General features: G+C 46.0%; 23 protein-coding genes, 3 long non-coding RNA genes and 1 other non-coding gene across 54 annotated transcripts; 15 read left to right on the top strand and 12 right to left on the bottom strand.

Moving 5' to 3' along the window:
- Positions 1-16,479: 16,479 nt before the first annotated feature.
- Positions 16,480-78,500, top strand: USP24 (ubiquitin specific peptidase 24). Of its 4 annotated transcripts, none has more exons than XM_071436816.1 (67): positions 16,480-17,005; positions 28,976-29,141; positions 30,100-30,167; positions 31,449-31,592; positions 32,095-32,217; positions 33,096-33,131; positions 33,705-33,770; positions 35,272-35,337; positions 36,146-36,220; positions 36,934-37,092; positions 38,191-38,305; positions 38,819-38,922; positions 40,053-40,160; positions 40,623-40,718; positions 40,837-40,998; positions 42,831-42,938; positions 43,553-43,702; positions 44,361-44,492; positions 45,022-45,133; positions 45,374-45,450; positions 46,325-46,465; positions 46,620-46,673; positions 46,851-46,966; positions 47,650-47,716; positions 47,879-47,989; positions 48,368-48,466; positions 48,543-48,713; positions 49,311-49,396; positions 49,532-49,625; positions 49,889-50,044; positions 52,377-52,474; positions 53,200-53,295; positions 53,666-53,894; positions 54,761-54,920; positions 55,209-55,364; positions 55,913-55,983; positions 56,732-56,892; positions 57,292-57,353; positions 57,688-57,879; positions 58,123-58,240; positions 59,526-59,670; positions 60,372-60,491; positions 60,720-60,845; positions 61,055-61,153; positions 61,365-61,447; positions 61,659-61,800; positions 62,129-62,248; positions 62,643-62,863; positions 63,297-63,421; positions 63,994-64,135; positions 65,020-65,170; positions 66,199-66,294; positions 66,947-67,050; positions 67,135-67,248; positions 68,005-68,101; positions 68,295-68,411; positions 69,023-69,112; positions 69,415-69,517; positions 70,374-70,495; positions 70,967-71,080; positions 71,325-71,390; positions 71,658-71,724; positions 73,695-73,773; positions 74,364-74,439; positions 75,166-75,252; positions 75,759-75,869; positions 76,035-78,500. In XM_071436816.1, the coding sequence occupies exons 1-67, from the start codon at positions 16,700-16,702 to the stop codon at positions 76,095-76,097; spliced, it is 7,791 nt and encodes a 2,596-aa protein (XP_071292917.1). In that variant the 5' UTR covers positions 16,480-16,699; the 3' UTR covers positions 76,098-78,500. The 4 variants fall into 4 exon arrangements, with proteins under 4 accessions (XP_071292917.1, XP_071292916.1, XP_071292915.1 ...); XM_071436815.1 differs by having other exon boundaries at positions 69,412-69,517; XM_071436814.1 differs by having other exon boundaries at positions 69,020-69,112.
- A 1,722-nt stretch (positions 78,501-80,222) lies between these two features.
- PCSK9 (proprotein convertase subtilisin/kexin type 9) lies at positions 80,223-85,575 on the bottom strand. 3 transcript variants are annotated; one of them, XR_011680659.1, is made up of 13 exons: positions 84,871-85,546; positions 84,595-84,780; positions 84,369-84,492; positions 84,054-84,187; positions 83,583-83,724; positions 83,312-83,499; positions 83,016-83,199; positions 82,591-82,761; positions 82,101-82,252; positions 81,845-82,004; positions 81,420-81,601; positions 80,691-81,202; positions 80,223-80,402 (listed from the first exon to the last, which is right to left on the bottom strand). XR_011680659.1 is itself a non-coding variant. In XM_071436811.1 (12 exons), the coding sequence occupies exons 2-12, from the start codon at positions 84,745-84,747 to the stop codon at positions 81,041-81,043; spliced, it is 1,752 nt and encodes a 583-aa protein (XP_071292912.1). In that variant the 5' UTR covers positions 84,748-84,780; positions 85,486-85,575; the 3' UTR covers positions 80,223-81,040. The 3 variants fall into 3 exon arrangements, 2 of the variants coding, with proteins under 2 accessions (XP_071292912.1, XP_071292911.1); XM_071436811.1 differs by having other exon boundaries at positions 80,223-81,202; positions 85,486-85,575; XM_071436810.1 differs by having other exon boundaries at positions 80,223-81,202.
- A 1,553-nt stretch (positions 85,576-87,128) lies between these two features.
- On the bottom strand, positions 87,129-87,199 carry TRNAG-CCC (transfer RNA glycine (anticodon CCC)). The gene has a single exon. It is a non-coding gene; the product is annotated as a tRNA-Gly (tRNA).
- Positions 87,200-89,570: 2,371 nt separating this feature from the next.
- On the bottom strand, positions 89,571-92,348 carry BSND (barttin CLCNK type accessory subunit beta). Its single transcript, XM_071435634.1, has 4 exons — positions 92,175-92,348; positions 91,125-91,204; positions 90,554-90,802; positions 89,571-89,826 (listed from the first exon to the last, which is right to left on the bottom strand). The coding sequence occupies exons 1-4, from the start codon at positions 92,346-92,348 to the stop codon at positions 89,571-89,573; spliced, it is 759 nt and encodes a 252-aa protein (XP_071291735.1).
- Positions 92,349-93,971: 1,623 nt separating this feature from the next.
- TMEM61 (transmembrane protein 61) lies at positions 93,972-105,460 on the bottom strand. 4 transcript variants are annotated; one of them, XM_071436806.1, is made up of 4 exons: positions 105,304-105,460; positions 105,032-105,217; positions 95,803-96,203; positions 93,972-94,485 (listed from the first exon to the last, which is right to left on the bottom strand). In XM_071436806.1, the coding sequence occupies exons 2-4, from the start codon at positions 105,098-105,100 to the stop codon at positions 94,188-94,190; spliced, it is 768 nt and encodes a 255-aa protein (XP_071292907.1). In that variant the 5' UTR covers positions 105,101-105,217; positions 105,304-105,460; the 3' UTR covers positions 93,972-94,187. The 4 variants fall into 4 exon arrangements, with proteins under 4 accessions (XP_071292907.1, XP_071292906.1, XP_071292909.1 ...); XM_071436805.1 differs by lacking the exons at positions 105,032-105,217; positions 105,304-105,460 and adding exons at positions 99,672-99,700; positions 99,826-100,018; XM_071436808.1 differs by lacking the exons at positions 105,032-105,217; positions 105,304-105,460 and adding an exon at positions 100,092-100,246.
- A 7,163-nt stretch (positions 105,461-112,623) lies between these two features.
- On the top strand, positions 112,624-122,122 carry DHCR24 (24-dehydrocholesterol reductase). The gene is made up of 9 exons (XM_071436800.1): positions 112,624-112,948; positions 114,030-114,185; positions 114,639-114,744; positions 114,991-115,109; positions 115,204-115,467; positions 116,140-116,283; positions 117,208-117,405; positions 118,180-118,358; positions 119,930-122,122. The coding sequence occupies exons 1-9, from the start codon at positions 112,691-112,693 to the stop codon at positions 120,081-120,083; spliced, it is 1,578 nt and encodes a 525-aa protein (XP_071292901.1). The 5' UTR covers positions 112,624-112,690; the 3' UTR covers positions 120,084-122,122.
- Positions 122,123-128,050: 5,928 nt separating this feature from the next.
- Positions 128,051-130,729, top strand: PARS2 (prolyl-tRNA synthetase 2, mitochondrial). Its single transcript, XM_071436801.1, has 2 exons — positions 128,051-128,140; positions 128,672-130,729. Exon 2 carries the CDS (start codon positions 128,688-128,690, stop codon positions 130,101-130,103), a length of 1,416 nt encoding a protein of 471 aa, XP_071292902.1. The 5' UTR covers positions 128,051-128,140; positions 128,672-128,687; the 3' UTR covers positions 130,104-130,729.
- A 519-nt stretch (positions 130,730-131,248) lies between these two features.
- TTC4 (tetratricopeptide repeat domain 4) lies at positions 131,249-139,040 on the top strand. Its single transcript, XM_071436802.1, has 10 exons — positions 131,249-131,404; positions 131,475-131,592; positions 131,664-131,825; positions 132,700-132,777; positions 133,503-133,627; positions 133,918-134,004; positions 134,874-135,088; positions 136,227-136,308; positions 137,379-137,461; positions 138,352-139,040. The coding sequence occupies exons 1-10, from the start codon at positions 131,315-131,317 to the stop codon at positions 138,449-138,451; spliced, it is 1,140 nt and encodes a 379-aa protein (XP_071292903.1). The 5' UTR covers positions 131,249-131,314; the 3' UTR covers positions 138,452-139,040.
- Positions 139,041-139,170: 130 nt separating this feature from the next.
- TMEM205 (transmembrane protein 205) lies at positions 139,171-141,795 on the bottom strand. The gene is made up of 4 exons (XM_071436804.1): positions 140,510-141,795; positions 140,227-140,411; positions 139,974-140,137; positions 139,171-139,792 (listed from the first exon to the last, which is right to left on the bottom strand). The coding sequence occupies exons 2-4, from the start codon at positions 140,354-140,356 to the stop codon at positions 139,487-139,489; spliced, it is 600 nt and encodes a 199-aa protein (XP_071292905.1). The 5' UTR covers positions 140,357-140,411; positions 140,510-141,795; the 3' UTR covers positions 139,171-139,486.
- Positions 141,796-141,922: 127 nt separating this feature from the next.
- ACOT11 (acyl-CoA thioesterase 11) lies at positions 141,923-159,749 on the bottom strand. Of its 3 annotated transcripts, XM_071436797.1 has the most exons (18): positions 159,444-159,749; positions 155,347-155,422; positions 153,738-153,936; positions 152,166-152,235; positions 150,340-150,390; positions 149,307-149,367; positions 149,002-149,103; positions 148,609-148,744; positions 147,909-148,065; positions 147,414-147,533; positions 147,176-147,320; positions 146,217-146,272; positions 146,023-146,089; positions 145,854-145,937; positions 145,632-145,765; positions 143,994-144,125; positions 143,795-143,921; positions 141,923-143,704 (listed from the first exon to the last, which is right to left on the bottom strand). In XM_071436797.1, the coding sequence occupies exons 1-18, from the start codon at positions 159,464-159,466 to the stop codon at positions 143,549-143,551; spliced, it is 1,896 nt and encodes a 631-aa protein (XP_071292898.1). In that variant the 5' UTR covers positions 159,467-159,749; the 3' UTR covers positions 141,923-143,548. The 3 variants fall into 3 exon arrangements, with proteins under 3 accessions (XP_071292898.1, XP_071292899.1, XP_071292900.1); XM_071436798.1 differs by lacking the exon at positions 150,340-150,390 and having other exon boundaries at positions 159,444-159,746; XM_071436799.1 differs by lacking the exon at positions 155,347-155,422 and having other exon boundaries at positions 159,444-159,743.
- Positions 159,750-164,555: 4,806 nt separating this feature from the next.
- Positions 164,556-166,032, top strand: LOC139594043 (uncharacterized). Its single transcript, XR_011680496.1, has 2 exons — positions 164,556-165,121; positions 165,706-166,032. It is a non-coding gene; the product is annotated as an uncharacterized lncRNA (long non-coding RNA).
- Positions 166,033-167,253: 1,221 nt separating this feature from the next.
- Positions 167,254-173,488, top strand: LOC139594539 (uncharacterized). Its single transcript, XR_011680657.1, has 3 exons — positions 167,254-168,986; positions 170,080-170,156; positions 172,375-173,488. It is a non-coding gene; the product is annotated as an uncharacterized lncRNA (long non-coding RNA).
- LOC139594540 (uncharacterized) lies at positions 171,133-173,554 on the bottom strand. Its single transcript, XR_011680658.1, has 2 exons — positions 173,488-173,554; positions 171,133-171,212 (listed from the first exon to the last, which is right to left on the bottom strand). It is a non-coding gene; the product is annotated as an uncharacterized lncRNA (long non-coding RNA).
- Positions 173,555-174,437: 883 nt separating this feature from the next.
- SSBP3 (single stranded DNA binding protein 3) lies at positions 174,438-230,064 on the top strand. Of its 6 annotated transcripts, none has more exons than XM_071436791.1 (18): positions 174,438-174,638; positions 174,762-174,834; positions 175,019-175,080; positions 175,635-175,719; positions 211,747-211,836; positions 219,579-219,659; positions 220,456-220,515; positions 222,413-222,479; positions 222,589-222,665; positions 225,477-225,541; positions 225,641-225,689; positions 225,895-225,930; positions 226,135-226,189; positions 226,604-226,674; positions 227,394-227,472; positions 227,671-227,699; positions 227,888-227,989; positions 228,548-230,064. In XM_071436791.1, the coding sequence occupies exons 1-18, from the start codon at positions 174,583-174,585 to the stop codon at positions 228,575-228,577; spliced, it is 1,167 nt and encodes a 388-aa protein (XP_071292892.1). In that variant the 5' UTR covers positions 174,438-174,582; the 3' UTR covers positions 228,578-230,064. The 6 variants fall into 6 exon arrangements, with proteins under 6 accessions (XP_071292892.1, XP_071292891.1, XP_071292894.1 ...); XM_071436790.1 differs by having other exon boundaries at positions 226,135-226,240; XM_071436793.1 differs by lacking the exon at positions 219,579-219,659.
- Positions 230,065-234,224: 4,160 nt separating this feature from the next.
- Positions 234,225-238,212, bottom strand: MRPL37 (mitochondrial ribosomal protein L37). The gene is made up of 7 exons (XM_071436775.1): positions 237,813-238,212; positions 237,409-237,592; positions 236,827-236,942; positions 236,147-236,332; positions 235,711-235,868; positions 235,018-235,221; positions 234,225-234,450 (listed from the first exon to the last, which is right to left on the bottom strand). Exons 1-7 carry the CDS (start codon positions 238,210-238,212, stop codon positions 234,373-234,375), a joined length of 1,326 nt encoding a protein of 441 aa, XP_071292876.1. The 3' UTR covers positions 234,225-234,372.
- CYB5RL (cytochrome b5 reductase like) lies at positions 238,195-249,050 on the top strand. 3 transcript variants are annotated; one of them, XM_071436780.1, is made up of 7 exons: positions 238,195-238,334; positions 239,617-239,808; positions 240,649-240,797; positions 241,919-242,006; positions 245,042-245,146; positions 246,241-246,444; positions 248,033-249,050. In XM_071436780.1, the coding sequence occupies exons 2-7, from the start codon at positions 239,620-239,622 to the stop codon at positions 248,234-248,236; spliced, it is 939 nt and encodes a 312-aa protein (XP_071292881.1). In that variant the 5' UTR covers positions 238,195-238,334; positions 239,617-239,619; the 3' UTR covers positions 248,237-249,050. The 3 variants fall into 3 exon arrangements, with proteins under 3 accessions (XP_071292881.1, XP_071292882.1, XP_071292883.1); XM_071436781.1 differs by lacking the exon at positions 238,195-238,334 and adding an exon at positions 238,400-238,535; XM_071436782.1 differs by lacking the exon at positions 238,195-238,334 and adding an exon at positions 238,400-238,658.
- On the top strand, positions 241,713-259,885 carry CDCP2 (CUB domain containing protein 2). Of its 6 annotated transcripts, XM_071436771.1 has the most exons (8): positions 241,713-241,752; positions 241,919-242,006; positions 253,212-253,344; positions 254,990-255,337; positions 255,426-255,770; positions 256,199-256,552; positions 258,850-259,028; positions 259,221-259,885. In XM_071436771.1, exons 3-8 carry the CDS (start codon positions 253,269-253,271, stop codon positions 259,533-259,535), a joined length of 1,617 nt encoding a protein of 538 aa, XP_071292872.1. In that variant the 5' UTR covers positions 241,713-241,752; positions 241,919-242,006; positions 253,212-253,268; the 3' UTR covers positions 259,536-259,885. The 6 variants fall into 6 exon arrangements, with proteins under 6 accessions (XP_071292872.1, XP_071292871.1, XP_071292875.1 ...); XM_071436770.1 differs by lacking the exons at positions 241,713-241,752; positions 241,919-242,006 and adding an exon at positions 250,689-252,863 and having other exon boundaries at positions 253,216-253,344; XM_071436774.1 differs by lacking the exons at positions 241,713-241,752; positions 241,919-242,006 and adding an exon at positions 250,689-252,863 and having other exon boundaries at positions 253,216-253,344; positions 254,944-255,337.
- A 6,506-nt stretch (positions 259,886-266,391) lies between these two features.
- On the bottom strand, positions 266,392-271,861 carry TCEANC2 (transcription elongation factor A N-terminal and central domain containing 2). Its single transcript, XM_071436786.1, has 4 exons — positions 271,628-271,861; positions 270,467-270,604; positions 269,046-269,239; positions 266,392-267,317 (listed from the first exon to the last, which is right to left on the bottom strand). The coding sequence occupies exons 1-4, from the start codon at positions 271,731-271,733 to the stop codon at positions 267,129-267,131; spliced, it is 627 nt and encodes a 208-aa protein (XP_071292887.1). The 5' UTR covers positions 271,734-271,861; the 3' UTR covers positions 266,392-267,128.
- A 137-nt stretch (positions 271,862-271,998) lies between these two features.
- On the top strand, positions 271,999-280,099 carry TMEM59 (transmembrane protein 59). Of its 2 annotated transcripts, none has more exons than XM_071436777.1 (8): positions 271,999-272,237; positions 274,184-274,289; positions 276,407-276,501; positions 276,703-276,855; positions 277,130-277,217; positions 277,522-277,603; positions 278,318-278,426; positions 279,134-280,099. In XM_071436777.1, exons 1-8 carry the CDS (start codon positions 272,049-272,051, stop codon positions 279,287-279,289), a joined length of 978 nt encoding a protein of 325 aa, XP_071292878.1. In that variant the 5' UTR covers positions 271,999-272,048; the 3' UTR covers positions 279,290-280,099. The 2 variants fall into 2 exon arrangements, with proteins under 2 accessions (XP_071292878.1, XP_071292877.1); XM_071436776.1 differs by having other exon boundaries at positions 277,519-277,603.
- Positions 280,100-284,097: 3,998 nt separating this feature from the next.
- LDLRAD1 (low density lipoprotein receptor class A domain containing 1) lies at positions 284,098-289,350 on the top strand. The gene is made up of 6 exons (XM_071435597.1): positions 284,098-284,118; positions 284,444-284,558; positions 286,087-286,221; positions 286,547-286,684; positions 287,178-287,306; positions 288,006-289,350. Exons 1-6 carry the CDS (start codon positions 284,098-284,100, stop codon positions 288,149-288,151), a joined length of 684 nt encoding a protein of 227 aa, XP_071291698.1. The 3' UTR covers positions 288,152-289,350.
- Positions 289,351-290,888: 1,538 nt separating this feature from the next.
- Positions 290,889-297,275, bottom strand: LRRC42 (leucine rich repeat containing 42). Its single transcript, XM_071436779.1, has 8 exons — positions 297,138-297,275; positions 295,765-296,252; positions 293,751-293,882; positions 292,599-292,717; positions 292,148-292,236; positions 291,952-292,065; positions 291,715-291,799; positions 290,889-291,366 (listed from the first exon to the last, which is right to left on the bottom strand). Exons 2-8 carry the CDS (start codon positions 296,235-296,237, stop codon positions 291,110-291,112), a joined length of 1,269 nt encoding a protein of 422 aa, XP_071292880.1. The 5' UTR covers positions 296,238-296,252; positions 297,138-297,275; the 3' UTR covers positions 290,889-291,109.
- An 84-nt stretch (positions 297,276-297,359) lies between these two features.
- Positions 297,360-301,775, top strand: IFT25 (intraflagellar transport 25). Of its 2 annotated transcripts, XR_011680656.1 has the most exons (6): positions 297,360-297,492; positions 297,965-298,071; positions 298,396-298,464; positions 299,005-299,048; positions 299,514-299,735; positions 301,371-301,775. XR_011680656.1 is itself a non-coding variant. In XM_071436788.1 (5 exons), the coding sequence occupies exons 1-5, from the start codon at positions 297,395-297,397 to the stop codon at positions 299,619-299,621; spliced, it is 426 nt and encodes a 141-aa protein (XP_071292889.1). In that variant the 5' UTR covers positions 297,360-297,394; the 3' UTR covers positions 299,622-299,738. The 2 variants fall into 2 exon arrangements, 1 of the variants encoding a protein (XP_071292889.1); XM_071436788.1 differs by lacking the exon at positions 301,371-301,775 and having other exon boundaries at positions 299,514-299,738.
- On the bottom strand, positions 300,817-305,166 carry DIO1 (iodothyronine deiodinase 1). Its single transcript, XM_071436789.1, has 4 exons — positions 304,273-305,166; positions 302,619-302,762; positions 301,364-301,563; positions 300,817-300,903 (listed from the first exon to the last, which is right to left on the bottom strand). Exons 1-4 carry the CDS (start codon positions 304,673-304,675, stop codon positions 300,838-300,840), a joined length of 813 nt encoding a protein of 270 aa, XP_071292890.1. The 5' UTR covers positions 304,676-305,166; the 3' UTR covers positions 300,817-300,837.
- Positions 305,167-305,235: 69 nt separating this feature from the next.
- YIPF1 (Yip1 domain family member 1) lies at positions 305,236-311,983 on the top strand. 3 transcript variants are annotated; one of them, XM_071436784.1, is made up of 10 exons: positions 305,236-305,422; positions 306,105-306,178; positions 306,855-307,018; positions 307,643-307,723; positions 307,830-307,917; positions 308,043-308,159; positions 308,758-308,924; positions 309,439-309,621; positions 310,629-310,722; positions 311,685-311,983. In XM_071436784.1, the coding sequence occupies exons 2-9, from the start codon at positions 306,148-306,150 to the stop codon at positions 310,716-310,718; spliced, it is 921 nt and encodes a 306-aa protein (XP_071292885.1). In that variant the 5' UTR covers positions 305,236-305,422; positions 306,105-306,147; the 3' UTR covers positions 310,719-310,722; positions 311,685-311,983. The 3 variants fall into 3 exon arrangements, with proteins under 3 accessions (XP_071292885.1, XP_071292886.1, XP_071292884.1); XM_071436785.1 differs by lacking the exon at positions 305,236-305,422 and adding an exon at positions 305,824-305,974 and having other exon boundaries at positions 306,885-307,018; XM_071436783.1 differs by lacking the exon at positions 305,236-305,422 and adding an exon at positions 305,824-305,974.
- Positions 311,984-312,347: 364 nt separating this feature from the next.
- NDC1 (NDC1 transmembrane nucleoporin) lies at positions 312,348-326,905 on the top strand. Of its 2 annotated transcripts, XM_071436766.1 has the most exons (18): positions 312,348-312,464; positions 312,871-312,991; positions 313,931-314,032; positions 314,201-314,375; positions 314,842-314,980; positions 316,394-316,502; positions 317,305-317,356; positions 317,855-317,987; positions 318,973-319,065; positions 320,363-320,444; positions 321,285-321,440; positions 322,526-322,780; positions 322,912-323,030; positions 323,262-323,312; positions 323,739-323,802; positions 324,644-324,744; positions 325,654-325,814; positions 326,653-326,905. In XM_071436766.1, the coding sequence occupies exons 1-18, from the start codon at positions 312,423-312,425 to the stop codon at positions 326,714-326,716; spliced, it is 2,019 nt and encodes a 672-aa protein (XP_071292867.1). In that variant the 5' UTR covers positions 312,348-312,422; the 3' UTR covers positions 326,717-326,905. The 2 variants fall into 2 exon arrangements, with proteins under 2 accessions (XP_071292867.1, XP_071292868.1); XM_071436767.1 differs by lacking the exon at positions 313,931-314,032.
- A 10,124-nt stretch (positions 326,906-337,029) lies between these two features.
- On the top strand, positions 337,030-517,024 carry GLIS1 (GLIS family zinc finger 1). Its single transcript, XM_071436765.1, is given in 12 exon segments — positions 337,030-337,216; positions 337,219-337,251; positions 337,478-337,861; positions 419,082-419,280; positions 425,120-426,221; positions 483,170-483,331; positions 486,951-487,061; positions 490,182-490,314; positions 495,424-495,574; positions 508,257-508,441; positions 513,772-513,939; positions 516,372-517,024. Coding segments are annotated over 12 exon segments (2,952 nt in total). The 3' UTR covers positions 516,509-517,024.
- A 29,603-nt stretch (positions 517,025-546,627) lies between these two features.
- Positions 546,628-553,344, bottom strand: DMRTB1 (DMRT like family B with proline rich C-terminal 1). The gene is made up of 4 exons (XM_071435633.1): positions 552,943-553,344; positions 551,317-551,549; positions 550,617-550,761; positions 546,628-547,755 (listed from the first exon to the last, which is right to left on the bottom strand). Exons 1-4 carry the CDS (start codon positions 553,319-553,321, stop codon positions 547,685-547,687), a joined length of 828 nt encoding a protein of 275 aa, XP_071291734.1. The 5' UTR covers positions 553,322-553,344; the 3' UTR covers positions 546,628-547,684.
- Between the last annotated feature and the right edge of the window lie 9,201 nt (positions 553,345-562,545).

The raw sequence follows: 562,545 nt of genomic DNA, 5'->3' as shown, positions 1-562,545 counted from the left end.
GATCCAGCCTGCCCCATCACCCTGGGCTGCCTTGTGTTGGGCTGAGAAATCCTGGCCTCTAAATGTGGCTTGGGAGAGGATGGGACATCAGGGAATCAATCACGCCCTTGGAAGCACAGCAGGCCCTAAATGAGATCCAATATAAGCTACACAACCAAAAGGGAATGATTTCACAGCTTGGCCAGCAGCAGCTTCCAGAGCTTTGGAGGAGCCCCAGCACGTGGGTCTAAGAGAGAAGTATCCACACATGAGCTGGAGGGGCTTGAGGCACCTCTCCTTGACAGGAAAAGGGCACTGACTCCGTGGTGCACTGCAGACTAGCTTGAGGAGCAGGAATGCTCTGGAGGAGCTTTCAGACCAGGACACTTCCAAGCCAGAGGACTCTGATGAGTGTCTGAGTTGGTCTTGAAGTGTTTTGCCACAAATGGCCACTTGACACCACCACACATGCATAAACTGACAGGTTTTACAGGAGGGCTGGTGGCCCTTCCAAAGCCAGCAGCTTCCCAAGGCCCCACATCCAGGCAGCCAACAATTTGGCATGTGGCCACTGTGCCTTCAGCAGCAGCTCCCTGACCACACAATCCTGAGAACTTTGGGTCTCTGCTGTGGGACTGTGGTCTCATTTCTATCCACTTAGCCAGAACACAAACAGAACTTTTGACCAGTTTTATGAGCCTGCATCACAAAGGAGGCAGGTGACACCTGGCCCAGCATAAATCCTGCCACTAACAAGGGAGTCTTCCAGGATGGTCTGAGGCAGCAGAGAGAGCTGATACCAAACCAGCATGATCCCTCGTGTGGCTGCAGTGATTTGGATCCACTACTAACACCCTAAAGACAGTTTTATGGTATCACTGTGTGAGGACTCTGTTTGAACTCCTCTGGTTTAAGCCTTGATTTAGGCTAATGCATAATTCATAATGGGGATGATAACAGATGGCAACTTGTGAAGCCACAGGAACTCAATCAGTTGTGATCACATGACAACACCCTAAATAATTTAAATCACATCTTCCTGCCAGAGCTGCTCTGCTGGGGCCCTGTTACAGAGATGCTGAAGCCACACTGTGGGAATCATCTTGCAAGGCAGGATCTGTTACCAAATCTCCATGAAAGCAGGACACTCCCTGGTGTCCTCCTGCTCCTCTGCCCCAGACCCCAGCCATAAGGCCCTGGTCTCTCCTTCTCTGTATATTGCACATGTTTACAAAGATTTGCAAAAGGTCAATTCAGACAAAAAGCATCACTTTAAAAAACAGCCTGTCTTCCACAGCATGGTTTCTAACTCCAAGAAAACTCTCCAGAGAAGTTTATCCTCAGAGCAGACACTCTCATGTCAGAATATCTATTTCTTCTTTAACTGCAGGAGGAAACTGCCTTTCCAACACATGGCCTAAACCTCAGTGACATGGAGACTCTTCAGTGTCTCTCTGAGAGCCAGGAGGCCCTGCCAAACACCTTGGCCACTTCAGGAAGCAACACGGGATGCTGGGAAGCAGGGGGGCTTCTCTTAGGAGTTTCAGCACCTTCCTTTTCTTTCCATCAATTTCCAGGTGGCCACGTGCACGTGAAGTCTGGGGCTTTGCAGGAAAGTTTCACTTCCACTGACTTGAAACAGTTTTTGAGTAAAAACACTCTTCAGGAAAGAAATGTTCTAGGAATAATCCAACATGCTCTGGATTACAGAAATGCTTCTACTGTCACAAGGGACAAAGCACTGTAAAGAATATAAAACTTTAATGAATTGTTATCATCATCTCAGCATACTTTGAGAAGACACACTGAGTTTGAGCCTTCTCTGGAATTCCAATCAATCATGATCAGCACAGTCAGTCCCAGCTGAAGCACTGGCTGCTCACCATAAGCATAATTAACAGAGACTGCAGCCTCCCTCCTCCTGACATACTGCTGGGGAATAGGGAACACTGCCTACACCACATCCATCCTCAAACATCACTTGACTGCCAGACCATTTTTACTCTTCCTTTCTAAAATCACCTTCCTTTTTTTTTAAAACACTTCAAGTATAAAAGCACTCGTGAGCTGAAATTCTCCTAGAGTAATAGTCATGGGCACTTTCTGAAGAGAACATCTCCCAAACAGAAAGGAAACTGACACCTAAAAACACCTCCCTGAGGTGCTTGAAGCCCTGTTGGTCTAAGCACAAGGCATGGAGTTCTTCAGCATGCTGGTTCTCACCAAAGCACAGCTATGGATTTTCTCTCTGGTGCAATATTTGCACTTGGCAAAGGTGTTTGGAGAAACACCACTACATAAAACAAAGCCCTGTGTGTACAAGATGGACCAGATTCTCAGGTGGACTAAAGTCTCAATTCAAGACAACTATGCCAAGTGACATGAGCAGAAACACAGAATTGTATTTCCTCTAAATCTGTGTGTTAGCAGTGAAAATCAGAACAGTGGATGGTAACAACACCGTCCTGATCTTCAGGCAGTGATGCAAATCAGGAGACACCTCATTCCTTGGAGGATCCTAGAAAAAAGAAACATCCTTTCCAAAATTATAATAATCCCAAAACTTCTTACAGACCAAGTAGTTTTACACTCAGAATGAGGCCCTGCAAAACATCACTGTGCTGCCTGGAGCAGGGACAGTGCTCCCTCACTTTGCTAGGTGACTCCAAAGGCCAAGAGTGGCTGCAGCCAGGGGCAGCCAGCACTGAGGCAGGTCCCAAGCCAAGTTCCAACCACATGTTTAACTGTAGAGACTCAAGAGAGGTTTTGTCCATTTGAGTTTGGACCTAAGGAAGCCCTGCCTTTGTAAGGATCAAAGTCCATTTTTGCCACCATGAGTGACCAGACAGGGCTCACAGTCTCTCCTCCATTTCCTTCTCCCCAAGGCTGCCTGTATGAGAGCCAGCACAGACAAACTGCTCTCCTGGGGTGGGATGCTCAGAGAAGCCTCTTCCCAGCAGCAGTGGATGCTGCCCTCCCTAAGTGACCTTCCCTGAGAGGAGCCACTTAACACACAAATTACTGCTTTTCTCAGAAGGAAGAGAACCACAACACTCACATACCCACCTGCTCAGGCTCCTTAAGCAATGCCTCTTTCCATCTGAAAAAGCAATCTGACACCTTTTTTTTATTATTATTTATTTCAAGCAAGCAAGGACATGTCAGTCTTATTGCACAAACCATTAAGGCACTAACTTCAAAAGCAATGAACCTTACACTTCATGCTTGTTACAGGGAATAGAATTATAGGAGTTTGGGGGGGGGGGGGGGGGGGGTTAGCAGGGAGAACTGGAGTGATCTGAACCCAGACTGAACTTAATCTCCTAAACAGGCCCATACCCAAATCTCTCCTCTGAGTGCTTCCAAGCTTCAGGGCAGGTTGTGTCTGGGTTATGTCTCTTGGTCCCGGGCGTGCCAAGCGCTGCAGCTCCCAGCAGGTCCTTGACACACTCCCAGCAAATTGGTGACTTGGCTACCTGCCCCTGGGGACAGAGACAGAGCAAAGCACCACACACAGCAACACGGTGACCTTGGGCGATAAAACTGCCCGAGGAAAATGGATGGCGGGGGCTGCAGGGAGCAGCTCCAGAGGGAGCAGAGCCAGGGCGAGGAGTGCCAAGGACAGACGGAGGGAGAGAGGCAGCCTGGGCTGGGAGTGCGGGACGGCGAAGCTGAGACCAGCCTGAGGGGGAAGCGATGCTTCCCTGCCGGGAAGGATCCATAGGCTATCCAAGAGTGTCCTCTGCTGGCAGGAGCCACAGCAGCCGCGGTGGAAGGGAGCGCACCTTCCCTTATCTCCCGATCACGGCTCTGACTCATGGAAGTGAATAAACAACTGCTGCTCACTCATTCTGATCTTGCCCGCAGCTACAAGGTCAGGGTATGGGTTTGGTCGAGCTGAGGCGTGAGAACTGCGAATCAAATTGTCCGGACTTCCCCGAGGTCACCTGGGGGCTTGTCCAGGCTGGCAACCACAGCTGGAGCTGCACAAGCCCATCCACTGCAGGGAGGCTGCCACAGGGTCCCGACAGCAGCTAGCCCAGGCTGGCTTCAAATCCTGCCTGGTGGCACTGGGAAAGAGAAAAAATAGAAATAAAAATAAAATAAAATAAAATAAAATAAAATAAAATAAAATAAAATAAAATAAAATAAAATAAAATAAAATAATGAAAAAGGAAAGGAAAGGAAAGGAAAAAAGAAAGGAAAAGGAAAAGGAAAAGGAAAAGGAAAAGGAAAAGGAAAATGAGAAAGAAAAAGAGAAAAAAGAAAAAGGAAAAGGAAAAGAAAAAGGAAAAGAAAAAACGAAAAGAAAAACAAAAAGAAAAACAAAAAGAAAAAGAAAAAGAAAAAGAAAAAGAGAAAAAAAGAAAAAAGAAAAAGGAAAAGAAAAAGAAAAAGAAAAAGAAAAAGAAAAAGAAAAAGAAAAAGAAAAAGAAAAAGAGAAAAAGAAAAAGAAAAAGAAAAAGAGAAAAAGAAAAAGAGAAAAAGAAAAGGAAAAAGAAAAAGAAAAAGAAAAAAGAAAAAGAACCCCCCACTCCTCTTTGGATGTTTTTCCTTTTCATTACACTTTTAAATAAAAAGGTTCAAAGGCCCGTCCTCAGAAATTGTCAATCACTAGAAAGATACCAAGGGAGATTTGGAATAATCTGATTTCTGGTGGTCCACAGGCTGAGAATGCCAAGTGTAGGTTCTGGCTTAAGAAAACCTGCAGGCTGCCAGAGGAAAAGGCAGACTCCAGAAAGGGGCACGGGGTGTCTCTCCTGCTCACCAAACCCACACGCCAAGGGTGTTGCCAGTCTGGCTGCCCCGTGTTCCCCAGCACCATGGAGGCAAGTGCCACATGAGCCCTGTCAGCCAGCACAGGTTTTCACACCTAATTCTGTGGTTTAGCTCTCACAGGACCACAAGAGTGGGTCAGGTAACCAGTCCCATGTTAGCCCAATGTCTCTCTGCATCTAGCAGCCCCCCAAGATTACCAGAAAACAAAATTAAGCACTTCAGGCCCATCTGTAAGAATTAGGCATAAATAATATAGGGTTTTGGGAAGAAATTGCCAAAGGCAAACAAGCTGAGACATATTTGAATGCCCCTTGCTCTGAACACTGTGTGCAGTCAGGCTTCTTCACATCTAGGGCTGGGAATGCCCTTCAAGGACAGGCACTCTCTGCTGTGTGGTGCTGTAGATCAGGAGTGATTATTTTTTTTCTTTAAAAAGCATAAGAAAGAGTTCCAGCCTGGCAGAGTGCTGAGCAGGTGCCCTGTGCCCCAGGACAGTGGGTTTCTAAACAGGGACATGCCAGGGCTGAGAGCACACAAAGCTTTCTCATGTGGGTAACTCTGCCCTGCTCTTCCCCTCTGCTCCCAAGGGAGAGCTCCCTGAGCCCTCCCTCAGCCTCCTCCAGCAGCTCAGGGATCCAGGCACTTTCTGGGAGATGTGTATGGACTCCCCAGCAGCACCAAAATCCTGTGTAGGTGTTAAGGTTTTGACTTTGCCCAGAGTTTGCCACACTGTGGGCGTAATCCCTGTCCCTGGGGGCTTCCCAGAGCTGCAGGCTCACAGGGGGATTTGCAGCCCATGTTTGTGTGCACAGTGAGGGGACCTGACCCCAGGAGCAAGGCAGGTAAGAGAGATGAGATAGCTGGGATCGCAGTTTCATTATTTTTTATTTTTTTAGAACCAGCCCTATGTGGCTCTATGTGAATATGGAGATATCCATCAACCAGTGGCTGTTCTGAGACACTGTGACCCAAGCACTCCCTGTTTCCAGCTCCTGCTCCTCCAAGGGTATGTGCTGTGAGTACATGCACTTCTAAGGCACAGAGAGTTTTCTCACTGACAGTAATTCTTTTGATAAGAGACAAAACATAAGAACACATTCATACTGGGAAACAGCTGACTTTTCCTCCCCCTCACCTCCATCTTGCTGTAATGTGAAATTTCAGTAATTTAAGAAAGAGATAGATAATGTTAATGAGGCTCTGCAGGCCATGAAAAAGGTTGAATACAATGTCAGACTCTGCCAGGACAACATAACCCACACAAGGGAAGGAAGAAGAACAACATGTAGCAGAAATGGAAAAATGTGGGACCATTACATCCCAGTTGTTAGAATACCTGTATGGACCAGTGCAGAGCTCAGCCTGACACTGGATCACAGCACCAGGAACAAGCTCTGAGTGAGCAAAACCTCAAAAGGGGTAAAGTCAGAGACGTCCCTTTCAAACAAGTTTCTGTTCCCAGATTGCTCCCACATCTCCATTACATCTGGAAGTACAGATTCTCTGAAAAGTCTATGTCATAATTATGATTTTCTAACATTTACTTAAAACTCTCATTTACAAGCGAAGCCAGATGAAAATCTTCCATTGCATGCTCAAGAACCAGCCTAGCAGATTTCTGTGGTTTCTTACATCACTTTCTTGCATAGAACGATAAAATCACCCCTAAGCTATTTTTCCCACAGTTGATTTCACACAGTGCTGAAGCTTCTCATAAATCTTGCCATGAACTCCTGGAGGGAATGTTGGAATCACCTACAAAGTCTGCATGTCTGACCGAGTTTATAAATCACAGCACAAAGCAGGTTCCAGTGACCTTCCCTCAGCCCAGGGATGCTCAGGAAAGGCAGGTTCATAGCCCAGGGATGCTCAGGAAAGGCAGGTTCCCTAGGGATGCTCAGGAAAGGCAGGTTCCCCAGGGTGCTCAGGAAAGGCAGGTTCCCAGCCCAGGGATGCTCAGGAAAGGCAGGTTCCCCAGCCTAGGGATGCTCAGGAAAGGCAGGTTCCCAGCCCAGGGATGCTCAGGAAAGGCAGATTCATAGCCCAGGGATGCTCAGGAAAGGCAGGTTCCCCAGCCCAGGAATGCTCAGGAAAGGCAGGTTCCCTAGGGATGCTCAGGAAAGGCAGGTTCATAGCCCAGGGATGCTCAGGAAAGGCAGGTTCCCAGCCCAGGGATGCTCAGGAAAGGCAGGTTCATAGCCCAGGGATGCTCAGGAAAGGCAGGTTCCCAGCCCAGGAGCTCAGGAAAGGCAGGTTCATAGCCCAGGGATGCTCAGGAAAGGCAGGTTCATAGCCCAGGGATGCTCAGGGAAGGCAGGTTCCCCAGCCCAGGGATGCTCAGGAAAGGCAGGTTCCCAGCCTAGGGATGCTCAGGAAAGGCAGGTTCCCAGCCTAGGGATGCTCAGGAAAGGCAGGTTCCCCAGCCCAGGGATGCTCAGGAAAGGCAGGTTCCCAGCCCAGGGATGCTCAGGAAAGTCAGGTTCCCCAGGGATGCTCAGGAAAGGCAGGTTCCCAGCCCAGGGATGCTCAGGAAAGGCAGGTTCCCCAGGGATGCTCAGGAAAGGCAGGTTCCCAGCCCAGGGATGCTCAGGAAAGGCAGGTTCCCCAGGGATGCTCAGGAAAGGCAGGTTCCCAGCCCAGGGATGCTCAGGAAAGGCAGGTTCCCAGCCCAGGGATGCTCAGGAAAGGCAGTTTCCCTAGGGATGCTCAGGAAAGGCAGGTTCCCAGCCTAGGGATGCTCAGGAAAGGCAGGTTCATAGCCCAGGGATGCTCAGGAAAGGCAGGTTCCCAGCCCAGGGATGCTCAGGAAAGGCAGATTCATAGCCCAGGGAGGCTCAGGAAAGGCAGGTTCATAGCCCAGGGATGCTCAGGAAAGGCAGGTTCCCAGCCCAGATCCACAGCCCATCCACGGCCAAAGGAGGGCAGTGTGTCCTGCAGATCCAGCCAGCAGCCCAGGAGCTCTCAAGGAGAGAATCTCATTTCCTGAGCACAGCCACACCACATTAACCTTCCTACAGCTGCTGGGATGCACCCGTGTCTGTGTGATCCCACCTGAGCCTTTTGGATATTGAGGTGCAGGCCTCAAAGATGGATAATTTCCCTCAATTACAGAAAATCACAGAATATTCTGAGTTGGAAGGGACGCACGAGGATCATCAAATTCCAGCTCCTGGGTTTACTAATGTTTCACATCAAACTGATGTTAACAGGGAAACTTTATAACAGGTATGAAAGCAATTTTTTTCTGGAAATAACAGTAATCAGCATCCTTAAGCTGAATGCAAGATATTTCCAAACAAGTTTATCAACATCACAAACATCACAAACAACACCTGGGAGTCAGGAAGAAGAATCATGTTCCCACTCAGAACAGGCTGAGAAGCTTCTCTGTAATTAGTCACCAACAAGTCTTCCTCTGGAAAGGTAAAAGACAATCAGATGCACTAACAATCCTGCTACATTAATCTTGCTCTTCAGGAAACTGCATGCTTTAAAAGGTGAGGTCATTTGCAGCTTGCAGGAGAGGAATAATGGAAGCAAATGTCTGTACCTGCTTTCAGAAGAATTTTTGAGAAGAACAGACACTAAATGCTGTGTACCTGTGACTGGACTGCTCCAGAAAAGGGCCATTCCCTCCTGAAAACCAGGCTGAAACTGCTCCAGAAAGGAAAAGCAGAAGCGAGTGAAGGCTAAAGCTGGATGCAGCCCAGGAGAGAGCTGAGTGCACTTGCTGTGTAGAAGAGCAGAGAACAGGAGAGGGGGCTGTGCAGCAGGAAAAGTGCTTCTCTCTGCCCTGAAGATGGGAGATCACGCTGGAATGGACAGAACTAGTGTGGAAACAACATGCTGCTTCTCCATTTCCTCACCTGCCCCCAGAAGTCCCCCCAACCCCATAGGAAACCCTGAGACTCCCAAGTGGTGGATTATTTCCAGCTCTGCCCCTAACCTTCTTTGCAGTGCTGGACAGATTTCTCCCCTCCTGGTGAGGATTACTCTTAAATCACAGCACAAGCTAGAGATGTGGAATCTCTCTGCACATTTATAAATAGCTCACCTACACATTTCACAGGAGGGCAAATGCCAATAAGCAGCTTTAATGGCAGCCCAGACAATGACAATGGCAGCAGCAAAAACACTGCCACCTTTCTCCAGCATGACCTTTCTTCCCACATCCATCACATTAATAGGGACAATTAAAACCTGGGAGAAGCCCCAGGACACTGACAATTAGTGACTGTAGGCCAGGCCTGAAACATAGTCAAGGATCAATAATCACAAGTCTGTGAAACAGGCTGGGCAAGTCATGAACTGAGCACACAAATGACACCTCAGGTCCACGCCTCATGCTCCCCACATGCCTGGACCACATCTCACACATTTTCTGGCCCTTCTCCTGCCCGTGCAGCAGGCACAGCTTCTCACTTGCCAAACAGTTTGGCACAGCTCACAGCACGGGGGGGAGGAGAGGTTTCAAGGCACAAACAGAGCAAGCCCAGCCTGGGCAGTGGAAGGAGAGGATTCATCACTTAAATCACACCGGGACCAGCGCGCCACGGGCAGGACTCCAGCGTTTGGGACGTGCTGCAGATCAGGGCTGGGCCGCTTGGCTGGACCCCCTGAGCAGAAAAACACAGAGCCACAGCCACAGCCTGCCCTGTGCATGAGCTAGTGCAGCCAACACTCCTGTCTGTCCGTCTGTCTGTCTGCCCTCCACCCCACCGCACAGCCAAGGCCCAGCCCTGAGTGCAGAGTTGGATCACTGATCTGCAACCACATCAGCATGAACTGGCTGCTCAGAAGGCTCTCTGAGGAATGTGCTTGTTATGCTGGAGTTTCTGCCCCAAATCCTACAAGCCAGCAAGGTCATCTGATAAGCACCATCTCCAGCAGAACCAGCTCAGGTGCAGCTACTGGTTTCTTCCACAATTAATATGAATTTAGCTGATTTTAAGCAAATACATTTTAAATTATTGTGTGTCTCTGCCTTTGCCCATTTGCCACTCTAAAAAAAAAAAATCAACTGTAAAACACAGAAAGCTCTTTCAGTCCTTCAGCACACAGAGCACCTTTCTTTCCACTTGGGTCTCTAGCTTTGACAGAATCAGCCTCAAATTAAACTAGATCCAGCCTGGCCAGCAAAAAGGGACTTCTGCTGGAAGACAGGATTCAGGAGTGCTCAGTAGGATTTACAGACTGGTCAGAGCCCACAGCACCAGGTGCTGTAAGGATGAAGTAAACAGCCTCTGCTCCATAGGTTTTTAAAAGCAGCAGCTAAATGCAGCAGGGAGAAGCAAGGGAATAATTAACCATATCATTACACTGCCATGTAGTGTCTGATGGAAATTGCCATCTTGAAGCAAAGTGATTTCCACCATGATTGTTTGAGGGCTGAGGGTAATAAGAGTTTTAGAGTTTTATTTCACGCTTTCAAGAAAAAGCCTGGATGTACTTGTGAGAGCAGCGTGCAGGCAGCAGAGATTGCAGCATTTGGGGAGTGCTGATGGCCCTGCACAGTGTAATGAAGCATAAAAAAAAACAAGAAAAGTTGTTGCTGCAGTTCGGGAACAGATCAAAGGCCGGGAGCACCCCAGGAGTGAAAGGAGTAGCTGATAACAGGGCACAGTAACAGGGCTGGTACTTGGGTGCGACCCAGCCCCGGAGCACCTTGCTGGTGCAGATAGCGAGCCTGGGAATGAGTCACTGACACATCAAATGCCTTGTAAATGGGACAACAGGGCTGTGCGTGCCAGCAGCAGATGAGGCAGGAGAAATCCAACGCTTTAGGCTCTCACAGCCTCGAAGAACCTCTTCGTGCTTCTGAAAAATTAAACCTTGTGATAGAACCAAAAATATTCAGGTTTGATGCAAGTCCCGCCTGCAGGTCCTGAAGCTCTGTGCTGAGGCCTCTGGCTGGCAAGGGGCAGCTGCTGCCTCCCACCCAGAGCTGAGTTCCAGCTGCCCTTCGGCCAGCACTTCATAATCTGCATGAAACGTCAGAATCTGCCTGGATGAGAAATGGAGAAATCCTGTGAAAATGCACCCGAAGCAATGGTATTGTTAAAAACATTCCAGAAGGGAAAGAGGTTCTTCCATCGCAGCCCCTCTGCCTAAATGCCTCCAGATTTTTAGTCAGGATAATGGTTTTCACCTCTCTCACCTCCAAACTCCTGCTGATGCCAAGCAGCTGCAGTGTTCTAGTACAAAACCCTGGCAGCAGGAGCACAACTTTGGGTTTCCAAATCACTGAGGGCAAACAAGGTGGTATTTTGATCAGAAGTGCCCTTTAACAGCAGGAGAGGGCTAGGGACCAGCCTTTAATATAAATCTTTTTTTTGGTGCTGATTTAAGCCCAGCACCACACAGGCCTATACTGTTGTGGAATGGAGTAAAATAAAAAAAAAAATAAAAGGCACCAGATCTGTAAAATGGTTTCCCTTTGGTGATTCTCTTCCTCAGATTCCTTCCAACCTATTATGTTTTTCACTAATTAGAGCTTTAAAAAAAAAAATCCTGCAGCTTCACAGACTTGTTTCTCAAGCTTCAGTGCAGAATTTAAACACTGAGAAACTGAAGAAGCAGGTCTTGCTTTAAAGGCCAGCACCTAATTCAGAAGGAATCTGCAGAGGGCAAGAAGCCAGCGAGGAGTTCCCTTTTGCTCTATTACATTGCACCATGTTCCAGTGCACACCAGGAAACTCCAACTGCTTTTGTCCCTGGCTATCAGATAAACACACACACACCACGTGTCACTACAGGCTCTGTCACCACACCACACACCCTTAGCCACACTGAGGGAGACTTTGAGTCTATCCCATCGCAGTTGGATTTGCTGTGCTGTTTTCTAGCTGCCTAAACAGTCTCCATGCTGTCCCTCACCACAGTAAATGTGCGTTTACAGTGATTTCCTGCTCCTATTCACAGCTTTACTGATTATAAGACTGCAAAGTCTTCTGTAAGTGTTGGGCTGGTATCACAACAGCCAGGACATTCACAGTGTCACAGGTCCCCTGTAGCAGTGTGTTAACCTCACTGGCTCTGTGACAGCATTGAGGGATCCCTCCAAGGGGACCAGCAAGCGAGGCTGGGACAACTCGAGCACAAAACAAAAGCACCCAAAAGCCACCCTGTAAAACTGTGTGGTGCCTCACAGACTTGTTGGAAACAAGAAGTTTCCATTTCAGACTGTTTCACTTCTAAAATGTCACTGCCTGAGCTCGTCCCTGCACAAACAGGGCTCTACACTCAACTATTATGTCAAGTTTCCTCAGCTAACTTGGCTGCAGGAGAGAGTGAGCATTCAAGTGCCTGCCCCTGGGTGGGTCTCTCAGGGTGCTGCTGCAGCTTGACGCTGAATATCCTGTTTGTAACATTTCTCCCCTTCACCAGCAGCTCAGCCAGAGCCTCTCCAGCATCAGAAACACTTCTGTCCTTGCAGTCCATCTGTAACTGAGCTCACGTGTCAACACATCATTTATCTGAAATGACGGTAAAGAGCTGTAACCAATACAAGGAGAGAAATGATCTTTTAAAGAAGTGATTTTACCTACAACCACACACATTAAAAATGGATTAGTCATAACTGCAGGTTTTTTTCAGGGCTCTGTTCCAAATCTGACTCTATTGAATGGCTTCACTCTGCACTTCTGCATCTGAGTACTTCCAGCTTGTTTTGAAGTTCAGCCTTAGATTTCATTTCCCACAGGCTGCAAAGCTTGTTTCAGGAAGAAGGAACAACCTCCTTGCAGTTGTTTCATTTTCCAGCCCAGAGCTGTGGAGCTGTGCTGCGAGACCCAAGATATTCTGAGCTGAAAACAAACCCACCCAGTGAAGCAGAGGGAGCAGATCTGCTCAGCCCCTGGAGTCAGCTGTTCCCTCCTTTCAGTCCTGTTTCCCTTAACATACTGTTCCACTCTTTGCACGCTCACATCATGCTGTTTCCATTCAAGGGAAACAGTATGAAACTTCATCTTTGTATTCAGGAGGCCAGCGGGTACCCAGCTTCTGCTGCACAAAAACAGTCATGGTTCAGCTCCTGTTCCCTTTGGAAGCTGGAATAACAACAGGGACAGACTTGCTGCAGGAGGCACAGCAACACCACAAGATCTGTCCACCTTCTTTTCCTTTTCAGCCCCATGATGGTTTGTAGCTGTTGCAAAAATTAATACATGTTGAGGAGCTAATGGTATCCCTCCATCCCCCAAAAGGCTTGTTAGATACCCATCTTAAAAGCACTGTGTTTGAGCTAAATATTGTAATTATGATTACTAGTGTGCATGAGTCCCAGCTTGAGACCACGGGAAGCTCCTCTGTGCAAATCATTGCTGACAGCAGGCAAAGCCTTGGCAGCTGCCCCAGCTCAAACCTCCTTTCTTGATGGACAAAAGGCAGCAAAATTTCCTACCACAGACCAAGTCCAGAAGTGTATTGCAGGAATCTGTCAGCTGGTGCTTGTGAACAGACTCACACACTTCCTGTGCTTGCTAAAATCTGTTTTGAGTGAGGCTGCACAGCTACCTGAGGAGCCAAAGCATCTGTGCATCTACTTTATTATTTCTCCATTGCAACTCTGTCTTGGAGGGGAGATGTGAATTTTTTTCTCTACACAAACACTTTGAACCTCTCTGCTAAAGGCAACCAAACACAATTGATCAATATCTACATATAAGAAATGTGACTTTCAATAACTCAGGGGGATTTTCACTATCTAGCTCCCAAGGCACTTGCTTAAAATCCACCTATTACATTAAGCTATAAATAAACTAGAAACAGGAAACTGGAAGAGACAGGGTGGGACAAGGAATATAAGGAAGGAAGGAAGGAAAGATAACATCATTCAGAAAATCTAAATTAATGCTTTGCAATAGTATACAAATACTTGGTTCTGCAATATCCCAGATACTCTTTTTTCATATAGTAAAGATATCCTTTGCCCCACAGGCAGCTACACTAAACAGCAAGTGCCTTGCCCATCCAAAAGACAAGATTAGGGAGATGTGCCCCACAGAGAATCACTCACTGCTCCCTTTCGTTGTTCTCAGACAAGTTTGCTCTTCTTCTCCCTGCAACTTTTCTAGACATGGCAATACAAAAAAATTTGCAAACTGGGACTTTCAGGCTGAATAATGTCTAGAAAAGGATGTGCCCATTCCTTCACTAAGCTGGAATGTGTGATCTTGTCCTTCAAGCAGTCTCAAGAGAGCTGCTGTCAGTGAAGTCTGTAAAAAATACTTTGAGGAGCAGCACCCCTCACTGTCAGTTATGTTGAGCTGCTGTGTCCAAGTGTTATTCTCACCTAGTGGTAAATTCAAATTCCCCCCCAAACTTCTCTCAGGACAGCTGGACTACAGAGCATGAGTAATTTAATGGCAAAGCATCCTCTTCCTTTGCCACTTGGGATTACAATTAGCTCCTCCATCACTTGTGTAGTTTTCATTAATTAGCTCAGCACAAATTTACAGGAGCACTTCCTTGAAATAATTCTAAAAGCAATAATGACATCTAATAAATGTCTTACTTTTTCCTACAAACTTTTTTTGCATTAGTAGGGGAAAATTATGCCAACTGACTTCATCAGGCTGTGAGGATTAAACCATCATTTATAATACCCTTTAAAAATGAGAAAGTGTCATTTAAATGTTAGTCACATGAGTAAGCAGTGAGTCAATATTCTGCATATTAACTGAATGCATTTGAAGTGCTGGAGTTTTCCTGAAGCCTGCCAAGATCGAGCCATAACAATTTCTTTTGTAGCTGGAGATCAGCCTGAATAAAAGACCTTCCTAAGATCCAGAAGGTGAAGATGAGAGTCATATACACATTATCTCCATTCCACTGAATGTCAGCTTAGAGGAAAAAAAAACAAACTCAGAACAAACTCAGAGGGGAGTGAGCAAGAAGAAGGATTTGTGATTACTTTTCAGGAAAGTAAATAAGGAAAATGAGATCACTGGTGTCATACTGCAATCTAAAAATTAATCCAAAATCTGCCAGCCCAACAGAATGATTTATCAGTTTGTCTCTTTCAAAGACCAACACCGAGCTCTGAAAGTTCACGTTAGAGACCTAAATACTGCTTGTGTCCCCTACAATTGAAACTTTCCTTTATGCTGAATGTGATTTGTATCTGAGACATCAGACAGGGGTTTCTGGATTCCTAACCCCAGAGTCAGTCACTGTTAATACAAAATACTTTGCCTGAAAACATGAGCCTCCAAAACCAAATGTTTATATGCAGATACCAGCACTGATCTTGACAAATCTTATCTGTTTCCTCCTTCCTCCTCTTCTCTGGACACCGAATATACATTGTTACAATGAGGTAATAAATTTAGCCTGGGAGAGTGCCAGGAGATCCAGATCTGCTGACTTCGGTGCGGTACAAGAGCTAATCAAGTGTGTTTAAGGAATACATACAACTTTCTCTCTGCTTTGGGCACTAGAATTTTTATTTTCCTGATTGTACTCTGCTTCATTGTGTATATACAGAATGGTTTGGGTTGGAAGGTACTTTAAGGATCATCTAGACCCAACCTCTGCCATGGGCAGGGACACCTTCCACTGTCCCAGGTTGCTCCAAGCTGTGTCCAACCTGGCCTTGGACACTTCCAAGGGCAGGGATAGCCACAGCTTCTCTGGGCAACCTGTGCCAGGGTGGCCTCACCACCCTCACAGGGCTGAATTTCCTCCTAATATCATATACTTAAAGAATGTAATTCCAGTAACTCCACGATGTGCTGCCGGGAGCCAAAGCATCCTCGCAGCTCTTCCACCCACTCCCAGGGTCCCTCCAGGGCCGGGAGCTGTCGGCAGGGCCCGGGGGCTCGCTGGGCCGTAGCACCGACCGCATTCCCTCAGCCACGGGCAGGGCTGCCCCGCCGGCCCCGCCGCTCGCTCCGGCCGCCAGGCTCCCCCCTCGGGCTCCGCCGTGACCGCACCGGCCGTGCCGCACCGGCCCCTGCCCACGGAGAGCAGCCCTCATCACCGGCGGCACCACCGGCAGCGGCAGCGCCGGGAGGCCGGGCCTGGTACCCTGTGCCGAGCTGCCCACCCCCGGCAGGCCGTGAGACACCGCCAGGTCCCGCCGCCGGTCCCCGCCCTGATCCCGACCGCCGTCCCGGTCCCCATCCCCATCCTCATCCTCATCCCTATCTCGGGTCCTAACGCTGGTCCACATCCTCGTCCCAGTCCCCATCCTCGGTTCTGATCCCGGTCCACGTCGCCGTCCCGGTCCACATCTCCGCTCCCATTCCCGTTCCCATCCCCAATCCCCATTTCCGTTCCCGTTCCCATCCCGGTCTCGGTCCCGCTCCTGGTCCCAGTCCTGGTCTTCGTCCCGATCCCGATCCCGATCCCGATCCTGATCCTGATCCTGATCCCGGTCCCGGTCCCGGTCCCGGTCCCGGTCCCGGTCCCCATCCCGGTCCCGGTCCGGCTCCCCATCCCGATCCCCATCGCCATCGCCATCGCCATCCCCATCCCCATCCCCATCCCCATCCCCATCCCGGTCCCGGTCCCCTCACAACGCCGCCCGCCCCCACGCGGGCCCTCGGCCCCGCCCCCTCCCCACGCCGGTCCATTCATCCTCCAGCCTCCCCCATCACGTCACGCGGGCCCGGCGGGCGCTCCCCGGCCGCGGCTCAGCCGCGGCTTCCGGGCCGGGCCGTGGGCGGGGCCGGGGCGGGGCCGGGGCGTGCGAGGGGGCAGGGCCGGGGCGGGGCGGGGCGGCCGCCGCGGCGGCGGCGGCGGGAGGGGAGCGGCGCTCCCGGCAACATGGCGGCGCGCGGGGCGGGCAGCGCCTGAGCCCGGCGCCTCTCGGTCCGCGGGGCTTCCCCGCCGGCCCCGGCCTCCTTTTCTTCCTTCTCCTCCTCCTCCTCCTTCTCCTCCTTCTTCTCCCTTCTCCTCCTCCTCCTGCCCCTGCCCTGCCCCGCTCCCCGGCGCGGCCATGGAGAGCGAGGAGGAGCAGCACATGACCACGCTGCTCTGCATGGGCTTCTCGGACGCGGCCGCCATCCGCAAGGCCCTGCGCCTGGCCAAGAACGACATCAACGAGGCCGTGGCGCTGCTCACCAACGAGCGGCCCGGCCTCCACTACGGCGGCTACGAGCCCATGGAGAGCGGGCAGGGCCCGCCGGGCGGGCACGGCTCCCCCGCCGGCGGGCAGGGCCCCCGCGGCGGCGACGGGGACGGCGGAGGCGGCGGGGGCGGCTTCGACCCGCCGCCCGCCTACCACGAAGTGGTGGAGACCGAGGTGAGCTGCGGGCGGGCGGTCCCGGGGCGGTGGGAGCCACCCGCTGCCATCGGAGGTCGGCCCGGGCGTGGGGCCGGCGGGAGGTGCCCGGGGACCCTCCGCCACTCCCCGGGCCGGGGGCTCCTCATGGCCCCGCATTCCCCGCCTGCCGCCCGCCCGGCGCGCTCCCCAGCCCGTTCCCTGCGATCGCTGCAAGGTGAAACGCACCCAGGGTTTTCCTTGGCATTCCAGGAATGTGTGGCTACCGTAGGGCTCTGCTTTTCGCTCCCCCTCTTGTGCCTTCTTGCATAATTCCGGTGACTAAGGGCTGTCTATTTTTTTGAAACTGTTTGCACAATGTGAAGGAAAGTGCAGGGTGGGTATGACTTTACGTACAGTTTTATTTGGGTAAGCTGAGCGTAAGTTCTGAAATAGGAACCCAGTGAGGTCAAATGTTTTTTCAGAACAGAGCTTTAACTCATGACTTAGGGCTGTGATGTAGATAGAAGTGCTGGAGAATGTCAGCCTTTCCTAGGTTCTCTCCTTCCTCCTTGTTTGCCTTTCTCTCTCTTCCATCCTCTTCCAGAACTCTGCACCCTTCAACCAGCAGATACACTCAGGGTGCTCTCTTTGCTGTCCGGAACAGTCTTGTAGTGCTTTCCTATAAAGTCTTCTCCTCCTCCTGGTCTTTTTCCCAAAACTTCACAGTGTGCTCCTAAGAAAAGTGCTAATTAGTAGTGTCCAGACTGTGGGACTCACGGGGGTGAGAACAGCAGAAAGCCCCTCTTGTGTGATACCAAAGGGCCGCCTTGCACAGCCTCTGTCTCAAGAACTGCTCAAGAGCAGATGCTTAAGCCCGTGAATAAACCCAGGGAACCTCGTGTACCCTCCCAGGCTCCAGTGACGAGTATCCTGAGGGTTTTCTGTGCATGCCTGTGTATGTGTCCATAAATAAATTCGTGAAGAATCCATGGGCGTATCTGGTGCGTAACTACACTTGCACAGATCATCCGTATCCGTAGCCTCGGCGTACTGACGTCCAGCCCTGCGGAATAAAGATAGGTGATCCTGCTCCCTGAATTAACTGGGTTAGGTCCTGAGCTGCTCTAAGCTGCTGATGTGTGCTTGTGGAGTAAGGTGATCCCTGGGATGGCACGTGTGCTGTGCAGAAACGGAGCTGCTCCTTAACGAACCTGACTGAAGCGCCAGGGAACTGCTTTCCAACCTTTCCTGTGAAGGATTGAGGGTGAACGAGAGTTCTTGTTGGCATTTGGGTTGGATGTAGTTAGAGCTGGGACAGTCTGGCTTGTCAGTGTGACATTTCGAGTGAAGCTGTCAGTGTAAACTTCAGAGAAGTGCTTTTTTTTCCCCGCTCTTGTTCCCGTTACAAATGGCACTTTGACAACTCTCAGAGGATTCTCCCACCCCCCATTATTTCATCCTGTATTTCTGATCAAATGTACTTATGCTTTATAATAGTTTCCTATGCTACTCACCTTCTTGTTTGCTCTGACTTGTGTTCTTTTTAACCCACAGGGGGGAAGTCAAAACATTTCATTGTAGGTAAATCACTGCACAGAGCAGGCATTTCAGAAGGATTGAGGTGTCTTGCTGCATGAAATTTTATATAAATTCATGCCTCAATTTAGTAATTGGATTCATTTGCAGATGAGCATCTGTCAACTCCTGCACATGTATGCAAAACAGTATTTTTGTAATAAAAGAATTATGTCTATAAAAGTCCTGAGACTGGAATTGTTGCCTGTGCATATTTGTCTAACACTGCAGTACAATTTAACAGCTTTTGACATACATTTTATGAAAGGGGGAAAGTGATATATCATCAGTTCTTGGGGGTTTTTATTTCATCAGCTGTAATCTAGCATTACATTTAATAAGCTGCAGCTATTCTTTAAGTGGTTAATCGTAATTAATCAGGTTAATCAGTAGTTTTCCATTCAGCAGAAGCTTATGGCATATGAAGCTGTAGAGAAAGCCATTGCAGAAGCAGCTATATTATTCATTGTAGTCATACACATTATGGTGAAACATATTGTACCCCATGCTGTCTTGTGGTAATTCAGATGTTATTTCTGGTTTTCTTCCTCTCGGTATCATCTCTCTTTCTAACAGCTCTTCAAGTGTGTATTCTTCCTTCTCTTCATAATGCCAGTTTTAACTTTTATTCAGTGGGGAGGAAGTGGTGTGTTAGATTTTTGGATTTTATATATCAGCAATAGGAGATAAAGAGAAGATAAATCACAGGAGAAGAATTCTTAGAAATTTTCCCCCAAGTAAAATGTTCCAATCTAATGCTTCATGAACAAAAGTTAGGATTAGATTTATAATTTAAAAATAACAAGATTGCTTCAGTCATTCTTCAAAACGCGTATAACAGGTCTGTACTTGGAATTTATGTGCTTTTTTTGGCTGAGCACACTTTAGCATGCATATAAGAATAGGTCTATGAATGATTAAACACTTTACATTTTCCCTAATCAGTAATGAATCCATTATGTTTGCATATGCTTATTTGGTCTCTATTACATAATGTTAGAATCTGTTCAGCATTCATGTGGATCAAAGAAAGGCTTGTCTAGTGGTTTTCTTTGAGAGAAGCACAGCAACCAGATACATATCATACTAGTTAAAGCATGTTTTCTTTAGATAAGATTTTAAAAATCAGTGTGAATCTTTTTTCAGTGGTCCAGGCTGCTGATCTTCAGGGCTGTCTGAAAGTGTTAAAGAAGCCTGAATTTGGAGTAACTGGCCCAGAAGCAAGATATCTGCTGTGAGCTGGCCCAACATATGCCCTGTACTTTCTTTCTGTATGAGGCTTGAGTGAAGGTGTGCATAAGTTTCAATTTCATGAGGTTCAAACCTCAGTTTCAGCGGGCTGGTGTTTCCCAGTTGCTTCAGTTTTGGGTTAATAGCTGTGGCGTGCCTTTGGCATTGATGCTGGTAGCATGACCACACTTAACTCATCAAAAGGAAAAGGCCAGACAAACTTGGGGGCTTCATTTCATTTGTGCAGTCTTCCTAAAACCACGGGAAGTTCACCTTGAGGTTTCCAGCAGCTTGGAAGTTTTGCCCTTTGCAGCAGCAAACCACACTGATAGACTGAGGTCACCTGCTTTTCCAAGAGGCAACTTGGTGTGTTTGACATAACTTCTGTGTTTATGTCTGTTGACAGAAGCAAATGTTGCAGTTTGGCAGGAATGTGGGGTTTCTGTGTTTATTCCTTAGGCGGCATGCAGATTGTCACGGTGCGATTCTGTGCCGAGGGAGGCGGGTGAAGGATGCCGTGCTCATCTCTTCATCTGACTGACAGATAAGCTGCTTTATCAACTGCTGCTAAATCCTTATAATTTAAGACAAGACTATAAATGAGTGTGATGACAACGTCTGTCAGTCTGTCCATGAATTGCCACAAGTGCCACAATTGCTGGCTTTCATGAGTTTGAGAGGAATGGGGTGGAGAAGAGCAGGCTAAACAAATGTGAGGATTGAAATTGTGGGGAGGGACAGGTGAAAATATTAAACATATACCAATGGTTTGTATAACCTTCACTAAAACAACCTTAATTTGCTTTTAAAACAGCTTCTGAGAGCCATTACTATGACCTTTTAGCTAAATTGTGATGAACAGATTATATTACCCCCTGGCTATTCCTGTCCCCTTCAGCATGTGCTCTTTTGATTTATGTGTTTTTAGTTGAACTGGATCAAAAGCTCATACATGCCAGATTTTACTAGGTAAGGTTTATAATAAAACTTGTCCAAGATTGCTTTTAAGGTGCTGTTTGACTGCAAGAGAAGGGATTTTGTGAAAAAAACAGGCCGGCAACCGTAGTGAGTGCCAGTGCCAGGAACATTCTCACTAGTCATGCTGCAGAACTGTGATGTTCAAACCCTACCTCTCCTCATTATTAAAGCTCAGGACTGAAAGCATTTCTGCCACAGATGTGCTTTAGCTTTTAATGTGTAAAATGAGGATAATGGGGTGTGCTTTATTAGGAGAACCATGGACGTTAGGCTTGTGGAGTTCTTTGATCTTTGAATGGAAGGAGCTGTATTTATTTAAAGACAAAGAAGGTATTTAGCCTTCAAGCAAATGAGATGGATTTCACGCTACAATTCTGCACATTTAAAGTCAGTCTTCTCTCTTGTAAGTAGTCTTGAGCTTTGCAAAAGTGAGTATTTCTTGCATTCTCATGTGGAAGTTTTACAGAGTGGCTTGTCTACGAATTGGCCTTGTAAAACAATTAAGCAATCAAATAAAGCTCTGTGGTGGATTCTGGGATCGAGTCCCTGGCTGGATGCCATCAGAATGTCAAGTGGAATTAGTATTTTAGCACTCCTGGTTTTCAGCATCACTGTTTTCAAAAATGAGTGGCCCTGGTGTGGAACCTCTTTCTATATTCTGATTCCATTAACACTTCCTTGAAAGCATTTGAAAGAAAATAACTCTGAGTTTCATTCTTGATGTAACACAGACTAATAGAGATGCTACGTGAAATTAGGGAAGTAGGGGGGATACTGAGAGATGCAACTGGTTAATTTTAAATGTAAGCTTTGTTTTGAATAACTCACAAAGTCATTATCATGTAATGTGATCGTTAGAGTAATTGCTGGATTGAGAGGAGCACTCTGTAATTACTGGTTCATTGGTGAAGGTGATGCCTGCAGGGTCAGTGAAGGTGGGAGACAGCTCTGTGCAGCCAAATTCTCAGCTGGGCAGGAAGTGTTTCTGGTATAATGTCCTCTGGAAGCATTTTTTGGTCATCTTCCCAGTTTACAGTGCTATTCCGTGGCAGCTGTTTAATAAGGAAGTGAAATACTGAGGAAGAATGAGAATAAAAACAAATTAGCCAGTGTTAGAAGTTAATTCCAGCAAATCATTTGGATTGCTTTTGGATTAAGGAACAGTAGCTCTTTGTATGAGGAGGGCAAAGAGGAAGTGCCTGTTTCTTTTGTAAGCTTTTATTTTGAAAAAACCACGTATTTGTGCTGCTGTAGGAATAGCCTTTGGTATATATGTTTCAGGGGCCAAATTAAAAATTAATTTTAAAAGCCAATGTTGCCAGTGTTTCTTGCCACTTTATCTTCCTGCCACTACTTTGCAACAGTTCTGGCTTTTCTGATGCCCAACAGAATGATCTTGAGAGGCATTTAAAATTTTTTTTCATATTAATTAGTCACACTTTTGGCATTACACACTGTCAAAATCAGCTGCTTTGTCAGTTCTGGTTTCTGTCTCACTATACATCAGTATAACAGAAGTATAGATGAGTGTTTAGTAGCATTATCGAATTAATTTTCCTTCCCAGAGCCTGACCTTTGGTCACTAAAATGTTCCAGTAAATACTTTATGTAGTGGATCTGCAGCACTTCTCTATTAATTCCTGGTGTTTTGGCAAATGGAGATACAAGTATTGACTTAATTTTAAGTACTGAAATGTTAAGCATTTGTGATTCATTGTTTTATTGTTTAAAAGCACAATGTTTATCTGATATCACACTAAGTTAATCTGAGTTATTTGGAACAAGCATGAGGTTTTGTGCTTATGAAAACTCAGGGGTTGGGAGCAATAATGGTGTTGACTCCGAGTCTGGCTGTTTGTAGTTACACGAATGGAGTAAGTTTTTAAATATATCCACAGACAATAGTGAAAACACATGGAAGATAAGTGTTTTCCTTGCTTCCTTATGAATGGCATTCCTAACAGTGCTTTCCATGACCTCTCCCTCACCTGCAACTTATCAGACTTCGAAATACGTTGCCAAAAGTGGTTGTAGTGAATCTCTGCCTCAGATTTCACTGAATGCTGTGGTAATAGATGTATAAAAGGGCAAAGAGGCTCCTTGTATTTTTGAAGTTAAATGGAGGGTTTAATTCAAGTGCTATTTTTACACAGCCTCGGTTGTTTTGTTTTGCTGTGATGCTCAGGACTATGTTTATCTTTGAACAAGCAGGCAAGTACATCAGGGAGTATTGCCTGGTAACATCACACCATCACCCTGGAAATCAGGGAGAGAGTACAAGCCATGTTTTCAGAAACTCTGAGTTAATCCTCAGCTTTGCTGAATTTATTTTTATTTTTCAAATTCATATTGTGTTCTTATTCCCAGTCTTACACAGGTCTTGGTTGTGAGAGATGGGGGGCAGAGGGAAGGTGGAGCCATAGGGTTTTTCTGGTTATAATTTGTTATAATCCTTTACAGCTACTAAGGGTTTAGTCTAAACTCTTTGTAGCTGTAAAGGATTATAACAAATTATATATATCCATGCATCCTTGATGGTGTCCTAGTGCAACTCTCAGTTAAGGTCAGTGTCTAAAACCTTCTGTGAGAAAGTTCACTAAATAAATTGGATTTTTCTTAGGACATCTCTATGACGGAATGAGAGTCCAGATCAACTTCGGTTAGGCGTAGTCTGTAAAATAGGATTTCTTTTCCTTTAGTAGTAGACTGGTATCATCCTTTTATATTGGCATGACAAAATACTAGCATTTTTTTCTTGTGACAAGACTGTATTTGTTTGTGTAAAGTAGTCCATAGTAGAAATTTCAAGAGCTTCCTTTCTATGAAAAAAGAACAAAACAAAACATCTGTGTATCTCACCAACAAGCTTATGTTCTCTTAGCAGAACATAAACAACAATAAACATTCCTATCTGTTGCTGCACTGAAAATTTTTGCATCCCAATATGTTTCTCTGGATGAAAATTCAATGATGAGATTCTGTATCTCTTTAGGACTTAAAACAGTTTAAAAGTGTGACAATACTTTGCAAGTAAATGTCTGCTTGTCAGTAAAACATTCAGGAAATCACTGTGGGTTTTCTTATTGCCAGATAAGAAACATAACGTGGAAATTCCATACATGACACCATTTTTTGAGTCTTACTAATACTGACATATTCACAAGAGGAGTCCAAGCTTGCTCTTAGCAGTGTGGTTCCAATGGGTTCAATCTGAGTGCAGGAACAGGCAGCTAGGAAATACTCTCCAATTTTGTTCCCACATCTGCCACTTAACAAGAGTTGAAAGTTCTTTAACCATCTGAAATACCAGTTTATAAAAAGCGAATAGGTTACACATATGAAAATGTGACAATTTTTTTTAAACATTCAATACCTTGTTCTTAGTGTTTATGTGTAAGTGCAAGGTGGTAGCTTCAAGGTATTTGAAAGGCTTTGAATTCTTACACTTGTGTTTGAGTTCTAGGTATCAGAATATCCCCTTTGAGGAGTTAATTAACAGAAAGAAAGGTTTGACATCCAGGCGTGAAACTAAAAACTGCTTTAATCAATAGTCTGGCAGGTGGAGGGGCTGTCAGGTCATGACTTCAGGACTCATAGCTTCTCCCACAAATTGATGGGGACAGTACATCAGAGCAGAGAAATGCTCTGTTTTTCTGGGTATTTGATGTACTTCTCTCACCTTGCCTCCACCTGAGCATTGCAGTGTTCTGCAAGCACTTGTGAGTGGTGCAGCAGTGCTGGGCAGAGGGGAGCATCCCTGCTGACACTTGGCAGCTGGAAAAGCTGTAGTGTAGCATTGGAAAATTGATTTCTTTATGTTGTCTACGTCTGTGATTAAAAACTGAAAGGTGGACCTAAAATTCTTGTCAGCTTGTTCTGGCTTTATGCATTTTTTTCATTACTGCTTTTCAGAGCAGTTAAACTTTGTCCTGTTTGTAGGTACATAGTAACAAGGTTTTGTGGTTGCTTTTTTTTTAAACAATGCAATGAAACTTCAAAAATCTGTTTTCTTAGCTATAAAATGATGGTTATTTTGTGAAAATGACTTATTAGAGAGGCATGAGATGGAGGTACCTGCTTGGTCTGCTGGTGTCTTAGAAAGTCTGATCCTGTTGCTTGTTGAAAGAAACAAGACTTTGGGGTTTTGTTTCCTAAGTTATACTGGATTCAAGAGCACATAATGTGATTTGGTGATGGTGATAATAGATTCTGTTGGTAGCCTCCTATCAAAATCAAATTAACTAATTTAAATTATGATTTGACTGTAATTTCATTACTAAGGCTGCCAATTAGAATCAAAACAAGTCTTAAACTCCTTGTTATTTTATGTAAAGTGACGGGTATGGGAACTGTCAGTGGCTTTAGTTAAACAGTGTTTGATGAGTTAATTAGCTGAATACTGCATGAGTACATTTTGAAGCTTTAAACTGTGACCTTTTGGCAATTAAAGTTAAATCATATTTTAGCTTTTGTGCTAATCTTTGTTCTTTGTTACTCTTCAGTAGAAGGTTTTATGCTACAGATTTAAGCAATGCTTTATTGATCAGATGTTGAACAATTTTTGTTTATTCAGCCTAGCAAGCAAATCTGGGAGGTGCCAGGTCCCCAGAGAGGGAATCTTGAGTCAGTGCTTGAGCCTGTTCCTGTGAGGGTATTTCTCCTGGGAGCCTGTGTGTGTGCTTAGCCATGTGTGCATTTTCACACCTTGAAAATAAGCCAGAAGAGCCAAGACTGTTAGAACAAGGGGATCTTCAGGGCTTTTGTGCAATAAGAGATATATCAGAAAGCATGGAAAACTGTGTTAAAGGTTTGTCAGCTGAAGTTTGTTGGTGTCACTATTTCAGCTGCAGAAATAGTCACAGATTTATGATGTGCACTATGACTTCCTACTGCAGAAAACAGTGATTGTAATGGCCTTTTAGACAGTTTATCTTTGGATGACCCCTTGGTTTCCAGGAGTAGGGCTGGGGGCTTTTTTTGCTCTTTGCTATTTTATGGAAGAACATCTGTACAAATCCTTACCATGTTGGGGGCCAGCCCAGTGCTAAGTCTGTTCAGCCAGAATTGCAGAGTCCTGATACAGATCATCATCAACTGGCAGACACCATTCTGAAGTCACCTATTTGAGGGGAGGGAGCTACCTCTTTATATATATTTATTTAGAAACCAGCAAACAAACCCCATGTAACTCCCCAAAGCCAAGATTCAGCAAACCCCTTTTTGGGTGGCTTTGGCATAGCCTTGTATCCTATTTACTTTTGCATGTACCATAATTTTTCTTCAAAATCTTGTATTTCCTCCTTTGTCAGTAGAGTTTGCAGTGACAGTTCCTGAGCTCCTCAGTTACAGAGCATTAATTGTGGTGTTCAGGGCTGTGTTACATTTGTGAGTGTCAGCAGAGAAGTGAATTCTGCAGGCTGTGTTGGAGTGTGAGGTCTGTGTGCAGATCTCCAGCCAGCATAAGATGATGCAAGAACTGAGCTGACGTTTCACCTTACTGCAGCAGCTGCTGTCAATAAATCCCTCACTTTAAAGAGCAGTGCCAAAATTGATTTAAAAATTGGGTGGTGAACAGTTTGGGCTTTTTCATGTGCAGAAAGACACTAATTATGAAAGAGCAGCAGTAAGTCTTTAAAGAGACTGTTTCTTGTAGTGGATTTGGTTTAAGAAACACAACTCAGTCTGCACTAATATAATGTGAACATAGCTGTAATCGCCCAGAAACGCAGAGTGTTCAATTTATTAATGGTTTGGAGGGGAATTTGGGTTTTAAACTGCCTGGGTGTGTGTTTGAGACTGTCACAGGTTTCACAGTCGCTGTGGAGCTATGTGGATGTGATGTGTTCTAAAATTAATACATGAACTCGATACTTTCTGCACATGGTTTTAGTAGCAGATCACTGTCAAGCAAGAAGCCTCGTTGCCTCTAATTCCTGGAAAGTGCCAAAAGCATGCTCCTTCAATGCAAACAGCTCCCATTACTATAGGGCAATATTCCAAATACCACACTCATTTTTTCTGTAAAACCATCTTTTCACTGCTCTGTTGGTAGACTCAATCTAGCAATAGTCCAGATGTGTTCTAAGCATAATTTAGGGTAATGTGGGAGCTGAATGCACTGTGAAGAACATGTATTATTTCACTTTCCGTGTGAATTTCTATGTCATGGACCCTGGCAATCACTTGTGTGGAAACAGGCAACTAATGAGCAGCATTGCTGGGATGCAGATGGGAAAGCAGAACAAGAAGTGGAGTTTTTAATCTCCAGTTGAAGGTCTGCTATTGCTATTCTGCACCTCTTTAGATACCAGTTGCTGTCGCAGCGTTTATTTAATGTGGATGCTTTCCTCCAGGGAATGAAGCAACTGTTGCTCTGTTTCTGTAACATTTGTTGAAATGTTGTTTTCCTTGGCTACAAGTGGAGGCTGAACTGTAGTCCTTGAACACCCAGCAATTGGGTGTTTTAAGTTATACTCATTCTGCCTTTATTATACTAAAAGTTCATTCCTGCTCTGTTACTGTGAGCACTTTCTTTATAACTGCACGCTTGTTTTCTGGAGGAAATGATTTTGTTTTCTGCATGGGTGTTCTTTACAGAAGCTTTATAATTAACTGTTTAATTTCTAAAAAATGCTTCTAAATAATTTCAATGTCTTTTCATGGAGACCTTCAAACCACCCTTCTCCAAAACCTGTAGTATTTAAACAGGATGTGATTTGCTAGATGGGAATTACATCAGGCTTCCATGCACAGTGCTGGATCAGGTGACCACGGTTTCTGAAGCTGATATTCAGGTCTGCTAAAGTACAATCTCCCATAAAGACAAACTGTTTAGTAAGGGGTTGGAGAAAAGCAGCATTTTATTTCCCAAGCACCAATATGTGGTTTTTTCTAAGCAGTGTTCTGCTCCTATAAATTGTCCTGCTGCTCTGCAGAACATTAGCAAGCCCAGCCCACGTGCTGTCCGTGAACTTTAAAGGTTAAGCTCTGCACAGTTGCTGTTCGCTTGGCTTAATAGTTTTGAACCATTATGAAAGTGAATGACACATTTACTTTTTAAAACAGGTCTAATCCTACAAATAGCAAATGCAGTGAGAGAGCTGGAAGCACACTTGTGTGCATACATTCATTTTGTTCTTGGTATACCATTTCCTCCAGAGTTCAGTTCTTCTGGTTTATTCCTTTCTAGTTTTTCCACTCACTTTCCTGACACTGTCTGGTTTTTACTTTGGAATGTGTTTCCTGCTTGTCCTTCCTCCCTCCATGTCCCTGGCTTCTTTCTCAGTGGGATCTTGTTACCATCACTGCTCTTGTTTTCCACTGTCTCTGACAGTGGCTCCTGCTCGCTGCCAGGCCTGATCCAGACATTCTGTCCTTTCTCCTGCTGGCTTGGCCTGCTCTTGTGGAGGCAGGGAAAGGTAGTCCATGTGAACTCTTTGACACATTGGGTACCTGGCATCTATGAGAGGTTAAAAAATAAACAAAAGAAAATAAATGAATAACTTGTCTACCCTTTCTTTGGCGCTGCTGAGGCAGTTACCTCATATGGCACTTGGAGGAGAGCAAGGGGTAATTCTGTGTCCTGTACACAGAAATAGCTGCTCTTTAGTGCCCCTAGCAAGGAAACCTGTAAAGCTTAGCTGCAGTCACCTGCTTGCCTTTTCCCTCTTACCTTCCAGAATATTTGCCAGTAACTCATTATGACTTCAGGAGAAGGATAATTACATTACCTTGTAGGACAACTATATTTGATGTAGGTTTTTCTTTAGTAAAAGAAAATCTTGATGTACTGAAACAGTATCCAGTATTTCTAGAGTGATGGGGTGAAATGGACTTCCCTTTGAGTAAACTATTCCCATATTCTACAGGAGTTGTTGAACAGAGGATTAATGTGCAGATCTATGGAGATCAGAATTTGTACTCTACAGTCTCCCGGGGACTGGAAGTACTTATCACCTGGCTCTAGGATCTGATATGCTATGGAACAAGATTTGCTGCTTAAATTGGCAATTAGTTAGCAATTAGTTATGTAAACATGGTACTTATCACCTCCATGAAATACAGCCAGGTATGTAATCCCTTCAATTCAAATTGAAATATTCAATTCTACTTTGAAAAACACAAGCAGCCTCAGGGTTGAGAATTTGACATGCTTGTTACAAGCACAGCTGCCTTTTCTAAACCCTTTAATGTGTCTAGGAAACTGTTTCGCTTGAACTTTTGCAGAAAAACGATGAAAATGGGAATTGCTCTGGTGAAGGGATTGAGTTTCCAACAACCAACTTGTACGAGCTGGAGAGCAGAGTTTTGACAGATCACTGGTCCATACCCTACAAGAGGGAGGAGTCTCTAGGCAAGTGCCTAATTGCATCCACCTACCTGGCCAGACTGGGTAAGTTCCCTTTCACAATTACAGAGATTATCTGTTCAGAGGGTGTTGGGCAGTTGTGTGTTTCACTTTAATCTTGCTGCTGTTTTCTTACACCCTGCACAACAATCACATCTCTGGGAAAGTGTTTAACAGTGAGCTGTTCTACCCAATGCTGTAAAAACATCATTGATCTCTTTTCTTTCTCTCTAAAGTAATCTGTTTACTTAACTTTTTTTCAAAAATGGCACACATGTTTCTTTATGTTCTAATAATTGTGGGAATTGCATCTTTTCAGAGCTAAATTACTGACTCTTTTTTTTTTTTTCTTGTGCTGGGTATTTTCCATTCATAAAAGCAAGCTATCATCTCAATCCCTGCTGTACCATTCTTGTATAAGTGGTTGCTTTTCCCTGGTGAAGTGCTTATATTGCATTAGATCTGAATTTGCCTCTTCTTATTCAGTACTTTGGCTGGGGTTAAGAGTGTTATGGAGGCACCACACCCAACAACTGGTGTATAATGAGAGTACAAGATAGATTTTCAGTCATGCCTGATGGCAGACTAAAGGAATGTTGTAATCTCTTGGAAGAATTGAAGTTGTTAAGTGGTTCTGGTTTGCTTCTCTGTTTCCAATCTGTGTTAAAAGGCTGTGCTTTAATTTGGTTTTGGTGGGAGGCTGGGAAGCATCAGTAAGGTATGAATTGTATACTCTGAAGTTTACCAGTTACTTATGGTGCTAATAATGCTTGAAAAACCTGTAAAAGGTAATGGGAAATGAATTCTTAGTTCTGAAAGGCAGGTTCTCTCAAATCATGATTTTTGTGGCTTTAAATGCAGGCTAGTTATGAAGGAACCAATAGCACTTCTACTACTGCTAATTTGGGTTGGTGTTCCCTCAAATTTGCAACAAGGTTTCTGATGTCATCTTAAAAAGTAATTTTTTAAAATACTGTTAAAAAGGACTCTCTTTTCTGTAAAGGTCTTTCTGATTCTGATGAGAATTGCAAGAGGTTTATGGACAGATGCATGCCCGAAGCATTTAAAAAGGTAAGTAGGTACAGTAGGCCAATTCAATGTTTCTCTGTGTTGTTTGTGGTGGAAATAGTGTTTTGTAATCCAGACTTCAGGCAACAGCTGAATGGGTTATTAAGATTAAAATCACACTCAAAATATTTTCCTAGATTAAAATCATAGAAATTTAAATTTAAATCATACAAGGTCCCAATTCTGTAACTCTGGCCAACTTCAACTAGGGTTGCTAAATTCTTTTCACAATCCATTTGGAATTTTATCTTTCACCTCAGTTCTCAATGCCCTGTGTTTCTCTGGGCTGTTGTGAATTTGCTTTATAGAGCTCCCCAAACTAATTGACTTCCCACTATTCCATCCACTTTAGGTACTGCCTAAATTTCCTGCCTAGTATTTGAGCCATATGTATAAAAAAAACATACATACCCTTTAAAAAGTTACTTTGTCCTAGTGTTAAGATACTGAGAATATTACTTCATTTAAGGAAGGCAGAAATTTAAGGGAAAAGTTCTTTTTCCATTTAATTATCAGAGTACTAATCTTACATACAATAGTTTAACATCACTTGGTATTTTTTGCATATGAAATAAACAATGTAGATTGTTCTTCAGAAGGATAATCTGTAGAAATCTAAATTCAGGATGTGCTGAAGTACAATTTGCTGAAATGTTTACAAGAAACTCTATTAATGGTACAAAAAGTGATTGTATTTAAGCTATTAAGTTTTTTATCTGAAAGCAGAAATTAAATGAATTTGCAGATGGCAGCCAAGTGTCCTTTATAAACAACCATGAGACCAGATTTAAAGAACATGTTTCAGTAGGTGGGAGCAGCATTAAATACCTCTTTCTCCTGGTACACGTGCTTTATTTTCCAATAGAAGCTGCTCAAAAAGTGTGAATTGGTAAATGGTTACCTCAGCTGAATCAGTGCAGCTTTATGGTGCCTGTTTCAAGATTTAATAGTTGTGTGTTCAATCTGCAGACAGATTCATTTCATAGTGGTTGTTCTTTGCAAAGGTTACAATCTCTCCTAGTGCATGTAAATGGAAAACGCTTAGATAGATTTTATTTTCTGTCATAAACTGTGATTTAAGGTGTTCTTCTGCAAAATTACAAATTGAGTTAACTCTTAAGCCATTAGTGCAGAAAGAACATCTGAAAACTATACCAAATAGTGATGAGTGCATTCCAAGAAAACATTTATTCTGGAAAAAGAGTCACAGGAGTTAATAAATTTGTCCTTGTTTGTGATTGTGCTCAAACTTTTAAACAATTGCTTTTATTTTTTCTTTGTTAGCTGTTGACATCCAGCGCTGTTCACAAGTGGGGAACCGAAATCCATGAAGGAATCTACAACATGCTCATGCTGCTGGTGGACCTGGTTGCAGAGAGAGTAAAACAAGATCCTATCCCCGTGGGCCTGCTTGGTGTGCTTACAATGGTATTTGACCCTCTGATGCAGTTTCTAATATCTGGGTATTTGGCATTGTGTATTTATGCAGCTGATGCTTTCTCCAGCTGTTTAAGTTGTAGTTCATAGTCTTAAAATCTGCAGCCATTGCTTGCTGCAGGTATTTTACCTCCAGTATGCAGTTCAAAGGAGTGGGTGCTGTTCAAAACTTCTGAAAACTGGCAGTTTAAAAAAATATATATCACATTTTTGTCATTTTGCTGTTTGTTTTTTAAAACTGATGCTTTGAGTTCAGTTCTCTGTTTTACGGACCTCTGGCTCACGTGGTTATTGGATATTGGATGTATAAAGGCTTCAAAATGCTTTATGTGTTGAGAACTGAGAGGCAGCAGCAGGGGGCTTGTATTCAGCTTTATTTTTTGCTAGGTCTTTAACTGTCAGCCAGGAGAATGCTCAGCTGAAGCCATTATCAAGATAAGTTTTGAAAGTACTATAAGGCAAGCTGTTCATTGCCATGGGCTTTTCTTTGAAGGCATTTAATCCCGACAATGAATATCATTTCAAGAATCGAATGAAGGTGTGCCAGAGAAACTGGGCAGAAGTCTTTGGGGAGGGCAACATGCATGCTGTCTCACCCATATCCACTTTTCAGAAGGTAAGCATGGCCATGCCCTAAAAACTAATTTTAGGGTGGATGTCTTTGTCTCAGATAAGATTATTTGTGTAGTATTTGTAAGACAAAGTTTAAATATGTCACCAAGAATTACTGCAAATAGATGTGGAGTGTATGTTCATCTGTAGACATTAATTTGTGCTCTCAAATTGTTCCAATTCTCTGTTAGAGGCTACATTTGGAAATGGGTGAACTTTCATGTCTAAAGTAGCACAACAGTCTGTGTTTTGCTTTAGACATGAAGCACACAACGAGTGGATCTGTGTATTTAAGGATTGACATCTGTTTGGTTGTTGAGTGTGAAATGACCAGGATAACTCCAAGTGTTCAGTTCTAGTAGAGAATTCAGGCTTTTCTGACAGCCAAGGATAAAATATCTTCAACTCAAACACACTGGCAAGGAGGCAGTTTTTGAGGTTTGCACTATCTTGTCACAGTGGTTCCAGATGAGTGGGTCCAAAACAGCATCAGTGGAGTTGCTTTCTCCTTCAGGAAACAAGTTTGTGGCTGTAGAAAGAAAATTCTCCATCCGCTGCTTTGGGGAAGTAATGTTCCACACTGCTACAGTGCTATAAATACAGTTGCTTGTGAGTCAGCAGCCACAATGTGATCTGTTGCCACAGCACATGGGCAGTGATGTCAGGCAGAGTCCAAAACAGGATGATGCTCATGAGAACCAACCAGAGCTCCAGCTACACTTAATACAGGAGCTGTTACAAACACTGTTTTATTTGTGTAACAGTGCATCCATTTGAGGCGTGGGTTGGTGGGGTGAATGTGTGTCCAAATGTCTGTTTCAGAAGACAAATGTTTAGCACTGATGCTGCAGCTGCTAATTTGTTCCTATTCTATTGTTCAAGGAACCTCATGGGTGGCTGGTGGATCTGGTAAACAGGGTAGGTAAATGTAAACCAGAACTGTTGTCACTTGAATTCATTGGTCTTCAGGGGTAATTTCTTCTCCCCCCTCACCTTGCCCTTGTTTTTTCACTCATCACTTCTCTGACAGCCACAAAAAAAAAAATAGCGTGAGATTTTAATCCTGCCTTGTGAAATGTAGCTTGTTGAGTTGCTGCCTTCTCCCTTGAGCACCTTTACCCTAGCATGGGATCTATGACTAGAGGAATTTGAGAGCCCAGCTGAGGCTGCAATCAAAGGTTCCCCAAGGCAAAACTGCCAGTCCAGTCAGCTGTTGCTGTGTGGGGTCTACCTTTCTTCCCTCTGTCCATTTTTACTCAGGACAGAGTTTCTAGCTTGATGCTTACCCTGCTGTCATGTATAATTGCATTGCCTTCCCCAGTGCGCCCCTGCATTCCCATGAAAATATAAAGCTTTCTTTGGATGGGATGTTCCATGGTAAAGGACACTTGTTGGCATCTCAGGAACTGTCAGTAGAATATTTTCTATAATCTCTTATTTAAAAGATAAAATACTGGAGTTCACTGTGTAATACTGATTATCTTATTTCAGTTTGCGGAGTTGGGTGGATTTTCAGCAATTCAGTCCAAACTCAATTCTGAAGATATTGAACTTGGGGTAAGTCCATCTTCTGTCATGAGACTTCTCCCTTTCCATTTTACCTTTCATGTAGAACCAGCAGTGGCCCTTTTGGCAGTGCTTTTACCTTTTCTTTGGTACCAGAGCAGCACTCCCACAGAGCCCTGGAGAAGTGCTGTCAGGCTGGAGGTCAAATGAGGTTGTACATAGGAGTCCTGACTGAAGATCAATTAAGACTTCACAGAGAAGAGGAGAAATTAGTGTACCTTGCTGCTAGCATTCAGCCTTCTGTTTAGACATCAATCAAAGTAGTTTTGTTGTATGCTCATCAGTATGTCCCTGGTTTTCTGTTTACTGCACCCATAGCTGCATTTAGCTGCAAGCGAATTGACTTCTGTCATTTATTATAGAAATCACTGTTAAGGGAAAAAATCCTTAGGAAGACAGACAGTGTCTAATCCTAAACAACTTTTCAAGAGCAGTGTCTTAAAACTGACTGGTTCAACAGAGCTAAGCTATTTTTGGTGATGAAGTCTAACTTGGTTAGTTTTAGCTTCCTAACCTATATTCAGGAGACTTCCAATTCTTTCAAGCTTTGGAGAATGAGGAGGCTAAAGGAAAACTATGTCATCTGGAACCTTGTCCCCCAGTATAAAATCAGTCTGCTTCCAGTGACATGCCACTTGGAGGGAATTCAACTTCTTTTCTTGGGGTACTGATATTTTCTGCTTTGTATTCAGATAGATTCATATGTGAGCTTGACAGAAGAATAAGGAAAACCTTGATATACATGCCAGTTCTGTAATAGAAACTTTGACTTGACTTTGTTTAATGATTAATAACTGCTTGCTTAGGAAGGAAATCTGGGTCAGCGTCATTAATTTGGGCCTTGGATTGCACTGCTGCACACTCAGTTCCACAATTCTTGATCCAGTATGAAAAGAAACTGATTTTGATATTATTTATTGGCAAACAAATGCTTTTATACATTTAATTTCTTGACGATAGATACCACTTTAAAATCATGCATTGAAGAGATCTTGACATGTATATGACACATTTACAAAAGCTTTCTCCCACGTATTGCTTTGGGAAAGAAATTTGCCATATGGCTTTAACCTTAAATTTTGCATTCACACTTTTGATTGCTGTAGAGAGCAAGCAAAATGTGATATGTTCCTTTCCGTCTGTTTATTTCTGTGACTGAAACAGGATCTGTCAGAGAACACTGAACAGAGTGATGAGAGGACCAAGATTAGTGAAAACTGGGAAGGCATTTTTTATTTCAGACAAAAATATATAACACATACTGTATGCCATATATAATACATAGCACATACTCTACAGCGTGCCATAGAGTAAATCTTTCTTAAACCATGTGTTGTTGTAAAGGACTTGCACACCAAAAACAATCAGAGCAAGTGACTGGAAATACATAATATAAATGATACTTGTTCACCTTTATTTGCCTTTTAATCTATAGATTACTATGAAAAGATTCCTTAAATATGCACCTAAATACTTGCTGTCTTTCTTTCAGGCAATCTCTGCGTTGGTTCAACCATTTGGAGTTTGTGCAGAGTATCTTAACTCTTCTGTAGTACAGGTAAAATGTCTTTGTTATGACTTGTAAGAGGACTGAAAATTAATTTCCAACTGTGTTGGTGTGAAACTGGTGACTAATTTAAAAAGCCTTCAAACCTCACGTTGCAGAAAGTACAAAAACCATTTTGAGCACGCTGAGGTGATGAGTAAAGGGTTCAGACAATGTTCAGATACATTTTCCAAGCAATTATCTGTAGTCATGTATCTACATCTGCAGCAGTGAGAAGCTTTACCACTGCTATTAGTAAGCTTCAGCAGTAGAAACCATGTGGGGAAAGAATCCAGCCGGAAGGATGAATTTTGCTTTCAGTTTAACTTTCTGGCTAAGATGAAGGACATGGATATGAGAGTTTACACTGCAAAAATTGTGGTACAGGAAAAAAATTCACCGGGATCTCTTTGTATGTGCAAAAGTACTCCAGGTCTCACTCCTGCCCTCACCACCAAGAACTGTTGACTTAAGTGACTGAAAGACTTTATTTGAAGAGGATGTAGTTTAGAAGCCCCTGGGAGTAAGAGAAGCACATGTACCTAATAACTGATGTGTTTTTAGAGGTCAATTGGTCTGTCTGTATTTGCAAACCTGCATTACAGTGGTCTGAAATGGGTTCTTACTCTAATTGCTTTTTATTTTCCTGGACATAGCTACCAAGATAGCTTTATCTTTGTCGTAGGTGTAGCTTTCTCTCTAAGGCAGTGGTGAGCTTTCAGCTAAGTATTTCCTTTTGCTGCAGTCACGTCTTTGGAGTAATGCAATTGATTTCAGGAAGCATTAAAATGATTGTCATGCCTTTTCTCACGTTCTTTAGCCCATGCTGGATCCAGTCATTCATAAAATGATTAAATATGTACAGAATGTAGAAGAGAAGGACTTGAAAGACAAGGTAATGTTTTACATATTAAATATTTAGGAAGAACTTCCTGCGTGTCTTGGAAATGCTGTCAGTGTAAATTAGAACAATAGCTTTCTTCTCCCTGGCAGGAATACAGCCTGTTCTGAATTCTGACTGAATGACATAATGAAAATGCATTTATCCAATTCCATTCAATACCCTTTTCAGTAAATACCTGGTTTATGACCCTTTCTTAAATATTTTGCTGCTGTTGCTATCAAATTTTTTGTTTTGTTGGTCCCCTTGTGCAGCAGCTTCTCTGACTCAAAGATATTTATGGACTTGCAGTCTGTTAAATTCATATTACTGTTGCAATAGCTGTTTGCTTCTGAGAATTTGGTAGTAAAGTGGCTGTGTAACTTGTGGCTACTTCCTGCATTACCCTAAATTTGGCATTCAGTTCTATTAAATTGTCTTGACTTTTTACTTAGTTATAAATAGTTATTTTCAAACAAGAAAGTATTCATAGGCTGCTGAACCAAAGGAGAGCAATGTACCAAATCTGAAGCTTTAACCAAAGGTTTCATTATCTTAAAATTTCTACTGCACAAGCAATACTTTCATATGTACCAGGTACTGTGTTTTGATTAACCAGTCTGTTTGGTCACTAAACCTACTCTCTGTGAGTCACTGACACCCATAGCAGAATAACAAAAATACCAATGCCTCTGTTTGTCCCTTTTTTGTTGTTTTGTTTCAAACAGAGGCTGGTGAGTATCCCTGAGCTCCTGTCTGGGATCAAACTGCTGTGTATGCGCTTCCAGCCTGACCTGGTCACGGCGGTCGATGACTTGCGACTGGACATTCTGCTGCGCATGTTGAAATCCCCCCACTTCAGTGCAAAAATGAATTCCCTCAAAGAGGTAGGTTGGCTTTTTGTCTGGCTCTGTGTGTGCATGAGAGCATGGGTTTGGGTAGGATGGGTTGTTAATAAGCCACTGAAACCACAGCCTTAAGTAAAGAGATGTTGCAATATCTCCTTGCAAGTTATGTTGCCTTAGCAAAAGCTCGGTTCAAAATAAACACCAAAACAAGTTAATATAACAGGAGTTATTTATAGCATTAGTAGCCACTGCAAGGCCTCCCAGTTAGACACAGTTTGAGAAGTGCACTATTCTAAGAAATGCAATTTTAGATTGATTTGTAAGCAGTGGTCTATGCTATCCATTGAATATTCACTCTGGGATAATGCTGCGCATCCTGAGATATATCCCATTTTTCTTCTTTCACTGAGAGGAAACAGAAGAAGAAACCAAATGGGACTTAAAACCTGTATTGATGTTTTAGTCCACTCATGTCATGTCATTGCACTACATAATTGTAGTATTTTGTATTGTATTTTTTATTACAGTTGTATGTAGACACTATAGTGTTTCAGAGTCCATCTTTGCTGCTTTTTTCCTTCTCTATTTATGACACTATTGAGATGTTAAACCTCATTGCTGTTTGGTTCTTAATCATAAATGCTATGTGTATCCATGGTGAATTTATAAAAGTGCAGCTTTTGAAGATTTTAGCAGAAAAGTGCTTTTTCTCCCTCGAGTGAGGAGCCTGTATCAGTTCAGTATTGGATAAAAAGTAGGACACTGATTTGAGTGTAACAAGCAGAGGCCTGAGATAACCTACTTCTGGCATATCCGTAGAAAGATACCTGGCAGTACAGGCCAGCTTTTCTATGTCAAACTGAGAATAAGATTCTGTTGCATCAGAGACTGATGACATGGTGTTTCTGGTTAGGAATTTGCCTTTAAACAACTTACTAAAAAACAAAACCAAAAAGTTAAAAAGCCAACACCCTGCAAAAAACAGCCAACCCAAAAAATCCCAAACACTTTCTGTACTCAAAATATTGCAGGATTCACACTTAAGCTTCATCATGAGCTTTTTGGAATAGATTTCACTCTATGTGTGTGATGCAGGTGGGAATTCTCTGTTAAAATCTTACGTTTTGCAATTTTTAGGTAACAAAATTAATAGAAGACAGCACTGTGTCCAAGTCAGTGAAGAATGCAATAGACACAGACCGACTGCTGAATTGGCTCGTGGAGAATTCGGTCCTGTCAATTGCTCTGGAAGGTAAGAACTCTCCCAAAGCCTTTTGGCACGTGCTTTGAATTACTTAAATTTAAAAATCTCATCTCTCCCTTTCAATAGACTTTAATGAGCACTATTAACCAGAATTCAAGGGTTTTGTTGTCTCCAAAATAAAGTAAAATCCTGCAAATTCTATAACTATCATCTAGTCCTCTGTTTGACATCTGTGCAGATGTCTTCTGCTGTACTTGGGGTTTTTTACTCAAAGTTTGTATATTGTTAGCCTCTAAAAAAGAGAGAAAAGAGGCGTTTTCCTCCTCAAGTAGTAACGTTCTGTAGGAGTACTTTCAGATGTATGAAGCAAAACAAAATAAAAATAGAAACAGCCTTGTTCTTTTTCTTTGTACTGATACTTGTCTGTAACAGTAAAGAAAGACCTTCCAAATGAAGATAGCTTTGTTCTCCCTTTTAAAATAATTCGTTCTTTTATATAAATTTCATGTATCTAATATTGTTTGAAATGTATTCATTGAGTTGCCTTTCTTTGTTTCACAGGTAATATAGACCAAGCACAATACTGTGATCGTATAAAGGGAATTATTGAACTGCTGGGCAGCAAATTATCTTTAGATGAACTCACTAAAATTTGGAGAATTCAGGTAAGCGGTCAAGGCTAGGCAGGTGCTTTTAGACTGCCCTACAAACAAACATTCAAATTAAGGGATTTTTAAAAATAATCTATACATCTCCATTGCAATGTGGAGATGTTGAGATCTTAGCAGTATAATTAGTGTGAAGATTTCCTTCTACTTCTTCCTTTACCATGTAAAATCAATTGTTGTGGCAATTTCTTGTATCACAGCTGCTAAATCCTGTAAAGAAGTTCAGCTCTTTGCAGTGAGTGTTAAGGGACTGCAGAAGTATTTGACTTGGCATAAGAGGTTGTCAGCCTGAAACAGGTGACAGGAATATTTGTCTAGACCAAACTAGGATATTAATGTTTGTGGCTGGAGGTATGGATTTAAAGTCAGAATGTGACTGAAAGAGAGTGGGCTCCATTCTCATTTACCTTCCTGTACAGACATATAATTGACTGACAAGTGATCTTTTGGCACTCTAAAGATATTCAATTTATTACTGTGTAGGGAAGGTGGTTTGGGTGTTTATGTAAGTGACACATGGAAACTTTGACAAGAAACTAATCTTCCACTGCAGGAAATGGTTTTCTTCTCTGTGCAAATGTTGATATTTTAGACTAAACTCATTGAACACTGTCAGGTCTGCAGTTTGTGTGGCATGGTAGCAAGTCTTTAATGCTTAGCAAAGTTGAAATGTGATTCTAGCTCCCTCACTTTTGTTCTTTAATAAAAAGCAATACTTCCTCCCCCTCTCTGGCTGTTGTTACCATGGTGCTCCCATGCGTGTGGGAGATTTTGTATTGCTCATTTTTGAGTAAAGCCTGGAAGAGTTTCAAAGATTCGACACCTCACACGTGAACATCACCAAGCAATAGAAAAGGTGATGTTTGCACTGCTGCCACTGCAGCAGCTTAAAGCTGCTGTAATGATGGCAGACTTGTAGTTTCCTCCTTTAGAATTACTTCCAAAGACTTCTCAGCCAGGGAAATGAGGAGCACAGACAATTTACTCTGAACTTGTGTTTCTACCATGTCAAAAGCTGCTATTCTCACTCATTAGTGTGAATAATGCTAGGATAATGCTTACATGAAGGTTTTTATCTGGCTTGCTTGTGTTGAAGACCTACCTTCTTGTGTTTTCCTCCTTTTCAGTCAGGACAATCCTCCACTGTAATTGAGAACATACACACCATTATTGCTGCAGCTGCTGTGAAGTTTAGCTCTGACCAGCTCAATCATTTATTTGTTCTAATCCAAAAGGTAAGTTTTCACATGAATTTGCCTCCCTTAGGAAGAGAATTAATGAGATGTGCTTGTGCATCCAGCCTACTGAAAGGCAAATACCTTGAATACATTTGTATTTTTCTATATCAATGTAAAATTTGCTATTAAAAACCACTTAACTTTTATGTTAACCCAGAAGCCTAATCTGCTACTGTTTTGCTAATTGACTTGGATTTTAAGTACATTAGATAGCCAGTCCTAAGGGACTTAAAGTGAGATTTCATTGTTATATTTAATCCCTAATGGTATTTTAAAAAGAGTTGAGCAAATTAGTGCAGTAACTCCCAGCAAAAGAAAGAAGGAAATACTTACAGTGGAAACATGCTTGTTTGTATTTTGATTTTCCTGCAGTAAATCAAATGTGGATTATATTTTTGTGTACACTTGAGATGTAACAATCTGATAAGATGCTCTAACATTGATTTCTCTACTGTCCAGAGCTGGGAGACAGAGAGTGACCGAGTGAGGCAGAAGCTGCTGAGCCTCATTGGGCGCATTGGCCGAGAAGCACGAGTGGAAACAACCACTGGCAAGGCAAGGGGATGGTTTTCCTTTTGGATTTTTGATTTATTAAATGTAGATTTTTGTTTATTAAATGTTGCTAGGCTCTGTACTTCCTAGGTTCTGACTGTCCTTGCCCTTCTTCCTGCAGGTTCTGGAGGTACTCTGGGAGCTGGCTCATCTTCCAACGTTACCGTGTAGTCTTATCCAGCAGGCCTTGGAGGAACACCTGACAATCCTCAGTGATGCTTATGCAGTGAAAGAGGCAATCAAAAGGAGCTACATCATCAAATGCATAGAGGATATCAAGAGGGTTGGTTTATTATTTTATCTTTTCCAAAATGAAATCTTATCTAGCCTCGATGTTGCCCTTTTCTTTCAAGATGCACAAATTGTGTGTCCCATCTGTAAGTTCTTACCTTGGGGAGTCCTCGAGAGGGGTAGGCTTTGTGTGAGCCACTTTGTTGATCACGAGACTCATAGTAAGTCTCTTGCCTTTGTTTTAAGCAAATTTTCAGCACAAGGAGTGATCAGTTTATGGGAAACTACCAGGATGGGCCCAAGGTTAGAATTTGCAAATGGAACCACTGTAAAGGTATGTCAGTATTTTAACTGTCCCTTTCATGTGAAAGCCTAGATTAGTTTATTTTGAGTAAAGCATGTGTTCTGGCATGACCATTAAGTCTCAAAATGCAAATCAATATTTCAATTGTAGTAGTTTTGTATTTTAGTAAAATACTTAACTCTTTTCCTGTAACATAAAGAAGCCATTCCAAAGCTGCCTGTTCTGTTTCCTGGCAGCAGCAGAGATGTGCATGGCTTAAAAGACTGCATATATTCTCTCCTGCACTGTTCACATAGCAGGCAGTTTTTCTTCAGGCCTGCAGGAATGCTCCTGTCTTCTTTTTTCAGCTTGAAGTATGCTGTAAATAAAGACAAAGGCGTGTACTTTATTGTTCATTTCTTTAATGATAAATTAGGTTTTGTCTGTGTTACAGTATCTGTAGAGGATTTTAGATGTTTAGGAGGTATAGTATGTTGGTTCTTGATATTGATCACACTTCTGTGTGTGTTCATGAATATGAATTTCAAATCTTGGGTTCTCAATATCTGAAAGTTGTAGGGTTTTATTTCTTTTGGATTTTCTCTTATGCTTTCTTAATCTCATTCCTTTTAATTATATTCTGGCAAGGGCTTTTACATAGATGCTGCAGTGGGAAACATTAACAAAAGCTGTGATTGTAAACTAGAAGGGATTGGGGTAAATATACAGCAGACTTCTAAAATACATGGTGTTCTTATTTCCCTTGATTAGGGAAATGAAGACATAAACTGGGAGGGAATGTAATGTCAAGGCAGCTTTCTCAAATTTGTGAGGGACTCTTCAGTGGAGAGCTCTCTTATGGTTAGGTTCCTTCAGCCTCTCTGAGTGTGTAGGTGGTATTTGGGTGTTGTCAGTGTTTAAACCAGACATCACTTCTCTGAACAAGCAACCTCAGTGCTGGTCTGTGTGGTCAAACTTTACAGAAAATGAAGCCTCCCAGAAAAGTGATGAGCAGTTCTAAAAATGAGGTAGGAGGGTTATTCTTCGTAGGATCTCTTTCAAAATGCAGCTTAAGTATCCTTTGCTTCCTATCAGGGAGCTGCTTGCAGCACCAATCAGAAATTTCTTGTCTCTTAAGCCTCAGTAGTATTTGAAATGCTTTCTTCTATTGCTCTTCCTTTTGCAGTAAGTGATATCATTTGACTGGATTTGCCCTTTTATGCCCTTTTAGACCTGTTTAATCTCCCATAATTGAGGAAGGTGGTGGTTGTCATCTCTCCCTGGTGCAACTGAGCTCTTTTTGGCTACTTAATTTGCATGTTCTTTAGCAAGGAGCTGGCACTTTGGGCTTAATAATAGGGATAGCAAAATGGTATATGTGTGTATCAAGGGACTTGTTGTAGAAAGTGAAGAAGGGCACTTTTAAGTGTGTTTGAAAAGAGAGCAGGAACAAGTATCTGAAGCCAGCAGAGGTGGTAGCTGTTCTTTTGAAACAGCAGCCTTAACAGATATCATTAGGCTTCCAGGAGTCTAAGAGGAAGGTTAATCTGTTGTTGAGCACGTACCAGATGTGTAATTGTTTTTACCTTTCCTGCTGCCAGTCGTCCCAGCACAATAATCCTCAGTTTGTGTGGGTGGTGCCAGCCCTGCGTCAGCTCCACGAAATCACGCGTTCCTTTATTAAGCAAACTTACCAAAAACAAGACAAGGTAAGGCTATATGCTGGCAAGATTGTTGAAACTTTTGTTGTGTCTGTGTAGCTTAGCCAAACGTGGAAGCTTAAACTTAGAAAAAAAAAATAGTTAATAAACAATTTTAAAAGTAGTTTAGTGATGTAGCAGAAACAGACTGTTGGAGTGGAGGTGCTGTGCTGTCCCTTTGTGAGCGTGTGTTTGTGTATGTATAAATCTGTTTGCTGTGTCAGGACTAATTTGTTTTATTCTCAGCTTTTGTAGAATAATTAACAGGCATGTTTGTGTTAAGAAATGAACAATGGCTAATGTTTAGACCAGCTGCTTTGTAATTGAATTGACATTGACTCTGGGAAAACAGACTAAACTACCAGCAATCATGAGTGCTGTTAGAGTGGCTGTGTGGAGGTGTGGGACTTTGCAATCTGCAGCACTTGTATTTCAGCACAAGCTGAAAACACCAACATCAGGGGGGTTGGGTGCTTGGTAAGGGAACAGCTGACTCTGAGTGGGGGTACATGACTCCTTCTGCTAAGAGATGTGCATCTGTAGAAGAGCAAATTGCTGTGTGCATGTCCCTGTTTAACCATCTTTTTAAAACCATCTTTTCTCTCTTTTATTTTATTGCCAAGAGCATTATTCAAGATTTAAAGAAAAACTTTGAAATAGTGAAGTTGGTGACAGGAAGCTTGATATCCTGTCACCGTTTGGCTGCATCTGTGGCAGGCCCAGGAGGGCTGGTGGGAGCAACACTGGTGGATGGCCGATACACCTACCGGGAGGTACTGGATTTCTTTACCTTCTTATTTCAGTTTTGAAATTCACTGGTGAATAATTAATCTAGTTTTTATTTATAGTTCTACTACTTTTATATGAAAGCTTGCTGTACCCTCGTTATTATATAGAATAAAGCTGTGTAAACATGACACAAAATTACAAAATTCCTCAGCAAAATTTCTACCTGGTGCAAAGTAGATCTCCCCATCCTAGGATCTGTTGTTGCCAAGCCTCTGCAGCTTCCAGCTTCTTCACCAGCTTCAGTTCTTGGTAGAGGTGATACCCTTGAGTGTGTTGTGAAGCTCTTAATACCTGCAACAGATTTGCTAATTAGCACATAGAAGCCACACACAAAAATAGTAGTTTGTTGCTAATCCTTTGATAATTATTTTTTCCACGCTAATTTTGATTTAGTGTCAAATAATATCACCACCAGCAAAGTAAGAGCAAATCCAAGGAGACTTCAGTGTTTGTTTTTAGAAAGGTAACCACAAAGTATGTTTAAAATAGAAATAAATCTCAAAAACAGTTTGTTTCTAGGCTTTTCAAAGTGTACTGTTGTTTGACAACTAATTTTGCAAAAAAAAAAAAAAATAGAATGTTCAGAGTACTTGTTTCAGAAAGAAAAGTCTTAAGCTTGAGTTTTTGTTTCCTCTTTCTCAGTATTTGGAGGCACATCTAAAATTTTTGGCATTTTTTCTGCAAGAAGCCACCCTTTATTTGGGCTGGAATCGTGCCAGGGAGATCTGGGAATGCCTTGTAACTGGCCAAGATGTTTGTGAGTTGGACCGAGAGGTAAGAAAAACTTGAAAAGTTGGTTTCTGTGGTTGCAGAAGGAATTTTAATGGTTCATGAGCAGCATGTGTGTTTGTTGAGACATGTGGAGTGTGAGTAGCAAACACATACTAGTCATGCATTTTATGCTTTGTGTAGGCTACAGCAGCCACTGTTAGGAGTTCACTTATGGCCACAATGCTCTTTAAACATTTAATATTTTTTGTTAACATTTAACAAAATTTGACTGGAAGAGGGACATTGGCTGGGAGATTAGTTGAAGATGCTGGTTTGAAAAGGGGTACCTGGAGGTTGGTGCAGACACAAGGATACATTCATTATTTAGGTGAAAGATGACTACAGGTACCCTGAAGCTGCAATGCAGCCTCTATAACATGTGAGCTTACCAGGAGATGAGATTTTGAACCTCTTGCTGTAGATAAAACTTCTGCAAGATGAGTTACTGTGGCATCTGACATAGTTTGCTGTATAAAACTAGAATATTTGATGTGACAATGGGGTAAAAATTATGTCTGTCTTTCATTCACAGATGTGCTTTGAGTGGTTTACAAAAGGGCAGCACGATCTGGAGAGTGATGTGCAGCAACAGCTCTTCAAAGAAAAAATTCTTAAACTGGAATCATATGAAATTACTATGAATGGTAAGAAAATGAATTTGGTGAACAGATTTGGGGTTGAAATATATACCAGAAATTTGCTTCCTAAGCCTTCAAATCAACCATCTAACCAGTTCTACAAATCAATGTAATAAAGGGATCTATCATTTTGAGCTTTATTAATTATAGAAGGAAAAGTTCATCTCCTGTATTTGACAACTTTACTTTTTAAACAAAGAAACAGCCTGACCAGTATAAAAAATCCACACATTTTTTCATTTACAGGTTTTAGTTTATTTAAAACATTCTTTGAAAATGTGAACCTGTGTGACCATCGGCTGAAGAGGCAAGGAACTCAGCTGGTGAGTTTGTTCTGGCAAGTTTGTTCCTGTGTCCTGCCTGTGTCCTCTTAGGGACAGGAGAAAGTGAGACAAGAATTGGGTAGCAGCTGTTTGATGTGGTCATGTTTGTATTAAGGACCAGAATGTCCTTGTAGCATTAACATTGTTAAATTCTGAAGCTAAAATTTTGACAATTCCAGCAGTTAAAATTCAGCAATGGAAAGCTGGAAGCTGGTTTGTAGCTTGTAAAACTTTGCAGGAGGAAGGGCTGAACTATTTTTTTGAACATAATCATGGATTCTAGTTTGCAATTTTTTTCTTCTCCCTAGCAGTGAAAGTCTTTTTTAAAATTATTTTTTATTTTTCTTCTGTGCATGGGAGTTAGACTTATCATATTTAAATTCTAACCTACTATAGTTTTTTACTCTGAGCCTTCATGGTTTTGTTAAATTAATGGTTATATGTGAAGTAGTTTTCTGTAGGCATTTTAGATTTTTATCACAGAGAACTTACTTCAAATGCAGAACTTTTTGCCAAGTATCATAGCAGGTTTTATGATGGTTTATTGTGTGGTTAGTTACCATGTTGACTTCTTTGAAACTAATTCCATTCTGGATTAAATTTTTCCATGCTTTTAAATTTTTTAATTTTTCAGTTGGCTTGACTGAGATTGTTCTTTGGAACTTGTTTATCTATCAGTAAACAATTTTTTTTCTTGTATAAATACACAAAAGTGCAGCAGTTGGTTTAACTTTGCACAGTGCCAAAGTTTGGCAGCATGTTGGAAAAGAAAATCTTTAAGTTTTAATCAAAAGGTGCTTTTCCAGCACTTTTGTCCCTGTGGTTCTTTTGTAAGAAATCCAGTCATGTTTTACTGTTGTTCTTCCTTGTGTAGAGCGTAGAAAAACTGGAATTAATAGGAATGGATTTCATTTGGAAGATTGCAATGGAGTCACCAGATGAAGAAATTGCCAATGAAGCTATTCAACTGATAATAAATTACAGCTATATTAATCTTACTCCCAGATTGAAAAAGGTAGGCATATATTTGTACATAAATGTCCTTTGACATTCATGAAGTCCTGATACTCTGCATGTTCAGCTGGGTGATTTGTTAGGTTCTGTCACTTTATGAGAAACTTCTATGATTTTAGTCTAAGTTCTAATTAATTTGTACATTTTATCTTTAGGATTCAGTCTCACTGCACAAGAAATTCATTGCTGATTGCTACACACGATTAGAGGTAAAGGACAAATTTTAATTATTCTCATGCCTACATCTTTCTGGTTATGTTTCTTAGAATAAGAACACTTGTCTATGATAATTCCACTTAAAGAAAAATATTCTTTCCACAAATATTTTTTGTCCTCTGAGCTTTCCAGGCCATCCTGACTGTCTCTTGCTCTACTCTGTGTTGCAGGCAGCCAGCTCCGCGCTCGGTGGTCCAACATTAACACACGCTGTCACCAGAGCTACCAAAATGCTCACAGCAACTGCCATGCCTACCGTGGCAACATCAGTTCAGTCTCCTTACAGGTAGGCCAACCTCTCAAGGAAAAAAGGAGACAGTAGACATTTGCTCTCAGCTGCTTCCCACAAGATTTTGAGTGCTAATTAAAAATCTCAGTAATTGTACATTCTGATGGTTCCTCAACTGAATATTCCAATTGCTATGCAATAGGAGTTCCAGAGATTTTTGAAAAAACTGTGTTTAAAAACAAAACAACAAGGAAATAAAGAAAACCAAAGCCAAATAGACATTAAAAAACCCCAAAACAGCAGGTCAAAACCAAAAAAACCACCCTGCCTCCACCCCCCCCCAAAAATTAAAACAAACCAACCAAAACGAAACAAAAAACCCTACAGGTTATTACCAGCCTATTAATCTTGTAATATTTCTGAGGCAGTGGGTGTGGTTACTCTTACATTAGGAGAGAAAAGGTTGTTTTTTCAACCTCAAGCTTAATTTAGTTATACCTGAATATGTGTAATTCAAGTATAGGAGCATAGGGTGGGACCTTTAGAAACATGAATCTTCCTCTGAAGCTGGCAACATCTCAAGCAGTACAACATGAGCCTCTTTTCCTAGTTCATTTCTGCTGAATTAATTCCAAGTTTAAGGAGGTGCTTTCAAAACCAGACAATTCAGGGTAGTTACCGTGGGCGTTGGAAATGAATCTGCAAGACAAGTTACTCTTGTTTCCAATGTTTATCTTTAGGTCAACTAAACTTGTAATAATTGAGAGACTGCTGCTGTTGGCAGAGCGTTATGTGATAACAATAGAGGTAAGAGGTTTCATTTCCTACTAGGCAAGGCTAAGAACACAACTTACAATTTTATTACGAACCAGTAAAAGTTATTTAAACATGCAACCCTAGTTACCCACCATCACAGAAATGGCTTTGTTTTCAAGAGTGATGTTTACTGGCATCCTTCTCTTCCTGTAGGACCTTTACTCTGTTCCCAGAACTATTCTACCTCATGGTGCCTCTTTCCATGGACATCTTTTAACCCTTAATGTTACATATGAGTCTACCAAAGATACCTTCACCATAGAGGTAGGTATGCCCAGCTGGTGTGTGCCATGAACTGTTGATTATGTAGCCACTCTTGGTGGTTTTATGCCTGGACTGAATAGAGTAACATGGTTATAAAGATTCCAGTCTACTTGAAAATTCTTCTTGAAAATGTTAAAAATATGTACATGGAAGTGTCCTGTGGACCAAATGTATTTTGATCACTAAATTCCAGGATGGGAAAAATGAGTTTTTTGCTCACTGTGGGTGTTGGAGCATTTCTGTGCTGTCCTATCCTGACACTCTTGCAAACAATACCTTTACCACCCTATGCAGGAAGACTCTTTCAGAAGATTTTAATTTTTCTTGGCATTTACTGCTCGAGCAGACTTACTGAACCAGTGTTGTTTAATTTCACAGGCTCATAGCAATGAAACTGTAGGAAGTGTCAGGTGGAAGATAGCAAAGATGTTGAATTCACCTGTGGAAAATATACAGATATTTGCCAATGACAGCCTGGTATGTTAACTACAAAGAATTCCCATTCTCGATGAAATTGAGTCTTTTTCAGAACTAAATAAATATTTTCTTGCAGCTAACAGTAAACAAAGATCAGAAACTACTCCACCAGCTGGGCTTCTCTGATGAACAAATCCTTACAGTAAAAACATCAGGAAGTGGGACTCCATCAGGGAGCTCTGCAGATTCCTCAACCAGCTCCAGCAACAGCAGCAGTGTATTTAGTTCATCCTATGCAATGGAACAGGTACAGCAGAATATGACCTGAAGCCTTTCCTCAGATTTTTCCTGAAGCAGGGATAGATGGGGGAGAGAGTAGGAGCTCCAGTAACATCTTCCAATCTTTAGTAATCTGGTTTAGCTTTCAAACTGCAATTGAAACAAATTACCTAAATACACAACTGCCTTGAGCATGCAGGTTGGATTTTATAATCTGCACTCTGTCACTTATGGTAGCCTGTTTGGTGTTTATTCATCTCTGTCTTTTAAACAAATAGGACCCATCTGGTTTAATTTTGAGACTGTGCATTTGTTGAGGGTAGAGATTTCCACATTTTCACTACTAAAAAGCTGCAGTAAAAGTGCAAGTAAAGTGAACTAAGAAGCATCAACTGGCCTGTTCAGAGCACTCTTGATCTGCTTTTAATTTGCTTTTCATAACAGCTGACTTCAAAAATTGACTGTTAAAAGGGAAATGAAATGATGTAAATGTTGTCTCAGCCTAGAAAGTAGCTGGGATTTCTGTGGGTCAGGCTGGCATCTGGGCCATTTGCTTCAGTGAAGAGTTTTGTTAAATTTACATGTAACAGAGAAAAAGACCTTTGTATTTCTGCTCAATTCTCAGGAGAAATCCCTCCCTGGAGTCGTCATGGCTCTCGTGTGCAATGTGTTTGATATGCTTTACCAGCTTGCCAACCTGGAGGAGCCAAGGTAAGCAGATTAAATGGTTACTAAATATTAAAGAACTGCTCTCAGTGCCCAGTTTGAATATTCCACTGTGTGCAGGCACCAGGCCAGGGTGATTGAGCCCTTGTTTTGTGCATGTAACTTGGGATTTATTTTCAGGATAACGCTGCGAGTGAGGAAACTTCTGCTCCTGATTCCCACTGACCCAGCTATTCAGGAGGCTCTTGATCAGCTTGATTCCCTGGGAAGGAAGGTATGGATTTAATAATTGATCATGGTGAGCTACACAAAGAGGATTTTACTACCAGGTTCCTTAAATTCTCTGTCAGATTATTGTACACAGAGGGTTTGAAATTACAGCAAAATAATGTTCATGTTAAGTCAGTATTTATTATTGACTTACTTCGAGGCAGCCAGAGGTGAGAGGGTTATTACAGGGGCTGTAGAAGATGGATTCCCAATTACAGCAAACCAGAGGAGTCTCAAAATATTTCTTCTGTGGCTTTTTCCTCCTAGAAAACACTGCTTTCAGAATCCAGTTCTCAGTCCTCAAAATCTCCATCCTTGTCTTCAAAACATCAACATCAGCCCAGTGCCAGTTCAATACTAGAAAGTCTTTTCAGATCTTTTGCTCCAGGCATGTCCACGTTCAGAGTGCTCTACAATTTAGAGGTAAGAAAATAAATTTGCTTTTTTCTGTGTTTCTGAGCAATAAGAGTTAAGTATTTCTAGGTTTTTTGGGCAGGAGTCTACTGTGAGGGATCATTATGAAAAATGCAAATATTGTGACACAGTCTGCTTTTCTACATGTGGTAAATTTTACACAGAATAAAAGGGACAGAAAATTTCCTTTCAGAGACTTTACTCAGAAACCAGGCCCCTCTTTGTGTGATTTGCAAGGTGGAAGAAGTGTTCTGAAGTAAGTGGAGAGGAGCAAAGAAACATCAAATTCTTATTGTTTAGATAACATTCCTGCTTGAATCTCAAAATGTCTGAATATGCAATTTTTAGTGTGTGTATATATAAAAAATATATATTAAAAAAAAAAAAGTTGGCCCTTAAAAATTAATGGGAGCTATTTTAAGTTGGATTGGTTTTGCTTGATTAAATTTGCCAGAAACTTCTGTGCTCTGTAAGTCTCCCATTGTCTAAGGAGGAGTGTTTTTCCAAAGCATTCAGCTGGGAAGAATTTTCACTATCCAAACATGCAGTGCTTTTGCCAAGAGGCCTCTGGCCTGTTTTGGCTGCACAGGTAGAGTGGAATATATAGAAAATATATAGAAATCTTTTACCCCTAAGCATTCTCCTACATTCTTTAGCCAAAATCCTGGATAGGGCCCTGTAAAGATTCTTTCCTAGAGTTCAGAGAATGGATTTTGAGAATTACAGGAATTGAGCTGGTGTTGTTGGTAGGACACAGTAACCTGCACACTAAAAGCTGGACAGTGTTTAGTTGTGCTTGCAGGTCCCACTGTTTATAAGGACCCATGACAAATGTGATTTGAACAACTTGAGGTTGGAGGAGCAATTGCCAACTGCTTCCAGAACATTAGACAAAATTATTCTCTTTCCCTCATGGTGTGTGCCAAGATTACTGTAGCAATTTTCTTGTGGTTGCTTCCCTTTAGGTTTCCACAGTCTAATGTTAGCTCTTCATCTTCCTACACTGTCATCACACTCCTGCCTTAGGATTCCCCCTTTTCTGTACAGCTGGAGTGAAAGATACTTGATTATGTCTTTGGAATGTGTTGACAAGTTCTACAACTCAAAGCAAATGGATTAGGGTGTCTTGTTGAGCTGACAGGTTATATAGCAGTAGGATGGGACAGTTATCTGCTGCTTCTGTGCCAGAGAAAATAATAAAAGCAAGTAATAAATTGCTTGCTTTTCTGGCAAGAGATGAGAAGTAATAAATTGGATTAGATGAGGAGATTATATGAGTGGACTTGTTCCTCAATGCCAGTCAAGCCAATTGGAAAGTGGTTTTTCTCAGGAAAAGGAATATGTGCTTTTTTATCCCCTCAGCTGGTGATCTGGTGAAAAGATGGGAACCAGTCTGAAGTGCTTTCTGAAAAAAATGTGCACAGGAAATTTGCAGAACATATGAAAGAGATGAAAATTGAATGTTGCAGATGTCCAGGGCGTGATAAGATTTCATGCCTGGAACTCTGTAACATTCTTCTGATCTGTGAACCTGGAAGAGATGTATTTTGTTTGCAGCATTGTTGGCTGTACATGCCAAGGAGGCTCTTCAAGAAAGTGAATAATATCTGTGGGGCTTTCTGGGATTTTGAGAGGGACAGGGTTTGTTTGGTGGATGGTTTTGGGGTTTCTCTGGGGGGTTTTTTGGTGGCTGGGTTTGTTTGGGTGTTGGGGTTTTTTAATGTGAAGTGAAATAGATTATAGACATAAATGAGAGCTGACCCACAGAGACCACAGACTTCCTTCTGGCCATGTTTCTGAGTGTATTTGCACTCTGAAATTTAGTGCTGGTTTAAAACAGGATGGATGATAGAGTGGTTATGTTCATAAGGCCTCCAGAATTACCTGAGCCATGTTTTACCAAGAAACACCAGAATAATAGTGGTACAATTATATTTCAGAAGGTGTGAATCAGTAAGTAAGCCATCTGTAGGGTGTTTTATGGGATACTGTGAACTGAAAATCCAGAACCAAGAAGAATTTGGGCTCCTAAGAAAAACCAAGTGAACCAGAATATGACATTCCATGTACTTCATCCGTTCCCTTAACATGTAAACTGCAGTGAGAATAGAATGCTTTGATTCAGAATAAACATCTGTAGGTGCCATGGTTATTCTAAATATTTGAGATTTATTGAATAGATGAGATTTCTCTCACTGACTACAGTTTTGTGTAAGTGTATTATTAATTGCTTCATTTGTAGTGGATTTTTTTTCTTTTACGCTTTCAAACTTCAACAGGTAAAGAACACTAAGAGGGGTGGTGGTTTACATCTGCTTATTTATTTATTTATTTGTTGTAGGTGCTGAGCTCCAAGCTGATGCCAACTGCAGATGATGAAATGGCAAGAAACTGTGCCAAGTCTTTCTGTGAAAACTTCCTCAGAGCAGGAGGTTTGAGGTTAGATTTCAAAACCCTGACTCAATTTGTAGTACTTAATTTAGTTAGTAGTTGTGTGTGGTTTCCTATTTCCATACTGTAGCACACTAATACACCTGTCAGCTTCTTTTTCTGAGAAAAAAATCCACCCAAGGCTGTTCCACCACTGTCCAGTAGCTGTCATAGTTAAGAGAGTACATGTTGTTAAATCTCAAAATGAAGTTAGGCACAAATAAGCTTGTGAAATGTAGCTTGTACTAAAGTAGTCGATACTTGGATAGTTTGTGACATTTAAGTGTTTCAATTCAAATTTGCAAGTGTGCACATTGCTCTCTTCTGTGTGGACACCGGTGGACATTTTAAGCAGTCACAGTATAGGTCATGCAGTGGGAACCAAATTAAATTTGTAATTACAGTCTTGAAAATTCAGACTCTTCAGACAAGAGCTGAGGCACAGTGTGAGTGGTTTGGAAGACCTGACAATACTGATTGTGTGAGGTTTATCAAGTATACTTTGCTCTTAGTTATTCTGTCCATGACACTCCTGCCCAAGAGGTCTTGAAGCATTTTCCAACAGGAGCAGAAAGCTTCCATCTGTAGATTTAAAAGGAGAAAATGAGGATGTTGGCCTCCAAAGAAGTCACTTTGAACTGCAACTCAGCTGAGTGGATAGGAGGAAGGAAATATAGAGACAAATTAATTGAAACATTTCCAAATGGAGTCTGTCTTATCGATTTGTTTTTAAGTTTGGTGGTGAATGTGATGCAGAGAGATTCCATCCCATCAGAGGTGGACTATGAAACAAGACAAGGAGTCTATTCCATCTGCCTGCAGCTTGCAAGGTATGTAGTTGCTTTTCATTAGAGAAAGTGCTGCTTTCTTGGCTTTTAGCATGCAGCTTTTAATATTTAAGATTAATTGGTACTTTGAGTTCTGTTCCATTCACTCTACAAGTGTTCAAATACAAGCCTCATGTTTTTACTCTGTGCATGCAGCTTCTTGCTGCTTGGGCAGACAGTGCCCATGATGTTTTTACTCTGTGCATGCAGGTTCTTGCTGGTTGGGCAGACAATGCCCATGATGTTTTTTACTCTGTGCATGCAGGTTCTTGCTGCTTGGGCAGACAGTGCCCATGATGTTTTTACTCTGTGCATGCAGGTTTTTGCTGGTTGGGCAGACAGTGCCCATGATGTTTTTACTCTGTGCATGCAGGTTTTTGCTGGTTGGGCAGACAATGCCCACCCTGCTGGATGAGGATTTCATCAAGGATGGGGTGGAAGCTCTGTCCTCGCGGCCCTTCCGGAACGTGAGCCGGCAGGCCAGCAGGCAGATGTCCATCTGTGGCACTCCTGAGAAGTCCTCCTACCGCCAGCTCTCCGTGTCTGACAGATCCTCCATCAGGGTAGAAGAAATCATCCCAGCTGCAAGAGTTGCCATACAAGTAAGGAAGTGTTGGATGGTTCTGATGTAGCAGTGTTGTCTCCAATGACAGCTGTATAACTCTGACATTTTTAATCAGTCTTTTATGCAGGTTTTTGCCCTGGCTCCATGTAAAAGCCTCTGAAAATCTTGACCATCAGCGTCTCTTCCAGTCTTGATCTGAATTTTAACATATTCTCATAAATTATTTTGGCACTACAAAGGGAAGCAGTACCCCAAAAGTGCTGACAAGAAATAGATGTACAAAGAAGTCTTACTTGTGATTTCTCTTCAGTCACACTTAACTCTTAAGATCTGACTCTTTTAATTTTCTGTGAATTGAAAGGAGAAGGTTCCTGCTTGGACTTGTGGCTTTATAATCCATGATACTTTGAATTAGAAAGAATTGGACAAGCTTTTTTCAAATAGCTCATTAAAAATTAAATTTGCTTGATGGTATTGTGGAGAAAAAGAAATTTTTTTATTTTCAGTACCTTAAAAAAATGTTGTTTGAAAACCCATTGAGTCCAGTTGAAAGAAAGTTCATAGTTAATGTGACAAGTATGCTGTTAGGTTGTTGGGCAGTGCTTCCCAAATGGATTGAACAATTGAAATCAGCATGACTGCCTCCAGATAGGTGACAAGGGTATCTATCCTCTTGGGGAATTAAAAAATTAATTACTTCTCCTAAGACAGCAATACCAATCTCTCATTGGGAACAAAGAGACTTTTGAATCCTTGAACCTGTGTAAAGAACAAAGTGGAAAACAAATGTAAATGTCAACTTGACACAATCCATTGTATCCAGAAGATACATTCCTCTCATCCCTGTTATTGACAAATGTTGTTGAATATCACAGATGTGATTGGTGTTTCTTGTTCCTCCAGACCATGGAGGTGAATGATTTCACCTCCACAGTGGCTTGTTTCATGCGCCTCTCATGGGCTGCTGCTGCAGGACGCCTGGACCTCGTGGGAAGTAGTCAGCCCATCAAAGAGAGCAACACTCTCTTCCCTGCTGGGATTAGAAACAGACTTAGCAGCTCAGGTGGGTTAACTGTGTCCCTAAACCAGTCTAAAAGCATTTAGTTTAATTTTAACTGAGCACTTTGAAGCTGAATTCATTGGATGTTCATCCTCTTGGGTCTCCCAAGAGAGACATTATACAACTAAATTGGGACATTATACAACTAAATTACAAAAAAATCTGAGCAAATTTATGTACATTCATCAGGCATTCAGAGAAGTTTTTAAATTGCAGAGAACTGACCAAAAGCTGAAAACATCTGAGTAAAACTTAATGAATTATAGCACTTGTTCTTCTTTTTTAATGCAGGAAGTAACTGCAGTTCAGGAAGTGAAGGGGAGCCCACGGCACTGCACGCTGGGATCTGTGTGAGGCAGCAGTCTGTGTCCACCAAAGATGCTCTCATTGCTGGGGAAGCCTTGTCTCTCTTAGTAACCTGCCTTCAGCTACGTAGTCAGCAGCTAGGTATGGAAAAAAATCGGGTTATTCAGTATTTGGAGTATAAGCCAGGTGGGAGGAGGCTTTTGGATACAGTCAAGTTAAAAAAAAAATAAAAAATGAGAAACTTGGAGCTTTGTTAGCTAAGACAGCTCAAGCAAAAAACACAGCATTTCATTAAAAATTTCAGGGAGATTTTTTCCAGGACTGAAATAAGGCATGTAGTGCTATGCTTCAGTAAAATGTTTTGGGAAAGCTGACTTACTGCTAGAATATAAATATTTGCACTGCTTTTGAAGTCTGTAATTCTCTACGTGCTGCTGTTTGCATAGCTCCTGTTTAGTACTTGAGTCTTTGTGTACAGGAAGTGTAAACACTGGTGGTGCAGGAAGGCAAGGAAAATGCTGTTATATCATGGTGGCAGCCTCTGGTGAGGGAAGAAAATCAGGAAATAGCCTTTACTGCTTTTCAGTATTGATGTCCTCTAGGTCCTGTGGTATCTTAATGCAAGACTGTAACTGACTTATTTTAAAATGTAATTTTTAATAAGATAGCCTGGTACTCTCCTGTTCCAGGATCTTTTTACAATTTGCCTTGTGTTGCTGATTTCATCATTGATATTCTGCTTGGATCACCAAGTGCTGAGGTGAGAGTCTTCCTCTAAAAATTTTCTAAAGGCTCCTTCTGAAATGTGTATGTTTTGATAATTTCATATAGTCTGAACATAAAATTGTTTATTGCAAGTATTCCCACAGATTAGTATTTGAATAAATAACCTTTGGATAATCGTTAGTAATTCCAGTATCTGGTGATGGGTTGATAGAAAATGCTGTAGTATTACATTATTACATTTTCTAGGCTTGTTTCATCCATGAGATGCACAGGACTGTGCTGTGACTAGTCTAAAGAAAATAGTCACATTTTGGTGACTCAAATTCTGTAGAACTAGTACTTTAGGGAAAGTTTCAAGTTACTTTGATTTGGGTAAAATTTGATGGATACATCTGAAATTCTGAAAATTTATTCCAAGTGTCGGAACCCTCCTAAAACTCATTCTTTTTGATTTAAGATTATCTAGGATATTCTAAAATCTATTGACTTTTATGCTTACCTCATTTCATCATGTGTCATCTATTTATTTTGCATGAAGTCATTGCATCTCACCCTTTATCTGTATTTACAATTCGTATTTATCAGAGATTTTCACTCAGGGATGAACAGGGTTTGTTACATTCCTAGAAACCCTGGCTAGTGGGTGCAGAGCTCATAGCCTGTTTTGCACCATTGCAATGTGCATTTCTTCTGTTGGATTTCTAACATAACAGGAGTGTGGGGGATTTTTGCAGCCCTTGATTAACTGAAGGTGTTTGACAATGACAATGACCCTGTTGCAGATTCGTCGCGTTGCCTGTGACCAGCTGTACACCCTTAGCCAGACAGACACATCAGCTCACCCAGATGTACAAAAGCCAAACCAGTTCCTCCTGAGTGTTGTTCTTGGGGCCCAGCTGCCTCTTTGGTCACCAACCAGCATCATGAGAGGAATCAACCAGAGGTAAGTGACATGTCTGTTTATTGAGGAAGAAAATCTGACATATTTTGAAATGAGCAACACTGTGGAAGCTCTGAGGAAAAAGGGATTGACACTTGGCAAGTGTTGGAAGTAGACATCTTGCAATTTCTAGAGGAGTAACTGAGAAGTTAAAGCATGTTGTTGTTTTATTGCCAACTAGAATTGCCATGAGGTGAGGGAAGAAATGAGGATTCAATATGATTCCTAACATTCAGAAGTAACTGTTGGAAAGGAATTTTTTTTAAGCTGCAGCATGCAGAAGCACACCTAGATGGTTATGCTGCTTTGGGTTAGATGGACAGAGCACACAGACTTTAAAGACAGCTGGTTAGAGAAAAATTGATTTTAAGTAAACTTTTTTTCTATTTATATCTGTTTCAGACTTTTGTCCCAGTGTACAGAATATTTTGACCTGAGATGTCAGTTATTGGATGACCTGACATGTGAGTATGTGCAGACACCTGATTTCTTCATTCTGATGGCAGCTTCCAAGCTGTAGAAAAGATGTAGACTTGCCTGCAGAAGGGGGTTACTGCACCTTGAGCTCAGAGGGACCTGCCAGTGTGCTGTGCTAGTGTCTGGCATGGTCTGTTCTGGCATTGGGTAACTCATTCCTTCTGGAAAGTGAACTGAGCTCCCTGGTGGAAGGTTTACTTGATACACATGGAGGCAAAACTAGATCATTACCAAACTGTTTGAAATTCTTTGTATTTATATTCTACATTTCCAAAGCTGCTATTTTTCACTGTGTTCCTTTTTTTTTTATTTTCCTTGCAGCATCAGAAATGGAGCAGCTGAAGATAAGCCCAGCTGCCATGTTAGAAGATGAGATCACTTGGCTGGACAATTTTGAGCCCAACCGCACGGCGGAGTGTGAGACCAGCGAGGCTGATAACATCCTGTTAGCAGGACACTTGAGGCTCATCAAGACTCTCCTCTCACTCTGTGGGGCAGAGAAGGAAATGGTTGGTGAGTATTCCTCTTTAAATTGACTAGACTGGTGGGAATTCTGCATCAACACACGACTGGACAGTCATGTGAAGACATCAGTAGAAGTGATACAGAGCTCTAAGGACTGGTTTTGGCAGTACGTTTAATATTTGATAAAACATTTGTTGACGTGGTGCTATGAAGTGGTTTTTTGTTATGAAACACCTTTTTGGCATTTGCAGTGACAATGTAAGTATTTAACAGTAGACTGCTGTGTTTCAGGTTCATCTTTGATTAAGCCATTGTTGGATGATTTCCTGTTCCGAGCATCCAGGATTATTCTGAACAGCCATTCCCCAGCAGGCAGTGCTGCAATCAGTCAGCAAGACTTCCATCCAAAGTAAAAACTCTTTTTTTTTTCTTTTCTTCAATGTCTTGAATGCAAATGTCAGTATTAAACCCTACAGATAGCAGGATTTAATACCAGTGGTGGAGCATTTCTCCACTTTTCTACACTTCCTACATAAATGACCAAATAACATTTTATACATTTTTGTGTGATCCAATATCCTTGCATTTCTGTACTTCAAAGTCTGTGCTTTGTTAGATCAATTATGAACTTCAGGCACAACTGAGTGCTGATTTCATGAGTCCAAAGAATATTCCTTTAGCTTGTTACTGCTTGGGAAGTTGGCTAAATTGGAGCATGAGCAGGAAATTAACTTCCCAAGCTCCTTGTAAAAGAGAATCTCAAAAGTTCCACTATTTCCTTTTTCCCTTCTGCCTACCTATTTTGTAAAAAAGCTAACACCCAGCAAGTCTCCTTGCACCTGAGAAAGCTGATAGAGCCCAGAATAGATCAACTGGAGAAAAAGAGTGGGCTTTCCCCTTCCTGTCACAGCTGTTATGGCCATACAATATCTGAAGGGGTGGGTGTAATCCTCATGTGGATTTCTGAGCTAGTGCAGCTGGATTGTTTGTGTTGCACTGAGTAGTTGGTGGTAGATCAGGCATATCCTCACTGCCTTTCCACAAACCTACAGAAAGGTTCCAGTGGAGCATTTAACAACCCCTGAAATGAATGGGACTTGATCCACCTTAGTGTTTGGTCCAGCTTTGCTCCACTGCAGTTCATCCCAAGCATACTCTTTTTATTGCCTAGTGTAAATAAAACCTTTGGCCTTCAGAAGAAAGGGCTGCTGTGCTGAATGACTACTGAAAAGAGCTGAGATGGGAGGGGTTTTGGTCTAGCTCAGGTCTAAGCTCATCTCTTGTAGCAAGAATGTTGTCTGGTCTAGCTCTTCCCAAGTTTCCCTCCCTGTAAAAAAGTCATTTTATCTCCATCAGTGTTACATGATGGAGAGTGTCTGTCTGTTTGTCCTCAGACATGCAACCAATTCTGTCTTCTTTTAGAGCACCTCCTTTTCCTTCTACTGAATGTTAGCCAGTGCATCCCTGTCAGTAAAGGAATATTCCTCTTGCCACTCTTCTCATTGGGTTCTTCCCCATTCTCCTACCCCAAGAAATAAAAAAAAAAAGCACTCTGCAGTCCCTCAGGGGTGTTTAATCACTCAAAGTGTTCTTCAGAACATTAATTGTTGCTTGTTCTGAGTAATACAGCTTTCTGGAATTAGAAATAATTGAGTCATCTAGCCAGTAGATCTCAGCTGTGGTTTTCTTTGCAGGTGCAGCACAGCAGACAGCAGATTAGCTGCTTATGAGGTACTGGTAATGCTGGCTGATAGCTCACCCTCCAATCTCCAGCTTATTACAAAGGAGCTGCTTTCTATGCACCACCAGTGTGACCCTGCACTCACCAAGGAGTTTGATGTAAGCCAGAAGCTTTTTTTATTTGTTTTAGCATGGTTTGGAGTGTTGGGCATGGTTCACTTCAGCTCATTCAGTGTTTCCATGGTCTTCAGTTTAAAATGCCCCAATGCAGCTTAGGGGAAATGCAGATACATTTGATCTTCCTCAGAAGCAGATACTCCAGTGTGTCTTTATCTGTTATTGTCTGAGTAAGAAGTATTTCCTAAATATTACAAATTTTATTTATTATTAGATTTTAGGCCATTTTCAACAGTATTGTGCAATGTGTTAAATATTTAAATGACTGAATACAGCGGTCTTGCAGATTTCAGAATTTATATTTCTGGTTTTCCATTAAATTGTTCTTAACAGCTCACATACAAGGGGAATGGTTTTAAACTGAAAGAGGGTTGTTTTAGGTTACATATCAGGAAGAAACTCTTTCCTTGAGGGTGAGAAGGTCCTGGCAGAGGTTACCCAGAGATGCTGTGGCTGCCCCATCCCTGGAAGTGTCCAAGGCCAGGCTGGATGGGGTTCTGAGCAACCTGGGGTAGTGGAAGGTGTCCCTGCCATGGCAGGGGTGGAGCTGCATTAAGGTCCCTTCCAATTCAAACCATTCTGTGATTCTACAATACAAAGGTGGTTATAAAAGCTATAGAATATTGTTGGAGTCTCATATTTTTTCAAAGTTTTTGGGACAAAAAATGTATTTGTCGTTCTAGTACCTTCCACCAGTGGACAGTCGCTCCATTTCTGGATTTGTGGGACTGAAGAATGGTGGTGCTACTTGTTACATGAATGCTGTTTTCCAGCAGCTGTACATGCAGCCTGGTCTCCCAGAGGTAATTAGTTCAGCATCCAATAAAATCCTCTTTTTAGAATTACTTTCACTTGAACCACTGCATCTTAGCACCATTTGTAAATAAGTTGTAAAATGAAAAGTCAACTGTGTGTGTACAAATATGCACAATAAATACATAAATTTTAAGTTGTGGTGCTGTGGGCCATGACAGCTTATAGTAATGATTTTTCCAAAAACCAATTTAATAAGGTTATTTGTTTCCTTCCAGGCCTTGCTTTCCATTGATGATGATACTGACAATCCTGATGACAATGTGTTCTATCAAGTTCAATCTCTTTTTGGTCATTTGATGGAAAGCAAGCTACAGTATTATGTACCTGAGAACTTCTGGAAGGTATTGCATCCTTTTTTTTTAGAGTCTATAGCTTTTCTACTTAAAAATAATCATTTATTCAGCCTTTTTCAACTGCAGAATTTATAAAGTAAGCTCTAATTCAAAAAAACAAAACATGTTAAAATAAATTTTTATAAAAAATACTTTTCTTAGTGATATATTTATATATGAAACAACCACCTTTTAACATATATTTATATTTTATATAGATTTTCAAGATGTGGAATAAGGAACTTTATGTTAGAGAGCAACAGGATGCTTATGAGTTCTTCACCAGTCTTATAGATCAAATGGATGAGTACCTCAAGGTAAAAACCTTAGCAATTTCTTTTCTGTTTCATATGCATATCCGTGGTACCTTTTTTCCCTTTTTGCTTTGATCTCTAGAAAAGAAGGCAGAGAGCCTTTTAGCTTATTTTATAATCTGCACTGTATTCAGGAGTTTAAAATTCCTACTGATTTCTTGGTCTTCCACCCTGCAATATATCCAACTGATGTTTAACTTTACATCTCCAACAGAAAATAGGAAGAGACCAAATATTTAAGAATACTTTTCAAGGAATCTTCTCTGATCAGAAGATCTGCAAGGACTGTCCTCACAGGTAATGTCACATTCAGTGCATCAGTTACCAAGTTATGTGCTCCCAGAGCTATTAAAGTATGTAGGTCAGAGTAGCACTGGAAAGTAGCTAAATGCCCCTGTGAGCATCACAGCTTTGATAGCTGTGGGGCAAATGCAATATTCTTTCCTAAACATCTGTCTTGTTCCTGCCAGTTGGGTAAATCCTAATCTGTTTTTCTTCCTGAATTTAGGTATGAGCGTGAGGAAGCCTTCATGGCTCTCAACCTTGGTGTGACTTCATGTCAAAGCCTGGAAATATCACTGGATCAGTTTGTTAGAGGAGAGGTTCTGGAAGGAAGCAATGCATACTACTGTGAAAAGTGCAAAGAAAAGGTATTGATTCTTAATTTTTGTGAAAGAAGATTCATGTGCAGCTTGATGTTTTATAAGCATTACATGGTCATGGAAACCATGCTTAGATGCTGCTCACTCTTGCTGCATTGAAGACAAAAGGTTCAATGCCTCTAAAAGTTTAAAGTAAACTAAAAGTTTAGAGGGATGGCAGGATGGTAAAGTTTTGTGTAATGCATTGAGATGTATCCCAGTCATCCTATGGACACCTATGACTTCCCATGGCTGGATTTTCACTGTGAATCTCTAGAAGGATGCTGCAGATGGCCTGGGGTGTCAGATAGAGGTGATATTCTTGTTTCTTTTCAAGAGAACTACAGTGAAGCGCACCTGCATTAAGGTTTTGCCCAGCCTGCTGGTGATTCACCTGATGAGGTTTGGCTTTGACTGGGAGAGTGGCCGTTCTATTAAATACGATGAGCAAATAAGGGTAAGAAAACTTTGCTTTATGGTGCCTTCCCCAGCTACTTTGTGCAGTGGATTCTCATTCTTGCTATTCATTTTTCCTTCTTTGCCTCACATTTTGAGCAGAGATTTTGAGCATGTGGTACATTACAACATGGTAGTGCTACAGAAAATACGTGTTTTTCCTTAGAGCTTTCCTTGTTTGCAACATTCTTGGAGTCCTTTCAGAAAGCAAGGCAAAAAACCTCCTTAAAGAGAGTTTATTATTTAACATCTGTGTAACGACCATAAGAAGTTGAAGTTCCATATTTCCCTTTGGTGTTCCCAATGTGGGAAGTACTGATACCATTCTCATAAAATTACACAAAGCGTGTACACACTGCAGTGTCTCGATTAATCCAAAGTATCTCTTCAAACAGTTTCCCTGGATGCTGAACATGGAACCTTACACTGTGTCAGGGATGGCTCGTCAGGACTCGTCCTCAGAAGTGGGGGAAAATGGCAGGAGCACAGAGCAGGGAGGAGGAGGCTCCCCAAGGAAGAAGGTTGCCCCTACAGAAAACTACGAGCTCGTGGGTGTGATTGTCCACAGTGGCCAGGCTCATGCAGGGCACTACTACTCCTTCATCAAGGACAGGAGGTAACGGGCAAGAAGGTTCGTGGGGGAGGTTTCAGAGCTGTCTAAAGGCTTCTTGTTCTGGGAAGGTGCATGGAGCCATCCAGAGCTCTTCTGGAACCACTCTTCCCTTTCTCAGCACCTATCATGAGGCAATGACACAGTGATATGGGACATCCCAGAATAAAATGCTCATTAATTCTTATGTACCTTGTACTGCAGTTTGAGGGCTCCCTGTGACACTGACTTGCAGGTGATGTGCTTCTCATAGTTTTAATCAAGGTTATTTTTTAAAATGCAACTTTGACATCAGTTGAACTAAGCTTTCTTCTTACTGTCAAAACAAATGTGAGTTCAGGCTTGTCACTTCTAGGCTGTTCAGGGTGGTTTGTTTTTTTTTACTGAGACAATCAACTAACTTTGTTTCTGTTGTGTTTGTGTTCTGTTTTGATCACAGAGGATGTGGAAAAGGAAAGTGGTATAAATTTAATGACACCGTTGTTGAAGAATTTGATTTGACTGATGAAACCCTGGAATATGAATGTTTTGGTGGAGAGTATAGACCAAAAGTCTATGATCAATGTAAGCAGAAGTACAGACAGTAGCTTCAATTTCCTACTGATTTCAGTAACTCAGTGTACCTATAATGGACTGAGTAGAGCTTAGTCCATTATGGGTACTTTGAGTTACTTGGACTAATACTCCTAAACCATTTTTCCCCAAAGCCTTCCCTTTACTGAAGGACAGAACAGATTGTGTATGGTTGAATATGAATTAAGCCATATTCACTGTTACTCAGCACTTTGTAGACTTAATAGTAGAGATTGAAAAACACAATGGCACCTTGTTAATATAGTTTAAAAAAGCCCCAACCAAACATAAAACAACCCTTATTTTAGGCTAGTGAGAATGACTTCATGGAACACTGTGTGGCATCATATTTTTGAACTTTTCAATTCTTTAAGGAATTTATTCCAAGTACATTTCCAATATTCACCTGTTTCATAATGCAGACCCTTTTAATCACTGACACAGACTGATGTTCTGATCTGACAAATTTCACAGTAGTTGTACCCCCAGTTTTGCTTCCATATAGGAATGGGAAAGGTACTAAACCTTCAAGGGCCTTCATGGGCTGCCTTTTATCCCCACAGCAAATCCCTACCCCGACGTGCGCCGGCGCTACTGGAACGCCTACATGCTGTTCTACCAGAGAGTGTCCGACCAGAACTCCCCTGTGCTGCCAAAGAAAAGCAGAGTCAGTGTCGTGAGGCAGGAAGCTGAGGACCTCTCCTTGTAAGTTCCTCTTGTATCCAGAAAGGTTTCTCTCATATTGATATCTGGACCTCTCTCTGTTGGAATACCAGGCTCTTTCTGGCTCCAAGGTCAGGGTGAATAAAACTCAGGAGATGCTGGGTTTGAAGTCTCACTCTGAAGTTTATTGTCCTTATCTATTACAAACTCAGGAGATGTGAGCTCTTTCTAAGTCGAGAAAGTGAGCTAAAATGGTGTCTATTCAAGGCTATTTGTCTCAAGTATCTAAAAAACAGTTGACATCTATATTATTTATACTTCTAACTCAATTATGATCACCCATAACATGAACATCTTTCACCCAATTAGAGAAAACCACCCAGATCCGTGAAGAAGAAGGAAGAAGAAGGGGCAAAAAAGACAACTAACCCACACCCAAAATTCTCCATCTTGGCTCCCATATATCACCTTATACTAAAATCCCAAATCTAAGTTTTTTCACCCTGTGAGATCACACAATACTATCCAAACTACACACACTGTTTCTGTGCTATCATTCAATTTTTGAAGCCTTTTCCAAGGTCTCAAGGTCAAATGAGGTGTTTACTTGAGGGTTGGCACCCTTAAATTCAGGAAACTCGAAGTTTTCAGCCATCAGAGTTCCAATATCTCTCCACAATTAAGAATTGAGTAATTACTGTCCAGCAAAGCAATGTATTGACCCTTCTGTTGTTTTGGGTTGGTTTTTAAGCTTCTTGTTTATTACCATTATTGCAGCAAGTTCAAGCTGATTGACAGCCTCAAGAAATATTCAGGCTGTCTTCAAAACTGCCATAAGATCACTCTGCCTGCAATGGTATTTTACACCTAAACTGTAGATTTGTTGCAGGATTTCTTTATTCACCTTCAGCTTGTTTATATTTCAGATCTGCTCCCTCTTCACCAGAAATTTCACCCCAGTCATCACCTCGACCCCACAGGCCCAACAGTGACCGTCTGTCCATCTTGACCAAGCTGGTTCGAAAAGGAGAAAAAAAGGGGCTCTTTGTAGAGAAAATGCCTGTGAGAATTTATCAGGTAGAGCACACTGAAAGTGACAACTAAATTCTGCTCACATAAAATTTGAGCATTTAGTGAGAGAAACATGGTAACTTTTAAAGGTTACCTTGAAGTAATTCCCTTGTAGGAAAACTAAAAAGCAATTCTGGATTCTGACATAAAGTTACTAACAAGCTCTTTAGTGGTACTTATTTTAAGTTTCACTGTACTGTCTCAAGAAATTGGCCCATCAATTCTTTGCTTTGAAGAAGCTGCTGGCAGATTAATCAAACATGAGATCTGGCAGCAGTCAGCATGCAGGCAGGGAGAGACAACAGCAGAGAAGGTGCTTCATTTGGAGTACACTCGAGGAGTAGTGGAGATGATGGCAAATTACAGTGATCCTCAGGTTCTTGAGTTCACAAGAGTGTTAGAAAGAGGAGGAGCAGTGAGGAGAGCCTGCATCATCACACACACAGGGAGAATAAACTGCAGGCTGTGTCTGGCCCTCCACACGGGCTGTTTCAGGGCATTAACAGCCACTTTGGCCATTCTTATAGCTGGGATTGTGTTGTCACAATGAACAGAGCTTGGCTCAAATTTGTTGAGAGTCTTTAAGCAAAATCTCATTTGAAAAAAGAAGGGCTTGGCATTTAAATACCTTATTGTGGCTGCAGCTTGTAATTACACCAGGACTCCTTGCTCTCTGCATCTAAATTTGTTAGGCATGCCTTTCTCGTTTGAGGGGTATTCTCTTGGCTTGTTTATTAAAAACAAGCAAAAAATAGAACTTATCTGCAATTTCTTCCTTTTCTCCCTTAATGGCCAAATGATTAAGTCCCTCATCTGCTGTTTTGTAATATCTTTGAAAGAAAATCACTGCTTTTATACCAGATCTTTTAAATCTCCCTTATGTATTTTTCCCTCTGCTGAAGTAGTGATTCAAAAGGAAACAGAATAAGTTTGACACTGATTTTTAAACACCACACATTTACATTAAAGATGAAGTTTTAGTTAGAGAAGTGTATTTTGCCAACATTTTTAATTTTTTTTGCCTTCTTTTACAGATGGTGAGAGATGAAAACTTGAAATTTATGAAGAACAGAGATGTATACAGTAGTGACTACTTCAGTTTTGTTCTGTCATTAGCTTCCCTGAATGCTGTAAGTACCTGGATTTTAATCTTAGAATGTTCCAATTATTTTGGGTAAAATGGCCACAAAAGCTATTTGGGTCAAACCGGGAAAACTGGAAGAGAAGTGTTGACATGATTTTGCTTTTCCAGACAAGCTATTCCTTGCCTCCAGTAATTTTGGATGCTGATGATAACATCTGCCTCAAAGCAAACTCCAACCTCCTTTTCTAGTACTGGGAGAAACATCATTTTGCCCCAGTAAAATTTATTTAATAATCCATATCTTTTATAATGATGCAAACTGAGCCTGTAGAGGGACAGAAATCCCTCTCCATATGGAAGGTCCAAAAGTTGGTGTTAGTTACTTCAAAGTTGATAGAGTTTAACTGGTAATAGTTTCTTAATTGATTTTTTCTAAATGGAGTCATAAACAAACAGCATTTATTACATTTTTGAAATCCACAGGTCTAGTTGGCCTTACAGCAAGTTTGCTCCTGTTTTAGCATATTTATTAAGTAGCAAAGTCAGCACTGGAGACTGACTTAGCACAGAAAAATGCTGTGGTTTGTTTTTTCCAAGCGAAGCAAATAACTTGAATAGAACATGTTGATGTGTATAAGAGACAGCATGTGTGCTGCAAGCATCATTTTGCTCTGGAGTAAATTTGATATTTCTTTCAGACTAAGGTAAAGCATCCCTATTATCCCTGCATGGCAAAGGTGAGCTTACAGCTGGCAGTCCAATTCCTCTTCCAAACCTATCTCCGAACCAAGAAGAAACTCAGGTAAGGCAAACAAGAACCATGGTTCAGTTTTGGGGAGGTGTTGTTGCTCCTGGATTACTGACAGTTGTCCCTGTTTCGTTGAAGGGCTGATACAGAAGAATGGATTGCCACCATAGATGCACTGCTCTCCAAAAGCATTGATGCTTGTCAGTGGTTGGTGGAGTATTTTGTTGGGCCAGAGGGCCGGGAGCTTGTAAAGTAAGTCCTGGTGTTTTGTGTCTCATATGTGGATAAAACTTCCTCATAACATGATCTGGCCTGTACTGATGTATTCCTTAAGAGTTGACTGTGTACATTCTTTAAGCAGACACTTTAGATAATGACTTGGAGTTTTGTTTTTATATTTTCTCTGTGCAGCTTTCTGAGAATGTTGAAAATCAAATTAGATAGTGCAGTGTGCATGGTGGAGGATCAGGTGATGAATTCAGTGAAGGGACTTGGAATGTGCTTAAGTTTGTGTGGTCAGCTCTACAAGTGGTGAGAAAGGAGAACATGATGAAATGTGTTGGGGGTAAGATAAGTTAAATACTTACCTGATAAGGATCACAGATGAACTGGAAAGATTTTCTTCTTGCCAAGCTAAGGATCAGCTAATAGGTGCTTGAAAACAAATTATTGGAGATCTGACATGCTGAAAGAAGTGTGTCAGTGTAAAGAAAATGTTATCCTTTCATTTGAATTGAAAAACAGCATCCTATGAGACCTTTCAGAGCTTTTTTTATTTAAATGAATAAACATATTAATAGGAATATTATAAATATAATAATAGGAATATTACAGGCCTTACTACAAGCAGGAGTATGTGAATGTCAGTTAAAACTTACCCACAAAATTACAATACAAAATGTATCTGGACCATTAAAATAACAAACACTAAACACCACATTGAATCACAGCAGCTGTGTGTACATGTTGATTCCAGTTCTCTTTGCAGCTTCACCTTTTCTCTTCCAGGACTTTCCTCCTGGAATGCAGCGTGAGGGAGGTGCGAGTTGCTGTGGCCACAATCCTTGAAAAAACCCTCGACAGTGCCTTGCTTTATCAGGAGAAGGTCAGTGGGTGTCCCCTCCTCTCCAGACATCCCCTGGTGCCTCTTGCTCTGTTTGCAGGCAGAGCTCTGTGAGCTCATCCTCCCTCTTAATTTCTAGGTTAATGCTCATCTCCTCCTGCCCAGGAGGTGTTTAAAACATTTTGGGTTTTTAAACAGTAGACAACTCTTTACATTGAATTTTTTTTTTTCACAGTTAAAAACTCTACATCAGTTACTGGAGGTGCTACTTGCTCTACTGGATAAAGATGTACCTGAAAACTGTAAAAACTGTGCTCAGTACTTTTTGCTATTCAATAACTTTGTACAGAAGGTAAGAAAACATTGTTTTCTCATGGCTATTTAAATTTTAAAAGATATTAATAAAGCAGCTAGTGATCTTTATTCGTAGAAGAGTTTGCAGCACAGTGAAACTCAAAACTTTTATTAGGAGTAATTATTTTGTTTTGTTTTTTAAATAAATGGCTTTGAATAATGGATTAGGATAAAATCACACAAAAATATACCAGGGGAAGATGTCATTTTCAGCATCTGAATTTTGGTTGTCAGTTTTGAAGGGTTCTGTGGGGTTGCTCTTTAAAAAAAATTGTATATCCTAAAAAATCAAACATTCAGGATTTCTATTCCATGGGAAGCAGAATAACTGACTGAATTTACTATTTCTATTTCTCTATTCTTTTTGCCTACTTTTTTTCTTGTAAGATATTCACTGTGCATCTGCTGATTCTGCTCTGGTTTGTGTCATGTGCTGTGTGCAATGAGACAGATCTTTAGCACTTTATCTTATTGATCTGTGTTGGGATATTTTCGGGATTTCAGAGTGGAAAATGCAGGTTTTAGCCTTTGCATTTTACTTTTGTTCTCTTGAGCACTACTTCTTCAGCTGCACAGGAAGGTAATTTGTTGTTTTTTTCTTCACAGCAGGGAATAAGGGCTAGCAGTCTTCTCCTCAGGCACTCTGCCCTGAGGCACATGGTCAACTTTCTCCTTGGCCCCAACCGGCAGAGCAATCAGGTACAGGCCATCCCCATGGTTTTTTATGATGTTTAAATTATGAATAAATACTTTTCATATGATAGAATAGACAAATCCTTCAATTATTCTATAAACCTCGTGCAAGTGTGAGTCCACCTATGTGTAGTTAGCCTGGAAATAACTGTTTTGGCAGAAGTGAGCATGATATTTTTGATAATAATAAAATTTTTATCCACTCTAAAGTATTAGGTCGTGGTGGTGGACTGTAAGAACATTATTTTGGCTTAACAAAGTTGATTAAATAAACCAAAGTTAATTAAATCTGTCTTTGACTCAAGCAGAACCGCAGGTGGAGCTCAGCACAGGCACGTGAGTTTGGATATCTTCACAACACTGTAGCACTGCTTGTCTTGCACTCTGATGTCTCCTCACAAAGAAATGTTGGTAAGAATTGTGGTTTTGTCTTTTGGTGCCTTGGCATTTCAGTTACATTGATTGGGAGTAACTTAATATTAGTGAGGAAAATACAGTGATTTTGAATTTAAGGCAGAAATGGTTAATACAATTTTGATTACTTCTGATTTTGCTGTAAATGTATTGAGGGGCAAACAGTATTTTGAGGGGATGGAAATCTTGATGCTAACAGTTTTGTACCTTCTTCCCTTCCCCATGTGCCTAAAAGGTATTTCCTCATGTGAGTGAATTGAGCTGTGTTGTTGGCTGAACAAGACTCGCAGGCAGTATTTTGTTTAGACTTATGCTGTCTTTTGCTAATCTAAAGGGGAGTATTTAGACTAAGCTACTGAATAACAAACAATTAAACACTCTCCTAGTTACTTCTTATGAGAGGCAGAAACATCCAAATAAAGATAATAAAGGAATAAGTTAAAATCTTCAGTTTCCTGAAGGAGGAACTTGGTGTTGTCTTTTAAAAGAATAACTTAATTTCTGTCTGAGGTCGAAAGCAGTCAAAAATCAGAAGGTAACAGGAGACTTATAAATATTCTGGATATGATGAATGTGCAAGAGGGATTGGAAGTAAAACTAAAGCTCAAAATTCTGACTGTCTGTGAATATTTTGCTTTGGCCTTCCTGCAGTTCTTTTGTCTGCTGTCACTAAAATAAGTGACACTTCAGGGTGCAAGAGATTTGTGGTAGTGGAATGGTAGCATACAAGCTGTAAACTAGTTGAGATGAGTGTCATGAGGGATTTCATGGTGCCAAATGAGCAGCAGTGTCTTCAAGGTGTGTTAGAACAAACTAATCTATGAGTGGATTGTTTTTGTATTTGCTGTTATAGCTCCTGGTCTCTTTAAGCAGCGTCCACCTCTCAGCATCACCGCTTCAGGGCCACTTCTGGCACTCCATGAAGAAGTGGAAGCCTTGCTATTCTTGTCTGAGGGAAAACCCTACTTAATGGAGGTATCTGTTCTAAATTCTGCCCTGTTTGAACCTAAAAACTTACCTGATGTATTCCTTTGACAAATTCTTTCATGAAAAACACAGAATATCCAACACCGGTGGCTATTTTGGGCCTAAACAAGAAGGCACCTTTAGTTTCTTGTCCTCTTCATATTCTAGTGTATCTCTAAGCTTTGGGGCCTGGTTTTATGCACAGTCTGGTTTTATGCACATTTTGCAAGAGCCTATGCAGCTTTTTACCATGTCAAATGCAGGTGCTACATTGAGTGGATCTGATTTAACAGATGATGCTCAACCCTTGGAGGTGAGCATCAGGAGCTGAAGGAGTGCTGTGAGAGCAGGGGTTCAGCCTCCTGGGCCATGCAGGCACTGGGGAAAAAAGAGCTGCATCCTTCCTGGGGAGGAAAACATTGTGTTAGAGCCTTGTTTTCTGGGAGGCAGCTGTGTGTGAAGGGAGTGCTGTGCCCACAGGTGATGCACGCGCTGCGGGAGCTGACGGGGTCGCTGTCGGTGCTCATGGAGATGGTGGTGTACTGCTGCTTCTGCAACGAGCACTTCTCCTTCACTGTGCTGCACTTCATCAAGGTACACACAAAGCCAGCACAAGCCCGGCCCATGGGTGTTTCTCCCAGCCTTTGGTCATCCTGGGCCTTGTGCCATCACTGCAAAACAATTCACTGTGGTGGATTTGGAGGGGGTGTTGGGGTTTAGGTTTTCTTAGGCCTTTACTGTTTAAATTAATAAATTTTCAAAAATCTGTAAAGCTGTCTTGAAATTCTTTGCTTTACCAGCTTATTTTGCTATCTAAGTAACTTTTTCTTACATGCAGACTCAACTGGAAACTGCTCCTCCTCATGAACTGAAAAATATATTCCAGTTACTCCATGAGATCCTGGTAGGTGAAGGGTAAAACTTGTACAGGATAGATTTTTGTATTGATGTGTAATGAAAAAAGTTGGGACTGCATCGGTAATTTCAACATCCACACATATTTTAATCCTTCAGTCTGGAGTTTTATTACTTCCTAAATTTCTGTCTTGACAATCCAGTGATACATGAAACTTCAGTCTTACTTGTTTTGCATGTGGGGGTGGGTAAAATCATTCCATAGAATAGATACATCATACAACTTATCTCAGTTGATATTTTTCTTTCCTAACAGGTTATTGAAGACCCATTGCAAGTAGAGCGCATCAAATTTGCCTTTGAAACTGAAAATGGATTAATAGGCAAGTAAGCCAGTGGGTGAACACTCCTGTCTCCTACTGACCCTCATGGTGGTAGAGGTTCACTCCATCTCCTGGTTCCTAGTCCTCCTAAACTGTTCTACTTCTCAGGGAAAAAAAACTTGACACATTTGATTTAGCCACTGTCACTCCAAAAATGCTCAAAGAAAATCCAAAATAAGCATTGGAACATTATAGTGACAGCAAACTAGAAAGGAATTGAACAGGAAAGAGAGCTAACTTATTTAAATAAGGGGCAGATCAGGGTTTATGTGTAATGAGGGGGAAGAAAAGTACCTTTGATTACCATAATAGAGGAACTGTTTGAATCCTGTAACCTTAACCTTAATTTTTATTTCCTCCATATCTCAAGAAGCTGCCAGTCTTTTTGTTCTGTCAGCATCCTGATTACCATAAAAAGAACCTGGTTCAGCCCAGCAGGATGCTTGCCCTACTGACTGCAGTGGAGCCCCACAGTGGGACAGGTGGCTCTCACCTGTTGCTGCTCCTGCAAAGTGTTGTCTCTCCATTAGATACAAAACTTCACTGAAGTGAAGTTACTGAAGCATTCAAAGAGAAAAAAACTCAGAAGTAATAAGATATAACTTATATAAAGAAATAACTTATTTAATGTGCATCTGGAGCAGCAGCTTTGGTGTGTAAATGAAATGTGGGGTTACACAGAGAGCCCCTCTGATGGGTTAGTGCAGCTGGAGCAGCTCTTTCATGGCTGTTTGGGTGAGGAGCTGCTTCAGATTGTGGCTTTCACCTTCAGTTATTTTGGATTCTGATTTAGGGAGAAAGAATGTTTAGCTTTGTTCTTCATTTCTCTCATCAATGCTCCCCTGTTTAGTAGTTTCCATGTGTGGCTGATGGCAGAGAAGGAAATATGCAGCAGTGTAAGAGAATAGCTAAGTGATTATTTTAATTTCTGGATAAATTGGTCCCAGTTGGACCAATTCTGTGCTGTAACTTGAGCAATACATGACCTTTTTTGCACTGCAGAGGAGAAGTGCAAGTGTTCAATTGGATTTTTATGTTGAAGGCTTTGAGAACTGCCCTGAGGTTTGGGAGTGAAACTTGTAGTTTTACCTTGAAGTTTCCTCACAACAGCATTGAAAACATCCCTCACACTGACTGGTTTTAATCCAGGAAAGGGAAATCAGCACATAATAGGTTTTGGTGCTCCTTAATAGGATGTTTGTGCATAATTTGTAGTACAGCACTGCTGTAATTTCTATCATCTGCTCTGCTTCAACAGTATTAAAACTGGCAATTTGCAGTTCCCAAACAATTTTTGCCAGCTTTGGAGGTTTCACTACAGTGTTCTTTGCTGACTGCTATGGACAGAGCAACTTTTGGGTAGCAAATCTGATTGGGGCAGCTCTGTGGAAATCTTTGTGCTTCTCCTCAGTCAGAGAATTTTGTTAAAGAGGTGGGAATTCATGGTAGAGAAAACTTGCTGCTAGGAATGGCCTGGGGTTTTGCCTGAGTCTCCCATGGAACAGTTTCATGGCTGTTGAATTCTGCTATGCTTGTTTATGTGGAGAAGCTTTAAACATTCCTCTGGCTTTGCAAACTTTGATCCAGGTGGAAGCTGGTGATCTGGTTCATTTATGGGGGTTTCAGACAAATATTTTTTTTCCTTCAGATAAATGTAACCATAGTGATTATCTAACATAGAATGGATTATAGGGGAAGAATAACTGCATTAGGGCTGTTTAAAATTCAGGTACTGCATTTGAAAGATCAAAGTGAAAATGCAGCAGTTCTATTTTTAATCCAGTAGAGTTGTGGAAGACTCAAGACTACCAGCACTTACAGCAGTGTGTTTAACACAAATACTCATGCTCACATCTGTAGAAACAAAATCTATTCCCTAACTTAAAATTTTAGCTTCATCTTTGTTTCCAGACTGGCTGGTACATGGAAATCTGGGTTGTGGTTTCTAATCCATGTGTTTCTCCCCACAGCCTTGATGCACCACAGCAACCACGTGGACAGCAGCCGTTGCTACCAGTGTGTCAAGTTCCTGGTTACCCTGGCTCAGAAGTGAGTAATGAAGGTTTCAGGCTTTAACCTCATCCCTGCCTTAGCTCCCTCTGTGACTATTGTAAAACCTGCTACTCCTGGTTTTGATCAGTTTTTTATCCTTTGCTGCTGGTGCAAGGTCTTGGTAGTACACGTGCCAGTATGAAGTGTAATCTTCACTGGTTGGTACCTGAAGGGATTTCTCAGGTAACAAATGGTAATTGGTGTTTATAAAGAAAAGGGCCATTCTGCACAGCAGGAGTCTGACATTAACACCAGATAAACATAGGGAAGCTGTTCCAGGTTTTTGAAATATTATGAGTCCTAAATTCTCTTTGTTTAGAACTTGGCATATATCCCAATAAAGCATAATTCTGAATTATGTGAACCTGTGGGGTAGACTGATTTAAGTATATTTTACTAAAATTATTGCTCTTGCTAATTCAATTATCAACAGAGCTGTAGAGTTTAAGTCAGTTTGCAGTGATAACAGTGCACACAGAGGGCAGCAGTGCAAAGAGAGAGAAGTCTTTGTATTTTTTTTTTGTAATTTTTTTGTGTTGTCCAGAATGCCTTGTTCCTGACTAACGAATATAATTTCAATTCCCAAGGTGCCCTACTGCAAAAGATTACTTCAAGGAGAATTCACACCACTGGAGTTGGGCTGTGCAGTGGCTACAGAAAAAGGTAATTTGGCTGTAACAGGGAAATTGTCACTCATTTACAACAATGATCATGGAAGGATAATCTCCATCCTCTGCATGGCTCTCTGAGGTGGCTCTAAAGACAAAATACTTCATTTTTTACAAGGACTACTTGGATGCAGCTAATCTGATGCAATGCCAGAATTTCAGTAGCCCCCCCGCCATGTTTCAGGCATAAATGCATTTACAGTGAATAAAACCAAGTGTGAATGGTTGCAGTGATTATTCTTTGCTATGTGGGAAGCTTTCAGTGCCACTGTATTCATGTTGGGAGGCTTCAGCTTTTTTAAAAAAGCAGTTTTTCCATTGGCTGTGTGTTGATGCAGGAGAATGTTTAAATGATTGGATTCCTTACAGAATCATCACAGCTTTGCACAAAGCACAGCTGCCGACTGATACAGCTTTTCCTCCCACACGTGTAGTGTTTGTTCTTCCCTCTAAACTCAACATAGTTTGGCCAACATATCTTTCATAAATACCCAGGGACACTTTGGAAACTTGGAGCTCAGCAGAAGTTGGGTGCTGGTTTGCAGCTGAGGGACAGTAACCTTTGTGGCTGCTTTTAAAGTGTCTGTGCCCCAGATCTCCAGCTCGCTGCCAGAGGATTCAGGAAGCTTTCTCCAGTCTTAGTTCACCCACCATCACAAGTGGTTGAGGCTTTACACGAGTAAAAATGGCAAATGTATGGCTTTTTTGGCTTTTTATGCAGATGTCTGAACATTACTGGGCTCCTCAGAGTAACGTGTCCAATGAAACATCCACTGCAAAAACCTTCCAGCGCACTATTTCAGCACAGGTATGTGTCATCCTGGCAGAGGATGTTAAACTTGCTTACTTCTTTTCTTGGAAGCATCTTTGTGTTTGGCAACGTTAGTCACCATCCCTGGAAATGTTCAAAAAACATGTGGATGCAGCACTTGAGGCCATGGTTTAGTGATGAGCACGGTGGTGCTGCTGGTTTGGCACTTGGACTTGATGATCTTAAAAGGTCTTTTCCAACCTTAATGATTCTGTGACATTTCAGTGCACTTCAGGCTGGTTTTCCTTTGGAAGCTCAGCCCCTGTGGTTGTTCCTGGAAGAAATTAACCCTTGAGTGGTATTAGTGAATATTCAGTAATGAGTATTCACTCATTAGTGGTAACTTGGCTGTCTCACCACCCAGCTGTTGTGACTTGGCTGTCTCACTACAGTAGCTATTATTATTTTAAAACAATAATAATAAGACAATAAAATTATTTAAAAATGTGAAATGAAGCGATCACCATACTCCCTGACACTCTCTTGGACTGTTTGCAACTCAGGACACTCTGGCCTATGCCACAGCCCTGCTGAATGAGAAGGATCAGTCTGGAAGCAGCAATGGGTCAGAAAGCAGCCCTGCCAATGAGAATGGAGAGAGGCACCTGCAGCAGGTAAAATGAGGGCAGATTTACCCCCTTACACCCCTGGTGTGTGCCTCTGTGGGGCAGCTGGTGCCTTGGGGTCAGGTCAGAACCGTCACTGACCATACTGTGAACAACTGTGCATTTACAAAAGTGACTGTGTCCTTCTCTCCCTGTCCCCTGTGTGTTTGAAAGGGCTCAGAGTCTCCTATGATGATTGGGGAGCCTAAAAGTGACCTTGATGACGTTGACCCTTAGAGGAGATCCCTGTGAACACAAGAACCAGCTCAAACATTCAATGCCTGGTCCCTGCTGGAACTGGAGTCGTGTTGCTGATGCCATTGGGAATCTGGGGGAGCAGTGGCTTCACAGGACCAGAGGAGATGCTGGAGGAGGTTGTTTCCCTGCAAGATAAAAGCATTTTTATAGCCACAAAGGCTTCAGATCAACAAATGCTCTAGAAAACTGCATCTTCACCTGCAGTAGCTTGTGACAGTCCAAAACACCGAAACCAAGTTTGTCAAGAAGATTTTATCAAATACACAAACGCTAGTGGTTGAATTTTTATGTGAACATTAAATGAGTGAATGTAAAACTGTTGCTTTTCTGTGATGCTGCAAAAAAAAAAAATTCTTTTGGTTTTTATACAGGAAAAAAAAAAAAGAAACAGACTGCCCTTATGTATGGAGGGCAAATTTTTAATCTTTCTGATAATATTGAATAGGAATATTCAAATTTCTGTAAAGATGTGTGATGACTTACATTTCATTGTAAAATATTAGTTAAAGAATGGGTTTACATAAGGACTTCTGTATTTAATATGTCTCCCTGCTAATTTGTAAAGCTCTTGGATGAGAAAGATCAGCAGGATTGCTCTGTAAGAAGAGTGATTCCTTATGGAATGATTTGGTAAAGGAGCTCTGGAATGAGTCATCTTTCCCAGTACCCTTCCAAAAACCCTTCAGACAGCTGGAAAGGGCAGTAAAAGAAAAGCTTTGTTCTCTAGGTATGCAAGCATTTATTATTCAAGGATGTTGGTGAATTAAAAAGGAAAAAAAAATGAAAAAGTTAATGAGTAGTTTAAAAGAAAAAAAGCACTTTAAGAAGGAATTCTGTTGCAGTTTTACTCATTAAATTTTTTTAACCTTTGGAGACATATTGAATAAAATGTAGTCTCAGTCATGGATCTGCAATCACTTGCTTATGCTTTGAAATAACTGAGAAAGTTGGTATTGGTTGTATATGATGAATAATTCCTTGAGTGAGCTGGGAACACTGTTGTGCGGATTTTAGAGCAATTTTAACACGGGGAAAGAAAGAATTGGCTTTGTTTGCATTTTCACTTGACCAGGCAACGTTTAAAACATCACAGCTCTTTTAATTTGCTCACAAATAACTGGAAACCAGTTGGGATGATTTGAGCACAGTTTTGTTTTCTATGTCAAGTGCAGTTCAGTGATTTCTGGCTCTGGATTCAAGCTTCTTTTGTGCCAACTAACTTCATCTTTTGTACATTTTGTGTTTGTCACATTTTCTGCACTGCTTTTTGCCTTTATTTATGGATTCTGCCTTACTTTAAAAAAATTATATAAACAAACATGCACAGAAACGGGGGACATCTTAAGGAGTGCCTGGGTACCTCCAGAATAGACAAATTTGCCAAGTTAAAGGCACAACCAGCCAAAAAGTGCCTTTTTTTTTTTGTTTCTTTTCACAGGCTGCTGCCAAAACACAGAGCAGCAGACAGCTTTTCACTGTTGTGCACTAATATTGAAAGTAACCAGTCATTTCACTGTTGGAAGGAACCACGGGACGTGATGTCAGCTGTACAGCTTTGTAACTTATTGTGGGGTAGGATGGATTGCAGGGGGGCACAGCACTGTCTTCACAGACACAGGGCAGAGTTAGCATTTTGTAAATGTTTCTGATGATGTGCTGGGACATTTTAAACGTGACGCGTTTAAAATTAATTTGGAACTAATCATTTCTTACAGACACCCCCCCCTTCCTTCCTTCCTTCCCCCACCCCCAAATGCGTTGGTAATGGGCCATGAATCTTCCCAAGGAGTCAGTAGACAGCGGTGATGGGAGAAGCTGGTCATGTTCCCATGGGTTGGCACCACTTGTCACTTCAGGTTCCTGTTATTTCCTATGGAAACAACATCCTCGCTAGCTGCAGGCCCAGGGAAGCCTTGGTGGGAATTGCATCAGGATGGCTCATCACCACTGTCTACTTGAAACCAATACAAACTTTTTCACCCTTCTGCTCACGCTTGTACAAAGTCAGTGGTTATAATTTGCAATAAGATGATACTTGGTCACTTATTTTTGTTTCCAGCTGCTGTCATTCGAACCTGCTGAAGATTATTTTTTGGAAAATAGAGTTCAACAAAAAAGAAAAAAAAAAAAACCAAACTAGTTTTTGTGTAAATTGTGATGCATTTATATGTTGTAATTTTTACTGCCAATCTTTTTGGATGAAAATGTTTTTATACAGCTTACAAAATGTTCAGTGAGGAGCAGCCACAGCCTGCCTGTGAGCGCTCGGGGAGATATTGTCCAATTAATGCATAGATATTTGGCACTGGAAAAATAGGCAGTCTTGATGAACAGTCTTGGGATTCCTGGTCAATGGAATAAAGTTATTCCTTTCACAGAAAACTAGTGTAATCTTTAGCCTGTGCACACTCTGCTACACTCTTGTCTTGTTGATCCTCTTACCCCGAACCTGCCTGGGCCAGCCCTGCAGATGCTGAGCTCCTCGAGGGTGCCCTGATTGCTGCTTTGGCTCCTGTCCAGAGTCACTGGAAGCGGCTGCGTGGCCCTGGAGCTGCCCTGCTGTATATCCTTATGCCACAGGGTGTGCTGGGGCTCTGTCACATCTGCACCTCTGAGCAGCTTCTCCTGCCCTCAGCAGAGTGATTTACCCTGGCCACGCTCACGGTGGCGGATTAGAGCGGATTTTGTGTGTCAGATCTGAGATTTGTGGGTGAGCTGGGTGTGAATTCATCCTGCCCACGGGGGCAAGGGCCAGAGGGGTGCACACACAGCTGCTGTTCCATTACTCGCTTATTTGGGAACCAGGAGCTGCAGCCAGGGCTGCCATCCCCCCCTCTGCCTTTGCCCCCTGCTCTAAGGACAAGGACTTCCACTTTTGCAGCCTGACCCAGGCTCTGCTCTCCCGTGGTGGTCCTGGGAGCACGGGCTGGGCATTGCAAAGCGCTGCCAGGACTGGGATCAGCACCCCTGGGATCAGCCCTGCTCTCCTGACTGCGAGAGGCTTTTCCACCTACCCACGTACAAGGCACAAAGCAAGGGCTAATCTTTTAATATTGTTTCCTTCCACCAGGCTTATGAAGGCTTGAGCTGAGCTGGGGAAGCTCTGTCTGGCTTATCAGGCGTGGAACATGCTCACACCTTGTGCTGGATCCTCCCCTCTCGCAGGGCAGGCAGCAGAGCTGAAATCCTGGTGTGTGTTTTGAGAGGTGACAGCCCAAGGAGCCTGCTGAGAAATCACCCTCGGTGTCAGAGCTGTCCAGGAGCTCTCAGGCTGACATCCCTTTTTCTTTTCTGCCTCTTTGTGCAAAATTCAGGTTCCAGCTGAATGAAATTGTGGGCTGTAATTATGTCCATGTTATATAATTACATGTTTGGATTAGGGTTGGGCTTTTGCCAGCTTCAGTTAACAAGTAAGAATTAGTTTCAACCTTTCAAAGTGGTATTTTGTGCTGGGTGTGTCTTCTCTTGCCAATTAAAGCCAGAGTAACAGAGCTGCTGGGGGCTTTTGGGTGGGGAAAAACACCCAACCCAGCCAAGTCTGACAGGTTAACCTGGAGCTTGTGGCATCAAACTGTGGGGGTTTTTCATCTATCCTCAGATAACACCACAAAAATTACATATTGTAGTAGCAGGAGGCTGCTGAGCACTGAGAGAGAAGCGCGACCCAGCTTTGGTGGCTGCTGGTGCTTCTCAGCCTTTCCCTGCTCTGAGCCAAGCTTTGTCTCCTTCCTGGGGCTCCAGCCCTTCCCGAGTGAAGGAACAGCAGCAACCCAAGTTCAAGGGCACATTCCCAAAGCTGGCCCATGTTTGTTTCCATAACTGGAACTGTTTCCCCCGCACCACTGTTGTTAAAACAAACTCCTGGTCTTGTGAGTGTGGGGACAACACAGTGGCAGAGCACAGCGCAGCCGTGGGCAAGGCTGTCTGTGCCAGCTTCCAAAGGTGCCAGCTGCCATCCAGGAGCACCTTGGGCCCCAGGCAGGGATCAGATCTCACATGAGGCTGCTCACAAAGCAGAATCCCTGCTGGATGGGTCCCCCTTCCCTCTTCCAGACCAGCTCCCCAGGGGGATGTCTATGAAGCCAGACAAAAGACCACAAGAGCACAGGTCTATGAATTTTATTTTAAAAGGACATTTATAAAATGCTCGTTTATAAAACTCCAAGTAAATATTTAAGGTACAAATGTAAAAACTAAGGTGCTATGAAAGATTTTCTTCATTCTGGGGTTTTTTAAAGGAATTGCAGCTTCCTACGGTCCTATGTGTCTTGGGAAGACCTGAAACTGTTAACACATAACACCAGCAGATCATTAACTTTGACTCAACAACAAAAAAAGCACTAATGAAGCAGTAGCTGACTGTAGCAATGCAGATAAAAATCTAATTAACCAAGCAGGCTGTTTAAACTAAAGCCCTTACACTTGACTCAAAAGTAAAGAAATCTCCTAGGAATACGATTAGGCAATTATAAAACTGCCCCAAAATGGCTAAACTAAGATTTTCCAGGTGCTAAGTAGCATTAGCTGACAACTAATGAGCAACTAAGCAGGAAAGGAAGGAGTGATCCTCACAACACTTTCTTCTTTAAAAAGCGGTGGATTTTTTCTATGTTGGGTGACAACACCATGGCTTGTTCTGTCAAGGTGTTTATAGGCAGGGAAAGGATTCTGGGATGAGTCCAGTGATGGGAGAGGGCTCCAGCTGCATGGGGGATGCTTGGAGAGCTCTTGCAGAGCCACCCTGGATGCTGGCCCTGGATCCTGACCCCGCTGTGTGCAAGGGGGAGACGAGTTCGGATCAGCTGCATGTCAGAGCATGGATTGTTCTGGAAACCCTGGAAAGGCACCGAGCCAGGGACACACAGGTCCAGCAAGGCCTCCATCCCTGCTGTGCCCCAGGAGCCTCCCCTCCAGCTCGGCCCCTACTGCCGGCTCCGGCAGCAGATGGCCACGGCCACGGCCGAGCTGCTGCCAGGGCCAGCGGTGGCCACGCAGGAATTGTCCTCAGTGTGGGCTCCCACGGAGCTCTGGGACAGGGTGCTACAGCCTGTCAGTGTCCAGCCATCCTCACAGGACACTGTCACCTAATGGGGAGCAGAGGTCACCATCCAGGGGTCAGCACAGGGATGCCCATCCCGATGGCCCCACAGCTCAGGGTGACGTGACTGCTGCCACCCGTCCCATCACAGCTGGGGACAGCAGTGAGGGCTGGGGTTGGGACAGCCACACCCAAAAGCCACCAGGGTGGCAGAGGAACATGCAGACACAGCAGCATGGCAGAGGAGCATGGCCCATCCCTACCTTGTCCTCGTGTTCCAGGGCCGTGCGCTCCTGCAGCCGGCACTTGAGGCTGGCACTGGGGCAGCAGAGGGCGTGTGCCACTGCCCCTGTCCTGCTGGCACAGCGGCTGGGGCCCCTCCCCAGCCCCTCCTCGGGCCTGCCACCAGCACCCAGCACCACGGATGGGGAGTGGAAACTGCACCCTGCCCGGGGGAGAGGGGATATGGGCACAGGGCAGCCATGGCAGCATCCCAGCACACACAGTGGTGCCAAGGATGTCCCCAGAGAGCCCTGAACCTTCCCCCCTCCATGCACACAGCACATGCACCCCTTCCCTGCCACCCCAGCAACCACACCCTCCCTTTTACCCAAATCCCAGAGCGTTTCTGGTAGAAACACCTTTGTCCATCATGCCCAAAGGTCTAAGCCTGTGTGTTGGGTGTTACCGGTCAGCACGTGTTCTCCTGGGGAGCACTGGGCCCCCTCGGCCCCCGGGGATCCGGCCTTGATCCGGCACCCGGCCCTGGGCCATGTGCAGCACCTGGCGATGGCATAAACGCCCTGGCCCCCGCTGTGGGCCACGCACTGCCTCTGCCCGTGCTTGTCCTGTGCATGGGGCACACAGTGTCACCTCGGGGGCCGGGGACACCCCTCGGAGCCCAGCGGGCCTCCAGGGCAGCAGCTCCGCTCTGCTCTGCTCACCTCCATGTGCTCCCCCAGCCGGCCGCCGCTGCGGGAGAAGCTTGAGCAGCTGAGCATCTCCTCGGTGCTGGCACAGCGAGCCACGGCCCTGGAGCGCCGGGAGAGCCCCGAGCGCGCCGACCACACGGAGCGGCAGAGCAGCCGCTGCTCCTCTGCAACGGGGCCGGGGCGTCAGCGGCAGGGGACACCCGCAGTGACACCCTCAGTGTCACCCACACACCCTCAGTGTCACCCACACACCCAAAGTGTCACCCACAGTGTCACCCAGCGCCCACGGCACCGACCAGGCTCCATCTCGCCCATCCCTGCCAGCGGCTGCAGCCAGGCTCAGCCGTCCCCGCACAGCTCGGGGGACATTCCCTGCCGTGCTTCCACCCCAGCTCTGCCAGGCTCAGCTCGGGGGACATTCCCTGCCCTGCTTTCACCCCGGCACCTCTTTCCTGCTTAGGGCAGAGCTGTGCGAGCACCCAGCGGGCAGCGAGCTCCTCACCAGCCGCCAGCCGTGCGGGCAGCCCCGCCACGCTGTTGGGCGTCTGCAGGCGCTGCTCCTGCGGGATCCAGGCCGTGTCCACGGCGCCCTTGGTGGAGAAGCGCAGGAGGCGCTGGCGGAGCTCGGCCCGGCTCAGCCGGGGCTCGGCGCTGAGCAGCACGGCCGCGATGCCTGCAAGAGCCCGGGAGGCCGCGGTGACAACCGGAGGGGACAGAGCCGCCTACGCGGCGCTCCCGTGGGCGGCAGGGCTCCAGAGACACGGCAGAGGCATCTCTGCAGCCCCTCGGGAGCGCTGCTCAGGCTGCAGCGCCCGAACGAGACACACCAGCCCCGTGAGACAGGGAGCACAAAGATGCCCCCAGCCCGGGCATGCCCGGAGCCCTGTGCCAGCACCAGCCCTCCCTGCCCCTCGGGGCACAGCTCGCCTGCCACATGCGCGGCCGCCTGCGAGGTGCCGCTCCGCGCCGTGAAACACGTGCTGCAGTCGCTGGAGGCGCCGACGATGTCGTCCCCAGGGGCAAACAGGTCCACGCAGCGGCCAAAGTTGGTGCCCAGGGTGCCGATGGAGGCAGGCCGGTCCTGGCTGTCGGTGGCACCCACCGTGATGACCTGGCAGTGACAGCACGGGAGGGGTGGCGCGCCCAGCCCCAGCCCGGTGACCCGGGGCATGACCCGCAGGGATGAGGTGGCACCCCAGCCTCAGGGTCCCCCACAGCCGTACCTCCGGCTCGGATGCAGGCGAATAGAGGCAGGCATCGTCCTTGTAGTTGCCGGCAGCCGCCACCATGACCGCTCCGGTCCGTGCCAGCCGCCGGCAGCCCGCGTTCAGCGCGGGGCTCAGCGCTCCGGCCAGCGGCAGCAGCACCACCCGCGGCCGAGCCTCCAGCGCCCTCCCGATGGACTCCAGCGCTGCGAGCGGTAAAACACCATCAACACCATCGCAGGGAGCTCCGGGAGGGATCCTGCTCCCCTCGGGGCACGGGGTCACTCACCCATGAGGGTGCCGCTGACGGTGCCTTTCCCCTGGCAGTTCAGCACCCGGAGGCTGCGGATGTTGGCGCCCCTGGCCACGCCGGCGTCGCGCCCGCTCAGCACCGCGGCCACGTGGGTCCCGTGGCTGTCACACTGCCCGGCCTGGCACGGGCACCGCAGCTCCGTGCCCATTGCAGCAAAGCAGGTTTGCAATCCCACAGCGTGCCCCCCATTCTCTCTTACCCGGCACACACCCGTGCTACCCTAGAACACTTTCCTAGAGAGAAGCCCTGCCCGACTCAGCCGTATCTCCAAACACACCACCTTGAGGGTCCCAATATCCCCCAGGACCACAGCTCCTGTTGCCCATCCTGCCCAGCATTTTGGTCCAGGCCAGGTGTCTCCCTTGTCCTGGAAAGCCTCACAAGCCCAGCCAGGATTTGGTGGATGCAGGGAGGTGCTCTGGCAGCACGTGGCAGCTCAGGACTCACCTGCCTGTGGAAGTGGGTGCCATCCTCCTCGGGGATGCTCTCGAAGCCAGTCACAGTCACCCTGCCCTCGATCTCCCTGTGGCTGCTCTGCACGCTGCTGTCCAGCAGGTAAATCTCGGCCAGGTCACCTTTATCTGCCAGGGATGCAGCAGGGGAGAAGGGCAACCTCCATCACGGCCAGCCCAGGCCACCTGGGCTGCTCCCAAAATGCATCTCCAGACCCGCAGCACCATGGGGCAGAGGAATATTCCCATCCCTCAAGGAGAGGGGATCTGACTCTCCCTCAAAGCCCCCCTCACACACCCCAGCGCTTACTGGGAGGGCTGTAGGAGCCCGAGCTGGGCTGTGGCCGCAGGATCCTGCCCAGGTTCCAGGGAATGCTCTGGGCAAAGACGTAGGCATCCTCCTCAATGTACTTCACGTGCGGCAGCTTCAGCGCCTGCGGGGAGGACAGAAAACTCCTGTTTGCCCCCAACGCTGGGGCTGCCACCGCCACCGGCGCCCAGTGCAGCTGCTGTCCCCTGCCACCACCCTGTCCTACCGTGTCCAGGACGTCGCTGCTCATCCTCACCAGAAACGCGGGCAGGAGGTGGAAGAGGTGCAGCAGCTCGGCCAGGTGTCCCCGCCGAGCCGCCCGGGCCTGCAGCCGCCGGGCCGTGCCTCGCAGCTCGGCCTCGCTGCCCGCCCGCAGCATCACCACGTAGCGCCCGGGCAGCCGCCACGACGCCTGCGGGGACACCGGGATGGGGTTCGGGACACACAGACACACAGACACACACACAGGAGCGTGGCTGTGCCCCCTCCCCACGCTCCTCACCTTGGCGGCGCGATGGAAAGCAGCGGGTCCCGGAGGGGCGGCCCCGACGGCGGCTTCCCCTTGCTCGGCCGCCCGCAGGGCCAGACCCAGCTCCGCCAGCGCCAGCACCAGCGCCAGCTCCAGCCCCCGCGGGGACATCCCGCACCCCACGGGCAGACGGGAGACGCCGGGACCCTCGGGGCCGGGGGTGGCACTGGCGGGGAGCCCCTGCGCGACCGCCGAGGGGCCGGAGCGCACCCGCGGGACCGAGGGGCCGCTGCGCGGTGGAAGGGCTGGAGCGGGGCCGGGGAGCTGGAGCGGGGCCGAGGGGCCGGAGCGCACCCGCGGAGCGCACCCGTGGATTTGAGATCCCGGAGCGCACCCGCGGATTTGAGATCCCGGAGCGCACCCGCGCAGGTCCCGGAGCGCACCCGCGCAGGTCCCGGAGCGCACCCGCGGATCTCAGATTCCGGAGCGCACCCGCGGATCTCGGGTCCCGGAGCGCAGCGGCGGGCGCGGCTCGGTCTGGCCGGGGCTCAGCGCGGATCCCGCCGCGGCCGCGGCCCCACCGGGCACGCCGGGCGGGTTAAGCATTAACGGGGCCGAGGGGAGAGGGCGGATGGGGCCGCTGCTCACCCCGAGTCCCGGCGGATCGCTGGGGGCTCTGGCGAGCAAAGCGCAGCCGCTCAAGGACTGCTTTGAGAAAGGGCTGAAAGCTTTAATGTGCCTCCTACTGCCTCACTCCACGAATAATTTCCCGTGAAATCCTCTAATCCTGTTTGGGCATTTTTTACAGAGTCGTCACACATGGCAGATGCCCTTTCTGCGGGATGATTTCGGCGCTTTCCCGCGGGTCCCCACGCCGCTTCCCACCTCTGCCCTCCCGCAGCATCGCGATCCCACGCTGCCCCACATCCCCAGTGACCTTCGGCAAACCCCGTCCCTGCTCCCGGCTCTTCAGGGAAATAGGAATTTGTGGTTTTGGCTGGTTATTTATAAGCTCCTCAGAGGTTAAATGTTTATATGGATGCACACGTTTTATACAGATGTGTGTGTTTGGTATGGTTTGTATGAATTTATGTTTTACATGCTGTACATGTTATAATTATGTGTGTGGTTTGTATGCACATATATGTTTTATATGGATGTGTGTGGTTTGCACCCACCTATATGTTTTAAATTATGAACGTGTTTTATAATTATATGTTATTTATCATTATCCATGTATTATTTATAATTATAATTAATTTTAAAATAATTTTATAATTAATGGTTTGCATGGGCATTAATGCTTTATACAGGTGTGCATGTTTTACAAGGATGTGCATGGTTTATATGGATGGGTGTGTTTAATATGGATGTGAACAGTTTGCAGGGGAAATGTTGATTTTTTTAATGAGAGCCTGAACTCTGGTTCGTGTGACTGCAGGGACACCAGACCCGGCTTGTCACCCCTCTGCTGCACAGAGCTGACACTGGAAGGGGTCAGCCTTCAGGACACTGATCATGGGATCAAGCCTCACTCCTGATTTTGGCTCAGCTTCCTTAGTGCTGCAAAGTCCCACAACGCACCACAGGGGCCTCAGGAGGCTTCTGAGACAGCAGGGCACAGGGGGACCCTGTCTCAAGGGGGACAGTCTCCTTCTCCCTGCCGCCTTTCCCTTTTGCACAGGGGACAGCCTGTGACTCAGGGGACAATCCGTGTCCCAGGGAAGGATGGAAGGAGCCCAAAGAGGAGGGAGGGGGTGGCAGAATTCCCCAGTTTCATGTGCATCCCCATGTGCTGAGGAACCCATGGAGATATTGGAAGCCTGGGAAGGGATCTGGCCCAGCTCTCACACTCCAGGAGTGGGTATCTGCAGAAAGTTTTGGGGTGGTTTTTTTTGGTTTTTTTTTTTTTTGTTTGTTTGTTTGGGGTTTTTTTGGGTTTTTTTGGGTTTTTTTTTTGTTTGTTTTTTAACTGAGAAATTATTCATAAATAGCCCAAAATTTGCACCTTGTGCAGGAGAGCTCTGTTTCAGCCCTGGCTCCCTGTGGAGCTCACAGCGAGTGTGTCTGTGTAAAGGTGGGGAGGAAGGAGAGAGCAGAGGAGGCATCAGAGAAAATCTCAACAAGGGGGAAGGGCTCCTATAATCCCTGCTGCCGTCCCTCCGCGGGGAGAGATCGAGCATCCCGTCGGCAAAAAGAAATGCTTTGTTAGCACCTGAGGGATTTCCGCCACCTGTGTAATAACTTCAGGATAGCAGTGCTACATCACCTATATAGTGGAGATACTGTCCTGCACCAGCCGGGAATCGAACCCGGGTCGCAAGAATGGGAATCTTGCATGATACCACTACACCACTGGTGCGCTGGCGTTATCTGCCCCCCGCGGGGTACCAAGGCTGGGCCCCGTCCCCGTCCCGCGTGGGCGCCACCGCCGGCCCCTCCTGTCCATTTGCCCCCATCCCCGCGGGTCACACGCGTGACCAGCGTGAGTGCCACCGCCACCAGCCCCTCCTGTCCATTTGCCCCCATCCCCGCGGGTCACACGCGTGGCCAGCGGGCGCTGCCCCCTGCTCGGGCCGAGCCGGGCCCGGGGCTGCGGGCGGCGCTTAATGCCATGCAGGAATGTGCCAGATCCCACAATGTTTAACCTCGGCCGGCGCGGGAGCCGAGTCCCTGGGCTCCAGGATGCTGTGCCGGGATGGGGGATGCACTCCCAGCTGCGGGAGAGGGTCCAGGCTCCGTGTCAGCCCCTTCCCCAGCCTCTGCCGGGAGAAATGCTTCTGAAAAACAAATTTCTTTTGCCAAAAGTGAAAGTGAGTGCCGAGCCATGAGGTAGGAATCTCTTCTGTGAGGAAATTCTGGGAGAGTGCTCAGCCTGGAGAAGAGAAGGCTCCAGAGAGACCTTAGAGCCCTTTCCAGCACAGAGACTACAGGAAAGCAGGGAGGGACTTTGGATCTGAAGTGATGGCACAGTTTTCCCAGGGAAGCTGTGGATGTCCCATCCTTGGACACATTCAAGGGCAGGTTGGACAGGCCTTGGAGCAGCCTGGTCTGGTGGAAGGTGTCCCTTGGAATAAGACAATCTTTAAGGTCCTTTCCCAGCCCAAACATTCTGTGCTTCTATAGGTAAAAGCTTCTGGGTCTCCACCAGATTCCCACACTCCACAGGAGCAGTGACACAGTGACACCCTGCCCAGGGCACCCTCTGAAACTCAGTGAGATGTGGCTCCATCCAAACAGCATTCCCAGAGCCACCACGCTCCCCCAGCCTGGGAAGGACAGGCGGGAGCTGGGTCCATGCAATCCATCCGGAAATGCTTCCCCTGGAGAGCAGCTCACAACCCCGTGCCAGTGTTTAGCCAACACTGCAGCCTTCATTCCCCACCCTCCTGTTGGCCATAAACACCCCAAGTGCTCCCTGCCCTTCTGCTTTGGTGACACCAAGGTGAGCCCAGGGTGCAGCAGTGTCACAGGGTGTGACACCAAGGTGAGCCAAGGGTGCAGCAGTGTCACAGGGCTGTGACACCTCAGGCACAGCCTTTTCTTTGCACAGCCTGCACTGTACCAGCCAAGCACAGGACATCCCTGCAGGGCTCTGTGCCCCATCCCCCTGGGCTGCTGGGGGACAGCTTTCCCCCGCTTTTCCACCTGGGGGGTTGGAGCTGCAGGGATTTTTAGCTCCCTTCCAGCTCAGTTCTGTGATTCTATGGGATTTGCTGAGGTCTCCTCTGCCAGCAGATGTGTGCTCCCAATTCTTCTGGGGCCATGCCAGGCACAGGCAGACCCAGCCCAGCTTTCCCAAAACAGAGCAAGGGACTCTCACAGCATCCCCATGCTGTTGGATGCTTTGATGCAGACCCAGTGGCTCTGGGGAGGCTCAGCCTCACCCTGCAGTCCTGAGCAGCCAAAGGTTGTGGCTCCCAGCAGCTCTGCCATCTCTGTGTGCTGGGGACAGGTTTGGAGAGTCCCTGTGCTGTCCCTGTTGTGGTGACAAACAGGCTGAGATCCACCCACGTGGTTTGGGACAAACACTTTTTATTCACAGGAAGTCTGGGGACGGTGGGTGCCAGCCTGCAAAGCCACCTGCAGCTGATGACACCGACCCAGCAGACTGTGCAAAGCCACCACCTCAAGTGCCATCACCGGGGCTTTGGCTCAGCTGTGTCCTCCTCCCTGTGCCCCAGGAGTGCTGGAAGTGGTCCTTGTGCAGGAGACAGGGGACAGCACGATCTGTCCCCTCCATCACCCCTCTCCCAACCTGGCTGCCTGCTGCAGGAGATTCTGGATTGAATTTTAATTTCAGCAGAGCTCGGGTAAGTGGGAAAAAGACTTTGAGGACATCTCTGCCTGATAAAACCCACCTGCCCTGAGCAGGTTTTACCCACCTACACCTGATCCTGTTCCAAACAGCAAGGCCAATCCTTTCCCTTCCCAAGCACAGCACTTAGCCCAGATCCTGCCCAGCCCAGCTTCTCTGTGCCCACCCAAACGGCTCTGGCAAGGATGCCTTGTCCCATATTCTGTTGAATTCAGGGGCTGGGTGTTCCCCCTTTGGCTCTGGGGGAAATCACAGCCTCTTGAGTGGCTGGGTGTGCACAAGGGGTGCAGCACAGCACAGGGACAGGCAGCATCCTGGGGCCACTGCACTTTTGGGGACAGCCCCCTTTCCCCCAGGCTACGACCGGTGCATCCCCTCCATGAGGTGAGTCCAAGTGGCCATTCTTCCCAGGAAATCAGTTCTCAGGCTCAGACAGGCCATCGCTCTCCTTGAGCAGAGCATCCGGCTCCTCCTGGAGCCCGTAGTAGAGATCGTCCTCCCTCCCGGGGCCCTTCCGGGGGGCTCGGGGCTGCTCTCCCCGCTCCGGGAGGCCGGCATGGTTGGAGCAGGGCAGGCTCCGGCTCTGCGGCGCGGGGCTGCCGGGCACGGAGCCCTCCAGCGACGGCGTGTCCATCTCCTCCAGCAGGGATGCCAGCGGAGCGTCCCCCGGGCTGCGGGGACACCGAACACCAAACGCGGCTGGGCAGGAGGTGCCATCCCCGGCTGTCCCAGCATCACCACTGCCCTGGCTGGAGGGACTTGCGATGTCTGTCCCTATCCCAGCCCTCGGTGCCTGCTTTTTTGGGGAAAACCTGCCTGCCAGGTTCCTGCTGCCCAGGGGCTGAAATAATGGTTGTGCTACCATTTCCTAAACCCGCAGCTGGGATGGGAAAACAATGCACCCATCCCAGCTGTAGCTACATTTTGGCAGCTGCCCGTGTGCCCTGAACAGTGACCCCCATCACTTGCAGAGCCCTCTGGGACCTCTCAAACCAATGTTTGGGCATCATATGTGGCATCTGGTTTGAGGATGACGTGCTGTGCATCTCATTTCTATCAAAGTCTGACCAGAAACTTTGGGGTTATTCTTGTTAGGGACGCTGTTTATATTGATAAAGTGAAATAAAAGCAAAATGCGAAAATGCAATCATCAAAATACAAATTACAACCAAAGGCCATCTAAACGTCCTCCTGGGAAATAATTTGGTTCAGAGAATCCTTGTGGCTTGAGACTCCATCCCCACCATTCAGTGGGGCCAAGGGTGTGGAGGCTCAGTGCTGTGACAGCAGCAAAAACCCCTCAGCATCCTCTCCCTCCCGCCAATACTGGGGGTCTGATCCCCCCATTTTCACCCCTCATCCCAGCAGTGCCACGCCAGGCCCGCAGGCATCACCTACCAGCTTCCTGCTGCTGTTTCCCGGCGGGACGGCAGCTCCTGCAGGGGCTCTGCAGCGCCGTGCAGCTCCCGGTGGATCTCTGCCCTGGCCTGCAGGGATGGCTGCGAGCAGCTCCGGGGCCGGGGGGGCTGTGCCCGGGCTGGGGCTGGGCACACCGAGCTCACCTCCTGCCTCTGGACCTGCTCGTAGGATGGCAGGCTCTTCTCGTAGGTGCTGCTGGCCTCTGGCTTGGGGCAGGGGGAAACCAAGCTGCAGGCAAAGGGATAACAGGGTGCTGAGCAAACCTGGGCCCCATGGAGCTGGGAGATGCTCAGGCACGTGCACACAGGGCTCCATCACCTGAGGGAGTGGCTTTAGAGGCCACCAAGGCCGTGTCACTGCCCACACCAGCAGCAGAGCCAGGGGATGCCTGCAGGAGCACCACTGGGTGATGCTCTGCCTCCCCCAGCGTCCCTCAGGCTCAGCCTCTCCCAGCCTGATCCCTGCTTGGCATTTTGTGTTGTACCAGGTGCAGCTGTCCCCGTGTCAGAGCCTGTCCCCAGGGCACACACCACCCTGCTGTGGGACCCACCCTGTGTCCTTGTGTGGCAGCACCGTGGGTTTGTGGTCCAGGAACCGCTCGGCCTCGAGGTCCGCAGGGACAAACGTTATCTGGGGGAAAAGAGAGGCAGAGCCCAGGGCTGTGCTGGGCAGCACAGGGACCCCGGCCCTCAGAGTGGGGAGAGGGCCAGAGTGTCCCTTCAGCTGGGCTTAGGGTCTTTTCCCACCGTATTTGGACGTTTTCCTTGGAAATGGCACTTTTGAGGGCAATCGGTAAGGAATGAATGAGTCCAGCACAGCCCTGCTCTCAGTGCCTTTCACACGTGTCCCCAAGCCCAGAGGGAGTCCCAAGGCCCACACAGGAGGTCAGTGGTCAGGGACCACACCGAGGGTGTCCCATCCTTGAGCCTCCAGCACGGTGGCAAAGCCACATGTCCCTCCTGGCTGGGGCTGAGCTCAGCTTTGAGGGGAGCTGCTTTCTGCTCCACCCCAATCCTAGAGAACACAGCTGCTTCCAGAGGTCCCAGCTGGTCCTGGGTCCTGAGGTGGCTCCCCCACATTCTGGAGGGCAGCCAGGTTGTTGATGGGCCACCCAGCAGTCCCAGATCAGTCCTGCAGATGCCCTCTCCTGGAAAAAGCCCTTTTCTGCCAGAACCCTTCCCAGGGCGGGGACGCGTGGCTGCGCTCCTGCCGGCTGTGCCCTCTGCCAAGGAGACTGCCAGCTGAGTGCCCCCCCGACCTCCACAGCCACCACAGTCCCTTCTTGGGAGCCCTGGGAGCCTGCCAAGCCCCAGAGCCCAGGGAAGGGCAGCGTGGGAGAGATGAACACAAATTTATTTCCTTGGGTTTGTTCCCTGCTGCCTGTTTGAAGCAAAGCCCCAGGCTCAGGGGTGAAGGAGATGAGGCACATCCTGCAGGCATCAGCAGGGCACAAACCTCCCAAAATAATTCCCTTTCCAGATTGCTGTAACTGGCTTTCCCTGGGGAAACTGAGGCTGCACATCCACAGCAGCCAAAGCCCCCCAAATCCAGCCCTTGATCTCCCCAAAGTTCCCAGCAGCAGCAGCAGGAAGGCTCCTACCTTTGGGTAGCACTGACACATGCTCCATGTGATGCCCACGGCCACCAGCAGCACACCCAGGACACAGAAGGTGATGTAGTACTGGGGCTTTTCCATGCTCATGATGAACATGCCCAGCATCACCAGGAAGAAGCCCAGGATGATGAAGCCGTAGCGGAAGCTCTTCTCTGCCATGGGCTCCGGCTGGGGGAGGCAGGAGGGGAGATTTTGGGAAGCCCGTCCACCTGAGGCTGCTGAGCACCCCTGCAGCGTAAGGCAAGGAGTGGTTTCTCTCTCCAGAGGCTGCCAGGAGCTGCACGTCGAGCTGGTCCTGCCCAGGGCTGAGCCAGCCAGTTTTTAATGGGTTTGTAATGAATGCAAACACTGCCCTGCCGTTCACACTCCAGTGGAGCCACCCAGCACGTGTCCGGGTAACCTTCCCTGCAGGCACCCTCAGCCAGACCCACACTTTGGGAAGGGACAGGGATAACCTTCCCTGCAGGCACCCTCAGCCAGACCCACACCTTGGGAAGGGACAGGGATAACCTTCCCTGCAGGCACCCTCAGCCAGACCCACACCTGGGGACAGGGATAACCTTCCCTGCAGCCCCACACCTTGGGAAGGGACAGGGATAACCTTCCCTGCCAGACCCCACACCTTGGGAAGGGACAGGGATAACCTTCCCTGCCAGACCCCACACCTTGGGAAGGGACAGGGATAACCTTCCCTGCCAGACCCCACACCTTGGGCAGGGACAGGGATAACCTTCTCTGCAGCCCCACACTTTGGGCAGGGACAGGGATAACCTTCCCTGCAGCCCCACACCTTGGGAAGGGACAAGGGAGCACGGCTGCAGGGATGGGGACCCGCAGACCAGCTGGTGCTGCTGGGATTTTCCCAGCCCTGGGCACTGGAGCTGGACTCAGTCATAAATCAGAGCTGGCACAGCCCCAGATGAGGGGGATGCCAGGGCCCAGCGTGTTCTCAAGGGCTGCGGGGCTGCAACAGGAAAAGAGGGAGAGCTCCAGGGTCATTTTGGAGGCTGGGGTGTTTGGAGCAGACCCTGCCTTGCTCTGGCTGAGTGCTAAGGCTGCCTCACTGGGCTGTGAAGGAGGAACTAAAGCCAGAAAAGGATGGAGTGAGGTTGGTCCACTCAGGGAGAGTAAAGACAAAGTGTCCCTGTGCCCTGTGTACATTAGGTTGGAGCTGGGGTGTTTAAAGGTGTCTCCTTCCCAGCACACACCCGACAGCCAGACAGAGTTTGTTTTATTCCCTTGATTTATTCCCCTGTTTTATTCCCTTGATACACCTGGTTCACGACAAATAATTCTATTACAAGCAGTGTGTTAGAGGTGGCTGTGGCTCCTGTGGCACTCTGCAGCCCTGCAGGGCCACGGGGGGCCCGGGGCAGCGCTGAATTGTGGTGGGATGCAGGAGCTGGCAGCTGTCACAGCTGGCCTCTCCTCTGGGCAAGGCTGCACACCCACCCGAGCAGGGCAGGGAGGAGGGGGCTGTGCCACTCAGGATGGCTTTTCCAGGAGGCTGCTGACATGCCAAGTGCACTGGGATGCTCTGAGCACAGGCACGACCCACTGAGCATGGCTGGCACCAAATGAAGTGAGGCGTGGGCAGTCAGCATGTAGGGAAACAAGGTGGAAGGGATGGGGACAGGGCTGGAAGGGGCATTCACAGGGAAGTGAGTGGTGCAGACAGAGCTGGGCTTTCTCTGCCCAGATTACTCAGTGTGCTGCACATTTATTATTGAGTGGGCAGGCCTGACAGGAGCTCCCCAGGGTGAGCAGGGAATGCAAAGCCTCTGAAACCAGCAGTGCTTTTATTAAAAATATGAAAGCTTTCAAACATGCCAGCTACCTTTGGTGCTCTGAACACATCTCCCAGCGCCGGAGAGCCGGGCAAGCCGGGCTGACCCTCCCCACTGCTCGCCCACCCTCCTCTCACCCCAGGTTTGGGGCTCAGTTTCCAGCTGGGACCCCGGGCAGCCCCGGCAGAGTCCCGGCCCGGGCTGGCGGCGCTCAGAGCCCCCGCACGATGATGCTCTCCATGATGTTCTCGTAGCTGGGAGGAGGCGTCGCCTGCGGCTCCTGGGGCTGTGCCGGGTCCAGCCAGGAGGGGCTGGGGCGGAACAGGGCGCTGTCCGAGGAGCTGCGCCGCCGGCCGCCCTGCCAGCCCTCGTCCTCCTCCAGGTAGCGGTACAGGGGCGGCGTGAGCTCCTCCTTCCTCCCCGGCGGCTGCACAAAGGCCGGGGCAGCGTGGGCTGGTCTGCAGGTCAGGGCTTCTTCATAGGTGGGGATGGCGCTGGAGTCCCAGGAGCTGCGAGGGGAGAGGAGGAAGCCCAGCAGTGCACACCATCAACATCCCAGCATCCAGCTGGAGCATCCCAGCACCCAATGGAGCATCCCAGCGCCCAGCTGGAACATTCCAGCACACCTGGAACATCCCGGCACCCCTGGAACATCCCAGCACCCAACTGGAACATCCCAGCACCCAACTGGAGCATCCCAGCACACCTGGAGCATCCCAGCACCCAGCTGGAACATCCCAGCACCCAACTGGAGCATCCCAGTGCCTCATTAACAGGAGCATCCCAACATCCATCAACCCCATTGTCTGAGCATGATTAACTTGTGTACTGTGGACAGCACACGGGCAGGTTTTGCTGAAGTGTCATGGGGTGACCCTGTCAGCTGCTTCTTGGCATCCATGAGGTTTTCAAGAGGGTCCCAGGGGCAGAAGAGCATCCTCACCATGCCCAGCCCCTAACTGACCCCCTGCAGAACAGAGGCTGCTGACAGCTGAGGGGGCAGCTTGGCACAAGGACCTGGGCAAGGAGCAGGGACCCCAGGTGCCCGTGGTCACACCCTGCTCCCAGGCCAGCCAGAGCCCTCCCTGCCCTGGCCAAGCTGCTGCCACTTCCAGCAGAGCTTTCCTGAGCAAACACAGCTCATGCACAGGGAAAACATCTGACAGCCTCTGCCCTGCTCCTGGCCCTGCTTGCCCCAGGTGCAGCCCCAAAGCTGGGCATGCTGTGAAACCAACTCATCACTGCAGGTGGAAGCCAGCCCAGTGTGCTGGGGAGCAGCAGGCAGGGGAGGGCACAGCTTGCCCAAAGGAAAAGCCATGTGCTCCAAGGAGAGATGGAGCAGGGCAGGAGAGATGGAGCAGGGCAAGGAGAAATGGAGCAGGGCAAGGACAGCTGGGTGCAGGGCAGGGAGAGATGGAGCAGGGCAAGGAGAGATGGATGCAGGGCAAGGAGAGATGGAGCAGGGCAAGGACAGCTGGGTGCAGGGCAGGGAGAGATGGAGCAGGGCAAGGAGAAATGGAGCAGGGCAAGGAGAGATGGAGCAGGGCAAGGAGAGATGGGTGCAGGGCAAGGAGAGATGGAGCAGGGCAAGGAGAGATGGAGCAGGGCAAGGAGAGATGGGTGCAGGGCAAGGAGAGATGGAGCAGGGCAAGGAGGGGGTGGGCAAGGAGGGTTGACATTAATGAGCAGGAGCATCTGCTCGGGGGGCAGGAGGAGAGCACAGAGCAGGGCTGCTGTCCCTAAGAGCTCACCAGCCAGCAAAGTTTAGGCTCAGACCCATCCTCCCCCTGTGCCCAGCCAGGAGCTGGCAGGGACGAGGTTCCCACCTGCAGTTCCACTTCTCCGCGGGCTCCGCCGTGAAGTACTGCAGGTCCCGGGGGAAATGGTACTGGTAGCGCCGGGACACCACCCTGGCGTTGGCCTTGACGGACCACAGGAGGCCGAAGATGAGCAGGATGCCGCCGATGCCGCAGCAGAAGAAGCTGACGGAGCGCAGCAGGGCGCTGGAGGAGGAGGAGCTGGGCACGGCCTCGGCATCCCGGGGGGGCAGCAGCCGAGCCCCGCTGGCCGAGCCCACCTCGCCGTCGCTCCACCAGGCGAAGCAGAGCGTGCCCGTGACCAGCAGCACGGCCCCCGTGATGGTCAGGCCGTAGCGGAACGAGGCGGCGGCCATCCTTGGGGAGCAGCGATTAGCAGGGGACAGCAGTGAGGCAAGGCATGAGAGAGCCTGGAAGACAAGAAACGCGCCAGGTTTGAGAGGGAGAAGTTCGTGGAAGAACTGCCAGAGGAGAAAATTACTGGGCGAAGATATTATTATTTTTTTTTAATTACTATTATTATTATATTTTATTGTTACTAGTTTTATTTTATTCTATTTTATCATTAATTATATTATTATTTTATTATAGTTAATATTTTATTTTATATATTATTAATAATGTTAATATTAATATTATATTTTCATTTTTACTATATTATTATTACTATTGTTGTTATTATTGTTATTATTACTATTACTATTGATATTATTACTACTATTATTATTACTATTATTATTATTATTATCATCATCCATCAGAAGGGGCATTTCCACCATCTCAGATAGAAAGCCCGTGGGAAGAGCAAAGTCAGCACCAGGTTGGACCCATAAACTTCCTTGTAAAAAATCCCAATTTTCAAGGAACAGCACAAAGGCAGGATGGACACCCTAGCTCTGGGCGCTCTCAGAGCTCTTCTCTCTGGGTTTTATTCCAGACTTCCTCCCAGACTTGGAGGAATGCCAGCTGGGTTTCCTGGGCTTTCAAAGCATGGCTTATGGAAGAGGTCAGAGAGAGGGACATAAATTTAAGATGTCATCACTTCCAAATTATCAGTGTGCTTGTTTTCTCCTCCAGAACTGATGACATTGGAAAAATCTGCTCAATCTTCATCCACATGAAGTTTGGCACACAAAACCTTCCTTGCCTGGGTCAGCTCCAGTGCAAACTTTCTCAAGCTCCTGTCAAAATTGATCCTGAAGGTGTTATCACCAGCTTCACCCTTCCTATCAGGGTGGTTTGGGGTTGGTTTGACAACCAAACAGGTGAGCTAGTGCCACATGTTCCTGCTGGGTGGCCCTTCTCAGCTAAATGTCACATGCAGAGAATTTCCCTGGTGCTGGAAAACTTGGGGAGGGGGAACTGGTTCCTGATCTCAGTCCCCATTGCTTTCTCCAGCAAACAGCAGGAATCTGCTCCGTGAGCTTGTGCATCCCCAGCTCCCAACTAACCAGGGAGGCAGAGAGGTCCCCCCACATCCCCTCTGCTCACTGCCCAGCAAGAAGATGCAGGCTCAGCTCCCACTTCTGAATGGACAAAAAGCTTTGGATCATGAGGGAATGAAGCACCAACACCCCCAAAGAGATCCAGTCCTGGGTGGCTGCACTGGGAAGGTTTGCCATGGTGGCAGTGCCAGTGGAGAGCCTGCACAGAGCAGGAGCTCAAGCAGAGGCTGGTGGGCAGGTGGATGGCCCACACTCAGCTTTGCCTCCATCACCTTGCCTGTGTGTCAGCAGCAGGACCATAATGTGGTGGCTTTGGTGTCCATTCCTCCAGGCAGGGCTCATCTCCTGAATTGTACCCTGAGGTCTGAAAGGGCAGAGCCAGAGCCAGGCAGGGAGCAGAAGTCCAGCAAGGACTTGGTGCCATCAAGGTCAGGTGGAATTATGTTATTTCAAGGTGTTATTTATCAGATGGGCCCGCTAAATGGAAAGGCAAATTACCTTGTACTGAAAAAAGCACTACCTGATCTAATCAACATTTAATGAAGGAATCTGATGAGAAGTGAGATTTGGGAAAGCTGAAGGAGTGGGAGCCCCAACAGCTCAGTCCAGCTTTTGTCCCAGGGTCACAAGCCCAAAATGCCACCTGGGCTGGCTGTGGCCAGTGGCCATCAGCTGGGAAGGCAGTCCTGTTCCTGGGCTGGGAAAAGGCAAAGCTTCCCTCTGTAATGGGGGCATGTTTGGATGCTCCCTCCTGAAGGGTAGGGGCTTGGCTGAGCTGAGATGGAGAAGGGACTGTTGGAGATGGTGTTAGATGCTGTCAGGGGTCAGCATCCCCAAACCATCACTGAACATGAGCAGGACACAGCAGAAGAGCTGGATTCAGGTTACCTTGCCTCTCTCAGGAGAGCACAGGGACCCCACTGACCTGTGAATGCAGCTCCTTTGGACAGCAATGCATTTTCAGGTAGAAATTTCAGCATATTGTTTAGACAGAAAAAACAAACAAAAAAAAAAAACAAAACAAACAAACAAAACAAACAAACAAAAAAAAACATCACCCAAAAAACCCCTACAGCAAATCTCAATCCAGCTGTGTGGAAATGTCAGGTCACTCCAAACTGAGACACTGCACTGAACCTGCACCAAAAGCTGGAATGTTCACCTCCTGCAACAAACACTCTCCTCATTCTGGGGTCGGACTGGTGAGGTTTGGGAGCTGCTCTGAATCCCCTGGTGAGCTTTAGCAGTTGCTGTGATTCCCCTGCCTGGGCACGGGGAATTTTGCCGCCTCCAGCACTGAGCACATCTGGGAGAGCTGGCAGCGAGGGGGAGGAGGAGGGAAGGAGGAGAAGCCTCCGATGGAGGAGCCTCTGGGAGGTGATGGATTGACAGCTCGAGAGAATAAACTCTCCTCTCCCTCGACGAACCCAGCGCGGCGCAGGGAGCTCCCCCAGCCTCCCCGCACGGGCGGGGGCAGCTCCGCCGCGCTGGTGACATCGCCACCGCTGGGTGACAGTGCCACTGCTGAGTGACAGTGCCACCGCTGGGTGACATCGCCACCGTTGGGTGACAGTGCCACCGCTGGGTGACAGTGCCACTGCTGGGTGACAGTGCCACTGCTGGGTGACATTGCCACCGCTGGGTGACAGTGCCACCGCTGGGTGATATTGCCACCGCTGGGTGACAGTGCCACTGCTGGGTGACATTGCCACCGCTGGGTGACATCGCCACCGCTGGGTGACAGTGCCACTGCTGGGTGACAGTGCCACTGCTGGGTGACATTGCCACCGCTGGGTGACAGTGCCACCGCTGGGTGACAGTGCCACCGCAAGCCCCCTTGCCAAGCCCCCTCCCGGGCTGCCACAGCTCTCCCGAGCCTCTCTGAAGGACCCGCGGTGTTTTCTCAGCACGCCAAGCGCTGGAAGAAGAGCCTGGGGGAGCAGGGAGCGAGGTGCGAGGAGCGAGGGCCGGACCCCAGGCTCCCGCAGCCTCTCCGGGCTCCGCGCCGGGGCACTCAGCATCTGCACTGAGCCAGATGTGGCTCTCCCTCCCCACGAGCATTCCCGGCACAAGTTTTCACGGAGCCGCAGCAATTGCCGGCTCTCAAACGCCCTTCTCCACTCTTCGAGCACCCCTGACATTTTGTTCGGCCCTGTCTCGTCCTCTGACCTGTTCTGGAATAGTTTCCCGGGGAATAGATTTGCACGTTTCATGTACAAACAGATAATGTTGATAGTTTACATAGTTCCAGCGAGCCGCTGAGAATAGCAGCCCCCATATAAAGTTATGCAGATGGTGATTCATAGGGTCTACTAAGCATTACTCAGAAAAACGCTCTTTTCAAGCAACACGAGAAAAGAAAAGAGTTTTGAACCTCTCCCACCGCCATCAAGCAGAAATCCACCTCCACACCCGTCCCTCCACGGCACTTACAGTCCGTCCTTCCGTGCGGGGCTGGAGACCTTTAACCACGGAAGAGGAACAGAAGAGATGCACAGAAGAGACGCACCAAACAAAGCGTGAGCGCGTCTGTAGGGAGATCCCTTCCTGCCTTTATCCAAATTTGTTATTTTGTTGTGACTATTACCAGTGAGGGCTTGCTCCCCATTCAAAGCAAAGTAGCAGCGATGCCTTGGAAGAGCTTCCAAGAACTCCGGTGCGCTCATCCTCCCGAGGCAGGTGCGGACGGAGGAGAGCCCGTGCGTCCCCCCAGCCGGGCTCTGGGGCTGTGCCTGAGCCCCGCGTCCCCTCCCCGGCGGCGCCCGTCCCCGAGGCACCCGCGGGGTCTCTCCCTGGGCGCAGGGGTGCCCGTGTCCCCTCCCGTGTCCCCCCGTGTCCCAGCCGTGTACTCACCGCCGCCGGCAGCCCCGCTCCGGAGCGGCGGCTCCGCCAGCGCGGCCCGCGGGGCGGGCGGGGCCGGGGGCGGGCGGGGGGCGGCGGCGGCTCGGGGCGGGCAGGGACCGGAGCTCCCTCCCGGCACGGCACGGAGCGGCACGGAGCGGCACGGCACTGCCCGGCTCCTCGCAGCCCGCTCCCGTCCCGTCGGGGCGCGGCGCTCCCGGGATTTCGGGATGCAAAGCTCCCCCTGCGGCTGGGGACATCCCTGCTGTGTCCTGTGTGTGGGACACCCACGCTGCAGCACGTCAGGGTCGCTGCCCCGGCCTTGCTTTGTGACCACTTCAGTTCGCCTCAGCTCTAATGCTCTCCTCAGGGTCGCTGCCCCAGCCTTGCTTTGTGACCACTTCAGTTCTCCTCAGCTCCGCGTCAAAAGCTAATATTGTCCCTTTTCCTCGTTCATGGAATTAGAACGGTTTGGGTTTGAAAGGACTTTTTAAAGGCGATATAGTCCAACCCCCCTGCAAGCAGCAGGGAAATCTTCAACTAGATCAGGCTGCTCAGAGCCCCGTCTCACCTGGCCTTGAATGTTTCCAGGAATGGGGCATTCACCACTTCTCTGTGCCAGTGTTTCATCAACTTCACTGTAATATTTTTTTTTCTTTATAGCTAATCTAAGTCAACCCTTTTTTAGTTTAAAACCATTGGCCCACAGCACTCAGGACACCTGGATATTAAACAAGCTGAGGGTGCTGTGATCTGAATTTCAGGATGGTGGGTATGACAGCATCTGGATTCAGGCACGATTCCTCCTCACAGAGCTGGAGGGAGATTTGAGCAAGAGCTGCTGTGCTGTGCTGTGCTGTGGCTGTGCACCTCACTCATCCACAGATGCACAGATGCACCACGCTGCCCTTGGGCTGCAGCTGAGCATCACTGACAGGCAGAGCCATTCCTATGGATACGCTGGGCTGCTGCTCCTGCGCTGCTTGGAGCTCCTCAGCTCACAACCAGCTCACAACCAGCTCACAGCCAGCTCAAGGTTTACCTGCACGTGCTGCAGGGACTGATGCAAAGCCCCGCTGTGGAATTCACATCTGCTTCATACGTGATGAGAAGGCACTCAGCCCAGCCGAGAACCTGTGGGTGTACAGCTCCATTTACCTGCAGCCACTGTGGAGTTTTACAAAAGGCAAACTGGGGCACACGGAGGGCTGGCTCACCCAGGAGTGGCCCTGCAGCAGGCTGGGTCTCCATCCAAGAGGAGCATGGGGCAGGAGTCCCCAAGGCCAGCACCCAGTGATGTGGGGGCACTGTGAATCAGCAGCCACTCTGTTGAAGGACAGTAAGAGAACTTTTTCTGCTCAGATATTGTATTTAACTGAAATTTGATTGTCAAACAGCATCTGAAGCACTTCAAAGTGGTGTCAGTGCATGGCTCCATGCTATTCCCAGCACAGGGCTGCAGAGGGAGATGGCTTTGTGCCCTTTATGGGTTTTTTCAGCCCCATAACCATCCACAACCTTCTACCTTGCCCAGAGATCTGGTCTGCAGGCAGCCAAACTCATGACAAATATTCCACCACAAGGCAGAGGCTGGAAGTGCTGAGTGCTACCAGCACCTCTGTCTGCTTAGCAGCACCTTGGCCAAAATGTGTTTTCCCTCTCTGAGCACTTTCCTGCAGGTGGACAAGGTGCTGCAACATGGGGCACAGGGAAAAGGCTTCTCCAGAATAAAGACAGAATATCTGTGCAAAACATGTGAAACATCCCATGCACAGTGAAACTGCAGCGGAGAAAACAAGGAGATATAAAAGACAGTTACAGCCCCTGCAAGAACAAGAACAAAGGAGGAACAGGGAAGGAGATTGTTCCAGTAATTGCCTCCCCCAGGTAAGGATGCTGAGCCTGAGCAATGCTGCTGGCACAAAAAAAAATGCTGCTTTTTGATTCATTGTTCACCTAATTTTGCTGCTGCAGCAAATCACATGTAAAATAGTGCACTTCACTGTATAATCAAGATAAACAAGCCAGCTTTTTCATTAGGGGTGTGTGTGTGCAGATGCATACACTCTCTGCCCTGTCACGGCAGGGTGGGTGATACCAAGAGCACCAAGCCAAGAATGAATTTGGATGCACCAAATCCAGAGCACAGGCTCCCTGCCAGAATCCTTATTTGTGGCACCTGGGCCAGGTCACAGTGATTCCTTCAGTGATTTGGCACACAGGACACTCATCCCACGCCCAGCTGCCCCCAGCAAGCACCTCTGGTCACACCCCCTGTGACAGAGTCACTAAAGATCCACTGGTGTGGCTTCAGGGGTCACATCTCTGCAGGCACAAGGTGTCCATGTTGTCCAGATCCATGGAGAAGCCATTCCCAGGGGCTGGCACACCTCGTGTTTCCCTGCTCACTTATCAGACTGCCAGGCTGATAAGGGGCTGCAGCACACAGCCATGAGGATGTGCAGATGGGAGAGATTTCCTGCATCCAGCACGTGGAAAGCAAAAGAGAAACCTACTGCTGTTTATCTTTGCCTTAATTTGCATCTTCTTAAAATGCCTAATTAGTCGTGCTAGTTGATATACTGGCTCAGGCACTCCTACTTCATCCAGTCAGCAAACCCAGGCTGTGGAAATATTTGTCCTAGGTCTTCACATGAGGCAACATTCACGGGTGTCCTTTGGGGCTGAACCTGCAGCTGGACATGGATCTCTCTGTGGAGGTCCTGCTGCAGGGTTTGGGAGCCCTCCTTTGTGGTCTCCATCAGGAAATGCCAAGCATTTGGATGTCAAAGGGGATCAGCCCCCTGATCCCCTCAAGGGGTGTGTGGATTTTTGGCTAGTTCACCTAGAGCTACTCCTGCAGACCAGCTGTGGTTTTGACCCAAGACTTTATTGAATGCCAAAGTCCTTTTTGTACCATAATATGTACTTTGTAATATACCTTATTATTTAGTTCCAATGGCTTCACTGAGTTTGAGTTATAATAGGAGAACAAGATGTGTATGAAGTTGTTTGATATCAGTTTCTGTTGTGGTTCCTCCACTAGCTATGTCCATCATCTAGAAAGCCACTGGACCCAAAACCTCTGAGTGTTTTAAAGCTTAAATGTTTGTTTACTCAACTTTAATGATGTCCCAACCAGCAGCCTGTAAATCTGCACCACACTGAGGAGCACAACTGTGGTGGAAGGTTTTGGAAAGGGACTGGGAAAGTACGGATAGAACTGTCCACAGAGGACTTTATGGACAAGCAGTGTTCTCAAATTCCTTCATCTCCTTGTCTGGGACTTGTGTCAGTACAGGAGCACCTGGCTGAGGTGCCAGCTCCTCCTGGGGCTGTTGTGTAGAGAAATGGGTGTGATAAAGCTTTAGGTTTCATGTAAGGGAAATTTCTGTGTTGCAGATGAGGACACAAGCACCTTCCCAGGGGCTTTCCAACAGAATCTGCAAAGGATTTGAAATTTGCCCAACAAGGGGTGGGGGAAGAAAAGAGTTAAATCCTCAACTCAGCCTTTACTCAGACAAAACTTTTCCTGAGCTCCCGGAGATTTTTGCCTCGGGGAAGCCCCGTGTCTGAGCTCTTTCTTTCCCCATGAAGAGGCACCACGGCTGTGTTACACGTGGGTAACCCACCATGCAGCGTGTTTTACACGCCACAGCTGCTGCAGCCCTGCTGGAGTGTGAGCTGCAGTGAGGAAACATTGATTTCCAGCCCTGTAGGCTCCTCAGTCGAGCCTGATGTCAGTCCCATCTATCACACCTGAGCAGAGAGAGCCAGGGGAGACATGCCCTGGCTGCTGAAGCACAGCAGCAGCTTGCTTCACTCCACACATCGGATATCTGAGCTTGAAGCTCCTGTGTATCCTTGATTCCAAATGCTGATGTTCAAAGAAGCAGAAAGAACTTTGATTAAACACAAAACTGGCTAAATTTGCTTCCCAGTGAACTCAACACAGCTATGCTGACATCCCCAAGACCTGGTGCTTCTCTGTGCCTCTGCTGCATGCAGCTATTACAGAGCTCCCTAGGGAGCAGAGAATGGGCTGGGCTTTGTTTATCTTTCAGCACAAAAATGCAAAAGAGAATCTCAAAGCAGCATTAATTACAAATTTTAGAGGAAAAGGGTGGAGCAGCCATCCAGCTCTTCTGGTTGCCACCACATGTGAAGTCCAACACACATCTGTCCCAGATGTTCCAAGCTGTTTTCCTTTTCCAATGCCCTGCATTATCCCACTGCCTGCCTTGGCATCAGGCTGCCCACAAGCACTTGTTCACATCAGTGTGCTGTGCTGGGAGGTTGCTGAGGACTAAAATGCTGCCAGCAAACCTTGCAAACATTTTGTTGGAAGCATGACAGCCTGGGGAGAGACACAAAGAATGGCTGAGAGGAGGAGGGTTCCAAGGTTTCTTAAAGAATCACCAGCTGAGGTATCAGCAAACACAGATTTAATACAAAGGCGACAGCACAACAAAGTTTGTTGGCAAGGTTCACTCTATTACTTACTAATGGTTAAAGCACAGAGAGAAAAAAAGCAAACAAAAGATCCAATGTCAATCAATCCAAACTGATAGAAAACACAATATTATCTATGTGAAAGCTGGGCTGGGGAGGGGGAGACAAAAGGATAGGAAAAGGTAAGGATAAAAAGGAATACATCCAAAAGGCACAACAGTTCTTCAATAAACAGCTTTTAAACTTAACAGCACATAAACTTACCAGAGTTCATTTATGTTGTCAGTCAAGCCAAACAATACAGCAAAGGATTCATATAGGATTTACTATACCACAAGAGTAACTTACCTACAGGCCTAACTTCCTTCCAAATGTAAAATACTTCAGAATCCAGGAGAGCAGCATTCCCAGGACACTTGATGCAGCATATGCACACCAACATCAAGAGTCTGCACAAGACACCTGTAAGGAATTCCCTTCTAATTCAGTGAAACACTCACCTGGGATGCCTTTGGTGCCCTGCTGTGCCCAAAAGCCTGTCTGCTTTCTTCACAGCTCATCTGCAACATCAGCTGCTGACCCAGCAAGAGCTCTGTGATTTCTGCTGCACACCTTGCCTCGCTTTAACCCAGAACATTTACATCTCCTTACATGGGTTTCTAGGTAACTGAAGACAATTTGAAACTCTGCAAGAAATGACAGGAGGTGAGTTTGGGAAATAACAGGCTGCAGCTTCTCTGTAATGGCATTAAAAGAGTCAGAGGATACCAACACTCATCTCCAGTGCCACAGCTCCCTCAAAGGGGAATTTGCCTTGCACTCTGGTTAGCTCTGTGGTGTGAGGCTCTGAGGAGACCCCACTCCTGATATTCTCCTGATTTCTGCCTGAAAGGAACAGCACTAGCAGGAGATTTCTCCTATGGAGGTTTACGAGCAGGTTGCTCCCATCTCTTCCCTCAGTCTGCAAGAGAAAAACTGACTCAGAACTGACTTGGAAGAACGAGGGGGATGTGAATGTGAGTAACAGGCATTTGCAAAGATGCGTGTGAAGAAACAGCTGGAAGACATTGCCTAAGTTAGCTACCTTCAGACTGAAAAGAAAGGTCTCCATTTACCATCTGCAGATGACTTAGATCAGCACCTCACAGAAAGCACCCATGAGCAGCATCCCTGGGACACCGACCTGCCATCCCACATGGAGAACACAGGGTTCCCTGCTCCACCTCCCTGGGAAGTCCCCCAGGATCCAGAGAGTTAATCTTGCTCCCCAAAAAGTATCCTGCACTTTTCTTTGGCTACTTATCTTACTTGAAAAGGTGTGGTTTCCCTCCCCTGGCATTTCTGCTGTGACAGAGAAGTGTCAGCTCTTGGTTGCCTCACAGAGGGATGAAACTCTCCTGCCCTGATTCACTCTGCCAGTTCCAGCATGAGGGAAATCCATCCCAGCCCTATCACCTTCATTAGCCTGGATGTAAGCAGACACCTCAGTGCAATAAAAGTTCAGAGCTTATTACAGGCTCTGAGCTGATACCATAGATAATGGTAATTAACTGCTCTGGGATGACAGTGGTTTATTGCTGCCTGATTTCTCAATGATTTCCTTAAGCAGTCTGTAAAAAAATAAAAATGGGCCTTGCCAAGGATGGAGAGGGCAGGAGGAGACAGAAAGCAGCTGAGTCTGCAGCTCAGCACATGAGGGGCTTGGAAGGGCACCTGGAGTTTACCATGAGCTGGGAGCAGGATCAGTGCATTTACCCATTCTCAGATTTATTTATGAGTTTCAGGGTTTCTCTGGATGGGTATTTAAAGGCCACTCTTCCCCATGGACAGGGTGCTGCAGCGATCATATTTTGATGCTTACTGGAAGTATGAAAAAAGTGGGATTTGGTTGTGTCAGGAGGTGCTGAAATTGCTGTCTCATTTTACTAGGTATGGCTCCAACCAATTCTGCCAAGCTGGATTCTACAGAAATTCCCTGTATTAAAGGAAACTGAGCAATCACATCCTCATCACCTTCCATGCACACACCTTTTCCAGCCACTGATTTGCAGAGCTGAGGACCAGTCAATTTATCCAGTCCTCAGCCTGAAAATCGTTCTGTATCTCCATGAGATGATCCACACATGGGAGCACATCTTGTTCTTCTCCACAGAAAGGGGCAGGAACCTCTTCTCAAAGCCTCCAGCTTCCTTCTGCTCAGTTCCACACACGTGGGAGTCGCTTCCAAGGCACATCTGCTGTTGAAAGGAGCCGAGCAACGTGGAGGGAACAAAAACTGGCAATCAGCTTTCGACCTGATTTTGTACTGAGTTTTCTAGTGGAAAAAAAAGGACATTTGTAGTCTATCAGCATAGCACTGAACCACGTTAAATACGCCTCCATTTATCTTCAGTAAGACCAATACAGTTCCTTATTATTGGAACAATGGTGTATTTTTGTCACCCTTAATTATTAACTTATCTGGCTGCGATTTCTCCGTTTATTAAAAGGATATTCTAGGTGACTTTAACAGCTATACAACTCTTATATAACCAACATCTTAAACTCTTTTTTTCCAGCCATCCTTTTCCTTTTTTTTTTTTGCTTTGCTCACAGCTTTTCTATTTTTCTTTGGCATTGGTAAGTAAACCCAAGGGGCCAGATCCTACAGTTACACTGATGTTTTTGGAGCATGGCCTGGAGTTTTATCAGTTTACATCATCTGGGAGTGGGCCCATAAAATTTTTAAACGTTGCAATAAATGAAAGCAGACAGGTGACAGAGTGACAACACCAGACAGAGAAAATGGCCACAGCCAAGGCAGTGCAAGCCTCAGCTTTATTTGGAGGAAAAGTCCTGCAACTACATCTGGTACTGGGATGCTAAACACACAGGCAGGCTTGCTGGGAGCTGAAAACGGGAGCAAAATTTGGCCCGTACAGAAAAACAACTTGCAGTGTTTCCTCAGGTGACACTGGCAAGCCTTCACCATCACCAAATGATTCCTGCATGTTCCCACAGCGTTTTCCTCTCCAAGCAATAAGATTCCAGAGGCAGGTGGGGGGAGAGGGTACCCTGCAGTCACTCCCCACCAGCTGTGGTTCACAACTGCCTTTGTGACAAAGTTCGCCCTGAGCATCCTGGAAGCCACTGACGCTTGTGTGCATTTTGCCATGAGTCTGCAGCAATGCATTTTTGCCTTCCAGTGACTGCAGCTGGTTTCTGATGCCCAGCACAGCCAGTGTCCCCAGGATCTCACCAATAGAAGGAGATGGGAGCATGACAGTTTCTACACCCACTTCTCTCTCTCAGGGCTGTAAAACCAACTGATGGTTGCCATGAGCTCGCTGTCCCCACTGCTCACCCAGAGGAGTGTGACCTCCTTCAGCTTAGATCACTCAGTAGTTTGAGTGCTGGAACCCCAAGTTCCTCAGTAACCAGCTCTCCACACCTGCTGCCGTGCCACAGCCATTTCATTTCTGCCACAGAGGACACTGCCCTGGTGACAGTGAAGGGAGGGCTGAATTCCTTTCCCAGTCTGGCTCTCTGTTTTGACAAGTGATTCTTTTTATAAACCCAGACAGGGTATCCCTTCAGAGACAATTGTAAAGCTGGATTTAATGCACATCACAGAGAATACACGAAAGCTCTCGTACGTTCTGCAGCACTGGGGTTTTTTTTTGGTGGCTCTGTGAACGTGCTGACCAGCAGCTGACCTTGCCCCCTGATGCAGAGCACAGCCACTGAAGGATAGGACACACTCTGCCATCATCAATATTCTCAATTTTACTTCACACCCTGCATTTGCTTCCCCCCAAGGTGGTGATGGGTCCCACCAGCCACCTACAGTAGCTCATCACCAGAGGAGTGGGGCATGATTGCTATCAGAGCACATGGGACACAGCCCAGGTATCCTTGATTCCTGCAGCACCAGTTATTCCTTCTCTTGGTGAAGCCCTTCCCAGTGTGAACAGGGTGGCTGCAGCCTTGAGGGGACAGAGGAAGGCAAGGAAAAAAGAGCAAAGTCACCCCAAGGACTCAGACGAATCCACATGGAGAGCTTTCCCCACCATGGATGTTAAACAAGTCCTTTCACATTAGATCCACCTACACCTGAATAGTCTCACCAATCTAACCTTGCCTAAGCCTTCAGTTGGTGTTTCACTTCCCCTGAGAGCTATCTGGAAATTTCTAAAGTAACTAAAAATGCATTTTCCCTTTTTGACCGATTTCCCAAAGGCCACTCCAGCTACAGCTGCTGTACCAAACCCTCTGCCCTCCTCCTCTTCAAGCCACCACACACCTCTACTCCCTCACATGAAACAGCTGTGAAACCTGAGAAATAGGTCCTGGGCAATAGATATCCCATTGAAAAATACCTTTAAAAAAAACCCAACTGGAAGCTGGTCAATTGAGCACCATCAGGTAAACCACGTTCCTCTCCTGGCTTTTCCTTCAGGGTGACTGAACATACTTTGGATTTCTCAGCAGAGGGAGCTTCTCACAAGCAGTTTGAGCACCACCTGCCTCCAACCTCAGAAGCACTCCCGTTTCAAACAAGCTTTGCACCAAACCAACGTGCAGGAAAACCAAAAGCAGCTGACTCCTAACCCCGAGTAACCACCGGCTGGTTTCTTTACGGATTTAAGCAGGCTCGCAGTCTTCCCAAAATTCTTTATTAGTTTTCATAACTACTCCTATTAAATGCCTGTCCTTTCAGTGTCCTGGTACTGCTCAGCAGCAGCTCTGTGGCAGTCAGTACCAGGGCTGTGAGAGTTTACAAGGAAAAAAATGGGCTTTTTAATGCTTTTCAATGCCTTCCTTTGGTGCCACTGAAGGCCTCTTGATATTTTTCTTATGGAGACAGAACTCTTCAGCCTACTTTTGTGTGCAGCTCAAATGCTCTGTATGTGATGACCATGCAGTGTGGCCAGCAGGGTCAGGGCAGGGATTGTCCCCCTGTGCTTGGTGCTGATGAAGCCACACCTGGAATCCTGTGTGCATTTTGGGGCCTCTCATGACAAGGAAGACTTTGAGGGGCTGAGGTGTGTTCAGAGAAGGGCAGCAGAGCTGGGAAAAGGGCTGGAGCACAAATCTGAGGTTGAGGGAGTGGTGGGGCTCAGCCTGGAGAAAAGAAGGCTCAGAGGGGACCTTCTCAGTCTCTGTAACTCCCCAAAATAAGGTTGGAGCCAGGTGGGGGTTGAGGTCTTCTCCCAGGGAACAAGGGACAGGGCAAAAGGAAGCAGCCTCAAGTTGTGCCAGGAAGGTTTGGATTGCGTATGAGGAACAATTTCTTCACATAAAGAGTTATCAAACACTGGAACGGGCTGCCCATGGCAGTGGTGGAATTATCATCCCTAGAGAGGTTTAAAAGCTGTGTGGATGTGGCACTTGGGGTGGTGGCCTTGGCAGTGCTGGGGCAACAGTTGGACTTGATGGTCTGAGATGGCTTTTCCAGCCTAAACAATTCTATGATTCCATGACTCTGTGTCCCTTCTCCCTGTCTCCTTGGACAAAGAGCTGCACCCTTTATCCAAAAGCCTTTGTATGGTCACCACCAAGCCCTGCTGGGTGAGGAGCAGAGTCCAGTGCAGGGCTGGCAGGGATGAGCTGTCCCCAGGAGGAGCTCTGGCATGGTCAGTGCCAGGGCCCTGCTCTGCTCCCAGCACAAGCCTGCATGGGGTGAGCTCCACAGGGAGCTGATCCAGGCAGGAAAAAAAAAAACTGATTTGAACAGAAAATGTTTAATTCTTCAGTCAGATCAGTTCTCCAACCTGTTTTAGTGAGTGACAGCAGAAGCACTTGTACTGCACAGCATGCCCAGAACAGCATGAGTGGGCGGATGGGATGGCAGGAGAGGGAGGCAGGGAGGAGAGGAAGGGAAAAGGACTGCTTTTTTAAGAAGCACTAACAGCTTAAACACACTTAAAATGTTAATTTAATTGAAGAAACCAAGGATTTTCATCTCACCAAGGTACCAAGAGAACCTTAGCTCTTCCAACCAGATTTGCAGATGATGTCTTCCTAAGCCTACATGGATTGTTGGATGATGTTTTGCCTAAATAACTAGAATAACTAGAATTGAAAACCTGCAGCATTTCTAATATCTATCTCCCCTTCCCTCATCCCCTTCTCATTCCTGTGTTTTCTATGCCTGGCATCAGTACCTACACAAGCAATTTGACCATAATCTGAACGTGGTTCACTCCTCTGCTTTAAAGGAGTTTCACATCCCAATCTTTCAGCTCACCTACCCCCTTCCTGTTGCCTAGAGCCTTACAAAAACAGAGCAAAACATGAAAAACATTATAAGCACTTGTAATGGTTCTTCATAAAAACAATTTCAAAATAGTATTTACACTGACGGCATAAATATGCCCTTATGAATAAATGATGCTGTTATTCAATAAGCCCAGTGCTTGATCACATTCAGATCAGGAATAATTATTTAGGTCCTTTAGAGAGGTTAAAATAACCTCTCTTAGAGCATGGGAACCTTCTTTTGCATGAATAATTTCCATCAGCAGATGAACTGATAAATAAAAGCAGATAACATCAATCAGCTCAGATGTAAGAAGAGCTAGTGAGAAGACTAGGCACAAGTGCAACAAATATAATTTGGCTATAAATAAATTTAGTCTGGAAATTAGGAGACCCTTTCCAAATATGAGAGCTGTGAAGTCTCAGTCTAGTCCTTCAATAAAAGCCGTGGGACAAATCCCAAAAAAGCAGGGTGCTAAAATTTCCATCCCTGGAATTGTTCCAGGCCACATTGCATGGAGACCTAAGCAAACTGTTCTAATGGAACAGTGGCTCTGCCCATGGCCAAAGGGTTGGGATTAGGTGATCTTTAAGGTACTTCCAACCCAAACCATTCTGTGAATGGTTCCATGAAATCCTGGAGTGGGCTTCACAACAAAGCCTTCCATGTCCCTGAAGAGGGCTGAAAGGTGTGGCTGGGCTGCCACAGCTCAGCTCTGAACCTTGATCCCTCCCTGTCAGAACTCTCCATCTCCCAGCTATCAATCATCTAAAGGACAAGGTCAGCATTTCTCCTGCTGACACTTGTGTCACATCACCATGGCTGTGTCCACACGGAACACCTGGACTCCATGTTCCTCTCTGAACTCAGCCTTTGCCATTCCAGGATATCTGACAGGGCTGGCTCTGCCAGGACCTCCTGGAGCTGTCATTGGACCTCTGTCACCATCCTCTCAAGCTGCACATCCCTTGAGGGATTTTAACTTCAAAAAACAAAGCCTCATCTTTCTCACAGACTTTATTTATCTTCTGTCATGTGGTTCTATCATGGATAGGAGTTTTCTGCCAGGGTTTTAGAGAGCAAGCTGTGTTTTGGAGGGAGGTGCTCCTTTATTCTAGAAATGGAACTGCTGGCACTTTGGAGATACCTGCACCGTCGAGTTCTTGTGCCTACACCACCAGAGGGGTGCACAGGTGAGGGATGCACAGGTGAGAGATGCGGAGATGTTTTGCTCCAGACCCCAACCCAAAGGCACCAGGACGCACCCCTTGCTCAGGGGACACGGTCACCACAGCACCACCACGGCCTGTCCCCCGCCCTGACCAGGGAGTCCCCTCTGCCTCAGCCCTTGTCCTCTGCCCTGTGTCCCACCCAGCCCCCGCCAGGACCAGTGCCCAGAGCTTCCCGGGGATCTGACCCGGCTCCCCCAGCCCTTCCCGGGGTCTGACCCTGCCCGGTCCCCATCCCTAGCACTGCCCGAGTGTTTGACCCTGTCCCGGTCCCCATCCCCAGCCCTGTCCGGGGGTCTGACCCTGTCCCGGTCCCCGTTCCCAGCCCTGTCCCGTCCCCATCCCCGGCCCTTCCCGGGGTCTGAGCCGGGTCCCGGTCCCCATTCCCAGCCCTGCCCGGGGTCTGAGCCGGGTCCCCCTCAGTCCCCCTCAGTCCCCAGGCGGTGCCACCCCCGCAGAGGGGGGGGGGACTCGGTGGCCGCGGCGATGAGGGGGAGCACGGGGCTGGCCGCGCGCAGCCAATCGGCGCCCTCAGCGCCTGGTCCGATCTCCGCGGAGCTCTCCGATTGGCCGCCTCCCTCCCCTCGCCTCACGCCTCGGCCAATGGGGTCGGAGGGGCGTGGCGCGGGCGGCGAGCGCGCGAGCGGCGGGCGCGGCATGGCGGGGTCCCATAAGGGCGCGCGGCCGTGATGGAGCGGGAGCGGGCGGTGGGCGTCATGTCTGCACTGTGGTCGGTGGGCGCGGGGCTGCTGCTCCTGCTGCTCTGGGTGCGGCACCGCGGGCTGGAGGCCGTGCTGGTGCACCACCGCTGGGTCTTCGTCTGCTTCTTCCTCCTGCCGCTCTCCATCCTCTTCGACATCTACTACCAGCTGCGCGCATGGGCCGTGTGGCGCCTCCACAGCGCCCCGCGGCAGCACGCCCAGCGCGTCCGGCACATCCAGGAGCAGGTGAGGCTTGGCCGGACCTCGGGACCCCGAGGGTACCGCGGCTTTGCGAGGGAACAGCGTGTCCTTGTCCCGCTCTCGGTCCTTCCCCCCACCCCGCCATTCCACACCCGGGCCAAAGTCCAGCCGGAGCGGGGAAATGTAAGGGGATAAACACCGGCGGGGCTTTCAGCCTCCTGCAGGCTTCTTATCCTGCTGGAACTCCTGTGGAACTCCCACCCTGCGGCTGCTGGTGTGCTGTGAGCCGGGCTGGGCACGCAGCAGGCTCAGGGACACACGTGTGTGCAACATGGGAACACATCAGTGTCTGAACCGCAGGCTCAGGAGCGTGTTCTGCTTCCCCTCACACCCTGCTGCTCGGCACCGCCAGCTCCAGGAGCTGCTTCGTGGCCAGATTAAACTTTTCCTCCACCCAGAAATGCAGATGTGTGTAGTGATTCTGTGCTCTCTGGTGTTTGTGGTAATTCTGTCACGTCCGCTTCTGTTTCCTGCCTTGTCTCTCACATCACGGATGCAGATGGATGTTCGTGTGCATGGAATTATTCTCGGAGGGGTTGGGGTTGTTGGCTGGGTTCTTTTTACCAGCTGTAGTAGCAACTCAGCTTTGAAGAAAATGCAGTTGTTTGTTCTCTGGGTGTTAACCACTGTGGCTTTGCAGAATTCATATGGCTTACACATTTTCCTTCCCAACTTTTTGTAGAATCCTAGGAGGCTTTGGGTTAAAAATCGTCTTGTTCCAACCCCACCTGCCTTGGACAGGGGCATCTTCCACTAGACCAGGTTGCTTAAGGTTGATTCCACTAAACCTGGTCCTTTGGAGGCTCAGACCACTTTTTGTGTGTTTTGGATTAGAACTAAAATTATAACAGCAATAATACCTCCCTTAGAGAGGGTTTTTTAAACTCTGTTAGTGTCTTGTTATCCTTCTGAATCCTTCCCCCAAAAGAAAACCCCAGAGCTACAAGATACTAGAAGTGTGTCCTCTACATAACTCTGCCACTCTGGTCATACTTTATTTAGGAGTTGAGAGGTCTGCAGAGAGGCTTCCAAAGCATCCCTGCAGTGACAGTTGTTGCCCTTGCAGGTGCGGGAATGGAAGAAGGAAGGCAGCAGGAGGTACATGTGCACGGGCCGGCCCGGCTGGCTGACGGTGTCGCTCCGTGTGGGCAAGTACAAGAAGACTCACAAGAACATCATGATCAATTTAATGGATGTTCTGGAAGTAGACAGTGAAAGACAGGTAACAAATCCCACCACAAAGCGTTTACTCTAATGGATTTTATACTTTTCTTCACAATACTCGGAGCTGAAGGGATTAGATTCCACAAAGAGCGAAATTTTGTGGCAGACCTGTCACATTTCAAGGGTTTGCAACGTGGGCTTGGATCGTTCCATCTGAAAAACCCAGCATATGGAATTGCTTGGCTTTTATGTGCTGAAGTCTAAAAGACCAGATTGATTTATGGGTTTTGGGCACTGAGCAACAAGATGTTGAGGCAGAGGAGGAATCACTAAACAGTTCCCACTATTTTTAGCAGCTCTCTTAGGAAAGTGAGTCTCTGAGTTCTGATAACAGATGGAGGTATATCCAGTTAGCCATATTTTGGCATCATTAATGCTGAACTCTTTAATTTGTATTTGTTGAGAACTTAGGGGTGGGTTTTGTTTTATTTTGGTTTTTTTTGCTTTTTAGGTTGTTCGTGTGGAGCCTTTGGTGTCCATGGGCCAGCTGACTGCATACCTGAATCCCATGGGCTGGACTATTCCTGTGGTACCAGAGCTTGATGATCTCACAGTAGGTAAGGATTGCTGATGACAAGAGACTCACTGATTTTGCTGCACTTCCATTAGGGTTTTTTAATTGCATTGTTTTAAAGGTTCTAGAAATAGTCTGTTGAGCCTTATGTTCTTTGTGGTATTTATGTTATAAGCACTTTTTTTTTTTAATAGTCTTAAAAGAGCTTTTAAAGTAGAGGTTTGCTCTCATAAATCACCCACATTTTGGAGTGTGTTTCATTTGATTTGTTGTGTGCTCTCTTGATAAGGTGGCCTGATCATGGGAACTGGCATTGAGTCTTCATCCCATATCTATGGACTTTTTCAGCACACCTGTGTGGCCTATGAACTTGTTCTTGCTGATGGAAGCCTTGTGAGATGTTCACCAGTAAGACAAAATGTTACTTTGCTATCATTTACAATGTCATTGACAGTTATTGGTGTGGATATATGATTTAGTATGACATACATACTTTTTGCAGACTGAAAACTCAGACCTATTTTATGCAGTGCCTTGGTCTTGTGGTACTCTGGGTTTCCTGGTTGCAGCAGAAATAAAAATGGTTCCTGCCAAGAAATATGTCAAAATACATTATGAGCCAGTAAGAGGACTGCAGAAGATTTGTGAGAAGTTCACTGAAGAGTCTAAGAAAAAGGAGAATAGTTTTGTGGAAGGACTTATGTATTCCTTGGATGAAGCAGTCATCATGACAGGAGTCTTGACTGATGAAGCTGAGCAAAGCAAGGTAACTAAAGGGAAGTTACTGACAATTAAAAAAAAACTCCCAAAGTCTAACTGAAGCTGTACTACTCTTAACATAGGATTAAAATTTGGATCAGTCCATCAGAATATTTTAATTCCTACTATGACAGAGTCTGTTTTCTAAATCTCTTTTATTGGTGAGAACTGACCCACTGATTTCATTGTTCTGAGGAGGAGGAAGAGGAGAAGGATAGACTCATAGACTGAACAATGCTGCTTTGAACTGCAATTATTCAGAGTAACTCTCTTCCTAGCAAGCTTATAATGCTGTTAATATCAATAAAAACACATCAGGGGCTTGCACAGGAGGGTCATGCTAAGTGTTCATGCAACCCTCCACCTGAATGTTTCCTCTCTGCCATGTGAGATTTTGGATTAATGATGGGGTTAGAGATTGGCATTTTAGGAATTCAGTTCTGTCACATTCTTGGGTTCTTGGTTCTTAAATAGCTTGTCAATGGAAGCCTTACTTTAACCTTAATGGCAAGGAAGCTAAGAAGGAGCCTTGCAAGTGGAGTGAAGGCTCCCTAAATGCCTTGTGACAGTCTTATCCAGAGGATATAACACACATTCCTCCCAGGAAAGGAATTTGGGGACATACTCTGTTGACTAGCAAAGTGTAACTGTTACCTAATGAATCCTTGTTTTCTCGTAGATAAACAGAATTGGCAACTACTACAAGCCATGGTTCTTTAAGCATGTGGAGAAGTATTTGAAAGCTGACAGGACTGGAGTGGAGTACATTCCTTCCAGACATTATTACCACAGACATACTCGCAGTATCTTCTGGGAGCTCCAAGTAAGACCAGTTCCAAAATTCAAATGTATCTGCAGGAAAGTACCCTGCCCCTTCATAGTGTAGGTACAATCTACCTTCTTCCCCTTGGCAGCAACTTCTGTTTTTAATGACAGAAAAAAATGGCAAAGTTTATGGCAAAATTACAAGTCCTGCATCTGAGTGCAGCAAATCCAAAGACAATTCTTGACATATAAGGTGTTGTATCAGAAACTCCTAATTTTTGGTTTAGTGCTTTTCTGAATTTAGGTCTTAAGTATGTATTTCGGCATTAAATCACTACTGAGTGATTTCCAAATTCAGATGGTGGAAGAAAACATGAATGTGAAATTCTGCCTGAAAAACTGCCCCACCTAAAGTAATGATGTGTAATCAGGTCATTACTTAGAATTTCATAAATGTGTTTATTGTTGTGTGTAGTTACACAAAACTTGATTTGACACCCTGAAATATTCCTGTTACTACATTTTGAATCTCTGGAGTGAGGTACCAGCTCCTGCAGAAGGTAAACAGCAGTGGGCTGTGCGGGTGGTAATTAAAATTTTACAGCTTTAAAATGCTATTGAGAAATTTAGCTATTCTTGCAAAACTTCTGTAAAGTTAGCTCCTTTTGCACTCCTCCCTTGGCTGTTGCAAGATAATAGCCTGTTGCTCTCTTTATTTTCTGAAATTATTTGGGGCTGGGTATGTTGTGAGTCATACAACTGCAAATCAGTGGTAACCAGAGGAGGCTTGGGGCAAGGCTCTGTAGCCAAGTGCAGCCCAGGCCCCTCTAATTTGCTAATTTGTGTTTTAGTACTTCAGCAAAGTATCACCAATTAAATTTATTGAAAATCTGGCTTAATATTGCCCTGAGGGCTCTGAAGTGTTCTTTTGGTCCACTTACACATTCTTCAGTCAGACTCTTTTTTTCTTTCCTCTTTGAAGGATATCATTCCTTTTGGCAATAACCCCGTGTTCCGTTACCTGTTTGGCTGGATGGTCCCCCCAAAAATCTCTCTGCTGAAGCTCACCCAAGGAGAAGCCATTAGGAAGCTGTATGAGCAGCACCACGTTGTGCAGGACATGCTGGTGCCAATAAAGAGCCTTGAAAAATCAATCCAGACCTTCCACGTTGACCTTAATGTAAGAACACATCTCCTTAGAACTCAGCAAATCTTGGGCTGTTTGTGATAAGGACTGTGACTGCTGATGTTAAGACATAATATCCTGCTTGTGCAAAAGGTCATTATTGTGTCCTGGGGAGTGCTGTGCTTTGTGAGTCCATGATGCAAGGCTGCAGCAGAAATAAACACAGCTTTCTGAAAAAGAGAAACATTAAAGAAAAGATTCAAGCTTTGGTAGAAGCTGACACTTCTAAAAGATTTTATCACTTACTAAAATTTGAACTTCACCTAAAATGATTGCTGGTCTAACCAAGCACCAACTGTGGAGCTTAATTTCCCTTTCTTGATTTTATTTCTGAATTTATTTTAGCTAGTGTAGAATTTCAGTTTTGGACTGACCTGGAAAAGAAAACACTTCCTTATTTTTTTTTTTTTCTTCTTTTTTTTTTTTTTTTTTTTTTGCTTAGAATGTTTATTCACTTGTTGCTTTGAGATCAGGGGTGGTTTATTTGTGGGTGGTTTTGGGTTTTTTTTTTCCCCTTTTAATTTCAAATGTTTAAGGGGAGGAGATGTAATTCTAGGAGGACATTTTCAATCTGTTTGTGTTATGCTCATTACAAAGTACAGTTAAAAACAACACCAGGACACCTGAGAAGGAAGATCTGAAAGCAAAAGTTTCAGTCTAAGATTGGGAGAAAGTTCTCTTAACTCTTTATTTTGCCACATTTGTGAAAGATCTTAAAGGATGATTGTGTTAAAAAATAAGTGATAAAGTGTTTTGCTGCCCCTGCAGGTGTACCCTATTTGGTTGTGTCCTTTCATATTGCCCAACAATCCTGGTATGGTCCATCCCAAAGGAAATGAAGCTGAACTCTACGTGGATATAGGAGCTTATGGAGAGCCCAAAAGCAAACAGTTTGAAGCCAGGGCTTCAATGAGGCAGATGGAAAAGTTTGTAAGAAGTGTGCACGGGTAAGGACCCCGCTCCTCAGAACAGTGATAATGTCACATATAATTCACACCCACGTGGTTTAATCACAGTTATTTATCCCACAGAACTTTAATATTAAATACTGCATTAATTTAACAACCACAATAATTGAAAACTAATTTAAATTTCTAATTTTGGTGAGTGTCAAATATGATTACACTTTATTATTTGATTGCAAAACCAACCAACCAAAGGACACACTGGCTGAAGTTCTCATGGTGTAGTTGGAAGCTGGGTGACTTCAGATCACCCTTCAGCTCCAGGCTGCTCTGGGAGCAGAGTCTGCTGCTATGAAAGACATCCTTGGAATATTCATTCCAAGGAATGATTCATTCAGGAATCTCCAAAGTTTGGACAGCTTCCCTGGCTGCCCTTGGGACTGTTCTCCCTGCAGTCGGAGCAGCTCTGCCCCGTCCTTGCACCGGGATGTCCTTGCCCAGGGGGGCCAGCCTTGGCTGTCCCTGCAGTCAGTCCCTGTGTGCTGGTGGCTCTTCCCTCCCTCAAAACTTGTGCTCCAGAGCTTCCTTTTCCCTGCCTGGGTTCTGGTTGCACAGGACCACAGTGGGCGTGAGGCATGTGCCCACCATCTGTCACGGACTCGAGCCAGCCGAATTTGCTGGAGCGGTGTCAGTGGAGAAGCAGCCACAGGCTGGTTTCTCAGGAACAAAAAGCAACTACATGGTATTTTTACACCATCAGTCTAATTTATCCCCATTTCTATTTTGACCTACTTCTCAGTCTAACGGTGATCATGTCCCATGTGGCTAAGCAATAATGGCAAGGCTGCTTCGAGATGATTTGGGGACTGCAAATGACTTCAAGCTGCAAGAAGTGATTTGCCAGAGAACAAAGCAACCCAAAGTGAATTTTAAGCTTTTTTTTTCATTAACTTGAAATTAAGATTTTAATTTAAAGCTCTTTACTGACAAAGTTGTGTCTGTTTTCTACCTGTCACTGGAAAATGAACAATGAATAAATGCTTAATCTTCCAGTTTCATAATCACACAAAACAATAGAGCTTCTATGTTAGGTTGTGTTTTGCTGCTGTACTCTGGTGGAAGCTGCAGCTTAGAGAGCACACTGTGGGAGTGAGGAAGAGTCCACAGCTGAAGAAGGATTTAATTTCTAAATGAACCTTTGTTACACCATGCTTTGTTTACACTATGAATTTATCTTCTTGGCCTGTCTCATTTTGCCTTCTTAGTTCTGTTCTTAATGTCCAGAGAAATGAAAAAGTCAAAGGATGTATTGTTAGATCTGTCTTGAATGGATATTGTAATGCAGGCAAATATGAGATTCTATGACTGTACCTACATGGATCCCAAGAAAACAGGCAGAAAAAAAATACTAAATCCACAAATTGGCTGAGTGTACCAACATAATCCATGTGAGCTGTTTTATTTGCTTGTTTTTAAAAAGCATTGTTGATGGTTTTGTTTGTTAAGTTTTTGCTATTCATAACTTGCACTGAATTTTTTTTAAATGTTCTATATCAAATCTTGTGGCTCAATTAACACTGAATCTCTGTCTCTTCTCTTTCCCTTCTCTCCAGTTTCCAGATGCTGTATGCAGATTGTTACATGACCCGTGAGGAGTTCTGGGATATGTTTGATGGCTCGTTGTACCACAGGCTGAGGGAGGAGATGAATTGCAAGGATGCCTTTCCAGAAGTGTATGACAAAATCTGCAAAGCTGCAAGGCACTGAGCCTGGCTGAGCTCACCAAGCAATCAGGGAAAGAGGAATTTACCTATAGCTAGTCAGTATATCCTTTAAAAAAAAAAAAAGCTTTATTGCTCTCCAAATAAGCTCATTCTTATTGATGTTTAAAGGTATGAATTCCTGCTTTACACATTTATGTTTAGTATTTCTTCGTATGTTTTAAAACCAGTTTTCCAAACTCAGAGTGATTGTTTTTAAGAAATCTGAAGTGCTAGCCTTTGTATCTAATGTAGTGACATAGGTGAGTTCACCTATTTCCAGGCAGAAGCAAAATAATGGGAATGGATGAAGACACTGGAGTTACACCAGCTATATTTAACATGACTTCTGAAAAACGGGAGGGAGGGCTCAGAAATAGGTGCCAAAGCTGAACACATTGTCTAATTAATCATGTTGTTAAAAACATTTGCCTCCAGTCAGTGTCCTGGAGCAGCTCTGCAGTGGCTCATCCCCACTCCATCCTCCTCCAGCTGCTTGATGGTGGTGCTGGGCTGCTCTCCTTGTCCTGCAGGGCAGCTGAGCTCCCCAGGCCTGGCTTCTGCTGGAAAACTGAGCACTGAAGTGTGAAGAAGATGCTTTTTACTTGTGCCTATCAGATTTGTACTGATTTTGATTATGAAGTATGAATGGATGTAGGTTTTTTTAGGTGTTTTGTAGTTGGCCAACAGTGCATTGGTTTTTTTGCCCCAAAGTATCAATGTTCTGGCTTTGTAGACCACTGAAAAAAAAAATTGCTGCTATTTCATATAGCCAAATTTTAATTTCTTTGTGGGTCAGTTTGTTTGGGTTTCTTTTGGGTTTGTGTTTTTTGGGGTTGTTTGGTTGTGGCTTAATTTTAGTGCCTTATAAGTACTCAGTTGGAGGAAGATATGGCTCATCTCAGATTGTTCTGTCCTGGCCTGTGGGAGAAGGAAGTCAAGGCTGCATTTTTAGGAGGTTTGTTAAAGCAAGTGGCTGTGGATAAGAACTCTTGAAGTGAACCTCGATACACACAGGCTTTGGTTCTGACTTGAGTGACATTTTTGCTTTTCATTTTAGCTGGGTTAGGTTGATAGGCTTTGTAAAAGGACTGTTTCAGTCACCTGGAGAGGGAATAACAGCAAATACTGTTAGTTCCCTCTTCTGCTGCTCGCAGGTGAAAATGGCACAGTCGTGGACTTGATACACTTGAGTGTAGAAGTGTGGAGATGTTTTGACCCTGTAGCCAGAATCAGGGTTCCAATCCAAGCCTGTGTCTTGTCCAAGCAGTACTGAAAATTGTTACTTGAAACCTTACTGAGCCTGATGGAAAATAAAGTGATTTTCTTGAGGGTTGTGTAGGGGGTAACACGGAGAACTTCTCAAACAGTTACCAGTGGGAGGTGTAATTTTATTATGCGTGCTAAACCAATGATTTTATTTATTGATAGATGGATGTTTAAGGTCCAGATGAAACCAATGATAAAGCAGTAGCAGGAATAAGCTTGGGCTGTAACTCAGTGATGCAAGTAAGGTGCCCCCTCAAATCCTGCACAGGGGCAGCATTCCATGGGGAGACACAGCCAGTGCAGAGTATCCTCAGTGCTGCCCAGGCCCTGGAGCTGTGTCAGTGATCCAGGAGTGCCTGCCACGCCTCCTGGCTGCACCAGGGGTACACAGGAAGGCAAGTGTTGATTCTCAGGGTGTGACCTGCCTTCCTGCCCCCACGAGGGAATTGTCCCTGGGGTGAAGCTACGATTAGCCCAGTGCTTGTATAGCCTGCACAGAGCAAGAATGGTTTGGTTAGCTTTGAAAGGGCAATGTTACAACAGCTAGAGGATATGCAAATACTTCTACTTAGGCTGTGTTCCACTTATGTACTGATGATCTTTAGGTATGCACTGTGTTTGTTTTTTCACTCCTTAATTTATTGGCAAACTTTGTATGCTGTGATGGGGTACTGCATTGTATCAGTCACACACATGCACACAAACCATTGCTGTTGCTCTTGGTTTTTGGTTGTATGGGCTGTTGAAAATAAAGCTCTGGCCGGCGTACTGTTCCAAGGGGTGTCTTTTAATGAGTGCTTGCTTGCTTTTCAGCAGCTGTTTATCATTTCTTTCTGCTTCTTGTGTTGTTCCACATGGCCAGTGATTACTGAGAAAGTCTGGCTGAGACACCCAGGGCATTGTGAGGGAGGTGCTGTTTGTAGGAATGTCTTTGAAGTCTGTGAACCTTCACTTATCTTTTCCCCAAGACACACCTGCAATAAAAGAAATACCTCATAGCTGAGCCTTTAACCCTTCACTTATGCCCCACTAGCTCCAGACAGCTTCATGATCCAATTGTCCCGATTTTTTACACACACCACTTCCTTCTTTCTCCGTGACATTTTGTCTGAGGAGGACAAACTCCCATTTTGCATTTAGGTGCTACCCATTGACAATGGGTAATTACTTCATTCTTCTCATTTCATGCTAAGAAATCTAATCCCTGCCTTGAATGAGCAGCCAACAGTGAGAGTCAAGACTCGGTGCACTCTGCAGCCTGAGGAGTTTCACACCCACCTCTTCTGTCTCCTTGATAAACGTCTTCATGCAGCTCTGTGGGCTCAGTGGGAGGTGCTCTGCCCCTCCCTGCTCACAGCTGGTACACCTTCTCCCCGGGTGCACATTGCTCTTTTCCCAGGGAGGAAGCCAGGCTGCCAAGTGCCTCAGCCCTGCTGAAGCTGCAGTTCAGGTGCCAAAGCCCTTCCGTGCTGGCCTGGGCTCAGGCTGCATTGCACAACCCTCCTTTGTTGCCCCAGCAGTGTCTCTGTACCCTCCCTCACCCACATCACTGCTCAGGCATTTCCCTTAAGAGCCCTCCTCCTTTGGAACAATAGCCAGGATTTCCTTAAGTCCTGCAGTTTTACCTGTGTTCCATTATCTTCCCCCCACCAAATGATAATTACAGATTAATTAGCAAACTTAATCAGCCATACTAATGTGTAATTATACCTAGATTTAATTATTCCAGTCTGGTCTAAACACTTGTACAAGACCTGATAAACTTAACTCTAGGAGAACAACATGTTCCCAGTACATTTTTATGGCCAGCTTTTGTTGCTGCTGACATTTTCTGCTCATCTCACTTTCTCCACTGCCTCCAGGTTTTCATTCCCTGCTCATCTTTGCTATGGTAACACTTTTTCAGACCCACTTTTCTGTGGAGTTGTGGTGGACCTGGGGCTACTCAGGTGTGGCAACACCACCCAGAACAGGTATGTGCAACTCCTCTGGGTGGTAGCAGAGTTTGGAAGGATGTGTTTAACCCTGTGTGAGCTGTGTGTGCCATCACACCTTCCTTGGGAGGATGTGCGGGATCTGCATCCTCTTCTCATGTAAGTAATTTCTCTAAAGTCCCAGCTGAAAATAGTTAATTACTGTTCAATTGCAGTGTCATTGCCCCCCTCCTTTAAGTCTCTGTGTTCAGCCAGGCAGAGAGAGGACAGGGAATCCTCTCTCATGCTTCCTGTCATCCCTATCTATCCTAGGGAAATTCCAGCAGTTTGTCTCTCTTGGCCTTTGCTCCTGGGCCTCCCCAGTTCCCATCCTGTGAACTGCAGGCTCCTGGCTGCTCCTGAGGTTCTCCCAGTTTGAGAAAGCCCCTGAGGAGCAGGCTGAGTGTGCCAGCACCAGAGCCACTCACCTCAGCAAGTGATCCAACAACAGTGGCACATCTTAACCAAAGGGAGCCCACACTGCAGGAGAGGGAGGAGGACACAGTGCCCAGGAGAGCCTCCCAGTCTCCTCCAGGAGCAGCTCTGGCCACAGTAGGCCGTGAAGAGCTGATTATCCCTGCAGGCTTGAGCTCAGTCCCCTCCTGCCAGCTGCAGAGAAGGGCAGCAGTGTCACAACCTCCCCACTCAAGTGTAATCTGAACGTTCCCCACCAATTACCAGGATGTCTTGACCTCTTTCAAGCTGCCTGTTCCTCACTCAGCTGGATAAAGGAGAGAAGCCATGTGGATTCCTGCTGATCATCCCTAGCCAAGGTGGACTATTTCAGACTAAAGCCTTCCCTGTCTGCTTTGAGCCCTTTAGGCTTTGTTCTGGTTCTCCATGGGGAAGCTGCCAAGATGAATGCAGCTCCAGGAATGGGTACTGAGGGAAGGGCTCCTACCTGCACTGGCTCTGCAATGTGCTGCTGATGCTGCTAGAGGAAAAACTGGCTTTTAAGCAGCAGAGTATGACTTTTTTTGAGGATAGAAGGAGCTCCTGGCACCTAAAAGGACTCGAACCCAGCTGCCCTCATCCATGAAGTGCATCCGCTTGCTTGCAGGTGAAACAGAGCAAAACTAATGGGAAGGGTTGTCCAAGCATCCCTTGAAAAGGGCAAAGGCCTGAGGATGCAGGCAGAGGCAGTGTGGGCACTGCTGAGCTCCTGCCAGGCTCACCTGCCTGTGGGCAGCGTGTGCTCCCTGCTGTCTCACCATGATATTTTGTGGAAAATCCCTTCACCAGGATTTATTCTCCTGGCAAGATGAGAAGCCTCAGCTTCTCCATGTTTTGCTCCTCTGGAATGTGATTTGAAGAATTCTTTACCCAGCATGTGAATTGTTTTTAATTAATGGCCAATCACAGCCAGCTGTGTTGGACTCTGAGTCTGTCTCACGGGTTTTTATTTTTCATTCTTGTCTAGCCTTCTGATGTCTCTTTTTCTTTAGTATAGTTTTAGTATATAATTTTCTTATAATATAATGTCATAATATAATAAATCAGCCTTCTGAGAACTTGGAATCAATTTTCATCGCTCACCTCATCCTGGGACCCACAATACCACAACACTGCTGGGTGCTCAGCACATGCTGTGCTTCCACCCCAGGCTGCTCCCAGCTAGAGCTGGGTGTCCTGGACCATCCTGTGCAAGGAGCTGCTTCCCAGCGGGCACAGACAGTCTGGGAGGTGAGAAGAGCAACCCCAGTAAGTCCAGCTGCCCCCACACATCCAGCTCTCCCCTGGCTGCCCATGTCCCCAGGACTGCCTGCAGGCACACGCTGACAGCTCTGGTCCCCAAGGGGATGGTGGCAGCCCTTGCCATGGCAACCATCACCGTGGCACCCAGCATCTCCATTCCCCAGGGAATGTCCCCTCCCCTGTGCAGGCAGGGCTGGAAAACAGCAGGGAAAAAACAAAAGTGTTGTCTGCTCAGGGGGAGCTGTGGAAAGCACTCAAGGGGTACCCCACAGGGAGCCCCTGCACCTGGGGTAGCTGCCAGGCTGCAGGGGCTATGCAGTAATTTTATATTCCCCAAGGGGCAAATCAAAGGCAGGACCTGTAACCATCCCTCCACTGGGCATAAAAACATTGTCCAGCAGTTATAGTAACATCACTGGAGGGGATCAAATTGGTGAGCCAAGGGTGTGAGCCAGCACTGTGGGGGCACAGACCTTACAAGCTGTGTAGGAGCCTGTCCACAGGCAGATGGGATGTGCCACCCCCCTGTGCCCACCCCGAGCCCAAACTGCAAATCCTCTGCAGGATGGAGAGAGGTTTGACCACTGAATGACTTGGCCTCTCACCTGCCCTGACTTCTCTTCCCTAGCCCTGCCCTGGTGCTTCCTGGGGATGCTGCTGGAAAGGGAAGAACCATTTTCCACCAGCCCAGTGGCTACTCTCACACTGACCCCTTGATCTCTTTGGTGCTGTGCCAGGCACTGATTCAAGACAGCTGCTAGTGCCTTGTTGGTCTCTCATTTATCTTCTCCCCATCCTCAGCATTTTCCCTCCCGGAAATCCCTCGGGGCAAGGAGTGAGGCCCCAGACAGGAGCCGAGCCCCTCCTGTGCAGGGCACGCCCCTCCCAGGCCACTCTTTTGGCCCCAGTGCCATAAATCAGCCCCAGCAAAGCAGCAGGGGAGCAGTTTGGTGAAAGGCTGCAGGGACAGCAGTACCTTTATTAGGTTCCCCCAGCACAGCTGGAAAAAATAAGGAGCCCAGACAGGCTTTCAGGCACATAACCCCTGGGCTGAGCCCCACACTCAGTCCTGTCTGCTGATTTAATAAGAGATCAGCTTTCCCCACAGACCACATCTCCTGTGCAGCCTTAAACCCTCCTGGTTAAAACACTGCCCTGGAGAATCAATCCAAGATGGTTTTGTCCCTTTGATCAGTACAGCAGGTAATAAGTCTCCGATGGAAATGTGTTTCACTTCTCTGGCTCCAGCAATAGAAATGGAGACAACCCCTCTGTCCTGGTGAAAATCTCACAGTGCCTGGGGAGATGGACAAAGGGGTTTGCAGTGTGGCTCTGGAGGTCCCCATGGACACACAGCAGCACCTGGGTGTCCGAGGTGTGAGCACATTCCCTTCCCACAGGATCCATCCTGATCTCCAGCCTCACAGACAGCCACAGCGTTTGCAGTGCCTAACTGTGGTGACAAACATGGAGGTGGTTCTGTCAGTGATTGCCTGACAGAACCAGGGCAGGCTGGTCTGGGAGCTGCCAGGGAACCTGGGCCAGATCCCAGCACGGAGCTGCTGAGGGACTGCCACAGCTCCCTCTGGGCACACAGGGTGTTGAGTCACCTGGCAGAACTGGCTCAACTCTTTAATGACTTTAATGCTTCTAGATAACCCGGAGCATCAAAGATGTGCCCTTTAGTTCCTCGCTTTTGCTCATTTCCAGCCCTCTGTAAACATGGGGATTTCACATTATAAAAGCATTGTGAAGATTTCTTCAAATCCCATTTTTAAAATAAGGATTCATTCTTATTTCCCTCTATTTAAAAAGGATTATTTAACTCTTCTTTGAAGTGCTGTCTCCTACTCCAGTGGAGTACTTTACTTTCAGGGACCCCTTTTGTCCTGTCTCTATTTGCTCTTTTTTTACTGTTACACAAGGGTGGGCATTGTGCAAGAACTGTTCCTGGTGGACAGAACTCCTGGGCCAAGGCGTGGAGTTTGACCTGGGTGATGCCATTCCCAAAGTGCAGCTCCTCAGGGACAAACAGGAAACATGTGGCATCGAGTGCTTTGAGCAGGTCATTGCCCTGGTGTGAAAAATGCGTATTTTATGCGTATATTTTGCGTAATTTGGCTTTTCACAAATATTAAAATGAATATTATATGTGTTCTGTTAGAAAGTTATGCTGCATTATTTTTTTAAGTAGTGTGTTAAATATAGTTTAGGTTATAACAATGTTAAAATATGCTATGTAAGATACTTTTTCTTAAAGAAAGGACTTGCAGCGAGATAGCAGCCACAGGACATCTAAATCTTTCAGAGAAAGAGATTTATTGCTCTCTTATCAGAAGAAACAAACTTCTTCCTGCCTCACTCAGGCCTGAAGACACCATCAGGGTTAAGAGGAAGAAGCTGACACTGCCCAGACAGAATCCTGTATTTGAATGGAATTTATGCATCATGTATGAGGTGTATGAATACGCAACAGGCTGTTGTTTTTAAGGGTTAATCCTCTGTTAACGTGTGTCTTTTTTTGGCTTATTTGGCCCAGAAAAAGGTACCTGGACTGTCCATAATTCTTTGTTTCTATTGTCTCATATTGTCCTAATCCAAATGTCCAAATTATGATTACTCTAATTGTATTGCTATTTTTATAACCATTTAATTACCATTAAACTTTTAAACTTTTAAAAACAAGTGATTGGCGTTTTTCACACCCCACGACCAGCGGGGGCGGATGGAGCTGGCAAAGCGCTCTGTGAGGGGATGAGCACCACTTCTTCCAAGGGCAGGACAGACAAATGGCCACTGTCCTTCAGAGCCGGTGGGACGGCAGCGAGTTCCACAGCAGCAACCTCTCCCAAGAACCGGCACCTCCTCGGCTTTCCAAGCCTCGGAAAGGCGCCCTAATTAGGAAGGGACGCCCAAATCCTGACGGCGCCGGTCCTGTGTGGGCGCTGTCCCCCTCACGCTGCAGCCGCTCCTCCCGCCCGGCAGGGGGCGCCCGCCGCGCCCGCCGGAACCATAGAGAGCGGCGCGCGCCGCCCAGCTCTCCCCGCGCGCGTGTGTCCGCCCACGTGACAGGGAGGGGCTCCCCATTGGCCGCGCCGGCGGGGCCGGGCGCGCGCCCCCCGCGGCTGTAAGTGCGCGCGCGGGCGTGCGTGTGCACGTGTGCGAGTGAGTGTGCACGTGTGTGAGTGTGTGTACAGGTGTGTGCGCTCAGGTGTGTGTGCGTGTGCAAGTTTGTGAGTTCTCAGGTGTGCGAGTGTGCACGTGTGTCTGTGCTCAGGTGTGTGTGCGTGCTCAGGTGTTCCCCCGCGGCATCCCCACCTGTCCGTGCCCATACCTGTACACCCCGGAGGTGTTCGCTCCCGCGTGTGCAGCCAGGTGTGTGTGTGCGGGTGTGCCCGGGCCGTGTCTGCGTACCTGTGTGTCCCGGAAAGCGCGCAGGGCTGTGTGAGCGCTGTGCAGCGCTCGGCTGTGACGGGGCACCTGTCTGTGCCCACCTGGGTGTGCGTGCCCAGGTGTGCCCGTGCAGCATTCCCGTGTCCGTGTAGTGACCTGTGCATCCCGCAGAGCGCTCAGGTGTGTGTGGGTCCGTGCGAGCTCTGGTGTCCCTGTGCCGGTGGCTGCAGCCCCTGACCCCGCTGTGTCCCGTCTCCCTCCGCAGCCCTCTCGGTGCCGCCATGGAGGCCTTGCTGAGGAGCTGCCGAGTCCCGGCGCTGGGTGCCCGTCACGGCGGGGCCAGGGTCCGGCACAGCGGCGGCACCGCGGGCAGGGCCCGGCCCCTGCTGCTCTCCCAGCTCTTCCAGCCGCTGGCGCTGCCCACGGGCGGCCAGGCGGGCTCCGAGGGCCGGCCCGGGGAGCCCAGCTGCCGCAGCCAGCGGCTGATGCTGCAGGCAGGGCTCATCCACCCCACCAGCCCCGGCTGCTACTGCTACCTGCCGCCCACCGTGCGCGCCATGGAGAAGCTGATCAAGCTGATGGACCAGGAGATGCAGGCCGTGGGCGGGCAGAAGCTGAACCTGCCCAGCCTGTGCTCAGCGGAGCTGTGGCGCGCCAGCGGCCGCTGGGACCAGATGGGGCCGGAGCTGTTCCGGCTGCTGGATCGGCACAAGCACGGCTACTGCCTGGGCCCCACGCACGAGGAGCTGGTGACAGCGCTGGTGGCCTCGCAGAGCGGCCTGTCCTACAAGCAGCTCCCGCTGCGCCTCTACCAGGTCACCAGGAAGTTCCGTGACGAGCCCAAGCCCCGCTTCGGCCTGCTGCGCAGCCGGGAGTTCTACATGAAGGACATGTACACCTTCGACAGCTCCGAGCAGGCGGCCCGGCGCACCTACGAGCAGGTGTGCGCCGCCTACTGCAGCTTCTTCACCCGCCTGGGGCTGCCCTTCGTCAAGGTGCGGGCGGCCACGGGCAGCATCGGCGGCAGCACGTCCCACGAGTTCCAGCTGCCGGCGGACATCGGCGAGGACAGGCTGCTGCTGTGCCCTCAGGGACACTTCGCGGCCAACGTGGAGACGCTAAACGGGGAGCAAACCTCGTGCCCTGAGTGCGGGGAGAAGCTCAGCGAGACCAAAGGCATCGAGGTGGGGCACACGTTTTACCTGGGCACCAAGTACTCCTCGGTCGCCAACGCCGTGTTCTCCTCGGCCGAGAACAAGCCACAGCTGGCGGAAATGGGCTGCTACGGCCTGGGCGTCAGCCGCATCCTGGCGGCCTCCATCGAGGTGCTCTCCACCGAGGACAGCATCCGCTGGCCCAGCCTCATCGCGCCCTACCAGCTCTGCTTCATCCCCCCCAAGAGGGGCAGCAGGGAGGAGGAGGAGGGAGCGGCGCTGCTGGAGCAGGTGTACGATGAGCTGGCCCAGGCGCTGCCCCAGCTCGCCGGTGACGCGGTGCTGGACGACCGGAGCCAGCTGACCATCGGCAAGAGGCTGAAGGATGCCCAGAGGCTGGGCTACCCCTACGTGGTGGTGGCTGGGAAGAGGGTCTGCGAGGACCCCCCGGTCTTTGAGGTTTGGGATCAGAATGCCGGCGAGGTTTTGTTCCTTACCAAAGAAGGAGTCATAGAGCTGCTGAGTAAAGTGCAAGTCCCTTAAATGGCTCCTCTCTGAATCCGTCATGTCTGCTGCAGTGAGTTCATCTGAGCAACCCTGGCAACGGCTCTGGGTGAGCAGAGGCAAATCCAGCTCATGTCAGAGCCAGCCATGGTGTCCTGCAGGTGTGCCAGGTGCTGAGGTTGAGCTGGAATCAGCACACATCCCACCACAGGGCTGGGGACGTTCCTTCCTCTGGTACAGGTCCCTGGAAGTTGCTTTTTTCAGCACTTGTAGCCTCGTGTGGCTGTGGGAGCACTGGCAGGGCCATCCCTTCACTGCCTGGCAGGGACAGACTGGCCATGGCCTCTGTCAGGAGCACAGGACAGCCAAAACTGCACAGGGGGACAGGAGGGCTCCCCTCACTGCCATGTTCTCAGCATGAAGGATTGTAAGAGAGACAAAGGAAGGTGACTTTCCTCTGTTTGCATCTCTTTGGGAACATCTGGGGCCCATGAAGGTGGAAGATTGCCGTGGCAGGGCTCCTGCAAGGAACTGCTTGGTGCCATCCCATCAGCACTGATGGGACAGGGAGCTGCTTGGAGGGGTCACCTCACCCTGTGCCACAGCTCCTCGATCTGAGATCTAGAGATCATGAGCAATACTGTAATAAAATCACTGAATCAAAATGCCTTTAAGATCATTGAGTCCAGCCATTAACCTGAGCTGCCAAGGCCACCACTAACCCATGTCCCCAGGTGCCCAGGTGCCAATACCCACTGCCCCTTAAATCTCTCCAGGGATGGTGACTCCATTGCTTCCCTGAGCTGTTCCAATGCTTCACAACCTGTCTGATAAAGAGCTTTTTCCTAATATCCCTGCTGGGCGGGCGGGCGGGGGGGGTGGGTCGAAAGCAGTGGGGCTGGGGCTGATGCCGGTGCTGATACCGGTGCCGATACTGGTGCCGTTGGGATGCTGGGGCTGATGCCGGTGGGATGCCGGGGCTGCTTGGAAGGAGCGGGGCTGGGATTGAGGCGGAGGAGGATGGGATGCCAATGCCGGTGGGATACCGGGGCAGGTCGGATGTCGGGACCGGTGGGATGCCGGGGCGGGTCTGATGCCGGTGCCGGTACCGGTACCGGTCGGATACCGGGGCGGGTGTAACGCCGGTGCCGGTGGGATGCCGGTGCCGATGGGAAGGAGCGGGGCCGGGCCTGACGCGGCGGGGGCGGTGGCAGGCGGGGCCGGGCGGCAGCGGGAGGAGCAGCGGCAGCATGGCGGAGGCCGAGCAGGACGGCGTGTCCGGAGCCCCGGCGGCGCCGCCGCGGTACCGGGGAGCGCTGCACCCCGACACGTGGGAGCAGGTGAGGCGGCGGGGCCGGGCGAGGGGCCGGACTCGGGGCGCTGTATGCCTGTCCGTGTGTCCGTCCGCAGGAGCTGGAGGCCATCCCCATGTTCATGAAGCGCTGCCCGGCCGAGATCGACGCGGCGCGGCAGCCCGAGCTCGCCTGCCTGCAGTCGCTGCTGTTCGACGAGGAGCGGAGCCCCGCAGGTGCGCCCTGCCCTGCCGTGCTCGGGTGAGGTGCTAACCCTGCCCCAGCCTGACCCCCTGCATCCCCGCAGAGCTGGCCAGCATGTACAAGAACGAAGGGAATGCGTACTTCAAGGAGAAGGACTACGGGAGAGCTCTGGCCGCGTACTCGGAGGGGCTGCGGAGGCGCTGCGGGGACGCGGAGCTGGACGCAGTGCTGCTCACCAACCGGGCGGCCGCACAGTTCCACCTGGGTAAGGGCTCCCACCGCCTGGGAACGCGGCTCCGCGCTCCAGAGCTGCTTCTCCTCCCCTTTTGGGGTTTTCTTTTTGTTTGTTTTGGTTGTGTGATAGGTTATCCGTGAGAAGGAGGCGAAGCCTGAAGAGCTGGCTCGCTTCAGCACATGGCTGCGTGCAGGGTTTGTTCTCTGCTCCTTGCAGCTGTTACCTGCTGCTCGAGCCTTGGCTCCAGGACAGGGCAAAAACAGTGGGTTTTTTAGTCTGTTCAAAAATAGACTAGTTTGGGTTGGAATTGATGGATGACCTTTAAAGGCCATCTGGTCCAACCTCTCTGCAAAGAGCTGTGACATCTTCAACTAAAGTTTGTTCAGAGCCCTGCCCAGCCTGGCCTTGAATGTTTGCAGGGATGGGGCTCCTACCACCTCTCTGGACAACTTCTGCCAGTGCCTCACCACTCTCATTGTCAAAAATTTCTTCCTTATATCTAATGTAAGTCTACCCTCATTTAGTTTAAAACCATTACTTGATGATCTTGGAGGTGTTTGCCAACCTTAATAATTCTGTGATTCTCTTACAGCTACCACCATCCTACCAACAGGGAGGGTGTTCTGGCCCTTTTAGTGCTGCTGTGTGTTGCAGCAGGGAGGTGACCTGCTCACACCACCTTATTTACTTCTCACCTGTGTGATTGATCTCTGTCCTTTCACTTCTTGTTCTTAATTTGCTCTTTTTTTACCCTCCTCTCACCTTGCTGTGATTGTAGGAGCAGTGAATTACAGAGTCTCTGCACAAACCATTTTGTCACCTTGGTGTCTGGTTGGATTTTAAATACAAGTGAAGGTTTTAAATAGATTTTAAATACAAGTGAGCACTTTTACTTGCTTTGCAGGGAACTACCGTTCTGCTCTCAATGATGCCATCCAAGCCAAAAAGCTGAAGCCCACCCATCTCAAAGCCATCATAAGAGGTGAGAGTTAAAGCTGGTGCTGCTGCATGGAGCACCAAGAGTCCTTTCCAAATGCTTGGCTGATGTTAACTTTACTGATTGTGCTGCTATTGTTACCAGCCCTGAAACAGGCTGTTGTTATTTGTTGCCTTGTTTCCTTGCATGTTTAATAATTGTGTTTATAAAGCTGAAATTACTGTGAGTGGGCATCATACTTTGTTTCTGGACAGAGTTCATTTCAGAAAGGGAAAGCAGTTACTGGAAGAGATCTCTTCACTTGTTGTTGCTGTTTCTCCCCAAAACAGAGCTCTGCCTTTTGCTTTGCTTTTTCAATCAAAATACCCTTTTGTTCTTCATCTCCTATATCTATCAGAGGTACTGTGGAGTACAGGATAACTTTTCCTGTTTTCCACAATGCTGTTCTTTTTTCCCACTCCATAAAAATCCCCCTCTTATTTTTCCTAACAAAACAAATACTGAAATGTTAATTGAATGATAAATTTTTTTTGTAACAGACACTTTTAGCATAATTCTGCTGATTTCTGTGACTAAGTGATGTAAGAACTGATTAAATACTTTAAATTTTCTTCTCAACTGACCTGCTGGAAGTTTCTGGTTGAACATGACCACACAAGACAGAAATGTTTAGTACAGAAGTGCCAGACCTAGTGCTGTCTATATAATCACCACTTTTGCAGTTGTACTCTGACTCCAACACTGGAAACTTAAAACATTCATCCTTCCAGGAGCTCTCTGTCACATGGAGCTAAAGAATTTCGTGGAAGCAATAGCATGGTGTGAGGAGGGCTTGCAAATAGACTCAAAAGAGAAAAAGCTCGTGGAAATGAGAGCTAAAGCTGACAAATTAAAGGTAAGGATGAAGGCAGGCTGGCATCTGCAGTGCTTGTCTCTTTGGGGTCCCTGGGGGGGTTTCTGTGTAGTGTGGCTCCCCAAGCAGGATGGAGTGGTGCTTCCATGGGCTGTGTTGGGATGTGCCAGGGATAGGAGCTGGAGGGAACCTTCCTGGGGACCCAAACTGATTTTTCCAGCAGGAGAAAATGTCAGGGAAGAGCAGTGGTGGGCTCTGACCTGTTCTGTGTGGGCACTGATGGGCACTGACCTGCTCTGTGTGACCTCAGTTCCTCCTTTCCTTGCCTGTAGCGAATTCAGGACAGGGATGCCAGGAAAGCAAAGGTGATGGAGAGCAAGGAGCAGCGTCAGAAGGAAATTTTACTTGCAGCAATAAAGGTGAGTCGCTGAGAGGGGCTGGTTATCTGTGGTTTGGTTTTCTTTTTTTTAAGAGCTCTCTCTTTTTTCTCTAAAAATTGGATCTCATACATTGGCTTTTGAGGGATAGAGCAAAAAAAAATTTGAGTTAAAACCATGATTCTCCAGGCCTGCATGGCTCTAGCCCCACCTCCCAGCTGTCTGTATTTCAGGTAACAACTAATGCAAAATACAGACCCAGTGTTAGGAGATGGGCTGAGCTTTGTGAGTGCTCTGGCTGCAGCATCACATCAGCCCAGTGAACCTGGCTTTCTCTGCTGCCCACAGGCATTAATTCTGTGGAAGAATAGAAGATAACTGTTCAATAAGGTACAGGAGGGACTCAGTCCTGGATCCTCTCCTTCCTCAGCGAATGTTTAAACTACATTAAAATATTTCAGGCTCTTACGTACAGTCAGATCTCTTCTGGTGTTGCTTTTCTGCTTTTCCAAGGAAAAGAGTGAGCTTTCTTCAGTTCTCTGAAAGAGTAGATGTTCTCAGGAGCTGGTGTGTGTAGTTGCACCCTGTAGTGATGCCTGGCAGACCCCAGAGAAAAGGATTTTAAATGCATCCCTTTCCACATGTGTTCTCAAGCTCTTCTCTCCACGTGTGGGTTCCTCTGGATTCCCAGCTCTCCTCATTTGGTCATGGATATCTGGCTGAGGTTCTGGGTTCTACTGGGAAGTCCAGTCACCTGAGTCTGATACTGTGGGAAAGCTTTGGAGCTGACTCATTAACAAGAACAACATCATTTGACCTTTTGCTGACTGCTAATTTTTTGTTCTTATTCTCCCCGCCACAGCTGTTGGATTTTTAGTTGGTTTTTGGTCTTTCCCCTCCATCCCCTCCAGGAAAGAAATATCAAGCTGGTTCTTGAGCCTTCAGATGAAGAAGAGGAAGTGTCAGATGGCCTGGCTGAGATATCCTTGGATGGGTTCCACTCTGGCAGTGCCATGGGGGCCAAGGTGCACTTGGATGCTGATGGCAGCCTGATCTGGCCTGTCCTCTTCCTGTACCCTGAGCACGAGCAGACAGATTTCACTGTGGCTTTCCATGAGAGCTCCAGGTAAGTGCTCTGCCAGCAGCATTCTTGCACTGAGGAGGTGTTTGAGCAGATGAGAACAGGCAGCAAGTGAAACACTGCCATGCTGGAGCAGCCCCAGATGTCTAATCACACAGCTGGCCCTGCTTTTCAGCAGGGGTCTGCACTCCATGGCCTCCTGAGGTCCTCTCCAACCTGAATTATTCTGTGATTTATCTAAATTTGTGCTGCAGACAAACACATTTAGCCAGGGTGACTGAAGGGGCTTGGAGTGCAATTACTCAGGCCAATAATTAATTAGAGGCCAGGGATACCTGTGACCATCCACACATGTGGATTTTAGAGATTCATTAAGGTGCTGTTTCAAAGCCCTCCAAATAGATCTCAGAAAAAAAAAAAAAAAGTTAAAAATTATTAAAAGCTTCCAAAGGGGACATTTCATAACCAGCAGTGACCCCAAAGTTCTCCTCAGGGCCTCCAGCAGATCTGGCTGAAGTGCTGCAGACCTTTCAGACTCAGACTGGCAAGCTCAGAATTCCACTCTCCTTGATATTAACTTCAATTTCTGATCTTGTAGTGTTGAACAGACTTGGAATTTGTAACTTTTTGTTTGTTGGAAGACGTATCCCTCAGATCTTTTAATAAGTTTAGGTTTTAAAATTCCAGTGCAAACAGGCTGGTAAAGTTGTGGTACTTTTATGGTAGTGTTCACTGTGCTTTTTTGTGACTAAAGGAAGTGGAAATGGATTTTTAGGTCAAACTGGCCTCCCAACACTCCTCAAGTACCAAAATAAAGAAGCCTTGGACACACAGACATTTTCTCATCACTCTGATCTGGTGAAGCACAGGACTGTGTCAAAGGAAAATCCACTTTAGACAAAATGCAGGGTGTTTATTTGACGTCTTTTTCAATGTAAAAATGGGAAGTTAAAAGTAATTAGTTGTTGCACTGCTCAAATTTGAAGCCAATAACCTGAATTACAGGGCCTTGGATTTATTGGGAAAGTGATGAGTTTGAAGGGAAGGAACTATTGGTGATCTAAACTTACTTTCAAATCTGTTTAATTTGCTAATGTATTTTTGCTGTCATTCAAATGCAAGTGTACAAGTTACTGAAGCTGAGCACTTTGGCTAAGCTGACCAAATGTATTTTGGCTTTTAGGTTTATTGATCATTTAATGGTGATGTTTGCTGAGTTACCTCCTTGGGATTTAGAAAAAAAGTACCTTCCCAACAATCTTGAGGTGAGAAGTTTGACTTTCCTTCAATTTCAGGGTTGTTGTGGTTTTTTTTTTATTTCTGCAGTGAGAAGGTGCACAGCTCTGAGGGTATGAAAGTGTTGGCATCTGGTTACCTTACACAGATGGGAATCAAGAGAGCTTAAACCCCTCACTTATAAACTCAAACATTGTCCACATGTGCTGACAGAATTCACTGATGAAAATGGAAGTTGTCTTCCAGTTACATTGTATTTGACAGAAGGTATTTATAGATATTGCTTAGATTCCATCTTTGCAACAGTAACTAATATTTTAATCATCAGGCTGATAGGTGGCCTGGTTTTTTAATTGCATTGTGGAGTTGGTCAATACAAATAAGAAAGTATTATTTTAAAAATAATTTCTTATCAGAGCTAAGTGGAGTTACTTGAGCACATAATCAGATCTAGATAGTATATCTCTATTAACACTTTAGGAAAGGAGGGTTGTGAGTCAGTGCAGCAGGTTTTGAGAATTTTTCTGAAGTTGTACATAGAAGGATAGGAATGTTTATTTTTCATTTTCCACTCCAGTGTCATCTGTGCCAGGCAGCAGCAGCACAACTCTGTGTACAGTGAGCAGACAGGTCCAGAAGGACAGTGGCTGTGTACTTTTCCAGGTTAAATCCTGTGTGTATTTACAGTCAAAGGCACCATTGCTGGATTTTAATCTCTTAAATCAACTCTCTTTTGTTCAAATACCTCTAAACCCACTCAGTTTATCTCATAACATTGCTGCACTTCACCTGTTGAAATGCAGCCCTTAGATTTGGACTGATTACCTGTAAAGCATGGGAACAGCCTGTGTATTTTGCCTTCCTGCTGCCACTGCCAGGAGAGCCTGAGCTGGTTTATACAGGGAAAACTTGGAATTCACACAAAGCAATTTCTGCCTTGCTGCATTTTGCATCCAATAGCTGGGTCAAACTACAGAGGTTTGATAAAGCCCCAGCTGATAATGGTGTGCTGTTACTGGGCTTTCAGCAGCTTAGTGCTTTCCTTCATGTACCTTAGGCATTTAATAACCACCCACCCCCCCCCAATTTTTTTTCCCAGCTCTATTTTGAAGATGAAGAAAGAGAAGAAATGTATGAGGTGAACCCAGAACACACATTGCTACAAGTGCTGCAGCATGAAAGGTGAGGCTGTACCTGTCCATGTCCAGGGGAGAAAAGGGCAAAAAGTATGAGCCTTAAGTCCAGTTTGTTCTTAAATAGTCCTAACTCTTCTCTGACTTTTATAGTCCTGCCTCTTGAAGGTATAAAGCTGCATGGATTTTGTGCCTGGCTTTAGCAACTTACACGTGTTTTCCCCCCAAAAAAATGAACAGCTCTTTCCAGGCCTGGATGGAGATAGGAAAGGGAGCTGGGCACAGCTGAGCAGCACAGAAGAGCTATTCCAGATCCCATCTACACAATACTACTTTAAAAAAAAAAGAAGCAGCAAAACAGGCAGCAGCCTCTAAAGAGCACATTGAAGGTTAACAATGCTCTCGCTGTTCATGCTGCTGTGTGAGCAGCCCCCGGCGCAGCACACAGCACTCTTCTGCTCTGAAACTGCCTTTCAAGAGTGGTGCTGTTGGTGAGAGAGAAGAATTTGCTGTTTGTGAAGCCAGAAAGTTCCTGTGCAGCCGAGTTGCAGCATCTCGTAGCTGGCTGGAGCTGCTGCTCAGCGTGGGGGGCTCGGTCTGTCCCAGTGGGAGCGGGATCTCTGTCACCCCATAAAACTCAGCAGTGCCCAAAGGCCCTCAGATTCCAGGCTGTAAGGGCAGCTGCAAAAGAGCCCTCCTTCCAGAGGGAGAATAACAGCTGCCTTAATTAAAAGAAGCTGTTGGGAGAGGAGTTGATTCATAAAACACTTCTCCTCAGATGTGCTTAGCCCTGGCTACAAGAGGCTCTGCTAATCAGCACAAAATCTCATCTCCAGCCTTTGGGGGGTCAGTCTTTATGGAGCTGGGCAACAGTGACTTTGCTTTGCAGGACACTGGGCCAGCTACAAGGAAGCCAAGGACTCTTTTTGATCTTTGCAGGTATTTTGTAAAGGCCGGGACCCCGACAGTTTTGGTGTTTGCCAAGCGTTCTCCTTTCTCTAAGAAATACTTCTCTGGCAAGAAAGTGCATCGACTGTAATGAGCAAGAAAGAAACAAGGAATCCTTGCAAGAGGCTGCTGTTTGTTAGCCCAGCTCCAGGCTGCAGACTTCTGCTTGAACAAAAATACCTTGCACTCTTCAGGGGAGGAAAATAATCTTGGCACACAGGGAAACTTCCAGGGGAGCAGCACAGGAGAAGGAAGGGCTAACATGAGGGGATTATTTGTTTAAAAGGGAACCCAGCTGGCTTGCAGAAGGTCTCCTCTATGATAGGCTGCATGTGGTTTTGAAATAAACCTGAAGCAGTGCCAAGCACTGGCTGTGGTTGCAGTAAGAGCAGCTGGGAATGTACTTCCTTACCTGAGAACATCACAGATCTGCTCGGGGGTGGGCTGTGGCTGCTGGGGTTCAGCAGCAGTGGCCTGGGGAGGAACCTGCCTGTTGCAGCAGGGTGGATGCAGTCAGGTTCCTGTCTGGGACTCAGCAGCTGCTGCTTTGTCCCTGCTTGGCTGTGCTGCTGGCCAGGCTACAGCAGAGCTCTTTGTTTGGAGCAGTGTTTGACTGACCCTTTTGATACCTTACTGAATGTCCTACAGAACCTGGAATAAACATGGCTATTTTAAGTAGACTGACTTCTGCCTAATGAACGAGACAACAGTTTGTCTCACTTTGTGAAATGCCAGAGAATGACAGACACTGATTGTAAACCCCAACATAACACCCTTATCCATTACATTAACAGGCAGGGTCTTCTGTACTTCTGTATTAGCGTTTGGCTTTTAATCAGAAGTAATTCTCAATCTCTCATTTATTTCTCTCCTGCAGGAATGTAAAATGTCTAAAGCACACTGTAGCTTTAGACACGGGGCATTAGAAAGCTGTTCAGCCATAAAACACTCCTGCTTCCATCACAGAGGCTGGCTGCAGGCAGCTCTACAGAAAACATTTCCTAAATTTCAACACAGCAAGAGTTTCTCCACCCGAGGATGCTGCAGTTTAATGCCCAGAGCTGGGGTTGCTTTACAGCGAGGCAGCAGGGGCTGGGCACTGTGCAGCCACCAGCTGGCAGTGCCCTCAGAGGGCAGAGAGCTGGCCAGCCAGGTGCTGCAGGCTCAGCCCGTTGCACAGGATGCACAGGAGGTTGCAGAGCGAGGACAGAGTGTGGTGGAGGGCGAAGCTCCGCGCCAGCCGCCTGTACCTGGGGTTGGAGGCACGGAGCTGCCTGCGGGACTCGCTGGCTGCCAGCCCCAGCTCCTGCTCCTGCCCCAGCCCGTGGCTGTTCTCCACCTGCTGCAGCTCAGCCACCAGGTCGGAGGCCACCCGCCCGAAGCACTGCGTGTTCAGCACAGAGGCAGCGATGCACACGAGGAAGATGATGATCTGCAGGGAGCAAAGCCACCCCGCATGTGGGGGGTTCAATTTCTCCCCCAGGCCCCCTGGCTCGCTGCAGTTTGGGTGCTTGGGGGCTTCTTTGAACTGTGCGTGGGTCTCTGTGGTTTGCAAGCCAGCCAGAGGAGCAGAGGAAGGGGTTGGGGCTGTGTGTGAGGAAGAGGGAGGTTACCTGGGTCTTGTGCTCCTGGCTGAGCTGCTCGCTGGGGTGGGACATGGCAAACAGGGTCAAGTTGAGGAAGGCACAGGTGGAGCTGATGTGGAAGTAGTAGGGGAAGAGCTCGCGCTGGATGGAGCCGAAGGTGTGGCGAGGGAGGTGCCTGCTCATCACAAAGCCTGCGCGGGGAAGGGCAGGTGAGTCCTGGGGCAGAGCCCCCTCCCTGTGCCACCCCCCTGGGCAGAGAGCACAGCACAGCCCAACCTACCGGCCACGAAGGTCACCCAGACCTGCATTCCCCAGGAGGTGGAGAGGACAAGCAGGTGCAGCAGTTTGATGGCGTTGGAGGGCTCCGTGTCACTTGCCATGGCGTGCTGGATGGGGACAGGTCCCTTCATGTCAGCCAGGTCACCCCGAATTCGGCGCTGAGCTGCAGTTGCTGCTGTCACCTTGCTGCTCACAGGGCAAATGCAGTTCAGGTTCACAAACCTGCTTACTCAGGGAAAGCTTTGGAGCTGGCACAGCCCCGTTCCAGCCTCACCACCACACACCCGACCGGGCTGCAAAGCCGCTCTTCAATCCCCTCGTATCTCAGGGCAGGGCACTGCGTCAGCACCTGGGAGCCACATGCCTGGGGTGGACTTTTGGCAAAGTCCAGCCAACGCCCCGCTGACCCCTGGCAGCAGGAACAGGCAGAAAGTCAATAAAAAGGGGAAGAGTAAAGCTGTGACAAATTCACCTGCCTACGCTGTGGCCATCGGAGGCTTCCTGGCCAGGGGGAAGTCTCCTTGTTTAAAAACAGAACAGTTTCTGCACTGTTTAACCAAAAACCTGGGGGCTCAAAGGAGCAGGGGGGCTCCCAGGCTCACCCCCCTGCCCCAGACCCTGCACAAGAGCACAGACAGTGGGTGGAGGGAGGCTTTGAAAAAGCTGCCTGATCCACTGCAAGGAGTGCTCTGAAAATTAATTAAAACAAAGCTTCTGGGAGTAGCCCATCAATACTGCTGCCTGCAGAATTCCTCCTCCTCCTCCTCCCCTCGGCTGCTGCCTCGGGGCATGAATTACAGCAGGGCTGGCCTTGAGAGAGACACTGCCGTGTGATTCTATCCCACTCCTGCAAAGCAGATAAATATGCCCTGTATTGTGATATATTAGCTCCATGTATTTATTTAGGCACCCATAAAATCAGGTCCTTAAACCTTCTCATGATGGCAGCACACCAGAGAAGGCACCCACATCCAACCTGGAGTGCTGGCCTGTAAATCCCCAGCTGTATTCATGGCCTTTTCTTTTCCAAGAGCTTCTTGGCGTTTTGGGGATTTTTCCCTGCTCCATCCAGGATGGCAGGGGCCCAGGCAAGGCAGCCGTGGTCCTTAGGTGGGGCTTTGTTCCCTGCATCATGCTGGGCAGGAAGGCAGTGGTGGGCTCTGCCAGCAGCCAGCACAGAGCCCTGCTGCTCCCAAGGTCCCAGATCTGCCTCTCCAAATGATTTGCCTCCATGCAGGAATTAGCAGTGAGAGCTCCAAGGTGTTTTCATGCAGGTTGGAAGGTTGCTCAGAGCAGGGGGTAACTCCCTTGTTTTTTTTAAAGGGATTAAGGAAAATGGTGATTGATTGCTGAATTGGTCCTAGAGCAGTGCATTTGATGGGGAGGGCAAAGAAAGGGCTCTGGGAAGGGCTGGTAGGGACGGTGAGCAGCAGGTCCCTCCTTCTCTGTGAGATGAGGCAGTGGAGATGGGTGTTCCAGGGATGCTCCAAGCTGCCCAGCCCTGCTGGCCATGCCCCAAGGGCCCGCAGATGCTGTAGGGCTGCAGCTTTCCTGCAGAAGCACAAAGCACGGGAGGCTCTGCCGTGCCCCCAGGTCACTCCTGCTCCATCACCCTGCACCCCCAGGGACCCAGCCAGGCTGGAGCCAGGCCTGACCAGGGCCTCCCAGCAGGAAGAAGCACAATACTTGAGGAGAGGGAGAGGTCAGTTAAAGTTTAATGTTCAGGCAAATACATCATCCCCTCCACTTTAATCAAGCAGCAGCAATTCCTAACGGTGAGTAGGAAGGATGGCTCTTGTCCCCGTGATAAAAAGGCAGGATTGCTCTGAGTTTTGGGAGATAAGAGGGCTATATAAAAATTGAATGTTTTGTACCATGTTCAGCCTAAGATGGCTTTATCTTTTGGAGGTTGCCATGCCAGGCCTTGAGCTGAGGTGTTTATGATGGGAGATAGAGCAGAGATTAGGGGTTTATGGCCACAGCCAGCCCAGGGCTGGGAGCCACTGCCTGGTGGCCACAGGAGAGGGGCAGGAGCTCCTTGTGCTTATAAACTGGATGGGGAATTTGGGTGGCAAAGGGACTGGGTGTTGCAGAGGGACACCTGGGGTCCTGGAAAAGACCCTGTGGTCATTTCTGGCATCCCATGGCCTCACCTCACCCCGAGTACAGCATCACCATCACTTGCTCATGGTTAAGCTCTACAAAACCCATCCTTGGGGTTAAGCACAGGGCTCTGCAGGCAGAGGCAAGGGCACAGCTGGCACCTGTAGGACCTGCTGTGCCCAAAGCTCTGCGTGCCCAAGGACTTCCAGGGCTCACTCATTTTCTTCCAGAAACCTCAATGCCATCAGAAAGCCTCTGGCTGTGTGACCCAGGAAAGCTGAGGAGGGGGCTCTCCACAGGCCTGTGGCTGAGGGCAGATGTCCCTTGTGTTGTGACTGAGCAGCACTTCCACTGTCACCCCTGCTTCATTGTGGTGCCCTTCCCAGAGCATCCCAGACTTAGGGGAGCAAGGTTTGGCTCTGTCTTTTCCTTTTTCAGCACCTCTGAGGCAGTTTGGGGTTTACATCTCAAGGTGTTGGTGCACCCAGCAGAGGGGGACAACGAGGGCCGTCCCAGACATGAGAGCCACACCTCCAGGCAGTCCCCAAAAGCCACTTTCAGGGAGCACCACCCCTTTCCTGCAGCACAGTCCTGCCTCAAAGGACCCCAGCTCCACCTGAGCCCAGGTGAGCCGTGGGTGCAGGAGCCCTGCTCCAAGCTCACCACACAGCAAGCCCCTGGAGCAGACACTCACCCAGAGCAGATAGGGATGTCCGTCCTTTCAAAACACTCCTATTGCTGCTGCTGGGGTGGGATGTTTGCCAGCCCTGCCCAGGAAAAGGAGCAGCACTGGGGAGAGTGGGATGTTCCACCAGCCACCCCTACACCAGGGAGGGGCACAGCACCACCCCACATCACTGCCCCCTCTCTCCCTTCGCTGCCTCAAAAGGAACCAGTTATGCCCCACTGAGAACTAGTGAAAAAAAAATAATCTGGTTTGGGAAGATTTTGGATCATATAAAGATTCAAGTAGCGTTAAGTGAACTAGAAAACCAAGTCCTGTACATCAGCTTATAAAATTTCTAAATAAAATAATAAAAAAGAAAGAAGAGGTGTGACACATCAGTGCAAGGGATGAGGTGGTACAGTAATGCCCCTCCACCCCAGCCCCTGGGACCAAAGCCCCCAGGCAGGTCTGGGTGCCACCGTCCCATGTTCCCTTCCTCCACAGAAGTGTCCCCCTCATCTGTCTGTCCGTCTGTCCGCAGGGGGCCGTGGCTCTAGAAGTCCTGCAGCCGTGAGATCAGGTCCTCCTTATTCTTCAGCAGGAACTTCTCACAGGCTTCGAAGGTGGAGCAGATGTCGGAGGACAGCCCCGCCACGTTGGTGGTGACGTAGGTGAGGTACCCCGGCATGGCCTGGTTGTAATAAGCCACCTGCGAGGCACAGGGCGAGGTCAGCAGGGCCACAGGGGAGGGAGGAGCCTCCCCCAGGGGCTGTGGGAGCACAGCCACAGCATCTCCCACCTTGCTCATCTCCTGTGACTCTGGCCAGATGCAGAAGCCGGAGCAGAGCGTCTCCCCGCGCATGAACTCGGCCCTGGCGGGGTGGGTGGGCAGCGTCACCGAGCGAAAGGCCACCACGTAGGGGTCCCTGGGGACGAGAGAGCCCGGTCAGCTGGCACAGCCTGTGTGGCAGGGAGCAGGGCTCGGGCTGGGCACTCACCCCTTGCTGCAGGGCTTCCGCCGGGACGCCAGGATAACGAAGTCCTGCGGCTTGTTCTCGTCCCTGAGCTTCTGGCTCACCACGTGGTAGATCATGTCGTCGTCATCGACCTTCTGGACAAGCTCAGCACTCCTGGAAGGGAAGGGGACCAGTCACAAAAACTCTGCTGTGACCCTAAATCTGAGCCTTACACATTTACAGCCCACCACCAGACCCAAAATATTTGGGGGGACCCAAAATAGATGTTTGCTCCAGCAAAGCACGGCCATCAGCCCAGATGGAGCCAGGACAGGGACACACCGTGTGAGGGGTCTCCAGGAGCAAGCAAGGTGTTCCAGATTGCAAGGCAAGATGGATTCTATTACCATCTGTTGTATGGCAATTGTCTTTTGTCATGTGGGCAGTTTGTCCTTATCTCTTCCACAATCACTCCTCCCTTGGGAGGGGACATCTGCTGATAACAACTATGGAATATCACTGCATGGCTGATAAGAACTACAGCATCCCATTGGGAGATGCTCTGCCCAGAGGGAGGAGCCAAGAATTGCTACTCAGATATAATCTGGAGATTCTGGAATACCAGGACAGCTTCTCCACTGGATTTTCCCAGAGGAACAGCAGCTGCCTCTTCTTCTACTGGATCTTCAGAGGAAGACTACACCTTTTCTACAGGATCCCTGCTCCACCAGAACCACACCTGACACTCCAGGAGGGCTGAGCCACAATTCCAATGGGACTGCTACCAACACCCTGACCCACAGGGTCAGGGTTTATTTCCTGCTCCCATATTTTTTGCCTGACAGCTCCTTGATTTAAAATTTACAGCAATTCAGAGGGGTGGGGAGGGTTTACATTCTCCTTTTCAGGAGAGACTCCTGCCTTCCTTAGCAGACACCTGGCTTTCCAAACCAAGACACAAGGCAACACACTGGCTGCCAGGAAAGCCCAAAGGGATGCTCAACCACAAGGCTTAAGCCTGGGGATGTATTGGAATTCAGCACATCCCTCCGGGTGCCCAGAGTTGCCAAGGACCCCACCAGGGGGCTTGGAGACCCTGGCACACAGCCCAGAGCACCTGTGGGTTTGATTGTGACCCCTGGAGCAAGTTACCAGCTTTGTATGAGGACCTGAAAGTCACACAGGTTTGAATGGTACCATAATAAAATTATCACAGGGTGAAAATGTAGATTTTAGGATTTTTGGAATAGGTGTTTTGGGGACAAGATGGAGGAACTTGGGCGTGTCTAGCCTTTCTTCTTCTTCTTCTTCTTCTTCTTAGTCTCTATCTTCTGCTGTGATGCTGGCACTTTGGGATTGGTTTAGAATAGAAATTCACTGTCTAACATAGGTGATAGGTATTGGGAATTAAGTGTAAATATGTTATATGTAGTTTGTAGTATAAAAAGACAACACTGCCTCGGGGGCAGTCAGAGTGCCTGTGGCTGCCCTGCTGAGCAGATCTCGGCTGGGCAGAAAGAAAATTTTATAGATAAGAATTAATAAACAACCTCAAGAGCGAAAACTGAAGAGCTCTGACTCGTTCTTTGGATGCATGGGCCGAAACAGAGACATCTTGGGGCAGCAATTAACAACTAAACTCGGAGAGGGGTGTGATTTTGGGGAGGCTGCAGCACTCACACGTAGTGGCTGTCCCACTCGTGCCGGCGCCGCAGGTTGGAGAGCAGGGAGAAGGCGCGGCTGGCCGGGATGCAGACGGACATCTCGATGCGGAAGGACAGGAACTTGTCCTCCTCCAGCGTGTACATCCGCACCTGGGGGAGCACAGGGCACAGCTGGGACTTGTTCCCACCTGGATTGGCCGTGCTTTGGGGCGGAGGGAGAGGGGACAGGGCTTAGTACCTTTTCCTTCTCTCTGGCAAGTGCCCAGTTCGCTTTGGCCACAAGCATCTTCAGCGCAGAGACGTTGTTGTAGCTCAGATAAACCTGGGGCAGGGGCAGCATGTCAGGGGCAGGAGGGGGAGCAGGAGGAGGAACAGGAGGCAGCAGCTGCCACGGGGGATCATCCTACCTTGTTGCTTTGGTCCCAGGGCACGGAGAGCGGCACCTCAGTCTGTTTGCAGGAGACGAGGTATTTTCTGCAGCAAAGGAACAGCTTCCCTTGTGAGGGGACACAAAGCACCCCCAGACTGTCCCTGCCCCCCACTGCTGAGCCCCCCTTTCCCCCTTCCTCCATCCCCACAGCCCGCTCGTTTTGCTGCTCACCGGTCCAGCCGAATTTTTTTCCTAGCACTGGCTTCTCTGTACCTCCTTTCTCCATCCTGATAAATGGGAAAAGGCAATTAAGTTAATAGGAAAAGGAGGATGGAGGAAAAAAAAAACCCGAAAAAAACCACCACGGCTTTTTGGGAGTGGGAAAAACACTCAGCAGGGAAGGGCTGAAAGGTGAAGCCCCCTTGCTTGCCAGCTGCCACCCTGGCCACACTGCAGTGATGGTCAGTGATTAATTGTGATTTATTTCAGCATTGTCACCAGGCTCTGATCAAGTGATGGGCACTGGCACATTAGGGAAAACCCTTGTTGTAGCTGCAAACCTGAACAAGGCCCCTGAAACAAAAACTGCTAGGTACCCTAGCACCTGCAAATGTCCTCTCCTGGGGAAATAAAAGCCAAAAAACGCAGCTTATTTTTAAGAAAGTGATTGTGTGGTGTTTTAAAGTGGGTGAGAGGAGGTTTCAGGGTGCCCAACTTTGGCCATGAGATGATCTCCATCATAGTAGGAGAGCCTAGTTTTAAGGCATCAAAAAATCAGGGAGCTGGACAAGGAACAGCCCAGAAGAAGCTGAGATGCCTGAGTGTTTGCTTTGCCACTGTGCTCATGTGACAGATTTCCCTAAATATTTGGATCCCAGCAAATTACGGATTAGGATGCTTTGAAAGGTACAAAACCACCTCAACATTCCTTCCCCTAAATTATAGAAAAGATGAGTTGGAATTTGCAGGCAATACTCTGCTAAGCATTGCATGGCTAATACACCTCCCTCTCTGCTCAGGCAAGTAGTTTATTTTATTAGTTACACCGAGCAATCAACTCAATTTGATTGCTATTGGGCAACTGCATTCCCACCATCACAAAACTCTATTTGTTTTGCCGCGAATCCAAGAGCCCTTGGGGTCTGAGTGGGATTTTTCCCCATTGCCACCAGGCTGGGGATGGTGCTTACCCCTGGCTCAGGTGCCACCATGGGCAGCGTGCGGGGCTGGCCCTGCTGGTCCAGCACCACGAAGGTCATGAAGGCGCTGTTGATGTGCCTGCGGCTCACAGACATCTCCTGCCCGTAGGCCTCGGCGCTCACCCCCACCTCCATGCTGCCAGAAAGAAGGGGGATGAGGGAGCAGAGGGATGAGGGAGCAGAGGGCCGTGGGGAGGGCGGGAAGGGCACCCCCTCCACTGGCACCCACCTGTTCTTGAAGGCGTTGTTGACGATGGCTTTGAGCACCAGGCGGTCCCCAACTTGCGACGGTCCTCGAAAGTGGAACATCTCGATGGCCCTCAGCGTGGGGTGGGCGTGGCACAGACGGCTGTGGGGACAGGTGTCACCCCCTGGCTATGGCCCCACACCACGGCACCCTCCCCGACCCAGCCAGAGACAAGGAGAGCCCAAAAAATGTCACCTCTGGATCCCAACGGGCAAAGCCAGCCGTGAGAAGGAACAACGAGCGTGAACTGCAATGAGTGTGAACCTTTCCCTGGGGTCCCTCAGCACCACACACCCGTGGGACTCCCTGTGCAGTGTCACACAAGGGTGACGTGCTGGGCACCATCCCTCCAGTCCAGCTGTGGCCAGACCCAGCCACCGGTGTCCCCTCCCTGTCCTGGCTCCATCTGGGCTAACAGCTGTGCTTTGCCAGAGCCAACATCTATTTTGGGACCCTCTGACCCCCTTGTCGGGTCACCTGGCTGCGATGGTGGCCACGTTCTCCATCCAGGCCATGATCTGCCCCCCGAAGGTGTTGCCCTGGTGGTTGGCGTGGGGAGGCAGCACCAGCTCTACGCTCTCCACGCGCGTCCTTTCCGCCGGCACCGCCCCGCTGCCGTCCCGCGTCTCCAGCTCTGCCACGGGGGAAAGGCAGGGTTCAGGGTGTTGGACAGCCACTGGGACCCCTCTCCCAGCACCCCAACAGCCCTTGTCTCTCACCCTGATTTTTTTTAAGTTTTTCTAAGCCTTCTGATGTTTACATTCTTGTAACGAGCCTTCTCACACGCTTTATGTAAATAACTTATTGGTTTTGCATTCTTTTATGAGGTAGGAGAAATTTGATGGACTGCTTGTTTGTCCAGTGTCATTGGAGAGGTGGCACTTTCACCCTCCAATCCACTGTCACTTTTGAAAATCTGTAAATATTGGAGTCAGAAAATAAAAAGTCCCTTTTTTTCCTTGGAAAGAGCAGCGAGTCCCTCTCCCCACAGCTGCCCTCCCACTGCATCAGCACCCCAAAACCTCCAGGCCTGGCAGTCTGGGACGGTGGGGCTGATCCCTACCCCGCCGTGACATTCCCAAACCTCTGTGTGGTGATCACCCCAGCACCCTGCTGAGGAAGTGGGATGTCACCAGTGGGCATCAGGGATATTTTGGAAGCAAACAGGGCACAGTACCAGTTTCCTGGGGGCTGCTGGTGAGCAGGTCCTTGAGGGTGTCCTTGTGCACCAGGCGCATGCGGCGGCGCTCGGCAGCGATGCTGTACTCGATCTTCTCCTCCTCTGTCTGCGGGATCAGCGGCTCCAGCCTCACCTGCAGAGGGATGGGGCAGGGTGCAGCCCTGCTGGGGGACGAGCAGCAGCGAACAGGTGCCCTCCATGCCCAGAGCAAGGCCCAGAGCCACCCACTGTCCACCCCCCAAGCACGGGACAGGGCATCACTGACCCATGAAGAAACAGCAGCTGCCCTGATGGAAAGCTGAGCCCAGCCCAGCCTCACAGAGGCCATTTCCCTACTGCCTCTGTTTGAGGCAGGCTACAGAGTCCCCCCAGGCACCAGCCACTGCTCACCTTGCTGCCCAAGGGGCCCTGTGCCACGAAGGTGGCGTACGCCCTGCAGATGCTGCAGTGCTTCCCGCTGCACAGGTCTTCATAGCTCACCTGGATGCCCACCTGGGAGAGGGCAAAGCACCCCTGAGAGCTGGCTCTGCTCCCCAGGAGCCCACATCCCACCATGCACCCCTGGCCAGAGCCAGCCAAAAATGACGAACAATGGGATTAAAGCTGGGAATTGTGGGAGGATTTGGGGATTTGGCCACGTGGCTGGTGGGGACGGGCACACAGCAAGGGGGACAGGGGCAGGGGCACACACCAACCTCCATGCTGGAGTTAAAGGCTCGGTTCACTTTGGCTTTGATGTTGACAACTTGCCCAACACTGAAAAACAGGAAGAGGAGAAAGGGTCTGGTGTTACTGGGGCAACCAAGCAGCTCCCTCTGAGGTGCCACGGCATTCCAGCTCACTGCCCGCTGTGGTGAGGCTCCCTGGGACTGTGGGACATGCCAGATGGCCAGCAGGACACGGAGACAGCCACCCCCAAGACGTGAGAGCAGTGAGATGTCAGCCCTGAGCAGCTGTGTGCAAGTGGGTCCCCAGGTCTGGGTACTGCCAGGACACCCGAGGGGGGCAGAGGTGCCCAAGGCTTGCTTGGCACCCCTGCCCATGTGGGCATGCACGTTCCTGCCAGAGCAAACGGCTCCTCCAGCCTCGCATCCACTGTCCTGCACACAGGACCAGCCACGGGGCCTCCCCACAAGCAATGGATACCTTGGGATAATGGGAGGTGGCAGGAGGCAGGGCCCAGCCAAGGGCATTTTGCACCATCTCTGAAATGAAACATCTGCTGGCAGCAAGCTGCTGCTCTCCTCTGTGCCTTCAGCAGGCTTCAGAGTGCACACACAGACCCTGCAGCCTGAGCTACTCCAGACTGGTACCCACGGAATGAGCAAATTAAACGTTTTAGTGACGCCGACAGCAGTCTTTACCAAATAACATGTTTAAATCAGGAATATTCCTCATTCCCCAAAAGAGGCCAGTGCTAGGAAACTCAGTGGAAAAATAAACCCTGTAACCACCACTTCTCCAAACCCTGTGCCCTCACACGTGTCTTCAGGCTCCAAATGAGCTCTGTAAATGTCACACTCTGCACGTTGGCTCTGGATGGAGCAGGAGTGGCAGGAGCTGGTGCCTCTGGCTGTCCCCTGGCACGGACCCTGACATGCCAGAAGGTTAGCAGGGTTAGGTGAGCAGCCCCTGTTGACATGCCATGCCTGGTCAGTGGGGTTAAGGCTCCCAACTCACGGCAGCACTGTGCTAGGCTGGCTGCTCTAGGGCCAAACACGTCCGTACCCGAGCGCGCTCCTCCTGTCCCGCTGCCCAGCAGGGCTGGCAGACGGCTGGCTGGGGCAGAGAGAGACAGCAAACGAGGGGACAGGGTTAGAGGCCATGGAAGCAGCCAGGTGGATGCTCTGGATGGGTTTGTGGTGAGGGGCATGCAAGGGCAAGGGGCCAGGCAGGCAGGCTGGCAGCCCCACATGTCTATATATAGCCCTGAAAGGACTTTATCTTCTCTGTCCTTATCAAACAGTGGAGGCCAGTGCCATAAATGCCACACAAAGCCCCACTCAAGGGTACGTGTGATCCTCCCCAGAGGCTGCACTTCCACACAGCAGGGCACAGGGATGGGGACAATCTGCTGCCCAGCCAGTGAGTTTTAAGCCAGTGATAATTTGGGGTCTCCTCCCTGCCTCTCCCCCACAGCACAAGGGCAGCAGAAGGCACAAACAGCCAGGAAGGAGATCTGACACAAAACTCCTCCACCTTCCAAGAGCTCTGCAGGAAATCCCTGCCAGGCCCCTTGCTCAGAGCCTTGAGCTGGACCACAGCAGGTGGGATCTGAGCCAGGAGCAGCACAAATTCCCTGCCCCCTTGGAGCAGTGCCCAGCTCACCCCCGAGGAGGGACAAATGCTTTGCAGGGCTAGATGTAATGCTGTGGAGTGGGCTTGGGGCTGTTCTTCCCTGCTCCTGAAGCCCATGGGGAAAAGTTGCCCCAGGAGCAGGGTGTCAACCCCAGTGGTGCCACCTCTGCCAGCAGGAGGTGGCACCGTGGCTGCACCACATCCCCACACTGTGGATTTCTCACGGAGCTGACCCCCAGGGCAACGGGCACCTCATGTGGGAGGGCAAAAGTGTGAGTTCAGCATTTCCTGGGAATGACAGTAAAACCCAAGACTGAGTCAGGCCTCTCAGTGCCAAACAAATGAGCTGACAGCCAGGGACCCCAGTGCCAGCCCTGGGTACCCACACTGGCGCCTGCACAGCAGGGAGTGGCTGGGCAGCATGGATCCTGCACTGCATGGATCCCATATGGCAAGGCAGGAACTGCTGGGCAGCACGGATCCTATATCACATGGATCCTATATTGCATGGCAAACCCTCAGGGAGCCCCCTGGAATTGTACCCAGGTGGTTCAGACAGGCACAGTGGGTGTGGGGGCTCTGAGAGATGAGTAAAGGTGGGTGGCAGTACCTGGGCTTACTGGGGGTAAAAAGGAGGAGACTGCTTTGGGAATGCTGGGTGGGAATGCTCTCAGTACTGGGAGACTGGAGGATGAGGGCAGAACCCTGGGAGGATTTTTGTCCCCTCTCATCACTGTCCCCTGAAACACCACATCCCAAGGGCTGCATGAATCAGAGGGGGCAGCTCTGTGGGGCAGCACCCAGGGGATGCCAGGACCAGCCAGGGATGGAATTTTGAGCAGACACTGCTCAGCCTGACACATCCCACAAAGCCGGGAGCACCCGCTGGGTGGGTGAGCCCCTCCACGCCTCTGCCACCCACACGGCCACTCCAGAGGCACGATCTGCAAGATTCCAGCTTTCCAGAGCACTAAATCAGGGCTGCTTCCTGAACAAAGCCAGGGAGGAGCTGGCGTTGGGGGAAATACCGGGAAGCCAGCGCAGCAGGAGCTCCCCAGGCGAGCAGACGGCGGATAAATCAGAGCAGACAGCAGCCCTGCAGCCTCAGTCCCTGGCTGCCCTGCCAGCCTGGCACTGCCCCTGCACCTCCTCCTCCTCCTCTGCCGGGCACGCTGCTCCCTGCTCCAGCTCCAGCCCCTGCCCACATTGCAGTGGGCAGAGGGAAAGCCCCGCGTTTGCCTGCACGCGGTATTTACCTAATGGTGTGCTCGAAATAGATATCGTCCATGGAAGCCGTGACGCACGGGCAGCCGGCGTGTCTCTCGGCTGGAAAGGAAAAACAAACGGCATCAGCAACCTGCAGCAGCGTGCTGAGGCTGCGAGGGGCACGAGGGACCCTCTGCCCCACGTCACAGACATCTTTTATGAAAAATCCGTTCCTTAGGATTTTTCCTCCTGAGAAGCTGAGAGGCCTCAGGAACAAAATGTAAACAATGGTTATCTGCTGCTGTGGAATGCAACAGGTAGATTTTTGATTGGCCCATGTTGGTTGTTTCTAATTAATGGCCAATCACAGTCAGCTGGCTTGGACTCTCTGTCCAAGACACAAGCTTTTGTTATCATTCTTTTTTTTTCTATTCTTAGCTAGCCTTCTAATGAAATCCTTTCTTCTATTCTTTTAGTATAGTTTTAATACAATATATGTCATAAAATAATAAATCAAGCCTTCTGAAACATAGAGTCAGATCCTCATCTCTTCCCTCATCCTAAGACCCCTGTGAACACAGTCACAGTCCCGGGCTGGTGACACTGGTGACACCCAGCCAGCGTCCCTTTCCCTGCTGAAACCCCTTGAATCCCAGACCAGAGTGGGATTTGGGGTTTCTCCACCCACAGCAGCGTGGGTTTGCAGATGTTTGAAGGTTTGGAGGGTGTGCTGGTGTTTGCCTTCCTTCCATGAGCTTGCAGCTGTGGAGATGCACCAGCAGCTGATTCCACCTCCCCGTACACAGCAAATATTTCAAAGCCGCTCTGCTGGCGCAGATTTCCCTTGGGACTCCAGGAACCTCAGACTGCAAAACTGCTCTGGGAACCCCATCCAAATGCAGAAATGTTCCCCTGCCATAACCTCCCCATGCTTGGCTGGTGAGCTCCATTGCTTCCTGCTGAGTGGAGGAGCTCAGCCCACTCTGGCTGCGGCTGGGGTGCCACCAGCCTGCTCTCCCCATGCCCTGCACAGCAGGCAAGGAAAAGGGCAGCACTGTAGAGGAAGCAGGCACGGATTTTGATCTGTCCCCAAGCCAGCAGGCATGCTGCAGTGCACGTCTCCTCCCCTCCTTGTCCTGCTTCTCTTTGCTCTCTAATTACTCAGCAAAATGGCATGACTTGGGTCCCCAGCTGGCGTCACTCTGAGGCACACACAGTGCTGGACTGCCAGGGATGCTGCCCATGAGCTGGCTCCTGTGCATCCTGCCTGCTGCCTTCCTGGACAGCCAGGACAAGGGGATGGCTTACAGGAGGAACAGGATGGCTTACCAAAGGGAGAGGATGGCTTACCAGAGGGAGGGGATGGCTTGCTGGAGGAAGAGGATGGCTTGCTGGAGGAAGAGCATGGCTTACCAAAGGGAGAGGATGGCTTACCAGAGGGAGGGGATGGCTTACCAAAGGGAGAGGATGGCTTGCTGGAGGAAGAGGATGGCTTACCAGAGGAGAGGATGGCTTACAGGAGGAAGAGGATGGCTTACCAAAGGGAGAGGATGGCTTACCAAAGGGAGAGGATGGCTTACCAAAGGGAGATGATGGCTTGCTGGAGGAAGAGGATGGCTTACCGGAGAGGCAGGCGGCCGTGTCGATCCATTTGAGCAGCTGGCCCGTGCTGAGCTCTCCGCGGTGGTTGGTGTGGCAGGGCAGCACCAGCTGGCTCATCTGCACCTCAGTGGGGTTGTGGGCAGCCGGGGGGCTCGCCATGGCCCCCGGCGCCTCCTCCCGCTCCCCTGGCTCCCGGGCACGGGGTGGAGAGGTCGAGCCCTGTGGGGCACAAAAGCTCCGTTTTACCCCCAGGAGAAGCAGATCTCCTGAGGGAACAGTGACCTGTGATGACACTCCCCACACAGAGCTGGGAGAACCCCTGCCCTGCACACACCTGGATGCCACCAAACCCACCCAGCCCTTGCCAGAGACAAGGTGCCTGCAGCTGAAAGGGAAATGATCCCTCTAAAACAAGCTCCATAGGGGATTATTCCAGGTTTTCAGGCCATTTATCACCCAACCCCACTGCTCCCTCCCAAAATCCATGAAAAACCCCTCCCAAAGTTAATCATTCTTCTGGGAAGGAATTTTTCTACTTGACAGCTTCATTTTTAGGGTGCTGCAGCACAGGGTGGGTTTGGTCTCCTGGGGCTGGACAGTGCTCCACACCTTCCACCAACACCCCCCTTTCACCAAAGGAAGCACTATGTGGTACAAGCAGCAGAGGAGGAGCATCCTCAGTTTGGGGCTCTTTGGGCAGTGAAATATGTTCCTTGCTGGCTTGTCCATTTGCAGGGCACAGAGCAGCTCCCCTGGCACCCCTTGGGAAGCAGGGTGGGAGAGAGAGGAGGCTGAGGTGGTGCTGGCAGGGAAAAAAGCTGATGAGAGATGTCAAGTGAGTCATGTTACACAAGGGATGAACTCAGTTAGCCTGGTGAGTAACTGAGCAGACACGAGGAGCTGTCTGGGCTTCGTCAGAGCCCTTCCTTCCGCTTTCTGCTCCCGCTGCAGCTCCTGCTCTCAGCACTTGTTGCAGGAGTCCCACTGCAGCAGCTTCCCTGCCCTTTGCTTCACCCGGATTCTTTAAAGATGGGCTCATGCTGAAAATGAAGCTTTCCCGACTACCCTGAGCTCGCTGCCTCTCAGAATAGCATTTTCCTCCAGCGGGTCTAACCTCTGTTTCCATAGCTACTGGTACACGACATCCCGGGAACGGGAACGGCACAAACCTCGCCCGGGCAGGGACACAGCGAGCGCACCGAGCCCATGGCAAAGGTGGCATCCCCCACCCCACAGTGAGACCCACCCCGGCTGCCAGAGCCCCTCCAGAAGCCTCCACACCCCTGTGTGAACCTCCCGGGCTGCTTCCCAGCATGCAGAAGTGCCTCCACGAGTAGCACAGAGCTATTTTGGGAAGCCAGCAGGCTCTGGGGGACGAGCCAGCAATGCAAAGAGCTCCAAAGCCGCCTGCTGCAGCATGAGCAGACAGCCTGGCCCGCCATCCCGCCGGTCATTCTCCCAGCGTTTGACAGCCCTGAATCTTAGGGAAGAAGCTGCTGGCTGTGGGGATGTGTTGGGAGAGGATGCAGCCAGGCCTGTGCAGCTCCTGGCACGGGGTGGCATCCCCCTGGCACGGCCTGGGTTAGTAGCTGGCGGCACAACGGGTTAGTTGCACGGCACGAAGGGTACCTGGAGGCCATTGCAACAGAAGCTCAAGATGTCTTCAGGGACTATAATATTCCCCTTGACCATTTTTAAGAGACACCTGGAAAGGAGCAGAGTGGCTCTGGTTACGGCAGGACCGGCAGAGATGGGGCGGCTGTGTCCCAGCAGAGTGTGTGGCGGGCTGTCATGGCCTGTCCCCACATCCCATGCTGACATCCCTCCCACTCCACTGACCCCTCGCCAGCGCCTATCAGGGGGCTGTCAGAGCTGACAGGGAGAAGGGCAGACCTGGGGCAGGTGCCTGCCATTCCATGGGGGTCAGGTCCCACGCTCACCAGCCCAGATGAAAGAGTCCCAGCTATTTCGGGGAGCTGGACCAAGCACACGTTGCAGGGCCGTGGCCAAGCCCTCAGCCAGCGATGCTGTGTCAATGCTGCTACATGTGACACAGGGCTGTGCCTTGAAGCTCCCCTGGCCGGAGCAGTGACACTGCTGCAGTCACAAGACAGCCAGGAGCGTATTTTTGGCAGCAGGCAGGGCTGAGGCTGCCATGGGTGGTACTGGGGGCAGCAAATGGGAAGCACCCGGCTCCAGCAGTGCTGCTGTGCCCTGCTCCAGTCCCTCTGCCTGCCAAGCCCTGGCATTCCACAAGGGCATCTTGTGTCCTTGGGTGCCTGCAGGCTCCCAGGCCATGTGCAGGGTGACTGTGTCCAAGCTGGACATCGTGGTGGCGTTGCAAGGAAAGGCAGTGTGGGAGCTGCAGCAAAAAAAAAAAAAAAAGTGGAAGAGGCTTCATATTTACAGTTTGCTTTTAAACACAACAGTGCCAGGCCCTTGGCATACCCCCAGCTTCCCAGCACACATCCCTCTCCCATGCAGCTAAAACGAGGCTGCTGGAGGTAGCAGCTCTTTTCCCAATGTATGGAACTGACTGATTTTGACACGGGGTTAAAAAAGTGGAAGGTGTAGATTTGCCTCCTGCACCATCAGGAGCTGGGGCATCCCACAGAGTGCACCCAATGTGATCAGTACAAAACAAGACACAAACAGGAGCCTCTTGCACCTCCCACCCCTGCCCCAGCAGCACTGGGTTTTGCTTTCCCCAGCCCCATGACCTTTTCCCTAGCCCCATGACCTCTCCAGGCTTGTTATTGAGGTTTGGGAGCTTCCTGATGGCTCACCTGCCCTTGCAGGAGCCCGCTGCAAGGGTTACTGTCCTGTTTAGCAGGATGGGTTTGCTGCCCAATGCAGGCACAAGGCGGTGCCAGTGGCTGGGGGTGGTCCTGTTACACCCCACAGCCCCAGCCAACAGCTCCAGAGGGACATTCCTTGGAAACCCAAACCTGCTGCTGGCTCGGCAATGGTGTCACCTTGTCCCTGGATTGCGTTAGCAGGAGGGGGAAAAACAGCCAGAGCTGTCTGCTTTGCATCATCCCCCTGCTGCTTCCCAGGCAGCCCCAGCCCACGCTCCCAGCCCGGGGAAGGGGAGCGCCCCGAGACCTGCAGCCATCCAGCTGGTGGGTATTTGTGGAGTATTTGTTATGGAAACCAAGCCAGCAAGTGTCTGTCCTCATTAAAATCTTCAGCCTCACTCAACTGTCACATTTTTAAAGCTGTTGACTGATGCAGCCCTCAGGTCACCATGGCAACGGGATGCAGTACCCAGGCGATGATGCTCTTACTCTGTCACCCCTCAAGTGACCCACTTCTACCCAAAAAAAAAAAAAAAAAAAGTTTGCATTAGGAAAAAAAAAATCCCTTCCAGCAGAATATTTTTCTTGCCTCCTGCCACGCTCACTTCCTGTGCTGCTGAAGGCGTAAGGAGCCCACAGAGCAAACCAGGGAAGACACAGAGAGGAAAACAAACACACCAACAACCCTGCAAATACTGGGGAGAAGGACCCCACACCTCTCCTATACCCTGGCACAGGGGTGTCCCACAGCACCAAAACACCCACAAGCTCCAGGGAACGTTTCTGGTGTGAAATTCAGAGCTGGCCTCTTCAGAAATCACCAGGGGAGCACCACTGTGCACAAACCTCCACTGCAAACCCTCGTGGGTGACACAGCTCCCTGGGATGGTGCTGGGCAGAGATGCAGGAGAACAGCTCTTCCCCCAAATCCCTGAGCCCACTGGCAGCAGGGTTTGCTTCAGCCACCCCCAAGACAGTGGATGAGAGGGAGAGGCAAGGGTGAAACTGGGGTGGGGGTCCCAAGTGCTGGGCTTTGGTGGGGGTGTCTGGGCAGAGCAGGGCAGCCTCACTCCTTGAGCCACCCCAGGCTGCCCTCAGAGCTCTCTCACCACCCCACTGCCACCTCTCAAATACCTAATTCCCATTTTCCCTCACCGGGCTCTGTCTCCTATCCCCACTCCAGCCCCTCGGTGTAACCTGACCCCTCCCTGGAAGTATTTAAAGAAAAAAAAAGGGGGGAGATGGTGGGGAAGAAAGCGGCAACAATGAAGTTCACATGGCGGATTATTGGTGTATAATTGAGCAATATCCATGGTAACAAGCAAATCTGCACACGTTAAAAAATTACCCTGACCTACTTTGGGAAATTCTGCCATCTCCACAGGGCATTGAGGGCTGTCCATGCCCCAAGACCTGGCCTGCCAGTCCCACTGCCAGCAGTCACAAAGCCCTGGTGCCAGCCAGCAGCATTGGAGATGCCCAGCACAGCCCAGCCCCATCACCCCATGCCCACCAGGATGGAGCAGGGTCCCCAGCATGAGAGCTGCTGCTCAGGATGGGACCCTCAGGATGGGGACTGAATTGCCAGGTCACAGCATGGTGAGGAAACACAGCAGCTCCATGCAGTGTGGTGCAGGAGGGTGGCCAGCCCAGAAGAAAGGCCAGGACACACTGCAATGGGTATTTTTGGGACCACACATCATGTTTCCTTAGAGTACATGGAGCAAAGCAAGGCACGGGGCCAGGAAAGTGCAAACCAAGGGTCAAAGGCAAGAGTGGGACACAGGATGACTCCTCTCACCAGGGGCTGATGGTTTTCCAGCCATCACCCATGGGAAAGCATCGCTCAGTGTGAGCACAGCGGGGACACCTCCAGCACCCTCACAGCCCTCCCCAGCACAGGGTGAAGCACCCCCAGCCCCAGCCATGCCCACAGCCCCATCCATACCCCTGCCCGAGTGCTCTTTGCAGCTCCCATGAGGCTCCCAGGAAGGCTGGTGCTGGTTTGCCAGCACAGGGGCGAAGTTCCCCAGGGAGTGTCCCAGGGGACAAAGGGACAAAGGTCTGGCTCCAGTGCAGGGGGGGAACAGAGCCATATGCCACCCCAGAGCACCTGCAAACACCTCCAGGGCCAAAATTCACACGCATGGGGACACCAAGAGCACCGCCCAGCCCAGGCAGCTTTGCCCTGCCACCCACGGCGTTCTCAGGGAGGAGACTGCCATAACATCAACACCACCACGTTCAGAGCACCACAGCTGGAAACCACCATAGTGGAGACCAAGCTGGTGCAAAGGTCCACACCCTGGTGGTCTTTACTGTGTGGTCTCTGCAATGGGGGTCACCACGGCGGAGATCACTGGAGTAGGAAACACCCAGGTGAACACCATGGTGATGTGGTGGTCCCTACTGTGGCCAAGACCACCATGGCAACGTCCCACCCACCAGCCCCAGCACATCCCTCTGCCCTCCCCATGCCGCCACCATTCCCAGCAACCCCGTGCCCACGCTTCCCAAATATCTGCCCCTACTTTTAAGTGAAAAGAAGCTGATTCAAGCCAAAGCCCCCAGCACTGCTCCTGTCACACCCAGAAGGACCTGGGGGGTTGTTGGTGTCCCCAGCTCTGGCCCGCTGTCCCCGCTGCAGCCCGAGGATGCCACGTCCCCATGGACAAGCCGCCAGTGCCCAGCACGATGGAGCAGCAGCATGGCTCGCTACGAACCCCAAAGGCAGGACAGCATCACCCGGGTGAGCAGGGGGTCACAAGGGGCTTTCACCCCACATCCTTCCCCCGGAAGAGCCGCCCAGCGCCGATGCGTGCCAGGACAAGCCGGCAGCGGGAGAAGAAGCCTCGCCAGCAGCTCCGCTCCCCCATTCCTGGCGTTCCCTCCCTGATCCCACGGTGCCCAGCTCCCCGCAGCCCTCACCTCAGCCAGAAGAAGCTGAGCATTTGCGGGAGGTGTCGAGGCGACGGCTGCCTCGGAGGAGAAGCGTCCGGACACCTGCGGGCGCGGGCGTCGAGGCCGGGCTGGCGCGGAGCCCTGGGCCGGGGCCAGCGCACACCCCCTCCCGCTTCCTCAAATATGGCCAGGCACAACTTTTCTTAAGGTAGCGCTTGGCAGATCCGAGCCTGCCTGGAAAATGGCCGGCGCTCGGGAGCTTGGCTCTGGATGCAGCGGGGAATGTGTCGGGCTGGCTGCGGAGCCGGCGGGAGGCACCGGCGCGCTGCCAGCAGCTCTGCGGAGCGGGGTGATGATGCTCGCCTTCATCCCGCGCCAGGGAGCAGCTCCTGGGGTGACATCCCCTCCCCAGCCCACTCGTCATCCTCTTATGCCCCCATCTCCCCAGCCAGGGGCACTCAGTTAGATTTACCTGTAAATATCGGCGTGAGCCGCAGGTGCCGACACCAAGCTCACTGTCCGGAAAAACCTCGGCAAACTTCTCCAAAGCCAATCCAATACACAGCTGCTCCCTGGTCCTGCTGCCTTTGAAGTAACTCTGACAGGGCTTGTCACAAACCCCACTTTTTTTTTCCTTTTTTTTTTTTTTTTTAACAAGGAAATAAAATGCAAATTGCCGTGTCACCGCATTGATGACTGTTGGGTTTAGGGGAGGTGTTGTTCTGTTTGTATTTGATTTACACAGTTTCACAAGTGACTCTTGGTCATCAGCCTACAAGAGTTTGATCAAAGCTCTTGGCAGGCACCGGCAGCACAAGTATCACCACTGGAAAGCCAGCAGAGAAAGAATTAAGCCATTTCAACGGGAAATAAAGCCCCACTCTTTTTTTGGTAAATAAGAATAACAAAGCACTGAAACAGGGCAAAAGCCCCTGCCTCAGCCGCCTAAATTTTAGGCTGGTTGTGGAAAATGTTCATCAAAATGCTAGACCCAGGCAGAGGGGAGCTGGGACACCAGGATACCTCTGCAAGGGCTGGGCTGGGCAGGGGTGGAGATGGGGCCCAGCTCAGGGTGATGACCCCCTGAGGGGGTTTGGAGCCTTTGGGGGATGGAGGAAGCTCTGCATTGCACCAGGTGATTGATCCGATTATGGTGATGGAGAGTCTCTCTGGAAGAAGATTGTTGCCTGAGGACTTTAACCCCGCTGAGCATTCGCTGCTCAGCTACTTGGAGAAAATCTGCATTCTTCATTCCAAGAGCAGGAACAGAGAGGCCCTTCCATGTCTTGCAGGTTGCTCTGCACACCCAGATGCGATTAAATTCCATAATTTCAGAAAACAACACTTCCTTTAAAGCGTTCACTTTTGGGACAGCAAATAAGACATTTCCCACCAGGATGGTTTCCTACCCACTTGCAGCAGCCCAGGTGCCCTGCAAACCAGATCACAGCAGGCATCCTCCAGAAAAATCTCCCCACCTTTAGCACGCAGGCCCCTGGCCAGGAAGATCTTCAGGGATCTCTCCCTCCCTCCTTAGGGCTGTTTGTTTCTGCAGCCAGAGATTAGGATCAAAAGGTTTCTGAAAACGACTCTTCCCACTCGCCAGAGTCAGAGGGAACAGCACAATTAGAAACACTTCAAATGCTTGACCCACGCTCGAGCCTGCAAACAAAAGTTGCAAGGAGAGGCTGATGTTTTCCAGGCCCAATTAGCATAATGTTGTAATTCCCGAGCTCTCGGGCTGCCTGCATCCCTTCGCCCCGGCCGGCTCCAGCTCCCTCCTTCTGATCCATCACCATATGCCCGTCTTTTACAGTTCTTTGGTGCGTGATGCTCAGAGAGTGGATAATTAGCTAAATGAATTAATTGACATTCATACTTGTAATTAGCAACCGGTTACAAGCAGCTATTCTCCTTGGGACGGCTAAAATTTCTCGGGGATTGGTGTTAAAACACTGGAAAATCGTTCGGGGTAAATAACGCGCGGGCCGTGAGCGCCGATGGCGCCCGGGATGTGAGAGCCGCATCGCGGTGAACAAGCCCGAGCAAAAGCGGAGCAGGCTGTGGAACGTGTTGGAGAGTGTTGGATATGCCTCTGCCGCTCGGGAGGAGGAGAAGTTTCCAGCTTCGGAAGAAATGCGGGCCAGATGGGCGGCTCCAGCCGGCGGCTCCCGGCTCACCCTTTGCACCCTTTCCAGCCCCGCTTGCCGCGGAGCTCGCAGCCAGGCCCCGGTAAGAGGAGGCTGCTCAGGCAAAGCAATGGAAATTGGATGTCGTGAGTGTTAATTGAACCATTAATTACTGCTGAGAGCGGGGGAAAAAAGAAAAAAGTGACGCATTGGTTTTTATCGCTTCTTGGAGTAGTTGGGAGGTTGAAGTGCTCAGGGGCTGGGCAGTGGGGGGAAGGGGCTGTGGCATGAGGTTGATCTTTGTTGAAATGTAGGTTTGTCAGATTTTTTGGGGATGCTGGAGATGCTGCTGATGCAGCCACAGCTAATCCCAGCACCCTGTGAGGGCAGGAGTGGGACCCACACTAGGAACAGGGTTAGTGGAGCCTGAGCAGCTCTCCTGTGCTGCTGGGGGAGACCACAACAGGGGCTTGGACAGGATTTCAGGGGCTTGGTCTCCTGTGAGGGAGACCACAGGGGCTTGGACAGGATTTCAGGGGCTTGGTCTCCTGTTGGGGAGACAACAACAGGGGCTTGGACAGGATTTCAATGTGTCCCAAACTGCAGGGATCCCACTCCCAGCCATGGGGTGCAGTCATCAGCCACAGGCCCTGACAATCTGCACCCACAGACCCTGAGAGGAGATGTGCAGGGACCCCACGGCCTCAGCATGTAGCAGGGGTGGGTGAGCTGAAGGTCTCTTCTCCCTGGAAAAGGCCCCCCAAAACCTGGGCACTGATGGGAAGGAGGGAGGGCAGCACACAGGCACCACCACACAAATGGCTCGTTTATGGAAAAGAGGAGAAAAAGTGATACTAATGCACTTCATAAATCAAACTCTCACATCCTGCTGCATCAGGAGCTCTGCACCAGAGGGAGGACAGCCTGGGCTGGGGGCACAAGGGAGACCAGGGAGGATGAGCCCTCCAAGTGCTCAGGGACAGCACTGGGGTGCCCTGCCCTGTGCCACCCTCTCATCCTGGCAGGCTCTGCTCCCCAGCTCTGGCTGGCACAGAGGCAGTGGCAGAGGGTGACAGGACAGGGTGATAAAGTGGCACCCCACGAGCCTGGGTCTCCCTCAGAGAAGGGCTCTCCCACGGCTCCTGGCACGGGCTCAGGGCTGCATCGCTCTGCCAGGAGCCCTGTTCTTGGCTCCTCCAAGCTATCAGAGCTTTAGATTTCCCTGGCAGAGCCTGGAGTTTAACTGCTGGGGAAAGGGACCAAAAAAAAGAAGCCAATCTCAGAAGAGAGGCAGTGGGAAAGGCTGGGCCAAGGAGCTGTCATGCCACCCCTTCAGCTACTACACACCCCAGTACGTTCTCAAACACACTGCACAAGATAGCAGGGAGGCTAATTTTTCTTTAGCTGCAGGCAAAAAAAAAAATCAATTACAAGGTAACCTATTTTTCAACTCCTCCATTGGTATTTACTTAATTTCAAGGCCAGCTCGCCCACCCTGCCAGGGAGAGGATGAGGGAGGCCGTGTGCCAGGGGCTGAGCCAGGCTCAGGGTTTAGTTTGGGTTTAATTGAGACACCAAAGCTCAGAGCAATGAGGTTTGTTTGAACGGGACAGCACATGCCATGGGACACCCAGGCAGAGTCCAGCCCTGGTGGGATGGGGAGCACCAGGGGCTCCCTGGTGCTTGCAGGGCAGCAGGAAAAGCCCAGGGGGAAGCAGGACTTTCTGGAGAAGGTTTGGGAGGTGCTGGTCCCAATGTGGGCAGGGACTGCAAGGGGACAGGAATAGTTCCAGGTGTCCACAAGAGCAGGCAGAGTCCCAGGGAATCCCTGGGGACAGGAGCACTCAGGGTACATGAGGACAGGGCCTTCCCAGGACAGCCCAGGAACACTTGGAGAGGTTACACAGACACAGGACACCTGGGGGCACAGGGGGACAGGACACTGGGGGTACACAGGGACAGAGACACAGGACATTCCTGGACACAGGGACATAGGATCCCGTGGGTACACAGGGACAGGGACCCCCGGGGGACACACGGACACGGGGGAAACAGACACCCCCAGGGGACACTCAGACACAGGACATGGGGGGACACTTGGACATGGGGGACACACAGACCCGGGGAGACATACAGACACGGGGGGACACATGGACACAGGGGGACACATGGATACAGGACACGGGGAGACATAGGGACACGGGAGGACACACGGACACGGGGGGACATATGGACATGGGGGGGACATACGGCTACAGAACACAGGGAGACATAGGGACACGGGAAGACACACGGACATGGGGGGACACACGGACACGAGGGGGACACACGGTCACAGGACACGGGGGGGACACACGGACAAGGGGGGACACTTGGACACAGGGGAACACACAGACACGGGGGGACACACGGACACAGGATACGAGGGGACACACACACACAGGGGAACACTCGGACAAAGGGGGACACACGGACACGGGGGAACACACGGACACGGGGGGACACACGGACATGGGACGCCCGCGGGTCCGAGCGGTACCGGTGCCGCCGCGGGCCGCCAGGGGGCGCCGTTGCTCCGAGCGGCGGCGCGCACCCCCCGCCCCCCCCCCGGCGGCCGCGGCCGCCCCGGCCCCGGCCCTGGCCCCGGCCCCGGCCCCGGCCCGCAGCCGCGACCCGCCCCGCCCGTCCCCGCCTGTCCCCGCCTGTCCCCGCGGCCGGGGGTGGGCACCGCGGGGGGACGGCGCCCTCCGGTACCCCCCGGGCCCCCACGGAGCGGGGAGAGGGCGGCAGGGAAGGGAGGGAGAGGGGCTGTGAGGAGGAGGGGGCGGGGCGGAGCGAGGCTCGGCCAATCAGCGCGCGGCGGTTTCAAGAAGCCCCTTCCGCGCCCCGCCCCGCCCGCGCGGCGCCGCGCGGCCCCCGGGGGGGACTCGGGCTGAGGGGGGAGGGACCCGGACCGGGACCGGGAGAGAAACGGGGATCGGGACACGGCCCCAGTGCCCACCCTCCGCTGCCCTGGGGGAGGGCATCGCCCCCACGCGTGCCCGCGGCCGCGGGGCTTCGGGTGCTGCCAGCGCGGGGCTTCGCCTCCGCGTCCCGGGCTGCCGGGGCAGGGTGGCACTCGCCCCCGGGTGATGGTGGGGACGGCCCCCAGGCCTTTATGAATAATGCAGTGTTATTAATTATGCAATTTAATTAATTATGCGCATGCAGCCTCTACCAGCGGATCGCTGCTGCTGCCTACATTAAAAGCCAAAAGGCTGGTTGGGGTTCTGCGCCCCGGAGCCGCTCAGGGCACCGGCGATGTTTTGGCACCGGGGATGTTTTGGCACCGGGGATGTTTTGGCCAACGCCGAGCTCCCTCCAACCGCCGGCACAGCTGCGCGGGTAAACAGGAAACCCCAACACCGCAGCTCCGGCCAGAGGCAGAAACCCCGAGCCCACGGCAGGCAAATGCTCCTTCCCAAAAACATGAGCGGCTCGGCGGGCGTGGGGATGGGTGGCAGCCCCCCGGCAGCGCTGCCTGCGCCGGGTTCATTTGAATGCGAGCCATGCAGAGCGCTCGCCACCGCCACTGAGGTGTGGAAATCTCGCCCAGACGAGGAGGGGGTTCTTCCTGCTCTCTCAGGTTTAGAGGGAAAAAAAGCCTTATTAGAAGAATTTTAGGCACCAAATCCAGCCGCTCTCAGTGGTTGCGTGGCAGTCCAGGGAGGTTGTGAAATGGAGGGGGTAGTTTTGGAGGGGTGCAGGGAGTGTGTTGGATGGAAGCCCCTCTCCCGTCCTCCACATTAGCATCTCCAGCAGTCATCATGGAGTTTTGGTTTTCCCGTGGGAAAAGGGAATACCAGGCTGGCAGCAACATGGAAAATAAAACAACCTATAGCTTGGTCAAAGTTAAAGTTCAAAATCCAAACTGCCAGCAGCAGTGCCTGGTGGGAGGACAGTCCTGCAACAGGCTGGGGTGCTGTGTTCCAGGCAGGAATGCAGCCTGTACAGCCAGGATGGCAGTGGTGCCCATCTGCCAGAGCACACTGCCCACTCACCCACTATGGATAGGGGCCATGTCACTTTGGGGGCTCACGGAGCCTTTAGAGCTACTGCACCTTTCTAAGTGCAGGGCACAATTAAGGGTGGAAATTTTAAAAATGTGCTTATTTTTACAGGTGATGTTCCAGCAGAATTTTCCCAGTGAATTGACAAGCACAGACTTTCTTCCCAGCAATGGGCACCCTAAAGAGCCCTGGGTAGAAGCTGCCAGGCAGTGATGGACCAACAGCTCAAGAAAGGGGCCAGGAGAAGGGAAGCTGCTCTGGGAGGTCAGGAAAGGCCAGCTAACCACCAAAACTCAGGAGCATGTTGATATCCTGACAAGGCCTGGTGGCAGGGGTTTCAGGGCTCCTTTCTGCTCCCAGGAAGTCAGGGATGGGTGCAGGGATGTCGCCAGCCCAGGCCAGAAGCAATAAAGCGCCTGGAGTGATGCAGCAAAACAGGATGGAGTCGCGTGTCGAAATAAATCATCCATGGAGGCAAGGCAGGGAGGAGGAGGAGGAGGAGGAGGTTTGCTGCTCTCAAGCCTCCCTGTGTCTAACAAAGCCTCAGAAACCCCAGGTGGGCAGCAGGAGCTGGGGCAGGATCCAGCCAGCCGTGGCCCCAGCTGTCCCAGAGCAGAGCCGGTCCTGGCCAGGCATCCCGCTGCTCCAGCTCTCCCAGGAGCTGCTTTTCCCATCCCTTCCCAGCTCCCGCGGCTTCACCTTGTGGCAGGCAATGCACAGAGCTGCCAGGAGTGATAAAATGGCTGTCCCCCAAATTTATGGAGTTTATCTGTGAATAACTCTTGGAGGTGAAGCGGCCGTTGAGCCGGGGAGCAGGAAGGCTTTGCTTTGGGAAAAGCTCTCCCAGGGGCGGTGCAGGGCAGGCAGGAGCCCAGAGCCAGTTCCAGGGGCCGTGCAGGGCAGGCAGGAGCCCAGAGCCAGTCCCAGGGCCAGCAGGGGCATGCCCTGTGCCCCCCAGCTCACAGGGCTGGGGCATGGCCGGGGTGAGCTCGCCGCTTGCCCACGCTGGGGGAAGCCGAGGGCTCGTTTCCCATCTGCAGCGTGTTTATTAGGAGCTAAGTCATGAAGAGGCTTTGGCACATCTCCGTGGCTCCTGCCGAGCGTGTTTAGCACAGCAGAGATCGCTGCTTCCTCCAGCAGCACGTGCGTGCCCGGGATTTCTGTGCTGGCCAAGCGTTGTGCCCCATGCTCCCTTCCCATGCCAATCTTTTCTTCTACCCCACAAAAAAAAAGGTATCAATGAGCTATGGAGCAGCATCCTGGTTCCTGGGGAAGCACAGCTGAGGCTGAGCAGGCTGGAGCCTCCCCCTCATACCCCCTCCCCACTCTGCTGCAGTAATATCCATCCTAAGTTTCTGAGTCTCTTCTAATTTTGGAGGCCGTAAGCAAAGCAGGCACTGTTGCAGCCAAACGAGGCTGCCAATGTTTCCTTTAAAAGCTGCTTTCACTCCGAAGGACTCTTCTAGATGGTTTGCTTTTAATAGCAGGCTGCAGGGTGCAACGCCCAGCTCTTGGCCAGGGCTCTCTTTGGAGCAGGAAGGGACTGGATGGCACTGGGAGCAGGGCTGGGGACGTGCAGGGAGCCACACACATCCGTGGTGGGCCGTGGCAGTGCACACGTGCATCCCTTTCCTGGTTCAGACCAGCAAAGAGCCTCACTCCCTTGCAGAGCTGATCCCACTGCAGCCCATTTCCTCTTTTTTCCCTCACCAGCTTGTGGGGAAATCTTTCTAGCAGAGGGGGACAGATCCAGCTCCTATCCATGGTGCTATCTCAGAGGAGAAGGAGAGGCCAGAGGAGCCATGGAGAAGCAGGAGGCAGTGAGGTCAGTGTGCTGGTAGGTGTGAGTGCTTTGCAGAACCCAATTGCTGCTTCAGTATAACCAGATTCAGGAAAATGAAGCTGAAGTGTGAAAAATGAAAGTGAAAAGATAGGAACCAACCCACGGCTATTTATTCTAAAAATACTGACCTAAATACTTAAGCGCACATATAAAAGTAGTTGTCTTTGCTGATTTCCTTTATGAGAGTCTCCTGGTTTGGTTATTATTTCACTCAGAAACCAGAAGATGAGGATTTTTGGAGACATGGAGACTTGTGTTCTAGCCTGGCACTCCGGAAGTCTTTTGCCCAAAGCTGTATGCCCAAATGTCATCTGAAAGCCCAGCTTTGAAATTCATTCATTAAGCTAACGAGGCCCTGTGGTGAGCAGCCCTCGCCTGCTCTGATCAGAATAGGAAAGGTTTTGGCAGGGTCTCTGCAATGGCTCTCGTGTTTCTCCGTGGGTGGGATGATGGCAGTGGCCATGGGCACACTGTGGGCATGGCAAAGCCCCCAGAAGAAATCTGGGAGCAGAGGGAGGCACTGGGGCAGTGGTCTTGGCACAAAGCATCCCTCAGCCTGTGGCATTGGCAGGGCCAGGCTGCAGTTCCCATCTGGGCTGTTGTACACATCTGGGCTGTTGTACACATCTGGGCTGCTGGGGTTCACATCTGGGCTGTTGTTCCCCTGGGCTGTTGTTGCAGGCAGTCACCAGCCCCTGCCCCCTCCCCACTCATCTGGCAGCAAGCAGGGCCAGGATGTGGGGAGGCTGTGGGCAGCCTAAGTACTGAGCCCGGCTTAGTGCAAAACTCCCTGGGACCAGTGACACGACATGGGAGCACCTCTCCTGCAGGCAGCCCTCTAACTAGGCATTTTGGGGTTTCCAAAAATACATCCCTGGAGGTGTCTGGGCCAAGCAGTGGGGTGGATGCTGAGGGAGGCCCAGGTGCAGGAGCCCAGGCAGTGCAGGGATGGACCCTGCACAGTCACAGCCCCTGATGCAGCACCGTGACCTGCTCTGCACGACCTTCCTGGGGAAGATTATGAAAGTGCATTACGTGTGGAGGCAAAACGGATGGAGGAGCAGGCAGGAGTGCTGGGTCAGCAAGTCATGCAGGCTGGATGAGCGGTGAGTGCTCAGAGGGAGAAGGAAGACACCGCACAGAAAACAGTAAAGGTAAAAGCCGGGTGGGGGGGAAGTGGCTCCCTGCCTGAAGGTCTCAGGGGGCAGAGCCAGTCACAGTGTTTCCATGTGACAAAGTGAAGGTGCAAGCCAGGAGAATGTGAGCTTGATAAAATGGGTTGGATTGGGGTTTTTTCAGTTAGAAAAAGGGGTGCTCAGTGCCGTGTGGGGGCAGGAAAGGGGTCCCTTTGGAGTGTGGTCCATGGCCTGGGGGCGAGTCTGTTCCATACAGCATTCTGCAGGCCAGGGGATGGATGAGCACCAGCCAGGTCTCCTCACTGCCTGCTGGGAAGCAAGGTGGCCATGCATGGCTGGGTGTGTGAGCGGAGCCAGAGCAAGCCTTCCAAGCAGCAAGAGCTGAGTTTGAAACCTTGGAGGATGTTGCAGAGGTGAGTGTCCCTGAGGACACTGGCTCTAATGGCAGGCTGCTGACTGGAAAGCCTTTCCTATAGCCCTGAGGTCCTCCTTCCTCCCACAAAACTCCCAGGAGCAATGGAGGAAACCCTCGTGGGCAGCAGAGCGAGTTGGACCACGGTTCACCCTGCAGCAGCTTTTTACCTAAAATAAGGCTGCTAAAATAAGTACCCAAACTGTCACCGCGCTGGCAGCAGATTTACAGCTCCATGCACGCACCTGGCACTGGTCCCACCCTGCTGGGGGAGCACCCACGGGGCAGCAGGGGAAGGTCTGCTGCAAAACCCAAGGTCACCCTCTGTCCCAGGGGCTCTGGCCCCGTTGCAGGGCGCTGGAGGGGGCGGCTGGCTCGGGGCACTGCAGGCGGCACATATCAGGCGGAGACAGATGGAAGAGGTGACAGATAAAGGACTCAGCCTGGAGAAGGAACAGGAGAGATAGGACCCAAAGGCTCTGCCCCAACAGAGAGAGGAGGCTCAAAACCAGATCCAGCAGAGCTGGATTTAGATCCTGTAATCCTGTTCCCTGCCTAAACCCCTCCTTGCCCAGGGCAGGGGGGTGAGGAAACCACTGGTGTTGAACTGCAGATACTTGGTGGGGCAGTGGGGCTTTTGCCTGGCTCCCAAGGCAGCTGAAAACTGCTGCTACTCTGGAGAGGCTGCCATCCTTCATTGAGAATGGCTGGCACTGGGCACAGCTTAGAGGCTGTCCTGTGGGATGGCTGAGAAAATTCCAAGATGGGCACCATCCCATCATCTATATGGTCTGCAGGCACACACAGCTCTGCTGGCACCCCCTGGGAGGGTCCCTGCAATGCCATTGCCATAGGAGACTGACAGGCAGCACTTAGATGTGACCTCACTTCATGCCAGTGCCCTGCTTGGCCCCACATGGCAGCCACCAGAGCTCAGCCACAGGGAAGGAGCAGGGTCAGACACAGACAGCACCACATGGGAATGTCAGCAGCACTGCTGGGAGCCAGGCTGGGGCTGTCACCCTGCAGGACCACAGCTCCTGCATGCTGGTTTGTGTGGGGAGAGGTATTTAATTGCAAAATGTTCCTTGCAGGGAGATGCAGGTTAGTGGCAAAGGAGGTGGGAACAAGGAGAACCAGACTCGCCCAAAGCAGCTGGCACTGGCAAGAGGTGAGCAGAGGTGACACCTTGTCAGGGTAACCAGGGTCTGACATTTTGAGTTTTGCCTTTGCCCCATTCCTCAGGAGTCCAACAACAAGCGTGAGTTTGAGGCTTGCAAGTTGCCTGTGCTCCTCAGACAGGGCAGTCCACCTCAGCTTTATCTCTGTCTCCTTCTCCCTTTGTGCCTTCTATCTCTGTTTGTCTCCTCTGCAGTGACAGGAACCCACAGAGTTAAAGCCCAGCTATGGGAACACAGCATGGTTTCCCAGCTTTCCCAGGGGAAAGCCCAGGAGCTGTGTCCCACATGGGTGCTCCTGGGCTCCTTTGCAGTGCCTGCCTGCAGCCGAGGTTAGCACAGGAATTGCGGGTGAGGAATTGGAGCTGCCACGCTGGGAGCTGCTGGGGAATAGCTGCCACGCTTTACATTCACAGCCCATCTATTTTGCAATAACTTCACCATGATGTTCCCACATAGACAAGCCTAAGCTAGCATAGATAATGAAATGGGTTAAAGGAGACAGGCGGAGGGAGAGGAGAGGAGCCAGCAACTGGTAGTAAATCAGGGAGAGAACAGGGTTACTTTAAATTCAAGGTCTTGGTGGCAGGGCAAGTTTGCTTTGTGCCAAGAGGCACGGGGTTCAGAGGATGAGACACAAGAGTGTCTTCTTGGTGGGGCCACCAACTTGTGTCCCCCACCAACCCCACCCTGCTCCTGTCATTCCCCCATGCCTGCCCCATGGGTGTCACTGGGATTAAGCACAGCCAAGGCACCCATCCTGGCTGGTAAAGGGTGGTCAGAGGATCCTGAAGGAGGATCCTGGCAGGGCAGGCAGTGGGCTCTGCTCTTCAAGGCCTGCATGAGCTCTTGGTCAGGGCCTGGGGAGACCCAAGCGCTGAGACTCCCCCACCTTTGGCACGGGCTTCGAGGCAGTCCAAACAAGCTAATTAAATCCTGCTCTGCTTAATCAGAGCCATTGAGCACCAGTCAGAAGAAATTAATCCCGTGTTTTATTAGATGCTGTTTGAAGTCGTGTTTGGCACCTCGTCCTCAGTTCTCATCTCCTTCTGGGGAAGGAAGAAGGACATCTGTGGGGAAGAGCGAGGGTGCAGCAGATGGCAGCGGGGATGATTCAGGGGCTCGAGGAAGGAGCTGCGACTCCAGCGGCATCCCTGGGGTGGGGGGGGTAACGAGACACCTCTCCCTGCATCCCACAGCCTACCCCTCCCCACAGCTGAGAGTCTGTGAGCCAGGCAGGCATCCCAAAAATACATGTTCCTCCGCATTGCATGCTAATGGCTCTGCTCGAGAGGTCCCACCGCAATTAAAGCACAAGGAGCATTAATATGCAACGTGGAGAGGCCACTCTTCCCACAGCTACTCCCTCCCAAACCTGTCCTTCCTGCTGCACATCCCTGCCCACTGGGAGCCTGCCCACGGGGATCCCACAGCAGTCCCAGCGGAGCCGCTGGCAGTGTGCAGTAAATTTGAGCCTTCCCTTTGCTGTGCCCAGGGGACGCTGCCTTTTCCCCCGGCACCCGGCACCTTCTCCTGCCTTCGGGCTCAGTGGAGCAGGATCTGTTGGGTACCCACCAGGTGGGTGCCGTGCAACGCAGCCCCGGCATGGGAGACACCCTGACAGCTGGGAGAAATCCATGGGCAGGTGTTTAAAACAACCAGCTGGGTGATGGTTTGGGGTTTTTAATGACTTCTGGTGCTTTAATTGCTGCAACCCAAGAAAAACTCCTGACGAAGAGAAAGTCTGGCCAAAGTAAGGTAGCCCACAGGTGGCCCTCCACACCTTGGGAGCGCTCGGTAGCCTTGGTACATCTTCCTGCAACTCGGCTAGATGAAGCTGCTGGCTTTGGGTGTGGGGAATTTATTTTTTCCTAAATTTCCTGTCACAACTTGCGTTAAAACTTTGCAGAGCCACTTAATTGCATTCTGCGGTGGTGATGATATGAAATTAGTCTCCCTTCTGATCTTTAGCTAAGTTGGTCCAAAGCACCAGCTTATAATTTGCTCTAATCATCAGGTCGGGGGAGATGCGAAGGCAGGGCCGGTGCCCGGTGAATTCACACGGGCTGGGAGTTTCCACCCTCACCTCAAATGCTGGCATTTGGCACCTGGCAGGTCAGGCTCTGCCACCCTGGGATGACAACATTGATAATTTCTTTTGGTGCCACTTTGGGAAGGTTTTCATCAACTGCTCTTGGCTGTTTCCACTAGAAAAAGCTGGGAACTACAGCTGTGCGCAAGAGAGGAGGGAAAGCCGTGGTGGTTTCCTGTCTCCCTTCTCGGCCTGCTCTCTCCTCTGAGCATCTCGGAAACATCCTCCACTCCTGCCTGGAGACCTGGAACCAGACTGCTGAAGGCACCTGGAGAGGAAGGGATCCTGCCTCCCATCTCACTTCCCTGGGCTTGCTTCATGTCCCAAACTACTCCAGGGGTTGGGGAGAGGAAGTGGCTGGGTTTTGCCTACTCACCTATCCCAAAAAATCATAGAGTTACAAGAAAACAAGCTCCCGATGAACAGGAGCAGGGCAGGGCAATATTCTGGGCACAGAGAGGCCCCTTTTGCTGCCGAGGGCATGGCGCCCATCATTCCAGTGGCATTAGTGCTTTCCACCTCCACGCAGGAGGTACAGGATATCATGGTATTATTTTTAACCAGGGATATTTAGTGAACTTCTCACGTGCTGCTGGAGGGTCAGATTTATCCCATAGCCTCAGTCCCAGGGGACACTCCCAGTTATTTTTGAACCCATCAGAGCAGCAGAGGAGCAGAGGGATGCAGAGGCTCGGGAGACACAAAGTCTGGGGTTTGTCTGGCCTGTCCCTCTGGTCTGTGCTGCAGAGATGTGCGTGGAGCAGAGCCCCTCACGCCTGCCTTGTCATCACCGCCGCCACCCCGGCCCCCACCATAAAACCCAAAACTTAGGCGAAGCCCCAGATTTTCTTTTTCAGCTGAGACGATCTTGGACGATCCTGCAAGTTTTGATCCTTTTCGACCTACCGCATTGCAAGACTTTTTTTCTTCCCCCCCACCCCCCCCACCCAGTTCAAATTAAACCTCAATTTAACCTGTGAACGAGTTTGGCCCTGCTCGGGCAGGTCCCGATGGCCGTGAACATTCCCACGGGCGCCGCAGCGCTGCCGCCGCCGCGGGAGTCCCTCCCTCCCCCGCCCCGCGGCTCCCCCGCCGCCGCCGCCCGGAGCCTCCGAGCCCCCGCACGCAGCGCATGGCCCCGCTCGCACCCGGCATCCCCGTTCTAGCGGGGGGTAACTCATCACACAGCCTCGGCCAGGCGCGCAGCCGCTGGGTTTTGTTCAGCCACTCACTTCGGAGGGAGAGGTGAGGCCAGGGCAGGGGGAAGGAGCTGTTTGAAGCTCTTATTTTTGTGCCGCTCCAACATCTGTCCCCATGGGCGCCGCCACCCGAGGCCGGCACTGGTGGTTAGTTTGGTTCTGCAGAAGCAGATGTTGGTGGGGCAGGGAGGCAAAGCCCTGAGTTTTAAATTGGAGGCGCGCTGGGACACGGCGTGGCCCTGCCCGAGCCCCCGGAGAGAGGCGGAAGGGTCCCCACAGACCCTCGCCCGGCCCGCGGGGGGTGCCTTTCCCCGCGTGTTTTTAAGGGCAGCGAAGCGAACGAGCCCCGTGACTGGAGCTGGCAGCCAGGACACTCTGGCCCCGGGCTCCGCTCAGGGCTCCGCGCAGCCGGGCGCGCCTGGCCCCCGGGGTGACCGCCGGCAGCGCGGGGCCGGGGTGCGCGGCGCCGGGCGGGACCCGCCGGGGCCGGTCCGGAGGAGCAGGCGGCGTGCCCAGCCCCCGGCCGCCTCCCTCCCTCCTTCCTCCTCTCCGTGCCTGCCTCCCGCCGGGTCCGTCCCGCCCGGCGCCGCGGAGCGGCAGCGCCCGCCCGGCCGCACCGCCGCTCCCCGCGCCCCCCCGACGGGCGGTTTCAAGTCCCCCCTTCCGAGGTCTCCGCGGCGCCGGCCAATCAGCGCGCGCTGCGCGCCGCGGCCCGCCGCCTTAAAGGGCCCGCGCGCCGCGCGGCGCTGGGGAAGCGGCGCCGCCCGCGGGCCGAGCCGGGCGCGCTCTAGGACCACGCGCCGCCGCCGCCCGCCCTCCCTGCCCGCCGCGGGAGGCCGCCCGCCGCCTCCGGAGCGGGGCGTGGCGCGGGGAGGCCCCGCCCGCGCCCGGCGGTGATTGGCGGCAGCGGGCGCCCGTCGGCGGCGGGGGCGGCGCCCGGCGCGGCCACGTTCGGGTGCGCGGCCAGCGGCGCGTTGGGCGCAGCGAGCGGCGGCGGGCGCGGGGCGATGGGGGCGCGGCGGCGGCCGGCGCTCTGACAGCCCCCGGCGCTCCCTCGGCGGCGGGCGCAGCGGCTCCGGCGGCAGCGGCGGCTCTCGGCGGCCGTCCCCCTCCTCCTCGGCGCGGACCATGTTCGCCAAAGGGAAGGGCTCGGCGGTGCCCTCGGACGGGCAGGCGCGGGAGAAGTAAGAGCGGCAGCGGCGGCGGTGGCGGCGGGGGGAGCGGGGCGGCGGTGGCGGCGGGCGGCTTTGTGCGGGGCGGGAGCGGGGCGCTTCTTCCTCCTCCGACCCGGCGCTCGGCTGTTGCAGGCTGGCGCTGTACGTCTACGAGTACCTGCTGCACGTCGGCGCCCAGAAGTCTGCGCAGACCTTCCTGTCCGAGGTGAGCCCCGCCGCCCCCCCGCGCCCTTTGTGCGCCGCCGCACGCCCGCCCTCCATCTTGCGCGGGGCGGCGGCGGCGCCGGGGGGTCGCCGCGCGTGGGGGCCCACGCCCACCCGCGACCACCCCCCGCCCGCACCGCCCCCCCCCCCCAACCCACCCCCCGCCGTCTTCCTCTTGCCCGCAGATCCGGTGGGAGAAGAACATCACGCTGGGCGAGCCCCCCGGCTTCCTGCACTCCTGGTGGTGGTAAGTGCGGGGGTGTCCCGTCGCGGGTGGGAGCAGCCCCCCGGGGGCGGGGGGTGCGCGCCGGTGGCGCGGGGCCCCGCGGGGTACAGCCCCGGTAGTGGCGTGAGTCAGCAGCGGCGGCGAGCCCCGAACCGCCCCGGCTCCCGCTCCCCGCGGGCGTCGAGGCGCGGCGGAGCCACCCCCGGCCCCGCGGGAGCGGCGGGCAGGGCTCCCGCTGGAGAGCTGCCGGGCCAGCCGCAGGTACCGGGCTGTGCCGGTGCCGCTGGGGCGCCCAGGGGAGCAGGGCTGGGCGGCTGCGAGGCTGGAGAAGTCCCTGAAGTCTCTCGGGGGTTATCCCTTCAAGGTGTTGCCTCTTGAAGGCTACTTTTGCTTCCTCAAGCGCCCAGCATCCCCACTCCTGAGTCAGGTCCGAGGAGTGTAAAGCTGGGATGCACAGCTGGATCCAGCTGAGGTGCCAGCCCAGCCGTGGGCTGGGAAGCCGCTCACCTGCGCTGACCTGGGTGTCCGATCCCTGATGAGTAACTGCTGTTCTCCCGTCTCTCCCTGCCGTGCAGCGTGTTTTGGGACCTGTACTGCGCGGCTCCCGAAAGGCGAGACACTTGTGAACATTCGAGTGAAGCCAAAGCCTTTCATGACTACGTGAGTAACAAGTTTCTAATCCTCGCGGTAATTACGGCGTTGGGGAGCTCCGGCGCACCGAGAGCCAACCTAACGTAACCGACTGGCAAAAAGCGTGGGGTTTTTTTTTAACCAGCAATGTTCTGATTTGACTGAACAGTATTTCATAATGTTGCAATTATGTAAATGAGCTCAGATACTTATCTTAAGCACTTAAAGGCATTCGGGCTAGTGGTAGAATTAAGAAGTTTTGCATAGCAATGGACAACAAAGCGTTTATAGAGGGTCGATGGCAAGATATTTCATGCTGAGGACACTCTGGTGGTGAGGTGTTTCATGCTGAGGGCACCTTGCAGGATGGGCGGGGGTTGGATTTTGGTGGGGAGGAGAAGGGGGAATTCCCCAAGCCGCTGTTGAATGCCCCAGTTAATATCTCCCTGCCTTTGGCAAGGCTGGGGGCTTCCTTGGTTTCCTGAGTCCTCCCTTGATCCCAGAAGGGGAGAGGTGTTGTCTGGTTGAAGCTGGTGTTGCAGACCCCCATTGGTTGGTTGGTTGGTCATTGTGCATCTTGGCTCTCCGTGGTTTGGGTTGCTCTCTGCAGAGGTGTCAGTACGACCCAGGGATGGATGGTGGCATGCTTGAGTCTGAGGTGTCTCCCAAAGGATCCCTCTTGCCAAGGGTGCATGGCATGTCTGCCCCATGGGTGACGGGTGGGCTGCCCGCTCCCGTCCCACACGCGGTGCCCGCATCCACAGCGTTGGGAGGAACGTGCATCAAAGCATTAGTCACCTGGCTGCGGGCTTGGACCCCAGTCAAGCGCGTTTAAACCTCGTAGCAGGAGCTGGTTTTGTCTGCTCCAGGGAGACTATGGTATGGAAACCATTTTTCCTCCCTTCCCAAGTTTCTGGTTGCCTGGACATGCCTGGCTGGGGATATGTGAGGGTTTGCTGGCGAGCAGTGCCAGGCGAGTGTCTCGGGGACCTCCGCGGCTCTCTCACACACTGGCACTGGGCACAGCAGTCACCCTGGGGCACGGGCAGTGCCAGAGAGGCTGGGCTGGCTGCTGAGCTGCCTCTTGTCTCTTCCCACCCCGCTGGGTCTTGGGACAAGTGTGTCTGTGTATTTGCTAGGTGGAGTTTGTCTGTCTGTCCATCCCTGCGGCCGCTGTCTGCGTTGCTTGTTTTCACTGGGTCGGATTAAGATGGTGAACTCCTGAACCAGGGGTCAGAGCTGATAACCAGCAGCATGTCTAGCAGTTGTTGGCTTCTGCTGGCTTCCTGGATGTTTTGGGGCAAATTGTGGGGGGTTTGGGAGCCTAGATGGGACAGTGGGGTCATCAGGAGCAAGGCAAAGGTAGATCTTTGGGCAGCAGAGCCACAGGTGAAGATGACATTAGCAAGCAAGACTTGGTAATGCTCCATCCACAGCAGCCTGTTCATCGTGTCTGAGGATTTAGTGTATTTAGAGAAATTAATCTTTTTTTAGCTTGGTAATAATTCTAACAATAGGCCTGAGTGCATTAGATGATTCGCATAAACTTCTTTAATACACGTTGCTTTAAGCTTACAGTAAATAGACACAATTCTGATTGTTTTTAATTCTCAGTGTAATGCAGTTTTCTAAGAGCCCCGAGTGCTTTACCTTTTGGGTAACTCCTAAGATTCTCACTCCCCTGTGCTTTGGCTTGGTGGCACTGGGTTGGTTTCCCCAGGCAGTGTTTTGGCCCCAAGACAGGGCTTGTGCTTCTCCGTGGCGTGGCTGCTGACGGATGCTCAGGGTGCAGTGCCTCGCTGAGGAGTGGTGTTTTCCTGGCACAGCGTGTACTTTACAGGGCAGGGACCTACCTGGCCAAAACTTAAATATTGACCAAAGAACCGAATGATAACCGTGGGAGTGTGAATAGAGCCTTGTTCCTCTCCAGCTCCCGGGCAGGCTGCTGGTACTGGTGAGCGTGGTGGGCAGTGTCAAACAGCAAACCCAGCGAGCCATCAGCAGTGCATGGCAGCTAAAATGGGATGTGAGCCCCAAATGGGGCTGGATCAGTGAGTCATGAATTGCTTCATGTGGTGGCTGTGGTTAAAAATATCCCAATCTAAGTCTTGCCCCAGGTTTGTAGAGCATTGTGTTTACACTTGGCCAGCAACGGGCAAACTCTGTGTGTCCTGCTTGGTGTTTGCCCAAAATATGGTGTGTGTTAACCCTGATACTGTGCTACTGTAAGGACAGAAAGAGGGGATGCTTTGGGAGCCTAGCACGTCACTTTCCCAGAGCCAACACTGGAGAGGTTCTTGCCTGGGATGGAGATCTTTTGGGAAGGGGGAGCAGTTCTCCTTATTAGCAGGGTGGGATTTGCGTGGTGTGTCATTTCCACTTTATTTTCTGGCATAACTGTATGAAAACTGTTAGGAGCAGCAGGACAAATTGCCGATTTCCCCCTCCAGTTTTGAGTGTTTAAATCTTAAGTGAGAAATTAAAGTAAGGAAGGAAATTAAGAAACTAAGGAGAAATCCCACCACTCTTTTTTGAGGTGACCCTTGAAAACTGTGGAGTCCTGTGAGTGCTTGAAAATACTGCTTTTTACCTTTCCCCTGAGGTTTTTCTCCCAGGCTGGGACAAAAGCCTGCTGGGACTTTGTAGAAAGGTGCTTGTTGGCGGAAGAGTGATAGGAGTGGGGATTCACCTGGCACAGGCAGGAGGAATGCTGCTCTGCTCTACCCTTCCATCTCTGGCATGTCTGTGCATCTGTTAACACAACTATCAAGTTGTGTTGTTGCAGGTTTCTTCATCATCCCCTTCCACCTGTACACAAAAAGTTTGTCCAAGCTAACAGCCCCACAAGCACCAACTCCTAAAACTCAGGCATTGATTTAGGTTCCTCCAAGCCCCGTGGCGAGCAGGCCAGCGTTCCAGCACGCTCCCAGAGCTTGCAAGGGGATCTCTGGTCATGACAGGGGATTTCAGCCGCCGCGTTATCTGGGAATTGGCCGATGGCTGCTCACAGTTGAGCATTTCAACGCCGTGAAAGCCAATACAATTTGAGTTAGCGGTGATGACTGCCAGTTTAAATACCGCAGTGAATTTCTGTCAAAGAGCTAATACATAGAAAGGGGAATTGCAGAAAACTTGATCACCAGAACCACTTCAGTCGATTTTGGCCTCGAGCTACAGAAAATGAACTTAAATCTAGTTGACTGTTTGCTACATACTTTTTTTGTGGTGTTGCTCTGCCTGCACAGCCAGCTCATGTCAACATGCAGGAGAGAAAACTCGGGGTAGCCTTTAGCTGATGAAGACTTTGACTTCATCATGCCCTAGCTCTGTTTCCCCCAGTTTCTTCCCGAGGAGGACCTGCACTTGGGAGCATTTGAAATGCTGTTTTCTTTGCAGCACAAGATCTGCGGAGCTGTGGCTTCAACTTGCCATTAATGCAAAGCATTGATTTATTTGTTTTTGTTTTTAACTTTGGAGAGCTGCTGCAGTTCTTTCTAACTTGGGTCTGGAAAGATGTCTGCAGCAGTGGAGGTGGTTGCTGCTGGAGCTGCAGTGGTTGGTCTGGGAAAAGATGGTGTATTGGGGGCTCCTGTCTTGGTTGGGGATAACCAGGGCTCCTCCTTTTTATATTAAAAAGTCCCCCTTAGAGAGATCTTAGGGGGTTCTGAAGCTCGTGGGGATGGATGGATGGATGGATGGATGGATGGATGGAGAATTCAGGCTTGCTGGAGTTAGTGTGCTCGGTGGAAACAAGGTGAAGCCCAAGAGGCTGGAAAGACTTTGGTCTGCTGGCTGTACAGACTGGGGGTGTCCCAGGGATGGTTCTTGTATGATGAATCTGCCAGTCACACCCCACCAGGTGTGGGACAGGCACCCCATCCCAGCATCACTGCCTGGGTTTTCTTGGGCTGCAGGGAGCATTTCCTTGTCCCAGCACCATCTGCTCCCTAGGGTCTGTGTGGCCAGCTCGTGGCATGGTGCACTGGCAGGTGACATGGCCTTGTGGGACCCCTGGGAAGGGATGCAGTTCGTGCATGAAGGCTTTGGTGTGACTGTCTCCTCTGCCATGCCAGGCTCTCTTCTTGCTCCAGGACCAGTGAAGGTTGTAGTGCCTTGTTTGAGGCACCCAAGGCTGTGAGGGTGGGACAGAGAGTGTTGATCCATGAGTACCTCTGTGGTGGTGGTGGTGATGGTCCATGAGAGCTTCTCCTGTTGTGTGCAGCCAGTGTTGTGGAGGAGAAACATGTTGTGAAGGAGAAGAGGTGTTTTGGGGCAGGTTTAGTGCAGTGCAGGGACAGGGGTTGGGAACAGCTTTGTGTGGCCCCACAGGCATTGCCTGAGCCGTGGGCATGTGGCTCAGTGGTGGCACACACAGCTCTGTCCTGTTTCCATGCGGGACTGTGCTCCGTCTGGGCTCCATCCAGCTCCACTCTGCAGGGACAGGGTTCTCTGGTAGGTAACCAGAGAGAGGAGTATCCTTCAGGAGTGGCAGGCTGCCAGGAGCAGCTGCAAAACTCCCCATCACTTAAAAAAAAAAAAAAAAAAAAAAATTGCAACAAAAATAAATAAATCCAGATATTCCCTCTCCTGGCAGCGCTGGCTCAGCCTTCCCTCCCAGTTAAGGGTACTGGTGAGCCTGGGTGTCCTTTAAAGCCTGCTCTTGCTGGAGTACCATGCAAGGGTGGATTAGTTTAATAATTGTATCTTAAACAACATTGGCTCTCATGACAGAGCAGCCTCGGCTTCCAGACTTCCTGCTGCCCAGCAGCAGGACCAGGGCATTGCAGAGCAGCACCTTTCCACGGGTGATGCTCATGGAGAAGGCTCCATTGTGAAACCGGAGGTCAGAGCCCAGAGCTTATGTCTTAGTCTTTGACTGGGGAGCCTAAATATTTATCCTGTTCTGTCCCTAATGAAAACAAATTGTCAACAGTTGTTCAGTAACTGACTAAATTAAAATCTGTAATTAGTCAATTAGATTAAAGAGTTGGCACAACCTGATTGTATCATGCTGGTTAGGTTATTAAGAGAAAGGGTGTGATTTTTAATTACTGAATGCTAATTTTGACGGTTTCAAATAGAAACAGACGTTCCCCCCCTCCACCCCACCCCGAGTGCCTGTGCAAAAGTAAGGCAGGGGATGGGTTTTATATCAACAAATGGTGCGAACACGCAAAGTTTCTCTGGCTCCGCTCCGGGAGGGGGTTCTCCAAAAAAGCCGGGAGTGGGACGGGAGGAGAGGAAGGGTTTCTCCAGTCCTGCCCGAGGATGGGAGGGCGAATGGGGGTTTGTGCCAGGGCTGGGGACCCCCTGCATGGCTGGGTGCTGAGGTCTGGCTGCTGCCCACGGGGGTGCTGCCCTGCTGCCCCATTGCCCATCCCGCTGCGTGCATGCCCTCGCCTTGCGCGAGTGCAGCAGCGAGCCGGACTCGAGCATTTTTTCTTTTCCCTGTTTTTTGGTTGGTTTTTTGGTTTTTTTTTATAGTATCTTTTTAATCCCCCTCCCCCCAGTGCTTGAGAGGGGCCAGCTTCCAGCGGCAGGCAGAGCCCGCAGCGGGGAGGAGGAGGAGGAGGAGGAGGAAGGCCTTGCCGTGGTGGCGAGCGCGGCAGCCCCAGCGCCATCCCCATCCCATTGTCTGCCCCGGCGGCCACGTGGGCGAGCGCGGTGAGGCCGGCGAGGGGACCCGCGGGGGGAGCGCTGCCCCCGGCAGATGCTGGGCTCCGGCAGAGCACAAAGCTCCAGCCCTGCCCTCCCCGGCCGCCCTTCGGGGGTCCCTTGGCAGGAACAAAGAGGGCGAGGGGCCGCCGTGCCAAGCCGTGCCGTGCCAAGCCGTGCCGTGCCGGGAAGCCGCGGGCACGGGCGCTGCTGTCCGGCGGTGGGGAGGTGTTAGGTCAGGACGCCGTCTGTTGGGTACGAGTGGGACTTTCCTGTGCTCCTGATCATTTCCTTCCTTACCTTGGAAACTTGGATTTTCTCCTGCCTTTTGTTCCCGATTTTTCTCTTGTAAAGCTGTCCCTGGTTCTATTGGAAACAGCTGCCAGGGCTGGTCCTGGGGAGCGGGCGGGGGGCTCTGGCTGCTGCTCCTCTCTTGCTGCTCACACCCCCGCGGCAGAGCTGGCACCGCCGGAATGGCACCGGGAATGGCACCCGGCTGTGCAGAGCCCTCCCTGGTGGGGGTGCCCCGGGGGGAGCTGCTGCAGCCACATTTGTTCCTGGTTTTCCTTGGGAACAGAGGGGATGGCAGGGATGCAGCACCCGGAGCACCTTGTGTCCAGCCTGGCTGGCGCTGGGGTCTGCCCTGTGCCTTGTGTCCAGCCCGGCTAATGCTGGGATCTGCCCTGTGCCTTGTGTCCAGCCTGGCTGGTGCTGGGATCTGCCCTGTGCCTTGTGTCCAGCCTGGCTGGCACTGGGGTCTGCCCTGTGCCTTGTGTCCAGCCTGGCTGGTGCTGGGATCTGCCCTGTGCCTTGTGTCCAGCCTGGCTGGCACTGGGGTCTGCCCTGTGCCTTGTGTCCAGCCTGGCTGGCGCTGGGATCTGCCCTGTGCCTTGTGTCCAGCCTGGCTGCTCCTGGGATCTGCCCTGTGCCTTGTGTCCAGCCTGGCTGGCGCTGGGATCTGCCCTGCCCTGCAGGACACAGCATGGGCTGGATCCCCCTGAGCATCACACTCCTGCCTTGCCAGCATCTCACTCAGAGAGGCTCCCTGACTTGTGCTGAGGCTTCTGCTTAGCCCACAGGCACATTCCTCCTTTTTTCCCAGAATCTTCTCCCTCTTGAGTCCTCACCCTGCAGATTCCTGGGGGTCATGCAGGGCTGGGGTCTCAGCAGAGCACGAACAGTGCTTTCCTTCAGGCTGGCAGGGAGCAAAAATGTCCCTGCAAGTAAACAAATACCTCACCTCTGCCTAGGTTTCGGGTTTAGGGTTTTTTTTTGGTCTCTCAAAACTCCTTGTTGTGGCCACAAGTGCCAGGAGCTGAGTTCAAAGCTACAGCTGTGCAGTCAATGGGGGATTTCCAAAATATGGGACAGCTTCTGGGTGCTGTTGCCTGTGTGTGATGGAACCCCTCTGCTCAGCCAGCCACTGCCACCTCCTTTTATCCCCAGAGCAGTGACACCATTCTCCTGTGCCAGTCAGGGCAAGAGGGACACCTGGGTGGCTTGGGTAAGATTTGGGTTTGGATGGGGGCACAGCTCTGTGTGGTAAGACCAGCTTTTCTTTTGTGTTGAATTTGTGCATTTAATGAATTTTTTTTTTTTCTTCAATAAGAGGAGAAGCGCTCATTCTCCTGCCCGAGCTTAATGTGGCATGCACAGTGACTGTTAGTATCAAAATTAAGCAGAAGACAAATGTATACATATGCAATTACATCTGTGGAATATGCACTGTTGAGATGTACATTGGATAAAGATAGAGGGGCGTGTGCCTGTGTGTTTTGGAGTGGTGGGACAGAGCAGTGCTTTGTGCCCGGCCATCCAGTGCCCTCCCTCTTGCCTTACCCTTCCTCCTCCATGGCCTTTGCCACCACCACCAGTGGTTTTCAGCAAGGTGATTTCCACCCCTGCGCTCCTCGGGCTGGGTGGGAGCCTGTGGGGTTGGTTGGTCTGTCTGTCTGTCTGTCTGTCCATGTGTGAGGCTGCGCCTGCTGCCTTAAGATAAAGTCCAAAGGAAGACCTCTGGCTGTGTCTTGAGCTAACATTTTCTTTTTAATTTTTTTTTTCCTTAATGTTTCTGCATCAACCCTTGAACATTTGATCTGGTGCCTCTCCTCCTGGGGTGCGGCAGCTTTCTGTAGTGAAAATGAGCTCTCACCACCCCTCCTGCCTGCCTCAAACAGGGTCTGGAGTGGGGGGGGGTTTCCTTCCCATTTTCCCTGGATTTGGGCTGGCTTTTTTTTTTTTTTACAATCTCTCAAGGCTGAGCTTGCACCTATAATTGGAAGTTTTTGGCTACAAACTGAAGCAGGGGGGATGCACTGCCGCAGCTCTGACTTGCTGGTGAGCATGACCTGCCCAACACAGCTGGGGTGCTGGCATCCCATGGCATTCCCAGCAGGTAAAACAGCCCACAGCCAGTCCCTCCTACCTGACATGGATTTCCTGCTGTGCCCCACTCCTTTCCCAGCTCCCACCCACACAGCTGGCATCATACCTGGGTCACCTGGTCCAGCACTGCCTGGTGCCCACCACGACAAGAGGCTGGCTGGCATCTCCTTCCTTCCAGGGCAGCCTTGCTGTGAGGGTGTCCCAGGCCTTGGCTTTCCTTATTTACCCATTTCTAGTAACTGTAAGGTGGGAAATGCTCCTTTGTCACCTCATGGGTAGCTGGCATTGCCCAGCTGTGTCCCCAGGCAGGTGGCTGCTTCCTGCCCCAGGCAGTGTTTTTAACTCAGCCTCCGGGTTGGTTGTTTGGGGTTGTGGGGTTGTGTTTTTTTCCTCTTCTTTTTTTTTTTTTTTTTTTTTTTTTTTTTTTTTTTTTTTTTTTTTTTTTTTTTTAGTGAAAAAAGGCAGGGCACGCTGAGGAAGGGGGCAGGGCGCTTCCTTGAAGCTCCCTGGTTTGGGGTGGGCAGATAAGGGTGCTGCATCACACTTGGCTCCTCTGCCCTGCCAAGCCCAGCAGAGCATCCTCCTTGCCCTCCTGCTCTGCCCAGCCCTCGCTGGGTGCTCATCCTGTTTTTTGGGGGAAGCCCCGTGGGGTGTGAGGCAGCCTCTAGTGCAGAAGCTGCTTGAAACCCCCACATCTCCCTGCCCACGAGTGATGCTCAGAGCAAGGAGGGAGAGCTGCTTTTCTCCCCCTTGGCTCCTTTCTGCCGGAGCACTGTGCAGCTGATGGGGTGTAAATCACACCCAGCCTCCCTCTGCCCATCTGCCAGCAGAATGGTATGGGGGGGGGGGTCACGGCTGGTGGCAGCTTGGAGTGACTTTCCATCACAGCTTCAGCCCCTCTCTGCTGTCCCTGTGGCTCTGGGGGAGTGCCTGCTCCTCCCTGGGCAGCAGAACCTGGGTCTGCCTGTTGGTGCTGGAAACACTTTGGCTGTTGGGGTCTTCCTGTGCAAGCTGTGAACCAGGAGGTGGCTCTGGTTCTGTGAGACCCTCTTGGGGTCTGGTCTGAGGCAGGGACAGCCACACTTTGAAATGCTTGGTCTCATCAGGAGGGCTTTTGGCAGGGATGTGCTTTGTGGGATAGGGTTGGGGATGGAGGTGGGGAGCTCACAAGGAAGCAAACGCTGCTTCACATTGCATATGGGTCCCTTTAGCCCAGCTCAAGCGCAGTTTTCCATAGAAACCCCAAAACAGATGGTTTTGTTTTATCCTGGGTATTACAGCACCAATAACACCCAGGTGCTTCGCACCTTTGCTGGTCTCAGCTGGAGACAAGGTCCAGGCTGAGGCTCCCAGGGCTCATTTCATCGTTAAAAGCAGATTTACTTGCTTGTCCCGGAGCCCTTCAGGGTGTTGTGGCACGTCCTGACAGCTTGTCCGTCCTTACCTGCAGTCATCAAGGAGTTTTCAACATGACTTATATAAAGCCTTTGTACTTGGATTGCTCCACCGTGCTGCACAATGGCTTCTTTGTCATCCTGCCAGCTAATTAATTTTAACTTTTACCGTTGCTCCAGCGCGGTGCGTCGCCCGCCTGGTCCATTTGAAGCTTTCCCCCCCCCCAACCTTAAGTGTTTTCCAAGCAGTTTGACTTGTTGCTGCTGAGCACTGGAGAAACCAGCTGGCCCCGCTGGTGCTCATCTTCTGGAGAAGGAGCTGCCCTCCCTCACACTGCTGCTGGAGGAAAAGCCATTAGGAGGCTCAGGTTTTCTCCAGTGGCTTGTTTCTCCTGGCTGGCAGCTGAAGGTCCCCACAGAGACCATCCTCTGATGAAAATAACAGGCTCTGGCTCCCTGGCTGGTGGTTGGCACCGTGAGGATCTCACAGCCAGAGGTGAAAGCCTTGGCTGCATCTTCAGGACAAAACTGCTCGTGCTGGGGATGTCTGAGCATGAGGGACTTGACAGTGGTGGTTTCTGGAGGGTTGGGCTCTGTTTGGTTGTGCTCTGGAAACTGAGTGCTTTTTGCTTGCATCCTGTGAGCAGACATCTCCAGCATAGCATTCCTGGTGTAGCAGGGAGCTTACCCCTGGTGCCTCCAGAGCATTCAAAGGGGAGCTGAGCATCTCCTTAGAGCTGCCTGGAGGAGCACCAGGAGAGGTGTGACCCCAGCTGGGTGTCCCAGCCCTTGGGGTGGGATGAGCAGGGTGTATTGTCTTTTCTGAGTAGGAGGGATGGAGATGGCCACATGCATAAACATCAGCTGAACGTGCAGCCGTGGGGTTTGTGTGAGCAGCCCTGCTCCCCTCTGCTTGGGATGGGGATGGTGGCAGGTCAGGGAATACGGAATTGCTGCCTTTGTGTTTAATCTGGTTATAAGGATGGCTATTAGAGATAATGAATTTTGCCTGTCCCCACTGTTGTAATACAAGAACCCAACTGTCTTTCAACACCACGAAGGTCACTCCTCTTTATTTCTGGTTGTAAATATTGCTGCTTACAGATGTTTGGGGTTGATGGACATGGTTAATTAAGTTTCTCCTGTCAGCTGGTTGGCAGGGTGCAGGGGTGCTGGCATGGGGGTGAGGTCAGAGGGCAGGATCACAGCCAGGCAGCAATACCAGCAGCCACTTAGCATGGTGTGAGCCCATCTCACTGCAGCCCCTCAGTGAGAGCAAAGCTGGGTTTGCACTGAGCCTTGCCCCTCTCTTTATTATGAATTTGGAGCAGGCTGGTGGGAAGATGGAGACTTTCGGGAGCAAGTTTCCATTTTGCTGCTCTCATTTGAGGGGAATTCAAATGAGGACACCTGCTGTCCCCAGCCTGACCTGGGAGTGGGAAGAAGGGTGCAGAAATCCTTCTAATTTTTGCTATCAAAACCAGCACCAGCAGAGGGTTTTTCTTTCCCACAGAGGCTAACATGGAAATGACTGTGTGCTGGCCAGCAGAGCCAACACCCCACATCAAACCAGCAGCAGGAGGGGCTGGGGGCCCCTTTCTGTGGGGCACAGGGCTGGTTGCTTCCCGGTGCTCATCCTGGCGGGCAGGAGCCGTCCGCGTGCGCTGCCTGCGCGCCTGGAACGCAGCACGTGCTGCTGCTGTGCTCCCCGCTCCCCCCGCGCGCCTGATTTATGCCGCTCCACATTTTCTCCTCCTTTCCATGCCTCTTTCTCCTCTCCCTCCTTTTTTTTTTTTTTTCCTCCTCCCTTGTGCTGCCTGTGCATTGCCTTGCTCCTTTTTTTTTTTTTTTTTCTCTTCCCCCTTATTGCTCACAGGCCTCCCTGTTAACCCAGCAGGCTGCAAGATTTAGGGCTCCCTGCCTGGTGTGCAGTCTGAGTGGGGTTTTATTCTCCCAGAGGAGGGAACTGTGATCCCCATCACCCCACTGGGACATGATCCTTGCATGTAGGAGGGGCTGTTTTTATTATTCTGTTTTATGGCCGCAGAGCACAAGTCGTGCATCCCTGTTCTGGATGCTCCTGGCCATGGATTGCAGCAGAGCTGGTGAGGTGGCCACGGGTGCCCATCGCCTCCATGCGACGTTGCTGCGCCGGCCATCTGTCCCCTCCTGTGCGGCGCCGGGCTGCCGGCTGCTCGCCGAGCCATCAGGGCTTGCCCAGCGTCTGCGAGGCCACTGGAGGAAAAAAAAAAAAATTACAAAGAAAAAAAGTTCCATTTTTGCTTTGTTTGCCCCCATTTCATATGCAGAACCTGACTTTTTGTTGCCTTTTGGGGAGGGGCTTTTTTTTTTCTTTTTTTTTTTTCTTTTTTTTTTTATTTTTAACTCCCCTGCTGCCGTGCCAGGCGCATCAAAAGTTTGCTGGGTCTTGTGTGTGTGTGCGGATGCCGAATAATTTTATTAGCTGCCTGGAAGGGAGCCAGCACAGCGTGCACCGTGCGGGAGGTGGCTGCTGGGGTGCCTTCCCTTTGCTTCCCCTTCCCAGCTGCCCCCCCTTGGCCTCCGCTGGTCTCCTGTGGGTTGCATCATCAGCATTACCCCTTCGTTTTATTTTTATACATATTTCTTAGGGAGGCTTTTGGTTTGGTTGGTTGGTGGTTTTTTTTTTTTTGCTCCTTAAAGGGTTAAAACCGATGGGGAAGTTCAGCTAGCACTTGCAAGATATGGTTGCCTTAGCAACAGGCCTCCTAATCTGGTAGGTGACCTGAGAGACTGTGGAAGATGCAGGGGTTGGTTTGGCATTTCATTATTTCATGAGGCTGCAGCTCTCCAGCTGGTTCCCTTCCCAGCACTGCCACCGCCGCTGCTCCCCCCGCTGCCGCCCCCGGCATTCCTTGGCAAAGCCCCGGAGGGGCCAGCAGCACCATCCCCTCCCTGGGCACTGCTGAGTCCTGGGAGCTCTTGCTCAGAAAGGGGGAGAGGGCTTCCCGCAGCCCAGGTGATAATTATTCAACTTTAGGATTGTAAAGATGGTTTCCTGCCTTGCCTTTCCTCCTTTGAAAGGATTTGCCGTGGTGGACCCAGACGAAATAATCCATGTGGTCCCAGAGCTAAAGGTGTGCTCATTGGTACTTCCAAACCCTGTGTTTTGGGGTCTGTGGCTCTAGTAACAAACAGATGGGGCATGAACAGGGAAGCACAGTGGTTGGAAAAGATGATGGAGTTGAGATGCAGCATCCAGCCAGGGTTTTGGGGAAGGTTGGTGGGCTTTGGGAGGAGTGTGGCAGCATTATTGCAGCTGCTTTAGGCTCCTCTGGGCTCTCTGGACCAAGGGGCACAACCAGCACATACCCACAGATGGATAGACCAAGACCTGAGCATTTCAGTGCCACAGCCTTCTAGTTTGTTTTTTTTTTTTTCTTGGAAACATCCTCAAGTTGGCATTTCCCAGTGCTGTCCCTTTTTTTCCCAGCGCTGTCCCTTTTCCTTTGCTGTAGTCGCCACCCCGTGCAAAGCATTGGTGATCACCTGCTTGTCCTTGCCAGTGGTGGAGCCATCTAAATTAAGAAACTGCATCCCAAATCTTCCCTAACTGATTTGGCCTCACTAAATTTCTGTGTGCCATTGGATGGGGGCTCAAACTTCTGCCTGCACAGTCCAGCACGGGATTTGAGTGGATGTTGGTCACACCCAACAGTGCCTGTCGGCACAGAACTGTTGCATTCTGGTCCAAATCATCATTGAGCTCTTGGCCAGGATGGCCAAGCCACTCTCTGTGCCCAAACCCGGGATGTTTTCCCCCTTGCTGGATGCTGAGTGGTTATGGAGTGTGGCTCTGCCCTTGGCACCCAGCCAGGATGGCTGGGCAAGGAGACCCCGAGGGAAGGAAGTGTCCAAAGGGCTGGGGCCAAGCTCCCTCTGGCTACCCATGGAATAAAAGAGCCGGGATAGCGCCAGGGGCATCCCATTCCCACAGATCCCAGCGTGCAGACCTCTTTTGTTTTTCCCCCCTCCCACTCCTCCACGGCGGCGTCGATGGCAGCTGCCTGCGGACGGACGCCGGGGAGAGCCGCCTTTGTTTACCCGCCTCCCCGGCAGAGCGAGGGCGGGGATGCTCTTGGATCGAGGTGCTGATCTGTCATCTCCAGGTTTTATGCATCCCCAGACAAGAAATCAGTGGTGCAAAGCACAGACTTTTTGTTACTTATCGCCGAGCTCTGTGCAGAGCGCGGCTGCTGAAAGCAATCTGGTGTCTGCGATGCCCAGATTTATGGTTTCCCAGCCTCGTTTGAGGTGTTGGCTTCCACTGGGAAGTAGAAAACCTGGTTTGAGCCATTGGAATAGGATGAGAGGACTGTGGCATGTAGTGACACTGGACCCCAAGTCTGATCCCCAAGCTGGCAAATGGCCCCAGAGCCTGTCATCAGCCTGGGTGGGATAGTATCTCCCTTGCTCCATGTTACCTGATGGAGACAGGAGGACCAATGTCCCAGGGAGCTCAAACAGCTCTGCTTTTCCTTCTGGGTCTTCTCTACTCAGGACTGGGATGGCAGAGGCAAAGGCTGGAGGAAGGCAAAGGGAGGAAATCCAGGCGAGCCAGCAGAATCCCTAGAAAGCCCTTTTTGATCACTTCATCCCTTTTTTTTCCCCATATCTCTGCTTTGTGAGGCTTTCCAGGATTTGTCCCTCTCGGCGGGGATTTCGGGCGGTCAGCCGGGTCCCCAGGCACGGACAGACGGACAGGCTGCCAATCAGCCAGCACGCTCCTGGGGCTCCAGCACGGGATTATACACGGGTTTTGTTTTTTTTTTAAGAAAATCAAAAATTCCTAGGGAAAATATATTAAAAAAAAAAAAAGCCGTCTCCCCCCCCCGCCTCCGCCCTGCTGAGAAGCAGCTCTGCGATGGCGGCTGGAAAGCGAAGCCGTAAGTGTTGCGCGTGCCATCTGCTCCGCTTGGATCGCGGCAGCGCCTGGAGCCGGCGCAGCCTCGCGGGAAAGGGGGGGCACCAGTAAAGATAGGGTCCCCCTGCCCCCAATTCCTCCCTGCTGGGGTCCTCCAGGTCAGCTTGAAGCCCGTGCTGACGGGCTTGATCCCCAGCTCGTGCTGCTTGGAGCTGTCCCGTGGATGTAGGATATGCACCTCTCCCTCCGTGGGTCATCCAGAGGTGGAGGTGGGTGTGGGGTGGAATGAGTTGTGTGGAAGGGAATGGCGGGTTTTGGTGGGTTTAGGAATCTAAAAAAAAATATCCCCATATGAATGTGGGTTTGACCCCCTAGGATCTGCTCGACTCCCCTTCTCAATCCGCTTCTTCCTAGTAGCCATCCTCTTCCTCCTGTTCGACTTAGAAATCGCCCTACTCCTCCCGCTACCATGAGCCACCCAACTACAGTCTCCTACCACCACCCTAACCTGAACCTCCTCACTTATCCTCCTCCTTACCTTAGGACTCGTGTACGGGTTAGAAAGAGCAGAGTAACAGAAAGTTAGTCTAACTGGGGTGGAAGCACCTGCTGGCACAGGGTGCTCTGTGGCATAGGCCGCGTCTCACGGGGACCTCGGGGGTTTGCTGTCGTGAGAGCGGCTCAGCAGGACACATCTGCTCCTCCCAAGGGGGATACCAAAGGAAAACTCCTTCCCCAATAAGGAAAAAGTATATGCTGTCTCTAAAAAGAAAGAAATGTGTCTATTTGTGGGTTTGCTATGGGAGCATCTCTAGTGTGGGTTCCCACACAAGTTCCTCTGCTGGCTCTTCAGCTGAAGCCACCAGAGCAGTTGGGTTTCTCCCTGCTTTACCAATTTTTACAAAACTGGTATTTTTTTGAGACTCTCCAGTGGGTCAAGCCAATGGACAGAGATGGGATACAGAGAAAACCCAGGCTTTCTCCCTCAAAAGGCAGCCCTGTCCTCAGCAGCTGGGGCTCATGCTGGGGTGTGGGTGGTTGGCTTCTCTAGGGGGTAGCCAAGAGATGAATATTCCCAGGGTGTGTGATACCCAATCTGGGAGATCAGTTTTGACTGCAGGGACAGCAACTGTGGAGCCCTGAACTACCCCTTGGCTTGGCTCCATCAGCAGCAGTTTTGGTCTGTGGATGTTTGTCACACATGCCATATATATGGGGTGTGTGTATATATATATATATATATATGTATATGTATATATGTGTATATATATATATATATGTATATATATGATTTGCTGATTGAGATTAAACCACATTAAGTACCATACCATATATCTTGCTCATACCTCTGCCCCAGTGGGATGGGGAGGAGAATGAGGGGCAGGAGGTGAAAGTAAAACCCATGGATTTTGATATGAGTAGTTTATTAATTGAAATAAAATACAATAATAGGAATGAAAAGGGACATGATAGAAAGAAAGAAGTAAATTATAAAACAGGTAACTGATGCACTATATAATTCCTCACCACCTACTGACTAATGCCCAGCCTGTCCCCAAGCTTCCTGGCCAAATTCTCCCAGTTTATATACTGGATATGACATTCTGTGGCATGGAGTAACCCTTTGGCCAGTTTGTGTCAGCTCTCCTGGCCATTCTCCCTCATGGTTTCTTGTGCACCTCCTCACTGGCAGAACATGGGAAGCTGAAAAGTCCTTGACTTGGAGTAAGCACTACTTAGCAACAGCAAAAACACCAGTGTGTTATCAACGTTGTTCTCGTACTGAATCCATAACACAGCACTGTACCAGCTACTAGGAAAAAATTAACTCTATCCCAGACAAAACCAGGACAATGCAATTTTTTTTTTTTTGTATTAGAGAAGGTTTGCTTGCAGAACTTGGAGAGGATGCCTGGTGCTCTCCCCCCCTCTCTTCCCATGCACATGCAATTGCTCCTCTTCTCCTGCTGGTAGAAAAGGCAGTGGTGGTGTGAGTGGGTTGAGCTTGTGGAGAAGGGATAACGCTCTCCAAACAAAACCAGAGGGTTTGTGAGAAGAATCAGGAAGCTGAGGGAGGGTAGAAATGTCTGAGGAGGGGGCTGCAGAAGGCCTGGCCTTGCTGGGTTTGGGGCAGGGTGGAAGGATCCCAGCTCAGTGTTTGCCCTCACTTGTTCCCAGCTGGTGAGCACGGTCAGACCTTCACAGGGGTTTCTGGGATTCCACAGTGGCTGTAGTTAAACCTTGTTAGAGCCCACTTGTATATTGGGGAACCCCTTGGGAGCCCCAGTTCAGCCCCATGGAGATGAGTTGGGAAGGCACATCCTCCTCACCAACCCATCCAGGAAACGCTGCCATGCCCAGTGTGTTGGCTCTGCAGAGCTGCCCACGGCCTTCAGCCATCCCACCTCACCAGGGGCCACTTGCAGGTGCTGGGCTGACCCCACCTGGGGGCCAGGTGCCCCCCAAAGCCACTCTGTCACTTCTCAGCTGGACAGGGGAGAGGAAATACCATGCAAGGCCCATGGGTCGGATAAGGACAGGGAAACATCACCCACAGGCAAAACTGACTCAACTTGAGTAAAAATTAATTTAATTTATTGCCAATCAAATCAGAAAATGATAATGAGAAATACAAATAAATCTTAAAAGACCTTCCCCCTACCCCACCCTTCTTTCTGGGCCCACCTTCACTCCTGGTTTTCTCTCCCTCCTTTCCACCAGTGGCCCCAGGGCACAGGGAATGGGGGCTGTGGTCAGTTCATCAGTTGTCACATCACAGTTGTCTCTGCTGCTCCTTCCTCCTCAGGAGAGGATTCCTCCCATTCTTCCCTTGCTCCAGCGTGGGGTTCTTTCCACAAGAGACATTCCTCCACAAAATTCTCCAACATGGGTCCTTCTCCCGGGCTGCAGTTCTTCCCAATCTGCTCCATTGTGGGTCCCTTCCATGGGGTCACAGCCTCCTTTGGGCATCCCCCTGCTCCAGTGTGGGGTTCCCCATGGGCTTCAGGGGGGTCTCAGCTCCACCATGGAGCTCCATGGGCTGCAGGGAGATCTCAGCTCCACCATGGAGCTCCATGGGCTGCAGGGGGATCTCAGCTCCACCATGGAGCTCCATGGGCTGCGGGGTGGGGGTCTCAGCTCCACCATGGAGCTCCATGGGCTGCAGGGGGGTCTCAGCTCCACCATGGAGCTCCATGGGCTGCAGGGCCACACCATGGTCTGCACCACAGCCTGCAGGGGAATCTCTGCTCTGGTGCCTGGAGCACCTCCTCCCCCTCCTTCCCCACCGACCTTGGGGTCTGCAGGGCTGCTGCCTTCATATTCTCACTCCTCTCTGCTCTGTCTGCAGTTGCTCCTGCACAATAAGTTTTCTCCCTTCTTAAATACATTATTCTAGAGCCCAATACATTGCAAGTAGCTCAAAGTGCTGCACTTTGGTGGCTACCCCTGAGCCCAGCGTTCAGAAATTCATTAATTGGGCTGGAACAATTATTTTTGGCTTTTGCAGAGGGAAGGGCTATAAATAATCACCCTGCAAGCCTGTGCAGTGACTTTGCAGCCTCTCTTGGGGGGGGTTGTGTTGGGGTTTTTTTTTTTCCCTTGCTGCTGTCCGAGTGGCTTTTTCTTGGCGGCCGAGAGTGAGAGACTTATCTGCAGAAAATGCCATTTGAGTTGATTAAAGCAACTCCTGCCATTGGCCCAGAGTGCCAAACTTTCTGCAGAAACGGTTGTGCTTTCTGAGAAACCGCCCCGGGGACCTGCTGGGGACGGGGAGGAGGGGAGGAGGAGGACAGGAGGAAGGCTTCCCCAGGCTCAGGGAAGGCAAACAAAGCACAAGACAAAGGATGTGGGGGAATCTTAGCGAGGTGGGATCACAGCAAGGAGGGATTGCCAGGCAGAGGGGCGGTGGTGGTGGGCACGCTTCCGTGCTTGCGCTGCTCCAGCAGCAGCAGCAGCAGCTTGCACTGCCCTGTCACACTGAGGGGTTTTGGTGCTTGGGGAGCTGGGTTTCAGGCAGACACTGATCCAGAGGTGAAAGCCTCTGCATCCCAGCACCTGCCCCTCAAGCTCACCCATCCAATACCTTTGGGAGCCAAACCACAACAGCCTCAGCAGAAGCAAACAGCATCTAGTACACCTTCTTTTGTAAGCCCTCTGTCGCATCTAAAATAAATTTGCATGTAAATTGACAGGCTGATTTTAATGTCTTCTGGCTATAGAGCACTGAAGGCCCAGGCTTTCCTTGTAGGTGGGCATGTGGCATGGCCCCCACACTTGCTGGGCTCTGGTGTGGTGGCACGGAGCCATTCCAGGGTGGAGGTGGCAGAGGCATGGGGTGACTGCTTGCAGGGAAGCAGAAACTTAGTATTTCCTTTTTTTAAAAAAAAAACAAACCAACCGATTTTTTAAAGCATTGAGACTTACTGAGAGGCTGGTAGCTGAGAATGGCCAACACAGGACAGCAGACTGGTTTTCCTGTAGGGAAGCTGCTCTGTGCCAGGCTGCTGGACTACAGGGCCCACTCAATGCCCTGGGTTTGCAGGAGCACATCCCACATCTCTGTCCTTGCCTGGCAGCAATTCAAACACATTCCCATCGTTGGTACGAGTTGCCATAGACAACAGCCACGAGCCACTGATGTCTTGGAGAGTGTCCCTTTGGCCAGAGCACCCCTTGGTACCTGGATCTGGGGAGCACTGCTGGAGCTGGAGCCAGTGTGAGGATCTGTTTAGGAGCATTTCGGGAAAGGCTGCCAGAGCAGAGCATCTCCCGAGCAGTCTCGCCGTGGCAGCTTTCCTTCGTCATCCATTATTTATTTGATCCTCTGCAAAACAAATTCGCTCCTCGGCACTGATTCTGATGACGGTGCTCATTTTACAAAAGAGGTAAAAGGAGCTGGTTTTGTTCCCAGTCTGAAAGACTTGAACAAAAAGGTGTTTCCTCCCGCCTTCTCTCCTGTATCAGTGAGATAAATCTGCAGAGTTTTAGCGTGGTGGTAAAAATTTTGGAATCTCAAGTAGCAAAACATCGAGCAGTGCTTTCCCTGTTGATCCCCATCTTTCCCGGACTTCCAAGGGTGTTTCCTATGACAGGATAGGAGGAACCAAGATGCTCAACTCGCTTGTAGCTCACATCTGAAGGTTTCTGGAGGGCATGGCTGTGTGTCCAGGGAAAAGGGGCTTCATGGGTGCATCTTCTCCCTGCGTGTGCTATTGGAGGGCAGCTCTGCTCTGTGGGTGCACAGAAGAGTTTATACTTGGGGCTTGGAGCCAGGGGGGTGGTTTCAGAGGCTGTCTGGGGATGTCCTCAGTCACACCAGTGACCAAGCCAGCTCTAACCAAACAAGCTGGATCAGTGGGCTGAGCGCTGGGCCGGGAAGTTTGGAGGGAGGAGACGGCGTGTCGGAGCCGCGTTCGTCAGGATGGAAATAACTGTCAGCCCCGTTCAATCTGTCGCCTTGTTCCCGGGGGACAATTGCAAAACAGGATTACTGGTACTTAAAAATTCATAGAAAATGTTTCTTATCACAACGTCATAATTGTTATGACTCAGAAGAGTAGAATTGCCATTTTCCTGTGCCTTTTTTTCCCCCCCTTCACTTTTGTTGCATACCGAGTCCCTTGCTGCAGCTGCGGGATCGTCGGGAAGGGGGGAAGAAAGAAAGAAAGAAAAAACAAACCAGGGCGATGCTTTATTTTATGCTAACTGCAGCATTTGACTTGAAAATGATGTCCCACTGGGTCTCGTGGTCAGCGTATTACGGCGTGATGGATGGCTGTCAGAGCGGCCCTGGCTGGCAGATTGCGATGGGTGGAGGAGAACAGATGCCCAGTGACTTCAGGGGCTTTAGCAGAGCCCAGGACTGAAGAGTGGAAAACAAAAGCAGATGGGAGAGCTCTGCTCGGGCTAACTATTCTTCTCTGGCCACGTGTCGGGGAGGGAAGCTCGTCGGGCGGCCGTGTCCCTTCTGTGCTGTTCCTCTGTGGGGAGCTGGGCTGCCTGCTGAAGCCCTGGGTGAACCCCACTTGACCTGAGGCCTGAGCCTACGTGCACACCATCCCTGCAGATCTGGAAAGGGCAGCCTTTTAACCCTGTGAAAGAGCAGATTGCGCTCCATTTGATGGTTCTTGTTAACCCTTGGCCCTGCTGCTGGATCCTGGGCAGGCTCCAGGGGCTGCCCTGTCAGAGGGTGTCTGCCGGTGTGTTTTGTGCTCTGCATGGCATTTGTCTTTGGAGTTGGACCCTGTGAGTTTGAGTGGTGCTGTTCTTGCAAGAGCCTGTTCTCAATGAAACCCTTTGCAGATGCTGCTCTGCAACTCCTTGTCTGCTCCCTGTCCCTCCTGCAAACTTTCCTCTAATTTCTACCCCATCAAAGGGTTTAGAAAAGAACCTGCTCTGCCCCATTTTCCTTCTCACATCTCTATTTCCTCATCTTTTGCCCCTTCACTTTGTTACTACCCCTCCTGTCCGTCCAAACTTGGGCAGGTGGCTGCTGCCTTCCCAGCTGGCATTTGCTGGGGATTGCAGGGTTAATGGTGAAATTAAATTTCACTGCTGTTTTTAAATTAATTGAATCATCAGCGTGGGTAACGGGAAACAGTGGTATCATAATGTATTTGATATGGGTCTTTAAGTCAGCATTTGCTGTGAGATCTGGAGCACTAGATCTTGGTGGAAGCGATGGCTAACTGATATATTGCAGTTATGGCCACAGTGCAAAGGCTCCTGCTATGTCTTAAAACGTTCAGGTCATGAAGTTGAGTTGGTTTATGATATGGCTGTTTTCCCTGCGTGCTTCCCACGGTGCTCCTCGATCATACTGGGAAAAACCCTGCAGCTGGCAGGAGCCAGCAGTGCTCCTGGTTTGTGCCTCACACGTCTGTGAGGATGCCCTTTTGGGTGGCAGAGGAACATTGGGGTTTTGCTCCTAGGAGTCTCTAAAGTTTTTTTCTGCTGGAGGAAGCAGACACAGGGGAAAACATGTTTTTTCCTCGAAGAAAACAGTGGAAAGATTTCTGCTGATTTGCAGCATCATCTGGCCTTTCCTTGGTGGCCCTGGGGTGGCTTCAGGACCTGCCTTGGAGAGGAGAAGCTGCCCAGGCTGAGGGCCAGCATCCTCATGTGATGTCCCCATCATGCTGGGGACAAAACTCCTAGCAGGCCATTGTATGGGCTCCACTTTTCTTGTCCTTTACCTGGCCCAGCGTAGTGGGACTGCATCACAGTGTGGTCCCTCGTGGTAGACAGTGGCAGAGGGCTGGTGTTAATTAACAAGTGGAAAAAAGTAAAGTTTTAGTTCATGTATTGTGAAGCTGCCTGCAGGTTTCCACCTATGAGGGGTTCCTGCATCCTATCTTAGCAGCTGTAACAGGCAGGATGAGAGGAAATGACCTCAAGTTGCACCAGAGGAGGTTTAGATTGGATATTAGGAAAAATTTCCTCACTGAAAAGCTTGTCAGGCCTAGGAACAGGCTGCCCAGGGAAGTGATGGAGTCACCATCCCTGGAGGGATTGAAAAGCTGTGTAGATGTGGCCCTTGGGGACATGGTTTAGTGGTGGGCTTGGCAGTGCTGGAGGAACGTTTGGACTCGATGTTCTTAGAGGTCTTTTCTGACATAAATGATTCTATGATTCCCTCTCGTCAGCAACTTCCTCCGGAGATCGCAATTGTATGGATGACCCCGGAGTGCACCTACGGCCACGTCAGCAGCACTGCCTTTCACAGCCAAAATCTCAAGGCTACTTAACCAACTGAAACCTCTCAGAAGCTGCCTTGATATGAATATTGATCTCCACATTTAACTCTGCTTTGCCCAGTTGATATTGCCCAGGCTGGTGGCGTGGAGGATGAGCAGGCTACAGGATGCACATCTGGATTTTGGAACAGGGTTTGGTGGGACACACCAAAAACCTCAGGGCTGAAGAGCCTGTTCTAGTGCACTAGTTCAGATTTTGTGTAAAGACTTGCTTATTATTTCTGCTAGTTATGTCTCTAATGAGGTGAGACGTGCCATATGTTGTCCATAGGGAGGGAGCGCCGCAGGTGGGGCGGGGGCTGGCCTGGTGGGTAGTTGCTACACAGAAGAGCCTGAAACTGCCTCAAAAACTCAGATTTGGTGAGCCAAGACTGCAGCTGATCCGTCTGTGCCATGGGCATTGGTGCCATGTCACGTCTCAGAGCCATCTACAAACTGGCAGCACCTTCTTGCTCTTCATCCACTGTCATGTTCTCCAGCTCCCGTCAGTTTTATCCTTCCATTCCTTCTTCTCTTCTCTTACCCTCAACAGGCTTTTGCTTCAAAATAAAGTGGTTTTGGGGCTGGGCCCAGCCACGCGGCTCCTTTGCCTGCTCACAGGAGTGGCAGCCCTGATCTGAGCAGCCCAGGCTGCTCTCTGAGCAGAAGTTTGAAACTAAACCATAGCAGGATAAAGAAATATTAATTGGTGAGCCCTGAGCTTAATTTGAACAGGGCTCTTCTGTTCAAACAATTGTTGGAGCCATAAACCAGAAGCCCTTAATTATGGCTAATTATTTTCTGCGCTGAATCTATATAGAAGCTCCTCAACATGAGGGCTCCTCTGAACTGCACTGGTTGCATGTTCAGGCATCATCCAGCCTGCATGTCCCTAATAAAATCAGAGGCAGAAGTGGCAGAAGTTGCCTGCAGCCCGGCTGCCTGACCAGGCAGGAGCCTGCTGCCTGCAGTTTCCGTAAACCCAGGGGTCGGGGCAGGCTTGGAGGCTTCCTGGGCAGGCAGCTGGGGACCCGAGGGCAGGCAAGAGCAAGACAGGAGCTGTTTAGGACATGGACTTTAAACTCTCTGGCATTTGGGGTTTGTTTAAAAACCAGCTAGGTAAATATTTGTGAAGCGGTTGGGATCCGGCTGCGGGGTCAGGCGCTGTGCGCAGCCCTGCGGGCTGGCCTGGCCTCCTGTGCATCCCATCCTTCCCACAGCAGGAGGCATGTCCACCCTCAGCCCTGCCCAGGAGATGGTGGAGGCACTGCAGGGCACTTGGCAGCATCACTTGGGCCACGTTTCTCTAGGGTGTGGGGTAAAAACAGGTGCTTGGAGGTCTCTCTCTTGGGGTGTACCAGTGTGATGCTTCAGTGGGGCATGTTTAGAGCAGGTCTCCTGGCAAGGCTGCACTGTGCATCCCTTCTGTGCCATCCAGGCTACTTCTGGGGGTTCATGGTGCCTTTTCCTGATGAATCTGGAGCTCCTGCCCTGTGCACCCCTGCACAGGAGGGAGGCTGCTGGGGGGGATCCTGCTGGGGACCCCCAGTACATGCTAGGGCAGGTAGGACCTGTGGCTTGCTAGGGAGGATGGCAGGGCAGGGATGGCACAGCAGGAATGGCAGGGCAGGAGGATGGCACGACAAGGATGGCAGGGCAAGGATGGCAGGGCAAGGATGGCAGGGCAGGGATGGCAGGGTGGGAGGATGTCACAGCAAGGGTGGCAGGGCAGGAGGATGGCAGCACCGGGGGAGCGGTCCAGGCTGCCTGTACACAGCAGCTGTCAGCGCTGCTGCCTTCACCCGCCCAGCCCCAGCCTCTTCCTCGTGGCACAGATGGTTTTAACACTTTCCTGGGCCTTTTTTTTCTATAATTAACTCTTGTTTGCAAGTGGGAAGACACTTCTTTCCTTTTGGCAGAGCCATCAAACTCTCCTCGGCGGTGTGCTTTTTTAAAGCCATCGTGTATCTATCCCCCAACTGCAGTCTGTTGTTTTTACCAGGCTCTTTTAAGGCACTGGGCTGCCCCCCCTTTTTCTCCCCCCCTTGCTCTTGCCCGGAGGTAAAATCCGCAGGGATTGCAGGCGGAGGAGGCCCCAGCCAGCTCCGGCAGGGGAGTTAACAATCCGGCCAAGGCCATACAAAAGCCGGTGCCCGGGGAGGGGGGAAGATGGAGGGGCCCCTTCCCTGCACCAGGAGCCTTTGAACCCCCCTGCTCCCAGCTTTGTGCGGCTTAGCAGGGTGCTGCCTGCACAAAGGCCCCGCGTCCCTCCTGTCAGCTCCATGCTGCAGCTGGGAAGGGTTTTCCCAGGAGAGGCTGTATCCCACGGAAAGCCTAGTGGGTGCTCTGTCCCACCGGGATAAGGGCAGGGAGGAACCCCAAAGAGCCCTGGAGCTTCAGCAGTACTTGGGAATCTGCAGGGTGGGCAGGGTTGGGGGGTTCTCTCCAGCCTTTACAAAGACCTAGGAAAATTAACTGGAATACCGTGGGACATCCTCTGCTTTTTGGGGAGCTCGGGGTCTGCCTGTAGCTCCCTGTGGGGTTTAGGGGGGTTTTGCTCTCAGGGAGGTGAGGCTGCAGCAGCTCTCAAAGCTGGAAGGTTTTGGGATGCTCAGCTTTGGGGACTGAGGATGGTCAGCATCACAAGCTGGTAGGAATGTCACCGTGGGGAGGAGGGTGCTGGGGAGGCTGTGCCACCAGTGTTGTGCCTGGGTTTGTGTCAGGGTGTTGCAAGAGCAGCTCTGACTGTGGGCAGCGAAGGAGCTGTTCTCACCTATGGATATCAAATGGTGGATGTGAAAAAGACAAAAGAGAAAAAGCCTATCAGCAAGTTTGCACCAGCAATTTGTGGCCATAACCATCGTGCCTGTGCTGCCTGCACTCCTCATCCCGGTCCATCCCTTGAACTCCACTCACTGGCTCTGTAGCCAGGTGTTTCCCAGCACTGCCAGCCTAAACAAGACCTTGCAGTGATGCTCAGCTCTCTCACATTCACATCACTCCCTCCCCCTCTCTGCTGTCTGAAAGCCTGGGGCTCTTTTTTTCTTTTTTTTTTTTCCCCCTTGCTCTCCAGACTTTAAGTTTTCCTGCCTCACGTACCAGTTTATTGCTGGGTCAGGGGGCAGGGGTTTGCACGCTGGTTTTATAGGGTCCCTCCAGAGCTGGCTTCAAAAAGCTCCCAGTTCATAAATGGGGGGTTTGTATTAACCACTGTGTTTTGACAGGGAGAGCTGCTCTTAGAAGAGAAATAATTAATGTTTTGCAAGCTTTAAGGGTGATGTGGTTTGGAGTTGCATCTAACAAAACCGCTCTGTGCAGAAAACAATGATTTTTTTTTTTTAATCTGTATTTTTATCAGAAATCCTTCCCTATCCCAATGTGCACCTTGTCAGTTGTGCAGCCCCAGGAGGACTTTTCCATGGGGAAGTCCTGCAGCTCAGCTGTGCCTGGATCACCAGTGCCAGCAACACCAAAGCAATGCAGGGAGCTGGTGTTAAGGTAAATAAAACACGAGGCCACTTTGGAGAGGTGTTCCCAGTCCCCAGGCTTAGGCAGGAGAGAGGCAGCAGAGCAGGAGGGGAGGTGGTGTGGTGAATTCCCTCTTATCCCATGGATGTGTACCTCTTCTCCTCCAGAACATGCTGAAATGGTTAAAATGCCTCTTCCTGTTCACCCTCCCCCTCCCAAGAAATCCCAGCCTACCAGGGGAGCTCTGCACCCCCTCCAAGCTAGCTTAGCCCCTGGCTTTTTTTGGCAGTGGAGAAAGCCACCAGTTCTTGGGAACAACACTGAATTACACAGTGGCTTACGTCAGATTTACTCCTCCTGTCCTTTGCTCTAGCTGCTCTATTAATTTTGATATGCCTTGAGCAATTATCAAACCTGGGAAACACTATTTTTGGGGGGCAGCACCTACAAATAACTGCAATAAACCCTGCTGTTGAAAAGGGGGAGGGAACACCAGACACGGGGCTGTGCTTGCCTGGATTTTGAGTGTTTTAATGTGAATTTCCTTCAGAAACCATGTGTGTAGAGTGGTTGGGGATCCCTCAGGGGTCTGGAGGAGGACTCACACCCTTTCCCCACCCATACACCACTTTTGAGGTCCAAAACATTACTCCCAGGGGCACAGAGGGTGCGAAGGGGCAGCCTTGGAGCAGGTTTGGGATGTGAGGGCTCCATATGGCTGGAAGGGATTAGCCTGGGGGATTAGATGAGTGGAGAGGAGGGGAAAGTTGCTGCAATCCCCCCTCCCCAAAAATCCTCATCTCTGACCCCTGGCAGATGCGCAGAGATGATTTCTGGGGACGATTAGCACTGCTTTGGGTTTGTCTGTGCCCCTGGAGTCACAGCTGGGTCTCGGTGCTGCCGGGGTGAAGCCGTGCCCATGGCCTGGGCTGGGATCCTGTGCTGGCAGGTGGTGAGGAAAGCTGGGATTTTCCTCCTGCCACCGCCTCACACCCACATCTTGCACCTTCCCTTGTGCTTGATTTCCAACCTGAGCTGCTTGCTCAAGCTTTCAGCTTGCCTGGAAAGAGTTTCAGTGGTGCTCAGTCCGTGCTCCCCAGGGATGGATGAGCCCAGGAGACAGCACTTGGGAAGTTGTGCGTGTTGTGACCTTGTTGGTGGCCATGCATTGCTTGGGGAGGGTCACCACTGCTGCTGTGGGATGTGGGGATGCAGGGTGGTGCATCCCTGCAGCTCCAAACTGGGCAGTGAAACACTGCAGGGATCCAGGATGCACCACAGCTCCATTGCTGCTCAGCAAAACACTGCAGGGATGCCAGGATGCAAGATGTTTCATGGCTCCTTTCCTAAGGCAGGATGTCACTGTAAAGGTCTGCATGGAGGGCAGAATATTTTCACCATTTTTCAGACATCACCCTGGAAATCGTGGGAATCACGCCAGTCAAGGCATGATGGCTTTTCTCCATCATCACTCAGTCACAAAACCCATCTTGCTTGGGATTGGGGTTTGCCAGCAGCTTTCCTCGTGCTCCAGTGTTGCTGTCCCAGCAATGGCTCCTTGAGAGCTGGATTGGCTCTTGGAGTGCAACTGCAGCCTCATGAAGGATGTCTAAACCCTTACTGGCTTCTTGGGATGAATCAAGGGTGCAGAAACATGGAGGGTTGGTCAGTCATGGCAATGCTCCCAGGAGGGTGGGTCCTATAGGATGGGTTTTACTTGGGTGGTGACAAGGACAAAAGCCCACAGCCATCAATTTGTTAGTGAATACAGCAGCGCTGAGATGTGCTCTGAGTCATCCATCCCAGTGAATTCAGGGCTCTGAAGGGCTGCCCCAGGTCTGGCTGCTCCCGTGCAAAGTCCACCGCCTTCCTCCCATCCGCCTTGCCGGGGTTTATAGGATGTGCCGGACTTTGTCCCCGTGCAGACAGTCACAGCCCTGAGTTGAGTTCAGCTGCCACCTCCACCTCAATTTAAGGCATTTCCACTCCTACAACAGCATTTTTTGTGGAAGATGCTGTGCAGAGAAGGCGCCACAAAGCACCATCAAACATCAACAGAGCCACCTTTTTTAAAAACACCCGATTTCTTTTTTGTTAACCTGCCGCTTTGTTAGAGAAAGGAATTTTTATTTTTTTTTCCTTGTTTTTAAAATGATTTCCTTTTTAAAGTGCTGGCTGTGGTAAAACTTCACAGATCAGCAGGCAAATCCATCAGGGGCCAGTGCGAGCGGGGCTGGATGCTTGGCCGCCTCCGTGGGCGCACAGGACCCGCAAAAGGTTCCGGCACTGCTGGGGAAGCGCCGCTGTCACCTTTCACAGGCGCTCGGGCTGGCTTTGTGTGAGCACACGAAGATGGTGGCCACGAGCTTCTTGTCAGGGACAGGCAGATGGTGTTCACCTGCTCCGGACCAACTTCTTTTGCCCTTTTGCCTTTGGTGTCGGGGAATAATGCCGGGGCAGCTGCTCGCAGTAAAATAGGCTTAAGCAAATGGGATATTTTGGCATTCAAGTGCACGACAAGAATGGGAGTATTTGCATTAATTCTCTCCTCTCTTTCCCTGCGGCGGGAGAGGATGGAGAAAACTGGGATGTTTTCCCGTGGGGTAAAGCCAGGGCCTGGTCTTCTCAGGCTGGATTGGGGGTGGGAAGTGCTGGCTGCTGTGCTGGGGTGTCAGTGCTCCATCCCACAGCATCCAGCTGCCCAGACAATGGAAAAGGATGTTTTTCCGGGGAGGTCACGGTGTTTCCTGCTGCACTGCAAAGGCAGTTGCAGGGAAAGGGGGTCTCACCCTCTTCCCTGGATTCGGATGAGGTTTAGTTACCAGATATCACTGACTCCCCATGCAAACTCACAGCTTGTTTTTGTGTTATTTTTGATTGCAAAGAGCAAATGATGAGATCAACTGGCTGAAACACAAGGTGGCAAAAATTTAAGGAAAAAAAATTGAAAAATATATTTGTATTCTGCACCTATCTTTAACGGGGAAATTGCTGCTGGGCTCTGGATGCCTTTGGGATGTTTTGCCAATGGGATTGGCAATATCCTCGTTAGTTGTCAGTAAATCCTTTGGACAAGTTAAAACTAGTTTTCTTCAAATGCACGTGGTGCAGCGGCGTGGCATTTTTCTAAAGTCACGAGTTATTATTATTTTTCCTTCCTGAATTGGATTACCAATTTAAATCTAGCTTTTCTTACAACCCCTTCCAAAATGCACTTGGCAGTTTGGATGTGGAAGAAGGCAGAGGAGTGGAGAGCAGCAGGCGCTGGGAAGCAGAAGTCCAGCTGCCAACACCAGCAGCCTCGCCTGCACCTCATCACCACATCATTACTAGTTTTTGAGAGGGTAGGCAGTATTTTCCTTAATCCAGCCTTTGAAAAGGCTGGTAACAGAGAGGACTTGATTTTAGCTGTGATGCTTAAGGGAAGGATGGAGGGTCAGCTGGTGCACATGGCGCTGAGCATCCAGCCGTACAATCCCACATAGTTACACCCCAGAAACTGGAGCAAGGGACAACATCACTGGGAGTAAAGAACTGTGGAACTTGAAGCCATCACAAGTTTGTAGTGAACTCCAGGAAATTACCTCTCCCAGCAGCTTTGCTTGCTGGGAACACTTCCCTTTTGGTTTAAGGACTGTGATTTTTTTTTTAAATCTGAAAATAATCTCTGAGCTTTCCATAAAGTCTTGTGTGGGTACATCAGGAGCACGTTTGGGTGGAACCACTGAGTGTTGAGTGCAGAAGGGAATGCAGGGTGTTGGTGCAAGGAGCTGCTGGGTGTCCCTCACAGAGCTGAGCTTCCCACACTGATAGATGAGCAGTAGATTAATAGTCCTAAGCAATTGCATTATCTAATGAAAATTTTATATAATTATTTTATATAACTTTTTTGGCAGGTAGACCCTGAAATGGTTGGTATTGATTGCTGGAAAAGAGCCTGGCCTGTCTGTTGCTGGAATTATTAGAGGAGAATTGATAGTAATTAATACCTGTGTATTTACAGCATTTTCCAGGGTGCTAATTGCATGGGACCCATTTAAGCTGTTTGGCAGTGGGGAGGGTTCATACACTGGTTCTGAGGTGTAGCTGGACTCGGATCTTGTGCTGGGGAAGATGCTGGCAATGGGACCATCAGCTTCACCTTCACTCCAAGCCAGGGATAGGGCCCACTCCATGGCAAAGCATCCCTAAATACCAGGGTTGGGGTGAATCTCTACACCCATCCACATGGTGTGAAGCCCTGGAGTGCTCTCCTCTGCAAAGCCTTTCCTGAGTCAGGAGAAGCACTTCCAGCAAGCCCAGCTTCACTTCCCACAAGTTTCCCTTTGTAAACCTCCCTGTGCACACACGTGTGCAAAACCTAATTGCATTTAGTCTGTTTTGCACCTCCTGAGCTTATCCCCCCTCCCCTCCCCTGCTCTCCACCCCCCTTTAATTCGGTTGCTGTGAAATTTTTGCGGCCCTGCCAAGTTATTTCCTTGGGATATATTTAGAGAAAGCCAGCTCAGCAGAGCGCGCTGGGTGTTTGTGGAAGGATGTTTGTAAATGTTAGCAGGAACGCTGGCGGGCTGGCGGAGCAGATGTCCGCGAGATGCTACCAAGAGCCTTATTTACAAACTTGTAAATGACTGAAGGGGTTTCCTTCCCGGGGATAAGGGGGACGCCGACTTAAGAGATTAAAATCCTATTGTTTCATAGCCGGAGCTGCTGTCTCAGATTATCCTTTACAAGGGAGGGGAAAAAGAAAACCAACAAAAAAACCCCCCGTATTAGCTTGAAACGCCATTCAACTGTAGTGCCTTTTTTTAATGGTTGGGGTTTTTTTTAAGGCTCGAGGAAAATATGGGGCTGGGTGTTGTTTCTTTCTCCATAAAGGAGAGGGGAAAAGTTGCCGAGCGTGGCTGTTGCTGACCAGTGTGTGTGTGCTGGAGCTTTGTGTGCCAGGCAGCTCACAGGTGATGGATTTAAAATAAGCACAAAAAGCTTGTGCTGTTGTAGAAGTATAATTAAGCTGAACTTGTGTGCACAGTGTGGTGTCCTGTGGGAGCACAGCGACGGCTTTTGGGTGGCTTGGTGATACTACTATGAGCCCATTTAATCTGTTTTGGGGTTTTTTTTTATATCTTGGGAACACACCAAGCTTCAACCCAGCGTTCTTTTACCTTCTCTTACCCTAAAATAAACCAAAGCTGGTTTGTTTTGTCTTCTGGAGCATCCAGCCAGGTGGAGGAAGCAGGATGGACTCTGGCATACCCTAACTGGTGAGCACAGCATGCCCCAAAAAAATGCTGAGCCCATCTGAGAGGTTCTGCAGGCGCCATGGTTTTGAGGTGGGTGCCACGGTGCCCGCTGCTGGCACATGGGCTGGCAGTCACACTCTCAGAACCTGCAGCAGGCTGGTGTTGCATTTATTTTGGTGCACGTTGATAGAACACAGTCCCTGTGGAGGGGACTGATGGGGGAGAGGATCTGAGGGCTGGGTCCAGAGGAAGCGGTCGGCGTGTCGTCCTCCCTGGCGTTAATCGGGTTACTCTGAGGTGTGGGAGGGTTCTATTATTAAATTTAAAACCTGGCTATATAAGATGAAGGCAGCTTTAACGAGATGAAAAGGCTTAACTGGAGTCCAATTAAATTCCGTATTACCTGTTTACGCAGCCTGCTTAAGTCCTGACCCGCACGCTGGTTTCTTCTTTAGGCTCCAAAGCCTGTGCTCTAGGCAAAAAAATAAAATCAAAGGAGACAGATAGATACCAGATCACCAGCATGGCCTGAGCACCCCTGCGTGCTCCTACCAGAGGCAGCTGCCCCCAAGCCTTGTGCTGCTCCCACAGTGGCTGCAAGGTGTGAGATGCAGCCAAAATCCTCTGGTCCACTCTTCTGGAGAGGAGAGAGGGCAAAAACAGCTGGAGCTCTAAAAGGAAATACCCAGCCATCCTTAGTTTGGTTTTAGGTCTGTGCCGTGAAGATACTTTTGCTCTCCCCATATCACTGCTGGGTTGATGTGGGCAGTGTCTGGCCAAGCAGCCAGTGCTGGTGATGCTTCTCACAAATGGAGGATCCTCTCTTCTCCCTTGCACCACTCTTGGCATGTTATTTTTATTAAAAATAAGTGTTTGGTGAAAGCCAGCATGGGATGCTGGGGCAAGCTGCTTGCCTGGAGTGTGTGGTGGGGACACCAGCTTGCATTTAATGGCAGAGTTACTACCACCAGCTGGAACCTATTTTTCATAGATATTTCATAGTAACCACTGCTGGTGTTGGTGAAGCATGGCAGGTTTGGGTGGGTGGTGAGCTGGGGCTTGGCTGTCATGATGGTGACACTGAGAGCCTTGCAGGAAGGGGTGAAGTGCGTTAGCCCACCTCCAGGCTGCTCTTCAAGGTCCACAGATTGGGGGGGGGATGAGGAGGAAGAATCCCTTGTAGCAGCCCCGTGTGTGGGCAACACATCAAAAAATCTCCTTGGCTTCCCAAGCCCTCTCTTGTAGGGTGTTGCCTTTTATTAGCCAGTTTACCTGTGAGCTGGGAGCAAACACGCTCTGGCGGTGAGGATAATTTCACCCCACCTGCTCTGGTTTCTAAATTGAGCCCCCAAACCCCAGCGGGCCCTCGGCGGTGCCTCCCGGCCGCGCTGGGGCCGAGCGCGCAGGGCGGGGGGCAGGAAACGGCTCGCCGCACCCTGCTCGCTGCAAACCCTCCCGCCCAGCACAGACCTCAGCCCTGCTGTAAAGAAAGTAAATAAATAAAAGCACTGGACCGCAGCTCCTCCCAGGGCTGGGGGACAGCGGAGGTGAGCTGTGTTCCTGGCTCAGCCGGCCTGGGAAAGCAGATTGGGGTGACACCAAAGTGCTGGTGGGGATGCGCCAGGGGCTGTGGGGCAGCCGCGCCGCTGCTTCTTCCCTGCTGCTCTTCAGCTCAGTTAATACAGCTGAATAACCTGGTTTCTCCTGAAGGATTAGGTTAAGAAAACAAGATGGTTTTAATAGCCCTTTTACATCCTGCATAGATTTGTAGCTGAAGACCCTAACCAGCTTTGTAGCACAGCCAGACAGCGCATCTTCTCCTTTTTTCCCTGTTTTCCCCTCCATAACCTGATGCCAGTGGTCCTGCGCAAGTGGGCTCCTATCGATAATTCAAGTGCCCAGCTCCTGTCCAGCTGTGCTGTTTTGTCCATTTTCCATTGCCTCCTGACCTCCATCCTTCTTGATTTGCAAAGCTATACTCGCAGGCAGCGGTAATAAATCAATTAATGACTCTGATGAATCGTTTAATGGCTGACAAAATAACACTACAGTCAACAGCTTGGATCTCTACAGCAGTACCAGAAGATGCTGGTTGACTCAGGGTAGGGAGACGAAACAGAGACTGTTAGCTCAATTAGTGCAATTAGTGTGCGATTTAAAGGCTTAGACGGCATCTGCTGGCGTACCAGGCCGGTGTGTTAACTGAGAGCTTCGCTTTGGAAGCGAAACGCGGTGATCCAGATTGTCATCATTCCACTGGCTTCCACCAAAAAAAAGAGGGAAAAATACCAACGTGTGTGGCAGGGAATTAAAAATACATATGTGTGTTTGTGTATATAGCTATGCATGTGCGCCCCAGGAACGCATATATATTGATTTCCAACGTGGGGAAAATTTGCCATCTTACAAAAGGCAAATGAGCTGGCGTGCCAGCATTGCCAGAGATGTCCTGGCTCATTTCTGGCGGTGATTTCCGTGTGTTTCAGTGGAAGGAAATTTGGGGTGTCACACGCCAATGGAGACCTTCGTGTGGCTGATGTGCCTCTGGTGCAGCTCCAGCTTGGATGTGGTGGCACAGCAGTTCCATGCCCATTTTCTGCCAGCTCCATGGCAACTGCACATTGTCTGTACCTTCACCAGGGAGATTCGATGGATTTTAGATGTTCACCCAAGGAAAGAGCTTTGGAAAGCAAACTACAACCAAGAGTCCCTAAAAAGAGTTTCTGGGACAAAATGTTGAAAATAAACCATGTGGGAGGAGCTGTGTGGCCAAAAAAGTCCTGGAAATGGGTGCTGGAAAGCCCTTGGGTTTGTGCGCTGACCCTTAGGGTTTGGGTGCTCACCCTTAAGGCTTGGAAAAGTTGTTCCTGCTGTCTTTTTTTGCCTTTTTTTCTTTCATTTCTGGCATGCCCAAGTGTTTTACAGAGCTGCTCCAGCCACAGCTGCGCTCCCATCGCTTCACCAGGGCTAAAGGTGCCTCAGTGTTTACCTTAGCAGCGGTGATGGGGAGGGGAAGAAAAAAAAAAGAAATAAAATGTCACTTCGCAGCCTTGTAAATCATTCATCAAGGGCTGACCAATTTGGCTCTCATCCTACAATATGCTCAGGGTACTTGCGGGTTTTTAATTACCAAGTTCTGCCAAGCGCCACATGTGTGAGGAACTTTAAATCCCCGTTTACGCTGCGAAGGCATAGGTGAGGTTTCAGGGTGTTTAACACGGAAAAATACTCTGTGGTTTTGTGGAAAAATGGGCATTTGCTTCAAGATTTTCTTTGGCTCCTCTGCCCTTCTCCCTCTGCTCCCTGTTGCAGAGGGGAGGAGAAGAGCAGAGGAGCCTTTCGCCCCAGATCCCCAAATCCATGTTCCTGCTCACTTCCCACCACTCTGGGATCCATTTCGCTTTGGGAGATTCCCTAAGCAAAGGATTATAGTGTGCTGGAAATCTCTTGAAACCATAAAATATCACCTTGGCAGCTTTATTGCAGCGCTTGCCGCCTTGGGAGAGAAGCGTTTTGCGTGATAGAGGGTTTAATAAAGGAAATTCCAAATGGGCTCGCTGCAGTTTGGGGCTCAGTCTTATATATTTTTGCATTAAGAACAGTCATCTGCTTTGCAGAGAAACTGCAATATGTTCATGGCCTTGGATTAAGATTTGGTTTTACTTTTATAGCTGACCCACTTGGGGGGATGGAGGGAGGGGGAGAAGTGGGTTCACTCCCTCTCCCATCTATTTTTGCTGCCGTCTGATGTATAAAAAGAGCCTGGAATGGGCAGGCTTATTTTTCCTGCCAGGACTTTTTTTTTTTTTTTTTTTATTAACTGTAAAAACACTCAGATCTGGCCTTTGCTGCTGATGGGGGGAAGGCTGTTCAGGATGCCTTGTTCAGGGGCAGGGGAGGGAGCGTGGCATGGGGTGTGCCTGGGGCTGCAGGACCCTGTAGCCTCAGGGGGAATTGGTTATTTCATGAAGGGAGGCTCTTACTGGGGAATCAGCCTCCACTGTTGTCTGTGACACTTGCAACTCTGAGATGCTGGGGTAGGAAAACCACCCCCTCATCCGGCGTGGTCCTGGCCTTCATCCCACATCCTGCATGCCAGCTCCTGCTGGAGAGCATGGTGAGGGGCACGAGGGATGCCCTGGGAAGGCACAAGGCAATGATTAGTCTGGTGCTCCCCTGCCTCTGCAAGGCTCTCTGATCAGGAATAGCAGGATTGCCGACCAAACATGGGGATCCCATCTTGGCAATCCTTAGTAATAATCCTTAATTTTTCAGGCTGCCCTGACAGCCTGGCTTCCCCCTGTGCTCACATCTTGTGGTTGTTGCTGCATCGGATGCGGTCGGGAGCCGGGGCTGGCTCAGCTGCTGTTGGGACGTGGGGTTTGTTGGGTGAAACCAAGCCTGAGCAGGCTCACATGTACCCCATCTGCTCGTGGGATTTCCTCAGTGGAAAGTTTTCCCACTATGGTTTTAGGTGGGTACGTCCATCATAAAAATTGGTGAGGGGAGTAGTTCAGTGATCCAAATCCAATTAACGCCACTGGGATGCCTTTATAACTGCCCTGTTACTGGAATGGGGTCACTTGGTGTTGGGCAAACTGGGGTGCACTTGGATGGCACAGTACTGCTCCTTTCTGACAGGGATGTGTCACCAGCAGTGGCTTTTAGAGAAGATCTTTTTCTTATATTTTTCTTCAGAGTAGGAGCTTCCCATCACACTGGTGTTTCTCAGAAGTGAATAATAGGGATGCTGAGAGGAGTGAGTGGGGTGTCCAGGTACCCCTTGTCTCTCCCTGTCCCTCCTTTTTGGGTCTGGTGGCTCATTCTAGGGAGGCACGAGGGAGAATGTGAATGCAGTGAATTTGGAAATTAATAATAAAGCCTTGGCATGCTGGTGAGGTCAGGGAAGCATAATTTTCAAAGGACAGGGCTAAACCAGTGAGCATTGTGGGGAGATGAGAGGAGAAGCATTTTAAAGCTTTCAAACAGCTTCTCCCTAAAATTACACGTTGGATGTGGCTCCTTGGTGGATTAACAAGACTCAATGCCTGGGTAAATGAATAAACAAACCCCAGAATCATCTCCCAGGTTGTGTGTGGCCATCTCCTCGGTGGGTGAGTCACAGAGGCCGGTGTCCCTCCAGCTGCGAGCATCCTGCTCAGGGCTCCGGGGACACAAGGCAGATGGACTCAGTGGGATGTGGCAGGAGAGGTGGCATTTTTAACGTGCTTTTGTCATAACTCTGACCATGTTTGCCCTGGTTTTGTTCCCCGCAGAGCGCAGCTGCTGCCCCGAGTCCCGTGCTTGGAAACATTCCCCCGAATGACGGGATGCCCGGGGGCCCCATCCCGCCCGGGTTCTTCCAGGTAGGCTGTGGCTCCTCCTGCTGCTCCCTCCCCTCCAACCACGCACGTGTTTGCTTTTGCTCTGGGTGTCAGCGCTGTCCTGCCTGTGTTTTGTTGGATTTTTTTTCCCCCAAGAGGATGCTAAGGAAGCAGCATGCCTGCACAGCTGACCTGTCTAGGAATAACTTGTGTTCTCCTGTCCTTCCACGTTTGCTTTCTATCTTTTGTGGCCTTAAAGCAAATTCCTTTCTTGCTCGAAGAGGTTACTGTGTATTTACAACCAATGTTTTTTTTCCAAAGCTGCTTGGTTTGTGTTTGGGTTGGGATTGTATTTGTTCTCCAGTCCTAACAGACGTGTGTAATTGAAAACATTCTGGATTTTGATTCCTGAAACTTTTTCCCCCTCCTCTGGTTAACCACTTGATTTTTTCCAAATGCAATCACTGAATGCATTAACAAACCCTGGCTGCGGCTGCAGGCGGGAGTGGGCTCCAGCCAAATCCCTGAATGCAATGGAGGCACCTTGTAAGCAAATACCCAGCAAAGTCCCCAAAGTCCCCTCGCTCCTTCCTTATCCCAAAACAAGCTCTGACAGAGGAGGGAGTAACATGTTTGGAGTGGTGCTGACAGACAGGGTAGCAAGAAGCACAAAGAAAAGGAGTTTTCAAACCTTGAACCTTGAGGGTTTTTCCTCAGGAATCTCTTTGCCTGGAGTGAGCTGCACTGATTTGCAGCAACATAAGCTTTCGGTGCTTTAAAATCCTCCTGCTTGAGGATGAAACACTTGTTCGTGTAAAAAATGGGATAAGAGTTGAAAGGAATATTTGTTTTGGCAAGCTGGGCTTTTTTTAATCTGGGCTTGTGATTTGTATATGGGAGAACTTCTCGGGCAGTAGACAGGCGAGCTCGATAAGGAGCTTGTGATTTATTGTGGCGATATCTGAGCCCGATATCAGCGATTACATTTGTGTGGGAAGGGGGAAGGAGGGTCCTGTCTTTTTTTTTTTTTTGAGAGAGAGAGAGAAAGAGAGATCCCATTTCCTGAACATGCTTCTGACAAAGTAAGAATATCCGATTTTGATGGGGAACCCTAAAACAGGCGAGCCTTGCAGCAGCGCTCGGGGCTGGGGGTGAAGCCAACGGCGGAGATGGAATCTCGCAGGTCAGAGCTGCTGCCAGCAATCCCAGTGCCAAGCTGCTGCTTCCAACAAATGTCTCTCCAAAACGTCCTGATCTCGCCCCGCGGTGAAGCTGACTGTCCTCTGGGGCTTCTGCTTCACGCCGAGCTGCGAGGGCTGCAAAACTGGCAGGAATTTAGGGCAAGGCATCGAGAGGATGGGTTGGCTTTCCCAGAGTGGGAATGGTGAGGGAGAGGAGTCACATCTCTCCAGACTTCTACTGTTCATGCTGCCGTCTCGATTCTTTCCTGTTGACAGCCTCCAAGCTGTGCCCCCTTCTTTCCTCTCTGCCCTCCTGTAGCACTTTTGCACTGAGGGTCTGATTCAGGAGCAACCAACCCATCTTGGCTCCCTGCCTCCCGTGCAGCTGGCCCAGGAGCCACTAGGGTAGGGGGTGGCTCAGAAGCAGGAGTGGATCCTGACACCCCAGACAATGTAATAACACCAGGACAGGTTATGCTGCCCATCCCCAGCACTGCCAGAGGGAAGAGAGGATGGGTGCTGGTGCATATGGCTCACATGTGACATCTCAAGAGCCTGCCTTTCCTGAAAGCCCTCCAACATCTGGTTTCTCCTCCCAGCCCTCGGGATGGAAAGCAGAAGAAAAATCCCACCTTTTAACACAGTCTGAACATCGCCTCCATGAAAGCCTGTCTGATTTATTGCGGGTGCTGGGGCTCATTCCAGCTTCAGGAGATGCTGGAGAGCAGCTCTTGCAGAGATGGGCTGGAGGCTCAGTGTCGAGCCAGTCACAGCTCGGGGGTAATTTCCTATCTGTAGGAGATTAAAGTGCCTAAATTCAGAGGGCAAAAACAAAAAGGTCACAGAAGATAGAAAAGACTTCTCCCCAACCCTTGGTGTGCCAGCCTTGGGAGTGAGTGAGGTGGTGCCACCTCAGCCAGTGCCATTCTCATGCCAGGAGATGGCTCAGGGGTTTTCAGCATCTTGCTCTTCTGCACCAGGGACCTGCAAGGGATATCCCCAAGGGCAGCAGGCATGGACAGATAGTTTTTGAAAGGATTTAGAGAGCCTGATCGTGTCCAGGCATGGTGGGGAGTCACACAGGGAGCTGAGGAGTGAGTCCCCAGCAAAGCTCAGGTAGCAGAAACTTTGCAATGCTTGAACCCCCCCCCAGGCCTGCATGTGAAGATGTCCACCACAGGCAAAGGGAAAAATTGATATGGACCTGGGACTCTGTAGCCCAAACACATGTGAGTGAGCTTGGAGGAGAAGGAGTGCTCCAGGCAAGGGAGAAGCAAGGAGGACTCCAGGCTGCAGCGCCCATCCACAGCCACTGCCTTGCAGTCAGATTCCCTTCCCAGTGCCCAGCAGTGCCCTTCAGGTCAGGGGCCAAGGGAAGTGCAGCCTGCAGAATCTCCCAAAATGATGGGAGAGGAGAGGCCCATGACACTCCTGGGTTGCTGGGGCATTTCATGGTGCCAGCCAACAGCACAGCATCGGCTGCGCTCCGGACAAAAGGTTGGCTGGGTGGACGGCCAGCATGGGTAGATGCTTTTATTTAAATCTCTCTCTTTGTCCCATTGAGATGAGCAAACAAACCCTCTGCTCATCCTCCTAAAGGTCATCAGAGGCGTTCCTGCTTTTGTTTTGAAAGCTGGATTGATGCCGGGGTGCAGATCCCTCGCAAGAGGGATGGGGGGATGCCAGGGAAATACAGGAAGGAAAACAAAAAATTGAAAGCAATTAATACCACACCTTTACACCACTAAACAACCGGGGGGAGGGCGAGTCAGCAGCCCCCCCAGGCATGCCTGCTGTCCCCAGGCAGAGTCCCCGTACCCCGCGCTGATGAAATGGAAAGTTGACCATAAATCAATGTCGGCGCTGCGTTAGCTATGCATCAGCGGCTCGGCGCCGAGATGCACCAAAACAAAGCACCGGCTGCTCCGTGTTCCCACACTGCCCCCTAATGCAGACAGACCTCGGGAGCTGGGGAGGACGGGGCCTCCAGAGCCCGGGGGGCTCCCCCCACACATCCCCTGCCCTCCCCAGCTCTCCTCCCCACGCCCTGGAGACTTCCCCCCTTTGGGTGAGGTCGCCCGTGGGGTGAGGATGGTGAAGCCAGGGACAATAGGAAGGGGTCCATGTTGTCCTGCTCCCCCCTTGGATGCCACCATTTTCCCCCTGCTGTCCTGATGTCTCAGTGGGATTTCCCACTGCTTATCGGGTGCCACCAGCTCCAGCCAGCCACTTCCATAAAACCAGGCTGCTCTTCCAAAAATCCTGGGGTAGAACTTGGTACCAGCCTGCACCAGGCAGGGTTTGAAGGAAGGTAGCCTACAAACTGGAGGAAAGGAAAAGCAAGCATCAGAGAAAGTTTTTTTTCTGGAAGTTTAGCAGGATGCCCGAGGCTTTTGTACTGAGCGTCTGGAGCATATGGTGGGATTTGCAGTCAACTTTCTCTCGGGTGCTCCAGCCAGATGGAGGTGACTGTTCTTGGCTCTGGCTGACACGGGTTTGTTTCCTGAAGAGCTTGTGTTAAACATATTCCTTAAAACCAGGCTTCTGCAGTTGGGAGCCCCAGCTGCAGGCGAGGCAGAGCTCCTGCCCACGGCTGCCTTTCTCTGTCTGCGGGGGGAACTTGGCCCGCCTCGCCTCGCCTCGCCTTGCCTTGCTGCCTTGCCTTGCCTAACCTCGCCTTGCTTTGCCTTGCCTTGCTTTGCCTTGCCTTGCCTTGTCTAACCTCTCCTGGCCTCACTTGTCTCGGGAAGGTCCTCACCCAGCAGCACACGCTGGAAGTCAACTGGGGTCTTTCTCTTTGAAGGCAACTGGAGCATCTCTCCTAAAGGCTCCTTCAGAGATAGCTCTCTTTTTTTTCCTTGTCAACTTGCAAAACATCTCTCTCCTTCAGTAGAAATAAATCTCCTCTCCAATAAACCCAGGCATGGCTTTAATTAATATCCATCTAATTTATTTTAGTGTTTTCTAACGTCAAAACTGGCAGGCAGGGGCAGGTATTTTAAACACAAGATGCCTCCCTATTGCTAACTCGAAACCATCGGTGTCTCGTGGCAGTGATGCTTTGCCTTCTCGTACCATCCTGCCTTGTTCTGCCACCCCCAGAGGTGCTTGAAAATGTTTTTAAATAGCAAAACTCCCCCATTAGCTGAAAGTATGTAGCCCATAAAACATGATCCATTTGTGGTGAATTACGCTGGAAACATAAATTGACACACACAGAGCTATGATCGCTCGTGCCATTTTCCATCTTTAATATTTTACAAGAAGTTTGAGGAGTCGAGCTCATGAAAGACAGAGTGGAAATAACCTGATCTCCTGGAAACTCCCTGTAGGAAGCAGCTGTGGCAGCAAACTTCGGCTGTCCGGCGGGCCAGGTTGGGCTTTTAAAGTCCCTGGAGTGTAGAGGGGAGAAAGAAATGAAGCAGAGAGGAGGTTGGGGCACTGGCAGCTGTTGGAAACAGTTTCCTCTTAACACCATTTTAGCTGTTGGGTTTCTTTTTTGGGTGTTTTTGAGGCAGCTACAGGAAGATGAAGAATAACCCCACACAAAGAGTGTCCAGTTTTGGGGAAAAAAGGAAAAACTTGAGAGATGATGGGGTTTCCAGTGCTGGTCTGGAGATGAGAGTGAAGCAGCTGCAGAGCAGGTCCTGCTCCCCCAGCATGGCGTGTCAGAAGGAGCTGTGCCGCAGGGATGCGACTCCAGGGCTGGATGGAGGGAGGTGGAGGAAGCAGGACAGCATGTGTTCAGCCTCCTCCTTTAACAGGAGTAGTTAATAACTGCTAAACACACGTTTTTTTAAGAAAAAGGGGATGTTCTGTTGGTTGGAGCCCACATGTCATCTCTGCAAAACACTTGTCCCAACCGCCGTGATCCATGGGGATCATCTGCTGCTCCCTCTGCAGCGAGGCAATCCCGTGCAAAAACCCAACCACTCCAGCAGGCGTTCCCAGCCCAGCATGGGTCCCAGCCCCGAAACATCTGCAAGTATTTATGGAGATAACAATATGCAGAGGGACTGCCTTTCTGACAGAGCAGGGCAGCCCTGCCGAGGGGGCCGCGGCGGTCGCAGCTTGGAGCGAACATTTTGGATGCTGCCGCACAGAACAAGCAAGAAAAGAAGGAGAAATAAAAAAGCAGCTTTCAGCTCCTGCCTGCCTGCCAAAACGTTTGCACAAGCTGGGCGTCACCTTATCCAGAAGGGTCCTCTGGGAGCAGTACCACATGGGATAAAGCAGGGGCAGGGATGCTGTGGCGCCGAGCCTGGAGCATCCCGGGAGCAGCCTTGGTGTTGGGGCGGGAGCTCGCTCCAGAGGATGCACTCAGCAGCACAAACAATGATGCTCTCTGGATCCAGCTGCCACAGGGGATTTTTCTCTGGTGGAAATGCTGCTGTGTCCCATAGATGCTTCTTCTCCAGTAGTCAAACAGTGTTTGCTCTCCAGCTCGAAATGCAGACCCCAAGCGTCACTTCAGGCCCAGCCAGGGTGCCTTCAGGTGGCTGTGTCCCCCGTGTGTTAGGTACCTGTTCACCCCACACCCTCACCTGCTGTGGGATACAGGGGGAAGGACATCAGTACCTGGACAGCAATGACCCCCTCCTGCAGCACAGGGCAGGCATCGTGGAGGACACTGGCTCTTGCATTGATGGGCTTGAGGTTTGGCCTCTGCCAGCCCTGGTTTTTACCTTCCACTTGGTTTCATCACTCATTCACCTCTTCTGATCTTCCCTACCCCAAATCCTGCAGCTGAGATGTGTAGGAAGGGCTTTGGGGGTGGCCAGACCTTACTGGGGGATGGTGGGAGGTGTCTGCTGCCCCTGCTGCACTTTGCATTCACAGACAGAGTTAGCAGCTCAGAAGCAAAAATAAGTCAACTTCCATGCCTGGAGAGGACTTCTGCTAAAGGAGGTTGATGCTGCAGTTGGACCTCAGAGGTTTGTCTTCTCCTCTCTGGTGGGACATGGATGGAGAAGGCAGTGGGGAGGGTTGTCTTGAGGTGCTGTGACCTCATCCAGATGAGGTTGGCCAGGAACTAAGGGCAGGGGCTGGTTCCTTTTGGCACCTGGAAGATAAATGGTGGTGTAAGTGGTGGGATATCAGCGGCTGGAGCAGAGAAGCTGGCAGGAGGCTGTTGGTTTAAATCTGCTTGGCTCCATCTCACCACTGAAACATTCAAATAAAAAAAAATTTAAAAAAAAAAAAAAAAGAAGAAGAAAAAACCCACCCTCTTACTTTATTTACATTGCACTCAAGTTTCCGCTGTACAAAAGATTTGCAGGTGCAAATATGTCCTGCCTTCATTAACTTCCCCTCCCTTTTTAATTTATGTGATTTCAATTTTCCTTCCCTGTACTGTTAATTAGGGGACCCTCTAATCAGTACCATTATCACAGTGGTATTCATGTTTAGGAAAGCTGCTAAACAAATGCTTGCAAAATTGCTAAATGGCTAATTAATGTCTGTTAATTAAGAAAATTGCTCATGGTAACAAACCATGCCATTGCTGGCAGCAGCTAGAAGGCGAACACTTGTTGAAATTAGTAACGAGGCAGGTAGAGAACATCTGCTCCGGCGCCGGTCCTGGAGCCTGCCGTCGCTTCCCATCACCTACTGACAGAGCTCCTCTGCTTTCTCTACCAATTACACCTCCTTGGACTCAAAAAATATTCTTTTTTTCTTTTTTTTTTCTTCTTTTTTTTCTTTTTTTCCCCCCTTTTTCCTCACGTTAACACGCACCGGTATATTTCTTGCACCGAGCTCGCGGTTTTTCCAAGCAAATTTTCATTTTGTGCTTTTAAGGGAAATTTAAAAAAAAAAAAAAATTTAAAGTGGGCGTTCAAGCCCAAAATGTCAGCGACTGCTGCATTGCAGTCTTAAACCTGCACCAACTAATCTCTCCTTTTTTCCCCTAGACATCCTTTCTTTGCTCGCAAGCCATTTCACTGGCATCCTTAGGGAATGCACCTCGAGGAAGGATGTTGCATCCCTTCAGCGTGGCGGTGCAGCCCCAGCTGTGCCACCCAAATGCTGCCCAGGCGTGAGCTGGGATGTGCTCCTCATCCTCTCTGCTCACTCCAGCACCTGCAATGAACCACGGTCAAAACACAAACCCGGAGGTGTTTCCAACCTTTGGGATGAGAGAGGAAAAAAATCATTTTTATTTTAAAATTTTTTTTAGAATTTTTTTTTTCTTTTTTTTCTTTTTTGTTTTGGGGGTAGTTTTTCTATTTCTCCCCCCAACCTCTCTGGTCCTCTCCTGCATATTTTTTTTCCCTCGTTGCACGCCCCTGAAAAGTGTTTCCCTGTGTGTTTATCATTGCAGACTTGGTTGAACCACTGGACCGTTTACTCTCAATGTGGCCACTGTATTTTGACAGATGTTCTGATTTTGAATATATATTTTTTTTGCATATATCATTACTCATTGTTCAGCTGCAAATGAATTGAACCTCAATTAAAAAAAAAAAAAAGGAAAAAAAATTTATTTAAAAACCGGGAGAACTGACTCCCTGACTGAACAGGTCCACCCGTGAATCCTTTTTTAGCTCTTTCTGCGCTTTCATGTGCTAATCTATAACCTCCTTCTACTGTCTGACCTCACAGGGACCGCCTGGGTCACAGCCCTCGCCACACGCACAGCCTCCACCCCACAATCCTAACAGCATGATGGGACCCCACAGTCAGGTAAAGACACTAGTGATGGGTAGGGCTGTGAACCGGGACGTGCGCTCGATTTACTTCTTTTTCCCCCCTCTGTAAGCATGCTGGGCAGCGGGTACCCGCTCCCCGGGGAGCATCCCCCCGGGCACCCCAGCTCCGAAGCAAAATGTTGGTTTTTTCCCCTTTTTTTTCTTTTTTTTTTTTTCTTTCTCTCTTTTTTTCTTTTTTTTTTTTTTTTTTGGTGTTTTTTTGGATATGCAGTTGTCAATGGACTGAGAAGTCAATCGTGGGTATCAGACTGTTTTACCTTCCCAAGGTAGCCTGAGAAATTTAACTTGATGTGGATTTTTAAGCTTCTGTTAGTAGCAGCAGTTGTAAAAAGAAGTAACGTTAAGCCTTTCTTCTTTTTTTTTTTTTCAGTACTTAGCACTGGGGTTTTTTGTGTGTGCGTGTCTGTATGTGCTTATTTGCCACTTTTTTTTTTAATATATCTCTATATATTTAAACTTGAACATTATCTAACACCCAGGGTTTCCCATGCACTAATTTTAACAGCCTCACCTAGTATTGCCAATGTCAAACACCGTCTCAAACAATAAACCTACAGAGAAAAATGTCTAAAAAACAGAGTCCAGACACCTTTCTCTTTTTTTTTCCCTTTTGAAACGTCACTTTTTTAAAAAGGATGTCTCCAGAAAAAAAAAAAATTAAAAAATTAAAAAAAAAAAAACAAAACCAGTGTGTACAGGCTAACCAGCGTGCGTGGGGAGCGTGCCACCTCCCCAGGGCTCAGCCCTGACCCCCTTTTGTGTCCCCACAGCCATTCATGTCGCCGCGCTACGCCGGAGGTCCCCGGCCCCCCATCAGGATGGGCAACCAGGTACTGCACTCCCAGGATCCTGGATTTCCTAGGGGTAGCTGTTATTTGGGAAGGGGGATGAGAGCCAGGTGTCCTGCAGATGCTCCTTGGGTTTGGGTGGCAAGCATCACCTCCTTGGTCACCCTCCTCTTTCCTAGTGCCGGATCATCAGGTGTCACTCAACGATGATGGTTTAATTTTGTTGTGGGGTTTGGGCCTATCCAGGGTGGAAACAGCAGTGGGGAATGTGCTGCTTTCCAGCCATGGTGTTCCCAGCAGGGCTGTGCCATGCTGCATGCTCGCTGCCTGGCTGGATTTTCCCTGCAATCGCAGAAAATTAAAGTGATGGAGATAATCCTGCTGCTGGGCTGACCGAGTGTTTAGATCAGCGGCGGGGTCAAGCGGGGCAGGTCACCGCTGAATTTTTTGGGTTGGGTTTATCCTCTTATCCCAGCTTATACAAGGGCAGTTTGTTTCTGGCCTTGTGGATGGAGGCTTCCACCCCACGCCCTGCCTGGACGCATGCATGGCCTTTGGTTAAGGAATTCATCTCCTTGACAGTGGTGCCATGCAGATCTGTAGAGTAATGACCAAATTTGTCACCAAAGGGAAATTAAAGGAAACCTGTAATTCCTTTGAGCAGCAAAGGTGTCTGTTAAAAATTATCTTGGGAGCTTGTTTTTTTTTTTTTTTTGGCTATCAGCATGATTCTTCTGTAGGTCTAATTAGCAGAAAGAGCAGGATAGTCAGGAAGTAGGATGTACCAGCTTGCTCTGAGTTTGTGCTTGCTGGATTTGGGACTCGAATCTTTGGAATTTGCTAACTGATGCTGAGATGTAGCTGAGAAAAACCCAGAAGGGGCTAATGGAGGACCCCCATGGCTGGAAGAACCTTCCACCCAGGCCACTGATGGATGATCTAACAAGGTATTAATTCACTGCACCTCCTCATGGGTCAGTTTTAACAGGACCCCATCCTGCAGTGGTTCTTGGCTCATCCCAGGCTCTGCTGCCGGTGAGCACAGTGAGCTGGGCAGGCAGGAGAGGCAGGAGGGACTGGTTTGAGGAGGCTGTTCCCACAGCAGGATCAAGCATCCAGGAGTGGGTAAAGTTAATTAGAAAGATTTCATTTTTCTCCCCAAACACCACATAAAAAACTTATGTTTGTACCTAGGCAGAGCTCAGCGAGGTTATGGTCACATCCTGAGGGACAAGAGGAATAAATAGGCGGGCAGGAAGGTCAGGCAGCAGAAGTGTAAATATCCACCTCTGCAACCCTCCTGGTTTATCTTCCTCCTGCTGCCGGCTTCCAGCCTGCAAAAAACTTGGGATTGGGCTGATTGTGCCTCAGCACAGCTGTGTGCACCCAGAGCTTGTGCTGTAGCATGGGATTCTCGGTGTTGGCATCCAGTGTAGCAAAGCTGTTTACAGTTTTCTTCCCTCAGGCAGACAGTATCTGCATTTTTCTTCCCCTTTATCTGCTTGGAGTAGCCTTTGAAGCTTAAATAGCAGCATTGCCTGAGTGGAATGTGAGTTTGGGGAGGGGGCCTTGCTCTGCTGCACATGGAGCATCTCCCTGCCAGAGCCAGTGAATCACTGCCTGGTTTGGCCCTGGTGCTGTGTGTCACCAGGGTGCCACGCTGTTGGTCACCTTTCCCTGCTGGATTTGACACCACTGCCCTGCTCAGCCTGGGTTTTCCCCTGCTTTCCTAAAATACAGCAGCATTTGGCATGAGGGGAGGGGGAAACGCCTTGTTTGGGGTTTAGAGAGGGTTTGCAGAAGGATGAGGGAGGCAAAGACGTGGAGGCTGTAGCAGTGGGATGTGGGATGCAGGAGGATGCAGGGGGATGTGGGATGCAGGAGGATGCAGGGGGATGCAGGATTTATTTTTTTTAATCTTGCTCCCTTGCTTTCACAGCCCCCGGGTGCTGTTCCCGGTACACAGCCATTGCTGCCCAATTCGATGGATCCCACGCGACAGCAAGGTAAACCCAGCAGAGCAGGGGGTGAAGCACTGGTGTTCTTAATTAGCTGTTAATTCGGGATGCAGAGTGGCTGTGGTGCCGTATAACACCCCTGCTTTCCTCCCAACAGGGCACCCCAACATGGGCGGCCCCATGCAAAGGATGAATCCTCCGCGAGGGATGGGCCCCATGGGTCCCGGTCCGCAGGTAAGCCCGGTGCCAGAGCACATCCTACACAAACCATGAGAGCAACCTCCTGGGGCTTGGAGTTCCCCCCCACACTCTGTCCCCCCATTAGTGTTAATGTGTTTTACATTAGTCTTGCATCTGGAAATCCCTCCTTTTAACAGGAGTGAGGTCTTCAGAGCTCATTAAGGGTATTAGAGCCTCCCTCCTGCCCTTCTGTCAGAGGGGATGGCACTTAGCTCCGAGCTGGAGCAGCCTTTGAGTGCATTACACTGCCTGCCTGGGAAACAGTTACAACCCTAACTGCAGGAAAGGGAGGGAGGCTTGCATTTGAAATTAATAAATAAAAAGAAATGGCAAAGATCCCTTGAGCAAAGGGAATAAGGCTTTCCCCTGCGAGGTTCCCCTCCACCTGCCCTTCCTGCTGCCTGCTTGAGCTCTGTATTTCAGGAAAGGGGAGTAAACTTGAAATTAAGCAGATCTGGGTTAATATATGCTGTCGTTCCGTTGATTCAGTTCATGGAGTGGCTTGTTGTTGACTCACTCCTGTTTGTTCCTTCTACGAGACTTCAAAACCAGATTACCATATTTTGGTTGGAGGTTTATCCTCTCTGCATCGTCGCCTACGTGGAGTTTGTAGCGCGAGGATCAGAGTCTGTCAGGAGATGAGCGGGCGCGCTGGAGTTTTGTTTTGTTTTTCCCCTGGAGACTGTTGAGATAAGTGAATGTTGTGTAAAGAGGGAGTTGTGTCATGTCTTTAGCACCAACCTGAGGATGCTCCTCAGGGGTGTTCAGCCACGTCCACGGGCACCTGAATCCATCCTCGGGCAGGGGACAAAAAACCTGCGCAAGCATCGTTTCACCGGCAAGCCCTCCCATAGCGCTGCTGCTGTGCTTGAAATCCTCCTTTCCTGGAGGATTACACCCAAAAGGAAAAAAAAAAACAAAGGCATTTGCAAGCATGGCCTGCGCCAAGGCGAGCGGCGGCGGCTTGCCCGGGGGAGGCTGCTTCCCACTTCCAGAGCTCTCCGCGAAACTTGGAAGCGGGGAGCGCGCGCTGAGCGCCGCGTGGGATGGCGGCGGCTCCGGGAGCCGGCAGGAGTTGTGAAATGTTCAGAGCTTTATTTTTGACTCCACCGTTCCCTGTGTATGTACATTAGGGAGAGGTTTTTTAAGAGGCAGCCTTTCCCTGAAGAAGCGCTGGGCTTCCCAATCTGGCACCCACAGGCGCTGCCTGCCTGCAGCCATCCAGGAATCGGCGCCTGCGCAGGCAGCCACCAAAAATACCGACCCAGACCCCGCAGCCCCTCACACCTTGTGTGCTCTGGGCTTGTTTTCCTCTAAGCTTTGCATTGGGACCTTCCTAAATACTTCTCAGATGATTCCAGAGGGCTTCAGAACATCCAGCCAGGACATCCTGGAGCCCTGACAGCAGCTCCTTACTACACAGCAGTGATGAATCATCCCTTTTCAGCTGATTGCTGCTGCATTTTTCCCTTTAAGAGTCCCATTTGTAGCTCTGCAGAAGCCAGGACAGGGTTTGCCAGCACCAATATGAAGAGGGTTTGTAGCTCTCTGGGTTTTGGTGGTGCCTTGCCCAGGTCGCTCGGCGCAGCTGCGTTCCCTCCTCACCCTCCCTGAGCATCTTTCAGCTGGCTTCATTTTCCAGCCTTTCAGCTCCAATTAAAAATGCTGAGCCCTTTTTTTTTTTTTTTTTTTTTTTTAAACAAGGGGCTTGATGCTGCTATTCAGTGTAAATGGCTGAAATTTCTATCAATTAGGGACTTGCTGGTAATTTGTTTGGGGAAAACCCTTTTCTGCCTCTTCAAAACAAACTTTAGTGATGCCCTCAGCAGTGCACCGTGCACTGGTAAATTCAGGTAAAAACTGACAATACTAAAGTATTGTACTTAAAATCCAATTTGGAGCACTCCAAGGGGCTGTGGTGTAGGAAGTGGCCAGCCATTCCTCCTCCTGCTGTAGCAGTTTTTTCTTTAAATGGCAGAAACACAGTCCAAAAAGATGCATTACAGAAGAGAGGGAGGTGGGAGGGGAAGAGTGGCAACGCGACCTAAATCTGGACCTAAATCTGGCTGCACATCGCCTGGAGGGCACACGGAGCAAAGCACAGACCAAATGGAGCACAGCATTCGGGGGATTCCTCTTCCTCCACTGCCTTGGGCTTGGCTTTGTACTAGAGCTGGTTTTAGGAGATGAGGGATGCAGATCTGAGGCTCCCAGTCCCAGCTGGAGGCTAAGCCAGGGAGGAATAAGGCAGGAGAGGGGGCCCAGGGGGCTGCCTGCCCTCGCCTGCTCCAGGGGATGGAGCAGAGAGCTGGGGAGCAACAGAAAAACAAGCCTGGCTTGGTGTTCCCTACTCCAGCAGTCATCCAGGGAGCAAGGAGTGCTCCATCTCGGGGGGAGCTCATGCAGCCTTTCCTCATCCTTACACTGCAGCAGGAACCTTCCAAGTGGTGCCTTTTCTCCTCCTCCTGCCCGTTTTCTCCTGCACAAAGGGAAAAATCCAAAAGGCTGTTGCTGGCGCTGGGGGCTGTGCACAGAGCTTGGGAGGGGGATGTTTTCCCTCCAAAGAGAGCAGGGAGGGGGAACTTTGGGGCTCAGCCTGGCTCCCATCCATATTCAGCTGCCTGGGGTTTTTTTATTAACACAATTGCCTCTTATGTTCATCGTCATTAATTTTTTTTTTTTAAGCTCATTTTTGCACACAGACCCGCTTGTTTTTTTGTTTGTTTATTGGCTTTTTTCCCCCTTTCTCTTGTCTCTCTGGTGTCCTGCACGTTACGGTAGACTGACCCTTGGTTATCGTTGCAGAACTACGGCAGCGGCATGAGACCTCCACCCAACTCCCTAGGTCCTGGCATGCCTGGAATTAACATGTAAGGCAATCCCCACACTGGGAGGTTTCACCGTGGGCTCGGGACTGTCTGCAGAAAAACACAAGGTTTATTTTTACCCCTGTTCAATTTTGTCCCCAGGGGGCCAGGCGCTGGTAGACCGTGGCCGAACCCCAGCAGTGCTAACTCAGTGAGTATCTTGGGTTGGTTGGGAAATGTCATGGAAATGGGATCATTCCCCATTAGCTGAGCCCTGCTAATTAGAGGGGGTTCCCCAGCCTCTTGCTTAGGCTGCTGGGACTCCCATCCTGGCCAGGCTGAGGGGGCACAGGGGGTCTTAGCCGTGCCCTGGTGGGATGCACCCATGGCTGAACCTGTCCCTCTTGTCCCTACAGATCCCATACTCTTCTTCATCGCCTGGTACATACGTGGTGAGTCCTCCTGCCCCTGCTGTCTGTCCTTTCATCAGGAGTTCGTGTGGTTTGAGGGGGCAGTCAGTGCCGTGGGAGGTGGCACTGGGCTGGGTTTGGGGGTTGGAAGTTGCTGTTGGGCTGGTTTTGGGGGAGGTGTTTGAAAACATGGAAAGGTGGGCAGCGCTCATGTCTGCACATCTGACACCAGCTTTGTTTCCGCAGGGTCCGCCCGGCGGCGGTGGCCCTCCAGGGACACCCATCATGCCCAGTCCTGCAGGTACGAGCCCTCTGAGACCCCTCTCTCTCCAGGGCCATCCCTGCCCTGTTGGTAATGACCAATTTTTATGGGTTTTGGCTTTCTGGGAAGTGAGTAGCATGGGCTTCTTGACTTTGGGATTGCATTTGGGGATGTTCCTACATCCCCCTGTGGATTTGGATGCTGGGGGGCTCAGGAAGGTGAGGAATTATCCCCCCACCCTTCCCAGCCAGGAGTTGAATTATTTTTCACAGTTGAATTTCTTTGATTAAAAACTTTGTGGATCTTCATTAAATACAAATTAACCAGAAAATGGTGGTAGTTAGAGGGAATTTTGGGTGATAAAATACAAAAGAATGAGTTCAAGTGGCATGAGTTTGTTTTAATTAAGAAATGAATTAATCACCCGACTTACTGGGCTTCACTGTTCCACAGATTCAACAAATTCAAGTGACAACATCTACACAATGATTAATCCAGTACCGCCCGCAGGCAGTCGATCAAATGTAAGTCTGCTTTCTAATAATTTACATATCAGATACCATAACAAATCATAATTAACTTCATCAGTTGAGAGTAAAGCAGTTTAATTGATTTCAGCCATTTGTTACAAAACAGAAATAAAACAAACCATCAAAAAGCGATTAACTCTTGGGCGACTTTGTTAATTTTTTATGCTTATTAAGAGAGCAGCAGTCCTGCTGCTCCGGCCAAGGTGCTGGGTTTTGTGGGATATGGGCAACCTTAAATCCTGTGGAATTCCGGTTGGAGTGCTGTGCTGCAGCTCTAGGTTGGCCATCCAGCCAAATTTATGGGTGAACCCAGAGGACCATGAGCCCCGCAGCCTCAGGCAGTGATACAGCCCCAGGTTGTGCCAAGGAATGTTTAGATTGGATATTCAGAAACTTTTTGTCATCAAAGGGGTTGCCAAGCATTGGAATATGCTGCCCAGGGCAGTGGTGGAGTCACCATCCCTAGAAGTGTCCAAGAAATGTGTGGATCTGGCACTTCAGGGTATGGTTTAGTGGGTGCTGAGTTGACTGTTGGACTTGGTGATCTCAAAGGACTTTTGCAGCCTCAACAATTCAGTGATTCTGCCATACCTCCCTCCTTGCCCTGCTCCAGAGGGATGGCTGGGGCAGGGACAGTCCCCAGGAGCCACCGTGGCAGCTGCTTGGGGTTGTTCTGTGGCTGATTTTGGGTTTGTCACCTTTTTCTTGCGCAGTTCCCAATGGGCCCCGGCTCTGACGGCCCCATGGGCGGCATGGGCGGGATGGAGCCCCATCACATGAACGGATCATTAGGTGAGCCTTGATGTCCTCCAGCCCCTGGGGGACACTGGCAGAGCATCCTAGTGCCTGTTCCCATCCTGGAGTCAGCCCCCACTTGGCACCAGTGCTCAAAGCAGAGCCTTTGGAGGGAAGTCAGCGGGGCTCTGGGGGGCACAGGGCCATGGCTGCAGGCCCAGTAAGGCTCTTCTCCTTTCTCTCCCCTCTCTGCAGGGTCAGGAGACATAGATGGACTTCCCAAAGTAAGTGGGGTTGGTTGCAGGGCGGGTGTGTGGGATCTGCCCTTCCCTCAGCACTGGGGTGCTGCTGTGACCCTGATGGATGGGGACACAGGGAATGTGACTGGGGTGGGCAGGGCTGTGTCCTCCCCCTGTGGCATTTCAGGGGGGCTGTGGGGACCCGCTCACCACCTCCCCTCCATCTCCCACAGAATTCTCCAAACAACATAAGTGGCATTAGCAATCCCCCGGGCACTCCAAGAGACGACGGGGAGCTGGGAGGCAACTTTCTCCATTCCTTCCAAAATGACAATGTGAGTGAGTGCCTGCCTGGGGATGGGGGGACAGTCCCTGAGGTGTCCCAGCACTGGGATGGGTGGGCTTGGCACAGTGGGGGCCTTTTGGACTTGGGTTGTGCCATGTGGGAGCTGCTGCAGGAGAGAAGAGTGGGCAGGAGGAGATGAGGCAGTGGGAGCTTGGGGTCTGTGGTGGGATGGAGTGCACAGGTGGAGAGGAGCTGGTGCAGAGGTGGCTGTGCTGGCCTGGCCAACTGGAGGCTCCATGGGTGGCTGCAGACATCCCTCCTGTTCTTCCTCTATTAGCAGCATATACACATGTGCATGTTAATTATTTGTTTCAAATTGCATCTCGCCCCATACTGTTCTGCTGATTTTCTTCCCGGAAAAGCAAGTTACAAGCGCAGATTAGGCCCTGATAAATTGGAGTCTCCAGCATATCCTCTCTTCCTGGTTTATTAGATCCAATTAGGTTGCTGTGTAGTTGTCATCAGCCTCTTTTGCATCCATCCCTCCCTTCGATGTCTGGGGCTGTGACCCGCCTGGTTTCTCACCGTGGCTCTGTCTCTCTTGCAGTATTCCCCCAGCATGACGATGAGTGTGTGATTTCCCTCCCCCTCCTCCTCTCCAGGATCAAGAGAGTCAGCTGCCGTTCGGAGGATCTCAACGAATTATGCAAGAAGAAGAAGAAGAAGAAGCTAGGTGTATGGGCAGGGACACGCGTGGCGGGGGCCAAAACCCCAGGTTTAGTTTCATGCAATAAAAAGGCTGAACTTTTTATTCCATAAAACATGAAGGACAAAACTTAAAATATTTCAAGACATGACAAGATCCTTCTTTGTGCAGAAGGGTTTATATATGTACATGACACTTCTTTTTGGAAACAAACGGAAGCCTCTAGCACCCAACTCCGATCTCTTTGCTTTGTTCTTTTAAATAAAGACAGAAACCGAACCTGTTGTATGTTTGTGCCGTGCGACACCAGGAAGCTAGTCTAGATATGAAATCATGTTGTCTCTGTTGTAGTCATTTTTTTAAATAAACTGGACAGTTTACAATGGTGGTTTTCGTTCAGAAGGCCTGTTTGTTTTTTTTTTTTCTTCTTTTTTTTTTTTTTTGTTTTGGGTTTTTTTTTCCCGTGTATTTTTTGGGGTTGTTTTTGGTTTTGGTTTTTTTTTTTTTTTTGGTTCGTTTGCAGCACAACGCTTCCTCCTCCAGTTAACAAGATCTGCTTTGGGGAAGAGACTCCAGCACCTCGTTATAAACTTGTTAATATAACAGGTGACCCCTTCCAGGATCACATCCTCCAATGAATCGTGATCTTGCTCTCTGTGACTGTGGCATGCACTGTGTTAGTCTTTCCCCCTCCTCTGAGTACAAGAAGAAATCTCTTGTCCCTCCCTTCCCCAGAATCCTTCAGCTGGTTCACTGCAAAAATAGATTTTTTTTAATAACTTTTCTTTTTTTTAAATCCACCAGAAAAAAAAAAAAAGAAAAAAAAAAAAGGGGTTAATCTGACCTGGGACTTTGAAACTGTGATCTCCAGCTAACTTTGGGATTTTCTGGGGGTTTTATTTGCTTTGGGGGTATTTTGCGGGGGGATTTCTTTTCTTTAGAGATGTGCTCTTGTCAGGATTTCACTTATCTATGATTTGGAACTGGATGGAGATATTTTTTAAGGATTTCTTGTTGTTAAAATGTAACCTTGCTATTCTGTAGGCTCGCTCTGTAACAAGAAAATAAAAATTAATGGCAAGCATCGAAGGCCCTTCCTTCTGGTGGGAGAGGAAGGGACGAGCCAAGGCGGCGGGTTGGGATCTCTGTACATGACACTACCCTGTAGTTTGGTCTTGGTTTTTCTCCAGCTCCCATTTCTGCTCCATGTATATCATATTCTGTAAAATATTCTCTCCCTTGGATTTGACCTTTGTGCGGATTATTGAAAGCATTGTATCTTGTTTCAGTGTTTTTTCTTACCTTGTAGTCTGGTTCGAAAATTACCGAGAGGGAAAAAAAAAATAATTATTATACATTGTAGTTTGTGTACGATATTTGTTGATAATGTTTTATTAAAGGGATGTCTTTTTTCCGCACCCCTTCATTGAAATGTTTTTGGGGGACATTTGGCTTGTTTTTATTATTCTGACTGCAAGACATGAGATGACAAAACAACTTTTTTTTTTTTAGTGTGTAATACGAATAATAATTTTTTTTAATGTTTGCCTTCTTTTTCCTAGGCATTTTCATTCTGCTTTACCTGTAGAAAGTCAGGAGGGAGGGAGGGGCGGGTGGGATGGGGGGTCTGAGGGTGTCAGTCTCATAGTTACAGTCAGGTTAATATTTTCCAATTAATGCAGATTTGTTGCATTGCATACCCAGGGGCTCCCCAAGGGGTCAAATTTTTACCTTTTCCACTTTACATCTTGTTCAGGTGTGGGGGGTTTTTTCCTTTTTTTTTTTAATTTTAATTTTTTTGTTCTGATGTGAGGAAATGAAAGGACCGGTTTTAATGTATTTTAAAATGAATAGCTAAATTATTGTCTTCATTGGTATGGGATGGTTTTTTGAATGAAACGGTTCCCCCTCCTTCTCCCCCCTCCCCCTGCTGTAATAAATATCAACATAAACATTTGATTTCGGTGCTCTGCAGTTTGTTCCTGGTGTTTGCTGCCAGACCCAGGGTGGGAGTTGGGTATTTTTTTCCAGCCTTTAGCAAGGGCCAAGCCCCAGATTTGGGGTGCAGGAGCAGAGGTGATGCAGAGCTGAGGTGGCTTTTTAGGAGGACTGGCTGAGCCTGGGAATTCAAAATCCCAAAAGGATTCAGGACCATTCAGGATGCAGTTCAGGACCTGGGTGAGGTTTAGTGAAGCCTCTTTGTTTCTTGGAATTGGGGTTTTTTTTTAAGTATTTCTGAAAATTTAGCCTAGATATGGTCAGTGTTTTCTGCACCGGGCTGAGGATGTTCTGGCTGGATGCTTGCCCTCCCCACACCCAGCCCATCAGGCTGCAGGCAGAGAGGGCTGCTTTAGGGGCTAAAAGGGGATTTTGGTACACTGCTCCCCAGGCTTTGCTCGTTAGAGGCTGGGGGAGTTGGGACACCAGCGTGGTGGTGATGGAGGCTGGTCTGCCCTGCAGCAGCTCCCTGGGCCAGGAGCTGGGCGCTGCCACTTCCCTTTGCCAGAGTCCTGCCCTGCTGGGAGGTAGGAAAGGGAGTGGAATACACGAGTGTTGTTCTCAAATACACAAATACTGAGCTTGCTGTGGGGTCAGTGACCCCTCCTTGGGCAAGAGCCGCGGTGCTGGGTGGGTGCACACACCCTCCCAGGAACAAACAGCTCCAGGACTACTGGGGATGGAGAAACCCAGGCAGCCCAACCTGGTTCCCCAATGGGCAGCATCAGAGGCTGGGGGAAAGATTGGGAAGTTTTAGGTCTTTGGTCCAGGCGATCACATCCCTCTGTGCTTTGCAGAAAGCAGAGTGTGAGCATTGTCCATCACTTGGTTTCATGACCCCTGAGGGGCTGAGGCTGATGAGGAAATCCTGCTCTCCCAGAGCCCTGGGCCATCCCTGCCCACCCAGGCCCTGCTTGGCTGCCCAGAGCAGCAGGCTCCTGCACTGCTGCCCCTTGTGTTTTTATTGTGGGGCATAGAAAAGTCCTTCCTGATGGTTCTTAAGGGTTACAGGCTGGTATTATTAAATATCACCATGAAACTGCCAAGTTCCCTCCTCGAAACGTCTCCTGAGCCCAGCCTGAGGGATAATTGTCTCCCCCATTAGTTTTCATTAAATTAAATGCAGGAGGAGGATCAGAACAACCAGGGGCTCCAGGCTGAGCACGATGTGTACTTGTTGGCACGATGTGTGCAGCCTGTGGAGCTGGATTTTGCAGTGGGAGCGGTTCAGGGGAAGGGAGTGTGGAGTGGTGGAGAGCTCTCCTGTGGGCAGCCAGGCTCCTCTGGGTCCTGCAGAGCTCTCCTGTGGGCAGCCAGGCTCCTCTGCCTCCTCATCTCGGGCTCCTGCCACCTCATTCTTGCACGTTCTGCTTCCCTGGCTGCCGTTCATGAAAAGTTAATGCCTGGCCCTGGTCCGTGCTGAGGTAACGCCATTTGTGTGCTGAGAGCCTTTATAAGTTATTGATGTCAACCCAGATGTGCTCCTGTGACCCATTGTTGGGCTCCCCAGCCCACCTGCCTCAGCTGGGCCGATTCCAGCAGGCCACACTGGAGGAACTGGGAGAGCTGAGCCATGCAGTGTGCTTGGGACGTGCAGCAGGACACCAGGGAGAGGTGCTAGGGGCTGCCTGGTTCAAGGACCACAAGGGGCCAACCTGAGCATCTGTGCCAGGTGCCAAGCTGGGAGCTCCACTTGCCCACAGCTTGAGCTCCCCTCCAGGCCCTCAGAGGAGCATTCCCTGCACAAGGATCAGCCCTCAGAGGAGCATTCCCTGCACAAGGATCAGCCCTCAGAGGAGCATTCCCTGCACAAGGATCAGCTGCTCCTTCCAACAACACTCCAGTACCACTTCCCCCCAGCCTCAGGTGAGAGGGGCTGTGCCTCAGCAAAGCAGGGACATGGCCTTACACCCTTGTGTATGATCCCCTCACCTGCAGTGCCTTCCTGGTGCCTCACACAACCCCTGAAGCCTTGTTTTCCTGCTGACCATCCCATGTCTCCCTGCTTCCGCTGTTTTTCAAAACTGCCTTTGCTCTGCCTTCGTCCATCCCTCCCCGTGTTTGTGCTTTGTCTCAGCTCAGCTTGGACACAGCAGGGTTCCAGCTTCCCTCAGTCTCTCCCCTTCAACTGCCTGCCCTGACAGAGATGTCTTTGTTGAGAGGTAAAAGCAACTGAAGGGACTCTGCCTCTTCCAGACAGACCATCCCCACAAATTCCCACATCTACGAGAAGCACATGAGGTGTTTCACCTCCACACAACCCCTCTCCACCACAGCTGCTCTTCCAGCAGGCTTCCTCGGGGAAATTCTCTCCTCAGGAATGCTAACAGGCAGCTGGCTGCCCTACAGGGCTTCCTCCCTAGGACGGGTAATGACCCGAAGCTGGAAGAGCGAGGGGATGTCAGGCAGGGTCCGTGTGACACAGCAGGGAGCCAGCAGCCCGAGAAAGAAACACCCACTGCGTGTGACAGGCTCCACAGAGCACAGCTCTGGTAAAATGTATTCCCAAACACCTGGCTGCAAATCACAGACCTGAACAGATTCACTCCGATGGGCTGAATTAGGCATCCCTGGAGCAGGCAGGATTAAGATGATGCAGAGCATTGCAACGCTTTATGAGTTTTTATTCTCTTTCAAGCACTTCTGCTAACTATGGAGGGATTTGTTAATTTAGCCTGCAGCCACTGCATCCCAATTTACGGGGTGCAATTGTTGACCTCAAATGTGACTGGTGAATGTTCCCAAAGCCTGCAGAGAGGAGCTGCCTGATGGACTGGGGCTGGAACACACAACTGGGGTGCTCATCCAGATGGCCAGGGATCACAAAGCACAGACCAGCCTCTGACACAAGGCACTGAAGTGAGATGAATTTCTTGGAAATGTGCTCTTCCACACCTTAAAATAGCGCAGGCTGTCCTCTCCCTTCCCATGTGCTGGAGGGTACCAGAACTGCAAAACATTCTACATTTGGCTGCAGCTAATTTAGCTTTCATTTTACAAAACCCACACTAATCCCCCCATGTTAAAAAGAATATGCTTCCTGCTCAGTTAACTCTGTGTGGCAGGAAGAAATTCTTCCTTTGTATTTTTAGCAGCAAATACCAGCTACAGGCACCAAAGTTTCCCGCTACATTCTACACCACTTTCCCCAAATGCACAGGTCTCTTCATCCAGGATTGGGGGATAAAAGGACTGTGGTTCTACAGATCCAACAAAGCAATCCCTCCGATTAAGTGCTTTGGGAACTAAGCACAGGGCAGCACGACGCATCCCACGGCAGCCAGGAGTAAAACAAAGTCAAAGCCAGGCAGAATGAAAAAGCCTCGTGGCTCAGGCTTTCCCCTTGAAGCTTTGTAAGTCTCTTCTGCATTCAGAGGGACTCAAAGCAACCTCGGGAATAGGTTTGAGTCTGGCTCTGTGCAGAAGCACACTGAGAGCAGAGCCTGCGCACAGGAATAATGACTGGCTTATGTTCTTCCCAGGCAATGGAGGAAGAGTGCAGGAGGATGCATCTGACGACTTCTCTAACCCGCATCCAGAGGGGTGAGCCCCTAAAATGAAAGAGTTTCTTCATGCACTATTTAGTTTAAAAAAAGAAATTTTACTTTCTGTAACAATATAATTTATTTTTTAAAGTAAATTAATCCACCTTTCTTTAATTATACGACGGTTCTGGCAAAGAGAAGCAGCAGGTACAGTTGGTGAAGTATTTTCATTTGAGCTGAATTTCACACAGTTCCATGCAGATACAGTGCCAGAAACTTCTTGAATGTGTCTGGCTGAAAGCCAGAAATTCCAGCGGGCTTCTGCAGAGAGAAAGACACGGATGCTCAGTTTGCAGTGAAGTGATTAATGTAGACAAACAACGGCTTTAAACATGCTTGAATAAGACTTTCAGGCATGGCAGCTTCCAAATTGTGCTCTCCCTCCCCAGAAGGGCTTGGGTGGGGGTACTTCCACTGGTGTCAATCTCAGAGGGAAGAACCCCTTTGCCTGTGAGTGAGATGCCCTCCCAGTATAACCAGTACTGGCAGCCCCGTGCTCTATTTACTCCCCAGAGAGGCTGATGGCTGCTTGTGAGAGTTCCCTTCCTCAGAGCTGGCTTTGAACAAGCACATTATGGGATGGTGGATTTCATGTGGGGGTATCTGTATGTAGGAGCTCACGTTAAGCTTGGCATGTCACACATCAGCACTACAAACACTCAGGAACTGGTCTCCTGAGAAACACCTGCCGAGGTAAAAATGAGGCCAATGTCCCCTGTGGGTCACTCCAGCTAGTTTAAAACTTCCTGCAGCTCTGTGCCAGCTCCCAGAACCCCAGCTGTGGTGAAAGGGCAGCATTTCCACCAACATTTCCCAAGTTCTCCTTACCGTAACAACTCCCTTCTTGATTTCTGGGACACACTGGGCTCTCTCATACAGGTTCTGATCAGAGTCAATCCAGACTAGGTTTTTTACACCATCATTAGAGACAAGGTCTGTTGTATTTAACTGGAACACCATGAACTGGAAGAGCTGTCCATCTGTGCCAATGCTTTGCACCACTATTGGCTGCTCCAAAACCTTGGGATCATTCTAGGAAAAGAAGGGGCATGTGGGGGAGAATGTTTCAAAAGCTAGTTACAACAGAAATTGTAGGAGTACTTGCTGATTCTGCATCTTTGGGTTGGTTTAAAGCCAAGATTTTAATAAATATATTGTTACCTTGCCCAGAAAATTACTCTAGTCAAACAAGTTTTGAATGTAGATTTTGTAGTTTAATTAAAATTCCTCCTTCAGCCAACAACGAACTGTCAATTTACATACTGAGCTGTGGGATGGGTTAGAGTTTTACAGCTGAACCTATTCCCTCGTTCCTGCCCATACCACCCCAGTGCATCACAAACATTGCTCATCAGTGGATTTCTGAAGGTTGAGTTTTCACCTCCGGACTGGGAAGCTTGGATGTGAAAATTACACAAGGGGGTGTAAAAAATTACACAAGTAAGGGGCTTTGAGGCCTCCCTGCAGGGGCTGCAGCAGCAGAGGAAGAAGAGAGGCCCAGCAGAAGGCTCCCATACGTACCCCGTGGAGCGCCTTGGCCTTGGCCAGCGCGTTGCCAAAAGCAAACATCAGCATTTTAGCACGGAGCTGTTCTGGTCTGAACCTGTCAGTGCGAACGTTGGCAGACTCCAGGAAGAACAGGGTGTGAAGGTGAGAGTAGGGATAACCATCTCTGAAACCTAAAGGGCACATACTCATGTCAGAAACCGCTCAGGAAGACGCGAGGCAGCCAAGGTTTTCTCCCATTATCTTCAGGAACTGCTCAAGTCGTTTGCTGGGGTTTGAGTTCTTGTCCTCAGTCCTGCTTAGGCAACAATATACTCACCCATCACAGGTCTGGAGAACTTGCACTGCAAACCTGTTCCCTCATTCCCACACACTCCCTACTCTCAGCTGCCCCAAAAGGACAAGGAGCCCCAACTTAACCCAAACACAGATAATTATGATCAGCACTGACCTGTATCATTGAGCTCTTTGTACACATTCACCTCCTGAAGGTCGATTGTAGGTGCAATGGGATAGAAGGTCTCCAGAACATGCTCTTTGGTGGCCAGTATCTCCTCCTTGGAGGCTACTGGTGGTATTGGGCTCATTGAGTTCATGAGTATTCCACTCAGGCCACGGACCTGAAGGAGGATGGATTCTGGGGAGGGAAATTAGGCCACAGTCAAACACTGGTGAAATAACATCGGGGAAAGATGTACATTTCCTTTTGCCAGTCTGTTCTGCAAGGCTCACTCTGTCCCCCTCAACTCCGAACCCATCCTAAATAGTAGCTCAGCTGTAGGTTCTTCTAAAATGCCAACGTTAATTGCTAGGGCTAAGTTCTTAACTAAACATCCTTAGAAAAACAACAGCACTGATTTAGGACACAAGAAAATAAACAATCAGGTCTAAGAGACTGGCTCCCTTCTCCCACCATCTTGTCAATATTGATTAACACCTAATAATCTCCTCAGGGACAGCATCCTGCCATTATCCAAGGGAGCCCATGCCAACGGTGCTATTTAAACCAGAAAGAACTACCCGGTTCCAGAAATTGTTTAATTTTTTCCAAATCCTCAGCCTTAAAGCCAGGAGCTTTGCTACCCCTCTTATCTTACAGAGCTAAATGCTTCCACCACAGCAGCAACAGACCTCTTTCCCACGTTGCTGCTATCTTGCAGTTTCTAGCCAACATCCTTTTACTCAGAGAAGGATACTTCCCAGACATTAACCGGCATATATGTATCAGGTTTTCAAACAGCATTGGGCTGTAAAACAAGAAAAGAAACAGTTACATAAAAATGAGATCATAATAGCAGGCAGACGCTTCTGGGGCACAAATGCTGTAAAATTACTGTATGTAAAACATACAATGGCATAGCACTCCCAAACAGTTAACAGAGATTGCAGATTGGTATCACACACACCAGGCCTGTTTCAAGTTGGCAGAGGTAATGCTTACAATTATTTTAAAAACTGATACTCTGCATCAGCTAGTAGATCTTGAGTTGAAACAGAGACATTGGCCTGAAAGAAGCTTTGATCCAGCGTATATTTATGTCAGTGCTACTGCCAATATTCAGAATTGGGTTTTATTTGTTGCTCTGGTTGTTGCTTTTTTTGTTTGACAATCTGATGAAGAGGGTCTTGCACAGCAGGCCCTCTTTCCACAGAAGAGCTCAGTATGAATTGTCTCTGTAGAGTTTAAAACCTGCCCTACAGCTGAGGACTCACCAATATCGTTCCCTCCTGGGAGCAGCCTCTGCCGTGTCCCAGAGCCGCGCGTGGGACACCATGTGTTTCGCCCTCTCCTCCAGCTCCTGGAGCCCAAGAGCCGAGTTATCCATAATGCCCTGCACGGCTGGGGGCAAACCTTCCACGAGCTTCGTCTTGGTGAGCCACTGCGCCTGCCGCACTCCTGGAAACACAACCCAGAGCGATCTATCACAAGTGACAGTGGTGATGCTCCAGGCCCCCTTCAAACCCAAGCCATTCCCTGTGTGACCGAGGCTGCCTGGCAGCTCATGGGGCTGGGCAGGCTCTCCACAGCCCGTGTTTTACACTCAGTGCGAGGAGAACCTTTGGCAGGAGGAGCAGGGCGAGTGCTTGGGCAGGGGACAGCGCGGGGTGTCGGGTACCTTCCAGCATGCGGACACCCTGATGGCAGATGTAGCACCCGCGCTCCTTGTACAGCGGCATCTCCTCGTAGCGCGGCCCCGGCGAGTGCCAGGGGTCGCGCCAGCCGCGCTCCCAGGGCGGGAAGCGCGGCCGGGCCAGGCCGGGCACGTAGTGCAGCCGCTCCGCGTACGTGACGGTGTCCAGCTCCACCTGCTCCCGCACCGGCCGCGGCTCCGCCATCTCCGCCAGCACCTCCGGCGGCGGCCCGCGCACGGTCCAGGGCGTGCGCGGAAGCGGCGCGCGGTGGCGGGGCCGCCCCGCGCGGGTGACAATGCCGCGGGCGAGGCCCCGCGTTGCCACTGCCGCAGCCGCCACCCCCGCCCGCCTCAGTGCCTTCGGCCCCGCCGCCATCGCCGCCATCCTCCTCCTCCCGCCGCCGCCTCAGCGCCCGCCCGCCGCCATCTTGGCGAGGGTTCGTCCCCCACCGTCACCTGCGGTGACTGACGGCGGCGGCGGCCAATGGCGGGCAGGCGCGCCCCGCGGTAAGGGAGGGTCGGCAAATTGCCTGGCGGGTGAGGGCAGGCGCTGGGTGGGTGAGCGGGGAGAGGCCCCTCCTCACCTGTGGGGCGTGGGGATACTTCAGAGACTGCTCCTGGGCGGGAGCCGGCGGGGCCAGCTTGGGCGTCTCGGGGTTGGGGCCGCTCTGCCCCGGGCCGGCCTGTCCGAGCCCCCGGGCGCGCACAGTAAGTGCTCGAAACTCTGTAAATCTGCGCAGCCCCGAGCCCGGGCGTTTCGGCCTCACTCCCGGCCACGAGGGTTACCCGCCGTTCATAGCCCATGGGTGCCCCGGGTCCCCGGACACAGCGGTAGGAAGCCGGGCCAGTCGCCTTTGGTTCTCTGTTCCGTTCCCCGCCCCCCCCCCCCCCCCCCCCCCTTGAAATGAGTGCGTTTCTGTTACAGAGGTGAAGGTTACTTAATTAATTGACCTTGACAGTGAAACTGTTGGAAGCGCTAAATGTTCGCTTCCTGCGCTTCGTCACCCGTGGCTTCATAATTTCCTGCGGCCCGTTTTGTGTCCAAGGGATGCAGACACGAGCGCGCTGTGAGCAGCCTTCACTCAGCCCGTGTGTGAGAATGGAGGGGCCCCGCGAGGTCTACAGCGTGGTTTTGACCTGAAGAATGTTCTATGGATACAACTCATTGGGAAGACCAGGAGCAAGAGATAAAATCCTGTGCTTGCTGGCCTCCCCTACCTGTATATTCAAAGCCCATTGAATATACAAAGTGGTTGTTTGCCTGAGACTTTGCCCTCTTCGCCTCAGGTCTCTTGGCTCTGCACGCTGCTCTCGGCTGGCCGCCCACCCCCGTTCCAAAGCTGCGCAGGGCTCAGGCCGCATCTGGTGCCTGGGCTTTTTACCCATTGTCCTGCTCGCTGGGTTTGTCACCCTTTCTCCTGGGCCGAGCAGCAAATTTTTAAGATGTTTCTGCTCCGGGTGACCAAGCGGCTCTATTGTAGGAAATCAGCACGGCGGAACGAGCGGGATTAAAGGGTGTAGCATTGCCTGGGCAGCCTGTCTGGGGAGGAGGGCCCGAGGCTGGGCTGAGGCTCTGCTCTGGGCTGCGAGGTCTGGCGTTTGTGCAGAGGCATTGAGCACTCGAGCAAAAATGAGGTGTGCAGACACAGACCAGCTCCAGGTTTTCAGTTTAACATATACACACAAGATGCTCAAGAGAGGTTTTCTGTCCTTCTCCGAAAACACCCAGCTAATGAGCACGCGCTGCTTTTCATCGTGCTGGATTTGATGCAGGGCTTGTGTTTTGCAGGCAATGAGTGACAACGAGAGTGCTAACGAGGAGGACTGGCTGGCTCTGAGGCCCCAGGAACCTTCTCCATCCCAGTGCTGCGGCAGCGGCTGCAAGCCCTGCATCTACGATGTGTACGAGAAGGAGCTTGCACAGTGGGAGAGAGCCAAAGCAAAGCAAGACAAAAGCCTTCTCATGGGAAAGAAGGAGCAGGTCGATTTCTCTTCATCGCATCCTGGAGCCTGTGCTTTGATCGTACTCGTTCGAGTGTGGGGTGGTGGTGATGGGTGAAGGATGCAGGGATAAATTCAAGTGGTGCCTTAAGAGAGGGCTGTAAATGTAATTCCCCAAACTCAGCCTTCTCCCTCCCCCTTGGCCACTCTCTCCCTGCTGTAATGTGATTTTCCAAGTGTAGAGTTCTCCCTGGTGTCGCATTACAGCTCTAGCTCTGCAGCTTCTCCTCTCCGAGTTTCCTCGGAGAAGCTTTGTTTTCCTCACCTTTCTCATCTCTGCCTGATTTTTAGACCCGTATTTTGATGCTGAGAAAACAATACATTGTGTGTGGTGGAGCAGTTGTCTTCAGAGTGTAATTTTTAAGTCTGTCAGTGCCCTTTTACATTAGATTAACTATGCTGGGTCAAGCAAAAAAGATCAGCTGAAACAACTGACAATATTTTCTGTTCACTGTGGCCATCAGCAGGTTGCAAAGTTGCCCCCAAAGCAGCGCTTGGCTCTTTTAGCAGAATTATTTCTGTTTATTTCCAGATACGAGAAAATGATCGCAGTGAGTCATAATAGGATGACCTTGCTGTAAGGTGTAAAAAAAAGTAATTTAAAAAGGTGGTGGTGGGGAGAAATGCAAGATCCCAAAGTGCATGCTGCAGAACATGATAATGAATCAGCAGAGAGCTGGAATTTGCGCCGGGCCTCAGTGTTTAATATACGTCCTGAGTATCTCTGGCACTAAATGAGCACACACGTTTGCTTCCAGAGAAAAATGAAATAATAAAAGACATCATCTAACCAAGTAATTATTTATTGTTGTTCTTGCAGAGCAATAATTCAGAGCTGAATCCAGATACATTCACTGCATTCAGCGTGAGCTCGGTGGAGCAGCTGACAGAGGACACCTACCAGTACAAATTTGAATTACCGGGAAATAGCAGCCTGCGATTGAGTTTAGGACAACATATCGTGTTAAGGTATTGTTCTCTGTGCTAGTTAAACAGTCTGCATTATGTAACCTAACACGTAGGGTTTTGTCAATAGACAAAGGCTTCATAGCAGGCAAATCATGATTTCTGTACCTCCACAATGACACAGATGAAAGAGCTCGTGAGCTCGCTGCCTTTACTAATTCTATGGTAAAAGCTGTAGTTTTCTTCAGCATTATCCCTGCGTTGGTGGCTCAGAAAGAACTAGGTGTGATTAAGAAAATACATTTGCAGAAGGAAAGATCTAAAAGAATAGATGTTACAACAGATTATTTACTCCAGCGTGTTGGAATGAAGACAATGAGCTGCACTTGTCCCAGAGCTGGGTGTTTTAGGCCCTATATCTTGGGGTAACTGAGCACCCCAGTTCACAAGCACTGCCTGACTGATTTCTAGCAAAACAACCCTCCTATGTAGTTTGCTGCTTGCCAGAAAGGGGCCACTTGGGGAAAGTTTCTGTCTCTCAGCCATCTGTGGTGATCATTGCCAGATAGAGAAAGTCCTGTTAGGATGCCATTGATGTGCATCTGTTGACGTGCCTGGTACGTTCAGGGCTGGTGTGTGCAGCTGGCTCTGCTGACAGCACACACTCCTCCCTCCAGCCCTGGCTCAGCACACAGCACACAGAAAGGTTTGGTCACTGCAATCAATTCCCGTGGTCAGTAGCAAAGAGCAGGGTGGATAATTCCATGGAAAGGGAAGACTTACAGGAAAACATAGTCTGTATTGACAAGGCCTGAGGTCAAGGCTGTGCCTTGGCTTTTGTTATTTGATTACCATATGCTGACTGGATGCAGAAAGTGACCCCAGCCTAAAAGGAACTGCAAACTTAAGTGTTTTCTCTCCCCTTTGCCACTCATGCATGTTCTTACAAAATCCCTTTCAGGGGTGTGTCCAGGAGCTGGATGTGGTACAGCTGAGGCCACCACTGGGAAAACAAAAGGTGCTGTTAGCCATTCTGTTCCCCCTGGATTTCTGCCTCTGGAAGGGAAATGTTTTGCATCTGTGCACAGGCTGGGCCACTGGGCAGAGGACCTGTCTCCCAGAGAGCTGCAGGAGCCCCCCAGATGACCCAAGTCACAGGGGTTTCCTGTTTCTCTTCTCTTCAGAGGAGTGGTGAATGGTTTGGAGGTCCAGAGAGCCTATACTCCAATAAGCCCCAGGAATGCAGAGGGTTACTTTGAAGTTCTAATTAAAGTAAGTAAGCCTGGACAATATGAATGAGAGTACAAGGTGTTTTCTTTAGGAACCAAGCATGCTGTCAGTGTTTTAAATGAGACTCTATCAAATTCCTCATGGACTGTTTCTCTGTTGTTTTGAAGGATTTTTGCTTTGCTGATAAAAATTGCAGTTTTCCCCACAAAACTGAAAGCAGAATGAGCTGACACACAAACAAGTGCTTTGCAGCAGAAGCCCTGGGATCACCTGGGAGAGCCCCTGAGATGGAAAGATCTGTCCATTCTACTTCTCTCCTTTCATTTTGCTTTTTCAGGCTGTCTTTGAAATCGCACCCATTTGTCAGCCCAGCTGAACCACTGATTTTGGGAACTGTTTGCCTTTATCCTCCCCTCTGTATTTTCCTTGAAGAACACCCCTCTGTCAGTGGGCAGCTGCCCCTGGTGTGCAGAGAGGGCTCTGGAGCTGCAGTCTGAGAGGGACTTTGTGGCCCACAGGGGACACAGGTGTCCCATAGGCACAGGCTGCATCTGTTGAGGTGGACATGGTGGCAAAGCCCATTTTGGACAAGTGTCCTCACCTTTATGGAGTCAACCACAAAATGCTGGTTGAGTTCAAAAGGATTTTATAGGAGATTTGGCTACAAGTCTGTCTCATGTAAGTCTTCAGGGTGCTCATAAATGATTATTTTGTGTGGCAAATACTGACTTGAACATTTTTCCAATACTGCATCCATATGTCACTAGGGACTCCTCAGGGCAGACCCAGACTTCAGTACAGGTGTGAAATTCAGAGTGCTGGGTATCCCAGGTGGCTTGCAGAGAAGGGCCACTTGTTCTCTGCCTGTCTTCCAGGATTTCATGTTTCTGGGGTTTATTATGCATTGTATGTTCTAACACAAACTCTGCTCTTTAGAAAAGTGAACAGCTTCTCTAGGACACATGTGGGAGGGTCATTTCTCCATTCTTGTGGCAATTGGTGTGTGGTAGGGGAGAGAAACGTTGCATTTGAGTTGCATTAATAGGATACATTCACAGGATGACTGAAATTTCATGTATAGCAGCTCATTACTCACAGGTTTTGCATTTCAATAATAATAGTAATGATTGTAATGATACCTTTCCTTTATATAGAACCTTTCATCCCAAAAGGAGCTATAGTTATTCTTTGGCAGTGACAAAAGAGGTTGGTAACACCCAGTGTAAAGCAGCCATTTTTATAACTCACTCTGTAGGTTGTGGTATATTTCACACTATTGAGGCAATTTTGGAAAGTAGTATATTATTATTACTATGCAATCCAAGCACTGTTCAAACCCTTCTGTCTCCTGTTATTATGGCATTGCATTTGTGATACTACAGTTAAGAGTGAGGGAGTTGCCATTTACAGAGCATAACCCTCTTTTGGAGTGATTTTATAATGTTAGGGTTTCTCTCCATGTAAAATGGGGTGTGGAAGTTTTTCCCCCAGGAGATTTTTTTTTTCCTTTTTATTTAGAAAAACTCATTTTAAACCCACTCAATCACTTTTCACTTCAATTTTTTTTTTTTTTTAATAATTTTGGTGAAAGAAGGATTGTTTTAGTTTCCATTACCCCTGTCCTTCGGGAATAGGCAGTAAGTGAACTTTTCTGTTCTTGCCTTGGGTTTCTGGATGTGTTTGAAGAAAGGAGGTATAAAATTTGCTTCTCTGAAGCAAGTGCACACTCTTTGCACGAGACTTAGCACCTTCCCAGAGCCCTCTGAATATAAAAGAATTCTGACAATAACTCAGAGCCTGGACATGTGTGTGATTTACCTTTTGAATGTAACAACTGGTGCTAATACTTCTTAATATTCCAGGTTTAAGTGAGAGGCTGGGAGGGGAGGAGCATCTGTGTCCTTTCTTAGCTAACACTGCTTGCAAGCACAAGCACGGGCTCCCTCACTAGCTTTTTCTGAGCTGCTTTGTGGTTCACCAATTTTGTTTGCCTGCAGTGCAGCTTGGTGGCCAGCCAAGGCACTGGGGTGTGGAGCCGGGCTTCTCTCCAATGCCTGTGCAGGAAATACCCCCAAATACACTTCTTTTGTGTGGGCTTGTATCACATCCCATCTTCTGACCCCTGGTCCTGTTGCTCTTCCCCAGGCTTATCCTTGTGAGACCCATTGTGTGCTGCAGCTTTGGGCTTTTCAGCTCTTGCTGCTTGGGCCAGTCCTGGTTCTCCAGCCACATGCCAGACTGTGGCTGCTCTTTTGCTCACATTTCTCTCTTTAAACATCCAGTGGTCACACATTTAGGGTATGGATGGCAACATGACTGCTTGGACAAGCCCTTCATTTTCCAGCTTCTCATCCCTTCTCAGTTTCCAGCAAGCACTGAGCCCTTCTCCTCAGTCATGAGTGAGAGCAGCATTCCTGCAGGCAACAGCCTGGATAATGTTGTTTGTGCCTGGTGGAAAGTGAGGCAGGTTTTTTGCTCGTGTTTTTCTTCCATGGGGCCAACATTAATATATTCTTTTGGAACTGTGGAGGCATCCCTCAGCATCCAGATGATCTGGTCTGAAAACAAAGAGTTTTACAAATGAGAAGCCTGACTTTGGGTCACTAATTGTATCAGTGCAGCATCTGAGAGACTGAAACAAAGCAAGAGCTATGCAATGTTTATATAACTAACAGTACCCAGAGGGCATTTCCAGACCCCCATACCCTGAGATTTGGAGAACACTTGAAGGCCTGCACTGTGCTTTGCATTCAAGACACTCTTCTCTGTGTGCTTTGTAAGCAAGAACTCTGATAAGCTTTTTCCAGTTTTGGAAATTCAGGCTGCGTGAGAGGGGGGTTGTGTTTACATTATAGTCAAGCTGGAGTGGTTCCAATATGATTTAATTTAAATGTCTTTGTTTTGGGTATAACTTTGAGTTATTTTTCAAACAGATCATTCTTTCTTTTTTAAATACACGAAATGGTTTTTTGTCCCCTTTTCGTTTAAATGTAGATAACTTTATAATCGACTTGAAGCTGGGAAACTTTCCAATGGAGTATAATTATTCTTTTCTTTTGTGCAATGTTTTTTATTAGTGTTATGAAGCTGGGCTAATGTCACAATACATAAAAACATGGAAAAGAGGAGACGTGGTCTTTTGGCGTGGGCCGTTTGGAGGGTTCCCATATCAACCTAATAAGGTTAGTTCCTAAGAGCCATAGGATGCTTCAGCCTGTGGCAGCAAGCTTTGTTCAATACTCTGAAGGGAGGACATCAATTTGATTACTGTTTTCATGATTATTTTAGAGACTTCCTGGGTTACTGTACAGTGTGACAGCATTAGCAGTCAGTTGGAGCACTTTCTTGAACTGCAGAATATTTAACAGGGAAGAGGAGGTGGATGGGAGACAGGAAAATATTAGCAAGGCTCTGTGTTCATCACTTGCATTAGGAGTTCCTTATAAAGGGGACTTTCTTTGCACCAGCAATGGGTGTGGATAGGTTTTTGCCTGATTTGACCCACATCTGTGTTGTGAGTGAGTAGGGGTGAAGGGGAGGTGTTAATCCTCTCCTCTCTTGGGTATTCCCTGAGCTGTTGAGGTGTCAGGTCGCTCCCCAAACGCTGATCCCACCTGCCAATACCAGGCTGGCTGCAGGGAAAGGCAGATCTGGTTTCAGAGGGAGACTTCTCACACACGCTAATTCAGTTACTTAATTCTGACCTTTCAAATGAGGAGCAAATTTGAAACACTGGTCATTAAGATCCCAAAGTCTTTTGGGGTTTTTGTGGATTTGGTTTTGTTTGTTTGTTTGGGTTTTTTTTCCCCCAACAAAAATAACTAAAATCTGAGTGGCCAAGTTCTATGCAGAGCAATTGTGTCCTGCTTCCTGACACACTCATTCCCTCCAGAGGACATTCAGGATTTTACTTTGCAGCAACCAAGAGAAACCCAGGGAGCATTTCCAGTGGAAGAAAACACACAGTGGGTCAGCAAAGCATACTGCAGAATTGAAACTGAAACATGAATAATTGAAATCAAGGCTAAAGTTAGGATAAATTATTATAGTTGGATAAAATCCAGTTTTGTTGGATTTGATATGTAAATTCCTTAAGTGCTATCTGTAATCCTTTGCAGAAAAATACATTTTGGGATCTGAATTTACCAGTTCATGACCTTCTGGTATGTTATTTCTCAAGAGATCCTTTACCAGGGTGGCAACAGGAGGAACTGACCATGAGCACACCCATTTCCAGCCACCACAGCTCATTCCAAATTCTCTGTTTTGTTGTTAGCATGGAGAACTCCTCATGCTGGCCTCTGGCACCGGCCTTGCACCAATGATTCCCATCCTTCAGTCCATAACAGATGATGAAGAGGATGAAACCTTTGTAACTCTTGTTGGCTGCTTCCCTACCTTTGACAAAATTTATTTAAAACCTCTTCTGCAGGATTTGGCTCGGTACTGGAATATTAGAATATTTTATGTCCTAAGCCAGGTAATTAAATGGATATGAAATGTGTTTGTGTGAGGGTTCTGTGTGCTGGATGAGCCTCTGCCTCCTCCATTTTTCTATAAGCAATTCATGAGCTTAATTCTTTCCCAATCATCCAGCCTAATTTGTGATCCAGTAGCTGCTGTTCTTAAATCTGCTACATATACTGACACTGCTACTGGTCTGGAGAATTTTGGGGAAGTGGCCATCACTGTTCCTCTCTGCCTCCCTGTTCTGTTGGGATGGAGCTGCTCTTCCATAGTCACTGTTGGTTACTCCCATCCATTTGTAGTTGTTGCACCTAAACAGCAAATAAGCTTGTTTCTTCCTAATACCAGTGCCTTAATCTGTCCTTATCTTCCATTCTTCACTCGTGGCTAGAGCTCTCCTCTGGTCTGCTAGCACCAACTTCCCAGCAATTATTTTTCCTTGCTGACCCATTTTTAAACTTCTAAAAGTTGTCTCCCCCTCTGTAAAATTACTTTTCTGCCACATTCATGGGATGAGGGCATACCTCTCAATGGTCTTACATTTTGAGCAGTCTTTTTTATTTCCATTTGGTCCCAAAGTTGCCTGTGTTCTGCACGGATTTGGTGGTTAAAAATTATTTCCGTCAGAAATGAGGATTCGTTGCTGGGAGGATATAGAAAGAATTATTTATGCTAAGGGAATGAATCCCATTGCATTTTTAGTTCCTCAGATGAATCATTTCTTGTATCTCTCACAGTGGAAGTGCCTCATACATTCTGTTCCACACGTGGCCTCGGCAGGATGAGATTTGGTAGAGGGAAAAGTGCTGGTGACTTGGGTACCCCCTCAGCTGCTCTGTGGGAGCATAACCATAATTGTCTGTGGTGACATGGCTTAAATACCCTTTTCAGGGTGTTTAAACTCTTTGACTGCTGTCTCAAGAGCATGAGGAGGTCTTGAAATTCAATCAGCAAAGGGCATGAAACCCACCTGACCCCTGTCAACACTGTCTGCCCCTCCTCTCTCCCTTTTTCCTCCTCTCTTAGCAGGTTTGTGGTAGTCCAAGGCTGGCTCGTGCATCCTCCCTCTTGGGATTATGTATCTGTCTGTATTTCATTGTGCTGCCTGTCACCACCACATCTGAGCACCTTCTGCTCCTGATTAATTGCAGCAGGGGAGTCCCTGCTGGATCCAGCACCACAGGAGCTGACACTTCTCATGGGATCAGAGCTGGCTTTGGAGCAGAGCTGCCTTCTTTCAGTTTTGGTCAAGGGAGATGGGACTGAAAGAGACTTGGGAATGGGAGAGGCAATGGAGAGGAATAGACTGGGGATTTGGGAATAGGAAACCTGGGAGATGGTTCTCAATGGATAAAGTTCTGCAGCATTTACTTGTGATAGTTACACTCTGGTTTTGTTCAGTCCCCTCTGAGTGGCAGGGAAATATTTCATCTGGGCTTGGGAAGAGGAATGCAGCTCTCAGGAAGGGTCACTGTCATCCACATGGTGTCACAAAGGTGAAAATCATCCTGTGCACCACTCTGAGGGGAGGAGGCAGATTCAGCTCTAAGGAATGTTGTCCTTTTTAATATCACACACAGCAAAACCTTTTACCTTTCCAGGAAACTTCGCTGGAAAAACTTCCTTGGAGCTACCAGGAAAACACGTACACTGCTCGTCTCAATGAGGACTTGATGAAGACAATAGTAAATTCCTGTCGAAGAAAGCCATTTGTATTAATTTGTGGCTCTTCTGCATTCAATGAAGATATGAGTAGATACTTGAAAGCTGCAGGAATTGAAGAAAATTCCTGTTTTGTCTTTTAGCAGTACATTCCTGAGGAACCTTGGGCTGAGCCTTGGATGTCCTTGTTTCTTTGCAGACATTGCACAAAAGGGCCTGCTCAGAAGACTGAGCTCCTTGGAGCAGCTGTTTGTTGATCCTCACTCTGGGGTGTTTTAAGGAATGGGTGCCATTCCAGAGTGGCTGGTACATGGTGTGCTACCCACACCTCAGGAACCTGCATGGCAATTTTAATGGAAATCTTCAAGTGCAATTTTAAGAGAGAGATCTCCTAAGGGGGTACTAGAAAGCATCCATGCACACAGCTCTGCTGTGACATGAGGATTGGTGACTTGCTTTGCAATCTGTGTTACTCTGCAGTGGTGTTGTGCCCTGTTGGGTGTCCAGAGGAGAGATATAATCCTCAGGGATCCTTGGCAGGCCAAGGGGACAGCAGAATCAGGATCACTTTGGTTCTGTCATGTGCAGGCTGATGTCAGGCAAGTCCCTTCAGCCTCACTGTGCCTCAGTTGCCCCATTGTACATTAATACAGAGAAGGTGGCACTGATCTCTGAAAACTATATATGGAAAAAGTTTCCATAAGGATGGAGTGATGATACATTCTGTCTAGTGAGAGCCTAGGCAGGCTGAGCTCCTGTCCTGGCACAGCCTGTGTTACCTACCCTGTGATTAGCCCTAGAAATGCTACCTGGGGACACAAAGAGCATGTCCTAAATCTGGGAGAGCGTGGCTGGGTGGTGGCTGCTGTCTGTCAGGAAGGATGGTTGTTTGCTTTCCATGTTCCCTAAGTGTTGTATCATAACCCTGGCTCATTAAATTGAACCTCTTTACAAATAGACAGCTGTTTGACATTGTCACAGGACTCTCTCAGGTGCCTGAGGAGGTTCCCTAAGCATACAGGAACACCACCTGAGGAGGGAAAGCTGCATGGGGTCTGCTGGGGTGCTTCCCTGTGGGACAGGGAGCTCCCTCAGGGATGGCAGCCTGACACAGCAGCCAGCCTGGACACCTGGGCATCTTCCTCTTTTTTCAGTCCAAAATGCTGCTGCTTTTCCTCTGAGCTATGTGCTATCCACTCTTCTCCCTTTTCAGAATGGTGTGTTTAGTATCTACACCTGGAAGTACAGCAGTCCTGCATACCTTGTGTTTTTCTGTTCATTCCCAGTTCACCCTGTGTTGGGGTTTCCCAGGCTGTCTCAGATGATTATTGCATTATCATTCATGCTTCTTTTGTACCTGTGTCTAACACTACACCTTGCACAAAGGAAATGTAGTTTGTTACACAAAAAACACAGCGTGCACTGAAGTGGGGGCTTGATTCACACATTTGGGAGGGAGTGTAAGATCCCTTTGCACTGCTGAGATTTGTCTCCAGTTACCAAATGCCTGGAATTAATCAAGTGTAGCTGCAGCTTTCATGTTAACTTCCTTGGAGAAAGGGCTGACAAGAAAGCCATTTTCCTAACCCAGAACTGGTGTTCTGGCTTTAAAGGCATGGAGATCAGGGAAGTTGTCCATGGTCAGTCCAAGGCAAGCTCTCATCTCCAATCCATGCTGTGCTTCAGCCTCCCTGAGTCACTGTGTAGTGAAGATGCTTTGTACACAGGCTGATAAAATAATGAGATGCTTTCTCCAGTTGTTCTCCCTGCTCTGGCCTTAGCTAGGAATATGGACAAAATCTTCTTTGTCAGATATTAAGTATTTGAAAACCTTGCTTTTAGTCCCCTAGCTTAAATTATTATGCCTTCTTGAGATTTTGCAAAAACCACACCCCACCTTTTTGCAAAAGGCCCAAGGTAAAAAACTTCACGCTCGCCTTGGAAAAGCGCCGGCTTTCAGCGTGAAAGCTGGGACTGTTCCTTTAAACACAACCCCAATATGTCTGGGTATTTCAGCACATATGGGCCACGATGCTTAAACCCTACCCAGCTGGTCCGGCCGTTCTGCCGCGCAGCTCCGTCTTTGTTCGTGGCTCAAAGGGAGGGTGGTGAGAGACGGAGCAAGCTGTGAGTGCTGCGGGTTGCCATCCTGCAAGGGCGGGCTGCGGCCGAGCGGGAGGAGCGGGGCATGTCCCGCCCGAGGGGACAGGGGCTTTGCGAGACATTCTCCGTGGGGGAGATGATGTCCTTGGAAGCAGGAACTCGAAGGAGCCTTTAAACCGCCCGCAGGCACTTTGTTCTCTATTTTCTGCCCTTCTCTCCCTTCCCCCTCCCGCCTTTTGTTGTTTCTCAGGCTGGCTCTAACACGAGTCCCCTCATCCCAACCATCCCCCATGGGGACAGCCCCTTTCAGAGGATGGACTGGAAAGGCTCCGGTGCAGAATATTCCTTGCTAGGGAAAGATGAAAGGTTTCCTTCGCTCTGGAGGCCCAGCACCACCCCTTGGTGCCAGTTTAATGGGGAATTGGTGTCGGTGCTGTTGGTGACTGGGGCATCTCTGGAGCTGGGGGTGTGTGAGCTCGGGTGGGTGGCCAATGCCCAGCCAGGGCAGGGGCTCACATCCTGCCTCTCCTGCCAGGCAGGGGGGTGCAGGTGGGATGCTCCTGATCTCTGGCTGCCCCCAGGAAGCCCCTGCCACCCGTGCAGCACTGTGCAGGGCAGAGGGGCTTTGCTTTGCTCCCTTTTTTCTTCCTCATGTGCAGCCTAAATACCTTCTTAATTTCATCTCATTATTTCCTGCCTAAATAATTCTCGTTTCTCCTGGGGACCGTTTTTAAACCTTTGATCTTCTCTGAAGTCTCACAGTCCTGATCACGTCCTTTCTGTTTAAATGAATCAAATGCCTTTTTGACTCATGATTTATAAATTTGCCCACAGAGGAACAGAGGCACACCTTGAAATCACCCACCGTGCCTGTGGGACTTCTGGAGCAGAAGTACCCTGGGCTGATCCAGAGCACCTTCCACCCAGACCTCCGTGCCTGGCTCCCCTGCTGTATGTCACTCTCCCCTGCTTCCCTCCACCCTCCCACCCGACTCTTCAACTGACAGCCGGGTTGCCTGGGCTCAGGCCCAGCCTGGAATGGCCATCCCCGGGTCAGGAGAAGGGTGAATGTGCCGGTGGTTGATGGATGCTGTCCCCTGGGAGCGGGGCACAGCTGCGGTGCTGCACGGCCCGGCCCCCATCTCCCGGGGATTGCTGATGCAGAGCACAGCTAAGGGCAGGGAGAGGAGCAGCTGTGCAGGGGTCCTGGGCACTGGCTTGGTGCTGAGGCTGTGGTGGAAAGGCTGGAAGACAGTGGGTGTTGGCCAGGATGGATGTGATGAGGATAAACATGTTGCTCCATAGTGCAGTGATGCAGAAGCCGGGGAGCACTTTGTTCCTGAGCCCAGGGGATGGTGGCTGGGAGGGCTGGGCATTCCTCCTGGATGAACCAGGGTTGTGGCAATGGAAAATAGCCAGGAGAGGCCCCTGTGCCATGGCCAGACCTCGCCTGCATCTTTGCTGTGTGGGCCCACACTTGTTGACAAGGACAGACCTCCTCTCCAAGTCATTAGGGAAGCAGCTAATTAAGCTCTGTAATGTTCCTGGGAGGTCAGCAGGAGATGTGCCAGCACTGCAGCATCTCCCAGAGCCTGCACTGGGGCAGGATCTTCCCACAGTGCCCAGGGACAGGGGGAGCTGCCCTGCTCCTCCTCATTCCATTGTGCTCTTAGTCCTGGTGCTGGTGGGGTGACTCATGCTCAATGCCCAGGGCAGAACCCAACATTCCCTGCCTCAGCTGGGCTCAGGATAGAGGGCTCCTGGCTGGGATGTCCCAGAACTCCCAGCAGCCCTCGGCATGGCTCCAGCAAGGCTGGGCAGAGGGGAGAGAGCCTGTACAAATATTATTGTTGTTGTTGTTCCCCATAAATATATGCAGGCACTTAACGACCTTGGCATGGAGCATTTCCTGGGGATTCATGACCAGTGGGTGTTAATGGTCTTTAGCTGCACCTCAGGCCATCAGCTCCTCCCAGCCCATCATTAATCCACAGGAAATGTCTCGGGCATCGATCCTCATTGCTTAATTAATAAATGCAACTTGTCTCCTGCCTGAGATTTAGAGATACTCACTGCTTCTCTCCCTGCTGCTTTGAAGGTGACTTTTTTAGCACAGGTCCCTCACGCTAGGAGGCCCTCGTGGGATTTTGTTTCCTGGCATTCATGTGGGTGTGGGCTGTGGCAGCAGGAAAGTCTGTTCTCTCCTGGGCGGGAGGGAAGGAACTGAGCTGCTGTTGGGTTTGGGGTTTCTCCAGCTAATGTGGCACAGCACAAGGAGCACATCTTTCCCACCAAACCCAAAGGCTTGCTTACCTTCAGCTGAGTGCATCCAAGAGCCTGGGCGAGAAGTGAGCCAGCATGGAAGAACGTGGCAATTCTCCAAGGCCTTAGCAGGTTCTATAATAATCGATGTTTTTTGCCCATGAGTCACAATTCATCTCTAATCTTCCTCGGGGGAGGTGGGATTTGCTATCTTTAGTGCTCACGACTGCTGCTTTCCCGGGCTGAGCATCCCGCTGAGCCTGGACTCCTGCTGCAGGGATGCTGACCTGGCAGCCAGCTGCCTTTCCATCCTGCTCCCTGTTTCTGTAGCCCTCACCACCAGCTGGCTTTGTGCAGTGGGTGCCGCAGTATAAATCATGTTAATTCCTGAGATGCTTTTCCGCGGTAAGTCTGAAATTCCCATTTTGGTTCGCTGGCTTGCCTGGCGAACTAAATTATTTTCATAGCCCCTTAAGGGCATATTGTCAGCCCAGACTTATTGCCGTTATACACCATTTCTGAAACATTAATATCTCTTCTAAATATAGTGTATTGACAAGGTATCTGGTATAGTGTAAATCCTTGGGACATTTGATCCAGATCATTAAAACTGAGTGAAGGAAGGGAGGAATAGATCAAGTTACCTTGCTGCTCTTAATTCAAACAAGCGATGAATTATTCATTCCGCTATTAATTCTACAGTCCTCCTGCTTTTTATTTATTTCTCTCTTTATTTGTTTTTTTTCCTCCCAGATAGACAGCTCCAAAAGGATGCTCGGGCACTGGTGAGGGAGATTTGCCTGCTGGAGGATGGGGTACACAGGGCTGGGCTGTCTGGCAGCACTGGCCGTGCTCTGGAGGGCTCTCGGGGATGCTCCCAGCAGAGGTAAGAGCCTGGTCCCAGCTCCTGGTGGGCTGGATGGGCACCCATGGTTCCTGAGGAAGGGAGGGCCATCTGCAGCACCACAGAGGCTCTGGGGTGCGAGTGGGATCCAGCTCTCCTGCAGGGAGAGGGGCTGACTCAGGCCAGGGGCAAGGAGCTGGGATCTGGAGTCACTGTTGTGGTGGCAGCAAGTGTGGGACACTGCTCTGTGCTTGGGTTTCTGCTTCATGTTTACCTTACTGAGGATTGCAGGTAGGGGTTGTCCTGTTGTGGTGTAGAGGTGCTTGGTGAAGGGTTTGTTAGCTTCTGGAGTTGCACTTGCCTATATAAATCTATATACACATGTACATATATATGTGAATATATGCATGTATGTGTATGTGGCAGGCATGCAATGAATCTCTCACCCAGATAAAAGGTCCCCCAGAATGCAGGGCAGGGTTAGCAGATGACACAGTAATTCAGGGGATAGGGTGGCCCAAGCAATCCCCCATCCCAAAATGGCAGGGCCTTTCTCACAGAAGGGCTGAGCCAGAAATCAAAACCCATCCCTGGCCCAGGTACAGGTGCTCCTGAGGGCACACCACTGCCCTGTGGTGCCTGCTCATCCCCCACATAAACCCACCTGGGCTTCCCAGAGCACCCCAAGGCTCCCAGCCCTTAATCCATCCATCTATCTTCACTGTGGCTACTCACCTCTCCCACAGGCTCCCCTTGGGTATTTATTTCAGCAATGTTATTCCTTCAGTACCAGCCCCATATTACTTCACTGCCTATCCCCAGTAATTAGCAAGGTGATTTTAGATCTAGCCAGAAACATATTCATGGTGCTGCATCCCACACATCCCAGGACCCCCTTGCTGGGAGGTCACTGTGCCAGTGAGCACGATGAAAAGCAATGTGCACAGGCTGACTATTGATTTGCAATATACTTGGCCCAGATTAATGGCAGCGAGCGCCCAGCCTTGTTTGGGAACCCACATATGTCTCCTGGGGGCTGTGCAGGGTCTGTATCCCTCCCAGACATGATGTATGTTCCCCCTGTATCAGCCTCTTCACCCCAGCCCTAATCAGACCCAGGGGCAGGTGACAGCCGGCCCCTCTCAGCCTTATTTTATAATAACCATGTCTCAGTATAAAGATTTCATTAGGAAATCGATCCCTACATGCATAACTCATTGTTCAGCACATCGAGCCCTTCACCCCTGCTTCTCCCAGCTCGAATTCTCTGATACCACCCTTATATGGAGGGAGTGGGGTCAGTGGGAGGCACAAAGCTGAAGGGCTGGGCAGCTGGGGCACCAGCGAGCCTGGTACCACGGAGCCTTAAAAACTCCCTCCCAACTTCCTTTTTCCCAGCCATAAACAGGTGGGGATGCTATGCTGGCACTGGCAGGACAAGCTCAAGGGCACAGCTGAGCCCTGCTGCAGCCCCCACATGGCAGCATGGGGAAAAGGGAGGGATGAGAGCAGGTGGGGGCACACATGTCCTCCAGGGAGAGTGGGTGGACAAGCCCAGTGGAGTTCTGCAGGATGCTGGGGTTCTGGTACTGTGGTGGTGGGACGGAGCTGGTGTTGTGCATCCTGTCTCCATCCTTCTAGGCTTCCCCTGGAAAGGGGACATCACACCCCCTTCTGTGTCTCCCAGGCATCAAATGTGGGGGAGTACTTTCAGCACCCTCTGGCAATTTCTCCAGCCCCAACTTCCCGGGGCTGTATCCCTACGAGACAGAGTGCACGTGGCTCATCGTGGTGGCCGAGGGCTCCTCCGTCCTGCTCTCCTTCAGCCACTTCGAGCTGGAGTACCACGACACCTGCGCCTACGACTACCTCCAGGTCTACAACGGGGCTGCCCGGGACCGGGGCAACCTCCTGGGCACCTTCTGTGGCCACAGCCCCCCGCCACCCTTCTCTTCCGCCTGGCACGTCATGGCCGTGGTCTTCCACTCCGACCGGCACGTGGCCAAGCACGGCTTCGCCGCCGCCTACAGGAAAGGTAGCAGGGAGGAGGTGTGGTGGTCACTGAGCATCCATCCATCCATCTCTGCTCTGCCACTGCCCTCATCGTCCTTGCCTCCTTGCAGACGCCTGCGGTGGGCAGCTGACGGGGCTCTCTGGGGAGATCACCAGCCCACGCTACCCCGAGAGTTACCCCAACGATGCCGAGTGCCGCTGGAGCATCGGGGGCGCCAGCGGGGGCGGGCCCCTCACCCTGGTGTTCGCTGACTTCCAGATGGAGGGGGGCCAAGGCTGTGGCTTTGACTACGTGGCCCTTTTTGATGGCCCCACCATCGCTGCCCCCAGCCTGGGGCGTTACTGCGGCAGCGCCCGCCCGCCCCGCACCGTCTCCTCCACCCCACACCTCCTCATCATCTTCAAGTCGGACTTCAACATCGGTGGCAGGGGCTTCAAGGCCCATTTCTACTCAGGTTTGTGGGTCTCAGGGTGATGGGGCAATGGGAAGGATGTGGGGACAGGCCCTGGGTTGGGGTGGTGATTCTCTCTCTCCCACAGCAGCAAGAGGAGATGATCATGGTGTGGATCCCTTTGAGGAGAGCCCATGGTGTGAAGTGTAAACCACCACACAATGCAAACAGCATCACTGTGGCTATTCCAAGACCTGGGTTGCCCTCTTGAGCAGGAGTCACCCATGCTTGTGCCATTCCCTGGGGATATGGGTTGCTCCTGTAGGATTTTGACTGCCCTGGGAGTTTCCATCTCCCAAAATTGCTGGCTGTCCATTGGCCAAACACAAGGCTGACAGCAGTGAGGTGAAGGGCAGAGCATCTCTTAGCAATAAAACAAGAAGGCTTCAGGTTTGCTTTTGATTTTTCCTTTCCCCTTTTTCCCTGAGCAGGAGAGTGCCAGGAGGTGTTCACCACGATCAAAGGGAATTTCTCCAGCCCTCAGTACCCCAACTTCTACCCCAACAACCTCAAGTGCCAGTGGAGCATCCAGCTGCCCCCGGGCTACCGGGTCAAGGTCTTCTTCCTGGACATGGAGCTGGAGGGCCGGAGCAGCCTGACAGGGGGCTGTGACTATGATCACTTGTCTGCCTTTGATGGTGGCACCGAGAGTGGATCTCTGCTGGGCCGGTGGTGTGGGCGGGAGAGCCTGGCACCCGTCACCTCCCGCAGCAACCGGCTGCTACTGCTCCTCCACACCGACCGCAACACGGCCAAGAGGGGCTTCTCCATCTCCTATGTGGGAGGTAAGGTCCCACTTGGGTGCTGCTCAGTGCTGTGGTTCCATTGGGATGTGCCTGAGACCACGTAATTTCCAGAAGGATCATCAGTGAAGGTTCCTGTCTGCAGGAGCAGAGCCCGTGGCTCCTTAGGGGTGGGGCGGAGGAAGACATGGCAAGCGAGCTGCACGTTGTGTTTAGTATTCAGGAGATGCTTTCCAGCTTCAAATTTCTGTGTGTCTGCCACTGCCATGTTCCTGTTCCTCTCTCACGGTGTGAGGGAGAGAAAACCTCTGGGGGTTTTTAATGGGCCAAAACCCCAGAGCAGGTGATGAGTTCAAGCATCACAGCCTTGCTCCCCACTCCCCTGGGTGCTCTGGCCTTGCCAGCACATGGCTGAGCAGGCAGGCATAAACCGTGTCTCCTCCTCCAGGGAGGGCAGGACCCCCGGGGCACAGCATTCCCAAATCCACCTGGCTAGTCCTGCCTGGCACACCCCTGCTGCTGGCCTGCAGTGTCCCAGCCAGCGTGTCTGGCATGTCTGCAGCTGGTGGGAGGAGCAGTGTGTGACCTTCCTGCTCTATTTGCCAGCCTTTGTACCTCAAACACCAGCAAATTTATGGTGTTTGTTGTATTTCAGTATAATTACATCCGAGCTGACCCGTGGGTCAGGCATGATTCAGCCAGGGGCAGCCTTTCCAGAGGCTGGAGCCAGAGCAGGGCTGCTGGACTGGCAGCACAGGCACTGGGGAGGCTGGCCCTGGGTTTTGTCCCTCAGCTGCAAAATCGTTCTTCACTTCCAGCACAGCAGAAAGGACTTGGAGGTATGTGGCTCTTGGAGTTAGAAATGGGATAGAGTTTTGTCCTGAGTCTCTGCAGCCTCTGGAGGGAGAGAGGTAGTACTGAACATTTAGTAGGGCTGTAGTATGTACAGCAGGTCTGTCCCTGTCCTTGTTGATTTCTCACTGTGCATGGAGAAAATCCTGGTGTCATTCTCCAGAGGGAGCAGCCTGCAGACAGATAGATGGGGTGCTGCTGAAGAGTGTGGGGTGTCCCACCACAGAGAGGGATGTGACATCTCACAAGTGCCCAAGGCTCCTGCATCCCCTGGTACACGCTGCCAGATGCATGCTAGGGGAGGACAAAGGCTTGGATGTGAAACTGAGCCTCCCTCCACAGAGCTGAGCCTGCTGGCTGTGTTTGCCCAGTGATTCCAGCATCTGCTTGTGATTAATGTCCTGCATGTCACACCCAGCTGCCAGCACTGCCAGGAGAGCAGCTGCTCCCACTGGGCACACCAGCCTCTCCCTGCCAGCAGCTTCCTCAGGAGCCCACAGAGGCAAAGGGGCACCTCAGTCTCTGCATCCACACCCACAGCCCTTCAGCCATGCAGGTTTTTCCCTTTCAGGCCTACCAAAAGGCAAGGCTTGGGTGGGGCATGTGTGATTTATGGCCATTGAAATGAAAGCCTTCATGCCAGGAGAGAGGATCCACTTTCTCCTCCTCCTGATCTAATGCACTTTAGTTATTTGGTAAATCTTCTAATGGTTTTATAATGCACTAAGTGAAGCAAAGTGACACTATTTTTTTGTATTGATTTTATTGCATCTTCCCAGTTTCATAAGGCTGAGATTCAGAGGGAGCTGGAATAATTCAATAATTCATATTGCCCAAGTGGTTAGTTCATGCTGAGCAAGGATTCACTTGAAAGAGGGGGGTATTTATTTTTCCTCCCTGCTTGTTTCCCTGTGTGGATGCTTTCTGCATCCAGAGAGGCCAAACATGGCCAAACCAGGAAGATGCCCAAGCCATGGACCCAGCTCACCCTTTTGGGAGGGCCATGTGGCAGCCATTGAGCTGCCTCACTCCAGGGCATGCATGGGATCCCTCCCAGATATGTCTCCTCTGTTTCATCAATGTAGTGTCTCTTGCAGGGGTGTTGTAGGATGCAGGGGAGCACTGTGCCCATAGCAAGCCATCCACAAAGCTCTTGTGGTCTGGTCCTGGCCAGCAACTCAAATGTCCTGCTGGCTTTGCAGTGCTGGAGAGTGGCAGTGACAGCAGGATGGTGTTGCCTGTAATGGCACTTGTATGTCACTTGGAGACCCTAGAAGGAGGATGGGGTTCAGGAGTGTTGATGGTGAGATCTCTGCCTTGGGCAGAAAGCAGAGCAGCGCCTGGGAGCCATCCGTGTTTGCCCTTGGCATGGGACAGGGCTAAAATACTGATATTGATTGCTTTCTGCATTCTGGAGGTAGCTTTTTTCCTGAAACCCCCTCCTCCCCACGAGTCCTACACATGCACCCTGTTTTCTGTCCCAATAGTTGTGCCCATGAATGTCAGCTGCACCCGGACAGACTTCCACATCCAGATCCCTGTGCAGTCCCTGGCCCAGCTGGAGAGGAATAGGATTTATTTGGGGACCCCCTCCTGTGCAGCCCAGGTGGTTGGCAGGAACTTTAAAATACACACCAGGTTTGACACCTGTGGCACTGAATCCCAGGTAAGTGATCATCAAACCCTCCTTTACAGCAAGCTGTGTAAATGGTTAGCCCTGTGCTGGCTGCAGAGAGGTATTCCCAGTCCCTCTCACATTTTCCCAGCAGACACTGGCCTGATTCCTGGCCAACCCCTCCAAACCCCTGTGAAAAGGAGCTGCAGCAAGCCCTGATGAGCTGTGTCCCTTGTCTTGCAGAGACGCAACAACACGTCTGTCATCGTCAGCACGCTCTACATTGATTTTTCAGTGGGAGACCAGGAGGACATCCACCAGTACGAGGTGCAGTGTGAGCCAAAGAGGAAGGAAGCCTCAGTGACCCTTATTGCTGGCCCTGATCCATCCAGGCTCAGCCAGGCAGAAAACCTGGTGGATGCCCACAAGTGGGAGGGGGAAGCGATCGATGCCCGTGAAATCAAGAGCCAGGACACCAGCGACATCGTCTTCATCAGCATCTGCATCCTGGCCGGGCTCCTCATGGTCATCGCAGTGGTGGGGCTGGTGCTTCTCTAGGATGCTCTTTCCACACTCCAGGGATTGCAGTCCCAGTCATGCCCAGGGCAGAAAGGCACCCCAAAATCCACCCTCCCCCCAGGCTGGACCCTAACACAGCTGTCCAAACAGAGACACAGCTCCCAGGCCCTGAAACTGAGCCTGAACCCAACCTCCACCTTCTCTTAATGCCTGAAAAATCTGGGCAATAGGCAGCCGTTTCCCTTCCCAATTTGTTTTCCTCTGTTTCAATCTGTCCATTTGGCTCAGGAATGCAATTCTTGTGCTCCCTAACTCTTCCCGCACCTGCTTCAATTTGTTTTCCCTGTAGTGCTGCTGCTTTCAGGAAAGAAACGTTGTTTGCCGATGGCTGCAAATCTTCCTGTCAATTATTTCTAGCTGAATTCTTGGAGGTACAAACCATCCCCAAATGCAGCTATATTCCCAACAAATGTTCTCAGTGCTCCCAGCCCATGCTTGAGGGGGGACTGTGGAGCTGTGTTACAGGGATCTCCACCTGGCACACACAGATGTAGCTCATGTAGATGCTCCCAGGTGATGTTTCTGGGTGTCTGTGGGTGATGTGATGAGATGCATTTCCTGTGCCCTGGAGCTCCTTGTTTGATCTTCTCATGTTGTCTCACCTTCTCGCAGGACTCACCTGAGCACCTCAGCCACCAGCAGCTGGAGGGGAGGAGAACAATCCTCTTCTCCTCTGTGTTTTCCTTCTTTCCAGCATATCCAGGTATCCACAGCTGTAAACTCTCTACCAGCATTACTCCTGAAGTGTGAAAGTACGGGCAAATCCTGCTATGGCTTGGGGAGATGTTGGAGTGCAGAGGTTTTGGTGACCCTGTAAAGACAACCTTGGCAGGAGGGGCTGGGACCTCAGTGACACCAGATCTCCACTCATGGTCCCTGCAGAAGGTGAGCTCAGCACCTGAGAACGTGAAAAGAAGAGTCCTGTGATCATCTGCCCCTCCAGAAAACTGGGGATCCTCGCCAAGAGCCCTGATGGATGGCTGAGTGATCTCTGCCTGCCTCTTGTGCCCAGCACAAAGGACATTCCCCTTCAGCATCAAAGAGGGGGTGGCTGTCACAGAGCAGCCTGTGTTCATCCCTGTGGCTCAGAGCCACATGAAATCTTGCTATGGAAAGAGGCCACCCCTCCTCCTCCTCCAGCCTTTGTGAAACACACTGCAGTGCAGGGAGAGATCCTAAAGTATCCCAGTGTGGTCATGCAGGGGCACAGCAAACCCCTGGTGCTGTCGAATCCAGCATTTAGCAGGAACTGGTAGGAGAGTCCCATTGGTGAAAGGCTGCCCTGACTGATGTCCTGCTTCCCTCTGGGACAGCTCTGTTCATCAGGGCATCAGAGGAAGCAGCAGCAAAGGAACAGGATGATGATGGTGCAGCCTTTCCTCCTGGATTGCACCAGCCCTGAGAGTGTCTGGGGAGGGAAGAAGGCACAGGGCTGCGCATGCCCCCTTTGGAGGAGCCTTCGTTACCAGAGCCCGGATTGATTTGGCGTTTGTTGGTGCAACACATCAGCAAATGCGAGATTTCCGAGGGAAATATTTGCCAGCACTGCGAAGCTCCATTAAGGGAATGTTTTGAGAGCCTGTTGTGTGCAGAGATGGTAAACAAGGCCAGCCTCCCCCGCTGCTTGCAAAGCCTCACTGCCGGTTAATTGCTGGGTACAGAACTGTCAGCTTGAGACCACAGTTACAAGATTTGACAACTGAAAGAAACTTAAAGATATAATTAACCTTCTTGGTGGCCCAGATTGTGCTGGAACAGGTGAGCACTGCGGCTGCTGGTGCCTGGCAGGGAGCCCACAGCACCCAGCAGCATCCAGCCCTTGCCTGCAGGACAGGCACTCCTTGCCCAGCCGGAGCCTCCAGAACCCTGTGATTTGCAGGGAAAAAGGCTTTTCTGGATAGCTGTTGGTGTTGCACTCAAATAAGGAGCTGAACCTGGTCACCCCGGGGAGGGTTTCCAGCTCTGGCTCCAGTTCACAGCCACCCAAGCATCCCTGGGTGAAGTGCTCCCCTGCACACATCCCTGTGGATGCAGGACTGGTGCTGTGGGAGCAGCTCTGCTCCTGAGTCAAGGGGATCCCCAGCAGCCCCAGGCCTGCAGGGTGTTATCCAGGGGTCATGGACAGGGGGATGAATGCATCTTGAATGGCTCCAAAAGCCCTTTACCCACTTGTTTCTGATGGCATTCACAGCTGCATCTGCCACCAGCAGTGTGCCACTCGAGCCAGTCATCTCACTCAGGGTGAGGAAAGCCTCTGGTGCTCACCAAACACCACCCCTCCTCAGCCTTCAGTCCTCTTCCACCATGTCTCAGCCTCTCCACTAGATTTAGGCATCCAGTCTCTCCCTGCCCTGCAGGAATTTGCTCTCTGGCATCCCCTGTTTAACCAGGTTTTCCCTGATGTACTGCTCTGGCTGGGGATGGAGCCCAGCAGGGGAGGGGGACTGCCCCAGGTAATGTCCTGAAAAAAACCCTTCTTCTCATGCAAAAGCTGCTCAGATGAGTGGCAAACAGAGATCAGGAATCCATCACCAGCACTCCCTCCCTCCAGCATGCCTGTGGTCCTCACTCATGAGGCCTCAGTTGCCCTCCTCAGCGTTTGCCCGGTGCTCCCGAGCAGGCGGGGGAGCGGCAGGCCCGGGCACTGCTCCTCCCATGGCTCATCTGATTATTTATTTAGAGCACGATGGCTGCATTGAGCCGGGCTGGACGCAGCCTCCCCATTTCCTGGCTTTGCTTACAGGAGTCGTGTCTCTCCAAAGCAAAGGTTTGGCTGTTGTGCAGGAGGGAGAGCCTCTGTTGTCCCTGTACAAACGTCTGCCTGCAAATCCAGTGTTGGAAAATCGTAGATCATAGAAAACAGGACTGCAAGAGCCCCCAGGGGATCAGTTGGTTCATTCCTCTCCTTCCCTGGGGAGATTGCTCCTACTGGAGAGAAGCTGTGCTAAAATATCCGAAAAATCTCAGCCATGCTCTCTGTGTTTTCTGAATTTACCAGGAAGGTTTTCCTGATATGTAACACTGTGAGGGGGTGCTGCTGGGGGATGTGCTTTTGTGCTGCTGCACTGGACAAGAGAATGATGGTGGAAGTGCCCCAAAATGGGCACCAGGGACCCTGGGCACTGGGCAGGGCTGGGCATTCCACTGGGGAGCCCAGCAAGCACAGGGTGTTGTGATCCACCCCTTCCCAGGCAATTTATTCTATGTAATGTTCACTGGAAGTTTTCGGTGGTGTCACCCACGGTCCTCCATGGGTGGACCTTCCCCCACTGCTCTACTCAGAGGGTTATTTGTGTCTTTTCAGTTTTTATACTCTAATCCCAGTCTGGAAATGGGGTGCTTGTGATTTCCAGGGAGCCAGTGCTGGAGCTGAGCCCAGCACTGAGGATGCTGGTGGTGTGCATCCTCTGCATCCTCTTCTCAAACATTTTTGGGTAATTTAGCGGGGACTGGCCCTTGGGCAAGCACAAGGGCAGTTCATGGGCTGGAACAGGGGCAGGCTTGCTGCTCCTCAGGGTGGTTTTCTTGGGGCTTGGTGTGTAAGGCCAGGAGAACACCAGCCCCTTTTGCCATTGAGCCAGTCATGGCTGCCCAGGATGGGTCAGTGGCTGTGGTTTTGTGCTGGGAAGGATGGAGCTCCCAGGTACCTGCTGGAGACCTGGCCACAGTGACACAGAGCCTGCCACGAGGGTGTCCCTGCCTTGGGGATCCAGGTACCTGCTGGAGACCCTGGCCACAGTGACACAGATGAGGAGGCAGTAGTCAGGCAGCCCAGCCATCTGGGAAAACATAATGGATCAAGCATATGGACAATTAAAAATGCAATGACAGCATTTAGCAGGAGTTGTTTTCCAAGGTTATTTTAAGCCCAGTTTCCTGATCATCACAGCCCCAGGGACAGCGAGGCCCTGCTCGTGGGGATTTGGGTGTGTGGAGGCTGAGTGCTCCATGGTGGCTGGGGGAGCTCACAGCTGGATTTTGGCTCACAAATGCCTTTGTGGCAGCTTTGGGGGTGCAGATTTGATCCTGCCTTCTCCCTCTGGCTGGCTCTGCATGTTGCAGCCCTCCTCCCCCTCCTCTTCCCTCTCTCTGGGACAGGATGCAGTGTTTGCAATGTGAACATTCCAGCTCAGGCAAAATATTGGCCACAGCAGGAATTATTTTGGCTTTTGTGTTTTTCTTGCCATTGGGGCTGGCTGTGTTAGAGGAACAGTGTTTGTCCATTAAAGGAGCACCCTTTATAGCAAGATAACTGCTTGCTAGATAATAATATATAATTAGCAAGGACCATTCCATAATCTAGTTTAATTGACAGAGACCATGGATGTTGTTCAGGGGACTGCCAGCAAAAGAACTGGAGCATCATTAATTGCAGTGTAACCCTGGCATGGGCTTCCCTTTTTTTTGCTTACTGTGACATGTCAGAGCTCCTTAGTGCCTCAGTTTCCCCTCCTCCTGTGAGGTGCCAGTTCACCCATCTCAACGTTGCCATGCCCTTCATGGAGGAGCAAGGTTTTGTTGGTTGTGGTCAACTGGGCTGGGGAATTCCCTCATGTGTTTCCCTCCCTCTAGCTCTTCTTTTCTGCCTCCCTCTGTCCCTCCACTGCTCCAGCCCTGAGAGGGAAGTTCCTGGAGCATCCTTTGGGCTCCAAGGATTTCTGTGGCTTCTGTGGCATTTCCTTGCCTTAAAGTCTTTTAATCCAGGGCCAGTTTAGCCAACCCTTCATATTACAGGGCTGCCAGGGAAGCAAATGAGATCTAAAAGTTTGGGTTCTTTGTGAAGAAACCTTTGAAGAGCCTCTTGAAAGATGAAAACTGGTGAGCTGCTGAGCTCTCTCTCTTCCAAAGGACAGGGAGGTTCTTGTCTACTCCCATCTTCTTTCACCCAAGTAATTTGCAGCAGGACAAAGCTCTCCTGAGCTGTGCCTGCTGATGGGCAGCAGAGCAAGCTGTCACCTACTGCCTTCCCAAATTTCCTCTTCAAAGCCAGGGTCAGAAGTCAGCTCTGGCAGGAGTGAATTCCCTTTTCCATCCCTCCTGGTGCTGCCCTGAGCCCACCCTGCATTCCCCACACGTGGGGAGGGGGATCAGGAGGTGACACCTCCAGAAGGTGCTTCCCTCCTCTCCTTGTGGGTGCAGCAGGGCTCTAGAGGTCTGCCAGCTTTATGTATGTACTCCTTTGCTGAAAACAATCAGTGGGGTAGGCTTAATCTGGAAGGAAAAGGGGAAAAATAAGAACTTTTCTCTAGATTGGGTGCCTCCCTCACGTAACATTTCCCCAGTTAAAAGGGATTTCAGTCTCCATGCCAGAGAAAGCAAGCACAAGGGAGCCACTGCTCAGCCCTTTCATCTTCCCTTTTTAATCTAGAAGGGTTTTCCCAGCATGAAGAGTGGCCTGCATCACCCACGGGAGGGAAGGAAGAGCCAGGGAGCAGCAAACTGATTCAGCAGCTAACCCAAGGCATAAATAAACAGTGTGCAGGTGAGGCTGCCCCATGGAGGGAGTCTGATTTGGATAGACTAATTAAAAACTTCATTAGTGCCAGGTATCAAGTATCCTGTTGTCACATTCAGCATCACCCTCTGGGAAAATGAAACCCTTTTTGGCCTGTTGCTTTCCCATCTCTGTTTTTGTTCTTTCCCCACCTTCCTTTCTGTTTTTGTCCTTAAAACCTTCCCTGGTTTCCTGAATCCCTCCTGTCGTGGGTCTTGAGCCCAACTCTCCAGACTCTTTCCAGTTCTTCCAGTCAGCTTCTGCAAAGCTGAGTCTGTGACTCCTCAGCCCAAATGTTACTGCCAGCTTTAACATCAAGATAAAGGAACTGGACCCAGAGCTTTACACTTGGGTTCCTTTGAAACAAGTTGGGCAAAAATATCAACCATTACATAGAGGAAATTTATAGGAGAGTTTTCTGCTCGTGTGCAGCAACTCTGCATCCATGAAGTTACTTTCTAAATTAAAAATATTTGGCACAGCCAGACTGTATCTGACCTGTGTGGGAAGCTTCTTTGGCCTGGCTCTCATTAGACCAGAAGTTCCTCATTTTCAGGAATTTTGCTTCTCACATTACCCAAATAGATAAAACACAGTCTGGCACCAGGAACAGGAAGCTGAAAATAAATACTGCAGGTCTTGGTGTTGCAGCTCTGATGCAAAAGCTGTGTCATTCATTGATCTTGAACCCCTCCTGATGGTCCAGGATACACAAATTCAATTACAGCTGTGCAGTTTGAAGCTGTTTAACAGGGAAATGGATCTGATTGCTTGTAAGAAATTGAGGGTTTTCCCATTTTTTGCTACAGCCTGGTCAACAAGTGTTACATGTTACTGAATATTACCCACACCATCAGCACACACAGATCTGCCAATTTCTGCCTCCAACACACCTGACTTTAACTTCCTACAAATGAAACCTCTGTGTTCAGCTGTTTGAGGGCAATGTGCACAGGCAAAACTGGTTTTGCACTGGCCCAATCAAATAAAACAGGATTTAAGATATTCTTAATAGAACCTGCAGTTATCTAATTAAATTTATGGAGTTCAACACCTCAAGTAAGTTTTCTGCTAAGGGTCTACAGATGAAAAAAGTATCTAGCAGGTCCAAGTAGTGACAGTCAGTCATTTTTTAGGTGAAGATATCAACACCATGCCTGGAATAGCCTTAGAAACAGCTTATAGAGAACAAGACAACTTGTGGCACAAAAGAAATCAGAGCAAATATAGAGGCAAGAATTCCAATTTTCAGTAAGTAGAAAGAATTTAAACAATAGTTTGTTGCTTAGATTTGTTCACGCAATCATTCTGAACCATGTTCCTTTTAGAGAAGAAAAAGCCTTTAAAAGGAGTATTTAGTTTTATTTAGATAATTCATGACAAGTTTTTTTTCACATTACAGTAAAAACAAGCACCATGTTTACGCCATGAGTGAGGTTTGGAAGGCTGAATGAGCTGCTCCTTGAACAGCAGAGGCATTAAACAGCACCTTTACCTTGGGGCTTTACAAAATGCCCCAAATCACAGAATGACTGAGAGGATGGAAATCACTGAAATCCATTTTACATCCAGCTCTGGAACGCAGCAAAGGGAAATCACCTTGGCAAAACAGCTCCTGCCACAGGCTGGGCCCAGCCGCAGTAGACGTGGCTGATTTAGGGCTAACTAGAGTTTGCAATTATCCCCCAGGAATGCCCTCCCATGGACCAATTACCCATAATTACCAGTATTTCCAGCCAGCAGAGCACAGAGCTGCTCCTTTAAAGGGGTTATTCAGCTGAATACACCTGAAGATCTACACCCGGGATCAAGCTAAACTGAGCTACAACAAACGGGCACAAGAGAGAAACAGGAGAGTCAGCAAGGATGGAAAATACACAGAGGAGTAGAAGAAACTTTCCTTGCAACAAGCCCACGTGGATTTCCAGCAAGTCAGTGTTACAGCACCCATTCCATCACTGGTTCTTCCCTCAGCAGCCCTGTTTGTGGAGCGGTGCCAGGGAGTCACCCAGCCAGGGCTCCCAGTTCCACGGAGATGCAGGGACAGCAAGTTCTCCCTCGGGATCAAGCACAACTCCTCACTTTTTATGGCTCTGCACAAAGGCAGGGACAGGGAGTGTGCCATCCTTGACTGCTGCTTGGGTCTCAGGTCTGTGCTTTAACGAGAAGACAAGGGCTCGCACGGCCCGGCGATACGGAGCGCTAATGAGGCGCGAGCAGAGATGAAAAGCTTCGTGCTCAATATTTTCAGCCAGTGGGTGATCAATCTGAAAACAGCAAAGTATAAAATTAGATCTTTACATTTAATAAGGAGGCCAGCTGATTGAAATTGGAGTTTGGTGCCTTTCAGTGTTTCTTCATTAATCAGCTTAGATTCAAGGAAATCTGCTTCCCATCACAAGTGTAACAGGAAGAGCAATTTAATTCCACCCTAGCAATTAAGGGACAAGGCAGTGTGGTCAGTGGCAGGGAACACATCCCCACCTCCAGCTGGGTGGCAGTACTTTGCCATCACAACAGGAAACTAATCTGTGACAAGCTTTAGGTATCAGGCTCGCTGCAATTATAAGCTATGCTGTAGTGTCTCCATAAAGCTCACTTTTGATCTGGCTGATATAAGGTACCTTGGATACTATTTTAAACTTGATTCCAACAGCAACTCTAAGACATGCCAAACACTTGGCAACTCTGCCTGCTGCTATAAAGGGAAATGTGGGATCTCTGTCTCTAGAAGGAGGTGTAATTAAGAATGCAGAAAGGGATTTGCTAAATGTTAATTATGTAGTTATTGCTTCAACATGTGCCAAAACCTGTAATTCAGCACAGTTTAGGAAGTAATCCCCCACCCTTCAAGAAATGCTTTTAATTTCACTTCTGCCTTGTGTGATGGGGAATCTTCCGTGCATTGCATGCAGGAGATTCCAGTGAGCTGAGTGGTATTCCTGCAAGTCCTTCACCACACAAGTTTTGCCACCCATCACTAAAAACCCCCTTGGATCCACTCAGTCCCACCTTCCCTTCTCTCTTTTGACACCTCTCAGGTGTCAGTGCAGCAGCTGTGGCTCCCCTGCCTTTATAAGCAATTCAACTGCTGTGACCTCTGCTTGCACATGTGGTGGCTGCAGGTGTTTTCAGGTGAGTCCTGTTCAGAAGCAATTCTGCTTTACCCAGTTCTGTTCGTTTTAGGGTGGTACCAAAATCTTTATGCTCTACAGATTTAGACTTTACTGCCACTATAATTACCATGCATACCTGTGCCTTCTAAGAATTAATCTTGACTCACCAAAGGTGAGCTCCTACCTTTCTGAGGCATTCCTACAGCAAACCATCTTTCTGTGCTGCCCCAGACTGGAAGCTGGAGAGGTTGTTCTCACAGCTAGCAAACACACAACTTTCAAACTCTTGAATGTTTATCACTTGACTTGTCATTGAAAGGATAATTAATGAATAAATTGAAAATTATAATTATTATGGCATTTCATAGACCAAGCAAACTAGTTATTAAGCCTTACAGCAGAGCCTTGTTCATTTAGTTAAACATACCTAAGGGATCTGGTATTTATCACCACTTTATATACTGTCAACCTTGCCTCTCCATTTTTGCTATAGATTTAAATTTAAAAATATTTAATTAGGAAACACCCAAAAAGCCCACTGTTGCTTTCATACTGTTTAGTAGAAAAAGCTTCATCTTCTATTAATTTCCTCCTTGTACAGCCCAACTGCAGTGGCCACACAAGTAATCTGTTGACAGGTTATGGAAATGACAACACTCACAATTATCAGGTTCCCTTGGCTAACAACCAAAAACCATTATCTACCTTGCAAATGAAGTTACTCATAAATAGAGATGTGCTGTGAATCCCTAAAAATAGGAACAGATCACCTGGTCTTGTCCCCACTCAGCAGGCAGGACCAGCTTGGCTGGAAGAGATTTCACTTGTTCCCACAAGAAGGGAATTTTGGAGCCACAGACAAGTGGCTCTGAACTGTACCTCCAACTCCAGGGCTTCACTGAGCAGCTTCCGAGCGTTCTTCCTGAACGCCTCGGTCCTGGGATCACTCCTGACCTCGATGGAGGGCCTGTTGGAGTGCTCCTTGATGAAGCTCTTCCACTCCCTGAAGATGTCCTTGGCCAGGCTGGACACCTCTGGGTCGGGGTGTTTGCGCATCTTGTTCACTGTGTGACCTGGGAAAGGAAACAGCTCCTGTGGGGCTGGCAGCTGGGAAAAGTACAGCTGGCAGCAGTCAAATCATCCTGCTAAAGCAGCCACACAGCTTCTCAGCTCGGGCAGTCTGAGCAAAACAACCAAAGCATTAACACAGGCAGAAAATGACCAGGATTTAAGCATGGAGCTTGAACAATTAGCAAGGAATTGGGGAAATCACCTTCCCAAGTCACCCAGGTATGGAGCAATACTTATTTAACACAGGCTATGCTAGTTGTTTACCCTGATCCTGGATTTGGTTAAAGTTTTTAAGCTTGGCCTACAAAAAGTGCTGGTTTTTAGCTGGAAACCCCATTAAGGAAGCAGATGTCGCTGGTGATGGCTGGTAGCATTTAAACACGGGAACACCACGATGACTCCAAGCAGAATGTTTCCCACCCAGAGGGCCTGGCAGTGCAGAAGAGGCTTTCCCCTGCGAGGAGACAAAAGGGACCTTCCTGCCTCCAGAGGGGTGTTTTTCCCTGGCCAGGAGCGCTGTCGGCCAGGAGATGTCACTGTTAGGCTTCAGTGCCTCTGCCAGCCCGGCGCTATTCAGGCAGGCATTGGGGAAAAATCCCGAGAAAAGCCTGAATAAGCTGAACACGGCAAATGAAATGACAGATCAGAAGGACGGGGAAAGGGGCTGATTGCAGCTCATTTTCCAGGGCTCTGTGAACAGAGATCGGCTGCTCCGAAGGCAAACAAAGGCCGGGATGCTCTCCCTGTTCGGGAAAGGCAGGGACCATGTGGTCACCGTTATCCCTCCCCCGAGTCCTGTGGAGAAGAGGCAGGGATGGGGCTGTGCCATTCGCGTGGAGCTGCCCATCTGCTGGGGATTCCTCTGCCTGAGGATGCAGGAAGCAGTTCTGGGCCACTCTGAGGAGATTTTCTCAGACCTTCAGGGGATTCAGCCAAATCAGATAAATGAGCACTGACAGCAGGAGAAGGAATAAACCACAGAGTTACCACGGAGAGCTCTTCAAAATTCTGACCACAAAAGGGGGGATGCAGTATTTCCTGGGAGGAATCAGAGGACAGCTGACTTTTTCAGTACAAGCTGTGCAAACTGCAGGCTTGATATCAACAATATTTCATTGGCAGCAATTTCCTCATTTCTTAAAAAGCTTCCAGACTAATCTCTAGTGCACTGACAAGCCAAGCAGACACAAGACAGCCTAATAGTCACAGTTTAGATAGACCAGATGTACCTATTTTAGTGGAAAGTAACACTTCTTTGGAAGGTATTTTCTTCTTCAGCTCCTCCAAAGCTTCCATCAGGTTCTCTTTTGGTTGCCCAGGAAGCTCAAGTATAGACTTCCATCGTTTGATGTCTTCCACAACCACAACTCTCTGGGAAAGAGAAAAGCTCCTTATGAAAGTGGAATATTGTTATGATAAGTAAGGACACCACTTCCATCTCAGGTAATGGGGCTGTTATCAATACATGAATTATTGATCATGGCACAGAATATACGATGGGTACTTGCTTGGAATTAGAAAACTCCTGCCAATCAAGGCTGAAGTAACCAGCAAACAAAATGAGAGGCTTTCACCCCGGTCTGCCAAGTTCTGGGCACATAACAGCAAACTCTTAGAAATGTTCTGAATTAAAGGAATCCATTGTTTCTAAATAGGAAAAGGGATTAAGAGGGAGGTGGCTGATTATCCTGAGAATCCAGCTCAGATTGACTATAGAAATGAAACAATGCCAGCAAGGTGAGAAACAGAGCATTAGGGAACATGAATGCAAACCTGAATATACTGCACAGCTGCAGTGTTTTCACAGGTTTTGCCAAGGACCTTGACAAAGCAGACTGCAAACAGTACAAGTCTCATATTTTGGGTGTGAAGCATCTTATCCAGTGATCAGGCAACTGCAGTGCTTTATGCACCTTTTTTTTTTTTTTTTTTTTTTAATTTTATTTTTTGCCACACTCGATGAACTTTTTGGTGCAGCAAATGTTTTGCTGCTGTGTGTCACAAGCAGGTGACCAAGAAGGGTTCAGCTCTCGTGCAGGTCTCACGCACGACATCCATGAAATGAACGGAAGGGTTTTCTTTGCTGGAAAGGGATGAGAGCCAGCTGGGAATACTGAGGCTGGCGGGTGTCACCGGGCTGTCCTCGAATCGTGTGCCCAGCCTGACCCCGCACCACGCCGAGTTATAACCCACGGAACCCCTTCCAAGGCAGCAGAGCCCTCTGCACCTGTACAAGCACCTCCCTGTTCGGGTCCCACCGCAGCGCTGCACAGATTGCGGTGCAGAACCGCTGCCCACACACCGCCGCTCCCCCGCCGCCCCAACCGTGCCGCAGCCGGTGCCGCGGGAGGCTGGGCCGGGCCGTGCCCCTGCTCGCTCCCACCGGTGACCTGCCTTGAGGGATTCGAGGGTGACCTGCCGGCAGACGCGGGGCCCGGGCGCGGCCCGGCGGGGGCTCTGTGGGCCGCGGGGGCAGCGCACCACGAACCGATCCATGTTCGCCCTGCCGCCTTCCCTCACGGAAGCCGCCAACGCGGCCCCGCCATTTCCGCCCGGTAGTTCCCTCCAGGGGCGAGGCCCTATGGGATGGCCGGGGGTACCCCGCCGTGCGGACTACATTTCCCAGCAGGTCTCGCGCGGAAGACGGTGCCGCTGCCTCGCCCTTTCCGCACAGTAGTTTCCGCTGGGGGCGAGGCTCTATGGAATGGGCGGGGATGCCCCGCGGCGCGGACTACACCTCCCAGCAAGCTCCGTGACGGGCACATCTCGCGAGAGGCTGCTGGCAGCCGGTGCCGGGGCGGAGGAGCGAAGATGGCGGTGCGGCGGGGAGGCCTCGCCGTCCTCCTTCTGCTCCTGCCGCTGTTCCTGGTGATCCAGGCGGGAGCCGCCTCGGGACAGCTCCCCGCCGCCTCCTCCGAGGCCTTCGACTCCGTGCTGGGCAACACGGCATCATGTCACCGCTCCTGCCAGCTGACCTACCCCCTGCACACCTACCCCAAGGTACGGGCGGGCCCTTCCCCGCACCTGCGCCGCTCCCCTCCACCTCCCCGGGGCTGGCATGGCCCTTCCTCTGCCCCTCTCCCCCTGCAGCTCCGTCTCTTCTCTAAAACAGATACTTCGTTATATAAATAGATGGGTAGGCTGCCGCTTGACAGCGAAGCGCTGTTGTCAAAGTACAGCTTTGTCAGTGCTGGGGCTTTTGTGGGTTTGGGGCGTTTGGCTGGTCTTTTTTTTCTTCCTGTTCCCAAAAAGGCAGCTGTAATTTGGCTTGGGCTGCTCCATATTTTGGGCAGTGCTGTGTTCGTGGCAGGGCAGAAATCCTGAGTCAGGGCGCCTGAAGGGTGAAGTATAAATGATGACAAACAAGTAGCTCGTCAGAGCCTTCATGGGAACTTTTTATCTCATGATAAAACACTGGAATTGTGTCTGAGAGGAATTTAATTTCATCCCCCCAGGGTTTGCTGTTGGTTCATGCTTGCATGCCTTTGAACTACAGTCTTAAATTTGGAAAATCCGAGATCACAAATCTCATATTTCCTTGCTCTTTGTTGGCAATAAACTTCATTGTCAGCTGCAGCTGTGTGGCAGGTGGAACTCTTACCCCGTATTTGGGATTTCATAGGAAGGCAGCAGGCAAGTGGAGCAGTGCCAGGATCCGGTAACAGGGCTTTGTCTGCTTCCCCATGGAATTCAGGTGGATTTTGTAGCTGGAAAGTAACAGGGAGTTGTGTGGAATATGATTAAATTTACACAGCTTGTTTTGGTGTATTGCATTTCTGAATTTTGTTACTTTACTTTTTGAATAAGAGTTCTGTCCTGTGTTGTTGGAGCTGTTCACTAATACAATCACATCTTTTACATTTACTGTTTGTTCTGTTTGTCACAAAACTGCTGGTGGAATTGAAAGAAATTTGTTTTAGTTGTGAGTGGAAAATAAGACAAACTTCATTGAGACTCTGATGGAAACATACCAGTACAGCTCATTTATCTGAATATCAAATTACAAAACGTTTTCTGCTCCAGCACCACCCACCTTGTCAGTGTTAGATTTGAGTTTTATTTTATATTAATAATTTTCTACTCTTGTGCCTTTAAAGCAGATGAACTCATGGTCTCAGTTACAGTAGCCAGGTAATTTACAACAGGTTGTACAAGAGGTGTGGTGTGTTTGGTTGTTGTTAATTAATTCAGAGCCTGTTTTGCACTTGTGCAGTTTGGGTGACTGCTGGTTCGAAGTTCTGATTCACGGGTCAGTGGCAGGGTGTGGCCAGTGGGACACTCCTGTCACAGAGGCTTTAATTCACTTCCATCCCCCTGGGGCTGTGGACAGAAGAAATACAAGGTGTAGGATTTCTATATTTGCTTAATTTTAATAGTTGGCAGTGGGGAAGCACTTTTGCCCTTCAGTTCAATATAATAGATCAACATTTGTGTTTGTGGAGCTGGCAGTAGGTAGTTAACCAGGATGCTGTGTAGGACATCAGAAAATAATCTCTTTCTGATAGTTCTGTTGTAGCTCTGATTAGAATCATTAATCTATTTAGATACATTGTATTCCACTGTCAAAATTAGAGGCTTTTAGTCCTTTCCTGCTGGGTTTTACCATTTAAGTTCTGAGAATGGAGATTTCCTACTCTTCGTAGGGTTAAGCATCAATAAATCTTTTACAGCACTGTCTTAATGTCAAACACAGCATTCGTTTTGCTCGTGGGTTGTGGGTCTGGAGTTCCAAAACAACATTTCCTGCTCCAGGTTTGCAGATAAATCCAAGGGTTGTTAGTGCTGCTTGGCTCGTTGCAGCTCATCCTGTTTCACACTGGGCTGGGCTTTACCTCTGGTGGAGGGAAGGAGGACAAAAACACCCAACCAAACATCAAAAAACGTTTTGTTTTGTGACAATTTGTTGTGGCCTGGAGGTTTGCAAGCCTGTCCTTGTGCCTCCCCAGGAGGAGGAGCTGTACGCCTGCCAGCGCGGCTGCCGCCTCTTCTCCATCTGCCAGTTCGTGGACGACGGCGCCGACCTGAACCGCACCAAGCAGGAGTGTGACTCTGGTGAGCCCTGCAGCACCCCTGCAGCTCAGCACACACTGCAGGGCACAGCTGCAGTGTCTGAAAGGGTGCTCTTGAGCTGCTGGCATTCTTTCGATTGTTTTGGGTTTGTTTAACAGCTTCTTAAAGTCTATGTACAGGATATATGGAAAAAGTGTTACAGGAAGGTTGTTGTTTGTGAGTTTCTCCTCAGTGTTGCTGTTTTCCTGAATTTCTCAAGTATCATCAGTGTCTGTAAATAAATTAGAAATGGTGCATTTTACTATAAACAGTTTGTCATAGAAAACACAAAATGCCTGGGGGGAAATCCAGGCAAATAACTCTTTTCTATTAATAATTCCCTGTGACAATCAGTACCGTTTGCCATTCCTGACAAATTTGTATGTGGAAGTGAATTGTTCAGTGGAGCAAGAGCACAGATCTCACTGTGCCTTGTAACTTGTGATCTGGCCTACATCCTAAGCTTTTCCTGCAGCTAACCCCTTGGGAATGAGGTACATGTTTTGCTTGGAATAGGCCTTTAAGTCCTGGTTACTAATTCTCTCAGGCTATCTATGTTAGAGCAAAGATGAAATATAGAATCATTTCAGTTGGAGAAGACCTTTAAGGTCATCAAGTCCAACCATTCCTCCAGCACTGCCAAGCCCTCCATGTCCCCAAGTGCCACACCTCCATGTCCCTCCAGGGATAGTGTGTGATACAGGCCAATTAATAGTGGGTTTGGAATTGTGCAGAACTTTGTTCCAGTAATATTGAGGAAGCTGATTCACAGCTTTACTCAGAAAGGAAAGGCAGGCACTCTCCACCTTTACTACCAATACAATGAAGCACCAGGCCAGCACTCAGGGGAGGCTTTTGTCCTCTCAGTAGCTCCTGAAAGCAAGAGAGCTTGTGGCCAGCTCAGGTAGGGAAGCAGAAAGCCTGGCATGCAGAGATGCTAATGTGTTACAGAAGTGCAGTAGATACTCCAGAAATGGGCTAATGCTCCAGTCTGTCACACTGTGTAGCTGTGATACAGCCTGTCAGTGCAGTTGTCAAACCACACACGACAGAGTGCCATAAAGCAGGGTAATGTAGCAATAGAGCACATGTAGGGTAATGGAACAGTTGCTTATTTCTGGTTTAACTCTTCTTTCTGGGGCTGTTGTCTTTGCTGGCTTATGTTCTGTAATCTGCTGGTGGGTGCCCTGAGTGTTCTGTGCTTGGCAGATCCATCTTGGCTGCTCTGCTCAGTTCTGTCTCTGGTGCTTCCTGCAGACACTGACTCGGTGGCAGTTGTAGCCTGGAATGGCTGCTCAGGTGCCATGAGCTGAGCACTGAAATGTTTACCTGCTGCTGCCATGCTTCCTGCCAGCTTCTTAGTCCTTATGATCGTCCATTTGTTCCTCTGGAAAACTGGGAGAGCTCCTGCCCTCTGTGTGGCTTTCTGGTTGGATTCTTTAGTTCAGGTGCTACTGAAACATTGTCCACCTAAGCTTCAGAATGGTGCAGGGGAGCTGTGCCTGTGTATCATCTGCCTGATTTGTCCATGGGCAGAATAAACTAAACTATTCTCTCCAAATAATTTAGATTTCTTGGCCTTTATGATCTCTAGTGAGCAATTAATAGAAGCTCTCTCTAAAACAAAGAGTTAGCTTCATTTTTCATAAGAAATTATTCCATAATACTTTCAGTGCAGTTTCTGTATTAGCAGGAAATGCTCCTTTGATTTTCCTGTGATACCATGGCTTCTGCTGTTACCTCAAAGGGATTTAATGGACTGATGGTCCCTCTGTTCTCTTTAGGATTCCATCTCTGTTCTCTGATGTTTTATGTGATACGTAGAAGAAAACTATAGTGGTGGTGGGAGGATCAATGAGAGCTTGCATCCCTGAGCTCAGCCAGGGTAACACTGGTGATCATTTGCTCTGATTGCTGCCAGATTTCAACTCCCTGCTCTGTTGAAGCTCTGATTCTGTCATTAGACCTCAGAGCAAATGCTACCCTGGGATTGCCATATCTCCCCCTGCAAAATGGGATTGTCAACTGCTGCTTTGTTTCTGATCCAACTTATACTGAGAATGTTTTCTTAACTAAAATGCAGAATTTATCATCTCATTTGGGGAACTTCTCCCTTGCAGCCTGTACTGAAGCATACTCCCAATCTGATGAACAATATGCTTGCCATCTTGGATGCCAGAACCAGTTGCCATTTGCTGAGTTAAGGCAAGAGCAAGTAAGTAGGTGACATGTTTTTCAAATACCACCTACTTGTTTCTGTTCAGTGTGTGTCTTCTCTTTTTAAAATTTATTCACATGGAAAATAAATCTTCCTAAGGACTGAAATCTAGACATATGGTGAGGGGTGAGCAAGAATCTAACTTCTGTCCTTTTCATGTGAAAACAAATAGAAAAAATGTTAATGTTGTGCTTGCAGTTAATGTCCCTGATGCCACGAATTCATCTCCTCTTTCCTCTGACACTGGTGAGATCATTCTGGAGTGACATGATGGACTCGGCTCAGAGCTTCATAACATCCTCATGGACTTTCTACCTTCAAGCAGATGATGGCAAAATTGTCATATTCCAGGTGCTTCCTTTTTTCATTGAGTTTAAGGTGTCCTGGCTGCTGACTTCAACTCTGCTTCTTCCAGCCAGAGAAAAAACTCTAGAGCACCATCAAAAGTGTTTAGTTTTTCCTAGTATTTCACTGCCTTTAGGGCCATTTTAAAATTCAAACTGAAAAGAATTGCTCATGTCTTAAGGTTAATTTCTGTCGTAGTTCTGAAAATGTAAATTATCAAAATTATCAATACCAGTGAAAGCTTTCTAGCAGGATCTCCTAACTCCTTATTTTGTTTTAGTCAAAGCCAGAAGTGCAGTATGTTCCACAGCTTGATCAGGACACTGGAGGAGATACAAAAGGAGCCTTGTCACTGAGTAAAACAGCCTGTAAGTTGTTTTTTGTGCTTTGAAAGAGTAAATGCAAATGTTCCTTGTCATGCAAATTTTAAAAATGGCGTTGCAGGTGGCATATGAAAGCAAATTTTCTGAAAGATATAATTATTTACTGTGCAGAGCGCCCTGCGTACACCTGGCAAAGGGCAGTAGAAACCGAGCTCTGCTCAAATGGAAGCCTGCAAGCTGGGGCTGCTTTGAAGCTTCTCTGTATGCTGTGTGTAGAGACAGAGTGTGGGGGTGGGTTTGCCCTTCCCTTGCTCTCGTGCCCTCTGTTTGTGCTGTTGTGCCCCAGCAGACGGACGCCCGGGCAGCTCGCAGACCTTCCGGGGGCTCTTCGAGGAGCGAGCCAGCGACAGCTTCTTCAAGTGTCTGTCCATGTACGTATGTCCTGGGCTGGCTCTGCCCCCTGGGAGGGTAAAGGCCTTTCCTCTAGGTGTGCAGCCCTGCTGGCAGGTCTCAGGGTCTCCAAGTCTGTAGGATCAGGATGCACAGCATCACAGTTTTGTATCTGACCATTAGTGCTGCTTTGCTGTGCTGGCCCCGTGTTTTCTACGTGCTGTCCTGCCAACTTTGATTTTTTCATTTCCATTTCAAGTGAACAGCATATTGATAATTTCCTGCACTGTTTTTTGAGTGTGTTCTGGGAACTGTTTAATCAATACTGTGTTTTGCCTGTTCATTAGCTCTGAATGTGTTTTAGCACTCTGTTTTGGGATTGTTATGTAGCACACTGGTATGTCTTGTTTCCAGGCTGAAAATACTCAGTATGTATTTATTAAAACTTACTTACTTTCTCCTTAAAAGTTCCCACATGAAGGATCAGTGAGTTGTCCTGCAGATGCATAACAGAAAAATCTGGTTTTAAATCTGTAAACAGAAGGATTCTTAGGGCCCCATAACAGAATCCTGCAAGTATTTTGTGATATCAAGCAGGCATCAGAGTACCCAGGAGTCTGCAGCGGGCTGTGTAGCTGGAAGGGCCAGAGACTAATGAATTGGCAGGAAAGGCAGTCAGAAATGAGCCAGACTTTTTAGAGGTCCATTGTCTTGTATTCAGTCTATGAAATCTGTCAACATTCTTGTCATTTCAGAAATTCCAGTTGGATTTTAACCACTACGCTCGTCCTGTCAGTGCTGGTGCTGCTCTGGATTTGTTGTGCAACTGTAGCTACAGCTGTAGAGCAGTATGTTCCATCTGAGGTACTGCATTTCAGAACTACAGTATTTGGAATTTATTCATTACATTGCTTTTATGTTACAGCTGTCCAGAGACGAAGAAATATTTGGGGGAAGTTCAGTTGAGAAAGGTTTTCTTGTTTTGTGGCTGTGGATGACAAACCAATTTTGTTTATTTAAATGATGGTTTTATAGCTGAGCATTCTTGCTCATTCCTGTGGCTCACAGGAGCTCTGAGCCTTATTCAGACACGGTGTCTTTTGGTTTGTAGTGCTGTACTCTCAACAACCTTCAGGGTGCTCTGAACAAATGGAGGCTGATTCTCATTTCCCTGGGAATGAAGCTGTTCCGAGGGCTGGGTGGTGTAGGGGGGACCCAGTATGGGTTTAATGCAGGAGGGTCAGTAGTGAGAACAGAGTGACAGCAGAGTTATTGGTGATGTGTATGAGAGCAGAGTCTCATGGAGGGGCACAGGCCAGTGCCTGTGCCCAGAGTCCTGACTCAGTGACTGCACACCAAAGGAGCTGTTACACAAACACTGTATCTGCCTTTCTTCTGGCAGATTTCATACATTTCTTCTGGATGCAAGTCTAGTTCCAGCCCTGAATTTCAGATGTTACAGAAAGCCTTGTGTTGCAGAGCTGCAGCCATCAGAACCTGGAATAATGAAATTAATTTTATTCACAATATGGAGAGTCTTTGTCTTAAAGAACCTTGTTTAAATGTTTCAGAAGCTGAGCATCTATGGAGATTTGGAATACATGAATGAGCAGAAACTCAACAGATACCCACCCTCTGCACTTGTTGTGGTTAGATGCAAGACTGAGGAACATGAAGAAGCAGGACCTCTTCCTACAAAAGTCAATCTGGATCAATCTGCAATTTAAATCCGTTGGATCCCATAGACTAATTCTAACAGAGCTAGAAACTCCTGATTGATTGTGGTGGTCCTTCAGATGAGAAGCTTAGCAGCCAGTCTTTAAATGCAAATAAAGTTGCAAAATCAACAAATGTCATGGGATTCTGCTTTCAGCTAGTAGAGAAGATTCAGACATTCAGACATGAATTTGTTTGTTTCCAGGTATCATCACTTTTCACTGGTGTTTGCTATTGTGTCTTTTTGCTTACAGAAGTTGTAAGCGTGCTTTCCATACTTCTGCCAGGACACTTTCAAACTTACTTGTGTGTTCTAGGATGTAATGTGTACAGTCAGAGTTAGCTTTGTAAAGGTATAAGACATTTTAAGTAGGCAGGACATGCCTTTCTAGTGTTGCACTTTCTGTTGTAGTTAAGAGAAAATATTATAAAATTATCTGCTGAATTTTTTTGTACTTGTTAATGTCCATGCACAAACAACCCTGTCTTCAAAAATAGAAATATATTTTTTCTACAGTGTGGTAATATTCAAGGTGGAGACCATTTGTGAGGTACTGTAAGCTAGAACTCAGCTTGTGAAAGATGAAAATGTGTTAAAATTTACAGACATATCCCTTCACATGCAGAACATTACATGGTCAGTTATTTTGTCAAACTTTAGCCTTTAAGTCTTAAATTGCTTGTAAAGTTAGCACCTGTGTTTTCTGAAAACTTCTACTTTCTGTTCTTGATTAACTATTCTGGTCTTGTAACTTCATTTACAGAAACAAGTTGATTCCTGAGAAATGAGAGCAGACAAATAAAATTGACTGTATAGAAAATTTTGACTATATAGCTTTTTGCTATGGTTAATTATTGACCACAGCAGGCTCAGTGTGAGCCTGTCTGTAGCCTTCCTCTCATGGGCAACGTGACCTGATTTTGCTGTGATTCACTAACACAGCAACAATGAACAATGTCCCTCATGTCTAACCTATTTTTTGTGGATCTTATTATATGCTGGTTCCCACAGTGTTGGCAGGTTGGGGGTGTTGGTGATTTATTTTAGGGTGTCTGAGTGAATGCTGGCTAGAATGCAGAGTCTTCAATTCACTGTCATTTTTTTGTTGATTAGACAGAATTCCCTCAAAGGTTTAAAAAAATGTAATGAAGAACTGTGGAGATTCTGTGGGATACAGTGATATATTCCCCCATTTAAACCTGGCCCTTAAATCGTTCCCAACTTGTCTGTGAGCAGGTGCTTGTGTGAGTGCAGCCGATGGAGCCTTTCAGGGGCCATCAGGCAGGAATGTGCAGAGCCCAGCCCCGTTTCAGATCATTGAGGATGTTTGTTTTCAGCAGGTTTCTATCAGCCTGCAGGAGCTGCAATCTCAGCTCTTAAATTCCAGGTACCTCTTGATGCTGAGCTCTTCAGTGGGACAGCCCAGAGCTTTGGGTGCCAGCAGCCTTGCCCTCTGTGTCGGTGTCACTGCAGGGGCCTTGCAGTGAGAGGGGACAGGGTGGTGTTTGGGGACACTGCAGGCACAGGAGCTGCCTGTGTCAGTGATGCTGCAGCCGCATTTCTGCCGGTGCAGGCGGAGCCCAGCACAGCCCCGCTCTGCTGGGGATCCAGAGCTCAGTGTGATCTGTGCAACCCTGCTCAGCAACCGCTGCCACTGCTGCCTTTACTTCAGGGATTAATGCCCATCTTAGCACTGTGCTGGTTGGGGTTTCCAGAAGAGACTGCAGCAATCCCCGTTTTCCTAACTGAATAGCTTATGGAAATGTTTGCAAGTCTGTTTAAATGTTTTCCTTTACCATTACACGTGGTTGCAGAGGGAGCAGCTCTGTGCACACGTGGCTCTTTGCCTGTTCCAGCGTGGACAGTAAAACCTCTGTTAGGCTGATGACTTGATTTCACAAAACTTTCTCTTCAAAACTCCATTGCTTACAGCCCTGGGCTCGAGTTAAGCAAACAACTTGTGCTTTCATTGGGTGTTTTGTCTTTTGTTTGCTGTTTAATGACATTTCAGCTGAGTGATCTGTGCAGTGCAGCCAGTGATTCAGCAATGTGCTCTTGGGTCACAGAGAGCTCTGTGCCTGTGGCACTCTGGCACTTGGGACTGCTGTATCCAGAGCCAGCCAGAGCCTGAGGAATTTGGTGAGTGTTGTACTTGTAAACTTGTCAAAAGATCTTCCCTCAGTAAAATCAGATAATAGCAAGTAATTGAACTGTTTCTCAAGATTTCTAATCTAAATCGACTCTTTAAGCTGCCTTGGCATTTGGCTTTGCAAAATGTCATTTCCTATTCATTTTTTGTTAAATGTTTGACTTACTGACATCTCCATTTTCAGAGGCTGCAATTTGGGTTTGATCTCTGCTCAAAACCACTGTTTAAATGAAGGGCCTTAAATTACTGAAATTGCAGGAGGAAAGCATTTTATATTCTCTTCAGGCACGTGTTCAACTGAACCTGTATCAGGTTTAGAATGGAATCATCTGGACACAAATGAGGTGACCCTTTTAAGTGTGTGCAATTCACTGCTGGCAGAAATAGCCCAGGTACATTTGGGGGAAACTGGGGGGTTTTAGGTGCTAGAATTAACAATAACCTTCTATCACACTGGATACACTGATATTTGTTGCCTCTTCAGCTTTTCTGATCTTTGTCAATTTTTAAAAATTATTTATTATACTTCAGAAGAGCTTCCTTATCTTTCTTACATCGCTGTCATGAACTCATTCTTCTGAACTCTAAGCAGCCTTTGATGTGGGGTAACTGCTCTGAAATCCAACTGCCTGGTTGGCTACAGCTGAGCTTGATAATCCTGGAGCAGGAAACAGATGGTGCTAGATGTCAGGTTGTAGAATCATCAAATTTTTTAGCTTGGAAAAGACCTCCAAGAACGAGTCCAACCATTTCCCCAGTACTGCCAATGCCACCAGTAACCCATGTCCCCAAGTGCCACACGCACATGGCTTTAGGGGTAGCTACTCCACCACTGCCCTGGGCAGCCTGATCCAATGCCTGACAATTCTACAATTCTTCCAGTGAATAATTTTTTTTTCTGCTATCCAATCTAAGCCTCCTCTGGTGCAATTTGAGGCTGTTTCCTCTTGTCCTGTTGCTTGTTAATTGGGAGGAGAAGAGCCTGACCCCCCCTGGCTCCAACCTCTTTTCAGGGAGTTACAGAGGGTGAGAAGCTCCCTCTGAGCTTCCTTTTCTCCAGGCTGAGGCCCCCACCCCAGCTCCCTCAGGTGTTTCTCATCACTCTTGTGCTCCAGAGCCTTCCCCAGCTCTGTTGTCCTTCTCTACACATCTCTTACAGACATTTGTCCCCAAGGGTGGGTTGACTCCACATTTTAAACTCTTCACTGTAGATTGTTTTGCAGGGTATGCACAGCTGGCCTGCTTTACCTGGCTCTTATACAGGGTTCTTAGCAAACTCCCATAATAAGCTTTAGGAAGACTCAAAATAGTCCTGTATCAAGTCTGATTAGAAACTGAGACTTCCTCTTTAAAGAGCAAGAGATCCAGAATTTAAGATCTGCTTAGTCTGACATTTTTCCACATTGCAGCAGCTGCCCAGACTTGCAGACTGTTTGCTACTTGGCATGGGATGTTTTCACCCAAGATCCTTCTTGAAACAGGAAAGTTTTCTACCACCACCCTTAGTAGTGATGTATTCCTGTGAAAAGCTTCTGTTTTGGACAAATGGGTGCTGCTGTACTGAAGGAGGAGCTCCTACAAGGCTGTGTTTAATTCTGGCTGGTCTGTGAGGACAGGGCTGGCCATGAGGCCATTAATTCAATATAATTGGGGTGGGTTAGGTGTGGGGGTGGAGAGGGAAGTTGGATCTGTGGTTGTCCCTCCATGTCAGGCATTATGTGGTGCTTTGAGTCAGCCCAAGGCAATGCCAGCTCAGAGACAATCTGGCTGCCAGCCTCCCTTCCACAGCCCTGGTGAGACTGTCCTGCTTGGGGAGGAGTCATGGCCTGTGGGGTGGCAGCAATTTGCAAGCACTTGAGTCCTTTGGACCCTCTTGCAAGAACCCAGGCTCCTCAAAAACTTTATGATTTTTCTCCTCACTACTCTCACGGAAAAGCTGCCTGCTCATGAGATTTCATCCTTGAAGCTGTAAAACTCCTCTCTGTGGGAGCTGTGCCGAGACCTGCAGCCAGTTTAGAAGGTTCCAATGTATTTGTAAGTTCATGTTTGCTGCAGGCTGAGCTGCTAAGCCTTCCTGCGGGCCTGGAAATTCAAGCACTCAAGTATAAAAGGACCCTGGAGGATTTCCTGTGCCTGTGCTCATTGCCCAAGCAAGGAAGCTGTTCCAGATGGTTGTACCCTGCACAGCTCTCCTGAGATCTCATCATCTGGCAGGAGCCTGGGCTGGTGCTGCCACAAGGGCAGTGGGACAGCTCTGTCTTGGGAAGGAGGTGTGGAGACAGGAGACTTTCATGAAGATGAGACTTTCATTTCAAGTTCTCACTGTGAAGGGGTTTTCCATGACCAGCACAGGGACAAATGCAGACAGCATGAGCTAGAGGTGAGTGCTTGTCTTCCAACCTGGCAGCAGGGCTTCAGGTCCCTAAATCTCTGTTTACTCTGAGCTGTCTAACGCCCTGTTGCGAAACCATGTTTGAGACATAAGAATGAGAGAGTTTGTTGTTGGCTTCCACTGGGGGCTGGAGCAGAGGCTCAGCACTGCCCTGCCAGTCCCTCCTGCCTGTGAGGTGCTCTCCTTGCTCTCCTGCCTCTGTTGGGTTTGTATCCTGGTAACTTCACTTGTGCTCAGGTGCAGAGAACTCCCTGTGGTCCCTGGAGCTCTGGGAAGCATGAACAAAACTCATCCCCAGGTACAATTCTTCAGAAAAATCCTACATACAGCTGTTACCTGAAGTGCACGTGTTCTTGCCTGTGCTGTCTGCCTGACCTCTTTATCACTGCTTTCTCTGAGATTTTGAGCTGTTTCTACGTACCTTGATACAAAAGAAAAGAGTTGATATAAAGTGCTGAGCTTGGTTGGTGTTTGTTTTACAAATGGTTAATTAAGGTTTAAAAAGGGATATGATTGATTGTTTTGGGAATTAAAGGTGGGTCATGTTTGCACCGAGGCAATTTTGCTTGTATGTAACAATAATGGAGTACATGAGGTATTGCTGGGTAAGATGTGAGAACTAGAAAGGTAAAGTTTGTGTGGCTGTGGGATTCTGTAAATGCCTTTTATCCCTTTCCTTCCAGATAAACGGTGATGTAGCTACTTTTGGTTCAACAGAGTCCTTCTCTGGAAAAAGAGGTAATGAATAAAATGCAGAGTTATATTATTAAAGTATAAATCAATGGAAACTATCAATATACTATAAAATACAACCACTATTTATGGTGTGTTTGGACTGACTTTCCCTCTTTTCTGTGTTGGGAAATGTCCAGACTATAAAATTAATAAACTCCAGCTGTTCTGTGTTGGCCTGGAGCTGGCAGTCATATGTACAGTTGTATGATAGGTGATCCTTGTCTGTCACAGAAAGGCTCACAATGAGCTTGCTGTGGCCTTTCCCTATATCTTAATAGCCAAACTTCAGCAAATTTTGTCCATACTCTGAAGGATGAGGTGGGATCAAAGAGAACCAAATAGCATGCCTGTCGTTCAGCTTGCAACATTTTATCACCACTATTATTTTCTACTCAAGTCTGTTTGTTGTGCTTTGTAGTCAGAAGTGTTTTGTGGACACAGACATGCTGTAATTCACCATTTCTCTTCTGAGCTGAAATCTTCTGTGTTTGGCTCCTGCTTGAACGTGACAGAGGGGGAGCTTGCTGGAATCAGGATCCTTTTGCTGTCCCTCCCCTTGAGTTTGAACACTAAAACAACTAAGTAAACACAAAGCACAACTAAGACAGATTAAAAGTTCTTTAAGTTCCTGAAAGCTTTTAAAATTCTAATTAAAGATTATTAGAAATTAGAATTTTTAAGTTCAGATATACCAAAATCAATTACACAGGCAGGATTGCCTTAAGTGACTGGTTACTTGTTTCTGAGATGACCACACTGATATTTTTTTCTATTGGTCTGGGAATATGAAGGAATGGAGGGAAATACCCTGTTGGTTTAGAGGCAGAGCTGCAGGTGCAGGTTGCTGAGGTGAGGGTGGGTACCTGGCATGGCTTTCCCTGTGCTGCCATTGTCTTGCAGTGATTGAGGGTTTGGCCTTTAGCTTCTGCAGTTGGTTTGATTTATGACTCTGACTTTCTGATAGCTGGAGTCCCTGGAAGGTTGCTGTGCCCTGGAGATGTTGTTAGGGAGGGAAAGGGCAGCTCTTCAGTTCATTCTCACCATTCTGTGCTGATAGTCCAGCCTCATTCCATGGAAGTGGGAGTCCTGGCTGGGGCAGAAAGCCTGAAGTGCTGTCAAATGAAATCTTACCTCGTGGGGAGTTTTGTTATGGGCTCTGGGAGGGCACCTTCCCAGCCTGACACCAGCCTGCCCTGTGTTTCAGTGTCACTGCTGTCCCACAGGGGTTTGGCCTTCATCCCCCCGCATCTGAGCCCACAGGAGAGCTCCATGGAGACATGGGGCTTGTGCCATTCCACCCCAGTGCTCTGTAGCAGCAGCACAAGTTCTTCCACACTGCAAGCAGCAAAATTCCCCTTGAGGAGGTGTTTAATGGTGGAGTTTGGCTCTTTAAACTCAACTATCAACCCCTAACCCCCAGCAGCCCCCATGCAGAGACCCCAAAACGCCAGCCTCGTGTCCCTGCACTGTTCCCTTCTGAAACACCCCAGACCCTTCCTCACTCCCTCACTGTCTCTCTTGCCTCCCCCAGGCTGCTGCCATCCCTGTGGTGCCCGTCCTGGCTGCACACAGAGGCACCTCTGCATCTCTGCCCTGGCTCTGCTCGTCCTCGCAGCCGCCGTGGCCTCGGCGGTGGCAGCCCTGGCACTCCTGCCACGGGCACCAGGTTGTGTCCCCAGAGGGGTTGTTTTGTTGGTAAGGGAGGTAGAAATGGTGCTGCATGAGCACAGCTGTACCAGCTTTGCTCAGCCCAAATGGCCACCAGGCATTCCCTGCTCCACAGGGCTGGGATAACTCTGGGTAGCACTGTTATACTTAAGACTACTGGTCTGGTTTTCAGATTCTGTCATGGACCTACCAGAAATTAATCCTGGCCCCTGGTTATTTCCAGAACAAAAAATTAATTTCAGAAACTCCCCTTTACTCCCCTTGATCTATTCCTCATATCACAAAAATGCTGGAAAATAAAGGTTTTCTTGCTTTTCTCACAGAGAACCGCCTCTGCACAGCCCCTAATAACAGGACAGGCTTCTTGTGTGACGACAGAGTGACTTGTGTCCCAGCCAGCTGGGTCTGTGACAGAGTCAGCAACTGCAGAAACGGAGAGGATGAGCAGGAGCAGCTCTGTGGTGAGGGTTTTGTTGTGAGCATCCCCCCTGCACTGGTCTTCCAGTTGTGAGACAGCAGCCAGGGTCCTTCTAACCCTGCTCTGTGCTTCTGCCTGCCTACAGGAGGATATGGGCCTGGTAGAGCCTTTGTGGGGCAGATGCTGAGAGATGGCACTGCCCAAAACCTGGCAGGAATGACAGGAATTAAAGACTCCAAGCTCATCTGATCTTCCTAGGATTTTTTTTTAACCATGTTGTAGCTTTCCTCCATCAGTGAAGCTGTATGCCTACATGGGCAATTTATTGTTCAGTCACCCTGGGGAAAAAACTAAATAAAACAGAAACCTGGGGCAGACTTCCTGTGTCCCACCACAGAGCTTCCCCATTTGTTGATGTTTGTTTGATACTGCAGGGGAAGTGTCCTGGCAGCAGCCTTTGGTGCCTGCCATCCCTGTTTTAGCCAGTGTGTCTGTGCCTGGGGTGTTTAGCATGTCCTCTGTGTGTGCCTCTGCAGGTGACTTGCCCCACAGCCTCCCAGGGTACCTGGTTTTCTACTGCAGCAACCCCAGATCCTGGGTTTATGCTGACCAGAGGTGTAATGGGATGAACGACTGCGGGGACTGCTCTGACGAGTCCTGGAGCTGTAAGTCAGTCTGTCTGTCTGCTGGCGCCTGTCTTTCTGCTGATGGATTGCAGCAGCTTCCACAGGTGTGGTGCTTGTGGATGCTGCTGGAAATGCCTGCAGGCTGGCACCCACCACTGAAACACAAAATAGCTGGGGTGAGGTGTGAGGGTGAGCCATGCAGGCTCAGTCCCCCTGGCTGCTGAGGCTTCTGTGTCAAAGCCTGGTGGCACCTGAGAGAGGAAAGGATCTATGCTTTGCTCCCAGTCCCAAAAATTGCTCTTCCACTGTGGCTTGCTGATGTGGAGCAGTTTCATCAGCATGTATGGCTGTTAGTAGTTACCATTCAAACTGGCTTTTGGTAGCTGGTCAGCAGATGGGTTGATCTCCAAGCTGTGCAGGAGCTGAGTCTTGCTAAAACGAGCAGCAGATTTGTTCCTAAGTCACCTCCATGGTTTTGGACAAAAAAAAAAAAGGGGGGGGGGAAATTACAGTTAGTTGTTCTCCTCAGGATGGCCTCTCTGCCATGAAGGTCACTGCAATGTCACACCCTGGTTGTGACAGCACCAAGCCAGTGTCCGCTTTGGTGGGCTCACAGTCACAGGGTTGTCACCAGCAGCTTTTCTGCAGGGGGGATGAAAGGATTTTACCCATGGAAGGGAGGAGGGAGGGGGTCAGTGCAGCAGAAGCATTTCAATTCCCTCTTTTCTGTCCTTTCAGCGGCTGCCTGTCCCCCGTGTGGGCAGGAGTGGTGGAGCTGCAGCCCCGTGCACTTCGAGTTCTGCTCCTGCATCCCCCGGAGGCTGTGCCGGGATGGCATCCAGCACTGCCTGGGCTGGTCCGACGAGTTCCTCTGCCCAGCCTGAATCCTGGTGCCCATCCCTGCTGGGGACAGCAGGGTGCTTCCCACACCTCACCCTGGAGCCTCGGCTCCTGCCCTGCCGCCTGCTTGGGAAGCTGCGGCCCGAGCAAATCCCCCTCACAGCGCAGTGACAGCGACAAATCCCCCTCACAGCGCAGTGACAGCGACAAATCCCCCTCACAGCACAGTGACAGTGAGCAGGGCCTGTGGCAGCCCTCGGCTGGACGCTGGCTGTGGGACAGCTGCCAGGAGGCTGAGCCATGTCAAGGTGACATTTCCTTCATGGGCAGCACTGACTCGATGCTGGGCTGGAGAGGCTTCACCAGCCATGGCTGGCACAGCCCTGGGCCAGGGCTTCCTCCTCTCTGGACAGCCCGGGGCCTCAGCAGGCCACCACACTGAGAGCAGCAGGAGCTGAGTGGGGTGAGGTGAACACACCTTCACAGTCCTGATCTTCACTGCTTCTTCTGTTTGTGTTCAGAACTCATCTGCAGGTACTTTCAGCAGTGACTTTGAGGGCTCTGTGCTGATGCTCCTGGGACGCTTCCTTGGGAATGCTGTGCTGGGAGTGACACTGTGGGGAGCTGCTGCTCAGGCCACCTCCCGCTCTCTTCTCAAACCATAAAGGCCAACACAGAGTGAAATTGCATGGAAAACTGGAGAAGTTTTAAGGTTTGGGGGGGATAAATCATGTCCCTGTGACAGAGTAGCTGTCCCTGACAGCCAGGGCAGGGAACCAGCATAAATAAATAACTGCTCTTCACTGAGGGCTGTGCAGTTTTGCAGCAGCAGCAGGCTGAGAACAGCCATGGAGCTGGGATGGGTCTCACTGAGGCTGGCAAAGAAAGGAGGAAAAGGAAGTCTCAGCCTTGGAGCAGAGAGCAGCAGAAAATCGAGTGCTGCTCCCAGGGTGGTGTGGGATGACACTGGATCTGTTTGCTGCTTGTTTTGTTCCTCTGCCAGCAGGGCAGCCAAGCCTTCCAAGCAGTCCTCAGGATATAGGTGTGGACACGACACTGAGCTTTAAGAAAGATGAGGTTTTCTCTGCTCCTCTGAAAATCTCATCTGTGTCTAAAATATTGAGGAAAACCCCACATTTACAGTGAGTACTCTTACTTTTCTAGGCCCGAAAAACCCCATGAGGTGATCTTCCCACTGCCACCTCAGGTCATAGATATTTAAAAATAAACCCCTGTTCCCTCATTTCTTCTCAGTCCTGTGATCTGCAGCTCTGCCTGTCACTGTAACTCAGATCAATGGTGAATGTTGCTTCTAATTTGTCACTGGGATACAGCTGGAAATCTGAGAGATCTTTTTATAAATATCTTTACAGTATTGTGACTCACACTCTGCCTGGAATGAGATGGCAAAACTCTGCATGGGGGAATGTTAAAGCTGCTTTTACTCACCTGTCTCTCTCCAGGCCTGGCCAGGGTGCACAACTTGTTTTCTCTGTGCCTGTAAAATGTCATCCCAGTGCAGTAAGGATTGAACTAATCAGCTGTTAAAAAAATATATAGGAAGCCTCATGCACAGGGCCCAGGTAATGGGTTTGGTAAAATTAGGATTGGTAAAAAAATGTGCATCTCTCCATGGTCAGATCAGCGTATCAGTGGTGGAAGGGGTGGCCAAAAATTCCATGGTGGCAATTGCACCAGAGACAGCTTGAGGGGGAAGATTGCACATCTTCCTCCCCACTGAGCCACTGTTTTGAATCACAATTTGTGCCATAATTTGTCTCAGCAGAGAGCTGATGTAGTTGTCAGGGGAAGGTATTAATAGCCTTGAGTTTCTGGGAAAAGAAATTAGGATTTGAATGCAAGTATGCCTGTTTTGTTTGTGTGTAGTCCTTTTTTGAGAAAAAAATCAACAGTAAGGAAAAGACAAAGGGGTTTTGTTCTTTATGCATTTCTGAGCTGAAGTTCATTTTCTTGGCCTCTTCATGGTTTCCAAGGATGTGCTGCTTTTTCTTGGAGATGAATTATGGTAGACAACAGTGTAAAAGGAAGAAGCACTAGCAGGGGAAACCTGGAGAAAATCCTTGGCCTCATGAGGCCTAAGAGGACAATGATGAGCACTGTGCTCCTCAGCCAGTTGTGATGGAAACACTCAGGGCAGGAATTCAGTGTTTAACAGTTACCTGCAGCATTATAGCTGCACAGACCAACACAGAACAGGTCTCAGTGTCCAGGTGATTTACAGCTGATCTGCATAATTAATATTTGAATTATAAATGCCCCTCAGTGTTGTCAGATGGAGAAGCACAGTTAGTGTATTGCAGGCACACTGAAAATGGGCTTTAAATCACAGGATGATCTCAAACGCAGTGAATTTTCTTGTCAGAGAGAACAAATTACAACTCCAGAGCATAATCTCTACAGTAGCCTCATTCCAGCTCTCATTTCCTGGGCTAAAATGAGAAAGAAAAGGGACTTGTGTTCCACTTTGTGCTTCTGCAATGGCTGTTGCTGAGGTGTTACTGCCTCTGCCTCCCTTCCCAGGGGTCTGTGCTCATCCTTTGTGCTCCCTCCCTCTGCACAGCCCCATCAGCACAGCCTGGTGCTTTCAGGCTGAGGTTTCTGTTCTAGCAGCACTGTAAACATCCCATGGCACTGACAAGCCCAGTGCAGCTTCATTTCAGATGAGCTGCAGTGATTTGTGTCCTGCCCCTCGAGAGGCAGGAGAGCAGCAGGGATAGGAGCAGCTCTTTTGGTGAAAAACACCTTCATCAGAAGAGTTAGTTAAGGATGACAACAAAAACTTTATTTGAAAAAATTATTATGTATTGAAAATATACAGTAGCATTACCAACCTTCTTGTCTCTATCCCTCCCCCAGCACAGGTTACCCCACAGACATGTCACAGCAACCAGATTTAACAGTACTTTGTCACTCCCTCTCAATATGTCCAAATCCTGTCATCAGCAAGAGAACAACAAACAAAAGACCCACTTCTTTCTGACTCAGTAGGTATTTAACAAATCCCAGTCCTCCACAGTGAGGCACAGATGCTTCTGTTTGGAAGTCCTTTCTCTCTCTTGTTCAGCCAAAGCTCTTTTTTTATTGTTCTTTAATTCATGGCTGCCTGCAACCTCCTTTTTCAAAGGTAAATGGCAATTTTCAACGTTTTCTTTATAAAACTGCAAGTTTCCAGATGCTTTAGTTTCTGGCTCCACCAGTGTGCATTTGACTACTTCCTCTATTCTGTGTGTCTTGCCATCTACAAGCAAAAATATCAAGTTTAGATTTTGGGAAAAACAAATGCATAAATGCATAACTTTGTGGTACAAACTGTTTTGGCCAAGCCAACTTGGAAATGTGCACAGGAAAAAAATACCATTTAAATTTTGGACTCAGAATATTAAGGAAAAAACTCAGTTGTTATATGAGCTGTACTTGAATTATCCAGAAGTTTAACAAATGAAAAAACTCAAGTACATTGTAATGCAGTTACACAAAGGGCTGGAACTGCACACTTGAGATGCTATTTGTACTATAACCCAAAAAAGTATGAGAATAGTCCCTGAAGAAAATAAATCAATTCTGTGGTGTCCTTGCAGTTACGTACAGAAGTGAAGAGCTGTTACTCTGGATCTCAGGTTGTCCTGGGGCTTCATGGCCTCCAAAACTGCCTGCTCCCACTGCAGAACTGTCTGAAAGAACAAATGAAGCAGTTCAGATGTGTCTTGTAAAACTTACAGAACTATCATTGGAAACAACTCCATCCCTTGTTCTTTCCTATTCAGCAATTTTGTATTCTATAAGGCAAAATTTTAGAGAGTAAAACGGGTTTAACCCCCCTTACCTGCTCTGCCCATCCCTCTGTTTTGCAGTTACTGTGATCAAATTCTTTCAGAGGCACTTTTGAGTGAACCAGGCCTATCTGCATTTGAAGCCGCTTTATGACAGCATCAACATCCTGGGAAAAAGGGACATAAAGCTGTCAGAGGGCAAGAGCTTTTATTACACTTGTCCAGTAAACTTTTTCTGATGGTTTTTACCTTGAGACCTGTCCCAGAAATGTCCAAACAATTCAATTTCTTGAAAGAAAGAAGGTATCCAATTCCCACATCTGTGATTTTAGGGTTACCTGTAAGGTCAAGTAAAGTTAATTAAGTTGCATGATGTGGAAAAGGATTATCAAAATACCAAGGAAGTATTTGTTCCAAAAGCTAATACTGGAACAAAGACTGACCTTCCCCCTCTAATTATCAAAATAGAAATATGTACAATACCAATTCTCAAACTACTAAAAATCTTTATGTAAGTAGCAATTGCCTGAGACCTCAGGTGTGCCCTGTGCCTTCTGGGAGGTTGCTGGTGAAATCCACGGTTGAGCACTTGGCTCATGGCAATCAACCAATTAATGGCATTCCTTCAGTGCTAAGGAGGATAAATTCTTTATCAGAAGGGACACAGGTTCTCTCTGTTGTGAGACCATGGAGCACTTACAGGACAAGTCCAGCACCAGCAGATTGTCCAGCCCCTTTTTCAGCACACGGACGGGCGCTGTCATCCTGCGCAGGCCGGCATCTGACAGGGAGTTGTCCTTCAGGAGAAGCCTCTTCACACTGCCAGCAGAGATACAAACATGGAGTTTATGGTCATTATTTCTGAGAGTTTTGCAAAATGTCCTAAAACTCCACGTCAGAAGGGTCATCCTGTGCCAAGCCCTCCAGGCTCACTGTAAAAAGCAGTGAGGAAGGAGCCTGGGTTAGCAGGAGTAACAAATATCTTTATATTTCCCTGCTAGCTCAACAGAAGCACTGCTTGAGCAGCTATTCCCACAGCTCCAGTGATAAACTGATCCTAGAGCCAAACATTTGCCAACAGAGACAATAAGCTTCTTTATACCCTGAAGTTCTTTATACCAAGGCTGCCAAACTGAAATGCACTCATAACTAAGAAAAAATGCTTGGCAAACAGAGAGCGTAGATTCGATAAGTGATCATAAGCAATGATTTTAAGAAAATAATGAGGTCTTATAACACTGATTAACAGAACTCAGGAAAAAACATCAAATTGAAGTGCTCTCCTCAGAGCACTTCAAGATAAAACCTTGATGCAAAATGCACCAAAATCTTACAGCAACATAATATCTTTAATTAGCAGTCATCCTACCTAATGCTTCCAAAAATATCTACTTGTCATTTTCTGGTACCAAACAAAATTACAAAATTTACTGTTTTGAGATGTTAACTAACCAAATAATCAACATCCTACTTGCAGAAATCTTCATGTAGAATACTAGTTTAGTTAAAAACTTGGCTGATAAAGTTCCCCCTTAAAAGTAGGAAATGTAAAACTGTTCCAAATGTTAAAGATGCATTTCTTACCAAGACCATGAACATTATAAAAAGTTGATATAAAAAATGAGACAGTAAGTTGTCTTGTATAATTTTAGTACTTTTAGGATTCAGTATGTGCTCTGTGTACAATAAATTCTGTATTTTGTTTACCTACAGAACAGGTTTTATGAACAACCAAAATCTTCAACCTTACACTCGGCAGCCTGTGAAACTTCCCTTTAAAGTCTCAGCCTGATTCTTTGAACTGCTCAGTGGTAGGAAAGAAAGTGTCATTTTTAGCTCAAGGAATCGGTACCTAGACAGGGCCTCTTTGGTGAGGTGTTCCAGCAGCTCATGTTCATCTCCAAGTTTACAGTAGGAGAGATCCAAACACGTCAGCTCCCGGAAAGACTTAATTTCTTCAAGCTTTTCAGAGATAACCAGGTATCTGCAAAGCCAAAAAAAAAAAAAAAAGAAGAAAAGCCCTCAGTGCTCAGGCATGTAAGGAGGTGTCTACATCCCCAAGTATTATTTCAGGATAATGCAAAATATCCCAGTTTATCATAAGCCAGCTTCAAAAACTGCTCTTCCTCAGTGTCTACGAAGGGTATAGACAAACCCACATTCATCCAGGTTTAAAATCCACCTCAAACGGGAATTTTAAACAGGACAGGACAGCTTGTCAGTGGCAAAATTTTATTTTTTATATGTGTCAATAAAATGCTTGACTAGGGGTAGAAGTCCAGGACTGGCCAGAGCTGTGGCTACACCCTAGGCAGCAGTTACTCAGTGGTTTTTTTTTTTTTTTTTAGCTGTGCTGGTTCCTTGCTCTGATTCACTCAGCAGCCACGCAAACATCTGTGCTGGAGCCATTCTGTAGGAGGCTCAGAGATGGGAACAAACCACTGAAGAATGGCAGGCATGAGTATGCAGTAATGAGCACGTAGCCCTCAACACCTCCCTGCAGTCACCTCTTGCTGTCCCTGTGGCTCCAAATTCACTGATCTCTCCTGAATTTACCTCGTATTCCCCATGGCAAGACACACCCTGAGATCAGCATCTTCACTGCATAAACTGGGGGTGATTTTTAATTTGATCCCTCCAGGAACACCTCTTTGTCCATGCATATAAGAGGACCTTAATATCCTCCCAGGGTAATTTTACCCATCAAACCACCCCCCTCACACCCCTTGCCTGTGCAATTTGGCTCTGCAAAAAGCACAACATACAGTCAGAGCATAAGCCAGCTCTTGAGAGAGATTATTAGCTATGGGGGGTTCTGGAGAGAAGAGTGGGCTCTTTTAGAAATAAAATTCATCAGAAAATGCCTTAATGCCTCACTTCCTGGATTTCAAAGACTTGATACTTAACTCAGCTTTCTGTAATAGCAAAAGATGCCAGAAGTAGCTTAATTTCTAAATTAAGCCCATAAAATTATCTGTGCTAGAGATAAAAAGGGAGTAGGTTTAAAGGATAAAACAAAGGATAATTGACTTCTACTCAAGCATTCCTACTGTGCTCAGAACACCCTTGGCACTTCAGATGAATATGCCAGTACTTTGATTTTAAACTGGATAAACCATCCCTTTTTCAAGTGTAGAGATGGAAGAGAAGGGTTCTATTACTGGGAAGGACTTCAGTTAGAAGCAAGGCTTTAAAAACATAATCCAGTTTTAAACTTGGCAAGACTCTTTCAGTTAAAGATGTGGGCATTGAGAAGATGGAAAAACTAGTGCTGTAATCAAGACCTTGTTAAAGTACAGCCAATATAGGGGTGGCAACAACAATAAAATAAGGTAAAACCTGTCTGATTTCAGAGCCTGCAACTTACCCACAAGTCTGTATCTTCTTCTGAGCCCCCAAAATGAGACATGACAGCAAGCTTATAGTTAGTAAGCCCAAACAATTTGCAAGGGTGTATTTTATCTGTACAGTCAGCTAAGTGTGCTGAAAAGCTTTTAAACAGCAGTTACAGAAACATCCCATGAAATGCCTGAGAAGGCACTAAGCACACAGATTTCCACAAAAGTGCGATTATTATTGTTAAAAATAGTTGCAGGTTTAATCCTCCACATAAGATCCCCTGTTGGTTGAAATAGATGTAGTCTGCTGCCTCTGTTATGATTTTTATCTTAAAATGAAACCTACAGTTGCACTTGTAGGAAAGGGATGGGACAAAAGGCAGCAAGCACAAGACTCAGATAAGGCTCAGGGCATTTCATTAAAATGAAGTGGTGTTATAAGCCCAAAATGTATTTTTATTTAATTTAACTTAGGGGAACCTTGAAGTGTGCTAACAGAAGACAAGATTTGTTAGGGGACACACTTACCTGTTCCGCAAGCACAGTGAGCACAGCACCAAACTGCCATAGGCTTCAGTGAACTTCTGCAGAGCTCTCAGTCCTGTCACTGGCTCTGTGAACTTTTGTCTTGCTTCTGCTGCTGAAAAGAGCTTTTCAGCAATCTGCTCTGGGAAACCAATCAACGAGTCAATGTGATCTACATTGTCAGAAATGTAACCCAGCACGAGGCTGAAGAGGGACTTGGCCGAGTAGCGGAGGTTCCCCTCCTTGGTGTACGTGAAGATGAAATGATCAGTCCTCTGCCTCCTTGCCCTATCATCCTCCCTGTTCATGCAAAGCTCCACTGAAAAAGTTCTGGAAAACAGACTAAAAGGTCTTGCTTTGGGAGTGACATTCTGTACGCCGCCTGCACCCTGATTTACCACATGCAGCTTCCCATTTTCACGCACGTATATTGGCCCAGTATCCAAATGGCTTTCTGAATGGAGACAGTACGACATTCCCCTTGACCAGCTCTGCAAAAACAAATCACAGACAGGTGAACAACAGCCACAGAGGAAAACATGACCCAGGGAAGCCCCCAAAGCTGGCAGCTCCCCTTGGAGCCCTGAGCATGGCCACGTAGCAAGGAGGGCAGGCTGTGTGGAGCAGAGCTGTCAGCTGCCTGCCACACACCCCATCCGAGTGGGAACTGGACCCCGGACTGGCTGAGAGGCCCGGGATGGATCCCGGGCCGGGAATGGAGATAGGGGCAGCGGGAGAGATGCTGGGGTTCAGTGGGAAGTGCCCCCACAACCAGGCCTGGCTCCGCTGCAGGCAGGAGCAGGAGGAGGAGGAGGAAGAGGAGGGTACATGTCTGACTGCAGCTGGGCAATGGAGCCTGCTGGAAGCTCCCTCCCTGCGAGGGTGGGCATCTCCTGGTGCCCCTTCCCCAGCCGGTGCCGGGGGGCTCTGGTTGGTGAGCGGGGTCCTGGCAGGAGAGCCAGGGGGCAGGAGAGCCCAGGGCTGCCATGGCGAGGGGCAGGGCAGGGACGGGATCCTCTCACCTCCCGGCCTGCGGGGCTGCCGATCGGGTCCTGCGGGGCGGGAGAGGACCGGGCCCTGCCCGAGGGGAGCCGGGGGTACCGGAAAGGATGGGGAGGCAGGTGCGAAGGGATCGGGTCCAACCCGGAGAGGGGTCGGGGCTACGATGGGAAGGGTCTGTGTAAGGATCGGGTTATGCCCGGGGCTGAGCGCGCCGTGAGCGGGCACAGCCCCGAGAGGCGCCAGGGGAAGGGGCACCAGGGGAAGGGGCACCAGGGGAGGGGCATAAGGGCAGGGGGCGCAGGGGGCGCAGGGTCCCCGCCCGGGCAGGGAGGCCAGAATCCCGCTCGTTCCCCGATGCCCCCTCATCCACCTACCTGCCCCGGGAGGGGCCGCGCCGTCAGCCGGGCCGGGGCTCGGCGCTCCCGCCGCCCGTCCCGCAGCGCCCGCGGGCGGCGGGCGGGGCCGCGCGGGGGGCGGGCGGTGGGCGGGGCGGAGCGGGGCACGGCGGGAGCGGCGGGTCCCGCCCGGCCTCCTCCGCCCTGCCAGGGGCGATCCCGGCTCCCTGCACCGGGAGCGGCCGTAGGCGGGGAGCTGTCGCCGTTGCCCGGGAGCGGCGGCCCCGCGGAGCGCGATGAGAGCCGCAGACTGGTGCCGGAGCTCGGCGGGGGTCGCCCTGGTCCTGGCCACGTCCAGCGATGCCGAGCACCCCGCCGAGAGCGTGGCGGACGGGTGAGGGCCGGGCGGGGGCGCGGGCGGCGGGAGCGGCTCCTCCCGCACGGAGCCCGCCGGGGCCGGCCCGGGCTCGGCCCTTCACCCTCACGCTGGGGTCGCCACAGGGGGGATGGAACTGCTCGGGGCCCGCCGCCATTGCGCGCTCCTGTGGGGCCGCCCGGGTACAGAGCCTGCCCGGCGAGGTGGGAATGCCTCCAGAGAGCTGCCCCTCCTTATACAGGGCACTGCTGAAAGTACCCCAAATAAAAGTGCTTCCCCCGTCCCTTTCCCACTCTTTCCCCTCCTCCTTTTCATCCCCGTCCTTCGCTTCTTCACCGTCCCCCTGTTTTTCCACCCTTTTCAACCCCTCTTCTTTTCCCCTCCTCTTTCCGCCTTCTTTTCCCCTCCATATTTTTCTGTGATAAATTTAATAGAAGATGGTTGTAGACGGAAAGCTGCGGTTGAGGGCTTTGTCCTCTTCTCTCTACAGAAGTTCCAAAACATTTTGGACGACGACAGGCATGTTCCCACAGGAATTGATTATTGGTTTTCCCAAATGTGTAAAAATCAGCAAAGTCGCCATCCAGTGTTATTTGGGTAAGACTTTGTGTCTTGCAGTAGGTAATATGTGCTATGTTAAAATGTGTCTGTGCCTTAATAAAAGTTCCCACAGTAGTGTCCTAGTCTGTATGTAGCCACTTTTAAGAGATTCATAAACATTTAACATCACATAAAGGTTTAATTTTGCATAAAGATTCATTTTCACAAAAGCAATCATCCTTCATATCCACAATCCCAATAGCTTAGAGAAATGAGTTAATGCTCTGAAAGTGTTTTGAGGTTGTAAGGTGATGGAATAAATATCAGTATCAATAAAGAATCAGAACTTGTGTTGATATTTTGAATTGATATATATTTTAGTGCGGACCTTAAGGATTGAAAGAAGCACATCTAAAGACCCTGTGGGTTTTGAACAGTGTGTTGAAAAAGGTAAGACTGAGTTTGTGGGGTTTTGTGGGAGCAATGTTGGTGTTTTTCAGTGAATCCCTGTAACCCCTCATCTATTTATTGAGTAAAGTGTGGGGTGATGATTGTTTTATTAGACATTAATGTAACAGTCACGTTTGAGTGAATTTTGTTAACACTGCTGGTCTCTGCAGCAGTTTGGAGAGTAAAATGCTGTATAAGGGCTAAAAGCACTACTTGTGCACTTCATGTTCCAAAAATTAAAAACAGGCTTACATAGTATAATAGAGTGCCATTTCCTGCATTGTTTGGCTTGGGGATTCGCTTTTTTTAGTGCCTCTTGGGTAACTTTTTTTAACACTGTAATGGGTGGGATATATATACACACACACTGGGATATTGCAAAAAAGTATTCTCTTAAATCACCTGTAAAAATAAAAAAGAACTATGTCTATATGCAGTGTAAACTCATTGTCCTTAAACTCACTTGAACTCTGACTCCAGTGAAAACTTCACTGCATTGCACATTATTCATCATTATTTACCTTAAAATATGTTTTCTAGATTTGCAGCACAGAGAAGGGCAGCTCCAAATGGAAGAATTTCCAGTGAGTATTTACAGTGTACATCAGTAGTGGTTCATGAAATAGGATGTCTGGACTAAGCAGGGAGAAACCATAAAAAAACCAAACATGTCTTTATTTACAATTATTGCTCAGTTGGTGTTAAAGAGAGGAATTTGTAGATTGTGGTGTGAAATTGCACTTCCCAGCTGCTCCTCTGTAGATTATGCTGTGAAATTGCACCTGCCTAGTGCTCCTAATGAGGTGCAAGGGCCCTTTCCAGAAGTGTGGCAATCTTCCCTCCTTCACTTGCTGCCTTTAGGGCTGCAGAATTCAGGAGGTGATGGGATTTTTTTTGAGTTGCAGGTCAAAGAACTCGATTTATGTGCACTTCAAAAAACAGACACTGAAAGATCCAGATCCTTGTGGTTTAACAAACTTCTGCAAATGTGGTTGGGTAGTTTTGTTACTACAGAGAATGCAATAACATTATTTTTATTCCTCCTGCAGCTTCCTGAGTTCCAAGCCACTTACTTGCGTTTCATCATCAAATCTGCCTTTGATCATTTTGTGTCAGTGCACCAGGTGATGGCAGAGGGCACAGCAGAGAACACTTGAGCCCAGCTTAAATTTGGGCCTCCACTTTATTTTTTTATAAGGAAGTTACATTTTGATAGCTGCACTGCAGAGAATGTTTATTATTAGAACCTTGTATTAAAGTGGTTTTTGAAGGTATGGATGTGGTATGTATTCCCTGGTTTAATGTATGGAATAGAACAGGAGAATATGGAATCATTTAGGTTGGAAAAGATTTTTAAGATTATCAAGTCCAGCCACATCACAGTGCAGTTGTTAAATGTAGTAACAGCTTTTTCATTTTGTAACCTAAACTATCAGCCTAGAACACATGAACATAACTGAGTCCATTTAAGGTAGGATATTTTTATCAGACTTACATAATACATTAATTAAAACCCAATTTCCTATAAAATGTTTCCCTTGCACTCTGAATTAAATAGAAAAAAAAGTGTGAGCTACTTAAGTGGGATGTATTACTTCCTACTGTCAAACAAGTCCTTCAAAAGTCCTTAAATTGGTAAGTTTCTGATCAGCTCAAACTCAGAGATTATTAGAATGAATATAAATATCTGCTAATGCTTAGAAATAACCTGGGGGAGAGAGGCAGGGCAGGAAGGGAAATAATCTGAAGCCAAATGAAGTGTTCTGATAGACTTTTAATAATTGTAGATCAATCCCCTGTTTCTATAAATATTTTCTAGAATCAGGTCACAGCCGCCAGTGCTTTAGGCTGGGACCATCATGACAAATACTCATGGAAACAGATGTTGATAGAGATTGTCTTGCTCAGGAGCCTCCTGAAGTCAGTGAAAGGGAACATTTTATATACACAAGTGCAATGTGTATATAGTTATGTGAAATCAGTTGCTTTGCATGCTGGTGGACTCTTGCAAATGTCACCACCCTGAAATTCATCCTGCAGGATATTCCTTACAAGTGTAAATGTTGGTATCCAGAGCTCAATGGACCCAGCTCCCACATTACTGCATGTGGGGTAAGAGTAGTAAGTTACTGCAGAACAGAAGTTGGTGTGGTAGGGGTGACACCTGAAAGCTTCTAGACAAACATAATGAGCCTCATTCCAGATGCTCCTTGCATATACAGCAGTGCATATACATTGCATATACAGCATTGTTCTTTTCTTCTTCTCTCTATGGCTGTTTTTAAATTCTGGTTTTGTTCCGTAGACTTAGGTCTGTGACAAATTATTCTTTAACTTCTTTATCCAAATAATTTTTGCTTCGAAGTCCTTTTTCTATTTCAGTTTTTCCAGGATGGCACGTATTTCCTGGGGGTGGTAATTCCAAGGCCCCACTCCTCCCTGCAAAGGCAATAAAATGACACAGTGATGCTCAAGCAGAGCAAAAATCCTTCAGAGCACGGCAGCTGCACCAGAACTGTGGGCAGGTGTGCCTTGGGCTCCCATTCCACTGGAGCCATCCCCAGGAGATGGTTACACCTTGCTGTGTCACTGGGACAGAGCCAGTGTCTGGATCCTGGAGGTGGGAATTGTTCCTGGATTTCACAGCTTAGATGTACCTCAGGTTACTAGTGAGCCAAAAGATAAATATTTGAGCAAGACTGAGGTGTACATATGTACATTATGAAGGCCCAGACTGGTTTTGCTGCATTTTCATTTCTCTCCACATTTACAGTGCACTGTGAAATGTTTAGCTCTCAAACAGAACGAAATACTGACTGTTGAATGTAAAGCAGTCTCAAGTCACCTTGAAATTTAAAAATGTCTGTACACTGTGCTCATTGGTGCTGATGTTTTTTACCTTGTAGATGACCTTCCCTCCCTGAAGCACATAGAGTCGCTCTGGCAGTGCAGCGTATTTTGAACTGCTCAGGTTCTCCATAGTGTCTAAAACCACTGGACATAGAGGGTGATTTTTCTGAAGAAATTGTGCTGCAATTTTTCGATCTTCAAGGCTTCTGTGATTTTTAATAATGACATTGTTTTTAAAAGCCCATCCATCTAAAACAAATGAGGAAGAGATTTAGCAGTGAAGGATTTGAATAGGTGCAAGGGTGGACATGTACCGGGCGTCATACCCCAAAACTGGGTTAAAAGAATCTTACAGTTTATTCCTAACATCAAAACTCGCCATGAAATGAACCCCCCCCTCAAATTATGGCACCACTAGAGCTTTCCAATAAGTGGTCCCAAGACCTTTTTTTTTTCCCCTCCTCAAACTGTATTTTCTTGCCCTGGATTCAGAAATATTTGATGGATTTTAGCTGAAATTTTCCCACATAGTTCTACCTTAGAAAGACACCAGGTGGGGAACATGTATTGGGTAAGGTTTGTCAGTGTTGTTCATTTTGTTTGATTGTACTCATGAAGCCTATAAACCGAAATTACAGGTCCGTGAGAAGTGAAGTATGAGGCAGGCCACACCTTTGTTTATCAGAACTATGCAAACAAACACTTGCACACAACTCTTCCCACTAAAGTAGAAACTAAAAAAGGGTTTGATGACTGACTTAGTCATTATCTGATTCTCAGTTGTTGAAAATGACATATTGCTAGAAAACTATAAATGTTAGGTTTTAGAAAAACATTTAATCCTGGGGTAAAAGTAGTGCCAATGTGTTACTTAGAATCCAGTGCAGATAAACAAGTGTGGTTTGCTTGCTTGCTAAATTTTTCAATTTGAAGTCTGCATCCTGTTCTTGGAAAATATTAAAAACTAATTTTTTTTTTCCTGTCAACACATAACATATTGTACACTTAACTTTTGTTTTATGAAATGTCTTCCTCTTTCCAAAAGGAGCTGTATAACATTTAGAGGCAATTGTTAAAAAACACAACTGTGTCCTTCACATGAGTAACTCAGTGTAAAGTCAAAAGTGTACGTAGAATCTGAGGAGAATTAGGGACACAAACGGGTGCCTTGATGTGGTGTTGCCACTTGATTTGAAGATTTCTGTGCTGTTTGTAGCCCCCTCCTTTGCTAGCACACTTTTTTCCCTAAAGGAAGTGACATATTTGTAGCTGTGGTTGGCATCACTATGGTCTTTGTACTGTACCTACTGCATGAGCTTCCTCAATGTAGATGATAAGGAAATCTGCTATGGAGCTGAAATCTTTGATGAGCTGGTTGAACTCATCAAATTTTAACATAAATGAAGGTCAGGTGCAGCTTCCAAAGTTCAGGATTAAAGGTTGGTTATCTGGGGGAAAAAAAAAAAAAGTTTTGTGGTTAAGCAAAGGGAGGAAGGACAGAATTAAATACACTGAACTGAGCCTCTGGTGCAGGGGTTCCTGGACAACACTAAGTCACTTCATAAACTTCTAGTAAAATCAGCAGCAGAACCTCTTTATCTCTGCAAAGCAGCCATAAAGGTGTTTTTCCTAGCCTGGCTCTGTGTGCTGCATCCAGCAAGGCATTTACCTGAGTGAACCCTGCCCAGTACAGGCAGGAGGCACCCTGCAGTCACACAGCTTCTCTTTGCCTCATCACAAGAGCCAATTAGCGAGCTACCAACATTTTTGGGATAGGGTGCTGATCCAAAATGGGCATCTCAGGCTCCCCGAGATCCTTAGTATGGAGCGACTTCGAAAATACTAAACATGACCTTCTGCAAGGTTATCCAGGGACAGTGGTTCAGGGGTGGGCATTGAGGACAGAGTCCCAGTGCCTTTTCATGTCCAGATTTTTTTAGATGTGTCAGTTCAAGCTGAGCTGAGGGGAAACTGCAGACTTTTCAGTCATGCATCACAGGCTTTCATGCTTTCAATGTATTTCTGCAATTTCCTGTCCAAACAGAGCTCTGGTTATATATTATTATTAAACTAACCTTACACTGGCAAAAGTATCTGCAGTTGCTTACAAATTAACACAGTATTGTGTTTATTTTGGCATCTGTTTGCAAGGCCTTGATTTAAGAGAGCCTGCAGGATTTTTAAGCACCTCTTTTAGTCTGGTTATGCTGAATTCCATTAAATTTGTCCAAGACCTTTCTGGCATGGCTTAACTTAAAAGCTGCTGCTAACCATAGATCCACATCCTAAAGAATTAAATAACAGTGGTACCTTCCTGTAGATACTGTGTATCTCTTCTCCAAATTTGCAGCCCATTTTCTACATAAATATCTATATATAATTAGGGATGCAGAGTGAGAGAAGGATGTAATCCCTCCCGTGGGGATGGAGGCTGCAGCTTAATGATTAATTCCACGTTCTGCTGAGATCTCAGTGGGAGGCAGCAGACAAAGTACAAAGCAGCTACTTCTGCTTTATTCCCAGCCACTTTAGATCTGGAAAAACCCACTGTGTGCTTTCTAGGCTTTAGGCTAGCTAAGGGAGCTGGTGTGGCATTTTCTGTATGGACAGGGAACGACAGCCAACACTCAGAAATCATTGCACATGTTTCAGTTCTGGGCCTTCTCTCCCTAAAACAAATTATTACCTTGGCTTTCAGCAAAAAGTGTTTCCAGGCAGAGCCAGCTCTTGCAAAAGCTCAGTGGTGTGAAGGGATAGCATAGACAGGGTGATAAATGCAGGTTATTTTTGACAATCAAGAAGCAGCTGGAGTAAATGTGCTGCATCTTTTCTAGCAGGTGAGTGCTGGTGGTCTGCACATGATGCACTCCGGTGCCAGCTGCCCGTCCCTGCTCCCTCAGCAGCATCTCCTCATTTATGTTGTCAGCAATTACTGAAATTACTGACTCAATTACTGACCTTTCATGAAATCTAGGAGGTGACAAACTTCCCCGCTGAGGGTCACCACGGGCGTGTTGGGAGCAGGGTGTCCCTCGTAGGCTTCATCCTCCAGCCTCTTCCACTTCACTTTCAGCACAAACTGCAAATACTTGAAGCTGAAAAAAGTCGGGCCCCAGTTTTCATAGCTGAACTTTGGATTCCTGTTCATTCTGCTCTTTTCGCCCATCTTTAGGATGTATCTTTTCATGGCGTTGGGGAACAGTATCATCAGTGTTTTGCCCACCACAACAGACAGAGTAACCTGCAGAAGGATCAGGATTTTCTGTAGCAGTACCCTGATGCCCGACATGGTGGTGGAGAGGTCTGGTGAGCACAATGCGAGGCAGGGGCAAAGGTAGAGGGTGAGGGGGAGGGAAAACATCCACGTGTTTGATTGAGTTTCTGCCTTACTTTGCACACTGTCCTGTCCCTGCACTTCAGCCCCTGGGTGAGCAAGGATCCTGTCAGCTGTGCTCCCTCCAGCACCAAAGGCATCCAGTGCAGCCAGGGTGGGGTTGTGATGGTCACTGCAGAGCTGTGAGGCTTGTCCACAAATGTGGGCTGTGCTGTACAAATGAGGGCAGCTGGATCAAGGTGTTCTCCCTGAATCCCACAGTATAGACTAAGGTGCTGATGCTTGAGGCCCTGGGGTGATGCAGATGCTGTGCAAACAGTGCCCTGTTTCTCCTGCTCTGACTGCTCTGGGGCTCTGCTGCACTCCAGTGTTTGGCATTTTGGGGCTGAAGGATTTAAAAAATCCTTTAAAAAGTATATATATATGTGTGTATGTGTGTGTGTGTGTGTGTATATATATATGTATATATGTGTATATATATATATACATATACATATATATATATGCTCCAGTACGTATAATATCCAGCTGGTCCCCAGCACAGGAAGGACATGGATCTGTTGGAGCGAGGCCTCAAGAGGATACCGAGATCAGAAGGTTGCTCTAAGAGTTGGGATTTTCATCCTGGAGAAGAGAAGGCTTTGTGGTGACCTAACTGTGCCCTTCCAGCACCTGAGGGGAGACAAGACAGATGGAGAGAGGCCATTGACAAGGGCGGCAGTGACGGGACAAGGGGGAATGGCTGCAAACCATCAGAGGGCAGGTTTAGAGTGGGTAAGAGAAAGAAATTCTCTCCTGTGCGGGAAGTGAGGCCCTGGCACAAGGTGCCCAGAGAAGCTGTGGCTGCCCCTGGATTCCTGGGAGTGTCCCAGGCCAGGCTGGACAGGGCTGGGACCAACGCGTTCTGGTGGGAGGTGTCCCTGCCATGGCAAGGGGATTAAATGAGATGAGCTTTAATGTTCCTTCCAACTCTAACCGTTCTGTGTTTCTCTGGTGAAACCCTCAGTTACCAGAACACGCAGTGTACGACTATAGCAGTTGTACAAGCGCACGATCACCTACACCCCGTTATGTTCCCTCACAGACGGCAGCTGCCGCCGCGCTCGGGCTGCCGCGGGCCCTTTAAGGGGGCGGGCTGGCGCGCAGGCGGAAGCGTCGCGCGAGCTCTGATTGGTCGGTGCTAGTCGCGTCACCGGCAGGGCTGTTGCTCCCCGAGGGGCGGGGGCAGAGGGGCTCAGCGGCGCCGCTGATTGGTCGAGGCCGCGCGGCGGTGGCGGCGCCTTTAAGGGAGCGAAGCGGCAGCTGTGGGGTCGCGGCGGTGCCGAGGTGCGGGGTTCCCGGTGCGGGGTTCCCGGCCCGGGGCCCGGGCGGGTGCGGGGCTCGGGGCGCGCGGCAGCGGGGCACAGGGCGGGGACCGCACCCGCCCCAGCCCCAGCGCCACCCTGTCCTCTTGCAGGAGGGTCGAGCCCCGGGGAGCTGATCCTCATCCAGGCGGATGAATGGCGACGGCGGACGACCTCAAATTCCAAGGTAAAGGCGATGTCGCAGGTGCGAACGCGGGACTCGGCCCCGGCTGGGGGAGCCGTCAGGCGCTGGAGGCTCTGGGAGCGTCCCTGAGCGTTCGCGGAATAAAAACGTCCTGGGAGTTTTGTTTGTGGGATCAGGTATCCTGAATTTTCTGAGATGGAATTGTGCTGCTGACCAGATAAAAAATGTAACCGGTGCTGACGGAAATCGTGGACTGAAATCCTTTGTAGTAGCAAGTGATAGCTGGAGAGGGGCAGAGCGCTCTGTAACTTGCAAAAGGCCCCGGTTTCAGACTTCCTTAGTTCTTCATTAAAAATTTCACGTCAATTTTTGGAGAATGTTAAAAGTACCCGTTTCTCTAGGAGGCAGCTTTCCCTTCCCCTTGCAGAGGCCTGCTGCCCTGGGCTGGGGGCTCTTGGCCGGGCAGGAAGGCAGGCTCCAGCGGTGCCAGTGTCACATCCTGCAGGCAGATTGGCAGGAAAAGCACATTCACACTTTATCAACTGACTAAATGTTCAGATTGATCCATGTCAGTTTGGACTTCAGGAAAGAGATCATACCCAACATGCCTAAGCTAGTGATTATTCTGTCTCAGCGTCTTTATGCGTTTGTTTGAGCCATGAGAACAAAAATTTTAGTGTCTTGATCATCGCCTGTCTTGTAATGTACTTATTTGCAGAATTTGACGATGCAGCTAATTTGCTTGCAGCCAATCCTGATGCCACCACCATAAGCATCGATGAGCCTGTCGAAATCCCCAAGAATCAGCACGGCCACCTGCAGGAGCCAGGGAGGGAAGAGGATGATGAGCTACTGGGCACTGATGACTCCGATAAAACAGAGGTAATGCTCTCACCCCTCTGGTGGAGGCCTGTGAGAAAGGTGGAGAGAGACTTCTTACAAGAGCATGTAGAGAACAGGACAAGGGGGAATGGATTCAGACTAAAAGAGAAGAGGTTTAGATTGGTTATAGGAAGAAATTCTCTCCTGTGAGGGTGGTGAGGTGTTGGCACAGGTTGCCCAGAGAAGCTGTGCATGTCCCATCCCTGGAAGTGTTTAAGGCCAGGCTTTGAGCTACCTGGGATAGTGGGAGGTGTCCCTGCCCATGGCAGGGGGATGGAGTGAGATGATCTTTAAGGTCCCTTCAATCACAGGCCATTCTGTGGTTCTGACAGCAAAAGGAGCTTGTCGTGGTGGTGAGGGTGTGTGTTCCAGATGATGTGGCATGGCAGCAGGCAGTAACAGGCTGCTCTTTACAACCTCAGGCCGTGGTTCTGCCTCCAGGGAGATAAGAGACTGGCTGTCTACAGCTTTTGGAGGGGAAGAGGGAAACTATTACATAATCCTGCCCTGTTATGTTTGTTTTCAGTTTGGGTACCAAAATCACGTGACTACTGTGTAAATGAACTAGTAATGCATAAATTGTGTGCTTGTAACACTTTCCATGTTGTCTTTCCCACCATCCAGCTGCTTGCAGGACAGAAGAAAAGTGCCCCTTTCTGGACTTTTGAGTACTACCAGACCTTCTTCGATGTGGACACATACCAGGTTAATACTCTGCTCCAGAGGAGAACTGTTGTTTGAATTATGCCTTATCCACTGAGGTGTTTTTCCTTCTTGCATTGTCAGTCAAATAGATCCTTATGTTTCATAGGTCCTGGACAGAATCAAAGGGTCAGTGTTCCCAGTCCCTGGGAAGAACTTTGTAAGGCTGTATATCCGCAGCAATCCCGACCTTTATGGTACGTGTGAGGTGGGAGAAGTTACTTGCTGTACTAAATATTTTCAGTCTGTATTACATTTTACTTGCTGGCCTAGAAAGCAAGACAGCAGAGGAGGTGCTATTGATTTTTTTTTTCCTTTTAAGGTCCATTTTGGATATGTGCTACACTCGTGTTCACCATTGCTGTTAGTGGCAACCTCTCAAATTTCTTCATCCATCTGGGCAAACCAACGTACCGCTATGTGCCTGAGTTCAGAAAAGGTTTGTAAGTAGTCATTTGTGGGGTTTATTTTTTTTGTTTGGGCTTTTGTTTTTTAATATTCAAATGAAGTAATATGAAACCAGGTCGTGGCTTTGATTTAGCACAAATCTTTTGATTGATTGCTGTCTTTAAATTTTTAGACCTGTGAAACAAGCCCTTAAAATGGGTTGTGACTGGCAGAACCCTGTTTCTTCAGAGCATAAGCTAGTTTCAGGGATTTAGAAGAGCAAGCAGGAGTAATTAGTTATTTTCCAGCCTTAGTGGATGTCTCCTTGTACAGAGAGTGAAAGCCCAGCACTGGGCACTGTGGTGCTTTGGTGGGGGCCTTGCTGGATCTGTGGCCTCCCAGGAACCTGCAGGCCTTGGGCAGAAAATTACCGGATCAGATTATCACTCAGATCACCTACTTGAAGTGCTGGCAGAGTACTGGGTGTAAACTAGATATAAATGCAAAGTTCTCAGTTTATTAATAATTAAAAGTTCATCTTTTGGAAGTATCTTCACAGGTAGCTTTCTAGTTTTCATGCTGAATGCTTCTACACCTTTGATTCTGGCAGGATTCAAAGTAGAACATTAAACCCTTTGTTGTGTTTCCAGTGTCCATAGCAGCTACAACGATTTATGCATACGCTTGGCTTGTTCCCCTTGCTCTCTGGGGATTCCTGATGTGGAGGAACAGTAAAGTCATGAACATTGTCTCCTACTCCTTCCTGGAGATAGTGTGTGTGTATGGCTACTCCCTCTTCATTTACATTCCCACAGCGGTACGTATGCCTAAGGAGTGCCCCTCTCACATGTCCTGCCTGAGAAGGTTTGCTCTTTCTTATAATATTGTTGATATTTGTCGAAATTTTGGAGACTGGGAGAATCTTTTGCTCTTTTTCTTGAAGCTTGTCTAGTGTAAAGGTGTCTTGTGGGTGCTGGAAAAGCCCAGGACACATCATTTCCCCAGAGGCAGCAAAACCAAGCAAGGTGCTGCTGGTGAGCCTGGCAGGCAGCCTCAGGAATCAGGATGTTTGTGTCCCCAGGGAACAGATGCCGATGGCTCCAAGGACAAGTTTCCCTGGCTGGGGACAGGCCTTGGAGGGAGTAGCATAACTTGGGGTTCACCCTTGTGTCTGGGATTAAAGCTCAGCACTGCTCTTACTCTTTCCTCCAGTAAGAGATGTGTCAGATTTAGGCGCGAGTTTATTTGTGCACAAACAGAAGCGACAACGGTGTCACAGAACACACAGCCTCTTTGCCAGCCTTTTGCAAGCCTTCTGCTGCCTTTTGCAGATCTTGTGGATCATCCCCCAGAAGGTGGTGCGCTGGGTGCTGGTGGTGTTCTCGCTGTGCCTCTCGGGCTCCGTGCTGGTGATGACCTTCTGGCCCGCCGTCCGCGACGACAACCGCCGCATCGCCGTGGCCACCGTGGCCGCCATCCTGCTGCTGCACGCCCTGCTGGCTGTTGGATGCTTGGTGGGACACTGCCAGTCCTTTTCCCTGATCTCTTATATCCTAGGACAGGTGGTGGTATGGGATAGGGAAGGAAGGATTGGCTGGTTACAGGAAAACCTCTGTGGTGGTGTTCGCAGGGGTCCCAGGACGAGGGAAGAGATGAGAATCTTGACTCCATGTTTCAGAAGGCTGATTTATTATTTTATTATATATATTATATTAAAACTATTCTAAAGAATAGAAGAAAGGATTTCATCAGAAGGCTAGCAAGGAATAGAAAGGAATGATAATAAAATCTTGTGACTGCTCACAGCCTCAACACAGGTGGCTGTCATTGGTCATCAAGTAAAAACAATTTCACATGCTGGGTAAATAATTCTCCAGATCACATTCCAAAGCAGCAAAACATGGAGAAGCTGAAGCTTCTCAGCTTCTCAGGAGAAAAGATCCTGGCAAAAGGATTTTTCATAAAATGTGTCTGTGACAAACCTCCAATGTAAAAATTGCAGTTCTTTTAAACGTAGGAAAAATTGACGCCAGTGTGACCCTGCAGTGCTGGTAATAAATTCAGTAATCAGTTATGGAGTCATAGAATATATCCAAGTTGGAGGGGACCCATTAGGATCATTGAGTCCAATTCACCTGGAATTCATCATGGTACCAGCAAAGCCTTAATCTTTATAGTATCCAGTTGCACTCTATTCCAATGAGTACTGTGCTTAGTCCTTTAGAAGGATTAAATGTTCAATGTAAAGTGTGGGCTTAGGAGTTTTAGCAGGTTTATATTTTCATACACAAGTAAGTATTAGAAAACAGAAGACCCTGAGGCCATTGAAATACACAATGAAGACTTAAAATATTTGTTTCCTTATTGGAGGGGGTAGAAGGTGTCACTAGGCCCAAGTTTCCACAGCTTCCAGAGTAGATGGATCTGTGTACCTGTGTTTGATGGATGTGGAAAGAAAGATCTGGGATGAGGCAGCACTGTATGTTTCTCTCGAAATAATTTTTTTTCTCCAATAATGTAGGCATACTTTTTTGATGCCCCTGAACTGGATATTCCTGCTCCTATTATTCCTGCTCACAATGGAACAACAGTAATAACAAAGAGTCATTAATAAGGTGAGAACCCTGTCTAAACTTCCTTTTCCTGCAGTCATCACAGAGATCTTAAAACTTTTGCCCATCACTATGGTTGAATGGAAAGGGGGTTAACAGACTAATTTTGCTAAATGGGGTCCATATATAAATAAAATTTATTAACTTTGTTTCATTTGTAAGTTTTAAGTGCAGATGTAAAAACTGAAAAGACTCTGAGGAACAGGTTATTTTCTTTGAGGTTTGATCTTGGCAAAGAAACTCACATGTAAATAAATAATATACTCAGTCCCAGAGGCCATTCCCTTACAAAAACCCCAGAACATTTATTTGAATTTATTCTGCACAAGTGAAACTTAAGCAATAAACTGTTAGACTCCAGTTTTTCTTTCCTTTTAATATAAAAAGCAGACTGGGCTTTTCCCCCTTGATGTTTGAGACAGTGTTTCAGAGCAGCAGCCCTGTGTGGGGACATCTGTGTAGGCTCTGGGCAGCGCTGACTCAGAGCTGAGCCACCCATCCCTCTGCACTGCATTTCTTCTCTGGGATGGCTTTGAGCATTTGCTTCCTGGCATCCAGGACTGCTGCCAGCAGCAGATGACATTTGAATTCTGTTGGATAATTCTCTGGAGGAGGTCCAGGAACAGGCTAATAGAGGATGTAAAGGCCAGGCCACTCCAAGTACATCAACCACAAGTGTGTTTGTGAAAACCTGGATATTTACTGAATAGAAGCTACATTAGATTTAATAATACTAAAAATAGCCAAATGTGCCCAGTGAAAGGCACATTAAAAAATTACACAGTCCAATCATGCAAGTCAATTTTAGTGGCTTTTCCTCCTGCAAAATCATTTTTTTCATTCCAGATGCCTAATAAGAATCAATATGACAGTAATGGATTTTAGTATTGAGACTTAAATATGTGCCCTGTTGTGTCCTCTGGTAAGGAGCTGAAATATTCACTGGAGTTATTTGTTTCTTTCAGATGACAGCACCAGTTTCTCCATCTAGACAGTAGTTCTATTTAGATTATTTTTTCACTGAAGACCTTGAAAATGTCAAGGACAAGGGATGTGTTTTGCAGCAGGATGGACAGCGATGTCTCATGGACGTATGGACATCTCCATGTTCCAGGATCCCAGTCTAGAACACAAAGGGGTTGTTTTTGTTTGGTTGGAATTATTTTATGTTTTGTTTTTGCTTTTGGGGGGGATTTGTTTTGTTTTTCTTTAATTCTGTGCTCGCCACACTGTTTTGCCTCTGAATAAAGCCTTCTGAAGGCGATGTGATTTGTACTTTTTGTGCGCAAAGCATCCTAACGCTCTGAAGCCGTGAGGAGGGGGGGGGAAGGTTTGGTCCAAGGCCTGCTGTTGTGACAGGACTGGACTCCCTTGAGGTGGGCCCGTGCCGCCAGCGAGGCTTTCAAAGTGTAAATAATCAGACGTAACGTGGGCTAATGTGACAATTTCCTTCCTCGCCGCCCCGGGCTGCATTCTGTCCCCTTAGACACGGAAAGACCCCAGGCCCCTCAGGCCGCCATAGCCGCGCGGGGGACGCCGGGACTTGTAGTTTCCACGGCGAGTGACGTCACTCGCGCACTCCCGGGGAGCGGGGCGTGCGCGCCCTCCCATTGGCTGCTCCCTGGGCGCGCGGCGGAAGTGTCGCGGGTCCGGCACGTGGGGCCGTTGGGCGGCGGCTTTGAACGGGCGGCCGGGCCGCGGCCATGGAGGGGGCGGCGGGCGGGCAGCGGGCGCTGCTCCGGCAGGTCGGTCCTCGGGCTGCGCTTCCTCAGGCTGTGTTCCCTCAGGCGCATCCTCCCCGGTCCCGGCTCTATTCTCCCTGCAGGCGCTGGGCTGGCGGATGGTGTCGGTCCCCGGCCTCCTCACTGTGTCTCCCCTCAGGTTCCGGGGGATGAGCCCCACTCCCCTCACCCTGCGCTCCCCTCAGGCGCTGCCGTGGCGGGTCCCGGCTCCCGTTCCCGGTCCCTCCCATTGTCACCGTGCAGTCACTGCGCTGGCAGGTCCCGGTCCCCCTCCCGGTCCCTCCCATTGTCACCGTGCAGTCACTGCGCTGGCAGGTCCCGGTCCCCCTCCCGGTCCCTCCCGTTGTCACCATTGATTGTGCTGGCGCTGGGCTGGCGGGTCCCGGTCCCTCACGCTGTGTCCCCGCAGGTTCTGGGCTGGCGAGTGGCCGCCGCCGTGACCTGGTCCGTGCTGCTGCTGCCCCTCTGCACCGCGGCCTTCATCGTGCTCAGCGGCCTCGACCCGTTCCACCCGGTGCGCTGGATCTCCAGTAGGTGCCCGGCCGCGTCCTCCTGATTTTGCTCTCATTTGTTTGTGTTTGTGTTTATTGTTGTTTGTTTTTTGTTTGTTTGGTTTTTTTTCTACACTCTGTTGTTTCGCGTTCAGTCCCAGATAACGGGAACTGACGGTGGCATCGTGTTACACTTGTGTTTCGAATAGTCTTCGGCTTTTGAAATGTTTCTGTGTTAAAGCTGCAGCAGCCACAGTCCACCCTAGGTGGGAATAAGTGTTGCAAGTTCATGTGAGTCTATCCCTCACAGAAGAAACAACAACAACACCAAAAAAACAGATTAAGTGCTTTAGTTGTCTGCTCTGAGTCCTTGGACACACTTCCCCTTCCACCTGTTCCCTTCTTCACTTTTCTCTATGGTGCACTGAATCCTAAGAGAAATTCCTGAAGCAGCCACTGTGCATGGTGAGAATAACTTCCCCTGAGTGCCTGCAGTGAAAATTGAGAGATGTTTAGCTGGAAGCTCGTTGCCTGTGATCATTGAGCTGCTCCAGGCAGAGAGAATTGACTTCCTTCCTCCCTTGAAAACAGAAAAGCTCAAAAGAACCACTCTGTAAGAAATTTCTTCCCTTTTTGGTGTGGCTGGATGGCTGCAGCTTTTTTTAAATGAATGGAAATGTGATATTTGAGCCACAGTTTAATGTTTTGGTTTTTTTTAAACAAACTTCTGAGTGTCGATTTATAAGAAAACCAGTTATAAGGGTGTCAAATAGTTTCTATGAAGTTTAAATATGCTTTTGTGCAGAAATGTTTTGTAGCTGGGCAGACCTCATGTGGGATTAGAAAATCCATTGGCCATTACTTCCCTTTAAGCATTCAGTGGATTATTTTCCATTGCTTAAGTGCTCTTTTCTGTTACTTACTGCATTGCTGCTGTATTATTCCAATTTTCTGAACAATAATATTTTTATTTTTTAGATTCTTTCAATGATTTGTATACATCTTATGTCATCTTTTGTATCTTCCTGATGTCTGTGGTGATAATAGTAATAAGCATCTTCAACGTTGAATTTTATGCAGGTGGGTTGTGTAAATTGTTGAACTGTTTTTGATACCTAAATTAAATAGGATGATCATTTATAATTTAGTGATTGATCCTGACAATGGTGGGGTTTTTTCTCTTTTTTATTTTTTAATGCCAGATTTTATTATTAAGAGGTGAAATGATTTTTCTGCTTTTATTTACAGTGGTGCCATCGATACCATGCTCTCGATTAGCACTGATAGGAAAAATTATTCACCCTCAGCAAGTGATCCATTCCTTTGTTCATGCTATCATGGGAATGCTGGTTGCTTGGTGTGCTACAGTCATGACAAAAGGGAGGTTCCAGTTTCTTGCTGTGTCCTGCACACCTTCAGAAAGGTAATTGTGTGTGTGTCAAAGATAAACAATGAACTTTTATTGTAAAATGTATTTACTGATGGTTTCTTTCAAAAAAAAAATCCCAAGAATTTGGGTATTCTCAAAACCCAATTATATGTTGATTTTCTTTATTAAAGGACAAAAAATGCCCCCCTTTGTGAATGTTACAATGCAGAGAGAACTGGAGCAGAAAAAATACATTTCCAGGATTCTTAATGGATTCTTCATTCTTGATGACAAATTGGTTGTCACTTGAACTAAGTCCTGGTCTGGTGGTTAATGGCATATGTTTCATGCATAAATTACAAAAACAGGTGGTGGGATTCCTACTTCAGCAAAAAACTTGCTGAGATATCATCAGATGTACAGATCAGCAAAGTAAAATCAAGCTTCTGATTTGAGTTTCCTTAGGCTTGAACAGCTTTTTGTTTTGCACTCAGAATTGATTCTAAGTTTTCTGTTTTAGCCTAGAAGATGCTGTTCCTCAGATGTGCCTAAATGAGTATCACCTCTTCTTTCTACTTTCTGGAGCTTTCTTGGGATACAGCTACAGCCTTTTCTTTCTTATTAACAACATGAATTATTTGCCATTTCCAATCATACAGGTAAGAGCTTTAAGCATCTTTGTAGAAAGACATGTATAAGTGAAACAGTGCTCAAAAAAGCCTGGATAATTTATGAGTGTGGCAGCAGGAGCTGCCTGTGTGCAGCTGCTGTCACTGATAGATGAAGTGTACACCCAGCTTTAAATGCCAGCAGTGTTCATCCTACTCCTCCTGCTCAGCTCCTTTTAAATGAACAGAAACTGGGGTGCTCTGACTCTTTAAGATTTACCCTGCACCCTCTGATGCCTGTTAAAAGCTGGCTGAGGTAGCAGGTGAACTACAGGAAAAAGACAATGTGCACAAACTGGGTATCAATTTCAGGAACTCACAACAAGGGTCATCTAAAAGCTGAAAATCTTGACAGTTAAAAAACCCCTTCAGTTCAAGTCTAAATAGCACATTAAATCTTGCTTAGAGCTCAACATCCAAAGCCTTTTTGTGTGTGTAGCACTATGGAAACTGAAATTCCATTAATTCCTCTGGAGGAGTCCTGCAGAAATCTGTACCAGTGTGAAGCATCACCTTAAAAATATTTCTGTTGCTGCAGCCTCACAGCAGCCATGAACTTTGCCTGATTCCCAGAATGACACAGTCCAAACAATTGGGCAAGAGATGTCTTTAACCAGGGTTGGTTGTGTTATAGTGGAAAACATGTGTGCTGCATTTTGCTGACCATTCATCAGCAAACCAAGCAGCATTTTGGCAATGCTGTAGTTAGAATAATAAAAAAAACTATTTCAATATTGTTAATTATCTTTTTTTTTTTGTTTTAGTTTCTTCGGGTTTTCTGTTTGGTTTTGGTTTTTCCCCCCTTTTTTTCTTTTTTGTTTCCTAATGCAAGCTAGTAAAATAAAAAATTAAATCACTTTGGTTGCATTTGCATAGTTTGATTTTCCTGGTTTCATTTGTCATCTGGGTTGCTTCAGTCATTTGGAAACATATATAGTTTATTTATTTGGAGGAAAGTATCAGTGTTATGTTGGTTTTGCTGCTTGGTTCCTGACTCTGGAACTCAGGCTTGTCTAAATTTTCCCTATATTTTAATTGAACATTTAGAATGTAAATGAAATCCAGTAGATTAAATATGCCCTCTTTTTTTCCCTTTATTTTGCATTAGACAGGATTATTTTGGTTTGTTCCCTTGTGTATTGAGTCAGTCTACCCCATTCTTCATTTTCACTGCTACAAGCAGGAAACAGGATAAGAATTAGAAATGATTATAAAATGTCAGGAAAGATTGGGATCATAATTAATCAATGTAACACCTGGAATTACCTTAATTTAAGTTTTTAATTGATCTAGACTTCATGCTTTCAAGTACCTTGTCCTTTTTTGTTGTACTATTTTTATTAACTGTTTCATTGATTAGTTCTGCATGTGGAATACTAAACTATTTATTTTGTTTGGTTTTAGCAATACAAGTATTTACGTTTCAGAAGATCTTTGCCTCTCCTGATAAAACACAGTTGTGTGGAATCACTATATTTTGTTAGAAACTTCTGTGTCACATATTACTTTTTTGGTAAGGGTTCCTGAAATTCTCTATTTTTTTATTTGTAATTCCTGTGTTTGAAAATTTTAATCAGTCAGGCTTTGGACTGCTGCTGTGGTGTCCCAGAGCTGAGCCTGGCACTCCAGCAGAGGGCAGGAAGGACTTCCCTGTGTGTAAGGTTGCTGGTCCCATTTTTTTAGGCAAAGATCAGCACTTTGGCTTTGCTCTCAGGTGCCCTGAATATTATTTGGAGGGAGGCAGGATGGTTCCCTCCCATGTGAAAATGGAGTTTGGTCTATGGCAAAAAAAAAATCTGTGCTGATGAAGATGATTGCACTGGACTTTGTAAAAATCAGGAATTCTTTGTTAGGGTTGTAATTATCATCCTAAATGATGTCAAAATATGCAAGAACTATTATCCCTTTATTTACATCAGGGGATAAATTAGAAGTATGGTGGTTCTATATCAGATTCCATTAAGTCTTTAAAAGCACTTTGCTGCTGCCTGGGCTGTAGTGAAAATTAATATTAGATTACTATTAACCCTCTTTTGTTAGTGAGGAAACACAATTAACTCACTGCTGAGAAGCAGCAATAAAAGAGGAGGTCTACATCTCTCAGTGTACAGCTGCTAGCCTGAAGCCTTTTTTCATTTTCTTTTTTGTGTTTCTTGAAACAATCCCCAAAGGCAGATTGTTTCCTTGTCCATGTGAGTTAGAAGACCAGTCTCTTGTTTCTGCATAAATTCTATTTTTGTCCTCTTTTTTTTGGCCTACTGTGTGTGTGTTTTGTGGTGTTGTATTTGTTTCAGAGTTTCTTTTTGAACCCCCAGGTTATATCCCAAAGGTATGGATATGTACCACGATGGGTCTTCACACAGACAGGTAGGAGGACATTGTGCTGGAAACTGGGAATATTGAAGAGAGGTTCCTTTGCTGAGGAAGTGCAGCCTGGCAGCAGGACTCAGTTCTTTGCCTCTCCACAACAAATGTGGGCAGCTCTGGCCTTTTCTGAAATGAATCCTAAAGGAACTAGCATCCCCTTGCAGGAACCATCTTTTCATTAAGATAGTAATTAGGAGATCACTTTTTTTATTTTCTGTTAATCTCTAAAGTATTAGAAAGGGTAAACACTCCAGATTGCATCTATGAGTTTTATCTGATTTTCTATGGTGGTTTTTTTGGGGGGGAGTGAGGGCAGGGGGAATATCCTTATTTTTTTATGACTGTTGTTTGTTTTAGAATAGGGAGGCTGGAGTCTTCATATGTTAATTGGCTAAAACTGTAGTCATTATTAATTAATATTTATTTTCCTGAATTTCATTAATTGTTCATAATAAGAATACTAAAATACTTATATCCTCTTGGTTATTTTATCTGCAGTAAATTACATCCTCTTGACACTCTGAGTGGCTTATTGGATCTCTCCTTGTTTTACCATACCTGGCTGAGTGGTGTGTTCCTTCTGATGACCTGGTACATTGCTTGGCTGCTCTTCAAAATCTATGCCACAGAGGTCAGTACTTGTGACAGTGCTCCAGTTACATCATCAGTGTGACACAGATCATTCTTTCATTTCAAAAGCAGTTGTACTAGGAAATAACTCCTAATTCTTGAATTTTCACAGCATGCACTACAGATAGTAGCTGATAACTGAATAGTCAAGAGAGACCTGGCATTAATTGGTTTTCCCTTTCTTCTCATAGCAAGACCTGTGCTCCTTACAAAATTCATGTTTTGTTCCTGCCACCTCCTCCTCTTACTCCTGCTTCTGTTTCCAGATATTTCCTTAGAGAGGAAAAAATTGTTCCTCTAACTTGATTTTAATTTTTTTAAATTAAAACACTATGAGACTCTTGATAAAAGAGAAAAAAAAGTGAGGTTTAAATCCTGGGTCAATGTATTGGTGCAAAGTACTCATGGAATGAAATGGCAAATACAGTGCTGCTGGGGTGTTTAATTAGCTTTAATTAGAAAGGTATAGTTGTTGTGACTACATTGAGAAAAGATCAACAATGAGTCAAACATAACAACAGCTCTGAGGTGTGAGCAACCTGTCTCAAAGGATAATAACAAGCACCAGTGAACACCTTGTCAACCTCTCTAATTACTGTATTGCTTATAAACCTGTGGGAGACAAAAGAAATCATCCATCTGTGAAAGTATAAAATGGACTTTGCCCTTTTGGCTGATGAAAAAAAGATTTGTTTATCCACATGGTTTTGTTTTTCTTAATGAGCTAAATAACTTCCAAAGTTGCTTTTAAATATTTGCATAGTGATAATTGAAAAGTCAAGAAAGAAATTGTGAGATTAGCCACATGAGAATATTTATTTGAAGATTATAAAGATATCTGGATTTTCTATGATTTCTCATTTTTAAAGGAAAGGAGTAAACTCTTTTTGTTTCTATGTTAGAAATTCCAGGCCAGTTTACTGGTCTTTCATAAGATTTTCTTGTGCTTTCCTCTGTATAACATAAATTTTGATGTTTGTATTTAGAGTCATCATTTTCCCATTCAACCAACATTTGCTCAGGAGACAGACCAGTGCCTGCCTAAAATCTTAAACAGCAATCCTCCCCTCCTTATAAAGGTAATTGAGCTCCTGCCTCTTCCTGACAGGTGTGTGCTCAAAAGGTGTTTTTCAGAGCATCCAGTCACATCTTCCAGGTCCCAGTTCTGGTCACTGAGGTGTCAGTTCCTTGAGAAGCTGCCTCAGAGCACTCACAGGCTGTTGCATTTAATGATGAAAATTTGTTTAAGTGGTGACATCTGCTGGTGCTCACCATGCTGTTACCATTAGCTGAAGATTCATTTTGTTAGAGGAGAGATCTGTGTGCAGCAGAAGTCTCATGGTGTGTACTGATGCAAAACCAGCAGCTTAGTGGCATTCAGGTTTTTGTAACTCATCTTGGAGTCTTGTCACATAAAGAGGTGTTTTCTCAAACCTTTGTACTCTCAACATCTTGTCCCTGCAACATATATTTGAGAACACATGTGTGTTCTCTCTTGAAATTGAAAATGTTAATATTTAAATATTTATATAAATATGAAATATAAACATTTCATATTTAGGTTGGAAGTTGGATTTCTTTTTTATAAAAGGCAATAGTAAAAAGCTACTTAAAACCTGTGAGTAAAGAAGAGGAATTTTGGTCTATGTTAAACATTAATAGGACTTACTGATGATAACACTTAGAAATTGGAGACCTCATTGAAGAGGTATTATGTAAATAAAAATAAGAATACTCACTTGCACATGCAAATTCTACCTTTACTGATTTCACAGATTTCTGATAAAGCTGGAGATATAATAGGCTGCAATACCTTTTTAAGCTTTGCTGCTTTATCTGAGGATAGGTGGGGAAGAGTTGAGTACAAAGAATTAAAGGAACAGAAAATCTAATACATGATCTCAGATGTCATTAAAATGTCCAAATTATAATAGGGTTTTGAATGTTGTGAGAAATCTGGTTATTTTTAGTTTGGCACATTAATTGCTCGATCACAAGAAAAAGCAGTGATAGGTTGGTCCCATAAGGCACTGACCCTAAAACTGTAGTTGAGTTCTGGTTTGCAAAAACAGTTCTTTTCTTAGACTTTTTAGTGTCTTATTACCTTTCTGCCTGAGCTATTAGAATAAAGCAAGTGTTAGATCTTCTTGAACTCCTGAGAATTGACATATCACTAAAGCTCTTAATAGCTCTGCAGCCCCATCCAGGGTAGTTTGGGGGATTTGCCTCCATTCTCTTTGTGTTACATGACTGGTTTTAGCCAGTATGAACTCATTCTTTGGGAGTTGAGGGATTGATTTTGTATGGATAACTACATATTTTTTAAGCAAATACAGTGGATTTTGCATGCACTAAAATATTTTCCTTTCTTTGCAGTTTTTAGCCTTACAAGACTTGATGTTACTTTCTCAGTATTCTCCTGTTCGACGGCAGGAAGTCTTCAGCCTCAGTCAGCCAGGTAATTATAAAAATTATTTTGTGTTGATTCCTTTTTTTAAAATCACCAGTCAAACACTCTTAGAAATTATGTGATGATGTAAGATATGCTGCATAAGCCAGGAGCCTCTTTCTTCCCTGTGGTGCCTTTTCCAAAAGGCTGCTTAGTTATCTATATTCATATTGTTTCACCTGCTAAACTCAAACCAGTTGTGGTGTCTGTTGGATTTAAATGACAGCCAGGAGGAAACACAGGTTTAGGATTTTGAAAGCAGGGCCCACTTCACACCACCAGTCCAGACTGGATAACCTAACAGATGTGTATGGCAGCTGAATGTTGAGGTGTGTGTGAGTGAGGGGAAATCAGGTACAAATAGTGAGTCACCACTGCAGCTGTGAGAGCAAACACTGGCTGGAACTTCAGTTAGTGCACAGTCCTTTTGCTGTACTCAGATATGGCAGAGGGGGTCAATTAAAACTGCTTAGAAGCCCTCAGGAACTTTTTGTAGCACCTTATCAGGAATTCTAGTGTTTGTACTGCTTCAAAACTGTGTTGACATCGCCACTGGTATTTGTTCATTTTAGCTGTTCAGTGATTTCAGATCTGATGGGCTGAACTGCCTGTGTTGCCTGCTTGCTTAGCAGGTTTCACTGAACTCTTTTTACAGTTATCCATTGAATCTGCCCATGTTTTCACCTTCTCTCAGTGCAAACAAGCTGCCACAGTGGAAATGCCCTGCGGCGTTTTAGAAGCTGAGTGGCACTGTGACAGTGAGGCTCCTGCTGAGAGCACGTGGGCACTGTCAGAGGGATGCAGGGAGCAGCAGCTGGGGTAAACTCTGCTCTTTGTGTGCATTTCCAGGTGGGCACCCTCACAACTGGACTGCAATATCCCGGGAGTGTTTGAGTCTCCTCAGTGACCTGACTCAGAGGCTGATTGCACAGCAGGAAGCAGCAGCAGCAAATGGGAGAGCAAAGCCACCAGTGGGAGAGCTGAAAGTACCTCCTCAGACTCCAGGTATGTGAGAAAGTTCTCATAAAGGTTTGTAAAGCATGAAGGTAGCAATAGATACCTTAGTCTCAATTAAATTTTATGAGGAAAATTTCTGCAAATAAATACAGACAAAATTTCTGCAAATAAATACAGACAAAAAAGATCCCTCCCCCAATTAATCTTAGGTATTTGTGTTGAAGTAATCCCAAAATAGCTAGAAAACTTGTTTACTCAGTTTGTTTACTTGCATGATATTATGTTCAATACAGTATTTTTTCCATGCTTGCATGAATAAAAAAAGTCTGATTATCACAGTTTCAGTAAGTGGTTCAACACAGCACAGGGAGAATTTAAGTCATGCCAAGAGATGCTCTGTAATTTGCATAACTGCTCTTATGATTAGTTTAAGATGGTAAAATTAGGTTCTGTTTATGTTTGTGTGATTCACTAATATCACTGTAGAGTGAGGAAATCCCAATCTGACTCCTGAGCTGTGAGCAGCCTCCAGGCATTTTGGGTGTTTTACATGCCAGACTTGGGCATCATTCCTGGCAGCTCAGCTGTGTTAGCACAAGGCTGCCAGGTAATGGAATCCCTTAGCAGGCAGTGCCCTGGCAACAGCAGGCATTGTTGTATGTCACAGGTGAATTTCTTCTCGTGCTGCTGATCCTTGGATTTGCAGACAGACATGCCTTTTCTTACATGCCAATCAGAATGACTTTTCATTCTTCTATGGATAGCCTTTCTTCTAGTACTTAATGCTAAGAGCCCACTCTATGTACCTATATATATATCAGGATGTTGTAATATTGGCTAGCAGGAGTAAAATGAATAAATGCAAAAGATTTATTTAAATTTATATTTATATTTTATATTTATTTTCTCATCACTTTTTACTTTCTCATCACTGCTGTTTTTAAGCTGATGAACTTTGAAAACACTCCATGCTTAAGTTGATGTGTACTTCTTTGCAAGACCAGAGTGCTAACCACGTCCTTTTGTATTAGCTCTGATACAGAAGTTGTTGAAATAGCAATCAAATAACAAAGCCATCTCCTGTGTCATTGTGCCAGCCTGTTGTCTTCATGCAGTGTGTTCTTTGTCCCTAGGAGCTGCTGGGATAGAAGATATGTCATTCCAGTCACAGAGGTCCAACATTGTTCTCAGAGCCTCCATGTCTCCCCTGGTTAAGCCATCCCTGATGCCTGTGAAGACATCTCCTGGCTCTGATGTTGGTTCACCTTTCAGCTCTCCTGCTTTAAGTTACAAGATGGGAGCTGTGGATGTAAAGTCTCCTTGGCATGGAACAGTCCAAAGTCCCCATGTCACGAGGAGGGGACCAAAGCTGTGGACGTCGGTTTCAGGTAAAGATTCTCCCACAGCACTTGAGCCTCAGAGCCATAAGTGTAGTGGCCTTGTCAGTGGAGAGCTGCATTGTGAGGATGAAAGGGACAGCAATCAGTTTTTCTGAGGCACTGTATTTTTTTCCTTGCAGATCAGCAAATGAATGGTTCCCACCATGAACCCTCCCCAGTGCTCTCTGCTGCAAGAACTGGCAGCGAGGCAGTGCAGCCAAGATTTATTTACACATGGCTTCAGAACAAGCAAGAACAGGTGGAGTAAAATTTCAGTGCATAGGGGGTGCAGCTTAGGTGATACCTCTCTGGAAGAATTTTCCCCTTTAGGGAATGAATGCTTCCTTCTCTACTTAGCTTATATACCACAAATCCTTCCCTCCATTCCCAATGCCTTTATGCTGTGTGAAGGTGGTAGGGTTGAGAAGGGCCAACTGTGCATGCCTTAAATAAATGCAGATGATATGTTTAATCTTTTGTTTCTTTTCAGATAAAAAACTTCTTGTCCAAACGGGCATTGATAATGTATTTCTTCAGCAAGGTAAGGGTGGTCCTGTGTTTGAGACACAGGTAATGGCTTTAAAACCTGTATTTTCATCTAAAGCTTTCCATAAGTACAGTTTCTTCCTTGCTGTGGGTTTCACAGCAGGATTGTCCCATACCAGCAGAAAATAAGAATAACAATGCTGTTTAAAACTCATCTGATTAGAAACTGTATTTTACTTAAAGTATTCTTAGCCCTCGAACACTAGCTCATGTATATCCTTCCCCCCCACACTTTTTTTTTTCCTCCTCAATTACAGCTGTAGCATTGTGGGCAGCTTCTGTCCAAAGAAAATTTTACTTTAGATCAGATTTTTCTGGCTATTTCCCAAGATCTGTTGGCCTTGCAGGTCTGTTCTGAAAGCTGTATGTTTGGCAATATTATTTATAAAGTGCACTCACAGCACTTTGGTTTCTTTCTCAGCACCCAGAAGCCTCCATCCAGGCTGTCTTCTGTGATGCCCAAATGCACATCTGGGCTTTGGAAGGTAAGTGGTTTCCAGGTGATCCACTCTGGGTTCATTGAAAACTCTCTGGGCTCTGTGCTTTATAAATGTAACAATAAAAATCTTTTAAATGCTTTTGACAAAAACACAACTGCATTTCAGACACCAACATGACTAAGTCTAATTCACTTGTTAGTTTTGAGATCCCATGTGAGATCTCTTATGTTCTGTACAGATTCCTAAACTTGATTTCTGGTGCTTCTCTCTCATATGAACCCATGTATCACTTTTACATTTTTTCTAGTGACAGATTTGTGTTGCCTTTTTACAACAGCTTTTCTGACTAAAGGCTCTGGGAATTATTATCCCTATTATTCATAGGGAGCTGAGGGAGGCACTCAGATAATAACTTGGCAAATAAACAAAAAGCTGGTTTGCAGAGAATTAGAAGAACAATGACAGTATGAAATTACATTTTGGATTTTTATTGTTTCTTTCAAAGTTGTGAGTAAATACTGATATTGATAGAATCTTCTATTGCATTTGACTGTGCAAAGTTGATCAGTTTCCTTGGTGATGTGTTCTATGGGCAGATGTGCCATGCTGTGTCAGATTGAAGGTGATGGCTTGGGATGTAGAGAGTCTGGAGATGGGAATCATACATAATTTTTATATAAATCTCTCTTGCTTTACCAACCTCAAGCTATTATACACCTGTCAAACCACTGAGTGGTCATGAGCTGAGGTGACTTTCAGCTGGCAGCAGCAAGTCCTGAGGTATTCCAGCACACTGGTGGAATCTTCAGGCAACACCATAATCTTTGATACTGAATTCTCACCTTTGGAAGCATGAATTACAACAAATTTCTTTTTTTTTTTAAAGGTCTGTCTCACTTGGTAGCAGCCTCCTTCACTGAAGACCAGTTTGGAGTTGTCCAAACTACACTGCCAGCTATCCTGAACACGTTACTGACTCTTCAGGAGGTAAAACTGTGAACTTTTCCTTGCTGCAAGGCAAATTTAGGAGAGGAGGAGTCTTGCTGATTTTACATAATAACCTTGCTGACTAGTCATAACATTGAAGTTGCTGCCACTAAAACAGCTCTGATGCAGTTAATCTAACCAAAACAGCTGGTTGACACTATGTACACTATGAAACAGCTGAATAAAAGAAAAACCTGTTGGTTTTTTAAAATGTGGAAGGAGAAAATATGCAATTTTTAATTCTAAAGAAATGCTACTGTGTGCTCAATTGAAGAGTTTATTTCAGGGATGCAGCAATTCTAATACAATATCTTTTGCAGAGTTAGAACTTGATCTTTATCTGTTGCACACAATTCCTGGTGCAATGTGGAGCACTTGGAGACATTGCAAATCTCAAGAGATAAAATCTGTGTCTCTGCTAATAGTAAGACACTACTCTCAAATTACTGATGTTTGTGTAATGTGTGCTTTAAAAAATCCAGATTTATTTCCAAGGCTATCCATGTCCTATTAACATAACCATTTCACACTGTCCTAATGGAAGTTCTTGGAAAGAATTTAGAGGTTATTAAAGTTCTTCAGTGTAAGTCATCTATTCCAAGAACAGGCACCAGGGGGAAAGAAAGCCCTTGTTTGTGAAAGAAACAAGTCATAATACAGGACAGAATTGTGTTTCTCCTGCAGCATGTGATGTTCTTAGCCTAAGACTCAGTAACAGAGAATTTAATTTCACAGAACTTGATTCTGTGTTCCTGTTGATGGCTGGGAAATGCTCAGTCCCCAAAACATTTTTGTGTGTCTTACTGCGAGTTCAGAAATTCCACCTTGTCTTTGCTTTATTTGACACAAACATGTTACATGATGAAATAATTGAAGAGATGACAGGAATCTCTTTGTTTTTCCCATCAGGTCGTAGACAGACATTTCAAACTGCCACATGTTTCTAGCAAACCTCCCCGGATTTCAGGGAGCCTGGTGGACACATCCTACAAAACACTACGATTTGCACTTAGAGCATCTCTGAAAACAGCCCTCTACAGGATAACTACTGTCTTTGGAGAGCACTTGAAGTAAGAACTTCCTCATGATTGCTTTCTTGTTAAATTTGGTTTAATTAGTGTTATTGTAGGACCTGTGAAAATCAAAATTTAGGGGAAAATCCCTTCTGGTCATTATACATTACATTATTATAATATGGTATTTTAGTTTTGGTTTTTTTTTTTTTTTTTATTTGTGGAACCTTAAAAAGTTCCTGTGTAGATATATGGTCCTCCTTCAAATTTATTATTCATAGATGTCTGGGCAATTTTTCTTAGTGACTTTTCATGAACTCTTTAGAAGCAGTTCATGAATACCACTTGTTTAATAAATCTGAGCTGCTGAAAAGAAGATAAATCAACTAGAGGCGATTGTTCTGCAGGGAGAAAATCCTATGAGGGGTCCAAATAATGAAATTCCATTGCTGCCTGGTTGTCCAACAGCTCTTCTTCAGCCACTCTCCCAGCAGGCAAACTTCCATCCTTGGCCTTAGAATATGTGGGACTGAAACTTCCTGTAGTATCTGCCCATCTCTCCCTCTGGGGATGAAATGTCCCTCAGTTTAGAAGTGCTCAGTATACAGGAGGGATCCTTTTAGGAGATTCTTTCTTACCTAAATCATCCTTGCAAGTTAATCAGTTGCTGTTTAGAGGTAAGGAAATGGGCAAGGTTTCCTGGTATAGGTATGTTTTAGAAGCTGTTGAGGATAGGAATTGACAGTTTCAAGGATTAATATGCTTCTTTGTCTTGGAACATAGATGGTTTTTCATAAAATTTAGCTTCAGTGTAATTGATTTCAATGTACACTCAATTTTGGCATGAGACTTTATTTTTGTATTCTAATGTAAAATGTTCTGCATTTGTTTCTAGTGCTGTACAAGTGTCTACAGAACATAAGAAAAGACTTCAGCAATTCCTGGACTACAAAGAATAAATTTTGATGCAGCTATGGTTGGTTTTTTCAAGACTTTTACTAAGAAGAAAGTGGGACTAATGAGGCTTTTTACATTGGCTTTTTGGAAAAGCATATGGAAGTATAAGTTGCAGAACAAAACTTTTAGAACTGTAGAAGAGTTCTTATGGGTTTGGATCATTTTTTGTATAATAAAACTTGTAAAATTCATCTTGCCTTCTTTTAATATCACTTACAAATGAGAAAGTGCCAGTTCTTCTTTCTAGGTAAGACTATGACATTTAAGATTGCCGGAGTTATTTTGACACTCAGATCTTTCATTATTTTTCACACTGTGTTCTTTCCCTACTCTCTTCTGTTAAGGGGCTGAGGAGAGATTCACGTAGATACTTAGTGCTTAAGTGCTTCATAAATTTAGTTGATAACACTTTAAGATCAAGAGTGGAGTTTAAGTGTAGGAAACAGATGTGCCAAGGAATAAAACATGCTGCTCCTCTGTAAGCTGGAAATGTTCCTTCAGAGTAAAATGGGTGTGCAGAAAGGCATTATTAGCACACAAATACTGCCTGGGAAGGGAGCAGCTCAGATTTTATCTTTAAGGTGACTTAGCAAACCAAGTTCTGATCTATACAGAAACTTACAGGATACAGTACTGCAGTTAGTAAAACTCCTAAGTAATGATACTGGGAATTAAAGTTTAGATCAACAGCTTTCTGTTCGGTGAACGACAGATGTGTCCTACACACATCCAAATTTTTCAAAATGATACACATTATTGGTAGATTCTGGTGAAAAATATTGCTTTTTTAAAGCTTTTAATCTGAAAACCTATCTAAAAAATTTGAAAATTAACTACTCAGTTTTTAAACAGACTCCAGTTACTGTGATACCTATACTGGAAAATGTGTGGAGTATGAAGATGAGAACAGTAAGCTAAGTGGTCTTGCAAATGAATTTAGTTTGATAAGGGGAAACAAAACTATCATTTTCCTTCAGTGGTGTTAATCCTATTTTTTTGTTGTGGTTTTTTTTTTTTTTTTTTGGGGGGGGGGGTTTTTGTTTGTTTGTTTCATTTTGTTTTTTGTTTTCTTTAACAGGGGACCCAAGATTTGAGGATGGCTGTGGTGTTAGTTATGTTGGTGTGATGTAGCTGTGTAGTAATAGGGTGTCAGTAAGGTTTGGGTAAAAGAGAAACCTCTGAATTTCCAGTGAGACCTGCATACTGCTTTCTTCAGTACAGAGAGGTAATTTTTTTGTAATGCAGACACTGCAGATGTTAGATTTGGTAGTGAAAGTGAGAATTGTTCTTTTTGCATTGAGATGGCCCATAGCAAATGCAGTAAGGTGATAGATAACCTGTCCCAATGTTTAAAGGTTAAGCTAAAGCTTCCCCATGCTTGACTTCTACCACAGGTAGAAGCCTTTTAACTGCCTGAGTTATTAAATAATTTATTTTGCATATTTTTTGGCATTGCAATGTGCACCTGATGCTTTAGCTGGTACCTCAGGTGTAACTGGTAACCCAAATCCTGCAGATGAAAGTTTCAAATAAATTTTTCAGAGTTTTGAACAGGTGCAGTACTATTCTTTTATTGCTGTGGTATTTTCTGCAACACTCCCACAGCCATAAACTGTAAGTTCTAATTAAATGTTACAGTTCTGAACAACGGGCTTAAAATGCAGATGACTTTTTGATGGCAGAGTGGTTGAGGTCTGTCCTTGTGTTGCAGCAGAGATTTGCACATATCTACTGATGTGTGTGTGATTCAAAGCATTCTCCCTATGACAGGAAATCTTTCAAAAGCTGATTGCTTTGTGGTTTCTTTAACAGCTCCAATATTTAAAGAGCTGAAGACTTTTTTTTTTTTAAGCCTTAACTTAAAAGTGCATCTTTAACAATATCTCATGCCTGTGAATCACAGTATACAAGAATATAAAGTGTATGTTGGGTGCCCTTTGAAGTTGAGTAACTGATAACATCTTACTCTGGTTTTGGCTTTGGGAATAATTCTATTCCCCTGGCAAACTCTGGTGGTATTTCAAGTCCTTTTGTATACTTTTGTCTTAACATAAGAATCAGTCTGTGAAGCCTCTGTGAGGTAGGGAAGAGTCTCCTGAGTTCATTTCTGCATTCTGGGTACTAAGGGAAAAAATAAAGCCTTTTTGCATTTGGTTTCTGTGTAGCTGCAACTGAACTGGATCCTTCAAGCCTGATTTTTTTCATCTGTTTAATCATCTCAAAGCTGAGCTGCATCTTGTTGCTGGATTGCCTGCTGCATGCACAGGTGAAACAGTATTCTGGTAACCCTGTGAACAACCTGCCTCTCCCACAAGTGAACTGCAGGCAAGAGTACCTGAAATAATATCCACTGCAGCTGTGGAGAGGTACGTGGTTGATGGTTCAGATCTGTGTTCCTGTTACAGTGGAGTAATGAAATGGAGGCTTAAGCTCCTGAGCATTCAGTCATAAATCTGAAAAAAAACCTATCTTGCTTCATTTTCTGAGATACAGCTTTGAAAATTCAGACTGTGGGTGGACAAATGCAGAGGCCCTGTTCCTTGAGGCTCTTGCACACTGCAGTATCCACGAGAGGCGGGCAGGACTCGCTCCCTCAGCAGGAGCCCTGAATTGTCCCAGTGCCAGTCGCGGCTCCAGGCCTGAATGCCCCTTGAAATGAAGTGGTTTCGATTCTGTTGCTGCGTGCTTTGAACAGAGGCTGCATTGTGTGTGCCGTGCTGGTGTCCTGAGGCTGCAGCAGCAATCTTCCCAGCTCCCACCTGCTCCTGCAGCTCCCGGGGAAGGGCCAGCCTCCTGCTGATGGATGTTCTGGTACCTGCTCAGTCACAGGCAAGTGGTGCAGGCTGCGGGCTCTGTGCCTGCCAGGCCTCCCCCAGTTCCTGCCCGTGGCCACCCGTGGGATATCGGGTGCTCTGCCTGGGGATGCACTGAGGGGAGGGTGGAGGTATGGAATCCATAGGAGGTGGCCTCAGGAGCACCCCTGGCTGTGGAGGAGCTCTGCCACATACAGTGCTGTCCCCTTTCCCTGTGGATGAATGGTGGCAGCTCGCAGTGCTTTCCCTGTTCAAGCAGGTGTGTTGGAGCTGCAGGGCTTCACACACCCGTGGTAGCCATGTCCCCACCATTCCCATCACCACTTCTCCCCAAAAATGCAATAAAACAGTGAAAGTCTGTGTGGAATCATCACAGACACCACACTGCAAGTTGAGAATCCTCCCCACTATCCCAATATCCTCCTCTCTCGGTGCTGTGGACATGCCTGGAATGTGGTTTGCCAAGCTCTTGTGTTGTAAGGGGATGTAGAATGTTGCTTTCCTCTGCTGCAGACTCATGGTAGAGATTTGCATCTGGCAGATTGGCCACAAATGGCACAGAATAAACAAACAGTGCAGCTTCCTTGTGTCTGAGGGAGCAAAGCCTGCACCATGCTCAGATTTCAGAAAACAAACAAAAAAATAACCTAGAGAAGATAGCACCTTTCTGTCCTTAAAAAAATCTTGGGACTACAGTAGAGCTAGCCAGTCAGGAGACAGATGAACATGGGGTCTCTGGAGCCTGCCATGAGAACAAAACACAAATTCAAGTGGGAATAGCTCCCTGTTGGATATGCAAGCTGATTCATTGAATAAATGGTGATGGCACAGGAATTTCCTCTTCAGTTTCTTTTTCTGTCTCCCTAAAGAGTCAGTTCCTACAGTAAGAATTGCAGAGAAAACTCTGGCTTAAGCCACATGTATGTACTCATGCAATCATCAAAGGAACTAGTGCTGAGTGTGCTCTGAGTCCCTCTCTACCCCTGCCCAAAACACACAAAAAATGACAGGCTTTGCCTTTCACTTCTTGAATAACTCCACTTTTAAATCTGACTCCTAAAACACAGGGCTGGGGTGGGCTGTTGTATACAACTGCATCTTGTCTGAAAAGGTATGACAAGAGCCCTGAAGTAATTTTGCAGGAATTAGGAATGGAAATATATAACTGCCTGTGAGTCAAAGATTGTTGAGGATTATGTGTAAGCATCATTCTCTGCTCTTGCTAAGTAAGTTCCAGTGGTGGGCTTACTGGTGTTTGAAGTTTCAGCTCAAGAGACAGACTCTGTGCCCACCTCCAGGGCAAGCTCTGAGGAGGAGGGAGATGGGGCAGTAGCTCTGTAAGGCACTGGGTTTCCTGTCTGCTCGCTGCCAGAGGTCGCTGCTCCGAGCAGGTCCAGGCTGTGGACCTTGTCAGGGGTGGTAAAAGTTTTCTGTTGAGCATGGCTGCATCTCCAAGTTGGGTACTGAGGGGTTTTGTTTTTGCACACACTTGCAATCAGTTCTGGGAAAGATTTATCAGCAAACACAATGTGTTTTAGGAAGAGAAGTCCATTGTTGTAATTAGTGCAAGCTGAAAACTGCCAGGGAAATATGGGTTTGTCTTTTTTGTGCTTTGCATAGAGATCCTGTGCAGCACTTCAGCTCTTCACAGGTGGCCATTTTGCAAGTCTCCCAAATTCTGGATATTCTGTTTGGGACAGCAAGGGTTGAATTTAACAGATGGAACTGGAAATTAGTTTTACCATAGACAATGATGGGAAATGATAAATAACCTGGAGCGAAGGGTGAGGGAAGCAGTCAATCTTTGTCACAAGTTTAGCACTCAAAATGAAGATTTTGGCTCCTGGGCCCCTGTTGTAAAATGGGGTTTAGCCTAACCCCACTCTCCCTCACCTCCAGTGATGATAATGAAATGTTGGTGTCCAAATCAGTAGGCTGCAGAGATGGACACCAAAGAAATGCCCTGGAGTAAATGAATAATTCTGTATTCTGCACAGGGCTTGGCTGGTGTTCAGTAAATACATTCACTGTGTGGCCCAGACACTGTGCCAATGAAGAGTGACTAGTTGCTCATTCAGCAATCACTCTCTTCAGTGCATTGAATATATGGAACCCTAGGCAAAATAACTGGGAGTCATGTTATAACTCCAGTTCTGTAACTCATTTGGAGTAGGCATGAGTCAAGCTTGTACCAGCAATTCTAGTCCTGGCACATCCCAGTGCCAAGGACTGGCTTTTACAAGCTGAACATTCTTAAGTGGTGCTGTTCTGAGGAGGTTTTGTTTGTTTATGACTTAAGTTTATTTTACTACCTATAATGTGTATACGTGATGTGAGAGAGAGATCTATTTATGTATTGATGCAGAGAAATAGTACAGATGGATGTTTGAGGAAACTAACTGCAGGTGTAAACAACCACACCCTGAATGGAGCCTGGTTGGACCCTTCTTTAGAGGTGTTTTCCTCAAAGTTCCCAGGAATGATCTGCCAATTAACTGGAGAGGCAGGAGGAATCTGTAGTGTTACAGTGCCTTTTGTGAATGATGGTTGTTTCTTGCAGTTTCTGCAAGACAAAGGTGGATTCAAGATTACCATGTGATTTTCCCAAAATATGCTATTGTAGAAGTTTGTTTTTAAAAGATAAGTCAGCATGATCTGAGGAATTTCTTTTTTCTGACTACAAGAACTATAAACAAATCTGTAAGTTATGAGGCAATAGTTGAGTCCATCACTAGATAATGTGTGGTCAGTTTGACCCTGCTGCCTTAATTTAGGAGGTCATTTTCAAACCACTATAAAGAAGGGCTTTGTGCTGCCTTAAAGGGATATGGGCAATCTCTAAGAAACGGGCATACTCACAGAGACAATTCCTTTGGCTCAGTTTTTGTTTGGTTGTTTCTCTCTTGCTATCTGTGGTGCAGTAAATTAAAAAAAAAACAAGTCTGGACTTGGCATGCCTCTGTAAATAAACTGCTGTGTGTAAATTGACAGTTCCTTTGCAACCAGGTTATTTATAATAAAGTTTGTTGTTCTCCCAGCAGAGAGCTTGTTTTGCCCAGTATTAAAAGAGTGCTTATGCTAACACCTCCCACCTCTGTCTGCACTGCAGCAGTTACACAAAGTTCTCACAATTTCAATTGTGTCCTTTTCAAATCTCCTTGTGTTGCCTGCTGGAAGAGATGACTTCAATATGTGAACTCGAGATTAATACCTCACCTCTGCTTGTTTGCTCTGCGCAGCTCACCTTAACTGTATCCGTTCTGCCTCATTCCTCTCCTCCCACAGAGCTGCCGGGAGAGCGGGAGGTTTCTCGAGGATCCGGTTTGTGACGGCGCCGGTTACGGCCATCCCTTCCCGACCAAGGTAAAGAGCTTTGAAGGCTGCGTTTGGTGAACTGGAGTCTCCTCCATGCAGTGTTCTTTCTCCCCTCCTGTTACAGATGATCTCTCACTGTCCTCCTGTGTATCCAGCTCTCCAGGCAGGAAACTGTCTGCCTGTGCAGCTGTGAGCACAGGGACAGTTCAGAGCAAAGATGTTGTTGAGCATCTGCAAAAACACCCGTAGGCCCTGAAAACACTGTCATGGCAATGATCTGTTCCTGGCTGGTGTCAGTAGGGAAAATGTATCAAACTTTTTAAAACTTCTCCTCCTTACTGGTACCATTTCACTCTGGTCCAAGCTAGCCTTAGACTATTAACTGTTTTCTCTTTGGTCACCAGCTAGGAAGGAGTAAATGGGCAGATGGGCAAGTCTCTACTCAGCACCTGTGTCCTACCCACTTGACCTAGAGAGAGGATATTCAGGCAAGCAGTTTCATTCCTCTGGATGTTTTTTATACAAACTGCAACCCCACCTTTCATATGTAACTCAGTGAAGCAGGGACTAGCTTGAGGGACTGAAGATGGCCTGTCTGCCTCAGCTGAAAGGTTTGCTTTGCTGATGGTGACATCATTAATAGAGAGAAGAGCAAAGTGGCCTAACTGTGGCCGTGCCATGACCAACAACCACGGCCCTTGGCAACCAGGAATGTTGAACAAGAAGGCCAATACAGAGAAATCTTCTCCCCATTTTCCTAAGAGCAGACTATTGCTGTCATGGGGGAGAGAGGCCAGTGACTGGTTTTCCCAAGGACACAAGAAGGGAGACACCCATCTAGCTCATGGATGTAGTGACAACACTGGGTGAATCAGAGTGTGCTGTACAGCTCGTGCATGCAGCAAAGTCATGGTGACCCAGGGCATGGAATAGTCTCAGCAGCCATGATTGCACTTGCTTGACCTTTGTTCCAGAACCAAAACATGAAACATCTTCTGATTCAGTAGGGAGAGAAAAGGGACTCCTTAACTCTTGCATTAGTACAGTCATTCAAGGAGCATTTGTTTCTCCCAGCACTTGTTCCTCCACGTCTGTGGACTCGCCAGAGGGACCAAGTCATTGCTTTTCAACAGCTCTAGGAGTCAAGCCTCTATCAGACACATCCAGCTCTGAATGTCCATCCACCACCTGTTTCTCTCACTCAGGGCCAGGGCTGGGCATCCCCAGCTGCACAGTCCCACTACAGACAGGGCAGCTGCCAAATGCCTTACTCAAACCTGAGGAAACAGCGCTGTGAGCGCAGGTTTGAGCCCACGGGGCCTCGTTTCCTGTGGGAGGAATACAGGGAGACCTGCAGCTTGAGCTGTGAGGTTCTGTGTTTCTGTGACACGATCTGCCACGGAGAAATTCATCTCGGTGTGAAGGGCCTTTACCCTCTGTGCTGTTGGAGCTTGGAGCTGTGATGTGCTTCAGTCTGAACCTTTCCTGGCTTGTAGAGGGTGCCCAGCACATGGAGGAGGCTCCGTGCCCGCTGCTGCCCATGAACAGCCCGGCCCTGGGCGATTGCTGAGCCAGTGGCGGCACCTGCCGGTATTTTGCAGAAAGTTCTGGGCATTGCTGATAAAAGGAAAGCAGCAGCGGTTCAGAGCAGGACACACATGACCTCAGGTACAGAATGCAGTGATGAGGGTTAACGAGCTTCTCCCTGCTTGCTGTGGGAAAATCCCTAACCACAAAAGAAAATCCCTCCAGGAAAGTACACAATATATCCAAAACTCCCTGTTTTCTAGGAAACTCCCTCCAGATATTTGGGCAGCATGTATCAATATAGCTGTAATAATTTGCACAAGATGAGCCCACATTCAAGATCCACCTAAATGCTATTTATTTCCTGCACTGGAAGCAGTGGGATTTCTCTGGTTACACTGTGTTCTGGAATAATATTTCCCTCTGTAAATTTTACTGCTTCTTCATGTCAACTGAGGTTTAGGCTGTTGCCGTGGTGTATTTCTGTCTTAAATAATTACTGCTTGTGGTAGTACTGCCAGGTGCCTTTAGCATTTCCAAATCAAAGAAGAAGAACAGCTTGGTCCTGAGGGCCCCATGGATAGACACGACTGGGGGATGGGGGCATAGGTTAGCAGAGCACTAAGAGGTGGTGTGATAATGTGCACTGAAAATTTTTACTTTGTTTTCATAAATCCCTAGGATGTTACCATCCAATTCAGTATTTGTGCCAGCTAGTTGATATTCAGTTTTGTTTCCCACAGAGGTAAGGTGGGGATTTTCTCCCTTTTTGTAGCTTCTTGTTCCCACTAAGATATTCAGAGGACATTTACCAGTTTTCAACCACATTTGACAGACAGCTATTAAATTCTGACAATTTAACATGTGGTCCTACAGAAGGAAAAGACCCTATTACTGCCATTATTGAGGGGAAAGGCTGGCAAGCTCCCTGCTTGGTAGACATCAGGTCATCCACGCTAGGCAGGAATGAGGAGAGGCATTGCAAATGAGAGTCATTAGTACTGCTTCTCCCAGAACTACTTGTTCTATCTCAAGATCTTGTATCTTTTATTGAGAGTTGCTTCCCTCCCACTAAATCCACAACATTCATCGCATTTGCCAAGAAAAAGTCATGCCCTGCTGTCCTGACCATTCCTGTACTCTGTACACTGTAGCGTGGCAGGCGTTATTAAGGGTTGGATAAAACTGTGAGTGAGGCACTCTGTGCAGCATCTGTGCTACAAGAAGATGAAGATCTCTTGTCTCGCTGCATGACTCTCCTCAGGAGGGGTGTAGCAAGATGCCAGTTCAGTAGCTGTCCCTCCTCCTTGTGCTAAATCTCCCAAGCCTCTCCTTTAGGTTTGCTGTGAACAAGCAGGATTTCCAGCCAGATGTCTGTCTGATTTACACCCATGTAAATCAGGGCTGACTCTGAGTCTCTCCTATCTTCAAGCTGTCCTGGTGTGTTACAGACCTGCTGTGCTGCACCTGTGCTGACAGCAGCATGTAGGGCAGGAGGGTGCAGACATCCCTGAGCCAGAAAAGTGTGGGCTAGTACAGCTCTCTGGTGCAAAGCTGCACATCATGGCTCAGCCTGCACTTGCTTGGAATCAGGCCCAAGCTAATAAACCCAACCAGATTGCTTCCAGACCCAAGCTGGCCCAGGAGGAGCCAGTGCAAATGTCACTATGCTGTGGTGCTTGCTCTGAGCTAGCTTAATTGTCTCTGTGGGCACGGGCCAGCTCCTGCACCTGTGGGCAGGCAGGGAACTACACACATCCACAGACCGAAGCGCTGAATGCGGCTGGAACTGCATCACCAGAGAGATGTCTTGGCCAGGTTGTACCCACCTCCAACACATCTCCTGCTTCCCAGCCCCTGTCCTTGGCAGGGCTGTGCTCTCTCCTGCTGCTCCGCTGTGACATGCTGCAGTGGCTGTGGCTTTCGCACACGAGTTGTTTATAGGGCACTGCCAGCTGTTCAGTGGCGGGTTGCCCTCAGTGGTGGATGTGCAGCGCCGGGGCAGCCGCACGCCTGAGCAGACTGCCTGGGGACAGGCACAAGGATCCTCGACGACCGCGGGCAAAGGGAAGGGGTCCAGGCCCATGGCAGCGGGAGGGAAAATCACGGATCTCTCGGGAGGCAAGTGGGCAACTGCAGGGACTCTCCCCACCGAGCGGGCACCAGGAAGGTGCGGACCCAGGCACACCTATTGTCAGGCTGACCTTGGCCCACTGGCCCCCGCAAGCACGGGCTACCCGCGGTCCGCCCGCCGCGTTCCTTGATGCGCAGCCGGACCGGGCCCGCGGGCGCACCCCGCTGCCAAACCCCGAGGGGCGGCCCCGGCGGCACAGCCCTCCCCCTGCCCGCCCCGGCTGGCCCCGCCGCCGCGCCAGGGTAATGGCCCGGGCCGCCTGCGCTCTGGCAGCCGGCCCTGCGGCGGGGGAGTGGGGCTGAGCCCGTGCGCCCGGCGCGGCGGCGGGAGCCGGCGGGCAGCGCGTCCCCCCGGGCGGCCCCTCCCAGGTAGGAGCGCGGGGGCGCGGCTGTCACCGCGCCCGGCCGGGCTCTTCCCCCCTCCCTCCTTCCCTCGGGGACCGGTGACTCGGGGGCCGCGGCGAGCCCGGCGGTGGCGAACCCGCTTTGCCACCGCGTCCGTGGTTGCCTGGGCGGCCGCTGTTCGGATGCCTCAGCTGAAAGGCACCGGCCGCCAAACAACCCGCCCGTGTGCCGGGCCCCCTCCCCGCCCCTCCCGGCCGCGCTCGCCTTCCCGGGAGCGGCTACGAGCAGCCCGGCAGTGTTGCCTAGAGAGGGAGCGAAGCCGACGCGCGGCATCGGCCGCCCCGTCTCTCACGGACGAGCCGCAGCCGGGGTCCGAGCGCCCCGGGTCTTCCCCCGTCCGGCCGGTGTGTGTGAGACAGCGGGCGGGGGCCGCGGCGTGAGGGCAGCGGGCAGCGGGCTGAGCTTTGCGGGCTGAGCTTTGCGGGCTGCGCCGCCTCACGCGCGGCGGTTATCGGCCGTTGGCGGCGCGGGGCTGAGGCGGGAGGCGGCGGCACGGAGGGCAGAGGGCTGAGGCGGGGGCTGAGGCGGCGGGTCCGCCCGCGCTGACAGCCCGTGTGCCGCTCGGTGCAGGAGAGCGGCGGGGGCCCTGGCAGCAGCAGCCGCAAGCGGACATGCACTGTGAGCTCGCCGCGGCTCAGAAAGGCAGCGCCCGCGTCGAGGTGAGCGACAAATGCCAGGGAGCGTCTCCGAAGGATCTGCCGCGGGTGACTCGTCCCGGCGCTGGTAAAGCTCACTTGAATCCTCAGATGTCCTTTAAAGTTTCTGTCAGTAACGGCGGTGACCATACGGAGCCTCAGCAGAGCCCCCCTGAAATGTCAGCACCTCTGCTAGATTTCATCCCCAAACGACCCAGCATATTTGAGAGGATTCCGATTCTGCCCAGGGCGCAGGAGCTGCGATGCGCTAGAGGCTCGAAAGATTATTTCCAGCAGCAGAAACATCAAAGCGTGAAGGGTGAGTTTGAAAATGCATGAACTAAACACTGCCATCACCAAAAACCTATTCACTACACAAATAAAAACGTAACAAGCTTTTTTTCCCCCCCTCCCTCCTCCCTTTCTGGTCTTTAGTGTATTTCCTAACTTGTTTATTTAACTTCAAGCTTTAAAACTTTTTTTTCCTGAGCACCTTGGAGGGACAGGACAAACCAGACCGTGCTTTTCCAGTGTGAAGCTGAGTGTCTCTCAATAGTATTTTAAAAATAGTATTTAAGAAATCTTGAGAGCAGCATCTTCTTTAGCTGTCCTGAGTGGGTGCTGCTCATCCTGAGCGGGTGCTGCTCATGCAGTCGCTTCTCAAGGTGGTTGTTTTGGGCTTGGTGCTGAAGACTGGGCTGGTCTGTCCTGCGCCAAAGAGTTCGTGTGGGGTGTTTGTTTGTGAGCGTGCCTGCCTGACAATAAATGCCTGGTTCTTATTCAGCAGTTTCACCACGGTTGCTTGGATTTTATAGTTTGTATTTCACGGAGGTGTTACGAATGCTGGATTCCGGCGGTGAATCCTCGGACTTGGGAGCTCCTGGTGCCTGAAAGGTCAAATTCTGCTAGTTAGCAAATGCCTGGTTTTCAGCTGTCCATCGTTAAAGAAAGTGGCACTGAAGTAGGGTTAGGAGTTGCTTACTAAAAATCTGTTCATTACACTTTTCAGCTAGAACTGGCTAACTCAGCTGAAATTCGTTAATCAAAATTCAGTTTTAAAAGAATCCCTTTAAGGTATCATTGAATGGGCTCAGAGGGAATTGGAGCATTTCTTTATGCTACACAGTCGCTTGTGGAGACATATGTAGACCTAAGGTTATTAACATTAAGATAATGTTTTCTGTAATGTTAAAAGGTAATTCTCTTTTTTCTCTTATCAGTCTATTCCCATTCTCTATTTGAGATATGTAAGTGCAGTTATCTTGTCGCTGTAAGACTGTTCTCACTGGGATTTTTTCCAGTTCTGTCCATTCTTCTGAAAACCAAAAGTAGGCTGCATGCCCTTGGACTAGTGACATTTTCTTTTGTGAGCTTGTTACCTAGGGTGATGGCACCTTTCATTGCCACGAAGTTATGTTAATGAACACCTCGATCTGTGCTAGGTCTGTCTTACAGCCTCGAGGATGTGTTTGTTCATCACCACTGAATACAGACAGAGTGGAGCAGCAGGTTATAAATTACCTTTTTTATTTTTCTGTTTGTTAATGCTGCAATTCTTCTCTCCTGATTAAAAAAAAAAAAAAAAGAGAGGTTGTTAATGTTTGGCAGGAATGAAATGAAGGTCTGTTACACAGACTCCTGTTTGGAGGGGGGAGAAGGAGGATTCATGTAGTATAAAGGGAGAGCTACAAACTCTCTGCTGCAACTGCTGCCTGTGGAAGGGACTCAAGAGCTGTTCTAGCCCCTTGTGATCCCACGGGTGAGGTTGGTGCCACTTGACAGGGTTCATACTAGCTGAAAATCCTACCCATGCATTGCCCTGTCCAGGAGGACTGTTGAAATACTTTTAAAATCTTTTTTTTCCTTTGAGCTGTTTAGCCCTCTTTTCATGCATATCCCTCTTGTTGTTGCAGAGGGCAGGAATTTAGGGAGGGAAAGAGGAAGAATTTAACTTCGCCTTCACTTGGGACTTTTACAGTAGATGTAGGTGGGCATGGGAGAAGGTTCCTAATTCATCTTTCCTGACTGATCAGTTTCCCATTTTCACCACTGGGGGAAAAAAAAAGTGTTTTACATTTTGTTGCTGTTTTTGTTTAGTATGTTTTCTGTCCAGGGTGTTACCTTGTGGTTGCTTCAGTGTATGGGTGACTTGAGTCATGGGAGTAAGTAGGTGTCCATGGGCAGGAGAGGGCTCATTTAACTGAGCAGGAGGATTTGATGGATAATGTTGGATTTTTCCAAAGATGTCAACACTGAGTTTTTTGGGTGGCTTCCTGTTGTTTGTTTGTTGGGGTTTTTTGTTTAGTTTGGTTTTGCCTTTTTCCCCCTCCACCAAGAAGACATTTTCAGGAGGAGTTAGGGAAAGTAAAATTTAAAGTAAAATTCTGAGTCTGATTTAAAATGTGTGGGATGTGCTGCTCCTTCTGACCTGGACAGTGTCAGCAAGTGCTTTAATGTCCACTGGGGCATTTTGGAGTGCTCACTGTGCTCCAGCTCCCAAGTCAGAGTGTATCTAGAGCGGGCTGTGCTGCAGACACAGGAGAGCTGCTGCTCTTTCACGGAGCAGCGCAAACCATCTCCCACCAACCCTGGTTCTCTGAGGAAGATAAAGGACTGGCCTAGCATGTGGATGTGATATACCAAGATAAAGCTAAGATGTGGAAGTGAGGGAAACACTCAGATTTACCCAGTGAAAGGTTTTGGGAAGGAAACTGATGACAGCTTGATTTCAGACCATCGTGCCGTGCGTCTCCTGTTCTCCAGCCCCAGAGTGCCATGTACCCAGTAATTCCCTCTGCAGTCTGGGTTAGATTACAGAATGTGCCTCCTGGTTTTGGTTTATCCACAGTTGAAAGCTGCAAGTAGGGAGTGTAAAAGATGCTCTCTAACAAGAGCAAAACTGATTTTTATAGTTGCCTGTAAGATCTTTTTTTCCTAAACAAGTCTTACTTTTTAATTTTTTTTTTCCAAAAAGAATGAATCAAAATGATACACTGCTCTACTAATAAAAAGGGCAGCTTTGAAGTAATCACAATGGGGAAGAAGTATCCTGCTGTTGCAGTGTCTCTGTGGTGTTACTGTGCTGCTTCACAGTGTTTAAGTTATGATCCTGCAAAATGCTTCCATGCCTGGGCAAGTCTTTTGGACTTTCTGAAGAGCCAAACAAAAACTTGAGGGGTTGTGGTAGGGATTATTTCTGGGAATTGGATCATTTGGGTCTAAACTTTTCAGGATGGAGCTGTTGGTTGTTTGCTGAAAATACCACTATTTTGGAATTGTGCTTCATATTTTGTTCTGTTTGGGAGCTGTTTAAAATAAATGCCCAGTTCTCACCCAGCCAACCCCTTCTGATGTGGCTAGCTATGATAGGCACCACACTTTTCTTGGTCATTGATTTCCCTGTGTGTAGCAAGGCAGAGTATTTGCATGCAGGCACTGCTTTTTAGAGGCATTTGACATAGAATAACTGTGCCGTAAGGTATGAAGTCCATTTTGCAGTTTTTTCCTGGGATTCTGTGGGTTTGGTTCCACAGTGTTGAATTTCATGCTACGGTATTACAGTTTTGAAAGTAACACGGCAAAATACTTATTGTCTACGGGGAAGAAGCTTTTGGGAAGGTTTTAGTGGTGACAAAAGAGTAATCTATAAAGATGCCAAATATCTCAGTTTCTAAATGACATTGATTATGGTTGTTACCAGGAAACACTTCTCCTTTTCATTCTTTTCCAGTTTTGTTCAGTGTACCTAATTCATGACTCAGTAGAAATGACGAGATTTATCCTGTTAGCTGTGCCACTGGGAAATCATCCAAATGGCCCGGACCTTTGCAGCAACCACTTCAGATATTAACTTACAGTGGGCAAAACAATAAGCTGGTCGAGTTGCAGTAGTTGGATGTTTCCTTGTTGAGAGTATGTTTTATTCAGACAAGGAGAAAACGGCTTGGATTTTTTTTTTTTTTGTTTGTTGTTAACTGTAGCTGCTTTCAGCAAACACACAACCAATGTATTAATTTCCTTCTACTGTTGAGAAGGAGGGGTAAATCTTGCCATTTAATCCCCCTGTGACTGTTTCCTTGGTTGTCAGGACTGTCCCTGTGAAAGTAACAGCTTATACTGTTGGGATCTTAAGCAGAAGTGTATACTTTGGTTTTATGATTTATTAGGTGAATTGACTGTTCTTGGGCCTGATTGCCATTTTCTTTCTTACACCTTATCTGTGTTCACCTGAATTACCCCACTGGAGCAAGTGTGACTGCCTAGAGCTGATAAATATGTTATGGGCTGATAAGGAGACAGGGACAGGTTCATGGTGATCTCTAAACTCTCAGTTTTAGGTAGAGCTGCAGTAGTAATTATTTCTTATTTTCGCTCTAGTTCCCTTGCTGCATTTGAACTCTGCTACAAAAAGGAATTGAAAGGTTGGTCTGAACAGAATGTGTAGTTACAGAGATATATTTTTATTTCATGGTCTCTTTTTTGCCTAATTTTGTTTTGTAAGGGGAGAAATGAGAAGAAACTGCAAATTGGAGAATGTGTTCATAAATTCATTTGGAATAAATTGTGACTGTCCTCTCCTTCCTTAAACTGCCTATAATGCTTACTTGTCTTGAATAGGCAAATAACTTTCAGTTACTTGCTGCTGAAGGAAGTTCTTCTAATGATTTGTGTTGCAAAATCAGTCGCTGACTTGAAGATGGGACTTTCATGGATTTAATTTAAAATAATTTAATTGTATCTAATCATTAAATCCATTGTAATTTAAGAATCATTAGTGGAGAATATTTAGCAAATACAAACCAGGAAATCTAATGATCAACCAGTCATGTAAAGGCATTCAGTACTTGTAAAAGCAAATAAACTCTTTTCTGCTTCATGACAAAAACTACAGCTACTGGAAAAGCTGAAGGGAATAAATGTTGTGTCTATTTTAATATTGTGCAGAATTATATGGAATAACAGATAATGTCGGATTACTCTTAACAAGGAAATAAGTCCAATAATTGGAAGAAAATTTTTTATTTGATTTGAGTTTTGTTTGAAGGAATAGAAGTTAAAAATAAGAAATTACTTGTTCTGTCTTTAAAATGTTACAATAATGGAGGTCATTATATGCTGGGCTAAGTGGAGTGAGAAGAAAAATATCCTTTTTTCTTTTATAGTAGGAAAAAAATTAAAGTCTACATCTTGAAAGTGGTTAGGTATGTACATTACTATTCCTGTGAGCAGTCTCATCAACTACAAATTTTTGGACATAGACCAATTTAAATTATCATTTAGATATAACTGAATTCATTATTTGTATCTTAAGAGTTCAACCCTGTATACACATAAACTGTTAAGTGTATGCTGAGAATCTTTAGTATACTTGAGATTATATTCTGCTTCCTTGCAGTAAAGTGGTTTGGTTTTTTGTTGAATAAGGACAAAATTTTACCCTAAATTATTAATACCAGTAGGAGTCTTGCCACTAACTTTAGCTGGGTCAGTATTTCAATCCTAATGTTACAGAAGTTCTTTTTCCTGTGTACAGGGAAAAGCTTGTAGAACAAATAACAAGTTTCTATTAAAGTGGAATAATGTATGGATTAGGAGAGAACTCTGTAGTACTGTGAATATAATTTCCATGCTCAGTACCGTAATTACCATTATTCTAGAAATTCTGCTGTTTAGTGATTTTAGAACTGTTGAAGATGTTGATGGCAGGGTAATTGGAGAGGGAAAATAGACGTAAGCCACTCCATTTTGCATTCCAGATTTCTATCATTGTATGTCAACAAGCTTGAACCAGGCGTGCAATCTAGTAATCATTTCACAGTGCCTGAAACGGCTTTTAATAGTCTGGGGTTTGTTTGCTCTTTTTTAACTCAGCCACCCATCGTTGTTTCCCAGCACATTGCCGTAACTCAGGAATACAGGGTTCCAAAGCAAGGGCAGCGCTCGCTGGCTGTGGTACAGCACAATCTTGCCCCACGAATGTGCAAACAATAGCAAAAGTATGTGTTTGGGAATATGGCACAGCTGTTATCTTCTGCCGGGAGCAGGGAGCGTTGCAGTGACATAGAAGGACCAGTTAAAACCACTCGGGCCGTTTTATTGCCTGCAAATGGGGCGTGTAAAGAAAAGCGAGGGCCGGTCCCTCCGTTCAGATAACATCGGTGCACACCAGCGCGGCCCTACCTTTTGCACAGGCTTTGAAGAATAGAGGCAAAGAGTTCCCCTTTTTCCTTCCCCTCCTGTTCCATTTCTGGCACCCTGTATGTGAAATCTTGGTTGGAACCTGAACTTTCTGTTCTGAGAATCTGTGCTTCGCTGGTTACCTGGAACAAGGACTGCTTTTTTTTTTTTTTTTATTACAGTCATTAGCTTGACTATATGAAATGATTGTTAATGATTATTTGTAGGCAGAGGACTGCTTGTAAAACAGATGAGACATTTCCAGAGCTGCAAAAGGAAATTGATTCAAATTCTGTATTTAAGTTATTTTAAGGTTTTGAGCATTACAAGGTTGATCCCAGTCAACTCAAAGTGCTTAAGATCTTTTTATTTAAAGCAACTGTTTTGCTTTAACTCTAATAATTATGTATGACTTCTCCATCATTATGTTTGAATGTATATGTGGTTATCTTGCTGAATGGATTGGTAAGGAGCACTGCGATTGAATTTACGACACCAAATTTGTTCTAAGGGTTAAATGAATGCAAAACATCATAAACTGCATTTAATTCTGGCATTTATGTGTGTGATAAGAGGGCTTTGTGAGAGCTATAGAGTTGTTAGTTGTTTTACAATGAGAAGAAAGCAAATTCATTCTTACATGTTGTTTGCATATTAGCCAGAGGGAAAAATGACACTGAGGCGACATCATCAAATACAGTAAAAAACCAACTTTTTAATACAGATGTCCATTGTTGTTTTAAGTGCTTAGGGGGGTTGGTGGTTTGGTTTATTTTGGAACTTGCTGAACTATATGAAGTGTGTCTCCAGGGGCCTGGTATTTTAATACCTTGTAGAAGGTTGTATAACAGTAGATGATGTATTTTGCCTGCCTTCCAGTGCTGTAAATAAATTACATGTGCTGGCTTGGGAGAATGTATGTGAGGTGTAAATCAAAGGCTAATATAAGAGGAAAAATACCAATTAGTGATGTCTTCCAACAGGTTAAAGTTTCTTTACTCATTTATATATAATCAAGAGATATAAGAGCAGTAATATGTATAAAAATGTTAACATGAGTCTCTTCCCTAGAAGGGATAGAGGGTCTAGGATTATTTAAAATAAGTGCTGTGATTCAATGCTTTTTCACAATTTGCTATGGTTAAGTCACTTAAATACTGAAGTCAACAATCCCCTAGGCAAAGAAAGATAATATAATTTTAAGTGTATTGTTAAAATTGAAATTTGATAGCTTCCACTCTCTAATCCTATCTAAGTCTTGGTTGTATTAAAAGGAAAATAGATACATGTGTCAGTTTTGGAGCATAATCTTTCTTTTGAGTTTAAAGGATGATAAATGTGCTTCAGACAAGCAACACAGCAGTTTATTGGTATGAATGTTTTGCTAAATACTACATGCTTAACGCAATCCCCATTCCTTTATAATAAGTTTAAATATTAATTCTTTGGAATGCTAGATGCCTAAAGCTAGATAGAAATGCTGTGCAGTTTCAGATATCTAGGAGTGGGCTTGTGAAACAGGATATTTAACTGGGAGAGATGAGTAGCACATTTCAGAGTTATTAGGGCAGAACAACAATGCAAGAGGATGACTTAAAAAGTTACAAAATTGTTTTCTGTGCATGAGGCTTAAATACCTTAGAGTTATTTATTTGAACCACAAGAGCAGATTTCCTATCTATGTAAGTTCTAGATTGCATTTTTTATTATTATTTTGTTTAACTTCTTAGCCTCCTGCCCCTCTCTAAAGCAGCTGGCTTTGATTTAACCTGAATCCTTCCCAGGGAGGGAGCGCTCAGTCACGATGACTGCGAGTTGTGCTCTTGGATGGAACATCTCTGTAGTGCCTGAAGAGAGGAGACTAAATAGGCCAGGAACTTCAGAAGGACTCACTTCACTCTACGTCAGCACTTGGTGTTCCTTACGTAAGTCCTGCGTGCCTCCCAGCCCCCATCTGTGCTGCACAGAGAAGACAGAGTTAAAGTGAGAACAGATAAAAGAGGACATTGCTGCTTTATTACCCAGTATTTTCTGGGAAAATCCCAGAAAGGATTTAACAGAAGGTTTCATAACTCTTGCTTTGCCTTGCTGCTCCTGCTGAAATTGCAGGGTGTTGACTTCAGGAAGAGGCCAGTATTGAATATTTTTGAAAACTCTTCCATACTCCTTTGAGACACAGAAGATCCAAGTGTTAAATTCTCTCCTGGAGAAAAAGGGTGCAAGCACTTGATTCCCAGTAGCTCAGGTGCCAAGATCAGTTAGCACAGCACGTTCACTTTCAATTTTTCTTGTGTTCAAGACCGTACAGGGGTGTAAAGCTGGTGTCATCGGCCATTGTATGTGAAACAGACAAAAGTGGTGAAGGATTGTGCCAGCAGCCAACATGGCCAAGTATATCAATGTTTTGATGAACAGAACAAGGGTGCTTGAACTCTGTTCTCTACAGTACTGTTTGTATCATTTTGGGGCAATGCTGTGTACTGGTCATGATATTTCTACAGCGAGAGCATAGCAGAGTATGGTGCAGAGAAGGACAAGCCAGTTTTGGAACCAGAAACAGGGCAGTTGTTTGGGCAAACTCAGGGCCAGCTTAATTTTCTGTGCTGAGAGACAGAGTTTGTTAGTTCAGGTGCAGAGTTGGGATGATGTGGCTGTGCTCTGTTTGAGGTCTGATCTGGTGCTGGTGCAGGACGTGACATTGCAGTGTGTGGCTGTATCAGCCCTGGGTGGCACTTGCTGGAGGGAGTGTGTGCATGTACTGGCTTTCTCTCCTGGCTGCATGAAGGTCCTGGTGTTTGCCCTTGTTGGTGAGTCTCTGAGCGTGAGTGGTGAAAAGTGCAAAATCCATCTTTGTTATCTGTGGGAGAGTAAGGTTTTTAACACAGCATTTTAGTTGGCCTTGTTGCTGCTTGGCATCTGGATTGTGCTGCCAGTTGCAGAATTGTTGCAGAGGAACAAAATCTCCCATTTATATTAGTGCTTGATGTGCTGAGGTGAGGGAAAGGAGCCTACATTAAGGGATCAGCGTGTGACATAGCCCACAGTAAAACACCTGGTGGAAGGAAACTTTCTGCTCCCCTACCCCCAGTTTTCTGGGTTGCTCTTGCCTCCCAGCAGATGGCAAAGTCTCTTAGGATGCGCTGTTCTTGAGGCAGAAATCACCCAATGGACTGTGTGTCCCTGGGCTTTTGAGGTGCAGGTGGCTACTACAAGGTTCCCAAGATCCTCATGACTCTGGCAGAACAGATTTTGCATGCAGCTGAGACTTGAACAAGAAAAAGCAACATTAAATTCCTTCTTTCTGGATATCTGATTGTTGTAATGTTCAGTTTCCTTGAAGTTATCAGAGCTGGTTTATGTTCAACTGAAACTGAGCTTGCCTGATCCCATTGTCCCTAACTCTGGTGCAAATCTGAAATGATGCCATTTTAAATCCAAGAGTAGATAAAAAGGAGGCAGACTTGAGCTCTGGAGGGCTTATGCATAAAAAATTGTCCTCCAAGTATGGACTCAGTTCACTTGGCAAAAGAAAAAGACATCTCACTCTTTTAATCTGAGCAGTTTGCTTCTTATTTTTCCTCCTGCCAACTTACCACAAATCTGCTTTTATTCCTTTTCTTTGAGTTCTTGAGCTATTCAAGGTTTGCTGACTTGTCATAGTTTTGTGGGGATAAGCTACTAACAATGATGGTTCTTGCAGAACAAAGATCCTGATGCATTTCAGCATCTCCCGGATTTGGATGGATATGCAGGAAATTTAAAGGGATATTTACTCCTAGAGCCCACTTGCTCCTTCCCTGCCATTGAGTCATAGTGACCTTTTCTTTCTACTCTCTTGGCCTCCTTACTGAGCCACCGTGCTGTTAGTTTATTTTTGAATGTATATATAAAGGGTTGTAACTTACTTGAATTGTGGGCTAAATGTGCGGAAGCGTGGCAACTGGTGTAAATAGCTTTTGGTCTGCTGAATGTGTAAATACTCAAAATCTGTCAGGGTGATTTGGCTGGCTTTTATTGGAATCATTATTCATATGAGTTCTCCTTTCTCTTATCCTGCATCCTGTCAGAAGCTATTAGGCAGAGATTGCTGGCATAAGTACTCAAACTGCTTTCTCAAAATGCACTTTTATACCTGTTACTTTTATGTTTGCCAGTTCCATAGATATATTACAAGTGGCTATGTTCTGCAAGATTAGTCATAGAAAGCTAATGTAAAGGGACCAAAACCTAGAAGGTGAGAGCAGACCACTGGGGTGATTAATCATCAGCAGTGTTTTGAGCTGGAATGTACGATAGCATTGGCTACAAGTGCAGCTTATTTGACAGGCTAGAATGAAAACACTGGTGTGTTGCAGAGACTTGCAGCCTCAGCAGCACCCAGGTTGAGTTTCTCAAAATGAGACTAACCTGCTTGGGGAACCTTTTTTTGCTAAGGGCTTGTGTTAATGCCAACAAAAGATATTTTATTAGCTGCTGGAGAAGTTGCTGGAAGATTTGAAAATTAAGAACAGTAAATATCAGAGGTGATAAAGAAGTTTTATGTGTGGGGTAGATGTTTCTGCAGCAAGCAGTCACTTTGAAGAGACAGGGAGGTCATTTTGGATCCTGGATAATAAGACTTGAGAGAAATCTTGGTGAAAAATAGCCTCATAGCCAGCTAGCATTTAGATAAAAATGAATTATGACACTAACTACCACTAGAGAAAACAATCTGGGAGATTGAATACAGGTTCCAGTGTGAAGGCTGCTGATTGCAACATTTGCTAGTTTGATGAGCAGCCCTGATTCAGAATATGTTATATATGGGAAGGGGCTTCTGCATGGAGTCATTTGTAGATCAGAGTTAAGTTCGTGTGTATGGTGCCCACACATCTGTCAGAGGCACTGCTCCTGTTCTGCTGCTCCAGAAGGAAATCTCCTCTTGCATCCTTTCTGAGCTGAGCATGGCTGTAGGTTTTCTCTGTGGGTAACTAAATATTTTGTAAAATTAACCTGATCTTCAGCACTTGTGTGTCTTCTAGATTGGTTTATTCTTCCACAGGGATTATGTGGGCTTGACAGTAGGAAAGATACCTTCTAGGACTATACTGCTTTTCTGACATATGGTGCCCAAGGATGGCATAAGTTGTTTATCCTGGAGGTTTTAAAGACAGGCTGGATGGAAATCCTACTGTGGAATGTAATTCTTTGGGCCCAGCTGTCTTTCCTGTGACATTTTTAATTCCCACACTCAACTGCTTAGGCACTAGAGAGTTAGAAGAGGTCTCTCAAGCTGTAATAGTCCAGGCTTCTATCCTCCTTGACTTGCTGAACAAAGTTCAAATCCCTCCTTGTCTAACATTGGTGTTTCTGGCCACTCATTTGTTTGTCAAGAAAACACTGAGAAGGCATGCAATAAAAACCAGGCTGAGTGAAGGGCTTGAAGAACACCAGTTGGGAGAGCCAGTGGTGGGACAACTGGGCATGGGAAATGATTGATTTTATGTGCAAAGCAGTTGTGAAATGTTCTGTGGCATTCTGGGGACATGCCATTGCTAACAAATGATTGCCTGTTGGGGATAGAAAATGCCAGCCATTGTTCTGAAGAAGGAAATAGCCTTATTGATACTGAATTAGGCTCACATTGAATTATTATTCATTTGCAGTGCATCCTGTTTTCCAAATACAAAAATTAACTGAAGGCCTGCAGCACTATTGACCTTCAGTTGTTGGTTATATCTACATCCTTAGCTCCATCCTTAGGTGGAGTGTAGACTCTTTATATCTGGGGATGGAATGTGGCAGAAATTGGCATTAACAGAGCAGCTGAAGGAAGCTGTTCTTTTTAAAAGTTCATCAAACTAGGTCTTGTTTTATAACAAGAGAGTGAGGCTGGCAGAGGTAAATGTGTTGATAGATAAGACTTCTGGGATGCATTTTCAATTGTTAGATTCAGTGTTGATGGCAGAAAAATAGTGGTATAGAAAACAATATTGTTCCCTTTTGAAAGGAATAGGAACTGACTTCTATAGAAATTGAGATGCACACCAGATATAAATATTTTGTACAGTGACAGTATTTTGTATACAGCTCTGAAAGTTTGGGTTTTGTTCCCAGTGATATTGAATAGTTTCTGCTGAAATCCTAACAGAATATAGAAAGCCACTACCAGTAAAGTTTGTTCCTTCAGTTTAAGGGAAGATTTTTATTTAATAAAATCAGGAAGTGACTGGCATTTGACGTGGATTTCTTGAGCAGTCATCAGGAACCTTACAACAGATATTTTTTTGTGTCATGCAATTGAGGATATAAACTGTTTTTATAGGTGGGAGGCTGTATGTTCTGGAGCAGTGACACTGAAAAGGATTGGCATGTCACATCTAACTGGTATGAGAAAATAACACTTCTAATAGGGGATGAGGTGATATGTTACATTATTTAAAAGCTTAGGGAAGAGATGTAATTCTTCTGTAAATTATCACTCTGGTTGCAGGAAGATAGGTTAATGCTCAGACTTTCTTAAATGGCTTTGAAAAATCAAAGGACTTGGAGAAGAACTGGAAGATGCTGACCTATGTGTGGTACTCATGGACTAATGGAAGATTACAAGGAATCTGCTCTGTGCCAGAGATGCAGTGGAAGAGAAAATAAGTGACACTTGAGGAATCTTTTGAGTGCAGAATGGTATCTCATGGCTGGAAACTGAGAAGGATAAAACAAGAAGGAAGATGGATTTTTGACTGCAAGGGTAATCAAACCTGTTTAGTAAAGGATAAACCTTCTGGTACTGGGAGAGACTGAATTTTCCTGTGGAAGAAATTTTTAATATCAACCACAGACAATTACATTCAGTGGCAGAATCACTAGATAAACAAGGTGGACCTTGCCAAGGGCTTTCACTTGCAGTCTGTAAAGACTGGATCCCAGGCCCTCTGTAAAGACTGGATCCCAGGCCCTCTGTAAAGACTGGATTCCAGGCCATCTCCTTCTTCCAGACCTGGTGCTGCAGTTCCTTTGTGTGCCTCCTGCATTGCAGTATGTGGGCCTGGCATCCAGATGAGCCAAATTTATGCCCTCATTCTGGGTTCTGTGACAAAGAGTAGGGGACAGACAGGGAAGGAGGAGCACTGTCACAACCACAGTCACACAGTTTGGACAGTAGTTATGGCAAGGGAATCACTAGCAACTGTTTCCTCCAAACCCACCCTTTCTTTTCTCTTGTTACGTCTCTCCCTTCAGCAGACAGCACCGCTCCTCCTGGACTAGACAAGTCTGTTCAGAGAAGGGTGGTGGAACCTGCTGTCTCCCTGGGCCTGGGCTGAGAGCAGCTAAAACCAAGTCCTGGGTTTAAAACCTGGACATGTGGGGAAAAGATAGGGGCTGTGATAGTCTTTTGCCGGGCACTGATGATTTTCAACATTAACATCTTCCCTTCCTTTGTTTTCTGAAATGAAAACAAAGGTTCAGCCTCCTTCCTCGCCCAGCAATAGTGACATACTAACACAGTTATTACAGCAAACATTTTGGCCCTCTCTGGTCATGATGTTTTCTTTCTGTGGGGAGACTGAAATACTAACTCACAAATAATGTCTTTAGAAGTCATATTAGTCACACATTTTTAAGACATTCCAAAATCATACCAACCTCCTTCTGAGCTTGTCTGTTGCTACCAATGATTCAAAGTTTTGAAAACTCTCCTTTAGTTTTGATTTACATTTTGGTCTTGGACACTTGTTATTTCTGGCAAATGCCAGCTCAGTTTCATTAAAGAAAAATCTGTTTTACAGCCACGCGGCTCAGATCTGCTGCGCTTCTAATAATTGATGGCTGGTTTCCTTATTTCCTGCATTGTAGAAAAATAAGGACCTTGTTAGATCCAAACAAGCCTGCATAAAGTCACAGTGTGAAACATCAGGTTGGGGGTGAGCAGAGCAGCTGTGGGCAGGTTTTACAACTTCGGGCTACAGTTGATCCAGGCAGCCAAGGGAAACTGAGAGATACCCATGTGACTAAAATTCAGCTGAGTTCTTTGGCTCCCTGGCCTGAGATTTATATTTGTGACACCTTCCCCTCTGTCAGTCCCTGGGCCAGACACAAGTCTGTCTGTCTGTGTACCTAGGGCTCTGCACACCCCGTGGAGTGGCTGCTGTGCCTGTTCCTTGCTGTGCCACCACGGGATGTGTCTATTCCCAGTGTTGGCTGTCTTGCTCCTACAGCCCACAACAGTGTGAGTGTGTGCCCTGGGAGACAGCAGCTGCCATGTGGTGGAGATGAAAAATCAAGAGCAAACACTTTCTGAATTTCTGCAAGTGGGCAAATTAATTTCAATCTGAACTGTCATCACAAGGGCCTTTTTTTCCTTCCCCTTTCCTTTGGGTGGTATCTTTGATTTATATTTCTGAATGAGGCAAGTGATTGCCTTTTCGTGCTAAGTTCAGTTTCTTCATAGATTTTCAGTTGCAGAACCCTGTCAGTTTTTTGGTTAATGTGGTAGCCTTTTTGGATTTGTTTGGGGCTTTTGTTTTATGTTGTTTTAAGAACCAGTGAAATTCAGTGGTGCCTGTGTTAATTGAAAACAATCTATTAGTCTTAAGGAGCAGCTAATGACTCTCAGGTATTCTATAATGCAATACCTGTCAGATGCTTCTTTGCCACTCTATAAGCTGTAAGTAGAGACAGGATCCTGCTTCAGAGATTCATGGAATTAAATGGCTCCTAGGAAGCCAAGCACCTCAACAATGTCATTAAAGGTGGTGTTTCATTTTTTATTTTCCTGCATTTATCAGGTCCAGCCTGTTTCCTTTGAGAACTGGGTGGTTACTTTCAGGAAAGTAATGATGACTCTTGTAGACACTCCTTTGAAGGACTTGCCCCTCAAAGGAGGTGAAGAAGAATTTGTAGGAATTGTAGAACTGCTGGAAAATCAAGCCTTACAGTTTGCTTTACTAAAGGCACAATGCTGAGAGGTATTCAAGCACCTAACTCCCATTGACATCTGTGGAAATTCAGTGCCTAAACAGTTCTCTGGATCTGGTGCTTGGTCTTCTGGCATTGAATATTACACAATTCTTGCTTTCTGTGGGTCTCCTTTTAAGGCATCTTCTGTGAGTGGTGCTGTAGTTTTAATTTTGAATTCTTCCTGTTGTGAGTTGCAGCACGTGATGCAGACAGCTGCCTAGAAAGCTGTGCCATGTGATAATCTATTGTTCCACCAAGGAGTTGAGGCCTTCTAGACAAGCAGTGGGGTGGGAGAGTGAGTCAGAGAAAATACATTGCACTTTTATTAATTGTTGCTGAGGGAGGATGGGGCCAACCTTCAGGCACTGCGACTTTGTTGAGTGGGGAACTAGAGTGACATACTCATTTGTTTGAGTGAAAATCCAGGGAAAAGTGGGAAATTTTTGTTGGCGTTTCCTCCACTCAGCACTGATCTTATCTTGCAGGTTTAGTAGCAGAGCTCTTTTGGCTCCTTGCCAGGTGATACCACTGGAGTCTGTCTGAGATGTGCAAGATAAAAGATCTCGGGGAATTGAAAGTATTATGACTTTCCTATCAAAATGTTCTAATGTGTAGACTCCTAGAGTCTTCTGACCCAGAAAACTGCCTTTCTTTTAAAAATCCTGTTACTGAAGAAAAAGGAAACACAAGAGCTGGGAAGTGGGACTTGATGTTTATAAGGGCCCTGAGAGCAGCCGTAATTAGAGTAGGTTTTTGGAAGAGACTTGTTCCTTTGCCAGCAAAGGGCCTTGGTGTTCAGCCAGGTTAGATGTAGCCTGAGAGTAAGCACTTGGGAACTGCCTGCCATACACTGGTTCTGTGTCTGGCACTGAGAACACGAAGCGTCCTCTCACTTAAAATACTCTGTGTACTCCAGAGTGCCCTGTGAAACACTGCTGAGGGCTGAGTCACTGCCCAGCCATTTGGGCTGGTTCTCTAAACCTTGACTTGTGAAGGGCTGCTCTGCACCAGGGTGCTGTGATGGTGATCCCTGCCCTGGGTGCTGTCTCACTCTTGTGGTGCCGTGCAATTGGCACTTTCAATATGGGCCTACAGTTCTGCTAGTACAGCCAGCTGAGTGATGGGAGAGCCAGGAAGTTCCTGGAATCCCCATTGTCAGCCTCTTCCTTGCATTCAGACTCACAGCTTCTTTGGACATGAGTATAGGCCCATCTGCACAAAGAGGTAAATGGGACTTGCAGGATGTAAATGTGTGAGTGATCAAAGTAGTCATTAAGGAGAAAGACCTAGATATTATTTATTTTCTTAATTTTCTTTGTAAAGCTTCAAAATTGATCTCTTGGGTTGTGAACTTGTTTCTCAGATTTCACAGTGCATGAGAGGAAAACATTTGATTTCCTGTCCCAAGGCCTCTAGAGCTGTTGTCAGTCCAATTTCCCTGGTTTTAGACAGGAATCAGAACTGTCCACCATATTCCATATCCTAGAGAAGTCGGTGGGACCTCAGGAAAAGATGGTTGCTTCTGGCAGAGCTGCATTTGAGTGAATCCCCTAGGACTCAGTTGGAACTGCAGAGAAAGGTGCTGGGGCATGGATAAGGAGCCCCAGTGAAGTCTCTGGCCCTTGTTTGTGCTGCTGTAGCGCAGAAGGCCGGGCAGGGAGGGTGGCCAAGGCAAAGCCCACTGGGTGCCCGGAGCCAGAGACTGGGAAGGAGCATTTAACTCCTGTGGAGGGTCAAATCCAGTTTGTGGCTATTGCAGGCAGTTGGTGCTCAGTGCAGGGAGCATCTGTCCGATGCCACCCACAAAGCCTGTAACAAACTGAGATCAGTAGTGGAAAACACCAAAAGCCACAAGCTGCTGTGTGCCTTAAAGAGCAGGAGGGATTGAAAGCACTGACTGCTGCCTGCAACCCTGGAAAGGCTGGGAATTTCCCTAAGTAAAAATTCCCAGATGAGCCAAGCATCACATTTGATCATTACTGTAAATACCAAAACTTTGTACCTCATGTTATTTGTGTGCTTGGACAGTTGAACTGGTGACAAACCGGTGCCCACCAATGCTGGAGTGGAGGGGCTGGGGAGAGCTCCCAGGAATCCTTTGGCCTTGCTGGTGCTTACAGCAGCCACATTTCCATGCAGTGCACAGGAGAAGGTGCTGCTTTTTTTCTTTCCTCTCCCCCCTTTTCTTTTCCTTTCTTCCCCTCTCTCTATTAATAACTGAAGCCAATGGCTGCTCTGAGTTACGAGGGGGTTTTATTGCACAGTTGCATGGCGGAGGGGCCTGGTTTTCATTGTGCAGTGCAGGATATCAGTTTTAACCCAGAGGCAGTGATGTTATTTAACAGGTGCCTTAAAGGCATAGTGCTTATTTAATCACCGTCTCCAGATCAACATTATGTAAATTGAAATTGCTTAGGTACGCAATTAATTGTGAATGCTTTAGACATTTTTAAAGGCATAAGACAATACCTGAAGTTCCATTTTAAGAATATCCAGGTCAAAGGACACACATGTTTTTATTTTCTTATTTGAGGTATAATGTGTTCAAGGCAGATTTATGGCACAACCTTTGTTTATTGACTTGTACTTTTCCACATGAAACTAATGGAACATGACAGATGATATTTATGAGGCATGTGTTCTTGATTAAATCATGTTAGACATTAAAACCTGATAAAAGAACGTATTTTAAAGGGTGGATTAATAGAAAAGGAGGCAGCATTGATTGGGGAGTTTACACGGAACAAGACATATTGGTCTTAGCCTGAGTATTTATAAGTGAGATATGTGGTTATAAAACTTTAGAAGCTGAACAGAAAAAGATTAATAAGCTCTGGCTCTTTGGAAAGTTCGAGGGTTGTTTTTTTTTTTCTCCCTTTGTAAGCCATTGGCCACCTTGTATTTTTGGTCTTTCAAGTGAATTTATTCAGTTCTGCATAAGAACTTGTGACCCTTTGTGGCCTTCTGCTTGTAACGTTGGCCCTACGTGCGTTCTGTATTCTTCAGGATTCCCAGCCAGCAGATCTGTGTGAGCAGCCTGTGCCACTGCAAAAACTGCTCTGTAAACATGCTCTCACTTCTGCTTACATGGGTGCAAATGGGGTGAATCAGCAGCAGTCAGATGGGGCTGCTTGTCCCCACCTTGATACCTGGGGCTTTGCACAGAGTTCTGAGTAACAGGTTAGTAGGGAATCACCCTGAGTAGTATTGTGCATGTCAGCTTAAGAGTATCCCCTAAGTATTTCCTGTGGAGAGCAACTGGAGGATTTTCGTAAATGTAGCAAGTGGGAACAGATTGAATTTGTTTCCGTGGCTTACAAGACTAAAGGGAAAGCAGATACCTGCATTCTACTTTCAGTTGCACAGGTGCAAATGTGGAATGTTTCCTGATTTCAGCTACTCAGATGGATCTGAGGACATACTCTGGCTTGGTGCAGCATGTTCAGTGCTGAGTTTTAACCTTCTGTGGCTGAATTTGTGCTACCCTGGATCCTTAAAGCTGCATTTTGTCTGGAAGAGGAAAACTGCTGCAAGAGAAGATAGCTTTGAGTTCTTAAAGCTCCTATCAGCTTAGATTTGCAGAAGTGATGTTCACTGCAAATACAGGAAAAAATTAAGTCCTATAAGTTTTTATTACAGCTAAGTAATTTCATGCTGTGGTGCAGTATTTACCTTCTGCTTGCAACCTCCTTCTTGTAACTGAAAGACTTGTGCCAAATTAATACCTCTTCACTTCTCATCTGAAAGCATCATCTTTGCTAGATGAGGTATGGTAAAATGTGTTAAAGTGATAGGATTCAAGTATTTCAGTGAGTAAATTGCTTCAATATCTTCCACAGGGAAGGAATGCAAATTATAGACACTTTTATGGTTTGCTTTTGTTTGGAATTGTCAGGGTAGAAACTAAAAATACTTGCAAAATGAGAAAACTGTATAAGAAATACAGTTTTCTGTGAATGGAAATGCTTTTATGAAGTGTTGTGTGACTTAATTTGAGTTAAGGCATGACCTTGCATCTCATATCATCAGAATGAGTTGTGTTTGAAAAGCTGTTTGCGAAAGCGCACTTCTGCTTTCCACAAATCCATGATAATTATGTTTTTTCTTCTTCCTTTTTTTTTTAAATTTTTGTTTTCCCCAACTTGCTCACTAAAACACCCCTACCTACCTGAGATTTTAGAATAAGCATTCTCTCCCATTAGGAAGTGAAAATCTTCATAATGCAGTTGTTTCCCTATAGAGATTTCAGACCTCCTTCCCCATGCATATGGTGTAAGCCAAAACAACAGATGTTAGAGAATAAAAAGAAGAGAATAGAAAATAGCCCTGGAAGTAATATTATGTTGTTACATTAGTATTTTGCCTCCTAAAAGATTTAGCAGAATTTAAAAAGCTTCAAAGATGGATTGAATAATAGATCAGAGACTTAAAAAAAAATGTGTATTGAGGCTGAAAAGAAGGGGAATGATTTTGTTGAGAATTGATATAGATCAAAGATGCAGAGTGTTTGTACTAATAAAAGAAGGAGAAGTGGGGGGGAAAGTATGATTTTGGAAAAAAGAAGCAGCTTAGCTCTCAGCAAAATCCAGAGTTTCATGTTGTCATGCTAGTGACAGGACTGGATCCAGAAATCCACCTCTTGACTTCGATTTTTCTAAGTCTGTGTAAATTGAAGGAAAACTGAATTCCTTCAGCTCCAACAGGTAAATGGTTCACTAGGAAAATTAGTTGCACTATTAATGATTTTATGTATGATAAAGGAATTGTCCTTGGAGTCAAACCATTGGTACCAGGCCATGAGGGAGGAAGCCCTGAAATTAAAACTTCCCTCTCAACATCCTTCATACTGAACAGGTTCTTGCTGAGTTCTCCCAGCTTGTCTCCCTCCTGCCATGCTTTGCCAGTGGTTGTTCCTTTTTCACTTGTAGCTTTTTCTGTGCCCGTATTTTTGCTTGCTGCTAGTTTGTGTTTCTGCATCTCCTTGCTGTGGAGGATGCAGACTGGTGGTGCTGGGGCATTGCTGAAGGCAGCTAAACAGGCCAGGCAGGAGGCCTTTAGGAGATGCCTATAATGGCCAAATCATGCATCAGCATCTCCCTGCCCAGTGCTTGAGAAGCAAGGATGACCTACTGGCTGTAGTGTTGCTTTGTAAAGACAGCTCTAGTGCTGCTGGGAGGCAGCAGATTCCCATTTCTCACCATCAGAGCTCACTGGAGAATGTCATATCCAAAGAAGTTTGTGTTTAATCTGCATTTCTAATATAAATGGAAAGAAAAACACGTATCAGCTAATACTGATTAATTATATCCCTGTGCTGGTGGCCAAGAATGGGGGTGTCATGCCATATAGATTATGTGCAACATGTTCTTTTTATGAATCAGCCAGGGAAGGCATCCAAGCTCTTTAAGTAGGTAGGTAAAGGGTTTGGCTAGTTTTCAGAGTTTGAAGCCATCTGGAAAAATTTAACCAAAATTATCTGCTTCACAGTCCCAAGATAAATCATTTTCCCACTTACACAATTGTTCCTCATTAAGCTAGTGGAGTTAGGGCTGATTAAACCCTGATATTATAACTCAGGCTTTTACAGAACGTTTTGTAGATAGAGTTTTCGTGGTGACAGTGATACCACTCTCAGCCCCAGCTGAGAACAAGAGAAATAATAGTTTCATGGAATGGAATAAACACTCCATGAAACAGAAACAATTCTGTTCAGCTCTGTGTGGTGTAAGACATTGTCCTTTCTGACAAATGTTTTATCTAAACAGTTCAATGTGTACTGTAGTACTTATATACTTACATATTAATATGAGCTAAATTTATGTTATGTATAGTATGAATAACCTTTTTTTGTGAATCAAAGATACAGACATGTCCTACATGGGCCTGCAACCATACCAACTTTGAAAAACAGCAAATAATTCTCTCTTAAAAAGCAGCTTCATTATATTTTTAATGTCTTCTCTGCATTCCTAAGCAAATGCTTGTAACTGAGAAGCAGAGGGAAGGAAGTCAAAAAATGAATTTTGTTCTTTTTTAAATGAAAATAAGTTGGTGAACCTGATGCTGTGTAAATGGAGACATAATTCAGTGATATGAAATATCCTTACATTTAATAATTTCCAGTGCTTCTCTGCATTTTAGAAAAACTATGTAAATAGTTTAGAAAAAACTGATTACATGTTGTAGCCTGACTGAGTGTGAGACCTGCAGCCAGTTACAGCATCACTGCCTCTCTCAGCTGCAGCTCAGGGACATCCCTGGGAATGTCTCAGAGGCAGTGTTTAAAGATGGAATCCTTTATTCAGCATTTGCATTTTGCCAACAAAGGGGATAGGTTTTGCCTCCCAGTCCAGTAAGGTTTGTTATGGGTGTGTGGTGCATAACCCAGCTGAGTGACATCTCTCTCAGTGCTGAAGTCTGGTGATGTGGCTGTGGGTCAGATCTGAGTTTGGGGCTCTGCCTTGGCTCATCATTGCAGTCTCCAATGAGCCAGAAACCCCCTCAGGGCCCTGGGCTTGCTGCTTGCAGAATCAGGCTGGTGGTACCTGCTTTTCTACAGTGCCTCTTGGCTGGGGGGAGAATGTGTGGTCCAAGAGCACTGCATAGAAGTAATTATTGCAACTCAGAGGTTGTTAGAGCTTCTTGTTCTGGAAGAGCGATCAGAAGTAGAATTTCACTTACTGTGGAACTGGTGAAGCTCTTGAATGCAGCAGCCTGTACATGCAAATAAAACTATGTGCAGGGAGAAAGAAAGAAACTTCTGGTTCCCAGTTGTGTTCATGCCAACTGCTACCTGTCCTTCCTTTTTTTTTTTTCTTTTTAAACTTTGTTATTCTTCTCCTTTGGAATGAGGTTTTTGAATGCTAAGAATTACTCAAAGCTCATAAAGTGCAGGGCTTAGAGCTACAATAACTAGTATTTCCAGGGCACACATCATTATTACTGAAGATGGTAGTGGTGTGTGTGGGTGTCAGGGCACGTGTGTCATTGTGAAATACCAGGGAGTCTTAGCAGACAGAGGAGGTCTGCAGCAAAGCTAAGCTGGTTAACATACACTCACTTCAGGCATGTACTTTAAACATCTGCCAACACTGAAAAACTTCATTTTTTTCATTAAATTGGTGCCTTAGGATCTGTACCCCAATGCAGTTTCTTTGAAATGAGAATGTAGACTCTTTTCTGCTCAGCGCTGTTTATGCTTTCACAAGTGTGTGGTTTTCACATGCTCCAGCAAAGGTAATGTGTCAGGTTAAAAAAAGAAACTGAGCCAAACCCCTTTTATTCCCATCCCATTTTGACCTGGGATAATGATCTTTTTACAGTATTGGAGAGTTAATACTTATAATTGATGTGCCCTATTTTGGAAGAGCAGTGATACATTCTGTGCATCTTCATGATGCAGGTTCTTTAACATCAGGGTTACATTATGCAGCAGATCTGCAGCCCAGCTGGCATGAGAGGGCCATTTCTCATTGCAGTGCGTGTCCCTGGTGGGGACAGTAAACGAGATCAGGTGCCTCCTGCCCAGGACAAGCCCAGCTCAGCAGGGACAGCCTGCAGTGGTGGTAGAAGAGCTCTGGAGGATGGTGTGGTGAAAGCAGAACGCCCAGCCTGCCCTGGCTTTGGGTTCAATGCGGGGTTACAGTTTCTGAGCTAATTCTCACAGCTCTTAAAAAGCAGAAAAGAACACTCTGATGAACTGGACGGTTTCTCATCTCCTTTTAGCCCAGCAGATACTTTGAAGCTTTTCCCATCTTACCTTCTTAAGTCCCTTTTTGATTTCATCTCAAGGTACAGATTCTTTATCTGCCTGTGCAAAGCCTTGTGATGGTTGCATGTTTTGAGGTTTCCCTTTTGTTCTCTGTACATTATTCTTTGTTCTCTGTACATTATTCCTTGTTCTCTGTACATTATTCAGTCTTGCAGATGCTTATAAATTACTTTATAGACTTGAGAAGCTGTTTTGCCCCTAGAACCTTCTGATACCTCAATGTAGCTCCCATCCATTATATGCATTAAAACATTTAGAAGAGGACTCTCTCTGTTGATACAGCACCCAGCACTGAAGGACTGATCTTGCCTAGATCCTTTACAGCTTCCCCAGTAGTAGATTAAGTGGAGTTCCAGATTATGTTGAAGTTGCAGGTTTGAGATTGTTTCATTCAGTGTAGGTTATTCAGGGTCTGATTCAGAAATCAGACTGTGATACTATAATACTTATGACCAAATGCTTATTGAACCCTCCCTTCTAACATAATCCCTTTCTTGTCTGCTGCTAGTACTTTGTTAAAGTGAGCTGGGAAGTTACTTGCATTTGGAAGGGAATATATAAAAACAAACTAATGAACTAACTAAGGTGTGATTGCAAAATGTTGCAAGCTCTTTGAATGTTGGGTGCCTGCTTATTTTGGAGTGTTTGCTGGGCTAAATGTAACATGGATTTGTCTGTGATGTGTCATAGACTTATCAAAGCCAAATTACTCATTAAAATAATGCTGAATTGGAAATATAAAGCAGTAAACCAGCGGATAAATAAAAGGTTAGCAGAAAGGTAACTTGATATATGAAACCATAAAAGGGATTTCAGAATTAATGAGGGAGACAATATTTCTCCTGTAGAGACTTTAAGACTTGGTTGAAGTAGTGTAACAGCAACACATTATTTATTTCTTGTGTTGCCTTATTCTTAGGCCCGTGGGACCAGACAGGAAGGAATTAGAGAGCCCTATATTACAATTTAATTGCTTGAAGAAAAAATATTATTTTTTATTGTTAACCATTAGCTGCTTCTAGTTTTATTAAAGTCATAATGTCCATGCTGTAGCACCGATGTTTGCAGCATGCAGTGAAGGCTAGGAAAATTATTCAATTGCTATAAAAATCAGCTTAGTGTGGAAAAAAAAAAAAAGAAAAAATGGAGAGCTGGAACTAGACCAGTGGCTGTTCAGCTGTTACAGATGTCTAAACCTGTGTTTTCTTCCATTAGAGCTGTGAAGAAGTGTCCTGATCTTTCTTTCACTGAAGAAGTGTTCACATATACAGCCACAGTTTTCACTGAGCTGAGCCACTGGCAGCAGCTTGTGCTCACAGTTTGTTGTTTGCTCTTCTTCATGTTGCCTTGGGATTTCTGTAAAATGTCCTGGGCTTGGTCACTAAAAGTGTTCTTGGTTTTTTGACTTTTCTTTTTTTTTTCAACCTCAGGTTAAAATTGTGACATTATTTGACACCCCTGTTTAATGTTCAAGTTTGGGTTTTAGACAGGTTTGGGGTTTATTTTGTTTTTTGTTTTTTTTTTTTTGCAGAGACAGTGGACAATGTCTTCTGCTTTTCTAACTATTGTTCATTTTTCAAAATCAAAATTCCCATGTGCCAGCTACACTGTGATGACTGTCCCCTACTGTGTTCTTGGCCTGTGGGAAAGGAAAGACAATATAACTGAGTTTGGCTCACCATGGCAAAAATATTTGGAGGAATGATCTCACACCTGCTTCAGGCTAAAAATGCTTCTTCCATGAGCAGCCAGAATGGCTCAGCTGTTGAGCTGTGGTGATCTGACCACATGGACAGATGAGCAAATCTGAGACACGTCTGTAATGCACAGAGCTCATTGGTAATGGCAGCACAGCAGTTCAGCCTTGCATGGATCCACATGGAAGGGTTCACACACACAACAATCTGTACGGTAATCCACTGCACACAACAATCTGTACAGTAATTCACTGCACACAACAATCTGCACAGATCTGTACAATAATCCATTGCATTTTTGCACAGACTCAGAACATCCTTCCCTCTGAAGCAGGCCAACAGATTTTTTTTTTCCTAGAATGTCTCAATCCTTGATCCTTTGCTTCAGTTCCAAGAGCAGCTTCTTGGTGTGATGCAGGGAAATTGGGTCCTTTCACAGAGGTCTCCAGCTAGGAAGGGAGCACAGGATTTCACCATCTGATCAGCTCTGTCTGACATGGGCTCAGCTCTTCTGATGACTGGGAAGTGAATGCCTTTCCTACCCACAGCTAACAGACACACTTGCAGCAGTGCCTGCAGAAGTGTTGTGCCTTCCTTTAAATTCACAAAATGGTGGTTGTCTTTCTTCCCTTTCTTTGTTAAATTCATCCCCACTGAGTAGTATTTTTACATCTGTTAAACCACAGTGTGAAAGGAGCTGGCTGCATTACTGAGGTGATGAGCAATGTTGCAGCTCGATGCTGGAGACTGCTGATGCTACCTACAACTGGCTTGGATTTTGTTTTAAACCAAGGGCATCTTCCAGCCCAGGAGATTCTTGTGTGTGAAATCCAATAACTCCCTTGTTATTACAAAGACAGCAACAAGATGGAAGACCCTCTCAAGACATTTCAGGGACCTGTAGATCCCCAGGGCAGTTGTGATAAGCTGCTGCTTGGCAGAGTGGCAATGGCACAGTGTGTACTCCTTCCTAGAGCTGGGGTTTGTGGGCTTTGGCTCACGTTGGCAGCACTTGGGATGTGTGCAGGTCTCCTGAAAGCCTCAGAAATCTGCATTAGGGATGTCTGTGTGTGTATACATGGATATATGTTAAACCCTCAGGCACTGCCCCTCTGCAAGAGCTGCCCTGGAAGCCTGTGAGCTGACTCTGAGTTGTTCAGGAAACATGATCTGCCTGATTTTGTGAAGGACAGCTGAAATTTGAAATGCATTGTGGCCACTGTGACTGACTCTGGACTGTAATTTTTTCTAAGACAGAGTTGGCCTGTTGATACCAGGGCCAGCTCTGCTTTCCTACGTTCTCACAAGCATTCACCGGGGAAGGTGCACTACTTCTGATGAATACTTCCATTGTTTGCCATGGACCCTGGGCAGTAACTTTGGCCTTACTGGGAAGGATTCCCATTCTTTGATGCTCTGATTCTTCAGCCAACTCCATTCTGTTTGATATAATTTTTAATCAAGTTTTCCTTTTAACTTGTAATGTAACAAGTCCCTAAATGTGTTACTATCCACCAAAGAGGGCTTCTTGGCAGGATTTCCAAACAAAAACAAAACAAAAAACCTCTATTCAGCCAAAATACTCTTTAACAGATGAAGCAACAATTACTTGTGGCTTTGTGAAAATAGACTATATATTGTATATACTGTGGAGCAAGATGTGCGTAGTGATGATTTGAGGTATTGGGAAATTAAGTGATCCATCAGTATTGATGCTTGGTGCCAAGTATTAGTTCAATGCTCCAATTTCCTATGCAATTGAAAGTGGGAGTAGGCTTTCACGAAAGAGGGTCTAGTGGTTAATGCACTGGGCTGGGCCCTGGGAGGTCTGGCTTTAATTCCCAACTCTCTCCAGGCTTGCTGTTCAACTGCAAACGCGTTACTTGAACTCCCAGTGCCTCAGTTCTCCTCTTTCCTTCCCTCACCCACTTCTTTTTGAAATTCCTTTGGGAGGAACTGTCTTTAAGCTTGTGTGTGCTATCTAAACAAAGGGCACTGCATCTCAGTAGGGGCCCGGAGATACTTTGACTATAGAAAGATTTGTAAGCGTTCTGGCAAATACAAAACTGTCATGTACACACGCATGTCAGGCAGGCTGAGTTATGAATGCTGTAGCAGGGGAAAAATTAGCAGGCAGAAATGGCAACCGTTACAACCGCATGTTTTCATTTGGATATCTTGATTATGTGAATATACGGAGCAGCTGCTCCCATCCTGGTCCCTAGCAGTACTGTTCCACTTCTGCACGAGTTGGGGTGAAGACAGACTTGCTTAAGAACAAAGTTGTCCTTTCTTCTGTATGTTCTGAGGCACAGGGAGTGGTAGCTAGAGAGAACTGTGCACATGAGGGAGAGCAGGACTCTGAACACAGTCCTGCAGCCTGCTCTGGATGGATTTCCTAAGCCTCTTGTCTTCCATCACCTGTAAAAGGCAGGAAGTCATAGCTACCACGATACTTCCCTGGACTGTGCAGATTCATTGCAGTCTCTGGAGAACTCTGGAGATGGTGTTTCCTTTGAAGTCTGACTTAATATTAGCAGTTGTGTTCAGTGGAAGTTGGAAGCTTGAACAATAAAGGCTCTGGGAGGGTCGGTACTGAAGTGCATTTGCAGAAGTTTCTCCATCCGACTCGCTCCAGCCCAGGGCTCGGGTTCTTCAGCAAAGCCTGGGGTCTGACAAGGAGCTCCCAGAGGTCCTGCCTGCTCTGCTTGCTGAAAGGTTTTGGTTTGAGGACAGCAGGGAACAGCTGTGTTGGCCTGACAGAAAGAGGATGAATGTCCTTCCTGCCCCCTTATGTTCATTTAAAAGTAGAAGATGTTTGTAATTCTGTAATAGTTGTTTCTGAGGATAAGCCCTGTAACATTATCCAGTATGAGAGCACCAGTTCTGTGTCTATGCTAATTTTGGCTTTTGGAATAGATAAGGAAGCTTTTCCAATGAGTGTCTGATTTAACATTGCAGCCTAATAAAGACAAACCTCCTCTCTGAACATGAGTGACACAAGAGTGATTAATTTCATTCAAACCAGGGATTAGTTTTTGGAATCAAACTCTCATTATGTCATGACTAAAATGGTGGCAATAATTACTTTGCAAAGCAGTGTTTCACTGTGAGCCTGTGGGAAGGCAGGATTGAGTGTCATGTTTTGTTTTCATTAGCAGAATGTTTTGTCATTGGACCTAGGCCTAAACAAGGCAGTGACAGGAGAGCTGTTTTGTGCGAGTAGGTTGGGCACGCTTCGCTGGCTGTGTGCATGCTGCAAGCTGCTTTCTACAGAGAGATTTGGCTGCTGGGGTCTGGCCCAAGTGCCATGCCCTGGATCACAGCTATTGAAGATCACACCAGCAGACACCTTTGGGGCTAAGGAGATAGACTGCCTGAGTATGGTTCCTTCCAGTACAGATGAGAGTTTTGCTTTGTTTTGTTTGCAATAATGGGTAATAAGATCTCTTCTTGTGACTCCTGTTTCTGGAGATCTGAGTAGCAAACAGTGACCATTCATGAGGATCACAGGAAATTATTTTAAGAATAACCTGACAATCTTAAACCAGACATGCTGTGTGAACAAACAATACCATGCTGGAGTCAGCTTTACTGACCTACCATAAAGAGAACCTTTCTGCCCTACTGATGGACTTTTACTATAGATTATCAGCTCAGTCCTTGTCTCTGAAGTATAAATAAATGTCCTGGTTAGACCCTCTGAGAGTTTGTTCTCCCTCCTTCCACTCATGGTAGAGTTAAATGGTGTTTTGGCCCACAGAAGGCATGAAACAGCACAAAGAAGGAAAAGTCTGGAAAGCGCTGTTTGTTTTTTTTTTAAATACTTTTTTGATAATTACAGGAATTCCCAGCTCTCATCCTTGTATTTCATTCAGATGTGTAAGCAAGTAAATATATAAGCCAAATTAAAAAGGAGCGTGACTCCAAGGTATCCTAGGACTCTAAAGGTAGAGTATGTGGTGATTATAGAAGCCCTACTTTTCTAGAAGACTATTGTATCAGCATCCACAGTCATGCATGCAGTTTCCTACCTGTATTTAAAAATAATAACTTGCAAATAAATACTTCAATTTATTGTTGACATACAGATGTAAAAGTGGGAATAGAAGAAATGGCTGTTTTGCAAAGTAAACATTTGCAAGATCTTTTTTTCAGATGCAAGCACAGTATGTATACTTTCTTTGCCAACAAATGTCTTTAAGGTTTTAGAATAGAGTCAGTTTACTTTTTTTTTAAATCTCTATGGGAGCTATCTTGATTTCCAGCCAATAGGATCTGTCTGGTCCACAGACTCTTCCTGATGGACAAGAGTGCTACTGTTTGCTTATAGCTGTTGAAAGAACCATAGAATTGGAAAAAATACTTAGTGATGGAACTTTCATCTGCTTGTTTGACACTGCAGTTAATGAATGTCGCATGTCTTGCCATCCAGGGAAGTGATATTTGAAAATTTAACCAGAATGCTGTGTAAAGTTTTTCACAATTAAGGCAAAAGCATTGTCTCATTGAGGACTGAATTTTCCCACCTTGACAGCCAAACGTGACAGAGGACTGTAGCCAGTTTTCTCATGTAAATACCCAAGTAGACTGCTCCCTCCCAGATATTCAGTCTTCATCCTCACCTGACACACGGACAGGTGCGTGAATACAGTGACGTGTTTTGTGTCTGGCCCTCAGTTTTGTCCTTGGAAAGCCCAGCTTTAAATCTGACCTTGTAAGAGAGAGACTCAGATTGAAGCTTTTTGAATTGAAGATGCCTTTTAGGAGAGGAGTGGTCCACCTCCAGAAGGCCCTGGAGGGTTGATCTTACAGATGGGTCAGGTGTCATAAACCAGATGATGTGAATTTCTCCATTGCACTGTGGCTATGTAAAACCAGCAGTATCCACACGGTTACACTCAGTACACACTTCTTTGGGTGGTTGGAAGCACCTGATCTGTACCTTGGGTAATGCCTGATTTAAACACATTCCAAACTGCAGGTTATGGCACCAACTCAGTCTGCAGCTAGGGATGTATAGACTGGGTTTTTGGCAGGAACTGTCTAACTTTTGTCTGCAATATATAATAAGTCTTTATAGTGTTTAAGACACATAAATCTGATCTCCCCCCAAACTGTCTGTAATTCATTTCCTCCAGGGTTGGGGGCAGGGTGAAATCCAGGTAAGTGGAAGGACAATTTGAAGAAGAGAAAGATCCTGTGAAGTCATTTGAGCATGAAATGTTGGATTTAAACAATGAAGTAGCTTCCTTTCCTATTCTATTTATCATTTTAATTGCTTAAAGCATATTTCTTAGAAATAGTCAAAATACAGACTCAGACATATTTATATTTTATGCATCCCTGCTGTTACGTTTTTTTGGATGTAAAATGGATCGACAAAACCCATGGAGATGTTTATACAGAAAACATAGTATAATGAAAGTCCTACTGTGAATTTTGTGTTGATAGCATTTGTAATAAATCAGGAGAGTCAATTGCTTTACTCTGCTATATGCACAGTAACTACTGTCACATTGCATGAAAACATTACTTATCTACTCACTGTAAAGATGCCAACTATCTTTGGATCAAACTGTGCTGAACTATGAAGTCAGACTTCTTACAAGGAAGGAATACTTGCAAATCATACAAATATATGTTCTGATGATAAAGCCAAAGGTTTCTGACAGACTACTTGATGAGGATTTTTTGTATTTGTTCTTTTCTGTACTGAGAGGGAGGAGGGAACCCAAATCAGTTCCTCGAGTTGTTCATGTTGAAGTAGTTCCTTGGGGACACAGAGGGATCAAGCATTGTGTATCTTAAGCATTTTCATTTTGGCAAAGAGAGTCAAGGCATCAGTCTAGGGAGATGTCCTACAGGGACAGAAATACAGGGTATGTAATGGACACTTATTTCTAGAACACTGGCTCTTTCTTAGGGTTTCCTCTGGTGTCAAGCTGAGCAGGGAATGAGGGACTCCAGACCAGCATTTTTAAACAAAAAATGCCATGAAAGATGTTCTGGTTTTAGCTCTGAGTAGTCATTGTGGCTCTAAAAACAGTAATGCATGGCCTGTAGACCAAGTTGAGCATCTCAGTGCAAAATTTAGGCTGTTAGTAACTGCAAGTTTTATAAGAATTGAAGCAATGTCCCTTTCATGGTATGTGTGAACTTCAAAGGCTTTTGCTCTAGAACCACCAGAGGCACAAATAAATTGAGGTTCTGGGGTCTTTAATCCCTTTGAAAAAGGGATTATTACAATTATAACCCAAAATTCTAGTCACCCCTGTTTGCCTCATTTTCTTGATATGAGTTCTCCCAAAATACCTGTAAGCTCTAGGTCATCAGTTTTATTCTCATTTTCAAAACCACAAAACCTTGGAGAAGTGTCTCAGCCTGGACTGAAGCTCAGTTTTTAATATGACAGTGTTAGAACTGAGCTTGCTTACAGCACTGACAGCTGGTAACACCAAAATCAGCAGTTCTGGACTCCAGCCTTGGCAGAACCAGCTTAGGTACTGCTGAACAGACTACAAGGACCTTCCTGTGAGCTTACAGTTGGCTTGCAGCAGAAGACTGAGTAATCAAGCAATCACAGCTGAAATCAGCATCAGCCACTTGAAGGCTTTTTTGGTTTTGCATTTCTGTTTTGTTTGGAGTTGTTATGTGAGTTTAAAGATCTTGAATCATTTTCTAAGCCTCTACATTCAAATTGATTGAATACTGGGTGCTATAAAAACATTACTTCAGCACAGATACTCTTAGACAACTCCCTTCTAATTTTCTGTAGCTGCGTTCGGGCACTCGAGCAATCTTTGGTGAAAAGCCATTGGATACAAACAAGTTGTAACTTTTATCCCAATTGGATGGCTGAAGGCATTTCATCTCTTTGTGTAAGAAAGTGGCCTTCTCTAATAATATATACAGGCTGTGTAGGGCCGTGAAAAGGTTGCTTGTTTACCATAGCCAGGACTCTGTTAATTCAGTGCCAAAGGGGGTATTAGGCTTTCCCATTTGAGCTGCTGTGCTATTAATGCAGGATCTTTCACCGTACTTTTTACATCTTTCCAAGTTTCACGTGTGCCAAGTTCTCAGAATGTGATTCCTCTTGCTGGGTAGAGGACACAGAGGCAAGGTGATGTCTGCAACAAATCCTTGTTAATATGCTTCACCCCTTTTGGGAGTTTCCAAAAAAGATAGATGTTTTCAGAAATGTCTGTTTAGATAAGGAAAAATTCCTGTGCAGTGAGTATTAATGACTTGCAGTTCTTCCTTCTGTAGTCAGGCTCTTGCAAAGATTGCCATTTTAACAGCACCCTTGCAGCATTATCCATACCACTGGATGTCCCTTAGATCCACACACAACATTCTAATTACTGATAAGATTTCATCACAAGTATAGCAGGATCTGGTGAACTCTGTATGAATGTTGCTGTTGTCATCCACATACTGCAGACATAAAACCACTAGCTGTCTTTTGGAGAAATCCATTGTTTCATCATCCATAATTGTACAGCACTTTCCAGAAATTTTCTGAGAAGCATCCCTTATGAGTTATAGAGCCATAATTTCCATTATCTCATGTTGAGTAACTGGATTTGTGAATTTGTCTTGAGTCATTTTCAGCTACTTTGAAATATGAGGATCAGATTCCGTTTGCAAACAAGACGGTTAAGATTGATTTCAACTTTATTCTTTGCTAAAGGGTATATTTTCAGTTTCTTTAGTTTAGTGGTCTTGCAGTGCAAGCCTTTGTCAGGCAAGATAATATCTTCCACTTAGTGTTTTCAAAAGGATCTTCCTGTTTTCTTTTTTCTTTAAAGAGCATTGAAAATTTAGGATTTCACCCACATGTTTGTGGTCTTCTGAACGGTATCAGCTGCTTTGCAATGATCTCAGATAGATTTTAAGATTGTTTTTTCTCTCAGCTGTAAAACATGGATGGCATAACAGCTTCATCTGTGCAGTTAGTCAAAAGTGCAGTTCTTTGGTGCAAGCTACAACAGTAGAAGCCCTGTGTGCTGTCACCACCTTGCAAGCCAGACAACTGTTAAAAATGCTCAAATGAGGGATCTGAGCACCCAGTCAAGTAAAGAAATAATATTTTTCTTTATGAGCTATATTTGGATTCTGCTACAGACAACATTGGATAGAACTTCAACCACCGGAAGCTGAATCTTGCTGAAAGTTTGGTGGGCTTTTCTCTTTCTTTTTTTGTCCAGCAATCAGAAAGCTCAAGTGATTTTCATTTTGGCATCTGGAAGTTACAGTGTGTGATTTTTGTGCTTGTTCAATCACTACTAGCACAGTGATGCAGCACAATAGTGGTTTGTTTATCCATTAGGTAATCCTGTCTGGAAAAATGAAAGTTTTATAGAATTACTGCAGCATTTGTAGAAGAAGAGCAATACCTTCCAACAGAAAACTAAAACATCTCTAAGGGAAGCATGAAACCCTTTAATTTCATGGGTGTGGGGTTTCAGGCTGCAAAAGGTCACTAAAAAGATGATGGCCTCACCATTGCCTGGCTGGTCACTCCTCATGCAGAGGTAATCCTTGGAGCTTGGTGACAGAAGGAAAAAAAATGGGAGGAGGAGAGGAAGTTGGCCAGACCTGCAGCACACAGTGGGTATCCTTGGGAACACAGAGAACACAGAAAGCCATTTTTGAGAGAAGGACAATAGTGTAGAAGAAATGGGAGGCATGGACAATAAACTTCAGCCAGGCTTAAGTGGAAAGGCCATGTTGGATTGCTCTTCCAGTTGGGAAAAAGAGAGGCATCTAGAGTGGATGCAGAAAAGGCCCGTCCACTCACAGGGTTTTTCAAGAGCCCTTGGCTCCATGGGAGAAGAAACAGCAGACAACATTGAAAAGTTACTCTTTTGAATTGAAGAAAACAGCAAAGTGCACACCCAAGGGACTGATCTTGGTGACTTTAATTCATAGAGAAAATAGTTTATCAACTTTTCTACTAAAGCTGTCTCTTCCCATTGCCCTCCTTCACAATTTCACATAGAAACAAGTGTCTGCACCCGTGGCAAATCACATGCATCAAAAAAACACATGAGGACCTCTGCAGCACTGCTCACTCAGGCAGATCCTCAGTCCAGCTGTAAGAAAAAATGCTGATGCACCCAACATGCCTTTTGTAGAATTTAGGAGCTGATGTTAGAAAGCTTTATTGGCTGACTGCTTATGTCTTCAGAGCTTGGAATTAGAGAAAAGCCAGGAAGAAATGTGCTTTTGGAGCGCTTTCAGTGCACTTTGACTCTCTTGAGGTGCATAGTATCAATAGTGCAAGCTGCAGAATTCTTGCTCAGAACTGACTGTTCTATTGGACAATCTTTTTCATGCCTTGAAATGGCACATGCTGATCCCAGATGTTAGAAATAATCAAAGCAATGTGACAACTAGAAAACTTAGTATCAAAAGACACAATCTGATCTGCATTTTAAGTACCTTTTAAAAATGCAGAATCAGAGAAAAATGTTCTAAAAAAATTGAGGTGACTTTTCAAAGGTATAGTTAAAAAAAAAAACTGTAAAATTCCAAATAGTTAAAAGATTAATGAGATATTGATTTGTTTTATGTAGTTAATGCAAAAGGTAGAATATTTTTAATCTTACTCTATATTGGCCAAAACTGTTACCTTGATGACTGTGGAAAAATGGATTGTCTGAGAACCAAAGGGAAAGAGCACATCCTTTGAGCAGAGGACTTGTTCCCTGCTGACATAACTCTGTCATGACTTCCATAACACCCATGGTCCTGTAGCAATTGATTGTGTGGACACAATCAATTGTTGAAGTTGCAAACAGACCCTGTTGATTGCAAAAAGTAATATTGTTTTCCCACCTGTACTTAATAGGATTGTTTTCCAGCAGAAAATTTCAACTCAGCTGTTTATTTTTGCAGTCCATGATTCCATGGTAGAGAGGCTTCAAATCTGTATTTGTGGTATACCTAGATAACACAGTGGTTTAGGCCTTTGTGTAAAAGGAGACTGTAAAGATGTTTGTATAGAAGTCCTGTTCTTTTCCTCTCTGAGATGTATGTCTCAGAAATACATTTTTAGGAAAAACTCTGAGATCTGGGTTCAGAACTTTGTTTTTCTTGCTGTAGTAAAGGCAAAGATAAGCCTTACCTAAAATTATTCAGATGCTTTTAGGCTTCTGGAGAATTGATATTAGATCCCATATTGATTGAAGGCTGATGCAGCTCAAATCCATCTGTTAGTCTTCCACAACACCAAGTGATTAGTAATGCTTTACTTCAAGATGAAGGCTTGGGATCATGGAAATGTAGTTTAGGACTTGGTGTGCCCTCGGTTTTCATGAAATGATGCATGAAATAACTGTGCCTGTTCTGTGTATGTTACAGAGCAAAACAAGGTGGGGTCTGATTTAGAGCCAGCACAGCCATTCAGTGCCACTACAGTATTTCCCCCTGATCTGAAAGGTGAATTCAGGGATGACTCTGGCAGTAAACATGACTGCTACTCACAGTTACTTTTAGTAATAATAATAAAAATAATAATAATTTTAAAATAAATTGGTGAGGAGCGTTTTTTCTGATTTCTGCGTGCCAAGGCACAAGGTTTGACTGCAGCTTTACTTGTTAGGAGGCAAAGCTGAACTAAGTAAGAGATGATAGACTTGAATTTACTTGGGAAGGAAAGGCAGTAGAAAGCCTGGCCCTTAGCAGCATGAGATGACATGGTTGGGACTGTCACACAGCTAGATCAGCCCTTGTAGATCAGTGTGAGAGCTTGATGTACTGAAGGGCAGAGAGTTTCTGAAATCATCACCTGCCTGGGGAGATTTCTGTTGGGGAAGAGTTGGACACAATTTACAGAGTTGCAAAGATAATATCTTAGGGGTCCTTCTAATCTCTTTTCCATGAGACAGATAAATTTGATTGATGCTCCCTGATATATAAACATCCATACTGGATTAAAGTTCAATATTCTCTATATTAATGGGAGTGGCAGCAAGTGCTGACAGAAGAGCAGGAGTCAAGCGTGTAGTCAAACTTCCTGCCACTAATAGTGTGAGGTCTGGGGACTTCTTGAATTAGTACTCATGTTTTATAGTCCTTCACCTGTCTGGCTACCACACCTTTTTCTAGTTAGTTTTTTGAACGTATGCATTCACAATATTCTCTGATGGTTTTTCATAGTTGTATTTTAGTGAAACTCCCCACTAAAAGCTGACACATTGTGATTACACAGAAACTGCCACATGATGTTTGCATTTGGTGCCTCCTCTCCTTTGCACCTCACAGGAATGTCAGTGGAATGGTCCATAATCCATGTGCTGCTTAGTAGTATTTTACTGCTTGGATTGCACAACGTTTAATGACATGTTAGGGAAGGAAATTTGTCACTTCTTGTCCTGAAGGAAAGTTGTCACAGGATTGAAATCAAGTATAATGCTGGTATAAAACTCAAACTTGAATTTTATAGCACGACCTTTAGGGTAGGATGAGATAATTTTAAGAGGCCATCATGCTCCAGGGAATTCAAAATGGACAAAATGGAATGAGAAGTGTGAGGGAGAATCATTAAACACATGAGTACTAAATTGTTTTTGCACTGTGTTAGGTTCAGATATTTGTCCTAACATCTGGTTTCTCTACTGCTTTCATCTTAAATCTAAGCTGGATTTTCTTAGTAAACAAGCAGCAAATTCATCACTGTGAGCTTTCCAAAAAGCTTTACAAGTTATTTTAAAGATCTTTTTGGATCTTTTATTTTTATTGCACAATAAGCTTCCATTCATGACTAAAGATGCCTGCTTGAGGTGTCAACAACCATTTTTCTTTCCTGCATTTCAGCCAAATTCTGTGAAACTGCACCAAAAAATCTATTATATTAGATATGCCAATAGAAATTGATTTTGAAATGGAGAAAAAATAAATTATTATTCCTTCTGATATCCATACTGCTGTGAATACATCTTGATTCAATTTGTACCAAGCGGTGGGAAAACACTTTTTGAACAGTTTGAAAGCATTTAATAGTCCTGTGATGCACAGTTGATTTACAGTTGAGCTGTACTGGATTTCAGTGCCATGTGTCTGAAAGTTTGAAGGTATGAAATGGAAAATTATTACCTTCCCTGTTATTCTGAGTAATTGCTCTCTAATGGACTCTTCCAGCTTTGAGACTGTTTTATTGCTTAAGGTAACTGTTAGGTGGTGCCAGTTAATACAGCTGTGATTACTGACCAGCCCCTGGGAGGATATTGTCTGTTCCCTGGGTGACAGGAGCCCTGTGTGCTCTAGCCCTCTTCGCTTCTAAACAAGTCAGAAAATGAAAAAAAAGCCCTTTTCCTTTAGGAGTGATAACTGAGGATATCAGAGATAAAGGCCTTGTCAAAGTGGCTTGGACCATTGGTCCATCTCATTGAGAGTCCCACCTCAGCCTGCAGTGATCTTGGGTGTCTCAGGAGGTGCTGCAGTGCTGTGGTTATGGGGTGGTTCCTTTTTGCTGAAGTCTTGTTGATCATCTTCTTGTGAAGATGATCATAAGGAGGTGAGAGTTACTCCCTGGTTACCTTTATACCATTCATCATGTAGCTTGGTCACCTCCTGTTATTTCTGGGTTTGAAATAAAGTTCCAGATCTCTGTGGGATCTCTTACTCTGAGGTGCATTCTCTGCCATTGCTTATGTCTGCTGTCCCCTTGTTTGTACAGTGTCCCTTCTGGCTGGAGTTTAACTGCAGTCCTGAGAAAGGGTAGCCATGGATACATTGAACAGAGGGTTTTTTTTGCTATTTCCATTTGTTTGCAGCCCTTGAGTGCTCTTCCATTTTGAGTTTGTAGCATGGGCATGTGCCATCTGAGGTTCTGTGGACTGAAAGAGTCCATAGTCCTAAACCAAAAGGAGTAATTTTAGGTACTTGATAAAGGAATGGTTTGGGGGCCAAATCCCAGTTTTTTCCTGACTGGAAGTAGAGCCTGTTCACCAGCCACACATGTTAGAAAATCATGGGGTGCAGCTCATGGCCATGTACCCATCTGAGTAAGTACTTCAGTCAGGCATGCTTTTGTGTATTTATTCCATTCATACCTTATCAAACCTGATCCTTGTATTTCATTTTTAGTCTGAGTGAGGAACCAGATTGTTTCAGGTTGAAACTTCATGGGAAGAGAAAGGAAATATTTTAAATAATTGAGAAATAAGGTCACTGCAGCTAGGCTATGAATTACTGAATATTGTGTCAAGTGCTGAAAGAAAGAACAAAAGCATCTGGAAGAGGAGCTTTATTTCTTTGGAGCTATGGAGGACAGGTGGCAGTGAAAATTCGTGAATATCAGCAAAAAGCTGAGGTCTAAAAATACTGTCATTATCCGTGTCTCTTTGAATTTGGACAGTTTTGAGCTTGCAAAAAGTAATTAAATCGTCTCCAATTGAGGCTTTTAGCCCCACTTGTTCCCTTTTCTTTTCTAGGACATTCTGCCCAGGTAAAAGGGGGGACATCTCTGAGGTTTCCTGAAGTGCTGTTGGCTGTTTAGGCATGCAGACATGTTCAGGGAAGTATTACAGGGCATAGTCAGCTTGTCCCACTCTGTGCATATCAGAGTTACTGTGAGTTAATGTTCCTGTACTGCCTGGTGTGCAGGCACACTGGGGGCAATCACAGGTGGTCTTTTGCTGAATAAATGAAAGAGGAGCCAGTAATTCTCTATAGAGGTACACAACTGCCATGGGGCCTTTGTTGTGGGGTATTCATGTTCCAAGCATAAGACTTTGTCTCCTGGATAACTTAATCTGCACCAAGGGAATTCAGTGGCCTTCCTGAGGGGAGGAGATACAAGTGATGTTCAGGTTGGGAGGCAAAGAAATGGGACTGCAGGGCGGGAGCTGCATCATGCCAAAGGACAAAAAGACAGAAGATGATGTTTTGAAATACGGTGATCCCCATCTATTGACTGATGCTGAGAACAGAGAGGAGTGTAGAGGGAGGGCAGGGCTGTCACTGAATGATCCAAGCCATAGGAGACCTGTCTAGTTAACAGAGTAGTAAATCTGAGCTTTCCTGTGTATATTTATTTTCACATCACAATCTGTTTAAGCAAGAAAAGCACATTCTAATTGCACTCTAAACAAGGATTTCTCCTTCAGCATTTTACAGCTGTTTCTTGTATGCAGTGCCAAGCTGATCTTGGTGATGAGATGTTCTAGCACAGCATGGACATGAGCCCAGTGGGCAGATGTTTCTTCTGCTGCGTTTTCATTCACTGTTTCAAGGGGCAGTTGAGAGACTGTTTTACTCCTTCATAAAGGTTTACAATTCATGAAGCCCATTACTGTGTTCAGAGCTGCACATCTGGCATAAAGCACTCTGGTGGCCCAAAGAATGTGCTCGCAAGAAATAAGATGCTTTTGTAGTAAATTCTGCAGTCTGACTGGAATTAACTTCATTTAAGACTAAAGAGCAAAGATAATAGATAAGATAATGGATGCTGGAAAGGTGATACCGGGGAGCTGAGTTGAGTTACAGTACCTGTGACATCTCAGAGCAGCGTGAAACGCTTTGGGCTGGAAAGCTCCTGCCTGCAGTTATCAGATCATGTACACAGCGACCTAAGGATTTGATCCCGGGAGTGGCTAATGAGGACAGCGTGAGCAGCAGAGCAAGGGCCATTCGTTCCCTGTGGCAAACAGGGGTAGAAAACAAACCTCGTACTGCTCTTTCTGTCGGTGGCTCCGGGACGCGCGGAGCCGGCTCGGCCACCTCGGGCTCGGCCATCGGGGCTCCGTCACCTCGGCTCGGCCATCGGGGCTCGGCCATCGGGGCTCGGGCACCTCGGCACGGCCACCGGGGATCGGGCACCTCGGCACGGCCCCCTCGGCACGGCCCCCTCGGCACGGCCACCGGGGCTCCGTCACCGGGGCTCGGCCACCGCAGCACGGCGCTGCTCTCGGGCCGCTGCGCTTCCCCGGCACAGCCTCCGCCCCAGCAATGTCACTGCCGGCGGCACCGCCGCACCCAAACGCACCCGGCTCCCACTCCTCGTCTTCTTCATTCATGCGCTTAGCAGCAAAAGCCAGCTTCGCAGAAAGCGAAATTTTCCCCCATTAGATGCCCGCTGCAAAACGTGCGTTTGAAAATTGTAGCCTGTGTTTATTAATTTAAAACAAACAAAACGAGCCAGTGATTGTGGAGATAAAAATATTCCAGTTGAATAATCAAATGTACCATAAAGTCCCTCTGGACTAAGACATCTTACTAGTGGCATCCCAGCTAAATTTAGACTTTAAAATTAAAACCATTTCTGCTGAGAGGCCAGATCTGTGGGCATGTTCTGCAGTTAGTGAAAAGACAAAGATACTTCCCAAAGGTTAATTCAGACACCTAAGATCTGAAGTTGTGGACGTCTGGCCTAACTCTTGTAAAAGGCTCTTGTGCTCCCAAATTAGACAGAATGAGTGCAGGACTGAATTTAAGTGTAAAGTTCAGGGTAGGCTGTAGTGAATTGATGCACAGATTTTGATTAGCTATCAAAACAGCTGAGGCCAGGCTGGTACTTTTTGGCACAAAGGGCTGAATAAAGAGTTTTTATGGACCTGGAGAATCTCTATAGAGGCTGACAGTAAAGTACACATTAATCAAAACTGCTCCAAAAATTATATTTCTTAAATGGAGCAGTACAAATCCTGCCGACTTTTAATGGACCTTATATTCCAATTCCTTCTGTGATCCATTGCCCACAGTGCACCACAGTCCCTGTATTTGTGAAATGTCATCTTCATCAGTGGGTTACTGCAGAGTATCTGGGAGAGCCTTGCTGACTTACTAATGATCTGTACCAGGCAGGTGAATGACAGCTCAGGGGAGGGATGAGTTTGATATTACATTTATCTTGGGAACCAGCAGCATTTGGAGATCCACAGTCTAGCTGCAGTGCTGGTTAATATATTGAAGTTTTCAGCTCACAACAAGTCTGAACTAAGTGCTGCATGCTTTTCCTCACTTCTCTAGGAAGAAAAGGGATTCTTATCAGAATGTGACAGGAGATCCCAAATGGAAGCTTCAGAGTATTCATTATTAGAGAGGAAAAATGACACAGTTATTTTAACAGGTTTTCATCAAAATCATGTCAGGGACATCATCTGCCAGCTCCATTGAAAGAATTGTAAGAATCAAGCTTAGAGAAGACCAGAGGGGAAAGAAAGCACACTTGAGTGGAGTCAATCATAACTCCAATTTATGGATGTAGAAAAGCATCCCATTTGCTAAACAAAGTATTTTCTTGCTTTGCTTATTTTCAAGTTCCCACACCAGTTACCTACTGATCTATTCTTTATATAAAATTGTAGGGTAAAAATCTCTCTTCATTCGCTCTCATAGCATGCACTGTATTTATTCTATCTATTCAGTTAGAGTGAGAACAGAATTTGGCTCTTCTGTTCTGGAACAACCAGTGTTCTTTACTTCAGCCTAATAAGTACTCATTTAGCTTTATTTAAATATTATTATTTTCTTCTCCTTTCTGAAAAAATGGAGGGAAAAAGTTCTTTTAAAATTTTGACTCACCCAAGGGCTTTGTAAAACTGGAATGTGCAATTAACATAAAACCAATTCTTCGGTATCTGAAATTGTGGGGGAAAAGGCAGAACTGATTCTTGATGCCTCTCTTGTGCAACCCAGCATTCCTTCAGAGTAGAAAGATTCCAGTATTAGTGGAAAGCGTTTTTGTAAGACATCTCAGCCCGTGCCAGCACGGCATGTAATGCACACCAAGCAGCCAGCTCATGAAGAAAAACATGTTTACAGAAACTGAAATGACTTCTTTGTTGTTTACTCGTGCAGAGGAGAATGGCGTCAGGAGTACTTCGAGAGAGAATGTTGCTTTTAAATTGCCACTGAACCGGCACCAGCACCAGTGACCAGGCAGAATTTCCGTGACCTTGAGACCCTTCTGGGGGCTGCTGAGCAGATGCCCCATGCAACAGCTGCTGTGTGGCACAGAGAGGGGCATTGTCACCAAAGACAGGCCGTAGGCTGGACTTCACCCTGCCCTGTGACCCCCGGGAGAGTGACTCAGTGCTCAGTCACAGCAAACCCTGCTGGTAACATCAGCCACCTCCACAGCACTGCCAGGCTCTGCCATCTGCCTGTGCTGATGGATCTGATGGATCCAGCTCACCTGAGCAGTTCAGAGCTCCAGCGTGTGATTGAGATCATCAGGAATGTGTGAAGGTTTAAATGCAGCTGTGCTGCTTGTGCTGGTTCATGCTGACCTTCGAACAGCGCATTGTGGAAATCTTCCTCCCGGTTACAGGATTTTGGAATTTCTCTGGTTATTTCCTGTTCACTTTTATCTGCTCCCCTCTAGGGATCTGTAATTGCCTCTGATTTTTTTTACCTCTCATAGATATGCATCATCAGTGCTTGCTAAAGGTGGAGTTTGCTTTGTTTTGTTTTCCCTAAAGAGCAATTTGTAATTCATGCAGTGGGTGTATCTTTCGGCTCCAGGCTTGAGATCCTGGAGATCCCACCCACTGTGGGCACAGGCACTATTGCATTTCTATTCACCCGGGTGTGGAAGGTGTTTTGAGTATTGCCTGTGCAGTCAATCAGATTAGTTATTTGTATCCTTCTTCTAGTAATAGCTGAGTGTTTACCAGGGTTACCAAGATCCATGGTAGCCTGGGCAGGGGGCAGCTCAAGGCAGGAGAAGGAAAAACCTGGCGAAATCAAAACCACTGACTGTAGGGGATGATTTTACCTTCACCTTTCCTGGTAGATCAGCTGCCCCACAGGGCTTCCAGCAAGATGCTGAAGGGGTTGTCACCATGAGCAACATTAGTGGAAAGTATTTGTGTTCTGAATGTCCAGCCAGCACAGCTCTGAGTGGATAGTTTGTGTGAAGAGCATGACAGAAGTATGCACCTTTTTCTTTTTTTTTACTACAAGGAGCAGGTAATGGAGAGAGGGGTGATTCACACACGACTTAGACATCTCTTACAGTAAGTGTGTTGCCCTTGAGGAGCTTAACAAGGCAATTCTGCAGACACAGCAGAGCTCTTGTAGGACTTGTCATGATTTTTAGGTCCTTACCCTTTTCATTTTCTTTCTGCTCCTGGGTGGTACTTCTTGTCTTTGCTCCACTAGATTTCCTCCCATTTTAGAAACAGTATTTTCTACTCATCACAGCATCTTGCATTGCAGGCTCTGCTGGTTCATTTTCATCTTTGCATTACCCTTGTGGCATGAAGTTACCCCTGTTTGCAAGTGGGGGAACAGAGGCTGAGTCCCCAGATCCTTTGTCCATTCCTATTGATCCTTATGTACAGAAGTGTTGTATGATATTCTCTATCCTAAATTCTGCCCGAGAAGAGTTGTTTGACTAAATGCTCCTTCTGCCACTGTGGAATTTCTCAGTACTGCAGGTTTACTAGTGATTTCTCCATATTACCAAGGATTGTATTTTCTGGAGAAACTTGTGTGTAACAGAATAGATCTCCCTGATCTGACTGTACTTCCCTGCTTTCTGTCCTTAATTTCATCCTGTGCACTTACACTCATGCTTCCCTTTTTAAATAACAAATAACAGTGTGTTCTGTTGGATCATTGCTGTCTACTTGCCTTCCTCCCTCCAACCACCTTCCTAGGATGCATTTCTTTATTAATGAAACTTTGCTTTTCAAGACCTAATGTCAGTTTTTCACTTTATAGGCCTTTCCTCTCCATACTTACTGTTTCTCTGACTAGCTGGAGTGATCCCCTCCTTCTCCTGGTGACTGCTCTGAGGGCAGGAGCTGTTCTGCTGCTTTCTCTTCTTCAGCAGTGGGAGGTGAGTGACTGGACAACCATTGCCACATAGCTGCCTTGTGCTGCCCTCAGCATGGCCTGGAGACAGACTGGGACAAAGAAACTACAGGGATAAGAGGGGAACGGTGGGGGTGAGTCACATGGGATCAGAAGTGTGACACAAATCAGTGTTGCAGCAGTAGCAACTGCTTCATCCTCAAAAGCTGATGGCTCTGTGGGAAGCAGATTGCCTATGACTCAGTTGGCTTTGCTGACTCCTGCACAAGTTTGAATGAAGCCCAGGCTGACCCCAGAGGTCTGCAGTGAGTTCATCCTCTTGATGCACACAGCTGGGAGATGTCTAATCCTGTCTGCAGTTCAGTGCTGGCAGGAGTTGAGGTTGCTACCCTGTGCTCAGAGCTGAGCATGGGAGAAGGAGTCACAAGGCTCACTATGAAACTCTGTTTCAGAGGAATAAATTAAAGGGTAATGAGGATCTCAGAGATCTTCTTATCTCTTAAAATGAATCATACTACTAAAACCACAGGATAGCTCTCCTGAGGTGTTTAAGAGCCCTGAGAGGTTCTGACAGCCCCAGCTACTCTGCAGTGTGTTCCTTGGATCTAGAGCAGCTACTGAGACTGACTGTGAGCAAGGCTCACACCCCACTTCTTTTCCTTTCCTCCACCTCGCCCCATTTCTCCTTCCTGTTTGATCACTGTGTACAAAATCAGTGGGTGTCTGTTTTGTTTCTGGCACTAAGGAGCCATGGCTTCTGTGACTGTTGTTGGACACTGCTGTTAATGTGTCACATCACTAGAGTGGCTCTTTTCCTTATGCCTTAAACTTTTACTGATGGAATCGCTGTGAAAACTAGCATGAAATGGATTTTGGACCAAAACATATAAAAATGAACACATGGGGTGGTGTTGAGCCAGTTAATGGGACTTAATATTTGGCAATATCATGGTTTGATGAAGTATTGAAAAACAGGCATGCAGTTAGTTTAGCATGGTTGTAAGGAAAGTGCATCTTGTCCAGAAAATCTGATGTCAGATTTCCTTGAGGTTATGAGGTTAATGGCTTGAGGTTTTCTTAGAAAAACCTTCAAACAATCAAAAGCCATAAAACCCCCAACACACATCATGTGATATTGCTCAAACATTTGCTAAACAGATAAAAGTGCTGTCTCAGAATAATTGACACAGTAGCAAGTCCAGAGGAGGTGGATCCAGTGGGTTTGTGTATGCAATGGTCAAACCTTTTAATACTTGAGGCTGGAGCTCCTAAACCATTGCTGACAGAACTTCCTGCAGGATGTGAAGGTGGATTCAGTGCTGAATCATGGCAAGAGCAGAGTAGTGTAACAGGTACATTTTCAGTCATTTATCAAGTTGGAGCCCATTGAGAAAAAATTATTTTGGCATAGCTAGGTATTGTATGCTGCTGGGGCTGTAGGAGAGACACCTTGTCCTGGAAAACCTGAACTCCTGGGTGGTTCTGAGTTCTGGGCAGCAGTGGCAGTACATACACTGAGGTGTTAGAGAGTTTCATGCTGCTCCCAGTAGAACATTACAAGTTGGAGAAAGTGCTTTAAAGAGGAAGAAACATTCCTGGACCTGAGTGTTTTACCTTCTATCTTACTGGAAAAGTTGAGTGACTTAATGACAATAAAACTCTGTATGTAGCAGACAAAAAAAGCATAACAAAAACTGGGGGCTGGAAACTGAGTTCAAATAAATAAAATGAAAAAAAGTAATAAATTCTTAGTAAGAGATGTAAAGGATCCCTGGAATATATGAAGGCTCTTTGCCTCCTGAAATTAAGACTGGATGCTTTTTTGGCAGTTGTGTTCAGCTAGAGCGTGAGTTTTCAGGGTTAGAGTAACTGAGAGAAATTCAGGGTCAGGCAATGGGATTCAGTAGGTCCAGCAGTCTTTAAAAAAACTAGTCTTGAAAAATTGTATCACCTAAAGCACAGGGTCAGGCCCAGAGCCAGTTTTCTCTCATGGATGCTAAAGGCAGATGTTAATCATATCACATTCCTGCCAACCTTCACAGATTTTCTTTGTCATCCTTAAAAGGGTATGATTTTGCTCAGTGGGAGGGTTTTCATTGGCTTCAGTGAAGATGAGTGAGTCAAAATAGCATTACTTTTACTCCTAGATCAGTGCTCTGGTTTGGTAGTGTTCAGATATCAAGTGTGAGGGATTCACTAACACCTTTTTATACAGGCATCCCTTTTGATGCCCTTTTAAAGCATTGGAATTTAGTTATTTGACAGATTATCCTTCCAAGAGCTGATATTGAAATTAGAATTTGGATATTGCATTTTCCACTGTCATTTGATAACAATTGCAATAAATTTGATGTATTTCTACCCCTATAAATTTACTGAAAGATCAGAATCAGACTTGTTTATATTTTCATGATTGAGTCGTAATTGTTTCATGTCTTCGCTGTTCTTTCCATAGATATCTCCTTGGACTTTTGAGTTTAAAGAATTATTTTGAAAAAGGAAATGTGGGGAGAAGGTTGAAAATAAAGGCAGAGAGAGAGAAAGCTTGTCTGCAAGGCAGACTGTTTTCCAGTGTCTCATAGCTATATTAAAAACTACCTGGAGACAAGTTAAAGAAGAGGTATTCCTAGCCCCAGCACAGAATTTACTGTTGCTCATAAAATCAGCATAGCTGGTGGTGCCTAACAACATCCTTGGGCAGCTCGTGCTTGAGCAATGCACCAGGTTATTGTAGAGCAGATTATCCACACTGCCCATCTCCTTCTGCCTGGAGGAGAGGCTGCCAAGCCCTCATCAGGGCCCAAATGCTGCCTTTACTCCCAGTGACTGGGAGAGGAGGTGGTAATTAATTGAAATAGGTATTTAATGGTATTTAATTTGAAAATAGGTTGTGTTTGTTTTGTGTGCTATTGGGCAAGTATCCTTTGCAGGCTCAGCAAGGATCTTCTGTGTGCAGAATTGCCATGAACGCTGATGGATGTGCAGGAGAGGCCAGGGAGGGCTTTGGGGGTCGGTGCAGAGTGAAGGGGCTGCCAGGTTTCTGTCAGCTGCTGTGTGTACAACACAGTCTGTGGCCAGCATGCAGCCCCTGCCTGCCACGAGGGCCAGCAGCAAGGCTCTGCTGCCTTCTTGTAGCAGGAGCTGTGGGAGGGAATGGAGGGGAAGGAGCTGAATTCCTCTGGGTGGTCAGAAGAAAGCAGGATAGAGGCACTGAGTGGTACCTAATGGGATGCCCATTTGTAGCCCCAAGCCTTATCCCTGCTCTCCTCAGCAAGGTCTTCCCATGTTTCCTGGTATTGCTATGGCAATGTTATCAGTGCTTGATTCATTGATATCATTGCTTGGCAATGTTATCAATGCTTGATAACATTTCTGTCTCTAGTTAGCTAACCAGAGTGCCCACAACTGGAGGACAAGGAATTCATTTGTGTATTGACACAAACCATAATAATCCTGAAAGTTTGCTAGAACTACACGAAAACAAGTGGTAGCAGAAATGTAATGGGTGAATGAATGCTGCTCTTCAAATTCCCTGGTCACCTGGATTTGAGGCAAAGCAAAAGGAAAGAAGATGGCTGTTCTGTTTCTTGTGATGCAGGTTGGTGGGGTTTTTCTGGTATCAGACCCAGCCTTTCTGTCCTCAGGTTGCCACAGTTTTACAGCAGACACAGAGAGAAGAACACATTCCTGGTGTTTCAGTGATTTCCTGATTCAGTCCAGCCACCAATATGTAGATGGTCTCTTTGGCATGGAAACTACATCATCTTCCTATCTTCTTCAACATAAGAGTTTCAAGCATGACTAGTTTGTCCAGCCTCCATCTGCAGATTGCCACGTGTGTAGCACCTTCTTTTATTTTTTTTTAAGGACACAAAAGGAATAAGTTAGCTGTTAAATCACAAAAAAGATAGACAGCTTCTGTCGTTGAAAAAATTAAGTTATGATAGTACAAATAATATTTCTCAAGTCTAGTTTTTTGATACAGTGACAAAAATTTTGAGTTTTTTTGTCACTGTATCAAAAAAATCCTTTTAATTATGCTTAACAAATCAGTGCACAGTGGGATGTAGTGCAAAATTAAACAAGCTACAGTCTTACGGACAACCTAGGAATGCATTCCTCAGTGTCAGAGCCATCCACTGGTTCCTCCAACCTATTTTTCAACCACATAAGATTTAATTGTTGCAAATGGAATACTTGTTCTACAGAAGTCCAATAAATCTGCAGTCTGTCTTCCCAGTAATCAATCACAGATTGTGAATTGCATGAGGAAAAATCTATAAGATATGTTCTTCATGTCTAGTACGTTGGGTTATTTTCATGTCTTGTGGTTTGAATTTGGCCACTGTCATTTTAGAGGAATTTCCTGCCATCTGCGTTCAATTGAATTTTCTCACAGATTTGGGCTTGCTTGTAAATACTGGGATCTGGCAAAAGGAGTATCTTTGTTCTTCAGGGGCATATTCAAAAACCGTTAACATGGTGTTGGCAATGTGCTGGGTTAGGGAAGATCCAGGAGATAAAAAAGGTATAAATTCCCCCCTGCCCCTAACAGCTGATGATTTATCTGTGAAGGAAAAAGAACAACGAGTGCATGAGTGTGTGGTAGAGTTTTATCTCAAGCTATCATGGTATTTCATATTTTGCTTATTATTAGGGTGTTGGTCTGACACTCTGCTTGTGACCATGTACACAGGCAGCAGGCTTAGAGTAGCCAAAATATTACAGCAAATTCCTGGGGGATCTCATTGCATGGTCCCAAACAGATTGGGAGTTGGTTTACCACCAGCTCTAATTTGTGTTTTGGCTGCTGATTTTGCATTGAGTTAATATCCAAACAGTGATATTGGCATATGTAGATTCTTAGAAATCACACATACCTTGGGGCAAAGGGGCTTCAGTTAAACTCTGTCTTCAGTTTAGCATATCAGCTGCAGTGTTACAAAATTCAAGGTAATCTCATCATCCTAACTGAAAGATTGAGAGAGCCCTCTGCATTCCTTCCTGGAAGAGTGTGTATAATCAAATAAAAAAAAAAAATCCAAGCACTGAGGATCAAGTTTAAACCAACAAAATCAAAACAATTCAGAAGGGGGTTTATTGCTGTCTTGAGCTTAACCTCACAATGAGAAATAGCAGATTATATGGATTTACATGTGTACTCAACTGTGTTACTCGCTAGAGATGGAAGAGATGTCTCAACTCAGAAGGAACCTGCTTCAATTTATCTCATTTTGCATATTTCAATTTGTCAGACTTTGTGTTGTTTGGGCATAAATCAAGGGCAGTTCCAGCCTTCCTGTGAAATGTAGGCCTGTGAAAATGATGGCAAGGGCTTCTAGATTTACCATATCTCTGGTTTCTTAACAACTTATTCTGTTTGTAGATGGAAAGATGTGTTTTCTGACTGCCTGTTTCTCAAACTAACTTTGGTGTTTAGGAACAGGTTACTTCACCCTGTGGGTCAATGGGCCAAGATTAGATCTTCCCCAGCTCCTTTAATCTTGAATTGTGCATTTAAATACGTGCAACTGCCTGGAGTTCAGCACAGTGATCTGTTGATAATGCAGCAGAGGCAATCCTGCTTCTGCTCCCTTAGTTCTGCGGGAAGGGGAGAAACAAGTGTTTTGGCCAGCACTGTCCTTGGAGTCCCTGTGTTGTTCAGCCTTTGGTTTCTGTAGCAAGCATTTCCCAAATTCTGTCAGTACCTGACAGCAGTCCTGTCTGAGATGTTAAAGAACAGCTCGGTCCAGGCAGCCAGAGGGTGTCATTTTTGCATAATTTATATTTTGGAAGACCCAGCCAGAGGGTGTCATTTTTGCATAATTTATTTTTTGGAAGAATTTATTTTTCGCAGCATGAGAATCAGCGAGTTGTTTTCAGTATTGCATTTTCCATGGTCTGGAATTGGAGGCACTGACTTGCTCCTTGCAGTAGCCTCGGACACGCTCAGAACTCTCAGGCTTTGTCACTGCAGCCTCTGCTCTGCCCAGGGATGCTGAGAGCTGGGCAGAGCAAAGCACTTTACTCTTACTGGCACCAGCAGCTGCACTTGCATTTGTGTCTCTGGCTGCTTTCAGGACAGGCAGCTTTACCAGCAAGGAGCAGCATTTTCCCTGGATACACGGGGAGATTGCTGCTTCACGTGAATCCCAGGGAATATCTGCACTCCTGCTCCAGGCAGGCTGGCAGTGAGGAAATGGACACAGTTCAGCTGGAGCAGGGTGATGCTGTGTGGTTCTGCCTTTTGGGGTGCCAGTGTGTCACCCTGGCTGCCATGGACCTGTTCACTGCCTGGGAGGAACCTCTCACATGGAATATTCCCCCAAGGTTCACATATGTCTTAGGTTATCTTTCCAAAGATTCCAAATCTTAGCAATATTTTGGCGGGATTATCCAGTTCTTGCTGGGCATACTTTTCTTTCCTCTTTCCCCATTTCCTTTTTTTTTTTTAATATTAGTCTTCCTATCATAACATTGGTATAGATACTGGTCATATTTGAGGGTATTTCCAGTTATGTAATTATTTTAATTAAGTTATAATACATCAGGCAGCACTATTCTGGCTTCATAAGGAGCTGAGGCTGTTTCTTTATGAGTAAATAGATGTTTATTCACTACTTCTATTTTTAATATGTCATGACTGCATTAGCAAAGATTTGACCTATTTGATCTTGACAACAAAGACCATGATAATTTGGAAACACACCTTACGACTTTAAGCCATGACTCGAAGAGAGAGAAGCTCCTTTATTTAAGTAGAGTTTCCAAGATTCTCTGGATCACCAGTTTAATTTGCTTGTTTACCAAACAAAGCGTTGCATTTTACACAAGCCAAATGAGCCTGGCACTGCAAATAAAAAACAGATTACATTCGTTGCCATTAGTCACTCAGACTTAAAGGGCAGCTCCTCCCTGAAAAGCAGCTCTAAAAACGGCATTGAAGATTTCCATGGGTTTTGTCCTTTAGTATTTCCAAAGCATAAACACTAAAGCAATAATTCTATTTCCTTGGGTCAGTCTTGCACAAATTAATTTTGTTGACTGACCTTCTATTAATAAAATGTTTCACATTCGACAGGCCTGTCTCCTGTTCACTTATGTGGTTCACTCTGTGCAGGTTTTGTCTCTGATTATTCTGAAGCAAGTCTGAGTTCTGTTGTAGTCAAGAAAAGCTGAAACTCCTTATTTCTTAATGATTTTTTTTTTGAGTGGATAAATGATAGCTGGGATAAATCTTCAGAATCTTCTTCCAGTGATAAGATCCCATCATGTCCTGAATAAATCCTGTTGTTTGCTCCAATGTTCCTTTGCTTTGGGTATAATATTTCTTGCTTTGTCTTCAGGAAAGTTGATAATTTGCTTTGTCCCTGATCCTTTGTCACTTTATCACTTCATCCTGTTATCCTCTTGTTCCTTCTGTTGTGCTTTCACACACTGTAATTTTCCTCTCTCAAACAACTATCTCCCTTCCTTCTGCTGGGTTTCCCAAACACATGCCAGCTCACTGAGTTCATCAGCATGATGCTCTTCATCTCAGGCTCTATTGGAGACCAATAAAACCTGTAGGGAATTAGCTGACAAAGCCAATTGTTGCTGTTATTTCATAAGAAAACATGCTTGAATTTTTCTTTCTCTTTCTCTGAATAGCTAAATGATCCTGATCCTAACAATAGTTCTCTCTCCTGTGTTTGCTTCTCCCTGCCATTTTGTATCATGAAGTTAAACTACTGATATATCTTGTGTGCTGAAGGGATCTATCAGGTTTGCCACATGGTTACTGCAGAAAAAAGAACATCACTTAAAATTCTGTATGTCTTTGATAAGAACAGGATGCTTATCCTATGGATAGTGAAAAATTCCTTATGGTCTTACTGATTTAGCCTGGCTTTCAAATGCTTGGGGTATGTTGTAATTTTGGTAAGTAAATCTGTTGTTGCTGGGGAGCTTCCCTGGATGTGCTAATTCAGTTTTATTTGGATCCTGAGCTGTGTCTCAGTAAGAACACAGACAATCTATGCTGAAACATTGTGTGATTGTGCACATGTATGACTCAGAAGTTTCTGGAGTCAAGGTGCTCCAGCAAGATGGAGCAAAATAACCTGGAGTCTTGCCTTGATCTCCCACTGTACACCTGAGAGTTGCAGGTGTTGATGTTGCCTTGAGAACTCCTGAGCTACTGATGAAATCAGATGAGCTGAATACAATTTTGCAGTTACCCAAATGTTGCATTTGCTCAAGCCAATTGGATTAAAACCATATCCTGCTGCTTTTAATGTGACTACAAAGAAAGGTTGCTGTGTTCTCATTAAAGATATTCATGTGGCTTAGTAGTCTGAGCTTCAAAACACATCATGGAAGATTGCTATGCTAAAAACTCTGTTAGATAAATCCAGGAGTAAAAACTAATATCTCTATTAGAGGTTTTCACAGATCTTCACCAAATGGTTCTGTTAAAGGTGGCATAAATCTGTGTGCTTGAACTTGTTTACCCAACTGAGATTTTGACATGGATGGCATTGATCATTGGAAAGTACATTTGCATTTCAGTTACCTATAATTTTATAGAAGCCAAATGCTTAAGTGCAAGCAGGTGAGTAATTTAAACCATTGTGGACTATACACAATCCACAGAGTAAACAGGTCATCAGACTAAATTAGGGATGAAGCTGTAGAATAAAACATGCCAGCTAAAAGATTTGATACATTATCCTTAAGTTCTCAAAGACATGCATAATTATCATCCTGATACAGGCGTCTTAATTTAAGTCAGAATTTGTATCTGGAGTTAGCATGAAGCTGTGAGAGATATAGGAGCCATGGGAAGAACCATCTGAGAGAGTGAAAAGCTCCACAGTAGGGTAGCTGTGAGTGGTGCAGGGATCTCTGACTCCAGCCATGTTATTATTACTTTTTATGATGTGTGACTTGTGCTGTGACAGATTAGAAATCTGTTGTTGGAAGCTCAGAGAAACATAGATACATAAAGTTCTATGAAAGTGTTTTAGAAACCAGTGACATTTCCTAACTTTTTTTTCTAATATTTTTTCCTGTCGCTTTCATTTGTGGTTCTTGATAAACAATTGGCTTTATTTAAACTGAAGCTCTCTTCTCCTCAAACCATCAACTTTCTTGTGAGTTGGATGCTCAACCCGTCATTTGTGGCCTCACCCCTTTGCTGTGGGGATGTTTAGGACTAATGTTGTCACACATCTTGCTTGTTGTTAAGTAGGAAAACTAAAGAGGTGGTTGAGGATAAAAAGAGAGTCTGTAATCACAGAGGGAAATTACAGCTTCAAGCCAGCACCTTTGCTCTTGGAAAGTTGAGAACCTTGGGGAAGGAGCAGTTAAAATTCTTGGTTAGGTTTGTGTTGTAAGCTCACAACAGGCTGCAGAAGGCATGGGGCTGTCAGGCTGGTCTCAGCTCAGGACAAAAGCTCAGCTGCCCTGAAACCAGCAAAGGGAGCTGAAGTCAAGGCAAAGCCCAGTATAGAGAAGCTCTCAGAAGTCACTCCTTTGCCAGAAGTCTGCACTAATCCCCAAAGTGATGCTGATACTGCCAAGAGACAAGAGGGCTGTGGCTGTTCCTCCTCAGCTATTAGTATTAAACTATGAGAGAGATCAAATTGCATCTGCTGGCAGCAAACCCCTCTGGCTTACCCTGCCTTTGTGCCTGCTGGAAGATGTGGCAGGGCTGCAATATCTGGGTAATGAATGTTGCTGTGCCATCTTCACTTGGAGCTATTCCCTTGCAGAACTCCTTGGGAATGATGTGGTTAACAGTGTGTTTGTTTAAGAGGCAAGGGGGGAGGGAAATTAGTATCAGGTAAAAATGTATATGTCTGTGTGTATATATAAATTCCCAAAGCATTTGCAGCCAGCTAGCTACTTAATAGTTTTCATTGAATTAATTTTAAAACGTGAACCTTGTTTCCTTTATTTAATAGAACAAAACGGCTTCCATATTCTTGCCTGTAACTAGCAGGGTTTATATAGCATTCTGCAAACAAAGTAAGCATTAAAGTCCCTTTTGTCCATCTGTGGAATGAATAATTTTGTGCAAAGTATTTATTATAAGCACACGATACACTTAAACTTTTTACTGTAGTGGTGACAGATCCAGCACAGAACTGGATTGTTAAGTAGCAAGCACACCACGCTTCTATACTGTATAAAAATTTACTGACCTTTCTAAAGGCTCCTGGGTTCAAAGGAAAATGTTAGCTCACTTGGCTAACTTTTGGGTGCTACTTAAAATGATTCTGTATGTTGGAAGCAGCGCACAAGAGGCTGTGAGGAGTTCCAGTCAGAATTGCACAACTTCAGGAAGGTGAACGGAAAGCTTTGGGTTGGGTACCCGTGAGCACTGCCTGCTCACTCCCTGGGACTGCACGAGGCAGCAGCTGGGTACCCCTGGGTCAGGTACCAAAATGTCCTTGGGAACCACCTCAGAAAAACTTTAGGATTTCCCTGTTACTTGGCAGAAGTTGGGACTAACCCAGAGGTGCCATGTCACAAGTACCTCCCACTAATGTAGCTGCTTTTAGGATGATTTATGGTAGATTCTGTAATGTACTAATGTACACACACACCAGTCCTATTTGCTGTAAGTGAAGCAGTTCCTTCCCTTCTGGGAGTTACACTCTTGTACATGGCAGTTAATTGCTCCCAGAGTCACGCTGTTCCCCCTCTGGGATTCAGTACGTGTTTTAACATTCAGCTGTCTTGTCAGAACCCAGACTTTGGGCTCCCCAAAACATCCTTTGCTTGGGTCTGTATGCAGAGAGCCAAATTGAGGCAGGGCATGAGGAGATGAGATTTATGGATTAGCCACAGGCACAGAGAAGCACACACCAGGCTGGAGGGAGTCCCAGAGGGGATGGCACACAGGCCCAGGGCTCTTGGAGGTGACCTGATCACACCACTGTAGGTTTTCTGTAACCTTGGTTATGCTCACCTCTAGATTTGGCCCATGGGCTCTGCAGAATGTCTTGGACATGGCAGTAGGGGCAGCTGGTTTAGTTTGTTTCTCATTGTACTGGTATTACTGATTGGAGGAAAAAAAAAGAGACAACTTTTATGAAGATGTATTGCCAATGTTTTCTGGCAGACAAAGCAACAGATTCCTTTCTGTTGATCCCTTTCAATCTGCTGCCCACCCTTTGGAATTAGCTGCCTGCCATGCCTTTACAGCCAGTTGCAGGGCCAGTCTTGTCTCCAGCAAAGCCTCTCCCTTATTTATTTGAATTTCCCAGGGATGAGCATTCAGGGACAGCATCTCAGCTGATGCCTGAATATCTGCCTTCATCCATCTATCTGGTCCTCTTTCCACGGGCTGTTTTCTTTGCTTGAATTGTATTTGCAGTCAGTGATAATGAATTCATGCCCAAACCCATTGTACATCATGTTCTTTATTGTCTTGATAGGGTTGCTGCAGTTCGGTGCCTATTCTGCTCTCTTAAGTGAGGTTGTTTGTCACTGACATTTCATCTGAGAGGGAAATGTCTTCAGCTACTCTGCTGGTATGTTCTGAGTTTTATGCTAGAAAAGTTCTTCAGGTTTTGCTGTGCTTGGGTTATGTCTGATGTGTAGAATGGCACCTGAAGTGGACTCAGGGATGAAGAATGTGTCCCCTTTTCCAGCAGTAGCACCATCCTTAAGGCTCATGGTGGGCTGTCCATGCAGCTGTTCTGAACCTTCTGGACACAGAGCTTGTGGAGCAACTCTCAGCATAAACATTTAAGTTCCTTTCTGCATCTTTGAAACACAGCTGAAGATCAGAGTGGGGGTACACAGGTATGATAGATATTGTCATTTATATGCAATGGCATTCTCTCATAGGTTGTTTTTCCCCTCAGGCTTATGGTTAGTGAAGAAAGATCCCTGGATCTCTTTCTCACTGTTCAGCAAGAATGCTGCATTCCCTTTCTAGCATTGCTTCATGGAGCATTCCTCTGTCATCACACTGTTTATAATGCTGCTTTCAGGAGAGATTTGCTCTTGTGCTTGCCCAAATCCTAGAGGGATCTGTAAGAAAGGTACAAAACCAGAGGAGCACTGGGTTCCTTTACTGCCTTTGTGGATCAGGAAGGTGGAGCAGAAGATGTTCCTAAATGCAGGTCTCTTTATTAGGTTTCTGTTGCTCCAAATTCTTTGAGCCTGTGGAGGTGCCAGTTCAGCTAATGCAGCAGAGGGCAGCTACTTCCCAATATGTGCCATTTGTCACATCCTTGAAATCTTGGGAAGACTGGAAATACCAGCTCTTTTGGTATGCCTTTTTCAAAATGCCCTCAGAGTTAGACTCTGCGAGGTTAGAGGCGTGGACAAACACAAGGAGGGAGGAGCAGTGGGAATGTTTCATGTTATTGTGAGTTTGGGAAAATGTCTTTGGTCTGTAGTTGGAATGTATTGTTGTAACCAAGAACAATAAACATAATAGCTGAGAATACATAAAAGTATTTCAGGATGTTAAGGAGTGACCAAGAAAAAAAAAGATTTCTCCTGTAAGAGCCCATTTTTTCTATTGGATAATGATGTAAATGCTGTTTATTTCCAAGCAGGCAGTTTGCACATCTGTTCTGATGTTACTGTCCAGGTTTGTTTGCTATTATTCTTTGATGGGAACACCTAAATTGTTTACAGTTCACAGCAAGACCTATTTAGTTGGGTCAGTTTGTTTCTTCATGTGTGTAAGACATTCATGGAGTTGTTTAATATGCAGATAGGAGGAATCTGATGAAAAAATGTAGAAATGGTGAAGGTGAATTTTACTGAGTCCTGCACCTGACCCAGCATTAACTACAGGTTTAAATTTAACACTCGTGTCAAGGAGAAACTTGAAAATAAGTCATGTTTTATAGTCTCGATAATGTGGTGTCTGTTCCAGCTGATACTTTATTTCTTCAGTCCTTTGATGCCTTCCATATGAAGGCAGTGAATACTTCCATCAGGTTGATACAGCTTTTTCTTTCCTTTAGAAGTTGGATACCTTTAAAATGGCTCAAGCAACTGCATCTCTGAAATTTGCATAAATAAATCAACTGTGTACTGTGGCTTTTGTGATGTTCAGTGTCTTTATTATTTGATGATTAAACGTAATGCAATTTACTAATGAAGAGATGTATTTTGAAGAGCAAAGGTCAGGGCCAGATTTGAAGACTTCCATTGCCTGCAATGTCTAAAGTAATTTTAATCAGGGAATTTACTTGCAATCATCAAAGCACTTTTCCTTTCATGATTTGAAAAAGTCTTGCTGCTGATGTTTATAATTATGGAACACCACCATCAAACCCTTTGCTCATCAAACTTCATTACAATGATTTATTTGACATGCAGTAATACTTGTAATGCAGAACAGAAACAGAGCTATTGATTTACCAGCAAATTCATTAAAATTGTGTAAGTATTATTGCCAATAGATACACAAGGAACATAAATTATTTTATTCTGTTTTTTGAGTTACAGAGGGTCTGTCAAGGAGTTCCATATAAAGCAGGGCAGAACGCTGATATTTCTGTGCATTAGCAGACTCTGCTGGAATAGCTTTTCATATTTAGAGATCTCATAATGTCACATTTTGCTTACAAAAGTATTTTAGTTGGTCTAGTCCTGTCTTGGAAGGAAACATATTTTATGACCTGTAATGAAGTCAAGAGTATGGTGAGTGAGATATCAAGACTTTTTTAGATACTAAATAGATTACTTAATGGGGAGGGAAGATGGTTTGCATTTTTCTGCATCACAAGTTTCAAGTTCATCCAGAAGGTACCTTGTGTATAAAATATTTTTCTGGTATCAAGAACTCTTTAACTTGTTTTTATTTATATTAAAATGAATCCAGGATTGCAGAGGAGGGCATTTGCTGGTATTGTATCTCCAGACTATTCTTTTGTGTCATATCTCTTAGATTTTGTGGGATGTTCTACAGCACCTGCTCCAGTGGAGCTGCAGGATTGATCAGGATTTGCCAGAGTGGTTGTGACTTTGCTGTTGTAATTAGTGAGTGCTGTGAATTGTTGGTACTGTGCAGGAAGGAAAGCACCATCCTGTTACACCAGTGATGGAACTCCCTGGAGAAATGGGAAAAACTGAGTTGGGCTCTGGAGTGAGTTTGTCTCTGTGGGATTTACTCATGGAAGGCTGGATGTTAGAAGGATGGAGCACTTAAACTCTGTTAAGTTCAAGGGCACATTTTGTTCTTTGTGTATCTTACTGCTTTCCCTGGAGGGTTTAGATTTTTTCCCTTTGCTCTTTTCTCTAGACAGTTCCATGTTGTGCTTATCAGGGCTCTGCCAGATGCCACGCTGAACAGTGTGCTTCTTTCCCCAGTACAGAGCATCTACTCCACTGTTTCTTGGTTTCCTTGCCTAGCCTCAGGCAGGATTTGTTTTTTTAATTAAAAGGTTAATTTTTTTCTTTGGACACAATTCAAACAGCTAACAGTAACGCTCGTATATCCCTTAATGCCTGTGACAGGTTTTCCATGTAAACAAAAATTGCATCTGTCCTCAGGGACTAACTTCTGTGAGTATATATCATGAAATGTTGGCTATTTTTATAAGGTATGTAAATGAAAATGGAAAATACTGAGAGGCTGTCCTGGAATGTGAAGAGCTTATATTTCTGTCTGAACTTGGGTAAGCAAACCTGTCCTTGCTTTTAAAAATGGTTGTTCTGTTTGATTCAGGGCTTCGGTTTTGGCTGATGGGTAGTGTAGCATCTAATGGAGATTCCAGTGAAATCACAGAATTGAGCAGTCAGGAGCCACATGAAGCTGCAACAAGCAGATAGGAGATGAAAGCTGAGTTATTCATTGGCCCTAAAATTGAGTGTTTTTGCAAAAGGAGTCAATGGTGGAGTGCAGGGAATTTTTGGTGATTGGCATGAGCTGAGAAACTGTGCCATGGTCTCCCAGCAGCAGGATTTGACTGGGCTGTGCTGTGTGTCACTAGATGGAGGCACCGGCAGAAGTTCTGGGGATCTTTGTTCTCATCAGCTGGATCCACAGAGCCATCCTGGGTAAGTCAGGCTCACACAGCACAGCATGAGAATGGCTGGACAGACAGTATTTCCTTCACAAGATTTTCTCTGAACTTTACAGGTTTTCCAAGAATATCCATTCCATGTGTACAGTCATTGCTCCTGAGGTGCATAAATGTCTCTGGTTCTGCTAGGAGACAAATTACTATTGTGTTGATGTTTCGGCTCTTTTAAAGAGCCCGTGGATAGGAGCAGATGTGTTCATGGAGGCACTGGGCCTCAGGGCTTTGGCATCAGGATAAATTACTAGAGAGTAACAAATCACCTCATGTCAGTGGCTCACTTGTGAGTAACCACATGCACACTCTTTCTCTGCAGCACCTCCTTGTCAGTGAAAAGTACTTCAGCTCTCTTTTTGGAAAGGAGAGCTACCTTAAATTAGGTTGCACTTACTTCAGGAAAGTGCCTCTATGAGACAGTATGAAGTGGTTGATAAGTAAAAACTTGCTGCCTTGCAGTGTGGTGGAATTCTGGATCTTTTGAGTTTCCTTTCACTTTAAATATAGTAATTTTTTTTCTAGTTGAAAAGGAAATCAAAACCACTTTAATTTTCTTCATCTATTTCTGACTTCAGAGCATTTTGGTATCTTCCTGTTAGTTTCCTTGGAAGTTCAAAACTGCTCTTGCTGTTCTATTGAAGAAAATACCCTTCCTGAGAGAATTTCTGGTAGCATAAAAATTTGGCAATTTAATTTCCATGCTCAAATTATAGCATTCCTTTCAGAAAAAGAATCTTTCTTTTCCTTTGCTGAGTGCTCAAAAAGAAGAAAAAAATTAGCTAGTTCTCCTTGGGTTCTGTTGGCTCGATTGGCTGATTTCCTCATGGCGTTTGTCCAGAAGAACACAGGATCTGAAACTCAGTGTTGATCCCAAAATCACCTAAGTCCTCTAAACTGGATGAAGCAGAAGGAAGGGAACTGAAATGGGAAGAAAGGTGTCTTCCTTTTTAAGCAAGTATTTTCTTTCCGCAGTTTCTGTTCCATGAGCACTGCCAAATCTGCAGTGGAGACGGGAGTCTGGAGAAAGCTTCCCACCTACTCTAATGTCAGCCATGTTGGAGATCCCTACACCCAGACCTGGCCAAAGACTGTGTGTGAGTGAGGTGTTTGACTTTCTCCTGAGCTGGAATCCAGAGCAGTAAAGGATTGTTGGCAGCTTCGTGATGAGAGACCCAGCCTGGGCATATCCTTAGTCTTGGAGCAGGGTGTATCCTGCCGCCATTCCTGCCTCCGTCAGGGTCTGCTGGCAGCAGTCATTGGGATGGATGTGGAAACTGCAAACACCCCGGATTCCCAAGGCAGGCTGGAGGGAGGGATGTGCCAGTTTGCCTCCCTGGTGATGACAGGCCTTGAGGCCTTGGAAATAAGGGTGTGAGGGATGGGATGGGATGGGAGGGCTGGGCTGACCCAACAGCAAACAGGCTGGGGAAAGGGAGGGAGAAAGTGGTGACAGGGACTCCAGGGCTCCTCTTAGTTTTCTTGGTTTTGTTCCTTTCTATTGTTTTTCTCTGTCAATGCAACGGTGAAAATGTGATTAGGCCACAATTTAAGGTGAATGGGAAGTGGCTGAAATCTGATACTACAAGAAAATGTGTTAAATGATTGTCTTAAGCTGGACTTTTTTATAGAGCCAGATCTCAGATTCGATTGAGCCTTGGGCTAACTGCATTGTGCCTGATTTCTGGCTACTCCTTGGCTTGAGCTATTACTTCGTTTCCAGCAAAATTCTTATTCTCAGAAAGCATTTTTCTATCTTTCTATCCTCTGAGTGGTAAATTCAACTTACTTGCCCCAGAAAGCCTCACTGAAATGTGCTCTGGCAAGGCTCTGGCTACCTGTCCTTTCTCCAGTGGGTGATCTGTTGGGGAATGGGCCTTGCCGTGCACTCTGACCTAATTTGCCAGAAATGAAGACAGATTGTAAAAGGTAAAGCAACCTACTCAAAAAAGCTTTCTTTCTCCCTTTCTCTTTGCACCAATTTGTTATAGGAGGATGTCTGTGAGGTACACTTGCATTGATGATTCCTTCTGAAGATCCTTTCCTGTGCTCTAAAATTAACTATGAAGGTTCCTCCTGTCTGGCAGTGACAGCAGAGGCTTAGGAGGTTTAGAGTTCAGGCTTAGCTCCAGTGAGTGTCCCAATATATATACATGTCTCTGCAATTCTGGAGCCTGTTTGAATTATTCAGACTTTTTCCTGACAAAGATCATGCAATCCCCTGTGTGCTCTCTGGATATATTTTAAGATTCTTTTGGTGAAGGCTTCATATTAGGACTTGCCAGCAAATACATAAAGCATTGAAATGGGAGTGGCCAGATGGCAATGTTTTGACAGTAACTTCTCTGTGTAGGGTGATTGTATGGTCCTGCAGAACTCGGGTATCTCTCGGTCTTTAATAGATTTATTTTGTTAGTATCCCTATGAGATACAGATATGCTGTTACTCCCATTTTACCAGAAAGCCATAAAGTGGAGGCTGAACTCAATGACTTGCCTGAGGGCCATCTAAAATGTGAATTATCAGCTCCAGTGTTTCAGTCTTTGCTCTAATCCAAGGACCATCCACCTTCCAGGCCTTCAAGTAGACATAGGCACCACAGCCTTTTAAGATTAAATCATATACTGTCAAAGGAAAAGTGTCCTAACATTACCTTAATTAAGGTGTCCTAAGAAAACAACAGTAGAATACATCAGCTGTGATGGAGGTGTTGATGGAAGTGTTGATAGGGAAACCTGAAAGATTCAGACAGTAAAGGGCCATTGTTGAAAGGATAGTAAAATGTATTAATTATATGGAAGATGAGTTTCATTAACCCCTGAAAACATATCAGTCCTATCTGTCATTTTTGTTAATTGGCATATATGAGTGTTCCCTGCATTGAGGTGATGCAGTAAAACTTAGAGGAATTTGTACAGTTTATTTCATGTTGCTGGAATCTGTCTATGCTGGAGTTTGTTCTGGACAGTCACATTTACACAACTTGCAGCTTGAACAGCTTGTGATGCCTTTTGCTTTCCTTGTTCTCTTGGGTGTAGTTCACCGAGAGAGAGATTGTTTCTTGCTCCTGTAATGTCATGAATTAAAACAATCCTACAGTAGTTTGGTTCCTTCTTATAAAGGAGTGCACTCTTCCAGAATTGCAGTTAGTAATTGTTGTTTAAAAGCTAATTTTTGAAAATAGTACTTGATTGTGCTTTCATGTGCACATACTTTGTATAAGCAGGGGCTCTGTTTGCTGTTTAGGTCGAGAATTGGTATTCTACCATCTTATAACACTAATTCCATCCAGGAGCATCCAGAAGGCACCAGTAGCAGTGGAACATGGAGCTTGCTGGGTGTCAGAACTACTTGCTGGTGCCTGAGACTTCAATTTCCCACCAAACCTGACTGTTCAATGTTGATGTGCTTGCAAGTCCTGTCAAGTTCAAAGCACGAGTTAGGACAGCGACAGTACTGCTGCATCTGAGGAAATTCTGGCTCCATTGACTTTGGCAAAGAATTGAGTGGGTTTGAAGATATAAAAATATTTAGGGAATTAGCAATCGTTTTTCTCCACATAAAGTATCTTTTCAGGAAAATTTGACTGTGTTAAAAAAACTTAGTCTCTGCTAAACTTGAACTGAGTTAATAAAAAAATAAATCTTCAGACTTATCCAAGCTACTAAAAAGTTGGCAAGATGAAAACTTAAGTAAAAAGAAGTAATTTCTGGCACAATGAGTTCTTTTTATTTTGCATTTTGTTACATTTATATACGAGTCCATTGTTGCTACTTGCTTTCAATAAAAGGCAATCATTACACAAACCCTTATTCTGGTCACTGAGTCAATCTGCAATCTTAACTAAAAGATTAGATTCAGATAACTCAACTGACCTTTCTCAGAAAAATCGCCTGATAACATTTAAGGACTGCCTTGACTGACTGTAAATTTATTTTCCAATATCCTTATTAAGGAATCAACAGAGAGGTCTCAAGCACTTACTTCACCAGTAGAGAGAGAGAGAGAACTAAAACCCCACAGTGGTGATGACTGTTGTTGCAGCAGTACGAAGACAGACTTTGTCTTGCAGATTTTTTTTTTTTTTTGCATTGTTCTGTTCGTGTAAACACCAGCATTTCAGTGGAGAATCGTTAGGAAACTTTTAGCAGTGAAATGCTCAGAAATGTCCGTGGCACACTGTACACTCATGTAAAGTAAGATCCCCTGTGCTAAACCCTATAAAGTATATGTAAAAGAGTATTGTTTTGTTTAAGCTGAGGCCCCTCCATTGGTTTCAGGATACGTCACATTGCAATAAAACCCTGGCCTTTGGTATCTCCTGCAAGCATCACTATTCTCTGAATTACACAAGAGACATTAAAACTTGATGGCTGGAGAACAAGATGTAACATGCCTTAGAGGGTCAGGGTCATAGTCAGTGTCAGCTTGGAGACGTAATGTTTTTCTGGCAGGACAACAAGCCTTGCCATCCCATCCCTTTGGATCAGGAGGAGAAGGGACATTTATAGGTAGAGCTGAGTTTATCCTTGTGAGACTGGTGCATCCTTTAGGGCTGGGAATGGTACATTGTGCTCATTCTATAGCACAACCTGGCCTGCTGCACAGAGAGTTACAGGGGTGAAATGTTGCTGGGATGTTACCAAAGGTCTGGGGTGGATGGTAGTGCCTGAGGGGAAAAGGGGATAACTAAAATAGGTGTAGTCAAGGTAAAACTCAAAGAATGAAAACCCAGTCCCTGTAGTTCTTACTGATTTTGTTGTTTCTTAAATAAAAAACTCACTGACTTTAGATAAAGTTTTGGCTGCAAGGTCTGGATTTGATTTGCTAAGTATTTTAAATTACTGTTCCTAATTAGTTTCTAATAAAAAGCATGAAGATTAAGTCACTGAGAGCTGAGAATTAACTTCTAGGTTCTGCCTCACATTCTTGTTTTTCACAGGGAACTTTGTCCCGTGTTTCTCTTTTACAAAAATTCCTTATCAATGTAAATCTCATCCCCAGATGTTTGCATATCTCTGTAAAAATACAATTGTCTTGGAGAAACGATGTTTAATTTTATAAAAATCACTTTTTCCTTAGTGCAACCCAGACTACTTGAATTGAAGGGTCTTCTAAATAAGAAAACTTCTAAACTTTAAAAATCTAAGAGGCAAGGAAGCAGTGCAACAGGATGGAGATAATAAAACACAATAAAGACACTACAAACAGATGTGTCTGTGCTTCAGCAGCATCCTGTGAGCTGTCAGGTACGACTTAGCAGAGTGTAGCTACATTTGTGCCATTTGTTTTTTCTAAGAACAGAGGATGTACTTCAAGCAAGTTATTCTAGCTAAACCAAATAACTGCTGTTAATTTTTTTGGTTAATTTTACTATTTATTTAATATTTTAAGTTTTGTGCTTATGTTATTTTTCAAATGCATTTTCCTTCGTATCCTTTTTAGTCTCCTGTTCTGTACATTGTGTGAGGTTAAGGCTTGTTTGTCTTGTTGCACATCACAAGCAAAAGAAAATTGACCGTATGGCAGAGATGAATATGACTAATGAACAAGTACTCGGTTTCCTGTCTCCTTATCCCAATTGATAGTGTCACTGTATTGGTATGAAAAAGATCTCTGTATATGGCACAGTGCAAATTAGGAAACTGGCCTCAAAATACCTTCATGTTTTGTGCTGAAATCCCATCCTGACAGGCAATGCTGAATTTAGACTGCTAGGGTTTTAAAAATACAGGGTTTCTAAGCAACAGTGTTTAGAGAGGGAACACTTGTTCCCAGTTTTGCCTTTGACTGCTGTATCTATAAAATAGCCTAAACCAACAGGTTTCCATGTTGCAGAGTGATTAATTTTGATCCTAATGAAATGGGGCCCTGCTGCCTTCCACATGCTCCCATGTACTTGCAGTGTTTTGTGGGCAAGGTGCAGGATCTTGTGATGAATGGGTTGCTTTGGGTGTTCTCTGCATTTTACAAAGCATATTGTTCAGGGCTGGTTTTGTGAACAGCAGCTCAGTGATCCATAAAATAGCATAAATTGTAGGGTAAGAACTTGCAGAGGAAAACCTGGCATTGACAAAAATCTTAGCTGCATTTTAAACATAATATCTGAGGGAACGGGAGAATGTGGTACCACAAACTATGGAAAATTCGGTTGTACTAAGAAAACAAGTTCTGCTTGTCCCAGGGTTGCATGTCTTGTCTTCCCCCCTCTTCCAGGTACTTTATGTAGTAACTTTCACAAGCCTCATGGCAGTTTTGTTGAATTCCAAAGGAACTGACATAGAGATGTGTGTGATAGGATTAAAACTCAAGCATCTGTCATTTAAATGCTAATCTCTGTAGATTAGGAGAATTTGGCAGTATTTACCAGAGCCAGTGATGGTGCATACTGATTTGAGGTAATCCCTGATGTCCATTGCCCTGTGCTGGGAGGAGAACTAACACCACCTGATGGCAGGGCCAAAGCAAGGAGAGATAATAGATATTGTAATAGATACTGGCTATGGATGGCCTTTCAGAGAATGCAAAATCCTTTTGCATGGGATGGCTGTTTGTTAGAGCCAGCTGCTGGTGAAAGGCTCCTCACTGCCTGGTGTGCCTGGGTGTTTATAAAAAGCAGTTTAGAGTAACTAATGCATGAGATCACTAAAAGGGAGCGCTGGGATCTTAAGCAGCTAAAAGAAAATGTTGCCTGTTTTAATTCAAGATCTTGGTTTCAAAGATAGTCTGGTAAGATTTAATGATTAGTCCTGATTTTATTTTTTACGGAAGGTGTAAAACTTGGAATAGTGATTTGAGACAAATGGCAGAACCATTTTCATGAATCAGTATCAAGTTTACTTGAAGAGAGTCTTACTTTCCTGTATGTCTAGATTGTTGTACTGATATTAATCTCTACAGCCTGTCGTGAATTCATGAGACATTCCCACATGCTAATGTTTGCATTGGCACATTCATATTGACAGATTTATGTGCAAATCCAGTCTTTTCCCTCCTGATTTGACAGTTTAGGAGGCTGCTGTGACAGCTATTTCTCCTGCAGCCTTTGGAGACTTCCTCATTAAATCTTGCTGAGTTTACTATCAGGTGCTGTATTTTGAGTCATGGAATACCAAGGTGGAAGGAACATCATGGATCATCTGGTCCAACCATTTTTGGCAAGAGCATGCTCAAAGAATCATAGGATTGTTTAGGTTGGAAAAGACTTCTTAAGATCCAACTTCTAACCCAGCCCTGCTGAGTCCACCATTAACCCATGTCCCTAAGCACCACATCTACACAGCTTTTAAATTCCTCCAGGTGTGGTGACTCCAAAGCTTTCCTGGGCATCCTGTTCAATGCTTGACAACCCTTTTGGTGAAGGAATTTTTCCTGATATCCAATACAGACAAGATGGCCTAGCACCAGCTGAATCTTAAAAGTGACCAATGTTGGGGAATCCATTTTGGGGGACCTCTCTCTCTTTAGGGAGTGCATTGGTGTCCAAACAGAATGTGTGGCAGCAGATTGAGAGTATAACTTACAATTAAAAAAAAAAAAAACAGCAAAAACCAGGAGGTGAAAGTTATTTCTCAGTGCATCAGTTTCTTGGGCCTTTGTTTATTATGTATTCTTCAGTAACTAATTCCTCCAGAACAGTTTCTATCAAGATCTGCTTGGCTGCAGAAGGAGCGTGTTGAGTGAGCATGGAGTGGAGTGCACAACACACAAGATCTAATTTAGCAATGGCATGAGAGCAAGTAAAACTCTGTATTCATGCATTGCCCCAGGGATTTCACTGGGGCTCTGCCTGGGCACCCAGTTCTGCCTCCATGGGATAAATGGCAAATAGGAGTCATGTGTCTGAAAGCAGCTCAGAGCTGTCAGATGCTTGTTTTAGCCAGACTTTACTATTTCTATAAACACTGTAAGCACTCTATTGCAGAACTTGGAAAACATTTTGCTTTGCCTTCTTTGTTTTGGTATGATTTTATTTGCATGCATCATTTTACATGTGAAGAGATTGACCCAATATAACCAACCAGATTGCACAAAAGCACAAAAGGTAGAAAAAGGTTTTACAAGCAAAATTTGTTTCCTTGTGTCCTTTCTTTCCTGGAACATAAGTTCACAAAAAAACCCCAATTTGAAACAGTCAATTATTTGCTCATAATGAATGTTAAAAAATATAATCCAGATATCTGCTGGTTTGTGAATATGGGTTTGCGCTTTCTTGAAAGTGGATCAGGCTGAAATGTTTATTTTAGACAATGATTCTGAATACTGAGATGTACAAATATTAGCCTTTCATCTCTCTTCAGAACAGGCAAATACTGGGAGATGAACTTGCTCATACTTCCACTGCCACTTGGGAAAAGTATTTTAGACAACGAGGTACAAATTTGCTTTTTGCTGTCAGCCTGTTTTTCTGTATATCTTCAGGATAATAAATACAGAGAAAAGATACATTCATTACTGACTTCCAAGAGACTGGCCATCTGATTTATGGCTTCAAAGTGTCTCCATTTTATCTGTCAAAACTGATTTTAAACTTCATTTGTCTTCTAGTTTTGGCAGCACATTTTACCTTGAATTCAACTGTTTGACATGCATTGTACCAGAGTCACATTTTAAAAACATTTACAGTATGTTGCAGAAAAAAAAGTTCAAGTTGGTACATCTGCTTTCAATATTATGCATCTCTCAAAGTGAAAACAATTTGAGAGCTGGCAATGAGAATGTTCTTGTTGTAGCTGTAAGCAGAGCATTTAGGTAACTTAGAAGAATAGAGTAATAATTGCAGAAAATGAATTGTCACAGAGTAACATTCTCCTGTGATTATCACCAATTACAGTTAGCAGCTCCAGAGGCCTTGGTGATTAGATGCAGAACATGGTTTCCCTATACTGAAAGATCGGCCATTTCTCAAAAGATTTTGTTAAAAATTACCCTCAAGAGCTTGAATTCCTGCAGATGGGACATTAACAGCTGCCTCGGGCCTGGCACAGATAGTGCAGAACGATTCAGCATCTCTGGGGCTGATAGAGCTTCCTGCTCTCCCTTTGCCCCAGCAGAGCCTCAGCTTCGGGCTTGTGTCCATCCTCTCTCTCAGGCACTGAGCTCTGCTCCTTTCCTGGCTCTGACCTGAGCTGGAATGGTGGGAAGGGAGTGCATTGCAGAGGGAAGGGTGCTCCAGCACGATGGAGCTCGGGATCAGCTGAGACCTTCAGCAGTGGTGCAGCTCTGAGAGAGGGCAAGAGAGAAATCTTGGCCAAGTGCACACAGCTCCAGGGTGCCCTGTAGTGCCTGGGCTTTTAATTACAGCTGCATAGGCTCGTTTTTATCACAACTCCCTTCATCAGCCTTTCCCCACCTTGCATGGTTTCATCTTACTGTCACTGTGTATTTGTTCTTTCCTGCACTAGTCTGGATGATTATCGGTAAGGGAATACTGCATGAGTAAAGCTCACATGAGAGGATGTATTAGAAAAACAGGGTAAGGGAAGCTGGGTGGATCTTCTGACAGTGCAGGTAGATGAGAAAGGCCTTAGGAGCAGTGCAGAAAGGCCTGGAAGTGGAGTGAGGGTCACGAGTTCCAAGACAGAGGTGGAGCTTATGTTATGAAGACCTCCTGGCAGGGTCTGCTCAAAGTAAGAGTGAAGGAAAGGCAAACTGAAGGTGCAGCTGGTGGGAGCTGCCTGTGATGATTTACCAGCTATTAAGCAATGCCAGAGACTGAATTTTTTAAGTGCTGGTAGGCAGGCAGTTGTCAGTAGAAGCAGCATAATTATGTTATGTTTGGATTTGTAATTGAGATTACAAACCAGATTGAATGTGGAGGTGAAGAGACACAGAGAAAGAACTAAAGCTCTTTGAAATTAAGAGAGAAATAAACAGGATCCATCCTCTGGACAGTTCACTGGAGTAACTTCTCCCTGTGACAGGGTTTGTCATGATTCCACTGCTTAGAGCAGAATACCCTGATGTTGATGTGTGCAACCACCACCAGTTCAGAGGAGCCTGCTGAGGCTGACACTTCTGGTCTGCACTTGCCTCAGACCAGTGTTTGGGGGATTATTGCCTGTGTTCTCATCAATGTAAGGAAGGATTTAAGCAGTTTCGTTTGTTTCTGCTTGTGCCTGATGCTGAGCCTGGGGTTTTTATTCTTTCAATTATACTCTGTAGCTTGGAATGCTTATAACAGAGCCAGGCACAGGCAATGCACGGGGATGAGAGCGCTGGAATAGAAAAATAAACAGTGGAAACCCACAGCTGAACTACCAGATGCTGGGGTTTGTCGAGACTTTTTTATAAGAACACAAGGACTCTGACTGGGGTCATTATCCCCACCACCCACTTGTCAATGTAAGTCCCTCTTTCTCTTCTTTTTTTCCTTTTTTTTTTTCCTAAACCCCCCCCCCTCCCCCACCATCCACTCCTCCCTTTAAAATGTCCCAGTCCAACTGTGACTGAAATAACTGATTAATTACTACTTCCCTGGAAGAAAGGGATGGGCCCAGTGCCCATCCAGGCAGGATTGTGCAGACCACCAGGTCGCCTCTGGAGACATTGCTGTGGCACTGGGCTTGCCTTAGGCTGCAGAGAAGCAGATCACTGCACAGTAGGATGTTTAAGCAGAACTTGCTTTCCTTCTTTACTGACAGCACTGAGGGGAAGTGTGAGAGGTTCCCTGTTGCAGGGGCAGACCATGGGCTCTGTGTGTGTGTGTGTGTGTGTGTGTGTGTGGTGATCTCTCCCTGCCTCTTCTCCAGGTCCCTTTGCTACTTTCTGTCCTGCCAACCATTAACTGCTGGTCCTCACTGCCAGGCCTGAGCCCACCCTTGTCTCCTGCACTTGGAGAGGTTGGATGTGCTGTGTTTGGCCCATGATGCAGACAGAAGACGGAGACACCTTTGGCTACAGTTGTGCCAAAGCCATTGCTGAGTGGCACTGCCTCACCATTCCCTTGTGCTCTGCTGCCTGCAGCTGTCAGTCTCTTAGGCTGAGACCTTCCTGAGCCAGGAGCCACATTTTTGGTCATTCCTGTGCAGAGTAAGCTGCAATGGCATTATAATCTTTTGTGTTTTGACAATATTAATGAATAAATATCAGGATATGGAATAGAAAGTTCTCACTGAATGTACAAAGAATTGTCCCCTCTCTGGTGCTGAGGGGCAGGAGGGCACAAGGTTCCCTGACACCTCTGCCATGGCATCTCTGTGTGCTTTGGACAAGCCCTGCCTGTGCCTCAGAAGCAAAAGCTGGGCATGGGTCCTTGCATGTGACTGCACTTCAGTCAGGTGAGAGTAGAGAGGCCATGGAATATCCTGAGCAGGTCACAGTAATTCCAGTGCTCTGGCCTCTGCTGGATGGATGTTCTGCAACAGAGAGTGGAGAAACGGCAATGGCTTTAAAGGGAAAGCAAACCTGAAGCAGGTGCTACATGTGCCTGTAGTGCATAGCAGTCATCAAGGGTCTGAGTCCAGAAGGAAGGTCAAGAGAGATCCCCACCAAAGCCAGTAATTGTTTTCTTTTTTAGCTTGTTTATTTTCTATGCAGTTAGCAAAACGTGACTCTTCATTATGGGTGGTGTAACCAGTCATTAGCTGTATACACATGGCTGGGGTTCAGTTTCACAGAAACAGGATACTTTGCTTTTCTGCACTGACTGAGAAGAGGGAAATGCACTGACGTACAGGGCATGTAGGCTTGAGCTTTGGGAAGCCACTCTTGCTTGTGTGAGACTGGTTTCTGCAGCACACGAGCTGGTTCAGTAGAGCTTTGTGCTTTCTAAGCATCTCCCCTGTGAAAGTGCCTGTGGCTGGCAGTGCAGTGCCTGCCCTGGGCTGGCCTGTGAACCACCCTGGGAGCAGTTGTGCCAGCCTGGCCCAGGCTGACACAGGCACTGGAGACAGGCTTGGGTCCCCCTGCAGCACCAGGCCTGGGGAGTAGTCCCACCAGCTGAGAGATCCCTGCAGCATGCTGTGAGGAGCCCCAGCTTGGCTGCTGCTCATGTCTTCTTTCCTTGCTTTGCTTACTGGAAAGCTACTGCTGATGATTTGCAGGGCAAATAATGCATGAGACTTGCTTTTGTTGTATCACAAGGAGTGATTTTGGAGCTGTGTCTTCTGCTCTTCTCATGCTTTCCCTCTTGCTGACTTGCTGACAACGAGAAGGAAAAATTCTTGGTTTTCTCTTTTTGGGAACTTCCAGAGGTTGCATTCCTCCTGCCTAATCTCAGCTAATTTCTTAGTCAGCGTGCTCAGGATCACATGGATTTCTGCCAGGTAAGTAGGGATTTTTGTGAGCTGTAGTCTGTTCAGTCAGCAATCATTTTAGCTGTAAAAGGCCATGGCTTAGCATGGGGCTCAGATGACACACACATTCAGCTTCCAGCTCCTTTATTTTTTAAATGGCTTTAGTTACTCCCTCTCTGCTTTTTTTTTTTTTTTTTTTGCAACCTAGCCATAGGGTTTAGATCTATTCTGTAAAACTAGTGCTAAACCAAACAAGGCAAACTTAAGAAAGGCTTAATTAAAATAACAGAAACCTCACACTCACTGAATCTATTGCTGGAGCTCTTTTTGCCTGTAAACAAAAAATTCAAATAGCTGTTTCCCCCCCACCCCCCAGTTTCATAAGTGGTTACTGAGCTTCTGCAGTTGCTACATTCCTTAAAAAGTTGTTATTTCTTTTTTGGTCACACACTAGGGGACTCCATTGTTTTCAGTGGTGCCTATTGAGTTAGGCCCATCGACAGCAGAACTCATTCTGGGTCATTAACTTCGGAGGCACAGTAGTATAATTTGGTGACTTTATTCTGTTTCTTAGCAGACACTTGCATTAGAGTCACGCACACACAAAACCCGAATAACCATCCTTCTCCCTCCCTGAAAACGCTGAGAGTCTTAAAGGACCTCTTAAAGATCTTCTAAAAGACCCGTTAAAGACCATTACAATTAGTAAAGTTGTGTTTAGGCACATATTAAGCAGAAGTAGCAAAACAATGCTGCTGTCTTATGTTATTGATTCTAGTGCTGTGCTGTTCTAGTGTTGACAATTTAACAAGGTTCCTTGGAAAAACTGGCTGTGTTAAGGAGAAGTTTCACACAAACTATTCATGATCTGGAGAATATACTGTAGTGTGAGAAAATGAAGAAAGCAGGCAGTTAATCACTGAAGGTAGGAACCGAGGCTGAAGTTATCTACAGAGGGAGAGAGTACCAGCTATGTCAAGTGTTTTCAGCTAGCACACAAAGTCATAATGTGAGACCCAGTGTCTGAACTGAAGTCAAACAAGCTGAAGCTATTTAAAATTCATGCTGAGAGCCATGGAACAAACTGCTACTGAAGTAATTCTCCATCATTTAAAGATTCCACTATGAGATTTGATGTCTTGTTAAAAGATGCACTCAAGATCCAACAGTGTGTGGTTAAACTAGATGGAGATATCCCAGAGGAAATACAATGCACCAGGCACAGTGGCAGTGTTTCTGGGCTCAGCCTGTAAACTGTGTGGTCTTTGGAAGTTTCACTCTATTCCAGTGCTATGCTTGATATTCACAAACTCTGTCACTTCACCCTCGAGGTCTGTTTCCCACTTAGAAATAGTTCTTATAAACATTTGGTCCTGACATTTAGAGAACCTCACACACCTTTTGGCCACACTTCGTGTGCAGTGAACATTTTCATCTCCATTGCTCTTAATTGGCCTTTTTTTCCCAGCACCAAAGTCACATAAAAATGCAGGTGATCAAGGTTAGCAGTGTGCTAAGGTGATGGTAAAGAGGAAAGGAAAGGATTGGAGTGTTTGCCCAGACTTGTAACAAGCTGAACTTCCTCCGTGATCCTCAAATCTAGTCTGAGTAGAAGTTTGTTCTGTCCATGGCTCTTCTCTCACTCTGGTTAGTCAATGATATTTACTGAGTTCCTGGCTGCACTCCTTGTATCTCTAATTGAGCACTGCTATTAAAATGCAGATGTCAGAATTCTGTGTGCATCTTTGGATACACAGTTCTGGAAGACTTCCTAACTCTGATCTTGCTTTTACTAGTTTTGTAGTGCTGTTCATTTCACTGACTGTGGCAGAGGCTCCTGACTGACAACCAGACAGGAACAGAACTGGGCTCAGAAACAATATGATTAATGAATTACTCTCAGTTCCATGGGATGGGTTGGATCAGCATGCTAGAATGACTTCATGCCTTTCACATATTCTTGATGGCAGGGATGGTCAGCAGAAAAAGCGCTGTAGATCTGAAGAGTCAGCCCTAATTAGAGTTTTGAGACTTCTCTAACGCCAGAGTCTGGACGTTGTGCAAATATGTGCACGTTCCTGAGAGTTTTTTTTTAGTGTTTTATGCTGCAAAGTTGTGTTTTGGTATGAGGGGACCTTGATGGAAGCAACCTTTATCTCTGCATGTGTGTGCATTTGCTAAGCTCCATTCTGGGCTTTCAAGGCATTTTTCAGAGGGCAGTTTGATGCACCAGTAAAAACCAACAGTGAAACTGGATCATGCCAAAGGTTCATTAATCTCATTATTCTCTGTTTTACCCAAGAAAAAAGATAGATTAATCCAGATAAGATTTAACTGCTGGATCTGCCTGCCATTGTGCTGCTGGCTCTCAGGGAAAGAAGTCTCTTATCTGCTACCAGCTGCAAAGAACAGGATCTGATAGTGAAAAGTGTGGAGAAAAAAGGTGTATAAAGTACAGAAAAAGGTCTGCTGGAGACAGTTCAGAAGAGAGACAGAGGGAAGAGATCAGAGCTCTGGAAAACGTGATTTATGAGAAAAAACTTGAATAATGAGAGCTGTGTAACACTGGCGAGAGAAGACTGAGTGGAGACAGCCTGCAAAAACATAAAAGGTTGCTATGGAGGGCAAGAGAACAGACTCCTCTCCGTGTCCAGTTTGGACAGGACAAGATGTAACAGACTAAGTTGTGCTAAGGGGCTTTTAAGTTAGACATAAAGAAAAGAATTCCTAAGTCAAGTGAAATGACTGAATAGTTTGCTGGAAATGCTGGGGAATTGCTGGAGCCTGTGAAATAGATTGGTCAAACACCCCCTTAAGTTTGTGAGGCTGGATTATGCTGTAGGGATACAGGACAGAGTAAATCATGTTCTGAAGTCTCTTTCAGCCACGTTTTTCATGATTGCATAATGTGTTTGTCAGGGCAAAGGGGTTCTCGTGGCTACAGTGATTGTTCTGTATCTGTTCTTTACTGGCATATCCAGCTTCATGTAATCCCTGAGATACCTCGTTCACAGGGCTTGTGTGGAAAGTGCAGACCCCGTTTATGGAAGGCAGCATTGCTAAATAAAAACAGAGAGTACTCCACATACCTCCTAATCCATAGCAACTGCCCACTGTCATCACTGGAAGATTCACAGAGGCCTTCTAGCAGGAGCTAAACTTCTCGTTGTTGTTTACTCAGTGTTCATATAAGACAGCACCCTTCAGTGAGAATGTTTTCCTTTTTTATAGCATTCTGTTTAATTTTTTCTTCATCCTCATATCTCTGCTTTTCTTCTTCTCTGTGCCTTCATGTTTTTAAAACAGCAGCTTCCACAATAGCCTTGTTCTTACCCTGTTCCACAGACTGCTAAAAAACCCCACAGCAGAGCAGGTGCTGGTGGGGGTGCCTTGGTTACCCCCAGAATCTGACATTTGGAAGAGATAGATACAATTAGGATGTTCAGCCCTCCCAGCTGTTGTCTGAAGCTGCCCCATTTTGGATAGATACCTGAACTATCTTTGGATAGACACCTTAGTTACATTTAAGTCACAGAGTAGAGGTTTTTTTCTGTTTTACATGGCATATAGATATTTATTGCACCAAGAACTCATATGTTTGACACTGTCCTTCAGCAGACTGTGCTTACTGGTGATACATTAAGTTGTGTGTTTAACAGGCACTGCATATGTCTGCAGCCCTGAAACTGCAGTCAGAGGAGAGTCTGCAAGAGGCCCATTCATTGGCACTGAGTGCAGAAGGGTAAATTCAATTTGAGTAGAATTAGTCCCAAGCATAGTTCTGGTAAAATAGAAAACGACATTGCAAATCACTTGATGTTAAATATATTTCAAATCAAGCCATGAAATAATGCCAAAATCCTGGCAGAAAGAAATGTCAAACAATGAAAACAGCAAATGAAAAGTAGCAGGGGTAGGCTGTTTCTCTTTTCAGCATATGTTGTGGAAACTGCTTGTTTGTCTTGAATTTTTTTTCTGGCAGTATTAATTGTAAGCTGCAAAGAGGCCATTTCTGTATTAGGTATCAAGTGTTAAGTGATCAAGGAGATGGTGGAGGTGGAACGTTTGCCTCTTATGTAGTAGCAATTTGAGTTTTCATTGTAAAATAATCTATGTAAGAGTACAAAGATGTTGCTAGGGGATGTGGGTTACTTGTTGAGTGTGAGAGTTCTGCAGTGAGTCTGGATGGAGGCTGTGTGTGAGAATGTCTCCTTTTTTGTAAGAGCAAGTGTTTTAGGAGAATGCGTAATCTGCAGCAACCAAATGCATTTTGGCTGTAGCTTTTCATCCCTGATACCTAAAGAGCCAGAAAACAATGTGTGGAAGCTCTTGCAACAAGTGAGCTTGAAGCAAAGACAGCAATGGAAAGGAGAGACTCTTGAAGCATCTCACAGGAAAAGAGCTTAATTCTCACTTCTGGGAGGACCAGCAAATGGGAGCCAGCCCATAGCTGGCAGTGATGAGCAGGTTTACTGACTCCCCTCCATTGGATTCCCTGTACGTGTTGGAGCATTCCTGTCACATAGCAACATGGCAAGTTCTTTGTAGACTACAGTGCATTTTGATTCCTACTGTGACTGATTTTCTGTCTCTTTTGCCTGTGAGTAGACTGGTTTCCAAATGTACGTATCAGAATTACACCCACAAGACTAAATGTGCATCCACATCCCACCAGACCTTTTCCTCCACCCAGCTTGCATCGAAAAGAACAAAATGCTTTCTAGTTACCAGTTTCCACCATTTCTCAAAGTTTATTTTTCTGTGTAACCCCAGGTGATCTACAGTGATTCTGTCTTTGTAGCTCTTAGTGACACTTCGGGCTCCTAAAAAATTGAGCCCAGCATCTTGATGGAAATATTTTTTGTTGTGTTGGTTTTTTTTTTCCTTTCTAATGTATTCAGTGTACTGCTGAGCCAGGCAGACATGAAATTCCTTCTTGGAGTATGTTTATATAAGACATATGCAAGGTGCCATATGGCAAAACCCCAGCTTTCATTCCCTGCACATCCTTGTGTTTCAAATGTTTGGGAGAGCCTGTACCCCTGTGGAGTCTTTACATGGTCTGCTGGCTAGGACTTCCATGGAAAAGAGAGACTAAATGGGCTAAGTAAAATATAGGGGAATGGAGATCTGGGAGTTTAAAAGTTCAGGGCTTAGTAAGTAAATGGGAAAGCAATAATGCACATGCAGTTCATAGCAGGCATGCTCTGGCTTTTAGGGAATTAAATGACTTAGAGGACAGAAGAAAAGGAATAGATTTTCTCATTCTCTGCATGCATGGAAAGATCCTGATTCCCAATGGAATCAAGTAATCAATTATGAAAGCATTTTTACAAGGGGAGCAACTCAAGTACCTTATCTCAGAATGTGTGAACTTCTGTCTTGAAAGAGTTGCTGGATTTCTTTCAGCCTACAGGCTCTGTCTAATGACAGGGTGCTGTGAAAACCCTGGTGTGTCCTTTTAGTGCAGCAAAAAAGACAAACCAAGAGGGCCAAGGTAAAGTGAGAGTATACATAACCCTAAACAGTGTATGGTTGTCTTAAAGCTTACACCAAAAGCACAATGGCATTTATTTGGGGGTTGTGGATATCCTACCTATCAGAAATACTGAGAATTAAACCTATTCCAAACATGGTCTTCTTAAAAAAAAAATAGCACATCAGATTTCATTACATTGAGCTTATATTCTCCAAATGCCCATTAGGAGGGTTTGGGGATTTCCTTCTAATTAAAATGATGTTTGTTGAGCTTAATTTTTTCCTAAAACATTTATTTTTTAATGTTGTTTCCCCCCGTTACTAAAATCCAAGTAGTGAGGAAAGATATCTGACCACAAAAAAGGCCAGATGTGCTGAGAACAATATTTTTCAAATTGCCTGGCAACAGGAAAAGGGTGATTCCAAGCTGAAGAGACTCTGTAACAATGAATGTAATGACAGGACCTGTGTTTCATCCAGTTATGAAAGGTTTTGTCCTAATTGTTACAAAAGAGGCCAGTGGTCATTTTCAGTCTGCTCTTACCTCTGTTTGGGTGTATAATTTAAAGGTCTGAGATCCAAATAGAAGCTAAGAATGTTGAGTTTCAAACCTGCTTGTAGGGAAAGACTTCTTTGGATAGTAGACAGTGTATTTCTCTATTTTTTTGAGAATCTATTCACTATTGGCTAAAACAGTTCTGTCCCTACACATGTAGAGTCTAACTGAGAATATCAGCTAAGGCTGTGAAGTCACTGGAACTAAAGCTCATGGCATGTGTTTTCCTGAATCTTGGCTGTACTTGCTAAGTTGAAAAAGTGTTGTGCAGGTCTCAGATAGAAATCTAAACTTCGTAATATTGCAGCTGGTTTAGCAATGAAAGATGTGGTAGATTATTATGTGTTCTTTGCTGCCTTTAAAATACCATGATAAAGTAAAATATGGGAGCCAAATCTATTCACATGCTTGAAAGTGAAAAGGTTACAGATCTGTAAACGACTGAACTGTTTTCAAATTGTGTTAAGCTGGACTGAGATAAAATTAACCATGCTGCTTTATTCAGTAGTGCCGACCATACACATTCACTCTCCTGAAATGCTGTGTGCAGTCTGCAAAAATAAATTCCCCAGAACAGAAATATAATGCAATCCAAATAACTAGTTTTAAAAATAAATTGAACATGAAATAATAAATATGGATGTGGCCAACACTTAGGGTCCAGAATTTACTAGAAAGACACACATGGCTTGTATTTGTCTTCCATGAGTTTTCAAGATTGATACTCGACAAATTATTTCTCTATCTGGGTTGTTTTAGTTTACAAGGGTTTCCTTAGCCCTTCTGTCTTCACTCATACATCAATGTGAAAGCAAAGAAATAAGTATTTTTGTTGTAGGCTTTTATTGCATGGTTCATAAAAACTTGGAGGAAAGAGACCTTTATTTTTTATTCTAATCCTATTCATTGCTATTGGTTTTAATCCTAATCTTTTATAGATTGTTGTCATCTATATCTATTTGGAAATAGGCAGAGGATCTGCTACCCCTGTTTTGAAACACCAATGTAGGACAATTTTGGTCTTCACTTGACTCTAACTGTATTGTATGGTCTGCTCGGTGATAAAGAATGTTTTGGCTCTCACTGTGTTTTTATTAAGGTAGTGTACAAGCATTATAAATAAATGAAGCCATGTCTCCATCAGCTGTATGAAACAGACTTTAAAATGTGAACAGGTTGTAACTGATACAGAGATCCAGAGTGAGCCTGTGATGTGGTGTGGGCTGCTTTGTTCCTCTTTGACATAGGAACTCTTGAGTGCAGCACATTTAGTGCTGCTACTGTTAACCATTTCAGTCCTCGGGGAAGGCAAACAACAACAAGAGACTCAGAGTGCAAAGCTTTCCCCTGTGACAGGAGTGAAGAGCCCAAATGTCCAGAGGCTTGTTGTGTATGAGATGGTGCAAATGACTGTGAAGAAACTGGCCAAGAAAAAATCTAAGCATTCCTGCTTTTTGGATCTGGAAGTCCTTGTTTAGGATGTCTTGTTCTAAGATCTAACTGAAAATACTTGGATAAATACTGAAAGACCTGAAAATACTTGGGTAAAGTCTGCTAAGGGTGTAATGGCATCTGTGGCTAATCACTCCAGCTACTTCTAAAATGTTTTTCCTTCTCTTGTGTCCATAATAGAAAAATTTAGACTCCAAACTCATATCCCTGCTCATAGTGGTTCACTGAAACAAAGGAGAAGCCATGTTTTTTCCACAAGGCATAGAAAATCTGTCTCCACAGTCACACAGTTGGGCCTGCCTTGTAAGGGGTGTAAGAACAACTCCAGTATCTACTTCCCATCCTTTGCTTTCTTTTCCTTAGCTACTTTTCTGCCCCTAAGGCTTGGGGTCATAGGATTAAGACAATTCCTCCCATTCACCATAGAGAATGGCACAACAAGCATAAAAAACTTCAGCAAAGTGTTGATTTTGTTGTTATTGTTGAAAATGTCAAAAATGGCCTATTTCATGAATCACTTTGAAGATTCTGTGTTTTGAAGCACTCAGTTTGTTCATTAGAGCTTTCAGTGAGCAGCACAGTGCTGTGCATCTCTCTGCATGGCCTTAAATTACTGACTGTGTAGGGGCTGTGGCAGCCACACCAAACATTCAGGGCTGTGGATTATTCGGGACTCATCACATGGAATGATCTGCTGGGTGTGGGTATGGCACCTTCTCTCCCATGGCTTTGCTGTGTTGGCAGCTTTTGAGTTAATAATTTCCTCTCAGTGGAGGGATGTGGTGGCCTCTTCCATCGTGGATGATTTTCACTTGTTTGAGCAAATCTGGTACTGTTTGGTCTTTCACTCGTCTCACGTGACTCATCCAGCTGCCAGTAACGGCGTTCCATTTCTCAGTGTTGTCGTGGTACATTTTGGACATCACATCCAAACAAAACCAAGAATGGCAGCTTTTTTTTTTTTTTTTTTAACAAGAAGTAATTAAAGAGAATAAGCAGTAAGAAAAAAAAAGGCAAATGACCTAGTTTGGTCTTTGCCGCAAAACCCACAAGTCTCTGGGGATATCTAGTATGTTAGGCAAATATTTCAAATCTGTCTCTATTTCGAATGTGAGTCATTTCAATTAGACATCTTTCGGTTATTTGTTCATTGGTCTTAATTAGGTAAACTCCAAAGCACTGCAGCATGCGTTTATTGTTGAATAATTACCCTTTTGGTAAGTTTTCTTGCTCTTATCTTCTTACCCTTAATAGCTAATTTTGTCAGTAAGGGTGAAGCCTTCCTGAATAGTAAACAAGGTGTTCCCTAGGGAAGAAGAAGAGTTATTGCCCTTTAGTAGGGGTGTTTTAAATGTTGATCTCATTGTTGGACAGACAGGTTTGGCTTTGTGTAAGGAAATGTTCTGTTTTGTTCTTGGAGAATTTACTCCTAATAAGAAATGTAGGGCTGACCCTACAGGTCCTGTCCAGTGTGAGCTGTCCTTCCCAAGGTGTGTAGCCTCATCACAGTCCATGGGACCAATTGTCACGTGACTTAATCTGGCATAAATCAAGAAAAAATTCCCCCAAAGTCAGTTACCCAAAATGAAAGAAGCAAGATATCCAAAATTGAACTAACTTGATTACTCATATGGAAGGAATTGCCTGATTGCAGCCTTTGCACACTACTGTATCAACTCCTTCCGTTCCCTTGTGAACACTTTAATGTGAAGATATAAATCAAAACTGCAGGACACAAAAAGACAAAAGTTACCTTGATGGATTCCACTTCCATGAGATCCTTCTGGAAACCATTCTGCTTTTATTAGATTTACTCTCTGTAAATTAGGATTAGTTTTTTATATGGATTTATGGAATGGCTATGGTATAGTGCAAGCAGGGTGAACCCTCTGGTCGAAGGCAAGGGAGTGTGTGCTCTTTTCATCTGTTACTGGTAAGTTACAGAATGTAGGTTAAAGGCCCCTCGATACCAGTGAAAGAAGAGATCTGGTTCCAGACATGGAAAGTGCTTAAATCTTATGTGTGCCAGCCAGTGATATTAATATTGTATAGAACAGCCAGTTGTCAAAGGGCCAGATTCTGTTCTCAGTTAAAGTGGTGTAAAGTGGATTTTTTCCCTTTTTTTCAGAGGTAATGAATTCGCTTTCACATGTGCTTGGACACTTGAACACTTGGGTTGTCTGTGTTTGGAGATAATCTCACAGTTCTTTTTTTAGTTGCTTTGGGGGAAAAAGCCCGTGAGCTGCTGGTGTTGTTCCTTGTCCATCGTTGTTCCTGCTCACATGTGGCCAGCACATTTCAGAGGCTTTGGTGCAAGTGCAACTGCACTCAGGGCACTGATGTGCAAGAAATTTTTAGCTCTTACTAATTAATCTGTGAGGTACTTTGTGAAGGCAAATGGATTGGCTGAAACACAGAATTTCATGGATTTAGCATAAGTGTTCTGTTCCTTTGCAGGGAGCAAATGTGTTCTTTGATTTGACAGCTACAAGAGAAGATAATTATTTTTGACAGCACAGGGATAGTGTTCATGTTATTCTAGGAAATCTCTGTCTTCACACAAACAGGTATCAGTGTGTGCTACACTTGGTATTGCTGAGCTTTGGTGGAAGCTTCAAGTTTCTGTGTTTTGATAATATGATAAAATTGCTAAAGTACATATTTAGAAAGCCCTAATGAATTTCAGACTTGTGTCATTTGGGGAATGAAAGAGAGTGTTTTATTACAAGTCCGGTATAAATCTTAAACACTTAAAAAAGGATCTGCAGTATTTTGGAGGGAAGATACATCTTGACTGTATTCCAGGTAATTCTGCTGTTGGAAAGAGAGGAACTGTGAATTGGGTATTGTAATATGATTGATTTACCGTCTTCTCTTGGTGGTATGGCCTTTAAAAACCTATTCACAGTGTTCAACAGTGTATTTAGATACCCTTAAAATGTGATTCATCTACCCCAGTTAACAGTCAGAAGTCCTGCTAAGGTATGTATTGACCCTGAAGTGAGTTAAATTATGATGTGATAAAGCCAGAATAGGAATGGAATAAAGCCTGATGGAGCTGTAGACTCCAGAGGACATAGTGATAATTTATGTCATGGTTACAAGTAGGGCAGAGCTGATAGTCAGAAAGACCCACTATAAGCTGAAAGGCATCCAAAGTGATCTTAAACACCTCAGTCCAAACCCACCGAATAAACTGACTTTGTGGGCCAGAAGATGCTTCATTTCTGTACAGTGAGAAATAAATAACCCCAGATCCAAATTCCTTGGCAATTAATTTTTGTTTCCTTGTGAAACCTTTCATTTCCACTGCCTTCTTGTAAATATGAGAATTTTGCAGGCCAATCCAAAATGAGTTTACAAAGTTGTCAGTGGAGAGAGCTCTTAGTCAAAACCTTGTCTTTTTTTTTTTGCTTATTTTTTTGACAGTGAACGGTGGCTACAGTCACTGCAATTTGATCTCTGAGAAGAAGAACATGATGGACATGGAGATGACGAGCAGCTCGGTGCCGGTGTGCAGGCAGGGTCTGTTCCTGCACGCGGGGAGCTCCCTGGTGCGAGAGCACGCGCTGTCCCGGGAGAGGCTGCTGCACGTGGGCCAGCTCAACTTGGCGCACTCGGATCTCAGGTACCGCTCCAGGCTTCACCACCTCGAGCCCTTGGCTCCACCCCAACGCCACGGTGTCACCAAATTACTGCCTGGGAGGCAGGGATGATACTTACACCCAACCCGGTGTCCCCCACACGCTGATTTGGCATGCCACCATCAAACTTACAGGAAGCCAGTGCCACTTCTATTCCTACAGCATTTCCCTTAATGAAGTATTTTCAGAGTTCCCATACAGCCACATCCTTGGTTTTTGCTTTTAAGGCCATAATGTGAAAATTTGGTCTCTGGTTTTGATATATACACTGTAGTTGGATATGCTATGAACAGAATCTCTATTTAAACATTTGCTATAAATTAATTATATGAAAACACAGAACTCCATTATTTTTTGTTGTTGTTACAAATTTAACATTACCAGATTTTAAACAAGTACCCTAAACAGACATCCATTGTGAATAGAAACCTGCTACAAATTAAAATCTATCCATCTATTTTAATTATGCTGCTTTTTGGCAGTGTATATAATAGGAATAATCTTGACCTTTTTGAAGAGCTGTAGAAAAGAGAAGCCTCAATAAAGCTGCAGCCTTTATCTTAGGTACTTGGAATACTTGGCACTCTGTGGATGGACTTATCAGGCTCTGAAATTTCCATAGTCACAGCAAAGGGAAATATGGCCTACAGCTTGGTCTTGAAAATCCCACTGTTCCTGATTTTATTATACATATTCATGCCTTGTTTCCCCTTTTCAATTTACTGGTGGGTTAAGAACATCTGTGTTTTCAGGAGAAAGAGGCACGGTAATGTGGCGAGCAAGTGGAAAGGCTTATTTTCATGTTTGTTTGCTTGTTTGTTTGAAAAGGATAAATAATATCCATGCCACAACAAAATAATCCACTATTGCCACACGGATTTGTAGATGCCTCTGCAGCTGGATGTAAATCTGCTCCCTCCTGGTTTCTTTATGGCCCAGTGTGGGACTGGCAGTTATCAACTTTTGTTTTTTTTTTTTCATTCTGTCAGTGAGGACAATTTATGAAACAAAGATAATTAGGGCAGGAGCAAACAAAAGGAGGAAGAGAATACTCTGCTTAGATCTTTTTGAACCTTTTTGTAAATTTTATAATGAGGAAATGACAGATACCTTCTTACCTGGCATCACAGTACCCATCCTCAGAAATATGAACCCCTTCCAGCCTCCATTTGGAAGAGAATTCCCAGAACAACATAAAGGATTGTTGACTGCATAACATGAGAAAGTAGCAGGTGATAGGCCTGATTCCCTCCCTCTGCTTTGTGGCATGTCTAAAGCCTTGAGACTCTGCTGCCTCTCAGTTTGGAAATGTTTGGAGAATATCCTGAAGGACGCTACAGGTTGTTTGGTATCCCACTGGTCATGCTCTGCTTGTATGTCCACCGGGCTAACATTTGTGTGCATGGGATTTGCAAGATGGAGCCAGTGCCCAGCTCAGCTCTGTGGTCCTCACAGACACAGTGTCTCCTTGTATCACAGTGCTTTTCATGAGACACATGGCACAGAGCCAAAGCCTTGGCATTTGAGAGAAGATGGAGAGCATTTCAGACCTATTCTTTTTGTGTTGTGTGTGATGCTGAAGGTTCTTGATAAGCAAGTAAGAGGAAACAAGGTCCTTCCCTGAAGAACTGAAAACAGGAGAATGAGTGACTCAGAAGTGACTGAGCTGGGAGTGATGCCCAGGAGAGGAGTGAAGTCAGTGGGAGCCAGGGGTGCTCTGTGCCTCCCCAGATCTCAGCTTTCATCAGAAAATGGATGAGAGAAATAGGGCTGCAGTTGTCAGATATTGGAGCACATGGACATCAGGGCGAACTCTCTTTGCTTGTTCTGGCCAGCTCTAATGATCAGCACAGAAATAAAGGGAGACATAAATTCAAGCAATATCTCTGGGGAGAACTTTGAACCACTTTGCATTTCTAGGTTATGGAACATCCAAGGAAAAGCCAAACAAACCAGGGAGCACTCCCATAGCAATCAAAAATCTTATTTAGGGTTTGGGGTTTTGATTGTCTTTTTCCTTTTTTCGCTTCAATGCACTGAAAGGTGTTATCTCCTTCAGCTTCTCCCTGAAATTGTTTTCCCTTGGAAACTGTATTCTAGGGATTACTGCCTTAGTCCAAGAATCATGATCCCTCTTCTTCCTGGCCCCTTTCCCCCACTCAGTTAATAACTTTTAAGCTGTGCAGCATAATTGCTGCTACATTCTATCTGTGAATGCAATGTGTGTGGCACTGGAAAAGTCCCAATACCTTCCTCACCACAACTGGAGGCAGCACACAGCTAATGTTGGCCTTTTGTCAAATAATCCATTATCAGCTCCGGCAAACCCGCCCACACTGCGCTCAGTGCTCGGCGTGTAAAGCCCAGGGAAGGCATCAGAGCACTGGGATAGTGTTGCACAGGGTCCCTGGATGTGCAGCACAACAATCCCCTCCAGCTCCTTAAAACTGTCAGTTATCACCGGGTGCACGTTTCCAGTGGCAGTTGAAGGCATGTATGTTTTGTAAATAATCCGGAGATTTCAGATACAGTCATCTTTTCCTCTGAGGGCAGTTGGGAACTGCAGCGCTTCTGGCATGGTGCTACTGGCCTCGTGCTCTGGCTCCAATTACCACGTAAGGGAGTCTCAGGAAACACTGCCTCAGTATCCTCTGAGAGGCTGCTGTTACTCTTCAAAGGCCTTACACTCAGCTTTCATGAGCTTAAGAGGCAGTTCTGTTCCCTCAGACTGTCCATCCCTGGTGCATGGATGCTCCCTCTGAAGGGAGGTTTGTGGGTATATTCTTTTGCTGACCCCACCTGTCTTTCCAGGATTGCTTATCTGGAAGCCCCTGCAGAGCTGCTCATGCTGATTCATGTGTCCATGGTGCTCCTTGCACTGCCCTGCTCTCTTTAGTCCCTCTCATCTTACCTGTTTATTTCATGTGCATTTATATCTATATTTGTCCAGAGATTGTGAAATCCTTACAGCCAGCACAGCCTGTGGGTACCTGGAATCTGCTCCGTGGCTGTAAGAGAAAGATACTGGGGGGCAAAGAGTCAATTGGTATATGGGGAGCCCTCCTGCAAGCTGGCTGCCAGACACCTTGTGTCACTCCTGCATTGGTTTTGTTTCTGTGCCCCTTCTCCCCTCAGGACAGGGAGAAATGAGCAGGGCTTTCCCTAGAATAGTGATGGCAAAAAGGAATACAGGAACTTTGTATTAATGCACGTTGACATTGGGTACCCCAACACTCAAACATCAGGAAATTGAAGAAATGTCAAATTTCTCCCAGCAGAGTTAACTAACATGGGATGTATAATGTATGTAAATATACAGTGCTACAGAGAAAACTGCAGATCCTGGAGAGGACTTGGTTCTGATCTGCACAAGCAGCCTGTGCTTATCATTTTGTAGGCAGAGAATGGATAAGACTCATCTGTGGCAATGGGAAGAATGACTTTAGTGCCCTCATCTCATTTACTTTTGAAGTAAGGCATTCCAGCTTGCCTTGTGGTTCAGAACTCTCTTGACTCTGAGTAAGATCCTCTGCTGGAAAGGTCTCTGTTCCTGAGGATTTTGGAAACCTAGTATTTCTCAGGACAGGGATGTTTGTGTCCATCCTGCAGGTACTCTGCACTGACTCCAGCTTAATCAAAAACCAAACTTCTCTCATGGATTTCTGGCAAGATGGGAGCTTTACATAAAGCTTAATAATACAACACCAATTATCACAGGCTGAAATGTAAGGCTTGGGTTAGCTTTATATGATGTAGGAAATGTGTTGAGTTTACTTTAGCCTGAGGCTTTGGGAGCACTAAACTGTGATACAAACTGAATTATTTAGAAGAGTTTTTGTACAGCAGGAACCAAGTAATAGGAAATGCTGTGCCTGGCGTGGCATGCTGTAAAGCCTTTCTCAGAATGAGTTTAAAACACCAATCTTTCACTGAGCAAACAGAGCAGGGTTTCCCAAACATATGCAATAAAAGTATACTTATGCCACATATTTTACAGGCATATGGTTCTGTAAATGTTAAAAAATAATGTATGAATGCTGTTTGGTTTGGTTTTTTAAAATATAAAATTGCCATCTGCAGAAACAGGTGCTTTACGTTTATCCAGAGACCAACTGTGCAAACCTAAAGGGAGAAATTATGAACAATGGTTTATGGAAACCTCTAAAATTTTTTAATGTACTGTTTTAAACTTTCTGGTGGAAAACAAATTATCTGATTGTTCTGTATCAGTGAATGGTGGAGAATTTAACATCTCTCATGATTTTAAAGGGTTTTTTTACATTAAGCCCTGTTGGAGCTTAGAAACCTGTCAGTAGTGAATGCAGCGTTCCCAGTTGTGTGCCTCGGACAGGTACCAGTTTTTGACAACCTTAATTTCATGGGAAGGAAGTATTTTTGAAGCTTTTGATTGTTGTTATTTTTTTCCATCCCTTTTTGTTCTTTGGAGAGCTATTACCAAAGAAGTTTTAGAAGTTATCCTAGTTTCCCATCTTAATATTAGTGATGGATTAATGGAAATAATAGTGATAAAACAATCTAAAGTGTAAAATAAATGCAATTTATTCAGCAGGTTCATAGTTTAGTGTATAAATGTCCAAAATACTTTTAAGTACATGTATTTCATGCTTTAAAATGTGTCAGACCTGTCTTAGCTGTGCTGTCACACACAAGCTGCCAAATGGCTGGGTTTTCTTCAGCTTTTGTGGTGCTAGCATCATAAAAGCATAAAATTCATTTGAGTGGAACATGTCAGCTTAAGAGCCACGGGGCACTTCTCTGGAGGGTTTATTAGCTCAGGTACAGCTTTCCTGCACACAGTTGTACTGTTTCCTCTCCTTGGTCTGGCACGATGAAGCCATAGGTTAAACCCTCCCATGCTTTAGGGATATGTAAGGAACACCCTCTGCTCCTAAGAAAAAGCATACAGTTGGATCATCCACAGTAAATGTTTATAGCTGAGATAAAATGTTTTATTTTAAGCCATAAACCAGTTGCTAACTGCTTGGAAGAAAATGTTAGGAGGAAATGTTTCTTAATGCAGTGCTTTTCTGAAAAGTCTTTTGTGGAGTTCCTCAAGGTTCTGCTTCCTCAATGAATGGATTCAACACACATGAAAAATAATGAAAAATCACTTCTGCAAAACAGAACTGTGATTTACAGTCCCATGCACTCTTTATTATGAAAAATGGAGATGGGAGTACATAGGCTGCCATTTTAAATTTACTGGCTGTAAATTTTTTATTTCGTGGAAGTAAATGCTCAGCGGATCTCTCATTGATTCTGGAGTGCTGGTTGAAAGCAAGCAGTTCTTTTGCTGTATTCCTTTTTACTTCAGTGATATGGCTCCTTTTTTAATTTAGCAAAGGAAAGCATGTCTCTAACATGTAAGCAAAGCTCAGCTAGCCTTTTTTGTGTCAACAAGAATGCCAAGGCATTTCCCCAGTGTGCTCTGAGGAAAATGACAATATTTTAATAATTCAGAAATGCCCAAAGTTCTCAAACTTCATTCTCAGCTATTGTTTTGCCCAATCTATTATGCATTGAAAGTCTCAATCATGATTGATGAGCTGCCTGTAGCAGTGAAGATTCTCTGTTCCATATGTAACCCAGTGTGTCAAATTAATCCTGTGTAAAGTGATTCTGTCTTTGCCCAGGTTGGAGAGGAAGCATTGCAGATTTTTTTGGTGTAATTGCTTCATTAGACAGGCAACATCAGCAGAGAGCAAGTGCTTCCATTCTGCAGGGCTGAACGAGTGTTGTGTCTTGTACAAAAATCATAAACCCTGTGGTGGTTAGTGATGCTTAATGAAAACTGTATTGCAGGTCACCCAGGTTTCAAGACTCAGTAGATTCTGCTGCTCCATGCCTGAATGGAAGTCACCCGGCTCAGCACATTAAACAAGAATGCCCCAGTGATTATAAGGTTCTGTCTGAGGCTTCCACACATAGGAGGATTACAGAGGGGATGGAGCTGAGAGCCTCCAGTAGTCTGCATCCTGAACTAGACCTAATGAATAATAGCTTTACAAATTCACTTTCATCCTACTTGTTTAATAATGAACACAGCTCCTCCCTGGGTCCTTTGTCACTTGGCACCCCTCAGCACTCGGCCAGGCTACAAACAAGCAATCTGAAGAAGAGATGCATCTCTGTTGTGCCGTCTTCAGCCGAAGGAATCGATATTACAGCGATCATCCGCACGTCGCAGACGTCACTGGTCACCTGCGTGAATGGACTGCGAGCTAACTCAGCTGGCATTTCCTCTCATCCTGTGGAGATCAGTCATCACAGTGCTCAAAAATCCTCTCAGCCCCAGTCTTGCTCTCAGCCTGGAAACCCTTGCAGTATTCCCTCCCCTCCAGCATGTCTTGTACCTCTTTCCACTGAATGTGACAGAGGTGACTGTGAGCAGATACAAATGCAGCAAGTCGAGGAGAATGGCAGCCTCAGCCTTATGATGAATGGCACGAGCCTTCCTCACCAGAACTCCTCGCACGGCACCCAGAAGGTGAGTTTCTTAAAACAAGAACCGGCTGATGATTATTCCTCCACTGCTGATCTTTTTCGCCATCACCAGGGGCTGCCTCCCCCTTACCACCTCCACCAGCAGCTCGGCCAGACCCCGGGGACGCTGCCTCACCTCAGCACCTCCCTGTCTCCCAAGTCCCTGCAGCCCAGCGACGCCGATGAGCAGGACCTCAGCAGTGGCAAGCAGGTGTGTCAGTGGATTGACTGCAGTGCCACTTATGACCAACAAGACGAACTGGTCAGACACATAGAAAAGACTCACATTGACCAGAGGAAAGGAGAGGACTTCACTTGCTTCTGGGCAGGCTGTGTCCGCCGCTATAAACCCTTCAATGCTCGTTACAAACTGCTGATTCATATGAGGGTTCACTCTGGAGAAAAACCAAACAAGTGCATGGTAAGTCTGGATTATATTTGTTTGAATAGAAACATAACTGCTCTTCTCTCTTTCTTGCTCTCTCTTCGATCTTATTCCAGTATAATTGTTGTGCTTTCCTGTAACTTAGTCTGTAGCAGGCTAAAGGGGAATTGGAGAAAACCTTAATCTAGAAGGATATGATTGAGTAAGAAATACTGTAGTTCTTGGAAAAGGGATTCGGTTTCCTTATATGAGAGCTTAACTTTTAATACAGTGCTTTGTTTTTTTAATATTCATTAAACCACTAATAAAGTGATGATCAAAGCACGCAGCCGTCACTTAACGTAAAACAAAGTCACTGAGCCTCGGGTGACATTTTTAATCAAGAAACATAAAACACATCTAATGAAATTCTTCTCATTCCTGCAGCTGAACAATAACCCATAGAGTTGTAAGTGCAAAAGCTTCAAATGTAGTTTAGACAAAAGAAAGAAACTTGTTAAAGGATTTTAAACAGTTAAAAGACTAAAAAGACTATATTTAATTACATTTTCAAAGGTTGTTAGGGTTTTTTTAATTTGCGAAACAGAGCTTTAAAAATAAGTAAAAACCATTGTTCTCTTCTGATCAAGAAGATGTAAACAACAGCAGTGTTCCAAAAAGAGGATCTTGGGAATAGCACCATCTCTGCATCTGCCCACCATGATGACAATATGGCCAAACTAAAATAAAAGTTAATGACTTCCATTAAGCTTTCCACATGTTTGAAACAACAATGATACAAGACCCTGACTGAAACAGATGAAGCAAAACAAGTTTGACATAAGCTTCCAAATTGGGCCATGAAATTTGGAAAGTCTCACTTGTAACACCCACACGCGTGTGCACGCGTGCACACGCGCAAAAAAGTGCAGACAAAGGGAATGGTTATGGCAGCAGGTTGGGGTTCCTGATAGGCAGAATTTTCAGCTATATGTCTATTTTATTGTTTTGATGCAATGGAAAATGCTTGTAAGGATGTTAGATGATGACAGACTTTTCCATGGTAAGCTGTAGCTTTGTATGGAGGAATAGGAAAGAATGTAGAAAAAACTTGCAGGCCTGCTATGGTTATGGAAGAGAAAAGGAAGAAAACAGGAGTATTCAAAATGTGTTGCAGAGAGAAGTTTTCTCTGATTGCCCTGATTATCTTTTTACTTCCATTGGATAAATGAAAAACATTATCTTAATGTCTGCACAGTTTAGTGGGTTTTTCCTCAGATAATACTGGAAACAGTGCACATACTTAGAGAATACCATCAAATTGTCCAAGATAAAATGGAAACACTCTAAGACTTATGTGTTTCTTTTTGCTTTGAAAGCAAGAACTGAGTGGTTCTATTCCAGAAGTAGCTCAATGACATTTCCTAGATTTACAAAAGAGTTTAACTTCCCCTGAATAGATCTCTTTTATTTATCAATTATCAAAGGATAATGCAAGTTTGCTTCTTTCCAAACAAAAGCGTAGGTAAGTAAATTGAAAGCATACTTAGAACATGAAGCCCTGATTAGTTTCCTGTGGTACTGAAAGATCAGTAGACTCTGTGGATAAGGGAACTTGTCTCTTTTCCTGAAAAATGCATATTTAAAAGGTATTGTATGGCAGATTTCTAATGTTACATTCCCATTCCTACAGAAAACTTGGTAAACCAGAGAAATGCTGAAATATCTTAGTAAATGGTAAAAATGTCCTACTTTCAATTAATTTCATCTGCAGTAAAGTGCCAGCTCTTGATAACACATCAAGGTTTTGTGAATAGGTTGGAAAGACCTCTGCATCTGATATTGCAGACAGCCTTTATGTCATATTTATATAGCCTTGGCATGTAAGCATAGAAAAGATCTCTTTTACTGGAGCAGATATTGTAGTTGTTCCCATACATGGAGCAGCCCAATCAGGACTGGGAGCTCCATATTGCTCAACTTGGAGTTAACTCTTCTCTTCCCACAGGAAGAGCCATCCACTGTCAGCAGAGGTATTGTGTGTTAAACCTTGCAGTCTGGAATGCTGCAGGGAGGGAAGTGGATCCAAGAGAATACACAGAAACCATCTCTTCTTTGCAAATTTAGTTTTTCTACCCTGAAAAGAGCTTGATCTAGTGGAGGCAGGATCCAAAGCTGCAGCACAGCTCCTTGAAGTTATTAATATCAAGTGGGGATTATTTGCCCAGTGAATTCCATTCCACGTGAAACAGGGGTTGGTGTGCAGTGTTGTGTTGTGCAGTGATGTCACATCATTTTAAATGATGGCTTTTCTTTTGGTGTGGCAATAATTGTGCTGCAAATTAAGAAGGCAATTCATTCTCTGTCTATAGAAGTCTGAGATTTTGTTTTGTTTTTGGTGTCGGTCTGATAGAGTATCTTTGTGTATCTTGCATTTGTAGTGGAGATTTTCTTTTGCTGTTCACAATTACCCATTGTACTTTCTTTTTAAGCCCTTGATTTCTCTCTTGCCTGTGAGATTACTGCCTGACTAGGTATTGAACTGTTCAGGAGAAGCTAACAGTGAACAGCACCCCGCCCTCATACATAAAAGTACTTTTCCATGTAAAATTATTAATTTCTTATGACAGGCTTTGCTACTATGTACTGTAATAGACAAAGGAATTTTGGAATTCAAGCTACTTGAGAACAGGAAATACATGAGACATTTTGATTGAAAAGTAAATGGTTCACTAAAACTGCAGTTAATCCTTTTATTATCTTTCCAACAGCAGTTTCCACAATACTTTCATGAGGTAAGCTTCCTTCAGTCCAACTGTAACACTCTCATTGTTGCAGCTGGTTTGAATTTAGCGAGCCTGCTTCTTTCTTTACTACAGACAGGCGACAGGCAAAACAGGATCTGCTGTGGAGCACTGCTGATGTTTTGGGCCCATATTCTGCTCACTGTGTTCCATTGCCAGAGCTGGTACTATGAGTATTCTGTTTTCATATTCTGTTAAATATTCTAATTAAGTGGTGCCTTCTCGTCATTGTGTCCTTCAGTTTGGTTTTTCCTTGGGCTCTGCAAGTAGTCTAAAGGAAACTACCTAATCTCTTTGCAATATCCTGTTATGTTTCATACTTAATTCATGTTATTTTAGTTTTATTAAATTTGGGGTTCATCTGCATTATAATCAAAAATATATCCAACAAAAATAATGATGCAATGCCTTTAAGACTTTAACTTCTGAAGATTAATTTCATGCTTTTTTAGATTTGATGTCCCAGACAATTGGAATTTTGATTGTCTGAGACAGCAAAAATTAGCAAGCTTAAATGGTTTTTATTTTAAAAAAAGGAAGAGAAAAAGTTTCTCATAGCTGCATCTTTTGCTGCCTTTCAGTTCTTCGAATACTTTGGTGAGTAGAAGCATGCTGATCTCCAGATATTGCATCCTTGGTTTAAGCCTCTACTTGCAAATGTAAAAACAGAGCTGCTCATTTACTTGTCTAGAATTGTTTGATTTGGACAAATCTGTAGTTGGCTTATTAGTTTACCCTCTTGTACTCTTGTGGCTTTATAATGAGTAGAAAATATGTTCCCATCACTGCATTCATGTGTGCTCAGGGGCCTCTCCAGACAGGATCAAGGTAAATGATTTATCTTCATGTAATTTCTACAGGTGTAATTAGTGTTCATAGAAATTTGCTATCATAATATATGTAACATCCATGAAAGGAGCTGGACAGGGATAATATTTATGGTTAATATCTTTAGTTTTTGTATTTCAAAGAAACAAATGTCTCCTGTGTGTTCTAGACCTGTTTCTCTGTGTTTGCCTAGAGAGTCAAGACTTTGAAGCAGAACCTTTTTTCATGTATATATTCAACTTACTCAGTTTGGGAGGAATCTGGATGGAATGATTTGGGTGCTGTATTGTACACAGTGAAATTCAGCACCTGTGCTGTTTGTAGTCAGTTCTTTTGAATCCCTAAGGCTGAGACACCATAGGTACTGCATTAAACATGGGGAAATTGAGACAGAGAAGATAAGTAACTTGCCTCAGGGCGTCTTTAGGCAATTCCAGCATTCCAGGGCAGATCTTGTGTTCCAATCACCATTTCACACAAACTAACAATTTGTAATTTACTGGTGAAACAGATTTTTGTACAGATTGCACAAAAGATTGCGCTCTGGCTGAACTTCCTGTTAATTTTTCGCTGCACGTCTCTGACGCAGTTGGTTTGACATGATGTGAGTGTGTGAGAGCTTTCATCAGAAGGCTTGGCTGCATCTGTAACACTTCATGGGCAGTGACCTGGTTATTGGGAATACAGGAGAATGAATGCCTGTGGAGCAGATTAGTATTATTGCTTCTGTTTCTGAGGAAACCAGCGTGGCATCTCTGTTCTCAGTAGATGGCGAGTCTGATGCCGTCTGCAGTCCATGGGGAGCGTGTGTCCAGCAATGCAGGGTGGGAAATGAGATCTCTACAGGGCTACAGCTACAGAGGAGTCTCAGGGACAGCCCTGCATCTGTGGGGAAAATGGGTCTGCATGCAGCAGCTTATCCACTTGTGAGTTACTTCACCTAAACAATGAGTTTCCATGCCTGACTCGAGGGAATGTTGTGGAAGTCTGGAAAGTGTTTTCAGCTTTTGGAGTGGAGGGTGTCATGCACTGATGCCAAAGGAGTGCTTTAAAAGAACAACAATAATACTGGGCTCACTTTCTTTCCTTTGAAGTCAGTAGTAGGAAACATCCATTCTATCAAAGCTGCCTCAGCAGAGATCTCTCTTTTTATTAGGTCTCTGATGGCATTTCCCGATACTGTCAAGGAACGTCAGCATTCAAAACACTCTGATTAGAGGAGTAGACAGCAATTCAGTGGTTTTGTGGAAACACAATGTTTGTTTGTTTACAAAGCCCACTGCAGATTCCAGGGCAGTACAAATGGGTTTAAGCGTGTCCCAGCACTGGAGGGCAGGCCAACAACAAGCTTTAGGCTTGGCTCTCTCTCAGCTCATGCCCAACCAGCTGGTGAATTTGAACTGGTGTCTGTCCACAGGAAAGCTCCACACTAGCAGATCTTGCAGAGCAAAAGCAGCAGAAATTACTGGGCCCAGATTCCATTGTGAGTGGGATTGTCCTGTGTTCCAGTGCAGCAGGACAGAATTGCAAATGACTATGGTGCAATGGCCCTGCACTGCCCTTGGGACCTTGCCTTGAGCTGGGCTGCAGAGGGGGAGCTGCCAGGGTTTTCCTGAAAGATCATCAGCCTCCCAGTTTGGTCCTGGGATTGTTGGGCTTCTATGATGTGCATGTCCTTTATCAGGCTGATACAAAAGTGATACAGGATGCTGGACCTGGTGGGATTGTGCTCTGAGCAAGCTGGACTGGCTGCCTTTTCTCTTGCTTTCCAGCAGTCTGATATGGGTTAGGTCTGGCTGACATACTGCCAGGGTTCTTTTTGCGTAAATCTAAATAAATTAAAATGAAGTAAATTCCAAGTGTTGCTGCCAGAATCCAGAATGGCTTTCAAGTTCACTTGTCTGCCTTAAAAATGTTATACAGGATGCTGAAGAGATCTGAGAAATGGAATATGGTAGTTAGAGGTATAGCATGAAACTTCCATGGAGGAGGCTTTTAGATACAGACTTTTTATAGCCTACAAGAATGTTTAATTCCACAAGGTTTAATTTCATTTGACCTGATAAATAATTAAGTAATTTGGGACCTGTTTAAAACATACTAATCCTGAAGATTTCCTGATATATTTTGCAGATCTGGTGACTGTGTGTAGATATTGCTGTTTAGTGTTTTAAATAAGAAACAAAGTGGGGTATTAGAAGTACTATCACCACAACACAGGGGGCACTCCCCCCGTGAAACTCCCTGCCATAGGATATAGTAATTAATTGCCACTATTATGGTTCTCACAGTGTTGGATAATTTCCACTAACAATACTTGGTATCTGCTGAAGGTAAGGTGATAGGCAGATAGTGGTTTAGGGAACAGATAGCTTTGTGACAAAAGCATGGATATTCATTTCCATCCTCCATGATAGAAATTTTATTAGGTATTCCACCAGTTTTTTCAAACCAGCAGTAGGATCACAGTAGAGCTTTGAGAAGAAAACATTAGTGAATCCAGGTCACCTTCATTTTGGAAAAGAAGTGATGGGGGACAGTGAACAGGGCTAGAGGATTTTGTTACTATTGACATTTTATAGACAATGTGTTATTTTGGAAATGTTTCAGTATTTCAACCCATCATTTTTTACTTCCTGTTTCAGTATGAATAAGGTTTAAACAAAGACGCTTCTTTTTGTTGTTGTTTAAAAGCTTTTCCCATTTGATTTATTCAGTGTTTTTGTTTTGTTAGTAGAGTCCCCCAAACAATTATATTTCAGCTCATCCTGGACTGATTTATCTTTTCTTCATTCTTCAGTGTTCTGATTTGGCTACTGAAACACATATTTTTCACCACATTTCCAACTGTGACCTGATTTGAGTACAAGGAAAATGATCCATTTGCCTGCAAAGCCACAAATACTCGTCAGAATGCTAAACACTGAGCTTTTGACAAATACCTGACAGTGCTCTGATTGAAAGAGAGCATCTCAAGTAGGGAACAGTTTTGTACTAAAAGTGGTTCTCCCCAGGGACTGTGCTGCTGGCACCCTCGTGGCACACAGGATGGGCAGGACTCCTCCACACCAAGCAAAGTCATTCATGTTCTTTGTCAAATAATATGGGCTGAAGTACGCCCAGCTTAGAAAAGTGAAATTTATTAGTTGTGACCTGCCATGTCTGGCTGCCAGACAGACTTCTAGGCTGTCTCCCTGTGTCTCCCAGGTCTTTTTTGGAAGATTTCTTCTAGGCTCCCTTCCCTTTTCTTTGCCCAGTTTGCATACAAAAAACATACATCTCGATACCATGTTTTTATCTTTATCCTCTTGTCCCATAAGACTCAGCAAGTAGTGATTCTTCTCATATTAAGACACTCACAATTATTTCCAGCTCTGCTGTGGCCTGGTTTTGCATGAATATTTATTCAAACCCCAGTCTCAGCACAGACCCATAAACCTCTCATGAGGCATCACCTTTTGAAGATGTCTTGCAAGCAGCCTCCTAACTCCCAATTCATTCCAGCTGCACCACAAGATCACTTTCTTTGCCATGCAGATCAATGGATTTTATCAAATAATCACATCTGAGGAGCAAAAAGGGAGAAAGGCTTTCCAGCCTCTAAGCACTACATTTGCAATAACTCTTCAAGATTTCTGTAGCTCACCATTTTCCATGCAGCAAAAGTGTGACAAGGTTTCTTTCTGACTGTCTCCCCTGCCTTGGAGTGAATCATCCATGGGTTTCACTGTTTAAATCTGCTCAGTAGTAAAGATAAGTGATACACCCTCAACTAGTCAGATGCATTCTCCACTCTAGTTATAAGTTTTACAGAGCAGGAAATGTAATTGTGAAATAGCTGTTTGCTGTAGGAATACCTTAATACATCTCAAGAGTACCTCAAAGATGTGTCCAGCAGTTGTGTCCTAAAACCATAATTCTGCAGGATCCAGCATCATTTTGGGAGGGTGAGTTGTCTCCAGAAGATCTGGGAAAGCAGGGTGCATTCAGTAATTTGAATAATATATACAAGCAACGAGAGAGGAATTTTCTTTTTACCCCTTGAAATTTAATTTATAAAAAAACCCTTGCATCGGAATATTATTAATCCTGTCATTTGGTGGACAACTTGGATGCTTGGTGCAGAACTTGTAAGTTCTAAAATTTTAAGCAAGTATTTGTGCTTGTGTTCTTGAGGTTAAGTGCTTGGCTTTATTTTATTCCTTTGTATGTGTTCTGTGGGGATTATTAAAAGTGGTAGGAATTGTTCAGAACTCTCAGTGATTTAGCCTCTCTGAACAGTGATTAACCTCAAGAAGGAAAAATAGTTTGTATCACCTGGCAGAAGGCTTGGTCAAATTAAAAAGCCATAAAATTAAATATTGTTTAAAACCCGTGCCAACGATATACTTAATAATATTTCTTATTAGGCCAATACGTTTTAATACTCGTTATTAGTGAAACCTATGTCATTTAATAAAAATGTTAATCTGCATTTGTAGGCAACAGAGAGGCTGTATAGTGTAGTCTCGGGGGAGAAAGAGGAATTTAGTGCACATTAAAAACTTTTTACAGTCATTTATGCAGTTTTATCTCAGTTCTCAATGTGATGCATTTGTTTGTTACTTTGGGGCAAACCAGCAGCAGTTGGCCTTTAATATCAGATGAGAAATGAAAAGCCATCATTGCACAGTGCAGGGTCAGATTCTGAAACCTTCACTGGCTCATTTAGCAAGTAGTCCAGTGGGCCTGGTAAAAAAACAATGTGCTGGTTAGGCTAAGTATATCAAAATGTGACCTGCTGGCATCTGACAGCTCACTCTGAGCTATTTCCAAAAGCAGGTCTGGTTTTGGGTAGGTTTGTTTTGGAGGTGCCCTGCTCTGCACCTCTGCAGTTGAGTTCCTCTTCCTCTCAGACCAGGAATGGAGTTACTGAAATGCCGTGGGATATTGTCACCTTGGATCTCCTTTTCCTTACAAGTACAATGAAATAAATTTCTTTGGAGCACAGTGAGGGTGAATAATCACTGTGAGGTACTGAGGCCAATAACTTAATGTGCCCATAATGCTATTTTGCATCTCTAATTATTCCTTCTGCTGAGAATCTCAAAGCTCTTTCAAGCTTTTGCCTGCCAGCAGCGTTTCCTGTGTGATGAAAACTCCTGTGCCCAAGTTCTGGATACAGTTGAATTAAGACAAATTACTCTGCTGCTTTCTCTCCCTGTTTAAACTGGTGTCATTGTAAAGAACACATGAAATGTCTGGTGGAAAAGGCAAGGAAAAGACATCCTCCTTCCCAGAGTATATTCTCTTTCATGTATTTTGTAAAGTTGGTGTAAGACTGTGCACCGTTGCTGACCAGAAAGACCCTTCTACTTCAGAACATTATTCTCATGAGTAGAGGTGTGCAAGACAGTGATTTTATTCAGCTGTACTGTGGCTTTCAAAGAAAATGTCACCATTGTAGAAAATTCAGTGCTCTGTGTTCTGTCTTACACCTGTATTTTCTGTATTTGGGTAAATCAGAAATGGCTGCATTTCAAATAGCTGTGCATTTAATCACAGACATTTGTCAGTGCCTGACTTTTCTATTTACATCCCTGGTTGATTGTGGAGTCAAGGAACAATAGGAGTTTTATTTCAAAGTCTGCTGTAGCTGTCTATATCAGTGTCTTCCCTCCATCTCCTTCTTTTATTGTTGTGTACAGATAACATATGTGTGAAGAGATCCTCTGCTCAGGTACAGTGGAGCTGCAGTGTTAAATAATTGATCTTGATCTGTCTTTTGAAACTGCATCCAAGGCATTTAAAAGTGGGAAATGGAAAAAGCATGTTCTCATAATCCAGCTCAGTAAAGTTTGCACAACTGCTCTTTGTTTCATCATGCCTACAATAAATCTTTCATTTTTGCCAATTGAGAATGCCTACTAAATCTGCAAATGATTACTTCCCTGAATTGTGTTGGGATTCTTGCAATACATTTTTCTTACATGGGTAATGATAAAATAAGAGTCCATCAAAAAATATTTTATTGCCTGGCAGAGAGCCTTTTATGAAATGGTTTTGATTCAAGGAGATTCTTCCAAGTGGTTTAGAACCGTTGCTTACAACTTCCCTTTAACCCTTGCATGGAGGGCTGCCAGGCCCTGGGAATGTCAGGAACAGGGTCAGTCAATCAGCAGCTGGTGGAATGCAGGACCTGGGTATCAGTTTAACCTGCAGCCCTCGGCCTGAGAGCGCGAGCGCCTGCTTGTAAAGGGGATTGTGTTACCACGAGATTAGAAAGCTGATGGATGTCAGACTGGTGGGAACCTTGTAAAACTAATCTGCTCTATCCATGTTGATATGATTGCACCCTGCTTCAGCGAGAGAGTGAGGAAGATGCAGTATTACAAAAAGGAAAGCACAAGGCAGAACTGGCGGGGCCATCTGGGTCACTGAGCCCAGGCACCACCTTACAATAATCCTTCAGTACACCCAGAGAGTGCCTCTCTGTCCCTGCTTTCAGGAAAGGTGTATTGTCAACATTGTGGCTTGTAAGTCAGGACCTTTCAGTCATGTGAAACAAATCCTGCTCTTTTTCCCCTTGGTTTCAGATTGGGTACGGCTGCGTTTGTCTGCCTGTGCTCAGGAGCCACCAGCTGTAGGAATTACCCTGCTTTCCTTGCAAAGACACAGTCTCAACCTGGTTCCCTGCGGGCCTCGAGCAAACTGTCTCTACATAAAACAAGGCCCAGGGGGATGTTCCTGGAATGGTGCAAGTCATGATGCCTGAAAACCCTATTCAAATACTGCAGGGAGAAGGGATCTGGCAAGAGATAGATACCTTGTGGTACTTGCTTGCACTCAAAAAACAGCAGTAGACGTGACTGTGTGGGGTGCTCTCAACAAAACCACATCTGTTGCTTGATGTGTTGCCCACTTGCCTCCATGTAATAAACTGTCCCCTCAGAAAAGACATGGGAGATTAGGAAAAAAAAGCAGATTGTGTGAAAATACTTTTAAGTATCACAATTACTTGCAGGGTTTTATCTTCCTGCATATCCTCAGATGTAATGACATTTTTAATTGCATGGTCGTGGTGATCTCAGAGTTCCCTGTTTACAGTACTCTGGTCCAACTGAACATTTTTAGGTCATGCTTTGTCTTCAAGGCCAAGGAGTGAAAAGCTGACAACACCCAGGAACCAGACATGCATCAGATGAACAGGGCACACCAGCTTAGTCAGAGTAATTCTTTTAGCCAGGTAGGTTATAAATAACGTGTTTTACATTTCAGATTGGCAAACCTCCTCTTGCATACACCTTGCTTCTGAGCTGAAGTGATAAAGTTGTCTCAGTTAATCACTGATCATTTCTGTTCAGGTTTTGAAAGGAGGCATTCAGGAATACTTTCAGGTGTGAAGAGACTTGGCTGAATTTGGAGGGAGAGGTATTGGAGGTAACAGTGAACATGATGGGAAAAGGCTGGGTGAGGGATTCTGCATCATCCCTCCTCACAGATGGATAGTGAAAAGAAGCAAATTTAGGACTTTGTAAAGGAAAGGCTTTTTTAACACTGAGTAAAGTTAAATGAATCAGAATGCAAGGAACCTTTTTGAAGCTTGGGTCTTCTCAGGGGACTGATACCCCCAGCCTTTCTCAGTACCTCTCAGGCAACTTGTAGCCAGGCCACTAGAATGACAGCACATTTAAAACACGAATACTTGTAACTGCATTACTTCATTTCTAGTGCTGTAAAAATACCATTCGCATAATGGGGTAATGGCCTGCAAGTTCTCATGATTTCAACTGTTTTGGAGTTACAGGAGTTCTGTTCCTTTATGGCAAGCATCCATTTTTCATTTTAACATCTTTGGCACTTGCCTAAAGGATGGGAAATTAAAAAATGATTAAGGGGACAGAGAGACTGTTTTTTAAGGAAAGATGAAAGGAATTAAACTGAGGCTGGGGTGGGGAGAAAAGAAAAGGGAGGGATTGTTTAGGAAAGAATAGAAAACAAGTAGGGGTGATTGGGCAAAATCAGGCAAAGGAGAATTTAATTTTTCACTGAAGGTTTCCCAAAGAGGAGGTCTCTTTTAGAGTGGAATAATTTCGTAGTGGAAATAGAAGATGCCCAACTGTATGAGTAACATAAGCTGTCTTACAAAATTGGAAAATAAATTGCAGGGAATAATTTTGAAAGCAAAATTACATCACATTTCTGCCACTCTCTGAACACAGATTATTGCATTACTAGGTGTAAGAGAAGGAAGTGCATTAGCAGGCACAGGGATGCAGTTTAAGCCTTCAGATGCCTGCACTCTGAATGTATTATTTGTGTATTTTTGTCCTGCTGATGTTGCTATGAGGTAGCTGAGGATGGTCCCCATGCAAAGCACCTGGTGCTCAGCATCCCTGCAGTTGGGGACCCCACTGTCCTCCCAGGCCAGACTCTCAGACCTTCTCACAAACAGAAATGTGCTTGCATTTCACAGTGGCAGGTGTGAAGTGGGGGATGACTGGCTAGAGAGTCCATTTGCCAAGAAAGGTACCTTTTGTTTTGCTTTGCCTTTACCAGGTTTGACCTTGATAGAACAAAAAGTTTCTTCTCCTCACCATGAAGGAAAGTCTCACTGTTGATTCCAGTGAAAGCTACCTCATGGATCTTTGTGCCAGAAACACTGTGCCATGACACATGGATGCTTTATTTCTGCTGTGAAACAGGGCAGAGAGAGACTGTTGGGCACAGCAGCAGCTTCACCTGCAGCTTCCTGGTCCAACTCACTCAAAATTCAGGCAGTGAAGCTCAGGTGCTGGATCCAGCTTGTTTGGTGTACAGTGGTGGGTGTCCCAGAGCCCCGGGGCTGGGTCTGTGTTCGGATGGGGAAGGGAGCCCTGGGCATGTGGGAGCTGCACAGGTACAGGAGCACAGGCAGATGGTGGCAAACAAAACCTGGGCAGAGGGACAGAAGCCAGATCCTTTGCAGACATCTCTGCTAAATCTGTATTTTTTGCTCTTTGTTTGCACCAGCCATTTTGAATGAGTTGTTCCCTTTAGCAGCTTAAAGCACTGCCATGGAGAATTTATGTGATGGTAGGTACCATGACATAAATTTTTATAGGTAGACAGGAGGGTGCAAGGTTAGAAGTTAGGGTTGAATATTTCAGCTTGTCAGATATAGCTTCTGATACGTGTCAATTGTTTTGTGAAAATCAGGGTTGGAACACATCTCTGAATGGCATAGAAATAAATGGGTATCGTAGTCATACCAGAGACTTTCAATTTTGATTGTTTATAGCAACGCTGACAGAAACTAACACTATACACAAAACTGGTTTTGAAACTGCCCTTTTTTCAGAGTTAATGACCCACAGGCTAATGGAAATTTGCCAGTTTTTACCAGCTGGGATCTGGCCTGATTTTGCTGGGAAATAAAAGTGCAAGGCAAAGAAACCATTTGGATTTCTGAAAGTCTGTGATGGTTCTCTTCTCTCATTATAAAACCTTCACTTTTTTTCTATGTTGTGCTTATAATTGACGTGTGCTTAGCAGAAATGCTGGCTTTGCCCAAGGACAGCATACCCTGCTCGCCCAAGAATTCCTTTTGACAACTGCATTTAGATCCACTGCTGTGCAAACCCAAACCCAGCCCAGGCACTGTGAAAGGAGTTGTATTAAATCGTGGCTTTGAGGATCCACTGTCACAGCTCAGCTGCTCTGGCTCCATCCAGTAGAGGGTAGTCATTTTATGCATTTTATGATCTGCTCCTCCATTTATTGCACTCAAGGCTTTCCCAGGTATTACCTGGGGACTTCTCACACGCTAGGCATGGCTGGTTTGGTTCCCATAATTAACCCAGGAAAGGCAGACTCTGTACCTGAGTGCATTTCTTTGTACAGTCAACAAAAGAGGGAGAGTAAGCCATTTGTACTAATTGTACATATAAAAAATAATCCCTAAAGGCAAGACTGTATAAGGTGCATTATGTTCAGGCAAGTGTGGGATCATTAGTGTCATTCATGATAATTTGATTTACCCCCATGGCTTCCAGACAATACATGGCTCGTAGCCTCGTGAATTGGTGTGAGTTAAGAATTGCATGGCAGCCCTGCATTTTTAGAGGGAAAGCTCTTAGGTCTTACTATGATGAAGGCTCTTTTGTTGTAAAGTTTTCTTTACTAAGATAGATGTTACTTCAGTTCACACTAAACAAATTGACTCTGGAGTTTTCAGTCTCGGTTTGCCAGAGACAAATTGTGAAAGCATCTAATTGTAGCCTAAACAAAACCATATTTTCCTTAAAAACATGGCAGTGTGTCATTCTAAATCTGTGGTGCTTTTCCCAGGAACCCATTTCAAGCAACAACAAAAAAAACCCCAAAAAAACCTGGGCAAAATAGCCACCTCACCTTAGACAAAACATCTTAGACTGTCAAACCTGGATATTAAATTGAGTGGTTTTGGTTGCAGTGCTGCACTGGAAATGTTTCCTTGTTTCAACCCTGTCCTTCCATGCAGTCAAAGACACTGGTGTATACTTAAGAAAATGGTAAATACGGAATGCTGGCAAATGTAGCTTAAAAGAAGTTACGAGTAAACAACAGTATCTAGACTGTCGAATTTCTAGGACTTATTGCAGCCAATTTTCACTTAGATAATGAAGGATGAAGAACACTGAGCTTTTAAACCCCCATTCCTAGTTCTCTACAACATTTATCAGTGTACAGTGGCTTTATTCATGACCTGAGTCTGGTTCTGATAAATTTTGAGAACTGTTTCATAATGTTATTGTAGAAATTATAGATGCGTCATTTTGGCCATCAAGTCATTGTGCTTGTGTGAGGGAAGGAGAAGTTGATGGGAAGAGCGGAGAGCAAAGGGGCTGATTCTTCTGCTAAAACTGTAGAAAAATTTGCTGATGAGAAGTCAGCTCTGCTGTTGGGTGTGCAGCCAGAGTGGCCATTGCACTCTCAGGTGGAATTGTAGCTGTTCTCTCACCTGCACTTGGCTTTGTCCTGTCCACTCTGGAGCACCTGGTGAGGGAGGGACACCTCTGCTTCCCCACAGTGTCCCCACCTTTGGTCTCCAAGCAGAGCAGGATCTCCATCCTTCATGCACCTGCGTGGAGCTTTCCCAGCTGCAAACTTCAGGCCTCTGCCAATTCCTAAAGGCAAATTTCAGCTGTGCTGAAAGCAGGGGCAGAATTCCCATTGACCACAAACAAGCAGGAGCACAGCCAGGGCTGGAATGATACGAGCTCAATAACCAATCTCCCTTCCCAAGATCCTGAGTGGCTCTGCTGCAGAGGGGGATGAATTCCCCCTCCTGGGCTGTGCTGTGCTTTCCACAGCTCCCGTGTACAGCACCTCTGGGCTGCTCCCCACGCTTTTGGAAACAGGGTGATTCAGTCTGGTGATTCACTTTGGGAGGCTTTGAAGGTTTTAGCTCAGGTTTAGGGAAAATATGCAGCATGAATCACCCAGGAACTTTGTTTTCTCAGTGAATTCTATGGTAATTGCATGTTAGAGCAATGTTTAAGGCAAAACAGTGTAAGACATTGGAGCCTTTTGTTACAGCCAGTCATATCCCACTGAAAGCCAAGTGTTCCTCAAATTCAGCAGACACCACATGCCTGGTGGTCATTTGGGAATTGAGAAGTGACAAGAGGAGAGGGCATGTCTTATCTGAATGTAACAATATACAGTGCTAAAAGGAAAAGGAGCAACTCCTTTATCCTTTCTTCCTTTGTAAACCCAGCCCTATCTGTTTCATGATGGATGTAGAATTCTAAGTTTATCACATGGAAGTTGTTTTAATTTTTGGTCTTAGGGCAGCCAAGAAATGAAAAAATAGAATAAGAATTAGTGGGAAAAGGATGGTTTATTACATATTGGCACAGTGTATTGGCTAATTCAGGAATTAATAAAACTGATAGTGGTGCTAGGGCCCATGTTTTACTTGTATCCCATCAGTATCCTCTGGATGATCTCACCTTAAGCTGGCAAGGAGGCACATGCTGTGGGAAAGTGAGCATCCATGGGGGCTGTCTGACCCCAGTGCCCTGCAGGGAGACCTTGGCAACTACTGAGGTCAGCAGAGAGTTCTAATACTCTTTTTTTCACCCAGATTTTGTAATGGTCACTCCCTGAAGGGATCTGGTGGAGAACAGAAAAGGAGCTGTGAAGAGCACTTATATTAATTGAAGCCTAAAGACTTGGAAGTGCCAGAGATGGGGTAGACAGAGCTGGTGTTTGGCAAGGAGGGGAGGTGATCGTGTTTGGGTTCAGGACAGGGGCTCTGTTTCCCCCTCAGCAAGGCAGAAGGTAGCTGTGTGGGAGTCCTGTGGCTCAGCCACAGGCCCTGAGTGTGTTTTGTTTGGATATTTCTGATCTTGTTGCCTCCTTGGCTGGTATTTTGGGTTTGAGCAGCAGTGTCCTACACAGTATTTGTTTTGGAACTTGGCTTCCTGTGTTTGTTCTGGGTCTATTAATTAATAATAATGGAGTGTCAGATCCTAGCTCTTGGTTTTTTGAGTTATCAAAACAAATGCAGTCTTTGTGACCATTTTCAGTCTTTTGTGGCTGTATAGAGCCCTTGTGATTCAAATATTTGCTCATCACACTACCTTTTTGCTGCCTTTGAGGAATTAAAGTTCAGTGACAAAGGAGAGAGTGTGTCCTTTACTTCCAGAATTACTCATTCCATGTTTGGAAAGACAAATAAAAGGAGAACACAGACGAAATGTGAAGAACACGTATACAAGCTAACGGTCTTGCAAAGGGAAAATAAAAAAATCAGAGGTTACATCATATTATTGTAAGAATACATTATTTTGTTTTCAAAACTGTTATTTAACAGTGGGATGAGTCCTTTAGTCATTTAGTGTTGGAACTTCCAAAATGGCTTGTGGTTGTTCCATCGTTCTTCTCACACAATTCCCAAAAACACAGACATTAGAGGCAGTGATTAATCTTTCTGTATTAGTGGCCTGATCCAGCATTTACTGGTGTCAAGAGAAAGCTCCTCATGTACTTCAACAGACTTTGGAGCTGGATGGTGATTTTTAAAAAACAGATGTAAGCAGCAAGTTAGAGAAATTTATCCAAGTTAAGAAATTTATCCTGTAGTTTTAAGAAACTGCTCTGTTCTGTTGTAAGGCTGTCTAGAAAGCTTAAAATGTATAATAATACAGAAACACATGGCTTGGAATTCATTGTGATCCTTCCTACCTTTGATCTTTTGCTTTACTTACCATCACTTGTGTGCATATGTGTGGATGTGAGAGTAAACAACATAATCCTAATTGTCTGAAAATATACATATGCTTATATAATGCCATAAATGAGCAGAGTGTTGGTATGTAAATTTCCTATGGTATATGTGGCCAGAATAAATAAATTCTTGTCACGGTAGTGGGGTTTATCTATATATTTTCCTTATAAACTAGCAGGTAATAATTTAATTCAAAAGCTCCTTCCAAAAATGCAATTAATGTCTTTTGTTATAGTTTCCCTGGGTTTAATAATCCCCTCTTCCAGATTTATATTGGTTTCTGGAAAGTAATGCTTATTAGAGTGTTTTTCCAAATTGGCCACAATAATCCACTGAAATCTGCCAGCTGAATCATTGCTATGCTTGTGAAATTGCCAGGATCGCCTGACAGTTATTACTGGGGTAGAAGGGGAGGGGGAAAGGGAATGAAAGTTTCATAATATGTCACTGTTATTGATACCTTGGCTATGGCTCTTGGATTTGGATTGATATGTTTACTGAATTCTATATGAAAGAGGGAATGCCTGGTGCTGGATTGGCAGCTGCTATAAGGGAGAGAAAAATTAGTAATTTTTTCAGACAACTGTATTTTATTCTGGGCATATTTTAAAGCATAAACATGCATGTGCATGCATGTGTGTCTATATGTAAGCATACACACATATATATATGTGTGTATATATATATGTGTGTGTGTGTGTGTGTGTGTGTGCAAACTGCCTCTACCTCCTTCCCCAGCCTGGTTCTTGAGAAAAGAAGGGGATGTATATTCCCTGAATTAGGGTCATGCTTCACATGCCAAATCCCACCACCTGTGCAGAACACACAACCAAGCCAGAGTTCAATCATTGACCTGCAGCCACATCTTCATGGACTCATTCTCCTCTGTACACTGCAGGTTATGTTGGAGGAAGGGATGAGTCTCCATAGCTCCAGTAGGTGTTGTTTTCTCCCATACTTCCAAAATAATTGAAAAGAGATGATTTTTGCAGTGTCTGAATTCACTGTCCTTGTGAAGTCCTGCCCAACTGGAGCATAACCCTCATTCTGAGAGGGATTCCCTGACACTGGAATGCTGGATCCTGCTGCCTAGATGAAAAGGTACATAAAAGAATAGCAGGGCTGGGCCAGAGGGACAAAGACAAATGCCTCTCCCATTATGAGCCTTGGCAGCACTGCTGGGACAGACCCCTGTAGGGATGACTGCTGCAGGCTCTGGGTGTCTGGGATAAATATTGTGTCCAGCAGCCATCCCTGGTGAGACTCTGCTTGGGGCAGTGCCCACCCCCATGCATGGGATTTATATTCTGCTGGTGTAAATAAGAGTTTGTTAAAAGCATCCATCTGAATTATGGGTGGGAGATGGGAGATGGAGCAGCTGCCCGGGCAGCTGGGCAATGCTGCATGGACATAGCTGGACACAGCTGCAGGGAAAAATTGGTGTTCTCTGGGGGTGCAGGGCTGTTATTGCCCTGCTCAGGTCAAAAGTCTTCCTCACACAGGGGATGAAAGTCATTCTGGCTTGTGTTTTTCTGTTTGTGCTGTTGCAGCTACAGCAGCTTGATGATGAAAATTTAGCCTTTTTTTTTTTTTTTTTTTTTGGTAGTTTATGGGCTGAGATAATGCCCAGTTCAGTGTAGCCAGAAAAATAAGATTATCACAGATTCCTGCATTCCCCAGTATATGGTTAAACATGATTTCCATCTCAGCAGACATTCATGTGCAAAATGATGCTTTGGAGCAGTATCCCTCCCCTCCTGTGATGAGAAGTTTCTTTAGACACCAGCCAGTGCAAGAGGCACATTGCTTTGGAGGTGGCTGTGTGATCCCTTCTGTCCCCTGGCATTGCATTTGGGGTCAGGTTGAATGCTGCACACTTTGGGGGAGCAGCCACATGGACTTGCTTCCCTCTTGCAGTCATTGTGACCTGTCTGAGCCAGCCTAAGGGACAGGCAGTACAGGAAGAACCCACAGTGCCAACTTCACCCACATTTGAGTCCCAAACACTAAGTTAGCACAAGCCAACTGAGCTGCAGAACCAGTCATCTTCAATTTTTACAGCCTTATAATTTTTAAGACGATTTTTATGACTCTGATTGGAACAGAGAATGATTTTTGTAGTGTCTGTTTATGCCATTTCAAACTTGAACATAAATCTCATTTTTTAAGGGGATTTTGTGGTTTTCTTGGCTTTATGAATTTTTTTTTTTATCCCTCTTTTATGCATTCTGCTAAATTAAACCAAAATAAACTCGGGGGAAAAAGTGATTCTTTAAAACAAATATATTATTTTATCCCTTCTTTGGACAGGAATTTTCATCAGGGAGACAAGGGTAGAACATTCTATTCAGCCTTTGCCTGCTGATTTATGCTGCCATCATTACAAGAGCGGTAATGACGTCCAATAACCAGTAACAGGAACTGTGAGCAGAAGCTTTGTAATACAACACTGCTCCCCTTTTTCCCCAGCAGCTTTGTTGGTGGTCTAGAAATAATTCCAGAATGTGTTAGATGGTTCTCAGAGAGAACTGTGCATCTTCTTTTGGTTTAGGAGAATCCAGGTCTGAGGTGGCACCGTGTGGGCGCCTGCATGCTCTGAGGTGCAGTGACTCACTGGAGAACCTGCAGGCAAAGCAACAGCAGCTGGTGCTTCTCCTACAAAGCAGCCCATGCATTTTCTTGGGGTGGCTTGTAGGGAATGCTTCTAACCATGCTGTGGGATTCTGCCTTAAGTGTTAGGGATAACATTGAAGATTAGAGTGTCTGCACAGCAGTGTGTGCCTGCAGGCCTGATGGATTGCTACAAGAAACCAAAGGTATTTGATAAACCCAGCAGTGGTTTATGGTGACAGTGTGTTGATGCCAGCAGTTCTGTTTGACATGTATTAGTACTTCTAGGAGGTCACAAGTGCTATCCAGCTGGATGTCTGATACTCAAGAGCGTTTCTTGCTGCAAGGTGGTAAGAATCAGTTGTCTCTTGAAGCTGAACTTGGTGGTGTCTTTCAAAAAATCCCATTTGAGCTTTGCTGGGATAGCAGAGCCAGTGGCATCAAGGAATGAGCCTCTGCCAGCATCTACCACAGAGCAGCAGGTGAGACATGACTGCTTTTTCCTGTGTTTATACACAGAAAATGACTGTGGTAACCCTGTGGGATCTGCTAGCAAATGCTGATTTGTTAATGTTCCCCAATATAAGTGGTTGATATTTTATCGGCATTCCAAAGCTGCATTTTAAAATTTTGTTTATTCCTGTCATTTTCAGCTGTTCATTATTATGGTAGGATGTTGTTTATGGAGGTTGTTTCCATGTGGGTAGCTGCAGTTGTGTGTTGGATGAGGGAAAGTTGGCTGTTTTGCCTCTGTAAGTGTGTATATAGTACTTGGTTTGGATTTTTAGGGATTTTTTTCAGAGTAAGATTGTTCCCACTGCAAAAAAGGATGTTGGCCTACAGTCTTGATCACAAGTGTACTGCACTTGTTAAATGTTAAGATGAACAAATGACATTTGCAATTAAAAAAATAATTCTCTTATATGGAAAATTTTGGCAAAAATGTATGCAAAAAAAGTATTTTGTTCCTGGCTGTCTGTTCTAAGTACCACAGCAAGGTCTCTGTGGCTGCTTTGGTACAAGTGGGATCAGAATGCAGCCTTTGTGCCTGGTATCCTTTGATTGACTAAACAATGCAAAAGACACATGCAGCATCCCATTGGTTTAGCAACTAATATTTGACAATTTAAAAAAGTTTTCTTCTAGGCTGAGTTTTATGTAAAGCTGTTTACATTAAAGTGACATCCAATTAAAGTGTATCATGTAACCCACATCACAGTTCAGCACACATTTTCTATTTTAACTGACATATGGCCCTATTTATGAAAATAAAAATCATCATGTTTTGATGATATGTTCACATAATTTATGTGGAAAAGCGGAGGGAGAGAAGCAGGGAGAGGGAATGCTTTTGCTGTGTAAAGCTATTATTTTCTGTGATTCATTAAATGTCTTTTAACCCATGTGCACAGGCAAATCCTCCTCCCCCAGTTCCTGCCCAGCTCCCTTCCCTGCAGTGTCCCCTGGGCAAAGGGAGTTAATTTCTTCTATGGGCAGAGGCAGCAGACAGAAACATTTCGTGCAGTATCATCCCATCCCACAGACGTTTTTACACCAAGGGATTCTGTAGTGTCTGTAGAGGAGATACACTGGTTAACCTAAAAACAGATTTATGGACAGCAGAGCTAATACAGCCCATTTTCCTTTGGTTATCTTAAGGCTGAGAGGATTCTCTAGTATCTGGGAAGAGACAGTCATCTACTGATGCCTTTTCCTCAGTCTCCCCCTTACTTAGCTGCCAACTTTAGTAAAAACTAGGAGTAGGAATTTAATATCTTTGCAACCAAAGAAATCCTTGGTCGTTTTGCCTGGAATTTTCTTTGTATGTAGAGAAGTCTGTCTCTCTTGCACACCTAAGTGTTTCAGGAAGGCCAGGTTGCTTTCATTAAGGTAACCTATTGATAAGATGAATTATTCTTTTTGTAGAGTGGTCATGAATCAGAGACATGTCAGCACAAACTGAGTTATCTCAAGCCATCTACAGCCAAGGCTGGCAGTTTGGTATTTCTGTCAGCACCCTGAGTCCTGCTGACACTGACCCTGCAAAAGAGAGTAGGGTTCTAAGCTGTTTCAAATCTACTTAAGGCAAGATTGTAGCAAAGCATTATTTTAGAATATATCTTTGTGTTTTCCCCTTTTAACAACTGCATATAACCCCTCAGGCTTTATATTTTTTATGTAGCAGCACATCAGTGGAAGAAAAGTTCCTGCCAGCCAACAAAATCCCCATGTGCAGAGTAATCACCCAGTCAGTGTGCACTGGAACCCAATTAATTCTTGGCTTTCCCACATATACTGAGGGATAAATTACCTTAAGATGTAAGCAACGTAACTACAGTGAATCTTTTGTCTGTCCCCTGATCTGGGACCAAGCACTGAGGATTGTTGTTTAAATGTTAACTATTGTTGCACATCAGAGGGCAAGACTTGGTGGTGGTGGTAGTTGGATTGCATAAATCAGTTTGCCATCTTCTCCTTGCAAGGTAAGCTGGACTGTACACCTGAATCCTGGTTATTTGCAGCATGAGACTGGCAAATGAAACCTTTATGCTGTACAGTTTTGGTCACTAGATGTTTGGCCTCTGTCACAGAAAGCCTCTGTGAGTGCACTCTTAAGTGCTACTACAAAAAGCACCAAAGAGACATCACCCAGACATTGTATTTGGACTGTCCTGTTTCTTGACAGATGTGACTGTGAAGTCTTACCAGCATTTCTCATTTGTTGGAGCAGGAACAGAATCCTGTCAGTTTTAAGGTATTGTACTCTAATCACTCTGCATTTCCTGCTCACTAATGGCTTTTTAGAATCATCATTCTGACATAAGTTAATGCATAAAGGAAAAAGCCCCACTTTCTCATTTGCCTCTAACAATGAAAAGAAACCATAATAAATGTTGCCATCCAAAGTCCAGTGGGATCTAAACTTCTGATGATAACATTAAATCCTAAAAAATGTAAGAGTTCCAATAGAATATGGCAACCTCTGGCAGAACCTTCTTTTTCTAATGAAGTCTGTGTGTTGTGTTTAGTTGGCGGGTGATCCTAATCAGGGTACTGAGATCTGTGCATTCACTCTGGTTTTGATCATTATTGCCAAGATTAAATAGGCAGAGAGCCAAGATGTTGCAGTGTAATAACCTGGGAGTTGAGGAGGAGGGAGGAGAGAGTGAGGGATTATTTATTGGTTGGATAAATGGGGTTAGCAGTTATTGAATGTAACAGAGACTTATTTTCCTGAAGTCAATGGCCATTTAAACAACAAGGCTTATGAATGAAAGATATCTGTCAATTAAGAAAGCAGAAAGTCTCATGAGTGTAGAAGACCAAAATCAGGCCCTGTTACCCTGAAGTAGTTTTGTTTATGGATTTCTAAAAAAAAAGGTTGAGTAGGATTGCAGACTCTTGGATAGCAAATGTATGTCCATTAGTAATCAGCTTTTTGTAATGGTGTTTTTTGGCAGTCTTGCAGAGTTTACCTCAACACTCTACAGACCACGGATGGAAACCCTCGGAATTTTTCTTTCTGAGGTGGCTCTTGGTTTGTGCATAGGAGTTTATTCAGCAGTAGGCAAAAAGAATTATTTTCCATCTTTTAAGAACACAGAAATCCATTACATATGCTCATAAGCTTCACTTTCACCAAGTTCATTAAATACAAGTAGAAATTCCTTTCTCAGTGCAGAATTGTGCTGCTTCCCATCAACTCATCACCTCAGAGAGGCTTTCAGGTTCCCTGAATAGGTAGAGCAAAGCTGGAATTGTGACGTCTTCTTCTGTCCTGTAATTTGTTTCCTAGAGTTTTGGCAGTTTCTTTAAGGAAAATAATGTTACAGGGTTGGGGGTTGTTGGCTTTTTTGTTTTGTTTTGTTTTTAATTAAAAAAGCCTGAAGCTTTCATCAGAGAAATTTTTGTATCCATCCAAAGGAGGAAAAAAAGCTTGCAAAACTACCCTCAAAATTGTTCTAATAAAAATTAAGGAACACTTAGAAGGAACAAAGGTTAATATTCTTAAGATTTTGGCTTGCTCTGATGCAGAAGTTAACAAAAGCTAATGGGAATGTCATGTGTTACTTGGGCATAGCCTACAACATGCACATACAACATGCACATGGCAGATCTAATAGTTGGCTTTCTACCCCTCTTGGCAAAGTGTTTCACTTTGTTTGGAAAGCAGAGTTAGTGGTCAGCTCTCAGGATATTCTGCACAAAGCAGAGACTCAGCTGTGTTCCTGCTGCTTCTCTGCTCTGTCACATGCAGGGCTGCTCCCCCATTTCACCTGACCCCCTCTTGAAGCAATTCTTCCCATTATTTGGTGAGAGGTTGGCCTTGCTGCTGTGCTCAGGTGTTCTGTAAGAAAAGGAACATGTTTATTTCAACAGGGACATTTTAATATTTGTGCCTCCAAAAAACTGACACTTAGTTCAGTCACTGTTAAGAAACAACCAGTGACTGAACTAAGTGTCAGCACAAAGGATAAGAGGACAGATTTTTACTTGAAAATAAAGTATTCCAAGTTGGCAGAAATACACAATTTGATTAAAGAGATAAGTGGTGTCTGGTGAAGAATACCTCAGCTTTTTTCAGAGGTTCAAAGTGCTGAGCACCTATAAAAACAGACTACTTCTAAAGGTGTTTAGGTGAAGAATTTGGTCTAGTTTCAGTTGAAATTAATGACTCAGTTCAAGCAGACTTAAAATAAAAACATAAAAATTTTTAGAATAGCAGAACAAAAATAAAAACATAAAATTAAGTTACCTGCAAGTTTCAAAATATTGCTGGTGGAGTCTGGAAGGTGCAGTCTGTGGCTGTCTGATTAATACAACAAATTCTGTGGAGAAAGGTATTTGCCAGGTACAGTAAATCTGCCCTCTGCTGCTGAGTGGAGAACTTCTCACAGATCATTTCCATGTGCCCATGAGGTGGCACATGGATGTGAGGTGGATACAGATTGCCTTGCAGTGAGGTCTGAACTGTGTGCTCTTGCCCCTCGTTCCTGTGTGCCCACTCCCTCCTGGGTTTCTGTAGGTTATGAAGAGCACATGTTGTGCTCAGCTTCATAGGAATGTGTTCTTACTTGAGTTGGTGAATTCTCTTTGGAGACTCTGATTAAGAGTAAAGTTGTCCAGAAGACAGTGAGTCATGTCCTGCTGTCTGTTCTAGATGTCCACATCTGACTTTGTCCCTCTTTTCTCTTCTTTTACAATCACACTCTAATGATTCAGTCTAAGGCTTGCTGTACCTTTCCTGTTAAAACTTTCCAGTTGACATTTTGTTCTTGTCTCAAAGGACTTGTTTCCTGTTCCAGAATAATTCCCAGTTCTTCTGGCCAATGAGAAACACCTGCCAACCTGACACTGAGGAAAAGCTTCACAAAGGACCTTTTCCCACACTGTAGTACTTCATCCAGTTGTTCCAGGAGAAATATTGTCATGCTATCTTCAGTTATCAGGAGTGTCTTAAAAGGTTGATTCTAGATATTAAAGGCTTGAGGCTGAACGAAGTGATCAACACAGAGAAAATAATTTGAAGTCTCTCTTTCTGGCTGTGCAGTGTGATTTTGTCTGTCTTTCATGTCTGACCATCCTAGACATGTAGGTTTTTGGGTAAAGCTGTGCTGTGGTGTGGTGGTGGTGAGAAGACTCCAAGCCAGCTTCCATGGCCAGTGTGCCTGTGGCACTGTGCCTCTAATCACACATTTTGAGTCATCTACGCTACAAGACTGAGCCTAGGTTAACCCTGCATGGAGAAGATTGTGGTTGAATTTGTGACAGAAATAATTTTCAGGTCCTGCATTAACAAATAGGCAGAAGCCAAGTGGAGCCTGCAATGTTCTGCTTCCATGCAGACAAGTCTTGTTTTCGGAGGCATTCACAGTTGTGATTTGAGGTTAGGGAATTTATGGAAAAGGAATTACGGTGGTCATAAAACAGGACTTAACCATACTTATTCATCTGTAACAGTGCAAGCATGCTGCTTCTGTTTTTTCTTCTGGAATCAAGTTCACTGAACTCACTTTAATAACCTGGCCAGGATGAAAGGTTAGATACATACACCCTGCAGAGCTGCTGAACTCCAAGACCCTGGGGACTTTTTCAGCCTAGATGAGATCCATAGGTTATCTGGGACTATTAAAGATGTCTTCTTTTCCAGCTGGCTGTAAAGACACCACCATTACTTAGTAGCCTGGTGAGATGTGCCACAACTGTTCCCTGAAGAAGAAGAGGTGGAAACATGTTGAACAGATTAGAAGGCTCATCTGACAGCATGTCCTTGCTGAATGGTGTATCACAAAGTGAATACAGCTTTTAAATCTGGAACACATGGCCTCTGTCTTGATTCTGTGCAGGCTGACATTTGAACAGCGTCACCATGCTGAAGTCTACATTGCATTTTTCTTTAATAAACAGGTAGAGACTCAAAAGGAAAAATCAAATTACTTCCAGAGATTTGTAGTACATTAATATCTTCACAATAGACTTTGAAAATAGGCATGAATTTTCCTTTCAGTGGGGAGAGAATGAAAGGTAGACATCAGACTTGGAATTGTTGATCTTCCTAGGCCATATTCCACGTTCCAAGAAGTCCAGTTTTTTAAGTTGCCTCCTTCTCATGCCTTTTAATGCAAGAGGCTTTTCACTTTGTCTATAACTGACATGGACAGCACATCTTTAGGGCCATGCTAAACAAACCAGTGTGTTCAGATCATTATCTGAATAATGAACCATCTTCCCTGCACTTCAGCTGCAGGCTTGGGGTGTAGGGCCTGCCCCGTGCACATCATAACTTCTCTTCAGGGTTTTCTTCTCTCCTGGATTCTCACAGGAGGAGGCTTTAGGAACTTTCTGTCAGCCCAGCAGAACTCCCAAAGCATCATGTCCCATATTTATTCCTGGGGTGTCTGTCACTCAGCAGCAAGGGCTGTCTCTGCTGCCACAGGTGCGCCGAGAGCGGATCAAGGCGTGCGGAGGAAAAGCTGTTTGGAAAAAATAATTTTAAAAAGAGCCTTGCATAACAGCTCTGGATTCAGGACCTTAACAAGTTCATAAAAGCTTGTTGCTGGTGTTGTAAAACTCTAATACACAAGTTCATTCCACATAAGAACACGGCTGTAAGTTTTTAGCTCCAGATGCCAGAGAGTGATCCCAGCCTGTTTAAAATGTGTTAAGCTGCAACATGCTACATAAGTTAATTCCAGCTTTTTACTTCTTACCTTTTCTGCTTGGGGCTGTGCCAGTGCTAGTCACTTACATACTCCTTTACCTTGATTCACTGTAGGAGATGAGGCTGCCAAGCCAGATATTTACCTTGGGAACACACATTCTTATCCTGTAACGTTTCATCAGCCACAGCTAAAGAAAAGATTTATGGACTTTGTAACACTAAGATTATTTAAGTCACTTATTAGCCAAAAATAATGTAAAGACATACAGTGCTTGTTTCAAAAAAGTTTGTAATTAGGAGCCCATGCTTTGCTCTGATTTACAATGTAAGCTTGGTATCCAATTAGCAATAATAGTGTTCTTTTAACTAAAACACATATCCTTCCAGAATTATGCAGACTTTCCAATTACTGTGCTATGATGAAATTATAGCTAGAGACTCATAAAGTTGTGCATAGTTTATAAATGCAATATATTCTTAACTACCTTGCTGTTCAGTATATACTAGCTGGGCTCATATGTTCTCTGTGTTATGGAGGCTTGTTAAAAGGCACATATAAGGTTATTGAAAAAGTATGTCAAATAATATTTATGTACTTTCTGCCATTGTGATAGGCTGTTACTGGTCTTTCTGATTAACACTTCTGGTCAGATACAGCACAATCATGTGACTCAATCTCTAAAATTCAAAAAGCAGTTTAGAAACTTATCTTTAAAGCACCTGGAAACTTAAACTCTTGAGGGCTACTGCTTGCTTTATTTTTTACCTTGTCATTATGATATCCCCTTTGTTTTTCATAAAAGGAAAAAAGCTTTTGCTCTTTTTTAAAGCAAATTGTAGTGCCTCACCAGCTCATACACAGCAACTCCTCATGCTGTTCTCTCACCAAAGACAGAGCTCCAGCTACTTTTGCTGATGTGGGAACAGACTGATAATGAGAAATGGTTAAATGTTGTCCTGCAGTTAAAATCAACAGGAGAAATGGCAGAAGTGCAGAACAACCTTTAGGTGCAGTGGGAGAGGGCAGGGAGGAGCTCCTCATAGGAATTCCTTTCCAGTTCTCTTGCAGAGGGTTATTGATGAGAAAACCATGTCTTTTACAGGAATGGGGGAATGACTAAGGCCTGTCCAACACTGTGAAAGTGTTGGTAACACTTAATGAGATGACTAAACAGGCTGCTCCAGGGCTTTTGCAATTTATTTATTATTATTTATTACCCAGAGTTTGCTGAGCACTGCTGGTCCCAGAAGGAAACTTCCATTCAGCTTGCAGAAAAACGCTGGGGAAAATGGCATGGATAGAGACTAAGAGGAGAGTGTGTGCATTGTATTCTCTGTGACAAGTATGAATGACTCTATGTGTATAATCTTGCCTTAGTAGACTAATTCATGTTTGCTATTACTGTTCATTAAAAATTATTTCAACTTTGCCAAAACCTTGTGAGTTCTGTATGATGGGAGTGGGCAGGGAGAGGATTCAGTGAGAATGACTTGGGCTGTTGTCATCCTCAGCTCTGTGGCCTGTTCTGTCTCACCCTCCTCTTCCTCAGCCCCTTAGCAAGGCCTGGTGTGGGACATGCTCCATGTCAGGTTTTGGGGGAGAGGTTTTTATTCCTGGGGGATGGAAAAGGAAAAAACAGATTGTTAGATGGGGCCAGTGCCCAGTCCTATGTGGTACCTTCCCTATCCTCAAAGGAAGGCAGAGCAGGCTGCCCTGTCAGCACCAGCTGGAAGGCCCTGCCTTAGGGCAGCTGCATGGCTTTGCAGTGTAATGTGGATCAAGAGAATTAAAAGAAAAATTGTAACCTATGAAACTTCTGAGAACTTGCTCTTTCTTTAAATCTGTCCTTATTTTTACAATTCTTCTAACTTAATAAATGAGGCATCTACTTTAGTGTGAGTCATTTAGGGGGACAGTTTGGGTTCTTCAAGTTTTGAGGCTATTTTAATTTCTCAGGCTATTCATTGTCTGCATTTGCTTTGTTTCATTTTGTTTGGTTTTCATTCGAGCTCTCAGTTCTATATAATATAAAAGCACTCAGAGCTGTATAAATTATGGCCCAAGATGCCTCAGGGGAGTTGGTAGTGAGTTACAGCCCTGTGTGCACACAGTGTCTCAGCTGCTCCGATTTACTGGTCCAAGTGGAAGAGGCTGAGAATCATTCCAGCTTCAGGAGTGCCTGATGGCTGATGGCACTCGGTGCAGTCAGTAAATCCAACCTGTGCAGACAGGGATTCCTGCTGCCAGACTGCCCTGGCATGCCCACCTGAGGTGTAGGGCTGATGGACATGGAAAACTTGATTGCAGCATTTCAGGGTAACCTTAAGATTGTCTGCTTTTTGGCCCTGGGATGGCTGCCTCCAGAACCATCCTGTGTAATTTCTGGAATTGGCAGCCAAAGTCCTGGTTGTTCCCAGTGCCACCCACTGCTCAGCTCCCTCCCTGACCACCCTGGAATTTGTCTCTGACTCTCTCTGCAGGTTTGGCTCTACCAAGAAAAGGGACTAATTTGAGAAGAACACACTAGGGTCATGTCTGCTGTGCAGCCAGCTGGTCTTGTTGTGCCAAATGAAGTTCTCCAATACCTTGGAATCAGAACAGTGCAAGCAGGATGGAGAAGAGACAGAATATTAAGTGCCAGGGGAGCAGTCAGGACAGGGCAAAGGAAGATTTAGGGTAGGTGGGGTCCACGCTGCACAATGATAGGCATCCAGCAGCTGTGGAAAACAAAAACAAATGGATAAAAGAAAGATTGATGGGAAGATGGTGTGTGCAAATTGGGGCATCAGAACTACATTAGTTCCCATTCAATTATCTGTTGAAAACCTCAACAACACAAGACAGGCCCTGACTTCAAAGGCCCCAGGTCAGCTGAGGAGCTGTGCCTGGAGAACAGCAGAGGCTCCTCACAGCTGGGAACGGGGCCCTACCAGCGGTATGGAAGCACTTTTACATTCGTGCTTGCAAATATTTACACATTAGGTCATGGCAATTAGGAATAATTAGAGTGGAATGTACCTTGTGTTCATGGAGCCAGGAGCTAGGCCCATGTCATAAACACTGAGTTTATTTCTGTTCAGGCTCGGCAGGGCAGGACACAGAGCCTGTGGTGCCTTCCCAGGGCTGCTCCCAGGGCAGGCACACAGTGCTGGGTACAGGTGGTGCTGGGAATCCTGCTGGGGGCCTAAAGCTCTCATGCAGTTTGGGGTCTTGAGCTACTCATTGCAATCCCTCTTCAAGGCTGTTTAAATGCAATTGAATTTTTTCATATATCGAATAATTTGTGGAGTGATACCAAATACTCCTCCCAGCTACCCAGCAGCAAGGTTTCTCTTCTCACAGGAATACATAATACGAAGCCTTTCTGTCAATGCTGTTCCTCCCAGCCTTCCTGGAAGAAAAACTGCTACAAATGAAAGTCAGTTTAAGAATAACAGTGGAGGGGATTTATGCACTGGCTGGCAAAGGGTCCAGAGAATTACAGTGACCAGTTCTATACCAGCTTTGCTAGTGGGGTTGTAAGTGGCACTGAAACTGCTCTGGTGTGGAGAACACATCCTTGATACCGCTTAGGTGTGCTTTGCATTGGATTGCAATGGGAGCTGGAGATGGTACATAAGGCAAATCTGATTTGTAGGAGCTATGGACCTCTCTAGCAGCCAGGACTAACAAATGGCTGCTTTTGCTTTGCCTGGACCACAGCTCTATTGTTACTTCACAGTGTTGTGGGGCATCGTTACTCATAATTGTTCATAAATCTGGTGATTAAAAATGACAGTGCACATAAACTGCTTTTTAATACTTTGTATTTATACCAAGCTATTTATTAATTATGTGACTTGCCAACATATTATTACTTCACCTTAATTAGTGCCTGGCAGTGTGTTAATCACTCCTCTGCCACTGCACCTCAGGGCTCTCTTTAATTGCCACTGGCTTTCTCCCATGTTTGCTGTTAGCATGTGCTTGGTGATCTCTGGCTTTGGGGCCCTGGGGACAGGACGTTGCTGAGGAGGTTGAAATGATTTGTTTTGTGGGCAGTTTTAGCACAGGAGCTCAGTGCTGGTAGAGCAGCTGAGAAGGTCACCAAACAGGGCGAGATGCAGGGACAGGTCACATCCTCACCTGCCCCAGAAGTGCCTGACAGCCCCAGCCTGCATCTCACTGACACAGGATTCCCTCACTCCCCAGAGGAATGGTGGCCTGGGGCTGTGCAGCTGTGCCTGAAGGGTGACAGTTAACAACAGGATAATCGAAATCAACTGTGCCTCAGTACTGTAAAGTACTTTCCCGGCGTGGGGAATACATTGCTGACTCTTCTTAATGTTAGGTGTGTTTTGAAGTTGGACAGTGATGTGAGGAGACTGTGTAGTTTTAAAGTGAATCCAGTCTTTAGAGATAGTTGAAATCTGCAGCTACCATGAAATATGTTGTCACTTCAATTACAGTTGCAAGTACCTCTCTCTTATTTGTTTCCTGTAATACCAGACAGACTAGGTAAATATATATCTTTTTTAATGAAGCACAATATAGTTTTTAAATGGTTTATATCAAATTGTTTCCAGTTTCTTATAAACTCCTGATTTCTAAATATCTCATTATTTGTTCCATATGTTTCACTGAAGTCATTGTTACCAGTACAGCAGAAAATACATAAATAATCTAGTAATTTAACATAAGTTTGTGATTTTTCTTAAGTTACTGTCAATCAAATATCATTAGTATAAACTGAAATCAAAGTAGAGCCAAAATCTGTAATTAAATCATGGAGGATGTACTGAGACAATGAGAAAATCATGAGTGCTCTCACAGGCTGTTCCACACACAGCTCTCACTGTGTGTGCTGGGAGAGAGAGCACAGGAGTCTGCAAGGAGGGAGTTCTTCACAACAGTGACTTCACTTTTGTCAAACAGGTTTCCAAGTACAGTCATGACAGTTGATATAATCCATTAATTGTGTTTGGTTTTCACTTAAGTTAAATATCCAGAGCAATATGAGGGACTAAAACCAGCTCATTGTGGTGACATAATAGGAAAAGTACAAAAAGGTTGTGGGAGATGCTCCCAACCTGCTGTTTGAACCTGATGAGAACGAGGCAATGTTGTAGAAAGTCTCTGTTCAGTGAAAAAAAAGGTCACAGAATGGAGTTGGCAAAAGAGTCAAGGTATGCTTCATGAAAAACCTCAGCATTTCCTGAACAAAGAATGTCCTTATTGCCCAGTGAAATATACAGCTTTTTTATTGTTTTCTCTCCTCCCTCCTTTATCAGTAATGAAAGAAGGAAAGGGAGGAGCAACAGATGATAAGAATTAAAATATGGAAGAGGAAGATAGGAAGGGCCAACAGAATATTTAAAAGTTTGTGGAAATCCTTTTAAAAACATGTAGAAAAATCTAAAAAGTATAAGCATTTTCAGATTTGGGAAAATGTAATTTTAAATCAGAGGTGAAAAAGAAAAATCATATCATTCCAGGCACTAAAAATGTCAGTTTTCACAATGAATGTAAGATATCACTGAGGAGAATTATTTATGTGACCAGTGTTCCCTTTTCTCCATTAAATACATTTTTCCAGGCTTTGAAGGTTTCTTGGTTAATCATACATCACTTTCTGAGATGGTTTTCATCCATCTCGGTATCAATACATGAGCTAACAAACCCAACTGTACTTGTCAGTCATATCAGCAGCTCCAGCTGCCTTTAAACCTCCACATTTTCTCCTCACCAGGCTGTGCTGTTGCCCTTGAGCCCATCTTTGATTTTGGTCAGTGCAGAGGTGTTTTCAGACAGGCCATGTAAGTAGGGATTAGCCTGTGAAGAAATTGAGTTACTTCTGTTCTGTGGCCAGGAACCCTTTCCCAGTTTTCTGTGATGACAAGGTTCTCTATTCAGCTCAGGTGAAAATCCTGGGCAAATTTAGTGTATTCCCATTATAGCTTTTATATTGCCAAGTTCATGAAACAGCCAATTTAATCACATCATGAGCACTCATCTGTTACTTGCTTATTCTCTGTTATAATTTTCTTCTTTCCAGAATTTTCTGCCCCCTCTGAATTTCCTTCACTGCAGATGGTAGTCCACAGTCACCCTGTGGGCAGCGACTGAGGGGTGACAGGGAAGGACATTTCTGCTGCCAAGGTGGACAGCACAGGGTAAAGCACAGATCAGACAGGGAGAGAGGGACAGCACAGGGTAAAGCACAGATCAGAGAAGGAGAGAGGGACAGCACAGGGTAAAGCACAGATCAGACAGGGAGAGAGGGACAGCACAGGGTAAAGCACAGATCAGACAGGGAGAGAGGGACAGCACAGGGTAAAGCACAGATCAGAGAGGGAGAGAGGGACAGCACAGGGTAAAGCACAGATCAGACAGGGAGAGAGGACAGCACAGGGTAAAGCACAGATCAGACAGGGACAGCACAGGGTAAAGCACAGATCAGACAGGGAGAGAGGGACAGCACAGGGTAAAGCACAGATCAGACAGGGAGAGAGGACAGCACAGGGTAAAGCACAGATCAGACAGGGAGAGAGGGACAGCACAGGGTAAAGCAAAAAATCTGAGAGGGAGAGAGGGACAGCACAGGGTAAAGCAAAAAATCTGAGAGGGAGAGAGGACAGCACAGGGTAAAGCACAGATCAGAGAGGGACAGAACAGGGTAAAGCACAGATCTGAGAGGGGGAGAGGGACAGCACAGGGCAAAGCAAAAAATCTGAGAGGGAGAGAGGGACAGCACAGGGTAAAGCACAGATCAGAGAGGGAGAGAGGGACAGCACAGGGTAAAGCAAAAAATCTGAGAGGGAGAGAGGACAGCACAGGGTAAAGCACAGATCAGAGAGGGAGAGAGGGACAGCACAGGGTAAAGCACAGATCAGAGAGGGACAGCACAGGGTAAAGCACAGATCTGAGAGGGAGAGAGGGACAGCACAGGGTAAAGCACAGATCAGACAGGGAGAGAGGACAGCACAGGGTAAAGCACAGATCAGACAGGGAGAGAGGTGTTCCTTGAGCGTGAGCACAGAAATCAGAGCAGGGGGCAGGACGTGCATGGATAACACAGGGTTCCAGTGCCCTGAGTGGAGGTGGGAGGTGCAGCCATTTCAGTGATTCCACAAGTCCCTCTGGGAAGCCAAAGTGATGCTGAGGAAGAGGAGGAGGGGATGAAGGTGGACTTCACCAGACAAGGGCAATGCAGCATGTTAGGGCTGCTGCAGTGATAGCTCTTCCAGTGTTTCTGCTGCAAGCTCCATTTTTCAGGGGTTTATAACTTGCTCATAAAACTTTACTGCAAGCCATAATTTGGCACAGAGGGTTCCAGGCTGAGAGCATACTGCTTTCCTTATTTAAACTGCATTTGGTTTATTGACAGGCCTGTTTTCAGATTGCAAAAGAGTGACGAGTGAAATAGAAATCTAATTGTTTCAGAAACTCTTTTCCCCACTTTTAGGACTCTCTAGCCCCCAAACAGCTTTAAACATCTACTGGTGCCTTTGAGTATTAAAAAGAATTAAAACTAGTTAAGAAATTCATGTTAAATAATGGCTACTGTGCATATTGAGGAATTATACCTACAGTGTACAGCATCTTTCAGCCTGAATAATCCCAGTGCAGCTTTCCAGCCTTCTAAAACACAGCTGAAACAGAAATACAGGCAGGATAAAAGGAAGCAGTTAATAATGCAGACCTGTATGGCAGGGCTGATTGTGATTAGGGCCAGGCTGTTCTATTTAATGCATCTGCTCTTGCAAAAGACACCAGAGATCCTGTGGATCAGATTTTCAGGTACTGCCTTTCTCTTCTGGAAAACACAGGTAGGAATGAAAGTGATTTTACAGTTGCAGCTTAAGCCATTGCTGTATCAAAGCTTCTGATTTAAAATCCCAGCCATGGATATACATGTTATTCTGTTCAGCACTGATGCTGCAGTGAGAAATTCAGGCTTTGCAGATCATGATCATGGTGTTTGGGTGAACATTGGGAGACTTAATTCTGATTGTTTCTCCAGCCCTTGCCAACATCCTGGCCCTTCCCTGAGTGTTTCAGCTCCATCCTGTGTTCCCATGCGTGTGTAATTCTGCAGCTTGGAGTTACGTGCTTTGAGCTTTTGAATTCTAGTTTTACAGTGAAAGTACCACAAAAATACCTGTGTTTATTTTTGGCAAACCAGTTCACATTTTTAAACTAGCTTTACTTAATTCTGTTAAGTAAAAATATCCTGAATATGTGTCTAGGTTTGCAGATGATCCTTGATTATGTTTGAGAACTTGGCCTTGAGCAGGCTGATGTTTCACTTAGAGAAGAAATGTCTGAACAAGCAAAAGTGTTTGGGGTTGGTTAAGTTGATTTTCAGTATCTAAGCCAATGTGAAATGGTATCTTTCTTGACAAAATACACTTCTGAAAACATATTCAGAATACTTCTGTAATATCTTGCATCCATACTGTGGTAATGTGAGAGGAGGGGAGATTGGTATTTTATGTTCAGCAGGTGGGACCTTCTAGGTGTTTTTCAGGACCTGTTGAAAAGCTGGTTGATGTTCATCACTGTCTTAGTGGGGACTTGGGGGTCAGGCTTGCTAGATAAATTCTCTTTCAGACTTGAGTTGTTTGTGTGGAATGTCACAAAAGTGTCAGATCTAAGTCTTCCTCCTTTTACCCTGGAAAAATGAATTTTTCCATCCAAAAGGTGCTTTTGCTGGGTATTTGTAGCCTCATGAAGCATAAAACTGTACTTCTGTACCTCCCACCCTGACTGCTCTCACTCTTTCGAGATTTGTCTTGCCTAATTCACAATTTCAGTCACACTCTTAGGAATACAACTCCAAATACTTTTTTAATAGAAAAGGTTTGACTACATAGGTGCAGACCAAAAAGACCAAGCAGAGGAATTTTCAGCCTGTGTGTGATCACAGTACTTGAGCAAATCAAATGGACAAATTACTCTGCTGCCGTATCTGTTTCTCTTGGCAGAACTCTGACAGTCTTCTGGCCTCCCCTGCAAGTGTCCTCTGCTGTTTGTGATCAGATTCCCTCTGCAGATTGGGTGTGTGTAGGGATTCACCTCCTAATCTGCATGGCTGGCTTTAGAGAGGCTCTCCTTGAAAGGTAATAATTACAGATGGAGTGGTCTCTGTAGATGCACTGGGGAATATCTGAGCAGTTTGCAGTTTGTCCCACTCAGGGACTGCTGCTGCAGGGAGGTTATGTGGACTGAGCCCTTGGCATTGAGGCACTGGGGAGAACATGGAAGTTGGTGCAACTCAGCACTGTGGGAGGTGAAATGAAAAGTCAGAGCCATTCTCACAGAGCACCCCGTGCTCTGCACCATTTCTGTGCCACCTCCCAGCTCCTCTGGTCTCTCTGGGAGGAAGCTGCTCCAGGAGGGAGGGTCAGGCAGCACTGGAGAGGCAGAGAAAAGCAGACAAGTGAGACAGAATGGGCATTGTGTGGCCGTGGCTGTCATTGCCCAGGGGTTAAGGGAGTGTAGAGTGAATGAGAGCGATGAGAAATTATTGTTTTAAAAGCAAAGAAATTAAATGGCACAGAATTCTGCTTACAGAGTCGAGATTGCCCCGTGGCTAAACTTACACCTTTGAGATTTAAGACATGAGGAATTCTGGTGTCAGTTATCCAGACCTAGTTCACTCTTTTAAAATAAGAGAGGGATGTGAAGTTTCTTAGCAGTCTTGATCTCTGTAGCCACAGGAGGATTTCACTGCAGATGTACACGTGAGTCTCAGCTGTTCAGCACCTCCCTCCCCTTATTTTATTAACAAACAGAACAAGACTAAAAACTTGCCAACATGAACCTCATTTAACCTGGAGCTGCAGTTGCCTAGTGGCAACTTGCTTTTCTCTTCTGGGATCTCCAGTTCAGGTAAGCACAAGCTTCTGAAAACCCTGGGAGAAAGAGTTTATGTAAGCTGGAATGTGACCGTCCATGGCTCACACAGACCCCAGCACAGCCTCAGCTGTCCTGGGCATTGTCTGCCTGCCTTCCCTGGGCACAGCTGGCAGGCTGTCCATTCCTCAGTGAAGGGACATGGGCAGTGTCACCTTTGCCAGCCTCACATCTTGCACGGGGCTTGCCTTGCTCAGCACCCAGCTGTGGGAGCAGGGCTGTCCCAGCCTCTCCCTGCCTGGGATGCTCAGCAGGTGGGAAATGTTCTGTGCTCCTAAGGTTTGTTTCTGTGGGCAAACCTCAGCCTTTGTATCCTTCAGTTCATTGTAGCTCAGCTCACTTGGGTTTGCTCCAACAGGAAAGCACATTCTGCTTCAAGAATTCTTCAGGCCACTGCACAGAGAGGGCACAGATAGGATGGCTTTGCTGAGAACTTTTTTTCTGGTTTTCAGGACATGACTTCTTTTCCTCTTGCCTCTGCTCTTCAGGTGATGCTGAGAAGAAAACACTGAGAGTTTTTCAGCAAATACTAGGGCCACACAAAATGCTTTTTATCTGCAAAGATTTGTATCAGTATAATGACAAGCTCTCTCTCCATGTTACTGTATGGAATGATAAATATTACCATATTACCAGGTCTTTTTTTTTTTTACATTTAGCAGACGTTTCTCATCTGTGCATGCCAGAGGATGGGAAGCCTGATGTCTGTGTACCTGTGAAAATGTAAGGTCTTGAAAATTAATAGAAATTGTAAAAATAACAATAATTTATATTTGTGTTGAGTCTAATTTCAACAAGTCTGAGATTCATCAAGGCACAGGTCAGGAGCACTGTCTGTGGAACACTGCAGGCCAAGCAGACTTCTGGTGGTTTAGGGTAGGAAAAGAGAGATCCTAGAGAGCTGAGCAGGGATCAGAGTGTTAAGCAGGCTGCAGTTTTACTCTATAATTGGTGTTTATTTAAGAGATTGGGAAGTGATTCCCTGTGCTTTCGATTAGCGCCCTGCAACCTTGGCTGGATTAGGCCATTGCTACTCCAAACAGTTTCACAGTGCATGGGCTTTCAGCAGGGCTTAAAAAGTTTTCCCTGGCTCTTTATATGAATAAATAACCAGGGTTTGAATGTTGCTGTCCCTTTTTTCCATTATTTGTCTTATGGGATCCACAGTTTGAGTTGAACAGACGTGATTAAAATTGATGTTCTCTGGTTTTTACTCTGGGAAAGTCACTGGTCTGGTTCACAGCATGACTCTGCAAACACTTGCCATGACTGAGCTGAAGGCATGCAAAACAATGGAAGAATGAGTAAAAAAAGGGTAAAAACAGGGGCAAGAAGTCAGTGTTGGTACCACAGTGCCTGCTTTGTGACACTGGGCCCTGAGTTGAGGTGAGGTGACACCTGCTGAACACACCTACAATGGATTTTTGTCATCTCTGGATAGGTGACAAACACAGTTGACTTTAGTGCAGTGCAGCTCATCCAAGCTCTGTTTGCTCTGAGAGAAAATTCCATGTTCAGCACCATTCAGGGCTGAGTGTGGCTGCTGTGTCACACTGGGCAGGGAGGGCAGTGATGGGATGGCTGAAGGTACAACAGCGTTATTTGAAAACATAAAACTGTGTGCACTTAGTGCTCTGGAGCTCCTCCCTCTAGAGGTAGAATGGAAAGAGACCTTTATTCAGTGCATCTTCTCTTCCCTCTAATTGTGTAAATTCCTGCATCACACTGAATGTGGCAGTCACCAAACAGTGTTGGGGTGCAGCTACTATTTTGATGCTGTATCAAGTAACTGGCCTGATATTCAATATTTAATTAAAAGCAGAAAACCTGATACAAATAAAAGGTGGGAATCTGAATGGCATGGTGGCCAGCTTGATATTTCTAACATACTAATTGATAAATCTTGCTTTACAGCTGCATCTGGGACCAGTCTTTGTATGTCCTTTATCTCTTTAATTCTTTTTGCACGGAACAAAACAAATTGGAAATGAAAAACACTGGCTTATTGTATTCATCTGAGGACATGCTAATTGAAAATGATTGTTTCTTACTGGGCTGGATTCAAAAATATGTACATCTCTCTTTTTGTCTTTTACACATAAATCCATTACTGTGTTGAAATAGCAATTGCTAGGTCACAGGGAAGTGAGATAAGTAAACTTAAGAGGTAGCCATACAATGAGACAAATTCCTATGCCAGCTTCCAGATCCTTTGGCACAGGTATGGTTGCCAGAATCTACATTTTCACTAAAAGCAAAACAAAACTATTTTTTTGTTTTGAGATTTTAGGTCCACAGAGATAATTTGGAAAATATTATCAAGAAAATAGTTTTTTGTCAAAAAAGAAAGCCCTATATTTTGTTAAACACACTTAAAGCTACTTAAAAAGAAGTGTGGTGTGGTTTTAGGTTAATCTGGAAGAGGATTTGATGGACAAGTAGTTTGTACTCTCTTCATCCAGTTTCAGTTTATTTCTCAAATGAACTTGGAGTTGTAAAGCAGTTAATAAGGAACCTTAATAAAGACTTCTTAAAAAAAAATTAAAATAATTAAAATAATTGTCCGAATTTTGGTCTAAATTCTAAAGGGATTGCTTTCACATTCTATCACCTTAGTAGAGTGATTTTCACATTAGTTAGAGTTTAGGGATTTTGTGGGGGGAAGATTGCTACCAGATGAAATGTGTATCATGGATATTGCATGCTGATAGTGTCAATTCAGAGGATTAGAGTAAAATAAAAGACCAGTTAATATTCTAAACAAACCAGAGCACTACAGCACAGTGTGTATGGTCCTTGTGTTACAAGAGCACTTTTCCAGTTGGGATTCCTGTGCACACAGGCAGAGTATAACATCCATACACAAGAGCAGATCAAAGAATAGCAGTAACTCTGTGTTTCAGCTGAGAAACTGTTCCTGACACATCACAGATCCATGGGCTCCTTCGTGGCTCAGTTGCCAGTTACTGAACAGTGGCCAACAGTAAAAAGTGAGTCATAATGACTTTTCTTTCCTCTGCAGGATTACATGTTTTTATCTTGTTTATCTTCACCATTATTATATTGCCATTTACATCCTAGATCACCTACCCAGCACTGAAAGGGCATGAAATTTGGACAGTATTCTGCTGTGCCTAGAGTTTAGAATTCTCCAGTTTTTCACAACTTCCAGCTGGCATTAAAAGAAAAAAAAAACTTCTAATTTTTTTAAAATTTACTGTGATCCCTGCCTCCAGATCCCTGATCCTCCCATCAATGTTAGCATGTATTTGGAGCTGTACTATTGTGTTTGGCATTAAAACTTTTTGGATTTGTTTGTTTGTTGTCACTTTAAGATATCAGATGAAGTGCCAGTGGGTTTGTATCTTGGACAGCTGTGTCAACTTTTTACTAACAGTCCAAGCCCACAGCTTAAGGGAGAAAGGCAGGATATCCCAGGTGAGCTGGTGAGAGCCTGGATTTGTTGACATTGTGTGTGGACCAGTGGACTTTGCATTTTTTATGTGCTGGGCTGTTTGTCAGTGAGATTCCAGACAGCGAAGAGGCCAGTCCTGTGAGTTAGCACCCAATTCATCCTTGTCTGTGGTAGATGGGAGAGCTGAGTAACTTGACTGTTTGAACAAGAAAGGATTCACAAAACTTGTTTTGCTAAAAAACAAACATGACTTTTCAGAACAACCTACAAATGAACACAATAATGACGTGCTTTTGGTAAAAGCAAAATCATTTCTTCCTGCACTTAGACCTGACAGCACACTCACTCTGGTGGTTCAGCCATGTGCAGGAATGGCCGGCCTGGGGGAGAAGATGCTTCAACCCAGAGCTTGCACAGGGTCTCCTTTGTTGACCAAATCTTCTCTGTGTGTGATGGAGGATCATTTACATTGCCACTGGTGTTGTTTGCCAGAGATTGCTGCGTGTGGCTTTTAATGGTGAGCTCACAGATGTGTCTGTGGTAATCTGCTGGCGTAATCCTTTGTGGCTCAGTGTGTCCTGCACGTCCTCCTTGTGCCAGGGCATGCTTTAACTCAGCCTGCGGGCTGTACTCTTATGTTTAAGAGCTGTGATTTTGTCATGGTAAGTTTTGAGGGAAAATCATATGTTAGTTATGGTGGAAAATATCAATGGAGAACCAAACAAAGTAAAGAAAAATGGGGGTATGTTTTGTGCTGCCTGACATGGGGTATTTAGGTGCATGAACTTGGCTGGTCCTGAGCAGAACTAAGTTTACACATCAAAATGATTGGCCTGTTACTCATTGTACACAGCATCAGAGGCAGAAGGAGTATTCTGTACCCTTTTTGTAATTTTTTTTTGTCACCGTCCTGGGTTCTAATTTTAAAATCTTTTCAGTGGGCACAGTCTGCCCCATGGGTTGCAAATGAACACAGTAATTATGTGCTTTTGGTAAAAAGCAACCCCATGGGTTGCTCAGCATTTGTTCTGCTTCCTTTGTCTTGCCAATCTGGTTTTCTTGGTGCCCCCCCAGTGAAAGCAAGACAGTGAGTGCAGTTGACTCGGTTGAGAACTGCTCCATTTTCTCAGCTGGAACCCCCCCATGCCCTGCCTTTCCCAGCCCTCCAACCCAGCCAGGCTTGGTCGTGTCCTCCCAGAGGGATGCCACCATTCTTTCCCTTTGTCCTGATTTCCTCCATGAAATTGAGCTGTCTTGCTTTCCTGGTTTGGTGAGAAAATGTGAAGAGATTGATGAGGTGGATTATTTGGCTGCATACAGGTATTGGCTCCTGGTGAGGATTAGGAAAAGGAATTCTAATGGTGATGAGCCATTCTCAGTTTAAGGAGTTCCTCACTCTGGCTGTGCTTTAGTGGCAGACAGACCTAGGTGCCAGAGCTGAAGCAGTGATTTTGAGCACCTGTAGCACTGTGTCTCGGCAGGGGATCCTGTTGGTGCTGGCTTGAGCCCCAGCTCTCTGTGTTGCTCTAGCACACTGCCATCCTGTAGCTCAAGACTCAGCTTTTAGAGCAGATCTCTGCACATTTTCTGCTGAAAGAGGCAAGTTCAAGAGATTGATTTAGTGCTGCATCAGTGGTGGTGTGTGTGGTCGCACATACAAGGGCTCTGTAACCAGTTATGCTTCTCATCACATGACAGAAGCACGACTGTGCAATCCCTGTTTCAGGATATGCAAAAGATTGATGCTGGTGGGTGGTTTCAGAGATAAATTTCTCTGGCCAGGAATGTTTTGAAGACATTTAGTGCAGAGAGAATGGCCCTGTTGATGTCATATCATGTAATTGGTGAGATCATGTGTATATAAAAGTCACGAGAACAGGAAAGGCTAGTAGGTTGGTCACTCCTGCCCCTTTTATTTTCCTTGCATATGTTTTCCAACTGCAACTTGCCTGTCTGCTCTTTAGCTTCTCTGTAAGTAAAGACTAATTAAAAAGGCACCAGCCTCCAGTATGAAATTTAAAGAGTTTTTGCTTCATAGTTTCATGTTCGGCAGTGAGAAAAGAACACATAAAGCTCACAAGAAAGATGGTGAGGGTTTTTGTCCACACAAAATATTGACCCAGGGTTGTTTGGACAGAAAGAAAGGCTGCATCTCTCCACTCCTATGGGCCCTGGCATTTCCAGGATTGCAGTCAGTGGGAGAGGAGTTGCTGTAGGAGGGATCTGAAGAACCATGCCAAGGGTAAAAAGTGAAAAACAGAGTGGAGCAGTCCTGGCTGTTTGACATGGTTGCTCTGTCCAAAGCAAGGCATTCCCATTCCACCCCTGAGGATGGCTGCCAGCAGCCATTTCCCTGGGTCCATGGGGTGCCTCTGCATGGGTGGTGCCCATTTGGGAAGCCGGGCACTGCCTGCTGCGCAGCTGGAAGCTCACAATCCCAGCTGTGGTGTCCTGAGTCTGGATTAATGAGCTGTTTGGAAAGGCAGAGGGGAGCTCTGCCACTCTTTGCTCAGGCCAGTGTGGAAATGCCCCCAAGCCCCCTGTGCCCATCAAACCTCTCTTTGTAGAGCAATGGAAACTGAATGCATCTCTCTTTTCCTTCTCTGGCTACAATTCCTTGCAATCAGTCTGGAGAGAGTTTTACATGGAATCACAGAATGGTTTGGGTTGGAAGGGATCTTAAAGATCATCTTCAAAGAAAGGCTTTTATGGTGAGAGCCTCTCTGTCTTTTTCTGTATTAGCTGGGCTAATAAAAGGTACTGTTTCTACCAGCAAACCTTTCTTCACTGTCATTAAAATATGTGTTTGCTTGCTATGAATGAAGAGTTGAGGTTGTTTTGGATTTTCTTCTGGGGAAGGAGAAAAAGACACGGCTTTTGAAAATAATGTTGGCAGCTCTTGGGAAAGGTCTAATCATTCATTAAATGAAAAAGTTCATTCTCCTTTACAAAGAATGCATTGTGGTCACAAAGATCACCGTGAAATCAAAGCGAGTTTGCTGCAGGACTCATCTCTTACACAGAAAATTAAACTTTTTAAAGTTTTTTTTTCTCAATTGTGAGGTGACTGAAGAAGAAAGAGGACAGGTAGGGTTTTAAAAAGACATACTGTAGATTAATTTAGAGTTCCAGCCTTTATTCACATAGCCTATCATTTGAAAAAGTTTATCAGAGTTCTTTATGAGGAAATGATGTGCCAAAATGGACCAAAATTTTGAAATAAGAAACGAGCTGTGAGGTTCTTCTGTGAAGGTGCTGGTAGAATTGGAATAAAAGAACAGAATCTTTTTAATATTTCAAAAGAGAATCATGGAGAGAAAGTGCCCTGCAGAAGAATCACAAAGCAGTGTGGCCTAAAACTGATGAAAATGAGCCTTTCCTGGGCATCTGTGTGAAGGGCTTTTCTAAGGCTGGGACTGTCCTTACCTGAGGAGTGCTCACCCAATGCAGAGATCTCAAGGTGCTTTACAGAATTAAAGCCCCAGTGAATTAGAGCTCAGTGCAAGCCAGTGAGACTGAAATGCACTTATTTCCAATTTTAGTAGTTGATTAATGAGTCACAGAGAGGACACATTTAAGAGTGTTGCTTTGAGTTTGGAAATACAGTATTGTACATACTCAGAGTGGAGGCTGTACATTGCCTGTGCCCTTGAAATAACCTTATTCATCTGCACCTGGAAGTTGTTCTCCATCCACAAAACCCAGTGGGGCTGTTTCAGGCCAATTCACAGGTGTCTGAAATTTTACATATAGAGGTGTGAGGCTATTTAAAACACATGTGCAGGTGTTTACATTGCACAGTGCAGGAGCAAGGCTGTGCACATCCAATTTAGGTTTCATGTTGAAAGACAGGGCTACCTTAAAGGAAGTCCAGGAACAGGTGGCAAGGTTTGCGTGTTCCCAGTGGTGTTAAAAAGGAGATAAGCCATACTGTAAAGAGCTCATTTCTGTGCTTCATAAACTATTTGCTGGTTGCTTGTTCAATGTTACTTTCAAGGTTATTAGAGAGCACAAAAGCAGTAAAAACTACCTGAAGATGCTGATGTGTCCAGCATTCTCTCCAGTGTTATGGTTATAGATCTTCTGCTGGAAGTTCTGATTCTCCAGAGCTCTGCTCCTGGCTCAGAGGCTTTGCCCCAGTGACTGATAAGATCAGGATACTCAAAAAATACCTCAGAAGTGATGATGCAGTCCCTGCTGAGGAGGCATTTAAGTACAGAACACACAAAGAACGAAACTCTGCACAGGCGTTGAAGTGATGTGCTCAGGGTCACCCACTGACTTGGCATGAACAGCTCCTGGACCAGGTGTGAGTTGTTCAAAAGTGTCCTGGGCTGGTGATGGCTTCTGCTTTTCAGAAATACTGCTGCTAGTGGCTGTTTTGTCTAGTTGGAGATGGATAGTTTTATAAGGCAGTAAATTCTGGAAGGCTGTTTGAGCAGAGTGCTGAAATTGGACATATGGAAAGATGTCCAGGAGGAAAGTTATGTCTTCCTGAAGTTTGTGGTCTTGTCAAGTGCCAAGGCTGGCGCCCCAAGGAAGCAGAAACATTCCTTTTTCCTGTTTCAGAACCCAAGTGGACAGGCCAAGTCCATGTATAGCAAGTTCAAGGATGCATGCAGCTCAAGTGCCTTTCCCCTCAAGTGACAGAGGACCCAGGTGGGGAGCAGAGTGATTATGGCGAATTACAGCCCCATACACTTCCTTCATCCCAGTTAATCTCTCCAGGAAGTGAGAGCAGAAGTACAAATGCTCACTTGCCTTAAGCACTTGGAGTTTGCACACAGAATTGACAGGAGTTGGAACTGAAGCTTTGTTTGGGTGTGGAAGGAGCTTTGCAATAGCCACTGTCCCTGAAACAATTAGGGCAGGTCCCACCAGGAGCAGAGGCTTCTCTCCTCACCTCTGAAGGAGCTGGGAGATCTCCTGTGGGTTGGTTCTGCCAAACCTCACATGAACTGAGCAGCACCAGCAGCCAGGAGGAGCTCAGCAAATTTGAAGAGGAGCTGCACAAGGGCTTGAAGTCACCCAGCACCTTCAGCACATGGACCTCTCCAGGGCCAGGAGGTGCAGAGGCAGCGTGCAAAGGTAAAAATGAACCATTCAGTTCCTGCGAGGTTTGGCTGGGGTGTGGTCCAAGTTCTGCCTGTAGTTTTGGGTCAATTATTCTTGATTTACCCAAGTTGCTCTGGCCCATGCTTGGCCTCAGACTCCTCGTTCTGAAGCCCTGGAGCAGGACTTGGCAGCATGTTGTGAGACACAGCTCTTGTGCCTGGTGCTTTTTGCAGAGGTGGTACCTGGGAGCATCGGGGCTCCTAGGACAGTGATAGGAGGAATAAACAACTTGAAAAACAAAATAAACTCTTGCTATCAGAGTCACAAGGCAAGCTGTCCAACACAACAGTGGTCTCTGATTTTATATTTAATTTTAGAAGCTGAAACTAAATGTTTTAATTTTATATTATTCTCAACATAATGCTAATTTGCTCCAGATGTCCACTCTGAGCTGAACACTGCCATTTTGCATAGAAAGCATGTGCGTCAGTGATTTATTCCAAATAGCTTCTATTTTACTGCATTTCATTTTATTCTGAATGAAGTACTTAACAACATGTTTCTCTTTAAGAATCTTACTTAATCATATGGATATAATTTCTTCAATTTACGTTTTCAGTTCTTTAGTGTGGTGGCCACAGGGTGTTTCTTAACCTAGGAAGATTAAATGCACATGTTGAAAGCTGCTTATATTTGATTTTGAGGCACTTTGATTTCAAAGTCCTCCATGTAAGGTACAGAAGTGATTGTGGTTTCCTGCTAGGTTCTGGGATAGAGGGATAACTCTCAGGAAAACCTTGCAGATACCTTCTAATAACCATCCATGACAATAACATAATTTCATTTCTTTCAAAACTGTGGTCTACCGAGAGTGTTTAAGACTTTTTTTATTGGGGTTCAGGAGAAAAAGAGATTTAATTTTCTTGTCATTTCTGGGCTACAGTTCAACATTTCAATTTAAAACCTATTTCCGTTGAGCTCCTTTCCCAGTTTTCCCTCAAAATATTATCTTAGAAAATGTCTTTTATTCAGTTATTTTTTTATTTATTTAGCAGCATATTAAAAATTATGTGAGACAGCTCAATATGAACCTTTGTTATTTGAGCCTGGCTCACTCAGCCATTCCTGTACATGGGCTGCCATTGGTCAAGTATGTCAGGAATGTCCTTTGGCAGTGGCCTTGAGCTGCGAGCTGCGTCATGGGTGTGAGGCAGCTCCTCTGAGCTGCTCTCGTGGATGGGGAGCTGCTCTGAACCTTGGAACCAAGTCCAGGCAAGATTTTTATTCTTTCATTTTAAAGCTGACCCAGGGTGTGTAGTTTGTGGTAAGATGGGATGCTTCTGCAGTGGTCACACAGAATGTAATGTACGAGATTAATCAGATATCAAAACCTACTCTTTGTCCCTTTTAAAAATACTTTCCCTCATACAATCCCTTTTCCTCCTTGGCTTTTACACTGCAACCTATGGCATGGGATATAAATTTCATGAGGTCCCATCATTTGTGAGGCAGGTTTTTCCCACCTGAAATAATGTTCATCTGTATTAATTTACATCTTCTTTTTGCATTTCTTTTTCAATCGTAGCATTTAATTTTCAGAACTAACCTTGCTGTTATTCTACAATTGTATTAGTTTATTATACTGAATTGTTGACACAGCTGGTAGGGAGCTAAGTGCTGTGGTTTCACACAATAAAATTTCAGACAATATGTGTAGCACTTCTTTTTCATACATATCATTTGAAAGCCATATGATTCACCAATATGTGTTATTGTTATCCACCCATGTGGGACACAATCTATTTTAAATTAGTGAAGTGACTTGCTAAACTCCCTGTAAACAATAAGACTGTGGGAAAACATTAAGTGCTATTCAGAAAAGAACATTGCTATACAGTCTTTTATCCAGAGGATCCCACAGTGCTGTAGAGAATGGAGGGACCTGGCACTGCTCTTCAGCAGAGCTCATCTTCTCAACAGGCTTTGGAGGCAGCTCCAGCACTTGAAACTGGAGCAGGGGCTTGGTGGAGGGTGTCAGTGCCCACACCAGTGCAGTGGGTGTGGTAAATCACCCTGAGTCAAGAGTAGCAATAGGGTGTTCGTTAGCAAAATCTGGATTTAACATCTGCTCTGGAGAGAAAACTGACTTCCTTTAAAGCAGGTTGAGGTCTTGAAGCCATTTTCCTAGGAACAAGTCTCTCAGATTTTCTTTCATGTAATGAACATGGTCAAGCAAGACAAAATGCAAACACTGCCAGACTAGGCAGTGTCTTGGAGTAAAGTGAGGATGAGTTCCTTATTTGTAGGGGAGAAAGGGCAGGTTCTCTCAGATTTATCCTTCTCCAGGTGTTACCCTGAGCTCTGTGGGATTCTGCTGTAGTGTGATGAGCAGGTCCATGGGTGAAGGAGAGAGCTGTGTCTCCTGGGGTTGCTTTTAAAAAAAAATAATGTTTTAAAGACAAATCCTTCAAGATTCCAGTGCTTTAATGCTTTAGAGACAAATAATGCTTTTTTTTTGAAAACAAATAATAAAAAGTACAAGCATTTTTGCCCAAGAGCTCCACAATCATGGTGCAAGGGAGAGCAGAATGAGGTGACCAACCCTGCAGTGAGAAGAAGCTCCCACCCCATCACTCAGCTTCCCAGTGGTTCACAGCACCTCTTACAGGGCTCTGTGGCAGAGCTCAGCTTTACACACGTGGGGCAGTGTCAGCTACAGTCATTTGAGCAGATGATCCCTTGCCTGCCTTGGATTACAGGTGGCACCTCAGTCTTCACTCATGGACAATCAGATTGGCCCAGCACGGCACAGAAAGAGCAGGAGCCCATCTGAGCACTGAGAGTCCCACTGGCTTTTCTGCTCCACTGCTGAGAACAGCCTTGGAGAAAATTATGTGTTGTCCTCATTGCTTTGTGCAGATTAACCCAGTGTTGGCAAGTTCATGCAGTTTGTCAGTTTGAAGGGAAACTTTACTCTTCTGAGCTGAATTTGAAATAACAATTTGAGATAAAAGCTCCATTATGCACTTGTGGAAATGAGCATGGGTAGGGTATGAGAAGGACAGTAAGTTTTAAGATTTAAAAAAACCCACGCTCACTAAAATGGGAGAAAACCCCAGCAATAAAACTCCCAACTTTGTGAAACATTTAGTGAGGAATATGAACAAGCTGTGTTGAACCATGTACAAAGAAAGTTGGATTTGCAGCAGAAAACCTACATAGATGGGCAAAGAGTTACCTTGCTGCTATTTTTCATCTTTCCTAAGAGAATTTGGTTGTGCTGGAGTAGTTCAGTCCGCTGTAGCTAGCAATTTCCCACTGTAGATCAGATTTCATCCACAGGATCCTCCTCGGTTTGATCTGCCAAGGGCAGGAGCCACTTTGTAAGCTGTGATGACATGTGACAAGCTATGACTGTAAAATATATTTATTTATTGTTCTTGACAAAGGTAGGAGCTGGGTTTTCCAGAATTATATAAAAAAAGGGGTCCAGGGGGAATGAGTGGGAAGTTAGGATGGAGTCACTGTTGGCAGATGACACTGTGTTTGTGACACACAGGTTTGTCACACGCTGGGCTCAGATCTTCCTGTGGCTGGAGACAGACACAGCACAGACCTAACCCGGGCTGCTCTGTCTGTGGTGCACTGGAAACTCATCCTGTTCCTAGACACACTCTTGGCATGTTACAAAGGCAGACTGGACTATGTGAGGATCTTTTTGTTCCTTTACTGGTTCATTAAAAAGAAAGGAAAATATGAAATAAAGAGGGAAGCTTTTCATTTTGGTTTTTTCCATGTGTTTGTTAGGGAATACATTGAGGGTATTTCAATAGTGTCTGATGCCAGTATAACAGCTTAAGACTGTTTGCTTAATTCCTGAATGTGCGCATTGTTTTTAGCAAACATTCTTAATTTATGTTTGTCCAGCCTCTCTTCCAATCTCCCATTGGATTCAGAATGTAAACCAGCACAGGCAGCTTCTCTGCTGTCCTCTTTGCAGATGTGTGTCCCAGACCAGGGGTGAGCAGTGCCCTGTGCTGGGCACAGAAGGGTTGCTGAGTTCCCCCGCGTGCTGAATGTCCTACGCTGAAAGAGAGCGCTCAACACATCACAGGAACAGCTTACAGAAGCAGGGTGTGTAATTTTTAATAACTGGGATAAAAACCCTCAGTGACATCTTTAAAATATAAATGCCTTTTCTTGTTTCTTTTATTTCTTTGCCCCCCCCTTATTTTGCCTTTTCATCTCTTCTCCTTTCAATTCCATTAAGCTTCATTGTACAATAATGTATCGCAGTGGACTTTTTTCTATTATGTTTTTGATTTTTTTCCTCCTTGTTACTATAAAACTCCAGATGTTTTGAGACTTCATGGTTCTCTGGATTATTTTTTCCTTTATTTTAATCTTCTTTTGTAACATGCCACACATGTGGTATTTTGGCCTTTTAAGATGCTAGGCTATGCTAATCAGCCATAAGTTTTGGGGTAGGATTTTTTTTTTCTTTTTATAATTACTTTTCCCCCTTCTTTCTGCTGTTGTCTCTTTTATGATTTTCTTTTTTCTGTTTGTTTTCTTTTTTGTTACCCCAACTGGTTCGTCCACATCAATCGTAATGGATTCTCCCTTTCCTCTGAGGCTGCATTCTTTATGTTAAGCAAATTAATTCTTCACTCCAAACTTTCCAACTCTCATACCTGTAAGGGTCTTCTGAGCCCCTTTTTCACCTTTCTTGTCAGGACAGAACTGTTTGCACTGAAATTGGCCCCTCCAGACCAGGAGCACAGACTGTTCTTTGAAGATTGAGATGGGTGCAAATAGATTCTACTTTAGATGCAAACTGGAATGGAAATGTTTCCTTGGAAATTAAGACAATGTATTACTGATCCAGAGAAACAAGTTTTTGAAGTACATGTATGAAATGATACTTTTTATTTAAAAAATCAAAAAGTACTGGGGGGAAGCATTTTAATTTATTTGTGGTTCTTTGCTGGCATGGATGGAGAGGGATTTTAATTTCTTTTGTTCAATCTTAATTTTGTCCCCAAAACAAGCAGATCTGGCTTCAGATATTAGAACAGCAAATCTTGGATTGTGTGCTGTCCTTTAATTTCAAATAGCTTGTAAGCTATTCAAAAAATCCCAAATAAAGAATAGTTTACCAATTACATCTGAGGAAATAAAGGGGCTGACATGGGGTGTCTTCTTTACTTATTACATGACCCTATGAATTTTGCATTTTGTTCTTTAAAATGTTGCCTCATGTAATGTTATTTTTGCCTGCAAGCCATAATACTGCATTCAGTCCAACTGTAATGAGGTTTCAGAAAATTGTTTGCTTTCCAAATGACATATTTAGCAAAACCTTATGGCAAAATCTGTGGCTGTCAAGCTGCTGATAGTAAAAAATTCCCAACTTTCCTGGTTCATTCTCATATGTTGTAGCAAACAGATGCAACTACCCCTGTTTTGACAAATGTTTATACTTCTTCTTGATTAAAGAAGAATTACTAAAAAGAGTTTTAATACTAGAATTCAGGTCTTGTGAAAAGGATAGGATGCTCTGATAGTTTCCCAGTTATTTTGGGTTTGCTGGAAAATGCATGGAAAGCTCTGCTTGCTCACTGAAGTGGGTGACCTACTGGAACTAGAAGAAATAAATAGAAGAAATAAATGTGTGAATATTCCAGTGCTGGGAGGAACATTTGCCCTGTGCAGGGGATGCTGGCAGGCAGGTGACAGGGTCTGTTTGTGTGGGAGTCACCGCGTGGGCAGAACCAGACCTGGTCACTCTGGAAACCGCCTGACCTAAAGGAGCCCTCCAAGGGCCAGGTCTGCATTCCTCATGGATCCATCGCTCCTGGTGCTGCCCAGGGGGGCTCAGGAGTGCAGGCTCAGGGGCTTAGAAAATTCATAAAATTGAAATAAAAAGGACAGCCCAAAGTCAATTATTTAAGTCAGAGATGTTCAGACACCTCCTCCAGGAATTCTCAGTGTATTCATATTTCCCAGTTTCGTGGTAATTAGGAGATACACAATCTGTCTAACAGCATAAAGGAAAATTAACTATTTATTGGTGGACAGTGTGTGGATGTCAAATGGTTGGCCACAACTACCCTAAAGCCCAACAATGTGAAGGATGTATTGCATTTATACTGTGGCTCGCTCTTCTTCTTCCTGTTCTGAACCTTTTAAGCTTTTCTTCTCTTACACACCAGCAGCTGTACAACATTCTGGCTAAAGCCCTAAATGCTTTTTTTAAAGACAAATAATTAAAAGTACGAGCATTTTTGCTCAGGACTGAAATGAAATAGCATGTAGTGTCACTTTGTAAAGATAAATTGTTCAGGCTTCAGAAATGAAACCAAACCCGGAAATGGGCAAGTCTTTTTATGTTACACTTACCTTCCACTGTATTATAATCACAAAGGGAAAAAACCCAGCTTCAGCAATTTAAATCTGTAAGTTTGAATCTGGCTAAATAAATGGGGATTCTTTAGGATGTTAAAGTCTCTTTCCTATGGGTGACTTGTTAGGTACTCAGATAGTTCTGTTGAGTTTAATAAAACTCCTTGCATGAGCCACGTTGCTCATGCACAACTATTTAGGGGATCAGGGCTTTACATTGTAGCTACAACAGCGAATTAAACATTAATCTAATCAGGAGTTAGCTGGGAAAAACAAAGCACCAAAACAGATACTTTGATTGTGGTGTGGGGTGGAACAACTCAAGTGTTTTAAGTTCCTGAGGTTCATAACAGTTCTGAGCCCTGTGTGCTTCCAGCCACGGCCCCAACATTGGCCTCAGTGTGCTGTTAAACATTGATGCTATTTAAAGAGTAGTGTGGCTGTTTCCTCCCCTCCAGAAGGGATACGCAGCCTCACAGGATCCTTTTTCTCACAGCGTGTTTTTCAGTAAAATTTTCCCAATTTTGTAATCAGTTGGGAAGAAAGAACATTTCACAATGTTCGTAAGTCTTGTGGATGTTTTGACCAGACATCAGATTTCCTATTGATAGCATTAAATGCTTTGGAATGAAATGTTTTGGGTTTTCCATCTGTAGGCTGTCTGAGATGTCAGCAGCCAATATGACCTGCTCTTTCCCTTTTAGGTCTATAAATAAAAGGCAGCTTGTTTAACTGATCTTGCAGCAGAGAGCAGAGGTGTATATTAATGAGCTTGCTCTAATGGCACACTGGACCTATTTAGCACCATGACTGTGAAGGCTTCTCTTTTTCAGTCATAACTCATTTCCTAAGAAAATGTCAGTTATTGCTTCACCCTATGGTCTGAGCTGGTTAGTTTATAGTTTATTTCTTCTGATCTGTGCCACTGACAGATATGCTAGACATGACCATGATTAAATACGCTCATGAAAATGGTAAACATTTGATAATGTAAACCCTCTTGGGAACATGCTGTTATTTCTGCGTGGCAGCATTCTCAGGTGCATTCAAAGTATAATCTGGAAGCAAAGAAAAAACATTTTAAGCAATTACAGTTATTAGATTAAACTGCTTTGTTGGGAAAATTGTGATGTGTTTAGATCACTGTGAGATAATTCTGTGTTTTTATAAATATGGTTTTTGAATGTGTGATACTGCAACAGCGGCACTGCCGTGAGATTTTAGTGTGAAATAAAGATAACATATGTATTTCCATATGGTAATAAACTAGTTCAGACACATAAACTTCTACAAGATATTTTTTCCTGGTAGAAACCGTGTTCTGAAAGCAGCAGTAGTTATAAAACCCAATAACTGCATTGTGTTCTTCCTGTAATCCCGTGGCATTGTTTTGTGTCTGTGCTTGGGTGTGTGCAGCATTAACGATCTCACAGCAAAGACAAAAGTAGTAATTGCAATATAATTATTATTTTTATTGATGAAACTTGTTTAAGAGTTCTGTTGACATTTACAGACTTTGAGGATCAAACAGCATTTGTTACACTTATCCCAGGCATCAAACGTCCACAAAATGTTTAGGATTGTAGGATTAAGCAGTGACAGATTGGGGCCAGATGTCTGGGAGATCCCATAAGTGGCCTTCTCAGTTGATAAAATAGCTCTTGCCATCCTGAAGCCCTTTCAAAACTGAACATTTGTTCTTTGTAGTCGAAGCTGAGACACTTGTGGGATGGCTGGATCTTCCTGGAGGGTATTTACGAGGGAGAATGAGCACCCTGTTCTTCCTAGAGTAGTTTTATATGGTGTAAATGTAAATGTAAATACACTCCAAGTAGTAAGAGTAGGTGGAAGGGTTAGAAGAGTTGGTGAGTAGCAGTTAAGCCCAAGCACTACCTTACAAAGTTGTCTTAACAACAGCAGCCCAGTTGCAGTTGTCACACCATTTCAGGGAAGCTGTTTCCATGTGTGGACTTCAGTAGGGACAAACTATGAGAGGTGAACAGTCAGCAGATCCAGAAACCAGGGAGCTGGAAAAGGTGTCCTTCAGAGTGCAGCTCTGAGTGGATTCTCAGCCCACCCTGCTCAGCTCTTTGCTCCAACTCCATTCCTCCCTTCCCTTGAGCCCTTCATCTTCAGCTTCCTCTCTTCTCATCACTTGTGGCAAGGTTCTTGTCTCCACTGCTTTCCTCTTGAACAGAATTCCCGTTTCACCAACAGCCTTTGCCAACTTGAAAATCTGAGTACTGCAGTCACATCATTCCCTTTGCTGGTGTATTTTTCCACCTGACATGTTTATCCTGAGTTTATCACTGCATTGGGACCATCCCACTGTCTGTTAGCCAGATTAATAGACCTGGGTAATAAAAATAATGTGAATTAGGAAATAATAAATAAGAAAAGGTCTGAATGTCCAAGCATATATGGTGATGGAGGAACCTTACTGCTGAAGGCATTGGACAAACTTAGAGAGAAGGCAGCTGAGCACAGAAGAAGGGTCTGTAAATAAGCCCATGTTTGTTTGAGTGTTGCTGCTTTCACTGCAGCTCTGGGCATTTCTGGTAGGGCCTGCTCCTTCTCTCCCTGAGGTGTCGATCCAGCAAACTCTTAAACATATGTGCTTTCATGTGTTTTAGATTAAGCTTGTGTTTAGATGTTTTAGGACATTTGCTGTTGGAATTTTTGCTACTGACATCAATGAGAGTGGAGCTGGACCTTTAATGAGTTTGGATTATTCTGCATACCTTGCTAGTTTGCATTGGGCTCTAGGAAGGGAACTGAAGACTGGTAATCCATTATCTGAGGGTCAAGATCCTTTTCTCTAAATTGGAGAGAGATTGATTTGGTGGCTGGAGTGCTCAGTGAAGGAGGAATGATGGTGACATCCAGAGTGGTGAGAGACTCAGTGTTCAGATGGGACATGGGTGACAGGTGGTGTTCCCTGGGGGTCTGTAGTGGGACCAAGTGCAGTCTCAGCAGATTCCTGAGTGACACCAAGCTGAGTGGTGCAGTTGACACTCCTGAAGGATGGGGTGGCATCCAGAGGGACGTGGACAAGCTCCAGAAGTGGCCCATGGGGTTTCAACAAGTCCTGGGTCCTGCAGCTGGTTCAGGGCAGCCCCTGGTATCAACACAGGCTGGGGGATGAAGGAGCACAAAGAGGCTCCAAGGGATGGAACACCTCCTCTGAGAAGAAAGGCTGAGAGAGTTGGGCTTGTGCAGCCTGGAGAAGGTCCCAGGGAGACTTAGAGCAGCCTCTCAGGGCTTGAAGGGGACCTGGAAGAGAGATGAAAGGGATAATACTTCAAAGGGATGCCACACTGTGGGCACGCTAATCAAAGGAAGTTGGAAAGGAGGAAGATTGGGAGCAAAAAGGAAAAAAGTGATCTTTAGTACCTCAGAACATTCACTCAGCTTTATGGAATGTCCTATGAGAAGTATGAATTTGCTGAGCTCTGCTCTATTTTTCATAGACTTCAGCATTTTTGCACAATTCAAATTGCTCCATCCTGAATCTTAGTCAGATTTTTAGTGATGATTATGAAGAAAGTTTGTTTCTTTTGAAGCCTTGGTAGCTTTGGTCACTTCCAAACCCTCCTGCCTCCTTGCACCAGCTCAAGTGTTCAGAGGTGGGTCGCGGCCAAACAAAGCTTCTGAACTCATGAACTGCATGTCTGCAGGTGATTTTGTGGATCTGACACAATGGCTGTGATGGGAAAAGATGGAAAATACATACACATCAGATAGTTGTCTGTACACATACCCAGAATGCCATTCACACAGGGTACTGCTCAGGGCACTGAAATATTTATGGCAGTAAAGGCCACATTGATCCTTGGTGTGTGAGGGGCTGGGACAGGCAGAGAAGTGCCAGAAACCCCTCTGCCTGTGCAGAGCTGATCTGTACCCAGTGCCAGGACACAGCCTGCAATGTGAAGTGCTGGCTCGAGAATCACCAGGGTTGCTGTGCTGAGGTATTTACAAAACACCCTGGGATGAGCAGGATGGGCCTTTCTCCCTCCCTTTTGGCAGGCCCTGGGAGATCAGGTGCCTCCAGGCTGTAGCACCTTCAGTGCTCCTCCATCTGCAGCTGCTCTCCCTTCCCATCTCTCCCCCTGCACAGCCAGTCTGCAGTTTGCACGCCCTGATGTGTGTGTGACAAGCAAGATTGACAGGGTGGTGATTTCTGTGATGACATCTGAGGAGCCACAGGTTCCTGGAAAGCTGCTGAACAAAATCTTGACTCAGCAAAAGGAAGTGACAAAGCATTTGCTGATTTTGTGAGAGGCAGCATTTCACTGTTTATGAGCAAGAATCATAGAAAAAGTTGTGGCTTCTAGAAACAGTGGTTGGAACAGGTTGCTCAGAGAAGCTGTGGCTGCCCCATCCCTGGAATTGCTCAAGGACAGGTTGGACAGGGCTTGGAGCAACCTGGGATAGTGGAGGGTGTCCCTTGCCCATGGCAGGGCTTGGACCTAGGTAACCCTTGAGGTCCCTTCCAACCCAAACCATTCTGTAAAGATACACCTACTATATTTCAGAATTGCTCTTAGTGTTGACAGGAAGGTGGATTGGGTTGTGTTTCTCAAATACATTCCTTGAGATCACAAATCCTCGAGGAACCCGTTTTTTATCTGTGTAGAGGCATAAGATGTGCCATGAAACAGCAATATGTGCAGAGTGGGCAAAGAATATGCATTCCATCACTTTAGTATTTGCATGCAAGTATTTGAACATGTGCAAGTATCTGAGTGCATTCTGTGGCTGTGCAGGTGCACAGATGTGCACACCATGGGTATTTGTGCTCACCTGGGAGACTTCCCATCCTACAGACAGTGCCTCCACTGCCTCTTGTCTGTAACACTGAAACTTAGCACTGGGCAATGCCAAACACCCTTCCCTTGGCCTATAGCTGGCAATTTTACTTATATTTATTCAGATTTAATTTGAAACGGTGACTTCTGTTATGAAGGCTATGCAGTGTTTTATTGCTGAGCTCCCTAATGAAACGGGTGCTTAAGAAGTCAGAATTTCTCAGGTTACTGGTTGTATAAATGCTGAGAACAGCTCTGAATGATACAGCTAGTAAAGAAAAGGGTGCAGAATAACAGCAGAGTTCCTTTGGATTGATCTTCAAATGGATCAGGTCTTCCTGTAATAGTCCATGCTCATCTGCTCCAGTGTATAATATTTCAGACACCTGAAACCAGGTTCTAACCCGCCAGCTTCTCTTACTCTCTGTCTGTAGCAGCTAATTGTTATTGCCCACAGTGGCTCCTGTGCCAGTTAACATCTCAGAGGACTCCTCAGAACACTTGTTCTTTCTTTAAATTTTCTGCTCTGACACCATGTCTTTAAGTGTTCAGCTCAGACAGAATGTGTGAGATATTTATAACCCTTGTATTATTGCTGAGCTGCACACCATGTCTTCAGTGACAGATTAAATGAACAGCACAATATGTTGTGTTTCATCCATAAATTTCAACAGATGTTTGAATGTTGCTTGATTTATTGCACATCTTACACTGTTCTCATTGTGGCTGCACATGGTTTATTTAATAGAACCTTACAATGATTTTTTTTATGACATTTTTCAGTTTGAAGGGTGCAACAAGGCATTTTCTAGGCTTGAGAACCTCAAGATCCACCTGCGGAGTCACACTGGGGAGAAGCCATACCTGTGCCAGCATCCTGGCTGCCAGAAAGCTTTCAGCAACTCCAGTGACCGGGCAAAGCACCAGAGGACACACCTGGACACCGTAAGCACCGTTCCACACTGGGAGCTGCCCCAGTGTTCCAGTGCCCCTGGCACACAGTCGCTTCTGCTGCTGCAGGGGGCTTGGCCTTTTCACCAGGAGTCTTAGAAACTCAGCTAGGAGCAAGTGGATTTGGTTTTGAGCTGTATGTGCTTTGAGAAATGAGAAAGTCTTGATCACAGAGAGGCAATTATGTTGTGTTACTCATGCTGAGGAGTGATTACGCAGGAGGGAGTTACTCAGCAAGCTCTGCCATTGTTCCTGTTCCAGTAAGAGGAGGCAGCAGCTCAGTAAGGTGTAGCTGAGTCACTGCTGCTGCACCAAATGTGTGTCATTGTCTCACTTCTTGTCCCCTTCAGTGAGTGCTCTGGGTGAATGCAAAAGCTGTTCAGACCTCTCAGTGGAAAGTAAATGCACCTCAGTTTTGGACAGTAATTTTGTAAAAAGTGAAAATAAATCTGTCTCATAACTCTGTGGAATCAGTTAAGTACCCTCCATCAGTTTAACTGTGAGAAACACACTCTTTTATTCTCTACAGTTGGTAGGTTTGGCTTGACTCTGCAGCTCTTCTCCCTTGTCTCACAGAGAGGACAGGAGCCTGTCAAGTGATTTGGGCTCTACTGAAATGAAATCACCAGATCGTGGGGAAAGAAAGCAATGAGACAGCTCTGCAGACCAGCCATGTCCTCAGCATAAAGCTTGTAAAGAATAACAGGCAGAGTTGTTCCTTTGTCTTTTTCAAAGAAGTGAATGTATGGTTTAGTTTGACCAAGTGTTTAGGGGGCAGAACTTTTGAGTTTAATTGATATTTACTTTTTAAGCAGTTACACATTTCAGACAGTGCAGCATTAAGGAATGTCTAATGTACATTATGCCTTGCAAAAACAAACAAGTAAGAGAAGCAAGTCAGTCACATTTTCCAAACCAAAGCACACTTAAAATAACAATGTTTTATTTATTTGAAAGTCAACCTGAGATATTTGAATTTGTAATTTGTATCTCTTTTGAAAGTGGATATACTAAATTGCATGTAGTTTTTAAATTTAATTGCCTGAATCTAGTAGTTATATTTTTTATTAGCCAAACTCACAAATTGAATGCCATCTATTAGTTTTAAGAGAGAAACTGACATGGTTACTAAAATGAGCACAAATTCTTTGTATGTGTTGTCTGTGCAATATTGAAGACAAATGTCTTAACTTTCTATTTTCTTTTCTTCTCCCTTTATCTCTGTCTTTATTATCTGAAATGCTCATATATCAGGAAAAAGGTACAGTAATAATTTTCTAATAACTTTCTTAAATATCTAAAACCATCCTCCGTGCTATTCCATTGCAGGTGCTCTAAAACTGTTTCTGTAGTCCTGTACACAGTAACTGAGTTCCACTTACCTGATTTAATTGAAGCCCTGTGGTTTAAGCTCAGTGAATTGTGTGCTTATGTGAACATGAAAAATAGCAGAGCTACAGGATGGTGCTGCTGCACCAAACAACTGCCTGGAATGTCAGAGCAAACAGCCATGAACCTTTCTAAGGGTGATCACATTCTCATCTAGTTTCCCTATGACTGAGTTGAATGATTTTATCACTAATTTGAATGACATCAGTGATTTGAAAAATACTCTGCTGGTTTTTCTGCCAAGGGATTTGTTAAAGTTTTCCATAGCTTTTCCTCAGGTGTCAGTTCTCTGTGTTCCAGACACTCTCAATAAATCTCCTTTGCCCTGTAACTTTCTGGGTAGGTGCTGTGTTAGCCTGTAAGGTCATGAATTGGTGAATGATTCTATTATTCCTTCAGAAATTTCCTGCTGGCTGGACAGAGCAGCAATACTTATCCTCTGGAGGTACTTACAAAGAAAGGGGGGTTATATAGGCTGCTTTTTCCTTACTGAGTGCATTTGGAATTGGTTTTAAAGCTTCTCAATGTAGGTCACTCCACCATTTATCTTCTCCAAAGGAGAATCTGTAAATCATTTCACTTACTGGTGTATGCTAGTTTGATGGAATCCCCACTAAATCATCTGGAAGTAGATCCTTCTCCTAGGCAGGAGCAGAACAAAGGGAACCTGTCTGTCCTTGTGGTAAAAAGGGCACATCAGCACTCCTCCAGGAGCAGAGCAACTGGGTTTACAGGACCTCACAGTCACTTTTCCCAAAACTGGTGGGATTTTTTTCCCTTCTGTGCATCCTTGTTCCAAAATCAAGGGGATTAAAGAATGTGACATCGAGGTCATGGCAAACCAGTTTTCTGCCTTTGAGAAGACACCAAAAGGATTTGCTAGTCCTAGTGAGAAGGCTGAGGTAATGTTGATAGATGAGGCAAGAAAACAGAGGACAAAAGAATGTTCCATTCAACTTGAAAGCTTTGTGAGCTGTGCCATGCAGCACTGTTTTGCTGGCATTTAAGACAATGGTCACTTAATAAAAAGTGCTTTTGCTCATTTTGGCAATTGCACCTTCATTTGGAGTTTGTTCTGTAACCCAGAGATAGTGTTCCATTTGCTAGGAATAGACATAGCCACAAAAAGAATTTGGTGAGGATTTCAGTCACTGGGAAGGTCCCCTCTGAGCCTCCTTTTCTGCAGGCTCAGCCCCCCCAGCTCCCTCAGCTTCTCCTTGTTCTCCAGACTGTTCCCCAACTCCATTGCCCTTCTCTGGACATGCTCCAGGCCCTCAATGCTTTTCCTGTCACGAGGGGCTCAAAGCTGCACCCAGGATTTGAGGTGGGGTCTCACCAGTGCCCAGCAATCCTTGGAACATTTATGTAAATCAGAACTCCAAACCAGAATGTCTTTCTTTATAATTATCCTGCCTGATGCCATGATAATTTTGTTTGTAAAGGCTAGGGAATAAAGAAATGCTCTCAAAACCCATTCAGTTCTACCTCACTAGCATTTAGCTCAGCCCAATGAACCATATCCAGTGTGCCAGTGCAGAATCACTTCTGTTTGCATCGTGCCTGGTTGGTGAGCTCAGAGGAGACAGAGCAAACATGGGCCCAGCAAAGAGAGGGAACAGCTCAGGTTCAACTGAGTGTGTTCAGCTCAGGTTCACACTGTGTGTGCTCCCTGTGCTTGCTGGGGCAGGCACAGGGGTGTGACATCTGTCCCACAGTGTGTGTGCCCATCCTGGGGCAGGCACATGGGTGTGACATCTGTCCCACAGTGTGTGTGCCCATCCTGGGGCGGGCACATGGGTGTGACGTGTCCCACAGTGTGTGTGCCCATCCTGGGGCGGGCACATGGGTGTGACATCTGTCCCACAGTGTGTGTGCCCATCCTGGGGCGGGCACATGGGTGTGACACGTGTCCCACAGTGTGTGTGCCCATGCTGGGGTGGGCACAGGGGTGTGACATCTGTCCCACAGTGTGTGTGCCCATCCTGGGGTGGGCACATGGGTGTGACATCTGTCCCACAGTGTGCGTGCCCATGCTGGGGTGGGCACATGGGTGTGACACGTGTCCCACAGTGTGTGTGCCCATGCTGGGGTGGGCACATGGGTGTGACATCTGTCCCACAGTGTGTGTGCCCATGCTGGGGTGGGCACATGGGTGTGACATCTGTCCCACAGTGTGTGTGTGCCCCTCCTGGGGTGTGACACGTGTCCCTTTGCTCCTCCCCAGAAGCCCTACGCCTGCCAGATTCCCGGCTGCTCCAAGCGCTACACCGACCCCAGCTCCCTGCGCAAGCACGTCAAGGCTCACTCGGCCAAAGAGCAGCAGGTGCGTAAGAAGGTAAGAGAGGCAAGGAGTGGCACATCCCCAGAGCTCCTCAATGCAGTCATTTTTCATTTACCTTTAATTCATATCTTTGCAGATCAGTTTTTCTGTAGTATCACAGAAGAAAACATAAATGGAGCTGATTTTCCTGGTTTTCAATCACTGTTGTGAAGCAAACCAACTTGTGTACTTTCAAAGGCTGCCACCCTCTAAGTTCAGTTGCCCCACGCTTTCTGTCCAAGCATTTATTTTCCTGTTCATCTTTTATACATAAGCCCAAATTGTGCTGTCATTCACATAAAATGTCCATGCACTGAGTCTCTGCAATCAGCACTGACTGATGGTAATTACTAAAATACAAGTTGGCAGATCATCTAAAATACAAATGAAACTAAGCCAGGGTACAATGGAAATGTAGGAAAAGAGGACTTGGAATAGAAGAGGTGTCCCTGTGTCAGCCATGCCCCCTTCCCTCCTGCTGCTCCTCTCGTAGAGTTTTCAGCAGTTTGAACATAGAGTCCCCTTTCCCAGGACAGCTGTGTCTCCCCAAATTCTCCCTGCCAGATGTGTGCAGTGTGAGTAGCAGTTCCCAGCACATCAGTGACCAGAGCTCTGCACGCTGTGTCAAATACTCAGGGATCACTCACTGCATGGTGAGCTTTGTGCCTGGGGGACACACAGCCCCAGCACCATCTAGGTGTCCATGGAATCAAGTCTGTGCACATACCAGCTCCACTCAAAAGTTTTATCTAGCCTGGCCACTGCCCAGTTTACCATCCCAGTTTTGTATTAGCAGGCCTTTTGGTTTCCCTGCAGCTCTCAGCTTTAGAAGGTTCCACAGGATGTGCTCTGCATTTGTGTCCCACAGGTCACAAAATTCCCAACACTTCCCTAGATTTACCTTTAGCTTGTAATGAGAGTAAGAGTCAGCGTGCCATGGCAGTAATTGATTAATTCTATGTAATTAATTCTGTGTAATGAGAGTAAGAGTCAGAAGGCCATAGCAGTAACTGGCCACAAAAAGAGGGTGGCTGTGCCACCAGAGTCTTCCACAATTGCAAAATCTTTGCAACAGGAAGATTTCTTACATTAAATTCTCAGCAGATTGTGGAAAGCATCTGTGCTCCCTATTCCAAAGAAGAGAACGTCCCCATTTTTCCTTCCTGTGGTTTCTGGCATACTTCAGAGAAACAAGGAGGGAATTGCTTCCTAACACCAAACCTGGGTGTCATTTGTTCAGCTCTGTGTACTGAGCTGAATGCATTAACGTGTCACCATCCTTATATCTAGGGACAGTCCCCACTGTTACACCTTGGCACCTCCTGAGGCCTCGTTCCATTTCTGCAGAGCAAGGTGGGGAAGAAAACCCAGATCCAAACTTTGTGTGAGAGGGCAGAAGGTACTTCCTGCACCAGCAGCAGGAGGCCTGAAGCACAGAATCAATCCAGGACAAATTTGTTAACAGCAGCTGCAAACTCAGGCTGCTTGGATGCACCAAGACATCAATATCCAGGGTTTCATATCACTTAATCTCCTGCCTTGAGGAATTTTCCTCTGTGCATGTACACAGCTTTGTATAGACTTATCAAATCTATCTTACAATAATGTTAGTAACTTGCCTCCCACACCTTATTTGGTAGACCAGTCTAAATGTGCACTCCTCCAGTGGTTTGAAATCATCTTCAGATTTCCTGTCTCATTTATCCATGATAACTTTATGAATACTTGATCCTGTGGCTTTTTTTCCTCAAATGAAAAGGCACCTGAAAAAGCAGCAGATTTTTGTGTTTTGGTCAGGCTCTCTTAAAAAGGATCAAAGCAAACCTGGCTGATAAAGAAACAAGGACCCCCCCTAAGTATTTCACTTAAATATATTAAAAAACCCCAACACCTTTCGCAGCTAAGTAAATCCCAGTGTTACTGAACAGCCTACTTTGGATTTCAGATGTAGGAAAAAAGAGAAAAGACTGTTTATACTCACTTGCTCGTTTTTGGTTATAACTCAGCAAAGGCAGTTGTCTGTTGGTATCAACTTCCCAAGAGTTCTGAGTGGAAATGACCTAGCAAGAAAGAAAAATTAAGAAGCTGTTCTGCCAACATGTCTTGGTTGAGACATGCTACCAAAATGTGCCATCTCTGATACAAAACAAAATGCCTGAGCTTAGACTTGTATCAAAGGAATCCTGAGCACTTAGTTCATAGCTTAGAGGATTAGTGCAGTGGTGATATTTGGTTGTTCTGAAAGGCTTTACAGAAACAAAACAGGAGAAAGTTAGCTGTTAATTTAGTAGTAGTTTAATTGGCTGCAGATGCACTTGTGATCCAAATGTCAGATGTTTATCTCAAACCCACAAATGGCTGTAGAGCAGAATTCTGAGAAGGTTTGCCTGGGCCCTTTATTTAGAATACCCAAGCCCAGGGGAGATGGGTATGTGAGGCTGTACCCATAAGGACAATAACTATTTATTAATGGCTGTAGAGTATGATGGCTGTTTGTGTAATACGATCACTCTGTTATGACAAAAGCTTGGCAGCATCAGCATGTTTGAAAGAGAATTAGAAATGCTTTTCTTTCTTAATTCTCCTCTCCTGCTGTTTTTAATATGATGGACATTGTGGTTTTTGAGAGTTTGCTTCAGAGCCTTTTGCCAGAGCTTTCATTTCCATGGAGCAGAGCTGACACGTGAGTGGAACCTCTTCCCATCACCGACAGCCTCGCTCTGCCGCTTCCAATCTCATCAGCACAAACGCTTTTCTTTCCTATCAAATGCCTTTCCAAGTGTCACAGTTACAGGATGATGCAAACCTTTTGCCACAGAATCCAAGAAACTACAGAAAGCCTGAAAATGTGCAGTTCAATTACTCAGGAAGGTTTGAAGGAACACAGGGTACATTATTTTTTGAAGCAAACGGGTTGTTGATGTAAGATTAGCACACTTAACTTGTGCACTTCAGAAAACCAAAGTCATCTCTAATTACAAATTCCAAGTACTAGACACATCCTTAATTACACTGAGTTCCTAAGAATGGCATTTCTTCCTTCTATATATAACCCTTAAGGAGATATATGAAGTTAATTATAAATAATTTGGTTTTACTATGTAACACAATGTTTCTTTTATCTTCCTCTTGTAGTTAAAGTCCTGTACTGATATTGAACAAGATGTACTCAGTGAATGTTTAGCTATCCAACAGCTCCACACATCTTCACAGCACATCCTGGATGGGAAGTGTGGCAGATCTGTAGCTTCTCATGATTTAATTACAGGTAAGAATACTTCTAATAAGTGTGGTGCTAAATACGTCATACAACAGAGGATTCAAAGCAGAAAAGATTTGTCACTGTGGAAGGTGATAAAAACTCCAGACCAACAAATGAGATGAAATAATTATGTGTGTTGTTCACTAAGGCCTTGCTTTTTTTGGTTTTTCAGCATTAGTCAGAGAAATAGCACCTGTTAATTTCATGTGAAGGGGCAGCAGCCCTGCTGAGAGGTTTGTTCTCTCCATTTGATCTCCTTTCAAAGAGAGCCTTGGCCTGGGCAGAGGGCAGGTGCAGGAGCTGTGCTAAGTCTGGGTGGATGCTCTGGCACAGAGTCCCACCAGGAGAGTTTTCTTCAGGAGCTGCAGGAAAGCTGAGGAGGCTGAGTGTTGTGATGCACTTTGGATCATAACAAAAAAATATGGTGATACATGAATGGGAGAAAACTTGAATTTGAAATGCCAAACCTTCTTCTAATAATTCTTTCAAGTATTTAATCTTCCTTTCTGTATTTTTTTCGTTCTTGTGGCTCGAACAAGAGTTGGCCCTTTTCAGGGACTTTAGACACTTCTATACATTTTATAGGAAGAGAAAAGGAGGATTCCATTCCCTTCTCTGTGAAATAAGATATAGCTTCACAGTTTTGAACCCCAGCAGAGGATCCTGAATCAGGGATGTGCATTTTGAGGTCCTGTGTTCAGGTGGCAGAGAGGGGCACTCCCAAAGGCCAGCAGTGTAATTGTAATAGGCCTTCTGCAAGAATCTCCTACTTTTTTTTGATTACTCCAAATTTTCAAAACAAAACATCCATTTTGCTTAACATCTCCTATCCTCTTTTCTAGTTCAAATTGCATTAAAATGTTGGAATGTGAGTGGTGAACAGAATGGAGTAGAAAGGGAAATACCCCATCATTCTGATGTACTTTCCCTGGGAGTCTGAACTCAGGGCTTACATGTGGCTCCTTGAAAAGTGTGAGAAAGCTGGGAGGGTTTGGGGTTGATTTCCAGTCTCTGCCTGTGCCACCTGCTCTGAATAAGGTCTGTGAGGGCAGCAGTGGCCTGTGCTGTCCCCTCGGCAGCCCCGTGTGGCAGGAGCATGGCTTGGCCTCCCCCTTCCAGGCAAGAGCAGTGACATTTTCCTAGGAACAGGCTGCAGTTTAGAACCTCAGAAACAGCCTCAGATTTCAAGTGACAACAATAAAACAGGAAAAGAGTTATTAGCTCACAGATAAACAGACCATCCCTAACCCCTCGGTGTCATTTCAGAGAATCTCTTGTGAAATGAAGGATTTTATCTGTCCATAACTCTGGCTTTGTCTGATATGATTTCCGTGCTGATTATATCAATCCATCATCAGGATGTTGTAAAAAACCTGTAAATCTTCCCTGATACTTCCATCAGGTCGCTCCATATGAGACCCCATCAATGCACAGTATGAACAGTGCCAGGGAAAAATAAATCAAGATTTGAAAGAGTGTTTTGCAGTGAAACAGAAGTTGCTTCATCCTATGTGCAGTACAATCCACAGGCAAAGCTGTTCCTCTGTCATTATTTAGGGCATATAAACCAAAGTGCTGATCCTTACAGAATTAAAGCATGAGGACATTCCTGCTGCCACCTATAGTCTGCAGTGATGGCACATTTGCTCTTTCAAATAAGCTGAGGTAATATTTTCTGAGAAATCAGTTACAATTCTGTATGTAGGCTATAGATGGATAAATATAGTGTATGATGTCCTCATATTCCACTTGAAATATGAAAACATTCATGGTTTGGGCTTTTGAGTTTGGTTTTCGTGTTATTTTTTTCAAAGCAACCACATTATTAATGTGCAGAGTTCTGGGCTTTAGGGATCACTTGGATTCCTGGAGAATTTCAGTTTTGTCTTTCTCCAAGTTAAAGCACATTTTAAATATGTCAGGGATGAAAGCCCATCACAGAAAAAAATGAAATATTAAAAAAGGCCCCATCCCTTGTGTCTGACTTCAAAGTAGGTAAGACAGTGAGCAGAGGAATGTTTCTGCAGTCAGAGGAACCCATTGTTTGCTGGGATCGTCCTCTTTTTTCCCTCCTCATAACTAAAATGCATAATGGCTGCAACATTTAACTCTGCCTGTGGACAAGAGCTTGTGTCACTCTGGTCCCACTCAGGCCTTTTCTCTGGGTTTTATTATTGTTTGTCTGCTCTCAGCATAAAGCTGAGGGGGAAAAGGCTGCTGGTCACAGATGCTCAGGACACTGTTTTGGCCACAGATGTTAAGGTTAAAGGCCAAGCCATTTAAAATACTGATTGATGACTTGTGTTTACAAGCTGAGATGGTCAATGTGTGAAGAGGCCCAAGGTGCACAGGCCTGGCATGGGCTGCCCTTGCAGGAGTCACTCACAGCAGCTCCAAAGACTTCAGGTACACAGAATATTAGTGCTCAGTGCTGAAAGAAATGGAAGAAAAACTGTAAAAGGAATGAAATTTTGGAAGTACTGAAAATTATACTGAGACTGGATTAGCAACTGCTCTTCTCCCCTTGATTTGTTGGTCTGTGGGGAGGGAGCTGGGGTGAGGCAGCACAGGGCATGGTGTGGATGGCCTGGGGGGGATGTGGGGACAAGGGGCACCACGTGCCAAACGGGGTGTGAGTGGTGCTGCACTGAGGTGTAGGGACAGGAGAACTCACTGGTGACAAACCCTGAGAGCCTCAGGGCCCAGGTCCAAGCAGGGGCCTTTTCCCTGAGAAGGTGTGATCAGGAAGTCAAAGATAGATCTGGGAGAGGATGTCCCCAGCTAGAAACTCCTCAAGCCCAGCAGTGGGCACTGGGTGTTCACCCCAACAGTTCCACAGATGGGTAAATTCCTCTGCAGAGTGGTTGGGGCTGGCAGAAACTGGAGGTGCCAGGGATTCTGGTTTCTTTTGGTTTTCTCATGTGGTGGGTTTGGGTGCAGAGGTCATGTGGGACTCGGCTGCTGCCCACACAGAGTTGTGGGGTGGTTTTTTAAACATCTTCTTGCTCCTCTAGAGGGTTATGCTGATTGTAGGTACTCAGCTACTCTGTCTTTCTCAAGGAACAGGCCAGAGAGACATCCTGAACATGCATGAACTGTTCAGGGGTGGGATTGAAAAAATAAAACATGGAGTGTGTTTGCTGACCACCACACTGCTAAGGTGACCCTTTTCTGTGGGGTTTGGAGCTTTTTGCACAAGTTACTGCTGGGCCAGCAGTGTGGGAGCCTTAGAGCGTAACCAGCTTGGTTTAGGGTCTGCAGTTTCCTCCAGGCTGTGCTGTCAGTGTACCTGAGCTGCTGCTGTGGGAAATAGAGCTGAAGTGCAAAGTGACACTGAACAGTCGAGGTCAAATTTGGCTCATCCTTCAAGCCTGACATCAAATGTATGAACAGTGAGGATCTGAGGGAGGTGGAAACTGTTGTATTGTGAAATGCACTGAAACCACCGGTGGAAAAGCATTTCCACAATGTAGCATCCTTGCTACTGACTTACTGTTACCAGAAGAGGCTTTGACAAATAAATCCTCGCATCACCTGGGAACATCTGATTTCTTAAAGCCCCCTCTGTCTGGTGTGCAGTGCAGAAAGCAAGTTGTTTTCACTGGCTGGTTGACAAATGTTCTGTCTAGCTGGAGACAGAGATGATGTGGTTCAGTTTTGTTGCTTTAGATCTGTCAGCAGCTGAGGACTCATTGTTCATGAGGGGTTTTTGACTCATCTGAAGCCCCTGACAAAGGTGGCTGGAATCTTGCCTCGGTGCTTCTGCTCTTCAGTTACACACAGAAACAGATGCTGACATTCAGATGTTGCTTCTCCACCCCAAGGGTGTCACACATTCCCCAGAGCTCTGGATTTTCATGTTGCCTTCTGCTTGCTCCATGTCACTGGGAGGGTTTGGGAGGGGTGCAGTCCCGAGCCCTGCCAGGGACACAGCTGGCACATGGCTCTGTCCTGGATGTGCACACACTGAGTGGGAAAGAACAGTGAATGGTTCAGGAGGAGAGATGGCAAAGACAGGCCCCAGAGGGGTCTCTGTGCTCTGGAGCTGGACACTGGGAGCTGGCAGACCCCACTTGCTGCTCACACACTTCAGTGTGAGTGGCAGTTCTGCTCCTCATCCACGTGCACATCCCTGGGAGGGTGGGACAGAACTGTGGCAGATGTGTTGTGGGCAAAACTTGAAGATGACAAAGGCAGAAAAACTGGGAAGAGAAGGACAAGGAATAGACTTTTCCCAGAGCAGCATGACAAGGTGGCAACCCTTTTCCCCTGTCATAAGGTGGCATTTGCATGCTCCATGCTTGCACTCCTGTGGTGTCTGTCACCACAGAGACCTGCCCTCAGTGCAGCCTTCACCAAAGTCAGTGTGAGGGCCCTGCAGGCAATGCCTGTCTTGGTGCATGGTCACTCTTCAGCAGGGAGAAAAAAACTTAATTCCAAAAAACTAAATTCCAGCATCTTCATCCAAGAGCCCTGGACACAGCTTCCTCAACAATGGGTAGGCTTGAGGGCCTGGTAGGCACTTGGCTGTTGGTGCCTTGCTGCCATGGTAGAGGAGAGTGAGTCCCCAAAAATGGCACACCCACACTCCTTCAGTAATTCTGTACTAGCAAACCTGTTTTCATGATCTCATTAAAAAATTCTCCTTGTTCCTCTTTGCATTTAATTTATTGCGGTTTCCTTTGTATCAATATGTCATATTTGTAAATAGTCTGGGATGTCCAGCAGCTAAGTAATGGAAAGTCAAATGACAGAGTTTGATATGAACAGCAAAACCCCAGGGTATCATGGTCTGTTTTGCTGTGTGAGCTCCATCCCCTGAGCACTGCAGGTTCTCTCTCACAGCTATGGGAAAGGCAGGCTGGGAGTCCCACCAAGCCCTCATGGCTGTCAGGAGGGTTCTACAGCTCTGCAGAGTCCAGGAGCACCTGGCAGGGTCAGAGAGGAGACACCCACATGCCAAGGTGCTCAGGCACAGGGGGATTCACTGACACACAGGGCTCTGCTGTGGGGCTGTGGCTCGGGTTGGGGGGGATAGGGAAGGAGCTGGGGACTCTGCAGGTCTTACTGACGCTTCCTTGCTTACTTTGTTTTGCAACTGCTGTGTGTTCCCAGGCATGTACAGTGGATCCAGCAGCAGCCACAACGGCCCCTCCCCAGGTGTGCTGCCACCTCCTCATGACATTCCTTCAAGGCACCTTCCCCTGGACTCCGCCCTGCCCAGCCCACATCAGCACCAGTCGCCGCTGGAGAGTGCCAGGGACGGGTATGTGTGTGATGAGAGACGTGCTGGGCCTGTGTCTGCCATGATCGTGGAGGATGAATTGTTTATTTTACTTTGCATGGATGCTGTTCAAAAGAAAACACTGGCCCAAACAAAGCCATTTTGTTTGGTTTAGAATCATGGAATAATTTAGTTTTCAAGGGACCTCAGAAGGTCATGTCGTCCATGCCCTGTGCAAAGCAGGGCAAACTTGGACATCGTTATCAGGTTGTTCAGGGCCTTGTCCTTGTCTTTGACAAAACACAATGGGGTTTTTTTCTTCATAGCATGCAGTTACATTTAGATTTTAATTTTGTTTTTTAATTCTTCCTGGATGACTTCTCATAAGTTTGGATAAGCACAGAGAATTTTTCTCAGCTAACATGAGAAACCTCTCAGAGGGTAAAACCCGAACTATGACTCACTCAGGAATCAGGCCGTGTTTGCCTTAGTAAGGCTCACTCAGTGTCAGAGCCACAGCTTTCTCACTTCCTTGCTCTCTGATAAGGTTTTCTGCAATGCACCTCTGAGGTGCAGGCCAGATCCTAATCAGGGAAGAGTGTTTAATCCCACTGATTGTAGGATTGCACTGCTGCAGCAGGGATACAGTTGCATGGCTGCAGGGTGTGAGATTTCTAAAGCACGGTGTCAAGGCTCTCAGACCATCTCAACAGTAAAGAATCTCTGCAAGCCACAAAACTGCTCTAACCTTTTTACTCAGATTTCTTTGGTGCCTGGCCTCATTCAACTCATACTTACAAATTCAAATTCTTACTTACAGTTTTACTTCCCAGCACTTTGGATGGGGAACAGACTCTGATTTGGCGTTACTGATGGGAATTTAAGATACAGAGAGATTAAAGGATTTTCCTTCCCTAGGAACATGTTGGTGTCCTTTAGCAAATGCAGCAATTAAATGTAGAGTTTTCCCATCCCCTCCAGTGATTGACCTTTCCCTTCTTTTATATGGTGTAAGGAAAGCCCAGAAGGATTTTAAGCAAAGGGCAGAAGACAGAGTGTGTGTGGCATGGAAGAGGTGTGGTAAGGAAATATACACCTGGGGTGGTTGGAGAACAATCTGATTGAGGAAATTCAATTAGGAGCAAACTAGTCCTTCTTATTTTCCTAATTGGGGAATGAATTCTGCAGCAAGCTGAGCTTCTGTGCCCTCTGCTCCTTCAGCCTTCTCTTCTGACCTCGGCTGGTAGCAGTACCAGTGTCCCCTCCCAGTGTGATGGACAGACTTACCCTGTCCTTGTGCCATGAAATGCCTGTGCCCAGCCCTTCTCCTTCCCTGCCCTGCCACGTTCCCAACCTTGTATTTCCTGTTGGCAGACTCATTCCCATGGCAGTAGATCAAATAGGAATGGAGACAGACATTCCAAAGGTCATCCATGAGCTGTTGTTCCCTGCAGAATGGGACAGCCTGAGCCTGTTGGAGTGGGATCCTTCCCTCTGACTGCTCCCAGTGTGCTGCTCAGCTCTTTCCTCTTGGAGTTGGTTCCTAGGGGAGTTAAGGCAAAAATCCCAACCAAGAATGAAATAAAGTAAGGATATACTGTGGGAAGGATTTAGCAGGCTGTCAGGAAGGTGGATTTGTTTCTAAGGCACTTTGTATTCTGGTGCTGCTAATAAGAAATGAAAGCAAAGGCCTGAGCAGGGCGAGGGCAACAGACAGGTTTGCAGTTTGAGGGGTTGGAAGCCCCCAGATGAATTCTCATTCCTGCCCCTGGTGTCTCCATTCCAGAGCAAAGCACTTCCCTTCCAGCAGGAGCACCATGGGCAGTGGGCTGAGCCTCTCACTGAGCTCCTGCTGCAGACACACCAGAGTTTCCATCAGAATTGTCTCTGCCAATTCCAGCTTCAGTGCAGTTGAGATTCTTTCTCTGAGGAGACAACAGTGCTGATTTCTTATCTCAGTGCTCATGTACCTAAGTAAAGTCTTTGCCCAAATATCCTATGACAAAATGTGGGAGTGAGATAACAGATTCCTAACCATGAGCCAAACATCAGGCAATGGAGACTGGAATGTATTTCTGAATAGTTATTTTAAAACAGGGCATCCAGTTTCATGACATAGTTACTTGGAATTTTTCACCATCTCAAATACCGTTTTCTAAACTCAAAATAATCTTCATTCAGCATTGTCATTCCCAGTCCAAGATCCTCCTGCTGTATTTAATGCTTTATGCTTACATTATTCACGACTGCTGCCCATACGTGACATCTTAATTGCAAGTGCAGAAACTTTGTGTGAACTAATTAATAGTCCTTGAGTTTCATTTAGCAGAGTTTTCTTTAAAGCACCCATCCATTTAACTGGGCAAAATCACTTAACACAAAATCACAGCACTAAGGCGTGCTGGGAGCTTGGCCAGCTCCTGGCAGTGCCATCCCTCCTTGAATGCACGTGGGGCTTGCAGTGGGAAGGGAGCCCTTCCCTGCCTCCCTGCATGGCTCTGCTGCAGCTCTGGCACACACAGAGGGTTTGCAGAATTCCTGCTCTGGGGATGGGGACCGTGACAAGGCTGGATCACATCGTGCAGGCTGTGGCAGGAACCAAGTGATTACTATCAAGAAATCTAATTACTGAGTCATCAAATGTGTGAGATGCCAAAAACTACACAGGCAGAGTACAAATAGTCTACTCAAGTTTGACATGAGATTCAGAATTTGATTTAAAGGCTTTTTCTTTTTTTTTTACCAAAAAAGCCCTATGTTACACTGTCCTTTGCCAAAGTCAATACCAAGTGCAGCAGTCAATTCTCCCAAATGGTTTGCTGAGACATTTAAATAGTTTGACAAAATTATCTAATTCACTTGAAAATGTTCTAACAAAATCTGACCTCATTACCGAATGTATTTATACTGGCTTTATTCAATATGGAGCACATTTTTTCAAATTCTGGAATGAAGTATATGCTACACTAAAAAAATCTACGTATATTGATATTAATTTAGCTAAAAGTGGTTGGCTGAGAAATACTTCAGCATGCAGAAAATGGGCTTGGCATGATCCAGATTAAAATGTATATTTATTTTTTATTTCAGGTAGCAGGAGTTTATTTTAGCATTTCTTGTAGCATTTGCCATGTATAATGTCAAACTGGGTTTCATTCTGCCCATTGCAGAAATAGTCTATTTTGATTTGTAGCAGAGTGAGGACAGAAAAACAGCTTTTACTATTAAATCTTGGGTGAATGTTGCACTTGGCTTGCTTTCCACTATTTTTTTAGCTGTTATTATCCAAGTCATCTAAAAATGTACTTAGTTTCATTTGTAGACCATCTCTGTAAATTGCAATTTAGAATATTCAGTGTGATAAATTATCAGCTTTAATGAAACTGATCTGAGTGAAGTTAAGTGACTTTGAGTGGTGGCACCAAGTTTGGGATTTGCACCAATTTAGTGCAATGGCCCAACAAGGTCGCTTTGTAGGAGCTGAACACGATCCCTGTGGTGTGACTGAGGCTCTCTGTCACTTGTGCTGCTGTGACAAACAGCACTTCTGTTCCCAACAGGAGCTGGGGCACTGACAAATAATGACTTGATTGGGAGGGTGATGTGTCTCCAAGGGAAAGGAAAGTGAAACCATTTTTTTAATATTCCTGTGGTAACTTAGGTCGTTTCTGCTCTGCAAACACACCAGTAAATGAAGAAGTAGTAGGATTAAGACATCTGTGATGGGCAGAGGTGGTGATTAATGAGGACTCTGAGCCAAATCTGGTGAGCCTTTAATATAAGGGATTAGCTCTGAGCAAGGTTAGAGGGAAGGGCTCACACAACTCCCTTTGCCTGGACTTCTCCCCAGCCAACTGCAGCCCGCTCAAACCAGGGGCCAGACCCCCCTGAAGTGACACTGACCCCCACAAAAAATCACAAGAAATGGGATTTAAGAACTATCAAGTGAAAAGAGACATTTTAATCAGGGCGCTTAAACATCAGAGTTTTTGTTTGCTCACTTCTTAGCACCTGTTATTTCAAATACCACAGGAATACCTCAGTGTAAAGAGTTCTCTGTTTAAAACTTAGTCCTTCACTTCTTTTTATGGGAAGTAACATGAGGTACACAGAGCCCCCTTTCTGCTCTACCAGGGAACACCAGATTTGAAATCCCTGATGTTTTTAAGCTTGAAACTAAACATGCAGGATAAAATCTTGTCAGTTACATGGGGGAGATTCTTTCCTGTGCCATCTCCTTGAGCTGCCAGGATCAGGCCAGATAGAAAAATACATTTGTGCCCCTAATTCTCATTACTTTAAGAGACAATTAGGTGTCTCAGCCACTTATATCTGATTCTTATTAACCTTGTTTATTGATTAATCTTTTAAATTAAGTTTGTGAGCTCATATAAATCAGTGGACTAGGAATTGACATGCTGTTAGGATCCTTGTAGGAAAGAAACTTTTACTCTCTAGAAGTACTTTGGAAAACTAAATACCTGCAGAGCTTTCCTAACAGACTAGGGAGATCCATCCCTCATTCTCTGTGGATTCCATTGGAGAATACTCTTCATTTATAACAGAATACACAAGTCATTGGTTTAGTCTTCCCTTCAAAAGCACTAAAACCAGTAACAAGAAACAGATATCTCTGACAGCTGAAAACATTTTCAATGGAGGAAGCCAAGAGCCCTTCATAATTTATCTCAGTGTTATGGATCTGAGCACGCAAAAGGGGCATCAGTACATCTGTCCAGAGAGAACAATGTACAGGTGCTGCCCTGGGCCCCACCAAACAAAGAAAATCAGTAATTAAAAGCATCTGCTTCCAAATCCCAAGTCATTTATCTCCTTGGAGAAAATGTGATCAGAATTCATTCATAATCATGTCCAGATAGGCTTGTACAGGTTCCCCCCTCCCCTTAAAGCAAAATTAGCATTAGCATGGGTTTACTTCAACAGCAACATGCTTAAGGATAACCTGGTGCTGGATCCTGGGGTAAATACTGTTTGTCCATCAGCAGAAACAGGTGGGCAGGTGTTTTCATTTGAGTTCCTGAGAGGGCTGGACTGACACTCAGGATCCTGGGAGCCTCCACCAGTGCCTCTCAAAGTAAGGGCTGAGGTGCCTGCCCAGAGGAGACGCTGTAAGGAAACTGAGTGAGAAATCAGAGAGTTACAGGAGAAGGTGGGAGGTTAAAGGAGATGGTCAGAGTGACTCAGAAAGCATTTAGGATGAATTCAGCCAGAGCTCTTCTGCATTACATCAATGATTTTAGCCATTACTCAATTTATCTGTAGTTAAATTTACACTAAACATCTGCAAAGCTTTTTTTTTCTCTTTTTTTTGTCCAAATTTTGTTTGTTTTTAAGCAAAACTGCTGCAGTTTGATGCAAACCATGTACACCAAACACAGGAGTTTCTCATGGTGTAACAAATAATGAAGGTATTTTAACATCTCCCACTATTGGGTAGCGTGTTCTGCCTGGCAGACCTGAAGACAGCAGATGTCAGGACCTGTACAGAACCCACCTGGAAGCATCTTGCTGCCTGTTTGCCAGAGAATAATGACCTTAAATGACTGAAATAAGATAGATCAGTCAAGCATGCAGCACATGCCACATAATCTGGAGTAGACAGTCTCTGTGTTTGATTACGTCTTTCTAACTCACTTCCTGGCAAGCACTTGAACTTAAGGCACTGCCCTTTATTTAAATATGCTTTTATATTTCTTTGACCCTATTAATAAGGCTTTTCTTTCACTCCAAAATACCTTTTCCTGCTAGATTGTAAGCTAGAATAATTTTTCAAATCTCCCTCATGTAGTGACTTCCACTGCAGTGATTCATCAGCTTCATTTCAGAGGTTATTAAACAAACCCTTATAAATGCAAACATCCTTGGAATGGCACAGTTCCCATAGTGATCCTGTGAGGAACTGCTCTGCAGAAGTTGCACATCTCAGGTCAGAACAATTGTAGAGATACTCATTTGAGACAGAGTGTGTTTGTGTGTTTTGTGAGCTTGTCTAGATGATGACATGTGTGACAAACGTGGAGTTATGTTCTGTGCTCACTCAGATGTGCACACATGTTTGGTAGAGCAGACAAGGCAGTATTTCAGTATTTCAGTATCTCAGTATTATCTCAGGAAGCTCCTTTGGCCCAAGAGCAGCCCCACACAGAAAACCCCTGAGTGAACCAGGAAAGGACTCCTAGGTCTCCTTTGTGATTCTGAACATGAAATTGCTTTCATATCACTGCTATTGGTATTACTAAAAATATTCTAAAGCAGTTACATGACCTGTGACTCTTCAGTCACATGGAAGTTCCTGTGGATAGTGTTCTCCATAACACTTATGAAGCCTCTCTTACTCCTTAGAGCTGAGCAGCTCCTGCACTTGTGGACTTGGCTCAGTGTGGGTGAGTGAAGGTGCAGAACTGGATCCAGGTAATCCAAGGCAGCATTTTGAGTGAAAATTAGTATTTTGTGTTTATCTAAAAGCCACAAGGCTGCCATTGCCTGTACTTTCAGGGTGTCACACACAGGTATGGCACAGGCTGCAGCTGCAGCAGAGCAGGGACAGAGCCTCTGGCCACGCTCATGGGAAAACCAGAGACCAGTGTTGTACCTTGGGGTACCTTGTGGTACCCTGGAGTCACAGCCCTGTGTCACAGCCCTGGGACTTGGGTGCTCATTGTTTGTAGGAAAAGGTAAGAAATGCAATGATGCCCAGCAAGGTGATCTGTGTTGAAGGATTCATTATATATCAGGGAGAGGGGGGGAAGAGGAGAAAGGAAAAGAGGGAGAGAAGGAAAAGATTCCTTGCATTCCAGAAACGTAGCCAGAGGCACCTGGCAGTGATTAGTGCAAAGGTTCACCAAACTTCAGATAGAGTCTGTCTTACAGAAAAGTCCAAACGAGTGAACGTGTAACTGTTTCCTGAGCATGTGCTGACAGAAATTCCCATAGGGCCAAGACCCAGAACAGAAACACGTGGCCAGAGATTGGGCTCTATCCAGGGACCTGATTAGCAGAGCTTTACACATCATTTTTAATATTATGGGAAGAGATGAAAATCCGTGTTAACTTTTTTTCCCATTAAAAGAAAATAATCTCCTGGTCCTGGAACTGAATTGGACTTTCTCACAGTATCAGTGACTGTGATGCTTGGGGGAGAGATTTTATGAATGAACTGGTTGGAGTGCTGGGTTTTATGGGAGAGCCTCATCTCATGGAAACTCTCAGTTCCTCTAAGTGGCTACAGTGCTGCACTTCAGATAAAATGCGGAGCTGCTTTGGTTTGTACTTCTTAATCTGGTGCTTTATTTGCTATTTTTCTTCATGTTAATCTGAGTTAAATCATGATTCTCAAAAGTCACAATTGTTCAATCTGGCCGTACTGCTGTGCATGGAACTGTTACAGAATGGTCTTATAACCCAAAATATACAAAAAATGATTTGACATAAAGGACAGATGTTTTTCAGCCTGGATTTGGTCCCATTTCCACTGAACTTAATGGGATATGGGCTGAGGTTCTTTGTATGGCTGAGGAATCTGCCAATCACGCCATCACACCATTAAAAAAAAACAAACCCAGACAGTTTTCATATTGGAAACATCCCCATCTTACATATTTCCATTTGCAGTTCTACTTCATTCCTATTTATAATTCAAAAATCTTATTTTGAATTCATTTTTATTATTTTACAGTTTTCAGTTCCACTCAGTATTTACTAAGTATACTGTACATAGTGTTTGGCAGTCAAGGTCTAGCCAAGCCCTCTTATCTTAAAGAAGCTTTGTAATTTCTTATTCTGTTAATTTGTCCTGGAACTGGTATTGAACAAAGACTAAAGCAGAGGGGTGATCTGTTTGTTCCTCAGACTAAGCACTGTGGATATATAGAAAACACCTATCCAGACATTGTGATGGAAATCTCAGAACAATCCATGTCCACCTGCATTTATTTTTTTGGTTCTTTATGTTGCACTGATATTGGAACAGGACATGTAGTTTGCATTGGGAGAATACAGAGATCCTTAAACACCCCTGCCTGCTTGGGGAGGCTGAGAGTGCAGACAGGATCAATAATTCTAAAGCAAAGTCATGGTGCCTTTAGGTGTGTTTTCTGTAGGTCACTGCTGGCTCATGGCATACACAGGTAGCTCCCTCACACAGGCCTTACTTACAATTTAATATAAACTTTCACCATCCAAAATTTTTTGTTAAAGCATGATCACAAGAAAGTTTATAAAAAGTTTCAGTGGGATTTCTGGTTGAGATTCCTAGGGTATGCACTTAGAAAGTGAGAGGAAGATGAATGTTTTTCTAAGTTTTGACTTTTAATTTTCCCTTTTAAAAAGTCCTTCTGTTAGGACCAAGATTTCTGAATATTTCCATTGATGTGACAAATGCTTTCCAGTGGAGCTGAGGAACTGGTTTGTTGTCCATGGCTGCCACTTGGTTTCATGATTCTTTGTGGGTAGAATCCCATTGACTGCAGGAGTTCCTGTGGGAAGGGCTGTGGAGCATTTTCAGGCAGTGTTGGTGCAGAAATGTGCACAGTGCCACGGACAAGGTGGTTACTGAGTTAGGCTCAGTTATTCCCAAAGTTCCCTTTTGGTTGTGTGTGTGAATCACATAGGATTTTTCTGAGTAGTCCTTTTCCTTGATTGCCTGCTGATGCCTCCTCAGAGGCAGTGTTGGCCCTGCAGTCCCAGCTGCAATCCCAGCTCCCTCAGACAGGAATTCCATCTCCAGCACCATCCTCCAGTGGCGCTTCAGGGGGAACTGGAAAAGGCCCCAGTGCATGGTCAGTCACCCTGAGCTGTGGTGAGTGAAGAGAGCAGAATTCCCCTCCTCCTCCATGGGCGATCACATCCTGAAGCACAAGATGTGATTACCCCTCGCTTAGCATGGAAATGTTGGTTTTGGCCATTAAATTATTCAGTCCCTTGGTAAAAAAATAGGTATTTTGTTTGATTCTGTGGCTCCTGTGGCTGTGAGTGGCACAGGCCAGGGCATGCTGTGTGAGCAGAATGCTCCTTTTGTTTCCAGCCAAGCTCCTTCTCTCTGTGGTGCGTGTCCTGTTGCTCCTGTGTCTTGGACAGGGTGGAGAGGAGGCTCCCACATCACACCCTTGTATGGCCCTCAACAGAAATATTCCATAGAGCCAGGAGCCCTCAAATGTAATGAATTAAGGAAGGATATGGATTTTTTTTCATGCCTGTGAGAGTATTTATATCTCTTTAAATACAGCTATATATAGGCACAGATATATATTAAAAGGCCCCAAAGGACCTGCAAATTTACTGAATTATGCAAGTTACAATTAAGGTAAAATATATGGTATATATTTATTATTACTTTCCAAACCAAAGCAAACTGTGGTTGTAGTACAGTATTAACAGGAAATGTGCAGGCTATTAGTTATTGAAACACACATGCCTGAGCTGCTGCCTGGGAATTTTAGTGTATCCAGCTGAGTTCCTGCTGTAAGTCTTTCAGTGTTTCATCTTCCACACAGAAGGCATCACCTTTTAGGCTTGAATGCATTATCTGTTTAATTTGTATCAGGAGTGATTCCTCCTTTTTTAACAACCTGAGTATCACAGCAACCGAATTAGTAGGCAGATACTGAGGAGAGAATTAAAAACACAGCGCTGGAGACTGGACAGTTTGGCTGATGACAATCTCCCCTTGAGTGTGCCAGAGCACATTCACACATGCACACACACACACAGAGTAAGATTTTAGGGACCAGCTTGAGCTGTAGGGATTGTGATGAATATTTTAAGGACACAGATCTCCATGTTGGCCATTTGTGCTAACACAGCCAGATTTTTCTGCTGAGCAAAGTTCTTTCCTAGCTGAAAACTGTGCCTTAACTTCCAGGAAATTCCTTGTAGGGACAGCTCGAGCAGAACGTAGCAGATTTCTATGGTGAACTGCTCAGCTCTGTGAAAGTCTCTTGATGCAGAGGAGGCAGCGATGCTCAAGTGTTCCCCAGAGCTGTCAGGGTTTCAGCTCAGGTTCCTGCTCCTAGGATACAGCTGCCCACAGCCAGCAATGTTTGCTGAGCTCCAGCACCGGGGCAGCCGTGCTGGCAGCTCCACACACTCTCAGCATTCCCAGCTGGAGCAGGGCCTGCACCCCTCTGGCCTCGCAGGGGACCTCTCCACCCTCGAACACTCATCTCAAAGGTTTCGAGGCACAAACCCTGTTGAGCTCACACACAGGAAAAACAGGAATGCAAGAGTGTGAGTGGGGACAAACATCGCTTTAAAAATAACAATAAAAACTTAAATTCTTCTCCCATGGTTAAGATTTAAGTAGCCTCTGGGAGTAGTTAAACTGGGTAGGGAAGCTGGGATTTTCAGTATTCCCACAGCTGGATACCTAAGTGTACCATTTTTGTTCGACAAAGCAGCATGATTGCATAGAATTTAGAAACACAAGGGCCCATCCTGACAAAGCACTCGGAGCAGCCCGGCAGGTCTCTATGGGGTGCTGCCTTTCCCAGCAGTAGCCGGGACAAGACATTCCAGGAGCAGGCAGAGGAAACCCAACACAGGCAGTTGCAGAGGACTCGCTCCCCAGCAGCATTTCCCTCCCCTATTCACAGTGGTTTCTGGCTCATCCCGGCACTGGTTTCTGGCTCATCCCGGCATTGGAGTTTTTAGTACATCTTTTGTTTCTCTTTTAAATGTGTGTGTGGTCATTACCCATATAAATGTCACTATCATGAGTCCTTTAGCTATTATCTTTCCAAGGAAAACAACTGCAATCTGTTTAATCTCCTTTCAGATAGAAGCATTTCCAGGCCTCTGGGAGCGTTGCTGGCGGGTGGAGGGCGATGTTCCTGTGGCTGTGTGCCGGAGCAGGGGCCGGTGGCGGCCCAGGGAGCGCTTGGTCCCTCAGCTGGGAGGAGCACAGGGAGCCCTGGCATCCCTGGTCCCTTGTTGGCACCTCTGCGGCCTTTTCCAAACCAGAACAAATAGGATATTTTTCTCCTTACATGCTGGCTCCTTTAATTTGACAGTAGCCCTCTTTATTTTACATATTACTGATCAGCACTTACTGGAGAGAGTATCTTTCTCACAAAAGAAAATTGTTTTCTGTGACTGTGTTCACAGGGGTCCAAGGATGAGGGAACTTCTGACTCCATGTTTCAGAAGGCTTGATTTATTATTTTATGATATATATTAAATTAAAACTATACTAAAAGAATAGAAGAAAGGATTTCATCAGAAGGCTAGCTAAGAATAGAAAAGGAAAGAATGATAACAAAGGCTTGTGTCTCGGACAGAGTCCGAGCCAGCCAGACTGTGATTGGCCATTAATTAGAAACAACCACATGATCCACCTGTTGCATTCCACAGCAGCAGATAATCACTGTTTACATTTTGTTCCTGAGGCCTCTCGGCTTCTGAGGAGGAAAAATCCTAAGGAAAGGATTTTTCAGATGATATATCAGTGACAGTTTTCTAGTTCTTGCTATTTAACTTGAAAATATCCTTGCCTTCACCCATTTAACAACACTAGCTTAATTCCTCAGTTTAGTTTGGGGAGATTCAGTCTTCATAGTTTGTATTATAGGTCTTGCTTCCTTGTTTTGGGAGATGGACTTATCTGAGCATAGGATGGGCTTGGATTGGTTGATTTAAACCCCTTCTAATATTTACAGTGTCACTGTGACAGCATTTGGCAGCGTTCCTGTGCCTCTCATGTTAAATTTGGTTAAGCTGTTGTCAGCATTTATTCACAGTTCCCCTCTGTTTACCTCTTGCACACTCTGATGCAGTGCTTAGCCCTCACTGGAGCAGAGCCTCGCTCCCAGGGTCAGTCCAACTGCTCCAAGAAGCTGTCCTGTGAAATGAGGCTTTATGGTGTTTGAACAGCTTGTGCAGGGGTAGAGGAAGACACCAGTGAGAGATTGGAGTTTTTATTTAGTTAATTTTTGTCTGCGTCCAACGGTTTGTGCTCAGTATTTTTTTTCCAGCTCGGTGACATCTATTACAACCTGCAGAGGTTGTTTTATTTTATTTTCCTCGGGTTCTGTAGCTGGGAAGTTTCCACAGGGTGGCTCTCAGACAGCGAGGTGGATTTTGCAGCATCTGAAGGTTCTGGTGCTGCTCAAAGAGGTCCTTCTCAGCTGTAGCAAAAGCTCTGGAGGCAGCAGAGAGGGTACTGAGAGCTCCCCATGCTGCCTGTGCTGTTTGACAGGGCACCCCTGGCTGTGGAGCACAGGGCCCCTTGTCACAGCTGTGGGAGATCCTCTCTTTGCTCATCTGCAGAGTGAAATAAATGCTTTTCTTTGTCTTGGCTGCAGCTTGACCCTGTTACAGCTATGAAGGCACTTAAACAATTCACTTGCATTTACCCCTTCCAGCTACATTTTCTACTTCTGTTTCTAGACATGTATCTCAGCTCACGAAGTTCTAAATCACATGGAGCTGTGTTTAAGTTGCTCACCGAGGAGTGGTACCATTTTGATCTGGCAATGATGGCAAGTGCAGAAAGTCAGTGTAAAGGAACAGAATTCCTTGTCTAACTCTCTTGCCTCCTAGCAAATATCTGTAGGTAGCACTGCATTGTTGTTCTTTTTTTCAATATAATTTGTACCCACAAAACAGATTTCTCCATAGTTTGGCCATTAAAGAAATAGCTCATACAAGTATTTAATTTTGTTTTATTATGATGTGATATGTGAAGTTTTTCTGTATTTTCTTTTTCTAGGCTTGCTCCCAACATAATCTCTCCACTTGTCAGCCCCCTGAAAGCTTTAGTCCCACCCTCCCTCTTGCAGAAACACGGCTCTCCATCATCCCACAGCCAGTCACCCAACGGGCAGCAGTTTTCTGGGATACCAAATACTCCGTACGCCCCATTTCCCAACCAGTCTGTACAGCAGGGATCTCAAGGTAACTCTTCCCTCTTCTTGTTTTTTGCAGCTTTTCTAATTTCTAGCTGGAGAGAAAGAATTTATTTTGCTTTTTCATATTTGGGTAATAGTGTCAGCATTTCAGTGGGCACTCCAGTTTTTAAATTGGATTGATACATACAGATGGAAATTTTAAGACAGGTCCATGCTGTGATATGTCATCATAATGGGGAAAGCTGTTCCTACAGCAGATTAATTGTATTTATTCAGGTGCTTCAGTAGAAGGCTGCTGGCCATGCACCTCCCCTGACTGGTCATCCAGCCTGAGTGACCTTGCAAGAGCCATCCAGTCCCCAAAACATGGGCTGAGGCACTCCTTGGCAGTGTCCTGCTCCGTCCACTCCATAGTCATGCACGAGACATGGAATTAGACAAAGAAAGCAAACGTTTTTTCATTTATTATTTGGAAGTTTGGCTTGTTTTACATTATACAGTAAACATGTAAATGCACTCTGTACAACTGTAGAGTGCCTGTGGGACTCAAGGACAGGAATGGGAGCAGTAAGCAGCTGTCCCACAGCTTAATTTAAAACATTTTTTGTTCTAAATTACTCAGCCTTTTTAATTGGGAGCTTACATACCTATTCTGGAGTTCTGCTGTGGGAACTAATTAATGTTCCTGAAATTTTTGAGGCACAAATTAGGAAGAGATATTATTATCACAGATTCTTCCAGTAACAGGAGCTTGCATATTTCAGAAATCTGTTATGCAATCCAGATGGTGAGCTGCTAAAATGTGGTAAATATTCCCAATAAAGAAGTGTGCAGGACATCTGTGTGCTTGCAAGAGCCTGAGCACAAACCCGTGAGCAGCTCCCAGCTGGGATGGGGTTGGGTATCCCTGCAGTTCCCTCTGCCCCTCGTTCTCTGAGCAGTGTTTTTGCTCTTTGCTTGGAAAGGCTTAGTCTGGAAAGTTAAAGTGCATTATATTTAATGATTTGTGCTGAAGGAAAAACTAACTCAACCTGATGCTCAACAGATTATTCAATTTAAAAAGATTAACTCTGTAAGGGAGAAGTGGCAGATTTATGATAGCATATAATGATATATGATTATGTTGCTATAATGAGCTAAATAACTACAAGCCACAAGAGGAAAGTTTAGCAGCTCATTACTACGGCAGAAACAAATGCATAGACAGAACAAGTTTTGAACCACTTAAATAAATTGACTTTATTCCTTAAGAAAACCACATTTCCTTTTGAATGAATTGTTGCTTTCTAAGTGTTATGTCATGTGGTTTTGAAAAAGCAATAATTTTCCACTTTGGCCAAATGTTGAAGCATTATTATAAATTAATTATGGAAATGGTCATTCCAAAATCAGTTTTGATTAGCAGCCTTTGAAACCAATTATCTGTAACCTGTACTTAGCTGTACTTGCTCTGCTTTTTCTTTTTTTTTTGCCTCTCAGTTCATTAATAGCACATTTTCTAATGGAATCTGTAATAATTTGGGGGTTTTGAATTTTTGCCAAAAAAAGGTACACCACATAAACTTAGTGTAGAACCAGGCATCTGTACAGAAGCACATAAACAGTGTGGATGTGGAATTTTTAGGAGATGGCAGCTTCATCAGGCTGGTAGCAGAAATATTGATAATGAAAGAACAAGCTGACATTATTTATATGTTTTAACCTAGCTGTAGTAAGATCACATGGAAATCATTACATGCTGAAAGAATTTGGCAGGCAATGGAATCCTGTAGTTATTTATACCTGACATGATTTCTTGTCAGAAATTTTATGGAATTTGAAAAGCTGAGATTTATTTGCAAATACATGTAAATGACATGACATAACAAGATGGCATTTAATAGCCATATTCCAATTATTTGCTCATTACATCATTCGTTTTAAAGCTGCTTGAAGTTTTCTAGGCTGTGCCTTAGAGAAGCAGAGGCAGCCAGTGCACTGTGTGAAGTGGCTAAGTGCAGCTTTTCTGCCACAAATTATTTCAAAGCAAAATTTTAACTAAATGTTATGTTTGGAACTCAGTTTATTCCTTTATGAACTGTTACATTTCTACATCTACTGTACATAAAACATTTAACAGTGATCATTTAAACTGACAGGGCATTTAGTAAATTCTTCACTTGAAAATAACCTCAGAAAATTCTTGATTTAAATCAAAACTGAAGGAAAACCTGAAATCCATGTGGCAAAAAAAATATTGGTGAAACACTTATTGCCAAGTTGGTACTACAGATTTGCACTCTAGAAGGAGCAGGGATGTCTGCACTGGACCAGCCTTCTTGCTTACTTTGTATTTTAACCACTGAAGGGAGCATTTTTTAAGAACTTGTAAAAAATGCTCCCTGTTTAGTTTAATCAACCATACGTGGCTGTTAACCCAACACTTGGTTATAGGATTTGAATCATATTTTAATTCCCCATATTTTCTCAGTGAAGCATTTAAAGAAATGTAAAGGAACCACAGCTAAGTGCAGTGAACCCAAAGGGTCAGAAATCCCATTTTTAGTGTGATGCTTTGTTCTATCTGACTCGTGCTCCTGCTGCACCCTTTCCCTTCCTCATTCCGTGTATCTTCTTTAGTTTCATGCCTGCATTTACCCCACCTTGCAGGCAGGTCAGAACAGGGAAGGTGCATTTCTCTGTATCTCTCTGTGGAGCACTTGGCAGGAATCAGCTCCTGGTGAAGTCAGCAGTGCAGGAGCACCAGGATTTTCCTGCACCCCCCTCGCCACTGGGTGGTTCCAGGAACACTTTTCCCTCTGCCTTCTCAGATTATCTCACGGTGGTGCTGAGGGATAAACACTGCAATCCAAAAGAGGATTTCATTGCTCATGGCAGTTCTTTTCCAGACTGATTCTGAGGCAGTTCTCTGCTTCAGGTATTTCCAGACAGTGTAACTCAAACACTTCAAAATAACCTTTCCCCACAGGTCTTGGGAAAACCCTGGATCCGACTAGTTTCAATCCAGTTCTGTCATGCTTGGCTGCTCTCTGCTTTTCTAAGCCACTGTGCCAGCTCTGTAGATCATGAAGATTTTTAATTGATGTAACAAAGGCAAGCCTGGGAGCACAAGGGAAGGACAGCAGTTACAGGGACACAGAAAATACACGTCATGCCTTCCCTAGAAGTGATGTCTGTAGCAGACATTCTGGAAAAGGTTCATTTTTTTTTTCTCTAGCAATGCATCTAAGTGTTCTCTGCAACCAGTTGAGCCTCCTTTGAAGACAAGTGTCTCTTTTTTCCACTGCTCATCTCAAAAGGATGTATTTTTAGAAGGCTTACAGTGAGGAGTTTGTTTTGTAAACAGAAAGGATAAGTTTCAAAGCCAATCAATAACTCACTGTACTAAAACCACATCAAAAGAGGGCTGTGCTACCTCTCATAAGAGCTCCTTGGTTCTTTGAGCCAGACTCTCCAGCAGCAAATAGAGGTGGCAGGCTGTTTGTTCCAAGGAAGGACATGCATCATTTAATGCTCAGCTTTCCACATTTTTGGGCTGCCTTTGCCATAGCAGCAAATCCGAGCAGCCTGGGTACAGACTGTGTAGTGTCTTCATCTAAGAGTCAGCCATTAGCACTTCCCTAATTGTGGACATCAACAATTTAGGTATTTTGTAGTGGATCATACGTTCCCAAGAAATTAAGCATCTAATCCTTGCAGATTCTGCCAAAGCACATCTTAAACTGGGAACCTTCAGAGCAAATCTTTCACCACTCAATGAGTTGATTGCATTTCTACTCAAGAATTGCCTCACTTGGCCTTATTTATTGCTAACTTAGGAAATATGAAGTGACCAGACCCTGAGCTTTGCCTGGTATTGTCTGCTTGGTCAGACTTTGGTGTAGAGGGGAAACACAGAGAAGTGTGGGAGATCTTACTGAACAGGAGAGAGCTTGCACACTGCAGGAGCTGCTCACAATTCACCCCATGTAGCCCCAGCTGCTCTGGGGACAGGCACAGGGATTTAATTTCTGAGCAAACAGACTGAAGAGCAGCACAGGCTGCCCAGCAGGGTGGGTCTCTGCTGTCAGTGGGGCCGAGCTGTCAGCTGGAAACGGGGAAACGTGGCTGGGACTGGGATCCACTGAACTGCCCCGAGCTCCTGCAGGAGTTCCTGAGGAAATGTTCCACTCTCTGTAAGACTGAGGGAAAAAAGACAACAACTCCTTATTTTTTTCTGGCAATTAGAGGAAAATCCCGAGGCACATTCTGCTAGACTTTAGGCTTAATTTGGTTGACTTCAGTTGCATTTAAGGGAAGGAGAATCGTTTCAGAGAAGGCAGGAAAATGGGCAGCTGACAGAAATGTGCAGTTATAGGAAGAGCTTATTGAGGCAGGAAGAGGGAAGAGAATTAAATCAGGCCATGGTTGGTTTAAATATTGTGACGCACTTTGAGATCATCCTTCTGGGAACAAATTACAATTTTTTAGGATGTTGGAACAACTTATAAATTGCAAAATTCCTTCCTCAGCAACTCATTTGCCCTTTACTGTTAAATGTCTTCTTTTGTTGTCTACAACTCATTCACAACTTCTGATGGTAAAACCCAAACTGCTGGGTACTGATAATACAATACTTGGGGAAAAAACCCAGGATCTCAGAATGTTGGATATGTGGAGGATGAAAGTCAAACTTGCCCCAAAAGCAGAATGACTGAGGCAAGCAGAGACCATACAGATCTATCTCAGCACTTTCCAGAAGCAGGAGAGCCTCTGGTTGAACTCAGTCTTCACCTGACAAGTATCTGGAGTCAGTCCTGCACTTCCAGGTCATTGCCTGCACACTGTGGTCCCCTGTGTCCAGTGAAAGGGGGTTCCTTTGAACCAAGAACAGTCTGGGAAAGAAGTTTGAGGAACTTGTGAAGGTGTTTCAGACAAACAGTGCTGTCTCCAGCAGTGCACAGCACACACTGGATGGCAAAAGACTTAACTGAAAACAAAGCAGTGCTATTTATTTAAATATTGCATTATTGTATTTAAATTAACAGTGATTCGTTACAGAGACATTCCCTTAGGAGCTGGGCATCCTGGACCTGATCCAGTGGAGGGGTCACTACCTACCTTGGATCCAAGGATGCTGCTGACTGTGTTCAGCTGATCTATGGCTTGAAATGAAGCCCATCCTTGAGATTTTTCCTTGATGGGGATCACATTCCACAGCACCTTGTGGGACCGAGTCTGATGCAGCTCTTCTGTAACTGCACCTTACAGAACAGGATGATCATTTTTCCACAGTTAAAACTGAGGAACTAAAGCCCCCAGCAGTAATGAAATGCTGTGACAGAAGTGGAGGTGGTACCACTGCAGGATTGAATTGTGTGCAATATCTGCTTTCAGGTTACCAAGGCAGCTTCCACTCCATACAAAACTGTTTCCACTACGGAGATTGCTACAGAACAATGGACCAGTCTGTCAGCAGTGATGTGCTCACAGGGGAATCCCATTGCTTCAATCCTCTGAGGCAGAATGGCTATCACATACTCAATGCACCTTTGGCTTCAACAGGTAATTTATTCCACCTATAAGGAATTATCCATATGATATTTGTAGCAGGAGGGGCAAAGAACACATTTTATTTTCAATGTTATGACAAAAACATGTTTGTATAAAAAATAGCCCTGAAATTAATTTTCATCTATAAAAACCCCAGAAGGAAAACAAATTGTTTCTTTAAATCCTGCTGTATTTGACTGAGACAAAGTCTCTTCCATTCTGCTGGATGCCATAGGCAACACCCACCTTCAGGAGAGCTGGCAGGGCACTGCCTGCATTTTTTGTGTGGTCTGTGAATTGCACATTTCAGGTGTGCCCAGGAAGGCTTTTATAATAGTACTTCAATATTTTAGTTTTTTTTTTTTTCTATCTTTAAAATTAATAATTGACAGAATTGCTGAAATCAAACAAAACATGAGTACTGTCAGAGCCATAAAGCACAACCATTTGCTGCAATCTTATATATCTGCAAGAAAGTTCTCTTCATGTCTGCACTCAGGAGGGCACCTTGGTTAAGGGCAATACTGAAAACATATGTTTAAGTGCTTTTTGAATTGGGGCCTGAGTCAGACCACAAAATTAGAGTTGACTTTCCTGTTTGTTTTGTATTAAAGGAGACTCTGTTCAGAGCAAGTGTGCACGCATTTGTCTGCTGTTCCATTCTGGGAAGTGCATGCATCAGTAACCAACACAAGGGAAACATTTAGGATGAAGTTTCAACTTCAACTTTGAATTCTTTAGTGTTACTCATAAGTTTGATATTACTAAAACATAGGGTTTTTTCATGTTAACATCAAATTTCAAGCTTAGATTGACAGCCTGCAATATTTAAAGAACAGACTAAATAAACTTTCCAAAAGAAATTGTAGCAGTAAAGAATAATACTGTGGCAAGACACCAACTTCAACAACAGTTGATTTTTCTGTCTGGGCCTAAACTATCATGAAATGTTTCTGTTTAGTATTTTTGTTTTTAGAGTGGTTATTGAGGCATGCAGATACTTAAAAGGCTGAAACATAAACATGTATGAAATATATATATCTCATCTTTTAGTGTGTAAAATAGAACCATTCAGGTTTGCAAGATTCATCAAGGCTATGCATTAATTTTTTTCAGGCTTTTATAGCACCATTAATATTAAATGAGATCTCATCTCACAGGAATGCCCAATGTGACTGGCAAACAGCTGTTCCATGAATCACATTAACAGTCAATAAATTTTTATTTTCTGTTCAGGACTTTGGATAGTTTACTCTATCTGGAATCTAATAATGATTTCTGGGGTGTATGCTTATCTTGGGTTTTATCCATCTGTGGTTCTGTATCCACCCTGTATACAGGCTCATCAAATAGAAATTAACATAACATAAACACTCACAAAACTTAGCAAAATACTGGTCACTCCACTTGGCCTGACACAGATAAACATGCTGAGGTCATCCTCCAGAACCTCTGGACATTCCCTGTGTGCCAGATTTCTGCAGACAGCAGAATCTGACCTGTAAGCCAACAGTAAATTAATAAGTTATAGGAAAATGCAGAAATGTAAGTAAGTAGAGAATTTGATCTCAAATAATAAAAACACGCACAACAGTGAAATAGCCACAATGAAGTGGACAGGTTTTCCTGCAGTGAAATGAAAATGTGCATGTGGGCCTTGGCTGGCCAGTTGCAAAAGCAGGCTATAGTGGGTCACAATAGGAAATTTTCATGTCCTTTGGGTAGGCAATAAATGCCCTAGCGTTTGGTAGAATGGCAAACCTGCTCCTTTCCACGGGGATGTGCAGCTCAGGAGGTTTGTAATAGCTGTGGAAGTTTGGCATTATGAGAGAAGGACAGAGAAATTCTCCCCTCCTGCCATGGCTTTCTGGTAGCCTGGCAAGCAGCAACCAGCTTGGGCTGGTGGGCTTTGGTGGGCTGAGGTTCACAGCTCTTTCCATATGTCCTGGGAGCCTGACCTGCCCCAGCCAAGCTTCCTCAGACCTGCACTATGTGGAGAGCCAATAAATGTAGGATCCAGATTTCTCCTGCATCTTAAGAGCAGCTGGGAGACACATGGAATATTTTTTCAAAGTGCTATTAAAAGGAAAAACCCAAACCAAGAGGACTGCATCACTTCTAGTGCACACTTAGCAGGATCATTGCCCACTCATTGTTTTGATGTCCTGTTCAGATAATGACTGAGTCCCAAGAGAGCCCTGCTCTGATTCTTGCACGTCACTTGCAAGTGCACAGCTTTGCCCAGAAACGAATGGGCACCAGCCATGATGACACAAACACCCACTGGAAACTGAGCTTCTCCTGGCAAGGCTTTGATGCTGAGCACTGCTGTCCTCCCATTAACACTGTGCTGAGCTGTGCTGTGCTGCTGGGCCCCAGGCTGTGCCTCCCTCCTCTCGTGCACCATGGCACTAACTCGTGTCCGTGTCCTTGTCCCTCTCCAGGCTACGAGGGGATCTCTGAGGCCCAGTGTGTATCTGAAGACATGGTCTCCAATGGAACGGATGAAAATGGATTCTTCCAGAACAGTGCCTTTGATCACTGCTTGAATCACATTCCTTCCATCTACACAGATACCTAAGAGCAGTGCTGGCCTTGTTTCCTTTATTATACCTATAACTGCGTATGTAATAACAAAGGTGTTGTTCAGTACTTTTATTTAGTCTGTATCCCTATATGTGCTCATTTAAATGAACACCTCACATTTACCAAACCATTTTATACATGAATAGTCTGTATAAGATAATATTGGAACCTGTTCCTTTGCTGTGGCACTTTGAAATTCATGCTTTAAGGGAATGAGGAGCATTTCAAGCAGCTTGTTTTGTAAGTTCTCTCAGTAAAGTGTAAATGTAAGTTATATAATAAACTTGTAAAGAAGATGTTTTCCTTCCTGGAAAGTATGCTTCAATTTGAGAATGTTGTTCCCTTTAATCAGTTTTCATTTAACTTGTTGGTTCGGTCTTCCCTTTTTTCTTTTTTTTTTAACTAAAAGGATTTTTTTTAATCAGAGACCTCATGTATATAAAGATCTACATTTGCTCAGCTGGTTTTGTATTTTCAGTTTTACAAGAAAGCATTAAAAACTGGAAACAAGTGTACTGTCATTTCTTAACACCATTGGGCTCCCTGATACTGCATTCTTGACATGTCTGTGAGGGATTTTAACAAAGCAGTGACATCTCAGTCACTGTGACATTAAAACAGCCCACAAGTATGTGAGGAAAACCAAGGGGCTTCCAGTGGAACGTGCAGTTGTTTGGTTCCCTGTCACTGTGGCTGCACTTCCAGCATAGTGAGGATTCCTGGGAGGCACATCCTGCTCAGGGCCAGGTGCCCCAGTGTGTGCCCAGCAGGTCTCTTGGAGCTGAGCTCCTGAAGTGTCCCACAGCGCTCTGGGAGAACACTCAGGGAAAACTAACTGGGAAAAAAAGTTCTCATTTACAAACCACTGCCAGCTGGGCTTAATAAGGGCTGTCCAGTGCCTGCATCAATCCATGTCTGTTCACTTACAGAGGCTGCCACAGGGCACACTGAAAAGCCCAAGCTGGGCTGAATCCAGTTTGAGGATGGTACTTTCCTTTTTTCATCTCTTCCCTCCCCAGAAATGTGGGACACAGCTCAGGTCCCGCATGTGCCTGTGTCCCAGGACCCCACAGCTTTGCTGCTGTGGGAGCATCAGGATCCCTGGTGCCCCTGTGCCTCTCCCCAGCCCCTGCAGCCTCTGCAAACACAGAAATTCCCCCTCTGCCAGGGCTGGTCCAGGGTAACCACAGAGCCTGCACAGTGCACTTGTTTCTCCAGGGCCTGGTTGCACCTTGTTAGTGCATTTGAAGGGGCCTCTGTATCCAATTTAGCTTTCTGTCCTCTAGAAATTTGAATGAAACTTAGACATTCAGGAAGTTTTAGTCACTACAGAACAAGGTTCCTGGGGTTGCATGACCTGACCCCCCTGTTTTAGCAAGGGCTCCTGAAGCTCTCAGGCTCCCAAGGACACCCAGTGCCAGCTGCAAACCCATTAATTGTGGTCAAGCAGCTCTGGCAGCACTGACTCATCATTGCTCTCCTGGAACCCAAATGCAGAAAGGCCCCAAATTGTGCTCTAAGCCTACACACGTGGCTTTGCTGCTGATCATGGCCACGTTTGGCTTTCTGTCCTGTTTGTTTATTCTGGTGCCTCAGAGTTGGGGTTTTTTTGGTCTCAGACATAAGTGGGCAGAACTCTCTCCCAGAACATTAAATAAGGAGGCAGGTAGCTTAACAACTGCCAAGCAGGAAGAACTGGGGCTTCTGAAGGAAGATTAGAAAAATATCCAAAGCCCAACAAAGCTGTAATGTCTGAGACAAAAATCAAAATAATTCCTGTGCTGCAATTAGTTGGAAACACAAAAAGGAAATCGTGACTTAAAAACAAGATTAATTCAATTTCCTAAAAATTAAATAAATTCTTCTAAAAACAACTTTTTTTTTTTTTTTTGCTAAAAATATAAACCAACCAATCCTAAACATATTTGATCAATTACAAAAATTCTTATGTCACAACAACTGGGCTGTTCAAAACCACACAATGATTCACAAAGGTTTGGGAAACTTAAAGCATAGCAGCTGGGGTGATGATTTAATTCCACAATCTGTGTGAATCAGGTTTTCTGTAAATTAAAAGATAGAGTCAGAGAAATGCAAAGGCACTTGTTTGAGTCTGTATGGTTTGGAAAGTTATCCATAATAAAGCCAGTAAAATTCACAATAGCACAAGTTAATGGTTACTCATGTGCTGTGTACCTTATTATTTCCTTTTATTACATGTAAGTAGGGAAGTATCTCATGTAAGCTTTTCCTAAAGACACAAAGAAACCTTTCAATGGAATTTATTGCTTGGCAAGTTTCTCATTGTGGTGCTGTAAAAACCCCAACAACTAATATGTATAATAACTGGGGTAAGGCTTTATATATAATAGTAGAAAATTATTACCCTGTGGAATTAAAATGGAACTGCTGGTTCCAGTTGACTGTCAGATACTTTTTCAATCTTAGCAACAGAATTCAACTAATAAATTAGAACACTACTTGAAAAATAGCTACAAATCATTTCCCCAGTGAATGCAAACCCCAGTTACCCCTGTGCATGTACTCTGTGTATGCTTTAGGAACAACTGAAATAAGATGACCTTCAGTGGCTGATCAAGCTGGGAGAGAGAAAATTAATTTCAAGTTGACAGTGCAACAGCAAAAGCACTTCTCTGCACTCTCCACCAGCTGGGCTGGAAGCCAAACATTCAGCAGGACTTCAAAGCTTTTAATATAATCAAGCTCAGGCTTTTCATTATATAGAAAACCAAAATGCTTGTTCTGTTCCCATCCTGCTGCAGCACCTCACAAGCTACAGAGTGATGGTCCTGCTGTGCTCCAGAGGGGCCTGTGCAGGTGAGCTGATGAGATGTGCACAAGAATCCCTGGAAAACACCTCTGTGATCACTGAGTCCAAGGTGTGGCATTTAATGACAAAATAACAGTCTTGCAATGCCCTCATTCTGATGTGGGGCACGGGAATGGTGCAGCCCCAAGGCTCAGGTGTGCAGCAGGGATGGCCACAGCCTACTCAGGGCTCAAATGTGCTGCCAGGGAAAGGACACAGGCACTGAGGGCATTATTCTCACATCATCATCTCTTCTTACCTGCACACCCAACAGCAGGAACTGCTTGTGGAAAGGCTCCTCTGTTTCTGAGACTGTCCTTTCAACTGGATGCATTTTCTAAATGGTAAAAGTCCAAAAAGCCAAATTCCAGAGCACATTAAGAGCACCGGTTTGATACTGCAATAGCTCTGAGTTACGCAAGCAGTGCAAAAAACCCCCAGTGCTTAAAACAACCAAGTATGTGAAAATAAACAGTGACTGTAAATTGAATTTAAATTGCATAAGAGAAAAAGATTTCAATGGGTTTTGTTATGATCTTATTAAGACCTACACGATTTTAGCTCAGCTCCGCAGTAATGTATTTGTATTAAATCAGGTCAGTGCAACAGAAGATGAAAAAATAGCCAGCCTATATAATTTAATTCACTGACAGCACAAAGCCATTGGAATATTTCCTCCTGAGATAAGCCCTTCTGAGATCTGCAGAGTTACACTAAAAGCTCCTCTCTGCTTCAATTTCAAAGCAAACTGCAAACTCCCTGAGGTGATTTGGGAGTCCATCGCCCAGAGTCAGCAGAAGGAGGGCTCCAGCCATAGATTGTCACAGCCTTGCATGGCTGCCTGTCTCAGCTGAAAACCACTCAGCCGTGACAGAATTTTTCTTTAAACCATCGAAACTGTACTACGTCCCAATCTAGCTAAAGGCCTTATAAGACTGAGCTTTCTACTGGATTCCAACTGAGATGAAATTTGCCCATTCCTTTGGCAAAATTATTTCTGTAGTGGTGGTGAAGCCAGAAGAAAATAAAATATTTCTTCTGGGCAAATACAGATTTTCTGGCCAGTGCCAATAACTCTCATTCAAAACCAAGTGACTCAACTTCAAAAGTGCATTTCTGGCCCCATGTTTTACAGGTGTTCTCTTCAATTCATTGAGGACACCAAGAAAAGCATGATGCTAATTTTCAAGACTGACAAGCTTAGGCCTTCTTGATTTCAGCATTTCTCCCTCCTTTCTGGGAGCCTGCAACCCTCTGAGTGTGCCCGTGTGGCAGACACTGGACCAGAATGAGCTGCTGGGCACAAGGACACTCCAGAGACACGGCCTGTGGAGGCACTGGGCTGGGACTGGGCTGGGAAGGGAGCACCCTGTGCTGCTTTATTGGAGCATTAGCCCCATCTCCCCACACTTTCAGGTTCCCTTCATTTCCGAAGGGGAGCAGGACTCACCCATCCTCAGGGCAGCGGTAACCAGAGAAGCCCCAGGGCTGCTCCTCCCCTCGGAGCACCCGGGATCAGTGTGGGTCAGATCCAGGGGTTCCATCACTCGGGGAAGGCTCCTTTCCCCCACCCCAGGTGTCCATGGGTGGTCAGACCAGCACCTTGGCTGCCTCTCAGGCACTGAGAAGGAAAAGCTGCCTCCAAAGGGGGTGTCAGTCTGTCCTAGGAAGGTGTTGAGGAGCCACTGTCTGCATTGATGGACATCAAAATGCAGACATAATAAACAGCTCCCAGCACAGCTCCTGTGATAAGGAAGGCTGTGCCTGTGCAGTATTCCACATCCTTTCCTGAACATCCAGTGCTCCTCTCTGAAACAGAGCATGTCCCACACAGCAATCTGAGCAAACCTGGACACCACTGGGACCGCATGAAATCCCTGGAGTTTGCCCTGAGTGACATTGCTGAATGGCAATGGGCTGAGGAACAGATTTTTAAAGGTGTCTGAAAGCCTAAAAACAAAACAAAACAAAACAAAAGACTAAGTGGTTTGGGTTTGTTTGTTTGCTTGTTTGTTTTTAACACAACTGCCCTAAATTGCTTTAATTTCATGTCCAGGATATTTTCCTTCTGAGAAATCCTCTCAGGCATCTATTTGCATCTTTAGGCATATTCTTCAAATCTGGGCTCTACTGCATGAAGAGTTTTCTTTCCTATCTCTTTGATTCTCTTTGAGAATCACACATTTGCCTAAGGAATTCTCTGTGGAGCTGAAATCTGTTAGGATTATAAATACAGGCTGAGCTGGGAACAGGCACTGGAAACTGCCATGAAGACCATGTACAGAAAACAGTGATTCTAGTCACACAAGATACCTGATACAGTTGGCAGGAAGGCAAAGCTAAACAAATGCAGGTTTACATTTTACTATTTAAAGAATAAAATATTCAACTTGAGTTCCATTAACACCTGTCAGGACTTTGGTACATACTCAAATCCACATTTCTAATTTTACTGCTAAATAATCCCAAACTTGGCAGTTAGAAGGTAAAGTAAAATACCCAGGCTAAACATCTGAAGCAAATTGTAGCTTTCTGGAAGAGCCCTTCTGCTGTATAAATGAAGGTCATATGTATAAATGATTAGAAGCTTAAGGAAATATGTCTTCTGCTTTTCTAAATTGATAACATACGTATTGCATTAATATTCCCACATCAATTATTGGACATGTTCCCTGCTGTAAGAAAAATGGTAATTTTTTTTTTTTTTTTTTTAATAATCCTGTGGAATAATATCATACTAGCACAATTAACTCTTGCCAAGCAGAGGGAAAAGAGTTTGATTTAATAAACTACATCCTGGAAAAGCAGTGTGTCAGTCCCTGGAGGTGCCATCACCTGGGTGCACCCTGGTTTTGGGGGACAGTCTGTAAGATGCAAGAGTTGTTCTTTCCCTGATGAAAAAGGGACAGAGGTGACAGGTCCTGGTGGGGATGGGGTGGGAGGAAGCAAACCAAATACTTCAGCTGTGGTATTAAAGTCATAGCAGCTGCACCAATGGCTAACCCAGCAGCTCTGTTTATTTATCAACAGCAAAATAAACCAACAAACGTTGTAGAAGGCTCTTTAAACACTTGTCTTCTCTCTGGAAGGAGCAGCTCCTCCTTGGCAGTGCACATGGGGCAAGGTGAGACCCCAAGAGGAAGGGGGAGGACCCTCAGTTCCCAGGCTCTCATGATGGATGGGCTGCCCAGGCCTCTCCCCAGAGAAGCCACACTGCTGCTGGTGACTGTCATCCCTTTGGCTGCCACCTAAATCACACCTGCCAGAAAGAACTTAATCCTAAAGCTCATGAAAATATTTCTGAAACAGCTTTTCCCCTTTGAAGTGTACCAGAGCTCACGAAATACCAAGTATTTTCCATAAATGTTCCCAAGCTAAAATACACCTAAAAACGTCTATAGTGTCACCAATATCATTGTGCTGGATAATGTACCCCCTGATACCCTGAGCAGCCACTGCATGTCTGGAAACTCCTCCTTTCCCAAGGGACACAGCATGGACACGAGGGAGCCCAGCCCTGGTGCTCTGTGCTGAGGATGGCAGCAGAGTCACCAATTCACCACAGCTGATGCTGAGCACAGAGAACACAAAAATGCAAACAGAATTTATCACTTCTGACAGATTCATTTCTTTTCTGCTTTTTATTAGCTGACATAAAGTTGGGCCTTCTTTTTGCCAGAGACAAAAGTCACTGGAATAGAGGAATTATTTCCACTGAAAAATACTCCTATATTTTTATTGAGCATCACAACTCCGTGACACATCACAGCTAAGTACAAATTATGGGGCCACTTCCCAGTTTTGCAAGTTGGTAGCTTCAATCCCCTGTTTTCTTGTCCAGGTGATGGAGGTATGTGCAGACTTACAGAAAAGCTATGGAGAATTGCTTCCCTGCTGAACAACACCTTCACTGCACATTTCCAGTTGACAGTCCTGGACTTTTCTGATATTTCTTTCTCACAAGAGGGAGCTCTGGCTCTGGCATATCCTTATGAAAATGTCCTACCCAGGCCCTGCTGCCTCTGCAAACGCCCATCTCTTGTTCAAGGTCAGGCTTGCAGGGCTCCTTTTGCAGTTAAACACCCATCAATAAGCACTTGAAAATCAACATGAATTCCAACGATGAAGAAAGCTGTCATTTTTAGAAATTTTCAAAGTGAATTTGATGGTTTTGAACAGTGCCAGAAAGCGAAGTGATTGTCTAAAAACTTTTTTCCTCAAAAATCAGATGGGTGTTATGGCTGAACAATGAAATCTGATCAGTCAGAAGTAATAAAACGGAGTTATAGAACAATAATACCAATAATCCATATAATGTCCATTTTTTTCTAATGCAAAGAACCCAAATCCCAGGTATAGTAACATTTTGAACAGTTTACCTTAACCCCTCCCTCTATCCAAGTCCAATCCTGCTTCTTACCCAGGCTTATGGACAGGTCTGTACAGGTCAGCCAAAATGGTGCACCAGAGGATGTTGGCACCCCTGGGATTTCTGTGCTGATCTCATTATTAATCATTTTAAGAAGTCCCTTCCCCAAAGAGATTCCTATTAGTAACAACTCTCCCTCTAAGCCCTCCTCCTTCCAGCACAACCCAGGTGGCCCCACGCAGTTTGGGGGTTTAAGAATAAGTTATTGCCACACTCAAAGGCAGAGATTTTATGTCAGGAACACTTCAGCACCCAGAAAACTGAGTTGGTCCGAAATCCGCAGCTGAGACTGCGTGTCCTTGGGCTCCCTCTGCTGATCCCAGAATTATTCACAGATCCAAGCCCACGAAGTGCGCTGCCACCACAATGATGAGCATCTCCAGGAGCACAGAAAGGTTCTCCAGGCTGGAACCAGATGCACGAGGCTCCTCTGGGGCACGGAGCAGGGGCATGTGCTGGAGGCTTCTACTTTTTAGGGAAACCGATTATGGTGGGCGCCAGGCACGACCCCGGCAGGGGCCGATGCCCGCACGCCCTGCAGGCAGCAGCGCCAGGGGAAGGTGGCGCAGCCCAAGGCACTGGCAAAGGGGCATCCCACGGGAATTGTCACGCAAAGCATGGACGGGCTGCAAATCCTTTGGATTTATTCCGAACAACAGATCTGCCTTGAGAATATAGGTCTGCTAGGATTTTCTGTGAGCAGCAACCCAAAGAATTCCGTACTTGCCTGAGCCTGAGGTAAAGGTGAGGAGGGGCCGGCTCGGCGGTGGAAGAGCCGCGTCCCCGTCCCGCGTTCAGCACCGCTCACCAGCCGAGCCGCGCTAATTAAATGCAGCGCGGATCTGTGACAGAGTGTGAACAGAAATATAAAAAAGATTAAAAGGCGACTGTGGAAAGCTAGCGTGCTCCTCGCATAATTAAAACAAGTTGTTCAAAGGCTGCTGCTCGCCTGCCAGCAAGGCTCGGGCAGGTTCGCAGGAGCATCTCTGCCTTGTCCCCAGCACAGCCCCAGGATCTGCCTCAGCTTCCCTGCGTGTCACACATGGCAACATGCTCACTCCCGGTTTTAGGAAATTATTTTATATCTGTGGATTAAGGATTTCATATCCATGGATTAAGGGTCTAAAATTATCTCACTGCCTTCCTATTCAGCTCGGCTTTGTTTAATTAAGACTATGATTAACTGAAAGAGGGAATACGAATCTGGTGCTGGCTAAAGGCTTCTTCAGACAATGGCAAAGTCTGCCTTTAAAAATACCCACTTTGTTCACAGTCTATGGTAAATACAAATGCAACAGTCTATTTAATACAAAATGGTTTCTGAAGTACTATTAGCACAACATAAAAGCTTTAGCCATGCAATACATTCCCTCTAATCCTATTTTATTTTTTCTAAACATTATAAGCTATTTCTGTGGAACATTCATTATACAATAAATACAGAATATTTCACTGCAGCAATATTTCCCAACTGGCATTTATATTATGCAGTATCAAACACTATAATCAATATAAATACATTTTCCTATATTATGTAAGAAAAACATTCGTTTAAAGGAACTTTTAAAATATTTTTTCTCTTTTTCCCAATAAAATTAATACCCTACTTCCTTTCTCAAATCCATTTTAAATACCCAGCAGATTCCAACAGTTACAAGTTAAACATTTGAAAACGACAGAATTCACCATCTCTCTAAACTTAAGAATATAAAAACCACATGTCGACATCTAAATAAAAACTGTCAAATGTTGAACTTTTTGCCAAAGTGGTTCTAGCAGTTATAGAAAATCAAAGTTTATAGAAAAGGGTAGAGCTCGCTTTGGGAAAAAGAAAAAAAAAAAGGGAAGTTCTGCAGCTTGTATTGAGTCACTTTATTCCCCTTCCAATTTGAAATTTTAGGGGAAGGCTCAGCTGGCTGATTGCATGTGATGGAGCAGCTACCTGAATTCCAGTCAGCTCTGAGCTGAAGCTACAGTGCGTTCTAGCCAGAAAAATTCCCTTGCCAAGAGAGCTTTGTGTGCCTATCCCAGCGGTTTGCAGGGGTATCTGAACTGCCACCCCTGATGTGAGCTGGCTGTCCCAGCACTGCCTGTGCTCCCAGCACACTCTGATCCATGGAAACTGCCCCAGCAGCTGCAGGCCCAGGTAGAGCTGCATCACGGCCAAGCAAATTGCACCATTGTTTACTTAATGATGCAATGAAAATCAGAGGAAAGCTGGCAAATCCAGAGGTGTTATGCTGGGAAATGAATTATTTTCTAGTATGCCTGAAAGTACCTCAATTTTTTATTTAGGGATTACATTGGTGAAAACAACTGCTCCCCAGGAGCAATCAGCAAGCCTGCCTGGCCACCTCTGTGGACTCTGTAAGTGGCAGAGCCTGTTGTGCTGGGTCTCCATTTTTTGCTTTTCCAGAGGTAGAAAATCATCTGCAGGGAATATCAACAGAAAAAGCTGGCAGAGTTCAGGTATCCTTAGAAACACAGATACCACCTCTCTGCCATTGGAGGCACTGGCCTTTGCTTTTATAGCGAGAAGGAGAAAAGAGGCTGAAATGCTCAGGTAGGAGATGGATTCCAATGCTCTGCTTTCAGGACTAGATTTCTTCATGCTAATGTGCATTTTCCCATCTTGCAAGCTGGCTTGGACTTCACTGCACAATGAGGAACAGGAGGCAGCACCAAGCATTTCCCTTCCAACCACCATCCTGTGACAGCAGCACTCAACATTTGCACTGGAATTCAGTATTACAGCAAGGATGGAAAAAAACTCATCAGGGAACAAATTAGCCTAACTGGAGAAATGTCCCTGACCCATTCACTGCACCAAAACAACACAACTTTCCCTCTGATCTTCTGCAAACCTGGTCCTCCCATGAAATCCTGTCTGAAAATCAGCCCAAGTGGGACACTGAAGTTCTGATGCTGATGTTTCTCCCTTGAATTACTTAGCAAAGTGGTTGCTTTTCAGAAACTGGTGGAGCAGTGATGAAGTCAATCACAGAGGCAAATTAGTGAGAGAAGTAATTAAAATCGTGAATGCACCTTACTGCACATGTGCACTTCTGTATTTATGTTCCTTTTTGTAGCATCTAAAAACTACACCCACCACATGTATCTTAAAATTAAATGCTGTATTATTTCTCCAAAAGAAACCATAATGGTTTTCTGTAAATAATTTTATCTACTGTTCAGCATTTTACAGTCCTGCTATGTTATACTACAGCATTTATTGTTTTACAAGTGTTAGTGTTCTCTGGTGGGAAATGCTGTAAAAAACATAGAAACTGAAATAATTTTTTTCATCTCCTGGATTTATAATAAACATGGGACTCAACAGACAGTTCCTCAAGCTGGAAGCCATTTGGTTTGTGTCAGGGGAAACACTGGCTAATCAGGACAGCCTGCTGCTCTGCACTGGCTAAAGTAAAGGAAACATACACAAAGTTAAACTTCTTTGCCTCTATATATGGGATTTTACAGCTAATGCAGCTTAGCAGATTGCCCAGTGCTCCCCAAACCTCCCAGCTGAGCCTTTAGGGATCCTGTCCCAGGAGAGCAAGGGCAATGTGCCTGGACAAAAGCAATTCTCATCTCTAGGCATTTGCTCCCAAAGTCTGGAAACTGTTTGGAAGCCAGTCTGGCTCTGCCCCATCCTGCCCTGGCTGTGCCATTGCCAGGGCTCTGTGACATCCCTCCCCTTGGCCAGGACAGCCAGGATGGCCCAGGTTGAACAGTTCACAGCACTGAACAATCTCCTGGCACAAAATCCCCCTCCTAGACTGATGGAGGTGTAAGCTCAGTGTCAGCTAAGTGAGTTTTCACTTTTTCATGCACTTTTAGATTACTTCAGTCCTAGGCTTTTCTCTTCTTTAAAAAGCAACAGATACTAAAATTTATGAACTGCGGTTCCTTTCCCTGGTATTTTTGGCATTTCTGTGTGCTGTACACAGTCAGATGGCTTCCTACTGTTATTTCATCTTCTATTTTCTCATTTCCTCTGGGGCTTAGGGGATTTTTTTTTGCCTTTCCCTTGCATTGTGAAGTGACCTACAGGGTCCTAATATTGCTTCACCTTTTGGGCATTTTCTGCCCCTAAGGTGGTGGTGGTTTAAGATGTACATCAGCAGCAAATGTTGCTCTCTGAATTGTTCAGACTCTAAAAAATGCCTTTAGTAGAAGCCTGAGTTTTGTTATTAGCACTTTTGAGGTTCATTGTGCCAGTCACAGTGAACAAAAATGAAAAACCTCACAGCCCATCTCTGCCAGAGTGAAGGATACCTGGAGATACCTGGACATCCCACTTGGGGACACTCATTGACAACCAGAAAAGCACATTTTAATTTTGGAAGGCTTTTTCCTGCAATGAATGCATTTGGTGAGCCATCTGCCTTGCCTGGGGGCAAGGAACAGCAGACCAGGGGCCAGAGGAGGGCTCGTTCCCAAAGCCAGGGCCCAGCACACCAGGACAAGAAACGAGGGACAGGGATTTGGGAAGAGAGCCTGAGGCACAGCCCCAAGCTAGGACTCATTTTTTATCTGGGTCTTTGAAAATCATTCCTAGTCACTCTGCTGCCACAGGGGGATACATCCCCCCTCTCTCAGCAGCACATATTTTCTAACATTTCATCAACTTCTTTCTGAAATAGAAACTGTCATTTTTATATGATTTCTCCCAGTATTGTTAATGAATTACCAACACTGATGTGGTATTTTACTGGTCATGGTGCTCATTACTAAAGATTTCAGATCTCATTTTCAACTGCCTGCTTATGTTTATTTAATTAAAAATGTGATTGATTTCAGGGCAATAATTGTTAAAAGTTATTTTCCAATTCACTTTTAGATATTTTGCTAATGAAAACCACATTACATTCATGGTGTGCTCTACAGCATTTGCTTATCCCAAACAATATACTACATTTACTTCATGTTCATTGTATTTAATCTCCATGTGGCCCCTACCTGAAGCAGAAGTGGCATTTTGGAAAGTTAAAAACTTGTAATGTGAATAAGTCTCCTTCTTTACAGCAGCAGATTTGTGGGGGTTTTAGTGAGAAATGGGTAACACTGCAGAGACTGCTTTTCCACATACAGTTATTATCAATATAGACAGTAACTATTAACATAATGAATTGCTTCAGATTACCTCATCATGTCTTCAAACAACCACTTAAAAATAACAGGTAAAGTCAATAACTATTCAAAATATCAAAACCAGCAAATTTTGAACGCTCGTCTGAGAAGAGACAAGATTAGCACTGGGGTTAATGCAAGAGACAATTAAAGGCAATGCAAGAGAGATGGAGGAAAAAAAGGATTATGGATATGTGGAAGAAAGCCAGGAACTGGTATGTGGGTGTTTATGATGTCTAGCTAACAGCTTTCTTTAATGATTGTATTATTAGACAACATTTATACACAACTTAATAATAGCTGTATGTCAGAAATTATCCTAAAATCAATTGCTTCAGATCTAGCAAATTAATATTAATTTAAGGCCAAAACAGTGATGCAAGAAGGTTCCCAGAGAGTCTGTGGAAAAATAAACAATATTGCTGAAGATATTTTAGTGCTATGATACTCCTTCAAGTTTCTCCCTCCTGGAGAGTCTTTGAAACAGTCAGAAATACAATGACAGCTTAGAAATGCTGCTGTCAGAGCGTGCTCCTTCAAACAGAAACAAAGACACCTTAAAAAGGTGACAGATGCCTTTGATACTTGTGTCTGTTTTCACACTACTTCTCAGTCTAGTGATTATTGCTGAGGTAGTTTAAGTAAAGCCTTGAAAGTGCTAGAACTGGAAGGTATGGAAGCCAAAAGGAAAGGGAAGACAGTTCATGTCCTCTAGGCAGAGTTAAATCCTGGCAGATTAAATTGGAGTGAAAACATCTTGTCAATTAATTAGTGCCTTTATTATTTTAACTGACGCTCTGCGGGCCCTGAAGGTTCGTAGCTTTTAAACAGCAAAACTGAAAAGTGAAGCTCCTCCCTGAAAACCCAGTGGGCAAATTCAGAGGAGAAAATGTGCTCTGAGATGAAGGCAGAGGGGCTGCTGAGCTGCCTGACTGGGCAAGGAAGGGACAGCACAGCATGGGGAGCGGCTGGAAGGAGGGGGATGTGCCAAGGGGTCCCAGTGAGGAGCTCCCATCACAGGCAGGGCCAGCTCAAAGCAGCCACGCTGGTGCAGCAACGGGGGTGGGAAAGTAAATTGGAGCAAGCAGAAAGGCAGGATCTGAATGTGAATTGTCCAAAACCTGGAGGTAACAGAATTAACACTGAGCCATGCTGGGCATGATTGGAAGTACAAGAGCAAGTGTAGCAGCAAGAAAGGTACTCCTGCAAAGTGGGCATCTGAGGAACCATCGAGAATGGCCCATCCCTGCTTCCCAGCCAGCCTGCAGCAGAGGGCTCTGAGCTAAGGCTAGGGACTGGGGCTTTTGAACTTTCTTTAGACCCAAGCCAAGTTTTCTTAAGTTTATTCAGAATGTGCACAAAATGCACCCAGCTCCATAACTGTCACAGACATATTTTATGAAAAATCCCTTTGCTAGGATCCTTTTCTCCTGAGAAGCTGAGAGGCCTCAGAAATGAAATGTAAACAATGATTATCTGCTGCTGTGGAATGCAAAAGGTGCATCTGTGATTGGTCTCATGTGGTTGTTTTTAATTAATGGCCAATCACAGTCAGCTGGCTCAGACTCTCTTGTCAGTCATAAGATTTTATTATCATTCCATTCTATTCCTTGCTAAGCTTCTGATAAAATCCTTTCTTCTATTCTTTTAGTATAGTTTTAATATATCATTTTCTTTTAATATAATATAAATAATAAAATAATAAATCAGCCTTCTGAAACATGGAGTCAAGGTTCTCATCTCTTCCTCGTCCTGGGACCCTTGTGAACACCACCACACATAACCCTCCAGAAAAGAAAAGGTTCTGCAGGCAGCTTTTCAGAATATGACACTCTCCTGCTATGTTTGTGTTGAACTAATTCCCAGTTTGGTGCTGGGGAAATTGAGCTGCTGGAAAGACAATCTTTCTTATAAGAAATACAACCAAAACCTTGACCATTTATTTTTCAGCAATTACATCATAAAAGAAAGTAAGAAAGATGAATTTTAATCTTAAGGTTTTGGCCAGCTTGTATTCTTCCTCACCAGAAATTTCAGCAGAAGTGATTCCTCATGGGCTGCTGGATGTGTCAGGAGGGGAGAGCAGCCAGATCCTGGCTGGCAGTGATGCTCCCCTCCCCACGGCTGACGGCAATTTGCCCCACACTCAGCAGTTCTGGGCCTCTAAAATGAAATGAATCAGCTGCAAAACTGGTTTAATAAACTGGATGAACCAGGCTTAGGGCTGCACAGACACCAGCAGCTCCAGCAGAGTCACCAAGTGATGACAATGCTGGCAACAGGCTGACAACTGAAGGGGATGCAAGAGAAAGAGAGGTATCTGAGAGCCAGAGAGAAAATGCAGGTTCTTTGCTGGCATTGGTTCTCCCTGGGATAAGTACTTTGGATGCAGCCTTGGTGTTTGGAGCCACTGAAAAGCAGGAACACAATCACAAGCTGCCCCAAATGGCTGCAACGCTGTGAGAAAGTTGGGGGGAAAGATGGGAAAAGAGACAGAGAAGCCTCACTGAGGGAAAAGGCAAAGGGGTGAGTCCAAAGTACAGGGAAATGCAGTATCAGTTCTCTGCCCAAGGCTGGCAACAGGTTACTATGCACATGCTGCCACAAGGAGCAAATTAATTTTTTTGCATTAAAAACAAACTGATGAACAACCATAAGGAAGCCTCAGCTCCTTCTTCCCAAAGCAGACTCCACAGAACTATGTGCAGGACAAAGCCCAAAGTGATATCCAGGCTGGCAAGGAGCTGCCCTGGCTCTCAGCATCCTGCTGGCATTTCTGTCTGTTTCCAGACAGTTTCTTCAGTCTTCTGCTGGCTTGGTTCATTTTGCCAATATAATTTTTTAGAGCAAAAGGATGGTGGTGTTGCAGCTGTGGCTTAACTGAGTCTTAGATTTGTTCTCAGTGCACACTACTATAACACAAATAATCATCTATGATAATGATATGCAAATGTCTTGTGGATGATCCATTCCTAGTCCCAGATGAGGTGCAAATCTCCATTTTCAGGCTTCCAGATTTCTTCCCAGTATCTGCTAACACTGAGTGATGCAATTGCCTTCAATATCCCAGAGGGACAATCTCTAGAAAGCCCACAATTAACTTCACTTTTTATCATCTGAAAGGGGTTTTGTTTTCTGTTTTGTGGGGTTTTTACTCTACCTAATGGAGGGCTGGGCACATAAGCAGGATGTACATAAAGGTTGGAATGCACAATGATACAATAAAGTCAGAAGCTCAAAGAAGCTTCAGTACATTCAATATCTGAGCCCGGGCTGGTTCAGTGTCTGGTACAGTTGTTACACAAGCAGACAGCCAAGTGTAAACATTAAGCTGTGAAGTGCCTCACTACTTGCCAGGTCTTCCCACTATGCACGAGTTTGCATTACAGAACATTTAATGTCAGTGTTTTGACTAGAACCAGCTTTTTCCTTTCAGCCAAGCAGAAAAGTAACAGAGTAATTAAAAAAGTAATGAAAAGTCAATAAAAATTCCTTAAACCAAGGACCCACATTCAGTTGTGATTTCGAAGAGCATATGTCAAGGAAGACTCCTGCTAACTGTCATTTAGCAGGTTGTTAAAAAGTTTCAAAAATGAAATAAAAGTTGATCCAAGTTATGAGGTTTATTCTTTTGTCTGAATTTTTAACTATCTTTTCTATATGGAGCCCAAGTAGAAAGCACAAAACACAGTCAATGAAGTAACTCAGAGAATTTTATGTTGTGGCTTACAAAGTTATTTTATGCAAAAAAAGCCATGTTGGCCTCAGTGGAAGAATTTGCACAGGCAGTACATGTAGGTGGCAGAATTCAGGCCCAAAGCTCTGGAATATTGAATGCACTGACAGGTAGCTGCTTTGCAGGAAAATCTTCCTAGGAAGTGTGGCTGATATTTCAGTGTGCCAGACTCTACATTGAAAAGCAGCGAAGAAAGCTTCCTTTCATGGCATCAGGAGGTGCTGAAAAGATGATGGTAATTTAAACCATCATCACAAAATGTCTCCAGCCTTATGCAGATAGTCATGTGAATTTACTTCTGCTGTCAAAAGCTTGTTTTTAAAATAAGCCTTGACTTAGGATAGCATGTAAAATAACATTTTAGACTGTAACTTTTAGGCAGCAATCAATGTCTTATTCGTCATTTGCAGTCAAAGTCATAGTACATCAAAACATTAATTTAGTCTAGTGTTTCTTTCTTTTATGGGAATTTATAAAATATTATATAGGAGAAACATAGCAATCAGGCTTAGCCCAGAATACAAAGGGCTTTTAGGTCCTCTAATGAGTTGTGTAAGAACAGTGTACTGCAAAAAAGCCTGCATGTCATACATCTCTCCCTCATTGTAAAACATTGTTCTTAGCTCTTACTGCAGCCAAAACAACTTCATCTTTTTAATTAAAAAAAATAAAGGCATCCAATTTCACTATGCTTGTGTAGGATGAAAATGTTCTGAGTTCTTGAAATCACACTGCAACACCAGAGAATTGAAAGAATCAGGAGTGCAAGAACATGGAAAGGACAGCATGAGCAAAGCCACTGATCTCGCTGGTGCCAACTGATGCTTTCTCACACATCACAAAGTCTCAAAATAAAATATTATGTAAAAAATGCAAACTCTCACCTTTTCTGGAAAAGTCAGCATCATTCCATTTCCTTCCCCCCACAGGATTCCTCAGCACACAGCCCCTGCCTGCCTTCCCCTGCCAGTGCTGAGCACCTCTGGAGATGTGGAGCTGACTTTGGCCTTCAGGCATGATTAGAGCACAAAAAGAGCACAAAAAGTGCTTTACTCTCAGAACACAGCAGAGCTGCCCAGCTCTAGGTAACAAAGCCACCTCAGTGTCAAACACTTCATGCTGAAGCTGCCTCAGCTATTGGGGACACAGGACAGAGAAGTGGCATAAAATAAACAGGATGAGTTTAGAACTGTAAGACTCCAATTCTAGTAACCATCAAATAAAGAGTAATTTCAGAGTTTGGGTTTGCATGTGTTCTTAGAAAATGGGAATTTCTGCCCATTTTGTTGTGATTTATTCTGTTTTGACTTTCTTAAGTTAAGTGATGAATACAGCAGGTCAGTCTGAAGATACCCACGCACTATTGCAAGAAAATGCTATTTCAGTCACTGTAGAGAACAGCCTTTTCTAGCAGGGCTGGCTTCAAACACTGCATACTTGTAACAGGCAAAATCCCACATTAAGAGGTTTAGTCCAGCTATGATTGTCAGAAGCTGTCAATCACAATGGCTGTTTCTCCACCATTCAGAGAATTAACAATGAATATATTTTTTGACACGCAAAATTAGATTTTGGGACACTTTACAAGACTTGGCTCAAAAGTGCCACCTCAAGAAATATAGAATGCCAGCAATGTTGACACTGTATGACAAATTAAATGTTACTTCACATACTGTGTCACTCCATTCTGTTTTATAATGGGCACTGACTGCAGCTGAAATCTGATCCAAAGTATACACAATTAACTGGCATTTGTTTTGTCCCTCAGCATTTTCTACGCTACAGATCTTGGTAAATATTTCCTTAACAGGGTGGCATACTAACTTTGCCCATGAAATATACATGTCCATATTAATGATATAATTATTCTTTTTTGTCAGGTGATGGGCTAGCCGTGTACAGCCAGCACAGACTGCAACTGATGCCTACAGAGTATAAGCAAAGGCAAACCTATATAATAAAGATTTTTGTACCCTTTGACTTCTGCCCACTTCATTAAAAACACTAAAATTACAGAGGTTAATAGCCAGCCCATACCTGCCCAGCAGAAAGATCTTCAAGGAATCACTGTTCCATGGAGAAGCACTTGTTGTAAGTCAGCATTTATTCCAGGGTCACACCAATGAAACTCCTATTTAGTGCCCTGGATATTGGTGTGTAACAGCTCTTGTGGGCCTCTCCCTGTCATTTTATCCAATTCCTACTGAAATAATTTCATCTTTTGCCACCCAACAGCATGTTCCCTGGGGTGCCCTGACTTTTTGCATCTGAGTTTGTTTTGCATTTGCTGGCTCCTTGGTGATTAGGGTTCTGTAAACCTCTGTTACATCCATTCCCACCTCTCTGAGTCCCAACCAGCTCAATCCCCCCTAGCATGGAAACAGCTCCTTTACACTGCCTGCCCCTCTCCATCTCCAGCTCCCTGTGCTTGGGGAAGAGTTGCACGGATGGGCAACAAAGTGCTGAAAATTCCCACGGATGTGGGGGGGAGCTGAAGTCAGGACTCCATCTCCTCACCCCACCCCCAGACAAATCCACATCTGGACACAAATGACTCACTAATCCTATTAGAAAGCAGCATTTCAGACCTGTGCTGTAGTCCAAGCTCCATCTGCATTCACAGCAATGTAATTCAGGACTGACTCAGATTTAGAATAGATAAAGCAGTGATGTAATGCTAATATGAGCTAAGAATTATATCCTTGTATGTATATATATATATAAATAAATAAATAGATACATAAAATATATACATTTCTTGAAGAACATTGCAAACTCCTCCCATAACCTCTTGGTAGCAAAATCAAAGCATGTGGTTTGCACTTTTCTGGAACATTAAAACACCATTTCCTTCTTAACAGAAGAAATTCAGACTATGGTTGGCTTTATTTTCCCCAGAGCTGCTCAGAGTCATTGTGGAAATTTTCAGAAGTCTTGGAAGCACAGAGTTCTCCCTGGCACACCAAGCAGGCTCAGTGCTCACAGGTTTGTGTTTGGACATTAATTTTAGAACCATTTCCAAGGATTTTTTAACTGGGCCTGAGGATGTGCCAAACAAGTGAAACTTATTACAGCCTCAGGCTCCTAGCATGAGAATTATTTGAAAGGGAAAAAATCTGCACTGGTTTTAATTTACAAAGAACAGAAACAGCCCTTTGGTTTCATATTGATTGCAGATATTTTCAGGAATTATAATTATATATATAATATATATATAAACAATGTTGGTCTTGTCAATGCAAGTGTTTCTTAAACATCATTTTCTAAGCCAATGTGTATTTATTTCCTCAACTCTTTCCCATGTAGTTGTTTATTGGTTCACTTTTTGCTGGTGCCAAATGCAGTAACATTTTGGGTAGCAGCACACAATGATCACCAGAAAGGCAGGGATTATCTAGGCTGGATTATGTGACACCCAGCATGTGCATCAAGCCACTTCCAGGACACCTACCCTGCCATAAAAAAATGAGTGGAAGATTCCTGAGCTGTGCTGAATGCTCACCTCATTCCTACAGCCACACTACGCCATCACTATCTTTATTTATTTTTTTTAATCATAATCACTTGGGCCTCTGGGTAATTGGAACAATTAGGGTGATTAATTGCATGTTTGTAATAAAAACAGAAGACCAGGGAGCGTTACATTACAGGCTAAATATTTTCAGAAAACTCTATCAGCTGGTAGACATAACAAATGTGATCAGTTCAATGCAACATGAAGCTGAGCACATTGTGCAAACTGGTTTGCTCTGGAACTCGAATCTCCTCAAAAGAAGCCAAAGTGTTTAAAAAAATAAACGAAGTCAGAGTGCACAGGGGGAAAAGAAATATTGACATCTGAGGCTGCTGTGCTTCTAACATAAAGAAACACTGTTTTCCCTTCGGTCCTTTTATTGTCTAAATAGAAAGTGCAAAGCAGGGGGAAAGCGCACAACAAGGCAGAGTGCTCGGGGGAAGGTCAGGAGCTGTGCTTGGAAGCAAGGCGTTCCACTGAAAGGAAAACTGGAAAAGCACACAGCAGGGCTCCTACAGAACCAGCACATTCCTCACTGGCAGCAAGAGGGCAAACGAACCTGCCTGCCACTGCACTCAGACACCAAGGGTTTTGGAGAGGGAGGTCAAACCCAACAGAAGATACTCCCACTGAAAGTTTCATTTGTTGAATCTTCTCTTACAAATCTGGGCTCTCATCTTCTCCCTCAAGATGATGCTACTGAAAGGCAGCTTCAACCCATGCCCCTTTCTGGATTTCCCTGCAACCAGCTGGTCTCCCAAGACCACTTGAACTAAATGGGGCGTGAATGCTTACTTACACACACTTCCCAAAGGAGAAACAAGAGCCAAGAACAGCCACTGCCCACCCCTGCCATGAAAGCTGTGCCAGGGTATGCCAAAATGCCAAATTCCCTGTTCGGGAGGGGATCTCCCACAGCAATGCCAGACAAGGCTCAGCTATCACAGGGTTGTTATCTTGGCCATCCCCTTCCTGCCTGTCCCCTGAAGAATGTGACCAGTGCCACTGTTTGTTGTGCAGCTCAGGCGTGTGCCGTGCAGGAAGGTGCAGGGCTCACACGCCAGGGGATGGCTGCACACTGAGGCAGGCAGAGCCCGGAGAGCTCAGGAGCCACAGCTCCAGCCATCACCTGCAGAGAGATGTGTGTGCCATGTTCCAAACCAGTCCTGGACACCGGTGACTCTACAGCACCTGGACCATGGTGCTCATCAGTTAGGAGTCTTATCTTTGGCTGAGCCTTCACCAGGCTCCTCTGGGAGGTGCACTATCAAATTTCTACATAAATAAAAAGCCAGCTTCTTATATTGCCCACACTCCCACATACCTGCCTGGTTACATGGAGAAAGTGAATAGTGAAAGGTTTTATGCTCCACTTGTATGATTGGAGACTTTGTGCTTTAACACAAGCACAGGGTCACAGGGCAGGAACAAGGTGTTTTCTTTCCAGTCAGCATGAACCTGACATTTATTACATGAGGATTTTGTTCTATTTGTTTTAAGTCAACTACATTTTAACTCAGTTCAACAATGCTGGAAAACCTGACAAAATATTCCAGAGTGTTTAATCAGCACGAATGGACAAACATCCAAAAGTTAAAATAGAAGCATATTGCAGTTTGTTCTTTACACCAGTAGGTCTTTCTTGTTCCAGCCCCTGACAAGCATTTGTGTCTCTGCCTTTGGGAAATCTGTCTTAAACATTTCTATTTAGTTGGGAAAAGTCTTTTCAGAGAAATGCCAATGTTTCTTGTGATTAATTATTGAAGAAATTGGCTTTTATTTTCAATTTAACTGTAGAATTTTTGTCAGGCTCAATAAAGTGCCAAGTGCTCACTTGTTTAAGAGAATAAGCAACATGAATCTGTAAGAGGAGTGGAGGGCAGTGGAGGAGTGCTGAGCTACACATCATCAGTATTTCTGTACATACCCTTCAGAAGGGGCCAGGATTTTCCATATGTGTTTTCAGGTGTCATCACATTGAAGTGAAACAAACAAACAAACAAAAAATGGGCAAAATTAAAGTGCTGGCAATCCTAAAGAGGTTAAACTCCAAAATTCTGAAGGCATTTTCTTGCATTCTCCCTTGGGAGTCTCACTTACTACACAAGGGTGAGGAGAGGAACAGACTAAATACAAATATACACACACACACATATAGACTACATATTAAAGCTTTGAATTTCCTTCCTTTAGCTCTAGGTTGTTACTTTTCAACAAAAATTAATTTGTTGTAGATGGGAAGAACCATCCTTCTCCAGCTTAGACCAAACTTTGCATTCAAATATCCAGTTTGTTATGGGGAAATTGACTTTGGTTTGCTCACTGCAGAAAAGGCAGAGCACCAAGAGAAATGCTTAGTCCTTTAATGTTCCAGCATTTAATTCACCAGTTACAGAGAAAAGTGTTCTGAAGGCCATAGAGATCTGGCTTCATGTAAAACCAAGGTCCAGAAAAATTAATATAATCAGCTACCACCAGTTCAGTCAGAACTTCTGCATACATTAGAACTGTTCATGAATATTTGACTAAAATGGTTATCTAAAAATGCAAAGCCATTTCAATTCACTTCTCACTTATTATTCAGTACCCTACTCCTAACACATTTATATTTTGTAAAATGCTCCTCAGCAAGGAATAGAAAAATAGCTAAAAATTCTGCTTTTCTGACAAGACAGTTTTGTAAGCTGTAAAATATACAGTAGCTCTGTTTAATGGGTAGCATTCTAAAATAGTTAATTAAATTTGCTACTTGATGTTGCTCACACACATGAAAAATTAACCACCTATTGGAAAAGATCTTATTTTCCCAGTCAGGACACTAAAACCAGCCTCTCAAACATGAGCTTAATTATGTAAATATACACAGTATCTATTCACACAGATACTATTCCCTGAGGATACATCACTTTGTGGAGAATTAAAAATTAACTTTTGGTGATCCAGAAATTATTATTAGAGAAGATATCAGTCTGGCCTCTTAGTTCTAGTTACAGCTCAGGTTGAACAATTTTATCACCAGTCACTAAAAACCCTGCACATTATCCACTCTAAACACACTTGGATTATTTTACCTGCTCAGCATCCTGGTCCAGTGGAAGATGTCTCTGCCCATGGCAGGAGGGTTGGACTAGATGACTTTTTGAAGGTCCCTTCCAACCCAAACCATTGTGTGATTCTGTGGCAAGATGCAGCTCACACAAAGTCAGACACTTCAGAGTGCATCAGTTGGTTGTGTGTTCTCCAAAGAGTCTCATTCCTGCTCAGGAACTGCCCCTCACCATCCTCATGCACCCCTGGTTTATGGTTTTACAAGGATTCTATTGAAAAGGGTGATTCTGCTTTGGAATCTTCCTTACAGAGTAACACTGCTGGGATATTCCAGCTGAACATTTCCTCTGTCCTTTGCCAGAGATATTTCCAGTTTTGCTTTCAGGATCACACACTGCTCTTCCCCTAGAGAACAAACATCTGTAAGGTTCTGAGCCTGCATTCTGGTCATAGCTCAATGTTCACTCTTCCTTGTGTTTTTTGAGAGCTAGCCTGTGTTTTTCTTGCCTCTCACTGCACATCTCTCCAAAAGGAACTAAACTCACTGGATGAAACACTGGCCCTCCAACTGCAGTAATTTGCTTTGCAAGTTTCTGGTTTCTTCACCAAATTTATTTCTCTCAGCTGTGGCTCTCATTTAGTCAGATGTAAAAGATTTGTATTTGCAAAAAGAAAGTCCTGTGTCTGGTATGGATGCAGTCAATCTTGTAGAACTGCTGTGCTTGAATGTATCAGAAGACATAATGTAGGAAGTCACACTTGAAATACATTAAGTTGAGAAGTGAACTGTGGCCAATATTAAATACATTTGTGTGACTGCTACAAGGTCCCCATAGGGTCTTTGTAGGCTCTGAGTCCTGTTTTCTCTGGTTTCCCCTGCTGGAGATCCCACTACATTGTGATACATTCTAGCTCTGTTTCTGCAAAGATTCTTCATTTCCTCATTCCCTCACTCAGCTTTGAAAACAGAATGCCTTTTTCTTGGAAGGGAGGTTCATACTCAAGCAGAAAAATAAATTCAAACTGCCTTTAATAATAACCTGCTGTTCTAGAGCACTAGCACAAGGGACACCATGCACACCAAGTCTGTACACAGGCTGTGCTTCCACAGGTTTCTATAATTTAAACAGTTCTCAGACATCATTTTTCTGCAAACATTTCAAGTCCAAAAAAGGTTAAGACCATTGGTCTGACAAAACCAGGACAAGAAGAGAATTAACTGCCTGACTTTACTCGGTAGGACTGAGGTCAGGTATTGAACAAAGCCTTCCTGACTCAGCTTCAACTACTACAGCAACGTGCCTCATGAATCACCCACTAAGAGCTAGCTTATTTAACATCTACTTAGAATCTGGATGATTTAAACACTGTAATAATCACTAATCAATTTGACAAGCTTGAGCTTAGAGGGGGAAAGCCTGAAACTTGGTATAAAAATATCTTTGACCAATTCTTTTCCTACAGTTACACAAAGAAATTAATTTCTTTATATTGCTATATAAATATATGTAACTCTCATGCAGAGAGGTCCTCAAACACAGAGACCTGAACTGAGGGTAACACAATCATACTGAAACAAATGGACTGTCCTGAAGGCACAGCACTCTCCTGCTTGCAGTGCCCTTTCTTACAGCACTGGGTTCTTTCAGCAGGCAGATTGGAAATTGCTTACCCCAGAAGGCAAGTGCCTTCTTGAGCTCCAGTCCTTTCTGTGGCTTCAGGAGCAGTTTGGATTATCTATTGCATGAAACATACATTTCAATTTCACCTCAATTTCTTCAACATAACCCACCTGCATGTTTTCTGGAGAAACTTGCTTACTTGGTTTAAACTTGGAGTAATGGAAAATTCACACCACCCTGTTGGCAATCTGTTCCCCTGGTTAACTCTCTTCCTCTAAAATTTCACTTTTGAACTTGGAAACTGGTGCCAACAAGCCAGTTTTGTTTAGCCAGTATGAAGCACTGTAAAGACATAAATTGGTCTGAAAGAGTCAGATTTCATTTGACCTTGAATCTTGGACTGTAAGTTCAACATGAATCAGCACAAGTCTCATTAGGGCTAAACATCCATTATAGCTAAATTTAGGTCCAAGGAATCCAAAACCATGAATAACTGCGTTGAATTACTTAAAAAATAAAAGCATCCTACATTAAGTCTTAAATGTTTTCCCTTTCCTGTTTTTATGCTAGAGATTCGGTGGGTTTTATATTTAGACTTCTCAAATCGAAAGAATAGTCTGAAAGCAAGAACTTTTTGAATGGGTGTCAAATATAAAGCTGTATCAAGTATGAGTAATGTGTTTTGGGCTTGTTTTATACTGTGGGAGTCAATCCCATAAATGCCATCCAAAACTGGGGTTTAACTGTAGTTATCACTCGCGATCCTGCCATCATCCCTGGCTTGGCCTGGGTGGACTGTTTGCTCAGCCCTGGTTAACAAACCCCAAGGGACCACGGGATCACCTTCTCCGTGGAAATCTTCCTCTCAGCACCGCCAAGGCTGCAGAATCACGGAATATTCCGAGTTGGAAGGGGCCCTCAAGGACCATGGAGTCCAGGCCAGAAGGGACTGGCCCAGGCAGGGACAGAGCCCAGCCCTGGAGCTGGCAGAGCCGCTCTGAGCAGCGGGGCTCTCAGCAGGGCAGGTTGCGAGCGAGCAGCTCCGCCCCAGCACGAAGCCATCGCTGGCGTCTACCCAAACTGAGAAAATCCGCACCATGAGTGGCTACCAGGACAGCAAAACTCCACGGGACTCACGACTCAATCCCCAAGCCTGTACCTGTTTGCCCAGTGGCGTGAAAGGACGGTCCGGTCCATTGCCCCGGAGCCGGCAGGGAGCGAGGGCAGGACTCAGGGAGGAGCCGTTCCCTCATGAGGCGGGAGCGCCATGGCCGCGGCCTCGCCAGCGCCCCCTCACTTCTCTGTGAGTCGCTCCCAAACTCCCAGGAAACGAATCGGGATTCTGAGTTGCAATCTCCCTCCTCAGAGTTCCATTGGAGTACGCCAGGTGCTTTGCGTCGGAAGGTGAAAATTGTTATCCCTCTTGACCTTTTTTTAAGGTTTGGCTCTGATTCATTTGTTGCAGCGGCAACAAAAATTCTGATGAGGTGTTTTGAGGGAAAGCAAAGCGCGGCTGCGGCTGGGACAGCAGGGGAGGCGGCCCGGGCGGGTGTGGGCTCTGCACGGCCCGCAAAGCTCCGGCACTGAGGTCTCCGGCCTCGGCCTTTGTGTCTTTGGGGACAGGCAGGAGGGATCTGTAATGGCAGCGCCTTTGGACACAGGCAGGAGGGATCTGTAATGGCAGCGCCTTTGGGGACAGGCAGGAGGGATCTGTAATGCTATCGCCTTTGTGCCTTTGAGGATAGGCAGGAGGGATCTGTAATGGCAGCGCCTTTGGACACAGGCAGGAAGGATCTGTAATGGCAGCGCCTTTGGGGACAGCAGGAGGGATCAGTAATGCCATCGCCTTTGGGGACAGGCAGGAGGGATCTGTAATGGCAGCGCCTTTGGGGACAGGCAGGAGGGATCTGTAATGACAGCGCCTTTGTGCCTTTGAGCCTTTGAGGACAGGCAGGAGGGATCTGTAGTGCCAGCGCCTTTGGGGACAGGCAGGAGGGATCTGTAATGGCAGCGCCTTTGTGCCTTTGAGGACAGGCAGGAGGGATCTATAGTCCAAGCGTTGAGGAACATCGGGAAGCCAGGAGCCATTTCACAACGTGAGGCACTCCATGAGGAAGGGGACGTCAGCCATCTGCAGGTACACGAGGCTTTTGAGTTTGTGGAATTTAAGTGTATATTTACTGTTGGAAGAGCATGAGAAATAGTCGATTTGCACCTTGATCAAAAGAACACATTTCTTAATGAGAAACAGAGCCTTTTGTAAAAAAATTGGGAAGGTTCTCCCAGGGAACTATGTATATGGCTGTTATTTAAACCACATTCTCTGGAAAGAAGAATTTTGTAAAAATAAATGTCTTGTATTTGCTGTAGCTTATGTGGCTTGAGCACTTTTGAGTCCCTTGTACCAGTAAGGCTATAAAACCCTGTCAGTAATTATTAAATGAAACCAAAAATGCCTCCACTGAAGACAGTTGTGTAAAATAAAAAAATAAAACAAACCTGTGTGGAATCACAGCTAGATCCACAGGGGATCACCCTATGTAATCAGCAGCAAGGGCACCATTAATGTTGCCTGGCTGAGGAGAAGATCCAAAGAACCAGCAAGAAGAAATGAGAAAAATGTCACTCATTGTAATTAAAAGTAATGCCAAAATAAATCTGTTTTTTGTGGGGGCTCTTTCAGATTTGTTGAAGCTGAGCTTACTTGTGCATGGTAAGAAAACTCAAATGCACAAATGTGGGTGTGTGGACATGGCACTGCCTGGGCATCTGCGGTGGATCTGGAGCTCTCTCTGGGCTGCAGAAAAACAGGCAGGCAGTCCCTCTCTGATTTCAGGAACACTTTCCACAATGTCTCTCTTTACATTTGGATTTCTCCCTTTCATTCTGGCAAGCTAAGCAGGGACATAACTCTGTGACTAATGCTAATGTTGCGGTAGTAAAATATTGGGCAAAAAAAATGGGAAAAGCAGACCCACTCGCCCATAAGAATGATTTAATTAAAGTTTTCACTGTTCTAAAATAGTTATGTTTCACATCATAAAGAATTTTTCTGTCGTGAAAACTATTTTTTTAAGGGGAAGGAGATTTTTCTTTGCTGCAAGAGGACTTTATTGGTAAGCAATTAAATATTTCTTTGGATTGCAGTTCAAAATTAATTACTCATTAATGTGGAAAAAAGAGCTTTAGTCTTGCTGTGGACTTAGAGGTTTCCAACTGGGTGCATCTAATTCCAAGAAGAAAAAAAACAAACCTAGAAGGAGCATTATAATTACTGTCATATGAAAACCTGCTTCAGTCCAGATGTAGAAGCCAATAGTCCAAGAGTGTTAACACTGAGCAGTCTGCTGTAGGGAAATGACAGATGAATCCTACATATGTTTGCAGAATGGACATATTATACCATCCTCCTAGAATCTCTTGGGTTTGTTTTCATTTTTCTAAAGCTCCTACCAGAAAAAAAAAAAGAAAGAAAGAAAGCAGATCTACAATCTGAGAGGTCTGAGTGTCACAGACACCTCTCCATAAAATCTGGATCCTAAACTTTTATACCTAACCAATGCTGTCCACTCTCTCTACCCTCAGGAATTCCACTGAAAGTAATGAAATTAGTGGTGGGAGTAAATGTTAAGAGCTGCCTCCTAATTGCAGGTTTTCTCCTTCAAGGAACAAACAAGAGCTTGTGGCTCTGTGAGGAGCCAGGGAGTTGCAGCAAGGACAGAGAATTGACAGAAGTGTCAGGTGTTAGGAATCACACCTGCAGGAGTTCAGCTCAGGGGAGTGAATCCTCAGAAATCTGAAAATAGTGATGATGACAACTGCATATATGCAGATTTCCTACTGCAACCAGTAGCAGCTTGTATGCAGAACGATTTCAGAAGCAAAAATAATTCTTTCTTTTTCCTTCATAAATTTTATTAATTCAACCAAAGTCTGTGTCAATTCAGCCTTAATAAAAAACAATAAAATTCTGGGATGATTTAGTCTGGAACAACCTCTAAGTGACTTGTCTAATCCAAATAATTCCATTTCAATCCAAACTGATTTCATTATCCCTAAGTCATTTATTTAAATAAATGGAATCAGAAGAGATCACAGAGTTTAATTATTGGAAACACTAGTTGGCACTAAGTTTGGAATTAAAATTGCTCACTTTGAAGTCCTTAAGTGCACAGTATGACAATGCCAGTTGTCAAAGAATGTTTTTTTCCTTGGTTAAAAAGGACAAGCTGAGCACAAAGTGGAAGAATGAAACCTTGAATTATCCATGTAAGATAGTTCATCCTGTCAGCTGGAGAGTTACCCACTTTCAATTCTCTTACCAAATCATTTACATCTCTGGGCAGGGATAGGTGCGAGAACTTGGGGACAAGTTTCCTGAAATGTACAAGTCTGAAATGACACCACACAGAGTTTGGTGATGACAGGATTAAGTATATGAAGCAGGGTTGGTCTCACTGTTTTCCTACAGCTGTAGGAACACAGAAGCTTAAGCTGTACTAAGGGAGATTTAGGTTGGATGCTAGAAAAAAGTTTTTTACTGAAAGAGTGATAAAGTACTGGAATCATCTGCCTGGGGAGGTGGTGGAGTCACCATCCCTGGATGTGTTTCCAAAAAGACTGGATGTGGCACTGGGTGCCAGTTGGGCTGTTAGGGCATGGGTTGGACTCGATGATGTTAAGGTCTCTTCCAGCTTGGTCATTCTGTGATTCTTTGAAAATCACTTGACCCTTTGCCCCAGTCACCTTCTTTTCCTTCAGGTGTATAAAGCAGCAAGCTTTGGTAATGGTTTTACAGCTGCTCTGCCACACCTGATATGTTCTAAAACTGACTTTAGACTCCCCCTATAATCAACTTCTCCATCCTTTCAGTTTAGTTGCTCTTTCTTAAACTACTTCCCTCTGGAGATGTCCATTTCTCTGCAGCAATGCAGCAAGGAGACCCTTGTGGAGTGCCAGACCATCCTTCCAGCAGCCAAAGTAAGAGCTTTGTTTCACTTGATGATAGTTCAGAAAGATGGAGGAAAAGGAAAATAAGGAGTTTGACTTGGCAATCTGGAAGCAGTCACTGGCCCAGTAAAACAAACAGTGCTGTATGTGCAGTGTACCTACAGTGGCTGTGCATTACAGTCAGTGAAATGGGCTGGAATCCACCTTGCTTTGAGATTTGAGGAGCAATACAACACTGAATATGACTTCAGACAAATATCTGGGAAGGAGCTGGTTCAAGTATTCATCCTGAACATTGGTGTTTTCTTAAATAATTATGTTATAAAAACCAAACCCTCCATCCACAGAGGAACCTGCTTTGTGGGCACTGCTGGTATTTCTGTTTCTAGATTATTTTATGTTGAAAAGAAAGAGGTATCCAGAGCTTTCCAAGCAGACAGAAGTTTTGGAACACTCTGGGAAGCAAAGATCCTATTGTAAATCTAAGCTATAACAAGTTGTACATCAGATTCTTTGCTCTAGATAAAGGAGTTTTTCTGGTTTTATCTCATGGCAGTTCTAAATTTGCCACTTTCACTTTTTTGCCAGAACACTGCACTGCAAAGCATTCCAGCAGATCACCTACTACATTAAACAAAAGATAAATGTTCTGCTTAGCAGAACTTCTTTCCTTCTTACAAATGTCAGAAAAGAAGTCTGTTTATTTTACTGTGCTCACCTCTACAGAAGCATAAAGATGTAGGAAAAAAAAATATTGAGGCCTAAATCTCTCTCCAGACAAGTCTGTTACACAGAGCTGTTCAGGGCAACATATGACATTTGGCTAGAAAAATTACATGCAGACACATATCCAACCATAACAACAGTTTAATGCATCTTTTTTAATTATACAAAAGTCTCACCCCAATTATTCCAACATTAACAACTGATCCACTTGATACAAAACTAATTAATGCAGGAAAACCAGTAGAGGAATATGCCATTCATTTTTAATTAAAGATTATCACTGACAATCATAGTATGGATGGATTTGACTAATTATTATTGCAACTGGTGTTTTGTCCTGGGCAAATCTCTCCACACCTTGGCTATGCCACAGTGCACTTCCAGTACACACATGTACTACTGTCTATAGGAGCCCTTTACAAACAAACAGCACTGCTCAGTTTCAGCTGTCCTGAGTTAAACAACACTGAAATCATGGATAAATCATCAAGGACATTCAAAATGTCAGATGTGAAGCCTGTGTGACAAGAGGTGATCCCAAATAACTTGTCCCCAACCTACACAGCAAGTGCCTTAGAGGAGCCAGAAACAATGTGGAGGCACCAGGCCTTTCTAGACATTCCTGCTGAGTCCTTCCAAAGAGCACCCACCCTTCCCTGCCCTGCTCAATCATCTTCCTAGGCACCAAGTGCATCAGCAACTCAGGCTGTCTTCTCATCCTCTCTCACACAGTCTTCAGGCTCCACATCCCTGAACTCTTCTGTAACATTGAGAACCAGATTTCCTTTGTAGCAAACTGATACAAACAACATCTTTGTGACTACTGTCATGAACATGAAAATGCTGCAGAGTGCACATGGCTCAGAGACCATGGTCTGGGAGCCAGGTAACCTCAGCAGAGGAACAAATTCAGAGTCATAATCATTTGTTGCTTCCACTGAAAAACCTTTTAGGAACATGGGCTTTGTAGTGCTTGGGAGGCAGAGCTGTGAGCCTGGTAGCTCGAACATTGATCATAAAGTGAGGCAGGGACTAATCCCCTTCTAGCTGTTGTGACTGCTCAGTGATTAAGAGTCATTCTACCCTCATTAACTAACACTCAGAAATGGAAACAGCGCTGCCTGCTCTCAGCTCTTCTCCAGCCCATTCATTGTGTATAATGTACAGATTGGTCTCTTGTTTATTCTGGGGAAGAAGGAGGTTGGCCACATTCATGAACCACCCCTGAATCCTCACTGTCAGCTTCAGTGGCTAAAATGAAGAATAGAAAAATGTCAGAGTTAAACACAAGCAAGCAGGAACACTAAACCCTCTGTTTCAGTTCTTGTTACACCTGGAATCAATCACATTTCCACAACTGAAGCTGCACTAGAATAGAAGTATGAGGCGGACACTTCTGCCCACTTACCTACAGTGAACCTATGCCATGCCTTTTTAACACTCCTGTGAATTCTCAGAGGCCTCCACAGACTGATTCATAATCCACTTTCAAATCCAGCTAGGGATTTTTATTTTATAAAGTATTTACTTGGCAATTTGCATTTAAACCTCCCTCATCTCTTCACAGGCAATCTGGGTTTTGGGTTTCTGTGGCTTGCTCTTTTAGAAAGCCAACCATCTGCAACCAGAGTCTACCATCAGATGCAGTACTGGCTGTTTTACTGGACATACCTTGTGTTTATTTTGTCAAATCTCTGGAACACAACCAGTCAGTACTGCATGGAATTGTGTAACAACATGTCTATACTTCACACCACCCCTGTAAACTGAACTGGCCTCACTAACTCAAACCTTTCTGGAAGCATCTTCTACCCTAGGAGCATCTTTTTCAGGTAAGCCTTGGAGTTTTTCATTTTTTGTTTTTATCCAAGATTTCCTTCTGAAATCAGAGATCACAGATATTTCTCCTCACCAGCTGTCACCCTGCTAGGGCTTTCTATATCCATCTTCCTGCAACAGTTTTGCCAGAAAGCCCATTTCACCTCAGTTCTGGAGGTTTCTGGAGAAAGGATGTCCCCAAGTTTAACTGCAGGTTTCAGTCAGTTCCATTTTGAAAAAAGAAAATACATTATGCAATCCTAACACATCCTCATGCATTACGCATTACAGCTTTTCTCTTTTTTCAAGCATCTTGAATTCCAGAAAGAATTTATTAGTTTCACTCTTCCCTTTACATCTGCATCTTCTGCTGCCAGGCTATTTTGTATGACCTCATGCAGAATTATTCCCCCTCACTGGGTTACAATTGCAAATTCCTACATATCCTGGAGCACAAATGCTATGCAGTAGAATTAATTTCTACTTTCTCCATACCACTAAGGAAACTGGATTGTTCTCTGAGCAACACAAGCCATGATGCATTGTTTCCTATGGCGCTGTGCCTGGGCTGTGATTTCCCTGGTGTGTGTTAAGGGCTGAAGTCATTAGATGGCATTTTGCTCCCTGGGGAGGCTGCTCCACTGATGTTTCTTCCCCAGTTGGCTGTTTTCATCAGTTTTTGGCCAGTACAACTTCACTCTACCAATGCAGGACTGGATTTCCTCTGTTTCCCTCACGCACTATTGTAACTTCTCCCCCATGTTTGTGTGCTACCCCCAGTTCCTTCCCTTCCCTCAGAGTCCAACAGAAAAGCTACAGCTCCCTACATGTTCTCTGCCACTGCAGCATCCCCCAAATTTTTGTCCCCTCCAAATCACAAAGCCCATTAATCCTCATGCATGCTTCCTGATTTGCAGGCTAGCCCCTGTTTTCCTCTCTTCCCCTCGAACTCAAACTTCACCTCCAGCGCGCCATTATCTCCTACACACTGCCTTTATCAGTATCTTACAATAACTTCACATTTCTACAATGTCTGTACACTCCCACCCTGCCATATTCTCCACATTGCCCTTGTCCAGCACATCTCCTGCTTCCCTTCCAGCCATACAAGGAGCAGGGATGCCCTGAGTGCTGGGGGGATGTGTCCCCACTGCTGGGCTGGCTGGCAGGCACTCGCTGGTTGGCCCAGGGACACACACCCCAGTCAGGGACTGAGTGCAGGGTCACAGCCAGCCCTACACCACAACGTGGCTGCAAGCAAATGCTTCAGTGGGAGGCATCTGCTTCCCCTGCACATCAGTAGTGTGCAGGCATGTGATCACAACAGATATGCTTGGCTGAAAATAGCTAATGGGTCGAAGAGTTATGAGAGGCCTGACATTAACAGAAAATGAGGCTGCACAAGCCTTATGTTGTTGAGAAATTAGGCCAAAAAACCCCATTTATATTTTGTCCCACATCACCACCACCACCACCATCTTTTCAGTTGAGATCATTCTACTTCTCTTCTTTCTCCTCTCTCTTGATTTTTCAGTGGGTGATTATTATAATCTATTTCATAAACAGCTCGCTTAATGATTTTTTGTTCTAATTTTCAAGAAGAGAAAGTTATATTTATTTATCTTCATTTATAAAAATTTAAAATTAAAAAAAAATTAAAATAAAACTGGCTATTTATACATCCAGTATTAGTGGTTAATTCTCTGAGCAGCTCTACCCTCTTGTGGTCACAGCTTAGCTGCAGCCAAATGAAAAACTTGCTAATATAATCACAAATGTGTCCACACATAGAGGGGCATGAAGACTTAATCTATGACAGAAATTTAAAACCCTGTGGGAATCAGAGATTCTGAAGATTCAATCTTTCTTTTCCAGCAATTAAAATCTAGGATTTTCATATGAGCAAGAAATTTCATATTATTCATGGTGTTAGCCCGCATTATTTTTTAACCATTTGTCTAAACTGAAATACAGCCAAATAATTTTTAAGATATGCCCTGCACACTAGCTACATAGAGAAGTATTTTCTTTTTGAGAACATGAAGAGATCATTTTCTGGAATAGCTCTGAGTCCTGGGGCCTTTGACATCTGCCTGAGATTGAGGTGCTTTTCAGCTGGAAAGGCCAAGCATGCCAGGCTGCCTCCCCTGGGTCAGCCCTTCCCACAGCTCTACAGTCTGGCACAGGAGTCAGGACTTCAATCACAGAGGTCAAAACTAGCTGGGATCGGGGTCTCCTGGGCTTCCAACTCTGTGTTAGGTATTGAAAGCAGGTTACCAGTGACTCTCTCTTACCATGCACTTCCTTGGTTGTTTCAGCCAGGATGTTCAGTGAAACCGGAGCTGGGATGTAATGAATGCCTGTCAGAAATCCTGGTGGGATGAACTGACGCAGAGGAGTGTAGTATCCTTGAGGGAAATCTCCAGCTCCATCTGGAACCTGGGGAAACACATGAAGCAGATCACCTTCCATCTAAAGACCCTCTCCAGGATACACCTGCATTATCAGACCATTTCTGGGTTTTTGTCCATATGCTGCCATGTCAGTGCACATATTGGCACGTGGAAAGCCTGTGCACAGGATAATATGCTGCAACTGAGGAGCAAGAACTTCTCAGACTATGTCAGAGCAAAACTGACCCTTTAAAGTCCTTGTCACCTGTTCTAGCATCTCATTGGAGTAGTTGGTTTAAACCAGGAGTAGCCATCTACTTTCTCAGTAACCCCTAAAACGTGACAGGAATTTCTATACAAGCATAATCTATTGTTTATTGTCTTGAGGCAGATCACTCTACCTTAACATCAACTGATTAATTGCACTGAAAGCAGGTCAGATTATTAACATCATCATTTGCTAATGTTTTCTTCAGTGCAATGTATCAAAATGCTATGAAGTAACTGATAAGGAAAAAGACTCTTCATGGTTACTTCACCAGAGAGAAGGCAGCTAAAATAAAGCAGTATTAGCACAGGTAATTAAAAGCATGCTACTCACTGATACAGTGGTTGCATTCCCTGGCACACAGCTGCTAGGAATGTGTCGGAATCCTCTCTGAAGTGATATCCCTGGAGGTGATGGAGCTTCCCCACTGCTTGACTCATTGATGGCAAATCCCAGGGAAAATGGGTGGTAAGGATATACCCCAGAACACCCCGGGTACACTTTTGGGATTTCTCTCTCTAGGTATTCTGGGTTGACAGTGTATTCTGGAGGAAAAGCAGGGTGAGCTAGGGAACAATGAGAAAAGAACAAATAAAATTATCCATGAAATTTTATGGAGGTAAGTAGAAATAGATGCAGGCACTTTTCTGTCATGTGCACTGTGAAGTTTATCCTTAGTAAAGCACTGGCTGCAGAATCTTATTCTTTCAGGACATCAACAAGAGCAAAACAACCTACCTTAACTTTTGAGTCTAGTGGTACTTAAAATTCCACATAAACAGCAGAGTTCTAACTCTCTAGTGTTCTAATAATGCAGTCCTATCTGTCACTTCTTAGGTTAATTTACAGCACACTCAGTTTTAGGGTCATACACAAACAAATCAGAAGCAGAAATTAGTTACTTCACTTTTCATCTTGCATCTTGAATATTATTTAGCCTCTCTGAAATTTTAGGAAAAAGAGTGGCTATTTAAATGTAAATAGGGTCCTTCTTGTCTGCCCCATCCTCCGATTGGCAGAGAAGGGAAAGAATTTCCTTTGAAAGGTTTACTTCTGGAGTACTGTAGTTTGTGCCTAATCTTTTTTTGAAGTTACTCAGCAGGTTAGAAATGTTAAGGGAAGGAACTGACAGACATCTGTATCACCACTGTCTCTATAAACATACTTTTATTCCAAAACAAAGCTAAAAAGGGTAACTTATTGACAGTATTCTCTGGGGACTGGAGATGTCCAAATAAGTCTTCTCAGAACAACATTTTGTCTTACAGGCTGCCAGCTCTCCAGAGGCTCAGATTCATGACTACTGCCATCAGTAAGAATTTCTGCAATATTCTTATAGTAATAGAATGGAGTTACTATAATAAATTAGACAAGTCACATTAAAGACTCTATTAAAGGAAGCCATTTAAGAGATGACAGACCATACAACTGCTCCACCTGAGAAGTTTATGCCCTGCTCTTAAATACCAAATGCACTTTTATATCAAGTCATCCCAACCAAATTTAGTCTTTGCTACACGTATTAAGTAAGGCAAAAAGGTCTTTTTCTTTTAGTGCTAGCATGACATGCCAGCTACAGACAGCTTTTCTTTTTGGTGGAATTTTGTGCCTGTGAGTTTATAAACACTGTGACAGCACTCAGAGAAACAAGCAGAGCAGATCCAGTTTTGTTGCACTCCCAGACTAATTTCCCTCTCAGCGAAAGCCACTTTGCCTAAGCCTCGAGCTCGCAAGGGGCGGCGGGGCCGAGCACGCTGCTCCCGCACGGCGCTGCGAAGCTGCCAGGGACGGGACGAGGCTGCAGAAGCCACATGGCAGCCCAGCGCCCTCCGGGCAAGGAGAGCGGGACAGAACGCAGGAGCGAGCGGCTCTCCGGGCAGCCGGAGCCGCAAGTGGCACGTCTGACAGGGGAAAGAGAACAGAGGGAGATGCTGGGAAAAGCTCTGGACAGGTCCTTACCGTCGTCCCTGAAGGGAGGTGGCGGTGGCGCCCAGCATGCCGTGCCCTTGCCGCCGCTGTCGGGCTGGGCGCCCTTCTTCCTCTCGTGGCTGCAGTGCTCGGGGGCCCCGTCCTCCCGGGCAGCCGCCCCACGGCCCTCGCCCGACGGAACGGGCTCCACGCCCGCCCTGGCCGGCGGCTCCGTCTCCTGCTGCCTCAGCGCCTTCTGGGCTGCCATGATCTTCTGGCGCTCGGTGATGAGCGAGCACTTCTCGCACAGGCACAGCTTCCAGCGGCAGTGCCCGGCGTGGCCCTTGACGGGCACCACGAAGCCGTGGTTGCGGCAGCGGGAGCACTTGGGTGCCCGCAGCGCCTTCGCCGTGGCCTCGGCCGCCTCCATGGCACCGCAGCGACCGCCCGAACCCCCCGTCAGGCCCTTCCCGTCCTCTGGGCTTTTATACGGGACAGGGGGGGCTGCCCGGCATGTAACAACCCGGGCCGGGGGGCAGGAGAGCCCACGGCAGCGGGTGGGGAGCGCCCTGCGCCCCGCGGCCTCCCTGCCCTGCGCTTGGCACGGCTCCCCCGGGCACCCCCTACCCGGGCCCTTTGGTGCGGGCGGGAGCCGAGCCCAGGCATGGGGGCTGAGCCTGCAGGAGCTGCGGGGGGCACGGGCCCCACGGGCGGGTACCTCGCTCTGTGCCGGTGCTCGCCGGGGTGGGGGGTTTGGATGGAACCCGTGTGCACGGACGGGAATGCGCTGTCCCTTACACTAGTGCCCTAAAAGTTAATTTTCCCTTTTGGCACGTTAACATCTGCACCCACTTTCATACACCTCGTGCATTCGGTTTTAATATGCACGAGACCTCAGTCCCGTTTTGTTTCCAATTTGCAGCATGCTTCTCTTGATGAGGAGGAGTGACTGCCTCAGCAGAAAAAGAACACTTTCATCATTCTGTTTTTCAAAAGAAGCTACTAAGATGAAGGTGGAAAGCATATGTCATTCCAAAGATCTGTCTACTTTTCTCAGAATTCCTTATTCTCTGGAAACAAAAGCAGGCTTACAGTTAGAACTAAGGAATGCTCCAGTTCTAGTATTGCTTTGAAAGCGCTTGTTATTTGTTACTGCTGGTAGCTGCAAACCCATGGTTTACACAGTAGCCCATTTCAGGAGAAAACTCCCCACTTTGCAACGTAAGGCACAACGCTGCTGAGTTTTCTCACTTATACAACAGCTGTTTTAAAATCTTAAGGTGGCAATAGCTTCTATGTTAAAGAGAACACGATAAAAATTAATCACCAAGTAGTAGTGAATCTTTCTACTAAGTTTCAAGAGAACCAGGTAGCATCTGTCTGCTTGCTCTGAAACAATTCTAACTGCAATGGAGTTTGTTTCACAAACCTGGCAGAAGAGCCCTTCCCTTGGTGCAAAGATTCCGGGAAAGCCTTTGTGCAGCCTTCAGCACCTTGGGGGGTGAGGCCCCAGCAGAGCGGGCCCGTTAGGGATTTGGCAACACTGTGGTTTGGCAGCAAGTCTTGTCTGCAGTGAGCAGCCAGCCCCTGTGCCCGCCACGGCTCAGCCGAGATTTCAGCCTTCTCACTTGCAAAAGACCCAGTAGGATTTTGCACCGAAGTCCTGCAGCTTTCCAGCAGGATTTTGCCAGCGCCTTGATCTTCCCACACTCATTCTAAATATTGACTCTGTATTACATATAGACAGATATAATATTCCTAATTTTATGCTCCATATTTTTACTCAATGCTCGGGGTTGTGCTAATTTAGCTGTAGAATGAAAGAGGATGGGTGACACATTTTAAAAAAACTGTAATTATATCTTTTCATAGATACCCAATCTGTGTTCCTTTGGATACTTGAGCAGAGGGGGAAAAAGGTAGGCAACATGTATTTTTCTCAGTAATTTTCTATTCTGAGTCACATAATACTATTCTTCAAGACATTTACTCAAATACACAGAAATGTATCTCTTCTCTTTCTAAAATGGCGTACCAGCCATGGGCTGTACCAGTTTCTTCACTAATTAAACCACATCTTTCAAAGTCATGTGGATTTTTCTTTTGAACAACTTCCGCCTAAACATTCAAGATTTATTATACTCTCCGTATAGTTTGTTTCAAACATAACTAGACTTGCTTTTTGTAGAAAAGTGAACATTTTACTTTGCTTGTGAGGTAAATCCTTATTTCTGCAGGCAGTTCAGAGAATTCTGTTACTCCAATCCTGTTATGTTTTTGTCTATATATTTGAGTTAGCCTAACACACACTGTAAGAAGACCATAACAGAGAGAAGATAAAACAATTTCTAAATACATTTTTGGAATGAAGTGTAGACTTCTATGTGGATGCAGCTTCACGTCTATTATAATTTTCTTCTCTGTTCACATTTGAAAGAAAATGAGGCTCAATAAAGACTCTTCCAAACTTAGTTTTCTCTAGCATTTAATATAACATATGGTGTGAGCAGAACATAAAGTGTGTAAAGAATTGTGTATAAAGTAGCATTTATAAGAATTATTGTCTTGCCAAAATGAAAGGAAGGCAACCTGCTGACTTTATGTTATTGAAATAAATAGCAATAATATCTCTACTCCTTTCCAACTTCTGAATCATATAAAGTGTGTGGTTTTGGTGTGCAGTTTGCTTTGTACATCAGACAGTGAGGAAAAGCAATGACTTAGCTAAAAGGGAGCAAATCAAAAGACTGCCATAAAAGTGAATAGCAGAAAATTGGGGTTTGGGTTTTTTTCCTCCTTCTCAGACTTTCCAGCTAATATTCATGCAAGAAATATTTTTTGGCAAGAAAATTGTTCTGTCGCAAGAAAATTGTTCTGACATTTCAGAGAGCAGCAGCAACTTAATCAAGACATTTGTTCAGTCTAAGATCTCCATTAATAAATATTTCCACACTTGGTCAAAATACATTTTCTTATACATAAAAAATCAAGAGTATCGTTCAAATTTTTAAGATATCACATATGAAGTTAAAAATCCTCTATTCAAAAATTACCTTTTAATCTTTGTAGTTTGGAAGTATCCATTATGGACTGTCATAAGTTATTTTATAAAAATTGATACAGTAGTACTACTATCAGGTCTTCTCCATTATAACTGTGCAGAACTGTATTTACAGCTCAGCCATAATCAATATGTGGAGAGGCAGAACTGCCCAAGAAGAACTCTCACCTTCACCTGTCCCAGAATATCATTTTAAGAAGTAGCACATTTTTAGCATCATCATAGTTAGAAGCTCCTTATGAAAATTATGAAAGAGTTTCAGAGGTGCTCTGGCTGACCTGCAGTACCAACTCCCCTCTTGCTGCTGAGCTCCCAGCAGCACACATCCATCAGTGCTGCCACAGACCTGCAGGGCTCAGCTCTCTGCTGACACGCTCACGAGGTTGTCTGATCTTGCCCAAAACAAGCCTACATGACAATGAATAAACTTCTTCCAGGCACTTCTGTACACTGTATATTCCACTTTTCTAATCAGGGTGAAATTGTACTGTAGTCAACTTTTTTTTTTTTTTTAATGTGAGGGAAAGTGCAGCATAGAAACAGTGCAAGATGATTATATTCTAACTACCTTAAAATTTGAAATGGCTGAAATGTGTTTGGGTTAAACCTTTTTAAAATCTGGTTGCAGTTAAGTTCTTTAAACTGAAATAAACAGATTTAACTTTTCAATTCTATTTCAGCATCAATTCCTTTATTTTAAAATGTTGTCTTCTGTAGTGCAAGCAGGAATTCCACTGAGGTGTGTGGGGTTTTATTGTTGTTGTAATATTTAAACCAGTTTTAACCAGAGCACCATTAGATGTTGACTTTCATCTGCTGTATCAAAAAGGTGAAACTCTATGCTGTGATCAGAGAAAATTGGATGGAGTTTATACATATTTTAAAGTCTTAAAAATGTATCAAAGTTATATAAGCACTTCTGGTTTCTTTAACAAACACAACTAAAATAAATCTCGAGTACTTAAAATTGAGTATCTTTTTAACGTATAACAGTTCTTAAATATGAACAGCAGAGACTTTATTATTAACACTGCTGTTTGTTTATTGTAACAAGATCTTTATTTAAGAGAAAAGAAATAGTGATTAAACTGAAAGCTGTGTGATCTGGCTATTTCATGAGTTCCAGAAGGGTGGGGTGGCCCTGTAGAGAAATGAACACCAGCAAGGAAATCAAACACGTAGCAGTTCTTATTCTGCATCAATACACCTCTCATATAAGCAAGAAATAAAATGCATTAAGGGGAAAAGAGTGAGACAGACATAAATATACATGCACACACACATGTGGATGCTTTCCCCAAATGAATGATAGAGTATTTAAAGATCCCTATCTAGAAAAAAAATAGATCCATGGTAAAAAACTTCTATGGGAGAAGTTCAGTCAGTTTCCAATAAATAAAGACCACTGTATCATCACAGCCTGGTTGTTTGCTTATTTTCCACGTCTAAGAAAATAATTATACCTTCAGAAGAAACATTTTGTTTCTATAGAAGGTCACTTTTGTCGGCATTAATAGGAAAAAGAGTGACTGAAAACCCAGAGGATAGTCCACTCTGATAGTGCTGTGGCAGCTGCAGGGGTGCCTTAGTTACAGCACCATTTTACTTCAGTAAGCTCCCAAATTTAGTGAGTTTTATACTGGATGGCACTCAGCTTGTCAATCAGTCTTCAGCCTAGAGAAATAAACACATTTCTAATCCAGAGTCCTCATTCTCCTTCCCCTCAGCTATAGTTCTTGTCATATTATCTTAGACAAAAAGAACAGAAAATCATATTTGAATTCTCCCAAACAGCAAAAAAAGGATTTCATGCAGAAACAGTCACGCTCTCCACAGTAAGTAGGTGGCCCGTTTAGAGTCATCTTTGCTTAGCACCTATTTTGTGCTGAAATTGTCATATTACCTTGTCAGCAAGCCTAAAGCAATGCTAATGGATGGATAAGGCAGGAGACAGCTGAAAGACCACTACAAACATCAAGTGTACTTGCTGTGGGCAGGATTCCATTTGTGATTGTCAACACTGGTACACATCCCACATTTTCTAAATGCATTTCTCCACCTCACATCTGAATTAGATTTCAGAGTATCTGAAGTAACGTAAACAATGCAAAATAAATAAAACCATCTGTTTGCCATAATTTCTTCCTCTTCAGCCTGGACCCTTCACAGATACTTCAGTGAAGCCAATAAAAATGAAATTACCAAATAGTAGTTACTTACCAGCATAGAATGAGAGACTATCATCAAAATGTTTAGCTTGGAGACAGAACAGACAAGAGTAGTGATGATTAATCTGTGGCTTGCATGCTGAAATTGATTTCTGGTATTCACACCAATAGAACATTGTCTGGTCTTTGGGGGTGATTCTGGGAATTGATAGACTCCCAGTGAGATGATAAAGCTTCCTGCTGGCTCCTTAAGCCTGTATGTCAGAGAGAAACTGGTTTGTAGTAGGGAAGAGAATGCAAGTGCCAACAGTGATGAATTTGCATTATCTCATTCCAGCCAGGCATACTGAAGGATGCTGTTTAAGAATCATTCCCAAATGGAGATACATTTTCACAGGGGAGGACTTTTGTAAATATGAACATAAAAAGTTAAGTTGAAAGGATGCCTGCCTGTCTCCAAACTGAGGGAGTAAAGCTCTTCTGCCCTGACAGATGTATGCCCTTGCTGTGTTAAGACAACTTGCATTTCTCTCTTTCCAACATGAAATGTGTTGGTGAGCTACCTCAGCTGGCTCCTGGAACTTAAAAGTCCACTAACACAATGTAGAAAGTAAACAGTGGAAGAGGAAATAAAATCAATGCACTGATAGGGCATCATCCATCCTCTTTTCTACATCCTTGAACCAGCAAATTAAAAAAGAAGTCCACTTATTCAACAGAGGACTGCAAATCACCTGTGGCAGCAGAGATTATGGACAAAGAAGACATCAAAGTAGCAGACAGCTGACCAGCAGCTTTGACAGATATAATGATAAGCATGCACAGGTGTGAGGCCATGCTAAAGTATTTTCACTGCAGAAACAAGAGGGAAACCAAAGAGGCATATTTCTTTGACATTTCATCCTTTGCCATCATGAAATCAGACTATCTTTCATCACAATAAATGAAAATATTTGCAAGATTAGCTATTATGAAGCATAGAAATAACAGAATCAGACAATAGGTTGTTAGCAGTATTTCCTTTGAATCTAAATCAAACTTGATTTTAAGTCAGGAAAGTTTAGTTTGATCAACTCCAGAAAACAAATAGAAAAAGACACCAGATCATCTCTTCAATTTCCCTGGAGCTGTGGGACCCAACTGTCACAAAAGGTTGCCTGTAGCTGCAGGGTTGTGCTGTTGGAAAGATTGACCTCCACAGCAGTGGCTGCTGCAGGCAGACCCTTGTTGAGCTCTTTCTGGGCAGCAGCCTGAGCCCGCTCCCCTGGGCCACTGCTCAGGGAAGGGAAGGGAAGGGAAGGGAAGGGAAGGGAAGGGAAGGGAAGGGAAGGGAAGGGAAGGGAAGGGAAGGGAAGGGAAGGGAAGGGAAGGGAAGGGAAGGAAGCTGAGCGCCCTGCAGCAGAACATGCGGCTTTCACCCATGCAGAGCACAGCTGAGAGGAACCTCTCAGCCCTCTCCCGTGCACGTGAAATAACAGGAAATACAAGGCCAGCAGTGGTGGGAAGTCACGGTACCTGATGGTTGGTGATGAGCAATGATCCTGTTAATGATCCCTAGCTTTGGCAGAATAGCAGCAGTTGTCTCTTTCTACATGTACATTGTCATCTTTAAAGTACCAGCACCAGCGAACACACACACTTTTATTTAAAATTAAATATTGAAGGGTGGGAGTCTTATCAAAATCACACATTTAAGCTGAGGACAGGAGGTGCGTTTGTGGCAGGAGGAGTGGAATGCCTGCTGTGTCATGCCAGGGCAATAACCCCGGGACAGGGAGTGGATTTCATGCACAGTGTCCCAGCTCTATCCTCAGCCTCCACCACCAGAAATGTCCTTATTCCCAAAGCTGAGTTTCCTTTCAAAGCAGTTTGAGCCCACAGATTTCACACTGCAATCAGTTTGCACACAACAGGACTGTTGTCTTAAAGTTTATTAGGATTCCCTTAACATATGATGCCTGTTTTCCCTGGATAATGGATCTGAAAATGTTGATCTGGAACACGCAGTTTTTCAATATTATAGTAAACTTCCTCACATATTTAATATAAGATTTATCTCGCAATATTTAATGGAATAAAAGCACGAACATGAATACACGTAATAAAGTGAATTAATACATTCACATAAAGATGAGTGCTCCTGAATAAAGTGTGTATCTATAAAGTTTATTGAAATTGCATGGTAACAATATTTATATTTTATTTTAGCATTCTTTACCTTATAACTCATACAAAACCAAATAAGTTTGGTATTCTTGAGCACACTGTATTCTTAAATTTGAAGTGTTAATGATAGTGACTCTTATTTGCAGTTGGCAAAAATGTTCACAGAATATTTACTGGCAGGCATCCAAAGGTTTCCTGCTCTTTAATAGAAAATCTATACATGCCTGTACTGTACAAATCTGTGCTGCTGTTTAAATTATTAAGCAGAGATAAGAGAGTAGATGTAATATATGCACCAATTAGACACAATATTTATCTTTTACAAAGGTACCAGTTAAGAAAAATAATTAATTTTCTTTAATAAATAAGACAACGTCATAACTAAAATAAAATATTTGTGTCCATTCTTAATTCAGACAAGCCTCAGTTAGTACACAGATCCTAATCTTCACTTTTCCCAAGCGTTATTTGTTAAGTGTTACCCTTTTAAAAACAAATTGTTAAAAAGCAAATAAAAACTTCATCATCTGCAGGAAATCTTATCTAAATGAGTTTTGCTTGCTGTAAAAAGTAGAGATTACCATGAATATTTGTGTTGAGGTAGTAAATAAAGTGTAATGTGGATCTTTAAGGGAAATAATTAGGTATCCATCCTCTCAAAATTACATATTTTAGTGTTGATTTATTGGCCACGTTATCATGACATTGATCTATCCAGCAGTCTTGTGATTCAAAATGGTGAAGTGGTGAATATTATAGATTTTTAATGCCTTGATAATAAGTCTGGGGAAAGAAGATGAACTATCTTCATTATCTCAGTAAGAGAAGCTTTCCAGTTTTTACAGCATGCTTCTACCTAGCACTCCGACACAGAGAATAAAAATAAATGTTCAATGTGAGATTCCAGGAATGCCTTGTACAGTTGTATTAATAATTTCATATATCTACTAGCAATACAAAATCTAAAATATTTTAAGATTTTGTTCAGCTTTGCCACAGATGTCTTCAGAGCAGTGATTTACAGGTAGCCTCTGTTCAACTAATGGATCTGTTCCATGTTTGGTTTCCAAGTGCTGAGCTCCTGCTGTTGGTATTTCATATCTATATTATATGCTTTTAAATTTCATTCCCTTTCTGTTATTCCAGTTGTCACAATATCTATTTCTTTCCTGTTTGAGCCTTTAATCCTCTTCTGTGGTAGTAATATCTCTCAGTGTTTGCTTTCTGCAGAATTTCATTAGCATACTTTTTGGTGGCAGTCATTACTGCAAATATTAAATAAGGCAGATTCCAGTATTGATCTTTCAAGAATTACAATCATATCCTCCCCTGAGAAAACAATTCCTCTTCTAGCACAACCAAGGGCTTTTCCTGCTTTAGCATTTTATTCACAACTTTCTTTGCAGAAGCTTCTTTGCAGATTGATCTTATCTGCATTGCTTTCTGCTGATTAAAGCAATGGTTTTAATCAACAGAGATACATTCACTCAACCTTCTTCACCTTTGGTAAACTTAACTTACATTTTGTCCCATTTTCCATTTTTTTTTTCCTACTCACATGGATGTTTTTCTTAAAGGAAAAACCTTCTAAATTCTTGAATATTGTTGAGGTCACTTTTGTGTCTTCTGGTCATACATTTTTCCTCTTTCTGAAATCTTGGTGAGAGGTTTGCTTTTCAGCAGTGCTCTGCTACCAGTCAGCAGCTTTATTAAAAATTCTTGCTGCTGGACATGCAATTTAATGTGCCAGTTCTTTCAGAACCCAGGGACAGAGATTATCCTGTCCTTCAAATTTCAGTGCTTTAAGCTCTTTTTTTTTTACCTCACATATAATAATTTCCATTTTGATATCCACATTTACATTTACATGTTACATTTACATGTTACCTTTTTTTTTGTAGATAGTTTTATCTTTAATTTCTTACTAGGATTTCTTTTCATAATAAAGGTCCTTTGATAAATTACAGTTCTATGTGAATTATTAGGGCTTTGCCAAAACAAATTAAAACCCCATAGTTTTAGGATTTGTGCGGGTTTTTTTACAACCAATTTGGTATATAAACTTTACTATGAAAAGAAAGAAACAGTTACACATACATGTATGTTATGCATGTAGTAGTTCTGTGGCAATGTCACTACTATCAGACCATGTACTATTTAGAATCCAAATCCATCTGAAAATAACTTGATTTTTGAAATGGAAATGGCAGAACTGAACAGGAAACACTGCAATTAAATGACTTGCAGGATTAGGGAATT

Source organism: Agelaius tricolor, unplaced genomic scaffold, assembly GCF_023055355.1.
Source record: "Agelaius tricolor isolate 1412-34295 unplaced genomic scaffold, bAgeTri1.0.p SCAF_11, whole genome shotgun sequence".
Lineage (NCBI taxonomy): Eukaryota > Metazoa > Chordata > Aves > Passeriformes > Icteridae > Agelaius > Agelaius tricolor.
The sequence above is the reverse complement of the archived record's forward strand: the minus strand, read 5'-3'. Positions and strand labels throughout refer to the sequence as shown.

Coding starts and splice junctions, on each gene's coding strand:
- USP24 (XM_071436812.1), top strand. CDS start 16,700: ATGGAGAGCGAGGAGGAGCAGCACATGACCACGCTGCTCTGCATGGGC. Junction 48,467..48,542: donor TATTTGCCAATGACAGCCTG/GTATGTTAACTA, acceptor ATTTTCTTGCAG/CTAACAGTAAACAAAGATCA. Junction 56,893..57,291: donor ATGAGAGGAATCAACCAGAG/GTAAGTGACATG, acceptor TATCTGTTTCAG/ACTTTTGTCCCAGTGTACAG.
- PCSK9 (XM_071436810.1), bottom strand. CDS start 85,008: ATGTCCCCGCGGGGGCTGGAGCTGGCGCTGGTGCTGGCGCTGGCGGAG. Junction 84,781..84,870: donor CTTTCCATCGCGCCGCCAAG/GTGAGGAGCGTG, acceptor GTGTCCCCGCAG/GCGTCGTGGCGGCTGCCCGG. Junction 84,493..84,594: donor GCAGCGACGTCCTGGACACG/GTAGGACAGGGT, acceptor TCCTCCCCGCAG/GCGCTGAAGCTGCCGCACGT.
- BSND (XM_071435634.1), bottom strand. CDS start 92,348: ATGGCAGAGAAGAGCTTCCGCTACGGCTTCATCATCCTGGGCTTCTTC. Junction 91,205..92,174: donor TGTGTCAGTGCTACCCAAAG/GTAGGAGCCTTC, acceptor CTTTTCCCCCAG/ATAACGTTTGTCCCTGCGGA. Junction 90,803..91,124: donor CTGCCACACAAGGACACAGG/GTGGGTCCCACA, acceptor CTTTGCCTGCAG/CTTGGTTTCCCCCTGCCCCA.
- TMEM61 (XM_071436805.1), bottom strand. CDS start 99,904: ATGAGCGCACCGGAGTTCTTGGAAGCTCTTCCAAGGCATCGCTGCTAC. Junction 99,701..99,825: donor TGGGGAGCAAGCCCTCACTG/GTAATAGTCACA, acceptor CCGTGGTTAAAG/GTCTCCAGCCCCGCACGGAA. Junction 96,204..99,671: donor CCCGCACGGAAGGACGGACT/GTAAGTGCCGTG, acceptor CTTGTCTTCCAG/GCTCTCTCATGCCTTGCCTC.
- DHCR24 (XM_071436800.1), top strand. CDS start 112,691: ATGGAGCGGGAGCGGGCGGTGGGCGTCATGTCTGCACTGTGGTCGGTG. Junction 115,110..115,203: donor GCCTTGTGAGATGTTCACCA/GTAAGACAAAAT, acceptor TACTTTTTGCAG/ACTGAAAACTCAGACCTATT. Junction 116,284..117,207: donor GTATCTTCTGGGAGCTCCAA/GTAAGACCAGTT, acceptor TCCTCTTTGAAG/GATATCATTCCTTTTGGCAA.
- PARS2 (XM_071436801.1), top strand. CDS start 128,688: ATGGAGGCCTTGCTGAGGAGCTGCCGAGTCCCGGCGCTGGGTGCCCGT.
- TTC4 (XM_071436802.1), top strand. CDS start 131,315: ATGGCGGAGGCCGAGCAGGACGGCGTGTCCGGAGCCCCGGCGGCGCCG. Junction 133,628..133,917: donor CTAAAGCTGACAAATTAAAG/GTAAGGATGAAG, acceptor CCTTGCCTGTAG/CGAATTCAGGACAGGGATGC. Junction 135,089..136,226: donor GCTTTCCATGAGAGCTCCAG/GTAAGTGCTCTG, acceptor TTTGGCTTTTAG/GTTTATTGATCATTTAATGG.
- TMEM205 (XM_071436804.1), bottom strand. CDS start 140,356: ATGAAGGGACCTGTCCCCATCCAGCACGCCATGGCAAGTGACACGGAG. Junction 140,138..140,226: donor CTGGGTGACCTTCGTGGCCG/GTAGGTTGGGCT, acceptor TTCCCCGCGCAG/GCTTTGTGATGAGCAGGCAC. Junction 139,793..139,973: donor GCCAGGAGCACAAGACCCAG/GTAACCTCCCTC, acceptor TGCTCCCTGCAG/ATCATCATCTTCCTCGTGTG.
- ACOT11 (XM_071436797.1), bottom strand. CDS start 159,466: ATGCTCAGCTTCTTCTGGCTGAG. Junction 155,423..159,443: donor CTCAGCTTCTTCTGGCTGAG/GTGAGGGCTGCG, acceptor GCTCCTTTCCAG/GTGTCTCTTAAAAATGGTCA. Junction 152,236..153,737: donor CACGGCCGCCTGCCTCTCCG/GTAAGCCATCCT, acceptor TTTCCTTTCCAG/CCGAGAGACACGCCGGCTGC.
- SSBP3 (XM_071436790.1), top strand. CDS start 174,583: ATGTTCGCCAAAGGGAAGGGCTCGGCGGTGCCCTCGGACGGGCAGGCG. Junction 174,639..174,761: donor GACGGGCAGGCGCGGGAGAA/GTAAGAGCGGCA, acceptor CGGCTGTTGCAG/GCTGGCGCTGTACGTCTACG. Junction 226,241..226,603: donor GGGCCATCCCTGCCCTGTTG/GTAATGACCAAT, acceptor ACTGTTCCACAG/ATTCAACAAATTCAAGTGAC.
- MRPL37 (XM_071436775.1), bottom strand. CDS start 238,212: ATGGCGGCGATGGCGGCGGGGCCGAAGGCACTGAGGCGGGCGGGGGTG. Junction 235,869..236,146: donor CAAAGAGCTCAATGATACAG/GTCAGTGCTGAT, acceptor TGTGCCCTTTAG/GTTTCAGAGATGGTTATCCC. Junction 235,222..235,710: donor AGGCCAAGGCGCTCCACGGG/GTACGTATGGGA, acceptor TTCTTTTCCTAG/AATGATCCCAAGGTTTTGGA.
- CYB5RL (XM_071436780.1), top strand. CDS start 239,620: ATGAGTGACAACGAGAGTGCTAACGAGGAGGACTGGCTGGCTCTGAGG. Junction 240,798..241,918: donor GGACAACATATCGTGTTAAG/GTATTGTTCTCT, acceptor TCTTCTCTTCAG/AGGAGTGGTGAATGGTTTGG. Junction 242,007..245,041: donor ACTTTGAAGTTCTAATTAAA/GTAAGTAAGCCT, acceptor GTTTTTTATTAG/TGTTATGAAGCTGGGCTAAT.
- CDCP2 (XM_071436771.1), top strand. CDS start 253,269: ATGGGGTACACAGGGCTGGGCTGTCTGGCAGCACTGGCCGTGCTCTGG. Junction 253,345..254,989: donor CGGGGATGCTCCCAGCAGAG/GTAAGAGCCTGG, acceptor TGTGTCTCCCAG/GCATCAAATGTGGGGGAGTA. Junction 255,338..255,425: donor CGCCGCCGCCTACAGGAAAG/GTAGCAGGGAGG, acceptor GCCTCCTTGCAG/ACGCCTGCGGTGGGCAGCTG.
- TCEANC2 (XM_071436786.1), bottom strand. CDS start 271,733: ATGGATCGGTTCGTGGTGCGCTGCCCCCGCGGCCCACAGAGCCCCCGC. Junction 270,605..271,627: donor CCTCGAATCCCTCAAGGCAG/GTCACCGGTGGG, acceptor TTTCCCAGAGAG/TTGTGGTTGTGGAAGACATC. Junction 267,318..269,045: donor GTGAAGCCCTGGAGTTGGAG/GTACAGTTCAGA, acceptor TGCTGTTTTCAG/ATTGATCACCCACTGGCTGA.
- TMEM59 (XM_071436776.1), top strand. CDS start 272,049: ATGGCGGTGCGGCGGGGAGGCCTCGCCGTCCTCCTTCTGCTCCTGCCG. Junction 274,290..276,406: donor CAAGCAGGAGTGTGACTCTG/GTGAGCCCTGCA, acceptor TCTCCCTTGCAG/CCTGTACTGAAGCATACTCC. Junction 276,502..276,702: donor CTGAGTTAAGGCAAGAGCAA/GTAAGTAGGTGA, acceptor TTGTGCTTGCAG/TTAATGTCCCTGATGCCACG.
- LDLRAD1 (XM_071435597.1), top strand. CDS start 284,098: ATGAACAAAACTCATCCCCAG. Junction 284,559..286,086: donor GTCCTTCTCTGGAAAAAGAG/GTAATGAATAAA, acceptor TGCCTCCCCCAG/GCTGCTGCCATCCCTGTGGT. Junction 286,685..287,177: donor TGAGCAGGAGCAGCTCTGTG/GTGAGGGTTTTG, acceptor GTGCCTCTGCAG/GTGACTTGCCCCACAGCCTC.
- LRRC42 (XM_071436779.1), bottom strand. CDS start 296,237: ATGTCGTACTGTCTCCATTCAGAAAGCCATTTGGATACTGGGCCAATA. Junction 293,883..295,764: donor TCACTGTGCTTGCGGAACAG/GTAAGTGTGTCC, acceptor TTGGCTTTGCAG/ATACCTGGTTATCTCTGAAA. Junction 291,800..291,951: donor CAGAGGGATGGGCAGAGCAG/GTAAGGGGGGTT, acceptor TTGTTCTTTCAG/ACAGTTCTGCAGTGGGAGCA.
- IFT25 (XM_071436788.1), top strand. CDS start 297,395: ATGAGAGCCGCAGACTGGTGCCGGAGCTCGGCGGGGGTCGCCCTGGTC. Junction 297,493..297,964: donor GCCGAGAGCGTGGCGGACGG/GTGAGGGCCGGG, acceptor TTCTCTCTACAG/AAGTTCCAAAACATTTTGGA. Junction 298,465..299,004: donor TGAACAGTGTGTTGAAAAAG/GTAAGACTGAGT, acceptor TATGTTTTCTAG/ATTTGCAGCACAGAGAAGGG.
- YIPF1 (XM_071436784.1), top strand. CDS start 306,148: ATGGCGACGGCGGACGACCTCAAATTCCAAG. Junction 307,918..308,042: donor CAGCAATCCCGACCTTTATG/GTACGTGTGAGG, acceptor TTTCCTTTTAAG/GTCCATTTTGGATATGTGCT. Junction 308,925..309,438: donor TCATTTACATTCCCACAGCG/GTACGTATGCCT, acceptor TGCCTTTTGCAG/ATCTTGTGGATCATCCCCCA.
- NDC1 (XM_071436766.1), top strand. CDS start 312,423: ATGGAGGGGGCGGCGGGCGGGCAGCGGGCGCTGCTCCGGCAG. Junction 314,981..316,393: donor TGCCATTTCCAATCATACAG/GTAAGAGCTTTA, acceptor GTTTGGTTTTAG/CAATACAAGTATTTACGTTT. Junction 323,803..324,643: donor GCACATCTGGGCTTTGGAAG/GTAAGTGGTTTC, acceptor TTTTTTTTAAAG/GTCTGTCTCACTTGGTAGCA.
- DMRTB1 (XM_071435633.1), bottom strand. CDS start 553,321: ATGGAGGCGGCCGAGGCCACGGCGAAGGCGCTGCGGGCACCCAAGTGC. Junction 551,550..552,942: donor ACCTCCCTTCAGGGACGACG/GTAAGGACCTGT, acceptor ATTGTTCCCTAG/CTCACCCTGCTTTTCCTCCA. Junction 547,756..550,616: donor AACAACCAAGGAAGTGCATG/GTAAGAGAGAGT, acceptor TCTTCATTTTAG/CCACTGAAGCTGACAGTGAG.